Here is a 519,025-nt window from a genome sequence, read left to right as displayed (position 1 = left end):
AGGCTGGCAGCAGCACGTATGGTGGAGACCAGGCAGGTTGGAGTAGGGCTTCTTGAAGATATCTGGACACGCCCCCCCCCCCCACCCAGTGCAGGGGGTCCCAGCGCCTTCTGGTATGCCCTTAGCTGCATAAAGCTGGCTTGCCAAGATCATACCTTGGAGTGGACCCATTCCTGTGACTATCAGGAATATAAGAGTTTGGCCATCTCAGCCCAACTGAGGACAACAGTATGGACTATTTTACCCCCAAGACTCGCTGTGGGGCCAGTTGAAGCTGTCACCAGCCTTGCATCCCAGCTGATGTCCCCTCAGTCCACGCCTGCTTCTGTCCCCTCCCTTCCACAGGTGTAGATCTGAATAGCACTTCCTCATAAACCTCCTGAACACCAAGCCCTATCTCAGGGTCTGTGGTGGGCACCGTACTTTTATGGGAGGCACTATGGTGGTGTGGAAAGGGCACGTGCTTTGCTGGGTTCATTCATTGGACAAATACTCCTGAGCACTTGTCATGTGCCAGGCCTGGTGTGATGCTGAGTGCCGGGAATGCAAAATGGAAATTCTAACTGATAGGCTGGTGGAGGTGCAGCAAATATAGTACAGTGTGGTACCAAAAGGCCAAGCTGCTCTAGGAAACATGAGAGAGGGCTTTGGAGCTCTGGAAAGTCTCCGTGGTCGTGTGATGTCTGCTGATGAATTTAGGCTGATCTGTGAAGTGAGGGGTGGAGAAGGGTCACAGACTAGGCTCAAAGCATGTGCAAAGGCCCAGAGGAAGGGAACCAAGCATGGGATGCATAGGACATTATAGTGGCTCAACCCAGGGCAAGTTGATTGATTACATGCCATTCTGCCCATCAAGACATGGCATCTGTCCCTCCACCCTCCCCAACTGGGCTGGTCCTGTTACCTGCTTTGATCATATAATGAGGCAGAAGTGAGGCTGTCCCAGTTCCTCAGTTCCAGGTATCTCTGGATCACCACATGAAGTCTACCTGCCCTATTGGACAGCGAGATCTAGCCAGCCCCCACTCACTCCAGCCACCCCAGCAGATGCCATCTTAGATTCCCCAGTGGATCTGCTCCAGCAGAAGCCTCATGGAACAAAGAGACAAGTTCATCCTGCCCAGCCCTGCCCAAAATGCAGATTTGTGGGAAAATAAATGGTTGTGGTTAAATCCTCTAAGATGGATTTAAGTGGGATAGTTGGTTTCATAGCCTCTTTGAATCTCAGTTTTGCTACTGGTAAAATGGTAAAACAAGGCCTAGTTTCAGGGTTGTGGTGAAGCTCAGGAGGCAGGCAAGTGTAGTTCCCGGCAATGATCACTTGGATTATCTAGTTATGACTCTGTGTGTTTTGGCTGACTACACATCTTCTCTCCCTTCTTAGAGTTTTAACTTCTCCAGGGTTTATTTTAGCAATGTTCAAAAAGACTACATTTCAGTCAAGCTGTGTGAAGACAAATGCATATCTTTTCCAAAGGTTATATATTGGTACAATGCAATATTACTTAGCCACAAAAAGGAGTGTAAGTGCTGACTCATACCACAACATGGGTGAACCTCAAAAACATGATGCTAAGTGAAAGAAGCCAGACACAAAAGGTCACATATTGTATGATTCCATGTATATGAAACATCCAGAATAGGTAAATCCATAGAAACCGAAAGCAGATTGGCAGTTTCCAGGGGCAGGAATGAGGAGCAACTGCTTAAAATACGGGGTTTCATCTTGGATGATGAAAATGTTTGCAGAGCTAGATAAGAGATGATGGGCATGCAGCCCACGACTGTACTAAATGATGCTGAATTGTTCACTTTGACGTGGTTAAGTTTATGTTATGTGAATTCCACCTTCATAAAAAATAAATAAATAAACTTTTAAAAACACAAACCCAAACAATACATATCTTTGCCTATGACCGATTGGTGCTACAGGGCACAGTTGGGCCCAGCCTGGACTCCAGGGGCTACAGTCCCAGTGGGACATGGGGACAGGTGTACAGACCTGGCCTGTCAGCCCCACTTGCTATTTTGTAAATGTCTACAATTCTCGTCTGAAGGACTCCTGACTTGTACCCTGAACCAGGCCCCTTGCCACAAGCCTGGCTCTTCTCCATGCTGCAGGGACAGGCACACTGCCTCACCTTGCAGATGAGGAAACCGAGGCCCAAGAGGCTGAATCCATAGCTGAGCTTTGAGTCCAGGGCTAAGAGGTCAGGACCCCAGCATGGAAGGCCCTGCATTCCTGAAAAGTGTCATGTCTTCGCCAAAGGCCAGACAAACACGTCACAGTCAGCTGGGTGCCTGGGTCCAAGGAGCAGCCCACAGCCCTTAGAGGGATACACTCCTATGGCAGCACCAGAGTGGATTCCTGACTGCTTTTGGAGGAATATGCCGTGAAGACTCTGGGGCCTGATGCTTCCGAGGATGGTTTGACGAGTGAATAGGAGTTTAAGGATGGGCGAGTTGGGGAGGGGACTCCAGTCATGGAGAAAAGCACATGCACACGTGCTTATTGCAGTTTCATTTATTAGCAAAAACTAGGAGCCAAATAATTATGTCCATTGATTGGAGACTAGGTACACAAACGACAGAATACTATACAAACATGAAAATGCTTTAGAGTTATGTGGATGAATCTCACAATGTCGCACAAAGAAAAGCAAGTTGTAGATTACACTTGGTGGGATACTGTGTTATAAAGTTTAAACATATATAAAACAAGTCTGGATATCGTACAGGAATCCTTACATATGTTAGCAAATGACAAACAAGAAACTCAGGGTACGTTAGCCATTAGGGAAATGCAAATCAAAACCACAATGAGATACTACCTCATACCCGCTAAGACGGCTATTATTAGAGAGACAGAACATAGCAAGTGTTGACAAGGATGTGGAGAATTTTGAACTTTCGTGCATTACTGATAGAAATGTAAAATGGGCAGCCACTGTGGAGAACATTTTCATGGTTCATTAAAAAGTTAAGCATAGAATTACTATATGACCTGGCAATCCCACTCTTATGTATACACCCCCAAAAAATGGAAGACAGGGACTCAAACAGACATTTGCACATCAGTGTCCATAATGGCATTATTCACAACAGCCAAAAGGTGGAAACAATCCACATTCCACCAGCAGATGAATAGTATGCTGGTTTGAAAGGAAGCGTGCCCCCTAAGAAAAGCCACGTTTTAATATAAATCCCATTTCATAAAGGTAGAATAATCTCTTTTCAATACTGTATGTTTGAAACTGTAATGAGATCATCTCTCTGGATGATGTGATTTAGTCAAGAATGGTTGTTAAACTGGATTAGGGGATGACATGTCTCCACCCATTTGAGTGGGTCTTGATTAGTTTCTGAAGTCCTATAAAAAAGGGAACATTTTGGAGAATGAGAGACTCAGAGAGAGCAGAGAATGCTGCAGCACCACGAAGCAGAGAGTCCACCAGCCAGCGACCTTTGGAGATGAAGAAGGAAAACACCTCCCGGGGAGCTTCATGAAATAGGAAGCCAGGAGAGAAAGCTAGCAGATGATGACGCCATGTTCGCCATGTGCCCTTCCAGCTGAGAGAGAAGCCCTGACTGTATTTGCCATGTACCTTCTCACTTGAGAGAGAGAAACCCTGAACTTCATTGGTCTTCTTGAACCAAGGTATCTTTCCCTGGATGCCTTTCTTTGGACATTTCTATAGACTTGTTTTAATTGGGACATTTTCTCGGCCTTAGAATTGTAAACTAGCAACTCATTAAATTCCCCCTTTTAAAAGCCATTCAGTTTCTGGTATATTGCATTCTGGCAGCTAGCAAACTAGAACAAATGGATAAACAAACTGTGGTATATCCGTACAATGGAATATTCTCCAGCTGCAAAAAAAAAAAGGAATGAATTTCTGAGATATGTGACAACCTGAATGAACTTGGAAAACATTATGCTGAGTCGAAACAGATGAGACACAAAAGGACAAATATTGTAAGACTCTACATAGAATTTGCTTATTTTAGATATGAAATATCAGAGACAGAAAATAAATTAGAGGTTACCAGGGACCAGGGAAGGGGGAACGGGGAATTATTGCTAAATGGTCACAGAATTCCCATTTGGGGAGATGAAAAAGTTTTAATATTAGAAGGTGGGGATGGTAGCACTACATTGTAAAAGTAATTCATACCACTGAATTCTACACTTAAAAATGGTTAAAATGTGTTGATATTTCTTTTAGTCTCCAGTACTTTAGAGCAACTAGAAGTAAAAACCTAAAATTGTGAAATTGTAACTCATACCAAACTCTTAAAACTTTTCTACAACTAATTGTTGTGATGTACTTTGAAATGTGTTGTGTTTTTTTTTTGTCAATATGTTATTTTTCACAAAAAAGAAAAAAGAGAGAAGGAGGAGTATAAGAGAAAAGATGGAATTTAACAAATGAATATGACTGCTGAATCATTATATTGGTATTTCTTTTGGTCTCCAGTGTCTTAGAGCAGCTAGAAGAAAAAATGAAAAATCATGGAACGATAACCTATATCAAACTTTAAAATCTGTCCTATAAATACTTGTTAAAATATACTTAGAAATTTATTGCTTTTTTGTATATATGTTATATTCACAATTTTAAAAATGTTTTTAAAAAATGGTTAAAATGGCATATTTATGTGTTAAATATGTTTCCACATTCACACAAAACCCTCAGGGTAAGGGTTACCTCTGAGAAGGGGAGGGCTTACATTAGGAACTCTCAACCGTCTGGTAATAATTTTCAGTCTGGCCATTATGGCGTTCTCTCTATATTCTGGCTCTCTGCAGTGCTTCCCTGAGAGATTTTTTTCTAGCATGTGCAAAATTCAGAGGCTCTGGAGGGTCCCAGCATGCCATAGGAGAGGAAAGAGCAGGACCATGTTTATTCTGCTCCAACACCTAGATTTAATCTATTTTGCCTGGAGAGTCCAAAGTCCCACCCCTCCCCGCCCCCGCCCCTACCCCCACCCAGACAAGTGGAAGAGGCAGGTGTGGGCGCCCCCAGGTAGCCACAGGTGGCAAGCAGCTAGCACCACTGAGAGACCCACCCAGACGGGCTCTGCCCCACACCCCAGCGTCAGCCTCCCAGCCCCCCCCCCCCCCCATGGAGGGTATGGGACTCCCTTGGGGACAGGTAGAAGGAAGAAGGCCGTGTTTCCTTCTGGGGAGGCCCCTCTCCTGTGGGCCCTGCTGTGCCAACAGGACTGGCAGACAGCAGGGTGACAAAACCCCAATCATGGCATTCTCAGGCCGGAGGCTGTGGCCAGCTCTGGGCCACTGTGTACACTGCCCGGCAGGAGAATGGGGTGGCCCAGTGTGATGGAACAAGGGACTGGCTGTGAGGGGACAGGACACTCCTCTAGGCCTGACCTCCTGCGTACCGGGCCTCAAACCCTGAGTCCAGCTGAGGGGCAGGGTCCCCAGGAAGGTTCAGGGGAGGAGCACCATACATGGTGCACTGCAGAAGTTAGTGGAATTAATGTGGTTAATCTGCTCTCCACCCCTGCAAGGATATGATTGAGTAGCCCCCAAGGGGTAACCGAGGCTCAGAGCCTAAGGGCAGCTCACCTGGGGCACCAATGGCCAAGACTTCAGACCTATACCCAGACCGCCTGGCTCTGGACCTCGGTGCTCTGTCCCCTGCTCTGGCACAGTGCCCCCCATCGCACCCCCCATCTGCAACCTAGGCCGGACATCAGCAGGGGGCAGCTGTGCACAGGGGTCCAGCCTGCTCTGGCCAGACTCAACCTGACCCCACTGCTGGTGGGATGCTGAGGGTCTCAGGAGCTGACTGCCCTCCAGGGAAGTCAGGGACCTGTCCTGGAGTCTGTGCCCACCCCCAGCCCCCCAGACCTGGAGTCCCCTATGCAGGAGCCATGTCCTCCACAAGCGTCCCCAGAGCCCCCCATGGGGTCACCATGGAGTGCTGGCTTCATTTGACTGAAGTGAACGGACATGAAAGTCTGTGGAACTCTTCAAACAAGAAAAAGACTAGCTGGAGGGTGAGGTCTCTTACATAATCAACCGATGTTCTGGGAATCCACAAAAAATACGTCCATCATTTACGCAGGGTCTCAGGCAGGAAAGGCAGTCTCAGCGACGGCCCCCTCCAACCCCTCATCCTTCTCTCCCCATGTTACCAACGCCCCATGGGTTCTCTCTAAGGTGTGTGAGGTGCATGAGACCTGCTGGAGCAAACTAGGGGGTGCTAGAATTATGCAGAAACCTGAGGGCTGGGCAAGCCAGGCAAACTTGCTGAGGGAGTAAAGGAAGGGATAACTTGAGCTGAGCCCCGAAGGAGGCAGGATTTGTGTAGGTGAAAGAGAACAGAGGATTCTCCCAGCATGAAGGACGGCATGATGCAGAGGCATGAAAGAGTGTGATTCTCAGGGGAGACAGGAAAGGGGGAGCCACAGGACAGCCCCCCAAAATAAGAAGGAGCTATGTGGCTTTAGGGAATCCCCCCAAGCTTGGGTAGGGAGGTTGGCTGTGCTGCCTCGGGCAAACCATTTTTGGTTTGTTGCAGGCTGTGTGATGGACATTTTTGAGTTCTCTTGGGACCAGCACCTGTCCAGGAGTAGGGTTAGCAGGGCTGGGCAGAGGGAAGAGTTCTCTGTGATGCAGTCACAACAGAGGTGGATCCTGTGGGAGCTCTGGGGCTGGGCTGGAGCTTCAGAGTTGGGTCTATTATACCCACCTTGGCTAGTCATGGTTAGACACAGGATGCCTCTGATGTGACCTTGGGCAAAGTGGCACTCTTCAGCCAAGGGCAAGTCCTGGAGAAGGACCAGGCAATGCTGGTGATGCTGACACTCCCTGCAGTGGGGCCTGGCAGCCTTGGCCTGGGAGGGAGCGTCAGGCTGACACAGCCACACTCACCATACTCCAAGCCCAGAGTCTTCATTTAAGATTAAGGTTAGATGAGGCTTCTCAACTTCAGCACTGCTCACATTTGGGGCTGGGTAATTATTTCTTGTGGGAGGCTATATTGTATGTTATAGAGGTTAGCAGCATCCCTGGCCTCTACCCACTAGTTACCAGGAGCCATCCCTTCTCCTACCAGTTGTGAAACTGAAAATGTCTCCAGACATTGCAAAATGATCTCTGTCCCTGATTAAGGACCACTACTCTGGGCCAGTGCTGTCCAACAGAAATATAATGCAAGCCACCAATATGAGCCATATATACAATTTTAAATTTTCTGATAATCATATTTTAAAAAGCAAAAATAAACAGATTAAATGAGTTTGAATAATATATTGTATTTAAACCAATATGTCCAAAACATTGGAATTTTACCTTATACTCATATAAAAATTAGTAGGCTACATCATATTCTGTTTTTTCATATGAAGTCTTTAAAACCTGGTGTAAACATTACAATTCAAACCAGTCATCTTTTAACTGTACAGTAGCTACATGTGGTTTATGGGTACCAGATTGGATGGCGTTAACTCTAGACTTTAGAACTTGAAGAGAAATAAGTCTCTATCTTGTTTAAGCCATTTTTATTTGGGGTTTCTGTTACTTCAATGGAATATAATCCTAAATAACATATAGGGTTTTTGATCAACTACACACTTTGAAACATTCAAGAAGTAAATGAGCATGGGATTGGTGATATGCAGCTATAGTGACAACATGTACTAGGGATGGCTGGAGAACACACCAAGCAGGCTGACAGCACTTCTCCCAGTGGCTCTAAGAGGCAGCACCAACCTCTTCACTCCATTTATCCAAGTCATTTGTGAGGTAAAGGTAGTTTGTCCATGGCATTTGTGCTGGTTTGAGACTGTTTTGTACCAGAAAAGCCATGTTCTTTCCATTGTAATCCACACTTATGGGGACAGACCTATTGTTTAGGTGGGATATTTTTGATTGTCATTTCCATGGAGAGGTGACACACCCAGTTGTGGATGGGACCTTTGGATTATGTGGTTCCCATGGAGATGTGTCTCTACCCATTCAAAGTGGGTCTTAATCTGTTTACTGGAATCCTTTAAGAGGGAACCATTTTGGAAAAAGCTCAGTGCTGACACAGACAGAGATGTTTGGAGATGCAGGAAGAAAATGCTCCTGGGGAGGCTGTTTGAAACCAGAAGCCAGAGGATCAGCAGACATCAGCCACATGCCTTCCTAGCTAACAGAAGTGTTCCAGATGCCATTAGTCTTTTTTGAATCAAGGTATCTTTCTTGGATGTCTTAGTTGAACATTTTTATGGCCTTAGAACTGAACTATAAAGTTCTAACTTGATAAATCCCCCTTATAATAGCCAACCCATTTCTGGTATATTGCATTTCCACCAGTTTAAACTAAAACAGCATTCTATGATGACAGGAATCTAGGCATCTTATATCTTATTTTTTTTGTTATGTGTACCTTCCATCTGCCAGGTCACAGAATGGTCTGTCAAGGCTGCTGGAGCTCCAGCCATTACAAAAACATTCTAGCCAGCAACAAAATGGAAAGGCAGAATATGGGCACACCTTCTCTCTTCAAGGAAGATGCACACACCACTTCTGCTTATTGCCAGTTGACTATAACCTAAGCACGTGGCCTCACCTGGCTCCAGGGGAGGCGGGAAAATATAGTACTTACTGGAACAGCTTGTGCCCAGCTAAAAATCAGGGGGGTTTTACTGAGGAAGGTTGGAAAATGGATCTGAGGGGGAAACTAGTATCTGCCATACCTTGGCAGGGATAGCAGGCAGGGACTGTCATTCCCATTTTACAAGGAGGAAATTGGTAGAGGTAAGGGAACTTACCAAGCAAGATATAGAGTAAATGGCAGACTCAAGTGAGAATTTAAGTCAGAGGCCTCTGATTTCTGTTGGCTCTTCAGCATACCCCGCCATCCTGCACACTTTGCTAAGTCACATTTTTGTCCATTAACTCCCATCTACCAATTATCATCTCCTGCATGGTTTATCTTCAGGTCTGATTTCCATTTGTCTGTCAAGGACTTCACTAGCTCTCACAAGAGAGGAGAGAGTTCTTTCAATCTCGACTAAAACCTGGAGCTTACTTAATAATACCGTACCAATCTAATTTCTTAGTTTGGACAAATGTACATGGTCATGTAAGATGTTAACAAGAGAGGAAAACTGGGTGAAGTTATATGAGAACTCAGTATTATCTTGGCAATTTTTCTGTAAATCTAAGATTATTCTAAAATTAAAAGATTGTCTAAAAAAATGTTTCCTCAAATTCTTCAAATAGTCAAATTTATAAATTTGGGCATTTTTTGGTTTAGTTTTCTTACAGCAAAGCTTGCCCACATCATTGACATTTGTCAAGCATCAAATAGCCCCAGACAACACTGATAATCTCTAACAAACAGCTGCTGTGTACAGAGCTTCTAGCACATTCCAGGAGCTGTATGGGAACTTGAGGCTTCACTAGTTCATCTCATTCTCTTGGTGGCCTTCTGACACAGCTGAAGTCCCATTTTACAGGTGGGTCTTTGGAGGTCCAGAGAGGTGAGGGAATCTACTGAGGTCTCATGAGAAACCAGTAGAGGAGCTGGAACTTGAACCCCAGTTCCCTTGTGTGGTAGTTAGGTTCAGGTGTCAACTTGGCCAGGTGAAGGAACCTAGTTCTGTTGCTGTGGCCATAAGCAAATGGTATGTGAACCTCATCAGTTGCTCATTACATCTGCAGTTGGTTAGGAGGCGTGCCTGCTGCAATGAATGATGTTTGATTTAATTGGCTGGTACTTAAATGAGAGAGCTCAACGTAGCACAGCCCAAGCAGCTCAGCATACTTCATCTCAGCAGTCGCAGCTCAGCCCAGGCCTTTGGAGGCACGGAAAGAAATTACCCTGAGGAAAGTTGTTGGAACCCAGATGCCTGGAGAGAAGGCCAGCAGAGATCATCCTGTGCCTTCCTGCATAAGAAAGAACCTCCGTTGAAAGTTAGCTGCCTTTCCTTTGAAGAACTAATGAAATACATTAACAATCCATCTCTGGTGTGTTGCTTTCCAGCAGCTGGCAAACTAGAACACCTTGTTACAAGGACCCACCACTTGCTCTCCCTCTCTCTGTTTCTCCCATGAATCTTTTGAGCTGCAGTCACACGTCCTCATTCTGATAAGGCTCCCCTATTCCAAGCTCCACAGTCCCAGCAAAGCACACTGCATGTTGGAGTCCACGGCCAGGTGCACTTTGGCACAATGCCTTCTTGCCAGCGGCCAAACAAGAGCTCTGCTATCTACTTCCCACCTCCTTCTGCAAACTTCCCAGCTATAGGAACCAGCTTCCAGCTTCCCCTTGGAGGGCCGCATGTAGCACCTCTTCCCCAGAGGGGTGGCTGCTCCTGAAATGGGAGTGACTCCTGCCCAACCCGTTTGCTGAGCTCACTTTCACTGGGCTCAGTTAAGTGTCCCTTCTTCCAGGAAGCCCTCCCTATCCCCACCAGAGCAGACCAAGTGCCCTTCTCAGTCCCTGGCAGCTATGCAGACATACACTCAGGCAGCCTCCATGTCCCCCAAGCCAGGGCTCCAGGGAGGCCTGCCGAGAAAAGAGCTGCAGCTTTGGAGTAAGGCAGGCCTGGTATCCAAACCTTCCTCTCACTCACCAGCGGTGGAACCTCCAGAGGCTTCTCTCCCTTGCCAGTTTGGGCTTCCTTACACCAAAGGTGAGACTATGGATGCTTCAGTTCCCTCCCTCCGCCTGAATTCTGTCCAGTGCCCCAAACACAAGTCGAGTGCCTGTTCCTGCCAAGCATGGTTACATATTGCAGAAAAGTAACCCATGCTCCGGATAACATCAGAGCCAGGTCGGCCACCCCTGAACTCATGTTTCCTCTCCTATCTGACCCTTCTTGCAATGAGGGCTTCCGTGGGTGTTGGGATGTTTCTGGGACCCCACTTGCTAGGAGTTGAACCCGGACCTTAATTGATTTAGAATTTGGTACCTCAAAGTGGAAGGGTTAGGGGTGGGGTAAACACTACAGAATCTACAGTTTTGGGATTGACTGAATGGAGAAGATGGGCTGGGATCAGGAAAGAAAAAGATGCAACAGACCGGAAAGCTGCCACCCCTAGTTACGTGGTGGTAAAACATTAGATCAAACTGTTGTCTGCGACACTTGGGAAAGTGGACTGCATTCCATCCAAGACTATAGAGTGAGACATGGTAGATAAAGTGGAATAATATAAGCATGTGTTGGCTCCCCTCATCCTAGCTGATTTTAGCCAAATCCTATAAAAGACTAGCTCACATTAGAGCCAGGCAGTCAGAGTGAAGGGAGTACTACTTTGCCTACAGCCTGAACTCTAAATTGACTGAGCTTCCTCTAAGTGGGAGTCTTGCAGAGTTGAAGAATTTAGCTGTCCCAGTACCCCAAGTGATGAAACAAGTGTGAAGAGAATGCCTTAGCAGGGGATAAGAAAACTGGCCTGCAGTTTCAATCTCCTTCCTTGAAGAGCTTTCTGCCAAACCTACCAGGAAAGATCAGATTAAGGGCGTGGCCTCCTGCCTGAACCTTTTGTTTCAAGTGACCTCAAGGCACAGGCAGAGCCAGAGGGGGTCAGGTGCAGTGAGGTCAACAGTGAACAAGCACAAATTTTCAAATTTAAAGAAAAAAAAAATTGTGACAATTATACAACTATCATGGGATTAGTGTCCAGAATATATTAAGAATTTCCATAAATCAATGACAACAAGACAGCCCCATCAGAAGCAGGCAAAAGAACTGAAAAAATAATTGCCCAGAAGAGGAAGCACAAATGGCCCATAAACACATAAAACATTTTTTGACCTCCTTGGCAAACAGGGAGGGGGGAGGGGTGGAATGCAAAGTTCAGATCTTGAGATAAAATTTCACAGCTAATTATTCTGGCAAAGAAAATAAATTAAGTCAAATTACTGTGCTTTGGCCAGGATATGAAAAAAATGGAAACTGATAGAATAGTGTACCTTTGTAAGCCACTTTAGAAAATAGTTTGGTAAGAAACAATTCAACAAATACATACCTCCATCACCCAGCAATTCTGCTCCTGGATATTCCCTAGAGAAACTTGGATTTGTGCACCAGGTGCCGAGTGCAAACATTTGTTAGAAGAGTGTTCTTAAAAATTAAGAGCAGCACCACCTTCAACTATGGAGTGGATTAACAATTTTTGGTGTATCCAAACAAGGAAATACATAATACTTAGAGCAGTGGAAATGAAATAAATATGGACACATGAATTAACCTTGTTGATTCCCAGAAACATAACATTGAGAGCAAAAAGACAAGTGATAGCAGATTTTTTCTATTTATAAAATTGCAAAAGCAGTCAATACTAAACAATATGTTGTATCAAGTTATAAATACGTGTGAAAGTGTGAGGAAAGAGAAAGGCATGATTAATACAAAACCAGGAGTGTAATACCACTAGGGTTGGGTGTGTGGGGTGTCTGCTCCTGGAGGGGGTACATAGGCTACTAAGACGCTGACAACGTTCTGTTCCTTAAACCAAATTGGCCGTGGGAGGAGGACATGGGAGCATTTTGGCTTTTAAATGTCCATATATATATTATGTGCATTCATATATGTATGATACAATTCACAATAAAAATAAACAATACAAACCAAAAACTTTGGAGGGGGCAAAAGTTGAGTTAACTATGAGGCTTGGGGTTCCTCAAATGTTGGGTTTGACCACAGGAAAACATCCTGGGAGCAAAAGCATGGTTTAGTTTGCTAAAGTTGCTGAAATGCAATATACTAGAAATGGGTTGACTTTTACAATGGGGATTTATTAACTTACAAGCTTACAGTGCTGAAGCCGTGAAAATGTCCAAATCAAGGCATCATCAGACGATACCTGGACTCTGAAGACCAGCTGCCAGCACCCTCAGCAACTTGGCCACATGGCGAGGCACGAGGTGGCTCTGCTGGTCTCTCCTTTCCCTCCCAGGTTTCAGGTTTCATTGCTTTCGACTTCTGGCTCCTCGAGCTGTAGCTTTCTTTCTCCCCTTGCCCTTTTCTACTTCCTGTTACCTGGAACATAAATATGAATATTGAAAGAGGGTCAGATATCTTTTGATAGTGAGGCATGCTTGAGGATAGTAGCCACATGCTAATTGAAGAAACATTGAAGAATTCTGTTGTGAATCAATAAACCAATATACTAGCCCTGGGCTACCTATCTACCACTGAATATTTTTTATAATTGAGACAAATATCTGGAATTAGATAATGGTGATGGATGTAAAACTCTGTTAATATGCTAAAAATAACAACTGTACACTTTGAAATGGTGAATTTTACACTATGTCAATTATATCTCAGAAAAAGGAACCCCTTTGTTATTCAAGCTACTGTAATTTCTGAACTTACACAAATGGATTCTGTTCTCTGCAATGATAAATTTGAGCAATGCAGTGATTTCTAGCAGCGGTAATGGCAGCAATAGGCATTGAAGGTAATGAGAATAGGAGATTGGTTATATGACCTTATATCTGATGTCAGTAAGAATAAAAACAAGTACCTGAAGGCACTGAAAAGTGACCAGGAGCAGACTGAAATTGGGAAGCGACGTTTAATACCTGGAAGAAGGAAATGACAGAGGCTGACTTCTCTACCCCCCACTTCTCTCTCTCTCTCTCTTTTTTTTTTTTTTGTTACAGAATTTTGACTGAGAACAGGCCCCATGTGATATCATGAGACTAGCTAAAATTTAGGTAGAGACCCACAACTTACCGTCTTGAAGAAACAGAGGAGAGGGTTCAAAGTGATCGCAACAGGTAGGAAATAAGGAGGTAAAGTCTCAGAAAAAAAGAGAGCTCAAAAAAGGGAACCACAAATGCTATGTATCAGTTCTGTCCACATCTCTTGCTAAACTCTAAATTACACATACAGGGGAGATATATAACAACCCACTTAAGGCAGAAGAAACTGAACACAGATTTGAGCTGTCACCCAACTGCAGGAGATGCAGAATATGGAATTTGAATAAAGTCAAGTTAACTTCTGGTTAAAACAACCTGCACCACCACCACATCCCCAAATCAATAATTAAAGGAGTAACACAGAATACGGAGTCTCTACAACATATAATTAACAACATCCAGGATACAATGTCAAATAACTAAATACACACACAAAAAAATAAAAAACAAAAACAGGAAAGCATGACCCATAATCAAAGAAAAGACAGGAGGCGGGGCTTCTGGAATGGCAGAGTTAGGACGTCTATAAATCTGCCTCTCCATAAAAGCAACTAGAGCGTTGGCAAAAAATGCTGAAATTAACTTCTTAAGACTCTGGAAATAAGCCAAAGGCTTGCAACAACATAAGGAACATTAATTAAGGAAAACTACTGAATTTCAGGAAGATTTCAGACTGGGGCAAGGCTGCTAATTATCCTTGGCTTATTCTCATTGCCTTCTACCAGTTCTGTGGTAGCCTAGAAAACCAGCAGCCTCACAACCACAGGAGCTGTGAAAACCAGCAGCCTGGCAACCACAGGAGCTGTGAAAACCAGCAGCCTCGCAACCACAGGAGCTGTGAAAACCAGCAGCCTCGCAACCACAGGAGCTGTGAAAACCAGCAGCCTCACAACCATCAGTAGGAACAGATCAAGTTTGGAATTCTTCAACTTCAGAGCAATGTCACTATTTGACCTGTCTTTGTAGCTCCCTGTAAAATTTCCATTTGCAGGGCACAATTGTTTGATCTGACTCAAATTTTGCTCCATGGTAAAATCCCTATTCTTTCTTGAAAGCCATCAGCAATACTTATTTAACATCACACCTGTCTGAGATGGGATAACATTTGGGACAAAACAGAGGCAGGACAAAAACTTAAAAGGAAGGTCTGGGTAATGAGATGTCCTTGGAGGGCTTTTAAAAGCTCTGACGTATTTCTGGTATCTAGAAGTCTGCATACATGTGGAGGGCTGTATGTGTGTCCAGGGAAGATGTGACAGGGCCCCACCCCAATCTTCTACAGCTTGCTGATTTCATGGTCTTGCACAAGCAGGAATTTTAAGCTGCTTAATTGTTGAAGACACCCCAACATGAAAAAAGAGTCCCTTTGCAAAGGGTGGAAGACTTCTTGGAAATTTTTGACAAATCATTAGCCCACCACTATTCTCACAAAGCAGAAATGTCAATGATTGCAACATACAAGGAAAACAGACCCTACAGAATTAGGCCAGAAAAGTCACTAAAACAAACATCCACAACAACCACAAGAAGACAGGAACAACAATCTTTTTTAAAAATTTATTTATTAATTAAAAAAATAAAGAAACAAAATAAAACAACATACATAATCAGTAATTCACAATATCATCACTTAGTTGCATATTCATCATTTCTTAGAACATTTGCATTAATTCAGAAAAAGAAATAAAAAGACAATAGAAAAAGAAATAAACGAACACAGGAAAGAAAAAAAAAAAAGATTATACCTACCATACCCCTTACCCCTTGCTTTCATTGATCACTAGCATTTAAACTAAATTTATTTTAGCATTTGAGGAACAACAATCTTGATAGATGGGGACGGGATCTGGGATTTCCAAAGTTGTGTTATTATTCTATCTAAAGTGTCCAGTTCTCTAAAAAATAATTATGAGGCACACAAAGAAACAGGAAATTATGGCTCATACATAGTAGAATTAGCACTCTGTAGAAAGTGTTCTGGAAAGAGGCCAGATATTGGATTTCCTAGACAAGGACTTTAAATCAGCTATTATACATACATTCAAAGAATGAAAGGAAACAATATTTAAAGAATAAAAATAAAATACAACAAAGAGATATCATTAATTAAAGAATATACAAAAATGACTGAAGTCATAAAATTAAAAAAAAAAACTGAATAGAAATTCTGGAGTTGAAAAGTAAATTAATTGAAATGAAAAAATTCACTAGAGGGACTCAGCACCAGATGTGAGGTAGGAAAAAAAAAAGAATCAGTAAACGTGAACATAGATCAATTGAGGTAATCCTGTCTGAGAAACAGAAAGAAAAAAGAATGAAGAAGAATGAACAGAGCCTGAGGGATGTGCCAAACGCCATCAAGATTACCAACATATGCAAAATGGGCCTTCCAGAGGAGAGGAAAGGAACAGAAAAAATACTTGAAGAAATAATGGCTTAATAGAGAAATAATGAGGGATTAGATTTTCCATTTTATTACCCCTGCACTGAGAATAAGTAGTCTTTCTTTATCTTTATAGTAGATGTTCTGCTTAACAATTAAGTTTGTTTAGTCCTAGTTCTTATTTCCTGCTTTACACTGCTTTCTCTACTGTCTGGATTAATTAGGCAGCCTGCTATTTTAAGTAGTGTAAATAAACTCACCCCCGCAAAGAAACCTTCTCCAAAAATTTTAAGGCAGTTTAATTGAGATATATTCACACATCATACAATCCATCCAAAGTACGTAATCAGTGTCTCATGGTATAATCCATTGTTATGCAGTCACATCACCACAATCAATTTTAGAACATTTTCATTACTCAAAAAAACTTCCCAAAGTTGATGAAAGACATTCATATACACATCCAAGCATCTCAATGAACACCAAGAAGGATAAACTCAAAGAGATCCACACCTAAATATATAGCATCGTAAAACTGTCAAAAACACAAAGAAAGGCTGGCCCTTCTGCAGCCTCTCCAGAACCTCAACTAGCTCCATCCTCCCATGCCATATTATCGACAGCCCTTTTCAACCTGAAAAAGTTAGAATGGGCGTAGCCCAAATACCCCAAAAGAGTGGGAGAAAGATCAAGGGCGATGGTGGAGTTATACAGAGAATGTAGGGTTTAACAAGTGAATATGAGTGCTGAATCTTTATATTGATATTTCTTTTAGTTTCCAGCATCTTAGAGCAGCTAGAAGTAAAAAACTAAAATTGTGGAATTGTAACCCATACCAAACTCTGAAATCTTTTCTACAAGTAATTGTTGTAATGTGCTTTGAAATTTATTGCTTTTTTGTGTATTTGTTATTTTTTACCAAAAGAAAAGAAAGCGGATTGTGATAGATTAAATATATATATATATATTTTCCTTCCAACCTCCAACGTTCTGGAGTAGCTAGAAGGAAAAATCTGAGATGATGGTATGGTAGCCCATGACAAATTCTGGAATCTGTTCTGTAACTACTTGTTGAAGAGTGCTTTGAAAACTATTGCTTTTTTCTCTCTTTGCTTTGTGTATATGCTATATTATACAATTTTTTAAAAGTTTAAAAAAATACAAAGAAAATGGGAGAAACTTGAAAGCATCAAAAGAAAATCTATACATCATATACAAGGGATCCCCAATAAGATTAATAGATGGCATCTCATGAGAACCCACAGAGGTCAGAGGCAATGGGATTACATATTTAAAGTCTTGAAACAGAATACTGTTAATCAAGAATTCTATATCCACCAAACTATCCTAAAAATAAAGCAGAAATTAAGACATATCTAGATAAACAAGAACTGTGAGAATGCATTGCTAGAGGATATATCCTATAAGGAATACGGAAGGAAATTCTTCAGGATAAAGTGTAAAGACACTAGATAATAACTTGAATCCACATGAACTAATAGGCATAACTATATGTGAAGGTAATTTTACATGGGTAAATACAAAAGGTAGTATTAACATAGTTTTGTAACACTTTTCTCCTATTTGATGTAAAAGAAAACTACATAAAGTAATAATTACGAGCCAGTGTTGAAGGGCTTATAATGTATAAATATGCACTTTATATGACAATAATAGTTTCAAAGTTACATTGGAGAATTGGATAAACATTTCTGAACAATATTGAAATTAAGTTACCATTCATTTAAACTAGTTTTGTTTTTGTTTTTGTGTTTTGTAAAGTTAAGATGTTAATTTTAATCCACAGGACAAACACTACGAAAATAACTTGAAAAAATTATAGAGAAAGAAACAGTAAGGAAAAAATGGTACACTGAATATACATTTTTATTTACAAACATTCTAAACCCGCTGTGCTGGTTTGAAAGGATGTATGTCCCCTAGAAAAGCCATGTTTTAATCAAAATCCCAATTCATAAAGATAGAATAATCCCTATTCAATACTGTATGTTTGAATCTGTAATTAGATCATCTCCCTGGAGATGTAACCCAATCAAGAGTGGTTGTTAAACTGGATTAGGTGATGACATGTCTCCACCTATTTGGGTGGGTCTTATTAGTTTCTGAAGTCCTATGAAAAAGAGAACATTTTGGAGAATGAAGGAGATTCGGAGAGAGCAGAGAATGCTGCAGCACCATGAAGCAGAGAGTCCATGAGCCAGTGACCATTGGAGATGAAGAAGGAAAATGCCTCCCAGGGAGCTTCATGAAACCAGAAGCCAGGAGAGAAAGCTAGCAGATGACGTCATGTTCGCCATGTGCCCTTCCAGCCAAGAGAGAAGCCCTGACTGTGTTCACCATGTGCCTTCTCACTTGAGAGAGAAACCCTGAACTTCATCGGCCTACTCAAATCAACGTATCTTTCCCTGGATGCCTGTGATTGGACATTTCTATAGACTTGTTTAATTGGGACATTTTCTCGGCCTAAGAACTGTAAACTAACAATTTATTAAATTCCCTTTTTAAAAGCCATCTGTGTCTGGTATATTGCATTCCAGCAGCTAGCACACTAGAACACCCACCAAACAAAAATGCTTCCTTCCCCCCACCAACTCCTTCCCCCTGGTAATCACCAATCTATTTTTTTGTCTCTTTGAATTTTCTATTTTATGGTATCATATAAAGTCAAATTATACAAGGACATATTTATACTTATGTGCCTTGCTTATTTTGTGCAGCATAATGTTTCTAAGTTTCATCCATGTTGAAATATGTCTTAGAACTTCAATATATATATATTTTGGGATGGGCAGGCTCCGGGAATTGAACCCAGGTCTGCAGCGTGGCAGGTGAAAATTCTACCACTGAGCCATCATTGCCTGCCCGCTAATATTCTTATAATATGCTACTGTGTGTATGCATCAGATTTTCTCTCTTGCTCTTTTTTACTTTTGTACTATGTTTTCTTTATTCATTCATTTGTTGATGGACACCTGGGTTACTTCCACCTTTTGGCTATTGTGAATAATGCTAGTATGAACTTTGGTGTACATATAACTGTTTGGTGGTATGACAATTCTATACTTAACTTTTTGAGGAACAATCATATTGAGTAAAGTGGCTGTACCATTTTACTCTCACCAACAATGTACTAGAGTTCCAATTTCTCCGCATCCCCTCCAATACTTGTTACTTTACGTATTTTGTTGTTGTTGTTGTTTTAATAATAGCCATCGTTGTGAATGTAAGATGGTATTTCATTGTGGTTTTGATTTGCATTTCCCTAATGGCTAATGACATTGAGCACCTTGACAATGAGCATCTTTGGCCATGTTTGCATTGAGATGTTTGTCTTTCTGTTGCTGCATTGTAAAAGTTCTCTATATATTCTGGATATTGAGCCCTTGTTCAATATATACTTTGCAACTATATTATCCTATTTTATAGATTTTTCTTTCACTTTCTGGATAATTTCCTTTGATGCACATTTTAAACTTTTGATGAAGTTGAATTTATTTATCGTTTTTGTTGTTGCCGCTTATGCTTTTGATGTCATATCTAGGAATCCATTGTCAAGTTCCAGGTCATGCAGAACTGTCCCTGTGTTATTTTCTAAACATTTCATAGTTTTTCTTTTTATGATTGGGTTCTTGATCCTTTTTTAAAGATTCTCACACTTGTGATTAAGTTAACATTTTGCATTTTGTTTCACATTGTTGGCAAACAACCCATTTCCCACATACAGTTTTTTAAAGCAATTTTATTGAGATATATTGATGAAACATATAATCCATCCAAGGTTTATAATCAGTGGCTCACAGTATCATCATATAGCTGTACATTTATCACTGCAATCAATTTTAGAACATTTTCATTACTCTCAAAATAAAGTAAAACAAAAATAAAAATAACACTCAAAATATCCCCTACTTCTTATTCTCCCCATTATCTATTTGTTTATTCATTTATTTACTTATTGTCTTCATTTAATTACTTATCTGCCTTTATACGTGATAAAGGGAGCGTCAATTCCAAGGTTTGTTTGTTTGTTTTCATTTTTAAACAGTTTTATTCACACATCATATAAGCCAGACTAAGTATATAGACATGCCTTCACCACCATACTCTATCTGAAGACATTCTTTTCTTCCTCAAAGAATCCAGACCCCTTTCCCATGCCCCCCACTTGTTGACATTTAGTTTTTGCATAATGCCTTTGTTATATTCAGTGAAGCATATTACCATGTCATTGTTGACTATAGGCCTTAGCTTACATTGATTGTACTTTTTCCCATATACCTTCTATTTTTAACACACCTGCAATACTGACATTCACTTGTTCTCTCTCATGCACAAACATTTTTTAATTTGTATATTTAATCACTATTATTGAACACTCTAGGCATTCCTAAATTATACCATCTCTATCTTAATTCCTAGCTTTCCTTCTGGTTTCCTATGTATGCCTCTATCCCTTCTCCCCTCTATCATACTCACATTCAGTTTCATTCAATGTACTTATATGATTGTGCTACAGTCAGGTAGTAGTGTGCTATCCATTTCTGAACTTTCACACTCAGTCCTGTTGTGCAATCTGTATTCCTTTAGCATCAATGCCCACTCTCTACCCCATTTCTGTCTCCAATCACAAGGTTTTCACAATCACACGGCCACACGATCAAAGCGCTATAGTAATACAATCATCATCAAGAATCAAGTCTACTGGATAACAGTTCAACATTTTTAGGTATCTCCTTCTAGCTATTCTAATACTCCAGAAACTAAACTTGAGCCTTTCTGAGTTGACTTTTGTATATGATATGAGGTAAGGGTCCAACCTCATTCTTTTGCATGTGGATATCCAATTTCTTCCAACACCATTTGTTGAAGAGACTATTTTTCCCCCATTGCATCCACTTGTCACCCTTGTGAAAAACAATTTACCAGAGGTGTGCAGGACTATTTCTGTTCTTTCAATTCTATTTCATTGGTCAATTTGTCTATCCTTATGCCAATACCACACTGTTTCATTACTGTCACTTTGTAGTACACTTTAAAATCAGGAATTGTGAGTCTTCCATCTTTTTTCTTCTTTCTCAGAATTGTTTTGGATATTTGGGAATCCTTGGGTAATATTTACATCTTACAAATATGGTTGTCAAATCCATTTACATGTATATTTTGCCAACAACTCAAGTCTTGTTTAATTTCATTCAGCAGCATTTTGTAGTTTTCAGTTTATAAGTATTTCATATGCATAGTTAGATTTATTCCTAGGTATTTTTCTTATAGATTCTATTGTAAATGGAATTGTTTTCTAAATTTAATTTAATTGTTCAGTGCTATGTATAAAAACACTACTTATTTTTTGCATGTTGATCTTGTAGACTGCTACTTTGCTGAATTCATTTGTCAGCTTTACTAGTTTTCTCATGAATTCTTTTGAATTTCCTATATATAAAATAATGTCATCTTCAAATCGAATGAGTTTTTCTTCTTTTTTTAATTGATAAAATCAAACAACATACAAATATGGACATTTTTAACATATGAACATTCCATACTTGGTGTGTAATCAATGGTTCATGATATCATCACATAGTTGTATATTCATCACCATGATCATTTCTTAGAACATTTGCATCAGAGTTTTATTTTTTTCTCTCCAAATTGGATATGTTTTATTCCTTATTCTTGCCTAAAATTTTGGCTAGGAGTTCTGGTACAATACTGAATGGTACAATATTGAAAGGGAGCATTCCTGACCTTAGGAGAAAAATCTTTCAGTCTTTCATCATTTAGTATGATGTCAGTCATCAGTTTTTGATAAATGATCTTTATCAGATTGAGGGAGTTCCCATCTGTTCTAGTTTGCTAGCTTTCTCTCCAGGCTTCTTGTTTCATGAAGCTCCCCCAGGAGTGCTTCCTTCTTCATCTCCAAAGGTCCCTGGCTGCGTAGGCTGTCATGACTCTGTCCTCTCTTGACTCTGATGGATCTCCTGGCTCTCTCCAAAACGTTTCCTCTATTAAAGGATTCCAGTAAAGTAATCTAGACCCACCTAGAATGGATGGAGTCACATCTCCATCTAATCCAAGGTTAATACCCACAAATGGGCGAATCACCTAATTAAGCTTCCAACACACAGCACTAAACAGGACTTAAAAGAAATGGCTGCCTCCACAAGATTGGACTAGGATTAAATCATGGCTTTTCTAGGGAACATAAATCCTTTCAAATTGGCACGCCATGTATTCCTAGTCTTCTGAGGATCTTTTATTTTATCCTTCTGAGGATTTGATAAATAAGTGCTAATTTATCAAATGTCTTTTTTGCATCAATTGAGATAATTTTTTTTCTTCACCCTACATGTGGTATAGTATATTGATTAATTTTCTTATGTTGAATGACCCTGCATTCCCAGAATAAATCACACTTGGCCGTGGTGTATAATCCTTCTAAGATGCAGTTGGATTTAGTTCTCAAGTATTTTACTGAAGATTTTTGTATCTTTACAAATACTAATCCGTAATTTTCATTTCTTTTGATGTCCTTATAGTTTTTGGTTTCAGGGTAATTTTGGCTTTATAAAATTAATTAGGAAGTATTCTGTCTTTTTTAATTCTTCAGAAAAGTTTCGTAAGGATTGATGTTGATTCTTCCTTGAATGTTTGGTAAAGCTGATCAATGAAGCCATTTGTTCCTGGGCTTTTATTTGATGGAAGGTTTTTGATTATTGATTCAATCTCTGTGCTTGTTATAAGTTTCTTGAGGATTTCTATTTTTTCCTTTTTTCTGAAACATGTCTTTTTTAAAGAAGTTTTTTAAATTAGAGAAATTGTAGGTTTACAGAAAAGAGACAGTATTCACATATACTGCTTTATTGTTGGCACTTTGTATTTGTCAGGATTTACTGATTTCCCTTGCAATTTCTTCTTGACCCACTGAGTGTTTAAGAGAGTATTATTTAACTTCTAAATGTTTGCAGATTTTCCAGTTCTTCGTTTGTTATTGATTTCCAATTTCATTATATTATGGTCCTAGAAGATACTTTGTATAATTGCAATTTTTCTAAATTTATTGAAACTTGTTTTGTGACCCAACATGTGGCCTATCCTAGAGAATGATCTGTGTGCATTTGAGAAGAATGTATATCCTGCCATTTGAGGGTGCAGTGTTCTGTATATGTTTGTTAGGGCTAGTTCATTTATTACATTCTTCAAGTTCTCTGTTTCCTTATTGATCTTTTGTATAAATGTTCTATCTATTGATGAGAATGATGTATTGAGGTCTCAAGCCACTATGGTAAAGGTGACTATTTCTCTCTTCAGTTTTGCCAGTGTTTGCCTATCGTATTTTTGAGAGAGGCAAGTGCATAGATATTCCTGATTGTTATTTCTTCTTGGAAGAATTTCCCTTTTATGGTTTTTGTGCAGAATTTTCTCCCTACCTCCTGTGATTTGTTTAATTTCTGTCCCTCGCTCAGTACCCCATTTTCCTTATAGTTTACAGTTCTGGGACCCTCCTGTCTTTAACAGTTCAGTTTAACCTCCCTTTTGCTTCTTTCTGAAGACTTTCTACCTTAAGTTTCTTCCCCATTAGGGTATCACACCCTGGGGAGCCAGATGAGGGCAATCCAGAAAGGTGGTGTGCCAGTGTGAATCTGCCGTGTACCCTAGAAAAGCCAAGTTCTTTAATTCTCATTCAATATTGCTGGGTGGGAGATTTTTTTTTTCCACTTTTTTAAATTGAGAAATCTTCATATATATACATTCTATACATGGTGTACAATCAATGGCTCACAATATCATCATATAGTAGTATATTCATCATCATGATCATTTTTTAGAACATTTGCATCACTCCAGAAAAAGAAATAAAAAGAAAAAAAAAAAAACGCATATATACCACACATTGTACCCCTATCTCTCATTGACCACTAGTGTTTCCATCCAATCAGTTTATTTTACCCTTTGACCCCCTGTGCTAGTTTCAAAAGATTTACATACCCTAGAAAAGCCATGTTTTAATCCTAATCAATCTTGTGAGAACAACAGTTTCTTCTAATCCCTATTCAGTATTATAGGTTGGAAACTTGATTAGATTGTCTCCATGGAGATGTGATACAATCAATTGTGGGTATTAAACTCGATTAAATGGAGACATGTCTCCATCCATTCTACATGGGTCTTGATTAGTTTACCGGAATCCTATAAAAGAGGAGACATTTTGGAGAGAGTTCCTTTTGAGAATGAGGAGAGAACCACAGAGTCCACCAGCCAGTGACTTTTGGAGATGAAGAAAGAGAACACCTCCCTGGGAGCTTCATGAAGCAAAAGGCCTGGAGAGAAATCTAGCAGACACCACCATGTTTGCCATGAGCCCTTCCAGCTGAGATAGAAACACTGAATGTCATCGACCTTTTGAACCAAGGTATCTTTTCCTTGGATGCCTTGGATTGGACATTTCTATAGACTTGTTTTAATTTAGACAATTTCACAGCCTTAAACTGTAAACTAGCAACTTAGTAAATTCTCCTTTTTAAAAGCTGTTCCATTTCTGGCATATTGCATTCCAGCAGCTAGCAAACTAGGACACCCCCTTATTACTTATTTTTTAATCCATATTTTTTACTCATTTGTCCTGGATATAAGTGGCATCAGAACACAAGATTTTCACAATCACACAGTCCCATTGTAAATGTTGTATCTTTATACAATTGTCTTCAAGAATCTAGGCTACTGGAACACAGCTCAACAGTTTCAGGTACTTCCCTCTAGCCACTCCAATATACCATCTCTCAGCCACTGAATTATTATTGTGTCTCATTTTTCTCTTCCCCCTTTTGGTCAAGAAGTCTTTCTCAATCTCTTGATGCTGGGTACCAGCTTATGCTGGGCTTTCTGTCCCACGTTGCCAGGGAGATTTGCACCCGTGGGAGTCATGTCCCATGTTGGAAGGAAGAACAGTGAGTTCACCTGCTGAGTTGTCTTGGAGAGGCCACATCTGAGCAACAAAAGAGGTTCTCTGGGGTGATTCTTAGGCCTAATTTTAAGTAGGTTTAGTCTATCCTTTGCAGGAAAAAGTTTCATAAGGTTGAACCCCAAGATCTAAGGCTCAGCCTATGGATTTGGTTGTCCCCACTGCTTGCAAGAATATAAAAAATTCTCCAGTTAGGCAGGTTGAATATTTCCTCCTTTCTCCCCATTCCCCACGTGGACTTCATAAATACTTCTTTATTCACTCTGCAAATCACACTAACCTGGACAAACCAATAAAATCTCATGTCCTATTCAAGATTCCATATATTTATGGTGTTCAACTAAACTGACCATACAAGCTAAATTAGGAAATGCACTAGTTGAAATATAAAGTTTGCACCAAATAAACATCTCTCCCTTTAGTCTCACACAGAACTTGAAGTTTTAAAATATGAACAATATCATCCTTTACCCAGTCTTCTGATATACCTTAGTTCTCTCCAGATCAGCTTCATTCATATCTCTACTCAATGTCTGATCACTTTGTCAACTTTTTAACAGTTGCTGTATGGGGTACTACTGACCTTCATAGCCTCAGAGCTCTAACTCTGAGTTGAGTCTCAGGGGTCACATAAATACTCAAAGTTTCTGGGAAAGACCATTATATACAAACAGCTCAGTATCTCGTAATTTAGAATTAACAGTTACACCTTCTGAATATATGTGACTGGTGTAAGAGTCTGCTATCTAAGACCCTTTACAATAAGCAGGTGGAAGCTTTTTGATTATATATGGAGATATGACCCACCTAATTGTGGGGGGTAATTTCTGATTAGATGGTTTCCATGGAGATGTGTCTCCAGCCATTCAAGGTGGTGTTACTTACTGGAACCCTTTAAGAGTGAACTATTCTGTAAATTTAGTAGATTGAAATGCTAGTGATCAATGAAAGGGAGTGGTAATGGGTATAGAAAAAAATAGGGGAAACAAAGGCTAAAATATATTGGGTAGATGGAAATACTAGCAGTCAATGAGAGGGAGGGGTAAGAGGTATGGTATATATGAGTTTTTTTCTTTTTTCTTTTTCTTTCTTTTTCTGAATTGATGCAAATGTTCTAAGAAATGATCATGGCGATGAATATACAACTATGTGATGATATAGTGAGTTACTGATTATATTCCAAGAATGGAATGATCATATGGTAAGAATGTTCATGTTTGCATGTTGCTACATTTTTAAGAAATTTAAAAAAAAGTGAACTACTTTGGAAAAAGCCACAAAGTCCAGATGTTCCATCCTCCAGTTAATTAATCCTATCTTCTGCCTCTTGAAATCTAACATTGTAGGTTTCCACTGTTTTTTTTCATCTCTTCTACTGTGCCTTTCATTCCCATAAGTTCTGTGATTTGTTTTTTCAGACTTTCGATTTCTTCTTTTTGTTCATTCCTTGCCTTCTTTATATCCTCCCTCAATTCATTGATTTGATTTTTGATGAGGTTTTCCATGTCTGTTTGTACATTCTGAATTAATTATTTCAACTCCTGTATGTCATTTGAATTGTTGGTTTGTTCCTTTGACTGGGCCATATCTTCAATTTTCCTAGTGTGATTTGTTATTTTTTGCTGGCGTCTAGGCATTTAATTACCTTAATTAGTTTATCCTGGAGATTGTTTTCACTTCTTTTACCTAGGGTTTTCTTGCTGGATGAATTTGTTATGGGTCTGCTCTTTGACATTCAGTTCAGCTTTTTCTGGACCACTAGCTTAGGTTTTGTTTAACAGAGGAGAATTTTTCAGTTCTTGTTTTCTTGTTTCTTGCCCTGCCTGTATGGTGCCTTTCCCCCCACCCTTAGGAGGGTCTACTCAGGTATTATAAACTCCAGCCAGATTTTCCCAGACCAAACTGGCCTCCTGTCAGGAGGAAAGAGTCACCTGTGTCAGTTTTCCCTGAAGGTGAGACCCAGCAGGTTGAAAGACATTCCTGTGAAGTCTCTGGACTCTGTTTTTCTTATCCTGCCCAGTATGTGGTGCTTGTCTGCCTGCAAATCCCACCAGCATAAGGTGATGTGGTACCTTTAACTTCAGCAGACTCTCCCTGGGTTCTGGGGGGGCTTGCAGCCAGTCCAGCTGGTCCAGACTGGGGTACACTGTGTGTCTGGTCACTGATGTGGCCCCAGGAGCTGTTCTGTCCTGTTCCTGGTTATATAGTAGCTGTTCTGGAGGATGAACTAAATCTCACACCTTGCCAAGCCGCCATTTTAGCACCAAGTCTCTATTTACTTTTTGATCTTCTGTATAGCTGTTCTATCTAGTATTGAAAGTGGTGTTCTAGAATCCCCAACAATTATTGTAGAACTGTCTATTTTTTCTTTCAATTCTGTCAATGTTTGTTTTATATATTTGGGAGGCCCTATTCTTAGTTGTATAGATGTTTACAATTGTTGTATCTTTTTGTTACATTGATCCTTTCATTAATATACAATGCTATTATTATTTTGTGACAGTTTATGACTCAAAGTGTGATATTACTATAGCTTCCCCAACTTTCATTTGGCTGCTTTTCCTTTTCCATCCTTTTACTTTCAACTTGTCTGTGCCTTTTGATTTCAGTTGTCTCATATAAACTGTAGATAGTTGAATCTTGCTTTTAAAAATCCATTTTACCAATATCTGCTTGGATGATTAAGTTAATGTATTAACTTGGCTAGGTTCTGCTGTCCAGTTGTTTGGTCAAGCAAGCAATAGCCTAATTGTTACTGGTAGGATATTTCGTGGTATAAATCAATAATTTGATTGTATCTATAACTGATTATATCTATAATCAACTAAGAAGATTGCCTTCAACAATAAGCAAAATATTATTCAATCAGTTGAAGGCCTTAAAGGTATAGCTGATGATTTCAGCAGTCAACAAGAAGAATTTTCATCTCTATTTCACCCCGCCAGCTTCACCTAGGGAATTTATCAAAGGCCTTCATTGGATTTCCAAGTTTGTGGTCTGCCCTACGGAATTCAGACTTGCCCATCTCCACAGTTATATGAGCCAATTCCTATAATAAATATTTACTATGATATTATATATATATATATATATATATATATGTTTCTCTGTAGTTCTGTTTCTCTGGAAAATGCTGACTAATACCTCTGCTTTTGATGAAAGAGTTTAATCAATTTACATTTAAAGTAATTACTGATAAGGCAAACTTACTTCTGCCATTTTGCTAACGGTTTTTGCATGTCATACCTTTTTTAGTTTCCCTTTCTTCTGCTTCTACCTTCTTTTTCGTTTAAGACGATCTTTTGTAATGAGCCATTTTTAATAATTTCTCATTTCCTTTGGTATAGATTTTGAAGACATAGTCTTTTTTGTGACAGTGGGGATTATATTTAACATCTGCATTAGGTTGAAATGTGCATCCTAGTTTGGACAGGCTCTTGGTCTTGGTCTCTGCATTCTGGTGGGTGTGTACTCATTGTAAATAGGATCTCTTAAAGATGCTACTTCACTTAAGGTGAATCAGGTCAGGCTTTAATATGGACTACTGTAGTCCTTTATAAGCAGAATGAAATTCAGACTTAGACAGAAAGCCATAGGCAGGACCTGGAAGTCGATGGAACCTGGAGAAGAAAGAAGAAGACATTGCGATACGCATTGCCTTGTGACAGAACAGCCAAGGACTGAGAATCACTGGCATCCAGTCCTACCATTCCACAGACTTTAGGAAGAAAGCATCATTTTGCTGACACCTTAATTTTGGACTTCTCCTTGCCTCACGACAATGAACCAATAAATTTTTGTTATTTAAGCCAAGCTACTGCATAGTATTCATCTTAGCAGCTTGGAAACTAAGACAACTTTATATCTATATCAATTTAGTTTATATTGAAACCAACTTAACTTCAATAGCTTACACTCACTCTGTTCTTATATTCCTCCATTTCTTTCCTTTATATTGTTCTTGTCACAAATTACATCTTTATATATTCTGTGCTCAGCAACAAAAGTTTATGATTACTTTTTATGCACTTAGCTTTTAAGCTGCTTAAGAAGTAAAAGACTGCATAACAAATGATAAATGCAATAATACTGACAGTTTTATTTATTCATATATTTATGCATAGCAAAAGTCTTTATTTCTTCCTAGAGCTTTAAGTTACTGCCTCGTGTCCTTTCCTTTGAAATTGAAGGATTCCTTCTAGCATTTCTGAGAAGGTAGGTCTAGTTGCAATGAATTCCTTCAGGTTTGGGGTACCTGGAATGTCTGAATTTATTGCTCATTTTTGAAGCACAGTTTTGAAGATGCATTGTCCTTGGTTGACATTTTTTTCTTTCAGCATTTTAAACATGTCATCCCAATACATTCTGGACTCCACGGTTTCTAATGAGAAATCATATGTTAATCTTACTAAAGATCTCTTGTATGTGGTGGATTACTTGTCTTTTGTTGTTTTCAAGATTATATGTTTGTCTTTGGCATTCAACAGTTTAATATAATGTATCTCTGTGGAATTCTCCCAGTTTATCCTGCTTAGAGTTTGTTGAACTTCTTGGATTTGTATATTCATATCTTTGATTAGATTTGGGAAGTTTGGGGCCATTATTTCTTCAAGTATTGTTTCTGCCCCTTTCTCTCTCTCACTTCTTCTAGGACTTTTATAATGTGTATATTGGCATGCTTGATAGTGTCCCACAGGTTCCTCAGTCACTATTTGGGTTTGGGGGTTTTTTTTTCAATCTTTTTTCTTCCTGTTCCTTATACTGAACAGTTTCAATAGTATAATCTTCAAGTTCACTGATCCTTTCTTCTGCCAGCTCCAATCTTCTGTTGAACCCTGTGTTTGGAATTTTCATCTCTAGAATTTCCATTTGGTTCCTCTTTATATTTCCTATCTCATTATTGAATTCTCATTTTATTAGTGTACTGTTTTCCTAGTTTTCTTTAGTTCTTTGTCCATTTTTTCCCTTTAGTTCATTGATACTAGTTAAGAGGGCTGCTCTAAGATCATTGATTAGAAGTTCCAGTGGCTGGTCTTTCTCCAAGATAGTTTCTACTTCTTGTTTTCATGTGATTAAGTCATAGTTTCCTGTGTCCTTGTACATTTTATTTATTTATTTATTTATTTTGAGAATTGGACATTCAGTGTTATGTTGTGGTCACTTTGGAAATCTAGTTCTCCCATCTCTCAGTCTTCCAGACCAAGAAAAAAGAGGAGAGGAAAAAATGAAAGGGAGAAAAAGCTAAAAACAAACAAACAAAAAACAAGCAAAATGTCCATCTACATAAGAAAAGGTAAGCTGTTTCTCCAACTCTCTCAGGAGATGCCAGTAGAAAGCTGGAAGCTGCTGCTGTTGTGGCTGAAACTGAGGCCAGCATCCATGATGTCCTTCAGGATCTTCCAGACCAAAAAAAAAAACCCACAAGGAAAAATAAAACGAAGGAACCCAAACAAAAGAATACTGGCTCTTTATGTCCTAGTAGTGTGCGGCCACATAATGTGAAGCAGAAGCCACTGCTGCTGAGAGGAACAAAACAGACTTTTGTTCATGATGGCCCCTAAGTTATGCACAGACCAAGAAACATATTAAAGAAAAGAAAGGAAAAGAGAAGAAAAGAAACCAGCCAAAACAGCATGGTAGATGCTGGTGGGAGGTAAGATATCACACTGCTCATGTGACCAAAACCAAGGCTAACGTTCACACTGGTTTCTCAGGGACTTCCTAGATCAATCTTGTCTTCTAACCCCAACTTTTGGAGGATGAGGTTTTCTCTGGTCATCCTGGCCCCAGCAAACTTCTCCCAAAGTCTAGGCCATGTTTCTGAAGCCAACTTGTTTCCACAGCTACCACCATGGGGCTGAAGCATGGGGATTAGTGGCTTGTTCACATTTGCCTTTACTTAAAAAAGTTGAAATCTTGAGCACTTCTCCCTTTGTCTGACACTCCCATGATTGTTCTAAATGTCCAATCTAGAAACAAATCTAGGTGGTTCTAGGGTTACCACCTACTTTTTGAGCTCATTCATTTTTCTGGTGATAGGAGTGATCTATAAAACTTGCTACTACACCATTTTGTGACTGCTGGCCCATAAAAAAATTAAATCAGAAGGAAGTGTGAAGGGATAGAGGAATATAAAAGACATAACATGTAGAAACAAATAGAAAAATAGCAGACATAAATCCTACCTTGTTTGTAATTACATTAAATATACATGAATTAAATACCCCAATAAAAAGGTAGAGATTGGCTTAATGAATTAAAAACATTTCAGGATTCCAAGGTGAAGGTGGCCTGGGAAAGTCTTCTACAATACGAAGTTTGCAAAAGCTAAAGAACTGAGATGCAGAGAACCATGGCTATCCAGCTAATGCAAACAGCCTAATGCGCCCCTTTCAAAACAGAAGCCCAGGGCCCTCAGGAGCGCATGGGGGACAAGGAAGTAAACCAAGCTGCATTTCTTGAATGTGCTACCCTCATGCACACCACCCCCATGCCTGAACAATGATTTACTCCATACCCCATGCACCTGAACCCCATCACCCACCCCCGCTGTGTTCCAAGCACTCCCACCCTGACCCCTGATGTGTGTCCCACCCTACACCCCTGCCCTGTGCATGTGCACACCTGACCCAGCCCAGCCCACCTCTCCCATGCAAGTGCAGTCTCACCTTGCCCCACATGAGACCCGCCCACCTACACTCAAACCCTTGATGGCCACCTCCCCCTCCCTACACCCTGAAGGCAGTCAACGGTGCATTAAGTCTGCTGGCACTCACTGTCATACCCGGGCTACACCTGCCCCGAGGCCATACAGTCATGCAATGCCACCCCACCTTCCCTGAGCTCTGCACATGTGTACATCAGGTTAAGGTGCTCACAGATCCGCACATGCATGTGGGTCATCCCTGCCACTCTTCCCAGCTCTGGGCAAACACTGACGTGTACATCCAGGCCTCACCCCCACACCATCCTGCTCATCCTGGCCCTAGTAAACTGCTCCCAAGTCTGGGCACACTGGCTGTCCCTGCACTCTGCACACCCCCACACCAGAGTCCTACCACCTAGATCAGTGCACACCAGGGCCTTGACCCCCAGACCTATGCACATGCACAGCCACATCCTCCCTGCCGGGAGCTCATGCATCCATGCACCAACATCTTGACCCCTGCACCCCAACACCCTGCTCCTCACACATGCACCCCCTTGACCCAACCCCAGACACAATGTCCTTGCTTCCACACCTGGCAGGTGCTCACATGCCCATCTGTGCTGTATAGCCCCCATCCTGCGTATGCATGCAGCCCTGCCCCAACCCAGACATCACCCATCCCTGACCCATGTCCCACAACCATGCAACCTGTGCCCCACCCCTACACCTGCACATCTGCATCCTGATCCCCCTGGACCTTTCCTTTTGTGCAAGGACACACTCATGCCCTGCCATCCCTGTGCCCTGAATTTTGTGATACCTACCCCACACCCTGATACCACAACCCCCTTGCTCCACATGCCCACTCACATTGTGCCTGTGCACCAGCCCCCATGCATCTGCACAGCCCTCCATCTGCCTCCTGCCATGCCCTACTTCTATGTCCCTCATGCCACACCTACTACTATGCTCCAAGGCCTGCTGGAGCTGCACCCCAACCCCATGTCCTCCACACTGCACCTCCACAACCCTGCATCCCACATCCCATGCTTACAGGCACCAGTGAAGCATCCACAATCTATGCCTATACCTGCGCTGCAACCCATCACTGCACTGTTGTGCCTGGCCCCATGCCCTACATTTTACTCCACATTAATCCCGCAAAATCAAAGCTTTAGACTACTGAAGGAAATCAACTTCCAAAGTAAACCAATCAAGATATTTACACGCCTCAAAGGCAACAGAAGATCACTAAGCATATCAAGATGCAGAGAGATACAGCCCTGCCCAGTGACCAAATTAACACACGGGATGAGACACAGACTTTGGAACAACTAATCAAAGATGTTCATATAACTCTACTTAATAAAATCCAAGGGATGGCTAATGACATAAAAGAGATCAAGAAGACACTAGAAGAGAATAACAGGAATTTGAAAGAATAAATAGAAAAAAAAATAAACATCCCAGATTAAAGATGCTGTAGACCATATTTCTTTACTTTTTTTTTTCCACACACCATGTAGATTGTAGAAACGTAAATTCTAAAGCACTTTTGTGAAATACAAGATAATTCTAAGAAGAATGCTTTGGTTTCTGCTGTCTCAAATATATGGCGTTAAAAAATATTTTTATTCTAAAACCTCAGAAACAAACATACAAACATTCTTGGCATGCATACAAACATTCCACACACGGTGTACAATCACTGGCTCACAACATCATCACATAGTTGTGTATTCATCACCATGATCATTTTTTGAACATTTGCATCACTCCAGCAAAATAAATAAAAAAGAAAATACTCATACATACCATACCCCATACCCCTCCCTCTCATTGATCAATAGTATTTCAATCTACTCAATTTGTTTTAACCTTTATTCCCTCTATTATTTGTTCATTTTTTATCATATATTTTACTCATTTGTCCATACCCTAGATAAAAGGAGCATGAGAAACAAGGTTTTCACAATTACACAGTCCATTGTAAAAGTTATATCATTATACAATCAAGAAACAAGGCAACTGGAACACAGATCTACAGTTTCAGGTACTTCCCCCAGCCATTCCAATACACCATAAACTATAAAGGGCGTATTTATATAATGCATAAGAATAACCTCCAAGATAACCTCTCAACACTGTTTGAGATCTTTCAGCCACTGACACTTTATTTTTTCTCATTTCTCTTTTCCCCCTTTTGATCAAGAAGTTTTTTTTCAATTCACTGATGCCAGGTTCTGGTTCATGCCAGGATTTCTGTCCCACATTGCCAGGGAGATTTACACCCATAGGAGTCATGTCCCACATAGGTGGGGAGGGCAATGAGTTCACATGCTGAGTCGGCTTAGAGACAGAGGCCACATCTGAGCAACAAAAGAGGTTCTCTGGGGGTGACTCTTAGGATTAATTTTAAGTAGACTTAGCCTACCCTTTGCGGGGATAAGTTTCATATGAACAAACCCCCAGAGTGAGGGCTCAGCCTACTGATTTGGTTGTCCTCACTGCTTGCCAGAATATCAGGCCTTCTCCATTTAAATGGGGAAATTGAATTTTCCATCTTTCTCACCATTCCCTCAAGGGGACTTTGCAAATACTTCTTTATTCATTGTCCAAATCGCTCTGGGATTTATTGGGTCATCAAAGTAACCTGGACAAACTAACAGAATCTCATGCCCTATTCAAGATGCCACACACTCAATTAAACTGACCATGCAAGTTAATTAGTAAATGCACCAGCTAATGTATAAATTTTGCACCAAATATTTTTCCCTTTAGTCTCACACAGAAGTTGAAGTTTCAAAATATGAACGATACCATCCTTTACCCAGTCTTCAGATATACCTTAGTCCTATTCAGATCAGCTTCATTCATATCTCTACTCAATGTCTGATCACTTTTCAACTTTTTAAACAGTTTCCATATGGGATACTGCTGATTTTCATAGACTTTGAGTCTCAGGTGTCACATAAATACCCAAAGTTTCTGGGAAAGACCATGTTATATACAAACAGCTCAGTATCTGAGAATTTAGAATTAACCTCCACCTCCTGAATACATATGACTGTAAGAGTTTCCATTCTAGGACCTTTACAATATGCGCCAACCTGCTATCTCATGCTCACAACTTTAGTTCACCAAGTGTTTATATTATAGTTAGTCCACATGATTGAGGCATGATAATATTTGTCTTTTTGTTCCTGACATTTCATTCAACATACAGCTCTTAAGGTTCATTCATCTGGTTGCATGCCTACCAACTTCATAACTTCATTTCTTCTTGCAGCATTCAGTTAGTCCATTGTATGTATACTCCATTGCTCCCCCTTCCATTCCTCAGTCGTTGCGCCTCAGGCCACCTCCATTCATTGTGTATGTGACATTTAAAATATATATTTTTATTGTTTTTTAACTCCTATAATATTTTTTATTTCATTTTTACTTTTTACATCTTTGAAGGTCTTGCTGCAAATACATGACCAGGAATGGCTTTTTGTATCCTGCAGATTCCTTCAATTTGATAAAAGACAACAGAATTTATCATAGCTAAATGCTTTGTCTGAACTTAAAATATAATGTGCTTAAATAAGTAAGCTACTGTAGCAATTGCTTTTACCTTCACTATAAACTAATGTAATAATTTTGAAAAGGTAAACTTGATTGAATAACTTCATCTGAAAAGCTTTAAAAGTGGCCTTTCTGGTACATATATGGGACAGATGGCTCATGAATGCAGAACACTTTGGGTTTTGCTTCCTATACCTCACGTCTGATGCTACCAGAAATATGTATGGATTCTGTATTTAACACAATTAGAGGTGGTATGAGCCCTCAGGACTGAGTACAGTCTAAACACACCTTGTTATGGTGACAAATATGTGTGTCTTATTTGTCTCATTTATGTGTGGGACAAAGTTGGTGTTTTTGTCTCAACAGTCAACATTTAACTTAAAAGTTGATTATGTAATCACATGCTATATATTGTGAACCAGGCAATAAAACTGAATTGTGTGTATATAATCCTCTTTAGAGACCTGAAATTCTCATTACTATGTTAATACTCAATATAAGGCAGTGCAAACATGTAAGGGAATAGTGGGTGATAGAAAGGATAAGTGAAATGGGATATAGAGGGCTTCACATTAAGCCGATCATGTCGAACTAACCCTGGTTCAGTGCAAATTAAGCACTGTAGTATGAGGGATATGCAGTCATTGAGTAAAGGCCAGACAAGAGATTCCATGTGAGGAAAGGATAAAAGACTTGGTTTGTTTCTTAAGTTAAATATTTCTGTACTTTTTTTTCATGTGCAAATGCATATCAGGACTTGAAAAGGTATTTTCCTTAAGTTTGAACATTTCTAGTTTTTATTGCTGTCCTTTTGCTTATTAAATATTGCTTGCCTAGACGACTTCCAAATTGCATTGGAGTCTCTGCACGTTTCCTTTTTTAAAGTTCTTTTTAAAAAGTGGTTAAGCAGACAGGCTATTTTTGTTTGATATTTTTAATTTTGTGACTACATGAATCTAAAGAAATCTCAAAGTGTCAATGTGCTTTTTTTGGTAATTCTGTTTGGAATAAAGTTTGATTTTCTTTTTCTTAAAAAAAAAATAGATACTGTAGACCAAATAAAAAATATACTAGAGACAGACCAGAGCAGATTGAAGAGGCAGAATAAAGAATAAGTGAACTACAGGACACGGTGACTGATTTCAAAACACACAAAAGAACAAACGGAAAAAAGGATGGAAAAATAGGAATTGAATCTCAGGGAAATGATGGACAAAACAAAACACACAAATATGAGAATCATCAGCATCCCAGAAGGAGAAAAGAAGAGGAAATGTCTAGGAAGGTTAGCTGAGAATATAACGGGGAAAAATTCCAACCTTATAAAGGACATAAATATGCAAAGCACAGAAGCCCAATGAACTTCAAATAGAATGAATCCAAGTAAGCCTTCCCCAACACACATACTAATCAGTTTGTCAAATGTTGAAAAGAAGCAGAAAATCATTAAAGGGCAAGAGAAAAACAATCTGCTACATACAACGGAAAACATGTAAGACTGAGTTCAAAATACTCAGCAGGCACCATGGAGGTGAGAAGCCAGTGGTAGAATATATTTAAGATCCTGAAAGAGAAAGATTTCCTGCCAGGAATTCTGCACCCACCCAAACTGTCCTTCAAAACTGAGGGAGAGATTAAAATTTTTCACAGAAAAACAAATGGTAAAGAATTTGTCAAGAAGAGACTGGCCCTACAAGAAATACTAAAGGGAGTTCTGCTGGCTGAAAAAAAAAAATGGGAGAAGAGGTCTGGAGGAGGGCACAGAATTGAAGAGTACCAGTAAGGGTAACTTATAAGATAAAAAGAGAAAGAGGGAAAGAAATATATAGATTTGACAAATAAAATAAAAAAGATGAGATGGTGGATTCAAGAAACACCTTTACATTTATAACTTTGAATGTTAACAGACTACTAAACTTACCAATTAAAAGATACACACATTGGCAGAATGAATTAAGAAATATAATCGAGATATATGCTGCTTACGAAAGACTCATCTTACATCCAAGGATACAACTAGATTGAGAAGTGAAAGGATGGAAAATGATGTTCCACACAAGCTGTAACCAAAAGAAAGCAGGAGTGGCTATACTAATATGGGGCAAAGTATACTTTCAATGTAAAGACATCATAAGAGACAAAGAAGGACACTATATACGAATTAAGGGGTCAATTCACCAAGAAGAAATAATAATCATAAATGTTTATGTTCCCAATCAAGGAGCTCCAAAGTACATGAGACAGACATTGGCAAAACTGAAGGGAGCGATAGATATTTCAACAATAATAGCAGGAGACTTCAATACACCACTCTCCTCTATAGATAGAACAACCAGACAGAGGATCAGCAAGGAAATAGGGAAGTTAAACAATTTGATAAATGAATTAGACCTAGCAGACATATAAAAGCCGTTACACCCCAAACACCAGGGTATACATTCTTCTCTAATGCTCATGGAATGCTCTCCAAGATAGATCATACGGTGCGGCACAAAATAGTTCTTAATAAATTTTAAAAGACTGTAATTTATTCAAAGCAAAAAGATATGAATAGCCATTTTTATGAAGAGCAAATACAGATGGCTAAAAAGCACATGAAGACATGCTCATTTTCATTAGCTATTAGGGAAATGCAGATGAAGACTACAATGAGATATCACCTCACACCTATAAGAATGGCTGCTATTGAACAAATAGGAAACTACAAATGATGGAGAGGATGTGGAGAAATTGAAATATTTATGCACTGCTGGTGGAAATGTATAATGCCACAGCTGCTATGGAACAGTCTGGTGGTTCCTCAGAGAACTAAATATCAAGTTGCCGTATGACTCGGTATATACCCAGAAGAACTGAAAGCAGTGACAGAAACAGACATTTGTACCCCAATGTTCACAGCAGTCTTATTCACAATTGCCAAAAGATGGAAACAATTCAAGTGCCCAACAGACAAGGGGATTAACAAAATGTGAATGTGGTCTACACATACAATGGAATATTATGCAGCAGTAAGATGAAATAAAGTTCTGAAGCACATGACAAGATGGATGAACCTTGAGGACATAATGCTGAGTGAAATAAGCCAGACACAAAAGGATAGATACTGTGCGATTCCACTTTCACGACTGGTAAAGGTAAAATCAGAGGCTTTTAATACAGATTATAGGGGACCAAGAGATACATGGAAGCTAGAGATGGGTGAACAGTTAATGAGGTTGAACTCAAATGTAAGGGAGTAGGTAGAAGTGAGGGTGGTTCACCAGTGGGTCTGTAAGTAAAATTAACATATCGAAGATGAACATGATTGAAAGGAGTTGTATAGACCTATATGTCCCACTGATTAACACTACAAATACAAATAAGTTCTTCCATGAACTGCTTCAAAGCTATGAATCTTGCATAAAGAGTGTATAATTTCGGGGTTTAGGGGGAAAACTGCTATTGCATGCTATGGGTTATGTTTAACAGGAAAACATCAATAGTACCACGGCAACACCAGGGGTAAATAATGGGGGGAGGTGCAAGACTTAAGAGAGTGTGCCATTAGAAAGGATTCATGTACCCTAGAAAAGCCATGTTTTAATCCTGATCTATCTCATGGAGGCAGCTGTTTCTTCTAATCCCTATTCAGTATCCCTATTCAGTTGGGAATTTGGTTAGATTATCTCCATGGAGCTATGCCTCACCCAATAGTGGCTATTAACCTTGGATTAGAGGGAGATATGTTTCCATCCATTCCAGGTGGGTCTTGATTAGTTTACTGGAATCCTTTAAAAGGGGAAGCATTTTGGGCAGAGCCACAAGGACCATGAGAACCACAAGAGCCCACGCAGCCAAAGACCTTCACAGATAAAGAAGGAAAATGTCCCTGGGGGAGCTTCATTAAACAAGAAGCCAGAGAGAGAGTTAGCAGACATCACCATGTTCACCATGTGCCTTTCCAGTGGAGAGAGAAACCCTGACCTTCATCGGCCTTTCTGGAGTGAAGGTAACCTATTGGTGCCTTAATTTAGACATTTTTATAAACTTGCTTTAATTGGGACATTTTTCATGGCCTTAGAACTGTAAACTAGCAACTTAGTAAATTCCCCTTTTTAAAAGCCATTCCGTTTCTGGTATATTGCATTCCAACAAGCAGCTAGCAAACTAGAATAGCTACTTATCATAACTTGCAAAACCCCAACCAAAACCATTCCAGCCAATCCTAAAGAAAACCTAGGGCAATATATAGGATTCTACAAATGTTCCATGCAGTAGGGTAACTTTCCAGAATCCTACAACCTCCAGATGGATCCCTAGACCAGATAAGTCCTGAAATGCAGAGGGCCCAGCCTCTCCAGAACATCAACTGTTTCCATCTTCTAGCCCATATCATCAACAGCCCCTTCAAACATGAAAAATTTAGAATGGACATAGCCCAAATACCCCTAAAAGGTGGGAGAAAGATCAAAGGTGATGGTGGAGTTATACAGAGAAGGTAGGGTTTGACAAGTGACTATGAGTGCTGAATCATTATTTTGATATTTCTTTCAGTCTCCAGTATCTTAGAGCAGCTAGAAAACCTAAAATTGTGGAATTATAACCCATACCAAACTCTGAAATCTGTTCTACAATTAATTGTTGCAATCTGCTTTGGAAATTATTGCATTTTTGTATGTTATTTTTCATAAAAAAGAAAAAAATTTTCCTCTAGCCTCTTCTAGTTTGGGAGCAGCTGGAAGGAAGAATCTGAAATAGTGGAATGGTAACCCATAACAAAATCTGTTGTATAACTACTTGTTGAAGTGTAGTTTGAAATCATTGTGTTTTCTTTCCTTTCCTTTCTTTGTATATATGTTAGATTTAACAATTAAAAAAACATTTTTAAAAAGTAAAAAAAAAAAAAAAATCCAACTATTAGTATTGTAACAGACACACATTAGAATCAAAGACACAAATAGTTTAAAGTACATGTATAGAAAAAGATATACCTTATAAATAGTAATCAAAAGAGGGCTGGAAGAGCTATGTTAATATTAGACAAGAGACTATAAGTTTTAAAATAATAAAATAGTCAATCCATAAGGGATATACAATTGTAAGAACATATGCACTTAAAAACAGAGCCACAAAATATATGATGCAAATCTGACAGAGTTGACAGGCAATTAGACAATTCAATAATAATTGTTGGAGACATCAATTCTCCACTTTCAATAGTGAGTATAATTAGGCAGATGGAAGACTTTAATAACATTATAAACCAACTAGACCTAACAGATATTTGTTGAACACGCTGCCCAACAAACAAAACACATTCATCTCAAGTGCACAGGGAACATCCCCATGATAGGCCATGTGTTTGGCCACAAAACAAATCTCAATAAATTTTAAAAGATTCAAACCATTTAAAATATGTTCTCCCACAATGTGATTAAATTAGAAATCAAAAGGAGAAGGAAATTTAGGAAATTCACAAATACATGAAAATTAAGCCACATACCACTAAATAATCAACGGGTGTAAAAAAAAAGTCAAAAAGGAAATTAGAAGATACTTTGAGATGAAAGCTACTGTATACAGCTAAAACAGTTCTTAAAGAGAAATTTATAGTCATAACACCTATAATGAAAAAGAAGTACTCAAAACATTACTTAACCTATCACCTTATGAAAGTAAAAAAAAGAAAAGGAATCCAAGGTAAAAGGAATAATGGAAATTATACAGACTTGAGCATAAATAAATGAAGTATAGAACAGACAGTCAGTAGTGAAAAGCAATGAAATAAAAAGTTACTTCTTTGAAAAGATCAACAAAATTCATAAATCTTTAGCTACACTGCACAGGCAAAAAACAAAAGACTCAAATCATTACAATCAAGAAGGGAAATTTTTATGTTACCACAATAAAAAATTACTTAAAACCCACAGGAAAGAGTGAACCTTTATGTAAACTATAGGCTCTAATTAATAATAAAAGTATAATTATATTGGTTTATCAATTATAACAAATTTTCCACATTAATACAAAATGTTAATAATTGGGGAAAATTGTGCATATGTGTGTGTGGGAGGTAATATGGGCAGACTATTTTCTACGTGTTTTTTTTTTGTAAACCTATAAAAAATAAAAAATAATTTAAAAAGGGAGAATAAAAAACAAAACAAAAAGCAGGCAGCTGCCACTTGGAGGTGCAGGGACGGGAAGGGCTTGGTCAGCTGTGTCCAGCGGAACCAGCTGCCGCCCCAGCTATGGACAGTGCCAGGGCCCGGGTGTGGAGGGTCTGAGCCCTGGGCCTCTGAGGTGGGGGCTGCACCACGGACCACCGCTGGACACCCCTCTGGCCCCAAGTCAGTCTCCTCTGCCTCCTGCTTGCTGGGGCCACATGCCTCCCACCCCCACCCCAAATTTGAGAGCAAAGTGGTCCTGCGACCAGTGGGCCTGAAGAGCTGCTGTGCTTTACTGAGGGGCTGGAGGATTTGCTGTATGTCTGGAAGGAAGAAGCAACGCCCCCCCACCTCAGGTCGCCTGCAACAACGACGGCGTTGCCTACCAGCTAGAGGACGTGGGCTACCGAAGCTGTGCTGCGGAGTTTTCTGGTGCTCGCAGACTAAGGTTTACCCGCCGAGCTTCACGTTCCTAGGGCTGCGTCCAGGGCAAGCCACATCCTCCGGGAGGTGGGCGTCTCAGCCGGCCGAGGCTCTAGGGGCGCGCAGAGCAATCTAAGCGTCCACAAGCGCTACCCTCCTCAGTGGGCTCCAGGCCGAACAGAGCGCCCATGGCTTCTGGAGCGTCAGGTCCGAGCTTGCGTCGCAGCTGATCACTGTGGACCTCGAGCCCCTACTTCTAACGCTCTCCTTCATCCTCAAGCTCCTCCTGAGGCTGCCGGCCGTGCTAGCCCTACTCTCCCACCTCGGAGCTCTCAGGCAGATCTGGGCAGGCATCCCGAGCCCTGAAGGCGAGTTTGAAGGGCCTCTTACATCCTCAGGGGTAACTGCCAGCTGTTACACAGACGATGGTCTGTGGTGGAGTCCCTGCACCCTCTTTGTAGATGACCCGCCTGCCCCCCTGGACGTCCTCTCTGAACCCTGACAAGGGCGGTAGAGGTGTAGGAACCTCGGGCAGACGCGGGCCCCTGATGGAGACGGTGGACAGTCACCAGACCCGGGACATCTGTCTGGTGCTAGTAAAGTGTTTGCTGTCCCGGAGCCCACCCAGTGAGGACCTCCCAGGTTGGAGGTGGCGGCATGGACATGGCAGCATGGATGAGGCTAGGAAACATGCTCCTGTTCATCTGCTTTGGCCCTGAAACCCCAGCCAGAGGGAGCCTTGGCCACCAACTGCAAGAATACCGTCCTGAACCCCAGCTTCCACTCTTGTGACTCCCTGGCACTGTCTCCCCCACGTCCCCCATCCCACCCCACCCCACCCCACCCCACCTAAGTACCAGGACATGGTGGTATCCTACTCAGCTGTAGTCAACATCTCAACTGACTACAGCTGTATGGGTGGGTGGTGGGGATGGAGGGGACATCCTAAGGACTCCACAGGGTTCATCCAATGACCCCTACTCCAACCCTTATGGGAACAGTCTGATCCCAGCCCACCAGCCTCTGCTTCAGCCGCATGCTTTGATCCTAGGATTCCATCCTGACATGCTTGGGGAAAAGCATAGCCCTGCACCCAAGTGCCAGTCTAGGCCCAAGACTAGTTGAACAGGGTCAGTTAGGGCTCACTCAGTGCCAGGGGCAACGCTGATATGGGCTGTCTGCCCCGTCTATCCCACTCAGAGAGTCAAAGCCTTGCAATATTTCTGAATATATATAGATTTTTTAGTATCTAACAATCTTCCAGCACTCAACAAACTAGGAAATGGAAGATAACTTCATAGCCTTGATAAAAGACGTCTATGAAAAACCCACAATTTTTCCTCCTCCTAAACTTAAATGTAATGGGGAAGGAGTGAAGGCTTCCATTTTATTAAGCTGTCCAGAATAGGCAAACACATAGAGATAGAAAGTAGATTAGTGATTGCCAAGGGAAGGATGGAAGGGGGAAATTGGGACAGACTGTTAATAGGTATGGGCTCCTTTTGGGGGCGAAGACAATATTCTAGAATAAATAGTGGTAATAACTGCACATCATAGTGAATGTAATAGAGACCACTGAATTCTACACTTTAAAATGGTCAGTTTTATGTTCTGCAAATTGTATCTAAATTTAAAATAAAGACTGACTTCTTCCCCTCTAAAATTAGGAAAAACATAAGTATGTCCCCTGTCACTTTTTTCAATATTGCACTGGCCTTTCTAGCTAAGGCAATTAGGTAAAACAAAACTATTGGCATCTGTATTGAGAAGGGAGAAGTAAAATTATCTCTATTTGCAGATGACCTGATCTTGTATATAGAATATCCTAAGTAAATTTTCAGGATACAGCATCAATACCTAAAAACTTTTGTACTTCTATACTCCATCAAATGAACAATCCAACAATGAAATTAAGAAAATGGTTCCACTTAACCATAGCATTAAAAATACTCTTGGGAATACATTCAGAAAGAAGTGAAAATTTTGTACACAAAAGACCTATAAAACATTTTTCAAAGAAATTAAAGGTGATCTAAATAAATGGAAAGACATCTCATGTTCATGGATCAGAACACTTAACATTGTCAAGATGGCAATTGTCAGCAATTTGCTCTACAGATTCAATGCAATCACTATTTTTTTTTTTTTTTTACATGGGCAGGCACCGGGAATCTAACCGCGGTCCTCTGGCATGGAAGGCGAGCATTCTTGCCTGCTGAGCCACCGTGGCCTGCCCACAATCCCTATTTAAGATCCCAATTCTCTTTGTCAATTGTCATTTGATCTTAACATTCATATAGAAATGCTCAGGACTTAAAAGGGCAAAACAATATCAAAAAGAAAAGCGGAGTTATATATTTCAAGCCTTACTACAAAGCTACAGTAATAAAGAGAGTATACTAGACACCACAGAATTGAGAGTTCAGAAACATTTCCTGAAATTTGTGATCATTTTCAACAAGAGTGGCAAGAAAATTCCAATAGGGAAAGAATAACCTTTTCAACAAATGGTACTTGGAGAACTGGATTTGCACATGCAAATGAATGAAGCTGAAACGCTACTAAGAATTTCACTCAAAATGGATCAAAGACATAAATATAAGAGCTAAAACTTCGTGCAGTTGGGTTAGAGAATGTTTTCTTAGATATGACACCAAAAGCACAAGTGATAAAAGAAAACAGAAAAACTGAACTACATTAAGATTAAACACTATTAATGTTGCAGATGACAAAATCAAGAATGTACCAAAATAAATAAATAAATAAATAAACACCTCACAGAATGGGAGAAGTATTGGAAATCAAATATCTGATGAAGGAATGTATCCAAAATGTATATAGAACTCTTACAACTCAACCTAAAAAAAGACAAACAACCTAATTAAAAATGGGCATGAAGGGTGCACAGGTAGTTCAGTGGTAGAATGCTCGCCTTTCATGCGGGGGACTCGGGTTCAATTCCTGGGTAATGTACCCCCCCCCCAATAAAAGGGGCAAAGAACTTGAATAGACATTCCTCTAAGGAAGATATACAAATAGCTAATAAGCACCTCAAAAGATGCTCAACATTATTAGCCACTAGGTAAATGCAAATACCACATTGATAAACTACTTTCTAGACAGCTAGGATGGCTATCATTTAACAACAACAAAAAACCCCGAAAATAACAAATGTCATCAAGAATGTGGAGAAAGTGAAACCCTCTTACATTTCCAGTGGGAATGTAAAATGGTGCAGCTGCTGTGAAAAACAGTTTGACAGTTCCTCAAAAAGTTAAACATAGAATTATCATAAGATCCTCCAGTTCCGCTCTTAGGTATATACCCCAAACAATTGAAAACAGGTGTTCAAACAAAAGCTTGTACACTTGCTGAAACAAAAACTTTTACTTATTCATAGCAGCACTATTCCCAAAAGGTGGAAATAAACCAAAAGTGCATCAGTGGATGAATGGATAAGCAAATTACTGTATATATATATATATATAAAGTAATAAAGAACTGATACATGCTACAACATGGATAAGCCTTGAAAACATCACCCTAAAAAACAAAAGAAAGTTTAAGTTTATGCAAAAGGCCATATACTGTATGATTCCATTTACATAAAATGTCCAGAAGTGGCTGTAGTAGATTGAGTTATTCAAGTCCCTAAACCCTGTTCCTATAAGTATGAACTCATTTGCACTGACAATCTTCAAATATCTTTTTAAGATGAGGCCAAATTGAATCAAAGTGGACCTCAATCCAAGATAACTAGAGTCCTTATAAGGAAAAGAAATCTAGGCAGAGAACCAGAGGACTGATCAAGAGGGATGGAAGCCAGAGGAAAATACAGGGAGACATGATTGCCATGTGACAGAAGTAAAGATCAATCATCTACAAGTCACCACTGAGGCACGAACTGCAGAAACCTTGATTTTTAATTTCCCAGCCTCAAAACTGTGAGCCAATAGATCCCTGTTGTTTGATACAAGACGTCTGGTGTTTGTTATAGCATCCCTTGCAAACCAAGACACTGCCCATATTTTTACCTTCTGTGCTGAGTCATATAAATATTTATGCATGTTAACTTCTTTTCTTTTGCTTTTGTTTTCCTTTTTCTTTTTTCTCTTCTATATCATATGGAGTGCATTGGTGGTGGTTAATTTTAAAAATTAGTCCATAGGTAACAGAATATCAAAAAGGAATTGTGACTGAATTTTCATCTTTGGAGGAATAAATATCACTAAAAGATTCTGGATTTGGAACCAGATATGATAACCAATGAGTTTTGGGTCTCCCTTTTTGGGGAGAGTATGATTTTATTTACACAAGGGATGGCCATATTTTATTATTGCAATTGTTTGGAAGTTTAAATGGAAGAAGTATTTGCATTAATATTGAGCATTAAGGAGTGGACTGTAATGGACAGCTGTCTTTATGTCTGCTCCAAATCTTTTGCAAATCCTCTCCTTATTTTGATTGGTCACTGTGTTGTGAATCCTGTCTTCCCCAGGGAGAGCTTTTAAAAATGTCACAGCTTCCCTCGTGGCTAAAGTGCAAATATGTGACCTGTCTTCTGTAAATCAGAAGTTACTGAATGAGGCTTGGATTTGGAAGTGAGCTATATGAAGAAAGAGGTTGGCCTGTTTGGCTGGCATGAGTGGCAGCAGGGGCAGCATGTTTTGGAGATTGTTGGTGGAAGTGGCAGCTTCTCCGTGTGGCAGAGGCTGTATATCTGAGGGGTTTAGTGGTGGCAGCTTCCTGATTGGACCAGTTCAGCAGCATGTTTTGGGATTAGCAGCTGTAGCGACTTCCTGGAGTCAGCAGAGGCAGTGTGGTTCTGTTTCATCACACTGACTTTGTCAGGACAGGCTGAAGTGTGGTTCTGAAAGATGTTTCTAGAATCAGGATCTAGAGTCTTCTTTTCCATACTTTTCTATACTATGATTCTTGAAAGCTATCTAGGGTAATTATGTAATCTTCACCATTCACACTTGGAATCTTTTGAAAGTGAAAGAGTACTCTATTACTCTGGGATAATAGGCGTAAACTGAGGCTTTCCCAGGAGAATTGGGGCATCTCTATATTTTAATGTTATCTCTATATTTTAATGTTTCCTGTTATGCTTAAATTATCTAGAGTGGAATCTTGTTGTCTGCAACTGATAACTTTGACTCATATATACCACGTTTTGGTTTGTATATAACAAAGAAATCAGGTCCTTAATAATGTTGAAATTGTCTAAACAATCCAGTTTGAATATACTTACTCAATACTTCATCCAACAATTCATTTCCTCTCTCGTTCTTTCCTTCTTTCACTCACTCACACATGCATCGTGCTTTTTTGATTGCCTACAACTCCTTGCACGTCATTCACCTAGGAATCCAATAAAGAAAAAGACACAGTCCCTGCACTCTGAAAGCTAACAACTTAGCTGAACAAGCTTTGATGATTCAAATTCACTTGCTTTCCATCTTTAATAATCATATACCATATAATTATTCCATTCTAGAGCCTACAGCACTCACATGCATTCATTTCATCTCATTCATTTATTCATTCCCTCATTCCACAAAAATGTGTTGAGCACCTTCTATGCTCCCAAGTTTCTTAGTTGTTGGGGGATATAGGGTTGAACAGAACACAGTTCCTGTCCACATAAACCTGTGTCTATTGGAGGAAAATAGTAGTTTTAATGGGATAATTTCCTAAAGATTAGTGAGAAGCACAGTAAGAAAAAAATTTCATCTCTGCAGAAACCTTGCAAAATGGGAATTAGTATTTCATTTAACCGATGATGGAAATCACATCCAGAGGGGTTAAGTCTCCCAGCTCATAAGCTGGGGAGCTGAGGTTCAAACCCAGGTCTTGTGATTCCAAATTCGGTGCTCATCTAACCAAGAAAGTTAGGTGAAGAGTTTCGAAAGAGTATGTGTAAAGAAAACTTCTGGAAATCAAATTCATTTTCAAAAGGAATAGAAAAGCTGACTACTTAGAAAACTTAATGTCAAACCCTTGTGAGAATCAAACATAAACATACTGTGGGATCCCTGGAGCTATCTAGACCCCCAGCAGCTGGATTTGCTAACATGCCCACTTCATATAATTTACTACAAGGCACTGGTCACACACACTACAGGCACTGACTCAAGTACCCTTTCAGGATTTGGGAAAGTTTTTATTCATCTACCAAACAAGACCTGTCCCTCAGATCCTCAGAGACATGGAGATGGTGATTTTCCTGGGCATTTTCAGCAAAGGTAGTCCTAAGATTCAGAGCAAACCAAGGAACCCTTTTTATCTTCCTAAGACAGAGTCCATCTAAGTCTGAAGATTTTCCTTAGAGTCTCGTATCAGCAAAAAGTTGGAAGCAATCTAAGTTTCTATCAGTTAGGAACTAGGTTAAATAAATTATCACCTATCTGTACTCTGAATTGCTGTTTCCTAAAGAAAGATCATTCCATGTAACTATGTGAAGAAAGACCAATCACATTGTCAAGAAAAAAAAAGTCAGACAACTTGGTCTTTTTCTTTTAATGCAATTTTATTGAGATATTTTCACATATCATATCATCATCCAAGGTATACAATCAGTGGTTCACAGTATCATCATATTGTTGTGTATTCATCATCACCATAGATTTTTGAACATTTTCATTAATCCAAAAACAATAAAAGTAAAATAGAGCACCCAAAACATCCCTTACCCCTTGTGCCAGTTTTAATCTGTTGTGTACCCCAGAAAAGCCATGCCCTTTAATTCTCATTCAATATTGCTAGGTGGGAGCTTGTTGTTTAGCCATGGAGAAGTCACCCACCCAATTGTGGGTGACAACTTTTGATTAGATGGCTTCCATGGAGATGTGTCTCCACCCGTTAAAGATGGGGTTGCTTACTGGAGCATGCAGCCAGAGACCTTTGGAGATGAAGAAGAAAAATGCCCCCAGGGGAGCTTCATGAAACTACAAGCCTGAAGAGAAGCTAGCAGGCATCACCAAGTTTATCATGTGCCTTTCTAGTTGAGAGAGAAACCCTGAACTTCATCAGCCTTCTTGAATCAAGGTATCTTTCCCTGGATGCCTTAGATTGGACATTTCTTAGATGCCTTAGATTGGACATTTCTATAGCCTTGCTTTAATTTGGACATTTTCACAGCCTTAGAACATGTTAACTTGCAACTTAATAAATTCCCCTTTCTAACAGCAGTTCTGCACAGGGATAAGGAAGTCATTGTCTATATTTTAGAACCACACGTACTCTTTGAGACCAAAGGAAGGAAGGTTTATTTAGTCTGGAACCTAAATTTTCTGTAGCACATATTCTAACTCAACCTATCTGTATAGCTCATTTGACCAACTGAAACACAGGGAGCCCAGAATAAGAAAGAGGCTCTTTAATCCTGTATAGCTTAATATACAGGATATATATGCCTGGATATATCCTAGAGTATATTAAGCAGATAATCAAAAAGTATTGGCAAAGTCTCTTGAGGGATGGGACAGAAAATATGGAACTATTAAACCTTACCATCAGGGAATTCCCTGATATTGTGTCAAACATTAGGGACACCCAAATCAATAGGCCAAGCCCTTGATCTTGAGCCTTGCTCTTGTGAAGTTTATGTAGGTAGCTGAGAAGCTCAGTTTACCTATAGGTATGCCTAAGAGTTACTTCTGGAGGACCTCTTTTGTTTCTCAGATGTGGCCTCACTCTTTCTAAGCCCAACTCTGCAGGTGAAATCATTGCCATCCCCGCTACGTGGGACATGACATCCAGAGATGAAAGTCTCCCTGGCGATGTGGGAGATGACTCCTAGGGATGAGATTGGCCGTGGCACTGTGGGATCAACAATTCTGACCTTACTAAAAGGGGGAAAAGAAGTGTAACTAATTAAGTATCAGTGGCAGAGAGAGTTCAAATAGAGTTGAGAGGCTACTCTGGAGGTAGATATTATGCAAACTTCAGTTAGATATTGCCGCCTATCATAAACTGCCAAACCGCAACCAAAACCATTTCAGCCAATTCTAAAGAACACCCAGGGTAATATATAAGATTCCACAAGGGTTCCATGCAGTGGAGTAATTTTCCAGAAACCTCCAACCTCCAGATGAGACCCTGGACCAGGTAAGTCCTGAAACCTAGAGGGTCCCACCTCTCCAGAACATCAGATAGTTCCATCTCCCTACTCCACTTACCCCATATTATTGACAGCCCCTTCCAACATAACAAAGTTAGAATGGCCATAGCCCAAAAACCCCTAAAGAGGGGGATAGAAAGATCAAAGGTGATGGTGGAGTTATACAGAGAGAATAAGATTTAACAAATGAATATGACTGCTAAACCATTAAATTGATATTTCTTTTAGTCTCCATATCTTAGAGTAGGTAGGAGTAAAAACCTAAAATTGTGGAATTGTAACCCATACCCAACTCTGAAATATGTTCTACAACTAATTGTGGTGCTGTGCTTTGAAATTTATTGGTTTTTTTTGTATACGTGTTATTTTTCACACACAGCAAAGTCAATTGTGATGATAAAAAATATATATATTTAAGCCTTCTAGTCTCCTATATTCTGGAGCAGCTAGAAAGAAAAATCTGGAAGAATCGTGTGGTAGCCCATGACGAACTTTGGAATCTGTCCTGTAACTACTTGTTGAAGAGTGCTTTGAAAACTATTGCTTTTTTCTTTCTTTGCTTTCTATATGTGTAATATTATACAATAAAAAAGTGTTTTTAAAAAGCTGTTCTGTTTCTGGTATATCACATTCTGGCAGTTTGCAGACTAGAACACTCCCCCCCCCATTGTTTATTTATTTTTTATCTTTATTTTCTTACTCATCTGTCCTTACACTGGATAAAGGGAGTGTCAATCACAAGGTTTTCACAATCACACGGTCAGGTCATAAAAGTTGTATAGTTACACAGTCATCTTCAAGAATCAATGCTACTGGATTACAGTTGAATGGTTTCAGGCATTTCCCTGTAGTTCCTCCAATACACCAAAAACTAAAAAGGGGGTATCTATATAATGCAGAAGAACAACCTCCAGGATGACCTCTAGATGCTGCTTGAAATCTTGCAACCACTGAAACTTTATTTTGTTTCATTTCTCTTCCTCCATTTGGTAATTCTCAATCCCATGATGCCAGGTCCAGGCTCATCCCCAGGAGTCATGGTCCATGCTTCCAGGGAGGTTTACACCCCTGGGAGTCATGTCCCATGTAGGAGGGAGGGCAGTGAGTTCACCTCCAATTTGGCTTAGAGAGAGGGGCCATATCTGAGCAACGAAAGAGGTCCTCTGTGGGTGACACTGTGGCATAATTATAGGTAGTCTTAGCTTCTCCTTTGTATGAACAAGAATCATAAGGGCAAGCCATAAGATTGAAGACTTGGCCTATTAAACTGGTGGTCCTAATGCTTATAAAAGTATCAGGTCTTCCCTAAGTAAGGTAGTTTAATATTTCCACATTTTCCCCCTGTCTTTAAGGGGATTTTGTAAATAGTGTTTTATCTTCTGCCCAGATCACTCTGGGATGTATCAGGGCATCACACTAACCTGTACAAACCAACAAGACCTCACTCTCTAGTCAAGGTTCCATGTAATTATGATGTTCAAATAAACTGCCCATACAAGTTAAATTATGTGCTACCAAAAATATAAATTTTGTACCAAATAAACATCTCTTCCTTTGGTCTCACACAAAAGATGAAGTTTTAAAATACAGTCAGTATCATCCTTTACCCTTCAATCTGATATACCTTAATCTTATCTAGATCAGCTTCGTTCATATCTCTAATTGAAGTCTGATCATTTTTTCAGTGTATTTAACGGTTGTTGTCCAGAGTAATGCTGACTTTCAGAACTGCAGAACTCTGAGTCTCACACAGATATCCAAAGTTCTAGGGAATGGCCAGGTTTTGCACAAATATCTCAGCATCTCAGAATTTAGAAATAACAGTTACAACTCAGGAATAGATGTGACTGCTGTCTGAGCTTACAACCCAAGGAACCTTTACAATAAGCTTTCCCCTGATAACTTATGCTCTCAAATTCAATTTCCAGAGTTTACACAGTATAGTTAGTCCATATTAGTGAGGCATTATGATATCTGACTTTTCTTTTCTGGCTTATTTCATTCAACATACTGTCCTCAAGTTTCACTCACCTAAATGCATGCCTCACAACTTCTTTCCTTCTTGCAGCTGCTCAATATTCCATTTTATGTATACACCATGGTTTCCTTTTCCATTCAGCAGTCAATGTACGTAAGCCACCTCCATCCATTGCAAATAGTGAATACTGTCACCATAAACACCAGCGTGCCAATGTCTGCTCTTGTCCCTGCTTTCAGTTCTTCCAAGTATAGACCTAATAACGGGGTTGCAGAATCATATGGTAACCCTCAGCAGCCTCCTGTGGAACCACCACACTGCCCTCCAGAGGGGCTGCATCTTTCTACTTCCCCACCAACAGTGAATAGGTACTTCTCTTTCTTCACATTTTCTCCAGCAGTTGTATTTTTCTGTTTATTTTTAAGCAGTTTTGTTCACATACCATACAATCTATCCTAAGTAAACAACCAGTGGTTCCCAATATAATCACATAGCTATGCATTCCCCACCACAACCTATGAGGTCATTTTCATTTCTCCTTCAAAGAAAGAAGAGGAAAAAAAGAATAAAAATTTAAATTTAATAAAACAGGAAACAATAGCACACTATTAGCTTTGGTATATTGCCATTGTTACGTTTAACGGAAGCATATTACAATGTTACTGTTGACTATAAACCTTAGTTTGCATTGATTGTATTTTTTCCATCTACCATCCCATTTTCAACACCTTGCACTATTGACATTCATCTGTTCTCCCTCATGTAAAAACTTTCTTATATTTGTACATCTAATCACCATCATTGTCCACTGTAGGTTTTGCTAAGTTATAAATTCCCAGTCTTAATCTTCTACCTTTCTTTTTGGTGTCATACATTTCCCCAACCTTCCTCTTTTCAACCATACTCACAATCAAATTTGTTCAGTGTACTTACAATATTGTGCTACCATCAGATAGTATTGTGCTACTCATTTCTGGATCTTTACAATCAATCCTGTTGAACATTCTATACTCCTTCAGCATCAAATACCCAATCTGTACCCTCTTTCTATCCCCTGATAACCAATGTTCTCAACATCAACTCTCAAAGTTCACTTATTAATGTTAGTTCATATTAATGAGACCATACAGTATTTGTCCTTTTTTTCCTAGCTAATTTCACTCAACAGAATATCCTCAGAGTTCATCCACATTACTGCATGCTTCAAGACTTTATTCTGATATATTCTATTTTATTGTTTTTCTCTCTTTTTACCCTTTCTGGTAGTCTTCATTTCTACACTTTTCTCCAGACCTCTTTCTCTCCTGTCTTTTCCTATCTGCCATAGTACTCCCTTTAGTATTTCTTGTAGAGCAGGTCTCTTGTTCACAAACTCTTTCAGCATATTTTTGCTGAAAATATTCTAAGCTATCTGTGATATTTAGATTCAGGTGTCAACTTGGTCAGGTGATGGTGCCAAGCTGTCTAGTCATGCAGGCACTGGCCCAACCATTACTGCAAGGAAATATCATGGCTGGTTAATAAACTGGAAAGCTGTTTATTAAATCGCCGGTCAGTTGATTGCATCTGTGGTTAATTACATCTATGATCAACTAAGGGAGTGTCTTCCTCAATGAGAGAATCTAATCAGTTGAAGATTTTTGGGGGAGAAGAGAGAATTTTCACTACTTCTTCAGTCAGCCAGCCTCTTCTGTAGAGTTCATTGGGGAACTTCATTGAGTTGTTAACCCTACGGATTTTGGACTCTTGCATCCCCATGGTTGCGTGAGACATGTTTATGAATCTCAAATTTACAGATACCTCCCATTGATTCTGTTTCTCTAGAGAAACCTGATTAATACACTATCCCTCATTTTTGAAGGACGGTTTTGCTGGATATAGAATTCTTGGTTGGCAGTTTTTCTTTTTCAGTATCTTAAATATATCATACCTCTGCCTTTTTACCTCCATGGTTTCTGCTGAGAAATTCACACATAGTCTTATTGAGCTTCCCTTGTATGTGACAGATCACTTTTCCCTTGCTGCTTTTAGAATTCTCTCTTTGTCTTTGATATTTGACAATCTGATTAGTAAGTGTCTTGGAGCAGTCTATTCTGATCTATTCTATTTGGGATATGCTGTACTTCTTGGATCTGTAATTTTATGTCTTTCAAAAGATGGGAAATTTTCAGTAATTATTTCCTCCATTATTCTTTCTGCCTCTTTTACCTTTTATTCTTCTTCTGGGGCACCCATAACATGTATATTCATGTGCTTTATGTTGTCATTCAATTCCCTGAGACCTGCTTATATTTTTCCATTCTTTTCCCTATCTGTTCTGTTGTGTGTAGGATTTCAGATGTTCTATCCTCTAGTTCACTAATCCTTTCTTCTACCTCTTCAAATGTACTGTCATCTCCATTGTGCTTTTCATCTCTTCTATTGCGCCTTCATTCCCATGAGTTCTACCATTTGTTTTTTCAAGCTTTTGAGTTATTCTTTATGGTCCTTTCATGTCTTGTTTATATCCTTTATCTCTTTTGCCATATCTTCCCTCAACTTGTTGATTTGATTTTTGAATTGATTTAATGTGCTTGTTTGAACATCTTTAAATAGTTATTTCAACTCCCATATCTCATTTAAAGTGTTAGTTTGTTACTTTGACTGCACCATATCTTTGTTTTCCTGGTATTACTAGTAATTTTTGCTAGTGTCTAGGCATCTGATTCCTTGATTAATTTATTCTGGAGGTTGTTTTCACTCTTTTACCTAAGGTTTTCTTGTTGGTTGGCTTTGTTCCCTATATTTTCCTTGGCATTCAGTTCAGCTTATTCTAGACCTCTAGCATAGTTTCTGTTTAATTGATCAGAATTTTTCAGCTCTTGTTTTTCTAGTTCTTGCCCTGCCTATATGACTCTTCTTTTTGAGGAAGGTCTTCCCAGATATCATTGACCTCAATCAGATTTCCCAGAAAAGGCTGGCCCAGGTCTCAGGAAGAGGGTGTAATAAGTGTTAAGTTTGCCTGCTTATGAGACCCAGCAGGTTATCTGACATTCCTGTGGAGCCTCTGGACTTTGTGCTTTTCCTATCCTGCCCAGCAGGTGGCACTTGTTAGCCCACAGGTCCCCATTGATGTAAAGTGGTGTGGAACCTTTAATTCTCAGCCCGCCAGGGGTGTGGTTGAGACAGAGGCTAAAGTGGAAGGCAAGCTTCAGCTGCTTCTGATTCTCAGCCCCTGGAGTCTAAATTCTCTGATGGAGCACCACCACTTGAGCTGGGCCCCACCCAACCCCCCTCCTCCTTTCTTTGGATGGAGATGCCCTTTAAGGAATTTTCTTCTTCACCTGACTTCTTACTTTGTCTATTAGATCTATCTTAACCTGCCCTTGCCTGGGTCAGCACTGACAATTGGAAATGCCTGAGGCTTTCTCTAATGAGCTACTTAAAATTATTTTAAAAGAGAAAAATAAAATAAAATCCTTTTTCAGAGCCTGTCCCCAGGCCCCAAGTTTTGCCAATCAAGAGCCAGAGCTGGAATCCAGCTCTAGGTGCCCCTTTTCTTGGGGCACAGCCCTTTTCCAGTATTTTGAGCTCATCCAACTCTAAAAACTTCCATTTTTTTTTCCTTCATCAGGCCCATCTCCTCTGCTGGTAGAGACCTCAGGGTTGCTTTCCTGCTTTCTCTGGGTTTATCTGTGCTCAGAGGTTGCATTCAGTAGTCCAAATTTGTTCATTAAAATCACAATTGGAGCCTTGGTTGAGCTATCTTCCCTTGCTTCTGGTAGCAACTGCTTCTTCTTCCTGCAAGGAAGTGTATTCCACAGCCTGCTTTGTCAGTAGAGGATGGGCACCAGCCTCTACAGTTGGGGGCTTTACTTACAGTTCTGTGCTGTGATCTCAGCTGTTCCACTCATTCTCGACTGGTGTACAATGTGTGTTTTGTCACAGATGTCCCTCAAACAGTTATTCCAGACAGTTCCTGGCTATTTACTAGCTGTTCTAGAGGACCAGCTCCCTATGATCTCTTTTTATTAAGACAAACAAAATATGAACCTCAGTACTTCAGCTGCATTATGAAACAGTTTGGCAGTTTCTTAAAAATTTAAACATTTACTTACCATATGACCTGGCCATTCTTCTAGGAGAGGAATTCTTCTTCCAAGAGAAAAGAAAGTGCCTATGTCAACATAAGCACTGCTACTGGAATGTTCATTCTTCACAGCCTAAAATAGGAAACAACAAAAATGTCCATTAACAAGAGAATAGATAAACAAAGTGTATACATCCTACAGTGATATCATTCAGCAATAAAAAGAGCAAACTATTAATTCATGCAATAACATGGATAAATCTCAAAATAATTATGTTGAGTAAAAGAAATCTGGTTTTAAAAGAATACATACTGTATAATTCCATTTGTATGAAATGCTATAAAACTGATCGTTGGTTGCCTGAGAATGGTCGTGGCCTAAGGGATGGATCTCAGATGGATGTGAGGAAACTTTTAGATTGATGGGAATGCTTGATACCTTGATTGTGGTGAGGGCCTGGGAGGACATGTGTGACAAAGGTCATCAAATGGCACACCTTAAATATACTTGTTGTCCATCAATCAATTTCAGTAAATTTGGACGAAACATTTTAAACCTCCAAAAAAGTTTGAATATGTACATAATTGTCTATGTAAATGCATAGCCAAATGTCTGGAAGGAGACTTCCTTCTCACCAGACTTTTAGCAGTGGTAATCCCTGAGGAGGGCAATTGGAGTAAAATGATCCTTACTTTTTATTCTCCATGTAATCATGATTTTTTTAAATGAAATATATTCATGTGTTTTTCATGTAATTAAAGAAAAAGGAAAGCATGAAAGGAAAAAGGCTTTGTGTATATGGCAAAGGTCTGCTTTGGGGTGAGATGTGGCGAGAGGAGAGGAGAAATGAGGAGGTCTCTGCTCCCCACTTCATTCCCCACAACCACCTTCTGCCAACACTTTTCCCTCAGCCCAGAACTTACATCCCGTGATGGTCCATTCCATGTGTCCACCTGACTGGGAAGGGTGCCCAGCTGTTCAGTCAAAACTGGTCTAGTTGTTGCTGTGGAGGGATTTTGTAGAAGGGATTAGCCTCCATGATCTGAGAGATAGATAGATATAGATGATAGATAGATGATAGATAGATAGATAGACAGACAGACAGACAGATAAATAGATAGACAGATGATAGATAGATGACAGACAGACAGATGATAAAGATAGGGTTGGACTTCCTGGAGGTCTGACATCACCCCCACTTGTTGGCAGTCCTCATCCAATCAGTGGGGTTCTTAAGAGCAAAGAACTGAGGCTTCCATGAAGAAGAAGGAATTCTGCTGCTAGACCATGCCCTCCATTCCTTTCTGAGTTTCCATCCTGATGACTTTGGGCTCAAGAATTCAACATCATTCTTACCAGAATTTCCAACCTCTGGCCCACTCTAAGGAATTCAGACTTGCTAGCCACCACAATCATGTAAGCCAACTCCCATTAATAAACCTTAGTGTATTATATATAGGATAAAATCTTATTATATTATATATGTATCATGTATATGTATATATCCTGTTCGTTCTGTTTCTCTAGAGAAACCTGACTGATGCACTTCTTCTACCACACTGCTAGGCTTCTACACATGCTGTTCCCTTTGCCTCGAGTGCTCCATGCAGGACCATCTGTATATGCTTCAAATCCAGGAAAGGAGGTACTTCTGAGGACTTGTCCAAGCCTTGCCTTCCTTGCTCCCTCCTCTCAGCTCCCACAGTCCCTGGGATCCTTTGGCCTTCACTCCCCCCACTCCCCCCCAGTGCACCATTCCTGACACTCCCAGCCCTTCTCCTCCCAGAGGACAGGAGCTTTTGACCTATCTCTGGTGCCTCGGAGGCTGGGACAGCAGCCAGAACAGCACAAGTGCTCAGTTACTGACTGAAGACGGAGCCCAGGAGGGAGGGATGGGGTGGGCACTGGCAGAGGAGGTGGTCATCGTGGTCCCTGAGGAGGCTGCCAATGCCTTCATGGTGCATGAAGCAGCTGCCAGCGCCTTCCCAGAGCTGTGCCCTGGGGACTCTAGATGCCCTTCAGGGGAGCTGGTTCCAGCCAATTGGTTTTCTGAAGGCCACCAAACTGCTAACTCCCTGAAGGACAAATACAGACTCCAGGTCTAAGAGTAGAAGAAAAGCTATAACCTGGGCAAGGAATCAGAGGCCAAGAGGCTGGCAGAAACAGATACATAAGCAGAGATGACAGCGAAATCATGACAGCAACACAATTCCATTGAGTTCACTGCTCAAAACCCAGCACTCTCCTGAGCAAGTCACATTTCCATTTTGCAAATGAGAAAAATGGAAGCTCTGAGAATTGGAATCACTTGCCCCAGGAGGCACAGCTAATCAGTGGCCTCATTAAAGTTTGACAGGCTGTTTCTGTCTCCAAAGCTGGTGCTCTTACCACTTCATGGGGTAATGTGATTAAGGTCCAGGAAGGATATTGGGAAAGAAACCCACATTTTGGCTCTTGCATTGATGTTCTAGCCTGCATGCATTATTTATTAATGCATAACAAGTTACTCCAAAATTTACCTGATTAAAATAAACTTTGTTGGATTTTTTTAAACCACAGGGAGTTGAGTGGTTTTGGCTCATGACCCTTATGAGGCTGCAGTCAAATTGTCAGGCCAGTTGATGTCATCTGAAAACTTCATTGGGGCTGGAGGAGCTGTTTCCAAGATGGTGCCTCACACAGCTGCTGGCTGGAGGCCTCAGCTGCTCGCTGCCTGGGCTGCCCCATAAGGATTTTCAGCTACCACACAACAGGGGGTCCTGCTTCGCCAGAGGATGATCCCAGAGAAAGGACAGGGGATGTCTCAGTTCCTTTTATGACCTCATCTCAGAAGTTGCATGCCATCACTTGGCATTATTCTCGTCCTTAGAAGTGAGTCACTAAGTCCAGCTCACACTCAAAGGGATGAAAGGGAGATTCCATCTCTTGAAAGGAGGACTTGCAAAGATTTTGTGGCCATATATTTTTTTATTTTTATTTATTGATACATATATTAGATATTCTCATACCATGTAATCATCCAAAGTGTACAATCTGTGGTTCACATCATCATATAGCTGTGCATTTATCATCACAATAGATTTTTTTTTCTTTTTTGTGAAAAATAGCAATACAAAAAAGCAATACATTTCAAAGTGCACCGCAACAATCACTTGTAGAACAGGTTTCAGAGTTTGGTATGGGTTACAATTCCACATTTTTAGGTTTTTACTACTAGCTGCTCCAAGACACTGGAGAATAAAAAAACCATCAATACAATGATTCAGAAATTATACTCATTTCTTAAACCCGACCTTCTCTGTATAACTTCACCATTACCTTTGATCTTTCTCCCACTGTTTAAGGGTATTTGGGCTATGCCCATTCTAACTTTTTCATGTTGGGAAGGGGCTGTCAACAATATGAGATAAGGAGATAAACAAGTTAATATTCTAGAGAGGCTGGCCCCTCTTCATTTCAGGACTTATCTGGTCCAGGGACCCATCTGAAGGTTGTAGGTTTCTGGAAAGTAACACTATTGAATGGAACCTTTGTAACATCTCATATAATGCCCCAGGGGTTCTTTAAGGTTGGCAGGAGTGGCTTTGGTTGGGCTTGGCAAACTATATATGTAACAATGTCTAACAGAAGCTTGTGTAGGAATGGCCTCCAAAGTAGCCTCTTGACTCTATTTGAACTCTCTCAGGCACTGATACCTTATTTGTTACACCTCTTTTCCTTTTTTTTTTTGTCAGGATAGAATCTTGATCCCATGGTGTCAGGGCCAGACTCATCCATGGGAGTCATCTCCCATACTGCCAGGGAGACTTACACCCCTGGATGTAATGTCCCAGGTAGTGGGGGGGGGGGGGCGGTGGCGAGGGCAATGATTTTACTTGCAGAGATGGGCTTAGAGAAATAGAGGCCACATCTGAGCAACAAAAGAAGTCCTCCAGGAGTAACTCTTAGGCATGCCTGTAGGTAGGCCAAGCTTCTCTGCTAAATACATAACTTTCACAAGAGCAGGCCTCAAGATCAAGGGCTTGATATGATCCAGCATTCCCATTGCTGGGTATCTATTCTGAAGACACGACGGCAAGGACACAAATAGACATTTGCACACCAATGTTTATAGTAGCATTATTTACAATTGCCAAGAGATGGAAATAGCCCAAAGTCCATCAGTGGATGAGTGGCTAAACAACCTGTGGTATATACATATGATGGAATATTATGCAGCTGTTAGACAGAATAAAGTCATGAAGCATATAACAACATGAATGTATCTTGAGGACATTTTGCTGAGTGAAATAGCCAGAAACAAAAGGACAAATACTGTATGGTCTCACTGATATGAACTATATTAATGAGTAAACTTGGAGAAGTTAAGAAAACAGGTTATCAGAAGATAGAAATAAGGTAGAGATTGGGTAATTGGTGCTGAAGAAATACAGATCGTGTAACAGGACTAATTGTAAAAATTCAAAAATAGATAGTACAATACTACCTGGTTGTAACACAATAATATAAATACACTGAATGAAGCCAAATGTGAGTATGATAGAGGGAGAAGGACTGGGGGCATGTATGAAGCCAGAAGGAAAGACAGAGGATAAAGACCGACATCATATGACATGGTATAATTTAGGAATGCCTAGAGTGTACAATGATGATGAGTAAATGCACAAATTAAAAATGTTTTTGCAAGAGGAAGAAGAAAGGAATGTCAGTATTGCAGGGTGTTGAAAATAGATGGTATATGGGAAAAAGTACAATCAATGCAAGCTAGGGCCTATAATCAACAGTAACATTGTAATGTGCTTCCAATGACTATAACAAAGACATTATACCAAACTAAATGTCAACAGATGGGGGGATTGGGAAAGGGGTATGGACTCTGTGGAAGTAAAGGAAATGTCTTCAGATAGAGTATAATGGTGAAGAAATGTCTATACACTTAGGGTGGATTGTATGTGTGAATAAAACTATTTAAAAACGAACAGAGGGCCGCGGTGGCTCAGCGGGCAAAGTGCTTGCCTGCTATGCCGGAGGACCTCGGTTCGATTCCCGGCCCCAGCCCATGTAACGAAAACGGAGAAACAAAATACAAGAAAATGTTTAAAAGATGTTTCCCTTTCTTCCTCTCTTCCTTCCTTCTATCCTTCCTTCCTTCTCTCTGTCTTTCCTTAAAAAAAAAAAAATAAATAAAAAATAAAAAATAAAAACGAACAGAGATGCTTGTCTTCCATGCGGGGGACCAGGGTTCGATTCCCGGATCATGCACCCCCCAAAAAATGAACAGAGTGAAACCAGTGCCCGAGAAAATGTGGAGAAAGAGATGCACCTATTCACTGTTGGTAGGGAAAGAAGAGGTGAAGTCCCTTGGAGGGCAGTGTGGTAGTTCTACAGGAAGCTAGGGGTGGGTTTGCCATATGATCCTGAAACTTTATTGCTCAGTATATACCTTGAGGACTGAGTGTGGGGACATGAATGAACATTTGCACACTCGTATTTATGGCAGCAGTGTTTATGATACACAATGAATGGAGGCAGCCAAAGGGTACAGTGACAGAGGGATGGAAGGGGGAATATGGTGGATATATAGAATGGACTACTGAGTAGCTGCAAGAAGGAATGGAGTTGTGAGGCATGCAACTAGATGAATGAACCTTAAGAGCTGTATGTTGAATGAAATGTCAGGAACAAAAAGACAAATATTATCATGTGTCAATCATACGGACTAACTATAATATAAAAATTGAGTGAACTAAAGTTGAGAGCATGGGATATCAGGTTGGGGCATATTGTAAAAGGTCTTAGATTGTAAGCTCTTACAAACGTCACATATATTCAGGAGATGTAACTGTTCATTCTAAATTCTGAGACACTGAGCTGTTTGTGTATAACCTGGTCTTTCCCAGAAACTTCGGGTATTTATGTGACACCTGAGACTCAGAGTTAGAGCTCTGAAGCTATGGAATTCAGCAGTACCCCATACAGGAACTGTTTAGAAAGTTGAAAAAGTGATCAGCCATTGAGTAGAGATAGGAATGAAGCAGATCTGGATAGGACTAAGGTATATCAGAAGACTGGGTAAAGGAGGATGTTGTCCATATTTTAAAACCTCAACTTCTGTGTGAGACTAAAGGGAGAGATGTTTATTTGGTGCAAAATTATATTTTGGGTAAAGCATTTCTTAACTTGTATGGTCAGTTTAATTGAATTCCATATGCACATGGAGTCTTGACTAGGGCATGAGATTTTGTTGGTTTGTGCAGGTTAGAGTGATGCCCCAATAAATCTCAGAGTGATTTGGAGAGTGAATAAAGAAGTATTTGCAAAGTCCCCTTGGGGGAATGGGGAGAAAGAGGGAAATATTCAACTTCCCCATTTGGAGAATTTCTGACATTCTTGCAAGTACTGGGGACAATCAAATCAATAGGCCAAGCCCTTGATCTTGGGGTTCACCCCAGTGAAACTTATTCCTGCAAAGAATAGGCTAAGCCTACTTAAAATTAGGCCTAAGAGTCACCCCCAGTAAAGCTCTTTTGTTGCTCAGATGTGGCCTCTCTCTCTCTAAGCTGACACAGCAAGTGAAATCACTGCCCGCCCCTCTACATGAGACATGACTCCCAGGGGTATAAATTTCCCTGGCAACGTGGGACAGAAATCCTGGGATGAGTTGGGACCCTGCATCAAGGGATTGAGAAAACCTCAACCAAAAGGAGGAAGAGAGAAATGAGACAAAGTTAAAGTTTCAGTAGCTGAGAGATTTCTAACAGAGTTGAGAGGTTATCCTGGAAGTTATTCTTATACATAGTATACATAACCCCTTTTTAGTTTATGGTGTATTGGAGGGAATACCTGAAACTGTAGCGCTGTATTCCAGTAGCCTTGTTTCTTGAAGGGTGTGGACAGATGAATAAGAAATATGGATAAAAAATTAAAAAATAATAGGAGGAACAAAGGTTAAAATAAATTGAGTAGATTGAAATACTAGTGGTCAATGAGAGGGAGGAGTAAGGGATGTGGCATGGCTTTTAAAGGAGGAATTTAATTAGTTACTAGTTTACAGTTCAAAGACCAAGGAAATGTCCCAATTAAAGCAAGTCTATAGAAGTGTCCAATCAAATGCATCCAAGGAAAGATACCTTGGTTCAAAGGGCCGATGAAGTTCAGGGTTTCTCTTTTAAGTGAGAAGACACATGGTGAACAGGGTCCGGCATTCTCCCTCATCTGGAAAGGCACATGGCGAACACTGCATCATCTGCTAGCTTTCTCTCCTGGCTTCTCTTCAAGAAGCTCCCCAAGAGGCATTTTTCTTCTTCATTTTCAAGGTTGCTGCCTGATGGACTCTACTTCTCCTGGCTATGTTGTTCTGCTCTTTCCAAATCTCCCTTTCTCCAAAATGTTTCGTCTTTTATAGAACTTCAGTAAACTAATCAAGACCCACCCAAATAAGTGGAGACACACCTCCACCTAATGCAGCTCAAAACCACTTTTGATTAAATCACATCTCCAGGGAGATGTTCTAGTTACAGTTTCAAATATATAATACTGAATAGGGATTAGAAGAAATGGCTGCCTTTACAAAATGGGATTAGAATTAAAACATGGCTTTTCTAGGGTACATACATCCTTTCAAACCAGCACAGTATGTATTAGTTTTTTATTTTTTGGATTGATGCAAATGTTCTAAAAAAAAAATGATCATGGTGATGAATACACAACTATGTGATGACATTGTGAGGCACTGATTGTGCAGACTCATGAGATTATCCTGGAGGTTATTCTTACACATTATAAAGATATCACCTTTTTAGTTAAGGTGCAATGGAGAGGCTGGAGGGAAGTGCCTGAAACTGTAGAGTTGTGCTCCAGTAGCCATAGTTCTTGATGATGATTGTATAATGATATAATTTTCACAATGTGACTGTGTGATTGTGCAAACCTTGTGTCTGATGCTCTTTTTATCTACCTTATTGACAGATGAGTAAAATATATGGATTAAAAATAAATAAATAATAGGGGGAGTAAATGTTAAAATAAATTTAGTAGATTGAAATGCTAGTGATCAATGAAAGGGAGGGGTAAGGGGTATGGTATGTATAAATTTTTTTTCTGTTTTCTTTTTATTTCTTTTTCTGAATTGATGCAAATGTTCTAAGAAATGATCATGATGATGAAAATATAGCTATGTGATGATATTGTGAGTTATTGATTATATATCAAGAATGGAATGATCATATAGTGACAATGTTTGTGCTTGTATGTTGTTATGTTGAATTAAAGAAAAAAAAGCAAAAAATATATATATATAATATGAGGTAGGTAGATGAAACTATCTGGATGTTCTGGAGAGGCTGGACTTTCGGGGCTTATGTGGTCCAGGGACCCATCTGGAGGTTGTAGGTTTCTGGAAAGTTACTCTAGTACATGAATCCCTTGTGGAATCTTATGTATTGCCTTAGGTTTCTTTAGGATTGGCTGGAATGGTTTGGCAGTTTATGAAGACCTGCATTCTTATTCTGGGCTCCCTGTGTTTTGATTGTTTAAATGATCTATCCAGACAGGTTGAGTTAGATTATGTGTTACAGAAAATTTAGGTTCTGGACAAAATCAACCTTTCTTCCTTTGGCCTCATGAAATAGATGAGGTTCTAAAATGCAGGCAATTTCTTCCTTACCCCTGTATTCTAAATTACCTCAATCCTGACCTAATCAGCTTCATTCTTCTCTCTAAATGCCAGGTTATACATATATAACACAGCCTCTCAAAGCCAAAAATAACAATTACTACTCCAGATTAAATGTGACTGCTATAAGAGTTTACAATCTAGGCTCCTGTTTTCTTATAAGTATTTTCTAAATGAGACCATATAATATTTGCTCTTTTGTTTCTGGCTTATTTTGCCTCAGGAGGTGTCCCACAGGTTCATTCACAATGTTGCATGCATCACAACTTTGCTCCTTTTTGTAGCACCACAATATTCAGTCATATGTATACACCATTGTTCACCAGTCTACTTCTCAGTCAGTGCGTCCTTCAGCCATCTCCATCCATTGGGCATTATGTATAATGTCCAAAGTCAACAGTCCATCAACACTGTCAAGTTTAGATAATTTCATTGTTCCCAAGAGAAAAATAGCTAATAAACACACTCTCAGCAAATAGGAAATCTAAATCTCTCCTTAATTCATGTCCCTCACCCCATTATTTACCCCTGGTATTGCTGTGGTACTATTGATGTTTTCCTGTTAAACATAGCCCATAGCATGCAATAGCAGTTTTCCCCCTATATCCCCAAATTATATACTCTTTATACAAGATTCATTAGTTCATGCAAGAACTTAATTATATTTGTAGTGTTAATTGGTGGGACACATGGGTCTATACAACCGCTTTCAATCATGTTTACCTTCAGTATGGTGATATTACTTATAGACCCACTAGTGAACCACCTTCACTTCTGTCTATTCCATCAGGTTTAAGTTCAGCCTCATTAGCTAACAGTCCACTCATCTCTAGCTTCTGTGTATCTCTTGGTCCACTATATTCTGTATAAGCCTTTGATTTTACCGTTACCATGGCCATAAAAGTGGAATCATACAGCATCTATCCTTTTGTGTCTGGCTTCTTTCACTCAGCATTATGTCCTCAATTTTCATCTATCTTGTCATGTGTTTCAGGACATCATTTCATCTTACTGCTGCATAATGTTCCATCAATGTACATACCACATTTTATTAATCCACTCATCAGTTGGGCACTTGGATTGTTTCTATCTTTTGGTGATTGTGAATAATGCTGCTATGAACATTGGGGTGCAAACATCTGTTTGCGTCACTGCTTTCAGCTCTTCTGGATATATTCTGAGTAGTGGTATTGCTGGGTCATAGGGCAAATCAATATTTAGTTTTCTGAGGAACCAGCAGACTGTCTTCCATAGCAGCTGTACTATTATACATTTCAACCAGCGCTGCATAAGTGTTCTAATTTCTCTACATCCTCTCCAACATTTGTAGTTTCCTGTTTTTTGTTTCTCCCATGCCCATTTATTGAAAAGACTATTTGGTCCCATTCCATGGATTTGGGGGCCTTGTTGAAGACCAGTTGACCACAGATTTGGTGGTCTATTTCTGTGCACTCAATTCAATTCCATTGGTCAATACTTTTACCTTTGTTCAAGAACCATGCTATTTTTGACCACTGTGGCTTGATAATAATCTTTAAAATCAGGAAATGTTAATCCTCCAACTTTGTCTTCTGTTTTAGGATGCTTGTAGCTATTCAGGTTCTCTTTCCTTCTAGATGAATTTGGTAACTAGCTTTTCCCAGTTTTCAAGGCAGGTTCTTGGAATTTTGGTTGATACTGCATTGAATCTGTAGATCAATTTGGGTAGAATTGATGACTTAAATACATTTAACCTTCCTATCCATGAACAAGGAATGTTTTTTCACCTATTTAGATCTTCTTTGATTTCTTTTAGCAATGTTTTGCAATTTTCTGTGTGCAGGTCCTTTACATCCCTGATTAAAGTTTATTCCCAGATACTTGATTCTGTTATTGCTATTTTGAATGGAATTTTTTCCTTAATTGTCTCCTCAGGCCGTTGTTTGCATATAGAAACATTACTGATTAATCTTGTATCCCAGCACTTTGCTAAATTTGTTTATTAGTTCAAGTAGCTTTGTCATAGATTTCTTGGGATTTCCAAGTATAGTATCATGCCATCTGCAAATAATAAAAGTTTTACTTCTTCCTTTTCGATTTGGATGCCTGTTATTTCTTTGTCCTGCTTCATTGCTCTAGCTAGAACTTCAGATATGATGTTAAATAATGGTGGTGACAGAGGGCATCCTCGTCTTTTTCCCAATCTTAGGGGGAAAGCTTTAAGTCTCTTACCATTGAACCCGATGCTGACCATGGGTTTTTCACATATGCCCTTTATCATATTGAGTAAGTTTCCTTTGATCCCTACCTTTTGAAGTGTTTTTATCAGAAAAGGATGTTGAATTTTGTTGAATGCTTTTTCAGTGTCAATTGAGATAATCATGTGATTTTTCCCTTTTGATTTGTTAATGTGCTTTATTACATTAATTGATTTTTTGTGTTGAACCACTGTTGCATTCCTGGTATAAATCCCACATGGTCCCGGTGCATAATTCTTTTAATGTGTTTTTGGATTCAGTTTGCTAGCATTTTGTTGAAAATTTTTGCATCTATGCTCATTAGGGAGATTGACCTATAGTTTTCCTTTCTTATAACATCTTTACCTGGTTTTGGTATTAAAATGATATTAGCGTCATAAAATTACTTAGATAATGTTCATCTTTCCTCTGGTTTTTGGAAAAGTTTGAGCAGAATTGGTGTCATTCTTTTTGGAATAGTTGATGAAATTCCCCTGTGAAGCCATCTGGCCCTAAACCTCAGAGAGTGGGTTGCATTCACCATGCTCCTCCAACACTTTACGCTTCCATGCACATTTTCTGAGATCAAAGACATTCACTTATTTCAACAACTTAAGTACAGTTATCAAGTTCAAAAAATTTAATATTGAAATAAAGCGTAGAGTCTATATTTCTATTTTTTTCCACATGCCCCAATAATGTCCTTTCGAGGATTTTCTCCTCTGTTGTTTGATCCAGTTCCAGATTGTTTATTGCACTTAGTTGTCCTGTCTCTTTAGTTTCTCTCTTTTTTATAATTGTGGAAGCAAATATACAACATACGCCTTCCCTTCTCAAACACTCCCAAACACACATTCAGTGGCGTTAATCAATCTCAGTGTTGTGCTACCATCACCACCACCCATTACTGAAACATTTCCTCTACTCCTAACAGAAGCCCTGCACCCACTGTGCATCAACCCCTCACCCCGCCCCCATCCCCACCCTCCCCAGAAACCTGTGTTCTACTTCCTTTCTGTATAGGTCTGCCTATTCTGGGTATTTCATGTAAGTGGAATCATACACACAGACTCAAACAGAGATACCTATGCACAAATACTCATAGCAGCATTGCTCATAATAGCCAAAAGATGGAAGTGGCCCAATAGATGAATGGAGAAACAAAATGTCGTATCTACATAAGAGGATGTTATTCAGTCATAAAAAGAATGAAGTTCTCATGCATGAACCTTGAAGATGTCATGTGGAGTGCCTATTCTGTATAGGTCTGCCTATTCTGGGTATTTCATGTAAGTGGAATCATACATTATCTGTCCTTTTGTGTCTGGCTCATTTCACTCCACATGACATCTTCAAGGTTCATGCATGAGAACTTCATTCTTTTTATGACTGAATAACATCCTCTTATGTAGATACGACATTTTGTTTCTCCATTCATCTATTGGGCCGCTTCCATCTTTTGGCTATTATGAGCAATGCTGCTATGAGTATTTGTGCATAGGTATCTCTGTTTGAGTCTGTGCTCTCAGTACTTTCGGGTATATACATCTAGAAGTGGGATTGTCTGGTCATGTGATAATTCTGTCACTCAACTTTTTAAGGAGCTTTTTAAGGACTGTTTCCCACAGCAGTTGCCCAGTCACATTTCAAAATTACATTCTCATGTATGGGTCTTTGTATGCTTGTACAGTGCTTTTGTTAGGAAAGATTCCTAGAAGTGGAATGCATGTGTCAAAAAGCTTTGCCCTCTGAGACTTTTCGTTTGTAAAGCTGAGTTGTGCATCAGAAAGACCACGCCAGGGTGCACACCCATGAGCAGGGATGAGAGTGCTGCTTACACACACTCACAACCACACCACTGGGTGTGCATATGTGTGTGTGAAATAGGGTGTGTCTGGGTTCTACAGCAAGGGCCACCTCTTCCAAACAGGATTTTCCTTTCATTTCTCTTTAGGAACTAGACTTATATTTTCTTTTGGTAGGAATAGGACAAATTTTTCACTAAATTCCCCTCTCTCTCCCCAGCAAGACTGTGAACTCCTTGAGGGCAGGCTTTATACCTTATTATATTGTTATGTGTTATCCTTCTTGGGAATTAATTCAGGGCTCAGCTCCCTGGATGAAGCTCAAGCATGTTGGTGGTGAGGCAGATGTCCCACGGCCACACTGGGTCCTGCTCCTCCTGTCTCTGGCCCACAACAGTCTGACCTTGAGAACTGGATCAAGGTCAGGATGGGCTCAGGGTCATGCTGTCATCCACAGAGGTCAGGTGACTTGAAGGGGTGGGGTCAGCCCTGCGGTCCCTTGGCAGGGGACCTGAGCCCTGCAGGTAAATGCTGCCTACCCAAGGAGCACCTGGATTTAGGGTGTGCACTCTGAGAGTGTCACTCTGAGGGCTCGTTTCCTCAGAAGTCTTTGTCACCATAGCATTGGATGGTAGGGAGCTGCCATCTTGCTCTGGCCCAGTTTGTTCCTGAACCCTCTCCTTGTGATCCCCAAAGCCCTGCTGGGACAAGTTTAGAACTTTTGCAATGTCTGACATTGTGAAATCCTGAGGAAGGCCAGCTGGGAAACAAACACCCAGAGAAAAAGAATCCCAACCGTCTGGTTTCCAAAAAACAGCTTCTTGTCCAAGACGTACAAACCTTGTCAGTTGCCCTCAGTATTCTAGGAAGATGGGAAGCTCTTTAGTTCTCTTCCCCAACTTCATCTTTCACATGGTAAGTTAGACTTCATCCATCCTGCTGCTTCCTCCTGGACATCTCTACCCCTCCCCCCTTTTTAACCTTTTATTATGGAAAAATTCTAACATACAGAAAATTTTAAATGAGAGTATAACCACTTCCTAAGCCCAACAATGGTTACTAATTGGTTGTATTTGTTTTATCTATTTTTCCTTTTCTTTTATCTGAATCTGGGCATCCTTTTTTTTTTTACTATTTCTTTTATTTCCAATTATGAAGGTATTACATACTCATGAGAGAAAATATAGAAAGTATGGGAAAGTATAAAGAAGTAGAAAAGTCATCCATGTCCCATTATTGTGGTGCCTACAAATTATATTTTGGTGCCTTTCTTTATACATATATGTTATTTCATAGTCGAGGTTGCAGAGAGTACATGCTTATATCCTACCTTTTAAAAAATAATCTTACTGTGAGAACACACAGAAAACAGTGTAGAACACAGACACAGGACTTCATGAATTTTTACAGGGGTAACAGCCAGATAACTGAGGACAAGAAATAGAAACTTGTCAGCACCCCAGAAACATTCGTGCATCCCTTCCCAATCCTGTCCCACTTTCTTCCCGCCAAAGGCAACCATTGTCCTGACTTGCGTGGAAAATTCTCCCTTGATATTTTTTATATTTTCTCATGCTAAGAGCTCATTGATGCTTCCTGAACTTTATATTTAAAAAATCCAGCCTATTTCTGAATTTTTATAAATAGAACAATGCCATAGGTTTTCATTTGTGTCTGGCTTCTTTTGTGAACATGTTCCACAGCTGTTATTTGCTTGTATGGTTAGACCACAGTGTATTCATTCATTCTGCTTCTGATAGAGATTATGGTTGTTTGCAGGAATTTTGAGGGGGGAGCGGGATGGGAGAAGGGGCAGTTGGATATTATAAATCATTCTCTATAAACATTCTTTTTGTCTCTTCACACTCCTACATTCTTTGTTAGGTTTATACATAGGAGTAAATCAGCTAGATTGCAAGGCATGTCTTGCTCAACTTCAGAAATGCTACATGGATTTCCAAACTGCCCATATGAGAATCCACTTGGCTCCCCTCCCATATCATTTGTCTTTTTCATTTTAGTCATTCTGGTGGGTGGAGTGTTGAAGTATCTCACTGTGATTTTAATTTGCGTTTCCCTGATCACGAGTGAGGTTGAACAACTTTTCTTATTTGGATATTGTGCCAGTTTGAAAGGATTTATGTACCCTAGAAAAGCCATGTTTTAATCCTAATCAATCTTGTGGGAACAACCATTTCTTTTAATCCCTTTTCAGGACTGTATGTTGGAAACTTGATTAGATTATATCCAAGAAGAAGTGACTCGCCCAATTGTGGGTGTTAATTTTGAATAGAGGGAGATGTGACTCCACCCATTACATGTAGGTCTTGATTAGTTTACTGGAATCCTTTAAAAGAGGAAGCATTTTGGAGAGAGTCCCTTTTTGAGAATGACAAGCGCCAGAGCCCATGCAACCAGAGACCTTCAGAGATGAAGAAGGAATGCGCCCCCGGGGGAGCTTTATGAAGCAAGAGATCTGGAGAGGAAGCTATCAGAAGTCCCCATGTTCACCATGTGCCTTTCCAGTTGAGAGAGAAACCCTGAACTTCATCAGCCTTTCTTTTTTTTTTTTTTTTTTTTAAAGAAAGACAGAGAAGGAAGGAAGGATAGAAGGAAGGAAAGGAGGAAGAAAGGGAAACATCTTTAAACATTTTCTTGTTTTATTATATTTTGTTTGTTTGTTGTTTACATGGGCTGGGGCCGGGAATCGAACCGGGGTCCTCCGGCATGGCAGGCAAGCACGCTTGCCCGCTGAGCCACCGCGGCCCGCCCTCATCAGCCTTTCTTGAGTGAAGTGAGCCTTTCTCTTGTTGGTACCTTGATTTGGACATTTTTATAGACTTGCTTTAATTGGGACATTTTCATGGCCTTAGAACTGTAAACTTGCAACTTAATAAATTCTGCCATTTAATAGCCTTTCCATTTCTGGTATACTGCATTCCAGCAGTTAGCAAACTAGAACAGATATATAGTTTTGTGGACTCCTATTCAAGTCTGTCGTGCATTTTCCTACTGGATTGCCTGATTTTCCTTATCAATTTGCATGATATTTTTTCCTTTTATGTGTTTTGATACTGAGCACTTTGCTCATTAAATACATTGCAAATACATTTTCCCACTCTCTGGTTTACTTCTCCATTTTTATGATTTTTTTGATGACCAGTAGTTATTAACTTTAACAAGTCATTTTATTAAAACTTTCCTTTTTGATTATTGCTCTTTGTGTCCTGTTTAAGAACTATTCCTTGAAGATACTCTCCTTAATTATCTCTGATATCTTTCTTTTTACTTTGCCTTTCATGTTTAGATCTTCAGTCCACTTGGAATTAATTTTTGTGCATGCCGTGAGGTAGGGGCCAAGTTTCTTAACCCTCCCTCTTTGTTTCTTACCTCCTGTATATCTAGTTGACCAAGTCCATTTATGGAAAATACTTTCCTTTTTCCACTGCCTTAGAGTGCCATCTTTGTCCTAAGTTAAATGTCCAAATATGCTTGGGTCTCTTCTCTTTCTGGGCTTTCTATTTTGTTCTCTTTCCTTGTTTCTCCTTACTGAGGAATACCGCATTCCCCTAATACTGTGAGTTTGATAAAAATTCTTGATATCTGGAGAGCAAAGCACCCCCACCTTGCCTTTCTTCCTTAGGATGTCTTGGCTATTTTTGTCCCTTGGCATTTCCATATAAAGTTTAAAATTAGCTTTTCAAGAAATACAAAGACACTCGTTAGAATTCCTCTTTTTTTTTTTAGAAAAGCATTTTAAATATATACATCACTTGGGAGAGAACTGACCACTTTACTATACTGAACCTTTCAATCCATGAACACTTCTCTCCATTTATTTATCTCTTTCATTTTCTCTCAAGTATGTTTTTGCAGTTTTCTTCAGAGAAGTCTTCCCCATTTATTTGGTAGATTAATTTGTAGGTTATTGTTTACTCGAATTGTCATTCTATTGAAGGCAGTACCTACTGAAAATTGTTATTCAAAAATAGATATATAGAAATACCAATATTGAAATAGTTCATTTCTATAGGCATTTTATGCAGCAAATTTGCTGCACTTATTATTAATTCTAACGTATCTGTAGACTTTCCTATTTACACAGTCTTTTTGTCCAAAATTATAACAGATTATTTTCTTCCTTTCCTTTATGAATTCTAATTCTTTTTATTTGTCCTTCTACACTCACTAGGGCTTGCAGTACAGCATTCAATAGAAGCAGTAATAATATGCATTCTTGCCTTTTTCCAGATCTCAGAGGGAAAGCTTTCAACATCTCATCATTAAGCATGCTACTTGCCCTAAATTTTTTGTTTTTTTTTTTTAATATCTATCTATATAATTACCCTTTATCAGATTAGGAAGGTTTTCTTCTATTTATAGTTCACTGAAACTATTTGTGAAGTCATGAATGAAAGTTGTTTTATTAAAATGCCATTTCTACTTCTTTTGAGGTCATGATTTTTCTTCAACATTCTGTTCCTGTGCTTAATTTTATTAACTGATTTTATAATGTTAAACCAAGGTGGGCATAAACCCTACTCAATCATTATATACTGTAAGATTCCATTTGCTAATATCTTGCTAAGGATTTTTGCATTTTTTTTTGTTAATGAATGGGGCTTCCCTGTAATTTTCCTTTCTCATAATATCTGGTCAGTTTGGTAGCAAGGTTATGCTGACCTGAAAGAGAGTGTTTCTGCTTTTTCTATTTTCTTCAAGAGTTTGGATGATATTGGCATGTTTTTCTTCTTTAAATATTAGGTAGAATGTGAAACTATCTAGATTTGGAGATTTCTCTGTGTGAAGGTTTTAAATTATGTATTCATAATATAACTTTACTAGTTATAAGTACTGTCAAAAACCTTAATTTTTCTAGTATCGGTTTTGGCTTCTTGTCATTTTCTACAGTTTGTCCATTTCATCTAATTTTTTTGGCCTAACCTTGTTCATAGTATATTCATCTTTTAAAGTGTATTTTTTATTTTTAATTTTTAAGTGTATAATTCAGTGGCTTTTAACATGTGTACAAAGTTGTCCATCTACCTTCATTATCCATCTGGAACATTTTCATCACCCCAAAAAGAAATTAGCAGTCATACCCACTTCTCCCCTCCTTGTGCTCTGGCAGCAAATAGTTTTTTTTTGCCCGTTCTGGGCATTTCATATGAATAAAATCATACCTAGGTGGTCTTTTGTGTCTGGCATCTTTCAGTTTGCATCATGTTTTCAAGGCTCATCCATGATGTAGCATAAATCAGTACTTCATTCTTTGCATTGGCTGATTCATATTCCATCGTGTGGACAGACCAACTTTGGCTTATCCATCCATCAGTTTTTAGCACTGCAGTTGTTCCCATTTTTGGCTGTCATGAACAATGCTCCTACGAGCCCTCATGTTCAAATCTGTGTGATAATCTATGTTTGCAACTCTTTTGGGTAATTACTTTAGGAGTGGAATTGCTGGGTCATATAGTTACTCTATGTTTAATATTTGGAGAAACTGCCAAACTGTTTTCCAAACCAGCTCACCACTATACATTTGTACCAGCAACGTATGAGGTTACGTCTCTCTGCATCTTTACGGTACTTGTTATCGTTCATCCTTTGGTTAGTAGTGGGTGTGAGATGGCATTTCACTGTGGTTTGGGCTTGCATTTCTCTAATGACTAATGATGTTGAGCACATTTTCATGTGTCTATTGGCCATAGGTATATGATATTTGAGAAAACTCTATTCATATCCATTGCTCATTTTTAATTGGGTGATTTGATTTTTTAATATTAGATTGTAAAAATGCTTTATACATTCTGAAAATAAGGCCATTTTCAGACATATGTTCTACAAATATATTCTCCAGTTCTGTGGGTTGTCTATTCATTCTGTTGATGGTATCCTTTGAAGCACTAAAGTTTTTAATTTTGATGAAGTCCAATTTATCTAACTATTTTGTTACTGTGTTTTTGGTGTGTTATCTAAGAAACCATTGACTAAATCGAGGTCATGAAGAGTTTTATCATTTTAGCTCTTACCTTTAGGTCTTTGATCCATTTTGAGTTAACTTTTGTATATGGTGTTGATATAGGGGTTCAATATCATTCTTTTGCATGTGGACATTTAATTGTCCCTTATGATCCTTTAAATGCATGTAGGATCTACAGTGATATTACTTTTTTCATTTCTGATATTGATTATCTGCCTTTTTCCTAATTAACCTTGCCAATATACTCCAAAGTATATTGACATTGGAGTGCTACTCATTTTGTTAGTTTTTCCTAATATTTAGTTTTTAGCTTTATTTCTTTTTGTTGATAACATTTATTTTCTTTACCACTTTTCCATTTTAAAATGTTTTACACTTACAGAAAAATTATACAGAAATTACTGAGTCCCCATATACTTCCCTTACACACACAGTTTTCCCTGTTGTTAACACTTTGCATTCATGTAGGAGCTTTGTTACAATTGATGACACAATATTATGATAGCTATTCTATTAACTGCAGTCCTTGGTTTACATTACATTAAGGTTCACTCTTTGTAATTTACCAGTCTGTTTGTTTTGTTTTGTTTTTTAACTTTTAGTCTGGTAACATATATGCAACCAAAAATCTTCTTTTCTGACCACCTTCATATATATACAATCAAATGGTGTTAATTACACTCACAATGTTTTGGTGCTATCACCACCAGCCAGTACAAAACCTTTCCAACACCTCAAACCAAAACTCTGTGCCAGTTAAGCATTTACTACCTATTCTCTAACTCCACCCCAGCTTCCAGTAACCCATCTGCTAGTTTATACATATAATTATTTTTATTAGAGAAGTTGCAGATTTATAGAAAAATCATGCAAAAAATTCCCAACTTCCAGGAAAAAAGTTCCCAACTTCCAGGAAAATGACAGAAAACAACTAGAGAAGCAAGTGAAAAATGACCAGGACAGAAGTTCCAGGATGCAAGTGACCTACTAGGGTCTTTTGTACTACACAGGGAGGTCCTAGATGAAAAAGCTGAGGAATTGGGAGGCAGAGAACAAGTTGAGTGGGCTCCATCAGGACTCCACTGGGGACAAGAGGCCATGCCCAGTAAAGTGCCTGCCATTGCAGGTAGCTTGGGAAATCAGTCCCCTCAGCTTCACAGTCCAGAGTTCTGTTGGGGAACTGGAAATTCAGTAAACTAGCTTTCCTTGCTGATAAAGACCATTTTGCTAGAGCACAGAGCTTACCGCTCCCTTTTCCATATGGAAGCCTGGAGTCCTAGGAGTGCACAAAAAGGGAGGTGGTGATGAAGAAGCAAGCTACACTGTACCCTGTGACCCATGCCCCTTGCCCATCACCCTGCATCCCATTCCCCTGTATTCGCCCTCGCACCCCACACACCCATGCCTCCATGCACCTGTGCTGCACTCTGTACCCACATACCTGTGTCCCACCCTGCCCCATGCTGTGCCCCACCTTATGCCCCCCATAAATCACACCTCATGCCCCCCATGCCCCCCCATGCATAGCACCTCATGCCACACACCATGTCCTGCCCCTCCTCACTCCTCACCACACCCTGTTTAGCTGGCAGGTATTTCCAGATAGGCTGGGACAGGGACAGCTGACATACTCAGTCCCACAGCCCAAAGTCATTACAAGCAGGAGCATGGGGGCCACCAGTCCCTATCGGGCCCACAATCAGAATAAATAACATCCTGAAGCACATGACAAGATGGATGAGCTTTGAGGACATAAGGCTGAGCAAAATAAGCCAGACACAAAAGGATAGATACTGTATCATTCCACTTTTATGACCATGGTAAAGGTAAAATCAGAGGCTTTTAATACAGAATATAGGAGACCAAAACATGTATGGAAGCTAGAGATGGGTGAACAGTTAGCTAATGAGACTGAACTCAAATGAAGGGGAATAGATAGAAGTGAGGTGGTTCATTCGTGTGTCTATAAGTAATATTGCCATATTGAAGGTGAACATGATTGAAAAGGGTTGTATAGACCCATGTGTCCCACTGATTACCACTACAAATTTAGTAAGTTCTTTTTTTAATTGAGAAATCTTTAAACACATGCATTTTTTGAACATTTGCATCACTCCAGAAAAAGAAATAAAAAGAAAAATTCTTATATACAGTACACATTATCCCTCCCTCTCATCAATCACTAGTATTTTCATATTCCCAATTTATAAATGAGCTCTTGCATGAACTAATTCAAAGGTATGAATCATGTGCAAAGAGTGTGAAAGTTCAGGGTACAGAGGGAAAACTGCTATTGCATACTATGGGCTATGTATAACAGGAAAACATCAATAGTACCACAGCAATACCAGGGGTAAATAATGAGGGGCAGGACACAAGTTAAGGGGAGGTTGAGATTTTCTATTTGGTGAGGGTGTGTTTATTGGTTATCTTTCTCTTGGGAACAATGAAATTATCTAAAATTGAGAGTGTTGATGGTCCGTTCACTGTGGTTCATCATTATACATGATGCCCAATGGATGGAGGTGGCTGAAGGTTACACCAACTGAGAAGTAGATTGGTGAACGATAGTGTACACATATGATTGAATATTATGCTGCTACAAAAAGGAATGAAGTGGTAAGGAATGCAACATTGTGAATGAACCTGTGGGACATTTGCTGAGGCGAAATAAGCCAGAAATAAAAGAGCAAATATGGTCTCATTTAGAAAATATTTATTAAAAAAAAAAAACAGGGGCCTAGATTGTAAGCTCTTATAACAGTCACATTTAGTCCGGAGTGGCAATTCTTATTTCTGGATTTTGAGAGGCTGATTTATATATGTATAACTTGGTATTTAGAAATAAGGATGAAGCTGATCTGGGCAGGATTAAGGTAATGCAGAATACAGAGATAAGGAAGACATTGTCTATATTTTAGAACCTCATCTATTCTTTGAGACCAAAGGAAGAAAGGTATATTTTGTCCAGAACCTAAATTTTCTGTTGCACATAATCTAACACATAAATTCTATACATGGTGTACAATCAATGGCTCACAATATCACCATATAGTAGTGTATTTATCACCATGATCATTTTTTGAACATTTGCATCACTCCAGAAAAAGAAATAAAAAGGAAAATTCCTACATACCGTACACATTATCCCTCCCTCTCATCGATCACTAGTATTTTCATAGTCCCAATTTATAAATAAATTTATTGCTTTTTTGTATTATGTTATTTTTCAGAAAAAAGAAAAAAAAACTAGCCTCCAGTGTTTTGGAGCAGCTAGAAGGAAAAATCTGAAATAGTGGAATAGTAACCCACAAGAAACTCTGAAATCTGTTCTGTAACTACTTGTTGAAGTGTACGTTGAAAGTCATTTCCTTTTCTTTTTTTCTCTTTTTATATATGTTATATTTAACAATCAAAAATGTTTTTAAAAAAAGTGAAAAGAGATTAAAATTTTCACAGAGAAAGGCTGAGAGAATTTGTCAAGAAGAGACTGGCCCTGCAGGGAATACTAAAGACAGTTCTGTCATCTGAAAAAAAAGACAGGACAAGGAGGTCTGGAGGAGGGCACAGAATTGAAGAGTACCAGTAAGGAAAACTTAAAGGACAAAAAGAGAAAAAGGGAAAAGAACATATAGATCTGACAAATAAAATCCAAAGGATAAGATGGTAGATTCCAGAACTGCCTTTACAGTAATAAATTTAAGTGTTAATGGACTAAACTCACCAATTAAAAGACACAGATTGGCAGAATGAATTAAGAAATATGGTCCAATTATATGCTGCTTACAAGAGACTCATCTTAGACCTAAGGGTACAAATAGATTGAAAATGAAAGGATGGAAAAAGATGTTTCATGCAAGCTGTAGCCAAAAGAAATCAGGAGTAGCTATATTAACATCAGACAAAACAGACTTTAAATGTAAAGATATCATAAGAGACAAGGAAGGACACTATATATTAATAAAAGGGACAATTCACCAAGAGGAAATAATAATCATAAATGTTTATGCTCCCAATTAAGGAGCTCCAAAGTACCTGAGACAGACATTTGCAAAACTGAAAGGAGCAATAGATGTTTCAACAATAACAGTAGGAGACTTTAATACACCCCTCTCCTCTATAGATAGAACAACCAGACAGAGGACCAGCAAGTTCAACAATAACAGTAGGAGACTTTAATACACCCCTCTCCTCTATAGATAGAACAACCAGACAGAGGACCAGCAAGGAAATAGGGAAGTTAAACAATTTGATAAATGAATTAGACCTAACAGACATATATAGGTCATTACACCCCCAAACACCAAGATATACATTCTTCTCTAGTGCTCATGGAACATTCTCCAGGGTAGGTCATATACTGTGGCACAAAACAGGTTTTAATAAATTTTAAAGATTGTGATTTTTCAAAGCACTTACACTGATCACAACAGAATGAAGCTGGCAATGAATAATCACCAAAGTACCAGAAGTTTAGAAATATATGGAGATTAAATAATCCAGTCTTAAACATCAGTGAGTTATAGAAGAAATTGGTAGAGAAATCAGTAAATATCTGGAGACAAATGAAAATGAGAATACAACATATCAGAATTCATGAGATGTGACAAAGACAATGCTGAGAGGAAAATTTAGTGCCCTAAATGCCTATATTAAAAAAGTAGAAAGATCAAATTTTGAGGACTGAACTGCTCACCTAGAGGAACTGGAGAAAGAACCCCCAAAGCAAATAGAAGTAGAGAAATAACAAAGATTAAAGCATAGCTAAATGAATAGGAGAACAAAAGAACAATAGAAAGAATCAATAAAACCAAAAGTTAGTTCTTGGGGAGAATCAATAAAATCGATGGATCCCTAGCTATATTGACAAAGAAAAAAAGAGAGAGGATGCAAATGAACAATATTAGAAATGAGAGTGGTTACCACAGACCCCGAAGAAATAAGAAAACTCATAAGAGGATACTATGGACAATTAAACACCAACAAACTAGATAACTTAGATGAAATGGACAAATTCCTAGAAACACATGGACAAAATACACTGATCCAAGAAGAAATAGAAGATCTCAACAAACCAATCACAAGTAAACAGATTCAGTCATCAAAAATCCTCCTACAAAGAAAAGCCCAGGGCCAGATGACTTCACAGGGGAATTTTATCAAGCATTCCAAAAAGAACTGACACCAATCCTGCTCAGATTCTTCCAAAAACTGAGGAAAAAGGAACAGAACCTAATTCATTTTATGAAGCTAATATCACTTTAATTCCAAAACCGGATAAAGATGTTACAAGAAAGGAAAACTACAAGTCAATCTCCCTATCGAACATGGATGCAAAAATATTCAACAAAATAGTAGGAAATCAAATGCAAATGATACATTAAAAGAATTATACACCACAACCAAGCGGGGTTTATACCAGAAATGCAAGGGTGGTTCAACACAAGAAAATAAATTAATGTAATACAGCACATTAACAAATTGGAAGGAAAAATCACATGATCATATCGATTGATGCTGAAAAAAGCATTCAACAAAGTTCAGCATCCTTTTCTGATAAAAACACTTCAAAAGGTAGGAATAAAAGGAAACTTGCTCAATATGATAAAGGGCATATATGAAAAACCCATAGCCAGCTTTTACTCAATGGGGAGAGATTGAAAGCCTTCCCTCTAAGAATGGAAATGAGACAAGGAAGCCCTCTGTCACCACTATTATTTGACATTGTACCTGACATTCTAGCTAGAGCAATCAGGCAGGAAAAAGAAATGAAATGCATCCAAATCAGAAAGGAAGAAGTAAAACTTTCATTATTTGCAGATGGCATGATACTATCCTGAGAAATCTATGACAAAGCTACTTGAGCTAATAAACAAATTGAGCAAAGTGGTGGAATACAAGATTAATGTGCAAGAATCAGAAATGTTGGGGGGTGCAAGGGTAGTTTAGTGATAGAATTCTTGCCTGCCATGCAGGAGATCTGTGTTCAATTCCTGGCCCATGCACTTCACAAAAACAAGCAAACAAACAAATAAACAAAAATTTAACAAATGGTGCTGCAATAACAGGATACTCACATGAAAAAAGAATGAAATGTGACCCCTGCAATACAGCATTAAAAAAATCAGTAATGTTTCTATACACAAGCAATGACTTACCTGAGGAGACAATTAAGGAAAAAATTCCATTCAAAATAGCAACTAAAAGAATCAAGAGTTTATCTGAGAATAAACTTAACCAGAGCTGTAAAGGATTTGTACACAGAAAACTACAAAACACTGCTAAAAGAAATCAAAGATCTAAACAGATGGAAAGATAATCTCTGCTTATGGATAGGAAGGTTAAATGTAATTAAGATGTCAGTTCTACCCAAATTGATCTATAAATTCAATACAGTACCAATCAAACTTTCAACAACCTACTTGGAAGACTTGGAAAAGCTAGTTCTCAAATTCATTTGGTAGGGAAAGAGACATCAAATAGTTAAAGGTATTCTAAAAAAGAAGAACAAAGTGGGGGGACTACATTTTCTGATTTTAAAACATATTGCAAAGCCATAGTGGTCAAAACAGCATGCTATTGGCCCAAAGATAGAAGTATTGACCAGTGGAATTCGATCAAGAGCAAGGAAATAGACCATCAAATCTGTGGTCAATTGATCTTTGACAAGACTCTCAAATCCACTGAACTGGGGCAGAATAGTCTTTTCAATAAATGGACAGGGGAGAATTGGGTATCAACAGCCAAAAGAATGAAGGAGGACCCTTACCTTACACCTTATACAAAAGTTAACTCAAAGTGGATCAAAGACCTAAATATAAGAGCCAGTACCTTAAAACTCCTGGAAGGAAATACAGGGAAATATCCTCAAGACCTAGAAGTAGGAGATGGCTTCCTAAACATTATGCCAAAAGCATTAGCAACAAAAGAAAAAATAGATAAATGGGACCACCTCAAAATTAAATGTTTTGTACCTCAAAGGAATTTATCAAAAAGGTGAAGAGGCTGCCAACTCAATGGGAGAAAATATTTGGAGATCACATAATGGAGAAAAGTTTGATATCCTGAATGCATAAAGAAATCATACAGCTCAACAACAACAACAAAAACCAAACAATCCAATTATAAAATGGGCTGAAGATATGAATAGACATTTTCCCAATGAACAGACATTTTTCCAAAGAGCAAATGCAGATAGCTAAAAAGCACAAGAGATGCTCATTTTCATCAAGGGAAATGAGCATCACTTCCATATAAGGGAAATGCAGATCAAGACTACAATGAGGGCGGGCCGCGGTGGCTCAGCGGGCAAGAGTGCTTGCCTGCCATGCCGGAGGACCCCGGTTCGATTCCCGGCCCCAGCCCATGTAAAAAACAAACAAACAAACAAAATATAATAAAACAAGAAAATGTTTAAAGATGTTTCCCTTTCTTCCTCCCTTCCTTCCTTCTCTGTCTTTCCTTCCCTTCCTCCCTCTCTCTTAAAAAAAAAAAAAAAAAAAAAAAGACTACAATGAGATATCACCTCACACCTATAAAAATGGCTGCTGTTAATAAATAGAAAGCTACAAATGTTGGAGAGGATGTGGAGAAATTGGGACACTTACTCACTGCTGGTGGGAATGTATAATGGTACAACCGTTTGGAAGACGATTTGGCAGGTCTTTAGAAAACTAAATTTCTAGTTGCCCTATAACCTGACAATACCACTACTCAGTGCATACCCAGAAGAGCTGAAAGCAGTGACACAAACAGACATTTGCACAATGATGTTCATAGCAGTATTATTCACAATCATCAAAAGATGGAAACAAACCAAATGCCCATCAGCAGATGAGTGGATTAACAATATGTGCTATATACGTACTATGGAATATTATGCAACAGTAAGAGGAAATGAGGTCTTGACGCACATGACAAGATGGATGAGCCTTGATGACATAATGCTGAGTGAAATAAGCCAGACACAAAAGAAAGATACTGTATGATTTCACTATTATGATCTTGGTAAAGGTAAACTCAGAGGTTTATGATATAGAATATAGGGGACCGAAAGATACACAGAAGGTAGAGATAGATGAACAGATAGTTAATGAGGTTGAACTTTAATGTAAGGGAATGAATAGAAGTGAAGGTGGTTCATTGTGGGTTTATAGGTAATATTGCTATATTGAAGGTGAACATGATTGAAAGGGGTTGTATAGAGACATGTATTCCACTAATGAACACTACAAATATAAATAAGTTCTGGCATGAACTACGTCAAAGGTATTAGTCTTGTGCAAAGAGTCAATAACAGAGGGGTATGGGAGAAACTAATATTGCAGGCTGTGGTTTATATTTAACAGGAAGATATCAACTGCACCACAGTGTATTCGTTTGTTAAGCTGCCAGAACACAATATAACAGAAATGGGACTGCTTTTTAAAAAAGAATTTAATAAATTACAAGTTTATAGTTCTAGTGCCGAGAAAATGTCCAAACTTACTTGCCCTCAAGAAAGGCTGATGCCATCTGGAACACTTCTGTGAGCTGGGAAGTCACGTGGCTGGCATCTGCTGGTCCCTTGTTCCTGGGCTCTGTTGCTTTCAGCCTCTGCTCCTGTGGGGATTCCTCACTTTGCTTCTCTGGAGCTGGCTTTCATCTCTTGACTTTCCTTGGCTCTCTCCAGGTCCTGGTTCGCTTAACATCTCATTGTGACATCTCCTGGGCTCCAGTACTTCCACATATCCATGTCTTCGTTCGGAGCTCTCTCCAAAATGTTTCCTCCTTTATGAAACTGGCATGCTACTACTGCGCTAATGAGAAACCAATATTTAAAGGACACCGGTACACAATGAAACCCACATGGAGTGGGTGGAGTCATATCACCATCTACTCAAAGGTCACACCCACAAGTGGACATGTCATATCTCTATGGAGACAATCTAACCCAAACTTTCTACCCTACAGTGTTGAATTAGGATTAACAGAAATGGCTGCTCCCACAAGATTGGATCAGGATTAAAACATGGTTTTCTAGGGTATGTAAAGGCTTCAAAGTGGCACACACAGCAATACCAGGGCTAAAAATTTTGGGGGGGGGGTGGAGCTAGGACAAGAGTTAAGGGGAGGTTTGGACTTTCCATTTGGTGATAGTACGTTTATCAGTTATTTTTCTTTTTGGAGCAATGAAATTTGTCTAAAAATGAAAATGATGATTGTAGACCTAAGGAAGAATAATGAGACATATATTATTGACTTTGTACATTATACATGATGCCCAATGGATGGAGGTGGCTAAAGGATTCATTGATTAAGAAGTAGAATGGCAAACTGTAGTGTATATATACATGGTGGAATACTGTTCGGTTACAGAAAGAACAAAGCAATGAGGCATGGAATGAAACTTGAGGACATTATGTGGTGCAAAATAAGCCAGAAACAAAAGAAAAAATATTGTATAGTCTCATTTAGAAAATACTTATAAGAAAATTGGGGTCTAAATTGCAAGCTCTTAAAGCAGTCAGATTTAGTCCAGAGCTGTAAATGTTATTTCTAGATTTTGAACTGCTGTGCTATAGATGTATAACCTGGCATCTCCCTGGAACTTTCATTTAGAGTTGGAGTTCTGCAGCTCTGAAGGTCAACATTGCCACATACAACAACTGAACTGAAAAAGTGTTCAGGCTTCGATTAAAGAGAAGGGTGAAGCCGACTGGAACAGGACTACGGTGAACCCGAACATAGGGAAAAGGATGACACTGTCTGTATTTCAGAACTTCACCTTTGGTATGAGACCAAAGGGAGAGAGGTTTATTTATTTTTTCTCAAACCTTAATTTTCTGTAGCACATAATCTGACTTAACCTCTGAATAGCTCATTTAAACAACCCCGACATATGGAGCCCAGAATGGGAATGAGGGCTCGTAATTCTGTATAGCTTAAGGTAATATCTGGATACATCACAGGGTATGTTGGGCAGTTAATTAAAATGTATTGGCAAGGATGGCAGCTTAGTGAGGTGTGGAATTTAGTTCATCCCCCAGAGCAGATAGTAAATAGCCAGGAACAATATAGAACAACTGCTGGGGCTATATCAGTGACCGGACATACAATGTACACCAGTCTGGACAAGCTGGACTAGTTGAGACCCCACACAAAACTGTAAGTCCCCCAACCCATGGAGGATGGCACCCCTCCCCTATGGGAATGGCACGCTGGTTCCTGGAGGGAAAAGGAAACAAGACTTTACTAGCAACAAGGGCTTAGCTCAACCAAGCTCCAATTGCAGAATTAATGAATGAATTCTGACTACTGAAAATAGGCCCCAGCTCAGATAAACCTGGAATAAGCACAAAGGTACTAGGAGTTTTCACCCCAGCAGAGAGCGGGTAGAGTTGACTGGGGAAAAAAAGAGGCTTTTTGAGTCAGCACAAAATACTAGAAAAGAGCTGGGTCCCAATAAAAGGGGGCACTTAGAGCCTGGAGATACATAGAGCCATGTACTGACTTAAGCTCTTGATTGATAAACGCTACAGGTCTTGCTCTGAAAAGCCTCCCCCCCCCCCTTTTTCTACTACTTAACAGCTCATTTAGATAGAACTGGAAGTCTTTTTAGGCTCCTGCACTGCCCCAGGCAAGGACAGAATTAAGCTTGTCTGAGAGACAAAGTAACTAGTCAGGTGAAAGAAGTTAATTCCCTAAAGGCTGTACCTTCCCCAAGAAAAAGGTGGGGCCCCGCTCAAGCAGAATCCTTCCTCAAGGAATTCAGGCCCCAGGGACTGGAAAACTGAAGTAATTAATGCCAACCTACAATCTCACATCTGTCTCAATCATGCCCCTGTCAGGGACAGTCTGCTGAAATTAAAGGTACCACATCAATTTAAGCTGGTAGGAAGCCGCAGGCAGACAAGTACCAATGCTGGGCAAGATAAGAAGAGCAAAGAGTCTAGAGGCATCATAGGAAAGTCTGTCAACCTGCCAGGTCTCACCCTCAGGGAAAACTGATGCAGGCAACTCTTTCCTCCTGAGAGGAGGCCAGTCTAGTCTGGGAAAATCTGATGGGGGTCTATAATATCTGAGGAGACTCGCCTCAAAAAAAAAAAAAAGAGAGAGACTGCATATAGGCAGGGGGGGGGGGGACAGAAAAACAAGAACTGAAAAATTCTGACCAGTTAAAACAGAACCTATTCTAGAGGTCTATGCTACATTCAGTTGAAATGAATGTCAAAAAAACAGATAGAGAACACAGACATCCAGCAGGAAAATCCTAGGTAAAAGAGTGAAAACAATCTCCAGAATAAACTAAGGAAATCAAATGCCTAGATGCCAGCAAAAGATAATGAATCACACTATGAAAATTGAAGATATGGCCCAGTTAAAGGAAAAGATCAATACTTGAAATGAGATACAGGAGTTGAAACAACTAATTCAGGATGTTTGAACAAACATGGAAAATCTCATTAAAAATCAAATCAGTAAGTTGAGGGTGGATATAAAGAAGACATTGGGCAAACAAAAAGAAATCAAAAGTTTGATAAAACAAATCACAACTTATGGGAATGAAAGGCAGAACAGAAGAGATTTAAAAAAAATAATAAAAAAAGGAAACCTACAACAATAGATTTGAAGAAGCAGAAGAAAGTATTAGTGAACCAGAGGACTAGACATCTGAAATCAGATACAGAAAAGAAAATATAGGGAAAAGAATGGAAAAATATGAGCAGGGTCTTAGGGAATTGAATGACAACATGCATATGAATATAATGTTGTGAGTGTCCCAGAAGGAGAAGAGAAGAGAAATGGAGCAGAAAGATGAATGGAGGAAATAATCACCAAAAATTTCCCATCTCTTATGAAAGACATAAAATTACCAATCCAAGAAGTGCAGCATCCCCCGAACAGAATAGATCCAAATAGACATACTCCAAGACACTTACTAATCAGATTGTCAGATGTCAAAGAGAAAGAGAATTTTGAAAGCAGCAAGAGAAAAGCAATCCATCACATACAAGGGAAGACTTGTGTGGATTTCTTGTGTGGATAAGACTATGTGTGGATTTTTCAGCAGGAACCATGGAGGTGAGAAGGCAGTGATATGATATAGTTAAGATTCTGACAGAGAAAAACTGACAACCAAGAATTCTATATCCAGAAAAATTATCCTTCAAAAATGGGGCGGGGGAGGGAGGACGGGCAATGGTGGCTCAGTGGCAAAGTTCTCTCCTGCCATGAAGGAGACCCAGGTTTGACTCCTGGTGCCTGCCATGTTTTAAAAAAATGAGAGGGAGATTAAAACATTTTCAAACTAAAAAATCAGTGAGAGATTTTGCGACCAAGAGACCAGCTCTGTAAGAAATACTAATGGGAGCAGTTGGGAAAAGGCAAGAGAGAGAGGTCTGGACAAGTGTAGAAATGAAGATTATCAGTAAAGGTAAAAAGAGAAAGAGAATTAGATATGACATATAAAACTCAAAAGGCAAATGGTAAGAAGAAAGTGCTGCCTTTACAGTAATAACACTAAATATTAATGGATTAAATCCCCAATCAAAAGACATAGACTGCCAGAATGGATTAAAAAACAGGATCCATCTATGCTGTCATTTTAGACCCAAGGACAAAAATAGATTGAAAGTGAAAGACTGGGAAAAGATACTTCATGCAAGCAAAAATCAGAAAAGAGCAGGAGTAGCTATACTAATATTCAACAAATTAGACTTCAAATGTAAAAGAATTAAAAGAGACAAAGAAGGACACTATGTATTAATAAAAGGAACTATTCAACAAGAAGACATAACAATCATAGATATTTATGCACTGAGCTAGAGTGTTCCAATGCACATGACACAAACACTGACAACACTGAAGTGAGAAATAAATACCTCGACCATAATGGTTGGAGACTTCAATTCCCTTCTGTCATCAATGGATAGAACATCTAGACAGAGGATCAATAAAGAAACAGAGAATTTGAATAATACAATAAATGAACTAGACTTAACAGACATTTACAGAATATTACACCCCATAACAGCAGGATAAACATTTTTTTCAAATGCTCATGGATATTTCTCAAGATAGACCATATGCTGGGTCACAAAACAAATCTCAATAAATTTAAAGGATTGAAATTATACAAAACACTCTCTAAGATCATAATGGAATGAAGTTGGAAATGAATAACAGGTAGAGGGCCAGGAAATTCACAAATAAATGGAGGCTAACCAATACACTCTTTCTTTTTTTTTTTTTGGCATGGGCAGGCACCGGGAATTGAACCCAGGTCTCTAGCATGGCAGGTGAGAATTCTGCCACTGAGCCACCATTGCACCCACCCCCACCTCAAATACACTCTTAAACAACCAGTGGGTCAAGGAAGAAATTACAAGAGACATCAATAAATATCTTGAGGAAAATAAACATGAAAACACAACATATCAAAGTTTATGGGGTGCAGCAAAGGCAGTGCTAAGAGGGAATTTATTGCCTTAAGTACCAATATTAAAAAAGAAGAAAGAGCAAAAATCAAGGAATCAAACTGTCCACTTTGAAGAAATAAAGACCAGCAAACTAACCCCAAGTCAACCAAAGGAAAGATATATGAATATAAGAGCAGAAATAAATGAAATTGAGAACATGAAAACAATTGAGAAAATCAACAAAACCAGAAGCTGATTCTTTGAGAAAATCAATAAAATCAGTGGACCCCTAGCTAGGTAGAGAGAGAGAGAGAGAGAGAGAGAGATGCAAATAAAATCAGAAATGGAAGAGGAGACATAACCACTGACCCCACAGAAATAAAGGAAGTAATGAGAGGATACCATGAGCAAGTATATGCCAATAAACTAGATAATATAGACAAAATAGGCAACTTCCCAGAGAGGCATGAACAACCTACAGTGACTCAAGAAGAAATAGATGACCTCAACGAACAAATCACAAGCAAAGAAATTGAACCAGTCATCAAAAAGCTCCCAAAAAAGAAAAGTCCAGGACCAGACGGCTTTACATGTGAATTATACCAAGCATTCAAGAAAGAATTAGTACCATTCCTGCTCAAAATCTTCAAAAAAATTGAAGAGGAGGGAAGGCTACCTAACTCATTCTATGAAGCCAACGTCATCCTCATACCATAGCCAGACGGAGATACTATAAAAGAAAATTACAAACTAATCTGTCTAAAGAATATAGATGCAAAAATCCAAAAATATTTGCAAATAGAATCCAGCAGCACATTAAAAGAATTATACACCATGGCCAAGTAGGATTTATTCCAGGTATGCAAGGATGGTTCACCATAAGAAAATCAATTAAAGTAATGCACCATATCAACAAATCAAAGCAAAAAAAACAGATGATCATCTCGATTGATGCAGAAAAGGCATTTGACAAAATTCAACATCCTTTCTTGATGAAAACACTTCAAGGGATAGGAATAGAAGGGAACTTCCTCAACATGATAAAGGGGATATATGAAAAACCCACAGCTAACATCATCCTCAATGGAGAAAAACTGAAAGCTTTTCCTCTAAGATCAAGAACAAGACAAGGATGTTCAGTGTCACCACTGTTATTCAACTTTGTGCTGGAAGTTCTAGCCAGAGCAATTAGACAAGAGAAAAAAAAATAAAAGTCATCTAAATTGGAAAGGAAGAAGTAAAACTCTCATTGTTTGCAGATGATATGATACTATATGTCAAAAATCCTGAAAAATCTACAGCAAAGTTACTAGAGCTAATAAATGAGTACAGTCAAGTGGCAGGGTACAAGATCAATGCCCCCAAATCAGTAGTGAGAAATCTGAGGGGGAAATCAAACAAAAAATTCCATTTACAGTAGCAACCAAAAAAATAAAATATTTAGGAATAAATTTAACTAAGGATACAAAAGACCTATACACAGAAAACCACAAGAAATTGATAAAAGAAATCACAGAAGACCTAAATAAATGGAAGGGCATATTATATTCATGGATTGGAAGACTAATTATAGTTAAGATGTCAATTCTACCCAAATTGATTAATAGACAATGCAATACCAACTAAAATCCCAGCAACTTACTTTGCAGAAATAGAAAAACCAATAACCAAATTTATTTGGAAGGGAAGTATGCCTGAATGGCTAAAAATATCTTGAGAGAGCAAATGAAGTGGGAGGTCATATTGACTCATAAAGTCAATATGTTGACTTTAAAACATATTCTGAAGTTACAGTGATCAAAACTGCCTTGTGACTTCCGGGTCAAGATGGCGGCTTAACAACGTGTGCATTTTAGTTCGTCCTCCAGGACAACTAATAAATAGCCAGAAGCAGTATAGAACAGCTCCTGGGGCCACGTCAGTGACCAGACACACAGCGTACCCCAGTCTGGACCAGCTGGACCGGCTGCGAACACCCCCCAGAACTGTGAGTTCCCAAAGCTGCTGTGGCCAGCGCCCCTCCCCAACAGGCCGCTTACAAAGGGGAAAGGAAAGGACTTTACCAGCAGCAGGGACTGGGCACAATCAAACCCCAATTGTGGAACTAATTAACAAATTCTGACTACTAAAAATAGGCCCCCAGCTTAGGTGAACCTGATCAAAGCGGAGGTTGCTCATTTTTGCCCCAGCGCCAAGGGGGCAGAACTGACAGAAAAAGGGGGAGAAAAAAAAGAAGGAAACAGGTTTTTGTGGCTGTGTATCTACAAAGGCTTGACTGCCTCTGGATACAGCAGCAAGACTTTTCAGGCTGCAACTGCCCCAGGCATAGGCAGAAGTGAGCTCTTTTGGGGGCTTGTCTGGAGCCTGTGCCTTCTCCAGGGGAGGGGTGAAGCCCAACTCAGGTGGAATCCCTCCCTCAAGGAATTCAGACACCAGGTCTTGGTAATTTGAATCCATTAAAACCAGCCTACAACCTCTCCTCTGTCTCCACCACGCCCCCAGCAGGGAGAGTCTGCCAAAGTTAAAGGTACCACATCATCTTATGCTGGTGGGACCTGCAGTCAGACAAGTGCCACATACTGGGCAGGATAAGAAAAACAGAGTCCAGAGACTTCAAAGGAAAGTCTTTCAACCTGCTGGGTCTCACCCTCAGGGAAAACCGATGCAGGTGACTTTTTCCTCCTGATAGGAGGCCAGTTTGGTCTGGGAAAATCTGGCTGGGGTCTGTAATATCTAAGTAGACCCTCCTAAGTGTGTAGGGGGGAAAGGCACCACACAAGCAGGGCGAGAAACAAGAAAACAAGAACTGAAAAATTCTCCTCTGTTAAACAAAACTTAAGCTAAAGATCCAGATAAAGCTGAACGGAATGTCAAAGAACAGATAGACAACAAATTCATCCAGCAAGAAAACCCTAGATAAAAGAAGTGAAAGAAATCTCCAGAATAAACTAATTAAGGTAATTAAATGCCTAGATGCCAGCAAAAAATAATAAATCACACTAGGAAAATTGAAGATATGGCCCAGTCAAAGGAACAAACCAACAATTCAAATGACATACAGGAGCTGAAACATTTAATTCAGAATGTACAAACAGACATGGAAAACCTCATCAAAAACCAAATCAATGAATTGAGGGAGGATATAAAGAAGGCAAGGAAAGAACAAAAAGAAGAAACTGAAAGTCTGATAAAACAAATCACAGAACTTATGGGAATGAAAGACACAGTAGAAGAGATGAAAAAAACAATGGAAACCTACAGTGGTTTATTTCGAGAGACAGAACATAGGGTTTCTGAACTGGAGGACAGAAAATCTGAAATCCGACAAGAAACAGAAACTATAGGAAAAAAAATGGAAAAATATGAGCAGAGACTTAGGGAATTGAAAGACAATATGAAGCACACGAATATACATGTTGTGGGTGTCCCAGAAGGAGAAGAGAAGGGAAAAGGAGGAGAAAAACTAATGGAGGAAATTATCACTAAAAATTTCCCAACTCTTATGAAAGACTTAAAATTACAGATCCAAGAAGTGCAGCGTACTCCAAAGAGAATAGATCCAAATAGATGTACTACAAGACATTCACTAATCAGAATGTCAGAGGTCAAGAGAAAGAGAGGATCTTGGAAGCAGCAAGAGAAAAGCAATCCATCACACACAAGGGAAGCCCAATAAGACTATGTGCAGATCTCTCAGCAGAAACCATGGAGGCGAGAAGACAGTGGGATAATATATTTAAATTATTAAAAGAGAAAAACTGCCAACCAAGAATTCTACATCCAGCAAAACTGTCCTTCAAAAATGAGGGAGAAATTAAAACATTTTCAGACAAAAAATCACTGAGAGAATTTGTGACCAAGAGACCAGCTCTGTAAGAAATACTAAAGGGAACACTAGAGACAGATACGAAGACAGAAGAGAGAGGTGTGGAGAAGAGTGTAGAAAGGAAGACTATGAGTAAAGGTAAAAAGAAGGAAAATTAGATATGACATATAAAATCCAGAAGGCAAAATAGTAGAAGAAAGTACTACCCATGCAGTAATAACACTGAATGTCAATGGATTAAACTCTCCAATCAAAAGACATAGTCTGGCAGAATGGATTAAAAAACAGGACCCATCTATATGCTGTCTCTACTCAAAGGACACGAGTCCAAGGACACAAACGGACATTTACACACCGATGTTTATAGCAGCATTATTAACAATTACCAAGAGATGGAAACAGTCAAAATGTCCATCAACTGACAGTTGGCTAAACAAACTGTGACATTTACATAAGATGGAATATTATGCAGTTGTAAGACAGAATAAAGTTATGAAGTATGTAACAACATGAATGGACCTTAAGGACACTATGCTGAGTGTGATTAGCCAGAAACAAAAGGACAAATACTGTATGGCCTCACTGATATGAACTGGCATTAGTGAATAAACTTGGAATATTTCCTTGGTAACAGAGACCATCAGGAGATAGAAATAGGGTAAGATATTGGATACTGGAGCTGAAGGGATACAGATTGTGCAACAGGACTGAATATAAAAACTCAGAAATGGACAACACAATATTACCTAACTGTAATACAATTATGTTAAAACACTGAATGAAGTTGCATATGAGAATGATAGAGGGAGGAGGGCTGGGGTATAAATGAAATCACAAAGAAAGATAGACAATAAAGATTGAGATAGTGTAATCTAGGAATGCCTAGAGTGTATAATGATAGTGACTAAATGTACAAATTTAAAAAATGTTTTTGCATGAGGAAAAACAAAAGAATGTCATTACTGCAGTGTGCTGAAAATAGATGGTACTTAATATTTTAAAGTTTCAACTAATGTGTGAGACTAAAGCAAAAAATGTTTATTTGGTACAAATCTATACTTTGACTAGTGCATCTCCTAATATAACTTATGTAGATAGTTGATTGAACACCTTAAGTACATGGAACTTTGTATAGGACATGAGAGTTTGTTGGTTTGTCCAGGTGATGCCCTGATGAATCCCAGAGTGATTTGATCAGTGAGTGGAAAAGTATTGGCAAAGTCCCCTTCGGGGAATGGTGAGAACGGGGGAAAACTCAACTTCCCCAAGTTGAATTCTTGATATTCTCACAAGCAGTGTGGACAACCAAAGCTATAGGCTGAGCCGCCAGTCTTGGGGTTTGTTCATATGAAACTTAACCCCACAGGGGATAGGTCAAGCCTACTTAAAATTAAGCCTAAGAGTCACCCCCAAGAGAACCTCTTTTGTTGCTCAGATGTGATCTCTCTCTCCATCCAACACAGCAAGCAGACTCACCACCCTCCCCCTGTCTACGTGGGACATGACTACCAGGGGTGTGGATCTTCCTGGCAGCGTGGGACAGAAATCCCAGAATGAGCTGAGATTCAGCATCAAGGGATTGAGAAAAACTCTAGAATGAGCTGAGACCCAGCATCAAGGGATTGCGAAAACCTTCTCTACCAAAAGGGGGAAGAGTGAAATGAGACAAAGTGTCAATGGCTGAGAGATTCCAAACAGAGTCAAGAGGTTACCCTGGAGGTTATTCTTACTCATTAAGTAGATACCACCTTGTTATCCAAGATGTAATGGAGAGGCTGGAGGGAACTGCCTGAAAATGTAGAGCTGTGTTCCAGTAGCCATGTTTCTTGATGATGATTGTATAATGATATAGCTTTCACAATGTAACTGTGTGATTGTGAAAACCTTGTGTCTGATGCTCCTTTTATCTACCTTGTCAACAGATGAGAGGAACATATGGAATAAAAATAAATAATAGGGGGGAAAATGTTAAAATAGATTTAGTTTGAAATGCTAGTGATCAATGAAAGGGATCAGTAAGGGGTATGGCCTGTGAAATTTTTTTTTTCTGGTTGTTATATTTTTCTGTTGTCTTTTTATTTCTTTTTCTGAATTGATGCTAATGTTCTGGGAAATGATCATGATGATGAATATGCAACTATGTGATGATATTGTGAATTGCTGAGTGTATGTGTTGGGAATGTTTGTGTTTCTTGTAATTTTTTTTAATTAATAAAAATTAAAAAAGAAAAAAAAACTGCATTGTACTGGCATAAAGGTAGATATACTGACCAATGGAATCAAATTGAGTGTTCAGAAATAGACCCTCTCATCTATGAACAAAGCCAGATCTTTGATAAGGCTGTCAATCCAACCCACCTGGGACAGAGCAGTCCCTTCAATAAATGGTGCTTGGAGAACTGGATATCCATATGCAAAAGAATGAAAGAGGATCCATATCTCACACCCAATACAAAAATTAGCTCAAAATGAATCAAAGGTCTAAGCATTAGAGCTAAGACCATAAAACTTTTAGAAGAAAATGTAGGGAAATATTTTTTTAAATAATTTTATTGATAAAACAACATACAAACATTTTTAACATACAAATATTCCATACATGGTGTACAATCAGTGGCTCCCAATATCATCACATAGTTGTGTATTCATCACCATGATCATTTTTTTGAACACTTGCATCACTCCAGAAAAAGAACAAAAGAGAAAAAAGAAAAAACTCATACGTATCATATCCTTTACCCCTCCCTCTCACTGACTACTAGTATTTCCATTTACCCAATTTATTTTAACCTTTGTCTCCCCTATTATTTATTTATTTATTTTTTATTATCCATATTTTTACTCATCTGTCCATACCCTGGTTGTAAGGAACATCACACACAAGTTTTTCATAATCACATGGTCATACTGTTAAAGCTATATCATTATACAATCACCTTCAAGAAATAAGGCTACTGGAACACAGGGCTACAGTTTCAGGTACTTTTTAGGGAAACATCTTATAAAACTTGTAATAGGAGGCAGTTTCCTAGACCTTATACCCAAATCACAAGCATTGAAGAAAGAAAAAGGTAAATGGGAACTCCTCAAAATTAAACACTTATGTGCATCAAAGAACTTTGTCAAGAAAGTAAAAACGCAGCCTGTGCAACAGAAGACAATATTTGGAAACCACATATCAGATAAGGGTTTAGTATCCAGAATATATAAAGAGATTCTTCAACTCAACAAGAAAAAGACAAACAACTCAATTAAAAAATGGGCAAAAGACATGAACAGTCACTTCTCAGAAGAGGAAATACAAATGGTAAATGGAACATGAAAAGATGCTCAACTTCACTGGCTATTAGGGAAATGCAAATCAAAACCACAGTGAAATAGTATCTCATGTCCACTAGAATGGCCATTATCAAAAAAAACAGAAAATGACAAGTGCTGAAGAGGATGTGGAGAAAGAGGCACACTTATTCACCATTGATGGGAATGTAAAATGGTACAACTGCTGTGGAAAGCAGTTTGGCAGTTCTTCAGGAAGCTAAGTATAGAATTGCCACACGAACCAGCAATCATGTTGCTAGGTATATATTCAGAAGAACTGAGGGCAAGGACACAAATGGACATTGGCACATCAATGTTTTTAGCAGCATCATTTACAATTGCCAAGAGATGGAAACAGCCCCAGGGTCCATCAACAGATACCAGTGGCTAAATAAGCTATGGAATATACATACAGTGAAATATTACATAACTGTAAGACACAATAAACTCATGAGGCATGTAACAATGTGGATGAAACCTGAGGACATTATGCTGAGTGAAATTAGCCAGAAACAAAATAATGAATATTGCGTGGTCTCACTGATATGAACTAACATCAGTGAGTGAATTTGGAGAATTGAGTTTAAGAACACAGGTAATCAGGAAATAGAAAGAGGGTAGAGATTGGGCATTTGGTGCTGAAGGAATACAAATTGTGCAACAGGACTGATTGTAAAAATTCAGAAATAGACAGCACAATACCGCCTAACTGTAATACAATAATGTTAGAACACTGAATGAAGCTGAATGTGAGAATGATAGAGGGAGAACGGCTGGGGGCACATAATGAAACCAGAAAATATGCTCGGTATATTCCTGGAGGAACTGAGTGTAGGGACACGAATGGACATTTGCACACTGGTGTTTATGGAGGCAGTGATCGTGATCCACAATGAATGGAGGTGGCCTAAGGGTACAACGACTGAGGAATTGAAGGGGGAATTATGGTGTATACATACAATGGCCATTAAATAAAAGGTAATGGTGACACTACATGCCAGGCAGTGTCCTCTGCAGCCTTTATTTTCAAGTCACCTATAAACAGCCCGTGAAGTAGGTGCTATTGTCAGCAGCACTGTCACCATTCAGAGGAAGAAACTGATACACAAGGAGATCAAATGACTTGCCCAAGGTCACCCAGTGCTGGAATTTGAACCCAGGTAGTTTAGCCAGAGAAGCTGTGTTCTTAAACAGCATGGCCGGGTTCCTGGCTGAACACAGACAACAAATCGTTTAAGGTATGAGTCATGCCCTCAAGGAGATCACATCCTATTTGGGGAACTGCAAAACAATCATCATTCATTCAGCACCTACTATGGGGCTAGCACATGGGCCAAGTGTTAGGAATACAGTGGTAAACAAGACAGGCCAACCCTCACCCACAGGTATGGGTAAGGCGAAAAATAATCACACAAGTAGATATATAATGTGTGATTAGTGTTAGGATGGAAAAGCAAAGGGACCTAATTTAGATTCTTCTCCAAAGAAGTGAAGACTTGGCATTTAAGCTGAGACCTAAAGCATTGAAAGACAGAAGCAAAGGGAAGGCCATTTACAGGTGTGTGTACACATATGCATGTGTGTGTGTGTGTGTGCATACACGTGTATGCATAGGTGTTTGTGTGTGTACAGAGCAGGTGATGGAGGTAGGCCAGGCATAGGAAGAGCCATGCAAACTCCCTGAGGCTGGGAAACAGGACAGGGGCCTAATAGTTTACTAGGGCCTACCCTCATAGGGTAGATGGAGCAAAAAAGGGAGGTAGGGATGTGGTGAGTTTCGCAGTCCATGTTCAAGATCTTGGAATTATATCTTCTGGAACAGGAGAAAGCTACTGCAGGGTCTGAAGCAAAGGGATGGTAGATCAAATTTGCGTTGAAAAAATAAAAAGCTGCAGTGTAGCCTCAGTGAAGAGAGTAGCAGGCAGGGGAGCAGGGGAAGAGCCAGCCGCTCATTCTGAAGCTGCCCAGGTGAGAAAAAAGGGGGTCTTGGGCCAAGTGGTGGTGCTGAAAGGGTGGACAGCTTCCAGACCTGCTTTGGATGCAGGATTCCCAGGATGGACGGAAGGGATCTGGTATTAGCATCTGAATCGGTGAAGTGACCCTTTTCCAAAATGCATCAACTCAAAAGCCCAACTATGGAACTGCCCCATTTGAGGAGCCCATTGAGACGTCCTAGTGGAGATGGTGAGAAGGCAGTTAAGTGTAGGGGGCTGGAGCTCGGGAGGTTGAGCTGGAGGCAAAATGTGGCTGGTGGGTCCAGAGCAGGAATGGAAACCTGGGTGCCTTGTTTAGACACTGGAGGGGAGGAATGTGTTAGGCACCGATTCTTTAAAGAATTCCACATGAGACAGAGAGTTAAAGCTTAATGGTTTATTGAGAGAGAGAAACAGATTGAGAGCAAAGGGAGAGCAGGCAGGTGGGAGCCAGTGAAACCTGCTAGCGAAAGAGAAAGGAAAAATGGCTCCAATTCTCTTTTTGATAGCTTGTGGTTTTAAAGGGAAAAACACGCCAAGAGCGGTGCTGGTGGTGGTGGGGATGACGTGTGGCCACAGGCATCCCCAGTGCAGATCACGACTTCACACTCATGGCTATCTGGTCTGGCCTCTGGCAGGTGGGGTGTTGGCTCATTTGTGCTCACTATCTTGCTGCCACATCAGGTCCTGTCAGAGGAGCTGCTGAGGGAGAGAAACTGAAGGCGCCCCCAAGCCACAGACTCTGTTGTGTATGTCGAGTTTTATTTTCTGTGACCTGACAGAATGGCTGCCGGGCTGAGAGGGAGCTGGAGGAGCAGGAGGGGGGCATTCTAAACCAAAAAGACTATTCAGAAGGTCCCTGCCTCCTCTCTGCTTCCTCCCTCAGTGAGAGGAGAAGCACGTGTGTGTGTGTGTGTGTGTGTGTGTGTGTGTGTATGTGTGTGTGTGTGTGTGCCTGGTCTGTGTGCATGGATCTGGCATCTCCCCTCACCAAAAAAAGGCGGGGGGGGGGGTGCTCCAGGGGACAGATATTAATTTGTTCTTCTGAACACTTATTCGGCATCATCTGTGTCAGAAGCCAGGTCGGTGGCTCAGTTCCCGTCATCCTCATCACTGACACCATCATCATCCTCTAAGCACTAGTAGCTGACATTTGTAGAGAGTTCCGGGAGCTGTGCTGCACACAGGGTGCTAATCCTCTCCCACCCACTCTCCAGCCAAAGGTTTGATACACAAGAAAGCGAGTTCTCCCAAGGCCAGAGTCTGTGGGGAAAGTCACAGAGCTCTGAACATTCAAGCCCAAGGCCTCCTGCGCCCAAGCCCAATAAGCAATAACCCAGGGGGCTACTACAAGTCAGACAGCCCCGCAGGCCTGGGACCAGGGTCGCCCTAAATTTGCAACAGGAGTCAGTGGGTGGGAAATGCAGCAGAGGCTCAGCTGGGGGGACAGGGACATGAGATGAGATTCCAGGTCAGTCTAGCGCTGGACTTCTGGGTTTGCATCCCAGCTCTGTCTCTTCCTGGCTGCACTTAGGCAAGTTCCTCACTCTCTCTGTGCTTCAGTTTCCCATCTGTAAAATGAGAACAAGCCCAGCGCTGCCTCCCAGGGTTGTTGCGAGGTTTAGCTCAGAGAATCTCTGGAACGTGTTGGCATGCAGTAAGCGCTCAATGAGTATCAACCCATGTCACCACTGAAGGAGGAGAAAAATGTCAAGTGGGCAAACGGCAGGTCTGCACATGTAGGCAAGGAGCTGGAGGAGACCAGAGGATAGACATTACCTGGCACTAGACACCCCGAGGGGGGCTCCAAGGCCCTCCCAGGCAGAGGCGGCTGCTGGGGTGCTGGAGGTCAGAGCTTCCATCCATGGCCCGCAGGACTTGGTGCAGGTGAAGGTGGCTTTTTTTCGGTGGCCTGGGTGTGCCTGCTGTGGGCCCCCAAAGAGGCAGGGGCAGCCTGGAGCTGCTGGAAGGGAACCCCAGGAACCTGCACCTCCAGGAGTGTCCACCTCCCTGGCCTCTACCCTGGCAGGAGGCTTCTGGAAGGACCCTGGTGTAGAAGCATTTTAATGTCTTTTAAATACATAGTCTGGGATTAGATGCCCATTCGCATGACCTTTGTCCGTTCTTGCCTGGAGGTGTGAGTTAATAAATACCGAAGGAACTGGGAAAGGTGAGGTGGGGTTTGAGTGTGAGCCAGGAAAGAAGGGTGGGGCCTGGGCCTCCCACGCTGGCCTTTTCTGCGGTGGATTTTCTGGTGGGGAGCTTCACGTCAAGTTGCCCGAAATGCTCGCTCTGGGCTTTCCCCTGCTAACCGCACCCCGTTTCTCTTTCCACCATGCCCTGCTGTGGATGATAAACTAATTGTCCTCCATAAATTACCCCTGTGATGGTCTTGGAGGACATTCCCGAGTTCAACACTGTTTCCTGCAACTCCTTGTCTTAATGCTTGGGACCAAGTCACCCTTTTGTTTCAAGCAAAATACTCCACCAGGGTTGTCAAAGTGCAATTCCCAAATCAGCAGCAATACTTGGGACCCTGTTTGAAATACAAATTCTGCTGTATCAGCAGCTTCGGTGGTAGGCCCAGCAAGCTGCTTTAACCCGCCTTCCAGGCGGTTCTGGTGCACATTCCGACGAGAACCCCTGCGCCGGAGTTTCAGGATGAGGAACAAGGCTGGGACGCAGGACAAAGCGGTGACCGGAAAGCAACTGGAGCACCCTAGGAACCTGGCTCACAGCTCTAACTCCACTCATCACCATCCAGCTGGGGCTTCTCCTTGTGTCATTTCCTCACCTGGCAACTAAAGAGGACAGCGCCTCTTTTTTTTTTTTTTTTTTTTTAAAGGAAAGACAGAGAGAAGGAAGGAAGGATAGAAGGAAGGAAGAAAGGGAAACATCTTTAAACATTTTCTTGTTTTTATTGTATTCTGTTTCTCCGTTTTTGTTACATGGGCTGGGGCCGGGAATCGAACCGAGGTCCTCCGGCATAGCAGGCAAGCACTTTGCCCGCTGAGCCACCGCGGCCCGCCCGACAGCGCCTCTTTTATCTGACTCTCAGGGTCCCGAAAGCTCCTATGATTGAGTGCAAACTACGGGTGAGCAGACGTGCATTTTTCTGAAGAGGATTATTTAGATCTCCCCAAAGTCAAGAAGCACTGATGTGCAGTGGGCCTGCACCCCTACCCCCAAGGGCCTGTGGCCCTTCTAAGATGGCAAGGACTTCTTAGCGTTGCTGTTCTGGGGAAGGTGTTGGATCTAAGGGGTTGAGATCAAGTACAGAAAGCTGAATCGCCGCCTTTCTTGAACCTGGGCCCTGTCCCCTCAGGGTTTCCCACATTTGCTAATGAATAATGGACTGGACGCAGCCGCAGCTGTGCCTGCCAAGTCCAGGGCAGGGCAGGGCAGGGCTGCCCGCGGGCACGTACTGGGCCAGCTGCTGACACTGTCCCACAGAGCCCTCACTGCAGCTCCCAACCCAAGGAGTAAATGGAGAGACTGAGGTAGGAAGTAAAGTGGCTTACCCAAGGGGGATGAGGCGGAGCTGGGATTGGAACCCAGGTATTTGTAATGCTTATCACCTGCAGGGCCCTGTGCCCCCAGGGTTCAGGATGGTCAGTTACAGCAAAATACAGGATAAGGGTGGCACAGATTCACCGGTAGTGCTGCATCATAGGATGGAAAATTCACATTTTTAAATAATAAAAAGTAAGATTTCAAAGAAATGGGCTCAGTGGCCTTGATATTGTGTACTATGCAGATTCCTTCAAAGAACATGCTTGCTCTGGCTGCCAGGTAACCCCTTCCAAACCCTGGTGCTGGCGTGAGCAGCCTTTACCTGAGCTCCCACCACATGGCACAGGACAGGACTCAGCCATGTGGAGACAGCCTGCCTGCCCTCGGCAGTTTGTGCTCTGGACTCATAATTCAAGGGCAAGACTTTCTTCCGGCTCCCCGCTTTTCTAGAAGCCCATGTTTTCAAGGAAACAGGGCCCAAAGGAGGGCCACCTGTTTCCCAGACAGCCGCTGGGAGCATGGCTGGACCAGCCTTTTAGCTCCGGGGCTTTTTCCACTTTGCAAGGCTGGAGGTGGACTCATGTCAGCTGGGGATACTTCTCTCTGGCTCAACCTGTTTACCTACAACGAGAAAGCGCTCCCCTAAGATCCTTTATAGACAAGGGCACCCTGAAGGCTAGGAGGTGAGAGTGGTTCTCCACAGGGCTGAGCAATAGAAAGACAAGAATTGATGCAGGAAACTGAATTAATTTTCATTTATTCTAGGGCAAACTCAAAAGGGTTACATTTTTTTTTTTAGCAAATTCTAGCACATTATTAACAAAAAAAATTCTGTACATTTGCCATGATACACTTGAAAGTGAAACAAATATGATATAAATACAGATATGGATGTAACATGAAAAATCCAAAAAACAAAAACCAAAATAAAAACAAAAACCAACCTGGGGATGTGGGGTTCATGCGTGTGAACACAGGGCCAACGAAATTATTTTGGTGGCTGCTATTTTTCAGAGCATTTCCTTTTTCATTTCCAAACATTATGTTAGCAATGTCCTGGTGGGATCCTACAGAGTTCTTACCTGTTGTCCTTTAAATGCGTAATATAATGCTGGATAAATCAAGCGTGGCAGGGAAAGCAAAAGATGTGTGAGACGAAACGCAGCTGCCTTCCCTGCAGCGGGCCCTGAAAAGCTAGCGAGGCACCACAGGGCGGGCCATCTGCGGCACAGCCCAGCGTGGCGTGCACAGGGCCTCGGGCCCAGCCCCTGGCTGAAGAGGGTGGGCGCAGCTGGAAGGAAAGAAGTCGGATGAACCCACTCCCTGGCAGGAGAAGGTAGGTTTTTTCGGGACCCTGGATAGTCAAGTAAATGGGGAGGCAAACCCAGTCCTGTATTTCTGTTATTTTGTGTGAACAGGAGCCCTGTGTGTGTGTTGGGGTGGGGGTGGGGGGCAGCAAGGCAGCTGTAGGGGTGGGGGAGGGGGAGGGGGTGGTGGGTGGAGCCCCCCTCCCTGTGAGGTGGTAGCGGCAGGTGAGTGTCCTCTCAGTGGGCACAGTAGGCAGCAGTTTTCAGACCAAGGCCAAGACCTGGGAAGTGACTGTGTCTCTCTCTAGGTCAGGAGATTGAGGGGCAGGCAGGGTTCATTCAAGGCTAGCCCTTTGTGAGCACGATGAGGAGATCAGTCAAATTCATGGCTCTTCCAGCTATACTGTGGGGACCAAGGCAACCTTCTGGGGAGGCGAGAACTGGTTTTGAATACACTGGACATACGAGAACACAAAATTGAACCAGAATGCATATTTCTACAACAGAGGAGTAACCAAAACAACCCCCTCCTGACACACTTGTACAGTGTCAAAAAGAGCTCCCTCAAATGAAATAGCGACACACAGTTCTAACGAGAGGAAGGCCTGTCCCACTGTCTTGAGGCAAAAATAAGTCAATAATACTCAACCACTTAAAATAAACCCCCCAATTCTCTTAATAGCAGCAGGGATTTCCAACATGTGTAGAATACCTACCCCTGCCCACCCCCAATCCATGCTGAAATGCATTACAGGCCTTTGTTTCCAGAAGAGTTCTGTGTTTGCCAGTGTCTTTCTCAGCCTCCTGCATGGAATCTGAAAGGTCCAAGCAGAGCACGGTGAGGAAACGAGTGGTGTGAGCTACACAGTTGGGGGCCCCGAGGTCTGGTGGGTTCCCGCCTTCCCAGGCCTAGCAGCTCAAGACACTTTGCACTGGTAGAGCAAATACTTCCAGATTAACGTCAAAAGAAGCATTTTTCCTACGGAAACATCAGTCCAATTTAGGGGCTCAAATTTGGAATAGTAAGAGATGAGAAGTCAGCATGATTGCCTTAAGAATTTCCATTTGCTTTAAAGAATTTTACCCAGAACGTTCTGGCCGGACTCCAAATCTGTTATTACTTAGATGGAACAATCGAATCTTCAGGAGTTACAGAAGGGCCTGGTGTAGGAAATGCAACTCTACACTTAAGTTTCAAATTCTGGTTTTCTGTAATGTGTCCCTCATCATAATTACTCTTTCCTTAAACAATGATGGAGAAAGATGATCAAGGAAGTACACGCATCAATAAAATAAAAAAGTGATCCTGACACACACACGGTCTCTCTAGATATTTCTTTGATCTTAATCCCAAATTAAACAGAGAAGTCAAAATCTGGGATGGTAAATCTGCCATTTACCAGCTTAACTGAGATCTTTGAACTGAATAGCTGAAGCAAAGCTTGGGGGAGGGGAAAAGGGCGGCCCCGGGTCCCCTCATAGGTCCGCGAAGAATCACTGCTGAAAGAGAGTTTCCCCAAGATCTTTGGCAGTAAAACAAGCAACTTCTCTTCTGTGCTTCACAAAATACCATTTTAGGCATCCACTAAATGATGCTATAATTTACCTTGATTTTTGTGTTTGGATTTAAGCTGTAAGAATTCTTTTAATTGTAAGCCTTGGGGAGGGACCACTTAAGTAGGGGCATCAGGGGAAGGTGCCCTTCTGTTACTATGCTACGAGTTAGGGCAGCTCACCTCAAATTTGGAGCCTACTGGTATAATCGTAAGGGTTTGTTCTCGGCCTGTCATTTCTAGGTTCTTCCTTCCTCTCCAAGACCCGGCTCACCTCTTTAATGGTGCCAGCCGCAAGGGGGACAACAGGGATGTGCCCACATAGGCCAAACGCAAAGAAAATAAGATAAGAAAGAAGAGAAACACAAATTAACCCTTTGCCCCACTCCCCATCTGGTGCTAACTGAAGAGAAAAGCTCTGACTTGGAAAAGCTGCAACCCACACACATTGTGTTGTATCTCAGCAGGTTGTCCAAGACACTGTGGGTAAATAAGGCTCGTTTCTGTTCTTTTTCCTCTTGTTTTGTGTGAAGGCTACAGTACAGGCCTTGCTTCCTTTACATTCAGTGCCAGTAAGATTCTACACAAAAGCTGGAAGGGACCAAAATACTGATTGTAATAAATATTTGCGGGCCTCCTTGTACTGATTGGGCAGCGATGAAGGGGACAGGGATGGTCTCCGAGAGGCGTCGCCGATTGCTTCTAGGTCTACACAGAGAGCTCTGACGTGGACATTAGCTGTGGGTAGAGACGTCGGATGAAGAGCTGCTGTTGCTGTTTGTAGTTTGGGCCCTCTTTATATATAGGTTCAACAGCTTCATCTGAAAAGAGGAGAAAAATGAGTCAGCCAGAGGAAAAACAGTCAGTAAGGAGAAAACGGGAAAACCATCCAGGTGACAATCAGAAAAGAGCACTTAGTGGAGAGATTTACTGCACATTTACTAGGAGCCTTTGATTCACCCATCACATCTGTCAGTGCCTACACCCAAGAGAGGGAGGGGGGGAAAAGCAAATGAGTTAGTGGAGAAGGAATGGAAAGCACTCTACTGAGGCAGGCTACAGCTCAGGGGTTCCCTGGAGAAAGGTGTAGGCAGGGCAGGTCCTCCATCTCAAGGGTAATGCGTGCAAGAGCTCCATCAGAGCTGGTGGGACGAACGGTGGGATGTGTAGGGTGGACACTGCTCCATACAGGGAGAGTAGCTAAGCCAGGCTTATGGTCACATTTCCTAAGATTTGCTCAAGCTGCTCTTTCTGCCCAGCATGGCTTCTCTTCCTGCCCCCACTTCTGTCTACTGAAACTAATGGTGACATAAGACACATCTTCAAGGCCACGCCATGAAGCAACCTTCTCCCTGGTCTGCTGCTCCTCTGGGAGTGCTGTTTCTTTCTCTTGTCTCCTGGGCACCAGGTCCTCTCTCTGGACTCAGTGTCTGCTGCCTAACACTGTAGCCAGCGGGGCACTGCTTGGTTCTTCCCAGCAATTTCTACCTCCCTGAAGACAAATACTGAGCCATGCCCTAAGACCCACTCCAACTGGCATAATGCTTCACAGCCATGGGCTCTCAGGTCTAGGTTCTCATCTGTGTTCACAGCAACCCCCGTGGGCCTTCAAAACACGTAAAACAGCACGGAATGAGAGTGGCACTTAAAATGGTTGCTGAAGGCCACTAAATTAAGAAGTCAGGTTGGCAACCTGCCTCATAACATTAAGAGCAAAGGGAAGCAGTGGCAAAACACCCATAAAAATCTGTAAGATCATGACCTTACAAAACCAGTAAGAGCAAGGCAAGCATAAAAGACTATCTGCAGCTCTCCCCCTGTCTTGTTCCAAACAGGCCATGGGCTCAGGCCATTGCTTGTATGCCAGGCCAAGGGTGGAGAGGCTGCTCTCCCGTGGAAGAGATGCTTGTGTTAACATGTGGTACGTGAGGAAGTGGGGCTCTCAGACGGTTAGCAGGAACAGGAAGACAACCGTGTGGGGCTTCTAACAGAAGCAAAGCACCCCACTCCCCCATGGTGCCATATGTGGGAATGTATCCTTCCTGACATTCTTCTCTATGCCATGATCATTTTATGCAAAGGTTTTAATGCCTTTTCAAGGCTCTATTTGATGCGTCCAAGGCCAACTAGGCTCAACGGAAACCTATCAGTCCAACAGAAAACATCAGACCAAACGCTGCCTGAGGCTCCAGAGGTCCAGTGAAGTTTAGAACCAGCTTCACTGTGAACTCACCATGAGAAGTAGACACCTCACTTTCCCTGCTGGCAAAACGAAGAGCGGTACACACACTGCCATGCACCCTCTGGGGTACCTGCCCAGACACCTCATCTAGGACACCCCTCTCCGATTCCCACCCAGTGCTCGTGTCCTTCCTTACTGCAGCCTGCCCTCCTCACCCTGTGCTCAAAGCCTGCTTCAGTTCCATTTCCTCTAGGAGACCCTGGGCCCCACCCACTGCAGCAACTAGTGCTGGTCACTGAGAGTAACGGAACAAGTGACCTGTGTGCCAGGCCTGTTTTCCTGGCTGGGTTTTATATAACTTCAGGGCAGGATGAAGCTACTGCTTTTCCCAAGTCCCTTTAACACAGTACAGCAAAGATAGCAGGTTCTTAACAGGTACTTGATGAATAAAAGAGTTTTTAAAATGGAAAAAAAATCTTAGAAGATAGTTACATTTATGAAAGCCTAGTTAAAAATGAGTTGGTATGCGGCCAACTCACAGCCACTATGCATCCATCTTACTCGAGTCTAGAATGTAAGCACAAGTACGAGGAAAAGACTACAATAATAGAGTAGAAGCAGAGTACAGAGTGTAGAGTATAAAACTAGATGTGTTCAAGAGTTTACAAGGAGTGTTTACACCGAGTCTCCTATCTGAACCTCACACACTCCTCTGAGGTATGCAGAACAGGTTCTCCTATTTTATGAATGAAAAGACAAGGTTCAGACAGCTCACTCATCATCACAGGGCAAGTTGTACAGTGAGGGATGGAGACCATAAGGCAAGTGAGTGCTGCTGCCACGGCCACAGGCCCCTCTCACCATGTGCCCTTCCCTGCAGAACCTGACATCATTTTAACTTTGCTGATGCAGTGCAGGAGTGTTCAACAGGCTAACCAGGCTACACACCGGGAGCCATGGGGTTTAGTTAACTGACACAGACTTAGTGTCGTGTTCTCTGAGCTAAAGTGTTTGTTTAAGATATGTACATACATACAAGTTCACGAAGTTCACATTAACACATCAGAGCCCTTACACCTGAAACACCTAACAGATGGTGAACTGGGCTGCCAAAGCAGAAGGGGGTCAATCTGGCCTCCCCAACCCCACTGTCCTGACTTGAGTATTAACGGGGAGTGGAAAAGTGCTGGCCCCTGCTCAGGAGACCCAAAGCCACCACGGGGGAGGGACAGCACCAGGGGACAGGAATACACCTGCACTGTCCTAGGCCCACAACGGAGGGGCCAGAGATGACAGGACCGCAATCTCACTTGGCAAGGTAAGAACTGCCAGACAAAACCCAGTCCGGGTAATACTATTTTTGGGGTAAATTATTCATTTTATTAATCTCCCTTTGTGTACACCGTCTTCTAGTTCCTGTTTGGGACAGGATCCATGGACATATCCCTGGAGGAGACAGGGGAAGGCAGGACTCCTGGGCCAGCCCCCAGCTGTGTGGCTCTGGGCTCAGTGTTTTTTCAGATGTGGTCAGGGCAAGGCTCTGATGAGGAGGGCAGGAAGGAAAAAAACAGATGGAGGCAGGCACGACAGCCCCCTTGTCATCACCCATACTCAGCCTGGTGTCAGCTTCCAATCTCTCTGCATCCGTGTCTGCAGGAAGAGCAAATCGTTTCCTTCCCAGCCAGGGGAGCCTTTGGGGGACACATGGCAATGTCTGCACACACGTAATCCCCACATCCAGGGTGGAAGTGGCCAGGGAGGAGTGGGGAGGCTGGGGATTGTGCTCCACATCCTACCAGTCTCCACAGCAAAGACGTCTCTGGCCCAAGATATCAACGCTGCCGAGGCTGGGAGACCTCCACTGTGGACAAAAGGGGACAGAGTCGTCTCTGCCAAGAAGTCTGGGGTGCTTCCCAGCTGCATCAAAGGACCAGCTGTGCTTGACAATTCCTTGGTGATTTCTTATATCATAAGGAGCAAAGTCAGGTCCATCTAGCTTTGGGTCCCCCCTCCCCAGGCTTAGCTACCACAGAGGGACCTTTCTCCATAGCTCTGCTGGAAGATGCTATAAATACAGTAGATGCACCCACTGGGGTCCCAGGCAGGCTCCTCACACATGGCCTGAGGCTTCTGGGGTGTGAAGAGGGCTAGAGGCCCCACCTGCCAACATCACCTTTCTGCCTCAGCTTGGGGAGATTCTACCTGTTTTCATCTGGTTGAGCACATCAGATTTGAGTTTCTTTTCAGTTTTGAACAGACAAGCATCCTAACCACCTCAGCTCCTTCTTGGTCCATATTATGTCCCTGGTTCTAGAGGAACGTGAGAGGCAGCACAGTGGGAAAAAGGACCTGGCTTCTAGAGTAGGCGTCCTTTGCACCTGAATGGACCTGTTAACACATGCCAGGTGTGTAGAACGGGGTGGGGGTGGGGGCAAGGGAGGCTTGAAGCAGAGTCAGCCACTATTACAGTTGATACCCACGAGGGGCTGGGCTTCAATTCAGCACTCATTAAGTAATCAGGTAAATTTCCTTAGGGCTTCTGTCAGGTAAACAAGCTGGTTTCTAAAGAAAACTATCTTTCTTTGGAGGAATCAACTAGAAGCTCAAAGTTATCATTTCAAAAACAGGAGTTAAAAAAAGATTCTGTTGTACCCTTATAGATTACACTGTCACCTTAAAATGATTTTGCTCTAGAGTGGATCATTTTTATCTTTAGAAAAACGCTACCGGAGAACTTAAACCACACATGATGAGAAAACCTGTCTGGAGCCCAGCGCCCAAGGCCAACCGATGCCCAACACGCTGGCAGGGCCCAGGGATGCGTATCGGCCACGTAATCCTATACATACCTTGCTCCCTGTGAGCTGTGCGAGGTGAGGTTTCAGCTCTTCTCCGATTACGGAATAAATTGCCACTAAGCAAAACACGCTGGCCTTGCGCACACTGCTTTCAGTGTTGTCGTAACCCTGCGGGCCAGGAGGGAGCACAAAGAGGGGCGAGATCAAAGGGTGGCTTCAGAGCCAAGACTTCATCCACATTTCCACAAATGCCCTGGGAGTTCAACCTTGAACTTGGAGGCAGTAACAGCCAGGAGACACCTTCAGCTCTGCAGCGGAATCCAGGGAACTTTCACTCCAAAGAGGTCAAACTTACTAGTGTCAAGAATGGTCTGGCTCTTGGGGCCTCTGCACAGGCAGTAGTGTCATAACCAGCTGCCTCAGCAGGTGCTACCAGATAAAGGTCACAGGAGAAGCAATGAGAGGGAGTTGAGAGGAAAAAAACATGTCTCTTTCACATTTTGCCCAACGGTAAGGCAAATTTCACAAGTAAAAGGTCCTTAAAGAACTGATGACTCCATCATAGTCACTCTTGTGGGCAACACCTTCCACCTTCCATGACTTCTGAGGAGTGTCAAGTCCCACAGTCTGACATGTGTGTCCCCAACCACAGGACCTCCACCTCCTGTCCTGACATGCTTGTCCCCAACCACAGGACCTCCACCTCCTGTCCTGACATGCTTGTCCCCAACCACAGGACCTCCACCTCCTGTCCTGACTTTTGTGTCCCGTCCCCTAAAGCTGGATCTCCATCTCCTGTCCAGCCTCATTCTTCCCCTTTGTATCCTCATTCTCCAAGCAGCACTACCCACTGTTCTCCAAACAGTCATCAGGATTTTTCAGGTTTGGTGACTTTCCCACCTCCTGGAATAATCCAGCCCTCAATGGTAAATCCTTAAATTGCCAAGCCAAGTGCTCAGCCAGCAGTAGTGTTTTTTTTAAATGAGGCTTAATTCTTTTCTCTACTGAAATCCCCTCTCTTCAAGGTTGAACTCAAAATGAGACCACGTCTTCAGTGAACCCTTCTGTGACTCCCCCTTTCCTGCCTCCAATCACAGATGCGTTTGCCTGCTACTCTCTCAGGGAGCGTCACTTGGAGCTGTAACTTAAAGCTGTCTGTGTGGCCCTGCTGTGTACCATGCTAGGCTGGAAAATTCTGGAGGGAGTGCTGTAACAGCAGGAAGCACCCTTTCTCTTTCAGAGTCTATCCCAATGTCTCCCACCCAGAAAGGTTTTAATAAACATTTGATGAACATATGGGAGTACAGGCTGTCATCTGATTTTACACGCCATGGTCTTCCTCGCCCAGGGGTGGGGCCCACAGGAGGTGTACAATAAGGATTTGTTGAAGGAATGAACCAAAACCATGACTAAAATAAGTTTACAGTAAACAGAAAGTTCATTCTGTGAGCGACTGTTCTTGGCTGCTGGGAAAGCCTTCCTGCTCCCTTCAGGGGAGAGTGGACTACAGAGAGAAGGGGGTGAAGCACCCAGGCCACAGGGCTTCACAGATGCTGGACCACGGGTCCCTATCTGGCTTTTCCTACCTACCCTCCCCCACACACGGAGGAGAGCAAAGCCCCCAAGTTACTCTGAGCTGAGCCAAGCGGCCGAGGGGACCCTACCTGCAGCAGGCCCGGGATGATGTCAGGGAGGAGCTGCAGCAAGGACTCCCTGGCGATCCTCTCGACCACTTTGGTCTGCATCTTGATGGCAGCGAGGTTGATGGGGTAGTCGGCCGTCTGGATGATGGGGCAGAGCACCTTGATGCACTGCTCGGGGTGGATGGAGCTGGCCAGCGTGGACGCAGCCTCCTCAGCAGCCCGCACCACCTGTATGTAACACCCGGCCCCACAGTGAGCGCCTAGGGCTTCCCGAGGCCAGTGACTCGTTGCCTCTGGCTAATGACGTTTAACAAGATAAAGGGTAATTTTAAAGGGGAAGGCAAGCATCTCTGGGAACTTCAAGTACAAAGTCTCAGGCTCCAAGAACCTGTCTTTAGAAGCACTCAGATGATTTCAACATATGTTAAACTTTCAAGAATCTCTGCCCTAGAAGATGAGGACCTATTAGAGTCTAAAGATATAGATACTTTCCAAGGGGCTGTGGGATGCCCACAGCTGGAATAAATGGTTGAGGCCCAGGAGGGAGGGCCGTGGCATCGACTCCAGGCCTCTGTGCAGGCGCCTGGCTGCAGAGCAGTTAGGAAGGCTCAGGGAGAGCCCTCTGAGGGGGTTATCCTTAGGAATCTCTTCTGGAAAGTTGCTCATCTGTCTTAGGGTACCCCCCTACGTTGCACATTTTAAGAAAGTAAAAGTATAAAAGCAGCACTTTGTGCATAACCTCAAGGTTGCCAAGGGGCCACATGGGAACCAAATGCAAAATCCCATGAAGGAGAAAGAGTATATGGGAAGGTACAGCAGAAAGAGCATGGGGCGCAGGCTAGAAACCCAGAAGCAAATCCTAGTGACGCTGTTTACAACTAAGTGCCTGGGCAATTTCCTGAACCCTGATTTTCCCATCTGTCCAATGGGCATATCACAGAGATGATCATGTGTAGTACCCAACATACAGCTGATGCTCAAAAAAAAAAAGTATAGATACATATGGACAAGGAATATTCTTCTCCTGGGCCAGAGCTGCACTAATTACAGAGTTTAACCTGATTACTCTCTGCTCTGATCTGCAAAACAACTCAGCTCTATCTTTAACACAGCACCAAGACAAAAGCTACCAATGCAAGACTTCAGCCACACCAGCTATTCTTTAATCAGAGGTGACCAATGAAAATAGCAATGGATGGTCTGGAAGACTGTTTTGAGTCCTAAGGCAGTCTGTGTCACCAGCAGGACAGGGAGATGGGGGTGGGGGACTGTGGGAAGCTGGCACTATCTGCCTATGGGGTGCACAGGCCCTGCCCTGGCTTCGAGTACACCCGGGCCGCCCATGTGCTTTGGGGCCTAACTGAGCCACTCTCCTCCAGGCTCCAAGGTCCCCTCTACAAGGCTCTCTGGCGCAGAGGGTTTTTGATCATCAGGGTGGCTGCTTTGCTCTGAAGGGCGAAGGGAGAGCCCTCTGACAATGGAGAGCGGGTTTCATCTCGTTCAAAAAAATGACACCAGGAAGTTCCACATTGGTTTTGGCTGCTTATACCCTAATACTTGGCAATGAAAACTATAAAATGTCTGAGTAGAAATGCACAAAATGTTAACAGTGGTTATTGCGGGTAGTGAGATTATGGGTAATTGAAATGTCTTCTTTATATTATTGGTATTAAAAATTGTAATGGTGCTCACTTCGGCAGCACATATACTAAAATTGGAACAATACAGAGAAGTTTAACATGGCCCCCGTGCAAGGATGACAGGCAAATTCATGACGAGTTCTATATTTTTAAGAAAAAAAATTTTTTTGAATGAACAGTGTATTAGCCTTCATAGCAAAGAGAACTGTATTCATTAACATTTCCCTTAAGTCTTTCTGAGGACAAGTCCTTTGGCTCAAAGTGAGACGTGCTAGAGACCCCCCAGGAGGCGGCCCCTCCAGGAGGAGGCCGCCTCACCATGTCTTTCTGATGAACTGAACCTGACCACTGGCACAGGGAGGCTGGGTTAGTTTAGAGTATCATATAAGTACCATTTCAGTTATCATCATTATCCCTGTTTATCTTCTGTGGTCTCTAAAAACTCCCTGCTCCAGCTAATGTGGCAACTCACATTCCCAAGTACAGATGACACACCCCCTGGCCCTCCCCAGGCTTCCCTGATCATCAGACTGATCTCTTTCCCCTCAACTCCTAGAACTCTTCTGCCTGTGACTTTCATGACCGCAGCAGGCTGGGGAGGGCAGAAGGGAGAAGCGAATATCTCTGAAGAAGGCTCTCTGCTGTTCTGTGGGGATTCCTGTAAGTAGATAACAGGGTACTCCAACCTGTGCACTCAGCCATGCAGTGTTCACCTGTCTTTAGCTTCTCCCCAGAAGTAGGGATGAGAAGGCTTGGCCTGCCCAGGTACCTTGGTATAAGGGGGTAGACCATCCTTCCTCATGCTGACTCAGACATAAGATTTATGCATTTCACTCCATGTTGCATATGCATAGGGCTGATGCTATCTAAAAGCCCACTGTGGGTGTTTTATTTCCCCTGGTCAATTCATCTCTTGCAAAGTACAGCTTTTCCCACACAGAGCTCCTGTGTTCTGGGTACCATCTGGCCCTGGTGTGTATGTGTGTCCTTTAGCCCTTCACCCAAAAAACTGGATGGGTGCTTTCCAGCCTCTGAGAGCAGAGTAGTAGATGGACCTTAGTTCAGTCCTTGGCAAGATACTTCATTGGTCTGACCCTCAATTTTTTAACACTAAAATGGGGATCTAAAAATGAGTACTTGCAGTTATTTGGATGAAGAGAATTGGTCAACAAACAAGCTCAGCCCCTTCTAGACAGAAAGCATGAGATGGCCTTACATGAGGCCCTGGTGGGGGTGACGTGGAAGTAGGGCTGGCTGGAGAGGTGGTGCTCAGAGGCAAGGCAGCGGGCCTGGGAGCTCCTGCACTGCAGGAGAGAACTCTGTCCACAGATGACCACGCGCTCTGAAGGTGCTGAGGATGCATGGTGAACCACATCCTTCCATGAGGTCCGAGGCCAATGTCAAGATTGGTCAACCCTCTCTAATGATCTTTCTAAAATGTCAACCTGAACCCTCTCTAATGATCTTTCTAAAATGTCAACCTGCAGCTGCTGCCACAGTTCTTCTCTCCAGCATGAAAGGCCAATGAGGTCTAGCACCTTCCCTCCAGCCCCTCTAATAACATTCCTTTGCCTTCTTGCTTTCTGCTGACTCCAGGGAACACTGAGCTGAGACCACACTCTGCACAAGCCTGCCTGGGCACCACAGAGTACTCATTCAATCTCTCCAGTCTTTCTGAAGCACGTTTCCCTCCTGTGCTTCACCTGGCTACATTCAAGTTATCCTTTAAGACCCCCTTACCTTATTAAAACTGAGCCCCCCAGGAATTTCTATGTGCACCCCTTCTTCAGACTGCACGTTCTGCTAAAATGGTCTGTTTCCTCCTAGCAGACTAAGATCCCCCTTGAGGGCAAGATGCCACCTCGGCCACCTTGCCATCCCCCAAGAATGGCACAAAACCTGGGAATCTAAGCGGTGCTCAACCAACGATGGCTGAACTAATTATCCCAGATCATACATTTAAAGAAAACTGCTGGTGACTGGTGAAGCCTGGGGTGTGCCACGCTGATTTGCACTGAAGTTTTCTCACCAAGGAGCTAGTCCAGAAGATGAGGAGACAGATTAAAGGCCTCTAGAAAGCCAACTGTATGAGGTCCAGAATGTTCCATCTTAAGTGACACTCTAGAAAAGCAACATAATAGTTCTTTGGAAAAGCGATACTAGTTCAGGTTATTTTTTCCCAATAATCAGCTGTTGTTGGGGCATTTCTTAGAAGAATATCCTCATGCAATGAGAATTCCTAAAAATCAAGTCACTTTGCCTTCCTCAGTTATGTGTGACCTGAAGCCCACAGTAGACTTGGGAGAACCAAGCACTGGCCATACATGTCTGCAGCTGAGTGACATCCAGCTAAGCTGATGGGGAAAAGTACAAGAGGGGACAGGGCCTCTCTCTTCCAATCGGGTCTAGCAATGAGGCTGTGCTTGAAACCAGTGGCTTTCTATTAGTATCTTAATATGCTGGCTGGAAAGCGGAGCAATGCTAACTAACTGAGGGACTTTGGATAAATCACTTATGTCCCTTGGGCTGTAGGTTTTAAACCTGGGTGGAGGGGAATGAAAGGGTGAAAAATACCGGCCAATGTCACAAGTGTGCCCGTGTTAGAAAACCATGATGGACAGAAAGAAATGTTGAGGTTCCCCTCAGTGCTGGGGAGCAGCTTAGTAGGTGGAAAGAACATGGCGTGGAGACAGATTGGGGTTCCTGTTCCAGCGGTACCATATGCCAGTCTGAAAGGAGCAAGTGGAAGCCTGTCAGGCGCCCCAAGGATGCAGTGAGGAGAGTGAGATGATGTGGAAAGGTACGTTCACCTGGCACTCTGCCATCCAGCTTCTTCTTTAGTACCCTCCTTGCTCCACTGCCATGTTGGATTAAGTGTCTCATCCCACATTTAACCACCGGGAAATGGGCTGTTTCAGATCTACTGAGCTCAAATCTACACCCAGGGAGAACTCCCTCCTAAAAAACTCCAGGGATCTGAGGTGTTGCCCACATGAAGCATTCACTCAAACACATCAAACATAAGGGGATTTTCTGAAAATAAAATGCTAGAAGCTACCCTTCAAGGCAAGGGTTTGAGGCCCTCTCTTTTACTGGGGTTAGACAAAGTTTCCCAGGACAGACACTGTTGTTAGCAAGGCAGGGTGGTTCTTGGCTTCCCTCTAAGCCAACCCCGCGGCTCCTGGAGAGCTGCCTGCACCAGGGTGAACTTTAGGTTTTGCCCCTGTGTTCCATGTAACATAAGAAGCAAAGATTATAAGTGTAAGCAAAGAGAGAGCAAGAGTAAACAGGGTGACAGAAGGAAAGGAGGACAATACCTGTTAAGGTGGCCAGAATGGACAAGGATTTAAAATGAGGGCAGAGGCGAGAGAGGGAACAGGATCGAGTAGGCTTTTGGGTTATAATCTGTCCTCAAGTGATCAAAATTGTTCCACTTCTGCTGGTTTTACTGCAGTCTGGTTAAAAAGGTAGGAGTCCTCCCTTTTCAAGGTAAGAAAAATAACAAGGTCTACTAGAGAGGCATAATTTTTACACCTTAACGTTTTTTTTAAAAAATGAGATCATTACTCACAACACTGATGAATGTTTGCTTAAAGATAAAGTTTCCTACAGAGCACAGAACTTCTCAAAATTTGGACTGCATGTTTTAAGCTCACCCAGTTTAATTTGGCTCCGTGGCAGACACACCAGAATACCTGGCTGAATGAAAAGACACAAATGTCCACAAACGATGATGGACAGGATCAAAAAGCTCTTGGCAGCTGGGTATCCCTTGCTCAGCCCCACAACCATCTAGGAGGGAAAAAACAGGCTGGCGCCACCTTCTGGGAGAGGCCAGAAAGACCTTATAAAAATATGACTGGTTTTAGCAGGCACTAGGATATGGGGAAACTTGTCTCTTCAGTGAAAGAGGAAGTGACCAATGCCCCAGACTGGCAGTGACAGAAATTCTGTGGATTAAAGAGGAGAGCCCACACGGGCCTGAAGCTAGGGGGCAAGTCCTTACTCAGCTAGGCTCAGGGCCAAAGTGGGTAAAGAAGTAAAGGTGCCAGCTCTAAGGCCAGGGACCTGGGCTTCGGATCTGGTTCTGTCACCAACTATCCAGGTGATTGTGAGGTAAATTTCTTCTACTTTCTAGGCCCCAGCTCCCCTCATCTCTAAAAAGAGACAGAGAGAACCTGAACTCAGAACTTTAAAATTATTTTTGATATGAACTTCTAATCACTCCTAGCACCCCTACTTTATGAGTGCTTTCCCCTGAAAAATGGGCACACCCAAAATTTTAAAATGTGGTTTCATGGGGATGCAGAGATACTAATTCAGAGTCAGAATGAAAAGGCCTTCTAACAAGACAGCTACCACATTCTTGCCTGGAAAAGCATATTTGGGGTAACATAAAATCTATCTTCGAGTGCAGTAAAATCTTGGGTGGGACTGTTATTCTTTCCTATCCCAAAAGGCAGAAGAATTAGGACCAATAGGGGAAAGTGACGAGGGGATGGCTGTGTTCCCATCCTGGAAGGCCGGGTGAGGGCAATCACGAGGCAACCCGAGCACCAGCTGGGAAGTCGGGCAGGACATACAGGCTTCACCCTTCTGTGTTTCCAACTTCAATGGCCAGCTCTAAAAAATTTATGGTGTTTTCAAGCCTAAGGCTGACAACATGCCAGCCACACCAGCACAAATATGAAAAATTACTCTCTCACAGAGTTAACCAAAGCAGTGGCTGAAAGACACAAGTTGTGTGTCTCACTGGAGTTTTATTTAATCTAAACAGACTTCTTAGATGTACTCAGAGAAATGCACTTATCTCTATTTTGTATACAATTTCAACAACCAATCAATGATTCTCTTCAAGATCTGCCTTTCTTTGATAGAAAAGAATAAAAAAAGATAATGTCCTCAATTTCCAATAATGTCAACTACCTTACCCCTCACTTGACTTCAAGGACACCCCAAAAGGTAGGCAGGGAAAGGAGGAGAGCCTCCTCCTCCGGACCCACTCAGCCTACAAATGCTGGCAATCCAGAGCGCTTCTGTGAATGGTCCACAATCACAGATCCTGAACTGGCTAAGGCAGATGTGAGCCCAGGTCTTCCAACTCCAAACTCAAAGGCTCTAATATCATACGATGGCCCTCTTAACTGCTTTCTGCAAATGTGATCTTTCCTGCTAAGACGCCCTTCCTGAAGTGTCAGGAGTTAAAAGACAGGCATCACTTTTGGTCTCAAGGAAGGTCAGTTCACAGGCAAGGAAGAACCATTTCTCCTTCCCCTGAATGACAGCAGCAGCAGACAATTTCCAGTACCCTGCATGGCAGGAGGTGGCAACTTCACTTGACAGAGAGAAAACGATGGCTCCCAGAAAGGGAAAGAACTCTGGCAGACTTGCTTCAGTAAGATTCACTAGGTTTGTCTTCTAAGACCACACACAGTCCCCCTGGCCATGGCCTTGGCTCCTAGATTTTCTCTCTCACTCCTCCTTAGTCCATCTCTAGCTCTAACTCCTTCAGGCACTCATCCTTGACTCTCTTAGCCCACTGTATGTCCCTCTGAACTACCTCACTAAACCACGAACTTTTTGAAGGTGGAGCAGCCCCCTTCTCACCTCCAAATAAAAATATTTACCCAAGTTTGTACATTAGTGTCAGACTTTTGGCATGGCAACTTGGAATCTCTGAAAGAAGCTGCATAGGGCTTTGACTTTGTCTTTTTATTTAAAAAACAATAACTTAAAAAGGAAATGCAATTTCTGGTCATATCCCAAGGTGGGGAAAACTGGAGCAACAGACTGCTTGAGGGTTCAGGTTTGCCGTGTAACAGCAAAGTCTATTATCAGGAAACGGGAAGAGAGACACACAATCGTCTAATTCTCCCCCAGGCTAATGGATAAGGAAACCCGAGGTCCAAAGAGATGAAGTAATTTCTCCAGGTGCACTCAACATATTGTACCCTACCCCAAACACACTGCTCTTGAGGCCTGGACCCCTGGGGCTTCTAGTAAGGCCCATTTATGAGCAGAGGGGTCTGATCAAGGCTTGGTCAGATTGCAACTATCATTAGCATTTGAAGCAGAACATCTGAGAGCTAAAATGCCTCTGAGGCACTACTGTTCTTCTCTGGCCATGACATCTGCCAAGAGAAGTTGCACAGGACAGACAATGCTACATGGGTGAGCAGAGTCGTGCAGCTGCTCCCAGGAACTTTTCATTTCTTTTAAAACTAATTTTGGTCTAGGTTTTGCTTTTTAAAATTTCTTGCAGTAATATAATACTAAAGTCACCAGAAATTATTTAAAAATGGAACCTCTGGGGATATAACAATGGTCAATCGTTGCTACCTTTTTCTTTTTTTAATCTCAGAATCAAACTTCCCAAAACAAGTGAAACCACCTAAAGCTAGATTCTGATGCCTTCAACACCAAGATTTTTGTCTTGGTGACCCAGTACAGTAGCATAAAACTGATGCTGATGGTTTCCTTACTTAACAGGCAAATGTAAATGAATATTCACTAACAGTGGCAAAGTTTAGAAAAAGCTAAGTCCCCTGATTGAAAAGTCTAAATTTTGGAATGTCTTCAAAGAAAAAAGACTGGTACTTCCTTCAAGTTTTAAAAGAACATTTACTGAGTACCATCAACATTTTGGGTACTACATGCAAGGCATGGTAAGAACAGCTCTTGCATTAAATTTATACAAAAATAATTTACAATTAGTATATTAACTGAGAGCTCAGTGCTTCTGGAATGGATCAAACTGTCTGCAAACAGTTTTATGTAGTTTTTGTGCAAACATCACAGTTTTATTAGCACTCTCTAGACCACTGTATCTTTGATTCTCACAGCAGTCATGATTCTATGGGGCTTTAGAGGGATGATTAAAGCTGACACATAGCTGGAGAGATGTCAGACTGAAAATCAGGTTTAGTGCCTCAAAATCCATACATCATACTGACTCCAGAATCTCATTTGTAGTGTCAATTATCTCATGAAATCCTCTCTTCTTAACTAAGGAGACAGTGGGTATCAGCTGACACAAATGGGTTACAAATTCTAAAATGAGAAGAGTTCAAATTACTGGAGTTATTCTATAAAACAGAAAATGGATTCGAGATTTTAAGGATAGGTCAAGAGCAAAGCCTTACCCTCTTCAAGTGTCTGCTAAGTGCTAACTCTCATTATGCCTCATAACTTTATTTATGGGGTACTTAGACTCGGTAGCAGACTTCACTTACTACAAAAGAAAAAAGGAGAGCTAGATAATATAAAAAGATTTATAGAAGCCACCAGGGAATATAAAAACATTTTGTCTAAGCTTACACACACCTGTGTGTTTTATAAAAACTCTAGACTGGTATCCAAATGCTCATCTATCTGCTTGGCTATAGAAATCCACGTTAGCTCAGGGCAGTCAGTGCCTGAGGTTGAGTTAGTGCCGGGTACATTTTTAGTGGTCAAGAAAAATGTTCTACACACATAGTTCTCTTAAAAGAACCTGAGAAGGCATACACTGGCTTATCGGATGATAAAACAAGCCACCTTATCAACTCTATCCTCCCATCTTTTCTAACAATTTTTAAGACCAATTTCCCTAATAGAAATTACATTTCCAAAAGTTGACCTTCACTCCTGCTGTGGAACTCTGGGTGTGCATGGAGGCATGGCAACCCCCCAGCCGGCGGGGAGGGGGGGCCTGTCTGGTGCCAAGGCCTCTCGGAGCAGCCCATGGCAAAGAGCCAGGTCTCCTGCTCTTCTCCTGCTAAAGCCTGGGTTTGATCTGGGAATACAAACCCAACTACTATTTTATGAAAACAAGTTCCAGGAGTGGTCACTCCAGGATGAACATGTTTTCAAAGTACTAGTAAGGCAGGAAAATGATTATACCTTTGTATGACTTACTTACTGGGTGTAGAAACATTTTAGATCCTTTCCAATAAATGTCTGAAATTGTAAGTATTGAATATGAAAGACAAAATGCAACAACTAAAGAAATTATCTGTAGTACTATATGCTGACAAGATGGCCGCAACACAAACTCTACGTGCATCTAATCATTCTGCCCTAACACACGAAAACAAAAATAAGGAATGCAAACAGACTGGTTAAAACAGTAAAAGGACTGGGAGAATTTTAAAAGGAAAAGAAAAAACAAAAAACAACTCTAACACCTAATTCTTCAGGGGCTGGTATGAGTAGCTTCTGGCAAAATGACGGATGAAGTTTCATAAGGAAAAGGACTAGGGCACCGAGTCAAGGTGAGTTTGAAAGTATGCAAAACAGGGAGGGCCTGCCAATAATGGCACTCCTTTCAGAACAAAATGTTTTCTCCATTTGCTTTATCAGGTCATCAGTGACAGCAGCGTGGAGACCCTTAGGTTAGAGGAATTCCAAGCTGAGCGCTGCTAAATTTAATTTAAGCCTTTATCCTTTAGGCAATTTACGGGACCTAAGGAGTTTCTCCCTTAAATTGCTCATTTTGCAGGGGGAAAAAAAGGATTACCCAAGAAAACAGTACACTACATATGGAGTATGTAATTCTGTTAATATATACTTCTTTGGGCCCCCTGCCAAAGTTTTACATTTTGAAAAGAGGATGCCCAGTTAGAAAGACATCTAATAAGTGCCCAAACGCTGCAAGTGGCCTATCCTTCCACCTTAACATTGCACTCTAAAGTCTGTCCTCCCCCTGACAACAGTGAAGAACCTCAATTTTACTTCATATTTTTTATCACTTATCCTCATAAAGGAGACGCCACTGGGGTAAAAACTAAACGTCAGCACAGGCTGCTCTCTCCCCTTCAAAAGAGACACAAGACCAGGTGCAGACCTTGGTTCTGCCAGTTACTGCTGGGCATCGTTGGACAAATCCCAGGCCCTCTGGGGACCCTCTTTCCTCATCTGGCAATAACTAGGTTGACCATGTGACTAGCTCATGTGGTCCTCACATTTGAAAACTAAGCTATAGTGAACAGAAAGTGCTTGGTTCTAAAAGGAGTGACTGTCATCATTATGTAACCAAGCAAGATTTAGGAAACATGAGTGACTGATTTGAAGCATGCCGAATACCTACAAGTCCTGTGCTGTGCAAGGCCTACAAGGTGGAGAAGCGTCCAGATCCTAGCCCTGGCTGAGCCTATAATCTTGGCCAGGATCTGAGGCAGCTGAGCCAAGCACTGCTTGAGCAGTCTGAAACTTCCAGAAAGATGACAATGAGCACCAGACTCCATGTGCAGATGGAGGAATTGGTCTGGTGATGGGATCTGAATCCAGAAACACGTGCACGGAGCAGCCCACATGAGCCCTTGCCTGTGTTCTCAAGGCTGGCATCCAGCCCACCCTTGGGCATGCTGTTTCTAAAGTTCGAAGTATACGGTTTCACTTGTCACACTGTTTTTCTTTGGAAGGGTGTGGATGAAATCATTATTTAGGACAATTCTATCCCCTTCCCTTCTCTCCGTAGGCCTCTAGAGATTCGAGGGACTGGGGAGCCAGAGAGGACAGAGAGATTCTATAAGCCACTGCACCAATATTTGCAGCCTGCAGTATGTTGTGCAGGGCACAAGAGCCACACCTCCTGCTCACCAAAGGGTATCTGAGGCCCCTAGGCCCACAGCAGGGCTTGCCAGCATTTCAAATGCCCACAAGCTAGAGGAAGAAGCAAGACACAGCTCACTCGTACTTTTATCTTACCAAGAGGAGCACACTGAAAGGGGGAAGCACCTGCCATGCCATGCACTGGGCAAGGAGCTGCTGCTGTGACACCTCAGCCAATTTTCACAAGAGTCTGCAATAACACGCTGTTTTATTTTACATTCCTCAGAAGGTGGAATAACTTGTCCAAGAATTTGGAGCAAGAAAACCCTGGCACATCTGTAACTCAGATGCCAGTACTCGATCTTCCACACCAGACTATCAGGCTTGATGCCAGAAGAAGTTGGCATTTCCCTTCTTTCTTCCAAAGCAATGGAAATCCCTGGCATGGGAGACACCTTAAGGGCCAGCCCAGCCTGCTGTGTCCATGGAAAAAGAGTCGGGAAACAAAACCTGGCACTGGCCCTGGCTGTGCTGTGCTTCAGCCCTAGGGAGAACACGGGCTTTGCTATGACACAGGCTGAGTTCAATGGAGGATGTTTTCAAGGATGTGCAAAGCCTGTCCTCTTCTTAAACTTGCACACCGATTCCCACTTCTCCCCCGTCACACCCTGCCTGTACTTCTGGACCCCGGCCTGGCTCACCTCCTTATGGGAGTCTTTATGGGCTTCCAGAGTTTTCATGATCGTCAGCTCGGCGTAGTTTTTAAATCTTGCAGGCTGGTTTCTCAGAATTTCACGTAAAACTCTCAATGCTAGTGCTCGGATGGAATGCTGGAGTTTAAGAGAGAAAGACATTATCAATCAACATGCGTCTAGGTCTTTACCAAGCAGACCTGTCAGCAGGGTCTGGCAAGATGGAGCACCACGATTCTGGGATTCCCTGGCATATCCTGGGACCCCGCAACCCAGATTACACTGTTTACTGGACAGATGCTCTCAAGAGGGGTGCAGGAGGCAGCTGCTATGTCTTAGGGTGACATTCCCAGAACCCAGCACCCAAGAGGGGCACGCCAAATGCCTCTTGAGGAAACTGTACCCTAGAGACTACTGAGGATGATATGTCTAAGTTCATTTTCAATCCTGTGGGAATTTTCACATTTTCTAAGGCTTAGGTAAAGCACACAGATGACAGGTCAAAATTTTATTAGACTACCCTACGGATTTTCTCAAACAGCTGGAACCCTGCTATTATTCTTGATCTCCCGTGTGCTGAGGTCACAAGTGGAGGAATCTGCCAGGTACTCAAGTTGTTTAAGGCACAGGCTATGCCTCTGGAAGAAAGCCATTCAAAACAGACTCCTAATCTCAACAAAAGAGAGTGGAGTTTACAACAAACAAACCAGAAAGTATATCCTGATTCTTTGCCACTCGTCTGTACAATTCACACACTAACTCACCATCTACCTGCCCTCTCGGTGACATCACCTCATCTGATAAATCCTAACCAAGTCTAACTGCTCCAGGAGCCGATACTATACTGACCAGATTACACTCTCCCTTAAGAGAGATGAGCTAAGACCTCCTGTGTGCCCTGGGCCTGTGTAGGCCTGGGCATGCCACAAAAAACCTTGTGTGTTCCATCTGAAGAACAAAGTGTGAAGAGGGCTTTCTTATTTTAAAGAAAATAGAAGAGTTGTACCGCTGGAAACCGTCACTTGACTGACTAGGATTCCTGGGATTGTTCACACATGTGGGAGTGAACAAAGAATTTCATGGAATGCAACATTTAATAGGGTCTTTTAAAAGTCAACTTCTCTGGCTATTTTTCAATCATACATGAAACAAAAATAAAACTCATAAGGAAAGAAAGTCATTTTAAAAGACCACATTCTATGCTGACCAAGTTTTAAGAAATTCTGTGTTTAACAAATTTCTTGATGTAGGAACACATTTCCTTCAATTATAACCACATGTAAAATCACCACAGGTTAAAGCAAAACGTAAAATCACCACAGGTTAAAGCAAAACCCAGCTGCAGGCAGAACCTGTGTATAAAGGAGGATGGGGCTGCCTCTGATGAAAACATCACCCTGCTAATGGGTGTTCAGAAAGTGTTCAGAAAAAACACAAATTTTTACATCACTAGAAAGCATGATGCAGGAAGTGAAGCTGAAGCCAAGCCCAAGGAGATGCAGGCATGGCGATGGTGTGACAAGGAAAGGGGCGAGTGCCCAGCTGGCCTCTCACATCTTTGTCCCCGAGTGTCTCCAGCAGCAGCAGCAGGATAGTCTTGAAGTGCTCCTCCCAGACGCCCAGGTTGTCTTCCCGGGTGATCTTGAGCAACTCCAGCAGGGCCCCCTTCCGCTCCTCTACTCGCTCATTGTGGTTGGAGAGTTCTTTTAGGAGGTCAGCCACCAGGTCGGAATGGTCAATGGGGACTTGGAGGACAGATGAGACAGGAGTTACCTCATAGGGAAAGCCATTTCCCCACCCCTCTGCTGTCTCTTGCCATTCCCACCATGTTTTCTGTCCTGCTTTGCTGACCGGCCCTCCCCTTTACATCCTTGGCACTCATCTCACCAAATCAACTGTGGAAACACCAGGGCCATACAAGATATTGAGTACCAATGGCCAATGTCTTTCCCTTTCTGTTTCAAAGAAGGGAAAATGCTGAGACCCTCCAAAACTCCATTCTCGACCATCTTCTCTTTCTAGACTCTCCCCGCTGCTAAGTCAGGCCTTTACTAATGGAACAGTCTCTTATCAGTTTAACTCCTACTCAAGTACCTTCTCCTCAAGGGCCTCCTCACCATCATGGTTTACTGATTAACATCCATTCCCTTCACTGTTGTCCACAGTTACCCAACTGGTACAGTTAACAAATCCCCATTCAGGCATTTGGACAAGAACCCAGGCTTTGCCAGGAACTACCATAACTAACTTTTCAAAATTCTAAGCCTTTCTGATGTAAATGGTGGGGGGTGGAGCGAATTTCTCAGATGCCCTAAATCAGCATTAGACCCATTCCTGCCCACTGAAGACACCGTGCCAGGAGGTGCCAGGCAGCTCTGCTTTGGGATGGCCCAGATCCCCCTGGGCTTTGGGAGCTTTGGGAGCAGCCTCATTCTCAATGCACAGAAAACATTTTTTAAGCCCTGCATGGCACCCAGCACTGGGCTTCCGGCTGAACAAATGTTATTTGATGTAATTCTTAATACACCCTGTGGTGTAGGGGTTACCGATTCACAGTCTGAAAGGCTGGTTTGAAATCACTCAACCTATCTGCTTGCGGGAACCTGAACCATGCCATGCTATTTCTGGCAGAAAGGTATACCCTCTTCTCTTCTCAGAAGAGAGATCTCAACTCTAAATTCCCACTTTTAATAGAGAAAGGGAATAAAACAAACAAATCAGAGGGGGCCACTCAATAGAAGTCCTTACATTTGTATCTGCATAATTATTTAGCATTTACAATCAGGGAAGAAGCACAGAAGAAGTTCACAATGTGAGAGAATTCAATCATTCTTCCCCTGTTGTCCTACCTTTTAATTTAAGTCTTTGGTATACAGATAGGAGAATAAATAATAACCAACATTCTAACCTCTATTGCTCCTTAACTGAGAACAACAGTAGATAATGCAAACAATGTACCAATTCTATGAGCTATGAAAAGAAAAAGCCCTCTTCTCCCAGAAAGTATAAGTCAAGTCATAGTAAACACTATAGGCCATTAGCCTACTGCCCATCACAACAGGTTCCTGGCTATTACTAAGCTGAGAGCCACCAGCAATTAACAATTAATATCATTAAATTAATTCAGTAGCATTTACACAATCCAATATTAATTAGTATCATTAAATGTATTATTAATAGAATTATATCAATAATAAATCAATGGTTAATCACAGTTAATTAATAGCATGAAATATTTACTGCTATTTTGGGCAAGTAATTTCACCTTTTTGAGCCTGTTTTTTAATCTGTAAAATGGGAACAATTCCCTCTGTCTCAATTGGATAACAGATGTACAAAGCTTAGTTCAGCACCAAGCATACGGTAATGCAAGTGCTCAGTAAATGTGGGATCTCTCCTCTCCCGGCCACATCACAAAGACAGCAGCTCTGGAAAGACCTGGTTGTGGCCCTCGGGTGAGAGGAGAGGAAAGGCTTCGGTGGCATGCTGGGAAGGCCCTCACCAACGCAGAGCCCTGGGCTGGGGGTGCTCATGTCTGGCTCCCCATGTCAGCGACGCCTACCTCCCAGTCCTTGGAGCCCCTCCAGCCCTCAGTGAGGCCTTCCCTCCCTGCCCGGCTGTCAGAGCTGCCACCCTTTCCAGCCTACAAGCCTCCGGAGGGCAGGGCTGTGTGCACATTCGCTCACCCTTGGGCCCCAGGCCTAGCACACAGCAGGTGCTCAGTGAGGGGCTGCTTGCCACATGACTACCGAGAGCACCCAGCACTGGCCTGACAGCGGCACAGCCCACGGAGGCATTTCCGGATGGGGGATGATCAAGCAAAGGAAGACAAACCATCACGGAGCTGCTCCATGTCGTCATCAAACACAGCCTCCTTCAGGGCTGTCTTGTCATAGGTGCTGATGGTGTCGGAGTATGGATATGGGCTGTAGTCTCGCGCCCGAGGCCCCGGGAAGGCCCGTGGAGGCTGAGTATTGAGGAGAGAGGTCTTGTTGTCCAGTGCAGTGCGGCCTCCCTCCACCACGTCGCTGCCCCCTCGGCCCTCGGAGGCAGGGGAGGCAATGCCGTCACGGGGCACCTGGAACACAGCGGACTGTGAGCAGCAATTTAGGCCATTTAACAAATTCTTCTTTCTACTTTTCAGAAGCGCCACAGGAGCCAGAGACTTCTCACTTGAAATCTGGCCGCCAACAAAAGGAAGTCATTAGGATTTCAACTTGTAAATATCTAATTCATAAACTACTGTAAAGGGAACTGAAAACGTTTACATTTTCACCTAGTCACACTTATAATCTGTTTTACTTTGTAATGTGGTACTAAACTTTTTTCTGAGGAATTAGTACCAGTTTTCTTTCTCTTCAAGGGTGCACACGAAATTCTGAAGGGTCCCCTGAAAGATGAAAGCAGAGAGCCCAGGGAGAGAAGCTCCCCAAAGGGCCACCACAAAACCTGAAGTGGCTCAACCATCCAGAACTCCTTTCAGAGATCCTACCAAGTGATGGGTCCAGCAATGCTCATGGTCCCTAGGAATGGAGAGCTCCCAGGCAGGTCATCCTTCCTTTGGACAGTCCTGACTCGAAGAGTTGATTTTAGGTGGAGTCCAAATCCTCCTTTGGAGGACTGGAGGATATCCTTTGAACACCTAAGACAGGTCTTCAACATGTTCTGAATCTTTTCTTTTCTAGAGTATTCTGAGTCTTGTTCTGAACAAATTAAAGCCCTATTCCTCTGTGTCACGGTTCTGAGTGCCTCTGTTCTCAGGAGTCCTCTCTACTCAGAGTACAAGCCTGTTTAGCCTCCCTTGAAGGGAGGTGCCATAATAGAGCAGGCATGGGCAGACTTCTGGGAACACAGCAAAACTGCTGCTTTGCTTACCCCAGATGTCCTACTATGTGAGGACTGTAGGGATGTGGAGACAGCCAGTCCACACTGGTGAGTCCTTTACTGAACTGTCTTGTGTGAAGCTACAAGATACATCTCTTTCATTTTGTACTTATATATTTAACAACCCCAAGCAAGATCTTGTAAATAATATATAACATATGCTCAAAAATGAAAAGACTGAAGAGGAGACTCTAGTGGGAACAGCCCCTACTACATTTAAATATGTCACTGCCCCTCGCTTTCTGTTTCCAGCTCTTATACTCCTTATCTTCCACTTTGCCTGTCCTTGGTAACACTGGGGTTTCTCATTCCTGGCTCTCTCTATTTCCTCCCTAGCAAGATTTGCTCCTTTCAGCTTTTATCCTAGTGTTTTATAATTTGAAAAACTGGAAGCTACCTAAATGTTCAAAAACAGGACCCTGGGTACATGACTGTGGTACACCCATACTGTGAACACTGTATAGTCATAAAAACAACATGTAAAAGAATTCTGATGGGAAAGCATTCTATACCCTATGCCAAAGAGGATGTAAGTCACTTTTATTAAAAAAAAAATATATATATATATATATACACACACACACACACATATATGCATGCAGACCCCTAAGCACATATATGCGTAACTACACATAAACAAAAGAATGGAAATAAACACACTAAAACCATTAGTGTGTTTACCTCTAGAGATGGCAACTTTTTTATTTTATTTTTTGCGTTTTCTAAGTACACATTTATAATTGGGAAAAGTCTTCACCCATGTTATCACTTTCTGGGTCTCCACTTTTCCTGGCAGGACTTCAGTTTGGTTCCCCCAGCGGATCACCCCACGCCTCCCAGGCCTCTGAGAGCGTCACCCGTCTCTCCAACCAAGCCCTGTCTTCAGGGCATGGCCCTTGTTTCCTCTGCCCAGAGAAAGGAGGAGTTGTCCATGGGAACCCCCTCAACTTTCTATCCTCAAACCTGACCACCCTTCTTCCTATCTAGGGTCAAATCTCACCCTTTCCCTCACCCCTAAGGACCTGCATCCACCAATCAGCCATTACCCTCATTGCACATTCACATATCCTCTTAACTGAGGTTACTGGCATTTGAACAGGTTACCTCTCTCCCACCTGAAAAGTCCTGTGAAGGAATACTCCTGTTCTTCAAGTCTGTTTGAGTCACTTCTCAGCCTGCTATAATTAGATTCTGCTTTTGACTTTCCAGTAACCTATTCTTAAAACATTCGATGGATGATCCAACCCAAAAAACTAAATTTGGAATGTCAGGTGGTTCCTATGTGTAAGTTTATTTAAGAAGAAAATTGTGTAACTCCAAACAGCAAGCCCATTCTCAAAATAAAGACCTTGGCTTGACATCAAAACATTTGGTGAATGAATGTGGATTTTATATATTTTGAATTAAAATAGCACATTCAATGCAGATGGTGAAAACAGCCCCTCTGAGCCCTTTCACTCCTACCTGCTTCCTCTCTGAAGCATAGCCCCTTTGGCTAGAAGGTCCTGCCTGAAAGCAGTTTCCCTTACCTTCCATGATATTACACCATGCTGGTTTCTCTCCTGTCCTCTCCAGCTTTTCCCGACTCCTTTTCCTAACTTTCCTAATTGTTGATCCTTTGGGATTCTGTCCTCACCCTTCAACACTCTCATTTTTCCTTAGTTACCTTCTAAAACATCTAATTGATGCCTTTCAAGTCTCTGGCTTCACCCTAAACCACTGGCCTAAACTTAAGACTGGTGTATCTGTAGGCCTAATGGATATGATATCTGCTTGGATATTGCACAGGCCCTGGAATTTCTATGTATTGAAAACTGAATTCATTATGTTTCAAAGGGATTCCCATGTGTTTTGTCTTGGGCAGCATCATCTCACTGACTCACCCCACCAACTGCTCAAGAGCCCTGTTTGGAAAGTTCTGCTCATGCCGCACTTTACTCCATTTCCTTCAAACTCGTTCTCCATCCCATTCATTCTAAAATGAAAGTGTGGCGATTTTCCTCCCCTGCTTGAAAACCCTTCAAAGACTCTCCACTGTCACCCTGGAAATGTAATAACTTCCCATGGTTTGAGAGGCCCTTCCTGATCCCTTCACCGAACCTCCACAACAATATGGTACACCCATTCTCTCCACTTCAGCTACCATGATGAGAAATTCCACTGGGCCTGCTTTCTAGATCTTCTCACAGGTTCTCCTCTCTGACGGTACCAGAACCCTCCTATGTGACCTGACAACCTCCTCTTATTCCGAGGGTCAAGTCATCTCTTTTGGAGACTCTTCCCAGGGGCTCCTGCAGAACTGCAAACCTAAGGTCCACCAACCACACAGAGTACCCTGCGTGTCTTCACTTATTTGCCTGTCACTCTCAGAGAGACATGGTGGTACCTTGTTTGTGCACAAGGGAATGAATATATGCCCAGGATAAATGAAAACAAACCAAGGGAAAATGCATTTAACCTTCCTCACAAAGATAGCAGAGGGTCAGTCTTTCAACATTTGGTAAAATTGCCTTGGGCCTCTTAAAATAACTACTCTTCTGGTTACAGGACAAAAATAATGAAGTTCTGTAATCACAATAGCCAGTGTTCAGAAGAATCTGTAATTATCATTTAATTGATAAATAGTCCTTCATTAGCCTGGGGTACTTACAATATCACAGTCCTTTTTGCCATCTCGTTTAATTGGCTCATTTAAATCTTCTTGGCTTCGAAAACTAAACTTCTCAATGGCTTCTGTAACTCCACGCAGAGAACTATAGATTTCTTCAGAGTTCAGGTTCTCTGTATCATAGTCCAACATGCTAAAGATCAAAAATAGTTTATTACTTAACTTGAGATATGGATATAAAATTGAGGGATAGGCATAAATTACCTCCAGTAATTTATAGAGCAAGAGACTAATTTTGTTTCTTTGGGTGATTTGGAATGAAGAGGAGACATCTTTTGTTAGCGCACTCTCACCACTGGACAATCACACAACTTACTTGTAAAATCTAGTGCCTACACATTACATCAGCACTCAATAAAAACTAGCAGGAGACAATGATCACCATGAGAATGCAAGAACACAAGCATGACAAGTGGTGGCTAGACGTATGTGGCAATGAAAGTGGAAAAATAACTTTTATATCTTGAAAGTGGAAAAAAGCAGTTTGGTTGTTACTGGTCTCAAATGTACAAACTTAAGAAGAATGGGCACTTCAAAATAAAGTTATAATTACAAATTTCAGAGAAGCAAAGCAAACATCCTCACAAGATTAGTTACCAGGCAATGCTATGCTCACCAGTAACAGAAACTTGTAAAATAAAACCCTATATTAAAAAATAAAATAAAACCCTCTGACTCAAAGTCAGATCCACCCCACCAATGGGCTCCTGAGAGTCTAATTCATAAGTCGGGAATATCAGACTCTTCTAGAGGCTTCCATCTGGAGTTTTACAGTAAAAGCAGATCTCAGAAAAGATGAGTCACATTCCATGTCTGTAAACACGGAAGCAAGAAATATATCCCTCAAGTTAAGGGGATGTCAATTGCTGCCCTTTAAACATACAACATAGCAAACCATGAAATGAAGTAGAAATCCTAAATAACGCAACCTTTTGATTTAGCTCACAGTGTGTCAATGAGAAGCCTTTAGAGGTCTGAAAAGTGCTCTAGAACAGAGGATTCAAAGAGCAAAATGACCATCATCACTCCTCACTGAGAATATCAAAGAAAGCACAGGATGGATAGACCAGTATAAAGAAGGCAAAATGTGAAGCAACAGTCAACAAAGGGCAAGTATTTTTAAAAAAAGCTTAAATGTTATTTGTTCAAAGAAAGTATTCAGGTAAGTTAGTCTAATTTAACTTGCAGAAAGTCATGAGCTATACCTAAGATTACCAGGGCATGCTAAGAATCCTTGACTGAATATAAGTAAGCATGCAACTTTATTAAGGACCAAAGGAATGCAATCTGTCTGAAGAAATAATCGAAGAAATTAGGTGCCCACTAATGGGAATCCTTCCTAGAGGCAACACAATCAACCCTGGACGTTCTACAAGAGGTAAGTTTCCTGGAACTTAAAAACAACTAACAGTAACTCTTAAAAAAAAAGAAAAAAAAAATTATGGTTTGGGCAGAAGAGCAAGACAAGATTTGGAAAGTTTCCATGGTAGATTTCTACTGGTGTGAGGTCACAATGATCCAAGTGTTTTCTATGGCTGGTTAGGTTCCCCCAGAGCAAGGTCTAAATTCACTCTCAGAGGTGGAAGTGATTCGCCTAAAATTGCCAAGGCCCATATAGAATCCATTCTTCTTTCTTGATGAAAGAAATAAAATAGCCCAACCCAACTGTACTTGGAGAGCTCACAAAAATGCAGGCCATCTCAAAGACTGGCTTTGGCCTCAAATGAAAAGAAGTGTGAACTTTGAACACATTTATGACTGAAATTCAATATATATACTGACAGAAGGTGGGATAAAAAGCTTGAACAAAACTCAAGGTTTCAATTCCTCCTAAATTCTCGAGGCTATCTCTGTGGCAAGCTAGGGATGATATCCCCTTACTGTGAAGAAAGCATGAATCTTCTCTTAGAACACCACCATACTAGCTTATGTACAAAGGTATTTATACATCTGGCCAGTACACTCTTGTTTATATATAAAGACTGAGTGTGACTCAAACAAAAAATATATATATACAAGATGTAAAAAAAAGATGCCTTAAAAATACTTTCAATCACAGCAACCAAAAATAATAGCATAGCCCATGCAATTAAAAAAAAAACAAAACAAAAACAGAGAACAATGGGATGGACAAGAGGAGGTCTGGCAGAATGTTCAGCTTTTTAAGGGATGTCACAATATTATTTTCCATGTCGTTTCAGAAAACATTAGCTCTCAGATAATTCACCTTGCTATTCTTAATCTGAAATTCTTAAAATATTTCATTTCGGTTTGTCTATCTTTATCATCACAGTAGCCTCTTTAAAATAAGATCGTAAACAGTTCTGCCAATTAATGTTCCTTCTGCATACTTTCCATTATCAAACCAACTCAAAATCCCAATTTAGGAGCGCTGTGTGCAGAGCCAAGCACAATCTGAGGTGACATTTCTTTTGGGCTCACTAGTTTGAGGTCTGAAGTATCTTCTTGGTATGAAGTTAAAACTGTGAGCTTCAGGTGAGAAACATAACTGTTTTCTCCCAACAGAAATAAACTGATGCTACTTTCTTAACATTTTTTAAGCTTTGGTTAAATTAGCCTTTTTTCAACATCTGTGAGCCTCCATTTCACATGGAAGAGAGGAAATGCACTCAGATGCTGTTGCCCAGAGTGCTATACATGATAGGGTCCTAACAGGCAATACAGGAGGGAGTATGCGAGAGGGACACGGACACTTTACTTCGAAGAGCCTTAGCTTGGTAACCCCTGGTCTGTTCCTTATGCAGCGGTCTGCCTTGTTACCCCAGGACACGATCCCTTTGGGGAAAAGGCCAGGTCCTGGTCACCGGAAAACATTCCGTTAGACCCCAGAAGGGTTCTTTAGATTAGGATGAGCTAAGCAATTGGTCAATAGCTACCGCCTGAAGATCAGGCCCTGAGCCCCAAAATGTAACAGGACAAAAGACTTGGACCTGCCCTGGAGAAAGTCCACACCCCATGTGTAGAGACACAGGGTGAGGGATTCAAGGGCAGGGAAGCTGGGGAGAGCCTGCCTTCTGAGGATTTCTTCTCTATTACTTTGTATGGAAAAGATACTAAGGATAAAATAAGGATAACCACCCCTGCTGTAGAGTAGACAGTGTTTTGGCACAGAGTGAGAAAGACCCAGAGTTCCTCTTTGTTTTATGTAACCACTGGTTTTGCTAAATGCAATGGTCAACTATCTTTAAATTTAAAATTTAAATTTAAAGGTCTACTATTTCTCTCTTATGGTTAACAGAAGTTACAAGTATTTATTAAACACTTCCTATTTTATGAGTTATAGCAAAGAAATATTTGAGCATAGTTGAAAGATTACTCCAGGAATGGGATGTCCCCTGGAGAGGAAGCCTTTTTGGCTGGATGGGAAGACTGGCTGTGGTGAAGCTCAGTGTCCAGAAGGGCAGCAGTCAGTATGCTGGGAGACAACTAATAAACTGGGTTTATGTTGTGAGGCACTGCCAACCTTAAAAAAAAAAAAAAAAAAGTAGCAACGTGTTAACACTTAAGACAGCAGCCACCACCCTGTCCACTTGCCCTAATGCTAACACATCTAGAAACCTTTCTGACATGACAGGCTTCTTCAGAGACTTTTAAGTTACTTTCAGTACTGTAAGAACTTCAGAGCATTTGATGAAAAAATATTTGGCTGACTTGTGTACCAAGCATGGCTTTGCTACAGAGGTTATAAAGGCAGGAGCGTGCATCTTCTGTGGCCCCACAATCCAGGATGTACTTCAAACGGAGCAGATTTTGTTCCCAACCTTGCACTCACTCAGCGCACAGGATCCCCTCACAAAACAGTGCATGGCCAGCGTGCCCCATCTCTGCTTACATCACAGCAGGCTTCTGGGGAAGGGTGTCTCTTATCTTTGGTTCTTTAACAGAAACACTCAATAGACAGACTCCAAAATAGGATTCTGTCAACCTATAAAGACCCTTTTTTGAATCACAGATTTGCCATCTGAGGGAAACCCCATCCTCCTCTTCTAGACTGAAAACACCATATTCAACCGGTGGCCATGCACTCAGCACCAAGTTAAGGGGGCTTATGAGGACATGATAGCTCCCTACCCCCCAAGGCAGGGCTGCCCTAGGGAGATGCCGCAGCTCCCAGGGTTTCTCTCTCAGGTCTGTGCCCTTGGACAATCACCACACAACAGGACAATCACCTTGTGAGCAGTCCACAGAACCCACAGCAGGATGAATAGCCACATGTGGGTGTGGCTTGGGAAAGGGCAGGTTTCATCTGCTTCCTAATGGGAAAGTCTCACAGCCCTAGGATGAAGGCTAAGGAAATGGTGCTTGTGAATGCCTGCCTTGACTTAATGAGCCAACAGGTATATCCTATGCACTTCAGGGGGCTGAGCACTGCCTGGGGCTGGAAGGGTGGCAATAGTGGAAACTGATGGATTTGGCCAGTTGATGAAATGTCACCTGTCCTCTGCCATGGCAGGAGCCAGACTCATGAGTTACAAGGATCTTGTACCTGCTCATCTTTTCACCAAGGCCCTCCTCCTGCTAGTGGGGCCCAAGCAGGGACCACACTGGGGGCAGCTGAGAGGCTTTCAAAACACCTGAGACGACCGTGGAAATGCAATAATATTGTGACATCTCAGACAAGTTCAACAGGTAGCTGGTTACCTGGGAGAGTAAGAGCGCCTGAGAGTCTTGTGGGAGGGAGCGGTGGGGATGGAGTTAGGCTGAGAAAAGGGAGGTGGGTGCTTCGATAGCCCATCGGCACTCCAACCCCACAACCGACTGCAGTGATCAGAAGAGGAAAATCAGAGAGAGACACAAAAAAGGCAAAGGGGAGGGGAAGGGGTAAAAGGGCAGAGACAGATGCTATATCCTAAGTGCTTAAGTGTCTCCTCTTTCTTGGAGAAAGGTCTACCAAAATTAGTTAAAGCAAAATTAACAATTTCACCATACAGAGAAAAAGAGCAAGTTTCATTTTAAAATTTGGTCCTTGGTAAAACTGCTTTATTCTCTCCCTTCCCAATCATACAAGGTTCCACATGTGGTGTGTGCATCTGTTTTGGGAATGACAAAGCATTTACACATGAGAAAATATGGATGTTTAGCTTCAGCAATGCCTCAATTATTTTAGAAAGAACCAAAGAAGGAGTTGTGGGGCCTCAATTTAAACGTGCCCAGAGGTAACAGAGCGGGGAGATCCAGGACAGCGTGCTCTTTGAGGCAGGGATCCACGCAGGTGAAGTTCACAGGGTGCCACAAGTGTTTCCTTCTGAAACAGCAGCAGCACCACTGAAGGCAAGGATGCTAAGGCTCAGCAGGTTAACTCAGAGTTCCTGGGCCACCTGACAAGGCAGGTGTCCCTATTCAAGGCAGGTGATGTGGGCTTGTGAATGCCCTGACCCAAAGTTCTAACAAAAGTTTGCAATTCAAAGAGTTGAGCCCAGGAGACTAAGATGGCTGGAAGGTAAGGGGCAGGTCTGTGATCTCCCTTTATAAAGAGTGGAGACTTTGATCCGTGCTGCACAAAGGGCCCCCAGACCGCCCCCAAGTCACCCTGAGTCTAGGTTGGAGGTGAAAGAGGAATACAGAGAGAAGAGCAGACAGAGCATCTCCAAGGGGGAGGACCGGCTCTCAAGCCCACCCCCACTTTGAGTCTCTTGACCCTGGGGTGGGACAAAAGGTAAAATCCACCTTTAATTACCTTTTAATTGCTATCTACTTAGAGACAGATATCTTGCTTTATGACATGGTTGCCAAGAACATGTGGCAGACCAGGGTAGGACTACAATATACTTTTTCTTTATTTTTTTTAAAGGAACAAACTTCAGATGATTTCTGAATCCTTGCCAATCTGTTTTCTGTTTATCATAAAATCATACTAGCGAAAATAAGTTGAAATATAAATGTGTGCTTAATGATGAAAAGCCCTAAGCCATGTATCTCCTCGTCAAATATTAAGTTGTATAACTTAGTATTAGTACTGATAATAAACAATAATTCTTCCCTCACACAAAAACAAAAAATAATGTTTTTTATGAAAAAGTAAGCTTCTGGCTGGGTAGAAATGACTTCATGACTAGTGATAGCCTAAAAAAAAAGTATAATTAGATTTGTTCATAACATAATAGTACCTCCTTATTACTGTCATGATGTAAATGTAGAATTTTTGGACTAAAAAAAATACTAGTTCATTTTGACACTCAAAATCAGATTAAAAACTAAGAGGTAATATACTTTCTCTTTAAGAATGAAAAGCTAACATCACCTAATCAAGATCATTCAAAAGAATGAAAGCTGCGATGATAAACTCCTTCGAGTAAGGTAACCTGGTTAATTCTCCTACTTAGTGTGGGAATTCATTTCTTTCAGTTTTCCTGGTAGAACATGTGCAGCCTATTTCAATATTTCTGGTGAAAAGATGACAAGAGGCAGCTTTTTCCCCTGCTGGACAGCTTCAGTTATGAGAAACATTTCTCCTCATTGAACTCTAGTGGCTAAGGCTATCTGGCTATTTATGTACTGAATGAGGGCAAATTAAAGAAAAGATGAAAGAAACTACATGGATAAGCAACTACCCAAAGAATCTGTTGACAAGAAAACATTTAGCACACACTTGGAGTTTTTATATTGAAAACAAATCTCTTTATTTCTTCTACTGACCTGCAGCCCTAACAGTGAAAACTGAGACCAGGCCACTTTAGGAGGAATGGTGACCTGGAAAAATAAATTAAGAATTTTCATGATTTGAGATCCATGAAAATTAATATCTAGCTGATGCTTAGTGCTGACGGCTTATGCTACAGTCCCTACCAATCTTGTCTTAAGACTATTAGCAGACATAACTGTAGAAAGCTTAATTTGAGTTTTACCTTTGGCTTATTGCCTAAAGACCGGGTCATCTAACAATGAAATAACTAAAAGACAAGACATACGAATTATGTGTTATGGAAGAACAGATTTTCCAATTTATGCTACAGAAGTATCACTTCTAGACCAAGTAACAATTTACAGAGAATACAAGTGGTCCCTAAAAAATCACCGTGCTATGGAGGAATTTCACTATCATTTTACTGTCAAAGCTGACCCCTGTAATTTAAGACAAAACATATACCTTATATGCAGATGTTGGCATTAAAAAAAGAAAAAAAGTTGGCTGAGCCTTAGTCATACCTGGGAAAAGTCAGACATATATTCATTAGATTTGGTCTCGATTGCCTAATTATAACAGTCTGTTTAAACAGTGACAACAGAGCCCAAATCAGAACACATGATATGATCCTTGATGATACCAACAAGATGCGGAGGGACCATTTGGGGGATTAAGCATAAGGCAATATAAATAGCAAGGCACTTTAAGGATATAAAATACTTTGTTTCACCAAGAGGGAAATAAAAGTTTGATACGTTCTAAGTATTTATAGGATAACTTGAGGAAATGAAGAGCACTTCAATGAGAAAGAAGCAGTTTGGCAAAATCCTGATCGGCTAAAAGGCTAAATTTAAACACACTTATGTTCTGTTATCATCATATTAGAGTGGTAACTCCGAAAGGGAAAAGGGTATATGTGCAGTATTTTCTTTTAATTTCAAGATCCTAATGTCAGCAACCCTCAGAAAAAACCTCCTGATTCCTGGTGTTAGTCACTCCAAAGACCTAGACTTCTTGTAGAGGCACACAGCACGGGGGACCCTGCAGGTGCTGGCCCTCTCGACAAAGTTCTGGTCTGTTGGGCTGAGACTACTGATGCCAGCAGGGCCCCAGGTGCCTGCAGCATATGAGGGGGTCAGTAAAGACATCTAGAGGCTCTGGTCAGATAGAGAAGTGTCATCTGAAGATGGACACTGCATTTTCTGGACATTGCATTTTCTCTTTTTAAGGCACCACCCTCAGGCTCTACAAGGCCAATGCTTATGTGGTTTCAACAAAACCCCCAAATTGCTGATCCAATTTTAGCTCCTAAGTCCTAACCCAGTCTTCCAGAGTAGTTACTCTGCTTCAAGCAAGAGCCTACAGTGACTGCAGCTGGCTTGGAATGGCCATTCAGCTAGAAATCAACCCAGATTTGGTGTGCACTGGCTTGGTAGGGTTTACTTAGACGATTAAATACTTTCAGATTCTCCTACCACTTACAGGTGAGGTAAAGGGATTAGTATGCAGTAAAACAGTATTAAATGCAACTTTTCGTTTTAAAAATCTACAAGGTTCTAGAGAGTGTTTACAGCTAGAAGAACCTCAGAAGATATTCAGAACAAACCACTCATTAGCCATGGAGGTTAACCCATATTTAAGATCACAGTAAGTTTTTAGGGACTAGAGTTCATGGGTCCCCTGATAACTCAACACCTTTTTTTGGTATTAAGCTTGAATTTAAAATCTAGATGTAGGGCTGCACAGACACGGGGATGGCTTTGGTTTTTCTTCATTTCTGTTGAGATGACATTACCTTGGAGACAGACCCCCATGGGAGCAGTTGGTGGGTGAGGTCAGGGGGCTGGTCCTGCTGCTGGTGTGCCGGGCGGGAGTCCGACCAATTGTATTGCTTGGAGAGCCCTGAGGTGGAAAGCAGGAGAGGCATCATTATTTACTGTATATAGAATACAGTCCCACCTTTCCCATGGCCCTTTAGCCCACGTGTAAATACATGGGTAGAGTCTACCTCATTAGGGTGGATTTTTTCAGAACAAGGCCAATTTCAAGTGGATATAAACCAAAAATGCCTAACTGTCCCATAGGTATTCCTGGAGTTAAACGGCTCATGTAGGCTACGCTGGAGTGCCAGATATAATTAAGCTTTTGCATTTTTGCAGCAGTAAAAAGTAGAACTAATTCACTAATGGTTAATTCACTTAACAAATAAATGGCTAATTAAATCAAGATGGCAGAGTGAGATGCTTCAGGGCTCCATCCCCCCACAGAAACTGAACAATAAGCAAACACTTTTTTCAAAGTTTCAGAAAACAAGTGAAGGACAGACAAAACAGGGCAAATGCTGAATCAAGAAAAAGGCCACTTACTAAAGAGTGGGAGAAAGATCAAAGATGATGCTGGAGTTATACAGAGAAGGTCAAAAGGTTTAACAAATAAGTATGACTGCTGAATAAGTATGACTGCTGAATCAGTATACTGCTATTTCTTTTAGCCTCTAGTACCTTAGAGCAGCTAAAAATATAAACCTAAGATTGTGGAATTGTAACCCATATCAAACTCTGAAATCTGTCCTACCACTAATTTGCTGCGATATACTTTGAAATGTATTGCTTTTATGAATATATGTTATTTAAAGAGAAGGAGGAATATAACAGAGAAGATAGGGTTTAACAAATGAGTATGACCACTAAATCATTACACTGATATTTCTGTTGGTCTCCAGCGTCTTGGAGCAGCTAGAAGGAAAAATGAAAAATCATGGAACTGCAACCCATATCAAACTTTAAAATCTGTTCTATAACTACTTGTTAAAATGAACTTGGAAATTTATTGCTACTTTGAATATGCTATATTTCATAATTAAAAAAAAAGAGGCCACTTAAATTAGGATCTCATGGTGCCCTGGTGGCCCTTCTCCCCTCCCTACCCTATTGGCTCATTGACTGTGTAGAGCCAGTTCCTGTTCCCACCATGGATCCCTGGTCCTGCTTCTGTCTGGTGGTGTCCTGAGGGACTTGCTGCCCCAGAACTTGCCCTGGGTATAAAAGGTGGCTCACAGAAAGGGGGAAAATTCAACTTCCCCAAGTGGAGAATTCTTGATATTCTCACAAGCAGTGTGGACAACCAAAGCAATAGGCTGCACCCCCAATCCTGGGGTTTGTTCATATGAAACCTAACCCCACAAAGGATAGGCTAAGCCTACTTAAAATTAGGCCTAAGAGTCACCTCTGAGAATCTTTTTTGTTGCTCAGATGTGGCCTCTCTCTCTCATTCAACATGACAGGCAAACTCACTGCCCTCCCCCACTCAATGTGGGACATGACTCCCAGGGGTGTGGACCTTCCTGGCAATGTGGGACAGAAATCCTAGAATGAGCTGGGAACTCAGCACCAAGGGATTGAGAAAACCTTCAACCGAAAAGGCAAAGAGAGAAATGAGACAAAATAAAGGTCAATGGCTGAGAGATTCCAAACAGAGTTGAGGGCTATCCTGGAGGTTACTTTTATGCATTAAATAGATATCATCTTTTTAGTTAAGGCATAACAGAGAGGCTGAAGGGAACTGCCTGAAAATGCAGAGCCGTGTTCCAGTACCCATGGTTCCTGAAAATGACTGTATAATGATATGGCTTTTGCAATGCGACTGTGTGACTGTGAAAACCTTGTGTCTGATGCTTTTTTTATCTACCTTATGGACAGATGAGTAAAACATATGGATTAAAATAAATAATAGGGGGAACAAATGTTAAAATAAATTTAGTAGATTGAAATGCTAGTGATCAATGAAAGGGAAGGGTAAGGGGTATGGTATGTATGATTTTTTTTTCTGTTTTCTTTTTATTTCTTTGTCTGAATTGATGCAAATGTTCTAAGGAATGATCACGATATGAATATACAACTATGTGATGAAAAAAAGAATGTTCATATTGCATGTTGATTGGTTTTATTAATAAAAATTAAAAAAAAAAAAAAGGTGGCTCACAGAATGCCAAAGGAGAGCAGTCAAGTGGCTGCCTGGCACAAGGAATCAGTGGCCACAGGGCATACAGTGCAGTGCCAGGCCCATGAAGAAACTGCTTCTTAGGGAACAGGGGACATTCTTATCTGTAAATAGGAAAATTCCCAGGGTCATATATATATGCCCAAGACAAAAACACATGAGCTAAAAGGATCAAGGTGGGCCCCTGTGCTTTGGCCTGCAGCTATTTTCTAAAGTCATGGTATAGATGAGCTCTGAAGGAGAGCGCTTGCAGAGATCAGTTTGCAAAGACTATGAAAAAGTCATGGTATAGATGAGCTCTGAAGGAGAGCGCTTGCAGAGATCAGTTTGCAAAGACTATGAAAAATGTTTTCTTTTTTCCTTGTTTTTTGTTATGAGCTCTTGGCACTCAAGGAAAGCTCAGTCATAATAATAGCTGGATAGAAGCTTACAAAACAGACACCTCAGGGTCTAAATTCCAGCTCTACCATATTAAACTATCAAAATGTCCACGTTTCAACAAAAGATTACAAAACATACAAAGACACAGGAAATAATGGCCCAGGCAAAGGAGCAAATTAAAGTATTAGAAGCCATCAATGAGGAGGAGTCGATCTGGGATAAATCAGACAAAGACTGGTTTGGACAATTAAAAAATCATCCTAACCATGCTCAAAGAGCAAAAGGAAAACACTGACAAGGAAATAAAGGAAATCAGGAAAATGACAGATGAACACAAAGAGATTATCAAGAGAAATGAAATTATGAAAAGGAAACACACAGAGCTGAAGACAACTGTAAGAGAAATAAAAAAACTTCCCTAGAGATTCAACAGCAGAAGAGCTGACAGAAGAAACGGTGAACTTGAAGATAATGACAACTGAAATCATCCAGTCTGAGGGGTAGAAAGAAAAAGAAAACAGAGCCTGAGGAAAATGTCGGACACCATCAAGTATCCCAGTATATGCATTGTGGGAATCCCATAGAGGAGAGGAGAGAGAGAAAGGGGTAGAGAGAGGATTCAAAGAAATAATGGCTGACGACGTCCCAAATTTAATGGAAGACATGAATATACACATCTTAGACCCTCAACAAATTCAAAACAGGATAAACCCAAATAGACCCACACTGTGATATGCTATAATCAAACTACTGAATGCGGAAGATAAAGAGTGACTTCTGAAAGCTGCAAGAGAGAAGCAATGTGTGACATACAAGGGAGTCTCAGTAAGATTAAGTGCTTATTTCTCCTGGAGGCAAGAAAGCAGTGGGGTGACATATTTAAAGTGCTGAAAGTAAAAACTCCCACCAAGAATTCTATATCTCGCAAAACTGCCTTTCAAAAATGAGGGGAGATTAAGACATTCCCAGATAAACAAAAGCTGAGGGAGTTAATCATCACTAAACCAGCCCTATAAGAGATGCTAAAGAGAGATCTGCAAGTTGAAAGGAAAGGACAATAAATAGACTGAAGCTGCATGAAGAAATAAAGCTCTCCAGTGAGGGTAATATCAGGGGTAAAAATAAATGCCATCATTCTTGTATTTCTTATTGGTGATTCCATTTTTTATTTCCTACAGGTTCTAAATGGCAAATGTACATACCATGTAATGATAAATCAGTGGTTTTAGACTTAAAATGTATAAACATGTTATCTTTGATAAGAACTACATAAAGGTGGGGCAAAAAAGGGCTATAAAAATGTAGTTTGTGTGTACTATTGAAGTTAAATTAGTGCCAAGGCAAACAAGATTGTTAAAGACTTAAGATGCTAAATTTAAGCCCCATGGTTAACTACAAAAATATCAGAATATGCAAGGTCATTGACACAAGAAATTAGAATACATGTTGCCAGGGACAGAGGGCAAGTGGAATGGGGAGTTAATGCATAATGGGTGTAGGATTTCTGTTTGAGGAATCTCTAAGGTTTTAGTAATGGAAGTTGGGGAGGGTACCACAGTCTCGTGAATATGATAAATCCCTCTGAATGGGAGCAGGTGATATGGAAACATTATGTGGTATATATGTCCTACAAAAGGATGGGAAGGAAAGGGGAGGGGAGAAGGTTCAAAAACTTATTTGGGACATATGAAGAAATTGGAATATGAAATGTAAGCTTTATATCCACATTAATTTATTTGAAATTGATAACTGTACTTAAGGTGGATACATAAGTTCTTAGGAACTATACGCAGCAGTATTAGGTCTTTAAGGAGCATGCAGTATACAACTTACACTCAGGCGTTGCAAAAACAGATTGAATGAGACAGACAGACAGACAGATGGATAGACTGATGAATGGATAGAATGATTTGGCAAATATGGAAAAATGTTAAAACTGGTGGATCTGGGAATCTGCAGGAATAGGGTATGCTGGAGTTCTCCGTATTATTTTTGCTAGTGGCCTATAAGTTAGAAAGTATTTCAGAATAAAAAGTTTAAAAAACTAAACGGATTGAACAACCTAACTTACAAAAAGGTCATACTTAAATACTGTTTCACATATTCATTCAGAAAATGCTTAGGAAGTTGCTAGGAATCAGATCAGACATGGCCCCACCCTCCAGGAGAGGCTCACAATCTTCTGACTGAGAACAAGGAAGCAAGCCACTCCAATGGAGAATGTTCTAGAAAAGGAAGGTGCAGAGGTCAAGACTGGAGCACAGAGAACAGACTGCTCTCCCGGGACTCACCACACTGGTGTTACTGGAATTCTTGAGGTGGTTATGCAGCAGTTTGGTGGCACCATCCTGGAATGTTTTTGGCAAGGCACCAAGTAACATGGTAAATTCGGGAGTGTTCAATTCAAACAGAGAGATCAGCACAATTTGTGCTGCCTAAAAAAAAAGAAGTCATAATCAATTTATGTGATACAAACAACACCTTGGTCGAAATGTTCATTAAAACTTTTTTAAAAGGGATCATTTGTGTATGAGTAAAATAAAGTACTAGCAAGAGGACATTTGACCTAAGAAAAACAAAAAGTGTCTGGAGAAAATAATGTCAGCAATTACAGTCTGACTTCAATCTGGAAAGCAAACTCTGTCCTCATTTTAAGACCCTGTCCTTGGATTTCCACAGCACATTACTATGTAATAAATTCCTATAACTTTTCCTTTGTTGTCTGGCACCAGGATGGATGCTGGTAAACAGGTAGCCCATACAACGAGACAATCTTTTTTTAAAGGCTTAAAATCATTTCTACTCTAATTTAGTCAGAACCTGTCAGGGCCACTAGAGAACCCTGGAAAGAATAAGCTGCTAAATGAACGAGTGTGGGGTTATCTTGAGACACCGCTTCCTGTGGATCCTTCCTGCAGATATCCACAGACCTGCCCCTACTACTGACTGAGAGATACTAGAATAAGACAGAGGCCAAATACATCTGAAAAACTCCTACTTTTACTCTATGAACTGAGGAAACAGATGGTAGTTGGGAAACAAACGACATGGAATGGTACAAATTAAAACCCTGCTCTTCTGCATTCTGGTAACTGCTCTGCTATTCTTTATTATTGAGAACACAGGGCAGGACTGTTTTAATGACTGTAGCAGTAAGGTGGGAAAGAGCAGTTAGCTGAAGTAACAATAGACAACTGAGACTCAATTTATGCCAGCAAGCAATGTGCTTTCTACAGTACTCATTAACAGGTAATATGAGCTTAGAAAATGATGCCTGAGGAATTAACTCAGATTATAAGGGTTTTGATTTAGAAAAACTAGACAAAAGGAAAATTTCAGTAAATACTAATTGGTATTTCTTAGGCACTTCTAGAGGAATCAAGAGAAAGGAATACACATTATGAAAAACTGTTTCGGTGTATACAATTTATTCATTTGGACTAAAAGCACACATTTATTTTTCCAAAGATTTTTTAGAATTCCAAGATTCCAAAGTAATTTTTAGGAGTGGAATAATTATTCTGAATTTTATTCCCCACGACATAGGATATTACACAAGAATACACTTGCTGAAAAATTCTTTGGAAATTACCTCCACGAAGTATTTCAATGCTTTTACAAAGTTAAATTTAAATCTTGATCCAGTTAGGATGAAGCTACTACATTTTGCATTTGGAAAAAGGGGAAAAAAAATTCAAAGACTCTCTAGTTTTTAATAAAAAATGAAAATTAATTATGAACTTAAAAGTATCAGAATAATGTCTTTCATGATTTCAAAAATCATCTTTTTTATCAACATTTCAAAAGCATTCTTAAACATGGGACTGGGCCAAAGTCAGTCGCATTTTTCCTTGACCCCCCAAAAAACAGTCATTAATAGTTTCTCCATCCAAATTAAAATAAGAAGGGGCCAGTATACTTTTATGACACAACCAAAGAAAAATAAACCAAAAAACCTACTATTACTGATTATACTAAAATATGTACTTCATGCCATTATTGAAATAGTTTAAATAAATGATTACCTGAAGAAATCTATTTCATCACAAATTTAATGTACTATTAACATGATTTGTATATTATTTAATTCTATTTAAACAAAAAATTCCAAAAATCATGCAAAGTAACCCCTGTATTTTAAAAACATTTTATTAGATGTTATGAGGAAAAGGACATGCAGAAAAAACACAGCACTTCAAGGAGAAAGAAGACTTGAGTTTTAGCTAAGACTAACTCTGAGCACAATTTTTGTTAACTGAAAATGGCATTTGAAAATGATAAAATGTATCATTTCATTCTTAATTGCTTTTATTTTATATGAGATGTGCCACTGTCTTAAGAGACTATTATTTCTTCCCACAAAGATATGATACCCAATGCTACAAACTAACCTGAGGTTTTTCATGAAGCAAACTATAAAATTAGTGAGACCCTTTAGGAACAAGAGGGCTGTAAGGAAAAAAACAGGCCTAGAAATTGTGCAATTTCAGAGAGACTTTCAAGCATGCAGAAAAAACATCCAATATACTTTGTGTGTGAGGCTTTTTTTTTTTACTTTTTTTTCTTTATTAGAGAAGTTTTTTAATAGAGAACAATCATCCATCAAATACAGGATTCACATATACCACCTTAATACCTTGAACTGGTGTGGTATATTTGTTACAAATGATGAAAGTGCATTTTTATAATTGTACTATTAACTGTAGTCCATAATTTAACTTAGGGTTCATTGTGTAGTCCAATTTCATGGATCTGTGTTGGTTTTTTCAAAATTTTTAAATATGTTACCATATATACAACAACATTTTCCCAATACACTTTTAAATTTTGGCCTACTAAAGAACTTATTCTTAATAATCCTAAAGTTGAATTTTACTAAAAAATTAAATACGAAGACAGGAATTTTGAAAATATAACTAGTTGGACAGATGACGATGCTTGTGTGTGTGTATATATATGATTTATACACATACATGAGTATGGTTTATTCATATATATGTATGATTTTAGATAGCTTTCAAAAGTCACTCTCTGGCTTAAAGCCATTTCCAATGTAAAATCTTTTTCTAGGATCCAATCTCCAGAAATGAAAGGAAAGAATAATTTAAGCATGTTATTTTAAAAAGATTTCTTATATCAATGATGTAAAAAGAATGAGACTATTATGGTTTCTTAAACATCTCATCTATGGCTATGAGCTAGTGAGAAGTAAGAATACTGGAACCCAAGCAATGAAGAAAACTAGATTCTATATATTACTAACATCAATAAAGGAGCAAGTCCAAGCATGGGGTTGGAGAGACTCTACAAAAAGCCCAGGGCACAGCTCACAGTCAATAAGGAGTCACACCACTGTTGTTGCTCACACCTCTGAACTGCCATCTTCCACAGAGGCAGCAACGCTAGGCAGCAAAACAAAATTCCAGGTGCTGCTGAATTCTAATGGCCAATGCTAGGGCAACTTACTTTAAGCTTCAAATGGCAACTTAAAAGGGAAGATTTCCACAGGCCCATATAGTGAAGGAGGGGGGGTGGTGATTAAAAGCTTCTTCAGAATCTCACTGGTACAACCTGAAAAGAAATCCAGAGCCACCAACTGCCTTGAATGCTGTACACCTTAACAGCAGAAGGGAATTCTTCATAACAGAAAGGAGAAAAATAAAGATATGACAAATGTTTCAGTGTTGGTATTAATTTGGTATAACATAGGAAGGAAAAGCAGAGTTTTCTTACTTATTAAAATATTAATGCTCCCTTCAGATGTCATTAAAATTGCTCCACAAAATTACCAAAGAGAGAATTCTCCCAAGGTTTTAGACATTCTTTCCTTAGTTTCTCCTTTAGTATTCCATTAAAAATATGGTGGTATCCCAGTAATGTCTTCCCTTCTTTTCTTATCATATACATCAGAGGTCTGTACTCCACATGGCTGTTCCACTGGGTAGGTAGTTAATTATAAAACACACAGAAAGCTCAAACATTTACAAAAGTACACACACACACTCACGCAGTATTAATTTTAAGATTTTCAAAATCTTCCCAGCATCTTCAAAAGGGTAATGGGTTTTAGCGATCTAATATGCAAACAGAGAGGTGTATGTTTCTGAAGTTAGTACAGTTTGTCATCTACCTGTTTACCATCTTCTTCCAAATTTCCTTCTCCAGGTCCAGACCAGGGTAAATCTGACCTAGCTGGGAAATCCTCACCTACTCGACTAGGCTGAAGTGGGGACTGACAAATGGAAAGTGGCATGACTGAATCAGAGAGAAAAAGCAAGTGCTTACCCTATGCTATCTGTTAGCCGCAACAGTCTTTGGCTTCTTTATCAAAAAAACCATCTAGGCAGATATAGTCACAGAAATAAAAACAGCAGCTCCCAATTTTGAACCGCAACCATTTTTCAATTCTTTACTGAATAATCATAATCCTCTCTAAAAATAGTATTGTTCTTTACATGATGAAGCAAGAGATCTAAGAAGTCAAAATGAGTCTTGAAAAAGGCAAGCAACAGTTAAGCTGAGATTCGTATCTGATGACAAAACCCTCACCTTTTTGATTCAATATTCATTTAGAAACTTCAACTTTTGAAGGGTAAATGTCTATAAACATGTCCTACTCTGGCCAACAGTAACTTTATACTTTCTAGGTTTCTTGGTTATGCCTTCATTTTCCACATTTCTCCAAACAAAGTTTAGGGGTTCAGTCTGTTATTTCAGCTGACAAAGTAGGTGCTAAATGTTAGAGAATCACATATGATAAGCAAATATTCATGGATCAGAAATTATAAAGTATAATTATACAATCAAAAATCCTATTGCTATTACTCCATTACCTTGTGACTCATTCACATGGCTTCCTAATGTGAGAAAAATTCTGATTCTCCATTTGCACCAAAATAGTATCATCATAACAACAACAGCCATAAAACAACAGTCAAATAATAATGGCAGAGGCTACAGCAGCAAATGAACAGTTTTTGCATATACTTTTATTGCAATTATCCTCTCAATCTTGATGCGAGATTTAATATTCCCATTTCATAGATAATCAGAGAACTCAGAGGTTAAATTACTTGCTCATACCGGTGACAAGTCTCAGAGGTATATGCAGGTATAACTCTAGCATCCGCTTCCTTTCTACAGTCAACACATTATATCGCCTTAACACAAATACATAAAATATTAAGGAAGCATCTAATGTACCTATGTACTGTTTGGGAAACACTCTAGTCATGATTCCCACACTGAAAGAATATAAAAGGTTACTTTTGGAATAAAGCAGGTCAGGGGCTTTTCCATCTAGTCAAACCAGGTTCAGCCTGGCAGGAAACAGCATTAATGCACACCACATCATGGTCTAAGTTTTGACTGCGGCTTCTCCCATCATTTATCAACTTCTTACATATTTAACTTCCTTCTCCCCCAGTGTGAAACACCCAAAATACTGAGATAAAAAGGGAAGGACAAAACAAAACATTAAAATGGTAAAGTTGGAGAATCTGAGCTTGTATCAGCTTAACACATTTCTCAAGTGCCTTTACTTATATGGTCTTACAATTACGGAGAATGAACTACACCATCTACAGACTCCTCAGGTACTGCTTGCATAAAATTACCATTCTCCAGGGATGGGTCAACATGACAATTTACAGCAGAGATTTCAGACTGAAGGGCTCTTTTAGTACTAGAATATAATTCCACTTTACTCTTAGAAAGAAATTAAATTAGGACACCTCTAGGTGTACAGTTTGTGGTCGAGCAGTTTATGGGGAAAAAAAATATTTGCATACTGTGTACCTATTTGAATCAAATAACAATGCTTTACTTCTCAGTCCTGGATGTGAATACAATTGAAAGCCAATCCAGGGTTCACAGACATTCTGAAGGATGAACAAATCGAGAAGGTGTCCAAAAGGCAGAAGTGCTTCTGGTAAGTCAATCCTTGTCACAATTTACATGGTTAGGTAGAAAGGCTCCCTACTTAACAAAGAGCTAAGGAACTACCCAGTACCTGTGGAAGATTCTTGACAATTCACTGAAAGAGAGCCCAAACCACAGTAGGCAAAATTCTATGATTCCCACTCCCAAATTAAATTCTAAGGTAATTTCCTCACCTATAGCATAAAAGGTACCTGTCAACATGACAGGTTATCAACTCATGTTTACACTTCAGGGCAGAAGGGATTGTGCCAAGGTAATTAAGGGCCCCTATCAGTTGACTCTGAGTTCATTACAAGGGAGAGAATCCTGGGTGGGCCTGATACAAGCAGGCGAGCCCTTAAAAGAGGTTAGAGACATTCAAAGTGAGAGATTCTCCTGCTGTGTGTCTTACACTCTCTGTTAACGAAGAATGGTTTGGTAGAATTCTTGGACAGTTTTTTCTTTCAGCACTTATTGAGTATGTCATCCAACTGCCTTCTGGCTTCAAGGTTTCTGATGAAGAATCAGCTATTAACCTTGAGGACTGCTGAATGTGATTAGTCACTTCTCTCTTGCTGCTTTTAGGATTCCCTCTTTGTCTCTGTCTTCCCACAGTTTGGTTGTGATGTGTCTAGGTGTGGATCTCTTTGAGTTTATCCTATTTAGAGTTGAGCTTCTTGGATGTGTAGAATGTTTTTCATCAAATTTGGGAAGTTTTTGGACATTATGTCTTCAAATATTCTCCTGCTGGCTTTGAAGAAGCAAATTCTCCTGCTGGCTTTGAAGAAGCAGGGACCTCTGTCCTCTAATCATAAGGAAGTGAATGCTGCCAACACCAGTGACATGGATGAGACAGAAGTCCTGGCTAACATCTGGATTTCAGCATGGGGAGGACCCTGAGCAGAGAATTCAGCCAACAGGTACCAGATTCCTGACCCACAAAAACTGTGAGATAATAAATTTGTGTTGTTTTAAGCTGTTAGTTTGTGGTAATTTGTTACCTAATAGAAAATTTCTTACATAGTGTGGTGGTTCGATTCTGGTGTCGACTTGGTCAAGTGACAATGTCCAGTTGTCTGGTAAGGCAAGCACTGCCCTGACCACTGCTACACGGATATTTCCTAAATGGCTGATAAACTAGAAGGCTAGTTTATTAATTCATCAGTTAGCTGATTCCAGCTATGGCTGATAACATCTGTGATCAACTATGGTGTGTTTCCCACCAATGAGATAACCCAGTCAATTGAAGACTTTTAATAAAGAAGAGAGTTTTTTTCACACTTCTTCAGCCAGCAAGCTTCCCCTGTGGAGTCTGTCAAGACCCTCCATCAGAGCTGCCAGCTTCACAACCTGCCCTGTGGATTTTGGGCCCTTCCATTCCCACAGCTGCATGAGACACCTTTATAAATCTCATACTTACAGACATCTCCTATTGGTTCTGTTTCTCTAGAGAACCCTGACTAATATATATAGTATAAAAGTCAAAGACAGGAATTTCAAGACAATGGTTTTAAAAATGGATTAAGAATGTTACTTGAAATGAGATTACTTATCTTTGGATGGCGGCCATTCACCAATCCATTCGAAATGTATACTGAATGTCTACTGTGTTCCTACTGGCACTGTACTAGGTGCTGGGCATATTGAAGTGAGCAAAATAGTCTTCCACTACTCAACTTCCAACCCCCCTGCTTCAGATACTTTAGTCTACATACTGTTTTCAATCAAACTTCATATTTTCTCAACACAACTACTCCCTTCCCCTAAACCCATCACCTATTCAACTCCCACCCAGATTTCATGACTGGGAGTGAATCTTATCTTTCTAGGAAGCTTTCCATGGTAAAAGCCGTCTGCACTGAGTTGACAATACATAGAAAATAGCCAAGTGTTCAGACAGATTTAGTGAAGTCTGTCAAGGGTAGTAGAGCTCCCACTACTATGGGGTTCAGAGGCAGGCAACACGACTCCAGGTACCTGGGAACAAAGTGGGGGCGACAATGGAGAACAGCGAGGGTGAAAATGTCTACATTTCCAACCTACCTCAAAGCCAAAGGGCATTTGTGATAGGGATGGTTGTGGAAGGAATATAGTAGAGAAGAAAAAAAATATACGATTCATGATTAAATACAAATAATCAAAATCAACTACTCTTAGTCTGAAAGCAGAACAGAGAAATCTGGTTTTAACAAGTACTAAAGGCTAATTCGCTTTTACACAAAGTAAGAGAACAATGTGCATATGTGAAACCTAAGCTTAGAACACTAACACTGAGGAGGAAGAGAATGAGAAAAAGAGCAACCCTACAATGGCAGATGTGCCAGTTTGAAACTGTTGTGTACCCCAGAAAAGCCATGTCCTTTAATCCTGATTCAATTGTTGGGTGGAACATTCTGATTAAGTTGTTTCCATGGAGAAACAACTGTGGGTGGGACTTTTTGATTAGGTGATTTCCACACAGATTTGTCTCCACCCATTCAAGGTTGGTCACTTAATGGGGTCCTTTAAGAGGGAACTATTTTGGAAAAAGCCAGAGATCTCTGGAGATGCAGAAAGCAAATGCCCCTGGGAAGCCTTATGAAATAAGAAGCCGGCAAAGAAAGCTAGCAGCCATCACCATGTGCCTCTCCAGCTGACAGAGGCGTTCCAGACGGCATCAGTCTTCATTGAGTGTCTTTAACCTCTTGTTGGTGCCCTAATTTGGATATTTTCATGACCTTAGAACTGTAAACTTGTAATGCAATAAATTCCCTTCTTAAAAGCCATTCCATTTCTGGTGTTTTGCATTCCAGCACCTTTAGCTAGCCAATACAGCAGCTAATATTTATGTGCTCATAACATATCAAGAACTGATCATATGCTCTACATGTACTGATTAATCCTCACCACAGTCTATGAAGGATAATACTACCTAATAATGGAAAGAACAGTAAGTAATCTGTATTCTTTATTATATCCCTATTAATATGCCATTCACAAAAGAGAAGCATAAACAATAAAACAATGATTGTTATCAGGGTACCCTGAAAGAGGAATTCCTACCTTCCCAACCTAGTCCCCAAATTAAAGAATGTTTTCCAAGTGGGGTATACAATCAGAAGTTTTTTTTATCTTTTAAAAAAAGTCCAGAATCCATTATAGCTCATCACAATTTTCAATCACATTTTACTACTAGGCACCCTATGGTCAGGTAGCCTTAGATGTGCAATTCCTTCTTCAAAGTATCTTACAAAATTGATATAAGGAAAACAGATGTCCTTACAAGAAAAAAAAAAACAACAACAATAAATTATCAGTGCCCTCACATTATAAAATCTATAAAACAGATGCCCGGGAAAATAATGAAGCCATCATACAAGATTTCAGATTTTCATTTTGACATCCAAAGACCGGAATTGGGTAGGGTGGAGAGAGAGAAGACGGCGGTGACAGCAAAGCCTTGCTTTCCACAGAAAAACAGTGATAACAATTGGTAGGGGAATGTGGGGATGGGGTAATTTCTAAGCTTTTAACAAATGTCTCTATCTAACCGCATGCCTAAGAACAGTTTGTAATTATACTTTAGCTCTGTTGGACATACCTTTCTCACGTCTGAACTCTTTGGTTCTGTTGTCCAGGTTATAATTCTAGAAACAGCAAGTCTTGTCTCACTAGAATTTACAAAATCTGTTGGATCCATCTGCCTGGCCAGAGACTCAATGTATTTCAGGATTGCAACTTTAACCTGAAAGATCCAATAATCATGAACATTAAGTACATTCTATGAATCTTGCACCAGAATTCTTAAATAGTGGTCAGAAAGAAAGTAAGCACTATTGAGGAGGAACCTCTTTTCTCCAGGATTTGTGTCCCCACATGGCAGGGTGTCCAACGGGGAAAAAGCACAGCCGGCTATGGGTTAGCCCGGGCATGGGATACCAGTAAGCAGCTCAATCCCCCTTGTCTTTAGGTTGTTGTGCCTGCAGGAAAGATACATGCTGCTGGTCCTTTATGCAGCAAGAGACTCAGAGCTACAAACTGGGCTGGGGGGGGGGGGGGGGCAAGTTCAACTCTAGGATTAGTTTTGTCACACATTCTTGGCCAGGTCCTGTAAGCCAACATTTACTATAAATAAACTGATATTCTGCCCTTATTTCTTCCTTTTCTCTTATTTTTGTGAAAAATAACATATATATAAAAAAGCAATAAATTTCAAAGTACATTGCAATAATTAGTTGTAGAACAGATTTCAGAGTTTGGTATGGTTACAATTTCACAATTTTAGGTTTTTACTTCTAGCTGCTCTAAGGTACTGGAGATTAAAAGAAATATCAATATAATGATTCAGCATTCATACTCATTTGGTAAACCCTACTTCTCTGTATAACTCCACCATCACCTTTGATCTTTCTCCCACTCTTTAGGCATATTGGTTAAGCCCATTCTAACTTCTTCATGTTGGAAGGGGTGTTGTTAATATGAGATTGGGGATAGAACTACTTGATGTTCTGGAGAGGGTCAGCCCTTACTTTTTCATCCATTGCTCAACTGTTGTGATCTCAGGTGGAAAGAGTTATTATTTTGGGGCCTGTCCTAAAACCCCAAGAGTTAATGACCAACGAACAGATGATAAACATGATCTGATTCACACATCTTCTCTCAAATTTATTAAAGGTATGATTTCCCCCCAACATTTAACAATTTTCATGTCTTAGAATGTTACTGTTTAATAAACATTCCAATCTCAACATATCAGAATGTCTTAATTTTCTAGTTTAAATATGAATTTTGAAAAAAACTAATAATACCAAACGGATGTGAAGTAATTGGAACTCTCTGATATTGTTGGTGGGAATATAATAAGATACAACCATTTTGATGGTTTCTAATAAAGTTAAACATATACCTACCCTATAAATCAGCAATTTCACTATTTATTTAACCAAGAGAAATAGAAACATGTCAACAAAGAGTTATAAAAGAATGATCATGCAGCTTTATTCATAACAGCCACATATGAGTCATGTATAAATTAAGTACATTTTAAGCAAATTTGAGTTCTGTAGGTTGATTTGTAATATCAAGTAGTTACCAACCTTGAGGTTTGGAGTTTGAGTTTGATCCACAATAAATCTCATCAAAATGTTAAACTGTTGATCAAATGGAAAGGAGTCCCTAAGTATAAAAAAAAAAAAAGTGCTTGTTTTAAAAGAAAGGCTTATTATAAAGAAGAATGTAAGACTATCTAAGAAGAGAAACCAAATGTGGTAGATTATTATTAACACACATATAAGCAAGCCTGTCCACATTTTTTAAAAGAATACTTTTAAAATTTTTTATAAATATTAAAGTAATATATGGCTATATAGAGAATTTAGAAAAGAAAAATATTGTTTAAACTCTCAAAACATATATTAAAAATGCTTTGAGTATGTGATTTTAAAAATGAAGACTGAGCAATGAATTAAGGAAGAGATTCTCACCTGCCCTCCTTGAGATGTGCTCATCTTCTTTCCAGCTAACTTTCTGAATACTGGGTATACGAAAACATATACGATTCCTGAATCTTATTTTTTATGTCCTGACTAGGCTGCTTACAGCTGACACTGTTTAAGCTAAGCGGATTGTTCTCCTTGAGCCGGGCTTCGTAATTGCTGTGACACTATTTTTTGGGTGCACGGTCCGGGAATCCAATCCGGTTCTCCCACATGGAAGGCAAACATTCTACTGTGATACCTATTTTTATAATTACCATAGTAGAGTGCCTGTGAGATACTTAGAAAGAAAAACTCCCTGTGATGGTTTGAAATGGTTACATACTCCAGAAAAAGCTATGTTCTTTTAATCCCAATCCAATCTAAGGGGGGAAGACCTACGGTTTGGGAGGGACCCTTTGATTAGGGTGCTTCCATGGAGACGTGACTCCATGCATTCATGGTGGGTCTTAGTTTACTGGAGTCCTTAATAGAACTGATACAGAGAGCAGAGAGACAGATGTCTTTTGATGCAGAAGGAGCCAAGAGAACTATCTGAACCCAGAAGTTGGGAGAGAAGAACAGCAGATGTTACCATGTGCTTTCCCATGTGACAGAGAAACCCAGAACATGATCAACCTTTCCTGAGAAAAGGTATCCTCTTGTTGGTGCCTTAATTTGGACATTTTCACAGCCTTAGAATTTTAACTTGCAAGTTAATAAATTCCCTTTATAAAACCCAATCCATTTCTGGTATACTGCATTCTGGCAGCATTAGCAAACCAAAACACTCCACATTCAGCTACAAAATGTATGCAGAAGCATGGGGCCTTGGAAGCTCCTTCTCCTGCTCCATTTCTCATAGCCAACATACACCCTCTAATCCAATGAAGTAGCCCTGAGGGCCTATTGGCCAGCACTCTCTCCATGAATGTGCTGCAATTAGTAGGGTTATTTTAAAATGGTATAATACAACCCAGGTTGTTAATAACCTAAATAAGATAAATAAGGTTGTGATCCACAGTGACAGGAGAGTTAATGCCATGAAAATACCTAGGACCATGAGTTTGAGTGATTACATTGTTCCTTTAGGCTCTCTTAGAAACTTTTCTCAATATATAAAACAAGAACAGAGATGCAGAGTCAAATCTATAAACTGGAGCAAATATTTACAGGATGGGTCTGAATATTAAATAATACAAGGCAAATACAAAGTACATGGTACCTACTAGGTATCAGTACTGCCATCATTGCAACGATTAATAAAACGTTAACTCAATAGCATGCTTTTCTCTCATATTTACTTGCACCCTGGAAGCTCTGAGAACCACGTTTGGAAGCAAGGCACCCCTCATAATTAATGGTGAGGATAATTTCTGGCTTCTCTAACACTGCAGTTAGGACTCAAGCGACTCATACTGACTGCAAATGAAAAACACAAAGTCAACAAACTACATGCAAAATGCTTTCCCCTTCTGCACCAAGAGATAGGTGGGGGATACACTTAAGAGACCGGTGTGTTTAACCCAGAAATATGTCACCTGCTAGACACAAGATCAAGTAAAAGAGACCAAGCAGATGCACAATCAGGCCTATGCCTGAGCAATAAATAACTCTCTGCTGTTGCTAAAATACCCGTTCAATAATCCCAGACTGATTCTAGATGAGCCGAAAGAGCCATACATCCCAGCTACCAAGAAAAAGTAGTGAATAATAAAAAGGCTTCAAGGAGTAGGACCAAATCTACTTAGATTAGGCTTTTTAAGAAAGAGGCAACCAGGAAAATGAACAGGAGGATAAAACCCTTTTCTTTAATCATCAAAATTTAAGGGCATACCCTTAATATTTCCATCTCCCTTTTAATTCTGAAATGAATCTTATCATTCATAAATTCATCTAAGCTGAGTGGCCAAATCTACCTCACTATTTATTTATTTATTTTACTTGGCCTTCACAGTGTTAGAAAGAAAAAAAATCTCAAAGTGTTGCCCAAATCTGCATTTTTGACTTTTCGCATAAAGTCTCACACCACTGGGCCCACATTCCAACATGGCCACAAACTGACCTCAGTTCTCTAGCCCACCGCCTAATCCTGCCCACATCTGCATCACTCATTTATATGTCAGCTAGGTCAGCCTAGCACTTGCGGTCAATTCCTGGCTAAACGTTTATAAATCTATCAGTATGTATGATGCATAGCAAACGTCCCCTAATACCACTGAGCTTAATAATCCAATGGGAATGGAGCTTGTAAAGCCTACTGCAAATGCAATATTGTTTAGAGTTCTCTAAAAAGCTGGAGGGAAATCTACTTGGAAAGAATTCTACAGCCATGAAAATTATACAGATCTATGAGGTCTGGGACCAAAGAAAATAGTTGGTTTGAAAGTGTAGAGGAAGGAACAAACATGGGCTTTGAAAATGAGGAAGCCTGGGTTCAAATTCTAGCTCTGGCTCATGATGTGCTTGAGCAAATGACAACCTCTTTGTGCCTCAGATTCCTCATTCTCATGCCGAAAACAAAAAAACAACCCTCACCTAGAACTGTAAACTGTTTAGTGACTAGCACACTGAGTTGCTCAGTAAAGGGAAGCTGTTAGTACCAACATTGTTATTAAAGAATGCATAGGATAAAGGACACACTGAATTGGAAACAAAGACCCTAGAGTTTTCTGGGCTGCTAATGTGGTTATGTTACTGAATGGGAAGAATGCTAGGTGGCAACCAAACGCCTGCGTTCTAGCCTATATTGTGCCATTTATGGACTGTGAGAAAATCAGTAAACCTCTCTGGGTCTCAATGTGCTCCTCCGTTAACTAGAAGGACAAACTATATGACTTCTAAGGTTTGTTCCAGTTGTGATACTTGTAGCCATGTCTAATTCAAGGGGTGAGAAAACTGGGGAAAAGAGGTTTCTTGAAATCCATCTGTAAGATTTGCCCTCAGAGATATCATTCCTACTTTTCAAAAGAGAAATACTAAGATTAAAAGGCATGCACATTTTTTTTGTAAAATGCCTGTCTTTATTGCAGATAAGGAGATAAGGTTCATTATTTCATATCTAAGTTTTTTAGGTATCTTGAGGTGATAATGGGTGATAAAAAGTAGAGCTAGTTAATTTACAAATTTCTAAATATCTTTATGTTAAATTAATAGAAAAAAGGGCAGGTCATGGTGGCTCAGTAGGCAGAGTTCTCACCTGCCATGCCAGAGACCTGGGTTTGATCCCAGTGCCTGCCCATGCAAAAACAAAAGATAATAATAATAAATTAAATTAAAAAATAATAGAAAAGAAACATGGTGTGTTTTGACATAAATTATTAAACCACCTCGGGGCACTATGCATCAGGACTTGTTCATTAGGTTGGCTGTAGGGGGAGAGGTATATGTGAATGTGTTCATATTTTCATTAAGATGCACCATTGTATGGGTGCAACTCTTGGTCATATCATAGGAAAATGTTGTCAAATAATTCAATGAAAACAAACCTTCTTACTAATATTTCAATATAGATCTGCTTGTGAATTCTCTTACATACATTATACTTATTGTATTCTTGCTTTGTTTCAATTTAAATTGAGCCTTAAGGGAATGCTGTGTATGTAACTCTGCCAATATCTACAGAGGCCTGTTGCCATTTCTGTCTTTTATGAAAGTTTTGTCCCCCAAAATGGCAGGAATACATTTTTACCCCCTGAGTTATCCTCTATTCTTGGTTATAACAGTACTCATGGCTTTGGAACTCTGAACTGGTAAATAGTGATGGAAAAGCATGATACATTCTGTGTGATCTCAACTACATAAAAATGCTGAGTTGTTGTATATACATAAAGGTCCTAGAAAGACAAACCGTAAACTGCTTGTGATTCCGGATGACTCCTGTGTTCTCTGCTTCTCATGTTTTCAGTTTTCTACATTGTACAATTAAAAGTTTGGGGGAAATATTATTTTAAAAAACTTAAAAAAAAAAGGGTACGTAAAACTCCACGGCAGTTAGCACATTATAATATTATGGCAGGTTGCCCCCTACTACACCGTAATTATAGTAGGGGCCAGAACTATGTTCCCAAGTCTTACTCCTGACATGTCTTCTCAGTTATAGCAGGTCCCTAAATGTGGAATTAATACAGGAACAAAAGAACAGGCAAATGAAAGACTCCAGATCACATGGGAAATCACCTGCAGGGCAATCACTAAAGCACGTAAGCTCTAACTAAGGTAGGCTCGTGGTTCTAACTGCCTAGAGGGCAGACATTCTAAAACTGGTCCCCGAAGACCTCCTGCCTCAAGCCCTGGGACTGTGGGCTATTATGAGTTAGTACAGCCATGAATGAATACGTTAGTCACCTGCAAAAGGGACTTCATGGTTACTGATCAGTCAATCTTAAAATAGGAAGATTTTCCTGAATAATTCAGGTGGGCCTAATTCAATTATATGAGAGCCTTAAGGTGGAGTTTTCTTTGGCTGGCAGCAGAAATCAGAGATACAAAGCTTGAGAAAGAAAGCAGGTGGCTCCAGGACCCAAGGGTAGTCCCCAGCTGAAGTCAGCCAGGAAAAGGGGGGGCATTGGACCTGTTACTGCAAAGAACTGGATTCTGGCAACGATTTGAATGAGCCTCTCAGAGCCTTCCCAGCCAGCTGTCACCTTGATTTCAGCCTGGTGAAACCCTGAGCATAAAGTCCAGTCAAGCCCACCTAGACTTGAGACCTACAGAACGCTGAGTTAATAAAGAGGTGTTTTTAAGCTGTTAGTTTATATACAGCAATATAAAACTATACAGCTACTCTGACTGACAGAGTATATAAAGTCAATACCTACTGAGTATTCAGATTGACCATTTCTATCTTTTCTATTTCTTTTTTTTTTACTACTCAACATTTATTTATTTTTATAAAAAAATGTTTAACACCGACATTTTTCAATTAATGAAACCATTCTCTTTCATAGACTACACATAGGTACTGAACAGTTTAGAAATGCAATGGCTAGCCGTAAAAAAATTAGCTTTGACTGTTGTATTCCCCACATATGTAATGTGTCTATACACATTGAAGAAAATTAAGTTGAAAAATTGAATTTCTCACTTTTTATATTTAGCACCTTTCCGCTCTTTATTAACAAAGACACAGAGGAAAGCTAAGAATGCAACCTGTGTTTTAAGAGGAATAAAAGAAAGGGCTATCCTTATCAGTACATCCAAGATGTCACAAGGTCAAGAAATAGCAAAGCCAGAGGTGGGAGACACACAGGCAACGCAAGCAAGGGGGCCAATGGTAGGCAGTGTGTGCTATTGTTAGCGAGTGAGCCTGAGAAGAAAGGAAAGGTAGGGCCACTTTCCTGTGCTCTCTTCTCCCCAACAGGAGAGGACAGGTCTATTCTGCCACCTGCAATGGGAGAAGAAACAATAGAGCAACAACTGGCAATCCTGGATTCCAATTCCTAGACTGTTGCAAGTGCAACTCATATCAAAGTCTCTGTCTCTTCACTGATAAAATGAAGCTCATCCTGACAGCCTGCTATCTTGAAAATCCTATGATATCTAGTAAGTGATCTGGAGTCATTCATTTTGTTGTTCTGTGAGAAATTCACAGATCTGACACATTTTCCTCCACTTCTACCAGTTTACAACCAAGGCATTACTTTTGCAAAGAACCTTCTGAAATCACCTAATTCCTAGTATTTGCAAGTTAGGACCTATAATTGCACAGATGACAGAGAAGAGGTTTCGAATAAGGCCAGTATATAGTGAGCTTTTCACACTTTTCTGAGTTCTGGCAGCTTTTCTTTTCTCCTAACAGCCGGAAGGAAGAGCTATAACTGCTATGAATGTGTTACCAGGCTCTGAGCAATGAACCATTCACATAGAGATTGTTCCTGGACCATCGGGAACCCTGCATCATACAGGGATACGTGACTACACATTATAACAATTCTTAGTGTGACCTACAAGAAGTTGAAGTGTTAAAGATACTCTGAAGTTTCAAATAATTCAAAATATAATTCAAAAATATAAAACACCATTTTTGAATGTTTTTTAAAAAAAGAGAAGATAATCCATTTAAAGAAGTTTTACATGTGCTTTTACATTTATTTTAGGCACTCAGAAAAATAACAACACCTCAATAAAAGAGATGGGTATTTCCTCACACAGACTGGTGTGAAATGTCAACAAACAGGTCAACAAGGAACTTGGGGACTAAGTAAGAGAGTAATACTCAAGTACGTGACAAAGACCATGTTAACAGGAAAGAGTGGCAAGAAACCATCTATGAGAGCCATGTAACATTAAAATGACCTGGCCCTTCAATGCTTACCTTGTTACATCCAGAGCCTTCTGAACTTTTGCTTGCACAGAGCCAAGTAAATCTGCTCCCATTTTCTTAAGTAATTGTGTGAGAAGAACAAAAAGCCAGTCTTGTAAGTCATCCTTATGAATTATTATAAAATCTACAAGAGTCTCCAGAAACATACTGAAAACCTAGAAAAGAAAAATGGTAAGCAGACATTTCACGTATTCATGATTTCCTTCAAAGTCTACAAAGTATTAACCATGCCCATACTGGCTTTCCCCGAACTTCATTAACTTAGGTTAGCAAACCCTGTTACCAGCAGCTCTCACAGAAGGCAAATTATTGCCAAAACAGATAAAGAAAAAAGGATTGGAACTTACTCTCTGTTGTGAATTCCACCGCAAAGCAGGCCATGCAACAAAACAAATTCAATGTTAGTTCACAGTGAATTAATAATATTTCCATGCAGTTTCCTAAAAGACCTGAAAATTCTACAAACTAATAAAAACTCTCCCCTGTCTCAATATAGGTCTTTAAAATTCAGTATAGAGAGGAATTAAGTTGACTGAAAAATATGAATTTAATCCTGGAGACTTTTCTTTCTTTCTTTCCTTTTTCTTTTAAAGACCTTTGAATTTCCTAATCCTATACTACTATTGTTTATTATCTAGCATTCAATGAGTACTATTATAAAATACGCAAAAAACCTACTCACTATTTTGTGTGTGTTTTTATTCATTTTAGGCAGCTATTTTGATGTATACTAATTTCAGATATTATAAAGTTATAAAAAGTTATGACTTAAAATAAAAGCTGTCGACAGTTCACGTATTCTCAAGCTACTGTGTGATTAACAATGCTATCTAAGGTGATGTAGAGCCCACAGTGGGATAACCTTGAACCAATTTTTGAGAGATAAGTAGCACTGCATTCCTCTCTGTTGCTAATGAGACTTACTCTACTGGGACAACCCACCAGAGCCCTACTCAGTTTCAGCAAAGCAACTGTTCGACACCAGGGGTCTCTCATGAGACAGCTTTAAAAAAAGTAAATGAGGCCCAGTTGTGGGATTCCTGGCTTAACTCACAGGCAGCTAGCAAATATTAACTAAACTGAGCCCTCCAAACTCACTGTACAAGAGCCTTCTGATGGAAACAAATTTCCTTCTTTTTCCTCATATTCTGGTTCTGAATCAGCAATCTAGAGGTGACAGGTAACAGAAATTCCATCAATGCCCAAAACCATCTAATATCCCTTATGCTGTAAATCTTACTAACCATATTATGCTTATGCTTTTAACCCACACTTGGAGTAAGTCTCGATAATCATATATCTTAGGACATCTATGTGGCCTTTAAACACAGCCTTTCTTGGATTTTATTAATATTGTTAATATTAACCTTGTGATGAAGGTCAGTTAACAGGAATTTTAAGGCATGCTTCAAGACTGATACTGAGCGAGGAGAGCTGCTGCCCAGGAAAAGGAGACCCTTGCACTCAGACCCCTAAGTGCACCCCAGAGCATATCAAATAGGAGGGTACACGTCCTGTGTTCTATTTCCCTAGCCCAGGGTGGGTAACCCAGGAAATGTCAGGTAGATGGATGTCTGGAATTTCAAGGTCAATTCCTATAAGGAAGAAAGGACAGGAAAGGAAGGAAGATCACACTAACTAACTGGACTCTCTGGCCATCATGGGTTTCTTTCTTACAGCTTGATCAGGACTAAGATATTTTTACTAGAAAAATTGTAGTAGAAGATAGCTACTTCTGCATAGCAAGCATTTAAGATCGCTTAGGTCATTTTAAGGTCTATAAATTTTTGCACTTTATCTTCTGTCCTATAGCCACACTTTAACTTTCTTCATATCCTAATACTCCTGTTTTCTTTTTCTAAAAGTATCTATCAGCCTCTCAGGGCTTAAACAACAGTATATATTTAAAATCTAGATTTTGGTAAAGGGTCCCTTTCTCAACACCACTTTTGGACAAGCCTTACCCCATATCCATGGGTGTTTTGTCCTAGCAGGGATTCCCATACCAAAAAAGCCATCCTCAGGCTCAACGCAACCCTTGGCCCCAAGGAGATGTGGGCACCAGTTAGGTGACCACCTATTTTAGATCCAGAAAGTTGTTGTATCAGCAAAATTATATCTGGAGAAATAATTTCGTGCTTCAATGCGTCTATTACACAAATCTTTCATTTTTCTATCCTGCTCTTTGTAGACAAATTCTACAAAGGTTGCAAAAAAGTAACAATACTTGATTATTTCCTTCATTACCTATCATAAAAAAATGTACTATATTATAATACAGTCTTATATTCTAGTACCTAGTGTATTGTTTGGGTAATAGGAGACACTATTTGCTGAATGAATTAAAGACTACATCTGATTCTCTCCAAGCTAACGCTTCCTTGAACCACACCTTATTTAGTTTGAAGTTTTATGGATGTTTGAAGTTACCAAGAATTCCATTTTTACAAAATACAACAGACACTGTTGTTGAAATTGGTGTTACCTTTTAAGGTTTGACCTGCACTACAGGGAATTGTTGCAATCTTCGGGGAGTGTATTATACAGCTCATATAAGTCATGCAGATGAGAAGGTAAGGCATGGTCCCCAGATTTACCTTGCTATGAGGGTCTGCAAACATCCGGGTGAAGATCTCACACAATCTTTTCAATTCTACTCGACTAGAGGAAATAAATAGAAATGTATGAATTTAAAACGTAACAAGAGTACACTGCAATTAGCCACAGCTATGGTCTTTGAAATCCTTTTGTTTCACTCAACTACATAAGCTTTACATAATTTATATTCACAAAAACTTTTTTTTTTAACATGTGCAGGCACTGGTAATCAAACCTAGGTCTCTGGCATCATAGGTGAGAATTCTGCCACTGAGCCACCATCGTACCACTCTTTTGTGCCCAAAACTTTTTAAATAAATGAATTATCTTATTTAATTCATGATAAAATTAAACAGGACTATAAAACCATGATGGTTTTGCCTTCATTTGAAGAAGCAGAAACTTCTACTCGGTGGCAAAGCCATGAGCCAAATCCCTTTCATTTCATCCCAATTCTGTTTTCCACCTGCCACAGTTGAAAGGCAATGGGATGAACCAGAAAACACTTAGGTTTTTAGGGTCAGAAAGACCTGGGTTTAATCTCAATTCTGCTATGGACAAGTCCTTTGATATTTTTAAGCCTCAGTTTCCAGGTTGGACAAATAGGATGTGGCTACTGAGAGGACTGAAGAAGATAACGTATAGTACTTACAACTGTGCTGAGAGCACACTAACACTCATTTCATGCTAGTTCCTTTGGCCTTTCCTTATTCTTAGCTGTTTACCTGAGCCCCATTTTTACTTCGAGCCTTGATATAAGTATCATCATACCTGCGTGATCTCACTGCAGGCTGATCTGATGGCTAGCCCAATGATCCTTCAATACTGCTAGCAACTCAGTTACTCCTGGTTCTGCAGCAGCTAAGAGGGGCTTCCATCAATGACTGTAAGCTTATTTGGTCTCATAAATTTACCTTAAGAAAAATTACAAAGGACACAAAATACTCTATTTCATAGATTCTAAGCTACCCACTTTTTCACATCTCCGTAACTGAGATTCCATCTTACAACATGACATTTTAGTATTGTCATGATTTAATTAGGAGCATTTCTTCTTAAAGGGATATAAAATAATGGTATATCAATCAATAGTGCCACAGATTTGATGAGATACGGTAGAAACACGTATTTTTTGGTACATGTAATACATGCCTATTTTAGGAAACTTTTTAATGTTTTTGTATTATGAAATTCCAAAACAAAAAAGAAAGCAAAAGCAGTAATTCTAGAGATAATACTGCTATTACTCTGAGGTACTTCATTTTATTGTCTCTTTGCTATGCACATTTATAAGGAGTGTGTGTGTGTGTGTGTGTATACACACGTGAATTTTTAAAAAGATGTATATCACCTTTTTCATTGAACATTACTTTAAATATACTCCCACAGAAGTAAATTTTATTCACTGTGATTAAGAAGGAATTCTGGAGTTAGAATGCCTGTGTCAGAATCCACTCTCCACTACTTATCAGGAGGTTTAACCTAGGGAAGGTTATTTAACATTTCTGTGTCTCAATGTCCTCATCTGTAAAGTGGGAATTATAATGGAACTGACCTTATAGAACTGTTTTAAGGATTAGCTAAATAAATACCTGATAATACACTTAGAAAAGTGCTTAGCAATCATCCTATTACATACTGAGGTCATTTCCAAATTTTTACTATGACAAAAATGTGCTAATAAACATCTTTATACGCTTTTATTCTACAAGCAGAATTACTACGCCAAAGGTACAAACACTTCAAGAAATCTTAAATAACAAGCTGTCTGAATTATGTAACTGTACCCCTACAACCATTTCTAGAGGACAGTCAGGCTCCCTTTAAGAATGGGATGGTCTGAGTCAGCTGTGCTTTCAAAAATCAAGCCAGAAAACTGACTGCTCCACTGGACAAAGGTGCACAGGAGTTATGGAGTTTAGACTCAAACTAAGTTACTTTTTCTAAAGAAATGTCAATAGCTAAGGGGTCTTCTACACTTACATTTTCCAATCATAATTCTGGTTTGATCAATAGCTGTGACTTAGCTATGTAAGAGAAAATGTGTTTCCTAATTAATCAATTGTTATTATGAAAATCTGTGCATATAGGGAAAACAGCCTCTCCACCCCAATGGACACCTGAGAATCTGCTCAGCAGGCTCTATATCCTATTAGTCTGCTAACAACTTTCTAACAACCCCTGCTGACTCCATAAAGGTCCTCCTAAAAGTAAAACCAAGAGGCTCAGGTTTCTTCTGCCTCTAATCAAACCTTTACATGGAGACTGCAAACATTTCAAACAGGACCCAATGTGGAATGATTTGTACTAACTTGCACAGTTGCTCACTGATTTTTTTTTAAATCTGAATTGCATCTGTAACAAAATATCTCAAATAACACCACTTATTTGACACATGTGAGCCATAAGGGACCCAAATGTTTCAGAAAACCTAATAAACTATAATGAATCCTGCTAAGCCTCTGGATGGCAAGGACTGTGTCTTCAATATCTACGGTGCCAGCCCCAGTGCCTGAAGCTTTGTGTGGACCCCATGGGTGACAGGGACTCAGACTGAGCCCTGCAGGAGATGACATGAAACGCAAGCTCTGTTTACACTCTCTGCTCCCTGCCCTGACCTCAGTGTTCTCTGGCTCTTCAATAGGTTCTGCAGGCCCAGCAGCCCCTCCTTCCTCTCCGACCAGTTTGAGCTGGCACAGTGGTTGAGCACTTCCGCCACATCTTCCGTCTGCCGCAGGTAATGGGGAACGCCGCCATTCCTGGAGCCATAGGAGCGCTCTGAACAGACGCTGGAGGCATCACTATTGGCATCGTCATCAGAGTACATCCCGTAGGGCTCATATCGCCTCCTCACAGGCTTTTTCTGCCAGGACCAGTGAGGGGAGCGAGGGAAAAATGGAAAGGTAGAATCAGTTTATGTGAGTCAGACCAAACAAAAGCAATAGCAACCAAGCTTTAAATATAAGAAGACACACACACACACACACACACACACACTTGTGCTCACAGTCAGGGTCTTTCCATGGTAAGCTAAGACAGGGCAGCGATCATCAGGAGGGGAGAAGAGGATACCTCTCATGGGGGCATGGGCTTGACAGAGAGACAGACTTAGGTTATTGTCATCAATCACTGGCTGTGTGACTTCAGAAAACCTCTTAATTATTCTGCTTCAGTTTCACCCTATTTAAGATGCTGGTAACTACACCCATTTCATAGGCTTGTGGTGAGGATTAAACAGAATATGTTTAATAACCCAGCTGAGCTCAGATACATCATAAGGTGTGCAGCCACCAGCCCCCAACCAAAAGCCATAGATCTTGGGTACAGGCTACTTGTTTGAATACTGTGCTTCTTTAAGTAAAGACTAAAATTTAAAGGTCAGAGGCAGAAATATCCTATGTAAAATGATTCTTAAATTAGCTGAGCCACTTTTAGTAAGAAAGACTTACTTAAAGTTTTGTAACACAAATAATCCACATTGCCTGCTTCAGTCATTTCTCTTACCCTGAATATAAAACTGTATGTTAAACCCATAAATAAAAGGGCAACAGCCATATAAAACTAATAAAATACAATTTCTCTAAAGGCAAACAATAATCATTGGCTTAAACGGTTCAAATACAATTCTCTAAGAATATGGCTTACATGTACATCCCAACTTGCTCCAAGAATTCTGCCTTATACTTACTGTCCCAGCATAATTATTAATAGCACCCCCTTTCACCAACAAAAATAACCTTATTTAGATAATAAGTTATATGATTATTCTACTTATTAATAAGCTAGATTCCTAATGAGAAAAATGTCAAATAAACTCATTCACGAATTAATAACAATGGGAGAACAGGTACAAATTAGGTTAACAAATATAATAAAACATTAACAGAAGCAGCAGAGTTTGACATTCAAAATAAATACTATCACAAATGTATGTGAAATGTGATTGATTCCATCCCTAACAAAAGCATCACTAGGATTCAACAAAGTCATAATTCAGACCAGGATTTCTATACTACATTTTCTTGCTGTTGTTTTCACTAGCCCCTAAAGGAAATATACTTGCAACAGAAAAATAAAGTTGTAAAATAAAAGTTAAAGCACTGGTACCTTGCTCCTGGAGTCTCCTAACAGCTGTAGGCAGGAAAATATTGAAGGATGGGGAAAAAGCATAGAGAATTATGTCAGAAGCATATGTGGGGAATGTTCTTGCAACAAAAGTGTATAGCAAAACATATCTTAGCAAACTAAAAATATAGGTTAGCAAGCATTTTATATCAAGCGAATAATAATAAAAATGCTTTCAAAATGGCATTTCCTAACCTTCCTATCACCTCTTATGAGACCTTTCAATACTTGCTGTAATTCTTGGCTAAAATCTTCCCCATACCAGCCAAGCATAGTTCTACACACAAGGTCACTGTTAAATCTACTATCTAGTCCGATGGTACATTCTGTCTGCCCCAGGAGGCCCCGTTCTTTGAGGCAAGGATTCTGTACCATTCCTGTGCTTTCTCTCCTCTTCAAGCTAGTCTCTCTGAGGGACCAGGCAGTTTGGTCAAAAAAAAAAAAAAGCAATAATGGCAGCTGATTTACAGCACCAGTGCAAAGGGAGTCAGAGCTCAAAAAAAAAATCCAAGTCGAGTCAAGCCCAAGCTCAAATTCTCAAGACCCATTCTGCCTCTTAGAACTTTGCACACAGTCCCTTATGCAGTTCTTTAAAGAACTAAGAGACTCCCCACCCTAAATGGAAGTCCCATTTAACCAAGAGTTTACAGCTTGGGCCATTTCCAACCCCTATGACCTTTACTTCCTAGGGTCTCTGAATAATTAAGAAACAGATTCCAAATGTTGCAACTTGTATGGTGAAAGAGCTGCCCAGAATTCTGTTCCAGCTCTTGACTTTTAAGTTAAAGCCATAGATACAGCAATTACCGTCAACTCCAAGACCCACCAGAAAATAATCCTTCTTCATATGGGGCTGATGAATAGAACTGGCTAGGCAGTCCTTGCTTGCAAAAAGAGCATCGTGAGACCAGCAAACTGCTTGCTCACAGATGCTTGTCTAAGAAACCTGACTGAGCAAGAACAAATGAGACAGTAATAGGAAGGGATCAAAGTTAGAACTGCTGGGATCATGGACAATAAAATTTGGATCAGATGAAACATGGCTGGACTAAGAACTTCAGGATCTGAAAGCAGGATATAATGTACTATTTTCTTATAAGGGAATAAATCTTAAAACAGCAAAGACAAGGCCAGAGATCAGACAATTCTAAAGAATATCTATTTCAAATGCTAAGCACATAAACCGGAATATGCAAGAGGCTATTACTACTAGCTGAAATGTATTTTTAGAAAGCAATCTGACTAAAAGCTGACTTGACCAAGGAGCTCTTTATTATAACCACAAATTAAAGGACTACTGACCACTTTATATTGTTTTTTTAGAATTATTTTAATTCCACTGGTGTTTCACATAACTCAAAAGAGGCGACCCTGAAACTCAGGAAAAATGTTCTTAAATGGTATCTTAGGGCCCTATTTTTTTAAACAAAAACAAAAACATGTGGACCAACTAGTGAGGTAATGAAATAAATGGAAAATTTTCAAACAGCAAACTGTTACTTACTATTAAAATATGTTTAGGCTATGCCATCAGTCTATAAAGAGTAAAAAGGAAGCAATAGAATGGAAAAAAGGAAATGCAAAACAAACAAAAAACATGGATAAAATGAAAAACAAGAAGCCCAATGTCCTCAAAACTTTCTTGATTCTGAAGCAAAGACATAAGAAGTATTTGGTATTAGTATTTTCTGTAAGGCCAATTTTCAGTTATGTGCAGAGGTGAAAGTTTAAGAAGAAGGGGATCATATAAAATTTAGGCCTAAGAGTCACCCCCAAGAGAGCCTCTTTTGTGCTCAGATGTGGCCCCTCTCTCCAGCCAACACAACGAGCAGTCTCACCACCCTACCCCTCTCTACGTGGGACATGATACCCAGGGGTGTGGACCTTCCTGGCAACGTGGGACAGAGATCTTGGAATGAACGGAGACTTAGCATCAAGGGATTGAGAAAACCTTCTCGACCAAAAGGGGGAAGAGGGAAATGAGACAAAGCATCAATGGCTGAGAAATTCCAAACAGAGTTGAGAGGTTATCCTGGAGGTTACTCTTATGCATCAAGTAGATATCATCTTGTTATTCAAGATGTTATGGAGAGGCTAGAGGGAACTGCCTGAAAATGTAGAGCTGTGTTCCAGTAGATATGTTTCTTGAGGATGATTGAATAATGACCCAGCTGTCAAATGTGACTGTGTGATTGTGAAAACCTTGTGTCTGATGCTCCTTTTATCTACCTTGTCAACAAAGGAGTAGAACATATGGAATAAAAATAAATAATAGGGGGAACATATGCTAAAATAAATTTAGTTTAAATGCTAGTGATCAATGACAGCGAGGGGTAAGGGGTATGGTATGTACAACTTTTTTTCTCTGTTATCATTTCATTTCTTTTTCTGTTATCTTTTTATTTCTTTTTCTAAATCGATGCAAATGTTCTAATGCAACTAAGTGAGGATATTGTGAATTACTGATTATGTATGTTACTTTATTTTTTCAATAATAAATAAAAAAAAAAAGAAGGGGATCAGATCATAAAAGAAATTTATCCAGCATTTACACAATTTTATAGTGTCAAGGATGACTCAGTGACCCAATTTGGGGGCACTTTCCTGTTGGAACACAGAACAAAGCGCTTGAGTCATTCAGAGATATTCAGCATACATGGTGCCTCTTACCAATGCATCCGCTACAGCAGCCTCGAGATCTGTGCTTGTGCTCAAAACTCGCATGGCATTCACGGAACCAGGCATTCTTCCTGGCTGGCCAAGCCCAAATCGGTCTATTCAAAAAATAAGAGAGAAAGATAGGTCACTTTGATTCAAAGTTGTCCAAGTCTCTGCAAGGGCTATGCCTCTTCCCACCAACTAGTCAGAGGCATTGAGAAACCTCTTAGCAATTCTAACTATGCTTGCTTCCTGGTGGCCAGGCTGTTCACATTTAATGCTATCATGCCACAAAGCCTCCTTCCTGTCAAGATAATCTGCTATCGAAAATGTTTGAGACAAGGGAGAATGAAACTTAACTATAGAAGGAAGGGGGCTATGATTGGAATCTTTCATCTATTTAGCTTCCCCTCTAGAGGCAAGGAGTCCTGATGTTTGGTTAAACTAATTAGAAACCTTCATGGATTGACAAGTAAGTGCTAATGCAATGTGTAATAAAAAGCTAAAATTTGAAACAAATATATTAAATTGATCTCTGTGCAAATTTTCATTAGCGTCACTACAGTTTAACTGATATTAAGTTCAATTAATTTTAGATATTTGTTCACGATGATGCCTCTGGGTCACCAACAAATATTATTTAAAAATCAGCTTATTAAAATTCTTTCATTATCACCACAAAAATCCATCATCTTTACTGTTAAAACACTCAGTATAAATTTCACCTGAAGATTTCAAAAGATTTATAAACAAGTATTTTTATATATGTAAACAAAATGGAAAGAATACAAAAAATTTACAACAAATTTTAGCAGCTCAAATAACTACTCTAAGTTTCTTAATGGTCATGGAAAATGAAGACTAACTTTTTAAAGACCCATTAAGTCAGGTGACCGACCAGCCTTGCTTAAGAAAGTGCTGGAGATAATAGGAGATAGTGTGAAATTGTACTTTATATAAGTACGCCACACTACCTATAGGCGAAAATTTTCATATTTAATATTCTAATGCATAAAAAACTTTAGAAGAAAAATGTTAATATTAAAAATGTTTTCTCCATGTTAGTAAGCAAGGCACTGTTTGGAGAAGGAAAATCTCTGTATTGGTCATATTCTAGTCATAAAGCATTTAAAATAAATGGGAACTAATATCTGTTTTACATGAATTAATCTTTCCTACAAAATATGTTTAAAGTTTTAGATATGTAACATAAATCACCTACAAAATTTTTAAATTGAAGTGTTCCTTAGCTTTTTAAAAAAATATCAGTTTCAAAACATTACAGCTCCCAACATCACAAAAAGGAAAAAAGTCTGAAATATACCTAGTCAAAAGTTACACAGTCATGACATTTTATAAAGAAACAAAAATTGTATGCTGTACTATCCCCTTTTTTAATGCACTTGCTCATATTAAATGTCATATTGTGATGTTTAAAAGTTGATTTACTGTGCCACATAAACCAAAAAAGACCACACAAGCAATTATACATATATATACATTTATCAGCTGAAATATGAACCAAAACTGTAAATTTGGGACTTATTATGCACATATGACATAGTTTTATAATTGATCTTTGCTCAAATCTTTTTCTTTCATTAAAAAAGGGTAGATAGTAGGGGATTTATGAGAAACAGAACAAAAGTCAGTTATAAGCCATTTAAAAATCACCCAGCATAAATAAAACTGAGTCTTAAAAAAAAAAAAAAGGAAAAAATAAGTATCATGCTAGCAATTCTTACTCCAGGGATAATACTGATTTTTCAGACACAAATTAACACTGTAAGAACAATGCAATTATTCTGTGCTTCCCAGATGCACACAGTTTTGCCATACACAGAAACTGCAGATGATCTAATATTTATGACAGATCATTTGAATTTTTTTAATTGTAGGGGGAATACTGGTCTGGATCTTAAAGTTATAAGCCTTTTGTTTTCATTAGACCAATATCTGCCCTTGATTTTCATTGCTCTGAGATGATCACGAAGTTCAATTTTCTAAGAAATGGATACATAAGACTGCCCTCAGTCTGGCCCACACTCTTCGGGTAACACATTTGGATCAGCATCTACATAACTAAAATGCATAGCTGGCATCATTTAGAAGAAGAATAGAGAGCTGTCTGATTCAGTAAACTAAGTGTCACAGTTATGGCCCTCAGTTGTCAGCAAATTACTGATAGAGTATGGTCTTACTCAACTGAGAAAACTGTAATCATTAGGGAATGTTAGCACAACAAAATGATGTCAGTTCAGTAAGGCAAGTGGATGCACTAATTTTAGGCTCATTTTTGGTCCCTAAGGCTACCCAGTGGATTTTTGGTATTGCTGGATAGAACTGACATGGAAGGTTTGGAGTCGGCAGACTGCTAAGAATTAATCTACCTATGGCGTGACTTGACTGGGTGAATTCTGATCTTATCTTTCTATAAAATGTTTTAGGACAATCCATATATTTTTATAATATGAAATTACAGATGCTATCATTTGGAACATATGGTAACTAAATGGAATCTCAAAATAACCCAAACTTGACACTAATACCTAATATTAAAAATTCACACTTTATTGGGGATGAAGACTTTGATTTTCAAGGTGAAACACTGTTGGAGGATATCCATACCCCATTTCCCCACAGGGATCCTATATGACATCTAGGTTTGGGTGTTGCTTTCCCAGGATGGGGGTGGGGGTAAAGGGTTGCTTCCCGCTTTGTTTTGTTTTTAACATAAATATGAACACTGGAGAAGTAATGTCAAACAGGCTATAAAGCATCTACAGCCTAGTAACAAGACTATAAACATTCAACAACTTAAAAAATAAAAGCACATTGGGGCAAAAAAAGAAAAAAAAATGAGGTGCATACATGCCAAGTGCTAGCCGACACTGATGGAAACAGATGCTAAAATGGGTGAGAACTAGAACATGTGAAGAAGCCGAGTCATGCAGTTAGCACTTGTTCACCTGACTGCCCAACAGATTCAGCAGTGGAGAGAGCACTAGTGGACCTGGAATGACGTCGAGAGGCTGCAGGTAAAAGGAATGGCAACACCCACAGGATTAACACAGAAGTACCCAAGACAGAAATGCCACAGTCTGAAGGAAATGCAGGACTCTACCAACAAGACCACATTTTCTCAGGAAAAGAAATGGTGCTGGGTATGAATGGAGAGCAAGTGCCAATTCCCGAACCCCCACGGCAGCCTGCCAGCTGTTGCACCACTACTGAACAAGCAGGTACAACAGAGACACACTTAAGGTGTTCCAAATTCAGTATGCACCAATGCACTGGGACTCCAGGTCTGTGTTCCTGCCATGAAGTCTCCATTGGCCATTATGAGATATGCGCCATGAAGAGCTTGGGGATTCACTAGGCCACAGAGCACCATGGGAATCCCAAGGGGGACAGCAGTGAAGATGGGTTATTAAGTCAGCTCACGAGGTGTTTCACCAGTATGTGATGCATATGCAACCATGCACCAAAAACAAAAGCGTACAAGTTCATAATGTCATTTGAACAGAAAGATAATGAATTCACAGGAAGGGGGCTCAACCAGTGGAATTCCATTTTCCTCAGTCTGATTACAGTGGCTGTTCCAAATTTTAGTCATTCTGGAGATTACTTAACACATAAATAAACTAGTTAATAATGTACTAACCATGAAATTGTGGAGAATGAGTTGCATTTTATGCCACGCCTTAGAGAGGCACTGGTTATGAACACAGGCTCTGAAACGCAACTGCGTGCCAATTCTGGCTTGACCCCATCAAGCAGTAGGACCTGGGCAAAGTCCTAAACCTCTCTATGTCTCAGTTCCCTCATCTGCAAATGCTGTGAATAATGGTACCTACCTCTTAGGTGTTAGTGAGAGGATGAAATGAGATCACACATAAAGCACTTAAAATAGTGCCTGGCCCAGAGAAAATGGTGGTAATAATTGTAGTTAGTAGAGGTAGGGGGCTGAGGGCAGCAGTAACAGCTAAGAATAAATCCCAATCTACATTTAGACATTAGAATATTATTTCATTACCAAGTATTCATCAATCTAAGGAACCATATGCTAAACTCTGTCTTCACGTAGAGACAACTTACAGAAATAATTATGAAATATACTTTGTTTAAAACATTAATTTACTGACCATTGCTCCATGCAATATACAGCTTTTCTTTATCTCAGGGGAAAAAAAAACCAAAAACAAATGGTAATATGCTTCCATTCACTACTCTGAAGAGAACATGGTGATTCTATCCTAGAAAATTGATCAAATTTAACACAGTAATACCAAACAATGCTATTTTTCACCCATGCTTCTGGAGTTCAGTATCCTGTACACATGAACAATCACACATTTTGTCATAAAATACCAATACCTCAAACTACTGAGTGTAATTTTATTTATAAAAGCTCATGTCACTTTATAAAATGTGCATATCCATAGTATATGTGGTATTAAATAGCAAAGGTTACCTGGGTCAATTAGGATACATTTTTACCAGATTTTTATTTTTTTTAATTTTTATTTATTTTACCAAAAATAAAAGATAAAACTGGCAATCTCTAAAACAGGTATTATTAACTTATCACATTCCTTAATTTTAACCAACAAGGAAGTTGGCAAAATACTTTGTAAGACTGAAGAGAACTATTTATTTACTGTACAAACACATCAGTGCCTTGTCTTGATAGCTGAAACTGAAAAGTAAGTAGGACCTGATCTGGAGGTTTCTTACAAATTTGTCCTTCAGTTCTGTTTCAACAGAATATTCTACAGTCTATCTGTCATATAATGAGTTCTTTATTACATTCATAGTCAACTACCAACAGTGGAATCCAGGTGAGCCCACTTATTCCAAAGCCCTTGGTTTTACTTTATCAAGATCTCTAATATTGTAACTACACAAATATATATTCATACCATTAAAATGGTCCAAAACAATCTTATATAAAAATTCAAACATCTTACTTATATGAAATAATTAGGAAAGGCAAATTCAGAGTCAGAATATTCACAGAATATAGGTTGCCTGGGGCCACCAGACTGGGGTAGGGAATGGGGAATCACTGCTTAATTGGCTTAGTTAATACTTAGTTTCTGTTTGGGGTGATAGGAAAGTTTGGTAATGGATGGTGGTAATGGCAGCACAGCAATGTGCATGTGACAGCACTAAATTCAATATCTGATAGTGGATAAAATGGGAAATTGCAGGTTGTATAAATGTTACCAAAGTAAAAATTTTAAAAACACAGAACTGTACAAAACAAAGAGTACACCCTAATGTAAACTAAAGTCTATAATTACTAGTATAATTATAATAATGTAATTTCATCCATTGTAACAAAGGTATCACACTAATGCAAAACGTTAGTAATAGGGAAAAGTGGCAGGAGAGGAGCATATATGGTGGGAACTCTACTTTCTGATTTTTCTGTAAACCTACAACTGCTCTATTAAAAAAATGTGACCCTAAAATCACATATATTCACTGAAACAATTACTTCCATTCACTTTTTTATTAAAGTGAAGGATGGCTATATAAATTGATTCAAAGAGGCATTCAAGCCCCTAACTTGCTTAAAGGGGTAGGAAATGGTTACTAAAATGAATGAGAAGAAGAGGGAAACTTTACATTCTCTGATGAAAGAGTGGGCATGGTTAAGCTCCCCTGAGGACAACAACTTTCTGTGACTTATCTTTGATTTTTCCCAGGTCCTAACCCCAAGCCTAGAAACAATCAATTAAGAAGTATTTCTTGAGCCTTTCTAAGTGCTTAACCCTGGAGAAGCCTCACAGAAAGCAATTAATACATTTTTTAGGAACATACGAAAGGCACTGGATTATGAGAATAACTTTCACATAAACCAGACCTGGATTCAAACCCTGACTCCACCACTTGGTAGTTACATGACCTTAAGGAAGTTGCCTCACCTCCCTAAGACTCTGTCTTGTTGCAACACTTGCCCCAGACAGTGAACAGAGACCACATGGGTTTGAGCCTTGCCCCAGACAGTGAACAGAGACCACATGGGTTTGAGCCTGCAGACTCCTCAGAGCGAGGCTGGGCACATCCCACCGTTGTTTTTGCTGGAAGCAAGTTTTAGAGACAGATGTAACCTGAGGGGGATAAGAGGAATGGCATTAAAATTCAGTCCCATCCCTTGAGGGACTGGAGAAAAATATACGGAACTATTAAACTTCTCCACCTGGGGAATTCCTGATATTCTCTCAAGCATTTGGGACTCTAAATAATAAGTCAATCCCGTGATCTTGAAGCTTGCCCTTATGAAATTTATTTCTGTAATGGCGAAACTACGCCTACTTGTAATAAGGCCTAAGAGTCACTCCCAGAGAACCTCTTTGGTTGCTTAGATGTGGCCTCTCTAAGCTAAATTGTAAATAAACTCACCACCTCCTCCTTATATGAGACATGATTTCCAGGGGTATAGATCTCCCTGATAACATGGGATTAACAATGCCTTCTTGACCAAAAGGGAGAAAAGAAATGAAATAAAGCTTCAGTGGCTAAGAAATTTCAAATACAGTTAAGAGGTCATTCTGGAGGTCACTCTTACGCAAATCAGATTATTACAAATTGCCATTTAATGCCAAGCCCCAACCATCAGTATTCCTGAAAACCCTAACAAATACCCTGGGCTCTACCACTCTATAAAATCTTTACTAAGTTTATTTTTCCAGAAACTTAAAGCATCCAGATTGCTCCTAAGCTAGATAAGCCCCCAAACCCAGGATTACAGCCTCTCTAAGAACATCAACCAGCTTCATTCCTCTACCAGTAGTGTCGACACCATTTACAGCACAAAGTTAGTGTCCAGGTATCCCTTAAGATTAGGAGAATGATTAAATGAAAAGGAGGAGTTATAACTGAGAAGTTACGATTTAACAAATGATTATGACTATTGATTCATTACATAGGTTTTTCTTTTTAGTTTCTAATGTATTAGAAAAGCCAGAATGAAATACCTGAAATTGTTGAACTGGAATCCAATAGCCATGATCTTTGATAATAATTATATAGCTTTTATCTTGTGAATGTGTGATTGTAAAAACCATGTGACTGACACCACCTTTATCCAGTGTAGATAAGTAATTAAATAAAGACATGCATGAAAAAAATAATAATAGACTGGGAATATGGGGGAAAATACCCTACATAAACTATGGACAATAGTTAACAGTACTACTTTAACAGTCTTTCATCAACTGTAACAATTGTAACTACTGCTAAAAAAAATAGAATTACAAAAACGTGCTATTATCAATTATAACAAATTATCCACACCAACGCAAGTGTTGGTGGTGGGGTGGGATATGGGAATCCTTTATTTTATGCATGATTATTCAGTAAACCCATAACTCCTTAAAAAAATTTTTTTTAATTAAAAAAAATTTTATTCCCAAAGATTTTAACCATTGCCCTGATAACAAAAGAAGATCCTCCTGATGCTAGAGTTTGTCAGGAAAGACGAAACAGCTATACTTGTATCATCTGCCTTAGTAGTAGCAATTCTGAACTTCCACACTTTGGGTCTTCACTAAGACAATTTAGCAGAGTCATTTAACCAAAGAAAGTGAAATACCATCAAACTAGATCAATTAGTGTTCAATTAGCACCTCAAGAATTCAACACACCTTGTGTGCTCTAGAGACCACATGCTGGATTACAAAGGCTGCTTCCACTGATAATACCCAAAATTCCAGAACATTGAAGGTATGAAATAAAAACAATGAATTGCCTTTATGGGACAAAATAATCAATAAACAGAAATGAATTGCTCATTTATATAACAGGCTGTTGGAAGGTGAAATAATGAGCTAGGAGGCAGAGACATACAGCCTTAATTTAAAAGGAAAAATCACCAGTTCATTCACACAAAAAAAAATCATGGTCACACCTCCATTACTGAGCATTCTGATCTACTGCTTCCGATTGCCATGAGGAGCTGAGGGGAGTTGGATGAGTTGCCCCAACTCACATTGTCAAGCTCGTCTCACAACAGGCATCTTCTCACAGACCAAGTGAGCCACCTAACGTTCACAGGGCTTCTGTATCTGTCAATTCTTTCCAGAACCTCAAAAAGGATAATCAGTCATAAAGAAATATTCCTAGATTTTGATTACTATTATGGATTGGGAGAAAAAAAGATGATAGAAGTGTATGACATTAGAAGGAGAGAGATAGAAGAAAATATGAGCATCTTATGCTTTGATCTAACATTCCTCCTCTATAGTGACATTTTTATATTTAATAGAAGATCAGTTACTTAACTATAACATGGTCAAAACAATATAGTTCAACATGATAATTTCTGGTCTCAGCCTAATCATTATAAAATGATTTCTATTCTTTATACTTATCAAGAGGAAAATACACATCAGTACAGCACTTATGCCAAAGAATTAAACAATGATTATAGACATATACAAAATATTTCTTTTTATAAAAGTTATGCATGGATAGATGGCTCTGGAGACTAACAATGTGCATTAGATAAAAAGTCATATCATATGTTCATTTTAGAGAAAGGGAGGACTGTTAAAACTAAAAAAGAAAGGTAAATATAACATTCTGTAAATGACAAAGTTTTCTCTTTTTGTCTTATTTCCCTTGAAACCCTGAAGTTGTTAAAATACAATTCTGACTATGTAGGGAAAAAAGGAAAGAAGTGAGGAGGGAAATGGGGGTAGGGAGCACCCCAACTGGCAACCGGCCAGTGGCCTGAGGCATGCCACTTACAGTACTCCATGACATCCAAATGTTTGAATGCTTTGGCCCTGGAATGGCATCATGTTGCAAAAATTAAATAATCTATTGGGTCCCAGGGAGAATAAAGATATCTGAATAACCAATGATGTCATCACATTTTACATTTGTGTTATACATATAAGCAATTTGTCCAAATCTGTGTTTAGACTGCTCTGAAGGAAGCTTTCAGATGATTTCCTGAACAAGAACACGGCTAACCTCTCCATGATGCTTTACAGAGCAACACTATATCTTCACGATGTCATAATTCACTTAGGTTTCTTCTGTGGGCTGAATTGCATATGAAGTGATCTCTGGTAACACTAAAGACAAACTGGAGACATTCAATGGCCAAGGATACCTTTTTTAACTGTGTTGTTAAGGAGCTATTGACTTTGGCTGAGTTTTGCCTTTTGTTAGAAATTCGCACACAGACAGGTGTGACTTGCTGCGAGGGGTCATACATGACAACAGCGCATAGGGAAGTGGTGCTTTTTGCCTCTAACATATGAAAATTGGGAGCTGCTAAAATTCAAGCATGCAGAGGGGGACAACAGAGGGAAACTAAGGAAGAGGAAAGAAGGAAGAAAGGGCCACAGAGACAGTAGAGCAGGGGAAGCAGTGTCTTGAAAAAGCACGTGGAGCAGGGAAAGGAACTCCTTACTCCGAGAGTCAGTGCCTGTGTGTACTCACCAAGCGGGGCGAAGCCCCGAGCGGGACTCGTGTCTCGGCTGCTTTCACGGCTCGTATCGCGGCTGCACCCCTGACTCATGCTGGGTCGAGGGATACGGCTGCTCCGTGCTAGCGTGCAGCATGAGGGGTTTCAGAGAAGGTGAACAAGTTTAATGAAGACAGAAACACTCACAAAACGTCAGTCACAATCCCTTAATGTAATTATGACATAGTCCGCGCCACGTGTGCTGATGGCTGGGCCGCCTCTCCGTGCTGGGGTCTATTGACTGGTGTGCCAATACGAAAGGGTCTGGACAAAAACCCCATTATGTCTGCTGCCTCAGAAAGCTGCAAACTTCAGTATGTGGGTGAAATGACAACTAAATATAAGAAATGAAAGTGTTCCAAAGAATAAACTGGCATCAGAAAATAAAAGATCAAAAGCCTTTTAGATATGATCAGTTCTTATGGCTTTAGCAAACTTCTCTACAAGAGGACATAAGATAAAAGCTGTTTTCATACACCCTTAGTTCTTAAAAAGAGAATCTAATTTGGATTAAAATACAGTCAGATTAATGGCTCTAGTTACTAAAATCCATGAATTTACCTAATAAAAGAAAGAAGGTTCACTTCTCTTTCTTTACAAAGAAAAGTCATAAGGGCCAATATAACTAGAGAACCTGACCATTTTGGACAAATGTGTGGATGTTTCAAACATAGATACGTAATTATTTAGACCAAAAGATGTGAAGTTAGGACGGTTATCCTTTTAGTTATGGTCTAACATCACATCCCAGCTTGTCCAAAGGAATCCAAAAAGCTTTGCCTCTGGTCCCTACTCGAGGTACCTGCATTAACCTAGTCTTAACTTTGAGTCCATACTATGTGGATGGACATACTTTTTACTTGTGTAAAAAGACCCTTCTACTGCCCTAAGGATAGCCAATGGCTTTAGGATTATCTGCATAAAGTTTATTGTTCTCATTTTATAAAATTCTGAGACAGGAGACAGACCTGTATGAACAGCCTTAAGGTCTAAGAGTAACCGGGTAGTGAAGCTCAGAAAAAGGTCATGATGACTTTGTTTTGTCAATTTAATTTGAAAAAAAAATGGCAAAATACTTGGAAAGACTGCATACCTGGACTAGATAGAAATGCTTTTTCAGAGATTTTTGGAAACAATGTACTTGATTCACTGATGCAAACACAGCTATGTTTTCTATGTCACAATGAGCACGTCCCACTATCTCAAAGCAAAGGTAGATTTTACTTTATGGTCAAACTGTATCAAGACTCTTACAAACCAGAATCATGAAACTCTCTGATAAAGAAAAATAAGGAAGTGAGACAGCAAACTAGCTTCCTGTTGAGGTCAGCTACTCGGTGCTGGAGTTGAATTAGACCCAAAAGGTGTGTAAGTAATGCCCGAATGCTTAGGTCTGCCCTGGAAGGAAAGGTCAGGCACAGGAATGCAGTCTGAGCAGTCTGTCAAATCAGGGCTTGATTTGGGGATCACTAGAAACTCCTGAACTTTCTGCAACTGTGACAGGGAGGCACTGAGTTTTCAATGTAAGTAGCAGTGGCTGGCAATACAATCAGCAATTCTTGGTAACAGTTCCTACAATGAGGGCAAAAGTGATAGATGCTAAACAAAATGTTTAAAAAACTGAGTATCTACTGACCCCACCAGTATGTGAGAAATTTCCTGAAAACTAAAAACAGTATTTCTCATTCTTAAAAGATAAATGCCATATTCTAAGTTATGAAATGACCTCTCCAGTCCAATGCTGACTGACTCACTGGGTCAGCCACTCAGCCTGAGTCTCAGCCTCTCCTGAGGACAATTAGGAACAGGTAAGAGTACTATTTTATTTAAAATGACAGGGACACATAGTGAGATAATATACTTTTAGAAGGAGTTCTGAGTTCCTCTCTCTGGGGGTTGACTGAGCCTGCTTTGTGAAGACAATAAAGCACTACATAGGGAAAAAGAAATATGATCTTAAATTAATATATGCAATACTTTTAATAAAGTTTACCCTCCTGGTATTTCACAAAAAGAGTTCATTCACCAATTCATGCTGACCAGTTCCTCTAACTTAGGAGGAATAATAATAATAAATAATTCTTTCTGTTAGGGTTTGTGAAAATCCAATAGTTGACCCAAACTTCATTAAAGGACATCTATGTAGTGATATCAACAGTTCAAATGTTGGATAATTTAGAACATGAGAGGAAAAAAATCTACTCACTCATAATATCACTTCCAAAGACTAAGCTATAAAAGGGAGATTTTAAATAAGTATGACTATAATATAAACATATAATTTATAAAAGGTATAAAGTACTATAGTAAACATAATTAAGAATAATCAATGAGATGGTAAAATGGAAAAACAATATGAAAAATCAACTTATGCCTTTATTAAGTGCTCAAACTAAGTTTCATGTCAGAATATGTTAGGAAGAAGAAGGCATAGCAAGAGGAAGAAACAATGAAAACACACATGCTCTTTGAACTTTCTAACAGTAGTTTCCTAGTTAGCCCTTGAGTCTTGTGCTTACATGAAATGCTGGGAAACCTTAAAAAAAAATCTGACCGGTTTTCATTTCTTGAGAGACATTCTACTCTGCTTTTATGGTGTTTCAGTAGTGATCCTGACTTTTGTCTTAACAAAAGGATTTGGTAGCCTTGATCCTACAGGAACGCGTATCAAAGCAGATACACAGGAGGATCAATGAAAACTTCCAGAAGTTAGGACACAAAACGTCTCTTTATATGTTTAGGTGCCTTGGTCTTGTACACAGTGGTCTAATATCACAACTAAATTGGAATATTATTAATTTCTAACTTTTTCAAAATATTTTAAATCAGAGTATCTGAAAACATTTTAAATGCATATTCACAGTATACAATCTGCAAACACCAATTTTTTTTATGACCTTTTCAAAAGTTGGGTGAGAGAAGAAGGAAACAAAAGGCAAAGTTGAAAAAAATTTCAAAAATCTAACTGCTATAGATGTTTGTTTTTTAGATGACTTCATTATCTGTCAAAAACAGAATAAAATACATAAAAATGGAAAGAACTCACAAATTTATTTTATCTGTTTGGTTGGACAGCTTATAAAAGAATAAACTGCCAAGAAAAAATAGAGTAACTGGGTTTTATTTTGTTTTTTGGTCATCTAACAGGAATTATACCCTATCTTGCTTAAAAATCTTAAAAGGTAAAGAAAAGCCCCGCTTTCCTTTCTTTTTTTAAAATCACAAATGGAAGATGAAAATGCAGCTAAGAAAAATAATTTCGACCACCAAAAATGGCATAGCTGAAGCAATATAATTTGTAGATAATTAGAATTTATTCTCATGTGCAAATTCCAAGCCTACCTAAGATAACAATGAAACCGCTGAATTAAGTAGTTTGGCACTTATAGAAAAATATTTTTAAAAGATGCTTACCCTTTTTGGAATAATTATTTTTTTAACTTACTACGCAATGAACCAAAAGTTTGGACAGATAGCATACACCCAATATATACTAAATGATACCACTAGCACACAATTTATGACTGAAAAAAATGTCAAATATATGATGTCCTATAAAGAGGAATCTCTAAGCAATACTACAAAATAAAGAATGGAAAAACATGTTTTATTCGTATATATTTCTTTATATATGCATAGTCCCACATATGTAGAAACAAACTATATTCTTTAATCAGAAGTATATAGGTGACTTCACAGCTTCACACATAAGTAAATCCATAATAAATATCAAAGACATAAATATTTTCAAAAATAACGCTCCAAATAAGAACTCCTTGGACGGGAATGTTGCTATTTAGTTCTTACTGATGTTTAATAATACCTCCTAGAAAAACTTATAAAATGTTTTTGTCAACCACATACAATACAAACATCATAGTTAAGTCTATGGAATTCCAGGTCTTAGAGGTTCTTCAGATAATTGAGATAAGGTTATTTTCCAAATATTAATCAAGATTAAAAGTAAAATCCCTAAAAAGAAAAGCCTTTTTTAAAGTATGAAACTAACATGCACTGCAAACAAAAATCCTATAAAATTTAACAAGTAATTATAGATTTGAAATCAAATGCATTTTCCAAGCAAAACCAGAACCTGACACAGCAATGCTACAGCATCAGATATGACACTGAAATATTCCAGTCATGATATTTTGTCTGACTGTATCTGCATTAACACCCAAATAACTGGTCAGCTCAGAGACGTTATTACATAATTACAATAGAGATTTGGATGTGGAGTTAACAAAACCACTGCTTGATTATATTTTTTACTTCCTTTGGAAACGTCAATTCAAACCAACCCTTCTATTCCACTTGTTAAATATGTGTCCCCGTCTTCTCTTGGTGCAGGAGCCTCCAATGCTCCTCATTAGCCTCTCAAACCTAAGGCTTTGCTGAGCTGGACACCCCCAACCCCTCATCTCACCTCCACCCACCCTGGTAAATCTCCTTTGCAGGAGACAAATGAATTACTCCTGGTTCCCACTATGCTCCCTCTCATCTGGTTGCTTCTGCACATGTTTCTAACCGCCCCAGAACACCTTCCCCTCTTGTCCCTACCCTGGCTAATCCCTCCTTGGAAGGCTGGGGGTGGGCTGGAGCCCTAAGATATTCTTTCTTACAGTGCCAGAGCACATGGCCTGTCATAGCATTTCTCATAATGTCTTGTAATTTCATCTCTCCCCAATGGACCACAAGCTCTTTGAAGTCAGAAGCTAAATCTTTTTCCATGTATCTTATAATTCTAAGGCCTAACAAAGTGCCTGACACCTGAGAGTAAGCATTCCAGTAAAATCTGTTAAGGAGATAAATGAATAAAGGAGAAAGATAAACCAACAGGACTTAAGAATATAGTACTGTGATGTTACACTGATAGGTTTTTTACCCTTAGAAAGTAGATAAAGAGGTAATAAAGAGTAGTAGGAAATGAGATTTTTCATAATATATTATAAATGATTTCTAACCTTTATATTTAAAAGGGAGCATATTACTAGGTCTTTAAGCTGCTGAGAGTAATTTAAAATTCTACACATTATTACAATGAAACTAAATCCTAAAACACTAAAATAAATAGCGTATTTGGTTTTCATCTATCCTAAGCTTTTATGTTTGAATAAAATTCTATCAAAAGTAACCATATATAGTCTCTTACCATAAATTTCACTAATTATGCTAGAGAAGATTAATATCAAAATAAATATGAATACTTCCAAATTGCTTTTGAAAATTTTTATAGGTTAATGACTGTTTAGTGCTAATAAGTAAAAGGAAAATGAAAAACAACACTGCTTCTAAATGCGTGTGTGTCAGTGGGGGAGGGAGGGGCTGTCCATTTTCCCAATTCTGATGATATGCAAAATGTCTATAAAATGCCAAAACCTTCAATGATGTAATTCCTTCCCAAGGATTTGAACAGTAAACCCCCAAACATATTTAATTACTCTAACTGAAATCCCACTATGTCACAATCTGTATAAAGCCAAATGAAATGACCTTTTAACATAGGCAAACAACATCATCAGTTCAAATCAGATCTCTAGCTCCTTCATTAGAGGCATTCATAAGAATGTAATTAAAGTTATGACCAAGTAAGGAATTGTGCTCCAGAGTCTTTGAGAATCCTTACCTAATCCTATTCGGTTTGGACTCGTTTCTCGGCTACATCCCTGACTCCTAGGAATCTTGCTTCGTTTTTCTGACGAGGGTGTCACAGGTGGGCCTCTTGAGGACCCTCCAGCAAGTCCACCATAACCACTTCCCAGCAATTTCCCCGGAGAACTCGATCGGCTGCCAGCTGAAAATGAAGCAAAACAAGAGTGAACAATGAATGTGAGCTATGGAATAAATTTCAATGATTTCAGAAGCCATTTTACACATTAATTTGAATAAAATTCTTACTAATTCGTGGTCATATTAATCTTAAAAAGATGTGGGGGCATAAAAGAATATTGCAGATACACAGAAGAATTACTCGTGGAGCTCAACAAAATGAATGCAGTTTCTGATTTCAAAGAGCAAGTCAAGAACCAAGAGCAGCCTCTGTGATCCACAACAAATCTCTACGAATAGTCACAACTGCGATCATTATTTTCTTAGCTGATTCTATACAAGAGTGGGTATGTTAAAAATTTTAAGTGTTACTGCTCGAAGAGTAGAAATAAAAATGTAACATATACAGAACAAAGAAATTATCACAAAAGGAATAAAATGTGTTGGGGGTGGTGGTGGTAAAATAACTAGAAAGATGATAAAAAGCATAAAACAAAATAGTAATAATAAGCCCAAACATATCAATAACTGGAATAAAATGTGAAAATATGGCTGGGCATGAAATATACCACTTATTCTCAAACGTTTAGAAAACTGATAGAATGATACAGCAAATGTGGCAAAATGTTAAAATTCGTGGCTATGGGTGTCTGGAGGGATTATCTTAGAGTTCTCTGTATGGGTCTTGCGGTATTCTTCCAACTGTACTGCAAGTTTAGGGTTATTTCAAAATGAAAAACTTAAGGAAAAAATGTGGCTGGATTAAATTCATTTTAATTTTCAGATTAACTTAAAATAATAAAATAAAATTCAACTACGTTTTGTCTACAAGAGACAATATTCTCTAAAAAAACCCCAACATAACAGAATTTTAAAAAGTATTAGAACAAAGAAGGATATTTTATATTAGTAAAAGAATAATTCTTCATGAAGATCTAATAACCATGGACCTTTACACTCCAGACAACATAGTTTTGAAATGTAAAAGGTAAAAATGCTAAAAATATAGGGAGAAATGGAACAAGCTGTAATTAGTAATATAGCTCTCAGAAAGACTAGTGACTAATACAAGACTAATATACCTCTTAGAGAGTGGCAGATCAAGTACTTATAGATCTAGTCGGTACTTATATGTGTTAGTATATATATGATGATTTACATCATATATCTAGATACATATGTAATACCGATGCCACATAATAAACCCAACAAATAGAATACATGCTCTTTTCACCTTTCAACACATGAAATATTACAAACACCAATGTATACTAAGCCTCAAAGGAAAGCTCAACAAATCTACAAAAGCAGAAACCACAAAGACCATATTCCCTGAGAAGCATGAAGTAAAATTAGAAACTAGAAACAAAAAAATATGGCTGATAATTTTTTTTTTTTGTATATTATATGGTGGGGCCACATTTCATTATTTTTCCATGTGAGCATCCCATTATTGCAGCACCATTTGTTAATTTTTTGTTTGTTGTTTTTGCTTGTTTGTTTTTTGGGGAAGTGCATGGACCAGGAATCGAACCCGGGTCTCCAGTATGGCAGGTGAGAATTCTATCACTAAGTGGCTATATACCATATAAACATTTCTTAAGGAAAAAAAATTCTTTCAGTGAAAGCAAAATTTTAAGCACTATGGCAATACATCAGAACAGCAGTCAGAAGAGCCGACCATCAGGTCTTCCTAAGTAAAAAAAAAAGGCAATAAAAACCTAAAATGTGAAGTACACACTATTCTGTGCCATAGAAGAGTGACCTAAACTTTGGGGAAAACTTTTGAAAAGAACACTTACCTGGAAATTACATGTGTGTGTGCACATTAAAAACTACCATTACTTAAATCAATCACTTGGATGACTACTCATAAAAATTAATACTTTATAATGATTTTACTAAAACTTAAAGTAAAAGTCATTGGAAAAGGCACCAATGTACATTACCATGAAGATCTGTCCCAGGACCAATTAATTCTGCCCAGAAAATCTGAGTATCACTGTACACCAATAAACAATGATTAAGCTATATAATAATAAGGGAAAAGAAATCCATTTCAAACTCTACTATTCTGAATACATAGAAAAAATACAGAAAGATTAAGCTCATATTAAAGAGAAAATTTAATATGTGCAAGGAATTTGGGGTAAGGGAAAATGCAACAACAAAAAGCAAGAAGAGAAATGTCTTACCACCAGCAGGATTAGCAGATCTGGATCCTTGATTATGAGAGCAGACCAAAGGACAGGCAAAAAGTGGATTAAAAGACAATAAGACAATACAGAAGGTCAGCATGCAACACAGCACAAATGTTTTGCTCACAAACACATTAGCAAAATAGCTTTTTTTCCCCTAGGATTTGTTCTTCCTATTCTACTTTTATACTTATATTTGTTTTCTATTTATCAAGCTATATTAGCATTTATTTTAAATTTGTTCAAGAAATACTTTTTCTGAACTTACAATATACCAGGCCCAGTGCTAAGCTTAGGAGATGCAGAGAAGAGTATGACAGTGCCTGACCTCCAGCTCTGAATGGTGGGGGCAAGTGACTAGCTCTCACTCTCCATTATCATTACCCCCAAGCAGTGCCTATCATACAGTAAGTGCTCAATGAGCATCAATGAATTGAAACTAGTTACACCTGAACATTCTATGTCTTCCCTCAGTCCTCAAATATTTAAAATATGTCTACTGTTAAGGGTCCTATACTTGATGAAATTTTCTTAAAGTAGGACTATGAATTTTAGTATCTCTATATTTCCAATGTATATAAATTTGCTTATATTTACCTCTTATCAAAATAATTTTTTAAACATTTAATTTACATGCGTAAACTTAAGATCCAGGCTTGATTGTTTCTGGTGGTTTTTAGTGCAAGTAAAGTAATATTGCAGTCTTAAAAGTGGGACCTCAAGGCCAGGTGTGGTGTTTTTATACGAATGAAGAATGAAGGCTCTATCACCCCGTTTACCCCCCAATACAGAAAGGACTTTAATCTTCATTGGCTCCTAAGCATGGATTTTCAAACCTGGAACATAAAGAGAGAATTACAGCCCTTACCTACTTAGGGGCTAGGAACCCTGCAGAGGCCAAAGCCAAAACCATACACAGAACATATAAAGAAATGTCAAATGCTATCGTCATCCTCTTAAGGAGGAGGTAATGCTGCACAGCTAAATGGTTAGACATTCACTATCAGACTCACTTTGATGAGAGTGGTTTATCTGTGCTAAGTCTTGAACACTTTTTGCCATGATTTTTTTAAAGATCTGACCCATATTTACCAGGTCATGACCAGAGTATTATATCTCTGGGTGATTCCTGGGATCCCCAGGGTTCCACAGAATAACCAAAGCTAAGATGCTGTTGTCCCCAAGGTTGAAACTTCTGGGCTCCAAGCTGCCACTGGATCTGAATGCAAATCCAGGTGAGCTCTATAGTAAATCGATCCAGCTGTCCTTGCCGATCTTTATAACTATCACCATACAGCTCCATGTCATTGTCTATCTTTACATCCCCTCAGCCTTCTTTCCTAGACTTACTGAAGCAGACAGAAATAAAGGAGGAAATTTTAAGTCTGCCCAACCTCAGCTACAGTAGGAATCTTCAGATCTGAAGCAATTATGGCTATAAAACCTGCTTCAGCTTACTGATTGTCCATTACATGTTAGGTTCTCATTTTTCATTAAATCTACAAGATAGCCCTCTGAGAAGGGACATGTTATTACTCATTTTACAGAGAGTGAAAGGAAGACCCACAAAGGTTAAAAGAACTGGCCCAACCTCATGGGAGCCAGGATGCAAAACCAGGTTTGCCAGACACTGGAGCCCACGCTTTTTTACATATTACCCAACACAACACAACCTGTCCCATAACAAGGTTCAGCAGCAATATGACTATCCTTCCCTTTTCTTTTCAGAAGAGAGATGTTTAAGATGAAGACTGGACATGGAAAAGCCTCCAGATTCAGAAGGAGCTGAACTTAAGGTCTCACTGCAGCCTGAGTGCTCTCCATACAAGGCAGCCAGCTGCTGGGCCACCAGGAGGCAGAAGTCCACCAGTCAAGGAGTGCTGCACCTAGAAGCTGGGGACACATGCAGCTCCTGAGCAAGAGGAAGACTCTTCCTTCCCCTTGCTTCCTCTGCCCACAAGAACTCTGATACCCTTGCTCCACTCTGCATGCAGAAAAAGGAAGCAGGATACTCGAAGTTCTGTGCAGTTGGAAAGTGAGACCTGGGGGCTGGATGCTATGAGCAATCAGACTAAAATCATTCCAGCTGTTGCTGCTTTCCCAACGAGGCTAACAAAGCATCTACTCGGTTTAACATACACAGAGAAACAATAACGGAAGCGACGGCAGCTGGGAAAAGCAAAAGCCCACACTGGCAAGAAAGGAGGAGCAGGCTGCAAATGTTAGAACAGAGGGTTAAGGGTGAGAGCTTTGAATGGATTTACTTATTATCACTGGAATCTGAACTCGGCATTAATAGCTATCTCCCCAGGTACTGCTCTTAAATTACATCACAGGGAACCCTTATCAGTAGAAAAATGGGTCATAGTCCAAATATATTTCAATTTAGGAAACTTGAGGAGAAGGAGAGAAACTACATTTTAATGTTTAATGCTTATGATGGAAAATTAAAACCACCTGGAAAAGAAACAAGTATTCCTGCACTTCTCCACTGTCAGCTCATGTGACACACCAAGCTTACTCACAGTATCTTAGCACCGCAAAAATGGGTTTTTCTGATGAAGTCAATGTATAATTTACACACTAATTCTTTAATGAATAATGGCTAAGCTCCATATTGTGAATATTTCAACTGTATCAGGTGAACAAAACTGCAATAACTGAGAGCATGAAGTGTACTCCTTACGCTGGGACTGCGAAACCACTTTGGCGCGGCTGCGGCCTCGGTTGTCAGAAGGTGTGGAGGCAACGCTGGTGGTGCTCCCAGAGCTCTGGCGTCTCGTGCGGATGCGACCTGAGGATTTAGTAAAAGTAGTGTTTCTGTGACAGTTTCAAAACAAGTGCCACCCACCATGAAACAAACGACCCAAACCATGAACAGGGGGAACTAATGGGACCAGCTAGAGGGCGGGGAAGTTTGCCCTGACACTCTTCCCTGTGTGAGCACACGTGTGTGTTCTGCACACACGGGCACAGCAGGAAATCCTGAGAGTCAGCATGATAAGGGAACCCACAGCGTACTGGTGTTTCAATTATTTTTAGCATATTATATTTTTGAATGAGAAGGTGATAACCATTTTAAGGAATTTTTCAGATTAGATTCTTTCTCTCTCTTTTTAGTTTTATATATATCTGTTGTATTTCCAAGCATAGAAAAAAGGAAAAGAAAAATACAATACGAAAAAAAGAGTAAACCCAATAAAACCTTCTTAACTCAGCAATCGAGAAAAACTACCACTACTTGAGGAATAAGGTATTTTGTAGGTAGTACTAAATTTCTATTTTAAAGATGCATATCAACAAGTTCCTAAGCTATAAAAGATGGAGATTAACGACTCAGAATTAAAAGCACTTACAGTAATGCTAGCCTGAAGATAATTCATTGTTGTAGGCATTTATGAAAGGAGCCTGCCATTACAATTAAGGCAATGTTATCCCCACATAATAAACTGTGAAACCATTAAAATTAAAACAAATTCAGAAATGCAAAATTATTACCTGTATGACTAGAGGCTAAATTTGTCTTAAAACACTGGGCTTCTCTGGTTTAAAGGCAGCACAAAACACCTCTCCTGTCATAAATTTAATCACAATAGCAATCTGACAATGAGAAAGGAACCAATTTGAACTCGCATTGGCTTTTTATATTCTCAATATCACATCCATCTCACCATATGGGAAAGCTTACAGAGAAAAGTAATACAGAAAAAAAAATCTTAAGGCTTAAAAGAGTCAAGAAAGGGAAGTAAGAAGCAAGAAGAAGAAAGCGTAGAATTATATAATAATAATTAGAAGTAGAAAGAAGCAATGACTTTTACTTCAGTAAAGACATGTCCAAACTCTAGGCCCTATGCTAATACTACAGCTATGCCATGCATTATTACACTAAGAGCTATACATAGAGGTCAATCAGAATCCTCCCAGCATTATGAAGTAATTATTCCATCGTATGGATGAATCAGAAACAGAGAAATGGGGATGCCTTCATTTGTCCAAGGTCACACTCCCAGTTTATCACCCTATCTGCCTGCTATGGGCTGGCTTAGGAGCAAGGCACCTTGTGAAAATTAGGATATTGATCTTTCCATTCATTAATATATTCTCCATTTATCAAATTCATTAATATATTCTCCATTTATTAAATTTTCTTCCATGTCTTCTGAATAAAGTTTAATACTTTTTCCAAAGTTCTCACCCAACTCTCACAGATTTATTCAAAGGTATCTTAATTTTATGAAATATATTATTTTACTAAATTACATTTCCTATTTTGTTGTTAGATAATAATGTAATTAATTTTTACATTTTATTTTATCTCTAGGAACTTTGCTAAGCTTTTATTATTTCTATTAAATTGACTATAGATTATTTGGATTTAAGTAGAGTATCATATCTACAAATAAGAATTCTACTTCTTCCCTTCAAATCCTTTACTTTCATTTCTATGTCTTTATTTATTGTCTTGGACTTCTAGTATAATGCTAAATAGAAGCAGGCTTCCTTGTCTCATGATGGATTAAAAAGAATGCTGCTGGAATTTCACAACATGCATGATATTCCAGTAAGGCTAAGAAATGCATTTCTATGCCTAGTTGGTAAGAATTTTTGTCATACATCTCTGTTGAATTTTTGGATGATCTGTCTGCATGTTTTGCAATAAAAGGGTTTTTCTCTGTGAATCTATTAATGCGCTCAACTACATCAACAAATTTTTAATATTACACCTGGGCCAAACACACATGGGCATGATGTACATACACAAATGCATAGGATAGCACTGCAATTTATCTTATCATAGTACTACGGTTAAATCAGTATCATAAAACCACTGAGAAAAGTATTCCTTTTTTTTTCTAGTCTCTGGATTTATTTAGACTTGGAATTATCTGATGCTCAATGCCACTTGTATACATAACCATTTGAGCCTGGTAGGGATTTTTTGGGTACCTTTCCCATTTTAATTAGTTACAATTTTTAGGAGAGGAGGAGACGGAGGTTAAGTACTAATTCAAATCACTCTAATAATTATAAGACTACTCAAATATTTTTTCTTCTTAAGTAATTTTGAAATCTAGTATTTTTCTTGAAATTTATCCAATTCTGTTTTTGTTTTGTTTTTGTCCAATTTGTTTTTAAACTTTCCATAAAGTTGTCACAATTTTATGATTACCTTTTAAAGTTCTACTGCACCCACAGTTATGTCTATTTCTTCATTACTAAATTATTTGTACCTTTTCTCTATTTCAATGGACATCTTCAAAAGTTTGCCTATTTTATTTTATATTTCATAATCTTCTCTAGTGAATGTTTCCTACTTTGTGAATTTTTAATCTTGTCTTTGTTATTTCTCTCTTTGAGTTTATTCTGATCTCTTTCTAACAAATTGGAAATCAAGTCCTAATTTCAGTTTCTCTTCTAACAAACTTAAAACCATAAATTTCCCTCTGAGAATTACTTTTGCTACATTCCACAAGGGACTGATAAGCAGTTCAATATTGTGTCACTTTTTAAAAAATATAGTACTCGTTTGGATTCATTCAGTACTCAATATGGATTCTCGTTTGTTAATGGTTTATTTTAGAATTATGAGTATATATAATCATGAATGAGACTGCCTTATATTTCTTGCACTATCCTGCCTTGTACTAACTTTGGAGTAAGATACTGCTACTTTATAAAATGAGTTTGGACATATTCCTTCTCTGCATGTACCAAATCTCGTTAAGGCTATACTGATGGTTTGCCATGGAATCAATTTCTTTAAAGTGTAATATTTGCTTGAAGATGTGTATGTTCTCCAACTGTTGAATACAACGTGAACACACAGACACTACTGCAATCATGTGCAATGGGTTTTCAAATCTTATTTAACCCAACTAAATTATCTGTTTCTTAGTTATATCAGTTACTGAGAAACAGGCTAAAATCCTTTAAAACCTCTAGTAAGGAAAAGATGGAGTACTCAATAAATAGTTTTGGAAGAACTCAGTAATCTATTTAAAAAATAAGATGGATCAATACTTCATACTTTATACCAAGAAAAACAGCAAATAGATCTAAGATTTAAATGTCAAAATGAAACCAGAGAGGGTGGGCCACAGTGGCTCAGTGGCAGAGTTCTTGCCTGCCATACTGGAGACTCAGGTTCAATTCTGGTGCCTGCCCATGTAAAAAAAAACCAAACAACAACAACAAAAAAAAACGCAGGAGTAGAATAGTTCTTTTCAATTATGACTTGAAATTAAAAGCCATTAGAAGAAAAGTGATAAATTTCAGCACTTAATTTTTTTAAAAGTTTTGCATGGCAAGAAGGAAACAGTATGCAAACTAAAATGACAGCAACCAACAACCAGTCCAACAACCAGTGACAGGCCGATAAATGTTTAACAACTGGATAGGCAGAAAATTACCAAATGTGCAATTTGCCAATTTACATGGTAAAAACACTCCTATCATCAATTTCAGACAATTTATGTGCTGTCAACTAGTACACAGAATTCTAAACAATCTAAATGTTTATCAATAGGGGACTGGTTTAATAACTTAAGGTTAAATCTGTACCTTAAGTTCTTTCATATTATAGGAAATTCTATCTAATATAAAAGAATCTTTATATTAAGTAAAATAAGATACAGAATTATGTATGTAAATATCTTACCTTTTATAAAAAAAGGAGAAAATAAGATCTTATATTTGCTACTATATGCAAAGAAACTCTGGATAAAAATAAAACTAAGGACAGCGGTAACTTACTGTGTGCTCTGAGACGGAAAAGGGTGGTAAACAAGCAAATGAAAGACAAGGATGGGTTTTTCACTATCTTCATATTTTCTGAGTTGTGAACTATGTAAGTGTTATTACCTATTCAGAAATTTATATCTTTATAAGTCTTTCAATAGTATGGTGAACTTGTAAATATTTTTTTATAATTGTTCAGAGAGACGATTTTATCAAGTCCCATAAAAATTTAGATCTATTTAATCTTCCTGATATACCGAACTTTCTGTCACTAAAAAAATCTTTAACTCATCAGCTTGGGGTGTCCCAGATAACTGGTATGAGAATGGAGCTTAGTTATAAATTAAAAACGAAAAAATTGTTTTCTTTTTCTGGTAGGACGAAGGCAAGACAGACATGTTTCCTTCCTATCATTTTGAAGATAAAGAGATTCCTTTTCCTCCCCAACTCTCAGGGCGATACAGCCCCTGGACAATGCTGGCTTAGCACCAACTCTTAAACTTCACTTGTGTGAGTCCCAGGTCCTGTTTGCTATCTGCTACAGCTTACACTTCAGCCCCTGGGGCAACCTTTAAGGATCAGTTAAGCTCACCACTCCGTTCTACCCAGCAGTTTTGAATTTCCTTTCCTTTGTCTGGGAACTAAGCTATGTAGTTTAGAGTGCTTCTGTTTGAATCTCATTTAATGAGAGAGGTTTTTTTCATTCTACTGATTCAACCATGCCATTATATGTGCCTGTGAATGGTTTAAAGAAACAATATAAAATGCTCCATCGTTTATAACGAAAAAAAAATCTACTCGATAAATGAAACCAATATTAAAAATATACTTCAACTCTATATTGTCACCATTTATGGGACAGAAGCACAGTAGATGTGAAAGGGGGGAAATGGTCACCATAAGAAAACTCAAAATAAGAGATACAAAACAGAGAACTGTACAACAGGAGAAAAAAATTCTAAAGGGAAAAGAAACATATCAACAAATCAACCAAGTCACACAAAACAAGACCCAGAGGAAAACAAAGAATTGTGAGAAGAGCACAAAGCCTTTAACTTTCATGGGAAAAATGAAAGAACATCCATGTCTCGTAGCTTTTCAATAAGTGACTGCTAAAGATTTTTTCCAATCACGTTGTTGTTTTTCTCAAAAAGCCCCAAAAGAGGTGAAATTAAATCTGTGTACCCGGTTTAATTTGCAGGCATAGAATCTCTAAATTCAGTTTAGTCCTAGGCAATTCAAAAACCACTAGATGGCTTTCTGTCACTAGCGATTTTTTGTCCCCCTTATGTTTCAAAACTATCAGCAAATTCCCAATTTACACAGAATATAAAAATTAAAAGATCTCTAAGTAAATCTCAAATCTCATCACACTAGGACATTCTGACACATAAATGTGCTTTATATCTCTTGCTGGGGGCATGATCAGACCAACTTCTACTTATATTTGGCATTTTTTAATAGAATCAACATGTGGGAAAATAATCACTTGCAAATTTTTCTACCTACAAATTTTCCATCCCCAAACGAATAATTTGCCTTGTATCCCTTGAAAGATAAAAGAGGATTAACCCTTTTTTACCTCTTTACATAGAAATAATTTTTTTCCATTTTTGTACCAAGGCCAATTACTTAAAATTCAGAATCCTTGGATAAATATAATACAACGCCCAGTTTACCAGTGCCTGCCCATGCAAAAACAATTAATTAAGTAATTCATTTAAAAATAAACAAATATACCACAATTCCCAATGTTTTTTCCCTCCTAAAAATCTAAGTTCCTTTTCCTGAAGCGATGAGGCTACATAGTTTTTATTAATCCTAATTAGAATCACCAACTGATAAACTGTCACGGCCTTTGCATCTTAACATCATACATGATCATCTATTCTCTGAAATAAGCAATAAGTTGTCAGTATCCACAAGTTAGTCAAGCATTGTAACTTTTGTTTAAATTATTTTTGGGGGGTGGGGGCATGAATAATGCCTTATAAAACATATTAGCTAAGAAATACAAGTGTTAGATGAGAGTATGTTCTTTTGCCAGAAACTCAATGTCTAAACAAACTTTCTCAGGAGCCATAAAGAGTCAATATAGGATGTACGGGTAGTTCTGTGGTGAGAATGCCTGCCTTCCATGCGGGAGAACCAGGTTCCATTTCCGTACCATGCAACCCCCCCCCCCAAAAAGTCAATATAAATGCTTCCCTTCTTCCAAATCCCCAAGTTATTTAACATGATACACTGAAAGATAACTTGGAAATACATTTTTGTCTACAAGCTGAGTTTTTAGTTCTTTTTAAATTTTTTTAATTAGTCATAAATATTAGGACTCCTTAATGTATATAATAATTCCTAAAGAATAGACTATTTCTTAATCACTATAATAACACAGTTACCACAATCAAATACATTGCCTGAATTTTGGATTAAGAGGATCCAATTACTGATTCAAGCCCTCATTTTTGTCTCATAATTTATGATAGTATCTATCTCTCTTCTTAAGAGCTAAGACTATTTCTGCTGAAACAAACTAAAAATGACAGCTTAGAAGCATCAGAGTCAGCAGGTGGAGCAAGGATGTTTCTCCTTTCCTTTCATAATCACTTGAAATGTTGGCCAGGTATGAGAAATGGTGTGCCTGATCCTGGGACACAAAGGCTGAGACTTGCTTTCTTCCCTCTAATGAGGTTCTCTTGTCTGATTCTGAATTCTCCGGAAAGTTAAAGGTCCCAAAATCATTCCCCTATTTCTCTATCAGAAGGAGAACCAGAAAGGGACTTGTTTTTTCTCTTTTTCTTAGTCTTTTGGACAGTAATTGAGAGGGAAATCAATTGACCTAGCTCAGGCCTGTGCAACTAATAAAAAAAAAAGTCAAAAATCTCTGGTACTGGCTACAACAGCATGCTGACTCCAACTCCGTTATATAGGCATATGGGATCAGAGCATTCTGAAAAGGAAAGTAATTTCCCAAATAATATCTTTGTTTCTCATGTTATCTATATTATCTATTCTACTCCTCCACTTCCTTCCAACTAGACTGAGGAAATATGAAGGATGGTTTCTTTGGGAAGGAGAAATACAAGAATCACTGGGGGGTTGCTAAAAATTCAAATGCTCTGGTTCTTTCCAAACTTAAGGAATCAGAATCTTCAGGGGAAGGACCTAGGTACTTTTTTTTTTACAAGCATCCAGGTGATTCTTACGATGAGGTAGCGTTGAGAAACACTGACCTTTTAGATGGACTCTGTTCATCTAAAAATTTTTTTAAATCCCATTGTTATTTTTGTCTTTATTAGTTCTTTAAGAAGAAGCATATGGATTAAAAGGATTGTGTTCACATCAAGACAAACCTGAAAGGCAGACTAGTATTTTAGGGTGGCTAAAAAAAGTATGAAAATGAACAAGTGGTTCCCTAATCATAAATCATCAACTTGTGGGTTTGGTGTGTTTTTACTATTCCAAACAGACAATGTCCCTTTCTTCCTGCTTTCTATCTAGGGAATTTGCAAAGGGTGATCTTGCTGTCTAGCATGTGTCAATTAAAGACCTTTATAGATTAGAATAACTATGCCTAAAACTGAAAATGCAAGGCAAAATCAGGAAGATCTCCTTGAGAATGACATAAAAAGAATGTAAAGTGGATTTGGATATGCCTATTTCTATCTCCATGTGATATCCTCAGTGTGTGGTACAAAACAGCCAGTAGAAGGCATTTCATACATGACTGATCTGTGGATGAATGACTTAAGTGAATGGATGGCGCATGTGTCAGTGATGAAAATAAAAACGGTATCATGCAATTCAGTGACATCTTAGAGGAGAGAGAATCATTTTAAAATAAGTGTTTAAATTACCTGGTAGAAAACCTTTACCGGCCTTTAACCTGAATAACTGACACAGAAATTTATTTTCAAAAAAAAAGGAAAGGTAAATCGTGAGAGACCGACAAAAGTAAAGAGAAGAAGTGAAAAGGGGGAGGAAAAAACAAAAAAGCTACAGTGGACCTTCAGGAAAAATTAAGTCCGAGATCAGCAGCCCCTGCGGAGAGCAGCACAGAAGGCCGGATGAGTGCTCCTCCCACATGGACTCAGCATTAAAAACCACCCACAGCATAACTTAGGGGCCAAAAGTCACAGAACAACGAACGACTGAACAACAACAAAGGGAGAGGAGAATTAGGTGGAGGTGGACAAAGATTCGCAGAGACAGAATGGGGAGTGGGGGGAGACAGCGTGCAACACACCATGCGGGGGCCTCGTGAGGACGACACTCAGGGTGTAGAGGACCAGGGAAGCGAGACACACCTCGACCACAGAACAAACCGCTTACCCTCTGCTTTACTGGCAGTACCATCTTTAAGCAAATTAAAAAACAAGGGAAGGGATAACAGGGAACAGTTAGTAACATCAAAAAATAAAAAAGCAGAATGTTATTAGCCACTAAAATGCAAAAGTACAATTTAAAATAAAAGGGAAACATGTTCAACAGCAAAGCGAGTCGGAAGCATGTAAGTGCATCTTATGATGAAAATTACCTTAGTATAGTGTGTTTTGCTTTTAGAAAACAAAACAAGAAACAGAGCAACCCAAGGGAGTGCCATAGTTGAAAGAGTGATTGTTAGTTTTGAATGGGGTTTTTTGTTTGTTTGTTTTTAAGCCAATCCTCATCCATAGTTCCTTTTTCTTGGAAGTACTAGCAGAGTAGGAAAAAAAACCCCTAAAAATCAAGCTACCAAAAGAGTCACTGACAGGGCAGAGGCAAGTAGTAAGCTCAGAGAAGCTAGCTCCAGCAAGGCCTATCCCAACTACACGTCCAGCAGCGAAAGCTGAAGCGCGTGGTACCTGAGTCCAGGCCTATGTACTCCATGTCTTCCCTCATGGGTCTGGACTCTAGAATTTTGGAAAAGGAGCACGAGCTTTAATGCTGCATACTTCTGCACGGGTGTAGGACACACTACAGCAAATCTATCAACCCAAGTGATCCCTAAATTCTCGGTCGGATGAAGTCATATTTCAGGGTGGTTGATTTTTTAACATAATAAGTGGAGGTAGAATACTCAGGAAAAGGTAAGGGAATCAGAATATTCCAGTTTTGTTAGTAAAGACATAACACTGGGCTAAAAAATGTTATCATGAGTACTTCTATCATCAGACCAAAAGGCCTGGGTGATTTGACTAGCATTGGGGCAAGTCTGATCCACACTAAAGCCTTCCAAATACACACAGGAACAAACCACTGAGGTGCTCTGAAAGGTATGTATGTACTCAAGTTTTCAGGCAACACAGCAAATACTAATTTTAAATACTAAAGGTGGATCAAATGTATTGACACACAGCTGAGTACTTAAAAAATTGAGCTAAAATTAACAAAACTGATTTATCCTAGGACAGAAGAGCCATTACTTCTCCCTTATTCAATGACTACATGTCAATATATCTTAAACACTCCTACATAATGTTGCATTAGTTAACTGGTAGAAAAAGAGAATTTTTAGTGGGTTCATACACAGATGTATGAAGTGCTCCCATAAAGAAACAAGACTGATTTATTTTAACAAACGTTCCAGAATATATACCTTCAAACAAGTAACATTTCTCTCATAATCACACTTTCCTGCACCTTATATGGCAATAGTTTACAAAGGAACTTAACATAATTTCATTTATCCTGATCACAAATCTGACTTAGGTGGCTATTGCTACTGGTAACTTAGGGGTAGGTAAGACTGGGAGCTCCCAAGGCCTGCTCAAGGTTATTGAGCTAAGGAAGGGCAGACCCAGGAGCCTTCTCTCAGGGTTCTTTTACAGCTTTCAATGCTCAAAACATTTTCAGAATGTTAGTTTCAGAGCCGACTTTGGATTTAGTTTGTAAACCACCTAAGTAACTTGGTCTCAGTATTTCATGAAGTTTACATTTTATTTATTTATTTAAAATCCAACATAGAATGAATATAGCTAAATCCCCAGATTCTGGCTTTGAATAACTTGGCTCTTTTAAAAATAAAATGAAATAAACTAAAATCAGCCTTATATGTAGATGTTCAAGGTTTGCTGAAATAAAAGAGTAGCTGACCTACCACTACGCCTTTTGACAGAAGGTTTTAAGATAATTACTTTAAAAAAATTTATATATTTTGGGCAACCCTTACAATAAGGGTGTCCCTCCTCCAAAGGTGACACATGGAAGGACAACCCTCTTGTCATATTAGTCTCCTCCCTCCCTTCTCCCTGTTATATTCTTAAATTGAAAAAACTGTAACCACAAGGACTACCTCTGGGGACTCTATGCATGGACCCATCACTTGGCCCTTCTGGCTTGCTCCCAACCAGCATCAGGAGGTGGGGATGACACAGCCATGGGCTGGCCAAGGAGGAGGACTGATAGAGGGAGGAGTGCATGCATGAGCATCCTCCCTATCACTGAGGAGGGGGCCCCATAGAAAGGGAGCACTCAGCCAAGGGAGGCTGCTGACCAGCAACAGGAGCACAAGGCCACTGACACTGAACTATGCAGTCCTGCAGCAGTGGAAATTTCCTCATTGTGGCTTTTGTAATCTGCTAAAATAAATAACACCACTTGTGCAGAACTGGAGAGAAAGGATGGGAGGCATGGTTACCTAAGGATGCGTATGACCCTGGGGGCAAAGCTGCTGCGGAGCTGAAAGGTGTAACACCTGATGATGAGGAGACTTTGGACTTGGCACTGGCCGCTGCGTTCACATCGATGTCACTTCGAGACCGCTGGAGGGATCCAGTTGTTGACACAGATTTGGTACTAACTGTAGACGCTTTAGTGGTAAGGATGAAAGATTAGTAAGGACTACACCAGAAGTTTCAACACAGATTAAAACTTTAAGTTTTGCTTTTCTTGAAAAGAAACATATCAAGTTTTAACAAATGTCTAAGCACATAGTGCTGACAGCTAAAGTCTCTCCTGGTCACTGAAGACAGAGTTTAGCAAATGCTGAAGGAAAATTATAGATGATCTCCACTTTAATACCTGTTACATTAGCTTTCTTGGAATCAAAGACTCGCAACCACAAAGAATTACATCATATTTCTGGTTACTACAAGGCAGAGTAAAATAATGACAAAATCTTCCCATCTGGCTAGCTTCATCATGAGGTGGCCCAAATGTCAAGTGCACTCTTACCTAGAAACCCTCCCCTCATCTTAGAAGTGGCAGGGAAATGGACCATGCTCCCACCTCTGACAGCCACCAAGCCGCTACTGCTCAGAACAAATCAAGCAATGAGAGCAGAAGAGTAGCGGCCTCTGTGGTGGTGCCAACCAGCTGAGGGGTGGGAAGGAAGGGCCATGGCACTCAACTACTGCCTGCACAGGCATCCTGAAGCTGAATCCTCCTCAGCAGCAACAGGCCTAGAAACATGGAGTTCTACCGTGGTCAGTCAGAGCATGGAGTCAACAGCACACTTCTCTAACCTGAGAACAGGTGGCTGGCTCCTGCCAGTAGGTGGCCTCTTGGAGCAGTCCAGCCCCATCTGAGGTTAAGAAACAGAGGCCTTCTGTGGACTGCCTCCCTGGGATCCCCCACCTACCAGCCCCCTGCCTGGTAGCTGTGAGTCTTACCTCTGGATGCGGTACTTCCAGTAGGACTTCTTTTGGCAGAGAGTGGTCGGCTAGAAGTCAAGGTAAATGTGTTTATTATCAAACATACATTTTATTTATATTAGTACAAGTCCAAACTATAACAGGAAATTATGACAATGAAAAACTATTTCAGTATTTTCTGACTTTTTTGAGGGACTCGGGGCACGATCTTAGAAGCTCCCAATATAAGATAAAGCTTTAGCATTGTATTTTGGACTGCCTTCAGTGACAGAGATACAAGTCATAACTAGAGAAAGAAATCAAAAATACAGAGAGAACTTGTCTCTAGAGCCACACTTCCCCCTTCTTACAAGACTCTTGGAAGCATTTAGTGGATAGTTCACATTACTTTATACTTCACTTCTGTTACTCCACACTGTATTCTAGGACTGACATAAAATTGATGGAAAATTATTTTGGGCAGAGACCAAGGCCTTATGTTTCTTACCACCCCCCACAGGAACTTACCTAGTATCAAAATCCACCTAAAGTAAGGCTCTGGGAGACCTATCCTGGGCCCACATATTTTAATAACAAGTCAGAATTTGGGTGTCCATGTAGTAAAATCTCAAACATGAAAGAGCCTCATACTAATGAAAAGTGAAGCCGAATGTCTTACTTCAGACTCTCCTGAGAACTAGAGGACGAGCGGTCTGATTGGGGCAGAGATACGATGCTGTCCGAGTTCTTCAGATGGGACTGCAAGGCCTTCTGGTAGGAGGATTCCAGTGTGTGGTACAAGTGCTCGGCTTCTCTGCTGAAGTGACCGTGGAAGCCCCAGTAACATCTAGGAAGACAAACAGCTTCCTGTTACAGGCAATGGATCCGGCGCACACATGCACTGAGCTCTGGAGGACACCATGTGACTTTTACGACAGCAAGCTTCAGCTCACCTGCTAACAGTTTTCTGGGTTTCTGTTTCTTTATTTTTTCATTAGGTTAAACTATATTTTGGTATTATTTTAGGAGCAGTAGCAATAAGGCATAATGAAGACAGTACTAACAAAAGACTCCTGGTGTGAAACACAACCTGACACTTACTGGCCTTCTGATACTGGGCAAATTGCTTAACTTCACTGAGCCTCAGTCTCACTTAGTCAATGGGAATTAGAGGGCCTAACTTGCAAGAATGGAGCACATAAGGGAAGATGGAACTAAAACATCTGTGTTTGGAACACAGGAAGGGGGGCTCAATAAATGGTAGCTTTTCTTACTGCAATGATATGAGGTATGTAAAATTGCCTTCCTGGATAATGTAGTCATAAGAAAACTGGAAAGATGTTCAGAGCTATTTGAAACCTATATTACATTCTAATTAAAGAACGAGAAAAAAAATTGGAGGGAGCACAAATTACAAAGATAAAAAGAGAATAAGTAGATTATTAACAAATCCAATCCTGATAGTTCTCAGCAACTGCTAATTATATCGCTAATTTTGGTAGTAACAACTCAAGATAAGATAGTGGAAGGCACTTCAGAGGTCTTCCAAAGAACTCAGACATGAGAAGTGTAATTCAACTGTAAAGGTGGTCAAAGAGAGACAAGGTACTGGATCAAGATACACTGATGCAGCCACGGCAAACTAAAATGCCCCAGGCAAGTTAGAAGAGAGTTTCAACTATGCTGGTCAACTATGGATGCATAGAAAAGGCAGTCACAGATGCAAAATTGGCACACTTTCCAGGAGAGATTAAGTCTTAGCATCAAACACCTAGCATTTATAGTCAAAACAGCAAATGTATTTTCAGGGCAGAATGGAATAGGGGGACACATGATTTGGAGATAACTAAGTAAAATAGCAAAAACACCTCAAACATGAAAAGACATTGGCAAGCTATTGCAGTGATACCCCTGACCACTAGAGATCAAGCCAACTTCCCTGACCGTGATTCACTCACCAAGCAACAACTCAATGCTTACAAAAACCTGATGGCAGGAAGAGTCCTCTGTGACAGAAATTTTTCATAGGAAATCAATAAAGTCAATATAGCTTATGATTTGGCTTTTAACAGAGCTGGATTAATAAAAGAATATACTGGCCACTCATCTAAGTACTTTTCTAATTCATGTGGCAATTTCTAATAAATTTAAAAACAAGCATTCAACTGCCCATAAGTTTTGTTTATATTCAAATAACATCACTTGGTCCTTCAAGACTGGACATTTAACCTTCCAAACAAAACCTAGAGAAGTAGTCTTAAGCGGCCTTTCTGGGTCATATTTAGAAGTCATGATTAATGAAGCATATTCAAGTAACAATGGATTTTTTTTTTAATTTTATTGTGGTAACATATAATACAAAATTTCCCATTAAACCACTTGCATGTTTACAATTTAGTGATATTACGTTTACAATATTGTGCTATTGATGCCACTATCCATTACCAAAATTTTTTCATTACTGCAAACAAACTATGGATTTTTAATAAGGGAATCAAGACAGTAAATCTGAAACATAAAAACAATTAACAAAAGAAATGGTGTGCAATATAAACTTACTTTCTGGCTTCTATCCTTGCTTCAGAATCAGCATCATGTATTCCCTTCTTTATTGTTTCAGCTAATACTGATATGTGTCTAAGTATTTAGGAAAGAAAACAATAACAATCATAAATAGAGGTTTTGCGCAGATTAAGAGAGGTGCGGGAAATAACTTCACAGTGGCAATGTGGAACTTGGGGCCTCTGTGCCAGGGTCAGCCAACTAACATGCAGCTCAGAAAAGCAGAACACTGTGTAGGTCCTGCAAGATTCCAATTCTGTCCCAGGATCCTATCTTCAACCCCACCCTACCCCTCAACCCTCCCGTACCTTGATATGCCTACCCTCTTGTGTAATTTTTTTTTAAATAGCTGCTTTTTCAAGCCACACTTATTTAGCTCAATCCTTTATGAACCTGATCAAACAAACCTTATTTTCCTATGGTCAGAATGAGTTTCTATACAGATTATAGATTATGAAATAATGATTGTAACATTAAAAAGGCTATCTCTATCACATTTTTTTCTTTGTATGCTGTATGGCGGGGGTCACATTTCATGTTTTGTCCATGTGAGTATCCCATTATTGAAGTACCATTTGTTGAATTTTTGTTTGGTTTGCTTTTTGTTTGTTTGTGTGTTTGTTTGGGAAGTGCATGGGCTGGGAATCAAACCCAGGTCTCCTGCATGGCAGGCGAGAATTCTATCACTGAACTACGCTTGCAGCCCCTTTATCAGAGTTTTATAGTTAAACAGAATGTGTTTTTCAAGTTCTACTATCAGGTAACATGAAAAAATTTTATAAAATGATCTAACCAGTTTATAAATAGGAATTCTTTCCCTAGCTGAGAAGTCATTAAAATGTTTCATTGATTATTTCATAGCATTTTAAGAAAAGGAAAGTGACTAGAATGAATAGTTTCAACAAGTTCACAGGAAAAATACTATAACTAGTCTTATGAGCCTGCTCAAGGTCTCTGCCTCATTCCTTTCTTCCTGCATAAATATTTAGTGAGCACCTGCTCACCCGTAGACAGTGAGCTCTGAATTCAGAACACAAGAGGCTACATCTGAGGTCTCAGGCTTTTTGTTTTGCTTCTTTGTCCCTTCAGAAAATCCTTCAGTCTATTTCCACCTCTATATTCTAAAACCACTGCCAAATAAAGAGGGTATAACAACTCAAAGATTTAAGTACAAGGAAGTGTTTTTATAATGTGTGACTATTTTCTAGATTCAAAGCATTTATTTTCAGATGAAACTTTACCTCATGGAGGTTTGGCTTTGTTTCATCTCTGATCACTGTAGTTAGGAACAGGAATAGGACTTGCTGATAAATTAAAGTTATTAAAATTCCACCAATGAAATATTTAATATGCCACAGAGTTCTTCCCAAAGTATATGGTACACTATTAGAAAATGGGTGACATAAAATAAACGGTATACTATTAGAAAATGGGTGGCACAATGTCATCTACTTCTCGAAATTTAACTCAAAAAATACAACAGGCACCTAAAATTGATAGGAGCTGGAAAAAAAAAACGGCAAGGCAGGAACCTCAAAATTAACGGGGAGATGCACTTTTTCAAAAATTCCACCACAACACTACTTTTTATCCTGATGATGTGAAAGTCACCATACACCATTTGGAATGAAGAAAAGAATTCTGACTTTCTGATACAGAAGGATAAAAAAGAATACCTTCAAATGAGTGAGATTCCTTTATGGCCTAAGCATCAGACCTTGCTAAGAGAGCTGCTTTAAGCATCTAACTTGAAGTTGATAAAGAATGTCATGCAGCAGGATCAGAGACAACAAAGTGTCCATCCCAGCTTTGTGGTTGTTAACATGTACATCTGTTTCACATTTCTAGGCACATTACTACTTTAATTAATGAAATTTAAGTTTCTGACAATATTACGTGGCTCACATTAGGAGGAACAACACAACAGTCATGCAAGAGAATCCTTAGATCCCTTTAGGGCTGAGAGAAAATGGGTGGGTCACTCATCAAAAGAGATGAAAAGACAAATGCTCACCGTTCCAATGAATGTGTTTGCCATTCTTGCAGAAGTAAATCTAAAAATTCAAAACAGCGCCTGAGAAGTTAAAAATATATATAATTTAGTAATTTTTAATGTCAGTGAAAATAATACAGCTCTTACCTTAAGTGACTCAACACCATTTTTTATAAGTGGCAAATTTCATCTGATTTTTATGATTAGAATAATGCAAAGAAGGAATCAAAATCAACTGAAAATCAAAGCCAATGAAAGTAATTAAGTATCAGTGGTGGTCACAGAAACCCAGGAGCAGGAGACAAGTGTCTCCCTCAAATTAGAAATTAGTTTGATGGCAACACTACAAAAGCCCCAGGATTTGCACATGCATGGAAGGTCAGCACACAGTGCTAAGCCAGGGAACTGGTCTTTGCATTAATTACACCAGTTAAGGATGTCCTAGGTTCCTCCCTTCAATCTTTCAAAATCCTTTTCATTTTTCTCAACCTGATTTGTGCACAAAAACAATTCAAGCCTCATTTCCCTTTAACTACACCACCTCTTTGGGTCCTAACCTCCTGATAATTTCCTTTTTCTGAAGCCCAGGATTTCTATCTTTGTAAGAATAAATCTTAGTCCTAGGAACTCATTCAAGGAAACAAATCAGAAGGTAATCTTTATTTAATGAAATGACCAAACTTTCTTTCCCATGAACCTCCAAACACAAAACCTCATCATTCATACACATAATCATTCAATAAATCCTTAATAAACCCTTACCCCAAGGCAGAACGGAGACAGGTAACAGTTACCTGTCACACATAGGGTTTGGCGGCACTAAGTGCACCCGGACAGCCTTGTGTCTTGGCCTGGGCTGGCAGTAGTGTGGTGGGTCCTTGTAGACTGAGCTTTCCCAAAGGACAGACAGTGAACTACCTCTCTCACTATCCCAACTCCTGTCCCTACTATTTCCCAGTCTGAATTTTTCTTGACTCTTTTCTTCACCTATTCCTATTCTTTTCTCTAAAAGTGGCCCAATTTCCAAATGGTCAGTGAAGGCTTTGGGGAATATATCAGTTGGCTTCTATCACTGCCTTCTCTGAATGCAGAAATCAGCCACTCTTACAGTGTCCTTTGCTTCTAATCTCCCCAGATACATTATTAGCTTTGTAAAGGTAGGGGGACTGTGCACTTAATTCATTTCTTACACATCCTACAAAGCAGAGCTCAGTACAGGTTGACTATCCCTCGTAAGTCCACTGCCCTGCTTACAACACCCTCTCTGGTTCTCCAGGAAGAGGCTAGATCATCTTCTACAGGTCTGAAAACAGGCAGACTGGCCAGACAGTATTAAGACACTGTGACTAAACACAGGGACAGTGATCTGGATGTAGGGTTCAGGAACTGTGGGGTGGGAGGTGGGGGAGGGCAGCATTCCAACTGTCACAGTTACTATAGGTCACTACTTGTATATGCTGGAATGTTCCCCAACAAAAAGCTGTTGTCCAAAAACTGCCTTACACAAAAGAAAAACGCACTCTGAATTTCTCTTGTAAACCTAAAACAAAAGTGACAGTAATGGTAACAGCACCAGCAACGAATTCTAATAATGGTCACCACTTACGAAGCTTTCACTATATGTCAGCACCCCCCCTTTTTATTTTTATTTTTTTAGGCCCCCTTTACTTAAGCAAACCCTTTTAAGAGGTGGTCTCATTCCCAATAGGCACATAATATGTAAATGTGAAGAGTAAGGGCTTCAGGTAAAGCCTGAGGTACAGAAGCTGTTTCATTCAACTCCCCAGCAGAAGTGAGACTGTGTGGGCCAAGGGCAGATTACATTCTTCAAAGAGATTCAACTGAGCCATATTTTTCAGTGGAATAAGCAAATTTCTTTCTTCCTGGCTTTAGACAGTTGGGTAATTCCCTTTCTTTTCTCTCTTGCCTTCCATGTGGTAGTCAATGGAGTAGATCCAGTCTGCTTCATACTTAGGAGAGTCTCCTATATGTGGAAGCCTTACCAGACCAAATTGGAATAACCAGGAAAGGAGACAATAAGGAGGCAGCCCCGTAAGTTGAGCTCCAGCAGCCCAATAAGTTGAGCTCCAGAGCCTTTGAGTGAGGGACTCTCCTAGGCTAAGATCAAGACATGGAACCATGGCAGTGGGGCCAGGAAGCTACTGTCCAGTCCTGGTGTTAACTGGCTGATATTAGCTTCAAAGTTGCTGATATTGTTCACTGGGAAGATTCAGTGGCATCCATGAATCCCCTGAAAACCTATATGCAACTATTCTGCGTATATGCATTTTAGTAGGAAGAAGGTCTACAGATCTTAACAGGCTTACAAAGACTCTGGGACCCAACAGTTGAGAATCACTGACCCAAGCCAGAAGTGCAAAGTTCTTATTTCTCACACAGGATTGAGGACAGCTCACCAGGGCATAGGACAAGACAAAGATTAGGGAATGGAGTTCTAATAGTTACCCAGCTTACACTGCCTAGTGTATCATCTGGTTATACCCCCATAACTGCACCAGAAGCAAGTGACTGGTCAAGAGTCACTGTCAGAAGATGTGAAGAAAATACATCTCCTCCTACCTAAGGAATACTATATTATTGCCATTGGCATTTACAACATTTATTTCTTGCATCCAGTTATTACCTTCATCCAGGGAGTGGAGTAACCAGTGACACAAAGGGACTACATCAGGAAAAAAATGTGCAAGGGGGGTCTCCACAAGCAGCCTACCTTCCCAGCCAATCCCAATCTCTTCCTCCTTTCATACACAAACAATACCGATTGTCCAACTTTACTTTCCAGAAAATTTATATCATGATCCTTCAACTCCAAAGCATTTACTGCAGTGAATTTAAATAACAACAGGCATTTTATACATTTACTTTTTCCCATATAGGGAGATCAAAAATTTGTTTTGGTTTTAAACAATCAAAAATAGTAGGGAAGCCTTTTAAAAATTTACCTTCTCACTGCGACAGACTTAGAGGTACAATTGCTCGTTATAACAGGTATTAACCTAGGGATGTGTGTGTGCTGTAGAAAAGAAGAAAAAGCAGAGGTAAACATTTGAAAATACCCAAACAACAACAACAAAAAAGATGACTACTTCTTTGTGTATATACACACACACACACACACACACACACACACACACATATAAAGAGTAGATATTTATAATGATATATAAATATCATTGGATATTGCCAAAGGTTATTATAAAATTGACAGAACCAAAAATAGACCACACAATGATATTCAAATCTAAAAATTCAAAACAGATTATTGGCGTGAGGTCAAAAATCATCTGAGCAGTTAAGATCTGATCAGTTTTTAAATGAATTCTTAGATAAATATATTTTGACATTCTGATATTGTTTCAATGGAAATACCCAATGATGGCTTTAGCTTTAATTTTTGAAGTAGGCGTTGCAAATAGAACTAAAAATAACACTAGGTAAATAACACACAAAAATGAGAAATTATTTTGGATAGAGTTTAACATCATCAAGCCCCAACATTTCAAGAGAAAATGAGACTTGCAGGTAGGGAAGGAATTATGTGGAAAATTGGTATTTTCATTTTAAGTCTTACAACTATCAGATTTTATTGAAAACTCAGATATATATTACTAGAATAATTATTTAAATTTGAATAAATAAGTGTTTCAAAAATATAACTGAAGAGAGTATTTTGTTGCTGTGCTTATGTGCACTTAGTGCAATGAGTTTCAGATGAGTAACAAAATCATAAGCACGTATCTAAACAGCAGGGCTGGGAATAAAAGAGAGAAGCAGAAAAGAGCTATTTGGAGAGATCAAGAAGAGCATAAACTAGAAACAGACGCAGATGTTCAAATAAAAAACCAATGGCTTTATCAATTCTTCATTCATGATACACCATATCTATAATTCACATTAAGGAAGACAAAATGCTCTCAGGCTTTATGTGGGGAAAAAGGGCCCTACTGTATACACAGTATGACTCCAACTATATACAAAGAATGAATTGGAGAAAAAAATACACTAAAATATTGGTAATGGTTTTCTTTTACATGATGGAATTATTTCTTTCTTTACCCTTTGCTCTATTTTCCAAAATCTGCATTATTACAGCTAAATGCAATAACACTTGAATGAGAAAAATGCCTCTAACATTCCTTATAACACACTGACATTTGCCACTTGCTTATTGTTGTATATATGGCCTTAAAAGAAACTTACCCGAATGATTAACCTGACAGCTACAACACCAGATGTGGCCATAATTTTGGCACTGTTGGGAATTAAATTAAAGATGGTTGGCATGATGGCTTCAGCTCCATGATCAAACTTATTCCCCAGAACTGATGACAGATGCCTACAATAAGAGTGAATACTGGGCTGTAGTTATATTTCTCATAAACACTGAAGCACAGAAACCTCAACATTTTACAGCCTTCATTCAGACTTATGTAGGGATAAAGAACAAGGAGTATGAGTAAGATACTTTAAAAATACTTCCAACGTGCAAGTAGGAGACTTGGAAAACAGTCATAATCCCAAGAGGTTTTTTGTCTTCTTTTTTTAAAGAAATCATTTCCAATTAGTCTTAAAATAGAAAAAGACAAACAAATCGATCATATACTTTAATAACCCATAAATATGAAAAAGCTCCCTCACTCTTTTTTTTCCCTGTGGCCTTTTACTTTTAACATATAACATTCCTGCTTCACTACATGACTATAGCCAAAACTTTAAACAGCTGCAGTGCCTCTACGCTGATGCCTGATAGGCTGACTTGCATTCTAGCACACAAGTTTTAGCTTTGAACACTGCCACAGGCCTAGCTGAGATGAAATTGTACTGCAGTGTTTGCCTTTAATTTAATAGCTACAGTACTCTTCTGGAAACAAATAAGCAAGTAAAAACTCTGATAAGCACGCTACAGAGTATCCACAGAAATCAAGAAAAATATCTTGTGAGAAACAGAATTTTATAAAAATTCTATTTAGTCATATTAATGGTAACTACTCTAAGTTTAAAATAGAGGCTTCAGAGTTAGATCACTGGATAAAATTAAATTTAAAATGTCTGATACAGTACATAATTGGGTGGGAAATACTGTAAAGGCAGAGACAGAAGAATAATTAGAATGGGTCTTGGAGACTAAATGGAAGTTACATTACGAGACCCATCTGACACATGCAATGAAGAATACAGGAAGCAGTGTAAGAAGTCTGTTTTAAGAGGTGGAGAATTCAGAGCACGGCAATCCTTACCCCAATGTGATACAAGCTTCCCGCACTACCTGAGACCGCAGATCCTTAGCAGATAGTTTAAAGGCTCCATCCAAGAGACGCAAATGTTGAAAGAAGTTATCATACTCAGCAGCACCAGCCAAAAGTAAAGATCGAATCTTTTTTAGCTGAAAGGTTAGAGAATGTGAGAAATATACAAAAAATGCTTCAAAGAGAATATATTGAACAACAGATGCCATCACACAGAAGAGATTAACAACCAAGCTCAAATGCTATAGAAATCAAACTGATATTTAAAAGAATTAAATACTTGCAAATAAACTGAAGAAATCTACATATCACAAATAAAATCAAATAATTTCTAAACTGCAGTATCTGTGATAAATACATTACAATTCTACAAAATGTAATTTTATATTGGCATCATTTTAGTGTATTTTATAAAGTCTCTCATACTAATTATAGAGTAAATAAATCTTCATTTTGGCTTGTAAAAGACCCCCCTAACCTCACCTTTCACTATACCCAATGCCAACTGCCATTTTTCATACTCAGGGTTGAAAAAACAATCCTACAGTCTTTCTAAATTAATCTACACTGCATCATTATTAAAAGGCTAATATAGACATAAGTAGAAAGACAGCCTACACAATGGGAGACAATATTTGGAAACTACATATCAGATAAAGGTCTAGTATCCAGAATTTATAAAGAGATTGTTCAACTCAACAACAAAAAGACAGCCAACCCAACTACAAAATGGGAAAAAGACTTTGTTCGAACAGACGCCTCTCAGAAGAGGAAATACAAATGGCCAAAAGGCACATGAAGAGATGCTCAATGTCCCTGGCCATTAGAGAAATGCAAATCAAAACCACAATGAGATATCATCTCACACCCACCAGAATGGCCATTATCAACAAAACAGAAAATGACAAGTGCTGGAGAGGATGCGGAGAAAGAGGCATACTTATCCACTGTTGGTGGGAATGTCAAATGGTGCAACCACTGTGGAAGGCAGTTTGGCGGTTCCTCAAAAAACTGAATATACAATTGCCATACGACCCAGCAATACCATTGCTAGGTATCTACTCAAAGGACTTAACGGCAAAGACGCAAACGGACATTTGCACACCAATGTTTATAGCAGCGTTATTTACAATTGCAAAGAGATGGAAACAGCCAAAATGTCCATCAACAGACGAGTGGCTAAACAAACTGTGGTATATACATACGATGGAATATTATGCAGCTTTAAGACAGGATAAACTTATGAAGCATGTAATAACATGGATGGACCTAGAGAACATTATGCTGAGTGAGACTAGCCAAAAACTAAAGGACAAATACTGTATGTTCCCACTGATGTGAACCGACATTAGAGAATAAACTTGGAATATGTCATTGGTAACAGAGACCATCAGGAGTTAGAAATAGGGTAAGATAATGGGTAATTGGAGCTGAAGGGATACAGACTGTGCAACAGGACTAGATACAAAAACTCAAAAATGGACAGCACAATACTACCTAACTGTAATGTAATTATGTTAAAACACTGAATGAAGCTGCATCTGAGCTATAGTTTTTTTTGTTTGTTTTATTTTTTTAATATATATATTTTTTATTTTTATTTTTTTCTCTATATTATCATTTTATTTCTTTTTCTGTTGTCTTGCTATTTCTTTCTCTAAATCGATGCAAATGTACTAAGAAATGATGATCATACATCTATGTGATGATATTAAGAATTACTGATTGCATATGTAGAATGGAATGATTTCTAAATGTTGTGTTAATTTTTTTTAATTAATAAAAAAAGTGAAAAAAAAAGGCTAATATAAATTTAAAATAGAATGCAAAAGCAATTCCACCATCTCTGTTCTTGTCAGCCAACCAATGCAAAACAGCCTTCTTCAACTAAAACCATCCCTCACTTGAATGATCAATTCACTTATTTTCATTAATCCACTTTTTCAAAATAGAGGACACATAACTTTCTAGCAAGTGACATGGAGAAAGAAAGAAATATGCAAGGGTATATACCTTAAAATGCCTCTAAAAAGACATTATGCTGGCAAAACAATCACAAAAATCTTTACTAGGGTGGGAGTGAGGGTGTCATCAGACATTGCAGTTATGTTTTTTTAAAGAAAAAAAGGCTATGTGTGAAGGTATAATTCGGCATGCTTTAAAAAGAGAAAAAGAAGTGAGAAAAAGGGTAAAGTGTTAAAAAGAGATATATATTTTTGGGGGGAGGGGTGGGGTGCATGGTCTGGAAATCAAACTCGGGTCTCCTGCATGGAAGGCAAGCATTCTATCACTGAACCACCCACGCACCCTATTTTTAAAAACTACTATTTAAAATTCATTCAGGCTGTGTTCCTAATTTAATAATAAAATATTTGGAATCTTTAAACAAATCTAATGAAAATGTAATCACATGAAGGCAATGGCTTACAGCATTTACTCTTTGCTCCCAATCATGCTTGTCATCAGATAATATTTCCCTAATTTTGTTTATGGATTCCTCAAGGTCCCGGCTGGAATAAATCTGAAAGCAAAATTAATTTGTAATCAATATCAGAAAAATTACAGAGTAAACAAAGGTAATCTTTGAAATACATGAAGTCAAGATCATTTAGTACAGATAGCTCGAGATGATTTCATTTTTAAGATGCATCTACAAGATAACACCTAAACAGGTCTATCTCGGAACTTACCTCTTCCTCACTGTGAGTGTGTACTCTGGACTTGCTGGCCAGGTGTATATAACCCAGCTCAAATATAACTATAAAACTTAAGGGATGATTTCATGTGCAAAAGGAGAGAGACACCTACTGGAAAGAGTCAATGTTATATGAGTCATTTATTACTCAGTGTTATTTGTAACAACCACCTTATACCTATAACTCTAAACACTTTCAAATCTACTTTTTCGTTTATTTCAGCAGCTTCTTTACGAGCTAGGTAGGGACATAATCACCCAAGCCTAAGGCAGCCTGGGAGGCCAAGTGGCTAAGGATGAACCTGAGCTTGATTTAGGCCCACATGGCGGCTAAGCGTTGACACTGAGAGGTCCGTGCAGACAGCAGGCCCCAGGAGTCCAAAGCACGGCCCTGGCCGGCTGAAGAAAGGCCCCATCAGCCCCATCAGGCAAATGGAAACACTGAGGCACAAAGCAGGCAAAAATCTGTGACGGCATGCCGGCTTTTATAAATAACCCTTACTTCGTCTGATGTACAAGAACAGTGTCAAAGATAATATAAACTAAACTTTTTAAAACCATTTTCCCTTTAGCTTTTCAGACACCAAATTCCTTCAATTTTACAAATTTTTCTAAGAAAAATCCAAAAATAAGTGTGCTGCTTTTTCTTTCATCTATCCAGTCATCTGACCTGCTTTACAACAGGTAAAGCAAGCAACCTCAGTTCTTACTGACTTCTGCTCTTCATTTCAACTATGAAAGGCTCCAACTTCTTCTACTCTGCATCAAAGATCTCCTCTAGATTTGAGAATTAAAATTACCTTAACTAAGAAGGGACTTTGCATATGGCATATTTGAAAAATTAAATTTGAAGAACAAATCATACTCAACTATTTCACTCACCTGCACTACAGGTACATCGTCAAATGCTTTTATAAAGTCCTCTTCATCAACAGCACCAGCTCCTTCTTTTGCAGCTATAAAAATGTGTTTAATTAAGCAATGTGCAACACACAATATATAAAACATATCATGGAGAAGACTGAATATACACAATCAAAATCATATTTCGGAAGATTTACAACTATTTCTGTAAAAGGCTTATTAAAAATTTAGAGCATCTTGAAATTGAGAAACCTCACTCTTTTTTTTTTTTTTTTAAGTGTATGGGCTAGAAATCAAACCCAGGTATCTCACCTGACAGCTGAGAATTCTACCACCGAACTGCACATGTACCACCTCTCTGCCATTCTTTTTTTAATCTTACTAACTTTTAACATCAAATACATAAAGCAATTCTATAATTTTATATTCGTTAGTCTAAAGTCATTTAGAGTGACTATTTGCTTACGCAAGGACTGGCTGGGTTTTAAAGGATTTAGATGACTTGTACTTTTTAATATACAAATCTTTTGAAAGTTTGCTAATTTACAGATATAGCAGAAAATTTAATTCTTCAGGGGATAAATTTGATTACTCTATTGCTGGGAAATTAGCATAAAAATTTGTGAGCTGTCAAAAAAGTTCTAAAGAATTTAAGTCTCAAACATTTTGACTTCATATCAGTCCTAAAATCTTTCCACTTCTTTAAACTTATTACTGCGTCAGTTTTTCATTTACTGAGAACAGCACTGGTTTCAAATTTCTTCCCAAAACTTGCCTATTAACTAAATACTCTAAGATGCTTCGTGTGCTTAAAAGTTAATTACTATAGGAATCTCTTTAGAATAGGTAAAACCATAGAACAGAGAGCATATGGCTGCCAGGAGCTGAAGTGAGGGGTAAACAGGGAGTGACCATTAATGAGTACAGGGCTTTCTTCAGAGGAGATGAAAATGTTTTAGAACCAGCTAAAAGTGGTTGTACAGCATTGTGAATGATCTAAAGGACACTGAGCTGTTCGATTTAATATGGTTAGTTTTACGTTATAGGAATATCACCTCATTTTTAAAAAATATAAATAAGTAAAACAAGAAGAATTAAAAATTTAAAAACAAGTCAGGTGCCATCATTTGGGGAAAAAGTTAATTCTTTTAGCTAATATGAGTGCCATACATGAAAACGTGGAGACATTTTATGAAAAATTTTTTCATAACAAAGACTCCAAAACTGATGTCTGTGTGTTCATCTTTGTAATCCCCCATTCATGATCTACACTGAATTGTCTGGCTGCTTTTTCAACAGCTTCTTGCCAGATATGCTATCTGGTGTTGGGGGTCCTGATGGACCACCTACCCAAAAAAAGGGCCAAGAGGCAATTCCTGGTGGCAGTAAATATATAGTAGATTCTTGATGAAAACTACTCACACAGCACACACAGGCTAACTATAAACCAGTACAACACAAAGAACACAACGTTCTTTGTGACTCTCCTGGCCTACAGAACTGGTCCCACTGAATTCCCTCTGCAAGCCAGCCCACTAAACACCACAAGAGGACTCACAGACCAACAACAGTTCGTGAGCTGAAGAATTTCACAAGATTCGACAGGGACACTGATGGCAACAGTGCTACACAAATGGAGAAAGGACGAAAAAGCGGCTGGCAGGGAAGACAGGGCTCATCCCACTGGCATAATCTACGGAGGTGAGCTTTTGGAGGAGGTGTGAGTGAGGGGAGAGAAGGAAAAGAAGTGGTCTGTGCAGAAATTTTCTTCTTTAGGGTATGATGTCACCCAAGTGTAGATCAGAAGAAAAATTTAGAAAAAACTAGTAAGAATAACAGTAAACAAAAAGAACAAGACAAAGCTTTTCCTTCCGGTAGCCTTGGATGTCAATTTCACTTCCTATGTCAATCCACCTCTTCCATCCCAGGTAGAGATGCCATTGGGGTAGGAAGCTGTCAAGCCAAAATTCAGGATTCATGAAAGACCATCATCAGAGGCAGAGAGCATTCTAATGCTAACTCTTCTGTTATGTGTCAACTTGGCCGGGTGATGGTGCCCAGTCATCTGGTCAAGCAAGCACTGGCCCTACAATTACTCCAAGGACGTTTCGTGGCTGGTTAATAAAACCAGAAGGCTGGTGTTCTAGTTTGCTAGCTGCCGGAATGCAACACACCAGAGACGGATTGGCTTTTAATAAAAGGGGATTTATTTTGTTGGTTCTTCAGAGGAAAGGCAGCTAACTTTCCACTGAGGTTCTTTCTTACGTGGAAGGCACAGGATGGTCTCTGCTGGTCTTCTCTCCAGGCCCCTGGGTTCCAACAACTTTCCCCAGGGTGATTTCTTTCTCCATCTCCAAGGGCCCGGGCTGAGCTGCAAGTGCTGAGATGAGGAATGCCAAGCTGCTAGACTATGCTACATTGCGTTCTCTCATTTAAGCACAAGCCAATTAAGTTAAAGGTCACTCATTGCAGCAGACACGCCTCCTAGCCGACTGCGGATGTAATTAGCAACAGATGAGATTCACCTACCATTGGCTCATGTCCACAGCAACAGAACAAGGTGCTTTCACCTGGCCAAGTTGACAACTGAATCTAACTACCACAGCTGGTATATTAAACTATCAGTCAGTTGTTTGCACCTATGGCTGATTATATCTACCATAGATAAAATCAACTATGGGGAGTGGCTTCCACAATGAGAAAATCCAATCACAGTTGGATTTGATCCAATCAGTTGAGGACCTTTAAAGAGTAGGTGATGATTTCAGCAGTCAGAAGAGAGAACTTTCATCTCTATTTCAGTCAGCCAGTCAGCCTCTCCTGGGGAATTCATCAAAGACCTTCATCGGAGTTTCCGGCTCATGGCCTGCCCCATGGAATTTGGACTCATGCAGCCCCACAGTTGTGTTAGACACTTCTATAAAATCTCACATTATTTACAGGTATCTTCTGTTGGTTCTGTTTATCTAGATAACCATTACAAATACAAATACACCTTCCTTTCAGCTTTTACTTGGCCTATCCAACCTTGTTGTTGTTTTTTTTTCAGCATACTGAGTATGCCCCATCTCAAAAGTCCAATTTAACAGTAAGTATGATCTAAAAGCTGTGGCTACAAGGTTATTTTTCTGAGGTAAAAAGTAAGAAATCTGCATATTAAATGGGCAATGTGACAATAAAATGGCCACACATACAGGTTATATATAATCTGAAATCACACTGTCAAGATTTGGGACAGGAGGCTTGGAACATTATGAAATAAATTTTGTAAATTAATCTTCAAAGCCTTAGAGAGCTGAGGTAAGTGGTACATCACCATCCCCTACCACTTCTTTAATTCTCCACCCACACAGGTCTCACAAGTCACCATTCCACTTGTAAAAACAGAACACATTTAAAGGTACATTCTGACGTATGGATATTCTCCACCTTCACAAACAGAAACTGGTTAAAAAGTCAAACAGTAGTTTCAGGTGTTTCTAGTTTCAGACCATCAAATGATACTGTTAGGGCATCCCTCCCTCTTTCTCTCTTTGAGCTCTGCTTTCCTCCCTTTTGGCTCCATTCTCCTACAGGGTCTCCCTTACTGGAACTCAACACAGCAGCTCAAATGCACATCCTACCAGCTTATCAGCATCAACATCACAGCACTAATTTAATTAAAGAAGTGCAAGCAGAAATATTCTGCAAACAGGGACTACTTCACTGCTGAAGGAAGCAAGAAAGCAAGTAGCAGCACCTCTGGTATTAAGAGCCAGCTTGGTCTTACCTGAAGACTTGGATCCAAGAGAAGATGAGCCAAGCCGGCGGGTGGTCCCCATTCCAACATTTCTCCGAGAGCCTGGTGGAGCCTTGGATGATGTAGAACTGGCAGAGGAAGGTCTATTACCATCCACGGAATCTTCATCATCAAAATTTTTATCTGAAATGGAAGCATAGAAATCATTTTTTTTTTAAAAAGGACATTTTGACTGAACCTTAAAATAGTGAGCCCTACAACTTACTATTTGCCTGCCAGAGTCTGAAAAAGTCTCAAATAAGTACAGAATACAACTGCAAAGATCATGGGCTTTCACATATCTAAAACCCCCTCCCATCCCAATTCTGATAAAAAAGAAAATACCTCATAAAACACAACCAAGAAACTATTACTTTTGCCACTTTGGCATATTTCTGACCATTCTTTCATGCATTAAAAAAAAAAAAATAAGCCTATATCACGTTGGAATACTGAATTCTAAATCGCACGTGATGAAATGTTCTTTATAAACACCCTTTTAATGGTACTTTGTGATAGGAAAATGCCACAATTGAAGATGTTATTGTTAGATATTTAGGGTGTTTGTAACATCTTACTATTATAAATAATATTGCAACCAAGACCTTCCTACACACATCTTTGAATTTCTAACAATTTTGAGAATAAATCCCTAAATACAACATTACTGGATTAAAGAATATAAAAAGTTCTTGAGGTATCTCCCAACCTTATCTTCAGAAAGGTCAAATAAATGTATACTTCTCTTGGCAGTTCTAAGAAGTACCATTTTACCACACCCTTGCCAGCACTGAATATTACCATTGTTAAACCTGAACCAATGTGGTAAGTTAAAAAAATGCTGTTGCTTCTTGCAGTTTGAATTTCTTAATTTTTTTCATAAGTTTTATTAATTTCAAAATTTTCTAAGCATCAGTTAAAACCAATCACTATTCCCAAAGGTGCATTTAAAAGAAAAAGAAAAAAATCTTTAGGTTTCTATAAAATCTACACATATATTTTTTATTTTTATTATTTTATTTTTTTATTTATGATACATAACCACATACATTCTTTCTATACGATCATTCCATTCTTGTAATATAATCAATAACTCACAATATCACCACATAGTTGTATATTCACCATCATGATCATTTCTTAAACATTTGTATCAATTCAGAAAAAGAAATAAAAAGAAAACAGAAAAAAATTCATACCTACCATACCCCTACCCCTCCCTTTCGTTGATCACTAGCATTTCAATCTACTAAATTTATTTTAACATTTGTTCCCCCTTTTATTTATGTTTTTAATCCATATGTTTTACTCATCTGTCAATAAGGTAGAGAGATAAAAGGAGCATCAGACACACGGTTTTCACAATCATGCACATTGTGAAAGCTGTATCATTATACAATCACCTTCAAGAAACATGGCTACTGGAGCACAGCTCTACATTTTCAGGCAGTTCCCTCCAGCCTCTCCATTACACCTTAACTAAACAGGTAAAAATCAACATATTTTTAAACAACATTTTGAGGATGTTTAAATCAAGTGGAAAGCTAAACAAAGAACTTAAAAACAAAAACACAAAGTAACATCTGAAGCTGGCAATATTCATGATTTCTGACAAAAGGCATTACTAATAGGCCTGAATTAACCAAAAACAGACACAAAAAGCAATCTCTTTTTTCTTGATCTAGTTACTTCTTAGCTGAATTATGAACAGCTAAGTCTTTTGTCTATTCATGACCCTCTGGTGCTTTAAAACTCACCAACAACCATTTCAATTGCATGGGGGTTTTTTTTGTTTGTTTGTTTTTGGGGTGTGTGGTCTGGGAATTGAACCCGGGTCTCCCACATGAAAGGTGGGCATTCTAACCACTAAACTACCCTTGCATGTATAGGGTTTTTTTTTATTCAATATTTAGGGTGTGAAACACATCCTAAAAAATGTATATATCCCATGGGTGGGAAGGTCTTCGCTACTTGAGCTCCAGCCAACAGAGCGAACCTCACCCACCAAGACTCGGCACCTGCGCCCTTATGATACTGGGGATGAATGACCTTTCCTTCTGAGGGTGCCAAAGATTGATCCCACTAGGAATGGCAGCCTCATCCATGAAGGAAAGGAAGGCTTGCTGGGGAGCCCAGGATAAGTACCAGAGGGGTTCAGATGAGAGTACAGAGGATGTTTCTCAATGCAAGAAATTAAGAAGCTCATTTGAATCAAGGTGTCCCCAACAGTGGGTAAAGTATTTTGATAAAAGAAAAGACTACTTAAAATTCAAAAAAACTTTGAAGCAGGACAATTCCAACCTTCAAAAACAACTGGAGAAGGTGAAAATATAATACACATCAAAAAATAATTTTAAAAATTTTAGATGAAATAAAGGAACTATCTGTCTACTGGGAAGCTCCAACAAGAACATCTGAACCACTGTCATTATTATGCCATGTTGAATAACAGTTATCATTATTCTGCTTAAAACAGTAACACTTCCAGCCTATGAGAAAGATGTAACATGAATGGAATAAATGAGGATGTTATTATGCTCCACTCCAAAATTAACGTAAATTATATCTGGTTTGGCCTTGTAACATGCAGGTACTCTATTCAGAATTGTATTCAGCATCATTAGGCATTAGGGAAATGCAATCAAACTCACAACAAGATACTGCTTCACAGCCACTAGAATAGCTATAATCATTTTTAAAATAAGAACAAACATTGGTAAGCATGCAAGGAAGTGGATATACAGGAACTCTCATACTTTGCAGGTGGGAATGTAAATGGTGCAGCCACTGTGGAAAACAGTTTGGTGGTTCCAGAAGGTTAAGACATATGACCTGACAATGCTTCTTCAAGGTATACACCCAAAAGAATTGAAAGTAGGGACTCAAACACGTATTTGCATACCGATGTTCATAGCAGCATTATTCATAATAGCCCAAAGATGGAAACAAGCCAAGTGTCTGATCAGCAGATGAATGGGGAAAAAAAAAAAATGAGATATCTAAATATAACAGAATATTATTCAACTGTAGAAAGTATGAAGTTCTGTTACATGCTACAACATGGGTGAATGTTGAAATAAGTGAACCAAGCCAGATAGTTTATATAAAAGCATGGATCTTGTATGATTTCACTTATTTAAAATAACTACAATACACAAATTCAGAGAGACAAAGTATATTGCAGGTTACCAGGGGTGGCAGGATGGGGACTGAGGAGGTATTCTCTACCAGGTACAGAATTTCTGTTTGGGGTGATGAAAAAGTTTTGGTAGTCAATGGTGGTGATGGCAGCACAACACTGTAAATGCAGTTAACAACTCTGACTTGTATACGTGACAGTGGTTAAAATGGGAAATTTTATGTTGTTATAGATGTCACCAGAATAAAAATTTTAAAAAGTATTCAGTTATCTGAACTATTTTTAATGGACCAATTTCAATGAAATTGCTGGGATTCCTGCTTCTATGCAACAGCAAGGAGCAAACTTAACCTCTTGTAATGAATAGGTCGAAAATCTGACAGAATATATAGAACAACCATTATCAGACACTGAAGAACAAACAGCAAGACCTGTGATCCCGGAGAAAGGGAAATGAGGCAAACTGTACAATTATTTTCTGCCTGGAGACAATGTCGAGATCATCAGGGATAGGGAGGGAGAACCCTCAGACCGCTCCACAGCCTTCCCAAGTTGAAATAAAGGTTAGAGTTCAGGAAAGCTAAAATGGCTGGAAGTTACAGGGCAGAGTTCAGAAAAGAGGACAACACACACAAAAAGAGAGCTCCAGAAATGTGCTAAGTTCCAACCTAAGCATATGTGGAATGAAACTGCACAAGGTAGGGCACAGGAAAAAAAAAGACCAGGAAGCTGTAAAATGAGTAATTCCTAAAGTTCACACATAGTAGGGAGATGTTTGAGCTCCAACCAGCCAGAGAAGAGAGTTCTTAATGACTCACCTGAGGCATTCAGGGAAGACCCCATAGTAGTCCGGCTAAATTATTCCTGGAGTGAAAGGCACACTAAATCTGCTCTAGCTAAGCGTTAAAACAGGTCTCAACTCAAGGGAATTAGATCTGCAAGTTACTTAAACTGCCAAAACAAAGCATGAAATAAAACAAAATCCAGAAACTCAATAATGTAAGATTCACAAAATACAACACCTAACAAAAAATTCCTAAACATGTTGAGAAGTTAGAATATGTGGCCCAAATCAGGATGAAAGCAAAAATCAGACAAAAGGAACCAACTGAGGAATGAAAGAGATGATGGAAGTAATATATAAGAGCATGAGAATTGTTATTATAAGTATTTTCACATATTAAAGGAAAACATGAGGAAAAAAGATAACAAAAAGGGTGAAATAAAACTTCTGGAGAGGGCAGGTCATGGTGGCTCAGTAGGCAGAGTTCTCCCCTGCCATACTGGACACCCAGGTTTTGATTGATTGCCAGTGCCTGCCCACGCAAAAAAAGAAACTTCTGGAGATAAAAAATAAATGAAAGGAACAGATCCTAATCAAGCAGTTGAACATACATGTAATTAATTGTACTCCAAGGAAGATGGTGGGGGGCAAAGGGTAAAAAAACTGTTTAAGAGTGACAGCCAAAAGTTTTCCAAATTTGATGAAAACTATATAAAACCACAGAACCAAGAAGCGTTACAAATCTGAAGACTATGGCACATACAATGTAAATTACACTGAGGCACATATAATGAACTTACTTAAACCAACAAGTAAAAAGCAGCCGCCGCGGGGGGGGGGGGGGGGGGGGGGGCGAGGGGGGGACCAGTTGGAGAAAAATATTACCTTTGGGAGAAACAAAGTAAAAATGACAGCACACTTCACCAGAAACTATGTAATCCCCAAAACAATGAAATAACACCATGAAATGGTGAAAGAAAAGCATCAACCTAGAATTTTAAAGCAAAAACATCCTTTAAGAAGGAAGGCAAAATAAAAACTTTTTCACACAGAAATAATTATTGAAATCATTTTCAGAAAGAGATAGTCACTCAGAAATATGAAAAAAAAAAGATCTTTGTTTTTTGAAGATGATTGTGTAATGATATAGCTTTTACAATGTGACTGTATAATTGTGAAAACCTTGTGTCTGGTGCTCCTTTTATCTGCAGCATGGACAGATGAGTAAAAAAGATAGATAAAAAATAGACAATGGGGGAACAATGGTTAAAATAAATTGAATAGATTGAAATACTAGTGGTCAATGAGAGGGAGGGGGAGGGATAAAGGTATGGTATGTATGGGTTTTTTCTTTTTATTTCTTTTGCTGGAGAGATGCAAATGTTCAAGAAAACGATCATGGTGATGAATACACAACTATGCGATGATATTTTAAGCCACTGATTGTACACCACGTACAGAATGTACATTTGTTTGTTAAGGTTTATAATCAAAATATTAAAAGAAAAAAACCCAAAAATATGGGTCTACTCTACACAAACAGTGAACCCTATGTTAAACCATGAACTACAGTTAATGGTAAAATTATTAAAAATGTGCTATCATCAATTTTAACAAATGTTCCAGGGCAATATAAGTAGGGTAGTGTATGGAATTCTGCACCTTATGCATAATTCTTATGTAACCCCACAACTTCTCTAATAAAGAAAAAAAATCTAGATTCTGTAAAAGATTAAAAAAAAAAAAAGACAATTGGCTGTTTAAAGCAAATATAAAACCTAATTCCCTAAATAGTTTTCTTTTTTTTATATACTCATATTACGGACAGATATGCTACTGCCTGGAGAAATTGGCCAGAGGAATTGTAATTATTGCATTTATCACTTAAGAAGAAACTTTTAAAAGATGGAAATAGCAGAGCAATTAGCATATACGTGCTAGTACCCGATGCAACATAGAAAATATAGGACAATAAGGGACAGAGAAGGCATGAAGGAAATGGAAATGGTTCTGTTTTTGTCCTCAAAGAGCTTAATATTTTTTACTTACAGGACAGCTACAAAAATAATATAAACCCCTTACAGAGAACTTTAACATACCCTTACCCCCATCCCCCAATACACAGATTCACCAATTTCCACATTTTGCCACCTTTGAAACAGCATATCATCAATCATTATCTACCTACCTATCTATGAATCTGTCAGGGCTTATATTTTTAAACATTAATTATAATGTCTAAATTTACTGAGGATGTCACATGATGATGTACTGTGAATCAAACAACAATGACAAAGAACATCTTTCATCAAATGTGGTAGTTCAGAGCTGTATATACCCAAGTAAAGCATGTTCTTAATTCAATCCATTCTTGGTGGAACTGCTACTCCACCAAACCCAAAGGACAAAACATCAATATACAGAGGATTTTCAGACTTTGAAGGCCAATGGAGCTTGCCCTGCTGGGTTTTGGAATTTTCTGGGACCTGTGGTCCATCTTCCTTCCAATTTCACCCTATAGGAACAGAAATGCCAATCCTGTGCCTATTCTCCTTTGCATACTGGAAGCAGGTAACTTGTTCTCTGGGTCTCAAAGGTCCACAGGCAGAGGGGAATTGTGCCCCAGGACAGACCACACTCATAACCAGTTATGGTGAGACTTTGTAGTTAGCATTGTTACTGCTAACTACAGTAGAAGTAGTTACTGTAGCCTAAGAATGACTTACAGCTTTTGGGATGTTGTGATGGAATGAACGTATTCTGTATGAAGAATGAACATGTCTTTTTGGGGTCCAGAGGGTGGGGTGGGGTGATGTGGAGCTAGCTATATGTACCCAAAAAAAACATGTTCTTAAACTTAATCCATTCCTATGAAGGTGAATTCATCTTAAGCAGGAACTTTTGAGGAGGTCATTCAGTTAAGATGTGGCCCACCTAAATCAGGAAGGGTCTTACTATCACTGGAGTCCTTTATAAGTGGAATGAAATTCAGATAGAGAGAAAGCCACAAAGGGAGTAGCCTGAAGCTGAGCATCAACAGAACCCAAAAGAGAAGGGAGAGACCAGGAGACACCACTACGTACCTTACCATGTGATAAACTAAGGATCAAGGATCTCTAGCAGCCAGCCCCAGAATGTCAGTCTTTAGAGAGAAAGCATCACTTTGATGATGTTGTGATTTGGACTTTCTTTTAGCCTCAAGATCATGAGCCATTAAATTCTTACTGTTTAAGCCAAATCACAACATGGTATTTGCTTAATGAGTCCAGGAAATTAAAACAACCAATAACTATATGGAAATGCTTCCCAAGGAAGAGAAAGCAGGAAAAGGCATATTGAACAGCCAATGCAATGCAGGATTTTAAAAAGTTAGCCCCAAGAGCCTACTATCTTTTTTTCTTATCCTTTGGAAATAAATCTAGCAAGCTTACTGATCTGATTTCTTAACCGGATCAGAAGCAACTAATTCTAGGGAAGAGTGAAAAGGGAGATACAGAAGTCAAGCATGGTGATGTTAAGGAGAAATGACAGTTGATATTCTGATAGTTAAACAGAAATGATAAAAGCAAACATGATTTGCTTATAATGCTGTGACAGCCAGTCCAGTGGTCAAATTAGATCTGTACACTTCACCAGCACAACAGCAGGTGTCATAACAATCACCCTGAGCCAGCAAGAAAACGGAACAGTTATTTGCCACATGGCCTGTATACTAACAAAGAGTAATTCCTAGATAGCTTTATCTGATTTGGAAATTCAGGGAAACATACGGAAAACCATATATGTACTTTCCAGATTAACAGCTGGACACACATTTTTAAACTCAGAAGAAGTTCACGTGTCTGAAAAGAAGTCTGGAGTGTCTGAAAAGGTGTCTGGAGATGGAAAACAATTTGAGCAAATTTAAACTTCTTAATTTAATTAAACAAAGTTAACATTGTTTTTAAAATATGTTTCCCAGCATTCTGTATACCTAGTCATTAAAAAGAAGATTTGGGGGACTTCCGGAGAAGATGGCGGCTTAGTAAGACGCACGGCTCTTAGTTCCTCCTCCAGAACAGCTATTGGAGAAGTAGAAACGATTCAGAACAGCTCCCGGAGCCACGACAGAGAACAAGAAGACAGCGTACCCCATTCTGGAACGGCTGACTGGCGGGGAGAACCCGCTCCGTTGAGATCGCCGAGGGGCGCGGGCTTCCCCGGGCCGGGGTGGCAGGCGGCCGGAGTCCCTCCCTCCCTCCTTCCCAGGCCGGCTGGGAGAATTGGAGAGGTGGTCCCCTCAAGCCGCGGCGGCTGGCGCCCCTCCCCCCCACGCACGGCCCCCCGGACCAGCTGGAAGAATTGGATCGGAGATCCCCAGGCCGCGGAGAACGGCGACCAGGGTCCCTTCCAAACATGTGGCTTCCCGGTCCGGCTGGGAACAGTGGATAGACACTTCCCCAAGCCGTGGCGGCTGGCGCCCCACCGCCACGCTTGGCACCCCGGGGCGGCAGGGAAATTGGGACAGGTGTTCCCCCAAGCCACGGAGGCCAGCGACCCTCCCCGTGCACGGATCCCGGGGCCGGCTGGGAGATTCGGATTGGCACTCCCCCAAGCTGCTTCGGATGGCGAACCCCCCTACAGCGAGAGTTTTCCAAAGTTAAAGGGGCCACAGCATCTTTTACTGGTGGGACCCGCAGACAGATGAGCGCCACGAGCGCCACCTACTGGGAAGGATAAGAAAAACAGAGCACAGAGATTTCACAGAAAAATCTTTCAACCTGCAGGGTCTTACACCCAGGGAAATCTGATTAAATACCCAGACGCCAGCAGAAGATAACGGATCACGCTCAGAAAACTGAAAATACGGCCCAGTCAAAGGAACAAACCAATAGTTCAAATGAGATACAGGAGCTGAGACAACTAATGCCGAATATACGAACAGAAATGGAAAACCTCTTCAAAAATGAAATCGATAAATTGAGGGAGGACATGAAGAAGACATGGGCTGAACAAAAAGAAGAAATAGAAAAACTGAAAAAACAAATCACAGAACTTATGGGAGTGAAGGACAAAGTAGAAAAGCTGGAAAAAACAATGGATACCTACAATGGTAGATTTAAAGAGACAGAAGCTAGAATTAGTGAATTGGAGGATGGAACATCTGAATTCCAAAAAGATACAAAAACTATAGGGAAAAGAATGGAAAAATTTGAACAGGGGATCAGGGAACTGAATGACAATATGAAGCGCACAAATATACGTGTTGCAGGTATCCCAGAAGGAGAAGAGAAAGGAAAAGGAGGAGAAAAACTAATGGAAGAAATTATCACGGAAAATTTCCCAACTCTTATGAAAGACCTAAAATTACAGATCAAAGAAGTGCAGTGCACCCCAAAGAGATTAGACCCAAATAGGCGTTCTCCAAGACACTTACTAGTTAGAATGTCAGAGGTCAAAGAGAAAGAGAGGATCTTGAAAGCAGCAAGAGAAAAACAATCCATCACATACAAGGGAAACCCAATTAGACTATGTGTAGATTTCTCAGCAGAAACCATGGAAGCTAGAAGACAGTGGGATGATATATTTAAATTACTAAAAGAGAAAAACTGCCAACCAAGACTCCTATATCCAGCAAAATTGTCCTTCAAAAATGAGGGAGAAATTAAAACATTCTCAGACAAAAAGTCACTGACAGAATTTGTGACCAAGAGACCAGCTCTGCAAGAAATACTAAAGGGAGCACTAGAGTCAGATACAAAAAGACAAGAGAGAGGTATGGAGAAGAGTGTAGAAAAAAGGAAAATTAGATATGACATATACAATACAAAAGGCAAAATGGTAGAGGGAAATATTATCCAAACAGTAATAACACTAAATGTTAATGGATTGAATTCCCCAATCAAAAGACATAGACTGGCAGAATGGATTAAAAAACAGGACCCTTCTATATGCTGTCTACAGGAAACACATCTTAGACCCAAAGATAAACATAGGTTGAAAGTGAAAGGTTGGGAAAAGATACGTTTTGATATGTTGTGTTTTCATTTTAATTCGCCTCGAGGTATTTACTAATTTCTCTTGCAATTTCTTCTTTGACCCACTCGTTGTTTAAGAGTGTGTTGTTGAGCCTCCACGTATTTGTGAATTTTCTGGCACTCCATCTGTTATTGATTTCCAACTTCATTCCTTTATGATCCGAGAAAGTCTGTTATGATCCGAAATGTCTGTTAGACTTAACAGACATTTATAGGACATTACATCCCACAACAGCAGGATATACCTTTTTCTCAAGTGCTCATGGATCATTCTCAAAAGATAGACCATATGCTGGGTCACAAAGCAAGTCTTAACAAATTTAAACAGATTGAAATCATACACAACACTTTCTCGGATTATAAAGGAATGAAGTTGGAAATCAATAACAGATGGAGTGCCAGAAAATTCACAAATACGTGGAGGCTCAACAACACACTCTTAAACAACGAGTGGGTCAAAGAAGAAATTGCAAGAGAAATTAGTAAATACCTCGAGGCGAATTAAAATGAAAACACAACATATCAAAACCTATGGGATGCAGCAAAGGCAGTTTCCCTCCAATAAGAGGGAAATTTATTGCCCTAAATGCCTATATCAGAAAAGAAGAAAAGGCAAAAATTCAGGAATTAACTGTCCACTTGGAAGAACTGGAGAAAGAACAGCAAACTAACCCCAAAGCAAGCAAAAGGAAAGAAATAACAAAGATTAGAGCAGAAATAAATGAAATTGAAAACATGAAAACAATAGAGAAAATCAATAAGACCAGAAGTTGGTTCTATGAGAAAATCAATAAGATTGATGGGCCCTTAGCAAAATTGACAAAAAGAAGAAGAGAGAGGATGCAAATAAATAAGATCAGAAATGGAAGAGGAGACAAAATCACTGACCTCACAGAAATAAAGGAGGTAATAACAGGATACTATGAACAACTTTACTCTAATAAATACAACAATTTAGATGAAATGGACGGGTTCCTGGAAAGACATGAACAACCAACTTTGACTTAAGAAGAAATAGATGACCTCAACAAACCAATCACAAGTAAAGAAACTGAATCAGTCATTCAAAAGCTTCCTAAAAAGAAAAGTCCAGGACCAGACGGCTTCACATGTGAATTTTATCAAACATTCCAGAAAGAATTAGTACCAACTCTCCTCAAACTCTTCAAAAAAATTTAAGCAGAGGGAAAACTACCTAATTCATTCTATGAAGCCAACATCACCCTCATACCAAAACCAGGCAAAGGTATTACAAAAAAGAGAAAACTACAGGCCAATCTCTCTAATGAATATAGATGCAAAAATCCTCAACAAAATTCTAGCAAATCAAATCCAGCAACACATTAAAAGAATTATACATCATGACCAAGTAGGATTCATCCCAGGTATGCAAGGATGGTTCAACATAAGAAAATCAATTAATGTAATACACCATATCAACAAATCAAAGCAGAAAAATCACATGATCATTTCAATTGATGTAGAGAAGGCATTTGACAAGATTCAACATTCTTTCCTGCTGAAAACACTTCAAAAGATAGGAATACAAGGGAACTTCCTTAAAATGATAGAAGGAATATATGAAAAACCCACAGCTAATATCATCCTCAATGGGGAAAAATTGAAAACATCCCCCCTAAGATCAGGAACAAGACAAGGATGTCCATTATCACCACTATTATTCAACATCGTGTTGGAGGTTCTAGCCAGAGCAATTAGACAAGAAAAAGAAATACAAGGCATCAAAATTGGAAAGGAAGAAGTAAAACTATCACTGTTTGCAGACGATATGATACTATACGTCGAAAACCCGGAAAAATCCACAACAGAACTACTAGAGCTAATAAATGAGTACAGCAAAGTAGCAGGTTACAACATCAACATTCAAAAATCTGTAGCATTTCCATACACTAGTAATGAACAAGCTGAGGGGGAAATCAAGAAACGAATTCCATTTACAATTGCAACTAAAAGAATAAAATACCTAGGAATAAATTTAACTAAAGAGACAAAAAACCTATACAAAGAAAACTACAAAAAACTGTTAAAAGAAATCACAGAAGACCTAAATAGATGGAAGGGCACACCGTGTTCATGGATTGGAAGACTAAATATAGTTTAGATGTCAATCCTACCTAAATTGATTTACAGATTCAACGCAATACCAATCAAAATCCCGACAACTTACTTTTCAGAAATAGAAAAACCAATAAGCAAATTTATCTGGAAGGGCAGGGTGCCCCGAATTGCTAAAAGTATCTTGAGGAAAAAAAACGAAGCTGGAGGTCTCACGCTGCCGGACTTTAAGGTATATTATGAAGCCACAGTGGTCAAAACAGCATGGTATTGGCATAAAGATAGATATATCGACCAATGGAATCGAATAGAGTGCTCAGATATAGACCCTCTCATCTATGGACATTTGATCTTTGATAAGGCAGTCAAGCCAACTCACCTGGGACAGTACAGTCTCTTCAATAAATGGTGCCTAGAGAACTGGATATCCATATGCAAAAGAATTAAAGAAGACCCGTATCTCACACCCTATACAAAAATTAACTCAAAATGGATCAAAGATCTAAACATTAGGTCTAAGACCATAAAACAGTTAGAGGAAAATGTTGGGAGATATCTTATGGATCTTACAACTGGAGGCGGTTTTATGGACCTTAAACCTAAAGCAAGAGCACTGAAGAAGGAAATAAATAAATGGGAGCTCCTCAAAATTAAACACTTTTGTGCATGAAAGAACTTCATCAAGAAAGTAGAAAGACAGCCTTCACAATGGGAGACAATATTTGGAAATGACATACCAGATAAAGGTCTAGTATCCAGAATTTATAAAGAGATTGTTCAACTCAACAACAAAAAGACAGCCAACCCAATTACAAAATGGGAAAAAGACTTGAACAGACACCTCTCAAAAGAGGAAATACAAATGGCCCATGAAGAAGATGCTCAATGTCCCTGGCCATTAGAGAAATGCAAATCAAAACCACAATGAGATATCATCTCACACCCACCAGAATGGCCATTATCAACAAAACAAAAAATGACAAGTGCTGGAGAGGATGCGGAGAAAGAGACACACTTATCCACTGTTGGTGGGAATGTCAAATGGTGCAACCACTGTGGAAGACAGTTTGGCGGTTCCTCAAAAAGCTGAATAAAGAATTGTCATACGACCCAGCAATACCATTGCTGGGAATCTACTCAAAGGAATTAAGGGCAAAAACTCAAACGGATATTTGCACACCAATGTTTATAGCAGCGTTATTTACAATTGCAAAGAGATGGAAACAGCCAAAATGTCCATCAACAGACGAGTGGCTAAACAAACTGTGGTATATACATACGATGGAATATTATGCAGCTTTAAGACAGGATAAACTTATGAAGCATGTAATAACATGGATGGACCTAGAGGACATTATGCTGAGTGAGTCTAGCCAAAAACTAAAAGACAAATACTGTAAGGTTCCACTGATGTGAACCGACATTCGAGAATAAACTTGGAATATGTCGTTGGTAACAGAGTCCAGCAGGAGTTAGAAACAGGGTAAGATAATGAGTAATTGGAGTGAAGGGATACAGACTGTGCAACAGGACTAGATACAAAAAAACTCACAAATGGACAGCACAATAATACCTAATTGTAAAGTAATCATGTTAAAACACTGAATGAAGCTGCATCCGAGCTATAGGTTTTTGTTTTGTTTTGTTTTTACTATTATTACTTTTGTTTTTTTCTCTATATTAACATTCTATATTTTTATCGGTTGTGTTGCTAGTTCTTCTAAACCGATGCAAATGTACTAAGAAACGATGATCATACATCTATGTGATGACGTTAAGAATTACTGATTGCATATGTAGAATGGTATGATTTCTAAATGTTGGGTTAATTTCTTTTTTTCCGTTAATTAATAAAAATAAAAAAAAACTTCATCAAGAAAGTAGAAAGACAGCCTACTAGTATCCAGAATTTATAAAGAGATTGTCCAACTCAACAACAAAAAGACAGCCAACCCAATTACAAAATGGGAAAAAGACTTGAACAGACACCTCTCAGAAGAGGAAATACAAATGGCCAAAAGGCACATGAAGAAGATGCTCAATGTCCCTGGCCATTAGAGAAATGCAAATCAAAACCACAATGAGATATCATCTCACACCCACCAGAATGGCCATTATCAACAAAACAGAAAATGACAAGTGCTGGAGAGGATGCGGAGAAAGAGGCACACTTATTCACTGTTGGTGGGAATGTCAAATGGTGCAACCACTGTGGAAGGCAGTTTGGCGGTTCCTCAAAAAACTGAATACAGGATTGCCAAACGACCCAGCAATACCATTGTTAGGTATCTACTCAAAGGACTTAACGGCAAAGACACAAACGGACATTTGCACACCAATGTTTATAGCAGCGTTATTTACAATTGCAAAGAGATGGAAACAGCCAAAATGTCCATCAACAGACGAGTGGCTAAACAAACTGTGGTATATACATACGATGGAATATTATGCAGCTTTAAGACAGAATAAACTTATGAAACATGTAATAACATGGATGGACCTAGAGAACATTATGCTGAGTGAGTGTAGCCAAAAACTAAAGGACAAATACTGTATGGTTCCACTGATGTGAACCGACATTCGAGAATAAACTTGGAATATGTCATTGGTAACAGAGACCATCAGGAATTAGAAACAGGGTAAGATAATGGGTAATTGGAGCTGAAGGGATACAGACTGTGCAACAGGACTAGATACAAAAACTCAAAAATGGACAGCACAATAATACCTAATTGTAAAGTAATTATGTTAAAACACTGAATGAAGCTGCATCTGAGCCATAGGTTTTTTTTTTGTTTGTCTGTTTGTTTGTGTCTTTTTTTTATTATTATTATTTTTATTTTTTTCTCTATATTAACATTCTATATCTTTTTCTGTTGTTTTGCTAGTTCTTTTCCTAAATTGATGCAAATGTACTAAGAAATGATGATCATGCATCTATGTGATGATGTTAAGAATTACTGATTGCATATGTAGAATGGAATGATTTCTAAATGTTGTGTTAATTTCTTTTTTTTCTTTAATTAATAAAAAAAAACTGAAAAAAAAAAAAAAAAAAGAAGATTTGGGCCATCAGAAAGATACCTAGTTCCAGGGAACTGGGACATTCTCTCATGTAGAATGCACCAATCTCTATGTTGAAAAATAAACCAATAAGCACCTGATCCATGTTTATGGAGTGGGCCCACAGCCAGGCCGGGATGAAGAAGTTCAGTATCTCCTAAGTAAATCAGTCCCCACCAACCTCTAGTAGCCATTTAAAGTCACATTTTCTTCAGCCTTTTCAGTTAAGCAGACACGTATTGGTATATACCCTCCTTTTCTAGAATTTTAAGGAAAAATTTATAAAAACAATTTTTTAACTCTACAAGCCTATGCCATTACATCAATTTAAAATTTTTCACACAATTTAATGACATGTTACATGGGAAATGGTTTTACAGAGAGGTAAGTTCTCCTTGAGCTCAAAGAAATGATTAATTCTACCCTCAGCCATCACAACCAAGGCTGTCATCTGAGGACCACCTCTTTCATATGACTGGGCTGGAGGCCAAGGTAAGCAGCCTGGCCAGCTTGCAGTACCCATCCACCACCACCTCCTTTGATCCTTTATAAATCACCTGACTTCCATTCCTTTTTTTCCCGAAGCACCGGGATAAGACATTCAAAAGGGCTTCGAGAAGTTTTTGCAGCATGACATTGTATCTTTCATCTAGCTCTCAATAACCCCACAACTAGGGATCCATTTAGTAGGCACAGTTAAGGGAAAAACAGCAGCAAGGTGACATGCCAAAGAGGACTGCTGATATAAAAGAGGTTTTGAAACACAGAGGAGACAGAGCCCTTTGAAAAAAAAAAACAAAAAAGCCAGAATACAAATACAGTCATTGTGGACTTCAAGGCAAACCAGCAGAATGCTAAAAGCTGAATGTGTCTAAGATGCTGTTGTCAGGATGGTGGGCTGGGGAATGACCAGGGCTGAAACTCGGAGGCCAGAACCAGGCCCTCTTCAGCCTCGATGGTCTCAGATCCAGCAATCCCTTAGGAAGCTCAGCAGTGCCAAGGGTGCCTCAAAAAGGAACTTTATTCAGTCTGGACAGGGAAATATGTAAAGCCTCAAGCCATAGACAGATTTTATGGGTCAAAAATGACCAAGAGAGACCATTATATACCACTATGACAACACATTTGGCTACAAGGGTGCAGGAGAGAGTCCTCTCAGTCTAAGAACAGTCTTCAAGTCTGGTTTATGGGACTGGAAACTCCAAGCTTTGGGTTATACTCCATTTAGAAAATTTAAACACTCATCTCTGAGGACCGACAAAACATTGCAGACACTAAGGAGTATCTATTCCAATGTCTGCCTGCCAGAAAGGCTAGACCCTAAATCACAGAGTTTCTCTTCCTCTCTCCTCTCCTTCCCTCTCCTGAGGCAGACAGAGTCTTTGTCTGGTGGAAGCCAATGAGGAAGAAATGCCTCAATTCAAAGCAAAGGCAACTCTCTACTTCACTACTCAGGGTCACTTCATGGAAGGTGATATTCCTGACAAGCTTTCAGAGTCACCCACTTCCCATTACTGAAATTCTCCTCCAAGGGAGTAAGAAACAGGGCAGCCTAGTAACTAGAATATAATTAGCATCCCCAAGAGGAGGCTACAGAGACATGATAATAAGTCCAAAGGCTGACTAAATATCCCTAAACATTTCTTTCTAGGTCTTTCACAGTTTCAAGCCTTTGTAAACACCATCTCTTCTGTTTGTCAGTCCTTTTCTAACTGCCCACACCTTCCTGTGCATTCTTCAAACACTAGGCTTTGGTTAGCTCCTCTGGGAGGTCTGCCCAACTCTGCCCCAGAAAGTCACCAGTGGTGCACTTCTCTGTGCCACCCACCCATGCCATATTGATGCCATTTACTGCATCTCACCCTGAATCACCTGTCGACAGATCTGTTCTGTTTTCCTGTCCCTGGAGGAGGGACCATTTGTATCCCCTAGAACTGGGCCAACAAATAAACAGTGGGCATTCAAATATTTAATGGCAGTCCACATGAAACAAGGTAAACTTTGTGAATGGATGCAAACCTTTCTCTAAACAGTATGTAAAGCTTTTATTGCCTTCAAAATATGTATAATGTTTCATTAAATAATAAACTCAAACAAGGCTACCAAAACATCTGCGAGCAAATGAAGAAATCACAATTCTATGTATTTTTTAAGCTTCCTGATTTCCCTCCAAACAGAAATATCTTTATTCTTTTTTCTCCTGGTAAAATATATGCCTGTTTTAAAATCAAAAGTCCAAATTCCCTTATAAATGGGCATCACCCTCTAAAATTAAATAGTTAGCACTTTGATATATATGTACCTCTAGACTTTCATATACTAATGCATATCAATTTTACAGATACATGCATCCTTCTAAAACTTAGTAAATATTGGTCTATATCGCTATTAGTCTAATCCATTTTTAAAGACCACCTATTTTTACACTGTTTATAAGTACTATATTTGATCAATCCCCTATTGATGAAAGTTAGGTTGTTTACAAATTTTCACCTGGATACACTACTGCATGCAATAAGTTTAAAAGTAGCAATAGTCTATTCATATAACTGCATACCAGGAACTTTACATACATTCTCAGTTAATCCTTCTGAAAACCCTAAGAGGAAGTACTATTATCATCCATTTTAAAGATGAGAAAACTTAGAGCATCCACATATAATGCACCCAAAGTCACACAACTAAGGAGGTGAGCGAACAAGGCCAGGGTTCAAACCCAGGCCTGACTAAAGAGCAGACACTCCAAATGACTACCTCAAGTGACTCACTGCCCAAAGCAAGCAGTTCACATGACCTATACATACCTACTATGTACTGGGCACTGTGCTACATGCTTTATGTATGTTATTTTACTCTTTTAACAGTTTGTTTACTTAAGGAGATTGTTTACTTAAGATAATTTCTTAAGCACAGAATCAAATATCTTTTATGTAAATAGATGCAAAAATCCTCAGCAAAATATTGGTGAACCAAATTCAGCAACATATAAAAGGGTGATACTCTGTGACCCAGTGGGAGTTAACCCAGGAATCCAAGGTTGGTTTAACATCTGAAAATCAATGAATATAACAGATCATATTAATACATTAAAAGACAAAGCCAACATGGTCCTAGATGTCATTTTATATTGAAATTCCTTTCACGGTAAAAAATAACAAACAAGGATTAGAGGGGCACCTCCTTGGCCTAATAAAAACCACCTACAAAAAAAAACAAAAACAAAACAAAAAACCACTGACATCTTGGTTAACACCCAGTTAACTGATTAACATCAAACTGGAACCGTTTCCCCAAAATAAAAAATAAGACAAGTATGTCCACTCTCACCTCCTCTATTCAACAGTGTACATAGAAAGGTTCTAGCCAAGACAATTGGGCAAGTAAAAGAAATAAAAGGCATCCAGAATGGAAAGGAAGAAATAAAACTACCTGTATTCACCGATGACATTACCTGGTATGTAAAAAAATACTAAGCAACTCACTAAAAAGAGTATTAACTAATAAACAAGTTCAGCAAGGTTATAGGCAACAATATTGACATACAAAAATCAATTATATTTCTATAAATCAGCTATGAATTATCCAAAAATGAAATTAAGAAAACAATTCAAATAGCAATATTTGCAAGCACAGCTTAGTGGTAGACTCCTCGCCTGCCATGCAGGAGACCCAGGTTCAATTCCTGGCCCACGCACTTCCTCCTCTCCCCCCAGAAAAATAGTTAGGAATAAATTTAACAAACAAAATGTTAAGACATGTACACTGAAAATTATAAAACACTGTTGAGTAAAATTAAAAACCTAAATAAAATGGAAAGACAGCCCAAATTCAAGGACCAGAAGATTTTTAAAAAAGATAGTTACCCTGCTCATTATTCAAACTGTATTTCCTATCTATCTGTTCTCCCTAGCTTTTTATTTTAACCAAACTTGGAAGATAACTAAACAGAGACGCACAAATGTACAAACCACACTGTCCGAACCGGGTAATTGAGTAAAGGGCTGATTTTCTTCAAAGTTTCTAAATTCTTTCTCCTTCAAAACATAGGGAAGCACTGCATGGCTCTCCCCAAATTCAGTTCATATAGGCCAATGCTTACTCCTGTTTACAGGTGCTCTGTGAAAAACACCCTTCACTGTCCATATTCTGAAAAAGAAATCCTGTACCTCTGTTTACAAAATTAATGTCTTTATCAGAACATGAGAGATATAAAATTCTTCAACCTGGAAGGAAATATTGGTACTTTTTACAGTGCAAAAATGGAAATGGCATAATGTGGGTTACAAGGTTGCTAGTGGCTGCTACTTTCCCCTTTTGGTGCCAGCTTTCCATTCTTTACCACAGTGGCTTAATAGTGAGAGTCACTTTCCAGTCCAGCCAAGAGCTTGCTGTCAGAGGCTAGGCTAGCATTTTAAGACTACCTCAACCATGACATTACTGGCACAGATAAAGCTAGAAAAGAAAACCGGAGCAAAGACAGGTTTTTATGACTTCACTAATCCTTTAAAAGGGGAACACATAAGGGAAAAAACTGGGGGGAAGATAGGGAAGGGAATGCCACTGGGAACTAGAGAGGAAACGAACTATAAAGAGGAAGTCAACCTCCACTGACGCCTGTTCCTTGGAGGCATCATTGGGAGCTATAGGTTTCACAGTCGGGAAGAGCTGAGGAATGCCTTCTGCAGATGCAGACTGGGGCCTAGGTAGTCTTTGGTTTTCAGGTGGAAAAAGTTCTGGCTGCTGCTCTGCAGGTCACAACGAGGAGGCTCAGGACTGAGGAGCCCTGGGACAATCTTAGGCCAAGGAAACAAACAGCCAGCCCACAACAGTGAGTCCAGCTGGCTGAGGGTCCATCCTAGGGCAGGGTTATTAGGAAAAGGCCTACACTTTCACCAAGATCAACCTCACGGTATTTAAAAAGAAAAGGAAAAGAGTCAGGCTTCTGTTTGTGAAAAAAGAGATGATACTGCTTACCTGTAGTGAACACTGATGAGCTGCCTTGCCAGGACCCAGTATTAGCCCGTTTCTTCCATGGACAGCTGTGGGGATCCACCAGTCCCACCCCCCCACTCCCCTACTCTCAGAGTGACTGCACTATGGGCTTGGGGAATGGGCCCAGCCCAGACCAAAGCAAAGTAATTCATTCTAGAACCTCTCTTTCCTCTGGAGCTATGGAGATAGAAGCCTGGTTCTGCTCGAGTCCACAAAATGGAGGCACCTGTCCAAGAATGAAGCAAACCAGAAGAAAGCAGAGCTAAAGGCTGTGAAAGAATTGAGGCCCTAACCCCAGGTCTATTCCTTGGGTCTAATGGAAGATCTACCCAGACTTCTCACTTCATGAGCCAGTTAATTCCTCTTTTTACTTAAGCCACTTGTAACGGAACTTGTGTCACATGCAGCCAAAAGAATCTTTGTACTATATCAAAGGGACGTTATGAAGATTAGACAGAATATATGTCAAGACAAGAAAACTACAGTTAACAGAAAATGGCAGCTATTTACACTGTTATTTGTGCTAAGCTTTCAGTATAAAAAACAAACCCTTCAAAATACGGGGATGAAGCTGAAGAATTAGGAATACAAGAAAAACATTCTTAAATGGCAGAAAACCAATTCAGGTTAAAGAGCAGAAAGAATGCCTGGACAATACTGAGAGACAGAGGAAGACAGAACTACCTTCTGCAGCGCTGATTCCAAATGGAAAGGAGTCTTGGGGTGGTCTCAATGACAATTTGCTCAGAGTCACAGAAAATAAAGTTGTTAAGGGAGAAAAAACAAAAGCTAAATTCATAATAAGCTTTCACCAGGTGACATTCATTTTTAAAATTCTCCTAAGCCCTATATGGGTTAACATCTGATTCAGAGTCACCCTAGAGGGTGCCCTATATTGTTTAACATCTGACACAGAGTCACCCTTGAGAAGATCTTGTCTCAAGGTAATCCTCCTGGTACCTCTGTATCAAAGCTGGACATGAAGTGTTAGGTCTCCAAGGAGCATGATATGTACAACCTAAGATATGGACGGACAGATGGAACGATACAGCAACTGCAGTAGAATGTCAAAACTGGTGAATCTGGGTATCTGGGTGGGGGTATGTTGGAGCTCTCTATGTGGGTTTTACAATAGTTTTGCAACTGTCCCTGAGTTTGAAATTATTTCAAAATTAAAAGTTCAAGAAACAAAAATAAAAACAGGGTAGACTCCCAGAAACACCAGATTTAACAACTCCTATTACTATGAGGCTACTGGCAGAATACCTACTCCTTAATCACTTTAGCATTTATTAAGCATGGCTGGATCCCAGGTACTCCGCTGGAAAAGTCATGGTTCTCTGGAGTTCACAGTCTAGCATGGAGAATAGATAGGTTCAACCAGCAGCAGCAGCTATAACTGAGTATAATACTTTGCTAAAGGTAAACATGGGATATATCTAACAAATACAAGACCAGGGGTAAAAAGATAAAGACCAAATAAACTTATAAAGGATCTGCCATGGCCTCCTACCCACCCTCCAATGTGACACATTGATCACTTGTGTCCAATACCGTGGAACTTAACTCTAACTGGGAATGTAAAAGACTTTAAACAAGCACATCCACATAATTCAGGAATACCTTGGAATATTATGCTGAGTGAGTGTGCAGAAAGAGAAACAATCCTAAAGACCCCTCCTGGGAAGATGTAAGGAGGAAGGGGTTTCTGACAGGGCATAATGAACAAACTAGCTGGCTGCCCTCTGTACCTACACAGGTCCAGGAGCCCTACTCTGGGGCTGTCCCCATCTTGAGCATTAAGGAGCAGAGGACTGGAGGCAAAAGTCCCCAAGTCATGTCCAATAGTTAGGGCTGATGATGTTAGAATGTCTTGACCGATCTGGAGGCCCAATTTAAAAACAACCTGCTAATACTGTACCATCTCCAGAGATAAGAAAAGAACCTACTGTGATACAGCAGTAATAGGTATGTAGGATGAAGCTGGAATAGGATCTCCCAATAAACCTCCAAAAGACCATACACTCACCCTTGTAACCATGAGGCAAAGGAAGGGAACAGGAAAACTACACGTGGTTCCTCTCTGGGCACTGCTGCACCTTAACAATAGGCCACTGTTTTAAAGGCCTAAGGATCTAAGAACCCCTGAGGGTGAACTGGAGAAGATGGTAATGAGCTGGCCTTTCTGCTGGGGCAGCTAGTCCCCTGTCACTGAGCTCTAAGAGAAACTGTGCTGGCCCCACACTACCATCTCCTGAGCAGCCAGGGGAACTCTAAGTCAGACTGAAAACCTTACTTCACATATTACTAAGGACCACTGTTCCCAGACATCCATGTATCAGTGCCTTAAACTCTGCCCAGGATTCCTGTCTTACAATCTGAAGAGTCAAAAGTCACATTATAGTTGATGACTTTCTATGGTTTTAATAAAACCTTTGGATAACTATAGCACATGCATGTCTAAAACAAATTTACTACTGCTTTAACATCATTTATTGAGCCTATTTGAATGGCTACCTGAAATTTACATTACTGTAATTATTTAATATAATTACAAAGCAAACTAACATAAAACAAGAATAACCTGTTTCAAAATTTCAAAGTAGTTAGATTTTTACTTTTTTTAAAAACATTTTTTAAAATTATATTTGGGTACCATTACAAGCCTAACTGCAAATGGCACTCAGGTTTGATGTGGCTGTATGTCCAGAGAATTATCTAGATTCAGTCTCTGCCTTCTAAGCATCAAAGAGCCACAAGTTGGTGAGTGGCCATGGTTCAAAACAGAATGCAAACAAAGGAGAGCTTCGGGAGATACCATCACCATGGGAGGGTGTGAGCTAGTGTGTTTTAGGGAATAGAAAGTACAGAAAGTACAGTTATACTATGGAAGGTGCGGAATATCCTTTTATATAATTATAGACATATCACTGGAATTACTTGTTTGGTAACTGTCATTACACATTGATCTTGTTTCTTTTCTAGCTCAGAGAATATTCAAGTGAGCGTGCAACACTGCACATCTCTATCATCCCAGCCAACCCCTGATGCCTGCTCACCATCATCTGCTGCTCCCACACAACCTTCCACATCTTCCAGGCAGTTCCCCACAGAATAATCACATTGTGCAATTTATACCAAAAAAAGAATAGTATGTGAGAAATTTCACACCAGTTTATAAGTACTTGACCTCGCACTCTTCTCTATCCTGCCTGCCAAAGGATGCCTAGCTGAGGTACAAACAGCAGCATGTAGGGCACTTCAACGGACAGCAAGATGGGGACTAGGGATTCACAGATCCTCAGTCCAGCCCCAAAACGTGCTCTGATTCTAGGGGCTAGGATTCTCCATCAGGAGGTTACAGGGCCCTTGAAGACACTGAGACAGAAAAGTTTAAGAGATGAGAAAAACGGGGAAGGGGAGGAGTGGAGGAAAGGAATAAAAAGGGGTGGTAAGACGAGAAGACACTGCTGTCTTCTGTTGTGAGGAATTAATCTACTTAAAGACAGAAAGGTGGGCGGGCCACAGTGGTTCAGCAGGCAGGAATGCTTGCCTGCGATGCCAGAGGACCTGGGTTCAATTTCCAGTGCCTGCCCATGTAAAAAAGGAAAAAAAAAAAAAGATAGAAAGGCCTCAGTACTTTAATAAAAGAGCTGAAAGGCTAGTTGCCACCTGACTTGGATGATTATCACTTTCCTTTTGTCTGTTCATTCAATGACTATATGAAAGACAATCATACTTCCTAAACTTCCTAAAAGCTGCTAAGCCCTGAAAATGCAGTATGAACAAGGCAGGCATCTAACTCTGAACACAGGGAACTTCCAGAACAGGACAGACTGACAACTATGAAAACAAATGTAAATCTGTGATAAGGATGGTGAAGGAAAAGAACAGAGCATGGGGGGGGGGGGGCGGGGGTGGCGACGCAGAGGGTGAGTAGGGTGGTCCAGGAAAGGCAAATTGTGCTGCGGAGCTCTCACCAAAGGCACATGGACATCCCCAAGGGCAAGGAACAGAATTCAAGAGCAGGAGGGACAGAAAGGGTAGGAAGAATGCTCTAATTTTCTATGAACAGTGAAGCAAAAGAACGCCTTTGATTAAGCAGCAGGGTAGGGCTCATTCTTTCCATTTGAAAAAACGTCCACCCTTGTGCCCCTGCAGGTCCAGATGGCCTCACCACCAGTCCCTGCAGACAGCTGATTACCTCGCCACACTCAAACACGGTCTTCAATGCTGTGCAAAGAAATGCATGAAAATGGAAGACTCAAAAATGAATCTGAGTATAGAAAAGAGAGCCTTTCAATTGTGTTTTCTAATTTTATTTTGTTTGTTTTCTGAACCATGTGTGTATGTACACACACACACAACACTTGTGCCTTTTCAGACCTGAGCCCAGCTGTAAGAACCACCCATGAAACTATCTTGACTGGCGTATAAGAACTGAAGTCGGGTTGCGGAGCTAGCTGAGCCTTCTGTCCCAGCAAAAACTTAAGCAATGCTGGTGTGTGCACAACATGGGGATGAATGAGTAAGGAGCCTCCTTTCCTCAGAGCTTCACTCCTCCATGGTGAATCAAGGTTTTGGCATTTCTAGCACATGCGATAAAAATCAATGGGATAATGGGTGTTTTCACAGAGATTCACCAAAGAGAAAACCAAACAGTAATTGGAGTTCAGTCTTCTACGTGATACCCTAACCTCGGGAAGCACAACAGGTACAGTGGGACAAAGAGTAGAGATTTAAACACGCTCTCCAGACTTTAAGATTTCTGGCACCAGTTCTCGTTTAAACAGGTTATTGGACTTCTCTGAGCCTGTTTTCTCAACCGCAGAATGAAGATCATTTCATATCTTATACATATAAGGAAGACGTTTTTTAAATGCTCACCATGTGCCAGGCACGGGGCTGGCTGCAACTCAGAACTGAACAAAACAGCTCAGTCCCCACTCTCAGAACTGACAACCTGGTAATCAGGATGAGCTTCATAAAGTAAATCCCAGAGACTACAAAAGGCCTTGGGAAGGCATTCCTAAAGAAACCTTCATAACCAGACCTAAAAATTGGGCAGCAAATGTTAAAGCTGGCAAAGAGAGGAGTGAAGTATACTCCAATATGTGTGAGTCCCCTCAAGCAAGAAAGGACAAGGTACATGTAAGAACGCATGCTAGTGCAGCAGAAGTACATAGTAAGTGCTTAAGGAGGAATGGTAACAGTCAACAACAATGATTATAATAGTAAGTATGCCAAACTTATTCAAGGGAATAAATTAGAGAATACTTGGGCATTTAAATTGTTACTGAGCCCTCATAAAAGCACTCAAAAGGTCAGTGCAACCCAAACCAATAGGCCAAGTCCTTCATCTTGAGCCTTGTTCTTATGAAGCTCATGTATATAAGCTACTTACAGGTATGTGTAAGAGTTACTTTCAGAGGACCTCTTTTGTTGTTCAGATGTGGGCTCTCTCTCTCTCTCTAAGCCCAGTTCTGCAAGCAAGATAATTGCCTTCCCCCCCTACAAAGGACATGACATCCAGGGGTGAAAGTCTCCCAGTGGTGGGGGATACGACTCCCAGGAATGAGTCTGGCCTGCCACCATGGGATCAACAGTGCCATCCTGACCAAAAGGAGGAAAAGAAGTGTAAAAAGTAAGGTATTAGTGGTTGAGAGAGTTCAAATAGAATTGAGAGGTTACTCTGGAGGTCACTCTTATGCAAGCTTCAGTTAGACATTGCTACCTATCATAGCTTGCCAAACCGCAACCAGAACCATTCCTACCAATCCTGAAGAACATCTAGGGCATTAAATAAGATTCTACAGAGGTTCCATGCATTAGGGCAACTTTCCAGAAACCTACAACCTCCAGATGGGTCCCTGGACTAGATAAATCCTGAAATGAGGAGGGACCAGCGTCTCCAGAATATCAATAGTTCCATCCCCCTATCCCGTATTATCGACAGCCCCTTCCAACATGAAAAAATTAGAATGGGCATAGCCCCAATACTCCCAAAGAGTGGGAGAAAGGTGATAGTGGAGTTATACAGAGAAGGGAGAGCTTAACAAATGAGCATGACTGCTGAATCAATTATATTGATATTGTTTTTAGTCTCCAGTATCTTAGAGCATCTATAAGTAAAAATCTAAAATTGCAGAACTGTAACCCATACAAACTCTGAAATCTCTTCTACAACTAATTGTTGCGATGTGCTTTGAAATTTATTGCTTTTTTGTATATATGTTACTTTTCACAGAAAAGAAAAAAGTTGATGTGATGATAAATGCACAGCTATATGATGAAATTGTGGACCACTGATTGTACACTTTGGAGGATGACATGGTATGTGAATATAAATATATATCAATTAAAAAAGATTAAGTGCAGACTCTAATTTTAATTGAGTGCAATCTGACTTATTTTCACTATTTCCTTGGGAAGGGAAGAATTGTAAGCAACTTTAAGGGATGTGAATAAAGTTTGTATACTGATAAAAGAAACTGAAAGTAAATTTCTAAGAGTCAATACCTAATATTTCAAAACCTTAGATAAGCTTGAAATGTTATATTAATAAAAATCATCAGGTAGCCTTCCACTGACTAAATTCTCATTTCTCCTTTTTTACTAGAGTACCATTTCATTCTCAAACTTGTCCTTAAAGGGCATTATACTTAATGTCAGAACCCAAATCCCTTAGGTATCGGATTTTGCATTCTATTAGAAATGTCATTTTAATTCTCACTGTTACCATTCTGACCCATTTCTTCTTCTTGACAACAACTATGTAGGCACAGAGGCAAGTCAACCTGAAAAACTCAGAGCCAAATTTGGAAAACATTTTCTCTCAGAATGTTCTGTCCACACTTAAAGTGACTGCACCAGAGCCATTTGCCCATGTGCAAACAATCCTTCAAATAACCCATCCTTGCTTTCATGAGTTCATTTGCAACAACCCTCTTGAGAGGCATATAACAATAATTCCACATAAGAAGGCAAAGAGAACTAGGACAACAATTTAAAATAAATACCTACATTGTAATAAATCTTAATTCTGACACTGGGTTCTTGCTTGGGGAAGGAAGAGCACAGAGGTGAAAGTGCCATTTTCACTGCCTCATCTCAAGGGCACATGCAGTCAAGGAGACTCCTGGTAGTGGAATAGGCAGCATGGCCAGTCCTCCACTGTTAAGTCACTCTCCCCCCACCCCCCTTTCCATCCTATGCCCTGGAAGGAGGCTTCTGCACCACCCACATTTAAGGATTGGGGACTCATGCTCTACTTCCTCAAAGATAGAGCATCTGCATAAATGATTGGAAATCTTCTGCACAGGAGATCTGTTTGCTCTTCTCTATTTATATCTCTGTTGATTTCTAGCAGGATAGACTTATGGATATTTATTTGTTTCATACTGTATAATACTCCAATACTACTTTACTTATTTTTTTGCTCAAAGTGCCCAAGCACTGGCTATGGGGACACTACTACGTTCCTCTGACATGCCCTCTTCATTGTTTTCTTTTATGAGCACCTCCCTACCTTCTGGCACAAGAAGCAACCAGGCTCATCTTGTAATATTCCCTGTCTTGACCCTAGAACAATCCATTCCTCCAAGGAGCCCTGGTTCCTTTTATTGAAAAATAATGTTAAAGACCAAGATCTGGGCACTGGGGGGCTGTTTCTTTTAAAGAGACCTTATACATCTGATGTGCACCTTGTTTTTCTTAGAGAATGTACCATATCTACACACGAAGATCTTATTTTAAATCTGATTCTAATTCTCATGTCCCCCTAGAAGATGCTATAATACAGCCAGAGTGGGTTGTGTGCCTGCACCACCTAGGACGGTTTCCATGTGCCAGGCCCCGTGCCACACTGTCTACACGTGCCTTCTCTTCACAGATATTATCCCAAGTTCACATGTGAGGACATCGAGGCTGACAGTCATAGGGGCTGGCCCAAGCCCACACTGTCAAGTGCAGAGTGATCCCTCACACTCAGTTTGAGGGATCCCAATGCCCACAACTTACTCATTCCAGCCCAAATGTCCATTTATAATCCAATCACCTATAGTAACAGTCCCACAAAAGCCAGTAGGTTGACATTTTTTGGATGATTTACATAAGTCTGCATCCAACTGAGAAAAGTAAGGGGAAAAAATGACAAATTTCTCATAGAACTAATTTTGTTTCATTTAAAGGACTATCTTTTATTCTGAAACTGCATCCCTCTTACTTATTTATGGGTACTAATGCCCCTTGTTTTATAAAATGGTGATGATAGAAGATATAAGCTGAATTTTGTTTCTGTTGTCTTTGGTAAAATTCAAGTCAGCAGCCCTGTATTTTTTTTTTTTTTAAACTCTCTGCTATGTATGTGGGCTACAGTAAAAACCTCAGCTTCTTCGCATGGCACACAACACTGTACTTTCCCCTCCAGCAACACTAAGCTGCTTTTAAAACAAATTCACCATGTTTGTGCGATCATTTACTTTACCTGAACTGCCCTCTCCCCACCCCATCCATCTAGCAGGTCTGAATGAGAACAGCACATATTCAAAACGCTAAAACCTGGTTATGGAGCACCAATGCCTGTCTTAATAATCTCTCTCTAAATGCTTTCATTTTTAAAATGATTTCCAAAGGCAACTATTGAAAACTGCACAATTTCAGAATCAATAAATGGTAAACTCAAGGACTTATTCTAGCAGAGGGGAGGCAGCCTTCAGCCTGGCAAGGTGGTTGGCTGGGAGGAAGTCTGGTCCAAGATGGCCAAATCCAGGGCTCTGCTTTTTGACCTGCCACTAACCCAATTACAGAAAACCTGAAACCCTGGGTGTCAGAGCCCTGCTGAAGGCTGCCCTGCCCACGCCTTACAGGGCTGCAATGGGGACCATATATAACCAGAAAAAACAAACCAAAAACATGGGGAGAGGCGGTTTGAAAATACTAAATACATAGGCCTAAGATAGAATGGCTAGTATTATTTTGCAAATTGTTTACAATTCCTTTATTAATCATGAGTTAACAGATTCAAATATGCCACTGCCACAAGAAGCAGCTTTTAATCCTTATTTCCTACTACATTTGCAGTGAGCAAAAAGTTACCAACACTTATAAGCATGTCTATTTCAGATAACAGACAAAGGAGGAAGGAGCTTGAAAGGAATTACCAAGCAAAAGAAAAAGTCTATTTTAAACTCAGATTCACAGTGGCTTTCACTGCAGTATTAAAATAGCTGACTCCCTTCATTATTTTGCCCCACTATTTAAAAATCAAACCAAAACACAACTTAAGATAAATGCTGCTTATAAGTAACATTTAAACCCTCAAGTGAAAGGTACTAAGAAGGGTCACTTAAGAACATGAATTATTTAACCCTGATGCCCAGGTATTGATTTCCTCCAGCACCTTCACCTGGAAACAGAACACTATAATGAAGGACGAAATAAAAAGCACTTTTCCACTATATACTTGAAATTCTCGATTTAAAAGCAAACAAGCAGAAATTTAGCATCTTCCAGCATAACCATTTTCAGCTAAACTAAATCAAATTTGAGTTAAGAAGAGAGACACAGACACCTTAACAATCCTTACCAAATAAACAGAGAATAAACATGCTGGATGTGTGCCAATTTCCCCCACAGTAGGAGACAAATGAACATTTGTTATTGTGCAAAGTCATACTCTGTGTAATACCTGTTTCAGTTGAAGGGTTTGGAAATATCCCTCAGAGACAACAAATTAAAAGCCTGCCAGAAAACATTCCACATGAAAGCAAGACAGTGTTACAAATTGTATACTTCACCTACACTGCCCCTTTCCTCTACAGGCAAACCTCCTTCAGATGGAGTTCCTACAAAATCACCTCAATGCTCCTAAAACCTGGGCAAAGCTTTGGTGGAAAGACTAAGTCATCTCTGGAGACTCATCAATAAGGCTTTTTTGTAAACAGCACTTCTTTTTAGAATTTTCCTTCCATTTTTGCATTTAAAAATGGCTTTCTTGCAAAGGGAAGAATAAATTGTATCCAACAATTCTCAAGACAGCAGCAGCAATCCTATTTATATGTGCTTTTCTTCTAAACACTGTGGCAAACACCTCACACTTTTAGCCTTTCAAGATATCTTATACTTATCAGCAAATGCCCTGCAATTGCAAAATAGATTAATTTTGTATAACCAATGCTATGAACACAGGAGATTAGGAAAAAAAGTAAAAGCACATGAAATAAACAGGTTGATAAAACACAATAAACCTCAATTGACATTGTCTACTTCCTCTCTCCTGGTATTCAAAGGCTGCTAATATTAACATATCTGTAGGGTTCATAACAATTTCTCCTGCCAGATTGCAAGTAATATTTACAGCAATTATTTTTTCTAAGTTTCATCTATGCTTTTCAGCTAACAAAGCAATTAAAAAATGCTTTCAATGTTTTCCTGCTCAAGTGACAGTTATTCCAAGCATTTTCCAGAAGGTATAAGAAGAGCCTACCTTTCCCAGTAGTCATGACCGGCAGTAATCTGGGTACCAAATGCAAACCCTGCTCTGTAAGCTATACCTACCTACTCACAGCAACTTAGACATCAGCACACTCTCCACCCACACGCCTTCTTCAGTGATCCAGCCCCAGTGACAACTGCCACCCTATTCCAAAATAAAAGTCCAGACTATATATAACTGCAATCTTTAAAAAAGGAGGCGTAGCCCTTCTCCATCAGAACTTCTTAAGAACAGCATCTTTAAAGATGGTACTAAAAAATTTTTTTTAACCAACCATATGATTTATCTCCCCCAAGAAACATAAGAGGAATATTCTTATCATAAATCTTAAATTAGAATACTATCAAAAAGCAACTTTGTTGCACATAAAAGCTAAAGTAAGCTGTCAGTAGTAGCTTAAGCCCCTTAGGCTGGCCTCAGAACAGACCTCAGGTGGTCTTCTGCTGGGCTCTGCAGAGTTGCCAGCCTTGTAGCACATTATTTGTGACTATGGAAACACCTTTCCAGCTACTGAACCAGAATTCCCAACCTTATAACAAGCAGAGTGTAATAAATAAGCACAGGGTGGAGTGGGGGAGCCCATTAACTGCACCTGATCCACTTACTCACAATCATTATTTTTAAAGGCTACTTGTAGATAATAACAGCCTGGCTTCTTAATTAAAAAAAGAGAGAGAGAGAGAGAGCTCCAATTCACCTTTAAACGACTGTTTTGTCCTAGCTGCTCTAGGGAACAGTCCAGATGTTACCCCAGCAATCCATCACTGTTTTATTTCTTTCCCCACGTGCACAGGTATTCCTTATTTCCAATTAATTTACAGATGAAATCAGTTTACTTCAGTATAAAAACATAAGGCAGAATGCACTGGGACCAAAATGATACCATAGGTACCTTCGTGTATAAGAGCCAATACTTAGATGATTATTCGTTTTCTAGTTTATAATTTTGTGGGCAAGTAATTTTTTTATCCTTTCCTTATTTAACTGCAGATTATTATGAAATTTTCATGGATTTAACCAACATGACACTTTTATTATTTCTTCATAAACATGTTAACTTTGCATGAGAAACTCAAAAGCATGTGTATTTTTTAACCAAATTAATGTCCACCAGCCTCACTTCAATCAAATAGAATTAAAGACCACTGAGTGGCTGCAGATAAAGGAACTGACTAGTCTGTAATTACTGGTTCTTTCATGCTGAAAATCCACTTGTCCCATGAGTATACGCACATCTGCATAATTAAAAAAACTTACACAGAAAATAATTTGCTTTTGAAATCCATGGTAAAAAAAATCTGTAATTTTTGCTTCAAGGGGTTTGCTAATTATATGGAGACAAAAAAGAAAAAGAAACATCTATAAAACAACATATTTTTAACTCCCATATTCTAGCCATTACAAGTTGAAAGGCCTTTGGGTAACCTAGCAACAAGAAGAAATCGCACAAAGATGAAGTATTCTGTTACAGTCAGAAAGCCCACACTGCTGCTGGGCTTTTTCCTCAGCTGCCTTTTCACTGCTGTTTTACTGGAAATTATTTTAGATTTTAAACAATTAAGTCCATCAGTTTTATAATCAATTAAACATCTTAGAACACTATAATCTTAAATATGGTTAAGACGTGCAACTCAGGAAGAAACCTATTTCTACCCTAAGAGTATTGCTCGTATGGCACTAACAGTTTCTCCCAACTTAGTCCAAATCCAGACCTTGTATTTCTTACTCAAAAGAGCATTATTTTCCAGAACATCAACGAGTTCCATCCCTCTATTCCATATTATCAACAGCCCCTTCCAACATGAAAAAGTTAGAATGGGCATAGCCCAAATACCCCTAAAAAAGTTTAATGACTGCTAAATCATTATACTGATATTTCTTTTGGTCTCCAATGTCTTGGAGTAGCTAGGAGAAAAAACGAAAAAGTGTGGAATTGTAACTCATACCAAACTTTAAAATCTGTTCTATAACTACTTGTTAAAACATACTTGGAAATTTAATGCTTTTTAAATATATGTTATATTTTGCAATTTAAAAAAAAGTTAAGAAAAGAGCATTGTTTTTTTAAAGAAAACATACATCACATTTTAAAGGCATACCCCAAAATAACCTGAAACTCTTGGGAAAAAAAGAAAAATCATGAGACTGTTATTCCCAAATGATGTTCAGTTTACTGAAAAGTTGAAATAGCCCTAAAGACAAACAATCGGAGGAGAAACCTACCACTGTGAGCACCAACCCTGCCCAGACACTGTAGTAGGCATTTACATACAATCTCATTTAACTTGCATAGTATTTGTTCAATTTTATAGATGAGCAAACTGTGGCTCAGAAGAGTTAAGTCATCTGTCCAAAGTCATAAAGCAAGAGAATAAGAGGGCAAGGTGGAGAAGCCTTTCCTGTGGCTCTTAATTTCTCACTGACATTGTTATCTACCCCCTCTCCATGCAGGAAAGCAGGCACCAATAATCCAAAACACTTTGCCAAACACATTCACCAAGACACTCAGACTCATCCCTTGTCAGGTCCTCAGGCTGAGGATAGGCTGCTGACAAGTGGGGTTTGAAAGGCACAGATCATTTAACTGACAACTAGAAGAGAACTTAGTGTCTATTCTGGACACAGTCTAGAGCCTCTCTAGATTCATCAAACAGGTGGCCTTAGATTGCCCAGAACCTCTGCCCTGAAGGCTGTGTCTGAACCCCATGCTGCCAGCTATCCTTGAATTTTACTCAGTTCATCCTTAGCAACAACTTACATGTCACGTAAGGCTTCAGAATCCAGAAAAAGTACAGGAAAAAAAGAATGCTGACATCTCAAAGTGACTGTGTTTGCACTTACGATTACTGAGACACAGAAAAAAATACTTTGTTTTCTTTCAAATGAACCAATCAAAGAAGACTCACTGGAACTAAAAGCAGAAGACAGACTGCAAGATACATGAGTTTGTATAAGTGTGTGGTGACTTGGATGAATCTAGAGAGGATCTAGACTGTGTCCAGAATAGACACTGAGTTCTATTCTAATTGTCTACTAAATGATCTGTGCCTTTCAAATCCCGCTTCTCAGCAACCTGTCCTCAGCCTAAGGACCTGAGAAGGGATAGGTCTGAGTGTGCTGGTGAATGTGTTTAGCAAAATGAGCAAATGCAAACACAGAGTCCCCTGTACCTCACCAGCATTGTGAAGAATACCCAAGGAGAAAGCAAGAGATGCTTGGACCTGGCCTGGGAGGTAAGAGACACCTTTCCAGAGGAAGGGGCTGCCATCAGAAGGATGTGAAGGACCTAACTAAAAAGAGAAGGCAGAAGAAACAGGTGCCAGGTTTTTAAAGGGATAGAAAAAACTACAGGCAGAGGCAGCTGTGGTAAGGCCTTAGGGGTGAGGCCATACAGAGTCAGGACAGAGGAGTTGTGGTGGCTCCATGCAGCTGGCATCAGCAGACCATGGCAAGGACTTTGTGCTGATCTTGAGAGCAAAGGATGGAAGTTAAAACAGTTCTGTAATAAGTGTGTGGTGAGGGAAGGAGAGAGAAGTCAGCGGCAACCCGCAGATGCTCTGAAAGACCCTTAGTCAAAACTGCCCGTATGGGATGGAGGCCTGCCCACCCACCCCTACCATGTAATTAATGTAGAGATGTTAATGCTTTTTCCTTCCTCTTGGGAAACAAATGGGAGTTTTAAATTGTCACTGTAATCTTCTGTTCTCAGAAGCTGACAATAACACTCAGACTTCCTATGAACTAATGCTCATTTTCTATTTCAATGTTTCTACTAAAATGTTTAGAAAGGTAAGTGTCCATTTCTTGAACCTGATTCAAATGAGATCATCAGTTATAATTGTTCGTCATCACAGTCCATCATATCTTCCCCAGGAGAAGTAATAAGAGAAGCTCAAAAACACTGGATAAATCTGAATTTTTCTGAATATCTGATAGTAAGAACTTCTTAATGTAATAATGGTATTATGGTATGTTTTTAAAAATATGCTTATCTTTTAGAGATATGTACTGAAATATTTAAGGATTAGGTGCCATGATGTGAGAGATAGATGAAACAAGACTGGCCATATACTGGTGGCTATGGAAGCTGGATGAGGGATATACAGAGGGTTCACTATTCTATTCTATGTACTCTGCTATATTTTGAAATTTTCTCTAAGAAAGAATTTGACAGAGAGGAGGGTAAGAACACCTCCCTTCTTGGAAGCAGATACCCAGGGGTGCCTACGGGGTTTGGATACAGTTTGTGTCCATCCCTGAGAAAGCAGAGATCAACCTGCTCAGACCTCTGAAAAATGAGTCTTCTCTCAAGCAGAAGTCGAAATGACAGCAGATATTTCAATACTATCCAGCATTCTCCTGAGTAAAGCAAAAATAAAAAAAACAGCCAAAAATCTTTTAATGAGTCTAAGTATCTCTTATCTCTAGAATATTTCATCTACAGAAGGAAGTCAGTCCCCAATTTCTTTTCTTGTCAAGGTTCTAAACAGAAGAACAGACTGAACAGAGGCAGTGAGAAAAGTCAGCCATTGGTTTTAACAGTTCAAGCAAAGAATGACTGCAGACTGGATTAGAGTTTTGGATGGGGAGAAGTTGTTAGATTCAAGAAATATTTAGGGTTCTAGCCAGCTGCCTGCAGAACGTTGTTTTCTTCAGTGGCAGCTCACACCAGGACCTGTCCCAGGGTATGGCTGACCAACTAGGCCTGGAGTTGGGCAAGGTGGTCACCAAGAAGTTCAGCAACCAGGAGACCAGCATGGAGATCGGTGAAAGCAAGAGAGGCGAGGATGTCCACGTTATTTATTCAGAGTGGCTATGGAGAGATCAACGACAACCTGAGGCAACGTCTCATCATGATCAACGCCTACAAAATCGCCTCGTCATCCAGGGTGACTGTAGTCATCCCATTTTACCTATGCCTGGCAAGATGAAAAAGATAAGAGCCATGCCCTGATTTCTGCAAAACTTGTGGCCAACATGCTTTTGGTCGCTGGGATGGATCACATCATTACTATGGACTTGCACAGCTCTCAGATGCAGGGATTCTTAGATATTCCTGTGGATAACTTATATACGGAGCCTGTGGTTCTACAGGGGATTTGGTGAAACATCGCTCAGTGGATGAACTGCATCATTCTTTTACATGATATAGGAGGAGCCAAAAGGGTCACATCAATTACGGATAGGTTGAACACTGAATTTGCTTTGATTGACAAAGAGAGGAAAAGAAGGCAAACAAAGCAGACCAGATGGCGCTGGTTGGGGACATGAAGGACCATGTGGTTATCCTTGAGGATGACATGGTCGACACATGTAGCACTATCCCCATGCCACCAACAAGCTACATTTGGCTGGAGCCACCAAAGTTTATGTTATCCTTACCCATGGGATCGTCTTGGGGCCAGTTATTTCCAGAATAAACAACGCTGCCTTTGGGGTTGTTCTTGTTACAAACACAATTCTGTAAGAGGACAAAATGAAACAATGCTCCAAGATTCAGGTTACTGATATCTTAATGATCTTGGCAGAAGCAATCCAGAGGACACATAATGGACAATCTGTGTCTTACCCATTTAGCCATGTCCTGCTATAACTCCAAAAGGTAAAGCGTCAAACAAGTCTGCTTTTCGTCTCTTTTTTAATCTTAGGACTCAACAGTGCTAAAAATACATAAGTTATTTGTATATTCTAGATTCACTCCCCCTGCCCCCACTTAAAGCTTGAGACCATTTATTTACAGGACTTCCGGGGGAGGGGGATTTACTTTTAAAATGAACTCTCTTAAATGAGAAATATTTGTGTTCTCTTGACTTGTTCTGACAGGTGACCTTTTCCGTTGTTCTTTCAGTGCTTTGAGGCAACACCTTTAAGAAGATAATTCTATTGTGGAAATTTCTAGTACGTATATTTCAGAGTTGCCAAAGATAATTTCCAATTAAAGCCTAGTGTATTAATATATGATAAGAACAGCTATGGACATCTGATATAATTCCATATAGAATTAGGGCTTTACATTTCAGAGAACCTTGGAAAATTTATAATTTCTTGAGTTTCTGTCTTTTTCTTTTAATTAGTAACCACCTTAGTTATTGTGCTTAATTTGAACAAGATTTCATGTAGCTTGAGATGGCCCAGACATATTTTTTTTTACAGTTTAGACACACTGGAGGTAATGTAGTTCAGTATTATTTTTTTATTGCCACTCTGAAAAACATGTTTGTATGTTTTCCATTTCACCTTCCTGAAATTCCATGTTCTAAAATCCCAAAATTGTGTTCATCAACAGATATGATTTAGAAGTTTTGCAATGCGATCCCTGAGGTCAATGCTGCATTGTTGCCCTCTTCTACATTCCAGAAGGAACTGGAAGGTGCAGGCCAATTTCCAGTTCTTTGGAGTACACCTCACATGCTATCGTCTTGTTCTTTTGCATCATCGTTTTAGTTACAGCTTTTACTTTCCATTTTTTCCCAATAATTTCATGTCGTAGATTTTTGGCAAAACAAAGATTCCTCTAAATCACCTCAAAAAAAGAGTAATATTTAGAAGTTAAAATCCACAGAAATTGATGATGTACATATATAGGAACTGAGGAAGAGAAAAGTAGCAAAGATGACTCCTAAGTTTCAATTCATATGCCTGGATGGGTAAAGGTGCCAGTCACTGCTACGGGAGATAAAGAAGAGATCCAGGACAGGGTCATGTTTAATTGTTTTGTCTTCCAACAATAGATACAATATAAGCCTGGTTTTAGAGACCTGTCTCATATAGCTGCTGCATAGTTACAACTGTGAGGCAAGGTCTGGCAGGAGATAAATACTGATGAAAACATTTATATAAGCAGAATTCTAGTTTGCTAGCTGCTGGAATGCAACATACCAGAAACAGGAAGGCTTTTTAAAAGGGGAATTTATTAAGTCGCATGTTTATAGTTCTAAAGCTTTGAAAATGTCCAAATAAAAGCAAGGATATAAAGCATCCAGGGAAAGATACCGTGGTTCCAAAAGGGCAATGAAGTTCAGGGTTTCTCTTTTAACTGGAAGGGCACATGGTGAACATGGCAATGTCTGCTAGCTTTCTCTCCAGGCTTCTTGTTTCATGAAGCTCCCCCACAGGGGAATTTTCTTTCTTCATCTACAAAGGTCTCTGGCCACTTGGGCTCTTGGCTCTGTTGCTCTCTGTGCTAGGTTGAAAGGCTGTTATGTGCCCTAAAAAAGCCTTTTTTTAATCCTAATCTCATTTGTAAAGGCAGCCGTTACTTCTCATCCCTATTCAGCACTGTATGCTGGAAATTTAATTAGATTATCTCCATGGAGATGTGACTCAATCAAATGTGGCTATTAAGCTTGATTAGATGGAGATGTGATTCTACCCATTAGGGTGGGTCCTGATTAGTTTACTGGAATCCTAAAAAAGAGGAAATATTTTGGAGAAAGCTGGAGATTCAGAGAGAGTAAAGAAGAACGACAGAATGCAACAGAACAACAAAGCAGAGAGTCCACTGGCCAGCGGTTTTTAGAGATGAAGAAGAAAAACACCTCCCAGGGAGCCGGGAAGGAAGCTAGCAGATGATGCCATTTTCACCATATGCCCTTCCAGCTGAGAGAGAAGCCCTGACTGTGTTCACCACGTGTCTTTCCACTTGAGAGTGAAACCCTGAACTGCATTGGCCTTCCTGAATCAAGGTATCTTTTTGTGGATGCCTTATATTAGACATTTCTGTAGACTTGCTTTAATTGGGACAGTTCCATGGCCTAAAAACTGTTAACTTGCAACTTATTAAATTCTCCTTTTTAAAAGCCATTGAGCTTCTGATACATTGGATTCCAGCAGCTAGCAAACTAGAAAACTCTCCAAGTGTTTCCTCTTTCAAAGGATCCCAGTAAACTAATCAAGACCCACCTGCAATGGGTGGAGTCACAGCTCCCTCTAATCAAAGGTTAATACCCAAATTGGGCGAGTCACACTCTGTGGATATAATCGAATCAAGTTTCCAACCGACACTGCTGAAAATGGATTAAAAGAAACTGCTGCCTCCATCAGATGCATCAGGATTAAAACATGGCTCTTCTAGAGTACATAATCCTTTCAATCAGCAGAAGCAGTAAATGAAGTCATGGCCATAAATAAATATAACCAGGGAGAGAGTGCTATCTGGGCAAGGAAAAGGTGTAGAACTAAGTCTTAATAAGCCCCAACATTTAATGACCAAGTAGGGGACTTCAAATGAAAAGAAGGAAACTAAGAAGCAGCAGCAATAAGGCAGGAAGAAACCAAGAGGAGGTTAGGCCAGAGATGGCAAGGTAAAGGAAGAGGTGAACAGTGTCAAACATGGTGACAGACCACACAAGGGGAGGAGTGAAAATGTCAGCTGAATTTAGTAACACCGAAGTCACTGGTGATAGCAGTGGCTGCTGTATCCATGACATGATGCTTCAGAGGAGACTGGAGCAGTTTGAGGATTGATTAGAAGGGGAAGAAACAGATTATCCAGGTTAGTGTGATATTCCAATAAATCCCAGAGTGATTTGAACAGTGAATAAAAAAGTATTTGCAAAGTCCCCTTGGGGGAAAGATGAGAAAGGGGGAAAATTCAACTTCTCCATTTGGAGAATTCCTGATATTCTCACAAGCAGTGGGTACAACCAAAGCAACAGGACGAACCCTCAATCATGGGGTTTGTTCATATGAAACTTATCCCCACAAAGGATAGTCTAAGCCTACTTAAAATAAGGCCTAAGAGTCATCCCCTCAGAGAACCTCTTTTGTTGTTCAGATGTGGCCTCTCTCTCTCAGCCAACATGACAAGCAAACTCATGGTCCTCACCCTCTCTACATGAGACACAAGTCCCAGGGATGTAAACCTCCCTGGCAGCATGGGGCAAAAATCCTAGAATGAGCTGGGACTCAGCATCAAGGGATTGTAAAAATCTTCTCGACCGAAAGGGGAAAGAGAGAAATGAGACAAAATAAAGTGTCAGTGGCTGAGAGATTTCAGAGTCCAGAGGTTATCCTGGAGGTTATTCTTGCACATTATATAGATATTCCCTTTTTAGTTTAAGGTGTATTAGAGAGGCTAGAGAGAAGTGCTTGATATTGTAGAGCTGTGTTCCAGTAGCCATGTTTCTTGAAGATGACTGTATAATGATACAGCTTTCACAAAATGTGTGATTGTGAAAACCTTGTGTCTGATGCTCCTTTTATCTATGGTATGGATAGGTGAGTAAAATATATGGATTAAAAATAAATAATAGGGGGAATAACTGTTAAAATAAATTGAGTAGATTGAAATACTAGTGATCACTGAAAGGGAGTAGTAAGGGATACAGAAAAAAATAGAGGAAACAAAGGCTAAAATATATTGGGTAGATAGAAATACTAGCGGTCAACAAGAGGGAGGGTAAGGGGTATGGTATGTACGAGTTTTTTCTTTTTTCATTTTATTTTTTTTTCTGGAGTGATGCAAATGTTCTAAGAAATGATCATGGCGATGAACATACACCTATGTGAAGATATTGTGAGTCATGAAATGTTCATATATTAAGAATGTTCATGATTGTATGTTGTTATGTTTTGTCAATAAAAATATTTTAAATAAATAAATAAGAAAGACGGAAAAAAAAGAAGGGGAAGAAACAAAGAGGTTTGGCTGTAAATGGAAGAGAGAGGCAGAGCAACAGGTGGAGGGAGATACAAGTATGCATGTTTTTAGTGAAAGACACATGATACAGTTTTTAGAGAAAGACACATGTTTACACATGTTTAAAAATCCACAGGACATCATCGAGAAGCAGGCCCTGGGGAGCACGGTGGAGGCAAAGGCGACGGTGGGAGGATGCAGACCACGCCGGCCCGGGACTGCGAGAAGATCAAGGTCCCGGTGCCCAGCGAGGGCGTGGGCCCCTCCCACGACAATTACCACAAGGACAGTGAGGTGCAGGACGAGGATAACATGGGCAACAAGGAGTCCTGACGTCTTCCCTGGCCAAAATAAACTTACAAATTTACCTCACACTGGGACCAGGAACTGTGTCGACCCCACTCACTGATACCTGACAGACTCCACCTCACAGAAGGTTCATGTGTTTTCTTCCCTCCACCTCTGGTTGTTCCATTCTAGGCCTTTTTCCCTTTCCATGTTTGTTTTTGGTTATTCTTTGCAGCAGAGTAGTGGAGGTGGCCCAGACCCCTCCATTGGCTGAGATGGCACAGGAGAGGCCAACTCCTGCCTGGGACAGCCTGGCTTCCAGGAGCCGCTGGCCGCCAGGAGGAACCACCCAGAGCCATCGATGGGGCGCACCAGGCTTGGGGGGCTGTGGGCAACAGGGGCACTTGGGCCAAGAGCCAGAGGCTTGGCTGTTCCTAGTGCCTGAGGGACCAGTTAACTCCTGGTTACCCTTTTCTCTGGATTTGGTTTGTGTGGAATCTAAATAAAACCACTTAATGAGGGAAAAAAAATGGGGGAGGGGGTCCCAAATCAATCTCTCTCATAAACTTAGATCCAAAAATCCTCAACAACTTATCAATAAATCAAATCCAGCAATGTATAAAAAGAATTATACACCATGACCAAGTTCAGTTTATTACAAGAGTGCATGTCTGGTACAGTATTAGAAAATCAATCAATGTAATTCACAATATCAACATCCAAAGTAAAAAAAAAAAAACAAACATATCAATTGACAAAGAAAAAGCATCTGAAAAATTCAACACATAAAAAAAGGGACCCAGATAAGAAAGGAAGAAGTAAAATGATCTCAATTGCAGATGACACGATCGTACATAGAGAAAATCCTAACGAATCCATTAAAAAAAACTAGTAGGTTTAATAAACAAGTTCGGTGAGTTTGCAGGATATAAGACCAAATGCATACAAAAATCAATGCATTTCTCTAAGTTAACAATGAAAAACCCAAACTGGAAATAAGAAAAAAATTTCATCAACAATAGTACCAAACGGAATAAAAAAGAGAAATTTTAACAAAAGAAGTACAAGGTATAGGTATATACTGAAAACTATAAAACATCACTGAAAGAAATGAAAGACCTAAATAAATGGAATTACATCCATATTATGGACTGGAAAACTTACAGAATGGCAATATTCTCTAGTCTACAGATTCAACACAATCCCGACTAAAAATTCCAAAACTCAGGACTGTGTGTGTTACTGGAAATAAGGATGGACAAACAGATCAATGGAGAACTGAGGGTCCAAAAATACACCCATACATTTACGTTCAATTGATTTTCCAACAGGGTGTCAAGACAATCCAATGAGAAAAGAAAAGTCTTTTCAAAAACTGGTGCTGGAACAATTGCACATCCGCACAAAAACAATGACACTGCACCCCTACCTCACACCACATTCAAAAGTAACTCAAAACAGATAAAGACCTAAACATAAGACCTAAAGCTATAAAATTCTTAAAAGAAAACACAGGCATAGATGTAACCTTGGATTAGGCAACGGTTTCTTATATATGACACCAAAAGCACAAATAAAAGGCAGATAAACTGAACTGCCTCAGAAAACTTTTCTGCTGCGAATGATACCATTAAGAAAGTGAAAGGAAAACCCACATAATGACAAAAAAAATTGTAAATCATTTGTCAACAGACTTTTATCCAGAATATATAAAGAACTCATAAATTCAAAATAGACAACCCAACTAGAAAACGGGCAAAAGATTTTAATACGCAGTTCTCCAAAAAGAGAGACAAATAGCCAACAAGCACATGAACATCATTAATCACTAGAAAAATGGAAATCAAAGCCAAAATGAGATACAACTTCACACCCATTAGACGGACTACAGTAAAAACGGCAACCCAGCCCAGCAAGCACTGGAGAGAATGTGAACACACTGGTACCCTCACACATATTTGGTGGGAATGTAAAATGGTACAGTGGAGTTGAAAACCAATTTGCAGGTCCTCAAAATATTTAAAGATATATTTACCATATAACCCAGCAATTACACTCTTATGTTATATATCAAAGCAAATGGAACAAATATGTCCACATATTTGAACATTAATGTTCATAACAGCATTATTCTTAATAGCCAAAAACTACCAAACACCCAAATGTCAGTCAATGGATGAAGAATGGATAAACAAAATGCAGTATATATAGTCATACAATGGAATTTTATTCAGCCATAAAAAAACATGTACTGATACATGTTACAAAATGGATGAACTCTGCAAACATTATGCTAGGTGAAAGAAGCCAGACACAAAAGGCCACATATTGAATGATTCCATTTATTTGAAATATGCAGAACAGGCAAATCCAGAGACAGAAAGATTTGTGGTTGCCAAGAGCTAGGGAGCAGGGAATGGAGAGTCACTACTTAATGGGTATACTGTTTCCTTATGATGTGATGACAATATTCTGGAACTAGATAATGGTGATGGCTACATAATTTTGTGAATATATTAAATGCTGGAATTGAATTTTATGGCATGAGAATTAGATCTCAACTTAAAATATGTTGAAATCTTCAAAAGAAAAATCCAACACCTATTTGTGGTAACTGTTAGAAAAGTAGAAGTAAAGGGAAATTTCCTCAACTTGACAACCTCTACAAAAAAACCTATTAACACCATACTCAGTGGATAAACACTGAGTGTTTTCTAAGATCAAAACCAGACAAGATCTTGGTTTTGTGTTTTTGTTTAAACATTAAATATTTCTAAAACTTACAAGGAAATCCAATGACTTAGAGTGCGTGATAATTTTGAAGAATAAACTTGGATAATTTACACCACCAGGATTCAAGATTTCTACACAATTACATGTTTTTGGTGAGATGACAGGTAAATATGTCAATGAAACAGAACAGTAAATGCATATATAGACCTACCTATACACAGTGATCTTACTTACAATAAAACATCAATGTGATTCAGAGGAAAAGAATGCTTCCTGCAATAAAAGTTAATGGAAAAAAATCTATGCATATGTTGACAAAAACAGTTTTTATGCGTGCACCTCAAAATTCTTAAATATTAAGAAAAGATGAAGGATGGTAAATATTTTTATCTGTTGTAAAAGGTAAGAAAATTTAAAAAAACAGACAAGAATGTCCATCCTCACCACTGTCACTTTACATTGTGCTGGAAGTTTTAGCCAATGCCGTAAGGCAAGAAAAGAAGGCACATGGAGCTGAAAGACAAACTAAAACTTCCTATTTACAGATAACATGACTGTCTACATAGAAAATCCCAAGGAATCTAACAAAAAATTCATAGAACTAATAAATGAGCTCAGCAAGGTCAAATCTAAGCTAAATAAAGAGTAAAAGGGGAAAGCAGAGGGTGGATGATCTGAGAGAAAACAGAACAGTCAATGGGCTTAACTCCAGAAGAGTTAAAAGAACAGCTACACTGGGAGCAGCTGAATAAAAATACAAGAGGCAAACCAGTTTTATTCTGTTGTTACTATACCTTCTCTGTCAGCTAAATGCTCACTGACTTTAGCCAAGAATGACATTAGGTGATTTGGTTTTTTACAGCTCTTGAACATCTTACTGGACTTGCAAAGTACAGAGAGACCAAAATTATTCAGTTTAGGAATATAAAAATCTTTATAAGTACGTGTACTGGTTTGAAAGGATGTATGTCCCCTAGAAAAGCCATGTTTTAATCAAAATCCCATTTCATAAAGGTAGAATAATCCCTATTCAATACTATATGTTTGAAACTGTAATCAGATCATCTCCCTGGAATGTGATTTAATCAAGAGTGGTTACTAAACTGGATTAGGTGATAACATGTCCCCACCCATTTGGGTGGGTCTTGATAAGTTTCTGGAGTCCTATAAAAGAGCAAACATTTGGGGGAATGAAGGAGATTGAGAGTGAGCAAAACAGAATAACATAGCCAAGAGAAGCAGAGTCCACCAGCTAGCGACCTTTGGAGATGAAGAAGGAAAATGCCTCCCGGGGAGCTTCATGAAACAGGAAGCCAGGAGAAAAAGCTAGCAGATGACGCTGTGTTCATCATGTGTCCTTCCAGATGAGAGAGGAACCCTGACCGTGTTCTCCATGTGCCTTTCCAGATGAAAGAGAAACTCTGTGTTCACCATGTGCCCTTCCACTTGAGAGAAAAATCTTGAACTTCATCAGCCTTCTTGAATCAAGGTATCTTTTACTGGATGCCCTAGATTAGACATTTCTATAGACTTGCTTTAATTGGGACATTTTCTCGGCCTTAGAACTGTAAATTAGCAACTTATTAAATTCCCCTTTTTAAAAGCCATTCCATTTCTGATATATTGCATTTCAGCAGCTAGCAAACTAGAACACTACGCCTTTTGGTTACTTTTTTCCTTTAAACAGAAACATTTTGGTGCTAATAATTAAAATAGTATTAATACATAGATACAATAAAGAAACTAAAATTATAGACCTACAAGAAACTTCATGTTAAAACTTCCATTAGCTATTTATCTATAATGCACACAGGTTCCTGAAAGAATCAATCTCACCTTCAACCCTACCCACAACATTCATATATATACACTCATACAGATACAAGCATGCACACACAAACCACACACACAAAAATAAGGCAACTGGGGATGGTACTTACACCAGGCATTGAGAGTAAGATGCTACTGTGAGGCACCTGACACCACAGGATTCTAGTACTCTTGCTGACTGAATCACGTTTATCACATTCACTAAGACCCACAGAGCAGATAAAACACCCTTGAAAGCAAGGCCCCCAACAGGGATGTGGTCCCACTCCCCAGTGCCGGGACAACAGTAAGATTCTACCTTCCAATTACAAAACAGGTTCTGGGGCGGGCCACGGTGGCTGAGCAGGCAAGAACGCTCGCCTGCCATGCCAGAGGACTCGGGTTCGATTCCCGGTGCCTGCCGTAAAAACAGGTTCTGAAGCACAAACTGACTTCCCTGCCACCCCTTCTACTCTCGTGCCCAGCACTTCCTATCCCAGTGCCAACAAGCTTTAAACTGAGAAATCAGATAGATGAGCTACATATGCACAAAACTCCCTAGGCAGCCCTGTCCGTGTTCACCCATCAAAACCACTATCACTGGAGCACAAGTCGGAGGACAGAACACTACCCGTGATTCTTTTCAAAATTGTACACACAAAAGTAGGGGGTAAATGATAGAAAATTAGTGAAAATTATACACAAATTATACAGTTATAAGAAAATACGGGAGCCATTTTCTACAATTTCCAGCACCGCCTCTAGCTCACCATGCTCATCCAGAGGAAAAGCAGAGTAAGTAAGGAAGTCTCTATACCATGGCTGATACAAAGCAGACTGCCTTCAAATTGACCAGTGGTAAAGCACCCAGGAAGCAACTGGCTGCAAGAGTGCGCCCTCTACTGGAGGGGTGAAGAAACCTCATCATTACAGACCTGGTACTGTGTCACCCACACAGTATCTGGTGTGAGAAATTGCTCAGGACTTCAAAACAGTTCTGCACTTCAAGAATGCAGGTATTGGTGCTTTGCGCCTATCTGGAAAGCCTCTTTGAAGACACCAGCCTGTGTACTATCCATACCAAACATGCCATTATGCCAAAAGACATCCAGCTAGCATGCCGCATACGTGGAGAATGTGCTTAAGAATCCACATTGATGGGACACATTTCATTCTCAAAACAAAAATTTTTTTTTTCTCTTTTTCCTGTTATTGGTTAAGTTGTGAGTATTAGACATTTTCCCCCATGGGGTCAAAAGGTACCTAAGTATACGACTGTGAATGGGAAAATAGGGGGACAGAAACCAAGTAGCGGCAGTTTTTACATCCGTATTTGTGTGTGAATTTTTAATACAAATGCAGGGACATAAAACATTAATATAAGTCAAAATGTTTCAGTGAACAAGTTTCAAAAGTTCAACTTTATACTATTATAAATAAACCTGTTAAATTTTTCTGGATTAACAGCAGCATTTGGATTTTTCTAAAACAATTTCTTATTGATGGCAACTAAATGGTGTTTGTAGCATTTTTATCATACAGTAGATCCCATCCATTTGCTATACTTTTCCTTTTGTCCTACATGCAAGTACATGCAAGTACATGTTTTTAATGTCTGTCTTCTGAGCTGTTTCTGTAAGTTTGCTATTAAAATAATTAAACTACAAAAAAAAAAAAAAAGGGAAAACCAAAACTGATTTTTGGTGATAGCTGAATGATAGAATATTACCATTCATTTTTTTTCTCTGAATACTGTTTTTTTCATTTGTTTTTGTTTTTTTGTAAGAAAAATCACATGATGATTAGGCCCAGAGCAGAGAGAGTGAGTTAGAGTAAGTTGAAGGTCTTGGATTCTGGTACCGGCTCTGCCCTTAGGTACTAAGTCACTTTGGGTAAAACCACTAACTTTCTTACAGCCTTAAGATACTCGCTCAATTTGAAAGCTATGTTATGATCTAAGACCCCTAAAAATTCTAAAATCCCATTTTAGAATTCTATGTTAGAGTAGGAATTCTTGGAACAGGGACATGTTATTCTGGCTAGCATTTATAGCGAAGAGACCCTTCAGCCAAGATCTGGATGTATTGAGGGAAAGGCTAATGATACCCAGGGGACGAGTGCTTCAGGCAGAAGGAATCATAAGCACAGAGCTGCTGGAGCGGGAAAACCGAGAATGTTAAAAAAAAAAAAAGGAAGGAAGCCAATTCCAAGGAGCAAGGAGGCTGGAGCCAAGAAATACTGGGGGAGGAGAACAAAACCTAATGACGTCAGAATGGTGTTTCAGGCCACATCTCGCAGGGCTGGAGGCCACAGGGACCTGCTGAACTGTGTGGTCTGTTTATGATGGGAAGCCTCTGGAGAACTTTCAACAGGGGACTGACATCACCTAATTCATATTCTAAAAGGATTACTCTGGCTGCTGTGTGGAAAACAGACTTTAGGAGTGGGGAAAGAATAGAAGTGAGGATGTGTGTTAGGAGGCTACCACCAAACCCAAGCAGTAGTGCCAATGGGGAGAATTACCTAGTTTCAAGATGCATTTTCAAAAGTAAAGCCAATAGGATTAGCTAATAGATTTAATGTGGGTTATGAAAGAAAGTCAACGATGACTTCATAGTGTCTGACCTGGGAAAGCAGGTGAGTGGAGGTTGTGTATGTGTGTATGTTTAACCTTTTATTGTAATAACAATTACACAACTCAAAATTTCCCATTTGTTGTTAAATTCAATTATACTGAATTTATATTATAAATTCGGTAATATTAATTATATTCACAATATTGCTACCATCACCAATATGCGTCACCCCTACTTTTTCATCACTTCAAACAAAAACCCCACCCATTAAGCTATAACTGCCCATTCTCCTCACCATCACTCCCAGTCCCTGGTAACCAATAAACTACTATCTGTCTCTATGACGTTTGCTTCTTCCAGGAATTTCATACAAATGAGATCATGCAATTATTTTTCTTCTTGTCCCTGGCTTATTTCATGCAACATGGTATATTCCAAGTTCATCCATGGTATACAATACAACAGAACTTCATTCCTCTATCCTTGAATAATATTCTATTGAGTATATATGTCACATTCTGGTTATCCATTTGTCTGTCAATGGACATGAAGGTCACTTCCACCTTTGGGCTATTATGAATAATGCTGTTATGAACACTGGTGTACAAATAAATATCTGTTCAAGTCCCTGCTTCTAGTTACTTTGGGTATATACCAAGAAGTGGGATTGCCAGGTAATATGGAAATTCTGCTTGCAACTTTTTGCAAAACCACCCCAAACAGATTTTCATAGCAGCTGTTCCATTCTGCAGTGCAGAAGACCTAAACACTCTTAATTAAAAAATTATAATTCAGCTGTTCAGAAATAGCATAAACATTATAGTTATAAAACTGAAAAAGCAAAAATGAGTTCCTGATTTTTCTACTCACCATTTGCTGATTGTATCATGTTTCCAGATTTTTGGACTTCATCGAATTTTGTAAAAATTACATTCAATCTGTATGAAAACAAAAATATACATACATATACTATTGTCACTGTTTGCAGTTGGTTATATTAACATCCTCACGTGAAGCTGACTTTCCTCCCTATCAGTGATACAAACCCACCTAATGACACTGACAGCAACTATGCCAATAACATTAAAAACTGCCAACAATAACTGAGCGCTTCCTAGGGGCCAAGTACTGGTCTAAGGGCTTTATCTGAAAGAGCTCATTTAAGCCTCACATCTGTCTCAGAAGGGAATGTTCTCACCCCGCTTTACAGATGAGGAAATCAAGGCACATGGTTAGTGGGGTAGCAATGCCAGCCCCAAGCGTCAGTCTTCAGAGCCCAGGTTCTCAGACATTATATTAAATTGATTGCCTAACACAAAATGATACATTATGAAAAGTATGTATTTCTCTAATTTCTCAGCACAAATGATCAATTACTTAGGAAAAAAGCTTTTCAAAATGCTAATACTTTAATACAAAGGCTTTTCTATGACTTACGGTTAATTCAGAAATGGTATAATTTCTCTAGTACTGTTATGACTTGATAATAATCTTCAGCTTAAAAAACTCTGACATTTATTTTCTGTTAATGGCTCATTTACACATTGGTATTTAAAGTGAAATAAAACTTCTTAAACCAGTCAAAATATTCCATCCTGGTGACACCAAAATGAGAGAAAAAGGAGGTGGGACAGCGATCTTACCTTGTAGAAAATGTCAAGAGACAAGAGACTTTCCCAGGCAAAACACAGATATGATGGAGTAAAAGTGAAGTCGAGAATCCTCAGCAATAGATTTCTGCATTCACATCCAGGCCACCCACTTTGGGGACCACAATACTCATTATGGCACTTTCTTATAAACTACACCCTGACAGGCTCTTAATTGTTTCTTTGTCATCTTTTTCTTCCCAACCAGAACAGAAGCTCCTTGGGAGGAGGGATGAGAACAATAATCTTTTGGCATTTCATCTGCGCCAAGTACCATGCCTTACATCAGTACGTGCACTCACTCTGGAAATCTTCAGGTATGTCACGCATTCCATTCTTAGTTTACTCATTCGTTCATTCAATCAACAAATACTTGAGTGCCCTTTATGTGTCCAGCACAGTGTCAGCTAGATGCCAAATGTGTGACGTTCCTGCCCTCCTGGAGCTGACATTTCAAGTCATAGAGGAGCGGAAAGTACACACAAGCAAACTGAAGTAAAAAAAAGGGGATGAGCTAGCCTGATACCCTACCTCTCCCCATTCCCATTCCATGGCAGATATCGATAATCTTTTCAAGCCATCTTTTCAATTAAGCCTGGATGTAGCCTCAGAACCCTTTTCCAAACTGCCTCAGGCAGCTAATATCAATTGGGTGAAGTTGGTCCTGAAATAAAACTTTGCCATCTCAGGACCAGATAAGAGTAAAACCATCACTTACTTTCAAATTCAAATGTTACTAAAGATCTGCAGAGATGACTTAGAATCAATGTCTTATGATGTTTCAATCACCTTCCCTTTTATAAATTGTAAAGATCTCCAATGGCTTGAGAAGCCCATAAATATCATCATCAGTACACAGGTTGTCAGGGCATGCCCTGAACAAGGGACCACTTTATTGTGTCATAACCACACCCTCTGACTTGAGCATGCCTGCGAGTTTGCAAGTTCAGGCCAAAGTATACCTCTAGTCTGGTTGTTCCTGAAATTACTGTAAGGGACATGGTATTTCCTCCATTCTGGGAGAATACTCACCATCAAAAACGGTAACAGTGGAAGAATCTGATCTGTAGATTCTCTATCTGTGGTAATGCCTATTTCCTGTGGCCACACTGCCCAACTCTCGCAGGCTCACACAACTAGGTATGAGAATCCCAACAAGATGGATGCTATTGATACCTGCACCTTAATTAAGAATTCCCTCAAGCAGGTGTGTCTTTCCCTCTGCTTAGACCCTTCTGCCTCATTAGCTCCCATAGCCTTTGCTCCTCAATGCCCATAAAATGGCTCCCACCTTGAGAGAATAGCAATCTGGCTTTATACCAATCTAACACCAATCTACGCCTAGAGAATGGAAGCAAAGAGCACAGCAATGGCAAAATATCACTCTTAGCAATGATAAATTCACACAAACCTAAAAGGATGATTTTTATATGATCAAAGACATTTAGTACATAACTATTGATTACCCTCTGAGGCCACCAAGGTTATTCTTTGTTTCATTCTAAATCTTTGGATTACTTAAAATGCCATTATTAGTCTGGCAAATCTTCAATACCATTTTCCCCTAGTTTTTCTGAATTTAAATTTGTATATTTAGATCTTTGTTTATAATTTTATAAAATGAACAGTTCAACAAACACATAACAAATTTCTTTCCTCTAAACTTTTATAATATAAATATAAAGTTTAAATAATTTCCTAGAAGCAAGTATTGGTAATTTCAGTCAACACGTTCCACCCATATACTCAGACCTCCTAACCAGCTTTTAGGCTCTTACAAACATAAGAGCAAACAATCAAGGGCTATCAGATAACGTGCAAAGTTTCTAAAATGAAAAAGATCAAAATAAATTAAAAAAAAACAACTTAGAGGAAAGAAGAGAACTAGGCAGAGATGAGAAAAGTTTAAAATATATATATCATTACTACCTTGAAAGAGATATGAGAAAATAGTGCAGTCATACATAAAAACAAACAGGAAGTTGACATCCAGAGGTGAAAGTCTCCCTGGCAGTATAGGAAATGACTCCCAGGGATGATTTTGGCCCTGGCACTATGGGATCAAAAACACCATCCTGACCAAATGGGGGAAAAGAAGTGCAACAAATAAGGTATCAGTGGCTGAGAGAGTTCAAATAGAGTCAAGAGGTTACTCTGGAGGTCACTCTTACACAAGCCTCAGTTAGCCCTTGCTCCCTACCATAACTTGCCAAACCCCAACCAAAACCATTCCAGCCAGTCCTAACTGTTTAACACTGAGGTGGTGACAACAACTGGGGCAAAAAGCTGACCAAAGCTTAAAAGGAAAAGCTGGCCCAGGGAGGTGAGGGGGGTGGGGCAGCAGAGAGCCGCCAGAAAATAAGATCTCCACAGAAACCTTTGAAAAGTTCAGGCATATTCCCGGGAATCTAGAAAGTCACGTATATGTAAAAGACCACACACCCAGGAAAAAATCTAGGCCCATCTAAGTTCTCCTCTGGGCGACTTCGAGGCTCTGTGCAAGCAGGAAGTAAAGACATGGCAGAGTGGTGAACTGCCAGCTGGACCAAGAAGGAAAGCTCGGTCACACCCAGAGAGCTCCTTAGCAAAGGCTGGGAGGCAGGCTTATTGGTTCAAGGCATTTAAGGACATCTCTGTCCAAAGATCGGCTGAATACTAAGCTAACCAAGCAGAAACTTGGTGGCTACACACCTTCAAGAATATAGACTTGACAGATTTAGTTCAGGACAGTGACTAAATGACAATAACAAATATGAGGAAGAAGGAGAATTATACTATTTTCCACTTTATAGTATTTAAAATGTCCAAATTCAACAAAAAAATTATAAGACACAAAAAGAAGAAAGAACAAATGAGCAATACACAAGAAAAGAATTAGTCAAAAGAATGTCCCTCAAGAAGCCCAAATGTTGGACCTATTAAACAAAGACTTTAAAATCAACTACTATAAATACATTCAAAGAAATAAAGGAAATCATTTCTAAATAACTAAAAGGAAAATATGAGATAATGTATCAGCAAATAGAAAATATCCATGAAGAGACAAATTATAAAAAAGAACCAAATAGAAAGTAGAAGCACTGAAATGAGAAATTCATGAAACGACAACAGCAGATTTGTGCTAGGAAAAGAAAGAACATGCAAACTTAAATATTAGTCAATTATAGTTATCTTGTCTCAGGAACAGAGGGAAAAGAATGACAATTAAAAAAGAACAGAGGCGGGCCGCGGTGGCTCAGCGGGCAAAGTGCTTGCCTGCTATGCCGGAGGACCTCGGTTCGATTCCCGGCCCCAGCCCATGTAACAAAAAACGGAAAAACAAAATACAATAAAACAAGAAAATGTTTAAAGATGTTTCCCTTTCTTCCTTCCTTCCTTCCTTCTATCCTTCCTTCCTTCTCTCTGTCTTTCCTTAAAAAAAAAAAAAAAAAAAAAAAAAAAAAAGAACAGAGCCTAACAGACACAGACTATCAAACATAACAATAGATGCATAAAGAAAATCAGAAAAGGAAAGGAGAGAGAGAAAGGAACAGGAAGGACAAATAAATAATGGCCACAAACTTCCCTATATGATGTAAGACATTAATTTATACATTGAAGAAGCTCAACAAACTCCCCAAGTAAGATAAACTCAAAGAGATTCAAACTTAGACACATGATAATAAACTGTAAAAAAAAAACAAAAAAAAGAAAATTTTGAAAGCAGCCAACAGACAGCCCATTCATCATACACAAGTGAGCCTCAATTAGATTAATAACTGACTTCTTATTACAAACAATGGAGGACACCAACAACAGGATGAAATAGTTAAAGTTCTGAAACAAAAAACTATCAATCAAAACTTCTACATCCAAAAGAACTAGCCCTCATTCAAAAATGAAGAAAAAAATTAAGACATTCCCAGATAAACAAAAAACTGAGAGCCCCTAAGGTTGATATGAAAGGATACCATAAAATAACCAGAATCTGGTAAAAGTATCTTAAAGAAATGAATATAAAAGAGGTAAATATAAAAGTCAGTATAAATGTACTTTTTTTTACCTTTAACCCTTCTCTTAAATGTTTAAAAGAAAACTGCATGAAGCAATAATTATAAAACTGTGTGTACTAGTGGATTTATATAAAGATACAATTTGCTTGATAATAGCAAAAAGGAAGAAGGAAAGAATGGAGCTAGGTAGGAGAAAAGTTTTTGTATAATACTAAAATTAAATTGGCATTAATTTGAACTAGATTGTAAAGATGTTAACTGCTAATTCACAGGGCAACAGTTACCAAAAAAACACAATAAAATAAACAAGAGAATTAAAATGGTAAATTAGAAAATATCTAACACAAAAGAAGGCAGAAAAGAGGAATAGAGAAACAAGTTATGATATATAGAACACAAGAGCTAAATGGCTGATATAAATCCTACCTTACCAGTAATAAATTAAATGTAAATGGATTAGCACTTGCTTTAACAGCAATACACTAAAATTGGAACGACAGAGAAAAGATCAGCCTGGCCCCTATGTAAGGATGACAAAAAAATTCATGAAGCACTCTACAAATTTTAAAAAGTCATAAATGGATTAAAACAATCTAAGAAAAAGGCAGCCATTAGAAGAATGGGTTAAAAACAAACAAACATGATTCAATTAAATGCTGTCTACAGGAGGCACAGATTCAAAGACACAATCAGTTAAAGGAAAAACGTCAGAAAAAGATTCCATGCAGAGTACTCAAAAGACAGCTGGAATGGCTATACTAATATCAGACAAAATTGACTTTAAAGCAAAATTTGCTGCTAGGGAAAAAGAAGGACATTTTATATTGATAAAAAGTGATGGTCAACACATAAAGAAATTTTAACAATTATAAACAAATATGCATGTAACAACAGAGCCCCAAAATATACAAAAGGCAAAAAGTGATTAAACTGACAGCAGAAATAGATAATTCAACAATGTTAGAATCTTGAATAACTCACTTCCAATAACAGAAAGAACTAAAAGAAAACCAACAAGAACATTCAATACTTGAACAACACTATAAACTGAAAAAAATCAAGCAGACATCTACAGGACTCTCCAACCAACAAGCACAAAATGTGTACCCTTTCAAGTATACACAGAACAGAATATTCTCCAGACTATACGTACACCACATGCTACACCATGCAACAAGCCATAATAAATCCCATCCAAAGGACTGAAGCCATACAAATTATGTTCTCTGATGACAATGGAATGAAATTAGAAACCAATAACAAAAAGAAATGGGAAAGCCACAAAATGTGGAAATTAAAACACAATACACCAAAATTACGGACTGCAGTTAAAGCACTTCTTAGAGGGAAAGACCTGTTCTAAAGAATTTCAAATCAAAAACCTAATATTTCATCTAAAGAAAATGGAAAAAGAAAAATAAACTAAACCAAACAAAAGGAAGTAATAAAATTTAGAACAGCAACAGATTAAACAGAGAATAGAAAAACAGTAGAGAAAATCAAGAAAACTGAAAGTTGTTTGAAAAGATCAACAACACTGACAAGACTTTAGCTACAATGGTTGGAAGAATAAAAAAGATTCAAATTACTGACATTAAAATAGGGGACATCACTACTGACCATACCAACAACAACAAAAAGAATACCATGAAAAACTGTACACCAACAAATAAGCTAACCTAGATGAAACAGGCAAACTCCTAGATAGACACAAACTACCTAAATTGACTTGAGAACAGACAATCTGAATAGACCTATAACAAGTAAAAAGATTGAATCAGTGATCAAAACACATCCCACAGTCCAACATCACACAAAGACCTGAGTTCTGAAATCACTTGAGTGAGCATGGAAGATGACTATCCCCCACTGGTCCTTGAGCTGACATCAGCCCAAGACGATACTTTGATTACAGCCTGTGTGAGACCCTGAAGTAGAGGACCCAGCTGAGCCAGACTGTATTCCTCACCCACAGAAGTGGTGAGGTAAGAAATGTTTTAAAAAACACACATACACTCACTCACTCAAACCCACACATCCTACAAAGAAAAGCCTGTGCGAAGATGGTTTTACTGTGAATTCTAACAAACATTTAAAGAATTAACATCAATCCATACTACACTTTTTTTAAATAGAAGAGAGAATACTTCCCAACTCATTCTATGAAGCTACTGCTTCATAACACCAAACGAAGAAAAAAACATCACAATACAGAAAGTAAAGAACAATATTCCTTATGAATATGGACATAAAAATCCTAAACAAAATACTAGCAAACTGAATCCAGCAACTTATCAGAAGGATTATACACTATGAGCAGGATTCATCCCAGGAATACAAAGTTGATTAAGCATACAAAAATTAATGATGGATCATATAACTAAATGTTGAACAGAAAACTATAAAACTTCTAGAAGATGACAGGAGAAAATCTAGATGACCTTAGAGTTAGCAATAACTTTTTAGGTATAATACCAAAAACATGATCCCTAAAAGGAAAAACTGATTATGTTGGACTTCATCAAAATTAAAGACTTCTGCAAGAATGCTTGCCTGCCATGCCAGAGGACCCAGGTTCAATTCTCGGTGCCTGCCCATGTAAAAAAAAGAAAAAAAAAAAAATTAAAGACTTCTGCACTGTGAAAGACAAGATAAGGAAAGGAAGAAAATACCTGCCAAACACATATCTGGTAAAGGACTTATATCCAAAATATACAAAGAACTCTTAAAACGCGACATTAAGAAATAACCCAATTACAAAATTGGCAAAAGATCTGAAAAGACATCTCACAGACAGATAAACTGACAGAGAAAAGGCAAACGAAAAGATGCCCAATATATGTCATTATGGAATTGCAAATTAAAACAATGATGTGATATCACTACCATGGCATTACAATGCCTAAATTTAAAAAACCGACAATGGCAAATGCTGTTTCAAATGTGGAGCAATAAGAACTAGATGATTTATTGTTGGTAAGAATGCAACATGGAAAGACAATGGAATAGCTACTTTGGAAGAACTAAATTTAGGCTTAACCATACAATCCAACAATCATGCTCCTAGGTATTTTCCCAAATGAGCTGAAAACTTATATCCACTTCAAAACGTGCAAATAAATGTTAAAAGCACCTTTATTTATTATAATTGTCAAAAACTGAAAGCAATATCTTTCAATAGCTGAAAGATAAACAAAATACAGTATATATCCGTATAATCCATATATTACTCAGTAATAAAAAGAAGAACTTTAATAGTGTATATATATATATATATATATATTTTTTTTTTTTTGCATGGGCAGGCACCAGGAATCGAACCCGGGTTTCCGGCATGGCAGGCGAGAACTCTGCCACTGAGCCACCGTGGCCCGCCCAATAGTATATTTTTTATGACATCCAGAAGTGAGAGTCTCCCTGGTGGCATGGGTTCAACAATGCCATGCTGACCAAAAAGGGGAAAAGAAGTGTAATAAATAAGGTATCAGTGGCTGAGAGAGTTCAATTAGAGTCAAGAGGCTACTCTGCAGGTCACTCTCATGCAAACTTCAGTTAGACGTTGCTACCTACCATAACTTACCAAACCCCAACCAAAACCATTTTTGCCAATTTGTAAGAACATCTAGGGCAATATGTAAGATTCTACAAAGGTTCAATGAACTAAGGTAACTTTCCAGAAACCCACACCCTCCAGATGGGTCCCAGGACCTGATAAGTTCTGAAATAAAGAGGAACCAGCCTCTCTAGAACATCAACTAGTTTCAATCCCCTATCCCATATAATCAACAACCAATTCCAACAAGAAAAAATTAGAATTGGCATAGCCCAAATTACCTGTAAAGAGTTGGAGAAAGGTCAAAGGTGATGATGGAGTTATACAGAGAAGGTAGGGTTTAACAAATGAGTATGAGTGCTGAATCACTATATTGATATATCTTTTAGTCTCCAGCATCTTAGAGCAGCTAGAAGTAAAAACCTACAACTGTGGAACTGCAACCCATACCAAACTCAGAAATCTGTCCCACAGCTAACTGTTGCTGTAAAATTTATTGCTTTTTTTGTATATATGTTATTTTTCACACACAAAAAAAATTATTGCTTTTTTGTATATATGTTATTTTTCACAAAAAATACAAAAAAGTCATTGTAATGATAAATGCACACCTATATGATGATATTGTGAACGGCTCTTGTACAGTTTGGATGTTACATGTTGTATGATTATATATATATCAATTTAAAATAAATATTTTTTTAAAAATCAAAGGGGAAGGAGGAATTAGAGTAGCTAGGATTTAACAAATGAGGATGACTACTGAATCATTATATTGATATTTATTTTAGTGTCTAGTGTCTTTGAGCAGCTAGAAGGCAAATCTTAAATTGTGGAACTGTAACCCATACTAAACTTTGAAATCTGGTCTACAACTAATTGCTGCAGTGTGCTTTGAAACGTATTGCTTTTTTGTATATATGTTATTTTTCACAAAAAAGAAAAAAGAGAAGGAAGAGTATAATAGAAATAGGATTTAACAAAAAATATGACTGCTGAATAAATATATCAATATTTCTTTTGGTCTACAGTGTCTTGGAGCGCTAGAAGAAAAAATGAAAAATTGTGGAACTGTAACCCATATCAAACTTTAAAATCTGTTCAATAACTACTTGTTAAAATGTACTTGGAAATTTGTTGCTTTTTTATATATATGTTTGATTTCATACACATAAAATTTTTTTTAAATGTACTTGGAAACATAATGCTTTTCTGCCTATGTTATTTTTCACAATTAAAAAAAGTTAAAAAAAAAAAAAGTATATTGTTTGTACACCACGTATAGACTGCATGTATGTGAAGATTTGTCAATAAAAATATTTTTTGAAAAGTGTAATGACGGGACTTCCAGGAAGATGGCCAATTAGGGTAGCTCGAGATTAGCCCTGCTCCACAGAAAAGTTAGAGAAGGGACAGGAGGGTGACTGAGGTGAGAATTCAGGAGTGCAGCTGACCTGGGAGAGCCTTCTGCACCACATGTGGCAGCCCTGGTTGCAGAGGCCAAGAAACTGATAAGCAGAAAGCTGGAGACTGGCGCAGAGGTGCAGAACTGTAGAGCCCGCTGGAGTGCACGGATGGGTATGAGGGACTAAGAAGAAATCTAGGCCATGTTCCTTGAGCACACTACCCTTATCAGTGCAGCCCCATAACAGCGACTCACCCCACACCCCACAGCACTTGCAGCACTTGAACCCTATCACCCATTCCCATTCCCTGTGCTTCAGGCGCCCCCAGCCCATCAACTCCTAGTGCACGTACCTGCCACACACCCCCACCCCAAATACAGCCCAACCCACCTCCCCTGCATACCTCCTGAGCACTACCTCCTCCTCCTTGTTCCCTACAGGCTACTGCCAGGGCATACAGGTTGCATACAATAACCTCCATACCGAGGTAACCCTCCCACCCTGCTCACAGTGTAACACAGCCTCACCTCCGCTCCCTGAGCTCAGCACATCCTTTTAGAGCACACCGAGGCCCAGGCATGCGCGTGGGCCCCAATCACATCATTCAGCTCTGGGAACCACACTTCACAGCAGTTCCTAGAACCATGCATACGCACAGCTCTCAGCCTGTGAAAAAGTGCCAACCTGCAGAGCCAGGTCACAGCTGCTGCCAATCCATGAAGGGATAAGGCCGACTTGCTGCCGCAACTTTACACATGCACACAAAGGGCCCTGTAACTCAGACCAGCACATATCAGGATTATACCCCCAGACTGGTGCTCCTGCAAAGCTACCTCCTCCCTGGCCACTGGGTGCCCACGTTCACAAGTATCAGTGTAACATGCCCAACCTGCGCCCATACCTGCCCTGAAACAAATCACCATACTGAGTTCTCCACCCCGTGCCCTGCTCCCTGCTATATAACCATCCCGCAAACACAAGGCCTTAGACTACAAAAAGAAATCAACTCCCAAAGTAAATCAATCAAGATATCTAGATGTCAAAAAAGACAGCAGAAGATCACTAAGCATATCACAATGCAGACAGATAATCCTGCCTAATGACCAAATTAAAACACCAGAGGAGACACAGAACACTGGAACAACTAATCAAAGATGTTCATACAACTCTACTTTATAAAATAAGTGGGAGAGCAAATGACATAAAGGAGATCAAGAAGACAGTAGAAGAGAACAAAGGAATTTGAAAGAATAAATAGAAAAATAGCAGAAATCACAGAGATTAAAGACTCTGTTGATCAAATAAAAAACATACTAGAGGCACACAACACCAGATTTGAAGAGACAGAAGAAAGAATAAGTGATACAGAGGACAGGATAACTGACTTCTAAGACTCAAAACAACAAATGGCAAAAAAGATGGAAAAAAAATTCAAATGGGAACTCAGGGAAATGACAGACAAAGCACACAAATATATGAATCATTGGTGTCCCAGAAGGAGAAGAGAGGAGTAAAGGGCTATCATGGGGGAAAACTTCCCAACCCTCATAAAGGACACGAATATGTAAGTCAAAGAAGCCCAACAAACTCTAAACAGAATAAATCCAAATAGGCCTTCCACAAGGCACATACTAATCAGTCTGTCAAATGCTGAAGAGAAGCAGAAAACTCTGAAAATGGCAAGAGAAAAACAATCTGCTACATACAAGGAAAATCAAATGAAACTGAGTTCAGGCTACTCAACTAGCACCCCAGAGGTGAGAAGGCAGTAGTATGATATTCAAGATCCTTAAAGAGAAAGACTTCAAGCCAAGAATTCTGTACCCAGCCAAACTGTCCTTCAAAACTGAGGGAGAGATCAAAGTTTTCACAGACAAAGTAGTCCTGAAAGAATCTGGCAACAAGAGACCGGTTCTACCAGAAATACTAAAAGAAGTTCTGCCAGCTGAAGAAAAAAGGACAGGAGAGGGAGGTCTGGAGGAGGGCACAGAATTGAAGAGTACCACTAAGGGTAATTTAAAGAATTCAAAGAGTAAGAGGGAAAAGAATATATAGATCTGACAAGTAAAATAAAAAAGATAAGATAATGGAATCAAGAAACAACGTTTCAGTAACAACTTTGAATGTTAATAGACTAAACTTTTTAATTAAAAGATACAGATTGGCAGAATGGATTAAGAAACATAATTCAGCTATAGGCTGCTTACAAGAGACTCATCTTAGACATAAGGATACAAAGAGATTGTACGTGAAAGGATGGAAAAAGATTTTCCACGCAAGCTGTAACTAAAAGAAAGCAGGAGTAGCTATTCTAATATCAGAGAAAATGGACTTTAAATGTAAAGATATCATAAGAGAAAAAGAAGAACACTATATACTAATTAAAGGTTCAATTCACCAAGTAGATAAAACAATCACAAATGTTTATGCTCCCAATAAAGGAGTTCCAATGAGACAGACATTAGCAAAACTGAAGGGAGTGATAGATTTTTCAACAATAATAGTAGGAGACTTCAATACACCACTCTCCTCTACAGACAGAATAACCAGACAGAAGATCAACAAGGAAACAGAGAAGTTAAATAACTTGATAAATAAATTAGACCTAACAGACATATATAGGCCACTGCACCCCAAAGCACAAGGTTATACATTCTTCTCTAGTGCTCTTGGAACATTCTCCAGGATAGATCATACGCTGAGGCATAAAACAGGTCTTTATCAACTTAAAACTACTGAAATTATTCAAAGCATGTTTTCTGATCACAATGGGATGAAGCTGGATCTCAATAACCACCAAAGAACAAGAATATTCACAAATATAAGGAGATTAAATAACACACTCTTAAACAACTAATGGGTCAAAGATAAAACTACTAGAGAAATCAGTAGCTATCTGCAGATGAGCGAAAATGAGAATACAACTTATCAGAACTTATGGGATGCGGCAAACACTGTGCTGAGAGGAAATGTTACTGCCCTAAATGACTATATTAAAAAACAAGAAAGAGCAAAAATCAAGGACTTAACCACAAACCTGGAGGAACTTGAGAAAGTACAGCAAAGTAATCCCAAAGCAAATAGGAGAAGAGAAATATCAAAGATTAAAGCAGAGATAAATGAATGGGAGAACAAAAGAACAATAGAATCAATAAAACCAAAAGCTGATTCTTTGAGAAAATCAATAAAATTGATGGGCCACGAGCAAGACTGACAAAGAGAGAGAATGCAAATAAACAAAATCAGAAATGAGAAGCAGTACATTACCACAGATTCTGAAGAAATAAAAGAAATCCTAAAAGGGTACTATGAAAAACTATGCGCCAACAAACTAGACATCTTACATGAAATGGACAAATTTCTAGAGACACACAAACAAGCTATACTGACTCAAGAAGAAACAGAAGATCGCTCAACAAATCAATCGTAAGTAAAGAGATTCAATCAGTCATCAAAAATCTCCCTACAAAGAAAAACCCAGGGCCAGACTGCTTCACAGGGGAATTTTATCAAACATTCCAGAAAAACTAACACCAATACGCTCAAACAGTTCCAAAAAATTGTAGGAAAACGGAACTCTACTGAATTCATTTAATGAAGCTAGTATTCTTCTAATACAAAAGCCAGGTAAAAATGCTATAAGAAAGGAAAACTACACTCCAATCTCCCTAATGAACAGAGATGCAAAAATTCTCAATAAAATATTAGTAAATCAAATCCAACAGCACACTGAAAGAACTACACATCATGATCAAGTGGGGTTTATAACAAATGCAAGGATGGTTCAACACAAGAAAATCAATTAACGTAACATAGCACATTAACAAATCAAAAGGGGAAAATCACATGATCATCTCAATAGATGCTGAAAAAGCAATTGACAAAATTCAGCATCTTTTTCTGATAAAAACACTCCAAAAGATAGGAATCAAAGGTAACTACCTCAATATGATAAAGGGAATATATGAAAAACTGATAACCAGCATTGTACTCAATGGAGAGAGACTGAAAGCTTTCCCCCTAAGATCAGGTACAAGACAAGTATGCCCACTGTCACCACTATTATTCAACACTGTGCTAAAAGTTCTAACTGGAGCAATCTGGCAGGACAAAGAAATAAAGGCATCCAAATTGGAAAAGAAGAAGTAAAACTCATTATTTGCAGATGATATGATAGCATACTTGGAAGATCCTGAAAAATCTACAGCAAAGTTACCTGAGCCAATAAACAAATTCAACAGGGTGGAGAGATATAAATTTATGTACAAAAATCACTAACATTTCTATACAAAAGCAATGAGTTAGCTGAGGAGTCAGTCCAGGAAAAAATTCCATTCAAAACAGCAACTAAAAGAATTAAATACTTAGGAATGAACTTAACTAGGGATGTAAAGGACTTATACACAGAAAACTACATAACATTGCTAAAGAAATCAAAGGAGATCTAAATAGGTAGAAAGACATTGTCTACTCATGGACAGGAAGGCTAAATATAGTTAAGGTGTCAGTTCTCCCCAAATTGATCTACAGATTCAACACAGTATCAATCAAAATTCCAACAACCTACTTTGAAGATTTGGAAAAGCTAACTACCAAATTTTCATCTGGAAGGGAAAGAGACCCCAAAGAGCTAAAAGCATCCTAAAAAAGAACAATGAAGTGGGAGGATTAACACTCCCTGACTTTAAAACCCATTATAAAGCCACAGTGGTCAAAACAGCATGATACTGGTATAAAGACAGAAACATTGACCAATGGAATTGAACAAAGAGTGCAGAAATAGACCACCAAACCTATGGCCAACTGATATTTGACAAAGCCCCCAAATCCTTTGAACTGGGACAAAATAGTTTTTTCAATAATTGGACATGGAAAAACTGGGTATCAATAGTCAAAAGAATGAAAGAGGACCCCTATCTTATACCCCACACAAAAATTAACTCAAAATGGATTAAACACCTAAACATAAGAACTAGCACCGTAAAGCTTCAAGAAGAAAATGTAGGGAAACATCTTCAAGACGTAGTAATAGGATGTAGCTTCCTAAACTTTACACCCAAAACACAAGCAGCAAAAGAAAAAAATAGATAAATGGGAACTCCTCAAAATCAAATGCTTCTGCACCTCAAAAGACTTTGTCAAAAAGGTGAAGAGGCAGCCAACTCAATAGGAGAAAATATTTAGAAATCACATATTGGACAAAGGTTTGATTTACTATATATACAAAGAAATCATACAATTCAACAACAAAAGAACAAACAATCCAATTATAAAATGGGCTAAAGATATGAACAGGTATTTATCTGAAGAGCAAATACAAATGGCACAAAAGCACATTAAGAAATGTTCATTTTCACGGCTATAAAGGAAATGCACATCAAGACTACAATGAGATACCACCTCACACATACAAGAATGGCTCCTATAAACAAACAGGAAACTATAAATGTTGGAGAGGATACGGAGAAAGTGGGACACTTATGCACTGCTCGTGGGGATGTTTAATGGGGCAGCCACTACGGAAAACTGTTTGGCAGTTCTTTAGGAAACTAAATATTGAGTTACCTTATGACCCAGCAATAGCACTGCTTGGTATATACTCAGAAAAGCTGAAAGCCCCAACACAAACAGACATTTCCACACTGATGTTCACAGCAGCATTACTACCAATCGCCAAAAAACGGAAACAAACCAAATGCCCGTTAACAGACGAGTGGATCAACAAAATGTGGATATACATATGATGGAATATTATGCAGCAATAAGACAAAATGATATCCTGAAGCACATGACAAGATGGATGAGGCTTGAGGACAATGCTGAACAAAATTAGCCAGATACAAAAGGGTACATACTGTATGATTTCACTTTTATGACCAGCATAAGCCATGAGTCAATAAGATCCTGTGTTTAAGCTCGTTGTGTAGTATGTATCGCAGCAGATCTGGCAGACTAAGACAATTAGCAATGACCCATTCAAAATTGAAAATAAGGGGGAAAAATTCTACTTATAATAACCTCAAAAGAATAAAAGACACAGGAATAAATTTAAAAGAAGTCCAAGACATAAGTACTGAAAGCTAACCAAGCACTGTTTCATCCTGAATGTCACTGGAAAATGCAAGGGACCAACACTTTAAATTTGGCGGATCTGGGTAACCTGGAGTGGTGGAGGAGGTGTGTGGGTTTTGTATTTATTTTTTCAACTGTCCACACATTTGGAATTATTCAAAATAAAAAGGAAAAGGAAAAAAGTACAAAAATAAATATTTTTCAACTAGCTAAAACCTTCTTGAAAAATAAAAATGAAGATAGATTTTTAAATGTATTACAAAGCTACATCAGTCAAGAGCAGAAGGATAGACTTATAGATCAGTAGGAAAGAACTGAGAGTCCAGAAGGAAATTCTGTATTTATGGACAGCTGATTTACACCAAGAGTGCCAAGATAATTCAAAGAAAGAGTAATCTCTTCAAAAAATAGTGCTGGAACACCTGGATAACCACATGCTAGAGAATGATGTTAAACACTACCTCATTAATTTCAACGGGATCATAGACCTTATCGGAAAAGCTGAAACTATAAAACTCTTAAGAAGAAAACATCTTTGTGACTTTAGATTAGGCAATGGTGCTTCAGACCAAAATGTTAAGCAACTGTCATTTTGAAAAAGGAAAAAAGATAACTGAATTTCACCAAAATCAAAATTTTGCTTCAAAGGAGACCAACAGGAAAACGAAAAGAAACTCACAGCCTGGAAAAAATATTTGTAAATCATCTATCTGATAAGACACATATCTAGAAAATGTGGAGAATACTTAAAACTGAATAATAAAAACAAACAACAAACAATCCCATAATGCACAAAAGAGCTGAATATATGGTCTTCAAAGAACATATGTAATAACCATGTGAAAAGATGTTCAACATCATTAGTTTTCAGGGAATGCAAAATCAAAACCACAATAAGATGCCACTTCATACCCAATAGGCTGACGAAAATAAGAAATGCAAACTATAACAAGTGTTGTCAAGGATACGGAGAAATTGAAACTCCACCCATATTGCTGATGGGACTGTAAAATGGTCCAGATGCCTTGGAAAACAGTTTGGCAATTCCTCAAAATGTTGAATACACACTTACCATACAATACAGCAATTTCACTTCTAGGTATGTATACGCAAGAGAACTGAAAGCATATGTCAATCCAGAAACCTGCACATAAATGTTCACAGCAAATTTATTCATAATAGCCAAAAAATGGTAACAACTCAACTGGCTGTCAACTGATAAATAAACAAATATTCCCATAATGGAATATTATTTGGCAACAAAAGAAGTAAAGTAGTGATTTATAATACAAGGATGAACCTTGAAAATATGCTTAGGGAAAAGTCAGCCACAAAAGGTCCTATTTTACATCATTTCATTTATATGAAATGGTCAGAATAGGCCAATTTGCAGAAATAAAGAGTAGATGAGTGGTTGCTGGGCGCTGGGGGAAAGGGACAAATGCAGGGTGTCTGCTAATAGGCACAGGATTTAATTTTCTTTTGAAAATGTTTCAAAACTAAGCAGTGGTAATAACCGCACAGCTTTGTGAATACACTAAAAACTACTGAATTATACACTTTACAGGGTCAAAATTATGGCATGTGAATTATATCTTAAGAAAATACTTATTTAAAAAGAGCAAAGAGGATGCATTTAAAAAAGGATACAGAGGTCTTAGAAATTAGACACAGGAAAGGAGAAATAAAACATAAAATATACAATGGAAATTAAATGTAAGAAAATACAACAAAATTATGTAGAAATAGGAGAGAAAAATTTAAAAATCAAAAGATCAATGTAAGTGGCCCAACATTTTAATAAGCATTATATTTTTAGAGAAATTTGCCCAGATCTAAACACAAGGTTCCAGAATGACAGGTCCTTCAGGCATACAGCACAAAAAAGGAAAATAGTCTCACTCAAGACCCATCATCATGTTTTGAACAAACCCTGGGACAAACAGGAGATAAGAGAAGCTTCCAAAGAAAAGCAAAATTATATAATAGGACAGAATGCGAACTTCTCAAAAGCAGCTTTGATAGCTGGAATACAACAGGACACTAGCTTCAACATTTTGGATGAAGATTTCCAAACTAGATTTCTATACTCTGCCAAACTATCAGTGTCAGGGTAGAATACAGATATTCTCAGACTCTAAAAAAGTTTTCCTTCTCCACACCTTTGCTCAGGAAGCTACTGGAGGATATGCACAACTAAAGTGAGAGAGTAAGCCAAGAAAGGGAAGACATGATACCCATGAAACAGCTGATGCTCCTCCAAAGAAAGGTGACACGAGGCCACAGGTGAGGAGGAAAAGACTTCAGGATGACAGCTGTCTCAAGAGGCATAATGGGCAGCCAGGCAAGACTTGAACAGGCTCAAGGGAACTTACACAAGTTGGCAGAGAAGCTAGGATTTATTCACCAGTAGGTACACGCACAACAATGGAAATGAAACCAAGACAATTATTAACTCCAAACTAAAGTATATTCTACTGGTTGAGAATATTTTCCGGAAGATTCAATGGGGTGCCACCGAATGTCTGTGGTAGAAATATTTCTCATATGTCAGAGCATACACCTCATCTCTCATAAGTGTCCATGTACTCAAAGACTGGAAAGTTCAGGTTCATGAAAGATGACTTTACTCTATTCTCAGATTATCTTTTGTTGAAGATATGTGGGGTCCTTGTATTTCCATTTAATTATCTGTATACAGCCCAGAGGCCACCGAATGAGCAGCGCTAGAGTCTGACCTGACTCCTGACAAGTGAGAGAACAGCCCCCCATGCCCACACGTGGAGCCCTCACGCAGAGGGGTAGGGACTACTTCCATCAGATCTGCCCGAGGAAGGGAAGGGAAGGGATATCAAGACAGACGACTTCTGTGTAGTTCCAATAGTCTATCCCATATGCAGACACCAAGTATACTCTAAAAGAAATTTAAAAGGCAAGTCAGAAGAGCAGGGTTTTGATCTTAGCTCTGACTCTTCCAGCTGTGTCATCTTCTCAAGAGTCGTTCCTTTCTTTGGGCCTCCCCTATTTCATGGGCGTAATAAGAGGCTCAAACAAGCCACTCTGAGTTCACTCCCGTTCTAACTCTCTAGGATTCTGACATTACTTTCTCCCTTAAAGGACTGGAGTGCACCAAAAGGCTTAGATTTTACTTACTTAAGTTTTTCTTTTCTTAAGTAAAGTTTTACTTTGCTTAAGTTTTTCCATCACAATCAAAATTATCGGTACTTAATTATACATTATTTTTTTAATTCTGACTATATAAAAAGCCACCATGGACTCAGGTTGCCTTAGGTATGACACAATCCACTTGTGCTAGCATCTACACCTTGAAACTGACAAGACTAAACAAAAAACTAACATTTCAAAGATGTCTTCCAGAATTATTATGTATTCTATCCAGATTCATTCTGCAAAGGCTTCATTAATTCAAACAAATATATTTCAAGCATCTACTAAAAATAATGGTTCTCTAAGAGTGTTAAACACCAATTTTTATTTGTTTTTAAACAACTGATTGAAGGGAAACACATATAATATAAAATTAACCATTTAAAGTGAGTAATCCATGGCTGTATTCACAATGTTGGGCAACTACCACTTCTATTAGTTCTAAGACATTTCAAAGTAAAACCCTAAACCCATTAAGCAGTTGCTGCCCACTCTGTTCTCAGCCCCTGGCAACCTCCAATCTACATTCTGTCTCTAGGGATTTATCTATTCTGAATATTTCAGCTACATGGAATCATACAATATGTGGCCTTTTATATCTGGCTTCTTTCACTTAGCATCATGTTTTCAAGGTTCATCCATGCTGAAGTTATGTATCAGAACCTCATCTGGTTGTATATCCACTATACGACTATACCACATTTTGTTTATTCCACTCATTCACTGATGGACAGTTGGGCTATTTTCACCTTTTGGCTATTACGAATAGTGCTGCTATGAACATGCATGCAAAGGATTTGTAAAAATACTTGTTTTCAATTCTTCACGTATATACCTAGGAATAGAACTGTGGGATCATATAGAAATAATCTTCTTAAATGTGGTCTAGAACCGTCCATAACATGGGTCTTGGCCTCCCTTCTGAGGAGGTAGAATGGGTAGGGCCCAGACATCTCTCCTGGATGAGCTCTCTCCAGCCATCAACCTTCCAACCATTTATTATTTGACTCAAACTACCACAACAAAAAAAAAGGAGTGTGAATGAAAATGTTAACTGAAAAAGAGCAAAGGGGAAGAGCAGAAGAAGGAAAAGCACGTGAACTCACCGGGACTGTGGCAATCCTTTTTTACTGAGATCTGCCCTCACGCGTTCTCCTACGTGTCTGTAAATTTCCACTAAGCTGTTTATTGCTGCATCTCGAACCTAGGTGTAAAAGAAGAGATCTTATAGCTGCACTTCCTGCTCAGACACAATCAGCCATACACCACCCCAGGTTTAACATGACATTTACCAAGGCAACAGTGAACACAATCCCTTACATGAGTGCGACTTTGCAAAGTCGGATGTCACCGTTTTTATTCTGCTGAACAATTCCAAAGGGTAGAAAAAGTTTAGGTCCCCAGCTCTACATACATGTTAAAGTTCACATCCCTTAGTTCTTCCCATTCTTTAAGATGATGTCAGGAAACAAAAATTTTCACAGCATCTTTCCAAATGAGAAAACAACACTACAAAAAAATGAATTATACTAAAAATAAAATATCACACAAAGCACTCTGGATTTAAGTTAATTAAACAAATATTTAATGAGCAATAAAAATGGATAGTACAGGCTGTAGCCTATATTCAAGAAGCTCATAATTCAAAAAGGAGATAGTAAAAAGTACTTAAATTCCACATTTAACACAGGGCTGGATGCAATAAATGTTACAAAAGAGAACAAAGAGTTCCCAGAGCTTAAAAGAAGGAGCATTCACATCAAGGATCTCAAGAAAATAGTTTATGGAGGAGGAAGGAACCACTTAAAATGAGCTTAGGAGAGAATTTCACTAGATAAAGGTGGAACGATACAAGACTCCAAACAAAGGCAGGGCTGTGTGAAGGCATAAAAGCAGTCATGCCAGCCTATCCTCAGGACAAGCAAGCTAGCCAATCTAGCCAGACAAGGCAGGAACCGAGAAAGCAGTGGTCAAGGCTTAAGAGACAGAACAGATTTTAAAAAGAAAGAGAGAGGGGAAATTTGAGTATGTATTGTATATTTGGCAATATCGTTGTTGCACTGATTTAAATTTCCTGTGTGAAAATGGCATTGTGGTTATATAAGAAAATATGCTGTTATTAGGAGATACACACTGAAGCATCTAGGGGGAAAATATGATGTTTGCAACTTACTCTTACTTTCAAATGGTTCAGCTGGAAAAGGAAAAAAAAATTGTGTGTGTGCGCGCGCACATGTGTATACATACCAAGAAATAATATAAAACAAACAGGACAAAATATTAACAGGTAAATGTGGGTGTTCACTATACTATGCTCTTTGAACTTTAAAGGATTAAAATTTTGCAAAATAAAAGGTAGGGGCATTTTTTTAAAAATATAGAATGGAAACAAGGCCTCAACTGCCAATGGGGGTAGGGAGTGGGGAGGAGAGATGTATACTTGATTCAGCAGGCAAATACGGTTAGAAGAGAGGCCCGATTTTAGATTTGCTCTCAAGTAATGAGACGGAAGTAAAAGAGAATGAAATAAAGAGGAAAGAAGCAGGGATGCTGTGCTGGTTTGAAAGGAAGCATGCCCCCTAAGAAAAGCCATCTTTTAATATAAATCCCATTTCATAAAGGTAGAATAATCTCTATTCAATACTGTATGTTTGAAACAGTAATGAGATCATCTCCCTGATTGATGAGATTTAGTTAAGAATGGTTGTTAAACTTGATTAGGGGATGACATGTCTCCACCCATTTGAGTGGGTCTTGATTAGTTTCTGAAGTCCTATAAAAGAGGAAACATTTTGGAGAATGAGAGACACAGAGAGGGCAGAGGATGCTGCCGCACCACGAAGCAGAGAGTCCACCAGCCAGTGACCTTTGGAGATGAAGAAGGAAGATGCCTCCCGGGGAGCTTCATGAAATAGGAAGCCAGGAGAGAAAGCTAGCAGAAGACGCCGTATTTGCCATGTGCCCTTCCAGCTGAGAGAGAAGCCCTGGCTGTGTTTGCCATGTGCCATCTGACTTGAGAGAGAAACCCTGAACTTCATTGGCCTTCTTGAACCAGGGTGTCTTTCCCTGGATGCCTTTGATTGGACATTTCTATAGACTTGTTTTAATTGGGACATTTTCTCAGACTTAGAACTGTAAACTAGCAACTCATTAAATTCCCCTTTTTAAAAGCCATTCCGTTTCTGGTATATTGCATTCCAGCAGCTAGTAAACTAGAACAGATGCTAACAAGACCTTACAGTTCTGAGTACAGCATATAAGATATAAAGCTTTTTAAACTTAACAGTGTTAATATGAAGGCAATTGTATTCATAATTCTACACCACACCCCCAATAAGGTAGAAAAAGACAAATTCTAAGCCATATTAACTAGTCAACCAAAACTTTTATTGGTTTATTTTGGAAAAGAATTTCTGTTGGGAAATCTTTTCACATTGAAACCTGCATCTATTACAAAAGCACCCAATGCTACTAGGTCTTGTAATATCAGTAATAAGCCATCATCTTCATTTCCTTTCTGTGCAGAGTAAATAGCACAGGTGATTGTCTTGAAGAGCAATCAACACACATCAGCAACACAGAAAGTCTGGGCTTGCTGAGGAGACTTAGCAGAAAAACTACTAGCTTTAGAGTCAGAGAATTAGATGTGAATGACCACTCAGGGGATGTGCAACCTTGGAGAAAATACTTCAAACTTTTTTAGTCTGCTCAGCTTCCTCCTAGGTATGCTGAGGACTGCTTTGAGGACTGAAGGAAATAGATTCATTCTACCAATATCTGAGTGCCCACCATGGGTCAAGCTGAAATGGACATGAGAACTGGGGAAAGCAACCTGGGTGCAGGGTGACAAGCAGCACTGACATAGAACCAAAGGCTGGCGGACCCCAGTGGAGAGGCAGAGCAGGAAACCACAAGGTCCATGGCAAAGGGGAGCCCAGGCCACAGGTGCATAACTCAGCTGTGGAGAAATGGAGGTCCAGCTTTGCCTGAGCTTCAAATTTTTCTAGAGAAGTCAGAAAAAGAAATCTCCCAAACGTAAAACCATCCAAACTTGATGTGTCAAACACAAACATTCTGCAGACACACACACACACAAACAGGCTCCAATCTACAGGCTGAAATCAAACTACACAGTCTGCAAACTACACAGTCAATAGAGCACTGAACAAAATAGCCGGTGGAACTAGTATTACCCACTTTTTTGTTTTTAATAAAAAAATTTAACATCCCTAAGCTTTAAAATAATCACGCATCAGGCTTAGAAAAATATAAGTCAGAGAGCACTGGAGGATCTAAACCATTCTTGACTCAAGAAATACAGGTGAACAGAAGAGATTTTCTTTGATTCTACCAAGTACTGTACTCCAATTGAGAATGGAAGTTTAAATAAAACCAATTAAGTTCAAATACGAACAAATGCAGCTGCTCATGGTCACACAGGACATCAGTCTCAGGGTCTCTGCCTGCTAACTACAAGGCACACCACACAAAGGGACCCCAAATTTCAGGCTGTTGGAACTGCAAAGGACAGGAGCTGCATGTGGACCATCGCCGGCCAGGCCCATGTTGCACGCTTTGCATAATCTGAGGTCTTCAGATGTGCAACTGCGTTTGTTGCCCCCTTCCTCTTAGGGATGCAGTGTCCTGAGCCCTATCACAGGGAGGATGAAGAGGCTGGCAGAGCTTCCCTCCATTGCTCTGAGCTCGAAGCCCACCTTCTACTGCATTCCAATGAGGGCTCCCTACAAAGCAAATACCTCAAGGGAGGGCTTCAACCCTTGGGCTGAAAGGAATCCTAGAACACCAACATAGCCCCACTGCTAGCACCTCAGAGAACGGGTGCCATGTGCAAGCACAGACATAAGAGGGTGGGTAAGAGGCCCAGAACACTAGGGCCTTGGCTGCTGACCCCCCAATCCCAGGCTGTGACAGCACAGCCTCTGAGCTCTTGCCAAGCCCTTGCCTCAGGCCTCCTGAGCACTATCTGCATGTCTTGGTCCAATAGGGAGCACCCAGATCAGCGGCAAAGTCATCAGACATTTAAGAGTGATTTTAGGCTTTGAGAAGGTGTATGGAACTCCTGAACAAGAGACAACAGTCAGCAAAAGGAGGCCCTTCACATGTAGTCCTCTGACTGTCTAAGACTAGCTGAGCCATAAAGATGAAAACACCATTTTCCAGAGAGAACTCCCACTTCTCTTGCCTGGAAAGGAATTTCCTACCGTGCACAACATCTCAAAACAGTTGGCTGCCTTTGCGATAGGTGTGGCCCCGTTTTCCTTGTCAAAAAATAACAGGCGTGGTTCTGGAATCCAAACCTCAAGGAACAAAACCCCATTCTCGGCACAGGACTAAATTCTCCTTCACATAAAGCCATCACCTAATCCTAGCCCTTTCCCGGGGAACAGGTGACCCACGGGCATGGAATGTGAGCATATAAAAAACATCCCCCATTCCTGGAGAGACACACACGGGACACTGTAAAAACCACAAGACACTCAGAGCTATGTAAATACTCACTGGGTATTGAGAGAACTAGACCCTGAAGTCCAGAGGTGTCATGGTTAGGGACATGTGTCAACTTGGCCAAGTTGTGGTAGCTATTTATCTCATTGGGCAAGTACTGGCCTGTCTGTTGCAATGAGGATATTTCATAGGATTAGGTCGTGATCACGTCAGCTGCATCCACAGCTGATTCCATTTGTAATCAGCCAAAGGGGAGTGTCTTCTACAATTAGTGATGCTAAATCTAATCTTGGGAAACCTTTCAAGGAGGACTCAGAGGAGACAGGTCCCATTCCTGCTTCGGCTGGTGAGGCTCTCCTGTGGAGTTCATCCAGACCCTCCATCGGAACTGTCAGCTTCACAGCCTGCCCTGTGGATTTTGGACTCTGCATTCCTGCGGTCACGTGAGACACTTTTATAAATTTTATATTTGCAAGTGTTTCCTGTTGATTCTGTTTCTCTAGAGAACCCTAACTAATACATCTTGGTACTGGGAGTGGTTCTTAAACAGAATCTTAAAAATGGGTTTTCCTGAATGGTTTTCTACTCTGACTGGACTCAGAGACACTAAGGACTCTGATTGCCATAATCAAAATGACACTCCCAATCCATGGAGTGAGTTGGCAAAGGAGATAGTCAAAATATCATCATTCGATTCTCCTAATGCTTCACTTGTACGAAACCAGACTCTGGGGGATCATGTTTTTGACACTTTTACAGAGTTTTGTAGAAATAAGAGTTATAGCGATGTTGGTTGGTTTTTGTTAGATACACTGGTTACATTAAGGGGTGAAAGGGATGGGCTTAAGGCTTCAAAGGAGAAGCTAAAGTGCCGTCTGAAAGATGTAGACGTTTCTATGAGTACCCTGAAGGAAAATCTTATTTCCTGTAGCCATAGACTTCAGATCTCTGAAAATCAGACTCAGAATCTTACTGTTAGAGTAGCAACTTTACAACGTAAACTGAAATCTCAGACTTGCATGGTGTCTGCCGTTAAAGTGAGGGCACTGATTGGAAAGGAGTGGGACCCTGAAAAATGGGATGGTGACATATGGATTGATAATAATGTTGGGGACGAGGTTGAAACCCTAGGCCATGCTGAGTCTTCTCTACATAACCCTGTAATAGTTTGCCCTGAGGACATGGCCGCCCCACCTCCAGCCTGCTTTGAGGAATTGGCCACCCAACCTCCTTCTGAAGGGATTAGCTCTAGAGTAATTAATCCTGTTAATTAATGAAACTGCTCTAGAGTAATTAATCCTGTTAATAAATGAAACTGCAAATGAAGGCCCTGAAGCAAATGGCTTGGAAGATATTCCTAATTCTTTTCATGACCCACCCCTACCATCCCTTGTTTCTTCCAGATCTATAACTAGACTAAAGTCTAGGGCCCAACAGGCCCCTAAAGGTGAGGTACAAAGTATCACACATGAGAAGATACGTTATACTCCAAAAGAACTGTGTGAGTTTTCCAATTTATATAGACAGAAATCAGGGGAATATGTGTGGCAATGGATTGTAAGAGTGTGGGATAATGGTGGGAGGAATATAAGGCTGGATCAGGCTGAATTTATTGATATGGGCCCACTAAGCAGAGGTTCTGCATTCAATGTTATAGCGCGAGCGGTTAGAAAAGGTGTTAACAGCTTGTTTGGGTGGTTGGTTGAAACATGGATCAAAAGGTGGCCAACATTACCTGAGGCTGAAATGCCAGAACTGCCCTGGTATAATGTAGATGAGGGAATCCAGAGACTTAGAGAGACTGAAATGTTAGAGTGGATTTATCATGCAAAGCCTGCTCTTATACCCCAGAAATGTCCAGAGGATGCACCTTTTACCAGAACAGTGAGAAATAAATTTGTGAGACTAGCACCATCATCCTTAAAGAGCTCTGTGGTTGCACTTCTCTGTAGGTCAGATATTACTGTAGGAACTGCTGCCACTGAGCTGGAATCCTTAAACACAATGGGGATGACAGGATCCCGAGTTGGCAGAAGCCAGGTGGTAGCACTTAATCACCAAAGACAGAGTAGACGCGGCTATTATAATAGACAACAAACTCAAAGGAGGCATCAAAATTATATGACACGCAGAGATTTGTGGTATTGGCTAGTAAATCATGGGGTACCTAGAAATACAATAGAAGGACAGTCTACTAAATTATTGTTTGAGCTGTATGAACAAAAGAGTTCTAGGTCAAGTGAACAGAAGTCTAACCTGAATTACAAAAACACAGAGTCACGGCCGCTTAATCAGTTTCCAGACTTGAAACAGTTTACAGACCCAGAGCCCCTTGAATGAAGGGGAGGCCAGGTCCCTTTGGGGGAGAAACCTGTTACACTGCCACAAATTTATACTGTTAATCTTCCTCCAAGTCTTCCCCAAGGAGACCGACGGCCTTGTACCAGGGTAACTGTGCATTGAGGAAAAGGAAATGATCAGATATTTTGGAGATTATTAGACACTGGTTCAGAAGTTACATTAATTCCAGGGGACCCAACAACGTCACTCTGGACCACCAGCCAGAGTGGGGGCTTATGGAGGCCAGGTGATCAATGGAGTTATAGCTCAGGTTCGTCTCACAGTGGGTCCAGTGGGCCCCCGGACCCATCCTGTAGTTATTTCCCCAGTCCCGGAATGTATAATTGGCATAGACATACTGAGCAACTGGCAGAATCCCCACGTTGGCTCTCTAACTCATGCAGTGAAGGCTATTATGGTGGGAAAGGCCAAGTGGAAACCACTAGAACTGCCCCTACCAAGCAAAACAGTAAATCAGAAGCAATACCGTATTCCTGGAGAGATTGCAGAGATTACTACCACTCTTAAGGACTTGAAAGATGCAGGGGTGGTGATTCCCACCACATCCCCGTTCAACTCTCCTATTTGGCCTGTGCAGAAAACAGATGGGTCTTGGAGAATGACAGTGGATTATCGTAAGCTCAACCAGGTGGTAACTCCAATTGCAGCTGCTGTTCCAGATGTAGTATCATTGCTTGAGCAAATCAATACATCCCCCTGGCACCTGGTATGCAGCTATTGATCTGGAAAATGCTTTTTTCTCAATAGCTGTTAGTAAGGACCACCAGAAACAGTTTGCTTTCAGCTGGCAAGGTCAGCAATATACTTTCACTGTCCTACCTCAGGGGTATATCAACTCTGCAGCCCTATGTCATAATCTTGTTCGCAGAGACCTTGATCGTTTCTCCCTCCCACAAGACATCACACTGGTCCATTATACTGATGATACCATGTTGATTGGACCTAGTGAGCAAGAAGTAGCAACTACTCTAGATTTACTGGGCAGGCATTTGCATGTCAGAGGATGGGAGATAAATCCAACAAAAATACAGGGGCCTTCCACTTCAGTGAAATTTCTAGGAGTCCAGTGGTGGGGGGCATGTCGAGATATCCCTTCTAAGGTGAAGGATAAGTTGCTGCATCTGGCCCCTCCCACAACCAAAAAAGAGGTACAATGCCTAGTTGGTCTTTTTGGATTTTGGCGACAACATATTCCTCATTTGGGTGTGCTACTCCAGCCCATTTATCGAGTGACCAGAAAAGCTGCTTATTTTGAGTGGGGACCTGAACAAGAGGAGGCTCTGCGACAGGTCCAGGCTGCTGTACAAGCTGCTCTGCCACTTGGGCCGTATGGTCCAGCAGATCCAATGGTGCTGGAAGTGTCAGTGGCAAATAGAGATGCTGTCTGGAGCCTTCAGCAGGCCCCTATAGGAGAATCACAATGTAGACCCTTAGGGTTTTGAAGCAAAGCCTTACCATCTGCTGCAGATAACTACTCTCCTTTTGAGAAACAGCTTTTGGCCTGCTACTGGGCCTTAGTAGAGACTGAACGCTTAACCATGGGCCACCAAGTTACCATAAGACCTGAGTTGCCTATCATGAGCTGGGTGTTGTCTGACCCACCAAGCCATAAAGTTGGGTGTGCACAGCAGCACTCTATTGTAAAATGGAAATGGTATATATGAGATAGAGCCAGAGCAGGTCCTGAAGGCACAAGTAAGTTACATGAAGAAGTGGCACAAATGCCCATGGTTTCCACTCCTGCCACATTACCTTCTCTTTCCCAGACCAGAGCTATGGCCTCTTGGGGAGTTCCTTACAGTGAACTGACTGAGGAAGAGAAAACTTGGGCCTGGTTTACAGATGGTTCAGCATGATATGCAGGTACCACCCAAAAGTGGACAGCTGCAGGATTACAACCCCTTTCTGGGGTGTCCTTGCAGGACAGTGGTGAGGGGAAATCCTCCCAGTGGGAAGAACTTCGAGCAGTGCACCTGGTTGTTCATTTTGCTTGGAAGGAAAACTGGCCAGAGGTGCATTTGTATACTGACTCATGGGCTGTTGCCAATGGTTTGGCTGGATGGTCAGGGACTTGGAAAGACCATAATTGGGAAATTGGTGACAAAGAGGTCTGGGGAAGAAGTATGTGGATAGACCTTTCTGAGTGGGCTAAAAACATGAAGATATTTGTGTCCTATATGAATGCCCACCAGAGGGTGACTTCAGCAGAGGAAGATTTTAATAATCAAGTGGATAAGATGACCCATTCTGTGGATACCAGTCAGCCTCTTTCCCCAGCAACTCCTGTCATTGCCCAATGGGCTCATGAACAAAGTGGTCATGGTGGTAGGGATGGAGGTTATGCATGGGCTCAGCAACATGGACTTCCACTCACCAAGGCTGACCTGGCTACAGCCACTGCTGAGTGCTCAATCTGCCAGTAGCAGAGACCCACACTCAGCCCCCAGTATGGCACCATTCCCCGAGGTGACCAGCCAGCTACATGGTGGCAGGTTGATTACATTGGACCACTCCCTTCATGGAAGTAGCAGCGATTTGTTCTAACTGGAATAGACACATGCTCTGGATATGGGTTTGCTTTCCCTGCACGCAATGCTTCTGCCAAAACTACCATCCGTGGGCTTACAGAATGCCTTATCCATCATCATGGTATTCCGCACAGCATTACTTCGGATCAAGAAACACACTTCACAGCAAATGAAGTGCGGGAATGGGCACATGCTCATGGAATTCTCTGGTCTTACCATGTTCCCCATCAACCAGAAGCAGCTAGATTGATAGAACGGTGGAATGGACTTTTGAAAACTCAATTACGGTGTCAACTAGGTGGCAAAAACTTGAAAGGCTGGGGTAATGTTCTCCAGGAAGCTGTGTATGCTCTCAATCAGCGTCCGCTGTATAGTGCTGTTTCTCCCATAGCCAGGATCCATGGGTCCAGGAACTAAGGGGTGGAAATGGGTGTGGTACCACTCACTGTTACCCCTAGTGATCCACTAGGAAAATTTTTGCTTCCTGTCCCTGCTACCCTGAGTTCTGCTGGTCTACGGGTTTTAGTTCCAAAACGGGGTGTGCTTCCTCCAGGAGAAACAACAATGATACCACTGAACTGGAAGTTAAGACTGCCACCTGGTCACTTTGGGCTACTTATGCCTCTGGAACAACAATCCAAGAAGGGGATTACATTATTGTCTGGGGTAACTGACCCTCACTATCAGAAAGAAATAGGACTGCAATTACATAATGGAGGTAAAGAAGAGTTTTCTTGGAATATAGGAGATCCCCTAGGGCGTCTATTAGTACTACCATGCCCTGTGATTAAAATCAATGGAAAACTGCAACAACACAATCCAGGCAGGGCTACTAATGGCTCTGAAACTTCAGGAATGAAGGTTTGGGTCACCCCACCAGGCAAAGAACCACGGCCAGCTGAAGTGCTTGCTGAGGGTAATGGGAACATGGAATGGGTAGTGGAAGAAGGTAGTGATAAATATGAACTTCGACCACGTGATCAGTTACAGAAACGAGGACTGTAATGCTGTTTTGTTCATGTTATACTGTCTAAGTTGTAAGATAACAAGTTTAAGAATGAATGTTGCCTAAGGATTTGCACCCTATTCTGGAGAGATTTAATGTGTTTCCAGTTATATGCAGAACAGTTGAGTATTGTCAGGTAAAAGAAAAAAAAAGTGTGCTTATTTGTTTTCATTTGGAAATTAAGTATGGTTTAAGGTGATATATATTTATAGGTGCCAAGTTGACAAGGGGTGGACTGTCATGGTTAGGGACATGTGTCAACTTGGCCAAGTGGTGGTACTTGTTTATCTGATTGGGCAAGTACTGGCCTGTCTATTGCAGTGAGGACATTTCATAGGATTAGGTCATGATCACGTTAGCTGCATCCACAGCTGATTCCATTTGTAATCAGCCAAAGGGGAGTGTCTTCTACAATTAGTGATGCTAAATCTAATCATGGGAAGCCTTTTAAGGAGGACTCAGAGGAGACAGATCCCATTCCTGCTTCGGCTGGTGAGCCTCTCCAGCGGAGTTCATCCAGACCCTCCATTAGAGACGTAGGCTTCACAGCCTGCCCTGTGGATTTTGGACTCTGCGTTCCTGCAGTCACGTGAGACACTTTTATACATTTTATATTTGCAAATGTTCCCTATTGATTCTGTTTCTCTAGAGAACCCTAACTAATACAGGAGGTGATAATGATATTAATGTAGATTTAAAATAAAAACACTTTTCAGAATACTTAAGAATTAAGTGATGTGATATCTGGGATTTCTTCAAAATAATCTAAACTTTGTATTAAAATAATGGGGATGGGGAAGAATGGGGATTAGATTTTATTACATGGAATTAACTATAGGAGCCTTTGTTAAAAAGCATACTACTGAAACATTAATTATGAAAATCATCAATTGAATTGCTAAATACAGCACTGTACAGATACTGCAAGGGATTTTTTTAAATGTGCTCTTCTTTTTCCTTATGAATAACTCTTCAAAGTGTTTGTTATCTAGCCCACAACATAATTGTCTGTTGAAAAATATGATGTGGTGGTGATCCCTAAATAAGGCCATCTGTTCACTCTCCCCACTCTCCTACTTTAAGGTTCCCAGTGCAGATTACAACTTCTTAACATCATATCTTACACAATTCTTCAGTTTACTGATACATTTAGGTAAGAACTACACCAGCAGTAACTAATTTGCACACCTCAAGAGCTTCCCTGGCACAGAGAAGGCTCTAATTCTCGCCAGTGTCTCCTAGTCCACAGTAAACATGAGCATCTACAGACTGGTGGGCCTGTTGTCATACTGTTGTTAAAGCTGGGTGGTGGCTACATGGACATTTTCATAGTTTTAAAACTGTAAACTTACAATTTAATATATTCCCTTTATGGAGGCTGCTTCATATACATAAGATGGAATATTATGCAGCAGTAAGACAAAATGACATCCTGAAGCACATGACAAGATGGATGAGCCTTGAGGACATAATGCTGAGTGAAATAAACCAGACACAAAAGGATAAATACTGTATAATTCCACTTTTATGACCATGGAAAAGATAAAATCAGAGGCTTATAATACAGAATATAGGGAACTTAGAGAGGCATAGAAGGTAGAGATGGGTGAACCATTAGCTAATGAGGTTGAACTCCAATGTAGGGAATAGACAGATGTGAAGGTGGCTCTCTAGTTGGCCTATAAGTATTATTACCATACTGAAGATGAACAAGACTGAAAGGGGTTGTATACACCTATGTGTCCCACTGATAAACACTAAAAATACAAATTAGTTCTTGCAAGAACTACTTTAAAAGTATGATTCACGTACAAAGAGTGTTTAGGTCCAGGGCAAAGGGGGAAAACTGTTATTGCATGCTATGATGTTCAAAAAGAAACCTTCAGCACTACCACAGCAACAGCAGAGGTAAATAATGGGGTAAGGGACTAGAGTTAAGAGCAGGTTTAGATTTCCTATTTGGCAAGGGTGTGTTTATTGGTTTTCTTTCTCTTGGGAACAATGAAAATATCTAAAATTGAGAGTGTTGATGGACTGTGGACTTTGGGCACTATACATGATCCCTGATCAGGTGGTTGAAGGATGCACGGACTGAGAAGTAGATTGGCAAGCAATGATGTATACTTATAAATGAATGCTACGCTGCTAAAAAAAAAAAAAAAAAAAAGGAATGAAGTCATGAGGCAAGCAATGATGTGAATGAACGTGTGAGATATTTGGTGAGGTAGAATAGGCACCAGAAATAAAAGAACGATGTTATGGTCTCCTTCAGAAAATATTTACAAGAAAACAGGGGCCTAGATTGTAAGCTTTTATGGGAGACACATTTTGTCTGGAATGGTAATTATTATTTCTGGATTTCTTTGCTTTGTGCATATGTTATACTATACAATAAAAATAAAATAAAAAAGTTTAAAAAAAAGTCATTTCAGTTGTAGTATATTACATTCTGGAAGCTTTAATAAACTAAAACAGAGAGGAAAACAGGAAGAGAGAGGGATTCTCCATCCTCCAGACTTGCCATAGCTGCCCTGCAGCTGCCAGGCTAATACTGTGAGGAGAACGGCCAAGGATAAAGTCCCTGGGCTGAGTTGGAGAAGCAGAAAGGTGAACAAGACTTTGGGTTCCTGAAGATAACCCCAAACCACTACCAGCCTAGAGCCTCTCTGCTTCAGGGCTTCTTTTTATGCAGGAAAATCCATTTCCCACCCAACTGAGCCAGGTTTTCAGTCACTTGCAGACAAAAGCATCCCAGACCACATGCTCAGTCCATCTGAGGCCCACTGTGTAGAGCTCAGAGGGCCTTCCCCTGCTTGGAGTCCCTCTGCACTCAGACCAGAGTTTAAATAAACTGGCATCCTGGGACAGGAGTGACTCACAGAGTTCATTCTAAATGCTGGGCCCAATCGATGTCAGGGGCTGCTTGAACAGCTGAAGGAGAAGGACACTCAGGCCAGTTGTTTCGGGGAAGCAAAAGAGCTGGGAATTGACCACCATGTCAGGCAGGAGAGTGTAGAGAGAGAATGGCTGTGACACAATGACCCTCGCCAGCCAAAGACATCAAGAGCTGAGAAGGGAAATTCACTCCAAAAGTGGTGGGTGTCTACTCAGTAACAGGAATGCTGGTGGGCAGGACTGGGAACAGAGAAGCAAGGAACAGCCCCACCCCCTCAAGGTCAGATACTAGTAGGCAAGACAAATAAAGGAAACAAAAAATTGTAACTAAAAGCAAACGCACATTCAGATATGGCAAGCATATAAATAAAAAATAAAAGAATCAACTGTGTTAAGTTTTAAAGAATGGGTTAAAAAAAAAAAGCGCAACCATCCTTCATAGAAAATTACAATAAAATACACTTGAATCATCATCAGATAGTCACTAAGCTTGTAAAAAAAAAAGCAGCACACACAAAGCACACTGGTATCTCTAGGAGGAGGAGTGATGAAGTAATCAGTATTAGAGACATGGGGTGGTCAAGATCCTAGCAAAAGGGACTTCTTGGGGAGGAGGGCTGTGTGTGTGCACACTTGCAGACAATCATCCCTAAGGCAGCAAATGGGATAGTGATGCTGGTGTGCAGAGGGCTCAGTTTAAAAACCCTAGATTCTGGGTAGATCCTGGGTTACTGAAAGCTGCCTCTAAGCCCCGGTCTCATTTTATAGAGGAGGGAGGAATGAAAAATAAGAGCATTTTCAAAATCAGGGGACACGCAGGCCTAGGATGTGAGACGTGCAAGAGCACCAGAGGTCCTACACTCCCGCCCACGGCCTGCACTCAGAGCACAGCCACCTCAGGAGGCTATAAGGCCTGAAGTCGGTGGCTTCCATTTCAGGCTCAACGTAACACTTTAAACACACTTCCAGCTGGTAAGAGAAATTCCTTTCATACAATAATTATATAATATAAAGCTCACACCATCTTTATGATGATTATATACAGAGGTAAGGTGCCAATTCAGTTTAAAGGTACTACTTCTGCTTTTAAGTCGTATTAGTACAACACTGATAACTAAAAACCAGGACAAGAGCTCTAGGTTTTGAGTAGTGACACTTATGGGGGGTGTATAGTCCCCACTTGGCTTGCCACTGTTTGGTTCATGAGGGGATAAGAAAAGTACAGCTATCCCAATCACAAATAGAATTCAATCCATAAGGCTATCTTAAAATTAAGTGTTTTTATATTTTTAAACCCTAGATACCTAAGAGTTTCTCTGCCATGTGGTGGAGCGTGACACCTGCAAGGAATCGCAGCATCTCCGCTGACCTCAGACTGTAAAGACACCACTAAGAACTTGGCCCCGGGTGATCAAGCAAGCCCGTAAGGAAAGGCACCCTACAGATCACTTTCTCTTAGCACTTACCTGTCCCTACTTTATGGACAAACTGAGGCTTAAGACCCACGTGCTCACCAAGAGCACTTGGCTGGGAAGTGGCAAACCAGGGACCCAAGCCAGGCTCGTGCTTGAATCCAGGCATCTTGAACTTCACCAGATATCTCAACATTTAAATATACTCTACCATCTGGCAGCTTTAAAACAGGATGTTAAATTGCTCTCAAGTTGTAATTCTATTTTAATGTCTCAGAAACAAATGAATCAAACAAGGAAAGGCTGAGGAATGCCCCAGTCTGAGAACAACTAAAGGGAAACACGATAAACAAATGTAACACGTCATCTTGGATTGGGTCCTGGACCAAAATGTCCTGTTATCCTAAGGACATTTGAGGGTGAATTAAAACATCTGAACTGGTTGGTGGATTAAACTGTAGATTTTTATGAAGTTGGTTTCTGGAAGTTGATGGATATAACCGTGGTTAGACAGGAGAATGTCCTGGTTTTTAAAAAAGTAGGTACTGAAGCGTTAGGGCTAAAAGGACATAACTACAACATACCTCAAATAGATCAAAGACTTATATATATATATATAGAGAGAGAGATAGAATGAAAGGCAAATATGGCCAAACGTTAGGAACAAAGGAAACTAGGCAAAGGATATACAGAATCTCTTAATCTATTTTTGTAACTTTAAGTCTAAAATTATTTTAAAATAGAAAGTTAAAAATAAGAAAAATATTGCATCAGCATTTTCAGAATGTGGGACTGTGGCTGTTCATTAATTTGTCATATTTCTAAAACAAGGAAAAGCCTTACTAACCTCTCTAAGGAGACCTTACAAATTAACCCCTTTTCTAGATGCAAAGGGGTAATCCAGAGTAATCCAGAACAAACACAGATGAGTCCCTTTCCCCCTCTTTTCTACAGAATCTCTAGGGACTCAAGGGCTAGCAAATGGGGAGAAGGCTCACTCAATGAGGAAAAGTTCAAAAAGAAGCAAAAGCTGGGTTGGATCAGACAGAGGCTATTTGAATAATTTCAAGGATGAGAGAGAAAGTGATTCAAAATGCTAAATGTTCCTAACACTCCATACTCCTGATGTCTCTCCAAATCTACACAGGATAAATGACACTTCAAGCAGAGTATCAGTCAACAGAAGGTCTTTGGATGACGAGATGTTCCTTCCAGGCTTTCCTCTGGGGGATGTCATCTGCCTCGGTTACAGAAACAAAGTGGGAGGCGCAGAAACAAAATCAAGCCAGTACCGGCCCAAGTCTCTTCTCTGACAAGACAGGCCCCCAGCAGAAGCTCTCAGTGAAGGGATGTGGAAGAAAAATAGTAAGGAGAAGAAAGGGGGAAGCAGAGGGAAGAAGAGGGGGAATTGCTAGATTCTAGAAACTGCATGGAAGACAGGCTGCAGTGAAGTGTACTTCAGTGTGAAATGCTGCAAATTGAATGCCAACTGCAGGTATTTCCCCCTGCCCAAACCAGAGTTTAGACACTGTCCAACGCTGACAATCTACACAACACCCATGTGCTCTGCTGCCTCCCACAGGCCCAGTGGACACTTGCACCACCTGCCTGGGTGCTGAGAGGTTCTGAGCCAGGGATAGTAACTTCAACCGGCCAAGTTCTGCTGTACTGAAGGGCATCACGTGGCAGCAGCAAGGGTCACAGGTGTGACCTCTATAAAGGACTTTTCCCACAGAAGACAAATAATGAAGACCAGACCAAAAGTGAAAAAAAGACCAAATATTTGATAATTTAGAAGCTTTTTAAAGATAAGCTAGGTCATTGTTATTTTTAAATTAATGTGGAGTACAAAATATGATCCAGTAAACAAAACTTATATTTCTAATATCATGTTTTCAATTCAGGCTGGACGAGAAGGAGTGGAAAGAAGAAAGGAAGTACAAGCAAGGGAGGCCAGAAAACAGGCTGAGAGCAGGCAGGCAGAAGGGCAGGGACGCTGAGAAAGTACACCTGGAATGAAAGGCAGTGGGATAAGGAAATGGAGGTGCATAGAGGGCTAAAGAGAACTAGAGGTATTCAGACTCAGTGGGATCCAAGAGCTGGTGTGAATTAAGTGGAAGCAGCACGTGGGCACAACCTCTTTGGAGGACAATTTGGCAATTATCAAGCAAGATGTGAAATGAGATGGCTGTTTTCCATACATAATTCTTTTGTACATTATTGTTGCTATTTTCTGCCCCCTCTAATGAAGTGTTTACCTTATCAGTTTGTATGAGCTAATTCCATAATAAAAATAATGATTTCTGGTGATAAAAATCAGAATTGAACTTATCTCACAAATTACCAACTTCGCTCCAAGCACTGCACCAAGGAAGTGGCTTTTTCTTTTTTTAGCTGGGGGAAAACTCATATAAAATAATGGAGGGTTCTTAAGGGTTCAATTCAGGGCGTTTTGACAGTTATATACACCAGTGTAAGAACACCTAAAGCAAGATATAGGACATTTCCATCCCCTCAGGAAAGTTCCCTTAGGGCCCTTTCCAATCAACGGCCCCCACCCTCCAGAGGCAAGCCCTGCCTGACTCCAGTCACTAGGATTACATACCCCCCTCCCACTACCCAAACCCCCTTGGCTGCAGCCACGGCAATGTTACCCTAGAGGCCGGTCCAGAGGATTTCCCAAAAAAGAGCACAGCAGGTACCACATTTACCAGCCACAGTTCATAAATGCTAATGGTTAGCTCTAGCCTCCACGATAATCAAGCTCTATAAAAATAACCCCACACACACACACACTCCCATCAGAAGCACACAGAATACCAAAGTGCATTTTAACTGTCCACACAACCCACAATTTCTTTCCCAGGATTTTCTCACTACAGGACACTTACCTGGCTGTTTGGATCTCCAAGTAAGTTACATATATGTGGCACAATCTTGCTTAGTGTTAAAGTATGAGCGCCAGAGCTAAAAACAAAAGGATTTTGTTACTGTTAGTGAGGACAAGGAGGAAAGGCCCCTCTTTGCATGCACTCCATCCCCCATCCCTGTCACCACCTGCACCCCACGACTCCCTCCTTCACGTCTAAGCTACTTCCAAAATAATAAGCATGCCACACCAGCGCCTTTGCACACATCGCACACGCCGGTTCAAGTACTCTTCCTGACCTCACTGGGACGGCTCTCTCCCATCTGGCCCTAACCCTTTAAGGCCAAGCCAGAGCCCAAGCCTTCCACGGTCTTGCGTGCCCCCACATCTGCCTGTCTGTATTACCGCTTTGTTACTCCTGTCTTACCCAACCCAGTGTACTCAAATGAACTGCACAGGGCTCAAGGGTTTCTACTTGCCTCCCCATCTCTAACCCTCTGTAACAGCTGACATTCAGATTACATGTGCTTACATGGCATGACTTTTTCATAAACCTACAACATCTGCAATTAAATATATATATAAATTTTTTAAATAAAAACAGCTGCTACATGAGACACTATGCATTCCAACTATACACTTTAAGCACTGCCCTACTGCTGAAAATTTAAGTTATCTACACTTTCCACCTTCATAGACACTGCTGTCAGGAATATCCTTTATGAACACAAATCTCTTTGTTAATCTGATTACTTCCTTAGGACAAATTCCTAAAAGTAGAACTACTGTGATTAAAGGCTAGAGACATTTTTTTTAAAGCTTCAGATATGCATGACCAAATTTAGTAGCTTTGAAAAATGATTACAACAACTTAACAGAAACCATTTATAAAGTAATATAAACATTATAACCTGAATTTTGCATTTAAAAGTATATTAATTTACAGGCTGGAATAAAATGCACCTATTTTAACAGTGATTACCAGAATGTGGTGGAATATTAGATGATTTTTATTTTTCCCTTATATGAGTTTTTCCATGAAATGTATGTTCATAATCAGAAAAAGTGATTGGAAACTTTTCTGATGTAAAAAATTTAATTTTTAAATTAATTTAAAAATGCCTCTTCCTATAAATAAGCTCATGCAGAGGTGCTCAACATCAACAGTTTTTTTTATTAATTAAAAAATATTAACAACAAACAAAACAATAAGATATCATTCCATTCTACATATATAATCAGTAATTCTTAATATCATCACATAGTTGCATATTCATCATTTCTTAGAACATTTGCATCGATTTAAAAAAAGAAATAAAAAAACAGAAAAAGAAATAAAACAATAATAGAGGGAAAAAAGTTATACATACCATACCCCTTAACCCTCACTTTCATTTATCACTAGCATTTCAAACTAAATTTATTTTAACATTTATTTCCCCCTATTATTTATTTTTATTCCATATGTTCTACTCTTTTGTTGACAAGGTAGATAAAAGGAGCATCAGACACAAGGTTTTCACATTCACAGAGTCTCATTGTGAAAGCTATATCATTATACAATCATCATCAAGAAACATGGCTACTGGAACACAGCTCTACATTTTCAGGCAGTTCCCTCCAGCCTCTCCACTACATCTTGAACAACAAGGTGATATCTGCTTAATGCGTAAGAATAACCTCCAGGATAACCTCTCGATTCTGTTTGGAATCTCTCAGCCATTGACACTTAGTCTCATTTCAGTCTTCCCCCTTTTGGTCGAGAAGGTTCTCTCAATCCCTTAACATCAACAGTTTTTAGGGAGATACAAATTAATACCATGAGAAGATATCACTACACATGTCAGAATGGCCAAAATAAAAATCAGTGATAACGCCCAGTGCTGGTGAAAAATGGAGAAACTGGACCACTTTGCACGTGGCTGCTGGGAATGTAAAACGCTAAAGGTACTCTACACTGTAGTTTGGTTGTTTCTTTTAAACATAAAAATAAAAATGAACTAATCACTTATCAGATGACAAGCAATTGCATCCTTGGGCATTTATCTTCATCTTGACTGTAGGGATGGCTACATGGGCTCTCACATGTGGTGAGTGCTTAGAACTACATACGCACATGTGCACATGCAGACACAAACAAGTGTGTATGTAAATGGAGAAACCTGTGGATAGTACCCACATCAATTTCCTGATATTGAGTATACTATAATCAAATGCAAGAGGTCAGCAGTGTTGAAGCTGGGTGAAAAGTACGTGTTCTCCTTGTACACTTCTTTGCACCTCCCTACAAACTGTAATAATTTCAAAATCAACGTTAAAAAAAAAAGAGCTCATCCAAGTAAAAATTTTAGTTCAGCCGAGACTTACGCATTGAGTGTTGCAATAAGGCAGAGACAGATTCCTTCTCGTGTGCGGAAATTCTTGTGTTTGAAGCCTCCCAGCATTCTGTCCCAAACGTACTGCAGGCAACAAAGAGCAGATGAAAGAAGAGAAGATTCCTGTGGCCTTTCTTTTGGTGAGGGACCAAGAGCAGGTGTTCCCCTCAATTAGATACCCAATAGGTTTCCCTCTACCAACCCATTTAATTCTCTCACTAGTATACCAACAACTGGCAGCTTATAATTTACAGTAATTTAAAATGGTCAGAACACACTGATTTGGACCACTGCACTTAACTGTCCCAACAACCCTGAAAAGAAAGCATAACGTTCCTGTCTTAGGGGTGAAGACGAGGCTACAAGAGGCTCAGGGACTTGCCAAAGATCACATCTTCCTATTGGTCCCACCAACCTACAAACATGCCTTCCCTCTCTCCACACCCTTACCCCCCCTCTGTCCCCCAATGCCCAGTTTAGATTTTATTTTCTTTGGGATGGCTTTTCTGGAGCCTGCCCTCACCCTTACAACAGACAGTGTCCTGGAAGACGATTATTATGTAGCCTCTCTAACAGGCCCAGCTCACCAGCAGGTATGGACCAAGGCTCAAACCAGGATTCGTGGGCAGCCACAGCTGCCTCTTTTCAGAAAAACAGAAAGTCAATCATGTATATTAGCTCAAGATTTGCTAGCAGATTAAACCAATGCTAAATAAATTATGCCCTGTTGTTTGTTTAAATATCCTATGTTGTGCTGGGGGGGAGGGGTGATAAAATGCTAGGTTAATTTTTACCTGTAATAGGGCAGCTTAAAAGAAACCATCCTTTTCATCAGGAGTTGCAATTAATGTTTATACAACTAATGTTCATACAACTACACATACTGAGCACTCTCCCTGCTTACCTGGGGATTAGCAGCTTGATCCATGATCTTTAGCAGCAGAGCCTGGTCCTGCTCCCTCACAGAGTCCTTAGCATCTCCCAGTCTGTCTATTAAACTTGGCAATACTGGAAAGCAAAAGGCAAAGTGGTCAAATGGAGACCTCTTTTGGGGAGTTGTAGTCACCCATTGTTGATACTTCAATTACCGGGTAGACAAAATCCTGGCTGAAATGATGTATGTCATTCTCAAACCACTAATCCTGGCTCATATACTGACACCTGTGAGAGTTACTACAAAAATCTGAAAGATCCTTCATGTAAACAGACATACTGTTTGTCTTCCCCCTCAACCCACATGCCTCCACCAGCCCCAACATATTTCCAAGCAGGCGAAATACTACAGAAATGAATGCTAGCAGACCATCTCAGAAGGAAAGGATCAATACAAGATGGAATTCAGCTCACAAAGAGGGGCTCCAGTACTTCAACTGGGGGTAGGAAGGGCAAGCATTTAAGGAGCCATCTATTTCTCACTTGCATGGTTTATTTTTAATTTTACTAACATTCCTATGTGCACAGGGCCAACTGAGCCCGCCCCCACTCTCACCCGAGGGTACACCTAGTGCCCCGCAGAAGGCAGCTTACTCTACTTCTACCGAGAGCCTATAAATCTTTTAAAATAATAAACAACCCTGAGTCGTTCAGCTAATTGAAGAGAAAAATGGAACAGTATTAAAATACCAAATTCCTAAAAGTAAGGGTTGTCTTATTTGCAAGTGGAGAAACAGTTACTCAGTGCCAGAATGGGGAAAGAATTCATGACCTCATCTAAAGGAGCTCATGGACCACAAAGAACACAAATGGACCAACTGAAACGGAGAAATTCTACAAGGCAGTGCTTGCACAGATAGAGGTCAGTGTTCACAAGGCCATCATGAAATTCCAGATGTCAGGGGATGTAGAATGCCTAAATCTATGAAATCTGTGATTTATTTCTCTTTCATTTTGTGACGAATTGTTTTCCTTTCCAAATAAGAGTGAGCATTTGTAGAAGGCTTGTACATGAAATTTACAATCTAAGTGAAAATAATAATGTCACCAATATGTTGGGGAAAGAATACCACTGCATAAGTTTTATAGGACTTCTCAAAGAAAACGGCCTCTCGATAAAGGAAAGGAAGATAGACAAACATAACTCGCCAGCACCAAAAGGTAATGATATCTAATTTTTACAAGACATAAAAGAATTAGTAGTAATACTTCATATGCGAACACGGAGGCTTCCCAAGAAGCTGAGAGAAAGGCATGCAACTAAAGGAGTTAAAAGGTCAACAAGAGCAGTTAGGCCTGTGGTCCGGGTGAGTTTGGGAGGGGAGGGAAGACAGCAGTGCAGTCCCCGCTGGGGTGGGGGGATGACTGAGGAATGGGGGTGGGGCGCGTGAGGTGTGAGTAGAGGTGGAGCTCAGTGAGGAATTGGGGCAACCGCGGGAGAAGGTGGGGGGTGGGGGGGGACTGAGTGAAAAGACTGGGGGAAAGGGGGCTGGCGGGAGGAGAGTCTAGGGTGTCTGGGGTCTCTGTCACACCTGCCGCCGCTCACCTGTGCCGATCTGCGCCTTGAACCGATCCTGTAGCCGGGAAACCAACGCGGACAGGATGTCCATGCCCAGAAGGACCACCTGCAACGGGAAACAGCGGGAGTCGGTCAGCAGGCTGCCGGAGGCCCCGCGGCCCCGCCCACCGGCCGCGAGGAAGTCTCCACACCGCCGGCTCAGACCCCATCTGAGAGCCGTCAGAGCGCATGCCGGCTGGAAGGATTAAACTGGTTGGCTATCAAGAACAATGCGCTTGCACAGAAAGAGGTGTCTACAGTTGTCCAAGACCGAGAAACAAAAATAAATAGCGACTGCAATGCGACCCCCAACGCCGGGCGCAGCCGCTTGTCCAGGAGCGCGCGACCCCGCCCCCCAGGCGGCTCCGCCCCGGAGAGGCTCGTATGCAAATCACCTCGTGGCTGGCGCGTGGCCTTCTGGGTAGACCAAAGCGGCAGCTCCGAGGCCACGCAGCATCTCGGAAAACAGGGAGTTGGTGGTTCGTGTTGGAGGATGCGGTCGCTGGAGGTGCGCTAGCTACTGGGCAACTAGGGAGGGACACGCGACGTAGTCGCCACAACCCTACCTGGTATTGGTGTTTCCTGCTTGCAGCACACGCCTACCTACAACCAACCATCCTTTTCTTGGGGTTGCGCTACTGTCCAATGAGCGTTTAGTGAGGGCAGTACTGCTAACGCCTAAACAACACATCCGCATCAGCTAAAGCTTTGCTTTATTTTGGTGCAATTTTTGGAAAAATGAAACTCTTGTTTTCCATTAACTTTGTAGTTTTAAAGTGAGCTTAACAGTGAAAGTTTTTCAGCTCACGTAACTTATGATGTGAGCTATATGCTTAATTTTTTACATTTTGCGAATGAAATATCTGGAAACACGCAAGAACTTCATCTGTTTCCGTACACTACAGGATTTTTGGGTTTGTTAGTTGCGTCCTCTTTTAGTATCTGAAGTCTTTACCCGGGTGATGCAGATCCGTGTGACTTCACGTGCAATCAACAGTATAATAGTTTCACAGTGTGTAGCAAGCAACATAGTCTAAACTTCACAGGGAAAGTGACTGGCTCTAACAAGCAGGCGACAATAGTGATCGTTCCTTGTGAACTGCCTGGGGCTGCTTTGCAACCACAGAAAGCAGAAACTGCAGGACTTTCCATTTAACAATAATAAGCACAACACATAAAGTTTTCCTGCAAACGACTGGCTACTTCGAGATACTGAGATGATTTTTATAGGAGACAACGTTGCTTCTGAGGTCAGAATGCAGCATTTTTGAAAACCATGTTTTCGGTTCTCCCCACATCTCTTTATAAATCATGACTCAGGTGTGAGGACTACTATATTTTTAGAGATGGCAGCACATGTCTGTCAACCTCTTAGTGGAATCTGGGGGAACCCCAACTTCAAGCTTTTCCAGGATAAGGCTTACTGGATAGGTCTGACCAGAGCAGGCCTAGACTGGAAAGTTCCAAAAGGTTACACACCACCAGTTTCAATGGGGCTGGATTGGCAGATGCAGCTAAGCCCCAGAGAAGTAGGCAGGAGTAATCAGGCCACCAGGATGAAAGGGTGCCAGAAAGCAGCAAAGGGGCTGCTGGGTTGTCTAATCCACCCTCAGCCGCAGCCCCAGTGGAAGGAGGGGAGGCGTCAGCCACCAGCAGGACTGAGTGACCTGAGTGACTGGGACGGATGGAGGGCCTCCCTGTGCCCTCAGCTAGCCACTTCATCTGCGAATGGAAACAAACTAGCTATCTCCTGGGGATGTAAGAGGATCAAAGATGGCATAAACAAAAGAACAGACAAAATGGGTTCTGACTATGTATTATTCTCTCTTCATTGTCCTCATATATATGTCTTCGTGCATGTATCTTCCCATCAAAGGGAGAGTGCCAGGACCTGAGCCCTGTAGGGTCAAGGGGAAGGTTCCCAAGTGCTGTCCTGGGTATCTGCTCTGCCCAGTGAGAGCTGCACCCCTGATGGTTTCCGAAGGATTAGGTCATTTCAAATCCTCGGAAGTGCTGGGAGCTGTGAGGGCAGTGCCTGAAAACAAAGCTCTGATACATAGTCCTTAGAAGAGAGTTATCAAAAGCGTCCTCTTTTAAGTACATGCAAACCTCACAATATAACTTCGGACACTCTCAGAATACATATATCAAGAATATCTCCAAAAATTTCTTTTTTTCAAAAATTGAGCTTTAATGTTAACCTACGCCAATACTTATTTTCACATATACATTTATCCCTATGACAGATGTTTGCCCAAAGCCTCTACATGCCAGGCCTGGGACGGAGGGAGACAAGCTGAACAACAGCCATTCCCTGCACCCTGGCAGGAAACCTGGAGCATGAACTGGTCAGGGATGGCAAGACATGAGGCTAAGGAGGTAATGGGAAAGGAAAGCAGAAGGAAAATTTAAAAATCCTCCATTTCTCGAGTCCTAGAGGAGAAGAGGTGGATGGAGCCTCCCGCCACCAGAAAAGTACAGAAAGCTACAGGGTTTTCAGGGACCAAAGGCTGGAAGCAGGGGAGTGAACCAGAAAGAGACTCCCCAGACCCTGCACCCCCTGGCCATCACGGACATGGACTTCTCTTCCTAACCTTTCAGAAGGGCAGCCACTGGTTTATACCAGGCTCTTAGGAGCCTTAGGAGAAGCTAGTAGCTTACTCTATATTTTCTCCTATAATTCATCTTCAAACTTTTCACCTCTTAACTGGCAATTACAAGAGTTCATACTACCCTCAAAGAATAAGACTAACAAATTTCATAAGCAAAGATCTAAAATGTTTTGAGACTCTGACAGCAATGACTCTAAAAAGTTACAACATACTCTCAAAATATTCCTACATGTGATCATACTGGCATTTTACTAGCATTTCAGATATTTTTGTATGAGGTTATCTGAGAACCAAAGGGTCCTACAGAAGAGTAGTACACCCCTATCTCACATCACATACAATGAATAACTCAAAATGAACCAACAAATTAACACTAAGAAACTAAAACCATAAAACTCTTAGAAGAGGTGCTCAGAGGGGAAGTGGAATCTACACCTTCCCAGCCAGCGGTAGCAACTGCAGAACTGCAGGAGACAATCTTTCTAGACAAGGCAGTTTAGGAGGAGGAAGCGACCGGAGGGGGCTGGCTTGGTGTGCACTCCACACCTCGGGAATGTTATTGTGTGTGGAATGGCTGCTTTTGGAAGACTACTGCCCAGAGGATAAGATGTTTGGTTTTCACAAACCAAAGATGTACCGAAGTACAGAGTGCCGCTGTATTTGCAAGGCTAAATCCTCCAGTTCTAGATTTTCTGACAGTAAACACTATGAAAAGGACTTCCGGAGCTGTTTTGGGTTGCATGAGACTCGTTCAGGAGATATCTGCAATGCCTGTGTCTTGCTTATGAAAAGATGGAACAAGCTACCAGCAGGATCAAAAAAAACACTGGAATCACATGGTAGATGCAAGGGCTGGACCCAGTTTAAAAACTACACTGAAATCAAAGAAAGTGAAAACTCTGTCTGGAAACAGGATAAAAAGCAACCAGATTGGTAAAATGCAGAAAGAATTTAAACGTCACAATTCTGATGTCCACAGTACCACCTCAAGTGCCTCCCCAGCCCAATCTCCTTATTACTAGTCAGATGATGGCTCAGATACTGAGATGGCTTCTGGTTCTACACCAGTCTTTTCCTTTTTAGATCTCACATACTAGAAAAGACAGAAAACATGTTGTGGGATTATTTATCTATAAAGGCTGTTTTGGGGAAGTCCTCATGACACACACCTATTCGAGCCTTGCTGCAGCAATAAGAAAACAGCTGCTGAGAAGCGAGAGGAACAGGGCCAGAGCCTCCACCCATCTCCACTTAGGAGTGGTGACTGAGGTTTATATGTAGAAGGGGAACAAAACAAAAAATTTCTTTTTCTTGGAAAGACAACAAAGCAACAAAGCGACCCTCTTATTTTTAACTTGGATACTTGCTATTCTGCCAAAAGACAATATCTAGAATGGTTTTGAATGGGTTATTTTCCCCCTAGTTCCATAAACTCTGAAGCCAGTGTCTAGCTTACCAAAAGAAAAAGAGAAGTGTATATAACATTTAAGATGCTGAGTACTTCGTAGGGAAGCTGAATGTTTTTTTTTTTTTTAAATCCCCTTCTCATGAATGAAATTGGGGGAATTTCAGGGGACAGAGATGGGATTAGCTGTATGATAAACCATATGTAGTTTTAATGTTTTCTATATTGAGAAGCAGTGGTTGGGGCATTTTTTAAGACGGCTGGCTACACTTGTTTTCCCTCATGATAGTAAATTTGTCATAGTTCAATGATATGGACTTGCCCCTAGAGATACGTGTTAATAATTTTGAACTATTAAGGTCTTGCCAAGGTTCTGATTATTCAAACCTGTACTACTGAACATTAAGCAGGACAGACTAAGCTTTCCAGTGCAAATACCTTGAAAGAAAAAGTAATTAATAAATATAGAGAGAGGTAACTTGACTGTATATGTGGCATTCTGTGTTACCTCCATATTAATATTTGATAAAGATTACAATTTATATGAGATTCTAAAGCAAAAGCAAAGCTCCTCTTGGGGAAATGGCAAGGCTTCAGGATAAGTGATCCTATATGAACAGTACCAAAGCATTACACCTCATGTTACAGAATACACACTATTAAAAATGTCTGAAAAATAAAGTGTGCAAGTCTTCAGGATGGCACAAAACAAAGGTTAATGCTCCTTGGGGCACATTTCTATAGAGGGCTTGCCTAGTCTGTATATAATTGACTTTTGTTTCTGTTATATGACTGATAACTACACTGAAATCTGCACAATTCAGTTTTAGCTCTGGATTACTTCAGTTGACCTTTGTAAAAATTTTATCTGTGTAGAGTGGGCATTTGACTTGTTTTAACCTACTAGGGTGTTTTTTTTCTCTTTTCAATATTTAAAGTAAAATTCTACTAAAAGGAAAGAGGTGTCTGTTAATGCTGAGTGGGTTGGTTTTTGGTTTGGCTTCTTTTAGTCAGGCTTTCTGAACGTTGATATGTTAGGTGATAAATAAATCCTGAATATGGAGCTCTTCAATTCTAAATCTATTAAAAGTGAATGTACTAATAATCAGAAGCAGACTTTTCAAAATACGATTCTTATTATGCCTAAAGAAGATAAAAGACATGAACAAAGATTCTGAGAAAGAAATAACTTTTGAAAAATGACACAATTTAAAAAGAACCAAATTAATACGATAACCAAAATTCAGAATTCAAAGTATGCTAAATTACCATAAAAATGAAAATTAGATTTTAAAATTTAAAGGGCAAAGGGCCTTTCACTCTTTACTAAGAGATAAAGAGTAATACTTTATAAAGATTAATGATTAAATTCACCAAAAAGTAAAACAATTCTAAATGTGTACATACCTAGTAACCTGCCCTTTTAAATACATAAAGCAAAAAAACCCAGCAGAACAATCCCCTGAGGAATGGGAGAAAAAATATGGAACTATTAAACCCTACCATCAGGGCATCCCCTGATATTGTGTCAGACTTTAGGGACACCCAAATCAATAGGCTATGCCTTCCCCTCTACATGGGACATGACATCCAGGGGTGAAAGTCTCCCTGATGACATGGGAGAGGACTCCCAGGGATGTATCCAGACCTGGCAGCGTGGATCAACAATTACATTCCAAACAAAACGGGGAAAAGAAGTGTAATTAATAAAGTATCAGTAGCAGAGAGAGTTCAAATAGTGTCAAGAGTCTACTCTGGAAGTTGCTCTTACACAAGCTTCAGGTAGACCTTGCTACCTATCATAACCCGCCAACCCCCAACCAGGACCATTCCAACCAATCCTAAAGAACACCCAGGGCAATGTATAAGATTCCACAAGACTTTCAGGCATTAGAATAACTTTTCAGAAACCTACAACCTCCAGATGGGTCACTGGTCCAGATAACTCCTGAAACCTAGCCCAATCTTTCCAGAACACAGATAGTTTCACCTCCCTATCCCATATTAGTGACAGACCCTTCCCATATGAAAAATTTAGAATTGCCATAGCCCAAACAACCCCAGTAAGAGGTATGGAAAGATCAAAGGTGATGGTGGAGTTATACAGAGAAGATAGGATTTAACTAATGAATATGACTGCTGAATCATTAAATTGATATCTCTTTTCGCCTCCAGTATTTTAGAGCAGCTAGAAGTAAAAACCTAAAATTGTGAAACTGTAAGTCATGTCAAAGTCTGAAATATGTTCTACAACTAATTGTGGCACTGTGTTTAGAAATTTATAGCTTTTTCGTATATATATTATTTTGCACAAAAAAAGAAGGAAAAAAATCGATTGTGATGATAAAAAAGTATTTATGCCCTCTAGCCTCATATATTCTGGAGCAGCAGAATGAAAAATATGAGAGGATCTTATGGTATCCCATGATAAACTCTGGAATTTGTCCTATAACTACTTGTTGAAGACTGCTTGGAAAACTATTGCTATTTATTTCTTTGCTTTGTACATATGTTATACTATACAATAAAAAAAGTGGAAAAAAAAAACAAAAACATAAATAATTCGGGGGTGGGAATAAGGGGTAAAAAGAATTGGGTAGATTGTAAAACTAGTGGTCAATGAGAGAGAGAGAGGGGTAAAGGGTATGGTATATATGGGGTTCCCCTTTTTTCTTTTTATTTCTTTTTCTGGAATAATGTAAATGTCCTAAAAATAATCATGGTGATGAATACACAACTATGTGACAAGACTGTGAGCCACTGATTGTATACTATGGATGAAAAGGTACATGTGGATATCTCAAAAATATTTAAAAAAAAAAAAACACTGTAAGAGTGAAATGATAAATCACATTGGAAAAAGATATTTAAGCCTGATTTTAGAATATTTTAAGATCTTCTCTACAAATCAATCAATCTTTTCTACGGGCCTCATTTTCTTCTAGGTAGTAGAAGAAAAATGGACACAATACCTGAACGAGGGCACTTCACTAAAAAAAGACTCCAATGATCATAAACATATGAAAAGCTGCTTCAACCTCCATTAGTCATCAAAGAAAAGCAATTAAAATTATAATGAGACCTGGGACTTCCGGTAAGATGGCCAACTACAGCAGCTTCAGATTAGCCCTGCTCCACGGAAAAGTTAGAGCAGAGACAGGAGTGCGACTGAAGCAGCAATTCGGGAGTGTGGCTGACCTGGGAGTGCCTTCTGCACCACATGTAGCAGCCCTGACTGCAGAGGCTGAGGAACTGACAGGCAGAAAACGAGCCTAGCCTGGCATGGAGGTGCAGAGTGGTGGAGCCCATGGGAGTGCAAGCGTGGATACACGGAACTAGGAAGTAAGCCACGCCATGTTCCTTGGGTATGCTACCCTAATCGGTGCAACTGCATGACCCGCAACTCACCCACACCCTGAACTCCTCAACTGCTCCCATTCCCCACACTTCAGGTGCCCCTACACCACCAGCCCCCAGTGCATGTACCTGCCCCACACCCCTACTGAAGTGCAGCCCAACTGACCACTCCTACACCCCTCCCAAGCACTATCAACCCTCCCTATTCCCTACAGGCTGCTTCCAGCGCATAAAGGGTGTGGCCACTAAGCTCCATACCTCAGTTACCCCCACCTCACACCCCTACTGTCACACAGTTTCACCGCGCCCTCCTTGAGCTCAGCGCATCCATTTATGGCATTCCCAGGCCCACGCATGTAGACCAACGTATGCAGCTCTGGAAACTGCACTTTACAGCAGTTTTAGAATGGGACATGCACACAGCCCTCATCCTCACTTCCCAGCTCTAAGAAAGTGCCTACCTGCACAGCCAGGTCACATTTGCCCCCAATCCACGAAAGGACGGAATAATGCCGACCTACTGCCACAGCTCTACACAGGCGCACAAAGTGCCCTGTTCCTTACACCAGCGCACACCATGATTACGTCCTCCAGACCAGTGCACCTACACAGCTACATCCTCCCTGGCCCTGGGTGCCCACGTTCGCAAGTACCAGTATAACAACCCAAACCTGCCCTGAAACAAATCACCTTTCTGAGTGCCCTGGTCCCTGCTATACAAAAGCATTAGGTTTCCTGCAAATGCAAGGCCTTAGACCACTGAAAGAAATCAACTCCCAAAGTAAGTTAATCCAGATATCTACATGTGACAAAGACAGCAGAAGATCACTAAGCACATCACAATGCAGACATATATAGCCCTGCCTAATGACCAAATTAAAACACCTGAGGAGACACAGACGTTGGAACAACTAATCAATGATTTTCATACAATTCTACTTAATGAAATAAGCAGGACAGCCAATGACATACAGGAGGAGATCAAGAACACAGTAGAAGAGCACAAAGAGGAATTTGAAAGAATAAACAGAAAAACAAAGGATATCACAGAGATTAAAGACTCTTTTGACCAAATAAAAAACATACTAGAGACATACAACACCAGATTTGAAGAGACAGAAGAAAGAATAAGTGATATAGAGGACAGGATAACTGACTTCGAAGACTCAAAACAGCAAATGGCAAAAAAAAAAAAAAAGGAAAAAATTCAATGGAAACTCAGGGAAATGATAGACAAAACACAAATGTTACAATCATTGGTGTCCCAGAAGGAGAAGAGAGGAGTAAAGGGCTTGGAAGAGTAGTTGAGGATATAATGGTGGGAAAACTTCCCAACCCTCATAAAGGACATAAATATACAAGTCAAAGAAACCCAAAGAACTCCAAACAGAATAAATCGAAACAGGCCTTCCCTAAGGCATATACTAATCAGTCTGTCAAATGTTGAAGAGAAGCAGAAAATCTTGAAAGCGGCAAGAGAAAATCAATCTACTATATACAAGGGAAATCATATAAGACTACTCAACTAGCACCCTGGAGACTACAAGGCAGTGCTATAATATATTCAAGATCCTGAAAGAGAAAGACTTCCAGCCAAAATTCTGTACCCAGCCAAACTGTCCTTTAAAATTGGGGGAGGAATTAAAGCTTTCACAAACAAAGAAGTCCTGAAAGAATTTGTCAACAAAAGACCAGCCATACAAGAAATACTAAAAGGAGTTCTGCCAGCTGAAAAAATAGATGGGAGAGGGAGGTCTTGAGGAGGGCACTGAACTGAAAAGTACCACTAAGGGTAATTTAAAGAATACAAAGAGTAAGAGGAAAAAGAATATATAGATCTGACAAATAAAAATAAAAAAGATAAGATGATGGAATGAATAAACGCCTTTTCAGTAATAATTGTGAATGTTAATGGATTAATTTTACCAATTAAAAGATACAGATTGGCAGAATGGATTAAGAAATACAATCTAGCTTTATGCTGCTTACTAGAGACTCAGCTCAGACACAAGAATACAAATAGATGGAAAGTGAAAAGATGGAAGAAGATCTTCCATGCAAGTTGTAACCCAAGGAAAGCAGGAGTACCTATACTAATACCAGACAAAATAGACTTTAAAAGTAAAGACATCATAAGAGACAAAGAAGGACACTATATACTAATTAAAGCGTCAATTCACCAAGAAGATATAACAATCATAAATGTTTATGTTTCCAATCAAGGAGCTCCAAAGTACATGAGACAGACATTGGCAAAACTGAAGGGAGCAATAGATATTTCAATAATAATAGTAGGAGACTTCAATACACCACTTTCCTCTATAGATAAAACAACCAGACAGAAGATGAACAAGGAAATAGAGAAATTAAATAACTTGATAAATGAATTAGACCTAACAGACATATATAGGTCACTGCACCCCAAAGTACAAGCTTATACATTCTCTCAGGTACTCATGGAACATTCTCCAGGATAGGTCATATGCTGGGACACAAAACAGACCTCTATAAATTTAAAAATATTGAAATTATTCAAATCACTTTCTCTGATCACAATGGGATGAAGCTGGTTCTCAATAACCACCAAAGAATGAGAACATGGAGATTAAATAACACACTCAAAAACAAACAGTGGGTCAAAAAAGAAATTGCTAGAGAAATCAGCAGCTATCTGGAGATGAATGAAAATGAGAATACAACTTATCAGAACTTATGGGATGCAACAACAGCTGTACTGAGTGGGAAATTTATTACCTTAAATGACTATGTTAAAAAACAAGAAAGAGCAAAAATCGTGGACTTAACAGCAAACCTGGAGGAACTTGGAAAAGAACAGCAAACTAACCCCAAAGCAAAGAGGAGAAGAGAAATAACAAAGATTAAAGCAGAGATAAATGAATGGGAGAACAAAAGAACAATAGAAAGAATCAAGAAAACCAAAAGTTGGTTCTTTGAGAAAATCAATAAAATTGATGGGCCACTAGCAAAAATGACAAAGTAAAAAAGAGACAGGATACAACTAAACAAAATCAGAAATGAGAAGCAGTGTGTTACCACGGACCCTGAAGAAATAAAAGAAATCCTAAGAGGATACTATGAACAAGTATACACCAACAAACCAGACAACTAGATGAAATGGACAAATTCCTGGAGGCACACAAACAAGCTAACTGACTCAAGAAGAAACAGAAGATCTTAACAAATCAATCACAAGAGATTCAATCAGTCATCAAAAATCTTCCTACAAAGAAAAACCCAGGGCCAAATGTCTTCACAGTGCAGTTTTATCAAACATTCCACAAGGAACTAACACCAATCCTGCTCAAACTTTTCCAAAAAACTGAGGAAAAAAGGAACTCTACCTAATTTTATAAAGCTAACATCATTTTAATAACAAAACCAGGTAAAAATGCTATAAGAAAGGAAAACTACAGGCCAATCTCCTTAATGAACATAGAGGCAAAAATTCTCAATCAAATACTAGCAAATTGAATATAACAACACAGTAAAGGAATATACACCATGACCAAGTGGAGTTTATACCAGGAATACAAGGATGTTTCAACGCAAGAAAATCAATTAACGTAATACAGCACATTAACAAATCAAAAGGAAAAAATTACATGATCATCTCAATAGATGTTGAAAAAGCAGTCAACATAATTCAGCATCTTTCTCTGATAAAAACACTCCAAACAATAGGAATCAAAGGTAACTACCTCAATATGATAAAGGCAATATATGAAAAACCAACAGCCAGCATCGTACTCAATGGAGAGAGACTGAAAGCTTCCCCCTAAGAACAGGTACAAGACAAAGATGCCCACTGTCACCACAATTATTCAACATTGTGCAGAAGTTCTAGCTACAGCAATCAGGCAGGACAAAAAAATAAAAGGCATCCAAATCGGAAGGAACAAGTAAAACTCTCATTATTTGCAAATGATATGATACTATACTTGGAAGATCCTGAGAAATCTACAGCAAAGTTACTTGAGCTAATAAACAAATTCAACAAGGTGGCGGGATATAAAATTAATGTGCAAAAATCACTAACATATCTATACACAAGCAATGAGCTAGCTGAGGAGTCAGTTAAGGAAAAAATTTCATTCAAAACAGCAACTAAAAGAATCAAGTATTTAGAAATGACCTTAACTACAGGTGTAAAAGACTCGTACACCGAAAACTACATAACATTGCTAAAAGAAATCAAAGGAGATCTAAATCGGTGGAAAGACATTCCCTGCTCATGCACAGCAAAGCTAAATATAGTTAAGATGTCAGATTCTCCTGAAACTGATCTACAGATTCAACACAGGGCCAACCAAAATTCCAACAACCTACAAGATTTGGAAAAGCTAACTACCAAATTCATCTGGAAGAGAAAGAGACCCCAAATAGCTAAAAGCATCCTAAAAAAGAAAAATTGCATCGGAAGATTAATACTCCCTGACTTTACAACCTATTATAAAGCCACAGTGGTCAAAACAGCATGGTACTGGTACAAAGACAGAAGCATTGACCAATGGAATCTAATTGAGAGTGCAGAAATAGACCACCAAATCTATGGTCAACTGATTTTTGATAAGGCCCCAAATCCTCTGAACTGGGACAACATAGTCTTTTCAATAATTGCACATGGAAAAACTGGATATCAGTAGCCAAGAGAATGAAAGAGGACTCCTATCTTACACCCTACATAAAAATTAACTCAAAGAGGATCAAACACCTAAATATAAGAACTAGCACCATAAAGCTTCTAGAAGAAAATGCAGGGAAACATCTTCAAGACCTAGTAATACGATGTAGCTTCCTAAACTTTACACCCAAAGCACCAACAAAAGAAAAAATAAATGAGAACACCTCAAAATCAAATGCTTCTGCACCTCAAAAGACTTTTCAAAAAGGTGAAGAGGCAGCCAACTCAATGGGAGAAAATATTCGGAAATCACAAATCAGGCAAAGATTTGATTTTCTGTATATACAAAGAAATCATACAACTCAACAACAAAAGAACAAACAATACAATTATAAAATGGGCTAAAGATATGAATAGGCATTTTTCTGAAAAGCAAATACAGATGGCTCAAAAGCACATGAAGAGATGCTCATTTTCACTGGCTCTAGGGGAAATGCAGATCAAGACTACAATGAGATACCACCTCACACCTATAAGAATGGCTGCTATTAAACAATCAGGAAACTATACAGGTTGGAGAGGATGTGGAGAAACTGGGACATTATGCACTGCTGGTAGGAATGTATAATGGTGCAGCCACTATGGAGATTGTTTGCTGGTTCCTTAGGAAGCTAAATATCGAGTTGTCCTATGACCCAGCAATAGCTCTACTTGGTATATACCCAGAAAAGCTGAAAGCAATGACATAAACATACATTTCCACACAGATGTGCATAGCAGCATTATTCACAATTGCCAAAAGATGGAAACAAACCAAATGCCCATCAACAGATGAGTGGATCAATAAAATGTGGTATACACATATGATGGAATATTATGTAGCAGTAAGACAAAATGACATCCTGAAGCACATGACAAGATGGATGAGGCTTAAGGACATAATGCTGATCAAAATCAGCCAGACACAAAACAACAGATACTGTATGATTCCACTTTTATGGCCAGCATAAATGTATACTCAGAGACTTATAATACAGAATACAGGGGACTTAGAGATACATACGAGCTAGAGACAGGTGAACTGTTAGCTAATGAGGTTGAACGCCAATGTAAGGGAGCAAAGGGATTTTCTAGTGGTCTAGAAGTAATATTTCCATATTGAAGATGAAAGGGGTTGTATAGACCTACATGTCCCACTGACTCACACTAGAAATATGAATGAGTTCTTGTAAGAATTACTTCAAAGGTAAGATTCTTGTATAAAGACTGTTTAAGTTCAGGGTATAGGGGATAAACTGCTATTGCATGCTATGAGCTGTGTTCAAAAGGGAACCACCGGCACTACCACAGCAACAGCAGAGGTAAATAATGGGGTAAGGGACAAGAGTTAAGAGAAGGTTTAGATTTCCTATTTGGTGAGGTTGTGTTTATTGGTTTTCTTTCTCTTGGGAACAATGAAATTATCAAAAATTGAGAATGTTGATGGACTGTGGACTTTTGGCCCTCGACATGATGCCTGATGAATGCAGGTGGCTGAAGGATGCAATGATAAAGAAGTAGAATGGCGAACAAGGGTGTGTACTTATGAACGAAGGTTGTGCAGCTACAGAAAGGAACAATGTCATGAGGCAAGCAACAATGTGAATGAACACGTGGGACATTTGGTGGGACAAAATAAGCCAGAAACAAAAAAACAACAATGGTATGGTCACCTTTAGAAAATGCTTATAAGAAAACAGGGGCCTAGATTATAAACTTCTAGAGCAGACACATTAAGTCCGGAGTGGTGATTATTATTCTGGATTTTGAGAGGCTGTTTTATATATATATAACCTGATATTTAGAGATAAGAACGAAGCTGGACAGGTTGAGTTAAAGTAATTCAGAACACAGGGGTAAGGAAGACAGTGTATATATTTTAGAACCACACATACTCTTTGAGACCAATGGAAGAAAGGTGTATTTGATAAGGAACTGAGGTTTTCTGTAGCACATAATCCAATTCAACCTATCTGTATAGCTCATTTGAACAATTGCAACATAGACAGCACAGAATGAGAAAGAGGTCCTTTAATCCTGTATAGATTATTGTAATGCCTGGAAACATCCTACAGTATATTAAGCAGATAATCAAAGTATTGGCAAAGTCCCCTGATGGAGGGGGAAAAGACTACGGAACTATTAAAACTTGCCATCAGGGAATCCCATGATACTGTGTCAACCTTTAGCGACACCCAAATCAATAGGCCATGCCCTCGATCAAGAGGCTTACTCTTGTGAAGCTTATGTAGGTAGCATAGAAGCTTAGACTACCTATAAGCATGCCTAAGAGTTACTTCTGGAGGACCTCTGTTGTTGCTCAGATGTGGCCTCAGTCTCTCTAAGCCCAACTCTGCTAGTGAAATCATTCCCCTCCCCCCTACATGGGACATGTCATCCAGGGGTGACAGTCTCCCTGGTGATGTGGGAGATGACTCCCAGGGATGTATCCAGACCTGGCACCGTGGAATCAACAACTACATCCTGACCAAATGGGGGAAAAGAAGTGTAATTAATAAAGTTTCAGCGGCAGAGAGAGTTCAGATAAGAGTCGAGAGGCTACTCTGGAGGTTGCTCTTACACTCTTACACAAGCTTCAGGTAGTCCTTGCCAACTCCCAACCAGGACCATTCCAGCCAATCCTAAAGAACACCTAGGGCAATTTATAAGATTCCACAAGGGTTCCAGGCACTAGAGTAACTCGTCAAAAACCTACAACCTCCAGATGGGTCCCTGGTTCAGATAAATCCTGACATCTAGCCCGGCCTCTCCAAAACATCAGATAGTTTCCATCTCCCTACCCCATATCAGTGACAGACCCTTCCAATGTCAAAAATTTAGAACTGCCATAGCTCAAACAACCACAATGAGAGGTATGGAAAGATCAAGTGATGGAGGAATTATACAAAGAAGATAGGACTTAACAAATGAATATGACTGCTGAATCATTAAACTGATATCTCTTTTCATCTCCAGTACTTTCCAGCAGCTAGAAGAAAAAATCTAAAATTGTGAAACTGTAAGCCATGTCAAAGTTTGAAATATGTTCTACAACTAATTGTAGTCCTGTGTTTAGAAATTTATAGCTTTTTTGTATATGTTATTGTTCACCAAAAAAGAAGGAAAAAAAAGTTAATTGTGATGAAAGAAAAGGTATTTAAGCCCTCTAGCTGCCTATGTTCTGCAGCAGCTAGAAGGAAAAATATGAGAGCATCATATGGTAGCTCATGACAAATTCTGGGATCTATCCTGTAACCACTTTTTGAAGAGTGCTTTGAAAACTACTGCTTTTTTATTTCTTTGCTTTGTATATATGGTATACTATACAATAAAAAAAGTTAAAAAAAATTATAATGAGACACTATTACACATCCACAAGATGTCTAAAATTATAAAGATTAACAATACCTAGTGTTAGCAAGAATTTTTCATACATGTTGGTAAGAGCATAAAATAGCACAAATAGCACTTTAGAAAGCATCTTGGTGATATCTACTAAATCTGAAGATACACATAGGCAGCCATTCCAAGACTAGGTAAATACACAGTAAAAATGCATATGCATGTACAACAGGTGCAATGTACAGTAATGCTCATAGTGCAGCAGTAGTCATAATAGACTCACATTAGAAATCCATGTCCATCCACTGTAGAATGTATACATTTTGGATTTCATACCATAGAATACAATAAGAAATGAAAGTAAATGAACCAAAGCTACATTCAACAATATAAAAAAACTTCATGTAATAAGTGTAAAGGGCCAGACACTATATAGACACTTTTATGAAGTTGAGAAACAGGCAAAAGTAAACTGTAATCTTAACATGCATACTTAGATGATAAAATTACAAAGAAAAGCAAGAACATGATTACCATGAAAATCAGGAAGGTGTTGACTTTGGGGGGTTGCTGGCAATGTTCTGTTTCTTGTCCTGAGTGGCAATTAAATGGCTGTCAGCATTTAAGTAACTCACAGTGTTTCTGTGTCTAATGTACTTTCTATATCTAGTTCACAAAATTTTTTAAAGTTTTAAAAACTAAAAAAGTGGGGGTGATCCTGAACTACTAGTGGCTTAACCTGAAAGTCTGTGAGTGATTGATTAGACCTAGTCTCTTTCTCACTTTCCAAAACACTGACAAAATCATCAAAATGGAATCCACCAAGGTTCTCTTTCCAGAGCATAAGCTATCGCTAATCAAATCTTCTCCCACCAAAAAAAAAAAAACGTCTACAACGAACAAGTACAGCAGGAAGAATAATAGGTCACATACTTCAGAAGACTGGATAGGTTAGAGTAAAAATAATATTTTGTACTAACACTATACTTGATCGTTTTTGTTTGTTTGTTTGTTTTTTGCATGGGCAGGCACCGGGAATTGAACTCAGGTCTCCGGCATGGCAGGTGAGCACTCTGCCTGCTGAGCGACCGTGGCCCACCCTCTACTTTATTTATTGTTTTTCAGGCACTCTGAAGTAAATCTGAGTAATTTCACAATAATCCTGAGATAAAGAACATATTATCTTGATTTGCAAATGAGGAAAATAAAGAACAAATAGGTAAACAGACTTATTCAAAGTCATGAAGTTGGGATAGTAACCAATATGCAGCCAAACCCAAGTCTCTGACCCTACGTGAAGGCCATTTTCAGTATACCACAATCACAGTATACCCAGTCTTTTCCATCTCCCTAACTAGCTTACGACCTTGAACAAGTCCTACTATATCTCTGCCAGGATCAGATAACCTCTAAAGTTGGCCTTACCTCTAAACATCTCTGATGCTCTGAGAATTGCCTCGCAGAGGAAAAAGTACAACGGCTTTGAAAGTATGCGTCTCGAGGCTGCATCCCAGCTCTACCACCAACTACCAGCCAGGTCATCAATCAGTAAGCTCCAAATTCTTCATCTATAAAAACCAGAATAGCAGTGCCTTTTCCCTTAAAGAGTATATATTACAAGGGTTTTAACAAAATATACACTAGTAGAATACAGTGGTAGAATTCTCACCTGCCATATGGGAGACCCAGGTTTGATTTCTGGCCCATGTGCTCCCCCCTCTCCCACCTCCCCAACATTTCAACAAATGGTGCTGCAATAACGGGATAGTCAAATGGAAAAAGAATGAAATATGACCCCACCATATAGCATACAAAATATATAAATAAAACATGGTTTACTGAGGGAAGGCAGGAAAATACAGCATAAAATCCAAAGAAGACATAGGTTGTCTAAAATCCCTTGTTAATGTTTTGGTGAAAATCCCTCAAGATTCTCTGCACTAATGCACATGCTTGTGAGTGTGTGCATATGAATTTTACATCAACAGGTTCACAATATATATATTGAGCTATAATCTGGTTTTTGTTGTCAATAAAAGTGCCACTGGCATCTCCCCAATTCAATAAACATCTATCTGCATTCTTATTTTCGGTTGCTGTGAGGTACCCTCTTGTATTATGTATTATAATTACTTAACCAACCCCCTAAACCTCAGGACATTCAGGTTTGTTTACAATCTTTCCATTATTCTAAATAATACTGGTGATGGGCTTTTACCTCCACACATGTGCTATAATTAATCTCCTTGGGGCAAATTCTGACAAGGACAATTGCTGGGTCAAAAAGAATATACCCCCTGTATATGTTACTAGTACTATTTTTAACAAAATGCACTAGGTGCCCTTTTAAAAATGGGGCTGTGCACTGCTAACTTCTATACAGTCATGATTTATATTAAAAGACTCTAAATTGCAATCCTACTAAATACAGGGAAGTTAATTAGCACTCTACACTGTACTACTCACTTTTAATTCCAAGAATCAGAGCACTCACAAATACAAAAAAAAAAGGTAATGTGTCAGTGGCTCTGTGAAGTCAATGTACACATGTGGGATAGGAATTTTATTCACCCAAATGTGCTTTCCTTCCGAAGGGAGTCCTCGGACACTGAACCCAATAACAATGCCACTGGACAGTATGTATACTTTTAAAATTCCTCTTCTGGGAGGGCCTCCAGAGACAGATTATGAGCCAAAGATACAAATGTTTATTAAAATATAAGTTGCCAATATTAGATTAATGGGAGTTGAGATGTTATAGGCTTGTTGTCCATTGTTGCCCAATGACAAGGATTTTACAGTTAATAAGGAACTTCGGATCATCACGCTATCAAACCACATCATTTTACTCATGCAGCAGCAGCAACAGCAGCAGGCTGAGAGACTAGGAAGCAAGGTGTAAACACAACGAGAGGCAGAGTTAATAATCCTTGTTTAAAGGTCTAGAACAGTCCAGTACAACTTCCAGCAATGACAAAAATGTTCTGTGCCTGTGATGCTCAAAATGAGCACTTGAAATGTGGCTAATGTGAATGGGAAACAGAACTTTTAATTTTATTGAATGTTACTTAATTTAACTTTAAACAGTCACATGAGGCTCAGGGCAACATATGGGGCACCACAGCTCTAGAGCAACGGTTACAAATGCCACTGAGCAGTAGAGATGAGGCAGTCCTGGGTGGGGAATGGACTTGGGGATAAAAAACCCAGAAGCCTCTCTCAGCTTGGGGGACCTGACACCAGGTGGGAATGAAGATCGGGGTGGCCAGCCCAGATTTCAAACACTGGCAACTTAATCAATAATTTTAAAATACTAAGGAGACCAACTAACATTCATTTGTGGGTAAATCCAGCCAATGGGCCCCTAATTCTGCAACCACTCTTGGCCAGGTGCCTCAAGAACATGAGCTCAGACATCACGCTCCAAAGGTGGGTGTCTAAGATGCAGAGGAGGAGGCCTTTCTCCTTTCCACCAAGCCCCAGCCACCAGCAGGGCTGACAGCTCTTCTCTCCACAGTCCCAGAGTCTCCAAAGAGCCTCCCTCCACGGCACAGGTCCCAAACCGTCTGGGAGACACAGTGCCTCCGCAGTCCTCTGAGCCTCCCAATTTGGCACACCTGCACCCAGGCCTGTGTTTCTAGCTCCTTCCACATGCTAACTGATTATCTAACCAAAAAGGTCACAGAATATTCACAGCAGGGTGGGTTTTTAAACAGCCTCTCTCATCACAACCACTTCCCCAGAGCTAGCACGAGGGCAGGAGGTGGTAGCGGTGAACTTGTACCTTGCGTACACTGATAAGAGACTTTCCAATGAGTGATTTAATATGTTATCTATATTATCTAATCCTCAAAACAACTTTTCAAAGCAACAATCACAGCTATAAATACCCCTACTTTACAGATAAGGAAACTGAATCTCAGAAAGGGTGAAAAAAAAAAATGGCCAAGGGCATACAACTCTTATGTGGCTCAAATAACATTCGTTAATCCATTAGTCTTACAAAAGGACAAACCATGAATATTAAGTTTGCAATGAAATTAACAAAGTCAGAATCACTCTCTTGTGTGCTTCTCCTGCTCTAGGCAAAAAGTGTAACAGAAACCATTCCAGGAGTGCACTGCAACTAATTGTGGGGACCAAAGTATCTGTGAGTCAAGTCAACTGATTGGGTACAATTCCCACCATTTCAGTCCTCCCACAGGCAAAGAGGAGGGTGAGTCAACACTACCCCAAGGTAATGGAGAACTGTCATTGACTTTCTCAGGCTAAGGCGAAATCATGGCAGAAATCTTGGCTCCAGGATGACATTTTACTACTTTAAAATGAATAAATAAATAATTGAAACCTACCCTTTCTTGAAACATTGAAATCTAAAAAGAAAAGAGAATAGTCTGTACTTAACATTCTCTAACCCATGTGTGATGCTCATTTTTAAAAAGAGAGGGGTGGTCATTTATTCATTCAACATTTTTTGAGCACTTATTTTGTTCTAGGCAATGAGGACATTAATAGTCTAGGGATTGTTTCTAACGAAATTTATGTTGCATTGTCTTAAGTTTTTCATCTCATCCTAACTTCATAGCAACCATGTGAGACAGACTAAAGAGGTGTCATCAGTATCTGATAGCTAAGGAAACAAACACCCAGAGAGGCAGACCACCTGCCTGCAGTCACCAGCTGGTTGATCTCAGGGTCCTGCACCTTCCTCTCCTGGACAGGATGGACTCCAGGCAGAGAGGCAAATACAGGAGCCTAAGTGTAAGGACCATGCTTATTGTTTCTAACCAGTCAACTACTTTCTCAGGGACCCACTTCCCCACCCACAGGTCCTGAGGTCAAGCTGCAGCCATCTGAGGGCACTGTGCATGTGAGGCAGGAGCCCAGGTTTCCAACCTAAGGAAAGAACCTCAGGTTCTACTCCTAACTCTACAACTGGGAGGTCTAAGGTGCATCATTTCTCTCTGGGCTTCACTTTCCTCAAATGTAAGAAGAGGAGGTTAAACCACCTGTTTTGGTTTGTAAGCTGCTGGAATGCAATACACTAAAAATGGAATGGCTTTTATAAGGGGAATTTATAAGGTACAAGTTTATAGTTCTAAGCCTATAAAATTGTCCAAACTAAGGCATCCAAGAAAAGATACCCTAATTCAAGGAAGGCTGATACATTAGGGACACCTCTGTCAGCTGGGAAGTCACATGGCTGGCACCTGCCAGTCCCTTACTCCTGGGCTCCGTTGTTTTCAGCCTCTGCTCCTGTGGGGGTTCCTCACTTTGCCTCTCTGGAGCTGGCGTTCATCTCTTGGCTTCCCTTGGCTCTCTCCAGGTTCTGGTTTGCTTAACATTTCATGGCAAAGTCTGCTGGGCTCCAAGCAGTATCAAACATCTGTGTCTTTGTTTTCCGAGTGTTGACACCTGTGTCAGCTATGCTCTGAAGTTTCTGTCAGCGCTGTTGTTTCTGAGGTTTCTCCAAAATCTTTCCTCTTTTAAAGACTTTCGTAAACTAATCAAGACCCACCTGGAATGGGTGGAATTACTTCCCCATCTAATCAAAAGGCCACACCCACAACTGGACATGTCACATCACTATGGCAATAATCTAATCAAAATTTCTACCCTACAGTATTGAATTAGGATAAAAAGAAACAGCTGCCTTCACTAAATTGGAACAGAATTAAAACACGGCTTTTCTGGGGTACAAATATTTGCAAACCGGTACACTACCTCTCTATGATTCCTTGCTGTCTTAGGATTCTCTGGCTGTGAGTCTGGCCCTAGCAATACTCAGAGGGGGCAGGGCTAGATAAAAGAGATGTATGACAGTCGTTAAGAACTAATATGAAACCCGCACAGCAGGCTCTTGAGCATTCCCATGTGAAGTGAACACGAAGAGACCTGACTGAGGTACGTCATTATGAAAAGATCCTAAAAACTTCTGAGGGGAGGGGAGGAGTCATACACATGAGGAAACTTTGAGGGGGGTGATAAAAATGTTCTGTATTTCAATTTAGGGAAGTTATTTCATAAAGTATATATAAGTCAAAACTCATCAAATTGTATACTTTAAATCAATGTAGTACTGAAATTATACCTCAACAAAGCTAATATTTAAAAAACAGACCACACAAAGGAAGAAAAATGAGAATGGCATCAAACCTCTCAAAAGCAAGGCTGGAAGGCTATGATGCAGGACCTTCAAAATTAAAGAAAAAGTCATTTAAATCTAGAATTTGATATACACACCCACATGTGAAATCAAGTTTAAGAGTAGAGTGAGGAAGTCATCAGACATGAAATTTTTCATGGGCTCTTTCTTGAATGGGTACTGAAAGGCCTGTGTCAGTACCAACAGAATAAATAAAAAATAAGGAAGCACAGGATCTAGTAAAAGAGCTTAAGGAAACTCCCAAGATTCCCAGATGATGGCTGTGCTCTTGATTAGAATCAGAGCTCCAGAAGGAGAGGAGTGAACACTGGGGGAATACGAAATTGACAGTGCATAATCAACTTTCCATACTTGTCTCAAAAAATGACTTTCTTTGGTAGATGTTTGTTCAGATCAGGATCCAAACGTGCTCTACCTGTGGCATTTAGCTAAAATAACTTTTTCAGCCTCCTTTAATCTACAGCACGTCCCCCAACCCCTTACTATCTTCTCTTCGTGTAATTTATTTACTACAGAAACCTGGTCAGTTGTCTTATGGAAAACTCCAGATTCAGGACTTCTCTCTCTTCCTAGGCATGATTTAACTTCAGCCTTTATTCCTGTATTTCCTGCAAATGGAAGTTAGCTCTAGAGATTTGATTGTATTCAGTTCCAACACTTTTTAGCAAGAATACTTCATAAGTGGGACTACAATCTTTATCCCAATAATAACTTCCAAATATTGACCCAGTGATGACTTTCCTGGGTTTCTACTCAAAAGAAATGAAAACACATGTCCACACAAAGATTTGTATTCAAATTATTTGTAATTCATAATAGCAGCATTATTCATAACAGCCAAAAAGTGGAAACAATCCAAATGTCCATGAGCTGGTGAACAGATGCACAACTGTGGTGTACCCATACAATTAAGTTCTACTCAACAAAAAAAAAGGAACAAGCTACTGATTCTTGCTACAACACAGATGAACCCTGAAAATATGATGTTAAGTGAAAGAAACCAAACACAAAAGGCCAAACATTGTATGATTCATTTATATGAATGTCCAGGACAGGCAAATTCTACAAGACAGAAAGTAAATAAATAGTTGCCTAGAGCTGAAAGTTAGAATGGGGTCTGACTGAAAATTGGCATGAGGAATCTTTTTAGAGAGATAAGAATGTTCTAAAACTCAATGAACAGTTTTATTTTAATTCAATAAAGCTGTACCAAAAAAAGGAAGAAAATCAGTTACTAGGCTTAAAAGAATGCTTCTCCGACCTTACTGGTAACAAGGTCATGGAAGAACTCATCATACAGGCCAAAGGCAGGTATTTATTTATCCAGCCAGAAATACTGGCTATTATAGAAGGAAGCAAAACCAAAGGCAGGCACTGAGAGTTGTATGGAGAGCAATGGTCTGTGCAGCCCGGAATCCACAGAGAATTCACGGTACAAACTAACCTCAACAGCTCTCTCCGTGGCCCATTAGTCACCTAGAGTTTTCCTGAACGTGCTATGCTCTTACGTGCTCCCCTGCCTGAAACATTCTGCTTCCCCTCTTCTGTCTGTTGTTCCTCTTTCAAGGCTCGGTTCAAGCATCAACAACTCCAGCGCCTTCCCATTTATATCCACAAATCCAGGACAGAAATATGTTTGCAGCAGATGCACTGTACACTGCTTTCAGTGTCCACACTCAGATGTGACCTCTGATTTATAGGCTATTCATGTCTCTAGGTCCTAATGTCTAGGCTGTAAGCTTCCTGAGGGTAGGTTCCATACCACCTTCATCTCCCTATCATAACCATAATGCTAGCAAGTTTTGAAAGGTGGCTGAAGATGACTGGATAAGACGGATGGATAATAATATAGATAACAAGGATGAATATTCTAATTACACTCATGTACAATGACTGCCATCAAGACATCATTTTATCCTGTGTCCTTGCTTCCCTTACCCCTTACTTCCCTTACAATCTAGTCTCAACATACAACCAGAATGTCCTTTAAAAAGGTTAGTCATCAGATGAGCAAAAAAATACATGGATAAAAATAAATAAACAATAGGGGGACAAAGGGTAAAATAATTTAGGTAGATAGAAATACTAGTGGTCAATGTGAAGGAGGGGTAAGGGGATTCGTATGTATGAGTTTTTTGTTTTTATTTCTTTTTCTGGAGTGATGCAAATGTTCTAAAAAATGATCATGGTGATAAATATACAATTATGTGATGATATTGTGAGCCACTGATTGTACAGCAGGTATGGAACATATGCATGTGACGATTTATCAATAAAACTTTTTTTTAAAAAAAGGTTACGCATGGCATGTCACTCCTCTGTTCAAAACCCTCCAACGTCTCCCGTCATGGGTAAGACGGGTGTTTACAATGGCCTAGAAGGCCTCTCAACATGACCTCCTGTTACCTCTCTGAGCTCACTCTCCCTTCACTCTGCCTTTGTGGCAATTCCTCAAATGTAACCCCCTCATCACATCCCATGCTCTCACTACATGGAATGTTCCCCCACCTCATTATCACCTAGCTTGTTCCAGTATCCCTTTCAAGTCTTGGTTTAAATGTCAGGCCTGCTCTGACCAAACCGTTGAACAATGTATGCATGCACACATACACACTCACTATCCCCCCACCCCCCAACTCTGCTTTTAAAGTCCAAAGACTTTATCACTTTCTAATATATTGTAAAATTCATTCATATAACTTGCTTATTGGCTCTTTTTCCCCAACTAGAATGTAAGCTCCAGACAACAGGAATTTTTATCTGATTATTTATTGCAATATTCCAGAACCTTATTTGTTGAGTAAATGAATGAATCCATTGATATGCCTTACAGCTCACTTGGGAAAGTGCCTTTCCCCTGAATTCAAAATTCAGTTGAACATGAATGAAAAATTTCTGACATCATTTCTCTTTCCATACATCTTTTTTTTTTAATTTTTTTTTTTTTCACATGGGCAGGCACCAGGAATTGAACCCAGGTCCTCGGGCTTGGCAGGCAAGCATTCTTACCTGCTGAGCCACCGTGGCCCACCTCATACATCTTTTTTTTTTGCAAGACCAAAGGAAGAGATGTTTATTTTGTCCAAATTAAGTATGTAGCACACTAAGTTACCCTATATGGACAGGTTATTTAAACATTCAAATTACATGGAACCTAGAATAGGGAATGAGATCTTGTTATTCTATAGAGCTTAATGTACAGATATATTCCAGAGTATCCTGGGCAGAAAACAAAAAGGTATTTGCAAAGTCTCCTAAGGGGTTGGAGAAAATATATAGAATTATTATACATCCGTATCTGACAAATTCTTGATATTCTCACAAGCATTAGGGACACCCAATTTAATAAGCCAAACCCTCAACACTGAGGCCTGTCCCAATAAAACATATAATGGTGAAGCTAAGCCTACTTATAACTATATCCAAGAGTCACCCAAAAGAACCTCCTGTGTTGTTCAGATCTTGCCTCTCACTCTCTAACCAAACTGAAAATAAACTTACTACCCTGCACTCATCTGGGACATGACTTCCAGGAGTATAAGTCTCCCTGGCAACACGGGACATGACTCCCATGGAAAAGCCTTGCCCTGGCATTATGGGATTGGCAACGCCTTGTTGAACAAAAGGAGGATAAGAAATGAAACAATATATGGTTTTAGTGGCTAAGCGATTTCAAGTAAAGTCAAAAGTTATTCTGGAGGTTACTCTTAGACAAGCTTCAGCAGATATTTCCAGAACTGCCCATAATCATGTGGCCACTCATTAATCCAACTAATAAAGTAGGACAGGTTCAAGAAAGCTTCCCCAGTAAGCGGAAATGGTGCATCCAAGAGCAAGCCTCAGCAGGACCACAAGAAGTTAAGAGGCATGATGAACAAAGTTCTACTTTGCTGGATGGGGCCAAACAGCACACAAAGGATGGTTCAGACCTGCCCTTGACTAAGTATAGTAGTCCAATTCACATTACCTCTTTCCATACTTCTTTATCCTAAAAAGTAATGCTAAAATATAAGGGAGAACTAAAACATGAAAGCAGTGGCATCATGGAAGAAGTCCTGTGCTAGGTCAGGAGACCTGGGTTCCAGCTTTGCCACCAAAATGACTTTGGGTGCATCATTTTCATTCTCTGAACCACCATCTATAAAACAAAGCTAAACATATCTAAAGCTCTGTATATTCTGTAGTTTGAAGTCTCTTCCTTTCTTCATTCACTCCGTTCTGCAGAGCTGCTGAAACTTGCCCTGGGTTTCTAGATCTGCCTTTATCAAGAGCACATACTGATATGAAGGAACTAGCTCCTGCCTGGCTGTCAGCTCAGATAGGTTCTGTTTGTGCCTGTTTTCACTAGGTTGATAGCTTAAAGCAGCAGTCTCTAAAGTTTTTTGACTGTATATCCCCATAAAAATATCTAATATATACATAATATGTATATAGTATTGTTCTAGTTTGCTAGCTGCTGGAATGCAACACACCAGAGATGGATTGGCTTTTAATAAAAGGGGATTTATTTTGTTGGTTCTTCAGAGGAAAGGCAGCTAACTTTCCACTGAGGCTCTTTTCTTACGTGGAAGGCACAGGATGGTCTCTGCTGGTCTTCTCTCCAGGCTCCTGGGTTCCAACAACTTTCCCCGGGGTGATTTCTTTCTCCATCTCCAAGGGCCCGGGCTGAGCTGCAAGTGCTGAGATGAGGAATGCCAAGCTGCTAGACTGTGCTACATTGCGTTCTCTCATTTAAGCACAAGCCAATTAAGTTAAACGTCACTCATTGCAGCAGACATGCCTCCTAGCCGACTGCGGATGTAATTAGCAACAGATGAGATTCACCTACCATTGGCTCATGGCCACAGCAACAGAACTAGGTGCTTTCACCTGGCCAAGTTGACAACTGAATCTAACTACCACAAGTATATAGAAATCATACAATCTAGTATTATGCAAAACACCATAAAATTGTGAAATACAGGCAAAATAGAATAATTTTAAAGAACAGTATTAAAAATAAATAGAAGGGGCCATGGTGGCTCAGCAGGCAGGAACACTTGCCTGCAATGCCAGAGGACCCAGGTTCGATTCCCAGTGCCTGCCCATGTAAAAATAAATAAATAAATAAATAGAAGGAGCTGCGACATATTCGTACTGAAGCCCAGGAGACTATCTTCTGCACCACAGAACCTTCTCATCTAAAAGGAGAAAGCCGCTTTGACTGTCAATAGCATTACCTCACCCAAATTGGAAAGGTAAAAAAGAACAAAACAGGAGAAAGCAATTCCCCTGGCTCCCACTTCCTAAGAAGCACCTCACTATCAATCAGGAAGGAAGTAACAGTTAAAATTATATATTTCTCAAGTCCCTCAGAGTTAGAAGCATGAAGAATTTCAGAGCTACCCACTAGATTCTCTCACAGTTCTGTTTACAATGTTTTGTAAGAATGATCTCAATAACCCAAGTTTCCAACCTGGTCTGACTACTTTAAAAATATTTTATGAAAACTCAGGTCTGCTTATCAGCACTGATGAGCAAATCTAAGTTCACAAAGCAAAAGCTGTTTCTGCTGGGGCCTTGTGTGGGAAGGTGTGACCCACACCCATGACATGTGCCAACCACAAGGCCCAAGACAACCCCAGGAGGATGGTCAAGCTTCACAAACCCAGCAATCTTTTTATTGAGTAGCAAACAGAGAATGGACCTTGGATTCTGACAAAACTGGAGTTCAAAACATGGTTCAATTCCCCAAGTGGAGAATTCTTGATATTCTCACAAGCAGTGGGGACGACCAAAGCAATAGGCTGAGCCCCCAATCCTGGGGTTTGTTCATATGAAACTTAACCCCACTAAGGATAGGTGAAGCCTACTTAAAATTAGGCCTGAGAGTCACCCCCAAGAGAACCTCGGTTGTTGCTCAGATGTGGCCTCTCTCTCCAGTCAACACAACAAGCAAACTCACCGCCCTCCCCGTGTCTACGTGGGACATGACTCCCAGGGGTGTGGACCTTCCTGGCAATGTGGGACAGAAATCCTAGAATGAGCTGGACTCAGCATCGAGGGATTGAGAAAACTTTCTCGACCAAAAAGGGGAAGAGCGAAATGAGACAAAATAAAGTGTCAATGGCTGAGAGATTTCAAACAGAGTCAAGAGTTATCCTGGAGGTTATTCTTACAAATTAAATAGATATCACCTTGTTAGTCAAGGTGTAATGGAGAGGTTGGAGGGAACTGCCTGAAAATGTAGAGCTGTGTTCCAGTAGCCATGTTTCTTGAAGAGGATTGTATAATGATATAGCTTTCACAATGTGACTGTGTGATTGTGAAAACCTTGTGCCTGATGCTCCTTTTATCTACCTTATCAACAGATCAGTAAAACATACGGCATAAAAATAAATACTAGGGGGAACAAATGTTAAAATGAATTTAGTAGATTGAAATGCTAGTGATCAATGAAAGGGAGGGGTAAGGGGTATGGTATGTACGAATTTTTTCCTATTGTCTTTTTATTTCTTTTTCTGAATTGATGCAAATGTTCTAAGAAATGATCATGATGATGAATATGCAATTATGTGATAATATTGTTAATTATTGATTATATATGTAGAATGGAATGATCATATGTTAAGAATGTTTGCATTATATATATTTTTTTTTCTTTAAATATTAATTTAAAAAAAAACATAGTTCGACCACAGTTATAGCAACAGGGCCTCAAGAAAGTTAACCTCTTAGAGTCCATTATGTATCTGTAAAAGGGAACCCTCACATCCCTTCACTGGGTGACTGGGAGATCACTGAAACAAGCTATTGAAACTACCTGGCACAGTGAACCACACATAGTAAGTCCTTAAAAGGAAATGAAGTTCTGATACCAGGGCAGGCAGGAATGCGGGATTAATGCATAATGGGTGTATGGTTTCTGCTTGGGATGATGGACACGATGGTGGTGATGGCAGCACAACATTGTTAATGTGATTAATCTCACCGAATGGTATGCTTGGGAACTGTTGAGATGCTGTACATATGTTTTCACAGATTAAAAAAAAAAGAACTTAAGAGACAATGACAAATGCAATACATGACCCTGAATAGGATCTAATAATAGAGAGGTAAAAGCTCAAAAGGACATTATTGGAGCATATGCAAAAACTGGAATATAGACTGCAAGCTTTATATCAATGTTTGTATCAACTTCTTGAACTTGATAGCTGTATTTAATGTAATTACATACATAAATATGCTTGTTCTTAGGCAATTTACATGGATGTACTACGTGTTTACAGAGTATGATATATTCAACATGTTCTCAAATGTTCAAAAATCAGATAGATGATACACAGACAGAATGACAGAGGGATGGACAGACAGAAGGGAGGGAAGAGGAGGCTGAAGGAGGGAGGGAGGAATGTGGAAGGGAGGGAGGGATGTGGAAGGGAGGGAGGAAAGGAGGAAGAGAGAAATGAAGGAAGATGGAAAATGTGGCATGACAAAATATGAAAACTGGTGGATCTAGATATGGCGGGGGGATGTATGTTGATGTTCTTTGTACGGGTTTTACATTATTTTTGCAACTGACCTATGAGTTTGAAATAACTTCAAAATAAAAAGTTTAAAAATAAAATGGACAAAGATTTGAATAGTCATTTCTCTGAGAAAGATATACAAATGGCCACTAAGCACAGGAAAAGATGTTCAACATTAACATTAGTCATTAGGGAAATGCAAATCAAAACCATGAGATAAAATTTCACACCATTATAACAGCTAAAATTAAAAAGATATTCCAGGAGCTTGCCCATATCAAAAAAAAAAAGACAGGCAATCTTGATTCTTGAAGAGGGCTGTATAACTATATAGCTTTTAACGGTGTGACCATGTGATTGTGAAAACTTTGTGACTTACACTCCCTTAATCCAGTATATGGACAGATAAGTAAGAAAATAAAGACAAAAAAAATGAAAAATTAATAGGGAGGAATAAGGTTCTGGATGTTCATTTTTACTTTTATTTTTATTCTTATTATTTTTTTGGAGTAATAAAAAAAGTTGATTTGATGATGAATGCACACCTATTTGATGATACTGTGAACCCTTGATTGTACACTTCAGATGATTATATTGTATATAAGTACACATCTCAATAAAACTGCATTAAAACAAAAGATAGGCAATAACATTTTGGTGAGGCTACAGAGTAACCAGAAGCATGACACAATGCTGGCAGGATTGTAAAACAATGCAGTTAATTTGGAAAATAGTTTGGCAGTTCCTCAAAATGTTAAATAAAGGGTTACCATATGTCCCCACTCCAAGGTATGTACCTATGAGAAAGGAAAAGTATAAGAACTTGCCCATGAATGTTCATAGCAGCGTTATTCTTAACAGGCCAAAGTGGGAACAACACAATTGTACATCAACTAATAAATGGATACACAAAATGTGGTACAGACACAACAATTAAGCCATAAAAAGGAATGAAGTACTGATAAATGCTACAACAAGGATTAACCTTGAAAACAGTATGCTAAGTGAAAGCAGGCACAAAAGGCCACGTACTGTATGATCCCAGTTGACAAAATGTCCAGAATACAGAATAAGAAAAAAATCTATAAAAACGGAAAGTAGGGCAGTACAACGGTGGCTCAGTGGCAGAGTTCTCACCTGCCATGCTAGAGACCTGGGTTCAATTCCGGAGCCTGACCAAGCCAAAAAATAATAATAATAAAAACAGAAAGTAGATTAGATGTTGCCAGGGGCTTGGGATGGGAGAATGAGAAGTGTTTGGTAATGAATATGGAGCTCCACCTATAGGGTGGTAAAAATGCTCTAAAATTAAATAGCAGTGATCGTTGTAGAACTCTGGAAATATACAAACACACAAATACACACACACTGAAATTGTACACTATAAAAAGAGTTGCGTTTTACCATTTGTGATTATATGAATTATATATCAACAAAACAGTTATTCATTATTTTCATATATTTATTAACAAAAACATCATGATAATAATGATGATGATGATGACGACAATGACTAAATATAATATGGTAGCCTGGACTGGATTCAGGAAGAGAGAAAGGACATTAGTAGGAAAACTGATGAAATCCAAATAAAGTCTGCAGTTTAATAGTTAGACCAATAATAAATTTCATATCTTAGTTTTGACAAATGTACAAGGTAATATAAAATGCTAACATCAGGGGAAGCTGGGTGAAAGGTCTGTGGAAACTCTCTGTACTATCTTTGCAACTTCTCTATAAATCTAAAATCATTCCCCAAAAAAGTTTATTAGAAAATAACAGTGAAAACAATACTTATACACACACACACACACACACACACACAGAGTACTATACCATGGAATACAAAGCAGCTACTGAACAGAACTGTTCAGATCTACATATGTTTAACATGGAAACGTGTCCATACTAAGAAGTTGAGTTTAAAAAAAAAAAGCTACAGAACAATATGGATAAGATTTTTGCTTTTTTAATTTACATGCAATGTTTGTGTACAGGTATGTTTGCATTAAGAAACCAGACCTTTCACTTTATGCTTTAAACATGTCTGAGTTATAGAATTTTCGCAACAAGCACACATTAATAAGTAATTAAAAAAAATTACAATAGAAAATTAAAACAATAAATCTAAATTCCCTGAAAAGCTGCCTGGCAGAAATGAGGGGTAGATGATTCTCTGCCCATGTTTTGTCTGCAAAGTAGAGAAGAAATCTATGTCCTAAAACATTCTTCTGCTCTGAGGTGATCTCATCTCTAGGAACAGAGAGGTGTCACTTCAGTGAGTGGGTATTTTTTTTTAACTTTTTTTATTAATTAAAAAAATTAAACAAAACATTAAGATATCATTCCATTCTACATATAAATCAGTAATTCTTAATATCATCACATAGTTGCATATTCATCATTTCTTAGAACATTTGCATCGATTTAGAAAAAGAAATAAAAAGACAACAGAAAAAGAAATAAAATGATAATAGAGAAAAAAAAGATTATACATACCATACCCCTTACCCCTCGCTTTCATTTACCACTAGCCTTTCAAACTAAATTTATTTTAACATTTGTTCCCCCTATTATTTATTTTTATTCCATATGTTCTACTCTTCTGATGATAAAGTAGCTAAAAGGAGCATCAGACACAAGGTTTTCACAATCACAGAGTCTCACTGTGAAAGCTATATCATTGTTCAATCATCATCAAGAAACATGGCTACTGGAACACAGCTCTACATTTTCAGGCAGTTCCCTCCAGCCCCTCCACTACATCTTGAACAAGGTGATATCTACTTAATGCATAAGAATAACCTCCAGGATAACCTCTCGACTCTGTTTGGAATCTCTCAGCCATTGACACTTAGTCTCATTAGTGAGTGGGTATTTTAATACTAAGTTATTGACAACCACCAAAGCTAGGCATGGGTGCATGCAGATTCATTCTAATTTTCTACTTTTATGTTATGTTTGAAATTTTTCATAATATGAAGTTGAGAAACAACGAAGGTGTCATATGTGTTTAATCTTTAATATCCATATCTCCTTAATTACCTGGGAATGAAGATTAAGACTCAAAACTCTGAACTATTTCAAAGGTATGATACTGGACAATAGTTTAAGGGTACAGGGGGGAAACTAAAATTGCATGCTATGGTCAATAGTTAACAGGAAGAAAAATTAGTTAACAAGAAGACACCAACAATAACACAGCACTACCAGGGGCAACTAATTGGGGGAGAGGGACAAGTTATAAGGAATAGTTTAGAACTGACATTTGGTGAGGCTGTGTTTGTCAGTTCTTTATCATTATGGACCAATGAAAACTGTTTAAAACTGAGAGTGCTGCTGACTGTACAACCAAATAATGAGACTGTACGACATGGTTTATTTTAGACATTCTCCATGAAGCCCAAGAGATAAAGGGAGCCAAAGGATACAATGACTGAGAAGCAGAACGGTGAACTGTAAAACATTTATATGATAGAATTCCTGTGCGGCTACAAAATGGAAGGACATCAAAATGCATGCAAGGAACTGAATAAATCCTGGAGACAATGTGTTGTGCAAAATAAGCCAGAAAAAAAGAATAAATATGCTAAGGTCTCTTTCAGAAAATACTTAAAAGAAAACTGGAACCTAGATTGTAAGCCCTTATAGCAATCAAACTTGTCTAAAGCTGTAAGTGTATTTCTTGATTCTGAGACACTGAGCTATATGTGTATCAGCTGGTATTTTCCTGGAGCTTTGCATAACTCTGTGACACCCAAGACCCAGAAATGGACTGCTGCAGCCCTGAGACTTAGCACAGTTACACACAATAATAGTTAAGTAACTGAAAAAGAGATCAGGCCTCAAAGATAAAAACTAAGCACATCTGGCTAGGATTAAAGTAAATCAAAATACAAACTAAAAGATGATAGTGTATGTACTTTAGAACCTCACCTACAATGTGAGACCAAAGGCACTGAGGTTTAATATATCTAGAACCTAAATTTTCTGTGACACACAATCTAAAGCTACCTGTCTGGATAGCTTATTTAAATAACCCCAAACTCTTGGAGTCCAGAATGGGAACAAGGTCTTGTAAATCTACATAGTTTAATGTTAATACCCAGATACGTCTCAGACTACGGTGGGCTGATAATTAAAAAGTACTGGGAGTGGGTGGGCCGTGGGCGCTCAGCAAGCAGAGTTCTCACTTGCCATGCCTGATACCCGGGTTCGATTCCCAGTGCCTGCCCATGCAAAAAAAAAAAAAAATACTGGTAGAGTTCCTGAAGGGTCTGAAGGAAAAAAAGTTGAAATATTAAAATTTCCCAAATGGGAAACCCCAAGTACCCCTCAACCACTGGAGACCCCCAAGAAAATAGTTTAAGCCCTTGATTTTGATGCTTGCCAATATGAAACTTATTTCTGTAGTGGAGAATCTAAGACTACCTACCTATAACAAGGCCTAAGAGTTGCTTCCAGGAAACTTCTTTTGTTGCTCAGATGTGGCCTCTCTCTCTCTTTCTCTCTCTCTAAGCCCAACTCTGCAAGGAAAATTATTACCCTCCCCCCTACATGGGACATGACATTCAGGGATGAAAGTCTCCCTCGCAAAGTGGGCATGACTCCCAGGGATGAGTCTGACCCCAGAACCATGGGATCGACAATGCCTCTTGACCAAAAGGGGGACAAGAAGTGTAATAAAAAAAGGCATCAGTGGCTAAGAGAGATTAAACTGAGTCAAGAGGCTATTCCAGAGGCTACTCTTAGGCAAGCTTCAGTTAGACAGTGCTCACTGCCACTGTTTGCTAAACCCCAACCAAGATCACTCCTATTAACTCTTAAGAATGCCTAGGGCTCAAACTAAGGCCTTATGAAAGTTTCAAGCACTAAATTTGTTTTCCTGGAGCCTTATAATTCCCAGAGGGTTTCTAAACCAGATAAATCCCAAAACCCAGAGGGACAAATCTCTCCAAGAATATCAACTAATCTACATCCCCCTTCCCATCATGAAAAAGTTAGAATGGTCATTACCTAAAGATCCCTACAGACTGGGAGAGAGATCAAAGGAAGAAGAGACGTTATAACAGAAAAAATAGGATTTAACAAATGAGTATAATTGCTGAATCACTATATTGATTTTTTCCTCTAGTCTCCAGTGTTTTGAAGTAGCTAGAAGAAAAGATCTGAAATAGTGAAATGATAACCTATAACAAACTCTGAAACCCGTTCTGTAACTACCTGTTGAACTGTACTTTGAAAATTATTGCTTTTTCTTTCTTTGCTTTGTGTATATGCTATATTTCACAATAAAAAATGTTGTGCTTTGTTTGTAAAAAGACTCCATGCCTCAATGCTCTTATACAGGGAAGAAGAACCACTCACCACATAACTCCTTTTAAGTCCTTTGCTTCCCTAACCCTAAATACTGCAGTAAGCAGAAAGAATATCTTACGGTGCACTGATCTTGTACAACCACTGTCAAAGAAAAACTCAAAGACAAAATGGAACAAAAAGACAAATATTTGGATTTAAGATGAGGGCAAATGAGTCCAGCCTTGTGAAATGTTGGGCTCCCTAAATAAAGGATAATGCAGATATTTAAGGGAAAACAACAAAGTTACTATTAATGGACTCACTATTCTCTCTAGTGCAGAATAAGCAATTTCCTCCCATGCCTGTCATGTCTACAAGGGGTGTTACATATTTTTAGGGATCAGGATTTTAAGAAGAAAAAAACAAATATAAGCTTTTTGCATAGGGAATCAGCAGCTTACAAAAAAGAAGCTCCAAGTTTCATTAATATTAGGGACCAATGCTAGACATGGGGGTTTCGTTTTCTGTGGTTTATCTCAGAATGAAAAATTGGTTCCTTTGACTGTTATTACTGTGTTCCTAGGGGTTGCAAGATAAAATGGTTTCTTCCAATGGACCCTAATGAAAGAACTTGACACACTCTACCCTGGACAGCAGGTCTTTCCCGGGCAGGGGCGATGGACTTCCTTAATTTCCACATTGCTAAAGCAAATACTACGCAATGGGTTAACTTATACAGTGGGAATTTTTCGGCTCACGAAGTTGAAGCTAAGAGAAGTCCAAAATCATAGACTTTCTCCGTGAAGACTGGCATTCTGGGACCACCTGCCAGCGATCCCTGGTCCTTGGTTTTCTGTTACACGGCAATGCATGTGGTGGCTTTGCCTGCCCTCTTCGTTCTCTCCAGGTTCCGCTGAACTTCAGCTTCTAGCTGCTCCCTCTTGGGTTCTCTTTCTGTGGCCTTCCCTATAAGGCCTTCAGTAGTTGATTAAGACCCATTCTGACTGAAGTCACACTAACTGAGGCAAACTCATCAAAAGGTCCTGTTTACAATGGATTCACAACCACAGAAATGGATTAACTCTAAGAACATGTTTTCCTTGGGTACATACAGCTACAAACCACCACATACCTCTCAGAGCAATCCCAGTCTCGGATACAGCACAGGAACCAGGCAGGTAGTTTACCTTTAGAGCCTGACTGTACCCTCCCATGCGGAATAAACAGGTACTGAAGGAGATTAGGTCTTCTGAGGACTGGGGGGAGCTAACTTGGGGAAGAGGCTAGGTACAGGGCCTCGCACATGGCAGTAGATGAAGTTGGTTCTCTCCTCCCCATTACACTTCTCATCCCTTTCCTGCCTTTTCTTGATTTATCTAGTCACCCCGCAAAGAATAATCAACTCCACAGCCAAGGAAGGTTAAAGCGTAAGAGAGGTGATCCAACCCTCACGGAGACCTTTGACTCCCTTCGTAAAACATCAACTTTCTAGAATACTGAATGGCCCTTCTGAAAATTTTCATTTGGAAACTTTTCAGGTTTGGCACTATCCCAAACTCTTCAATCACTTACCAGGGGATCAAACACAAGCCCAGAAACACAACAGGCAAATTTCACTTAAGTTGGGCTTGTGTCCCTTGGGGTTTCACTGTTCTTCAGATTTTTGTCTTTAAGTTTGTGTCTCAGTGATGGGTTGGGTACAGAGAATCTTTTCCTGCTTGCTTAATTCTGTTCTTTTACAGGACATAGGACTTAGTTTCTCATATAGGAAAGAAAGTCACCTATTCTTTCTAGGCCTTAGTCCTTCACCAGAAAATTAAGTAGTTCTAGATTATTTTTCACATCTAATTTTAGAATGTTATAACACCTTGGATTTTTAGATTTTATACCAAAAGCATGAGCAACAAAAGAAAAAATAGACAAATGGGACTTTAACAAAATAAAAAACTTTATGCATCAAAAGACATTATCAAGGGCAGGTAATGGTGGTTCAGTGTGGCAGACTTCTCACGTGCCATGCCAGAGATCTGGCTTCATTTCCCAGTGCCTGCCAACGCAAAAAAAAAAAAAGTGTATATTTTATATATATATATATATATATATATATATATAATCAAAATATGAATGACCCCAACAATTTTCAGTTTGTGGTTTGCTTTGGTCAAACTGTGGTGTGTGTTCATCACCCACTAATTATCTGTGAGGGTGTTTCTTCTATATGAATATTGTTTCATGTTTGTATGGGAAAAATTGTAGCTAAACATTTCATTGTTCCAGTCTGCAAAAGAAGAACAATTCTATTGCTCTGTCTTGCTTATAGTGATTAAATCATTACTTTTGCATATATTGCTGTTAGTTTTCTTTAAAGATACAGTAAATGAAGTTTCATGAAGTCACAAAATACATACATTTTTATTTTGACCTAAATTTGTACAGCCCCACTGTATAAATTAAATTTGATTTGTAATTGGAAAAAAACCCAAGAAAAAGATCTTTAATAAAACTTTGATATGAAAAGCACAATGTGCAGAAGTTTTGGAAACCCTTTAATTGTTTACAGCAGGTAAATACTAAAAGAAAAGACATTGCTGTCTGAAAGAGTGATGTTGCTAAGAAGTACACACTTTGTTGTATAAATGCTTGAAAGCCCAATTCAAAGATGTTTGTTTACTCTGCAGTCATTGAAGTAAAAGTTATCCATATTTGCCAAAAAAAAAAAAAAGGACATCATTAACTATGTGATATTGTGAGCCACACTGACTGTATACCATGTATGGACTGCATATATGTGAAAATTTCTCAATAAAAAAATATATACAAATACACAGAGAAGGCAATTCAATACAGAGGGGTACCTGGTCTTAAAAAAAAAATAACATTATCAAGAACATGAAAAGACAACCTACAGAATGGGAGAAAATATTTGGAAACCATATAGTTCATAAGGTTTTGTTTGCTTGTTTGTTTTTTAATGAGCAGGCACCAGGAATTGTACCTGGGTCTCTGGCATGGCAGGGAAGAACTCTTCCTACTGAGCCACCATGGCCTGCACAGTTCATAAGGTTTTAATATCCAGAATATGTAAAGAAACCCTGCACGCAACAACAAAAAGACAACCCAATTAAAAATATGCCAAGGATCTGAATAGATAGTTCTCCAAAGAAAATATTCAAATGGCCAATAAGTATATGAAAAGATGCTCAATATCAGCCATTAGAGAAATGCCAATTACAACAACTACAATGACATATCACTAGGATGCCTTTGTTTTTTTACTTTTTTTTATTGTATAATATAACATATATACAAAGCAAAGAAAGAAAAAAACCAATAGTTTTCAAAGCACAATTCAACAAGTAGTTACAGAACAGATCCCAGAGTTTGTTATGGGATACCATACCATCATCTCAGATTTTTCCTTTTAGCTGCTCCAGAACACTGGAGGCTAAAATGAATAAATATTTTTTTTATCAACACAACTGACTTTTTCTTTTTTGTGAAAAATAACAAATAAACGAATAAGGAATAAACTTCAGAGCACATCACAACAATTAGTTGTAGAACAGATTTCAGAGTTTGGCATGGGTTACAATTCCACAATTTTAAGTTTTTACTTCCAGCTGCTATAAGATACTGGAGACTAAAAGAAATATCAATATAATTATTCAGCAATTATACTAGTTTGTTATACTCCTCTGTATAACTCCACCATCACTTTTGATCTTTCTCCCACTCTTTAGGAGTATTTGGGCTATGCCCATTATAACTTTTTCATGTTGGAAGGGCTGTCAATAATATGGGATAGGGAGATGGAAACTAGCTGATGTTCTGGAGAGGCTGGGCCCTCTGGGTTTCAGGGACTTATTTGGTTCAGGGACCCACCCGGAGGCTATAGGTTTCTAGAAAATTACCCTAGTGCATGGAACCTTTGCAGAATCTCATATAATGCTCTAGGTGTTCTTTAGGATTGGCTGGAATGGTTTGGTTGGGGTTTGGCATCTGGCTAGGTAGCAATGTCTAACTGAAGCTCGTGTAAGAGTGACCTCCAGAGTAGCCTCTTGACTCTACTTGAACTCTCTCAGCCACTAATACCTTATTTGTTCCACTTCTTTCCCCGTTTTGGTCAGCACAGCATTGTTGATTCCATGGCGCCAGGGCCAGACTCATCCCTGGGGGTCATTTCGCATGCCACCAGGGAGACATTCACTAGGATGGTTATTATTTTAAATGAAAATAATAAGTGTGGATAAGGATTTGGAGAAATAGGAACACCTGATGGGAATGCAAAATGGTGCAAATACTATGGAAAACATTTTGGCTGTTCCCTAGAAAATGAAACAGAATTTTTATATATGACCCAGCAATTCCACTTCTGGGTATAAACCCAAAATAATTCAAAGTAGGGACACAGACAGATATTTGTACACCAATATTCATCACAGCATTAGGAACAATAGCCAAAAGGTAGAAGCAAAACCAGTGTTCATCAAAAGATGAAGGGACAAACAAATTGTGGTAATATCAGTAAAAGAGAATAATTTTAGGCCTTAAAAAGAAGTGAAGTGCTGGTTCATGTTACAATATGGGTAAACCTTGAATACATCATGCTCAGTGCAATGAACCAGTCACAAAAGGACAAATATTATATGCTTTCTCTTATATGAACTATATAGAATAAGCAAATTCATAGAGAATGAAAGGAGAATAGTCATTATTAGGGTGGCACAGGGGAAGTTATTGCTAAATGAGTCTGAGTTTTGGTTTAGAATGGTGAAAACAGCTGAAAATAGTGGTGAAAATTACACTGTATTGTTTATATACTTAATGTCAAAGAATTGTCTACTTAAAATCGGTAAAATGATTTTTATGTCATGTATATTATACCATAATTTAAAATAAATAAATTATTATTTTTAAAAACCTAAATACTAAATACAATGTGGTATCTTAGACTGGATACTGAAACAGAGTAAGGACATTGGTGGAAAAACTAGGAGAATTCGAATAAAGGCTGAAGTTTAGTTAACAGGAAGGTGCTGATGTTGATTTCTTAATTTTGGCAAATAAAGACACTAACATAAGAAGTTAACATCAGAGAAAACTGGATGAAAGGTGTACGGGAGCACTCTGTACTATCTTTGTAATTTTTCTATAAATCTGGAATTATTACATAGATTTTTTATTTTAAAAAAATCTTATGATATACAAAGCACACCTTTATGAGGCCACAACAATGGTGCCAATGGAGACTTACCTAAGCACACGACAGTCATGTCCCCACGAGGCCCTGGCTGGGCTCCCTGGGGTTCAGGGAAGCTGCTCCCCTTCGCCATCTGGCTTCCCACTCCTAATAGAAGCCCTCCCTCCCAACTGCCCACCCTAATGGAGGCTTCCCTCACCCCGCTAGCTTTCACGTAACTCTCCTTTCTCCAATCTCTGACCCCGACACTCCAGGACCACCACATAGGGTGGCATTAATTTTTCTCTTAACTTTTCTCAGTTTGTTCAGCACTGAGCAGGCAGTCAAGACAATTTGTTGGAAGGGCTTATATCACACTGCAAAAGGAGATGGGTACAAAACAAGCTGATTTTTGTCAAAAAGACAAATAGTTTAAAGAAGAGGTGGTAAGAATTAGCAGAAACCTCACTTCTGGGTTGAGCACGATTCCTTTTCTCTTCAGTTCCAGAAGTTCATTCATGTTTTCAAAATACACAATTAACAGTAGCCTTGCCAAAAAATTAAAAAGCCTACATATCTATACACTTGATGTATTTACGAAAAATGAGCCAGTTTGCTTTAAGAGAAAAATTTTAACAGAAAGCTTAAAGACAGCATAAAGAAGTAAAAATTTATTTGCTAGTTGGTGGATCCAAGTGGGTAGAGTTGGAATTCTGAATGGGGTTTGTTTTATTTTTTCAAATGTCCTATAAGTTGGAAATTATTTCAAAATAAAATTTTTAAAAAAATGAATTTACTGCTCTCAGCTCTTTTAACTTTCAACTTGTTGGAAAACAAAATGGGTCTGGGAACTGGGAATAAATTTTCAACTCTAGAGAAGCCAGCTTCTTTTGTACTACCCTCCTACTCCTAATTCTGACTTCAAATTTTACAAGTAGGCACTTGAGGAGAAAAAAAAAAAGAATGGGCAAGAGATAAATATGAAAGTTCATGATGGAATTATTTCAAATGAGGAATTTACCACCCACTAAAAGTCAATGAAGAAAAATTAAAGAAAGAAGAAACCTAACATTTATCCATTTCTCTAGAAATACTCCATTAGGAACCATACTCTATTCTGTGAAACCCGGTGTCTCAATCTCTCTGGCCTGGGGTTGGATGGCTTCATATGAAAACAGTTAATTTCTGTAATTATGAATTTTAACTCAAAATCACTGGAGAGAGAATTACAGAAGGTTATAGGCAGAAAGGGCCTTGGACATCAGCAGGTCTTTTCTGCATTTGATTTTACCCCATCTCAGAGACAGTCTTATCACCTATACTCGTACCCAGGGCTGAGGAAAAAGCCGGCTTTTACAGCACTGTGTTTTCTTCCCAAGGGGGGAAAGAATTAGGAATCAAAGCATCCAGAGGCAAGTCAGTTGAAGACAAAAACCCAAGCACACATTTTTATTTACTTTGCTCCTGATGGCCCATCCTGATGGCAGCAGACAAGAACGGAAGACTATACCCCAAAACAACCTAAAGAGTTGGAGGGATGGAGTGGGACACAAGTGAGTATCAGCAGATGAGCCTTTCCTCCAAACACAATTCTGGAAGAAAAGAGAAGGAAAGCTGCAACTATATGCTTCCAGGGGCTACAATAGGAATGAAAGCTCACCCATCTGGGCCCTAAATAAGTTCTGGGCCCCTGTGGGCAGCTCTAGGGCAAGAGGAGATTGGGGCATTTGAGGGGAGTAGGAGAATGCAGGCAGACAAGGCGGCTGCAGAGGAAGGAGCAGAGAAGCTGTGGCCAGGTAGGAGGGCAGGGGAGAAGCTTCCAGGAACAGAAAGACTGGGCACTGCAGTAGTACATAGGCTCAGCTCAGCCATCATCACACTGTGCCAAGTGTTTAAAGGGATGTGTCCCACCCACTAGACCGTGAGGAGGTAACCAAATAACTTATCATCTAAACAGGGACACTTCGAGTTGAAAAGGGGGTGCTATTAATATTTATACCGGAGCAACCAGCATAAACTGGGACTATCCCTGACCAACCACACGTATGGTCCCTAGGCATGAACCCCTCAAAGTAAGAACCAAGTCTTACTCAGCTCCTTATTGTCAAGGCCAAAGACACAGTACATGCTCAGTAAATGTTGGCTGCACAACTGAAGTGACTGCTTTCTTCAGTAATTCTAGATCTGCCAAAAGCAACCTGTAAACTATCAGCACCAGGAGGCACTGTATCAGCCTTATGTGGCAGCTGCAGCCCCATAAACAAGATGTATAATTTTTTAAGTTTAAAAAAAGGGGGGGGGGGGAGACCCCTCTCTAAATGATCTTTGAAATGGACCTCCTCCTGTCCACAGCCAACCCAAGCTCTTCCGTAAAGCTGCTTTCGCACTGAACTCAATGTGACCTTTCATGTCTACCCTTCCCCTTTCCAGAAACAGGCTGCCAGAGCCCTGGGAGCTGCCACGACAGCTGATGCCCTGCGCAGTGAGCCCAGAGGCTTTTCCCAGGCAGGCTGCTCCAACTCGGGCCATTCTTGGGCTTAGTAACTCAAAACACAGACCATCAGTCAGGACCAGCAGATCTACAGATCTAGAAGTTTACTGCAATACCAGGAAGGAGAATACACAACAACACGGAAAGACTCTCAAGCTTGCTCTAAGTCTTTTTCCTTTTGGGGATCAGTTTGTTGTAAGTCATCCTCAGGAAAGATCCTAAACAAGAGCCCAAGATCTGTTTCTTTTCTGAGGAGAAAATGCCCAGAAAGCACAAGTGAAGATTTTCTACAGGGGTGCTTCAGCCCAGGCCAACACCAAGCCCACAGCAGGAGCTAGCACTCGGCTTGGAGCCTTCAGCTCTCCTTTGAGATTGACAGCTGGAGTCCTATTAATGTACCTCCAGCACCCTTCTTGGATTTCACTGGTTTAATCTAAGCCACCACGTAATTAAAAGGAGACCAGTCCATAAGCCATCCAGGTGCTTCTAAAGCAATTGTTTCAAGGCACAAGGGTGAGGGGGGTGGATGTGGGAGGTTCAAGAAGAGGGAGTCTCCTCAAAATTTATTCTTACAAGTCATGCTGCCATAAGTATACCCTTGTACCAGTGTCTTCAGAAAGTATAGGGGGACCACTTGCCAGACCTCAAAGAGCCTAACATTTCTTAGGTTCCGTTATTAGATCACATGGTAGTGGTATAACATGTATTTTCATTTTTATAAGTCTTGGAATGATTTTATGAATATAACAAATTTTACTACGCTGTAGGATGCTCTGAGTTGCACTATACTATACTTTGTGTCACAAATAACAAGCTTATTAAACATAAACATATAATGCAAATGGCCTGAGCCTCACTCTTCTTTTTGAAAGGCTGTTTTCAAGCAGAACCATGACTGTGACCTAAAGAGAGCTAAGCAATGCCCCAGATGTCTGCAGACAGGACTTCCTCAGGTCAGGGAGATTCAAAGTTTCAAAGGAGTAGGCACTCTAGAGAAAAGAAAAGCAATTCAATTTACTGAGGATTTCTGTGCAAAGCACGTGCTCAAGTCTTAATTGCCTTGATTTGGCATTCCTGCTGGGTAAGGAAGTGCAGTTCAGGTCCAGAGCCTGATATACCTGTGATATCACTAGGCACAACCCACAGCCCACTAAGTTTGGAATCTTCACCAGTCTGCTGTCATCACCACAACCACACTCAAGCACTGTTTCCACATTTAACATTCTCTTCTTAAAACAAGAACCGAGAGATAAAGGTCTTACAGATTTTCAGGGAGCCATCAGAGTATCTGAATATTAATATATGTTAAACTCGGGCTAATCTTTTCTTAGTATTAAGTTTTTGCTGAAAGGCAACAGAGGAAAGGTCCAGTCCAGAACGGAAGGACTACCCCCTTCTCTGGAGGACCTGAAGGTGATGCAAAACATGCTCCTGGGCTCACGGGGCAAAGGAGAAGAGAGGCTCGCCAAGCCCAGCTCCAAACTAGCTCAGGTCTGTTTCGGCTGAGCATGGTCAGGGAGTACTAGCTATCCACCCCCATGTGGCCCCAGGCAGCAATCATGACCTGAGCACCAGGAGGCTTAAGTGGCCTCCAGAGCCTCCAGCCCTCACACTGGGACAGTCCCATCAGATAACAAATGACCTTAGAAAACTCAGAGTACCTCTGATTTCAGATAAAGAACATGCTGTGTTCTAGACCTGTGGGAGAACTAATGAAAGAAACATTTCCCAAATAACCATAACAAAACCTCAGTGAAGTCTCCCCAGCACTAAGCAAGGAAAAGTCTCACAAGTAATGCCCTGCATGAAGAGCTGGGTCTACTTGGAGACAAGCTTTTCCGGATAACTGAGAACTGACTCCAAAGTCTGAACTTGCCATTTAGTTAATGGAAATCTCCTAAAGGCATATTTATTACAGACAACATTCTAGAATTTAGCCCTTCTTGATGTCTCAGGCTCACCAACAGTTATTGTGCTGAGCTGAAGTCAAAGTGTCTTTCTACAATCCTAAAGACACAGCAATGAATCAAAAAGGCCTTCTCTCAAATTCAGGCTCTTGGTTGTTGCCTTCTCTTACCTCTGTTTGCTGCTCAGACATGAGAGGAGCTATTTTGACTGTGCTCTGGTGTGGGTTTGGGTTTGAGAAGTGGGAGAGTTTGCAGGGATAGGATGGCCTCTGAAAGGAAAGCCACAGGCCTTCCACAGGTATGCAGGGCCAATCCCTCTTTATATTCATTCATGCCATACTTATTGAGCAATCACTATGTCCCAAGCACTGTTTTAGGCAATGGAAATTCTGTAGGTAAACAAGACAGTTAAGGTCTCTGCAATCAGAAAACATAAATTCAAGTGGGGGAGAATTTCAGATAGGCAGAAGGTAACCAACCAGCTGGGGGTAGAGGCAACTTTAGCTAGGGAAGTCAGGGAAGGCTCCTAGAAAGGTGAGATCTGTGCTGAGCCCTGAATAATAAGATGAAGCTCTTAACACAAAGATCAGAAGGAAAGGCAGGGATGCCTGGAGCCCAGGAAATGAGAGCAGACCTGGGAAGGAGGCCATGAGACAGAGTGACCAGGTCATCGGACATACGGTCAAGTGTTCATTTGATTCTGAGTCTGAAGGGAAGACACTGGTGAGAAATGAATTCATGATTTTAAAATATTATTCTGGAGGCTGTTTGCCCTGGAGGCACATCATGGTAAACCTTGTTTTTTAACTGTGTTGGCATGACTTTATCTCACAGTGGTGGAGAGTGTAGACTCCAGAGTCTGCCTCTGCCACTTACTAGCTGTGTAACTTGGGGCAAATTATGTCTTCTGTATGTGCTGGGAATGTTTGTGTTTCTTTCTTGCAATTTTTTTTTTTAATTAATAAAAAAAAATTTTTTTTAATTATGTCTTCTGTGTGCCTCAGCTTCCTCATTGTAAAATAAGGGTAAACATAAGTCTTTCAACAGTTGTTCTAGTTTCAGTTTTTAAGGGCAAAAGTAACACAGTAGCCCGGTGCACTTCCCAAAAACAAAGAAGCAAACAAAAACAAAAATTCAACAAATGGTACAGAAATAACCGGATACTCACATGGAAAAAGAATGAAATGGGACCCCCACCATACAGCATACAAAAAAAAACAGTAACATGGTATCTAAAGGTCTAAATATTTCTAATAATGCAAGCACTTTTCTTCTATAAGCCTCTAGCATATTAGTCTTTTACACTCCCTGAGAGAGGAAACGGACAATTGGTAAAGTTTTGTTCACAAAGAAGTATCCCTGCTTTTTTATTGTTGGTGGCTACCACTGATGGCAGAAGGAAGGAAGGTGCACAAAATGTGAACTAGAATTTAACATACCACTTCAGAGAACACTGTTTCTTAAAGACAAAGGCAATCTTCTCTTGGCTAAGAAAAGTTTTCCTTCTCTAAGTGAGAAATACTCCTGTGGCTCAGGTTTCTCATGCAGAGCATTTGGGAACACGGCAGAATCCCCCCTATGCCCACCTGCTCATCTTCTCAACGCCGCAGACAGATGCTAATAAGCCCCCACTGTATCCTCTGCTGGCACAGCCCATGCTAGTATAATCAGGAAACCCAGCTTCCCCTTCAGTAGAGGAGGGTGTGTGTGTGTGTGTGTGTGAATGGATCAATCTTTCTTTTACAATGTTAAAACAACACTTAGATTGTGTGTGTGTGTGTGTGAATGGATCAATCTTTCTTTTACAATGTTAAAACAACACTTAGATTTCCTTCACTGGAGCCTTCTATGATACTCATGATGGATTTTTCTGGGAACAAATCACAATTTAAAATCAAGTTGTTCAATTACTAACAAAGGTCAGAATTTATACCAAGGTATTCATCCAACTAAAACTCATTTTCTGGATTTATTGGATAGGAAGGAAACAAGGAATTATTCCTGGCTGAGTCCCCGGTGTCCCCCTCCCACTGTTGCCCCCTCCCCACTTCATCCACACCGAGATCAAAGTCACCCATGGGATCTGGGAGCCCAACAGAATCGTTCTGCCTTACAGGGACTATTCTAGAAGGTCATATCATAGCCAGTTCTTCTCATAAATCTAATGTGAATTAGTCCTCAACTACAACAGAAGACACTGTCAGCGTTTTTTAAATGGCATAACAGAGACTAAACAAAACATAAGAAAGAAAAAGAAAAGGCCTTTCAAATGCTGGCAAGTCAGAGACACTTATGACAGAGTAGGATATTTACAATTAACTTTAATAAGCAATTACTGTATACGCCCCTACTGTTGAAGCATATCTTAAAAAATAAATAAGATATGGTCCTTACCGGCAAAATTATTCATAATATAGTTGAAAATGACTAGATAGAAAACCACAAGAAAAATTAAAGCATGGTCCATGACAAAAGCCAAGTGTGGGCTAGGTGCTCTGGGAGCACTGATGATTGAGCAATTAGTTTCAACTAGGAAGAATTAGCTCAGGCTTCCGAAGCCAAGCATTTAAGCTGAGCCTTCAAAGTTAAAAAAGGTTTGACAAGGCCAAGAAGAGGCCATCCATACAGAGGAAAGAGAATGGGAGAAGGAGGTACCAAATCAATATGGCTACAGTTTGAAGGGATGGATGTGGTGGAATAAAAGGAAAGAATGACACGTTCGAGGCAAAAATAATAGGAGATACCGAATATCATGTGGACAGCAGAGAACTCAGGGCTTCTGAGCAGGGACTGGCACAGCACATGCGTGCTTTAAGTGATTTCTCTTGGCCTGGAGAGGGAGACTGGGGATAAAACAGGCAAGAGAAAAGTGGGATCTGATTCCCGTGGGAGAGGGAACCCAGAAAGAAAAGAAAGGGAGAAGTCTGAAAGATATTTCAGATAAAATAATTAGTGACATTTTCCTTATGCATTTCTGCTATTTTCAAATGGGCAAAATATGGCTTAAAGTTGTTAAATATGGGGGAAATATGATAATGCAAGCACTTTTCTCCTAGAAGCTTCTAGCATATTAGTCTTTACATTCTCTTTGAGAGAGAAAACAGACAGTTGGTAAAATTTTGTTAACAAAGTTAGGTATCCCTCCTTTTTATTGGTGGGGGTTACCAAGAAAAATTCTTTCAGAGAAAAACTACTAAGACTTATTGGCAATTGGATTATTGGGTTGGGATAGGAGCAGCTTGTGAGACATAAGGTGTTTTAACCCAACTTCTATGATGGTGGTTGGTCATGCCTCGAACTTCTATAATGGTGGCTGGTCATGCCTCGAACCCAAACAGAAACAAAGGTGAAAAGGAGGCAGCAGCGTCTCAATCCTCTAAGGTCAACCACATCTTCTTCAGATCAATTAGAAAAGGAAACAAGGGAAAACTGTGGATATTAAATCTAGATCAGGTTTTACTAACCCAGAACTAATAAGGATTTGAATAAGGATTTGACTAAATTACTCTTAAGTCCTCATGAAAACAATGGTTTTCTAAGCAAAGGACCAACATAAACACAGGAATCGAGGAAAGTAACATCAGGAAATGATTAACATACAGTTTTCAAGTATACTTAGTCATTTTTAAGTTGTCATTGACATGCCAAGAATGTATACATGCTTTAAAACATGTTAGATATTATTATTACATTACTTACCCAAAACTTTTTCTGGTCTGTATTACACAGTTAAGAGTTAAAAGAAAAGATATACTTCTCCTTAATCTACACATTAATTTCCTCACATTAAATGTGATATTCATCGCTATTATTACAAATTTGAAGAGATGGATTAAAAAATTTTTTCAGCTCAAAAGCCATCAACCAAAAGGGATCAGCCTTTGACTAGAGATATGAAGGAAGCTGATCCAAATAGGACTAAGGTAGAGCAGAATACAGGGTAAAAGATGATATTCATATTTTAAAACTTCAACTTCTATGTGAAACCAAAGGGAGAGATGTCTATTCAGTGCAAAATTTATATTTTGGGTAGTGCATTTCCTAATTCAACTTGTATGATAAGTTCAGTTGAACACCATAAATACATGGAATCTTGAATTGGGTGTGAGATCTTGTTGGTTTGTCCAGGTTAGTGTGATGCCATGATATATCCCAGAGTAATTTGGGCAGTGAATAAAAAAGTATTTGCAATGTACTCTTGTGGGACTGGGGAGAAGGAGAAAATATTCAACTTCCGCAGCATTTGGAGAATTTCTGATATTCTCATAAGCAGTGGGGAAAACCAGATCAATAGGCCAAGCCCTCGATCTTGGCGTCCGCCCCTATGAAACTGCAAAGGATAGGCTAAGCCTAAAATTGGGCCCAAGAGTCACCCCCAAAGAACCTCTTTTGCTGTTCACATGTGGCCTCTCTCTTTAAGCCAACCCGGCAGGTGAAGTCACTGCCCCCACTCCCCAGGCCTCCTGACTACATGGGACATCAAAATCTGTAAAACACAACATAAACAAATGGGAAACCAGCTTTGAAAAGAGATGTAGGCATGGTCAAATCCCATCTTACTATTATTTGTACTCACCAAAGGATATGGAAGGAAAAACATAACAAGATTGGACTCTACAGTGCACTAAACCATCAACTCTTAGAAAGTCAGGATGAACACAACAATCACGAAGGATTACCAGCTGAAGGTGGAGAAAATGGAGACTTTCTGAAGACCCTGATAGGACTGCTCAGTTGAGGCCATTTCATTTTTTTTATTTGTTTCCATGTTTTTAAGTTTTGTTTTATTTGGGAGGAGAGGGGGATGTGGAATGCAAGAACCCTCCAGCAGCGTTACAGGACTATAAGAGATCACAGCCCCAGCTCTGAGGTGTGTGTGGGGGGGGGGGGGGGACACTTTCACAAACAAGTAACTTCAGTACAGTGTGAGACCAGATAAAAGCGCTTGCTTGCTTTCAACTCTGATGAGAGGTACCAGGCGCATCTCAGACACTACCTATCTTAGATGCACAACAAGCCATTTCTCCCAGAAGACCTGATTGCTTTTTCTGGGAAATGGCCCTTTCAAATTGGCTCTGTGCCCTTTTAACATGACTTGAAAGAGTTTCTACTGGCCAAATATAGGACATCAAGAAGATACACAAATGGAATGGGTTCAATACAACAAATGTTTAAATTCATGAGTTATATTAATAGTAAAAAGACTTTCTCTGGTCTTCTTTAGAGGCTGTAGGGTACCAACTCATTGTTTTGAAAACTGATCAACTGAAGAAAACAATAAGTCAGTGAAACTGCTTTTCCTATATAGAATGTGTATCAGAGTAACCAAATAGTCAACAAGGTAAAGTTTTTCTTTATAAAAGAATTATAGATAATAAATAAAATTAAAGTAAATGATAAAGCTGCCCCACTATTTGATAAGGTAGTCAACTGAAGCAACAATCATCAGTTGCTGCTAAAGCATTAAGACTGCTTAGAAGCTGGTTAACAGAGGGATTAGAGTGACAGCATCTGAACATACTGATCAATCTTCGCATTGCCCAAAGTGGGACAAGTAGACTACATGGACCTCCTAAAAGGATGCAGAAGGATGAACATACTGGCATCTATGAAGCACGAATTGCAAAAACGAAAACTGAGCTAAGTAAGCATCTAGAATCAGAAAACTACAAAGTTTTCTGGAAATAGAAAAGCATGCTAAACGGCACAATGACACAGAAGGATGCAATCAGTCCAATCCAGAATTAGGAAAATCTACAGGACAAATGATCTAGTCTCTTCAACAAAAAAAATGGTAAGAAAAATACGAGGGTTTGGGGAAGAACATCAATTTTAACAGAAATGTAAATGCAATTTGTGCCATCATCTCAATCCTGATTCAGACAAATCAACTGTAAAAAGATATATTTGAGACAACTGAGGAAAACTGAAAAAGTAGTTATTAGATGATATTAAGGAACTATTGATAACTTTGGGGTTTGATAATGGCATTGTGGCTTTTTTTTTAGATTTCTTTTTTTAGTATTTCTGCATAGCTCTTTATTTTTTAACATCTTTTATTGTATAATATAACATATATACAAGGCAAAGAAAGAGAAAATCAATAATCTTCAAAGCACACTTCAAGAAGCAGTTACAGAACAGATACCAGAGTTCGTCATGGGCTACCACACCATCATCTCAGACTTTTCCTTCAGGCTGCTCCAGAACGCTGTAGGCTAGAAGTATTTTTTTTTTAATCATCACAATTGACTTTTCTTTTTTGTTAAAAATAACATATATACAAAAAAGCAATACATTTCAAAACACAGCACAATCAGTTGTAGAACAGATTTCAGAATTTGGTTTGGGTTACAATTCCACAATTTTAGGTTTTTACTTCTAGCTGCTCAAGTAGAAAAAAGCCAAGTGTGGGCTAGGTGCTCTGGGAGCACTGATGATACTAAAGACTAAAAGAAGTATCAATATAATGATTCAGCAATCATACTCATTTGTTAAACCCTACCTTTTCTGTATAACTCTACCACCACCTTTGATTTTTCTATCCCACTCTTTAGGGGTATTTGGGCTATGTCTATTCTAATTTTTTCATGTTGGAAGAAGCTGTCAATAATATGCGATAGGAGGATGGAACTAGTCTGATGTTGTGGAGAGGCTGGCCTCTCTGCATTTCAGGACTTCTCTGGTCCAGGGACCTACTAGAGTTTGTAGGTTTCTGGAAAGTCACCCTAGTACATGGAACCTTTGTAGACTCTTACATAACACCCTAAGTATTCTTCAGTATTGGCAGGAATAGTTTGGGTTGGGGTTTGGCAAGTTATGATAAGTAGCCATGTCTAACTGAAGCTTGCGTAACAGTGACCTACAGAGTAGCCTCTTGATCCTATTTGAACTCTCTCAACCACTAACACCTTTTCTGTCATACTTCTTTCCCCCTTTTGGTCAGGATGGCAATGTTGATCCCACAGTGCCAGGGCCAGACTCATCCCTGGGAGTCATCTCCCATGTGTGGCTATTTTTAAGTTTTCATTTATTAGAGATATATACTGAAGTATTTACAGGTAAAAGGCTATAATGTGTGGGATGTGCTTCACAATACACCAGGAAAAGAAAAAGTGGCAGGAGGACAGATGCAAAAAGAATGGTAGAATTCTAATAATTGTTGAACCTGGGTGACAGGTATGTGGGGATTCACTGTATTTATTACTCTCTACTTTTAAGTATGTTGGGGAAAAAAATATGACAAAAGATTAGAAAAGGATACACCCCTTATGTAAGAAGTGATCATCACAATGTTCAATGTTGTTTAAATGGCAAAAACTTGCAAGCAACCTAAATCTCTAGTAATAGGAGATAAATTAGGCAAATCGTAACACATAAAAAGCACTATCATGAAGTCAATGAAAATGACCAGGTCTTAACAAGAAAACTTACTCTAACTTTACACTGAGTAAAACAAAACTAGCAAACAAAAACAAACTGTAGGGGAGCACAGATAGTGTAATTCTAATATGAAAGAATGCTCACCTAGATATGGGGACTTCTGGGCGGAGATATGCCTTTTGAAAATAGAGTATTAACCTTACCCTTAGATTGTGAAAACCCATTTCACTTCATAATAACATTTTAGATTTGAGACTGATCATTTAATCAGGTGGTTTTTAATCTCCTGTCAGGCACCTGTGAAGATTCTGCATCCTCCCAGGACAGGGCTTCCCTGTATTTACTACTAAGAGGACTGACTGAAAGGCTTGGTGGGACCTGGAATGTGCTTTCCCTCAGGTATGAGATTCCTTCCACATGGAATCCTTTCTCCTCTTCTTGAAGAAACTGAGATATAATTTGCATATATTAAAATTCATCCTTTGGGTGGGCCACAGTGGCTCAGCAGTTCTTGCCTGCCGTGTCGGAGACCCAGGTTCAATTCCCGGTGCCTGCCCATGCAAACAAAAAAAAAATTCATCCTTTTAAAGTATGCAATTCAGTAGTTTTCAAAGCATGCACAAAATTGTGCAGCCATCACCACTATCTAATTACAGAATATCCTCATCAACTCAAAAAGAAACCCAAAGTCCATCAGGAGTCTCTCCCCATTCATTCCTTCCCCAGTTCCTGGCAACCATTTATACAATTATAATTCTTACTATGGTTATTTTATTAGGAAAGGGGAGAGGAAGATGCAATGCATTCATTCATAAATCAAAGGATTTCCATTCTATAAGATTTGTCACATATAAAGAACAAGCTTAACTCCACACGTACCATTATGCATTGAGGAATATAAACACTTTCCCCTTGAACTAATCCTTCTTCTTCTATAAAGCAGAAATCAAACCAAACAGCAGACTCGCCTTACTTGTAGTCTAATCAACTCTGAACATTTAGTCATGGCATGTTCATCATCTTCTACCTCAAAATTCTGAGGGAAAAACAAAAAATTGATGGCAATTGCCACAAAAAGATAAATGAAATGTAAAAAAAGCAGTAAATGAAGTCATTAAAATGAGCTAAATTCATACCAATGTTTGCTTATTTAGCTGGCAAAATTTATCAAAACTGTTTATGTACTAAATGCATAACAGATTTCCTACAAATATTTCATATTTTTAATTTTTTAAATCTTTTTAGAGCAACCAGATTAAAATGCATGGAAAGAAATAGAGCTGAAGCAGTGAATATGCTTAGTGGATCCTTGGTCCTAACTGCATATTGCTTGGGGATCACCCATATATCAAATTTGAAGTTACTTTATTATGACCATGTTTCCAAGATAAGAATTAAGGAATCACTGTAAGTTACCAGTGATGTTCCTTCCTGTCAGATATGCAATTGTACACGTAAACAGAGGCATTGCTCTTTTCATTAAATCCAACTTCCATCTATTACTTCATTTAATAGACAACACAGACAATTTATTATCTTCATCATATCCTGACAATATTTTCTCAGAAACAGTTGTAGAATGTTTTAAAATGTGTTTATAAAAGTAAGATATGCCTATTGTGGAAAACTTACAAAATACAGGAACACATAAAGAAAACTTATCATTAACAATTTCATCACATAGATTAATACCATTAACAATTTCACATATTTTCTTCTAAACATTTGTTCACAGCCAAGATCTTGCTGTAAATAAATTTCGCACCTGCCTTTTTCATTTTACATTATGCCACAGACATTTCCCCATGTCACTGAATACCCTATAAACTACACTTGTTGCAGAGAACACCCTCATATGGCTAAACATACAGATGGACATACATATATATCCTACGTTTTCTTAATGCTGGACATGTATATTTTTCCTATTTAAATGCCAGCTTATTTCAAGTGCTTTTTTAAATATCATGCACAATTTCTTTCATAAGCAAAAAAAAGGCCACACATTTTGGCTCCAACAGACTAGGTTATTTTCAAGCAGTTGTGATGTGGAGTCACTGCCAAATGCCACATTGCTGTCTGAGAAAAAATATCATCCATATCACCAGGACTTTGGAATGAACAAACAATAAGCTGCGGACTCTTTAAACTATTTAGAAATTAAAGGCCCTGCCTTCAATCAGTCAAAAAGCATTCTTTCCTAGCCTAACTTGCAATCAGAGCCCTCTCCTGACCTTTAATACTTTTTACAGAGTGGGGAGATTCATTTTGTTTACCTGTGTCACTTAGGTAAATAGCTATTTTATCTAGCCGACCTTAGATTTCTAATTTAGATCCTTTTTCCAGGCACACCAGCATCTAGTAAAGATGACCCCCAGAAGCAAGGTTTCACTTCAGAAAGAGGACAGCCACAGTGTCAGAGCCTTAGATCCAAGCAGCCAAGAATTCCATGGTGGCAGGTCAGGATATACAGTCAAAAACAGAAGATTTCCAGGCCCATTTTTAACAACTTACCTAGCAAATAAACAAAAGCTCAAACTTCTAATTCTTCTCAGTCCATGAGCAAATTATTTGTTTAAATTAATATAAAACAAACTTCTTTCTAGAAACTCTGGGAGAGAGGATTCTAATCAAATATTAAAATAGACCCAGCCAAAAAAAAAGATACGAATTTTATCCTGGCATAAACCTCATTTTAAAAATTTCTTTAATTTATCTGATGCTTCACTACATCGAGCTGTTTCCTTCCTAATCTCGGGTATCTAGAAATGGTAGTTAGAATCATTTTTCTCTCTCCCAAAATCTCCTTTGTATTTAAATAAAAAATAAATGAATGTCTTCTTTTCAAACTTGGTTCTAAGGTCACTGAAACTTCTTTCGGTTGTTAGAAGAGAATGCTGGCCCACCTAAAATCCTAACTGTGTTTTTCTTACCCACCTGTGGCCCCTAAGCCAGTTCCCAGTCACTGTGACAAGAAATTGTTATTGCTCTTCCAAGCACCTGCTGAACTTTTTTTAAAATTCCTTCCACTGAAAATTTAAACTCACTACCTATCACTATTAGCACAGCAGGAAATCCGAGACTTGCTTTGTTTTTCTTACCATGTCTGCCAGAGGCAGAATGAGGGAGTGATGGCTTTGAAGTTCTAGAGATTTCCATTCAAAGTCCAGTCAAATGCTCACTGCCCATGTGCTCTATAGGATATCACTTTGCCTCTAAGAATTTCAGGGCTAGTCTCTGGGAATTGAGGTAGATTTCAGAAAAACGTATTTAACAACCTAGAATTATGTCTGATACAGAGCACAAGGTCCAATATATGCGATTACCTTTATGGTGTTCAGACAGTCTCTTTTCCACAATTTCCTTCACCATTCACTCACTTTTGGGAAAAATACAAAATATAGACTTCTAATTTACCTTTGACTTCACTTAAGCAAAATCATCTTCCTCTTTTCACAGAGCAACCAACACAGTCCCCACCAGGACTGGTGTCTCCCTACCCAAGTCCTTTTCTATCCTTGTTCATATATGTTCTCTTTAGTACTTCAATATGATAGGTTTTATGCTCATCTGAATACAATGCAATTTCTTCCAACACTGAAAACCTTTTACTAAGTGCATCCATGGCTCACTTACACAGTTTGTGGAATTATGCCTAAGATGGAGATATAAAGCCTCTCCCTTATTATAGCTTGAATCTTGCACACACTCCAGCCATAGTTTTTAGTGGAGAGGAGAATAAATTCCCCCACCTGATTTGAATATGACCCACACAGATATGACTGCTTATTCAGCTACATGCTTGCAAAAGAGTTCCCTTAAAAAATAATAATAATAATAGAAAAAAGTGGGGTATATAGCCCACAATCCCTCCTAAGACACATATTAATACACTATAGACCAGGGCCCAGACCAGGGCCCATGAACTTTCCCACTACCTGGAGTCATGCAGCCAACGTGTCCCCCACTGCGTCTCCTGAGCTAAAGCACTCCTGCCTGGCATGAGGCCATTCAGCAACTGGTTCTTCATTCCTCTGTGACCAGTCTCTCTGCCACTGTTGGGCTATTCTGGGACACTTTACATCCACAGTAGCTGTACAGAGGTAAGCAATACTGGATTAACCTCAAAGAAAGGAAGGAAGGACATCATATTGGATACTATAAAATAATAACATAAAGCTAACAATTATGTAGCACTTAAACTATATGCCCAACACTTTTTGTGATGAAAATTTTACCCTGGCAACATCATCCCCATGAGACAGATATTGTCCCATTTGCAGCAGTCTCTTCTTCCAGTCAAAACTGAGGCTCAATGACTTGCCTCAATCCACACAAATAATGAGCAGCAGAATTGTGACTAAACCCAGCCCCTCTGATCCAACCACCTGAGTCTTCCTATGAGATCCCTTGGCCTCTCAAGTAATCTAAAACATAAAATTTCAGCCAAAGTTCACAATCCCTCAGTGGTCATATTTGGACCCCTTGTCCCCAGCCAAGTAAGTCCCCTTTCTTTTAAGGGAATGATCCCCTGTACCCCATCCCTTAATGTGATGCTCTCTGAATAGACAGCATCATTTTCTTGCACAGCCGGATCCGCCTGGCCACAACAAGTGGGTCAAGGGCTCATAGAGTTGTTTTGGCTGTGGTGGTTTCACTCTAAGCTGGAAAAAGAGACTCTTCTCTGGTGGGGGAGATACAAGGTGAAAGCCGGAGCCAAAGTAAATCTGAGCGTTAACACTGAAGACAGCCTGTGTCAGAGAATGAAGGACAGGCAAAGTCCTCAGCTGGCCTAGTCTAAGGCTGAGTGCCTGTCCCCACAAAGACCTCAACCACCACCCAGGGCCATGACCAGCCCCAATAATGCCTCTTTTCAGGTTAAACTGGTTGGAACTAGATTCTGCCCCACACAAAGCCCACCGTACTTACCCTGTATGATCAGAAAGAATACTAACAGTCCTCTCTACAAGGTTGTTTTCTGAAAGGCTTTCTCTGGTTAGACTGGAATCCATGAAGAACCGACTGACTCCACCACACATCTACTCTTTACCACCCAACAAAACAAAATTAGCATCCATTCAGCACTGTTTAGTAGCTTCCATTTAGCCCAGTAAGGGTGAGCTGACATTTAGGTTATAGTATGTGTGAACACTTAGAAAAAAGGAAAGAAATATTCCAAAGAAATGGATTACGATGGATTTTTCTTGTGAGATAAATCAGTATTTTCCCCATTCTGTGGAGAAACAAAGTAAGATAATGGGATTACATAACAACAAATGGATTCAACTTTTTAAATCTATTTCAAAGTTGACTTTGTAGAGGCATTAAGACTTCTTCCTAAATGCAGGCACCTTCCTCCCTGCTAGTGTTTAATATACCCCAGACAGAACTGATTTTCATCAATCATGCAAAGGGGAAATGGTATTCACAAAACTAAAATTATTTACTTTCTATTCCCTTAAGGTATGCTCATTTAAGAAAGGTTAGAAGCAGAAGAAATATTCTGCAACGCTGCTTCTAACAACACAGAGATACCTTCTGTCCAGTCTAATGAAAAATAGCAAGAGAAATGGTAATGCCCGGTTGTGGTGGGAAGATACTTGGGCCCCACTGGTGGGAAGGTCATCCGGCCAACACTCTGACCAGCAATTCAATCTTTCCATACTTCCAGCATAGGAGCACAGAAGAGGGCAGCAACAGATGTAAATACAATGCTGTTCAGCACAGAGAAGCTTCAAACAATAAGCTCAAAAAAACCTAAATGTTAGCAACCATATTATGGTTAAAGAAATGATGGTTAGACATTCATTGAAAAGAATATTACTTTAAAATTATACTAAATATTCTAAGTGATTTAATCTATTGATTAAGAAATATGATTGTGACAGACATTTAACATGAAAAGAGCACCAGATACAAAAGCATATGCAGTATGATCAGTCATATAAATATGCTTTCTATCTTTTCTTTATCGATACAAACAATAAAATGATGGTTGCTGCCTTAGAACAACAGACTGAGTGATTTTCACTTTTTTATATAACTTTATTCCTGGAGTTTTGTGAGTCTGTCCTTGTTTGTACAATTATATCACTTTAATTGTAATCAAAACAATTTTTTTTAAATCAGTATTTGAAAAAATACTTCAATTAAGCAGGCTTGAGAAAAGTATTTGAAAAAGGTTTGTTACAAAGATGTACACATCAATTACAGAGCACATATGGCTTAGGACCCTCAGCCAAAGTAAGAAAATAAATACGAAAATATCTCCATGACTATTTTTCTAAATGTTCTTCAGAATCATTTGGTGTTTTTTCTTACAATGTCTTTTCTCCTTCAAAAAGAAATTAAATGCATCCTGCAGAATTTTTTACATGTCAATCTATAAATCAATGAATTGCATCCTAGAGCCTGAAATCTTGAAGAAGCTTCAAATTCATCCCAGGCCTTCAAATATCCAAACTAATATCCCAAAAGATCAAGTCCTCCTCCAAAATAGCATCACTCAAATCAGCTTCTCCCTCACCAGCCGGTGGTCACACTGACCACCACCATCACCCGCTTCCTAACCCCGCAGTCATAGCTTGGTGCTGTGCCCGAGTCCCTGCCCCCCTGAGGCCCATCAAGGGCTTCCACCGCCTGCCAGTCAGTTCTGAAGTCCTACTACAGTGCCCACGGGCAGGCTCTCCCTTTCGCTCCTCCAGATCCCACCACCTGAACCTTGCTCGGGGCTCACTTATGTGAATCTCCTCCTACAAGGAGTCTGCTGAGCCATCTCTCCTTCCTCATCCAAAGGAATCCTAAAGCCCATCTCGTCTACAAAGCCTTTAGAGGATTATTAACTACGGAGAGACTTCTACCAGTCATCAAGCCTGGCACAAAGAACTTCCTCCCCACCTAGAACACCAATGATTTGGTCCACAATGGACAGTCATCTTTAATAGCACCCTCCTTGCTCCTACCTAACATTCCATGTAAAAAGTAGCTACAGCTCAGGTAAGTCCACCAGCCTGAACTCCCCTTCAAGTCAATTTTATCCAATTTCTTTGGATTCTTTGCTCCAGTCACTGTCACAGACTCTCCCTCTACTGAAACTTAGAAAAATAATTCAGTGGGCAGGTCTGCCCAGCTTTGGATTTGCTTTTCACCCCAGCTGCTGTCTGACAACCCCCCACCACTATCTCCTTAAGCCCAAAGTGTGAGTTGGTGAGTGCTGTCTAGAAGAGTTCAATGAACCAGTTATTTCAATTGAAATAGCCTGATCTCACTCTGTACTTTCCTCTGTGCTAACACTTGCACACTTTACTTTTTCACCCTCCTGCAAAGTGTCCTTTAATATTCTGCTAAATTTAGAAAGACATTTTACTATTATATGCCTTTTTATCTGCACTTTATAATAGTTATTAAAACTTACAATCCACCATGCCTCCAATTTTTATCTGGATGCTAGGAAACCCAGAGCCCAAACCAAACTTCATCACATTATTTTAGTATATGTTTACTAAATTATTGGATTGCTGTAAATTCTTTATGACTATTAATAAATACAAATGAGATTAATTTTAAACATTTTTCTTCATAACAGTAGTTAATTTCGGAGAAAGATTAAAATATATACTTCACTCCTCCTATACAAACAGATATAGAATATACATTTCAAATATATATGGAACCAGTAATAAATGTAGAGGGGATGATGGAATTAGAAAATCACCCTTTGCCAACCACCATGGTAATAACTATTTTAGGTAAGTATCATCAATGGCTGCTAACATTAGTAGGTGAAAGTTTGAGGAGACACAAGATAATTAGGTAATATCAAAATATCTCCCGAAGAGATACTTATGAATTAAAAATGGGAAAATAGTTTTTTGGCATAATTTTTGGTGTTCTGGTAAACACATTCTTTCACCAGGTGGGATTAAAAAAAAAAAAATCACGTGGCCCCTGGTATGAAGCACTGTGAAGGCCACAACCTCACTTCTGTGGTTTCCCTGCCAAAAATGCAGGGTGGAGACAGGGAATAGGGAGTTAAGGCAGTTTAAATTAAACTGTACCAAGTTTCTACTTGGAACAATGGAAAAGTTTTGGTTATGGATGGTAGTGATAGTAGCATAACACTTTGAATGTAATGTTAACAGCACATGTAATGTTAATAGAAATATATATCTGAACGTGGTTAAAAGGGGAAATGTTGGGTTATATATATGGTACTAGAATAAAAATTTTTTTTTAAATTCCATGGAACTGCATAAAACAGTGAAAGTACAAAAATGTGCTTTCATTAACTGTGACAAATGTATCACACCAATGCAAGCTGTTAATAACCTTATGCATGATTGTTCTGTAAACTCACAAGGTCTCTAATTTAAACAGAGAAAGAAAGAGACATCATGTGCCTCCCAATATGATGCGCTAAGGTCACAACCTCATTTCATGGTATTTCTGCCAAAAAAATGCATAACCTTAATCTAATCATAAGGAAAAAATCAAACAAGCACAAAATGAAGAACTATGCAAAAGAAATGGCCTGTACTCTTCAAAATTATTAAATCAAGATCTGTTTCAGATTAATTTCTTGATTTAGATAACTGTACCATGACTATACAAATTCATATCCTTGTTTTGAAAAAATACTCACTGAAGACGTAGGAGTAATGCAGCATTACATCTACAATGTACTCTCTAAAGGGATAGACAACAATGCATAGAGAATGATAAAACAAATATGGTTAAACACCAGAGGATGGGTGAAACACACATGAAAATTCTTTGTACTGTTTTCTGAAGCTTTCCTGTGGTCTGAATATTTTCCAAAATAAAGTTTCAAAAGTATATTGAATCATCACTACCAGGACCAAAAAAGTGTTTTAAATACACTGAACTTAAACATTTGTTGTTTATTTGTTTATTGAAGTACAAAATGGATCAACCCCCACTTGGGGACTCCATCTCTTAAAGCAATCATTGTTAACTGTGACATATATTCTTGCACCCTTTCCTTTATGCTGCAACAAATACAACATCTGACATTATTGTGAAATTTATAGAAAAGGTAGCATTGTGTTTTGATTCAGAGATGGGCTTTAAAGTAAGACTACCCAGGTTAAAATCCAGCCTCCCATACTTTCCAGTTATGAACCTTGAGCAAATTTCTTCACTTCTCTCAGGCGGTTTCCCAGGCGTAGACTGGAAATGATCATCGGGCCAGATCATTCGGTACCTACGTCATGATTAAATGAGGTAATGAACACAAATCGCTGGCCCAGAATGAATGTTTAATAACGTGAGTTCGGGAAGCATGAGCTATCATGAGCCAGTTAGCCTTATGGCTGGCCCCACATTCTCACCCCAGCTTTTCTCTTTTTCTTTCTGCTTTGAAATTCAATTTATGATTTCTTCTGTCATACGTAACCTCTTATGAATTTTAACTTTCTGAAACAAAGCACCATTAAGTGTTAAAAATAAAAAGAACCGGTTAAATTCTAAAACAGGGATCCTCAATCATTGGACTAGTTTTTAACAGATTTTACCAGGATTTAAACTCACCCTTTCTAGTAGCTGCTGCCCTGCCCAGGGACTCTGTTATCAACACTCTACTACTACCACCCACTGGAGGCCTCCTTCCAGGGCACAGGTGGAGTGACAAGACTACAGGAAGACAAGTGACCTCAATCCCACCTGAAAGTGAACCTTCTACTGTCTTGTTTTCATTTGGCCCCATAAAGACATACTGTCATCACCACCTTCCTCCTACTTAACACATGGTACACTCTAAGCCCCAGGCTCAGCACTTTCGCCCTCACACTAGTCTGTGCTCTGCCACAGGTGTTCTCAGACCCAGTCACAAATAAGGAAATAGGTGCAGAGCAAGTCATAAGTGGCACAGCTGGGACAGGAAACCAGCAGTCAATTCTCAAATCTGAATTACTTCCAATATACTTGACTATCTCTGTATTTATACAAATACACATTTCGGGAGAAATGCTATTAATTACAGACCCCAAGGACCACACCATTTTTATCTGACAATCCACATAAATTTTCTTCAAAGAACTTTTCCTGAGTTCAGTGTGCTTTTACTTAGTGCTCCTCAGTGTACAATAGAGGCATCTGTTCACCTCCTGCAAACACCACAACACTGCCTGGAAATCCTGGAGGGAACAGACAGCCTCTGAAAGAACTCATCATTTGACGACAATGCTGAGCAGGCTGCCAGAAAAAGAAACAGAAGTCACTGAATAGGAATCCAATAATCTTTTCTGGCTCTCCTCTCAAGGACACAAGGGGGTGGGAATGAAAACCTCAATGAAAGCCAAGGTTCTGCAGACAGGCAAGGGAAATGAGAGGAACCTCCCTTATATCTCAGCACCTTCCCCTTCTGCCCATAAATAGCACTTGATCCCCGGATAACCCTGAGCTCTGCAAAGAAGCTTAAGGAGAGACTAAATCTTTGAGAGTGCACAGAGGTACAAGTGTCCCAAAAGTGAGGAGGAAGAAAAGGAAACTTGTCTGAACCCTTTGCAATTCACTCCTTTTGATGCTTCCTGGCCCCATTAAGCCTCCCTCTCCATCAAGGCTCTCCCATTAAGCACACTCTGACAACTGTTTCTTCTCTATACTACAGCATCTATACACACTGCTACAGCACAACTTAAGAGTTCATTTTCTCTCTCCTGTCCTCTCCTATGCCTTGCCTGGTCCCCCAATTAGTCTTTCAGGACCCGTACGGCAGAGACAAGGGACACTCTACGTTAACAGGGAACCCATGGATTTCAAATACAAGACAACATGGCCTGAGTCTTCAGATAGACTTAGGCAGACCTAGGCTGCCCAGACACAGGGCCACAATCTGCTAGGGCAGGAAGTGTGTCTGTCTTTTCCCCACTGTATACCAGCAATCGTTAAGTACACAGTTAACTTTGGTTATTGCCTACAGAACTGGGTTCAAGTCCTCAAAATCTTAATTACCAGCTCTGTCGCAATGAATAAGCTACTTGACTTCTTCAAGCATCAGTCTCTTCATTTATAAAATGGGGATAACAATATCTACGTCATATGGTTACTCTGACTTAAAACTGAACACATATTTAGCACAATTTCTGATACACGGGAAATGCTCTATAACCATGAGCTATCGTTACTATTCTACAATATGAAATATAGGTCCATAATCACTTATCCGGGACTTTCAAGGCCAGATGTGCTCTGAATACATAAGTTTTCAGGACTTAGGTAAAATAGTGCACACACTAAATAGGACACACCTTGAAAAGAATCTGGGGCAGCAACACAGAATCAAACACAATAATGTTTCTGCAGTGAAACATGGCTTAAGCAGGTAAGAAAACACTATAAATAGTCTCATATCAATTCAATTCGAATCAAATGACAATGAATAACAAAAAAAAAACTAGATTTTCAGAGTTTTTTAGGATGTGGGGATTGTGGGTAAGGGATTGTGGACCTGTGTTTATAAAAAGCATGTGGTTACCCACTAGGATGTTTTGCTTCCACAAAGTTCACAAAACATACAAGGGCCTATGCAGGTGGGGACATGTGAGGATCCATGTTACTTTACTGTCTGGCAGAACAAGAGCTGCAAGATTGATTTAGAAAGTTGCACAGCACGAGACCCTCTCAGTTCCCTCCAGTTGCCACAGGCCAGGCAGCCACAGCAGGTCAGATCACTCCTAACTCTCACCCCCTATTATCTGAAAGAAGATGGGGGAACAGGGAGAAAACAGGAGTGCCTGGAGGTACACACAGGAATCCACCTCACCATATTTCCCTTTCTTCATATTTTAATCAAGGAAAGAAAACGGAGAGGGTATATCAACAAAAGCAACCATATTCAAAATTTTTTTTATTTGTATTGTTCATGTCTGAGCAATCTAGAGAAGACGCCTCATAAACAAGTAGGGTCTCCAGTCTCTTTCCAGGCCTCCCAGAGTCACTACGACAACTTGGAAGACTTGGAAGCTACTAACCAAGTCCATCCAGGTTGGACAGCACTGCCACTAGGTGGCCCTCCGTATGTCCCAGATGTAGGAAGGCACAACTCAAATAGCTAACTACTCAACTCCAAGAAGACATCTGCTACCCAAGAAACACCAAGACCAGTTCACTGTAGATGACAGCCCAAGAGGATGCAAACTGATCCTAATACTAGTCTGGGTGAAGAGACTTAAAAAAGACAAGGTTTAACAGGACTGACTGTAAATATTCAGAAATGCATAGCACAATACTACCTGATTGTAGCACAATAATGTAAGTACACTGAATGAAGCTGAATGTGAGAATGATAGAGGGAGAAGGGCTGGGGGCACAAATGAAACCAGAAGGAAAGATAGACAAGACTGAGATGATATAATTTAGGCATGCCTAGAGTGGACAATGATACGGAATAAATGTTCAAATTAAAAAATGTTTTTGCATGAAGAAAACAAAGGAATGTCAATATTGCAGGGTATTGAAAATAGATCGTCATTCATATTTTAAAACTTCAACTTCTGTGTCAGACTACAGCAAGAAATGTTTATTTGGTGCAAAATTTATATTCTGACTAGTGCATTTCTAATTTAACTTATATGGACAGTTTACCTGAACACCAAAAGTACATGGAACCTTGAACAGGGCATGGCATTAGATTTTGTAGGTTTGTCCAGGTTAGTGTGATGCCCTGATAAATCCCAGAGTGATATGAACAGTGAATAAAGAAGTAGCTGCAAAGTGTCCTTGGGGAGATGTGGAGAAAGGGAAAAAATTCAACTTCCCCATTTGGAAAATTCCTGATATTCAAGCAGTGGGGAGAACCAAATCAATAGGCAAGCCCTCAATCTTGAGATTTGCCCGTATGAAACTTATCCCTGCAAAGGAAAGGCTAAGCCTACTTAAAATTAGGCCTAAGAGTCACCCCCAGAGGGTGGGCCACAGTGGCTCAGCAGTCAGGAAGGCTTGCCTGCTGTTCTAGTTTGCTAGCTGCCGGAATGCAACACACCAGAGACGGATTGGCTTTTAATAAAAGGGGATTTATTTTGTTGGTTCTTCAGAGGAAAGGCAGCTAACTTTCCACTGAGGTTCTTTCTTACGTGGAAGGCACAGGATGGTCTCTGCTGGTCTTCTCTCCAGTCCCCTGGGTTCCAACAACTTTCCCCGGGATGATTTCTTTCTCCATCTCCAAGGGCCCGGGCTGAGCTGCAAGTGCTGAGATGAGGAATGCCAAGCTGCTAGGCTGTGCTACCTTGCGATCTCTCATTTAAGCACCAGCCAATTAAGTCAAACATCACTCATTGCAGCAGACACGCCTCCTAGCTGACTGCAGATGTAATTGGCAACAGATGAGGTTCACGTACGGTTGGCTTATGTCCGCAGCAACAAGACTAGGTATGCTCACCTGGCCAAGTTGACAACTGAATCTAACTAACACACCTGCAATGCCAGAGGACCCGGGTTCGATTCCCGGTGCCTGCCCATGTATAAAAAAAAAAAAAAAAAAAGAGTCACCCCCAGAGAACCTCTTTTGTTTGTTAGATGTGGCCTCTCTCTCTCAGTCGACACGTAAGTGAACTCACTGCCCTCCCCCCTCTACATAGGACATGATTCCCAGGGGTGTAAACCTCCCTGGCAACATGGGACAGAAATCCTAGGATGAGCTGGAACTCAGCATCAAGGGATTGAGAAAACCTTCTCAACCAAAAGGGGGAAGAGAGAAATGAGACAAAATAAAGCGCAGTGGCTAAGAGATTTCAAACAGAGTCAAGAGGTTATCCTGGAGGTTATTCTTACGCATTATATAGATATCCCCTTTTTAATTTATGGTGTATTAGAGTGGCTAGAATCAAGTACCTGAAACTGCAGAGTTGTGTTCCAGTAGCCATGTTTCTTGAAGATGATTGTATAATGATATGGCTTTTGCAATGTGACTATGTCATTGTGAAAACCTTGTGTTCGATGCTCCTTTTATCTATGGTATGGACAGATGAGTAAAAAATATGGATAAGAAATAAACAAATAATAGGGGGAACAAAGGTTAAATAAATTGAGTAGACTGAAACACTAGTGGTCCATGAGAGGAAGGGGTGAGGGTGTGGCATGCATGAGGTTTTTTTTTATTTCTTTTGCTGGAGAGATACAAATGTTCAAAAAAATGATCATGGTGATGAATACACAACTATGTGATGATACTGTGGGTCACTGATTGTAACCATGTCAAGAATGTTTGTATGTTTGTTTGTTGTTCACAATAATAAAGACAATAGAGATTGCTGTTTGGAGCCCTATCCCCAACAACAACAACAAAAAAGGCAAGTCTTTCTGACCTATCATGTAAGATGGTCTAAAAACTAAACTGCGATCCATTTAAACTAATGCTACCCCAGTCCCCAACTATATGCAAATGATAAGACTTCCTCTTCTCCCAGATGAATCTTTAATAGCTCCCAGCATTGAAGAACGTGTTTTCTCAAGTGGCACATAGTAGGTGCTCAATGTTCTAGGGCAGGGATCCACTAAGGCCCAATGAACCTGTTTCTGTAAATAACATTTTATTGGCACACAGTTACATCTATTCATTTATATATTCCCTGTAGTTGTTCTGTGCTACAACAGCCCAAACCAGTTGAAAAGGTTAGACCATCTGGCCCACAGGGCAAACTCTTTACTATGGGCTCCTAAAGAAAAAGTTTACTGAGCCCTGTTCCTGTAAAAGGAATCCCTGGCAAGAAAATCAGGGACCTTATTTAAATTTCAGTTCCATAATGAGTAGAGAAATCACCTCATATTTCAGAGCCTCTGCTACTTTATGTTTAAAACTAGAATACCGACATCTACCTGGCACAGGGCTATAAGGACATTTAAGTAAGACAGATTAAATGCCTGGCACAAACTCGGCAAATGAACTCACTGCCCTCTCTCCTACATGGGACATGACTCCCAGGGATGTAAATCTCCCTGGCAATGTGGGACAGAACTCCTGGGATGAAGCGGGACCCGACATCACGAGATTGAGAAAGTCTTCTTGAACAAATGGGGGAAGAGGGAAATGAGACAAAATAAAATTTCAGTGGCTGAGAGATTTCAAACAGTGTCGAGAGGTTATTTTGGAGGTTATTCTTATGCATTATATAGATATTCGTGTTTAATTTATGGTGTATTGGAGTGGCTGAAGGGAAGTACCTGAAACTATTAAGCTATGTTCTAGCACCCATGATTCTTAAAGATGACTGGATAAAGATATTATTTCTACAATGAGACCGTGCGATTGAGAAAACCTTGTGTCTGATGTTCTTTTCATCCAGGGTATGGACAGATGAGTAAGAAAAAATACGGATAAATAAATAATGGGGGTGACAAAGGGTAAAATAAGTTGGGTAGATGGAAATACTAGTGGTCAATGAGAGGGTGGGGTAAGGGCTATGGTATGTATCAGTTTTTTCTTTTTTCTTTTTCTTTTTCTGTAATGATGCAAAGGTTCGAAAAAATGATCATGTGATGAATACACAACCATGAGATGATACTAGGAGCCACTGATGTACACCATGTATAAAATGTATGTGTGAAGACTTCTCGATTAAAATATTTTTTTTAAAAAAATGCCTGGCACATACAAAGTCACCAGTAAACGACTGCTATTAAACTGCAACTAATACCAAATACAAATTTGTCTACCATATTAAGCAACATTCAAATGCAGAGGGATTTAGGCTCCAGCCAAATATTTTTAAATGTAAGACATTTTACTGGCATTCACATGTATTTCCTGTAAAAAAAGGAATAACACTCAAGCACTATTGTTTTGGAAGGCCAAAATTACTTCCCTTTTCTTCTCCTTTTAAACCCTTAATGAAAAAAAAAAAAAAAACAAAAAAAACACAAGAAACCAAGCTTCAAAATCTTGTTTAAAATAAAGCTAATCCCTTCTATCCATACAAACTATCAAAAAAAAAATAACATAACTAAATTAAATCTCTGAATAAGAAGTCTTGATCTATGATTTTTTTAAAAGGAAGGGAGCAGGGCAGGAAATTCTAAGAGAGAACTTGACCAATTTTGGTAAAGCAATCAATCAACAATACTCGCTAAGCATCAGCTCTAAGTTGCTGAGTTCACTTGCGAAAGAAGTATTTGTTAGGCACATTCTGGGTTCTGGGCTCTAGGATCCGGTTATGAACAAGACAAGTTGACACCACACAAGAGGGGCCGCTCAGCACTGTGGACAATTAAAACCACCAGACAGAGCCCTTCACTGCAAAACCAACTGCACTAAGCCATACAAGACATTAAATCTTATATCCTAAGCGATGATCACATCTAACACCTGCTCTGTACAGTTAAAGGAATTTCCCATGGGTATAAGCAAGTTGGCAGCAAAATCCATCATTTCCTTTGCACCACATTGCTTTTGCTTAGGAAACTACTTCATGACCTCTAGAAAAACTCTTACTCAATCTTCAAAACTCTGGAATTTGACTGCCAGGGATGAGTCTGACCTGGCACCGTGGGATCAACAATGCCATCCTGATCAAAAGGGGGATAAGAAGTGTAATAAATCAGGAAGTTCAAATAGAGTCGACAGACTACTCTGCAGGTCACTCTTAGGCAAGCTTCATTTAGACACTACTATCTATCATAACCTGCCAAATCCTAACCAAAACCATTCCAGCCAATCTGAAAGAACACCTAGGCAATATATAAGATTCTACAAAAGTTCCATGCACTAGGGTAACTTTTCAGAAACCTACAACCTCCAGATGGGTCCCTGGATCAGATAAGTCCTGTAACCTAAAGGTGCCAACCTCTCCAGAATATCAACTAGCTCCATCCCTCCATCCCATATTATCAACAGTCCCTTCCAACTAGTAAAGTTAAGAATGGGCATAGCCCATATACCCCTAAAGGGTGAGAGAAAGATCAAAGGTGGAATTATATAGAGAAGGTAGGGTTTAACAAATGAGTATGAGTGCTGAATCATTATATTGACATTTCTTTTAGTCTCCTGTCTTAGAGCAGATAGAAGTAAAAACTTAAAATTGTGGAATTGTAACCCATACCAAACTCTGAAAAATGTTCTACAACTCATTGTTGTGATGTGCTTTGAAATTTATTGCTTTTTTGTATATATGTTATTTCTCACAAAAAAGAAAAAGAGAGAGTGGATTGCGATGATAAAAATATCTATGTTCCTTCTAGTCTCCAATGTTCTGGATCAGCTAGAAGGAAAAATCTGAGATGAAGAAAGGGTAGCCCATGATAAACTCTGAGATCTGTCCTGTAATTACTTATTGAAGAGTGCTTTGAAAATTCTTACTTTTTTCTTTCTTCACTGTGAATATATGTTATCTTATACAATTTAAAAAGTTAAAAGAAAAACAAACCTGAATTCCTCTAGGTAGTTACTATTTTCTTCTTCTGCCTTCCCACAGAACTCTACATTCCTCTATTACTGTACATACTATACTACATCATAACCATTTGCTTATTTATCTGTTTCCCACCGATATATGCGTTATGAGCTCCTTGAAGACAAGAACCATGTCTTGATAACTACAGCTGATGATTGAGGGCACATCATATGGCAGGTTTGTGATAACTTTATATGCACTCTCTTTCCGAATACTCACAATTACTCTATTATCCCCATTTTATCGATGAGGAGACTGAAGCATGTGCTGCAGATCTTATAGGGGTACATCCATGTTACTCCTGCGTAACCCTCCACCTCTTCCTTCCTAACAGGAACTTGATATTGTTCAAATATCCTCCCTCCTTCACACACACAGTCATGAACTCCACTCAGGTGAGACTGGACCTCTTCTTAAGACCAAGAAGTTAAGTATGATGATTGATAAACCAATTGTGGACATGCATTCCACTTCCACTTCCAATGCTTGAACTGGCATGCAAAGCCACTATGGCCAGTGAATATAGACAGCTCTGCTAGGGAGCTTCTCGGAAGGGCTTCCTCTGAAGTAAGAGACACAAGCAACACTCTTCTTTCCTGGACATTGCCTTAACTATTACCAAGCTTCTTATCTGAGATGCTAAATTTCCTTACAGTCACCTTAAACCTGTTGAATCAAGAGTTTTTGGATACTCTCAACCACAAGCATCCTATATCCACACACAAAAAGTGGTCAAGCTGTGATTCAAACACAGACAATGTGACATCATAGCCCTCAAAAATTTAACGACTAGATTTTCATCTCTGGAGCACTTCCACCATTTAGCACTAATGCCTAGAGCACCTAAGAAGCACTCACTAACATCAGTTAAATGAATAAATATATGATTGAAAGAGAATTTAAGCTCAGTTGTCGAAGACAGGTAGGATAAATTCTATATCAAATTGTAAACGAACAATTAGGGACCTAGGTAACACCCTTAACAAGTAGAAAGCCTGTCCACTCTTCTATTAGGCTGAGGTTTAGCACATTTGGAAAACAGAACCCATACTACAGTAAACAACAGAATTCTTTAAGTACCAGCTGCCAAGTTCAAAACCAATCTCAGAAAACCGGATCAATGAAAAAGAACACAAAAGATTTGTTTCTATATATCTCATTCACAATGTCTACAGCACCTATTAGCAGTCATGCAATCTTCCCACTCTTTCCTGATCCAAAGGGCCACTCTCTTACACACACACACACACACACAGAGAGGGGGAGAGAGAGAGAGAGAGAGAGAGAGAGAGAGAGAGAGAGAGAGTGTGTGTGTGTGTGTTGAGCCAGAAGGACAGAGCTCTTCAGCACTTCTGCACAGTCCAGGTTTTATTCATGAGAGTTCAGTCCTTGAACAACAAAGTGGTCAATCTTCACAGCTCATTTGGGCCATGGGATCCATCCCCCAACAAGGATGAATAGAACCTGAAGGATATCCTCCAGGCCATTCCATACAGGCCACTGAAGAGTCCTCACTATTCCATACTATTTCTGGCCAGGAACCCACGTGAACTTCAAAACTGTGACCTGAAGGTGAGATGTTTCATATCCTATTACCAATTTCATCCCCATAGAGAAAATCAATGAGGACACTTGTCATTCATGAAAGGCCACTCATCAAGACATTTTTTCCCATAACCCATTTGCTGGAAGACACAATATACAGTTTAACTTCAAGGCAGCAAATGCTTATAAACTTCCCAACATAAAATCCTCTTTAATATGTTCAGTTGGCCTACTCCCTAAGTGCCAAAGGATAAGAATTCTTTGCTCTCCATCAAAAATCAAAGAAAATTCTAGTGGGTCTAGATTGAAATGTCCAAAAGCCAACAGAGTGTCTGAATGTTTTATTGGAAGCCAAGGAATCATGCTGATTGCTTACAAAAGATGTTATTTAAGGAGCAAGAGAGCCCAGCCACCTGCAAGAGTACCCTCTAAAACACAGCTTACCTTGTAATTGCTAGAGTTCACCCAAGAGGTAGCGAGTCCATCCACAAGTTTATCTAACATGGTCTGGTCATGCTCAAGGTCAGCAGACTTCTGTTTGTCTGAGAAATAATCTATAAGTTCTTGGCCAACCTGTAGTCGCTTTCCTACATCCTTCTGTAACACCTGTGCCAGGCAGGACTCCATGCGAGGCTCCATGGTGGAATCCAAATCCAGATCAAGCAAAAGCTAGAGGGCAGTCAGGATGACTCCCTCCTGCTAAACCTGCCCTGGCGGCTGCCTCTTTGTTCGCTGAAGGTTACCAAGAGCCTGTGTCTCAAAGATGCAATCCGGGGAATGGCAACAATGCACCATGTGTGTCTGAAGAGCAGCTGGCAGGATATTAAAAGTCCAATTTAAATAACTAGTAGGCGATAAAGGAGTGAGTGGCAGAGTGATGCTCTACTATTGGGTCTGAAATACTTCATAATTCAGCAGTCCATTCTGAAAAATAAGAGAAGAAAATGGCAAATCAGCAGATTAAACACTCAAATGTTATGAAACATTAAATCAGAGAAAAAGCTATGCATGCTGCAGAATCGTTTATAATCACAAGTGGAGTGAGAAGCATGAACGCTTGGCAACCACATCTGAATAACATAATTATTATTTTTATCAGGAAGACTGTCAAAGCTCAAAGAAAAGAGCCAATGAGCTACACAGTTGGTGGGTAGATGTTTTTTCACAATTTCCTAGCTTGTAAATTGCACCAGTCAGGAAAGCAGTCTTCTCACTTTACTTAGCATATTTATTTGTAGCTTAAGTTTTGCTTCCCACCAAAAAATCTAACACCACTCTGTGTCTGAATCATTATAGGTACTGCAGCTTATTGCCATACTCTCAGTCTTCTAAAAAAACCAAATCCTGGAAGCAGGGCAGGCTCCACTGAAACACCATTAACCAAAGTGGGCAGCTTGGAAACAATAACCAGTCATAGGCAGACATCTCCATCAAGCAACTTCTCAATGGGGTGAGTAGTGGCCCCTGCCTCCCCTGCACCCCAAACAAAGAGAAACTGAGAAAGTAAAAAGACAGGCTCATTTTCTGATCAGTTCTGACAAAGTATTCTCAGCTGACAACTGCACACTTGGGCTTGGTGTTTCGTTATTGACATAAATTTAAAAAGGAGGTCTCAAAATCATCTTTTGGATAGGGCAAAACATATGATATGAGAAATTGTTTTAATTAGACACATTTTATAAGCTGGCTGGCTCATCTACAGCTACTAGAACAACTGTACACAATTATTTCATATTTCAATTTCTTTTCAGCTAAGGTTACTACTCAATTTCTCTCGTTCTAATCCAAGAAGACCCAGGGAAAACGCGTCTTCAATATGTACCACCTCACTGATAAGGTACTGAACAGAAATGTACTTCATACCAACTGGAAATCCCAATTTTCAGGGGTTTAAATCAAGTAAAATTAAAATCCTGAGCAGGGTGAACAGACCAATTCTCTTCTTTTCTAATACCATGTCCTTCGCCATCCCTATCCCAACATAAAAAGAGCAATGCTCTTTCTGAGCTATAGAATTTTAGATTTTTGATGACAATAGGAATCACATAAGTTCAGTTATTCCTGAAGAAACCCTCCTTCAAAACTCCTGGCATGTGATTATTCATTTTGAACTTTATTCTTTCTATTGATACAGGGGGTGGGGGTAGAGCGGCATTCAATGAGACTCACTACTCCACAGGGTAATCCTTCCTTAAACTGAGGAATTATCTGCTTTCTGGTCATTTCCATACCATGGGACAGTCTCTCCTTCACAAAAAAAAGAACTTCAAATACATAAAAGCAGTTATTTCCCTTCATTCCAATTTTTAGTCTAGACAAAAATATTTCCTGTCCTCAATCAGCTTGTATACAGCACTAAAGAAGATTTCAATTATATAGGAAAACTAGAAAAAACAATAGAAATTTTTCTTTCTGAGCCCAACATGAGCCCAAGAAAGAGAACAAACAAGTTTCAGCCTTGTGGTGAGTTAAAAATGGCCACAATTTCTTTGTAACTCCTCCCCCAAGGTGGAGGCTAAGTTCCCTCTCACAGGGACTCGACTTCACCCTGACCCTTGCTTTGGTCACTGGGATATTACAACTGCAAAAGCACACAGAGATTTGGTAAGCTAGCACTGGAGCTGACCCTCTTAGGATGCTGCCCTGAGACTGCCATGTGTAGGGATGCTGGTCTAGCCTCCTGGAAAATGAAAGGCCACATAGAGGAGCACCAAGACGCTCCAATGGCCAGCCCACAGCAACTGCCAGATATGTGAGCAAGGTCATCTTGGACCACTCAGCCATTCCCAATCATTACCTGACTTGTACAGCTACACAAATAAGTCTAAGGAGATAAGCAGAGAAAGAACCCAGCCAAACCACAGAATTATGACAAAAATCCTTCATTGTTGTTTTAAGCCATAAATTTGTGGTGGTTTGTTATACAGTCATAGATAACTATTTTTCATCCTCAACAACAACAAAAAAATCTCATATCCTTTAATCCCTTAAGGAGCCTAAAATCAATAAATATTAAACAATAATAATAATAATATTTTTACCCATCTATACAAGGTGTCAGGTTCTATGCCATCTATACTATCTCTAATTCTTCATCCAACTCCCTAACTAGGTACAAAATTCATTTTGGGGGAGCAGTTGCTTAATATGTGCAGAATGCTTAACTAGATTGAATTAAAAGTTAGAAAATAGACAGAGGTGACAAAGCATGTTATTATGGGAATAGTTAACAGTGCTGAATAGTGTATGAATGTGGTGAAAGGGGGAAATTTAGAGTCAGGTATGTCACCAGAAGGAAAGTTGGAGGTTAAAAGTGGGAACGTATAACACCACGAATCTTGTACCATGATTAATTTTACAAATATAAAAGTTTTTTCGTGAACTAGAACAAATGTATGACACTATTATAAGAAATTTTAATAGAGAGGTATATAGGGGGGAAATGTACCTATTGGAAAGTATGGACTAGAGTTAACTCTAATATTTTAATACTTTCATCAATAGTAACAAATGTACTACACCAATACTATGGGTCAATGACAAGGAGAAACATGGGGTATAGGAGGATTTGGGTTTCCTTTATAATTTTTGCTTCTTTTCTTGAGTAATGAAAATGTTCTAAAATTGATCATGGGGTCATATGCACAATTATGTGATGATACTGTATGCCAGTGACTGTACACGTCAGATGGTTTGTATGGTGTGTGAATATATCTCAATAAAATTGCATTAAAAATTTTTAAAAATAAATATTTTTTAAGCTCTATTTTAATAGACAAGGAAACTGAGTTGAAGAGAAGTTAAATAATTTTCCAAGGCTGCATGGCCACTGAGTTTCCTTTCCCAGTCTTCAAAAACTTAATATTAGACATCTCGTCAAGTTCTGTTTTGACTCAGGGAAAGGACATCAGACTAGGAAGAACAGGAAAGAAAGCAAAACGTTCATTCCCTAAGTAAATACAACAAAAGATACCATTCACCCAAGTTTCCTACTGTGATGTTCAAAATGCATACGATACACAAATCTCCCTTTCTATTGGAGTTACACAAGGTTTCTCATAAATACGATGTGTTGCTTAAAGGCAATCATGTAATATAGGCAATCATGCAATAAAAGTTTAGTATGCTCAAAAGCAGGTCAGGAACTTATCCAGGAATCTCCCAGAATGGAAGGAACTGGAAACCCTTAGACATGGAGCACATTGGACCCACTTCTTTTACTTTTTCTTCTTAATTAAGAAAAGCTTTTTTTTTAAAGGCACTAAGATGATTTTTTTTTTAAATAAGGAAAAAAGTTTACAAACAATAGGAGAGATAAAGGGTAAAAATTGGGTAGACTGAAATACTGTGGGTCAGCGAGAGGAAGGGGTACGGGGTATGGGATATATGAGTTCTTTTTCTTCTTTTTATTTCTTTTTCTGGGGTGATGCAAATGTTCTAAAAATGGTCATGGTGAAGAATACACAAACTATGCGATGATACTGTCAGCCATTGATTGTATAATATGGTGGGACTGTATGTGTGTGGATACTTCTCAATAAAAATATTTTTTAAAAGGCACTGTCTATGCTCACTCACACTTACTCTTTCTAAACTAGTGTCTGTGTACCTTTTTCCCATCCGTTTGAGCATTTTCTCCATCTCTATTCTCAAAGATATTCAGTGAACAATATTAACCACACAATTTCAAATCCCTCCCACCCCTGTAATCTGCCAACCGTTTCCCTCCCTAAAAGCTAATAATGTCACTGATTTCCTGCATAGCCTTTCAGAGTTAGCTTACCCAGGCAAACAAACTATGTGTTCGCTTCAGCCTGGAATATCCCCCCAAGAAGAGTTTTCTAAGCATTTACTATTAAATCATATAAAAAGAGAAATAAAAAACAAATGTAAATACAGGTAAAACTTCATAGGGTAACAGAGTTCTATAAAAACTATCTTTTTAATACAGAAAACTTAAGAAGATAAATAAAGAAAAGAAGGCAGAGAAGAATTCTGAGGACTTGGAAAAGAAGGAAGAAAAAGTAAATCTTTCCACCCACATCCTGACCAGGCTCTCTACTAAGGACTGGTGAAACAAGGAAACTAAAGTCTGAAGTGAAGCGTAACCTGTGGTTACAGAGGGTTCCTATAGCTCAGCTAAATTAAAACCACGTCTGTTATATGTAAGATACTATGGAAGGCACTGGGGATGTAAAAATAAGCAGGACTCAGTCCCTGTCCTCAATGAGTTTACAAACTAGGCCTTTTTGATAATCCCATGCTCTCTTACCCATCAGGACTGAGTGGTCCTTTCATTCTGGAATCACCATTTAAGATAGTGGCATTACACAGAGAAGGATTACCTTGTAGCAGTACTGACACCAGAAACTACTCAGAGTGTTACCACTATTCCTAATACAAAAAAAAATGTTCAACTCATGATTTTCCAAGTGAACAAGGGAGATGTATAAAGGATATAGAAGAAAGGATTGGTAAGGTTAGAACAGCAAGGCACCTTTTTCTTCTTTTTCTCTTTATTTATCAGGCTAAGTTTTCTCCTTTGGCAAGATCTCATTGTGAAGGCTATGTATAATCACAATAAGGGACACATTTCAGATATTTTTGAGAAGGCCCCAACTCCTCCCAAACCCAACCCCAACCCCAAGAGGCCCTTCCACTTCCCAAAATCAGCCACCTCTGTCCCCACTGCAAGTCGTTAGGGTCTAAGCATCTCAAACTTGCCTGCCATACTCTACAGAACTAAACCATTTATAATAGACCATGCCCACATCATCTTGGTGAAGAGGTGCAAAACAAGAAAAGTCCAAGACAATGGTCCTAATCATTCTCATTCATAGCACCCTAGATAAGTTTTTAACAATTAGAGTCTGAAATAAGGAAAGGACCTCTGCCATACCCTACTAGCTTTAAATCTCTGTACTCACTCCACTTGTTACTTCTGGTCTTTCCCTCTTTCTTCTCCTCCCTTCCACAGCCCTACTGTTTTTATTTTTTTATTGTGAAATATAACATATATACAAAAAAGTGATAAATTTCAAATACATTTTAACAGGTAGCTATAGAACAAATTTCAAAGTATAGTATGGGTTACAGTTCCATTATTTCAAGTATTTCCTTCTAGCTGCTCTAAGACACTCAAGACTAAAAAGAAATAGCAATATAGTGATTCAGTAGTCATACTCAGTTGTTAAATTCTATCTTCTCTGTTACAACTCCTCCCTCTTTGATCCTTCCCCTATTCTTACAGATATTTGGGCAATGACCACTCTTAATGTCTTCATGTTGAAAAGGGGTATCAACATTGTGGGGTAGGAGAATGCAACAGGATGATGTTCTTGGAGAGACTGACAGCTCTGGATTTCAGGGCTTATCTGGTCTAGGAAGCATCTGGAGGTTCTAGGTTTCTAAAAAATAAACTTAGTAAGTGAAATTTTCATACAGAGTCTCAGAGAACCCTGGGTATTCTTTAGGGTTTACAGGAATACTGTTGGTTGAGGCTTGGTATACCATGGCTAATTAGCAATATCTAGCTGGAGCTTGGTAAGAGTAGCCTCCAAAATAGCATCTCAACTCTGTCTGAACTCTCTTGTCACTGATACCTTGTTTTGTTACATTTCTTTTCTTCCTTTTGGTCAGGTAGGTATTGTCAATTTCATGGTGCCAGAGCCATCCTTAAAGTCATGAGGATGAAGTCATGTCCCACGTTACCAGGGAGACACACTTCTGAATGTAATCTTCCATGTAGGGGAGAGGGTAATGACTTTACTTGCAGAGTTGGGCTTAGAGAGAGGCCACATCTGAGCAACAAAAGAGGTTCTATGGAAGTAATTAGGCATAATTATAAGTAGGCTCAGCTTCTCCATTACAGAAATACGTTTATAAGAGCAAGTCTCAAGATCAAGGGCTTGGCCTATTAACTTGGGAGTCCCTAATGTTTGAGGGAGTATCAGGGATTTCCCAGATGGGAAAGTTTAATAGTTCCAAATTTTTTTCTCCAGTTCCTCAGGGAACTCTGCCAATACTTTTTAATTATCTGCCCAACACACTCTGGAATGTATCTGGGTATTACATTAAGCTCTACAGAATTGGAAGAACTCATTTCCAATTCTAAGTTCCATGTGTTTAGGTTGTTTAACTGAACTGGCCTGGCCAGACAGGTTAAGTTAGATTATGTGCCTCAGAAAATACAGACAGTATTATTCTTTACCCTCTATTCTGATTTCTTAGACCCAGCCAGAGCGACTTCGTTTTTATGTCTAATTGGAGACTAATTTCTTTTTCAACTTCTTTACCAGTTGCTGCATGTAGGAAAGCTGATTTGAGAGTGACTGAACTCCAGCTCTGAGTCTTAGATATCACACAAGTACCCAAGTTCCAGGAAAATACCAGGTTATACACATATAGGACAGCATCTCAGAATTTAGAAATAACACATAAAGCTCAGGAATAAAAGTGATTGCTGTAAAGCTTATAATCTAGACCCCAATTTTCTTATAAGTATTTTCTAAAAGAAACCATACAACATTTGTTCTTTTGATTCTGGCTTATTTTGCTCAACATAATGTCCTCCCAGTTCATCCACCTCGTTGCATGCCTCTTAACATCATTCCTTTCCATAGCCACATAATACTTCATCATGTGTATATATAATCTGCCTTTCTGCTTCTCAGTCAATGTACTGTCCATCCATTGGGTATTATGAATAATGCTGACATAAACACCAGTATGCAAATGTCTATTCAAGTCCTGCTCTCAGTTCTTAGGAGTATATTCTCCATAAGGGGATTGCTTAATCATATGGTGTGCTGGTTTGAAAGGATGTACGGACTCTAGAAAATCTCATTTTTTAATCAAAATCCCATTTCATAAAGGTAGAGTAATTTCTATTCAATACTGTATGTTTGAAACTGTAATCAGATCATCTCCCTGGAGATGTAACCCAATCAAGAGTGGTTGTTAAGCTGGATTAGGTGATGACATGTCTGCACCCATTTGGGTGGGTCCTGATTAGTTTCTGAAGTCCTATGAAAGAGGAAACATTTTGGAGAATGAGAGATCTGAGAGAGAGCAGAGCAGAAAGACATAGCCACGTGAAGCAGAGTCCAACAGCCAGCGACCTTTGGATATAAAGAAGGAAAATGCCTCCCAGGGAGCTTCAGGAAACAGGAAGTCAGGAGAAGAACCTAGCAGATGATGCCGTGTTTGCCATGTGCCCTTCCACTTGAGAGAGAAACCCTGAACTTCATCGGCCTTCCTGAACCAAGGTACCTTTCCCTGGATGCCTTAGATTGGACATTTCTATAGACTTATTTTAATTGGGACATTTTCTCAGCCTTAGAACTATAAACTAGCAACTTACTAAATTCCCCTTTTAAAAGCCATTCTGTTTCTGGTATATTGCATTCTGGCAGCTAGCAAACTAGAACATATGGTGACCCTATATAGAGCCTCCTGTGGATCCCCTGCATTATCCTCCAGAGGGGCTGTTCATTCTTCTACCCTATGAACACTGAATAGGTATACCTCTCTCTACACATTTTCTCTAGCAATTGAATCTTTATTTATTTTGAATCTTCAGATTTTGTTAAGATATATTCATATAGCATATAGTCTATTCAAAACAAACAAATCAATGTTTCACAGCATCCTCACTTAGTATTTTAGACAATTTTCACTGCTCCAAAGAGAAAAATAGCAGACAAACCCAACCAAAATTCCCCTTAACTATTGCTCCCCCTCCCACAATCATTTACCCCTAGTATTGTTAGCAATGTTTTCTATTAAATATAGAGACCACAGCATACAATAAATAATTTTCCCATATTATTATATGGGAAATATAATATTCATTTTCCTCCATTATTAACTGTGTACAAGTGTCATACTTTGAAGCAGTTCATGCAAGAACTTATATTTGTAATGCTAATCAGTGAGGTACATAAGTCTGAACAGCCCCTTTCAATCATATTCACCTTCAGTATGGCACTACTACTTACAAACCCACTAATGAACTACCATCACCTCTATCCATTCCCGTATTTTTAAATGCAATTTTGATAATTAGTCTGTATGTATTATGTAACTGTACCCTCTTCCCTAGCTTCAGTCTAGGTCCCCTATATTCTATATTTTAAGACTCTGAGTTTACATTTTCCAGGGGGTTCATGTTAGTGAAATCATACAATACCTATCCTTGTGTCAGGTGTATTTCGCTCAGCATAATGTCTTCAAGGTTCATTCATATTGTCACATGCTTCAGAACCTCATTTCTTCATACTATTGCATAATATTCCATCATACGTATATATCACATGTTGTTTATCCACCTATCTGTTGATGAGCACTCGGATTGTTTCCATGTTTTGGCATTTGCCACACCCCTACCCATTTGTCTTTTGTTTTTTTTTACATGGGCAGGCATCAGGAATTGAACCTGGGTCTCCGGCATGGCAGGCAGGAACTCTGCCACTGAGTCACCATGGCCCTCACACCCCTACCCATTTTTAAGCCCATACTTTGATCAGTGAACATTTATTACGCGACAGGCATGTACTGTGCTAGATACCAGAAACATCAGAAAGTAAGATTTGGCCAATGCCCTCAAGGATCACTGGGAGATGGAAGAGACAGAAATGCATGTGCAATAGTATGGGGAAAATCCTAAACCAGAGGTTTATAGAAGGTGTTGCAGGTGGGAGAGAAGGAAGAAAAACACTCTACCTGGGAGAACCAAGCAATGCTTCAGCTGAGAACTGAAAAGATGAGGCCGTGAGACTCAGACGATCCAGACCCAGCACCCTCTCCCAGCCCCTCCTTTCATTTGTCAACAGAGGGTCACTACCCCTTTCCCTAAAGAGTTGAGACTCCAGCCTCCCTGTTGCCGTCTCTATGACCCCTCATTTAACACCCCTATGGCTGGCAGCACACTTGACCTCCTCTACAGTCCCACTTCCTATTCACAACTGCCCATCCTTCTAGCTCCTCTGTCCAAGCACACTTCCCCAACCATCTCAACTTCATAAACCCCTTCTCTACTTCACTTTCTCTTTTCACCGAGATTAAATTCCAGAGTGTTGATAGCTTCAAGCTACCCTCAATTTTCTGTCCCTGTAATGTTTGCCTAAAACCCTAAATTGACCACAGTTGATCAGCCACCTTCTTCATGACTGAAGCATGAACCCAACATGCTGAAGGAAAGAACACACATCACACATAGAAAACCAGTTCCTTCAAATTGATCAACACCTTTTGCAAATTAATATAACTGCTCAATCTCTATACAAATATTCCTTCTAACCTCCAGTGTTTTGGAGTAGCTAGAAGGAAAAATCTGAGATGGTGAAACGGTAGCCCATGACAAACTGAGATCTATTCTGTAACTACCTGTTAAAGTGTGCTTTGAAAATTATTGCTTTTTTCTTTCTTTACTTTGCTTATATATTTTATAATTTTTAAAAAAAAGTGTTACCAAAAAATTGATCATTTAAACTCCAAAAAGGCCCTCATCACCACCCAGCATTCCAGTTCAAGTTCTCCAGTAAGTTGGTGACCCTACTTTCCAAAGGAACTTTCCTACCTTCTCAAGTACCTATCCACTCTGCAGCTCTCACCTGACTGTTCTTCCTATCTGGGTGACTGATAAAGTGGACAATATCAGACAGCTCAGTTTTTACCACTAACAACTCATTATAATTACCTGGCTCTTTCTCACTCCTATAATAATGACAAAAGCACTTCCTTTTATCAATCCCCACCTATTTCCCCCACCCCCCACCTTCCCAGAGCAGTAGCTTTCCAGTCACCTGCTGTCCTGCCTCAGTAATCTCTCTGCTATGATCAGGTTCAAGAGTCAATTTGGCCAAGTGGTGGTACCTGTTTGTCCGGTTGGGCAAGTGCTAGCCTGTCTTTTACTATGAGGACAGTTCATAGAATTAAATCATGATCATGTCACACACATTCTACTCATACACTGACCTCTTTCACTTCCTAACTCTATCATTTATGGCCTTTACTTCTTCTACCTGAGACATTCTCCCTTACGTCTACAGTGGCCTACCTCCCCCATTTCCCTTTTTCAGGATTCAGCTTAAATGTCACCTCCTAAGAGAGCCTTTGGAAGATCACTTTAGAGGTGCCCTTGTCACAGCACCCTCTTCTCTTCCTTAAAAGCACTCATAACAAGTTGCAATTATATTAGATGTTTGTATACCTATCTGCTGTCCGACCTTCCCACAGGACGACTGCCCTCATTTTTTTTATTTGTTTGGTAATCTAATTAATTCTTACATACCTGGTACAAACACAGCACTCAAGAAATATTTGCTGAGTGAAGTTTGCTTGAACTGAAAACCAAAAGTCATTGGCAGTCAATGATTGAGTTCCATTTCTTTGGGGGTGGGGGAGGAGCAGGGTAAGAGAAGGCAGTAGGGAAGAAGGCAGGAAGCATTCAAAGTATGTGTATATACAAACGGACAAAGCACTGATACAAAAGAGTGTGACAGTTTCAGGGGAAAACAAGCTGCTTAGAAAGGCCAGAAACAATGCTGATGCCCATCTGTGTATGAGATATCTGGGAATAATTCTATATACACAAAACATTATCCATGAACTGAGTATTCATATTCAGATTTTTTTAAACTCCAGTCATGATTTTTTTTTAATGCACAGATAATGTAAAAAGTGTTTCCAAATTCATATTTTAGGTTGATATTTTCTCTCAATTAAAAGATACTAGAAATTCCACTTATGCAGAATTCTGTGATATTATACACTAAAAAAGAATCCTTATTCTCAAAACATCTGGAAATAACCAGTCAGACACAGAGCAAAAAGACTAAGAGAAAAAAGGCCCAAAATTTCCAGCACTAATCCACACAAGTCATCTTTGAACCACAGGAGACTGTAGATGGGTATTCAATTATTTACCTTAGAAAGATACTTAAGATCTGAAATTACACAAATAATCACAAGAATATTCTGCTGTAGGGAAATAAATCAGAGATAAACACATTCTTTCTCTCTCTCTTCTCTCTTTAACTTCAGCGTGCTCAATTAGCCTACATGCAGTCGTGACAACAAACATCATCTAAATGCACAAAAATGAATAAAAAGTTGAATAAATTATGATGTATCAACATGATAGAGTAATTAGAAAAAACACACTTTACAAAACGCACTATGAGGAGAAAGCTCACTGTATTATTTTTTTATTTTTTTGCATGAACAGGCACTGGGAAGCAAACTCAGGTCTCTGGCATGACAGGCGAGAACTCTACCTGCTAAGCCACCATGGCCTGCCCACTGTGTACATTTTTAAAGCACATTAAAAAAAACTATGATCAGTTTAACACTCTGAGTTATGAGTAGGAAAAAACATTAACATTGGTACATTCCTGGCTGATAAGATTATAGATTTTTTCCCTTGTACTGTCATTTCCAAAATTTTTCTATAATGAATATATATTACTTATATAATACCTATATATAATGCCTTTAACGTACTATTTAAAAATTATTAAAGTATTATTTAAAAATCAAGCACTATCATTTCATAATTGGAGGGAAATCTCCTTTTTAGTATTATGAAATGTAAGGTACATCTGTTAATGACGTATAAAACAAGAAAAAGTCTTAACTAAGAAGATAGAGCTAGTGCATGAGTAACTTAAACAAAATATATGAGAAAAACTCTGGGCTTGGTCATCCCATAACTACAAAACACACATACAATAAAAAAGAAAAGAAAAAGAACCCCTCTCCATTACTGTACATACACTCTAAGAAAATAATGGGGAAAAAACTGCACAGGTGTCAATAGGATATACAAAATAGTTAAATGGGTCTTCACTTGCATTCTAGGGAACTAATTCTTTTAAAATCCTTTTAAATATTTTTTTTCTCTAAATGTGAACTGCAGGAAAACAAAATTTTAATTTTCTTTTTTCTCCTGTGGCAGGTTTATGATATTATCAGCATAAGGAATTGATGTATTATCAAGGCAATTACCCCAGGCAGCAGAGAATAATATACATTACAGCTTCCCAAAAATGAGTTGCACATGGAGGCCAGAGGCATCTGCAGAGAATCAGTTTACTAGGGAAAAAAATATCAGACTGGGTAAAGCTAAGGTGCTGGCTCAACCACAAAGAGGATTTCCTTTCAATCTAGCAGGACTTTACTTCTACTGTATTTTTCAGAGACCTTCATTTACAGCTTCATAGTCAAGGCCAATAGCAATTTTCATTTCTGTTTACTCTATCAATGAAAAACAAATCACTAAACCTGGACAACTCCTGAACTAGTGTCTTTATAACAGCTTCATTGAGACATTATTCACATATAATAAAATTCACCCTTTCAAAGCATACTATTCAGTGTTGTTTTTTTTTTTTTGTATATTCAGAGCTGTGCAACCAGAACCACTGTTTAATTACAGAATATTTAAATCAATCTTTCTCAAAAGAAACCTCATATCCTAATCTAGGAATGCCTTGAGTGTATAATGATAGTGACTAAATGTACAAATTTAAAAATGTTTTTGCATGAGGAAGAACAAAGCAATGTCATTACTGTAGGGTGCAGAAAATAGATAGTAATTAATATTTTAAAATTTTAACTTATGTGTGAGACTAAAGCAAAAAATGTTTATTTGGAAGAAAATTTATATTTCAACTAGTGCATTTCCTAATATAACTTATGCAGACAGCTTAATTGAACACCGTAAGTACATGGAACCTTGAGTAGGACATGAGATTTTGTTGGTTTGTCCAGAGTGATTTGAACAGTGACTAAAAAAGCATTTGCAAAGTCCTCTTCAGGGAATGGTGAGAAAGGGGGAAAATTCAACTTCCCCAAATTGAATTCCTGATATTCTCACAAGCAGTGCAGACAACCAAAGCTATAGGCTGAGCTCCCAATCTTGGAGGTTTGTTCATATGAAACTTAACCCCACAAAGGATAGATCCAGCCTACTTAAAATTAGGCCTAAGAGTCACCCCCAAGAGAACCTCTTTTGTTGCTCAGACGTTCTCTCTCCAGCCAACACAGCAAGCAAACTCATCACCCTCCTCTCTCTGTCTACGTGGGACATGACTCCGAGGGGTGTGGACCTTCCTGGCAACGTGGAACAGAAATCCTAGAATGAGCCAAGACTCAGCATCAAGGGATTAAGAAAATCTTCTCAACCAAAATGGGGAAGAATGAAATGAGACAAAATAAAGTGTCAATAGCTGAGAGAGTCCAAAGAGTCACAAGGTTATCCTGGAGGTTATTCTTACGCATTAAATAGATATCACCTTGTTAGTCAAGATGTAGTGGAGAGACTGGAGGGAACTGCCTGAAAATGTAGAGCTGTGTTCCAGTAGCCATGTTTCTTAAAGATGACTGTATAATGATACAGCTTTCATAATGTGACTGTGTGATTGTGAAAACCTTGTGTATGATGCTCCTTTTATCTACCTTATCAACGGACGAGTAAAACATATGGAATAAAGATGAATAATAGGGGGAACAAATGTTAAAAGAAATTTAGATTGAAATGTTAGTGATCGGTGAAGGGGAGGGGGAGGGGGTATAGTATGTATGAATTTTTTTCTGTTTCCTTCCTATTTCTTTTTCTGAATAGATGCAAATGTTCCAAGAAATGATCACGATGATGAATATGCAGTATGTGATGATATTGTGAATTACTGATTATATATGTATAGCGGAATGACCAAAAGTTATGAATATCTGCGTTTGGTGATTTTTGGTATTTTTAAAAAAATTAAAAAATGAATCAAAAAAAAAAAAGAAACCTCATATCCACTGGCAATTACTCACACTCCCCCAATCTCTAGCAACCAATAATATACTTTCTGTCTCTACAGATTTTCCTATTCTGAACAGCTCATATAAATGGAATCATAAAATATGTGACCTATTAGTTCTTTCACTTAGCCCAGTGTTTTCAAGGTTCTTCTGTGTTGTAGCATGAAAGAACTTCATTCCTTTTTTTTTTTTTAAGACTGGCTGTAGGTTTACAAAAAAAATACAGAAAGTACAGATTTCCCATGTAATTCCCCACACACATACACGTGCATGCACACACACACACACACAAACAGCTTTCCCTGTTATTAACATTTTGCATTATCTTGTAACTTTGTTACAATAATGAAGCAATGTTATAATCATACTATTAACTATAGAACACACCTTACTTTATATCTTCCAGTACAGATGTACATCTTTGTATTAAAGTTGTGGTGTATTTTTGTTGTTGTTTTTATCCTCTTTGCTGTTCCCACTGTAACCACTTTCAAATATTCAATTCAGTGGTGTTCATTACATTCACAATATTGTACTACCATTACCAAAACTTTTCCACCACCCCAAAGAGAAACCTTGTGCCAATTAACATTAATTTCCCATTCTATACCCCAACCTGGTCCCTGGGAATGGGTATTCTAGCTCCTGACTATGAGTCTGCATACTGTAATTGTTTCAAATAAGTGAGATCATATACTATTTGTCACAGCTAAATAATATTCCATTTTATGGATATACATTTTGTTTATCCATATATTCACTGATAAACATTTATAATGCTTTCACTTTTTTAAGCTATTATGAATACTACTATTATTAATATGCATGTACAAATTTTTGGTGAACATGTTTTCAGTTATCTTAAGTATAACGTAGGGGTGGAATCGCTGTATCATTTGGTAATTCAGTGTTTAACTTTTGATGAATTTCTAAACTCTTTTCCAAACGGGCTATGCCATTTTACTCTCCCACCAGCAATCAAAGTGGATTTTAATCTATCCACTAAAGTATTTTACTCTTTTATGGCTAAATAATATTCCATTGGAAGGACAGACCACATTTTATTTATTCATTCAACAGTTACTGGGCATTTGGGTTGTTTCCACTTTCAGGCTAAAATGAGTAATAGTGTCATGAAGTTTCCTGTGTAAGTTTTTCTGTGAACCTACATTTTCTTTCTGTTGGGAATATACCTAGAAGTAGAATTTTTAATGTCATTTGGGAACACACATTTAGTATTTTGAGAAACTGGAAACTGTTTTCCAAGTAGTTGCACCATTTGGCAATGTATAAGAGTTCCCATTTCTCCACATCCTCACCAAACCTTGTTAGTATCTACCTTTTTTATTACAGCCATTCTAGTGGGTGTGAAGTGGTAACTGATGATTTTGATTTGCATTTCCATAATAACTAATGACATCAAGCTTCATTTCATGTGCATACTGGTCTTTTGTGTATCTTCATTGGGGAAATGTTTAATAAAATCCTTTGTCCATGTTTTAATTGGATTATTTGACATCTTAATGTTGATTTTAAGAATTCCTTATATATTCCAGACACAAGTTCCTCATAATGATTTTCAAATATATTCTCCCATTCTGTGTAGTCTTTTCACTTTCTTGGCTATACTTTTTGAAGCATAAAGATCTTAATTTTGATGAAGTTCAATGTTTTTTTCTTTTTGTACCAACTACTCAATATGTATCTATTTAACATCAAATCTCTCCTTTAAAATAATGAAAATAAAAGTTTTCTAGCACCATACGAAGAGCTAAAATGCTAAGCAGAAAAGATTAAATATGCTAGCACAACAGATAACTAAGGGTTTTTCGAACTATAAAAATCCCCAGACTTCAATGATTAAGAAGAGATGAGAGCATTTGATATGTCATTTGATAGCATGACAGCTGACATGGCCATTTCCCAAGGAAGTTGGATGGTAACACGCAGCTGAAAAAAATGAAGAGGAAGAACTATGTACTTGAACCTCCAGCTCAGAGGGTTCAGTGTTCCCACAGATTCTAAAGGAAAGCCAAAGGCACGACTGAAAATGGTAGGAAAAAAGAGAGAGCAACATAAGAACAATGTAGGAAGATGAAAGAGCAGTGACGCAAGAAAGGAATAGAAATAAAAAAATGTGGAACCACAGGAAGGAACTCAGTGAAAGGTAAACTGGACCTCTCTGTACTACATTCACAACTTCTTGTGGTTCTACAATATTTTCAAGACGAAAGGAAAGAAAGACAGAAAGACATGAAGAGATAATGAAATGTGGAAAGGCTAAATTTGATGGATACCTAAGGTCCCAACCACTTTGCCAGGCACTTCCCTCAACAAGTTCTAACTTCACCAGATGAAAAACAAGTAAACAAGCTATCCCTACACAGAACATCAAGACGCTTTCCTTAATGACTAGTTAGCTACCTCTCTGATGACTCCTTAGGAAATACAGAAATGGGAACGAATAAAAGAAAGGCATACAACAGTGATACCAGTGTAAAGGAATCCCTGGGCAAGAAAAGGCACACTTCTGCTTATTGGCCCACACCCTTCAAATACAGTCCCCTTGACCACCAAATCTATGATAAACTGATCTTTGACAAGGCCCCCAAATCCACTGTAGCAGAACAAAATAGTCTTCAATATATGGGCATCGGAGAACTAGATATCAATAGCCAGAAAAATGAAAGAGAACCCTTATCTTACACCCTATACAAAATTAACTCGAATTGGATCAAACACCTAAATATGAGAAACAGCACCATAAAGCCACTAGAAGAAAATGTAGGGAAACATTTTCAAGACCTAGTAACAGAAGGTAGCTTCCTAAACTTTACACCTAAAGCACAAGCAACAAAACTAAAAATACATAAATGGGAACTCCTCAAAATTAAATGCTTCTGTACCTCAAAAGACTGCCGAAAAGGTGAAGAAGCAGCCAACTCAATGGGAGAAAATATTTGGAAATCACACATTAGACAGAGGTTTGATATCCTGTATTCATAAAGAAATCATACAACTCAACAACAAAAGAACAAACGACCCAATTATAAAATGGATTATAAAATGGATGAATAGGCATTTTTCTGAAGAGCAAATATAGATGGCTCAAAAGCACATGAAGAGATGCTCATTTTCATTAGCTATAAGGGAAATGCAGATGAAAACTACAATGAGGGCAGGCCATGGTGGTTCAGTAGGGAGAATTCTCACCAGCCATTGCCAGAGACCTGGGTTCGATTCCTGGTGTCTGCCCATACAAAAAAAAAAAAAAAAAAGACTACAATGAGACATCTTGCACCTATAAGAATGGCTGCTTTTAAACAAATACATTTGCCTTCCTTCTATTCTTTATCCAACAAGATTTATACAGGGAACATGGAATCTGATGGACTGGGAAAACCTCCATAGTCATAGAATCTTCAATAATAAGGAGCCATGTGCTTCCTGAAGAATGAGAAGGGAAATGAGGGGGCTTTACAGATTAATTTATTCATTGACACATTATATCTCACTACATTTAGCTTCAAATTTTAAAATATAAGTGACTTGGTGGGAAAAAAATAAATTGGACATTAGCTGAGTCATGACAAAACCTATTGAAAAGGACGACTTCATACACTGCTTACTAACCTCCATTCAACAATAGTTTAAGCAAATAAATAAATCTGTACCTTACTAAGCTCACACATAAGCATCCAGGGAAAATTTGCTCTATTTCTCAGATCAATTATAACAAGACACTACTATTATTAAAATGGTGTTTTTACAACTTATACTTTCTGGATTTAAGAAAAAACAAATCTCGAAGAAAAGCACAAAGAAATCTGTGCCTTAATTATGTTATTTTATAGGGAATTATAGTACCTACAGATGCTCAGAATGCCAATGTTTTTCTAATTCAATGGATTATTCCCACACATTAAAATGCATTTCCTCACAGATACCAAAAGATCTGGCCTTTCTTTAAACCTTCATACATTTAAACAAAAATATCACTTATGAAGGTAATTGTTCATCATAGCTATTCATAAATTTTAACTCAAAATAATTCTAAATGTTCAAAATAGGACATTTGGAAATGAATTACAGTACACCAAAACACCAACCCATGCAATCACTGAAAACGATAGCAAAAATATGTTCTTATTGGCCTGAAAAAATATCAACAATAAGCTTAGTGAAAAAAATGAACTAGAAAACAGGATTTTTATGTCATTTTTGTTTATAAAATAAAAAGTACTCACTTTTTTTCCATGCATAGAAAAATTATGAAAGGAAATACACCAAAGTGTTAACACTATATTTTCTGCAATGAAAATGCATTACTTATATAGTAAAAAGTAATAAATATTAAAAATAATAGTGGTGGTATTAAGAGGACAATACTGCAGCATTTTTAAGATATTAAGATGACCGTTCCCAAAATACAATTTCTAAACCATTAATTAACTTAAGAAAGCTGAATATTTCTTATATTCCTCAGACATCTAAGTACAGAATAACTATATGACCCAGCAATCCCACATCTGTATATACATCCAAAAGACTCGGAAGGAGGGACTTGAACTCATATTTGCACACTTATGTTCATAGTGGTTTTATTCACAAATGCCAAAAGGTGGAAAGCAATGTCCATTAACCAATGAATGATTAAATAAAATGTGGTAGATACAAACAATTCAGCCATAAATAGGAATGAAGTTCTGATACATGCAACAACATAGGTGAACTCTGAAGACATCATGTTAAGTGACATAAGACAGACACAAAAGGACAAGTATTTTGACATCACTGACCTCCCTGATATGAAATAATTAGAATAAGCAAACTGATAGGGTCCAAATTTAAAATACAGGTGACCTCAGGACAGAATAGGGCTAGGGAATAGACAGTTAATGCTTAAATTGTACAGTTTCTATTTGGGAGGATGGAAAAGTTCTGTGGTAGTACAACACTGTGAACATAATTAACAGCAATGAATTATATATTTGAGTGTGGTTAAAAGAGGGAAATTTAATTTAATTCTAGTATATATGTTACCAGAATAAAAAATTTTTAAAAAATGGCATGGGATGTGTACATAAAAGTGAATCCTAAGGTAAATCACAGATAGTACAATTATAAAAATGGGCTTTCAACAACTGTAACAAATATACCACACCAATGCAAGGTGTTAATAATAGGGTGGCATATAGGAATCCTGTACTTGATGTATGATTTTTCTGTAAGCTCAGAGCATTTCTAATAAAAAATTAAGATTAAAAAAAAGAAAGCTCAAATTACAAAATAAGTTTGAAAGAAGTTAATGAAATATCCATAAAGAGCTATTTGTGTAATATCCATCAAAATGAAAATGCTCATAGTTACAGCATTCCACTTCTACAAATTCAGCTTACAGATATACTCACAAAAGTGTCCAAAGTACATGGACGCTCATTACAAAAGGGTATGAAATCACAAAAAATGAGAAAAAGTCTATTAATGTTAGGAACTGATTACTGAATAAACTTTGGTACATCCACACAATGGAGTTCCACATAGGTATTAAAGAGGGGGAATAGGCTCTGCCTCAGTCAAGATGGCAGAGAAGGAAGCTTCAGGGTTCCATTTCCCCACAGAACCTTTAACAACCAGTAAGAACAGAAGCTTTAACAATCAGTAAGAAACGCCTTTCTCAAAACTCCAGAAAACTGTTAAAGGAATGCAATAACAGAACAAGTGCCTCATCAAAAAAGAAAAAAAAAAAAAAAAGCCATTTAGTAGGTGAACTCACTGCCCTCCCACCTTATGTGGGACATGACTTCCAGGGAAATCTCCCTGGCAACGTGGGGCAGAACCCCCCAGTGAGCTGGGATCCGGCACCAATCCAGCATCAAAGGATTGGGAAGGATCTTGACCAAAAGGGAGAACAGAGAAATGAGACAAAATAAAGTTTCAGTGGCTGAGAGATTTCAAACAGAGCCAAGAGGTTATTCTAGAGGTTATTCTTGTGCATTATATAGCTATTCCCTTTTAGTTTTATGGTGTATTGGAGCGGCTAAAGGGAAGTATGTAAAATTTTTGAGCTGTGATCCAGTAGCCTTGATTCCTGAAAATGATTGTATAATGATATAGCTTGTACAATATGACTGTGTGATTTCTGTGAAAACCTTGTGTCTGATGCTCCTTTTATCCAGAGTATGGATAGAGTACAAAAAATATGGATAAAAAATAAATAAATAATAGGGGGAATAAGGAATAAAATAAATTGAGTAGACTGAAATACTAGAGGTCAATGAGAGGGAGGGGTAAGGGATATGGGAAGTATATTTTTCTTTTTTCTTTTTATTTCCTTTTCCAAAGCAATGCAAGTATTTTAAACATGATCATGGTGATGAATACACAACTATATGATGATACTGTGAGCCAATGATTGGACACCATGTATGGACTGTATATATGTGACGATGTCAATTAAAATATATATATATATGTATATATATGTATGAAAAAAAGAAGGAAAGGAATGGAAGGAGGGAAAGGAAGGAAGGGAAGGAAAGGAGGAAAGGAAGGGAAGGAAAACAGGAAAAGAAGGGAAGGAAGGAAAAGAAAGATGGGGAAGGAGGGAGGGAGGGAGGGAGGGAGGGAAGGAGGGAGGGAGGGAGGGAGGGAGGGAAGGAAGGAAGGAGGGAAGGAAGGAGGGAAGGAAGGAGGGAAGGAAGGAGGGAAGAAAGAAGTCACTTAAAAGAGTTAGCATCTCCTGGCACCCTGGCTGGCCCCTCCATCCCCCTCACAGGCTTGGCAGAGCCAGCCAACACTGCCAGTACAGGACCCTGGCCCCAGTTCTGGAGGTAGGAGAGTAACTGTCATGAACATACTGGGAGCATGTATACCTGGTCCAATCTTTCTGGCAGTGGCCTGGGGTACTCACTGTCCTAGAACTTGTGCTGCATGTAGGAGTCACACAAAGCTCTCCTACAGAATGCTGTGGGAGAAGTCAAGTCATACTACCTAGGGGAAGGGATTGCCAGTTGTGGAATGTTCACTACAGTGACTGGACCCTGAGGAAACACTTCCTAGCAATGAGGGAACAATCCTATGCATGCAAATAGGGTAATTTCTTAGACCAAATATGCACGCCCCAGACAAGAGTATGCTGCAGAAAGGACCAGGGAGGCCCATATGGTTTGGCCTGGAGCTATTCTCTAAACTCACTGTTAGGATAAACTTTGAAGGAAAACAGTGGAACAGGTAAATTTGAGAAGATTGCAAAAGGTGTTTTCTTTCGTTCCTTTTTTTTTTTAGTTTCTGGTGTTCAAGGAAAGCTCTATCGTAATAAAACTAGTTGGATATAAGTTTAAGAAACAAATGCCTCAGAGTCTAAACTCCAGTGATAACACATTAAAATACCATAATGTTAGGTTTCAACAAAAGACTACAAAACGAAGAAACAGGAAGTGATAGTCCAGGCAAAGGAGAATATTAAAGTATTAACAAGGAGCATCAGACCTGGGATATTACAGACAAAGACTTTTTAAAAATGGTCCAAAATATGCTGAAAGAGCTAAAGGAAAACATGGACAAAGAACTAAAGGAAATCAAGAAAATAATAGATGAACACAAAGAGAATTTCAATAGAGAAGTGGAGATTATGAACAGGAACCAAACAGAACTGAAGCCTGTAATAACAAGTTTAAAATTCTCTAGAAAGGTTCAACAGCAGATTGGAGTAAAGGATCAGTGAACCTGAAGGGAAGACTACTGAAATCATCCAGCTATGAAGAACAGAAAGAAGAAAAAATGAAGAAAAGTGGACACAGTTTTAGGAACTTGTGGATTCCAAAAGACATATAAATAAATGCATTATGTGAATCCGAAAAGAAAAGAAAGTGTGAAATGGCCATAGAATCTATTCAAGAAAATAATGGAAGGAAATTTCCCAAACTTAACAATAAACATTACTACATACAACAAAGATGTTCAACGAACTCCAAACAGACCCACATGGAGACATATAATCAAATTGTACAATGCCAAAGATAAAGAAAGCCACAAGAAAGAAGCAGACTGTTACATACAGGAAGCCTCAATAAGATTAAATGCCAATTTCTCATTGGAAACCACAGATGCAATAAGGCAGTCAGACGACATATTAAAATGATGAAAGCACAAAACTGCCAATCAAGAATTCTACATGAAGGAGAGCGGTGCATATGTAGTTCAGTGGTATAATGCTCACCTTCCATGTGGGAGACCTGGGTTCGATTCCCAGACCATGTACCCAAAAAAAAAAGGAGGAGTCACTCAGTTGCTGGAGGCAGAGGTTCTTATGTCTACAGGTGTGCTTTGGAGCATCAGGACAAAAGCCAGAAAAAGCTATAAAACCTAAGATAAATTGCTGTCTCCAAATAAAACCAAGATCCATGAGTGGGCATCAATCATTAAGGAAACGACGTGGAGATTCTCACCTGGAGTCCCCCCTGGGTTTCAGGCATATGAGTACTACAGGGTGTGTATTAAATAAATTATTTCAGTTACCTACACCACCATTGTCCAGACACCAACTAAAGCAGCTAGAAGAACACAAGTATCAGACTGCCAGACAGTCCCTACTTGAATCTTAAATGCAAGGATACTGGGAACAGGTAGTTAGAAGAGTTCCCTCCTGGACTACCCCAAATCTCATCACCATCATTGGACTGTCAATAAACATCTGTACAACCATTTTAATAGACTACTACTGCCCTACAGCTACTGAACAGGCACCTCTGTGGGTATAAATTGCTTGTGCATGTGGCCTTTTTATATACCAGTCTTCAGATGCCATAGATTGGAAACAGCAAAAACCAATAATAGTTCTTCTTTAGGGGAACTTTTTGATCATGGTTGTGATTCACTATCAACAGTTTTTGTGGTTCTTGGAACTTGTATTGCAGTGCAACTGGGGACAAACCCTGACTGGATGTTTTTGTTGTTGTTGTTTTGCTGGGAAATTCATGTTTTATTGTACACACTGGCAAACATGTTTGCGGAACATTGCAATTCGGAACAACCGGTGTTACTGAAATGCAAATCTTCATAATAATCATAGATTTACTGGCAGTGACTGGAGGGCTACCTTTTCGGCAATCCATGATTCCAGCACTGAATATTCAAATAAAAATTCTTCCTGCACTTTGTATTGTAGCAGGGACCATATTTTCCTGTACAAATTATTTCCTTGTAATCTTCACAGGTGGTGTTGGCAAAAATGGATTAACAATAGCAGAAACAAATGTCCTTTCTCCACTTCTCCATGTAATATATACTCCAATATATACTCCATGTAATATGGAGAAGTGACTATATTAGCTATGTAATACGGATCAGTGATTACATTAGCTGCAACTATCTACAAGAAATCAGCAATTCAGCTTTTTGAAAAGCATCCCTGTCTTTATATACTGACATTTGGTTTTGTATTTGCTAAAATCACTAATAAGCTTGTGGTTGCACATATAACAAAAAAGTAAAATGCATTTGCATGACATAGCATTTATAGATCCAGCACTTTTGTTCTTGGACCAGTACTTTAACATTTTTACTGATGAATATATTGTACTTTGGATTGTCCTGCTCTTTTCTTTTTTGGTTTGATTTGCTACCGTGTCAGTGTCTGCAATCAGATTGCATCTCACCTGCATATACACGTCTTCAGAATCAAAGTTTCTACAGCTCATTCCAATCACCATTAATGACATAACTGATGTTACATAGGAAACTCCTGATTTCTGCAGGAAAGAATCTGCACATATTAAGACAAGGGTGAATAAAAACATATATAATTATAATAATCAATGTTATATGCCATTTATTCTCTTATTAATAAAAATACACTCTTTAGCAATCCTGTATGAGAATGGGAATTTCAAGTCCCAACCTGAATTGTACATGTTGTCATACAGGGTTTGGCCCAAGAAAGAGTGCAGGAAAAAAAATGCCTTGTGTCTGTAACTATCTTGGATTCAGAATGCAATTGTCACGGAGAGCAGATCTCCAATGGTGAAGATTTCTAATATAGAATAACTGGAGGCCAAAAAATGGTTCATTTAAAATTTGAACAAATTATCTTCATTTAGTGACATCCGTGTTTAGAGTTTTCTCAAGCTGTCTTTCCTAAGGCGCATAACTTGTGGCACAGATAAATCCCACCTAGCTTGTGTGGTGGAACTAGTGAAAAAGACCTTGAATTTGGATTGAAAGGCCTTCTATCTTTACATTGCTGAGACGCTCCTTTCTTTTTCTGCTCAAGAAATGATATACCACTAATAATGGATATTTGAATTAGCTTAACAATAGGCATATTTAAATAAAGTATCCTTATAAGTATATAATTTGTTTTCTCAAATTAAAAAATATGTAAAAAAGAAATGCTATCCTTCATGGACTTGGGAAATCCTACTAATATGCAGAATAAATTTCTGTCAACCCATTTTATTTTTTTAAATAAACATATGATCTGAAAGCCAAAAAAAAAACAAAAAATGGAGAGATTAAGGCATTCTTAGATAAACAAAGGCTGAGGGAGATACTAAATCACCACTAAATCGGCCCTACTAGAGATACTAAAGGGAATTAGCCTGGTTGAATGAAAAGGACAATAGACAACAGATCAAAGCAGCATGAAGAAATAAAAGCTCTTCAGTGAGTTTAGTAACAACACAGGTAAATACAAATGCCAATACTATGGTATGTTAGGTTTGTAACTCCACGTTTTACTTCTTACAGGACCTAAAAGACGAATGCAGAAAATACAATGATAAATCAGTGGTTTGAGACTCATAATGTATAAATACGCAATTTGTGACAAGAACTACATAAAGGCCGGGAGACAGAGAGGTACAGAAACATAATTTACGTATACTATTGAAAGGAAATTAGTATCAAAGCAAACAAGAGAATTACAAACTTAGGGTGTTAAATTTAAGCCCCACGGTAACTACAAAGAAAATATCAGAGAATATGTAAGCTCATGGAGACAGAAATTAAATCGCTCCTGTCAGGGATGGGGGGCAGGGGCAATGAGGAGGTAAAGCAAAATGAGGGTAGGGTTTCTGTTTGGGTGAAGGGAAAGTTCTAGTAATGGATGGTAGTGAGGGTACTGCAACATTTGAGAATGTGATTAATCCCACTGAATGGTTTGCTTGGGAGAAGTAGAGACAGAAAGGTTTATGTTGTATATAGAAAGGAAGGGAGGAAAGAAGGAGGGAAGGAAAAGAGAAACTAAACAGACAGTGAAAATTAAATGCAACACATGATACTGGATGGGATCTAAGAAAGGAGGAGAAAAGACTCAAAAGGGAATTATTGGAACACAAGGAAAAAATAGAATTTAGAATGTAAGCTTTTCATCAGTGTTAAATTTCTTAAGGCTGATAGCTGTACTTAAAGTGATTACATAAGTGAATATCCTTATTTATAGGAAATGTCCATGGAAGTATTATGTGCTCAAGGAGAATGATATCTGCAATCTACTCTATTGCTCAGAAGATGATAGATGACAGAGAGACAGACAGGCAGGCAGGCAGGCACTGCAAAGGTAGTAAAATGTTAAAATTGGTAGATCTCGTTTTCTGAGGGAGGGGAAGTATGCTGGAATTCTCTGTATGGAATTTGTATTATTTCTGAAACTGTCCTATAAGTTTGAAATTATTTCAAAATAAAAAAAGTTATAAGAGAAAGAAAGCTCTCTAGGTATACTGGTACAAAACAATCTTTAAGATAAATTAAGTGAAAAAAGCAAAATGTACAATATATGGAGAGGATGTTTCAAGTGTATAACAAGAGGTAAAAATAAAAAAGATACACATAGGTACACATATAGGCTTGTATATGTGTAGAATATCTCAAAGAAAATAGAAATAGTGGTTGCCTCTGAGAATAGATGGGATGGGGGGATGGAGAAAAGGGTGGGATGGAAACCTACTTTTCACTCTATTCTTCTGTACTTTTAAACTTTTTAACCTTATACATATTACGTATTCATTAGAAAAAAAGAAGTAGTAATTACTTGTGAATAAAATTAAAACATTAAACAGTATATGTTAAAATTCTTTCTAGAATCATTACATTGATATTTCTTTTAGTCTCCAGTGTCTTGGAGGAGCCAGAAGGAAAAATCTAATATTGTGGAACTACAACCCATACCAAACTCTGAAATCTCTTCTATAACTAATTGTTGTAGCGTGCTTTGAAATTTATTGCTCTTTTGTATACGTGTTATTCTTCACAATAAAAAAATAATAGGGCGGGCCGCGGTGGCTCAGCGGGCAAAGTGCTTGCCTGCTATGCCGGAGGACCTCGGTTCGATTCCCGGCCCTAGCCCATGTAACAAAAACGGAGAAACAGAATACAATAAAACAAGAAAATGTTTAAAGATGTTTCCCTTTCTTCCTTCCTTCCTTCCTTCTATCCTTCCTTCCTTCTCTCTGTCTTTAAAAAAAAAAAAAAAAAAAAAAAAAAAATAATAATTAAAAAAATTCTTTCTAGTTAAAACTAAGCTTTATCCAATAAATATCAGAAAACTGTAGTCAAATAGAACTATAATCCCAGCTCCATAAGCATCATCAATTACTATACCAAACACTAAAAAATATAAAATGTCAGTGATTCAGCGAATTTTATTATCCATTTGTAGTACTGTCTCTAAAAGTTAGATTATTAACACCCATAAGGAAACAAAACTTATTTCTGAATCTCATACAGCTATGGAATTCTTGCAGCCAAAAACAGAAAAAATTAAGTTATGGGAAGAAGACAAGTGCTCAATTTACTTTTGATCAATAAACGATAGCCATGTTTTAATTTAAAAATGACAAACAAAAACACAGGGTATATACTTTTATGAGTTTCATTTTTTAATTTTATTTACTACAGGACTCTCATATTGCAGGCAGAGTTTTATTAAAACCCCTAAGTAAGGTAGATAACTTGGCAATATCTATCAAAATGCTAAAGGCATATAACCTTTAACCCAAAATGTTGACTTCTGGGTATTTATTTCATACATGTTCAAAATAACATGCTTTTTAGGAGGATTCTCTGCAGCACGATTTTGAAAAGCAAAAAATGCAAATAAAACAGAGGTCTGGATAATTACAGAATGCCATAATCAGGCATCCTATTCAACCATTTAAAAAAATGAAAAAGGCTTTAATGTACTGACATAGAATGATTTCCAGGATACATTAAGTGGGAAAAATAAAAAAGATAATATATAATGGGCTAAAAATAAATAAATAAAAATACACACATATATATATAATGGGGTACCATCTGCACAAAATATATATACATACACACACACACATTTTTTTCAAACACATAAAAAATCAGTGCCTCCAGGAAGAGGAATTAGAGGAATGGTGGATAGGAGGAAAACAAATTTTAAAACATGTACATATTACCCATTCAAAAAATAAATATTTTATAATAAAAATGTTAATGCATTTAATGACCCTCCCATTTTTCATTTCTAGGTAATTCAGACAAGATGAAAAGAATCCTCATATACAACTAAAACATTTAAATTCATATGCAATAAAAAGAAAGACAAGTATATCCCCTAGTTGCCTTTTCAAAAAATTCTACCTTCAATTATCCATCTAATCAACTTGTGAATATAATAAAAATTATGTAACTTTAATAAGCCCACTGCTATCCAGAACCAAATTGAACAACTAGTTTCCCAAAAATACACCTCCCTTCAAAATTTCCAAAATTAAATCACCAATCCATTGGCCACTTAGGTAAAGCTCTGAAAAGAGAAGAGTCCAATTCTTATGAAGACCTAGGGTTTAGCTCATCATTCATTTCAAACAGCCTCCTCTCAGTGAGGGTGCTTCCTTGGCTTCTGTTTGTGGCCACGTCACAAAATCAGCACATGGTTGGAGCCAGTCCCCTGGCCCTGTGGTCACAGCTATGTCCCCAGACAACACAACTGTCACATAAACAGGCACCAGAGCACCCACACTTTCAGTCAAAATGGGAAGCTGATGCCTCTCTCCCCATCCCACCCCAACAGGAGCCATCTCCCCGCCGAGGGGCACTCTTTTACAGGTGGAATCATAGACACGTGCTCTCTTGTCTGCTTCCATTTTTCGGCTCTCGGGGCAGGGATGGATCTTCTAGCTATCCAAAGCACAGGGCAGAGTATGTCTAACAATGCTTGTTGAAGCGAAGATCCTGATCAAGGTACAGGGCTCATTCATTCTCTACTATTTACAGGCTATAGCCTGGAATAACACTATTTCAAAGGTTATCTGTGTTTTTAGGCCAATTTCTCATTAAGACCATAAGCACACTCCTTTCTGCATCCCCCACCCCTCAATCCGCTTCAAAAGAGGTTTAGTAATCAAAAGATTTCAGTGTGATCTTCCCAATCCTCGGGGTGGGGGGGCTTACTCCTTCTTTTGGGATTCCATAAAGTCATTAAAGTTAATGACTTTGTGAAAACAATTGCTTCTTTGGCAATTGCTGAAACTGAGTCATGAAAGAATGGAGAGCTTTTTCCACCATGCTCACTTAAGAAAAGTGGTTCCAAGCCATGGGAAACCTGCCGGGCGTGCCCCTGGCTGCTAACAAGGTGAGTTCAAACAGCAGTAGGCTGGGACACCACATCTGTCAGCCCAACAGTGCCACAAGGGAGTACTGAGGACAGTTCTTTTTTAAAGGTTCACCCTCCTTCCGTTTTAAATGAAAACAATACTCCTGGAATCAAACTTGTAGACAAAATACACACATGATAATATAGAGACAACTACAATTCAGATATAAACCAGCTGAACTTCTCTCTAAAACAGGGGCCGGGTGAAAGAAATGAGTCTACCTCATTCCCTCCTCATAAACCATGATTCCTACTGAGGGAGTTCAAAGCTCTTCTTCAATTAAAGCACTCTGATGGCTGACACTTGAGACTATCTCAAAGTCTGTATTTTCTCTGGCCCTTCTGATGTTGTTATGCTGCTTGGAATTAGAAAATAGAATAAAATCACTCCTCTCTTTGTTTTCACAGTTAATAATGAGGATCTGCTAAAATAAATATTGGTTAAGTAGCCAGTATCTCAGATGATCACACTGTTTACATAATAAGACACTGAGATACCTGCTTAGGCATCAAAACCAACTGGAAAACAAAACACCTAGGGTCAGCCTTCAGGAGGAGCCCTTCCTCTAATGACATCTGGAGATTACAAAATGAACTCCTGAAGATTACAACACGAACTCCCAAAGGGGGCCTGATCACTTAGGACAAGTAACACTAGACCCTACTGAACACTAGACAGTGTGATGTAGGGAAATAAGATAATAGGGACCCAGGGAGAAAGAACAGACACTTCTTCACTAGTCTAACTTTTGGAGTTCCTAGGTAAAAAGAGAATTTTCTCATGATATTTTTTGCTGCTGTTCTTAGGAACATAATATACCCCTTGCACAAAGTCAAGAATAATTTTTGAAAGAATAACTTTGGAACTAAAGCATGTGTCAAAATGAAAAGACTTGAGAGTTTAGATGCACAAAAGAACCCTGAAAATGAGTAAAATGCCCAACTCAGTCATAATCTTAAATTGCAAATTTAAAAATTTCAATCATCCATGTGATGAACCTCCTATTATGCAACATAACGGAGGTTTATCCAAATGCTGTACGTCACACACAAGAAAACTCCCAAATGCATCTGAAAGACCCAGATACTACTGTCCATCCCCACATTTGGGAAAATGACTTAAAAGTACCTGAATAATAAAACCTGAAAAAATTTGCAATACACTGATAAATAATCTTTTAAGGAGGGTTTTCTGCCACTACACCAAATGCATTCCACAAAGGTCTATGTTGAGCGTCTCAATTCAGTCAATAAACACACGACTTACATGGCACTGGACCAGGTGTTACGTTGATGGAGCTGTTGACAGGCAGGGTTGGGGAGACAAGGAAATACACACCCCATTCAGAAGGTCCTTACTATCTATTTTGGGAATTCAAATTATTTCAGTTAAATAACAGTACAAAATTAAGAGAAGGAAAAGGAACATGTGTTTATTGTCACAGATGTACCACACAGCAAAGGAACACACACAACACCCTCTATTAAGGGAAGAAAAACCCAGGTGGGGAGGTAGACCATGAAGTGAAAAAAAAAAAAAAAAAAAAAACACCGCAACAAAATATAAATGCCAGTTAAGTACTACAGAAAATAATTTAAAAGTTTATATCAGATCTGAATTGTCCAAGAGTAGATTTCAAACCAGGGACTCAGATCAAAAAGCAACTGTGAGGTCATCCAAGCTAACCCTCATGTAAACCATAGTGGGAAGCATACATTTCTGTATCTCTCGTGACTAGGGATGTGTTTAGTCTCCAGATAGAATCAATGGGGGTGGGGGGGGGGGCAGTGAAGACCCTCACCAAAGGCAGCCCACTGCCTTTCGTGAATGAAGAACAACCTGAGCTAGACAAAACAGAGATAAATAGAAAACTGAAGTTGGAAAGCAACTCCGTGGCTATGTGATTGCAGACAAACTGCTTAATCCTAAAACTCTGTTTTTTCTCATTAGCAAAGAAAGTATTCACCTACCTTTAAAGTCTGCTATAAGAAATAACAAAAAAGTCTGCATAAAGCACGCAGCTCAGTGCCTGAGCCACTGTGACGCTAGATTCAGGTGCCACTCTTGGGCCAACCAAAGGTGGAATAAGACATGGCTCAAGCCAGGAGAACACCATGATTTATCAGAACTTAAATAAAACTCTGCTCCCAGCACCTCGAAATGACTTCAGAGAAGGAGCAGCTTTTATGCAGTTCAACTACTCTTAGAAAGACTGGCTTATTGTTCCTAGAATGGACCAGCTACTCTAGATTAGGAAAGGCGCTGCTCTGTAATTCATTCTCACTGCACAACAAGCCTCTGTTAGCATGTCTGAGCAACCGTTCATAACAGAGTCTGCCTCTACCCACAGGAAAGACACAATCTGTGACACAGTGAGCCAGAAAGGGCTTCCCAGACAGTTCTCAAACCTTGGTGCAGCTCAGATTCACTTGGGGAACCTGTTAGGAAAGCAGAAGCCTCTGTCCCACCCCAGACGTTCAGATTTAGTACATTTTAGGCAGGGCACTAGAGCACAACTGTTTAAAGAAACACACATTATGATACAATCAAACCACGTCAGTTTCACAAAGCAAAGGTTGCATTTTCTTCCATACTTATCTAGAAATGCAGTTACTCTGGTAATACAAGATAGGAAAGAAACCAAAGCAGCAGAGAGATCACCTCCACTTAATTAATATACGTTTTCTATCATTTGCTCATATTTAAGTTCCACATAATTTTTTTGGAATGGGCAGGCTCCAGGAATCAAACCCGGGTCTCCGACACAGCAGGCAAGAACTCTGCCAATGAGCCACCACTGCCTGCCCCCACATAATTTTTAATTCTTTTCTTAAATAAATACAAAATGAGTAGCCAAATCTAAAAATAATGTGCCATTCTATACCTCTTATAGCAGCAAAAAATATATTTAAATTATATTGCCAGAAGTTGGCTAAAAATTGGTAGATTTCTCGGGAAATTAATACTGTTACAACTTTCTGGTCAGCAATCGGGCAATTAGTATCAAAAGTCATATAACTATAATACCCTTCAACCCAATAATCCCACTTATTTGAACTTCTCCTAAAGAAATAATACAAAACAATTATATTTAAAAAGGCATTCACTACTACATTACATGTAATATCAAAAACAAGATATTAAAATGTTTAAAGATGTTTCCCTTTCTTCCTTCCTTCCTTCCTTCTATCCTTCCTTCCTTCTATCTGTCTTTCCTTTAAAAAAAAAAAAAAAAAAAACAAGATATTCACATGTCAAAGCCCCTGAACAATTTACCAATATATTGACTCAATTATGACAAAATGGTTATAATTACAATGATGCATACTATGTAATTATAAGAAAACTGTGTAAAACATGTAAGACCCAAAATTACTTAGTATAAAGCAAGGACATAGGGTTGATCTCAAAGGGTGACACATTAAGAGACTGTTTTAGGATAGTTTTTTGTGGGTTTTTCTCCTCTACTCTCAATTTCCTGTATTATAAGACTATCAATAAATTTTATTCTACTTGGAGAGCTGACTGTATGACAGTAGAAAATTATAGAGACAGGTCAAAAATGGCAAATGCTTACATCCACTTCAGCTCTCCTGACTCATCACGCTAATAGTACCACCACAAGGCCAGTTGTAGATTTTTTTTTCCCAAAAAAGATAAACTTTAACCAATAAGAGTAAGCGTAAAACCTTGAATTTACGGTTTAAAAAAAAAAAATCAAGTATCTGTGCATTAAAAGATAGGAGGAAATCTGGGTTGGCAGTTATTCACATAACACAAATTTCAGAAGACTTTCATGAACCGCAATTCCAATAACAGCCAATGAAATTATGTAGCTAAGAGACAGTGTGGTTTAAATGAAAAGAACATTAGGCTGAGAGACAGAAGGTCCAGTTCCCATCTTCGTTCTAGCATGTACTGGGATTTTACTTGCAGGCCGTGGTTTCTCATCTGTAAACTGACCGAACGATGATGGTATCTCCCCCAACTACCTCACAGGACTTGAAAGGGAGCAGTAAGATTATGAATGCAAAGTGCTTTGAATATCTTTTTCTTTTTCAATCTGGTTATTATTATTACAAAGACATTCATACAGAGATAGACAGACAGACAGATAGATAGATATAGGTAGATAAAGATGCAGATATAGAGCTACACAGATAGACAGAGAGAACACTACAAAAATGGCTAACAGTGTTTAGAAGGATATTATTCCCAACCCAAACTACGTGAATATCCTTTGGGACGGGTCTGAGATCCGGGGCCATGGCTTCTTCTTCATTTGCATGGTTGGAATCTTCTAGAATATATTCATCTATTAGAGAAATTTTTTAAATTTATATTCATAAAAACTAATGCAGTCACTGTCGATATTAATATAGAGTGCAGGGTTCTCAAACTTTGGGGTACATAAAAGCCACCTGGGGAGCTTATTAAGGCTATAGCAGCCCAGACCCCATGTACTTAATGGACTAAAATCTCTGGATAGAAAGGATAAAAGAGGGCCAGGACATCTGTATTTTAACAAGCTCCCCAGGTAATTCTGATGACTTAATTACTGCAACTACTACTATGTTCTTATTACTATATAATACATAAACACATGTTATTAAGTCCTATCATGTATTACCCTGTTGTTCCAGGCCAGGCACTATTCTCAGCACTTGCCATGACTATCTCATTTAACCCTTACAACAACCCTATAAGTAGGTACAATTATTAAGCCCCATTATAAAAATGAGGACACAAAAATACAAAGACTGGCCTACAGTCACAAGACTTGTAATTACTGAGCCAGAATGTACAACAAAGTTTAAAAATCACTGATACAGTTTCCTAAACTCAGAATACAGCTGTATTCTCTGGTCAAGCCATATCAGAGTCCCGTGTTTTATTTCAGATGTTGCACTTAAAGAACACTAACAGCAGAATTGCTTAAAGTAAGCACGGTGAAAACCATATTAAAACAGGCAGGGCTGCTTGCCCACCCCCAGCATTTCGCAATAATTCATAATAATTCATAATGTTATGTTTGTCTTCTCTACTAGACTGTCAGTCCCTGAAGAGCAGGGACTATATGGCTTTTCAACTGTACTCTCTTGGTACTCCAGAAAGGGTTTAATACACAAATTAAATAAACAAAAAACTAGAGAAGGCCTGATGACGGTCTCAGGAAATATAAAAGGCTATTATGTGGAGAAGAAACACCTATTTCATGTTGCTTTAAGGTGTAACTAAGGTCAAAAGGTAAAAGGGGGAGGGAGACAGATTTTAGTACAGTGTAAAAAAGTTTTCTAACAATCAGACCTGTCCAGTAACAGAGACACATCCCTGCAGTTTGAGGCTGATAACCAGAATGAAACAAGCATTATAGGATGTTGGACTACGAGTCCTCTAAGAGTTCTACCAAGGCTCAAAATCTATTATTCTAAATTATGATATTCTTTGATTCTTTCTATATTCTACAGTTTCCAATAGTTATACAAGCCACTGCAATAAGCAACAGAGGGCACCACAATGTGCTCTACAAAACCCTGGAGCCCTCAAGGATCTGGAGAAAAGCAAATACACAAGAGTGAATCTTGTGCAAGGAAGAAAGTGATGGGTACAAGCGGAAAGAGCACGGAGGGAAATGACTTTCAGACAAAAATGAAAAAAGGTATTAGAGAAGGAATACCGCTTAAGCTATGGTCTTAGGAGATCTATGGGGGGAGGGTGGTAATGGAAGCTGCCATAGGATTTGGGAAGGAAAACATTCCGTGTGGTGTAATGGTCTGAGCATAAAGAAGGCAGGAGAGCTTCAGGGTGGAGAAGAATGAACTGGAAACAATATATTCTGATGAAGAGAAGGCCTTTTGAGGTCATTTAGTAAGACATTCAAATACACACTTAATGGCAGATGCTCCTGCTCATACTGGGTAAAGATTAATTCATTTTTACAAATTACAGTTTACAAACCAAAAATTGTATCACTGATGATTTCTTTTAGGCTTAGGATTTTTTTTAAGACTAACAGATCCTAATTCCTTTTTAAAATATTTTTTATTTTTTGCTACTGTCTACTATGTGACAGATATTTCCATTATTGGATTTGACAACTAGAATTACAGTTATCAAAACCGACAGGTTTAAAAGCCCAAAAAGAGCTCTGAGCCTAATAGTTTTAATTCCTTAAATAATTATAATATTTGCCAATATGACAATGAAGCAATCAAAATTAAACTATTAAAAATTACGATTTTAAGTAGAGGATGTTTAAAAACACAAATGGAGTCTCAGACAATGAATTTAAGTGCCAGGCCTGACACACTTTCTCACCCAAATTATAAATTGTGAGACTGAACTACCTAAGAAAGGAAAAAGAACAAAATACTGAAGCAAATAAATCTAAATCCAAAACCAGTGAACAAAATATAACACATTTGAACAATCAACTTGATGTTCTCCTGGCCAATCGTTTCTCAACAATTCTGCCAAACTATTTTAAGGAACTGAAATCTTACTCTATTAAAAGCAAGTTCCCATCATCTGAACTACACTTAAGAGATTCTATTCTGGTAGTTATTGAAGCAGAACACACCAAGCTTGAGATTTTTGCTTGCTATCAGCACATAAACATTCACCTGTTTTACATATAAAGTTGAATCTGTGGGTTAATTTGAAAGCCTGACACTAGGAGATCTAGATTTTCAGTTCTAACACAAATTTACAGTGTAAACTTGGCAAAAGCCTTCTGTTTTGCCACTTCAATTCTAACACGGAGATTCAATATTCAACACCTCTACCATCTCCAAAAGTCTCTTTAGGGGAGTTTTGACTTTTGTTAACTTTAGTTGGAAGAATTAAAAGCTTTACTTGAAAATTCTTTGATAAAGATAAAAACTTCTAAAATCTAAAACACAATGCTAACCTTTAGTCAATAACAGACGAATTATAGAAATGCAGATTTGAGTAATGGTTGCTAAAAGGTGCAATTACACAATTTTAGAAGGACAAATAAACAAGCAGCTCACTCAAATTTAAAGCTTTCTTAACAAATGGAGAAGATAAATATTCAGTCATTTGGGACACTGTCCTGTTATTTTTCTTATCTATATGATTGCTGCATCAATGTTACTATTCTCCCACTGGCTTCATGAGCAAAGGGAGCCCACTGTCCAGGATCCCTCCTCAAGTCCACTTGCCAGGCACATACCAAGAGCACAGAAATGTCAACAATAAGAGGAATAAAAACAACAATTTTAAAAGCCTGAACAGATACCGGACTGTGGTACAAGGCACAAGTAGCACAACCATCTCTGGCTTCTGATTCTTCTGCATCGCTGCTTCCCAGTGGACTAGAGAATATGAAGCTCTCACTGCCACATCTACAAATTAAAGTATCATGTTTAAAGAGCTCACAGGTTCTACGAACGGTCAGTATTTCATGAAAGAACCCCACCACAGATGGCCTAAAACTCACCCAGACGCCACACAAGGTGTTTTAAAGCTCACCCAATTTTTTTTAATTTAGAAATAAACATAACTATTTGAAATAAATGATGTAATAAGTTGGACTCTGGTTAACCCCATTCTCCTCCGAGCAGCTCAAAAATGGAAAGCAAAATTCGATTAGCTCCATTGTACCCAACCAGGCTAATGTGCAAGATCACACACTCATCGTCAGAGCGCCTCTGCCAATACCAAAGAATAACAAAGGCAAGTTGAAGAGGCTGCAACAAGGCTTAACTCAGCACTGGTTCGCTCTCCCAGCTTTGCAAAGAGGGTCTCTGAGGGCCCCGGGGACCGAGGCGACCCTCCGCATCCCGCCCGGCGCCGCGCTCAGCTTTTGTCTGGCCCGGCTGGGAGCTCCGGCCGCCCGCCTTCCCTCTGGATCGTTCTCCACACCCATCACTCGCCGATGTCTAGTTGTTATGGGTTTCCCTCTCTCTTGCCCCTCCACTAGCAGTCCCGCTCCTTTCAAACGCGACCTGGAGCTGGACGGCTTCTCCCACCCGCCGCGGAGACTCGGGTCAGAAAGGGACCCGGGGTGGGGTCTACTAGAGAGAAAGAGAGGGGGTGCACAAAGCCGGCCTGACCCCACGGCTCCCCTCCCCCCTACACGGCAGCGGGGGATCAGAGACCTACAGGCTGGATAAACAACACCCCCACCCCCATCCGCTCCTCACCCAGCTCCCACCTACAGGCCGCCCCCTCCCCCCAAAGTGCACCCAAGAGCCGGTGACAGCGCTGGACATCCCCCATCCAGACCCGGCGCCCGCCACAGCGGGGGAGGGAGCAGGGGCCTCGGAGCGCTCAGTCCTACCTCTTCGCACCCTAACCAGCTACTTACGGCCGTATTATTCGCTTCTGTTGCCGCTGCGGACCAGACTGCCGCCGCCTTCTCCTCCACCCCAATGAGGTTAAGCGCTTGGTGCGGGGATTAAAAAAAAAAAAAAAAAAAAAAAAAATTAGACGCCTACAGCGCCTGCGCAGTGCGGTCTCCCTTTTTCTCCTTACCGCCACCAACCCGGCTTAACCATAGAGATTGTAAACCGAGACCAGAGAGGCGGCTGCCTCTCTATGGTAACGCCCCGCGCAGGCGCCGGCCTGGCTGCATTCGGCTGCGGGAATTACCAGCCCCTGTAGCTTTGGCATCCTCGGAGAATGCCGTATGATCCTGATGGGTACCCGTAGGGAAAAAGGTTGTTTCAGACAAGGGTGGTGAGGGTGTCGTTCGGCCCGTGGAGTAGCTGTGGCAAAACTCAAGATAGACCCGAGGGTCGTATCTAAGCGGGCACAGCAATAAGGACCCAGGAGTCAAGGAATGTTACGAGAAAAGCTAAAGTGGAGGCAGGAAAGCTAAGATAAAAGACTTCCGGCCGGAACTTTCTGTGGACCTGAAGGAAACGGCCTTTCACTTCTGGGTTACGGGCGTACTGTTCCCACCCTACCCACACCTCGCCCCCCTTCCCCCCAATCTGACGACCACGAGGAAGGAAATTGTGCCTTCCGTCTTGCCGTAGCCGACTGCTTCCCCGCGCTTCTTTCCTTTCTAGAGCAGGCGCGGAAGTTTGTGCTGGAAGCGCAACATTTTAACGGTTCTTCGCCCTTTTGAGAGCGGAACCGGACGCTGTGGAAGCCTGGGACGCTCGGGACTACCTGGTAGAGTCCCTTTCTTACCTGAGCACCTCCACAAATAATGTTGCTCCGGTCTTCCCTCTTGAATGATATATAGGAAAGTGTTTTGGAGGGCAAAAGGTGGCCTTTAGGAATCTCATAGAACGCACAGCTTTGCTGCCTACCCTCGCTGGTAATATGACACTAAGAGCTTTGGTGTTAGTTTATGCACTGCCTCGTGGAAAGTCATTCTTAGAGTGTGAGTTGACTTCCCTCCAGCTCGATGTCCGATATAGTGAGTTTTCATTGGGGGTTCCCAGGGTGCTCAGCTTCTTGCTAGTGGGGTGTAGATGTGTTGGGAGGGCATGCAGGAGAACTGTGAGGTAATGCCCTGATTCTCAGGAGTTTAGGGGCTGTGGTTGCAGAAACTGAATTAGAACTATAAACCTCTCCAGGAGTGCGGAAAATAGAGAGGACTGGTCTGAAGGAGTCGAGTTGATATGGAGGATGTGACTCCTGGTTGACTCTAGAAAAGGGAATTTTTGTTTGAAAGTGCAAGCAACCTTTTGAAAATGAGTGAATACTGTTTTAAGAGCATTACAGGAAAGAAACACCATGGGGCAGAGGGCCAAGAGGAAGCGGGTGGAATTCTGGGAAGACAATGAAGAGAGCCGTCTAACTTAAATAGAAAAAATACAAGCGAAGTGTGGAAAGTAAGATTCAATAAGTAGGATGCGGAGGGTTTTGAAATCAAGTAGAGAAATCCTTATTTGATACGTATTGTTTCAGTTCTTTGAGTAGAAGTAGTAACGTGGTAAAAGTGACTGGCAGTGGAAAATAAATACATACTCCATTTGTACAAAATATGGCCTTAATGTATACCAAACATTGTACTTCTGCTTTATATAAATTATTATGTCTTTGAGTCCATCAAAATTAACCAGTCATTATTTGCCTTATTTTATACATGAAATAATAACCAATACTCTGGCCTACAGATGGGCTAAGGGGAGGCTCACCACCGCACATACACAAATTATTAGAAAAGTGTCATGGAAACTGTGTACCCAAGAACCCCAAAGTGACCATCCATTGGTTTAAAAAGTTTGAAAGGAACATGAAAGAAACCAATTCACATTTTTCTCAGGAGATAGACTAGGCTGACATAAAGAGCAATTCAGTATGAAATCACTTTTAATGTGTTAGGGCCTACGCAGTGAAACTGGATCTTCTAAGATCCCTAAAAGAACCCTGGGATTTTGTTCTGATCTATTAATTGCCATTAGCAAATATAGAAATACCTGTTCTGTGCCAGAGAAGTATCTCTTTGTACATAATAGAGAAATTAGTAAGTCACTCTTCCCTACTCAGCACTTCATCTCTCATTTTACATTCTTAAAATTATTTGAGAGTGCGTAAGGAAGTGGTTTCCTTTGGTGGATGAAGAAATTGAGGGCCATGGAGGAAAAATTATTTGCCAACTGTGGCATGGCTCATTAATACCAGTACTGAACTGAAACTTAGGCCTCCAGAATTTCCACTGTGTGCTTTGGTCTCCCATACAGAGATAGTTACAGGAATCTGAGTGGACAATGTTTCTGTTCAGTCAGTCTCATTCATCTTTCCCAGGGATACACAGCCAAACTCCCCTGAAGCTAATGACAATAAACAAGGAAGCATAGAACATAAATGCAGTATAGACATTAATATACTTAACAAATACTATTCACCAACTGTGTGCCAAACACTTAACAAAGCAAAGATCCCTGCCTTTACAGATGGGGAGGTGGAATATACATATGTAAACTATATACTATGTCAGGATAAGTGTTTTGGAAAAAAGTGAAGCAGCAAGGGAGAAATGGGGAGTGCTGAGTGTGGGGACAGTCAGGGAGTGCACCACTGAGAAGGTAATCTTTGAGTAAAGACCTGAAGGAAGTAAGGAGTAAGAGATGCACCTTATCTGGGAGAAGAGCGTTTCAAGTGGAGAGGATACCAAGAGCAGAGATTATCCTGAGGCAGGAGGATGCTTCCTACATTCTCAGAACAGCAAGAAGGCCAGAGTGGCAGAAGCAGGGTAGTAGAGGTAAGAGGTAGGAAATGAGTTCAGGGAGAAAATAGAATGCCGAATTTTGTAGGGACTTACAGGTCACAGTACATATTTGGCTGATGGTGTCAGTGGAGGGGTGAGGAATCAGAGTCTAGATATATTCAGACAGGATGGCACATGGTATTTGCTGAATTAATGGATGTGAGTGTGAGAAAGAGGGAAGTCAGGGTAACTCCAAGGTTTTTGGCCACTTTGAAGGATTGAATTGCCATCTACTGAAATGAGGAAAACTAGGAGATTCAAGTAGTGGATAGAAGGAAATGTGAAATTCCATTTTGGAGATTTAAGTTTGCCATGCTTATTAAATAGCCACATGGAGAGATCAAGAAGGCAGTTCTTGATTTTATATGAGTCTAAAATTCAGGAGAAAGGTCCAGGCTGCAGACATAAATTTGGGACTCATCAGCATGTAGATAACATTTAAAGCCATGAGCAGGATGAGCAAGACCATCTAGACATTTAAGTATAGAAAGAAGTTTTGAATCTGAGAGCTGAGTTCTGGGGCATTTCACTGTGGACTGTGGAGATTATGGCTTCCTACATTTGTTTTTTTAATTGCCAAATAGATGATGTGAAGCTCAACTCTCCTATGACCTTCCTGGTAAAAATGCCATTGGTGATGGTTCCACAGTTCTTCATTTTACCCTTTGGCTTTCATTTGTGTATTAGGCCTCTGATCTTGTTACCTCAGCGCAGTTCATGGCACAATACTTGGCCAACTTGATCATTAACACAAATGGAAATTTGGCACTGAAATCATGGGTCTGAAATTAATGGGGTGGTTATCACACAGTTCATAGTTTTTAAAGATTATCAATGAAATGGCCACATACATTGTTAAAATTTTTTATTATTTTTCATATATATGAAAGAATCCCTTGCTAGACTCCAATTTGACGAAAACTGGCATATATTTTAAGGACCAGAACTGTTATAAATTAATTTTAGTATATTAACTGGATGGAACTTGTTTTGTTTTTTATTTGCCAATACTTTTTTATTATCTGCATAATATACCCTGGGATCTATCCAGGCATTAAATTAAACTATACAGGATTAAAGGTTCTCATTCTTATTCTGGGTTCCCTGTGTTTGGATTGTTCAAATAATCTATCTAGGCAGGTTGAGTTAGATTATGTGCTACAGAAAATTTTGGTTCCAGAAAAAATAAACCTTTCTTCCTTTGGTCTCAAAGAGTAGATTAGGTTCTAAAATATAGACAACGTTTTCCTTACCCCTGTATCCTGAATTACCTTAATTCAGACGTGATTGGCTTCCTTCTTATCTCTAAATACCAATTATAAATATATAAAAAAGCCTCTCAAAATCCAGGAATAACAGTTACCACTCCAGATTAAATGTGACTGCTATAAGAATTTACAATCTAGGCCTCTGTTTTCTTATAAGTATCTTCTAAATGAGACCATACAATATTTGCTCTTTTGTTTCTGGCTTATTGTGCCTCAACAAAGGTCCCATAGGTTCATTCACAGTTCATTTCCCTGATAGCTAATGATATTGAACATCTTTTTATGTGCTTTTTGACCATTTGTATATCTTCTGTGGAGAATATATCTCTTTCAGATCATTTGCCCATTTTAAATAGGGTATCTTTCTATTGTTGACTTCTAGTAATTCCTTATGTATTCTATGCCCTCTATGACAACACACAGCTAAAGTCATATTAATGGTGAAAGACTAAAACCTTTCCTCTAATAGCAGAACAGGACGAGAATGTCTGTTCTTGTGAATTCTATTCAGCATTATACTTAAGGTTCTAGCCAGGAAAATTAGGCAAGAAAAGGAAAGAGAAGGTAAATAGATTGAGTCTGAAGAAACAAAGCATCTTTATTCCCAGATGACAACATCTTTAATATAGAAAATCCTAGGGAAAGCACTAAAAACCTCTTATAACTAGTAAATGTGTTCAGCAACGTTACGAGTTATAAGACCAATATACAAAAATCAATTGTTGGGGTGCAAGGGTAGTTCAGTAATAGAATTCTCGCCTGCCACGTGGGAGACCATGGTTCAATTCCTGGCCCATGCACTTCCAAAAAAAAAATTCAACAAATGGTGCTGCAATAATGGGATAGTCACATGGAAAAAAGAATGAAATGTGACCACCATCATGCAGCATAAAACAAAAATAAAATCAACTGTATTTCTATATACTATCAGTTAACAATTCTATTTATTACAGTATCAAAAACAATAAAATACTTAGGAATATATTTAACACAAAGCAACATTTGTAGACTGGAAACTGTAAAGTATCATTGAAAGGAATTAAAGAAGACCTAAATAAAGAGATCCCATATTCATGGATCAAAAGACTTAATACTGTTAAGAGGATGATAATCCTCAAATTGATCTACAGATTTGATACATTCCCAATCAAAATCCCAACTGCCTCCTGAAACCCAGAGGGGCCAGCCTCTCTAGAACATCAGCTAATTCCATCCTCCAATCCCATATTGTTAACAGCCTTTTCCAACATGAAAAAGTTAAAGTGGGCATAGCCCCAGTACCCCTAAACAGTGGAAGAAAGGTCAAAGGAGGAGCTATAACAGAGAAAATAGGATTTAACAAATGAGTATGATTGCTGAATCATTATATTGAGAGTTCTTTTAGTCTCTAATGTCTTGAAGCACCTAGAAGGAAAAACCTAAAATTGTGGAATTGTAACCCATATCAAACTCTGAAATCTGTTTTAAAACTAATTGTTGCAGTGAGCTTTGAAGTTTATTACTTTTTGTTTATATGTTGTTTTTCACAATTAAAAAGTAAATCCCAGCTGCCCTTCTTTTTGGAGAAATTGACACGCTGACTCTAAAATTCATATGGAAATGAAAGGCACAATCTGTAGAGAAATTTGGGGCTTATCACCCTCTTCTGTTCCTACTCTATTAAGTGTATTTATTAGTATTGTACCAAATAGTTTCTCTGCATTAATTGAGATAATCATGTGGTTTTTGTCCTTTATTATATTGATAAAATATTTTACCTTGATTGATTTTCCAGTGTTAAGCCACTCTTTGATTCCTGGGTTAAATCCTACTTGGTGTATAATTATTTTTTTATGTTACAAGTATTTTTGTTCAGTGTATTTTTGCCTGTATTCATAAGACATATTGGTCTGTAGTTTTCTTTTCTTGTAAGGTTTTTGCCTTGTTTTAGTATCAGGATAATGCTGGCTTCCTCAAATGAGTTGTGAAGTATTCTTCCTCTTCTATTTTTTTGAAAGAGTTTTAAAGATTGGTATTAATTCATCTTTTTTAATGCAATTTCATTGAGATATATTCATGTACCACATAATCATCCAAAGTGTATACACAGTGGTTCACGGTATCATCATAGAGTTGTGCATTCATCACCACAATTAAATATTTTTTAACTTTTTTTATTGTATAATATATATACAAAACTAAGAAAGAAAAAAGCAATAGTTTTCAAAGCACTCTTCAACAAGTAGTTACAGAACAGATTCCAGAGTTTGTCATAGGCTACCATACCGTCATCTCAGATTTTTCCTTCTAGCTGCTCGAGAACATTGGAGGCTAGAAAGAATAATTTTTTTTAATCATCACAATCGACTTTTATTTTCTTTTTTGTGATAAATAACATATATTAAAAAAGGAATAAATTTCAAAGCACCTCACAACAATTACTTGTAGAACAGATTTCAGAGTTTGGTATGCATTACAATTTCACGATTTTATGTTTTTACTTCTAGCTGCTCTGAGATACTGGAGACTAAAAGAAATATCAATATAATGATTCAGCACTCATACTCATTTGTTAAACCCTACCTTCTGTATATAACTCCACCATGCACCTTTGATCTTTCTCCCACTCTTTAGGGGTATTTGAGCTATGCTCATTCTAACTTCATGTTGGAAGGGGCTGTCAGTAATATGGAGTAGGGAGATGGCTCTAGCTGATGTTCTGGAGAAGTAGGCCCCTCTAGGTTTCAGGACTTGTCTGGTCCAGGGACCCATCTGAAGGTTGTAGGTTTCTGGAAACTTGCCCTACTGCTTGGAACCTTTGTAGAAACTTAGATAACACCCTAGGTGTTCTTTGGATTGGCTGGAATGGTTTTGGTTGGGATTTGGCAAGTTATAAGTAAGAATGTTTAACTGAAGCCTGCATGAGAGTGACCTCCAGAGTAGACTCTTGAATCTATTTGAATGCTCTCAGCCACTGATACCTTATTTGTCACACTTCTTTTCCTCCTTTTGGTCAGGATGGCATTTTGATCCCACAGTGCCAGGGCCAATCTCATACCTGGAAGTCATCTCCCATGCCACCAGGGAGACTTTCACCCCCGGATGTCATGTCCCACATAGAGGGGAGGGCAATGATTTCACTTACAGAGTTGGGCTTAGAGAGAGTGAGGCCACTTCTGAATAACAAAAGAGGTTCTGGAAATTATTCTTATGCAGTATATAGATATCCCTTTTTAGTTTTTAGAGTATTAGAATAGCTAGAAGAAAATAACTGAAACAGTTGAACCATATTCCAGTAACCTTTTTTTTTTTCTTTCAATTTGTTTGTCTTAGTTTTCAAATGGCTTCCGAGTTGTTAGGACATACATGTGTGTTAAATTGTTTACATATACTTAATAAATCAAAATTTTTGGTTTTCGTTTTGGTGTAGGGACACTGTGAAAATTTACTGAGACATTTAGCTGCTGTGAATTGGGAATCCTTGAGAACCTCTGCCCACGGTGTCAGAAACCCAGCTTCCCTCAGTTTTGTTACTTTGAATCCCTATGTGATTGCCTTCTTCCACAAGGCCCAAGAGGCTCTTGAAGACGATTGTGTAACTATATAGCTTTTACAGTATGACCAGGCAATTATGAAAACCTTGTGGCTGACACTCCATTTATCCAGTGTTTAGCAGATGAGTAAAAAGATAAGGACAAAAAATAAATAATGGGTAGGGGATAAGCAGTATGGGATGTTTTGGGTGTGCTTTTTCATTTTTATTTTTACTCATATTTTATGCTTTTATTTACTCTCATATTTTTTTGAGTAATGAAAATGTTCAAAACGTAATCCTGGGCTGGGTAGATTGAAATACTAGTGGTCAATGAGATGGAAGGATAAGGGATGTATGAGTTTTTTCTTTTTTCTCTTTATTTCTTTTTCTGGAGTGACACACATGTTCTAAAAATGATCATGGTGATAAATACCCAATTATGTGATGATATTGTGTGCCATTGATTATATACCATGTGTAGACTGCGTGTGTGTGAAAATTTATCAATAAAAAATATTTTTAAAAAATTTAGTTGTGTTAAGAATGAGGTCCTTTAAGCCTGTATAACTTAATGTAATGTCTGGATACATCCTAGAATATAGTAAGCAGATAGTCAGAAAGTATTGGCAAAGTCCCTTGAGACAATGCCATCCTGACCAATGGGGAAAAGAAGTGTGGCTAGTAAAGTGTCAGTGGCTGGGAGAGTTTATGTGGAGTCGGGAGGCTACTCTGGAGGTCACTCTTGCACAGGCTTCAGGTGGACATTGCTACCTATCATAACTTGCCAAACCCCAACCACGACCATTCTAACTGGTCCTGAAGAACACCTAGAACAATATATAGGATTCTGCAGGAGGTTTCATGCACTGGGATGACTTTCCAGAGGCCTGCAGCCTCTGGATTGGTCTCTGGACCAGATAAGTCCTGAAACCTAGAGAGTCCACCCTCTCCAGAGCATCGGCTAGTTCCATCTCCTTACTCCATGTTGTTGACAGGCCCTTCCAACATGAAGGGGTTGGAATGGCCCTGACCCAGATACCCCTGGGGAGTTGGATAGAAGGATGAAGGGTGATGGTGGAGTTGTGCAGAGAAGGTAGGGTTTAACAGAATAATATGATTGTTAAGTCATTAAATTGATATTTCTTTGAGTCTCCAGTGTCTTTGAGCCGCTAGAAGTGAAAACCTAGAATTGTGGAACTGTGACCCATGCCAAACTCTGAGATCTGTTCTACAACTAATTGCTGTGCTGAGCTATGAGTTTGTTGCTTTTTTTGTATATATGTTATTTTTCACACACAAAAAAGAAGAAAGTCAATTGTGGTGATAAAACAAAATATTTATTCCTTCTAGTATCCTGTATTCTGGATCAGCTCGAAGGAAAATTCTGAGATGTTGGTTTGGTAGCCCATGACAAACTCTAGGATCTGTAAGTCCTGTAAATACTTGTTGAAGAGTTCTTTGGAAACTATTGCTTTTTTCTTTCTTTAGTTTGAACATATATTAAACAATTTTAAAAAGTTAAAAAAAAAGAAAAGAACCTCCAGAGTGACCTAGCAACTCTATTTGAAATCTCTCAGCCACTGAACTTTATTTTGTTTCAGTTCTCTTCCCCCTTTTGGTCAAGAAGGCTTTCTCAATTCCTTGATGCCAGGTTCATCCTCAGGAGTCATGTCCCACATTGCCAGGGAGATCGACACCCCTGGGAATCATGCCCCACGTAGGGGAAAGGGCTGTGAGTTTACCTGCAAAGTTGGATTTGAGAGAGAGGCCACATCTGAGCAACAAAAAATGTGTCACGGAGTGACTTTTAGGCATCATCATAAGTAGGCTTAGCTTCTCCTTTGCAGGAATAAGTTTCCTATGGGCAAGCCCTAACATTAAAGGCTCAGCCTATTAAATTGTAATCCCCAGTGCTTGCGAGAATATCAGGAATTCCCCAGGTGGGGAAGTTTAACATTTCCACCCTTTTCCCAAGTTCCTCAAGGGGGCTTTTGAAATACTATTTTATTCTTCTCCCAAACTTCTCTGGGATGTACTAAGGCATCACACTAATCTATACAAACCAACAAGGTCTCACTCCCTATTCAAGATACCATGTAATTATGGTGTTTGAATGAATTGACTATACAAGTTAAATTAGATAGTGCTACTGAAAATGTAAATTTTGCACCAAATAAACATCTCTTCCTTTGGACTCACACAGAAGTTGAAGATCATTTTCTTAATGCAGTCTTACTGAGATATATATTCACATACCATATAATTATCCAAAATATACAATTAGTAGCTCACAGTATCATCATATAGCTGTGCATTCATCAGCACAATTGATTTTGGAACATTTTCATTACTTAAAAAAAAAAAGAAAGAGAAGAAGAAAAAGAAAAATAAAAGTAAAAAAGAACACCCAAAATATCCCATATCCTCCCGTTCCCCCCCCTTATTTTGTCTTTTTTTTTCTTACTCATCAATCCATTCAGTGGATAAAGACAGTGTCAATGACAAAGTTTTCACAATCACATGGGCACACTTTATAAGCTCTATAGTTATTTAATCATCTTCAAGAATTAAGGCCATTGGATTACACTTCAACAGTTTCAGGTACTTTACCTATTTCAATACATCAAAAACTGAAAGGGGATATCTATATACTACAAAAGAATAACCTCCAGAATGACATCTCAACTCTATTTGAAATGTCTTAGCTTTACTGCAACTTTATTTTATTTCAGGTCTCTTCCCCTCTTTGGTCAAGAAGTCTTTCTCAATCCCATGATGCCAGGGCCAGGATCATCCCTGAGAATCATTTCTCACATTGCCAAGGAGATTTACACCCCTGGGAGTGATGTCCCACATAGCAGGAGGGCAGTGAGTTCACTTGCAGAGTTGACTGAGAGAGGCCACATCTGAGTAATAAACTAGGGCCTTTGGGGGTTGTCTTTTAGGCATACTCATAAGTAGGCTTAGCTTTTTCTTTGCAGGAATAAGTTTCATAAGAGCAAGCCCCAAGATCGAGGGCCTGGCCCATAAAATTGGCAGTTCCCAGTGCTTGTGAGAATATCAGGTCTTCCCCAGGTGGGGAAGTTTAATTAATTTCCACCTTTTTCCCCAGTCCCTCAAGGGGACATTGCAAATACCTTTTAATCTTCTATCTAGATTACTCTGCGATGGGTTGGAGCATCATAGTAACCTTACAAACCAACAAGATCTCTCTCCCTATTCAAGATTCCATGTAGTTATTGTGTTCAAATAAGCTGACCATAAAATAAACTAGATATTGTACTACTGAAAATTTAAATTTTGTACCGAATAAACATCTCTTCCTTTGGTCAGACACTGAAGTTGAAGTTTTAAAATACAGTCAATATCATCCGTTACCCTTTAGGCTGATTTACCTTAATCCTAACCAGATCAGCTCCATTCATATATCTAATTGAAGTCTGATCTCTATATTCAGCTTTTTAACAGGTCCTGTATGAAGTAATGCTGACTTTCATAGCTGCAGAATTCTAACTCTGGGTCTCATGTGTCACACAGATACCCGAAGTTACAGAGAATGACCAGGTTATGCACAAAGAGCTCAGCATCTCAGAATTTAGAAATAGCAGTAACAACTCGGAAATATGTGACTGCTGTAAAAGCTTACAATTTAGGAACCTTTACAATAGGCTTCCACCTGATAACTTATGCTCTCAAATTCAATTCTGAGTGTGCACATTAAAGTTAGTCCATATTAGGGAGGCATTATAATGTTTGTCTTCATTTCTGGCTTATTTCGTTCAGCATACTGTCCTCAAGGTCCATTCACCTAGTTGCATGCCTCACAGGTAGTAATTCTTTAAACATTTGATAGAATGCACCATTGAAACCATATGGGCTTGGCCTTTTTTTTTAATTGATTGCTCATTTCATTTCTTTATTTGTAATAAGTGTACCCAGATTTTCTATTTCTTCTTTAATCAGTTTCAGTAGATTGTCTTTCTGGAAATTTGTCCATTTTGTCTAAGTTACCTAATTTATTTGTCCACAATTGTTCATAATATTCCCTTTTAATCATTTTTATTTCTTTAGGGTCCATTTTACCATCCTGTTCCATCATGTTATTTTTTTTTTTTAGTTTGGGCAGGCTCCAGGAATTGAACCCAGGTCTCCAGCTCAGGAGGTGAGAATTTGAATTCTTACCACTGAGCCACCGTTGCACAGTCCCCATCATGTATTTTTAATTTGTTGAAATCAGGATCCCGACAGCATCCATATATTACATTTAATTTATTTTGTCTTTTAGATCTTTTTTAATATGGAAATTCCATCCTCCGTCTCATTTTTCCTTTATATTTACTTATTGAAGAAACCAAGATTTTGTCCTGTTGATTTCCCACATGCTGAATATTTCTAATTGTATCCCTGGGAGTAATTTAGGATGTTCCTCTGTCCCCTAGAAGTTTTATAGTTAGCTCTGTACTCTTTTTTTCTTATTCAGGTCTATTTTTTACAAACCAACATACAGTCATCAGGAGGTACATGATTTCCAATCGTCACTTTTTTTTATATTGACAACCATTGGTCATTGCCTAGGTCCATTATTGCAAAAAGTGATATTCTAATTTTGCCACTCCTTCTTTATTAGCTAGACATGTCTAAAGAGAGAAACTGTACCTGAAGGTGTGGGTCATACAGGAAAGGCAGGTTAAGTGTTTGAGTCTTTCCCTACATTTACTGCTTTTCCCGGTAATGAGTCATTTCCGAACATACACCAGTGTGACAGTGAGGAGAGTTTTTTTGTTTCTTTGTTTTATACTTTTGTTGTTTGGGTGTCTTGTTGTTGTTTGTGTTATGAACTCATGAATTCTTAAATTTTTGTTAAGACTCACATCATTGTCACCATTTTTATTGAGCTCAGATCAATCTTTCTTTGTACAGTGAGTACCAAGAGATATGTTTTGTTTGTATGTTGTCTTTTTACAGTCAGAATTATTACAGTGAGTTTATATGTCATTGGGAATAGTCCAAAAGATAGGGAAAGTTGGAGGTGCAGGAGAGGACAACTGCTGGAGTGAATGATGTTCTCAAGTGATTGAGATGGGATGGGATTTAGTGCACAGTGAGGGAATAGCTTTAAAAGGAGCATGGACAGGGAAGGCAGAGTATGTATTCACTGATCTAAGATACATAGGAGCTTTTGGAAGTTCTTTTTTGGTAATCAGAGGCACTACATTCTATACTAATTAAAGAGTTTTGGAGTCAGGAGATCTGGAATCTTCTCCCAACTCTTCCACCAACAAACTGAGTATCCTTGGCAGGTCATCTCCCCTCTCTGAACCTCGGTTTCCTCATCTATAAAATGGGCTCGCTAAAGTTTCTGGCTTTTCTAACATTCTCTAAAGGGCTTAAGTACTGGACTTAATCTCTACCAAATATGATTTGGGTGGATTGAAAAGGATCTTCTGGCATTATTTTTTTCTTCTTGTCTGAAACCAAGAGTGTTGTTCACTTCTAAAGCTAAAGTGTGCAGTCATTAAATTCAGTTGTGTATATAACAGTTAAAAGCACTGTGAGTATAGGAAGATTTTACAAAAAGCCTTAAACTAGGTGAAATGTCCTGGATTCTAGTTCTGACTCCATGTGCTCTCAGCTAATTGCTTTTCCACTCTGGCTCCTGTCCATGGTATAAAAGATTGTGCTAGTGATCCATAAAGGCCTGCAGCCTTTATGATTTTATGTCTATGGCTTTTCTTATTTTTTTCCCACAGTTTTAATTATATTTTTGTTTGTATCTACAGATATACATGTTTTTATCTGCATCCTGATTATGTCTTACCCAGCAACTGACTGACAGGAGCCTGCTCTAGGTATCAGTTCATATAACAAGTTCAACTGGGGCAGAGAAAATTTTCTAAAAGGAAATACACCAAAATATTAGCAAGCAATTAACTCTAAGTGGTAAGATTGTGGGCATATTGTAAACTTTAAGTCTGTATTCACAATATTATTTTATGAGTATGTATTTTGTAATTTAAAAAAACCACATTCTTAAAGGATTTGATAGCATATCCTAACAAATAGGTATCATTGAATTCAAGGTAGGAAGATTTCTTTCTCTTCCATTCAAACTATGATTCAGTTAGGCAGTGTTTTCCAGTCTAGGTTAGCCTAAATACTTTAGTAATAAGTATTTGCATTTAATTAGATAGTCTACTTTGCCTAATCTTCTTCAATAATCTAAATTAGAGGCTTAATGAGAAATAAAATGTTTTATGCTTACAAAAATTAAAATTCGGGAAGAACAACAGCCTTTATTGTCAATCTTTGAGCCATAGCCCATATGGAATTTGGATTTGCACCAGGTAGTGCTGGAGAAGTGGTGTGTTACAGAAACGTATGACCAAAGATGGGGCGTGCCTATTGTATATGATGAATACAGGAGATTAGAAACCAGTTTGCTAAATCATGTTAGTAACCACTCCTTGGAATGCAATAACTCATTATTCTACTTCCCTGGTAAGTATCACCCACTGAAGGAGACCACAGATTTCTAGTTTTACTCTCATGGATTTTCTCACCTGGCAAGGTATTAGGCTACTGGTGTGCCCCTCTTTGGATTCTATAGTAGCAGTTATTGGTAGAGTCAAGGGTGAACTCACAGCTGCCAACTCCTGTGTGATGCAGACAAGTCACTTAGTCTAATCCCAAGCACCAAAGTCACTTCATTTGTCTTGGAGAGGATACTTCTAATTCCCAATGTTTTCATACCTAGTGAATTTGCATATTGCAGAGACCCACTTCTTATCAAACCTCGCTCTTAACCTGAGAAGCATGATGAGTTCCTGTTCTGTGGACATCTGTGATGCAAAATAAATGATTAGATATTCCCTTAACCATTACCGTTGCCCAGCGTGTCATGATGTGGATCTGTTCAGAATTTTTGAAGCCCATTCCTTACATGTAGTAAAGACCAAAGGCAAATGCGAAAAAATAATAGCCTGACATAGAGTTTTAGATTGGGGATTTCTTTTTTTCTTCTTCTTCTTTTTTATTGTGAAATATATTATATGCAAAAAGGTAATAAATTTCCAATTACATTTTAACAAGTAGTTATAGAACAGATTTTAAAATTTGATGTGGGTTACAGTTGGGATTTGTTTTTGAACTGCCATCAGTGAGGCCTCTCAAGATATATGGGTCCATGCCAATTCACAGATGGTCACATGTGCCAGTTGTCCAATCAACCATTTAGAGGCATTCAAAAGCAAATGAAGGAGCAACTTGCTTTCATTTAAACCTTATCTAATAAGGTTTGCCAAAATTTTGCCAAACTTTTGTGTAACCCCTGGGCTATCATACCTAAAAAGACACAATTTTTACACTCAAGAAAGGCAGTTCAGTAGGGAAACAAGTAAACCAATAATGAATATATAATTATTATAATGATGGAGGTGGGTACCAGGTGCATTTAGTAAGAAAAAAGAGGGGTACTTAGTAAGTGAGGGTATGTCAAAGAAAACTGAGGAGGAATAAAAGTAATGTTCTTAAACCAGATAAAACATTAAAATTCACCCTTGTGACATTTTCAGACTCTCAGAACTATACCGGTGATTAAACAGTCCCTATTTGGGCTATTATTTTTTAATACCCCTAAAATTTTCAACTTTTACAAGGTCACTTGGAGTTTTACAGATAATTTTTCCAAAAAAATGAGAATACCTTGACTTGCATCAACACATGCACACACACACTTCACAGTCACCTTCATAGGGCAAAGTGAGAAAAGAGGTCATTAGCTAGAAATGAATGTATAAATTATATTTATATAATTTTATTTATATACATCCATCCACTTATAGGAAGGATGAAATACTCCCTACTATTTGTTACTGGAAAGATCAGGATACTTCCTGATTGTCATGCATAAGGAATCTTTGACAGCTATTGCAACAATTGCACAATTGTGTTTCCTCTACTTTTTTTTTTTTTGTATGCTGTGTGGTGGGGGTCCCATTTCATTCTTTTTCCATGTGATTATCCTGTTATTGCATAACATTTGTTGAATTTTTAGGGGGATGGACGGGAAATGCACGGGCCAGGAATTGAACCAGGGTTTCCCACATGGTGGGCAAGAATTCTACCACTGAACTATCCTTGTACCCCCTATTTTTGCTTTTGCCACATCAATTATGTCATGTAATATTTGAAATAAAAGTGCAGTGTCACTCTGACACCTTTCAGTTTAAAATTTTTAAAGATGCATTAAGAATTCAGAAAACTTTAAAATTATTTCTAAGATTTATATTTGCCATATTCCTAGCTGATCCTTTATTTAACATTTCCTATTCTTGAGTGAAATTCTCTGTCATTCTTCTGCTGTTCACAGTAACTCTTTTTTTTATTTTTAGTCAATCTTTTTTTATTTTCATTAATGCCGTGTTTTCTGGTTTTCTTTATTGCCTTGTCTAATTGTAAATAATCACAACATACACAATATTGAGCATAACTTCTCATTAGTTTATTCAAAGTCACTAAGCTAGTATCTTCTAATACATTTTTATTTTATCAATTACCATAAATTGTCCTTTGTGTGTGTATGATTTAGCTGTATGACTTCCATAGCACTGCCTTCTTACTGCATTTCTCTGCAGTATCTACAACACTGCACTACATTACTTGTCATCTGCGATTAGGCAACCCCTAATCCTTCCTATTAACTATGTGATATTTAAACTCTTCTACTTGCCCATCTCCTTTCTTTTGAAGTTGAACACTGAATGAATTGAACTGACTTTGTTTGTTTTCAACCTGTAATTTCTGACTATGACAATTAGGGCCAACTCTTGCAACTAACAGGTTTGACTAGAAACTGACAATTCAAACTCCCTCTGATTTTAATATTTTACATTTATATGAATTTAAAAAGCAGGATCATACCTTTCTTAGCCATAGGCCCTCATAAAATCATAACATGCTCTCTTTTTTTTCTTCCTTTTATTTATTTTTTTTAAGAAACCAAGCAATATACTTAGAACCACCAAAAATGTACATCTTAGTTCTCTCTTTTTTCTGCCATGTCTTTTTTTTTTAGCATGGACAGGCTCCAGGAATCAAGCCCAGGTCTCCGGCATGGCAGGTAAAAACTCTGCCACTGAGCCACTGTTGCCCACCCAATTTGCTCTTTTTTTTGTAACAGTTGTATTCACAAAGCATACAATCCATTCAAAGTGTACAATCAGTGGCTCTTGGAATAATTACACAGTTATGCATTCACCACCACAATCAATAATAACATGCTCTCTTAATCAAAACAAAAAGGGTTTGGACCACAACATTGCTAAAAGAAATCAAAGGAGATTTAAATAGGTGGAAAGACATTCCCTGCTCATGGATGGGAAGGCTAAATATAGTTAAGACGTCAGTTCTCCCCAAATTGATCTATAGATTCAACACAGTACCACCCAAAATTCCAAAAACCTACTTTGAAGATTTGGAAAAGCTTACTACCAAATTTATCTAGAAGGGAAAGAGACCCTGAAGAGCTAAAAGCATCCTAAAAGAGAAGAGTGAAGTGGGAAGATTAATACTCCCTGAGTTTAAAAGCTATTATAAAGCCACAGTCATCAAAACAGCATGGTACTGGCACAAAGACTGAAGCATTGACCAATGGAATTGAATCGAGAGTGTAGAAATAGACCACTAAATCTATGGGCAAATGATTTTTTACAAGGCCCCCAAATCCTCTGAACTGTGACAAAATAGTCTTTTCAATAATTTGGCATGGAAGAACTAGATATCAATAGTCAAGAGAATGAAAGACGTCCCCCATCTTACATCCTACACAAAATTAACTCAAAGTGATCAGACATCTAAATATAAGAACTAGCACCATAAAGGTTCTAGAAGAAAATGTAGGGAAACAACTTCAAGATCTAGTAATAGGAGATAGCTTCCTAAACTTCACACCTAAAGTACAAGCAGCAAAAGAAAAAATAGATAACGGGAACGCCTCAAAATCAAGTGCTTGTTCACCTCAAAAGACTTTGTCAAAAAGGTGAAGAGGCAGCCAACTCAATGGGAGAAAATATTTGGAAATTACATATCAGACAAAAGTTTGATTTCCTGTATATACAAAGATATAATACTACTCAACAACAAAAGAACAAACAACCCAATTATAAAATGAGCTAAAGAAATGAATAGACATTTTTCTGAAGAGCAAATACACTTGGCTTAAAAGCACAAGAAGAAATCCTCATTTTTCATTGGCTATAAGGGAAGTGCAGATCAAGACTACAATGAGATACCACCTCACACCTATAAGAATGGCTGCTATTAAATAATCAGGAAACTATAAATGTTGGAGAGAACGTGGAGAAACTGAGACACTTATGCACTGCTGGCGGGAACGTATAATGGTGCAGCCACTATGGAAGACTGTTTGGTGGTTCCTTAGGAAACTAAATATTGAGTTGCCCTATGACCCAGCAATAGCACTACTTGGTATATACCCAGAAGAGCTGAAAGCAATGACACAGACATTTTCACACTGATGTTCATATCAACATTTTAAACAATTTCCAAAAGATGGAAACAAACCAAATGCCCATCAACAGAGGAGTGGATCAACAAAATGTGGCATATACATATGATGGAATATTATGCATCAGTAAGACAAAATGACATACTGAAGCACGTGAAAAGATGGATGAACCTTGAGGATATAATGCTGAACGAAATTAGCCAGACACAAAAGAACAGATACTGTATGATTCCATTTTTATGGCCAGCATAAAGGTATAATCAGAGGCTGATAATACAGAATATTAGAGATATATAGAAGTTAGAGATGGGTGAACCATTAGCTAATGAGGTTGAACTCCAATGTAAAGAAATAGATAGGAGTGAAGATGATTCTCTAGTGGGTCTAGAAGTAATATTACCATATTGAAGATGAACAAGATTGAAAGGGGAAGTATAGACCTACGTGTTCCACTGATTCACACTAGAAATATGAATTAGTTCTCGTAAGAATTACTTAAGATATGATTCTTGTATAAAGAGTGTTTAAGTCCAGGGTATAGGGGGAAAACTGCTATTGCAAGCTATGAGCTATGTTCATAAGGAAACCATCAGCACTCCCACAGCAACAGCAGAGGTAAATGATGGGGGAGGAGGGACAAGAGTTAAGAAGAGGTTTAGATTTCCTATTTGGCGAGGATGTCTTTATTGGCTTTCCTTCTCTTGGGAACAATGAAATTATCTAAAATTGAGAATGTTGATGGACTGTGGACTTTGGGCCTTCTACATGATGTGAGATGAATGGAGGTGGCTGCACTAACAGAGAAGTAGATTGGCGAATGATGGTGTATATTTATGAATGAAGGTTGTGCTGCTACAAAAAGGAACAAAGTCGTGAGGCATGCAACGGTGTGAATGAACATGTGGGACATTTCATGAGACAAAATAAGCCAGAAACAAAAGGACAACAATGGTATGGTCACCTTTAGAAAATGCTTATAAGAAAACAGGGGCCTAGATTGTAAGCTTTAGAGCAGACACATTAAGTCTGGAGTGGTGATTATTATTTCTGGATTTTGAGAGGCTGTTTTATATATATAACTTGATATTTAGAAATAATAATGAAGCCGAAGAGGTTGGCGTTAAAGTAATTCAGAACATAGGGGTAAGGAAGACAGTGTCTATATTTTAGAACCACACATACACTTTGAGACCAATGGAAGAAAGGTTTATTTGATCAGGAATTGAAATTTTCTGTAGTGCATAATCTAATTCAACCTATCTGTATTGCCATTTGAAGAACTGAAACACAGGGAGTACAGAATAAGAAAGAGGTCCTTTAATCCTGTATAGATTATTGTAATGCCTGGAAACATCCTAGACTATAGTAAGCAGATAATCAAAAAGTATTGGCAAAGTCCCCTGAAAGAGGGGAGAAAGAATATGGAACTATTAAACCTTACTGTCAGGGAATCCTCTGATCCTGTGTCAAACTTTAGGGATATGCAAATCAATAGGCCAGGCCCTCGATCATGAGGCTTACTCTTGTAAGCTTATGTAGGTAGTGGAGAAGCTTAGACTACCTATAGGCATGCCTAAGAGTTCCTTCTGGAGGACCTCTTTTGTTGCTCAGATGTGGCCTTAGTCTCTAAGCCCAACTCTGCAAGTGAAATCATTACCCTCCCCCCTGCATAGGACATGACATCCAGGGGTGAAAGTCTCCCTGGCAACGTGGGAGATGACTCCCAGGATGAATCCAGACCTGGCACCGTGAGATCAACATTCCATCCTGACCAAAAGGTGGAAAAGAAGTATAATTAATAAAGTTTCAGTAGCAGAGAGAGTTCAGAGTCAAAAGGCTACTCTGAAGGTCGCTCTTACGCAAGCTTCAGGTAGACCTTGCCACCTATCATAACCTGCCCATCCCCAACCCGAACCATTCCAGCCAATCCTAAAGACCACCTGGGGCAATACATAAGAGTCCACAAGGGTTCCAGGCACTAGAGTAACTTTCCAGAAACCTACAGCCTCCAATGGGTCCCTAGTCCAGATAAGTCCTGAAACCTAGTCCAGCCTCTCCAGAACATCAGAACATCAGATAGTGCCCCATATTAGTGACAGACCCTTCCAATATAAAAAAATTTAGAATTGTCATAGCCCAAGCACCCCTAAAGAGAGGGATGGGAAGATCAGAAGTTATGGTGGAGTTATACAGAGAACATAGAATTTAACAATTGAATATGAATGCTGAATCATTAAATTGGTATCTCTTTTAGTCTCCAGTATTTTAGAGCACTAGAAGTAAAAACCTAAAATTATGAAATTGTAAACCATGTCAAACCCTGAAATGTTCTACAAAAATTGTGGTGCTGTGCTTTGAAATGTGTAGCTTCTTTGTATATATGTTATTTTTCACAACAAAAGGAGGAAAAAAAGTTTAAAAAATAAAAAAAGTATTTGGACCATACCTTAGAAAACAAATTTGATTCCTGTTAGTCCCATACAGGGGGAAAGTAGAAAAGTTTTATTGCAAAGAGACTACTAACCACTCCAAGGGATTTACTCAACAACTGCTAGGATAAGCTGCAAAAATAATGCTGGTCTATACCCAGTGAACAGTCAGGACATTTGTCTTTGGCAGATAAGATAGACTGGACTCTTTGCACTTTTAACTTGGGCATATGATAGGCATAGTATTCCTAGAAGTTGCCCAAGGATTTGGGATCACCCATATTCATCCACCCAACCTGATAGAAACAGTGAAAGGTGAGAGGAATTTCAGGGCCAAGGAATTTTTTGACAGAGCCTCAAATTCTGCCTTAGAATCATGGAAAGTTAGAACTAGAAAGTCCTTTAGAGATCATTTAATTCACCACCCTTACTTTCCAAGTGAGAAAACTGGGATCCATAGCAGTTAAAAGATCCACCTTTAACTCTTAAAAAAAAATGAAAAAGGGATCAGACCTCAACTAGAGTTATGAATGAAGATGATATGGATAGGACTGAGGTATACTCGAAGACTGGGTAAAGGGTTATCGCCCATATTTTAAAATTTTAACTTCTGGGTAAGACTAAAGGATGAGATGTTTATTTGGTGCAAAATTTATATTTTGAGTAGTGCATTTCCTAATTTGACTTTTATGGTCAGTTTAGTTGAACATAACATAAATACGAGGAATCTTGAATAGGGAATGAGATTGTGTGGGTTTGTCCAGGTTAGTGTGGTGCCCCGATAAATCACAGAGCGATTTGGGCAGTGAATAAAGAAGTATTTGTAGGGTCCCCTAGGGGGAATGGGGAGAAGGGGTGAGGTATTCAACTTCCCCATTTGGAAGTATTTCTGACACTCTCGCAAGCAGTGAGGACAACCAAATCAATAGGCCAAACCCTTGATCTTGGGGCTTGCCCCTGTGAAACTTATTCCTGCAAAGGATAGTCTAAGCCTACTTAAAATTATGCCTAAGGTATTGTGTTAGTTAGATTCAGTTGTCAACTTGGCCAGGTGAGCATACCTAGTCTTGTTTCTGCGGACATAAACCAATAGTACCTGAACCTCATTTGTTGCTAATTACATCTGCAGTTGGCTAGGAGGCGTGTCTCCTGCAATGAGTGACGTTTGACTTAATTGGCTGGTGCTTAAATGAGAGAACACGACGTAGCACAGCCTAAGCAGCTCAGCATTCCTCATCTCAGCACTTGCAGCTCAGCCCAGGCCTTTGGAGATGCAGAAAGGAGTCACCCTGGGGAAAGTTGTTGGAACTCAAGGGCCTGGAGAGAAGACCAGCAGAGGCCATCCTGTGCCTTCCACGTAAGAAAGTGCCTTCCATGTGGAAAGTTAGCTGCCTTTCCTCTGAAGAACTAACAAAATAAATCCCCTTTTATTAAAAGCCAGTCCATCTCTGGTGTGTTGCACTCCCGCAGCTAGCAAACTAGAACAGGTATGTACTGATTTTTTTCTTTTTTCTTTTTATTTCCTTTTCTGTATTGATGCAAATGTTCTGAGAGGTGATCGTGGTGATGAATATACAACTATGTGATAATGTTGTAAGTTATTGTTTATATACCAAGAATGGAATGATCATATGGTAAGAATGTTGTGTTTGTATGTTGTTATGTTTAAAAAATTTTTTTAAATAATTATGCCTAAGAGTCACCTCCAGAGAACCTCTTTTGTTGCTCAGATGTGGCCTCTCTCTCTAAGCCAACTTAGCATGTGAACTCACTGCCTTCCTTCCTACATGGGACATGACTCCCAGGGGTGTAAATCTCCCTGGCAACATGGACACAAAGCCTGGGATAAACCAGAACCTGGCACCAAGAGATTAAGAAAACCTTCTTGACTAAAAGGGGAAAGAGAAAAATGAGAAAAAGTTTCCATGGCTGAGAAGTTCCAAACAGAGTTGAAAGGTTATCCTGGAAGTTATTATTTTTTTTTAACATTTGTTCCCCCTGTTATTTATTTATTTTTAATCCATATGTTTTACTCATCTATCAATAAAGTAGATAAAAGGAGTATCAGACACAAGGTTTTCACAATCATACAGTCACATTGCGAAAGCTATATCATTATACAATCATCTTCAAGAAACATGGTTACCAGAACACAGCTCTACATTTTCAGGCAGTTCCCTCCAGCCTCTCCATTACACCCTAACTAAAAAGGTGATATCTATATAACACTTAAGAATAATCTCCAGGATAACCTCTTGACTCTGTTTGGAATCTCTCCACCACTGACACTTAATTTTGTCTCATTTCGCTCTTCCCCTTTTTGTTCGAGAAGGTTTTCTCAATCCCTTGATTGAGTCCCAGCTCAGTCTAGGACTTCTGTCCCACATTGCCAGGAAGGCCACACCCCTGGGAGTCATGTCCCATGTAGAGAGGGGGAGGGCAGTGAGTTTGCTTGTCGTGTTGGCTGAGACAGAGAGGCCACATCTGAGCAACAAAAGAGGTTTTCTGGGGGTGAATCTTAGGCCTAATTTTAGGTAGGCTTAGCCTATCCTTTGTGGGGTTAATTTTCATATGAACAAACCCCTAGATTGAGGGCTCTGCCTATCGCTTTGGTTGTCCCCACTGCTTGTGAGAATATCAAGAATTCTCCACTTAGAATTTCGTTGGTAACAGAGACCATAAGGAGATAGAAATAGGGTAAGATATTGGGTAATTGGAGCTGAAGGGATACAGACTGTGCAACAGGACTGAATGTAAAAACTCAGAAATGGACAGCACAATACTACATAACTACAATTATGTTAAAACACTGAATGAAGCTGAATGTGAGAATAATAAGGGTGGAGGGCTGGGGGCACAATGAAATCAGAAAGAAAGATAGACAATAAAGATTGAGATGGTATAATCTAGGAATCCCTAGAGTGTATAATGATAGTGACTAAATGTACAAATTTAAAAAATGTTTTTGCATGACATAAAAGAATGTCATTACTGCAGGGTGCTGAAAATAGATGGTAATTAATGTTTTAAAATTTCAACTTATGTGTGAGACTAAAGCAAAAGTTTATTTGGTACAAAATTTATATTTTGACTAATGCATTTCCTAATATAACTTATGTAGACAGCTAAATTGAACACCATAAGTACATGGAACCTTGAGTAGGACATGAGATTTTGTTGGTTTGTCCAGAGTGATTCCCCAATAAATCCTAGAGTGATTTGAACAGTGAATAAAAAAGTATTTGCAAAGTACCCTTTGGGGAATGGTGAGAACGGGGGAAAGTTCAACTCCCCCAAGTTGAATTCTTGATATTCTCAGAATCAGTGTGGACAACCAAAGCTATAGGCCGAGCCCCCAGTCCTGGAGTTTGTTCATATGAACCTTTACCCCACAAAGGATAGGTGAAGCCTACTTAAAATTAGACCTAAGAGTCACCCCCAAGAGAACCTCTTTTGTTGCTCAGCTGTGGCCTCTCTCTCTCCAGGCAACACAACAAGCAAACTAACCACCCTCCCCCTGTCTATGTGGGACATGACTCCCACAGGTGTGGATCTTCCTGGCAACGTGGACAGAAATCCTAGAATGAGCTGAGACTCAGCATCAAGGGATTGAGAAAAACCCTAGAATGAGCTGAGACTCAGCATCAAGGAATTGAGAAAATCTTCTCAACCAAAAGGGGTAAGAGTGAAATGAGACAAAATGTCAATGGCTGAGAGATTCCAAACAGAGTCGAGAGGTTATCCTGGAGGTTATTCTTACGCATTAAGTAGATATCCCCTTATTATTTAAGATGTAATGGAGAGGCTGGAGGTAAATGCCTGAAAATGGAGATCTGTGTTCCAGTAATCATGTTTATTGAAGATGATTGTATAATGGTATAGATTTCACAATGTGACTGTGTGATTGTGAAAACCTTGTGTCTGATGCTCCTTTTATCTACCTTGTCAACAGAATAAAAATAAATAATAGGGGGAACAAATGTTAAATTTAGATTGAAATACTGGTAATCAATGAAAGGGAGGAGTAAGGGGTATGGTATGTATACATTTTTTTCTGTTTTCATTTTATTTCTTTTTCTGAATAGATGCAAATGTTCCAAGAAATGATCATGATGATGAATATGCAACTATGTGATGATATTGTGAATTACTAATTATATATGTAGAACAGAATGATCAAAATAGGATTGTTTGTGTTTGTTTGGTATTTAAAAATATAAAATAAAATAAATTAAAAAAAAAAGAATTCTCCACTTGGGGAAGTTGAGCTTCCCCCTTTCTCGCCATTCCCCCAAAGGGGGGTTGCAAATACTTTTTTATTCATTGTTCAAATCACTCTGGCATTTACTGGGGCATCACTCTGGACAAATCTACAAAATTTCATGCCCTACTTAAGGGTCATGTACTTATTGTATTCAATTAAGCCGTCCGCATATGTTATATTAGGAAATGCACTAGTCAAAATATAAATTTTGTTCCAAGTAAACATTTTTGCTTTAGTCTCACACATAAGTTAAAGTTCTAACATATTAATTACCATCTATTTCCTGCAGTATTGACATTCCTTTGTTCTTCCTCATGCAAAAACATTTTTAAATTTGTACATTTAGTCTCTATCACTATACACTCTAGGCATTCCTAGATTATACCATCTCAGTCTTTATCATCTATCTTTCCTTCTAATTTCATTTGTGCCTCCTGGCCTCCTCCCTCTATCATTCTCACATTCAGCTTCATTCAGTGTTCTAACATAATTGTGCTACAATCAGGTAGTATTGTGCTATATCCTGGAGGTTATTCTTAAGCATTATATAGATAGCCCTTTTAGTTTATGGTGTATGGGAGTAGCTAGAGAGAAGTACCTGAAATTGTTGAGCTGTGTTCCCATAGCCTAGATTCTTAAAGATGACTGTTTAAAGATATAATGTTTACAATGTGAATGTGTGATAGTGAAAACCTTGTGTCTGATGCTCCTTATATCCAGGGTATGGACAGATGGATATAAATAAATAAATAAATAATAGGGGGGACAAAGGGTAAAATAAATTGAGTAGATGGAAACACTAGTGGTCAATAAGGTGTATGGTATGTATGAGGTTTTTTTTTTTCTTTTTATTTCTTTTCTGGAATGATGCAAATTTTCTAAAAAATGACCATGGTGATGAATACACAACTATGTGATGATATTGTAAGCCACTGATTGTGCATCATGTATAAAAAGTATGTGTGTGAAGATTTTTCTCAATAAAAAAATATTAAAAAAAAAAAAAGATTCACCTGAAGTCTCACACTCCTACATAGTAACACATTCAGAACTAGAACTGGATAATTCTGACAGTTTCAGTGGTCTTAGTCTTAGATGGGGCTGACAAGGAAATTTGACCACCCCATTTTGAATCCACTTTCCAAAAGGTAGACTAAATCCAGCTCATGAATACCTCTTTCTCTGAAAATAGGCAAACAGGTTGGAATATTTTGAAAATTACTACCGGTTAAACGTGGGAAGAAATGCCTGTGTAGACTTGCTGACTGGAAACAAGCCTTCTCTTAGTCATAGGGTTAAAGTTAAAAGCTGATTGAGTCAGAAGGATGAGAGTAAGCAAACTTTTTGGGAAGCAGAGGTCTGAACTTAGAACCAAATGAAAGAGTTTAGATAAAATTGAATTTAGAACTCTGTCTCTCAACACTGGGAGTTATTTTGTTGTGTTTTCTTGCTTTAAATGAAGTATTTCAGGCATGCAGGAAAGAATAGAGACTTACAAGGAACTCTTAGTATAGTCTGCACCTGATGCCATTTCCTTCCTTCAGTCTTGAATTTGAGACTTATATTTCCATGCCTTTTCTTGTGCTTTTCCTACTTATAAATATATCCATAAGTAATATACAGAATTGCTTTCATATTTTACATTTTATATAAATACTATCGTATGATATGTATCTTCTGGAACTTGCATTTGTGTGTGTGTGCTCAATACTACATTTCTGACATTTGTTCTGTTGATATATGTAGCTCCAGTTCATTAATTTTAACTACTCTATAGCATCACTATATGAGTGTTCTAACATTGATCTCACCTCTTGATTAGACATCTTAGTTGCCAAGTTTTTTGCTTTGTTTTGTTTGCTGCTATAAACATTTTTATAAAACCCTCTCCTGATACATGTATACAAGAGTTTCTCTAGTGATAATTCCAAAGTCTTAGGGTGTGCATATCTTCAACTTGACAAAGAATGATCCAGAAATAACCAGCAGAATATGAGAGTATACCATGTGATCACTGCATATTTTCAGGCTTTTAGAATTTTTTACTCGTCTGATGAGTATAAAGTGGTTTTGCTTTATGGGTTTTTTTTTCTATATTTTTTAAAATTTATTTTGCCCTGATTTCTTGTGGGGCTGAGTATCTTTCCATGTATTCACTGGTAGTTTAGATCAACATCTGCGCTGGCCACTTTTCAGTTTGATCATTTGTCTTTTTATTACTGATGTTTAGAAACTTTTCTATAGTCTGAATACAAATCTTTCATCAGTCTTATACATTGCCAGTATCTCTCCCAGCCTGGAACTTGGCTTTTCACTTTTTTAAATGGTTTCTTTTCATAAAGACATATATTTAGCTTTAATGTAATCAGACATCACTCTTTTCTTTTCTGATTTATGCTTATTGTTTCCTCTTTTGAAAATTTCCTGCTCCAAGGTCAAAAATATATTCTTCTATATTTTCCTCTCTTTTTTTTAAGTTTTGCTTTCTATAATCCTTAAGTCTTTTATACATCTGGAGTTTATTTTTGTATATGATATGAGGTAGAAAACCAACTTTGTTTTTTTTCCAAACTGACAACCAATTGTCCTAAAACCTTTTATTGAAAATTACATCCTTTCCCCACAGGTGTATAATGCCACTTTTGTCATATATTAAGTTCCCTATGAATGGGTTTATTTCTGGATACTGTGTCCTGTTCCATTAGGTTATTCTTCCATCCTTATGCTCATCTTAATTACCAGAGCTTTTATAGCATGCCTTAATATTTGGAAGGTAAGCCCTGCCTTGGGCATAAGGATAGATATAGATAGAAATAGAACATAGCTGGATTTGAGCTATTTTTCTTGAATTCTACTCCAGAAGATGCATCCTGCAGGGTACAACCCAGAAAGAGCCTATGGGAGTGTTATTACAGCATTAGCTGAGTGGGGAGCCGGGAATGCTGGAATTGGAGATCAGTCTCCTATATCAGGGAACTGTGCCCTGTGGAGATACACAGGTGCTTTCAGAGTACTCACATGTGTTCCCATGAGAGATCTGGCCTTGGATGCCTTCCCACAGAGGGCCTCTGTGGTCACTCAGTGTCACTAAATGAAACAGCAGCAACTGGCAGAGAGGATTCCAGTTGCTCTTAGCGAAGTAAACAGATACTTGCTCCAAAAATGAAATTTAGAAAACAATTCCATTTACAATACCACCAAACAGAATAAAATATTTAGAAATAGATTTAACAAAGGAAGTGAAGACTTGTACACTGAGCATTGTTGAAAAAAATTTAAAAATATGAAAATAAATGTAAAGACATCTGTTATTGGATCAAAGACTTAATATTGTTAAGATGACTATATTCTCCAAATTGATCTACAGATTCATTGCAATCCCTATAAAAATCCCAGGTGGCTTCTTTGCAGAAATTGACAAGCCCATCTAAAATTCATATGGAAATGCAAAGAACAAGAAGAGCCAAAACAGTCTTGAAAAATGAAGAATAAAGTTGGAGGACCCACATTTCCTGATTTCAAAACTAAATACAGGGCAACCATGGCTCAGTGGCAGAGTTCTCTCCTACCATGCTGGAGACCCAGGTTCATTTTCTGGTGCCTGCCCATGGAAAAAAAAGAAAGAAACTAAATACAAAACAATAGTAACCAGGAGGTGCAAGGATAGTTCAGTGGTAAAATTTTCACCCAGCATGCTGAAGACCTGGGTTCGAGTCCTGACCCATGCACTTCCAAAAAAAAAAAAAAATCAGCAAATGGTGCTGTAATAATGGGATACTCACATGGAAAAGGAATGAAATGTGACCCCCACCATACAGTATAAAAAAAAATCTATAGTAACCAACACAATGTGGTTCAGGCATAAGTACAGATAGATCAATGGAATATAATTAAGAGTCCAGAAATAAATCCATACATCTATGGTCAATTGGTTTTCAAGAAGGGTGCCTAGACATTCAAAGGGGAAAAGAGTTCTTTGACAAAGGATTCTGGGACAAAAGAATGAATTTGGACCCCTTTCTCATACCGCATGCAAAAATGGATTCAAAACGGCCAAGGACCTAAATGTAAGACCGTAAAATTCTTAGAAAAAAACATAGGGGTAAAGCTTTGTAACCTTGGACTAGACAAAAGTTTCTTAGATATAACACCAAAAGCACAAGGCCACAAAAGAAAAAATAGACAAATTGAACTTCATCAAAATTAAAATCTTTTTGTGCGTCTAATGATACTATCAAAGTAAGAAGACAACCCAGAGAAGGAGAGAAAATAATTTTGAATCATATATCTGATAAGAATCTAGTATCCACAATATATAAAGAACTCCTACAACTGAACAACAAAGGGACAATAAACCATTTTAAATTGGGCAAATTTAAAATTTGAATAGACCGTTCTCTAAAGAAGATATACAAATGGTCAATAAACACATGAAAAGATGTTCAAGATTATAAGTCTTTAGGGAAATACAAATCAAAACCACAAGATGCCATATCACACCCAATGGAATGGTTATAAAAAAAAAACTGGATAAAAACAAGTGTTGGCAAGTGTTCTTATTCTGGGAAATGCGATATACCAGAAATGGAATGGCTTTTAAGAAGGGGAATTTATTAAGTTTATAGTTCTAAGCCTGTGAAAATGTCCAAGTTAAGGCATCCAGAGAAATATACTTTGGTTCAAGAAGGCCAATGGTATTCACGGTTTCTCTCTCAGCTGGAAATGCACATTGCAATGTCTGCTGGCTTCTCTCCAGGATTCTTCAATGGCTTCCCCAGGGCTCTCTCTGTTCTGTTGGCTCTGTCAGTTCGGGTGGCTCTGGTGGCTCTGAAGCTTTTTTTCAAAATGGTTCCCTCTTAAAGGGCTCCAGTAAGCAACCCCACTTTGAACGGGTGGGGAGACATCTCCATGGGAATCATCTAATCAAAAGTTACCACCGACAATTGGGTGAGTCACACGTACATGGAAATAATCAAAAAGATCCTACCCAGCAATATTGAATGAGGATTACAGGACATGGCTTTTCTGGAGTATACAACAGATTCAAACTGGCACAGTGAGGTTGTGGATAAATTGGGACCCTTATACATTGCTAATGGGAATTTCAAGTGGTGCAGATGTTTTGAAAAACAATTTGGCAATTCATCAAAATGTTAAAGAGTTACTATATAATCCAGCAGTTCCTAGTTATAAGCCAAGGAGAATTAAAGACATATGTCCATGCAAAATCTTGTATATAAATTTCATATACATATTATTCATAATAGCCAAAAAGTGGAAACAACCCAAATGCCCATCAACAGATGAACGGATAAACAAAATGTGGTATATCTATACAATGGAGTATTATTCAGCCATAAAAGGAAATAAAGTACTTATACATGCTACAACATAACTGAAACTTGTATGCTGACCAAAAGAAGCTAGTCACAAAAGAACCATATATAGTATGATTCTATTTATATGAAATGTCCAGAATAGGTAAATTTTAGAGACAGAAAGTAAATATTAGTGGTAGCCAGGAGCTGATGAATAGGGGGTGGGGATGACTGCTAATGGATACTGGGTTTCTTTGTGGTGTGACTGCTAATGGATACTGGGTTTCTTTGGGGGGATTGCTAAGGGATACTGGGTTTCTTCTGGGGTAATTTAAATATTCTGAATTCATGGTGATGGTTGCACAACCTTGTGAATATACTAAAAATAACTTAGTTGAATGATTTAAAATGGTGAATTTTATGGTTTGTGAGTTTTATCTTAACAAAAACAATAAATAACCTAAGAAAACAAGTTTCCTTTACAAGACCTCCCCCTTCACTTCAGTACCCCTAGCAGAATATCATCAGGGCTTTGAGGGGGAGGGTCTTAGTCAAAGTAAAACCTTGCTGACAGATTTTACCTCCATCTTGTCACGAACCAATGGCCAGTAGCATTCACTTGCTGGTACATCTCTTTCCTCCCCAGGTAGCCTAAGGCCTGGCTGTTGACAAGCCCCAGTAGCTGCTGTGGTAGAGGAGCTGACCCCATTAATAGTTTATATTCTCTTTCTTCTCCCCAAACCTGATAGGCCTGGGTGGCCTGGTTTTGGCCCTCGGCTGACCAGAGCCCTCTATTATTTAGGCAAGTCATATCCAAACTCCAATCTTGACCTCCAGCCTTTCTTCATGCCCTCCATCAAAACTTTCCTGCCTCTAAATCAGCAATTCTCAAGGTGGGATTCCAGGACCAGCCACATCAGTATCAGCATCACTTGGGAACTTGTTGGGAATGCAAATTTTCAGGCCCCACCCAAGCCTACTGAATCAGAAACTGAGGCGGGGCCAGGAATCTGATTAAACAAGCTCGCCATGTGGTTCTTATGAATACCCAAGTATGAGAATTACTGCTCTAAATTACTCAGAATTTAGCTCTCTGATTTCTAAAGTGAAAATCAACTTAAAAAAAAAAAGAAATTCCATGCTCATGAGTTGCACTGAACAGAGAGACCTCACTGTTTGATCCTTTCTGTCTTTATAGGTGACACAAGTGCATTTAAAACAAATGGATTTCAAACTTTTGTTGACTGTGCCCCACTTTAATACATTTTATTTTTTCCCAGAACACAAGTGCGTGCACATGCCCACACCTCACCTATAACATAAGCTAGTTTTTTGAAATGAGATTTCTTACTATGTTTTACGTTCACTAATATTCCCTAAAATAATTTTTTTTCTTTTAATGGTGACCTTGACCCACTAAATTTATCTCTCAACAGATTAATGGGTTGAGACCCACTGTTTGAAAAACACTGACTTAAACAAGTTTCTGTAGAATAGAGGAAACCATAGGGGAAGGTGAATCTCAGACGTGAAAATATTTATTTGGTTATTATATAGCAGTAGAGAAAAATGTAGATATTGATGAGCAATAGGAAATTTTTAAACATACACTAGAATTTACCTTAACAGGGGAACAAAGGTAATAAATAGCAATTTAATCAAATCTGAAAAATAAAAACAAAGTGTCTTTATTAAAGACAGAGTGTCAAACTGAATTTAAAAAAATGAACCTAACTCTATGCTAATAAGAAATGTAGGTAAAACAAAATGATAAGTAAGGGTTGAAATTAAAAGGATAGACAAAGTGAAACAAGGCAATTACAAACAAAGCAGAAGTAGCAAAAATTAACATAAAAGGTACCACACTAAATACAGACATATTATATAATGATAAAAGGCACAGTGAATAAAGATGATATAATAGTTATAAATCTGTATGCACCAAACAGCTTAGAAGCTGAATATAGAATCAGAAGCTATTAGAAATACAAGGAGAGCTTATTAAATTGAAGAAATAACAAAAAATTGTGGAACTGTAACCATATCAAACTTTAAAATCTGTTGTATAACTACTTGTTACAAAGTACCCTGCCTACCTCTCTGACCCCATCTCCTACTACTATTCCCTCATTCATTCCACACTAACCACACTATTTCTGTGGTTATGTCTCCTGTCTCATTCCTGTTCTTTTTTATTTTTACATGTGCACTTTCTCTCTCTATTTGGGCTTGTGTATATATATATATAGCCATATACATATATATGGCTCAAAAATTATTTCATTGCTAAAGAAGACAACAAAGGAGAAAGATCACAAATAAAATAATTTAATTCTCATGTTAAGAAAACAGAAGTAAACCAAAAGAAACAAGAGAATTCATAAATATAAAACAGACTAATGAAATGAAAAACCAAAAAAAAATCTAGAAAAAAATCAATAAATCCGAAGCCAGTGTTTTGAGAAGACTAAAGAAAAATTTAAAAAATAATTTAACTTCTTACAAGCCCAAATAGAGAGAGAAAGTGCACATGCAAAAATAAACAAGAATAGGAATGAGATAGGAGACATAACCACAGAAATAGTGTGGTTAGCGTGGAATGAATGAGGGAACAGTAGTAGGAGGTGGAGTCAGAGAGGTAGGAAGGGACCAGATCACCTGGAGATCTTTAAGCTAAAGTAAGAACTCTGGTTTTTACTCCAAGCGGAATAGGAAGTTATTGGAGGGTTTTGAAACAAGATGTCATATGGTATCACTTACACTTTAACAGAGTCACTCTGTTTTCTGTGCTGACAATAGGGTGTAGGAAGGGTTAGAGAAGGTAGGTGGGGTGGTTGTAATAATCCAGACTAGAGATGGCTGGGTGAGAAGTGGTCAAGTTTTGGATGTATTTTGAAGGTAGAAGCAATAAGATTTGCTGGTGAATCAGCTATAGAACATGAGAAAAAGAAGGATAATGCCAGGGATTTTGGCCAGAGCAATTGGAAAACAGTTGTCATTAGCCAGAAAGGGAAAGAAGAGGGAAGGACCAAATTTGATGAGAGAAATGTGCTTAGTTCTAGATTGAGTTTGAGATGTCTATAAGTTACCCAAGTGGAGATGTCAAGTAAGCAGTTGAATTTATGAGTCTGAGTTCAAGTGAGAAGTCTGAGCTTGAAATGCAAATTTAGTGGATAATGTACAATTGGTATTGAAAGCCCTAAGACTGAATGAATTGACCAAGAGAGTGAGTACAAATAGTTTAAGAACTGTTTATCTTGAAAACAGCTCAAGGACTGAGCTCTAAACACACAGCATTTAGAGGTTAGGGAGATGAATAGTGAACAGTAAAGGAGGCTGAGAGGGAAAAGCCAAGGAGGGAGGAGAAAATCCACCCACTTTGGAAACCGGCTATATTTACTGAAAGCTAAATTTTTATTATATACATGTGTGTTAGCTTTCTCTAGAGAAACAGAACCAACAGGAGAGATCTGTAAATATGAGATTTATAAAGTTGTCTCTTGCAGCTATTGAAATGGAAGAGTCCAAAATCCATAGGGCAGTCTGTGAAGCTGGTGGCTCTGATGATAAAGGGTTTGGATAAACTCCACAAGAAGGGCTCGCTGGCTGAAGAAGCAGTGGAAGAGTCCTCTTCTTCCTTAAAAGCCCTCAACTGATTGGATTATCTCTTTGTGGTAGGCACATCTTAGTTTACCGCAGATGTAATCAGCCACAGATGCAACCAATTGACTGATGATTTAATACACCAGCCTTGGAGGGAAAGCTGTAACTGTTGAGCTGTGTTCCAGTAAGCCTTGATTCTTGAAGACAATTGTATAAAGATATAACATTTACAATGTGACTGTGTGACTGTGAAAACCTTGTGTATCATGCTCCTTTTATCCAAGGTATGGACAGAGATGAGGTAAAAAAAATTTATAAAAAAATAAATAGTAGGGGGACAAAGGTGATCAATAAAAGGAAGGAGTAAGGGATATGGGATGTATGAGTTTTTTCTTTTTATTTCTTTTTCTGGAATGTTGCAAATGTTCTAAAAAATGATCATAGTGATGAATACTCAAGTCTGTGATGATATTGTAAGCCACTGATTATACACCATGTTTGGAATGTATGTGTGAAGATTTCTCAATAAAAATATTTAAAAATAATAATGATGATAATAATATTACACCAGACTTCCAGTTTATCAACCATCCATGAAATATCCTTGCAGCGATGGTCAGGTCAGTGCTTGTCTGACCAGATAACTGGACATAATCATTTGGCCAAGTTGACACCTGAACCTAACTATCACACTCATAGACATCATGTTGAGCAAAAGAAGCCAGACACAAAAGATGAATTACTACATGATTCCATTTATAAGAAGTGCAAAACAAATCAATGCAGACAGAGATCAAAATGTCTGTTACCTTTGGGAAAGTTAATGACCAAGGTGGAACACAGCATAGCCTTGGGCAGTGCTGAACATGTTCTATGCCTTGATCGGGTGGATGATTTCATAGGTATATACATGTGTAAGAAGTCATTGAACTGTACACTTAGTAGTGCATACTTTACAAAATATATGTCATAAAGCAATTTTCCAAAATTAAAAAAAAAAAAAAACTTTGGTGTGGTGTTCTAAAATTTAAATGAACAAAGTATTTAAAGGAGAGAAAGTTGAATGTCAATTGCTGCTGATAGGTCAAGTAAAGTGAAGACTGAGGACTAGGCATTGGATTATAATGTGGGGATCATAGGTGATCTGGATAAGAGCAGTTTCAGAGGAGTGATGCAGGTGCAGCTTATACCCCCACTCACAGTATGATCTACTGACAGTATGATCCTTTTCAGAAAAAACAAACTAGCAAGCAAGACCACTATAACTCTGTTTAAAGGCCTGAACCTGGATGGACATGTATGCAAAAGAAAAAGAAGAAAGGGGATAAATCCAGGTTGTTAGATGTGGTTACCTCAGAAGAGTGGAACTGGAAGGGTGTTTGGTTGGTGGTAGTTTTTAGCTTTGCTTTATGTTTAGGCTAATTTCCTTAAAGAATGCTTCCTGTTTATTTTAAATTTTTATTTGAACACTAGAGAGAATCAATAAAACCAAAAGTTAGTTCTTTGAAAAGATGAATAAAATCAACACACTCATAGATAGACTTTAAAAAAAAGAGGATGCAAATAACTAAAATCAGAAATGAAAGAAGGTACATGACTTGTGACTTCAGAGAAATAAAAAGGATTATAAAGGATACTACGAACAACTTTACATCAACAAATCAGATAACCTAGATGAAATGAACAAATTCCTAGAAACACGTAAACTACTTACATGACTCTAGAAGAAATAGAAGATTTTAACAGACCAATAAGTAAAAAGATTGAATCAGTAATCAAAAACCACCTAACAAAGAAAAGTCCAGGACCAAATGGCTTCACTGGTGAATTTTACCAAACATTCCAAAAAGAACCAACACCAATCCTGCTCAAACTCTTCAAAAAAAAAATTTGAATAAGAGGAAATTTTTCCCAACCCATTCTATGAAGCCAGCATCCCCTGATACCAAATCCAGAAAAATATATCACAAGAAAAGATAGTTGGAGCAAGATCTCTCATGAATATAGATGCAAAAGTATTCAACAAAATGCTAACAAACCAAATCCAATGCATAATAAAAGAAGGATTCACCATGATCAAATGGGATTTATCCCAGCATTCAAGGGTGGTTCAACATAAGAAAATCAATTAATGTAATATACCACATTAATAGAATGAAGGTAGAAAACACATAATCATCTCATGTATTGCAGAAAAGGCATTTGGCAAAAATCCAGCACTGCTTTTTGATAAAAATACTTAGAAAATTAGGAGTAAGGAAATTTCCTGAACATGATAAAAAGTATATGTGAAAACCCCAAAGCTAACATCAGGTTCAGTGGTAAAAGTCTAAAAACTTCCCCTCTTCAATCAAGAACAAGGCAAGGATGCCCCCCATCACCACTGTTATTCAACAGTTTGCTGGAAGTTATAGCCAGAGTAATTAGTCAGAAAAAGAAATAAAAGTCATCAAATCAGAAAGAAAAACAGTGAAACTTTCCCTATTTGCACATGACATGACCCTATACATACAAAATCCTTAAAGATCCACAACAAAGCTTCTAGAGCTAAAGAATGAATTCTGCAATGTGGCAGGATATAAGAATAAGATGCAAAAATCAGTGGTATTTCTATATGCTAGCAATGAACAATCTGAAAAGGAAATTAAGAAAAAAATTCCATTCATAATAATAACAGAATCAAATATCTAGGAATAAATTTAACCAAGGATGTAAAGGACATAGACATGGAGAACTACAAAGCATCGCTAAAAAAAAATCAAAGAAGATCTAAATAAATGGAAAGCTATTCCATGTTCATGTATTGGAAGACTAAATATTGTTGACATGTTAATTCTACCCAAAGCATTTACAGAGTCAATGCAATACCAGTCAAAATTTCAGCAGCCTTCTTTGCAAAAATGGAAAAGCCAATCATCACATTTATTTGGAAGAGTAAGGGGCCCTGAATACCAAAAACATCTTTAAAAAGTAGTTGGAGGACTCACACTTCCTGATTTTAAAGCTTACTATAGAGCTATAAGCAGTCAAAACAAACACAGTACTGGCACAAGGCCTGATTTTTAGACCAATGGAATCAAACTGAGAGTTCAGAAATAGACCCTCACATCTACAGTCAATTGATTTTTTGACAAGGGTGCCAAGTCCATCCAATTGGGGAAGAATAGCCTCTTCAACAAATAGTGCTGGAAAAACTGTATTTCCAAATGCAAAAGAATGGAGGTGGAACCCTACCTCATACCATATACAAAAATAAACTCAAAACAGATCAAAGACCTATATATAAGAACCAACACTATAAAACTCCTAGAAGAAAATGTAGGGAAGCATCCTCAGGACCTTATGTTGGGCAATTGTTTCTTAGACTTTAAACAAAAAGCACAAGCAATGAAAGAAAAAGATCAATGGGGCTTTGTGCTGGTTTGAAATTGTTGTGTACCCCCAAAGAGCCACGTTCTTTTTCCTAATCCAATTTTGTGGGGATGAACCTATTGTTTAGGGTGGAAATTTTTATCAGATTGTTTCCATAGAGATGTGACACACCCAATTGTTATTAGATGGAGATGTGACCCTGCCCATTTAAGGTGCATCTTGATTAGTTTACTGGATTCTTTTAAGAAGGGAGACATTTTTGAAAAGCGGAGTTGCTTCAGAGCTGACATAGAAGCAAACATTTGTAGTGCAGAAGCCCCAGGATGCCAGGAGCTAAGAGAGCCAACAGAAACCAGACAGGAACCAGAGCCCAGGAGATGTTGCCATGTGCCTTCCCATGAGAAGCTAAACAAGTCAGAACCCAGAGTTTTGTTCCAGAAAGCTTAAGTGAGGACCCAAAGATCCCTTGAGGGAGCCACAAGAATCAGAAGCTAGAAGCAACAAACCAGGAGCAAGAACCTCAGACACCAGCCACGTGCCTTCCAGGTGACAAGCATCAGCTTTTCTTTGGAGTCAAGATATCTTTCCCTGGATACCTTAGTTAGGACATTTTTATGGCCTTAGACCTGTAAACTCGTAACAATAAATCCCCTTTCTAAAAGCCATTACATTTCTAGCATATTGCATTCTGGTAGCATTAGCAAACTAAAAGAAGCTTCATCAAAATCAAAAACTTTTATGCATCAAAAGACTTAATCATGGTCCAGGCCTTCGATCTTGGGGCTTGACTCTATGAAACTTATTCCTGCAAAAGAAAAGCTAAGCCTACTTATGATTTTGTCTAAGAGTCACCCCCAGAGAACCTCTTTTGATGCTCAGATGTGTCCTCTCTTTCTAAGCCAACTCGGCAGGTGAACTCACTGCCCTCCCCCTCTAAGAGAGACATGACTTCAAGGGTGTAAATTTCCCTGGCAATGTGGGACATGACTCTCGAGGACGAGCCTGGCCCTGGTATCATGGAATTGAGAAAGCCTTCTTGACCAAAAAAGGGGAAGAAAACTGAAACAAAGTTTCAGTGGCTGAGAGATTATCTTCAGATAGAGTTGAGAGGTCATTCTGGAGGTTATTCTTATGCAGTAAATAGGTATCCCTTTCCAGTTTTTGGTGTATGGGAGTAGCTGGAGGGAAATATCTGAAACTGTTGAACTGTAATCCAATAGCTTAGATTCTTGAAGATGATTGAATAACTATAGAGCTTTTATGGTGTGACTGTGTGATTGTTAAAACCTTGTGACTGACACTCCCTTTATTCAGTGTATGGAGAGATGAGTCAGGAAAAAAAAACAAAATTAAACAAATAATGGGGGAGATGGGAATGGGATGTATGAGGTGTTCTTTTGTACTTTTATTCTTATTTTTATTTGGGGGGAATAATGAAAATATTCAAAAATGTATTGTGATGATCAACGCACAGCTATATGGTGATACTGTGAACTACTGATTGTACAATTTGGATGCTTAAATGGTACATGAATGTATAATATATCTCAATGAAATTGCATTTAAATAAAAAATAGAAAAAATAAAGATTTCATTGTGAAAGCAAAAATACAACCTAAGGAATGGGAAAAAATATTTGGAAACCACATATCTGAAAAGATTTTTTTTTAACTTTTTGTATTGTATAATATAATATATATACAAAGCAAAGAAAGAATAAAGCAGTAATTTTCAGAGCACTCTTCAACAAGTAGTTACAGGACAGATCCTAGAGTTTGTTGGGGGCTACCGTGCCATCATCTCAGGTTTTTCTTTCTAGCTGCTACAGAATATAGGATGCTAGAAAGAATAAATATATTTTTATCATTACAAGTGACATTTTTTTCTTTTTGTGATAAATAGCGTATGTACAAAAAGCAATAAATTTCAAACCACAGCACAACAAATAGTTGTAGAACAGATTTCAGAGTTTGGTATGGGTTACAATTTGATAAAGTTTTAATATCCAGAATTTATAATTAAAAAAACCCAAAACCCTACAACCCAAGAACAAAAAGACAACTTAATTTAAAAATGGGCAAAAGATTTGAACAGACATTTTTCCAAAGAAGATGTACAAATGATCAAAAAGCACATGAAAAGATATTCAAAGGGGATGCAAGTGTTGTTGAGTGGTAGAATTCTTGCCTGCCATGTGGGAGACCCAGTTTCAATTCCTAGCCCATCCCCCCCCATACACACACACACACAATAAAAACAAGCAAAACTATAGAAAGAAAAAACAAACAAAATTCGACAAATGGTGCTGCAATAAGGGGATAATCACATGGAAGAAGAATGAAATGTGACCCCCACCATACAGCCTGCAAAAAAAAAATGTTTTTCATTAACACATTTTATTAAATCAAACACTAATTTTAATGATACTACCTAATATCTTTTTTTTTATGGTTTAGCTCATGTTAATAGAGTGGTATATTTTATTAAAAATATGTTATTTGTGCGCAGAAAAAAAAAAAGATACTCAACATCATTAGCCATTAAGGAAAGGTAAATCAAAACCACGATGAGATAAACAGATACATCCCTGAGTATATTAAGCAGAAAATTTAAAAAAAGTATAGGAAAAGTCCTTTGAGGGATGGGAGAAAAAATATGGAACTATTAAACCCCTGATACTGTGTTAAACATTAGAGACACCCAAATAAATAGGCCAAACCCTTGATCTTGAGGCTTGCTCTTGTGAAGCTTATGTATATAGCAAAGAGGCATAGCTTAGAATAAAGGTATGCCTGAGAGTTACCTCCAGAAGACCTCTTTTGTTGCTCAGATGTTGCCTTTCTCTCTCTAAGCCTAACTCTGCAAGTGAAACAATTGCTATCCCCACTACATGGGACATAACATCCAGGCATGAGTCTCCCTGGTGGTGTGAGAGAAGACCCCCAGGGATGAGCCTGGCCCTGCCACTGTGGGATCAACAATGCCATCCTGATCAAAAAGGGGGGAAAGAAGTGTAACCAATCAGTGGCTGAGAGAGTTCAAATAGAGTCAAGTGGCTGGAAGTGACTCTTACACATCCTTCATTTAGACACTGCTACCTATCATAACTTGTCAAACCCCAACCAAAACCATTCCTGCCAATCCTAAAGAACACCTAGGGCATTATATACAATTCTACAAAGATTACATGCACTAGGGTAACTTCCCAGAAACCTACAACCTCCAGATGGGCCCCTGGACAAGATAAGTCCTGAAACCCAGAGGGGCCAGCCTCTCCAGAACATCAATTAGTTCCATCCCCCTATTGCATATTATTGGCCCTTCCAACATGAAAAAGTTAGAATGGGCATAGCCCTAATACCCTTTAAGAGTGAGAGAAATATCAGAGGTGATGGTGGAGTTAATACAGAGGTCGAACTTAACAAATGAGAATGAGTGCTGAGTATTTCTTTTAGCCTCCAGTATCTTAGAGCAGCTAGAAGTAAAACCTAAAATTGTGGAATTGTAACCCATACCAAACTCTGAAATCTGTTCTACAACTAATTGTTGTGCTATGCTGTGAAATTTATTTATTTATGTTATTTTTCACAAAAAAGGAAAAAAGTTGATTGTGATGATAAAGTATTTAGTCATTCTAGCCTCCTATATTCTGGAGCAGCTAGAAGGAAAAATCTGAGAGGATGGTATGGTAGCCCATGACAAACTCTTGGATCTGTCCTGTAACTACTTGTTGAAGAGAGCTTGAAAACTATTGCTTTTTTCTTTCTTTGCTTTGTATATAGGTTATAATATACAATAAAAAAGTTTTTTAAAAAGTACATTGTTAAAACTTAAAGAAAAATAGGAGCAGGTATATGGAAACTATTTTCTGCGTGATCTTTCTATAAACCTACAACTCCTTAAATAAGGAAATAACCAGTTAAAACTTTGTTTGATAATTTTCAAATTACAATAGTAGTACATTTTTATTGCAACAGGTGAAATATTCAATTACAATTCAAATATTCAATTACAAATATTCAATTTTGCCCTATAAAGCAAAATTAAATATATATGTACACAGAATCTCCTACTGGCTCTGTTTCTCTGGAGGACGCTGGCTGACACACTTAGCATCTTCCCAACTCCAACTCCACACTGTCCACAAGAATGTGGAATACTCCCTGGGACAGCTGCTTGGTCTCAATTTTTTTAATTCACTGGGAGGTTCTTAAATGCATGGTGGGTTCCATACCACAACTCATTTCTCAGAAGCAGGGCAGAGAAGGGAGAACAAGAGGCCACGGAGCAGGATTGGGACAAAGTCATTTCCCTTTTTTAAACCTCAGTTTCCTCATCTGGAAAAGAAATGGATTGAGCTCAGATTAATTCCATTTCTAAAACTAACTTGGGATCTGAGCAAACAGCATGGACTAACATAAGGCACAACTGCTTTTTTTTTCATGGCCAGGCACCGGGAATCGAACAGATCTCCGGCATGGCACACTGGAACTCTGCCTGCTGATCCACCGTGACCCACCCTACCTTATTTTTTTTTTTCCTTAAAAAAGTAGGTTTATAAAAATAATTTTAAAAAGTAGGTTTATTGTTGCTTTTCCAAGTATAAAAGCAATACTGGATAACAGACCATTTGTAAAATACAGAAAAGTAGGCAGAAACAAAATAAAATCATCTCTGTCCTTCCATCCAAAGACATCTAGTATCAAAAAATGTTCATGTGCAGAAATCCCAGAATGAGCTGAGATTCAGCATCAAGGGATTGAGGAAAACTCTAGAATGAGCTGAGACCCAGCATCAAGGGATTGAGAAAACCTTCTCAACCAAAAGGGGGAAGAGTGAAATGAGACATAGTGTCAATGGCTGAGAGATTCCAGACAGAGTCGAGAGGTTATCCTGGAGGTTATTCTTACGCATTAAGTAGATATCACCTTGTTATCCAAGATGTAATGGAGAGGCTGGAGGGAACTGCCTGGAAGTGTGGAGCTGTGTTCAGTAGCCATGTTTCTTGAAGATGATTGTATAATGATATAGCTTTCACAATGCGACTGTGTGATTGTGAAAACCTTGTGTCTGATGCTCCCTTAATCTACCTTGTCAACAGATGAGAGGAACATATGGAATAAAAATAAATAATAGGGGGAACAAATGTTAAAATAGATTTAATTTGAAATGCTAGTGATCAATGAAAGGGATCAGTAAGAGGTGTGGCATGTAAAATTTTTTTTTCTCTGTTTGTTATATTTTTCTGTTGTATTTTTATTTCTTTTTCTGAATTGATGCTAATGTTCTGGGAAATGATCATGATGATGAATATGCAACTATGTGATGATATTGTGAACTGCTGAGTGTATGTGTTGGGAATGTTTGTGTTTCTTGTAATTTTTTTATTAATTAAAAATTTTTTTAAAATGCAATAATGTACCTAATATTAAGTATAGAAAATAAATTAATATATAAATATAAAAAAATGTTCATGTGTTTTCTTCCTTTTCCAGTATATACTTTATTTTGGTTTGACATTGCCATACTGTATATGAAATATTGGATTTAGTTGTTCTCACTCATTTCACTAACAATATTGTAATAAAATCTTCATGAATGTGATTTATCGAACTATTCTCCTATGGTTGGGCATTTAGATTATTATTTTTGACATTATCAATAATATTGCAATTGGTATTTTATTGTGGAAAGCTTCCAATATATTTAGAATTTGTTCCTTAAACTAGAGTCCTAAAATTAAAATTTACCAGGTAAAATAGTATGAACATTTTTTAAATGACATATGTATCATAACTTTTGCCATTTAAACCATTTTTAAGTGAATAATTCAGGAGCATTAATTACGTTTATGATGTTGTGCTACCATTACCCCCATTCATTACCAAAACTTTATCTCCCCAAACAGGAACTGTGTTCCAATTAAGCAATAACTCCCTATTGGCCCTCCTCTTAGCCCCTGACAACCTCTAATCTGCTATGAATATGCTTATTCTAGATATTCCATATAAGTGCACTCACACAATATTTGTCCTTTTGTGTCTATTCATTTATGCTGTAGCATGTATTGGAACTCATTTCTTTTTATACTGTTCTTTGCAGATTTTTAAATTGGGTTGTCTGGTTTTTTGTTGTTGTTGAATTGTAGGAGTTCTTTGTATATTCTGGATATTAAGTCCTTATTAGATGTATGATTTCCAAATATTTTCTCCCATCCTGTAGGTTGTCTTTCCACTTTCTTGGTAATGTCTTTGGTGTACAACAGTTTAAATTTTGAAGTCCAATTTATCTTTTTTTTTCTTTTGTTCCTCATGCTTAGGGGGTCCTATTTAAGACCCATCACAATACAAAGTCATGAAGATTTACCTCCATGCTTCCTTCTAAGAAATTTTTAATTTTAGCTCTTATATTTAGGTTCTTTATCCATTTTGAGTTAATTTTTGTATAAGGTAAGATGTAAAGGTTGAACATTTTTAAGTTTCTTGACACTATTGAAGAATTACTTTCCAAAAGCATTTTGCCAGTGTCTACATCCACCAGTGGCAATATGAATCTGTCTCACTGATAACTCTCTTTTGAAAATATACGCAATTTATTGGGGGATGGGAGGCACAGCTCATTGTTTTTCTGATTTGCATGTCTTTGATCTTTGGTGTGAACATTTTTCCTATCTGGCAAAAGTATTGACCCCAGCCAGAGCCTCAGTAGTGGGTCATTATGGTTGTACCGATTATAGGACTACCTACCTTCCATCCACTAGTGATTCCCCAAAGAGCCTGGAAATCCCCCATCAGGGATCGCCAAGGACAAGGTAAGGACCAGGGGCTCAGGTAGAAGTCTGTGGAATGCAGTAAGGTCATACCTGATCACTTCTTCCTAGTCCTCTCAAAACCGGGCAGCATTGTGGGATTGAGAAAATCTTCTTGCCCAAAAGGAAATTTTCAGTGGCTGAGAAATTTCAAATAGAGTCAAGAGGTCATTCTGGAGGTTATTCTTATGCAGATATCCCTTTTTATTGATATATCATACACATGTATCCGTAGGTAGGTAGATAGATAGATAGATATCCCTTCTTATATAGATATCCTTTATGAGTTTTTAGTGGGCTCTAAAAGAAAATACCTGAAACTCTGAACTGTTTCCCAGTAGCCTTCTTTTTTTAAAAATTTATTTTTATTGAGAAATCTTCACATACATACAGTCCATACATAGTATACAATCAACGCTCACAATATCATCACATAGTTGTGTAAAGTGACCATGGTCACTTTGACAACATTCACATCACTCCAGAAAAAGAAATAAAAAGAAAAAAAAACTCATATATCCCATACCCCTTACCCCTCCCTCTCACTGACCCATGGTATTTCCATTTACCTAATTTTTTACCCTTTATCCCCCTTATTATTTATTTTTATCTTTTTTTATTCATCTGTCCATCCAGTGGCCTTGATTCTTGAAGATGATTGCATAACTATATAGCTTTTACAGTGTGACTGTGTGATTGTGAAAATTTTGTGGCTGACACTACGTTTATCCAGTGTGTGGACAGATGAGTAAAACAATAAGAACAAAACATATATAAATAATAGGGGGGATAAGGGGCATGGGATGTTTTGGGTGTTCTTTTTCATTTTTATTTTTATTCTTATATGTATGGCTTTTTTGGAGTGATAAAAATGTTCAAAAATTGATTGTGGTGATGAATGCACAACTGAATGATGATACCGTGAACCACTGATTACTTTGGATGATTATGTGGTATGTGAATATATCTCAATCAAATGGCATTTAAAAAAAAAAAAGCAGGCAGAACATTCCCAAGGGATGACAGAGTTGTGGAAGACACACCTATGTTCCATTATTACCCTCATTTGGGTTCTGCAGGTGAGAACCATGGCTTTGGCTTATAAATGGCTTTAGGATGGGTATCTCCAGTGAAGTGGGAAGTCCAGTCAGAGTGAAAAGACAGCCACAGGGGAGCGGGCAGGAAGGGTGTGGGGAGAGGGAGGCAGACTCTAGGGAAGGTGAGAGGTACCAGGTGAGAGGCTTCAACATCAGCATGAGTGTATATTCTATGTGTCACAGGGCGGCTTGGGTAGGCACCTCCCAACAACAAAAAGCCTTCATGAGATTAGCAGCACCCAAGTACTAGCACGAATCCACAAAAACAGAAAAAAAATGGTTTTTTTCCTTAGTGAATATATATACATACAGCAAAAATGTTGAAGGTGATTATTTCTGGAGTTATGAGTGAGCTTTATAGTCTTCTTTATATTTGTATGTATTTTCCAAATTTCTAAAATAAACACAATTTTATAACTGAAAAAAAAATCCAAACTCCATGAGTCACTGTAACAACATTTCAAATGAAAATTAAATTGGAAGGAATTTCTAGTTGAATATGGCAGATTGAATGCAAAAATGTATCTCTACTTCCTCTTTGAAACATCACTAAAACAAAAGCTAAAAATGGGCATAAGTTTAAAAAGCAAAGAAATGGGGAAAGAGGATGTCAATAGATCAGAGATGTCCACAAAATTTAGGAAGCCAAAAAGGGAAGAGATTAGCACTGTATAGAGAAAGCTGAAACCTAAGCCTGTGGGTGGCTGGAGGAGTGAAGCTGCCAGACTCAGGAACAGGAGGTACAGGAAGAGGGTGGGGTGGTGGGTGGGGCTGACAATAGGGTTGGTTGTAAGTCTGTGTATAAAGCAGGTTACATGAATTTGATGACTGGCTTTTCCATTCCTGTTTAGGTAGCATTGGAATTTTTATTGGGATTGCATCGAATCTAGAATCGCTTTAGGTAGTATTTTAGTTTCCTCACTGCTAAAACAAATACCATACAATGGGTTGGTTTAAACAGTGGGAATATATTGATTCACCATTTTGATGATAGAAGAAGTCCTATTTTTAAGACTTCAGCAAGATGATGCTTTCTCTCCAAAGACTGTGGCATTCTGGGGCTGGCTGCTGGTGATCCTTGGATACTTGGGTCAGTCACCTGACAATGCACTTGGTGGAATCTTCTCCTTCCTTCTCTGTGTTCTGTTGACTCCAGCTTCTAACTCTCCCTGCCTTTTTCTCTCTCTGTCTGAGTTTCATTCTGCACATAAAGGACTCCAGTAAATCCAGATTAAAGCCCACCATGATCAGTGGGGCCAACTTAACTGAAGTAACATCTTCAAGAGATCTTATTTTCATTGGGTCCACATCCACCAGAATGGGGACCAAGACCAAGAACATATCCAAACTGGGGTACACAATTCAACCCACCACCGGTTGTGTATTTATATCTTAACAATATTTAATCTTCCTATCCATGAACATGGGATATCTTGCCATTTATTTAGATCTTTTTTAATTTCTTTCAGCAATTTTTTTTGTAGTTTTGTAGTTCAAATTTATCCCTAGATATTTGGTTCTTTCCATTGCCCTTGTAAATGGAATTATTTTCTTGATTTCTTTTTAGAATTGTTCACTGCTGATGTATAGAAACACCACTGTGCAAAATGTGGTATATACATAGAATATATATTCAGCCATAAAAAAATGAAGTTCTGAGACATGCTAAATAGGGATGAACCTTGGAGACATCAAGTTGAGTGAAATAGCCAGATACAAAAGGACAGATGTTACCACTGTAAAAATGTTTTTAAAAACACAGAAATCTACTCCATGTGCTGGAAGCAACCTGAAAGCAGTGACAATGGCACACCCTGTTGCAGGTTCCACACTGAGCCTTTGAGGGTGTCCTTGCAAGAAGAGCTCACTGAAATGGCTGCGTCAAGTCAAGGTGCTATTAGTTATCATTTATGCCCTTGCTGATTTCCATCTAGGAGATTTCACTTTTCTACTCCATGTGATTCTGGTGACATTGTTAATCAGGGATCCTGCCTCACATATGCTTACCCACACCAGCCAATGAAGGAAACTTTGAGGGAAACTTTAGGTCACTGGACCTTGTGGAATTAGCTAAAAAAGCAGCCAGGTTGGCTCAAGCTGCTTGGACAGGAATCTGGGCCCTCTGCCTAAAAGCATAGTGTGGCAACCCAGCTGTTAATTGGAGGTGTCACTGGATGGTGCACAGGTTTCATATTCCAGAAGGTTGGAAAGTTTGCTGCAACAGCTGTGGGAGGTGGATTTTCTCTCCTTCAGCTTGCAAACCGTAATAGTACATCAAAGTTGACTGGCAGTAGAGAAGAATATGAAAAAAGCCAAGGAGCAGCTGAAAATCTGTAAGAGCAAGCAAATGCCTACTGAAGTCAAAAGCAAAGCTGAGGAGATGGTACTATCTGTGAAGAAGAATGTCTCGTGCCTGGGGGATTTTTTGGAGGCTTTTTGCTTAGCATGGCATCCTAAGGAGGATGACTTCATCTGCATTGTTCCTTTTTTCATTTGTTTTCTTCCATTATTCTTCATAAAGTGTCAGTTGTGCTTTTCCAGCCAGTAGCCTCTATACTCTATCACAGGATGTTAAGTCTCCTCCTCCTCTTCCCTCCTGCCTTCCTCCCTGCAGTGGCAGATCTGGTTAATTTGTAGGTCAGCAAGAATGTTTCTTTCCTCCCTATATAAAATACTTAGCAGAACATCACAAGATAGCTCGCCATGAAGATGAATGGATCCTCAGAGGTTGTCCCAAACTGTTGATTTAGAAAAAGAAATAGCAAGCATGTAAATACCTTGTTGTTTTGGGTCCCATGAAAAGGAACTGAATAAATTTGCTTTTAAGCATGAAATATTTTGGTATATCCGTGTCTACTTTCTTCTTTACTGGCTGGTTTTATATATATATTTATAAATATATATATTTATAAATATATATATTTATATATAAATAAATATTTATATATTATAATATATTTATATAAATATATAAATATATATATTTATAAATATATATACATTTATTTATTTACATGGGCAGGCACTGGAATTGAACTCGGGTTCTCTGGCATGGCAAGCAAGCGTTCTTGCCTGCTGAGCCACCGTGGCCCACCCTTTACTGGTTGGTTTTAGACTACAGAAGAGAACTATTCACACCTGTTATTATTATCCTAACAAAAATGATAAGATGAGCACTATAATTGAAAAATTTGAAAATAGAATGGAACTGTGCTGAGGTGTGTGCTATGCTGAAGGTATTCTATTTTGTGGGAAGGTCTTTAGGACGCCAACCAAAAGAAATACATTGTGGAATGGACAGACTTGGGGAATCATTTAGGGGCATGAAGATACTGTCCAAAGTTGTTTTCTACCACACAGGATAATGAACTTCATGCTATTTCAGAGGTGATACATTAATGGTAAAATAGGTGACTTCAGGTAGGGATGGTAAGAAGCTCTCAGGTTGATATTTCATGGAAAAGGATTTAAGATTTGAAATTTAAAGTACTCTCTATCTCTTGTCAACATATTAGGGGTAGCCATAGCTCCTTGTACCAATTCCAGTATTTCTTTATCCTGTATAAAATTTAACATTTGAACCAGATTCTCTGATGTACAGCACTTCAAGCATTTATAACTGAGAAAGAAAGTACATAAGAAATGAATTATTTCCATCATCAAATGTAATATATCTTATACTGACCTCTGACACTTAAAATTTTCTTTAAAGTAAACGTTTTTACATGCAAACACTTACACACACACACTCAGAGAGAATTTTAGCACATTTTGTTACAATGGCCTGTTTGTAAGCTTCCTGAGGACAGAGTTTGTGTCTTTTTATCATTATATACACAAGACCTAGCGCTTAATATAGGTGTCCAATATTTGTTGAATATATAAATGATGCCCTCATAGAAACATACCTGGGAAAGATGTTGATTTAAAGAATGATGAGCTCTAAGAAAGCAGGAAGCTCAGTATAAAAGGTTAGTTTTACTTTCAATTAATTCTTAAACTTAAAGGTGACCTCTAGTGAAACGTATGTGTGTTTCTAATACCATGAATTTAAAATGTTTACCTTTTAAAACCTATCTTGGGAATGATGTATTAGGAATTTGAAAAATTGAAGTTATCACTGGATGTGTGTGTATTTTTAGAATTCATCTATTTGTATTTTCTCCTTAATACATTACAGAAATATTAGAAGACAACGTAAATTACTTTTCTTGCAAATGTATGAACCATCCTAAAGATGGTTTGCTACATATTTTTCTATAAGAACTTAATTATTTTTTCACATACTATTAAGGAGACTTTCAAAATATGTATAAACTAGAGAAATATAATGAAGTCCATGTATCAATTTCCCACCTACAACAACCATCAAATTTGTCACCATGTGGCCCTGTCCTTATAAAGATGGTGGAATGAGATGTTTTATGCCTCTGCCCCATCTCCCCAGAAGATCTGAACAATCAGCTCGAACTAGCCGAAACATCTTTCTCAATGCTCCAGAAAACAAAGAGCTGTGGTAACAAGATGAGCATCAAGTCAAGAAAAGGATCCTTAGTGATAGGATGCCATGGTGCTCTGGCTGGCCCCTCTCCCACCCTTCACTGGCTCAGCATGGAGCAGGTCATGTTCCCAGGGCAGATCTATGGCCCTGTCCTGGAAAGAGCAAAGTAACCCTGTGCACATATTGGAAGCATGTATGTCAGGCCCAATCTGTCAGGTGGTGGCCTGAGGAACTCGCTATCCTAAACTTGCCCTGCATGTAGAAGACAGCTCATACAGGATACAGAAACAGTTTGTGTATGCTATTGAAGTTAAGATGGTATGAAAGCAAACAAGATTTTATAGATTTAGAATGTTAAATTTAAGACTCAACTACAAAGAAAATATCAGATCATGTGCAAACTCATAGAGACAGAAATTGAGTACAGGTTGTCAGGGGCATGGGGCAATGGGAAAGGGGTGTTAATATAAAATGGGTGTAGGGTTTCTCTTTGGTAAGATAAGATAGCTCAGCAAAGATGGTGAGGATACTGCAACATAATGAATGTGACTAAGTCCACTGAATGGTATGCTTGGGAGTAGGTGAGTTGGCAAAGTTTATGCTATATATATGTTCCCACAATTGAAAAAAAAAAAAAGGGAAAGAGCAACTAAAGAGACAACGACAATTAGAGGCAATACATGATCCTAGACAAGATCTAACAGAAGAGAAGAGAAGGTGCCAAAGGACTTATTGGGACATTTGAAAAATTGCAATATGGAGTATAAGCTTTACACCAATATTAAATTTCTTGAACTTGATAACTGCATTTGAGGTGGATGACAAGGATAAGTGAATATCCTTGTTACCAAGAAATGTGCATGGCAGTATTTAGTGTGCAAGGAATATGATGTATTCAACCTTCACTCAAGAGTTTAGAAATGGATTGATAAATAGATAAATGATGGCTAGATAGATGGAGTGATAGGTTGATGGATATATATAGGTGGAGTTGCAAAATAGTAAACTGGTATATCTAGATATCTGGGAGAATAGAGGTATATTGCAGATCTATGTATGGAGTGTGTATTTGTTTTGATGTGTATTATTTTTGTAACTGTGCTGTACATTTGAAAATATTTCAAAATAAAAAGATTAAAATACAGTTAAGGAGAAGATGGCAGGTTAGTAAGGCGCGCGGGTCTTAGTTCCTCCTCCAGAACAACTACTAAAGAACTAGAAACAGTACAGAACAGCTCCCGGAGCCATGACAGAGACCAGACACACAACATACCCCATTCTGGAACGACTGGACCAGCTAAGAGACTCTGCTGCGGTGAGCTCCCCGAGAGGCGCGCGCTTCCCCGGGCCGCGGCGGCTGGTGGCCGGAGCCCCTCCCTCCCTCCTTCCCGGGCCAGCTGGGAGCTTTGGATCGGGTTCCGCAAGCCGCGGCGACCGGAGCCCCTTCCACACACGTGGCTTCCCAGGTCGGCTGGGAACCTTGCATCAGCGGTTCCCCAAGCCACGGTGGCCCTCCCACACGCGGTTTCCCGGGCCGGCTGGGAGCTTTGGATCGGTGGTTCCCCAAGCCACGGTGGCCAGCGACCCTCCCCCACGCGCGGCTTTCCGGGCTGGCTGGTAGCCTCGGAACACCGGTCCCCCAAGCCGCAGTGGCCGGCGACCGCAGCCCCTTCCACACACGCGGCTTCCTGGGCCGGCTGGGAGCATCGGAACAGCGGTTCTCCAAGCCACGGCGGCTGGTGAACCTCCCCCACAGGCAACCTCCTGGAGAGGAAGGAAAGAGTCTCCAACAGTAGTAGAGACTGAGCCCAACCTAACACCAATAGTGGCATTAAGGAACAACTTCTGACTACTAAAAATAGGCCCTCAGCTCAGGCAAAACTGATCAAGGCGGAGGTCGCCAATTGGGCTAACTGAAAAAGAGGAAAGGGGGCAAAACAGAGCCTTCTGCGGCTGTTTCTACGGAGGCTTCATTGCCTCTGGGCTCAGTGCTGGGATTACATAGGTTACAACTACCCTGAACGCAGAAACAGGCTGCTTTTAGGGCTCTCTACCACCTGAACCTTCCCCGTGGGAGGGGTGAAATGCAACTCAGGTGGAATCCCTCTCTCAAGGAATTTAGATCCCAGGACTTCACGATTTGAAGCCATTAAAACCAACCTACACCTACACCTACAACCTACAACCTTTCCTCTGTCTCCATCACACACCCAGCAGTGAGAGTCTTCCAAAGTTAAAGGAGCCACAACATCTTTTGCTGGTGGGACCCGCAGACAGACAACCACCACATATTTGGCAGGATAAGAAAAACAGAGCCCAGAGACTTCACAGGAAAGTCTTTCAACCTGCTGGGTCCCACACTCAGGGAAATCTGATTAAATGCCCAGACGCCAGCAAAAAATAACAAATCACACCAGGAAAATTGAAGATATGGCCCAGTCAAAGGAACAAACCAATAGCTCAAATGAGATACAGGAGCTGAGACAACTAATTCTAAATATACGAACAGAAATGGAAAACCTCTTCAAAAACCAAATCAATAAATTGAGGGAGGACATGAAGAAGGCATGGGATCTACAAAAAGAAGAAATGGAAAGTCTGAAAAAATAAATCACAGAACTTATGGGATTGAAAAACACAGTAGAAGAGATGAAAAAAACAATGGAAACCTACAATGGTAGATTTAAAGAGACAGAGGCTAGAATTAGTGAACTGGAGGATGGAACATCTGAATTCCAAAAAGAAACAGAAACTATAGGGAAAAGAATGGAAAAATTTGAGCAGGGGCTCAGGGAATTGAATGATAATATGAAGCACACAAATATACGTGTTGTGGGTGTCCCAGAAGGAGAAGAGAAGGGAAAAGGAGGAGAAAAACTAATGGAAGAAATTATCACTGAAAATTTCCCAACTCTTATGAAAGACCTAAATTTACAGATCCAAGAAGTGCAGTGCACCCCAAAGAGAATAGACCCAAATAGGCGTTCTTCAAGACACTTACTAGTTAGAATGTCAGAGGTCAAAGAGAAAGAAAGGATCTTGAAAGCAGCAAGAGAAAAACAATCCATCACATATAAGGGAAACCCAATAAGACTATGTAGATTTCTCAACAGAAACCATGGAAGCTAGAAGACAGTGGGATGATATATTTAAATTACTAAAAGAGAAAAACTGCCAACCAAGACTTCTATATCCAGCAAAATTGTCCTTCAAAAATGAGGGGGAAATTAAAACATTTTCAGACAAAAAGTCACTGACAGAATTTGTGACCAAGAGACCAGCTCTGCAAGAAATACTAAAGAGAGCATTAGAGTCAGATACGAAAAGACAGAAGAGAGAGGTATGGAGGAGAGTGTAGAAAGAAGGAAAATCAGAAATGATATATATAATACAAAAGGCAAAATGGTAGAGGAAAGTATTACCCAAACAGTAATAACACTAAATATTAATGGACTGAATTCCCCAATCAAAAGACATAGACTGGCAGAATGGATTAAAAAACAGGATCCTTCTATATGCTGTCTACAGGAAACACATTTTAGACCCAAAGATAAACATAGGTTGAAAGTGAAAGGTTGGGAAAAGATATTTCATGCAAATAACAACCAGAAAAGAGAAGTAGCTATACTAATATCCAACAAATTAGACTTCAAATGTAAAACAGTTAAAAGAGACAAAGAAGGATACTATCTACTAATAAAAGGAACAATTAAACAAGAAGACATAACAATCATAAATGTTTATGCACCAAATCAAAATGCCCCAAAATACGCGAGGAATACACTGCAATCACTGAAAAGGGAAATAGACACATCTACCATAATAGTTGGAGACTTCAATTTGCCACTGTCATCAATGGACAAAACATCTAGACAGAGGATCAATAAAGAAACAGAGAATTTGAATATTAAAATAAATGAGCTAGACTTAACAGACATTTATAGGACATTACACCCCACAACAGCAGGATACACCTTTTTTTCAAGTGCTCATGGATCATTCTCAAAGATAGACCATATGCTGGTTCACAAAGCAAGTCGCAACAAATTTAAAAAGATTGAAATCATACACAACACTTTCTCGGATCATAAAGGAATGAAGTTGGAAATCAACAATAGGCAGAGTGCCAGAAAATTCACAAATACATGGAGACTCAACAACACACTCTTAAACAACAAGTGGGTCAAGGAAGAAATTACAAGAGAAATTAGTAAATATCTCGAGGCGATTGAAAATTAAAACACAACATATCAAAACGTATGGGACGCAGCAAAGGCAGTGCTAAGAGGGAAATTTATTGCCCTAAATGCCTATATTAGAAAAGAAGAAAAGGCAAAAATTCAGGAATTAACTGTCCACTGGGAAGAACTGGAGAAAGAATAGCAAACTGACCCCAAAGCAAGCAAAAGGAAAGAAATAACAAAGATTAGAGCAGAAATAAATGAAATTGAGAACATGAAAACAATAGAGAAAATCAATAAGACCAGAAGTTGGTTCTATGAGAAAATCAATAAGATTGATGGGCTCTTAGCAAGACTGACAAAAAGAAGACGAGAGAGGATGCAAATAAATAAGATCAGAAATGGAAGAGGAGACATAACCACTGACCTCACAGAAATAAAGGAGGTAATAACAGGATACTATGAACAACTTTACGCTAATAAATACAACAATGTAGATGAAATGGACAAGTTCCTAGAAAGGCATGAACAACCAACTTTGACTCAAGAAGAAATAGATGACCTCAACAAACCAATCACAAGTAAAGAAATTGAATCAGTCATTCAAAAGCTTCCCAAAAAGAAAAGTCCAGGACCAGACGGCTTCACATGTGAATTCTACCAAACATTCCAGAAAGAATTAGTACCAACTCTGCTCAAACTCTTCAAAAAAATCGAAGCGGAGGCAAAGCTACCTAATTCATTCTATGAAGCCAACATCACCCTCATACCAAAACCAGGCAAAGATATTACAAAAAAAGAAAACTACAGACCAATCTCTCTAATGAATACAGATGCAAAAATCCTCAACAAAATTCTAGCAAATCGAATCCAGCAACACATTAAAAGAATTATACATCATGACCAAATAGGATTCATCCCAGGTATGCAAGGATGGTTCAACATAAGAAAATCAATTAATGTAATACACCATATCAACAAATCAAAGCAGAAAAATCACATGATCATCTCAATTGATGCAGAGAAGGCATTTGATGATTCAACATCCTTTCCTGTGGAATACACTTCAAAGGATAGGAATACAAGGGAACTTCCTTAAAATGATAGAGGGAATATACGAAAAACCCACAGCTAATATCATCCTCAATGGGGAAAAATTGAAAACTTTCCCCCTAAGAGCAGGAACAAGACAAGGATGTCCATTATCACCACTATTATTCAACATCGTGTTGGAGGTTCTAGCCAGAGCAATTAGACAAGAAAAAGAAATACAAGGCATCAAAATTGGAAAGGAAGAAGTAAAACTATCACTGTTTGCAGACGATATGATACTATACGTCGAAAACCCGGAAAAATCCACAACAAAACTACTAGAGCTAATAAATCTGTACAGCAAAGTAGCAGGTTACAAGATCAACATTCAAAAATCTGTAGCGTTTCTATACACTAGCAATGAACAAGCTGAGGGGGAAATCAAGAAACGAATTCCATTTACAATTGCAACTAAAAGAATAAAGTACTTAAGAATAAATTTAACTAAAGAGACAAAAGACCTATACAAAGAAAACTACAAAAAAAACTGTTAAAAGAAATCACAGAAGACCTAAATAGATGGAAGGGCATACCGTGTTCATGGATTGGAAGACTAAATATAGTTAAGATGTCAATTCTACCTAAATTGATTTACTGATTCAATGCAATACCAATCAAAATCCCAACAACTTATTTTTCAGAAATAGAAAAACCAATAAGCAAATTTATCTGGAAGGGCAGGGTGCCCCGAATTGCTGAAAGTATCTTGAGGAAAAAAAACGAAGCTGGAGGTCTCACGCTGCCCGACTTTAAGGCATATTATGAAGCCACAGTGGTCAAAACAGCATGGTATTGGCATAAAGATAGATATATTGACCAATGGAATCGAATAGAGTGCTCAGATATACACCATCTCATCTATGGACATTTGATCTTTGATAAGGCAGTCAAGCCAATTCACCTGGGACAGAACAGTCTCTTCAATAAATGGTGCCTAGAGAACTGGATATCCATATGCAAAAGAATGAAAGAGGACCCGTATCTCACACCCTATACAAAAGTTAACTCAAAATGGATCAAAGATCTAAACATTAGGCCTAAGACCATAAAACAGTTAGAGGAAAATGTAGGGAGATATCTTATGAACCTTACAATTGGAGGCGGTTTTATGGACCTTAAACCTAAAGCAAGAGCACTGAAGAAATAAATAAATAAATGGGAGCTCCTCAAAATTAAACACTTTTGTGCATGAAAGAACTTCATCAAGAAAGTAGAAAGACAGCCTACACAGTGGGAGACAATATTTGGAAACGACATATCAGATAAAGGTCTAGTATCCAGAATTTATAAAGAGATTGTTCAACTCAACAACAAAAAGACAGCCAACCCAACTACAAAATGGGAAAAAGACTTGAACAGACACCTCTCAGAAGAGGAAATACAAATGGCCAAAAGGCACATGAAGAGATGCTCAATGTCCCTGGCCATTAGAGAAATGCAAATCAAAACCACAATGAGATATCATCTCACACCCACCAGAATGGCCATTATCAACAAAACAAAAAATGACAAGTGCTGGAAAGGATGCGGAGAAAGAGGCACACTTATCCACTGTTGGTGGGAATGTCCAATGGTGCAACCGCTGTGGAAGGCAGTTTGGCGGTTCCTCAAAAAGCTGAATAAAGAATTGTCATACGACCCAGCAATACCATTGCTAGGTATCTACTCAAAGGACTTATGGGCAAAGACACAAATGGACATTTGCACACCAATGTTTATAGCAGCATTATTTACAATTGCAAAGAGATGGAAACAGCCAAAATGTCCATCAACAGACGAGTGGCTAAACAAACTGTGGTGTATACATACGATGGAATATTATGCAGCTTTAAGACAGAATAAACTTATGAAGCATGTAATAACATGGATGGACCTAGAGAACATTATGCTGAGTGAGACTAGCCAAAAGCTAAAGGACAAATACTGTATGTTCCCACTGATGTGAACGGACATTCGAGAATAAACTTGGAATATGTCATTGGTAACAGAGACCATCAGGAGTTAGAAATAGGGTAAGATAATGGGTAATTGGAGCTGAAGGGATACAGACTGTGCAACAGGACTAGATACAAAAACTCAAAAATGGACAGCACAATACTACCTAATTGTAATGTAATTATGTTAAAACACTGAATGAAGCTGAATCTGAGCTATTGTTTTTTTGTCTGTTTGTTTGTTTTTTATATATATATATTTTCTCTATATTATCATTTTATTTCTTTTTCTGTTGTCTTGCTATTTCTTTTTCTAAATCGATGCAAATGTACTAAGAAATGATGATCATACATCTATGTGATGATATTAAGAATTACTGATTGCATATGTAGAATGGAATGATTTCTAAATGTTGTGTTAGTTAATTTTTTTAATTAATAAAAAAATAAATAAATAAAACAAAAAAGTTTTATGGAGGTATAATCGACATACAATAAACTGTAGACATTTAAAATGTAAAAAAAAAACTTAAAATAAAACAAATGCATACACAAAACTAAGTGCTTACCTAATATCAAACCCTGTGCGGAGGATTGTATTAAAGAAATCAGATTATACTCCACAGAAGTGCCTGTTACATCATAATGTTAATAAGTGTTCTAGTTTGCTATTTGCCAGAATGTGATATACCAGAATCAGAATGGCTTTTATAAGGGGAATTTAATAAGTTGCAAGTTTACAGTTCTAAAGCCATGAAAATGTCCAAATTAAAGCAAGGCTATAGAAATGTCCAATCTAAGGCATCCAGGGAAAGATACCTTGGTTTAAGAAGGCTGAAGACATTCAGGGTTTCTCCCTCAACTGGAGGGGCACATGGTGAACATGGTGACATCTGATAGCTTTCTCTCCAGATTTCTTGTTTCCTGAAGCTCCCCAGAGGTGTTTTCCTTCTTCATTTCCAAAAGTCTCCGGCTGCGTGGGCTCTTGTGATTCTTGTGGCTCACTGGGCTCTTAAGCTTTTTCTAAAATGTCTCCTCTTTTAAAGGATTCCAGTAAACGAACCAAGACCTCCAGATGTGGTGGAGTCACACCTCCCTCTAACCAAAGGCTAATACCCAGAATTGGGCGTGTCACACCTTGTAGAGATAATCTAATCAAGCTTCCAGCCTACAGTGCTGAATAGGTATTAAAAAAAAACAGCTGCCTCCACAAGATGGATCAGAATTAAAACATGGCTTTTCTAGGGTACAGAATTCTTTCAAACTGGCAAAATATGTATTATATTATATTATGGTGTTTATTTTGGTTTGCTAAAGCCAGAAATGGGTTGGCTTTTACAATATGGATTTATTAACTTACAAACTTACAATTCTGAGGCCATGAAAATGACCAAATCAAGGCTTCATCAGAGGATATCTGAACTCCTCACATGGCCAACATCTGCTGGTCTCTCCCTTCTCTCCCCGGTTTTGCTACTTCCAGATTCTGGCTTCAGTGGCTTCGTCTCTGAGCGTCTGTGTGTCCTTCTCTCTGACTTCTCTGGCTCTCTTAGCTTCTCTGGGGCTTTTCTCTGTGTTCTCTCTTTTTTAAATCCCTTTAAAAAGGACTTTAGTAAGAGAATTAAGACTCACCTGCAGCACTCCTCAACTGAAATAACTTAATCAAAAGGTCCCACCCGCAATAGGTCTACAGACTCAGGAATGAATTAAAGGAACATGATCTCTTCTGGGATACATACAGCTTCAAACCAACACAAAGTTCAATAACAAAATGTTCAATAAGGAACGGCTGAATGAGTAAGGGAACAGTCGTTTTGAACCAAGGCCTCAGATTGCCCCTGTCAGATGAGAAAGCATCAGATAAACTTATCCATTAGAGACACTGAGTTTATATACCCCACATTCTGAGGCCATGGTGAAGTAAGCCTTGCAGCCAAGCCATGGGCCTGGGGCACAGGGACCAAGTGCATCCCTATCCCATCCTCAGATCCTCAGCAAACACTCCTTAGGCCTCTCCCCGGCACTGGCCCAACAGGAGGAGCTAGAGAAGACAGCTGGGAATGAACAAGAAAAGGGAGAAAGGGCAGGGCATGGCAGGCTGTAGCTTCTGCACAGGCCTTGACAGGTGATTCCACAGGGGCCTAGGCGCACCCAGGGAAGCCCTGAGGCAGTACCTGAGATTGGAGATACTCCTGAGGCTCTCATTCTCCGTCCCTATCTCTGCAGCAAGGGCGAACCACTCTCCTCTTCCAAAGTCCCCACTTCCCTTCCTCCAGTTGCATGGGAAAAGGAGGCACGTACCCCCTGCATCAGGTCCGTTTGTGCTGGTAGGTAACATTTGCAGATCCATGGCACCTGACAGTGGCCCTGCTCCCTTCCAGGAGGACTCAGATATATTAAACACCATCTCTCAGTAAGCCCGGGAGGAAAACCATTATCCCTGTCATAGACAAGGACATGGAGGCTCTGAGAAGCTAAATAACTCCCCACAGGTCACACTTTGCTCCCAGGCCTGTGTGAGGATGACATTCAAGAACTTTGAATGTCTCCTAAAAGCAGGGCACTAGCTGACCCTGCAAGCATTCAAAAATAAATGGCATTTGTTTTCTTCCTTTTAGGAGTTTATTTATCTTGGGAGGGCTTGGGGAGTAACCAAGTGGCTACAGACATAGTTAGAACTAGGTCAGTGTTGTAGGGGCACAAAGGACGGCAAGAGAAACTCACTTTGGCATGGCTGATGGGGAGGAGTTTAGGGGCCTTTCTAAGGAGACAGTCTTGCCAGAGGTTTAGGGAAAGAAGCAGAGGCGGGGTTTGTAGGACATAAGGTTATAATGGTCATGCAGTGGACCACCCACTGGACATGCAGGCAAGGGAACCACCCACTGGACATGCAGGTGAGGGAAAGGGCTCTGTCGTTGCCCTGCCTCTCTGGCAGCTCAGGTAGGATGGCTTCCAGAAGGCAGCATCTGGGAAGGAGAAACCAGTGAGAACCCCAAGAAACTATATTGGAGGCAGGAGCTAGGGCTGTGGTGGTGGGAACAGAAAGGAAGGGGCGCATCAGAAGGATGCTGCTGAAGATCAAACCTCAGGGTGTGGTACTGACAGCCAGGGAAAGGGGATGAAGAGGCTGGAAGGACACTCTGGCCTCAGGGTAGGAGGAGACAGCATTCCACTGGATGTTTGTCTGCGATGTGTGGATTTTAAAACTGTTCGCTTAGTTCCTATCCAAAATCCCCTTTTTTAAAATAAGAAGCTAGTGCTGTGTGACCCATCTAGTCCTCTCTTAGGGTGAATCCCTAAGCATTTTTTTACACCAGCGTTCTTTGTATGCCAACGTTCTGGCAGCATCATTCCCGATAGCCAAAAGTGGAGATAACCCAAGAGTCCACCAACAAACCAATGGATAGACAAAATGTGGTCTATCCATACAATGGAATGCGGTTCAGCCAGAAAAAGGAATGAAGTTTGATATATGCCACAAGATGGATGTACCTTGAAAACATTACGCTGAGGGAAAGAAGCCAGATACAAAAGGACAAATATTGCAGGGTTCTACTTATATAAAATAAATTCGTAGAGACAGAAAGTAGATTCGAGGTTGCAAAGAAGTGGGAGGAAGGGCATGAGGAGTCACCGCTTCATGGGTATAGTTTCTGTTTGGGGAGATGAACAAGTTAATTAATTAACGGAAGATGAGAATGGTAGCAAAGCATTGTAAAAGTAAGTAATGTTACTGAATTGTACACTTAGAAATGGTTAGAAGGGCGAATTTTATGTTACATACACACAGATAAAACCAAAATAAATGTTTTGAATTAAAAACAAACAAACAAACAAAAAACTACTGTCCAAGACTAACAATGCTTCCGTGTGGAGTCTGAGCTGGGAAATGGAGGAGGAGGTGCAGGTTTGTGGGAAAGGATGAACCAGCTCTCAGGGTGACGGTGCCTCTAACAGCCGTGGTGCCTGAGCACCTGTCTAAAGCGTGCTAGCGGAGGAGGCGCTTTACTCACCCGACCACACCCTGAGAGATGAGCTAGTGCAGTTTCGCTGGTGCGCAAACAAGAGCTGGGGCAGGAGCGGACCCAGGGCGCCACGCTGGGCTGAGGGGCGAATGCAACCTCTCCAGCAATAGGGCCAGCCGGGAAGTGGGTGGGCGCCTGGATTAAAAGGAAGGCGAGGGTCCGGTGGAGAGAAGGGGTGAAGGGGTTTCCTGCGGGGTCAGCCCCCGGGAAAAGAGGCAAAGAGGAGGAGGAGGAGGAGAGCTGAGGGCCACTGCCTAGGCAAGACCTGCGGAGAGGCCGCCCGCCTGCAGGCAGGGCGGGGACGAGCAGGCTGTCACCCTGGGAGCGTCTGCTGAGAAGTGCCCTCTCCGAGGTCCCCGAAGTGACACCTCCTCATCCTTTAGCACCTGCCTAGCCACTCGCTGACTTGGACTTCCCAAAGTGACCTCATTCTAAATCAGACCGGCTCCCCTACTCCCTGTCCACCCGCCCCATTGGACACAGCAGCGTCTTCTCAGAGGAGGCAAAAGAGGGGCTAGGATTGTTAGTGGCTGCGGTTTGGTGGACTGGGAGAGGGTGGGGTCAGGAGATTTCCAAGCAGGGGAAACAAATGTACAAATGTCAAGGAGGAGGCCGCTTTCCAGCTCTAAATAATAGAAGCATCCAGAAGGGAAAAAGAAAAAAGAAAAAAAAAACCACCCAGAAGATTCTGCCAATTGATCTGAAGCCTGGGAAGGAGTCCCACAATTCTTAATAACCCGTGCGTTCTGGGAACCGATTTCATGTACCAGACAAAGGGATTAAAAAGTTGCTGCTGAAGGCAAAGTGGTTTCGAGCCAAAGCTTGACTTTCTGTTCTTGCAATAAATGAGCATTTTTCTCCAGGGGAACACGTGGGGCTGGCTGGTCCCTCCACCAATCCAGGAGGGCTGGGAGCTGAGGTAGAGTGGCTTCCTTGCATAACCACTGCTCAGTCTTTATGGTGTACTTTCAGCCAGGACTGTTCGGCCAGGGTGGAAACAGGTGCTTGAGGGCTTCTGGGGGAGCTCAAGCGGCGCCTCCTGCCTGGCATCTGGGAAGATGGAAACTATGTTTAGGAACCCTTGCAAAGTTAGTTAGTCCCGTGTAGGTCACCTTGTCCAAAAGAGCTGCAGTGGTGTTTGCTGATTGGGCTGCCCTCTCTCACTTCCAGGCCCACTCAACGAGCTTATAAATAGACGCCTGAGTCAGCATTAGGGAAAGAGAGCCTCCTGTGGAAAACAATGTTAGAAAGGATGGCCAGTTCTCTTCAGTCTCTCACTGAACTATGAACAACTGGAGCCCAGAGTCCCCAGACGGGAATGCTGCCTGACAAGATGAGCAGTTCTGCAAATTCATATTGAATTAATTGAGTACTATTGTAACTTGGTATTATTTCAAAAGATAACTGATCATTATTTTTTTAGTTTTTTTTTTTAGAAATAGTATTATACTGCACTCTTCCCATTGTCCTTTTTTTCCCTCATATGACCCTACTTCTATAAGATACACAGAGACAAAGTTTAGAGGTTAGAGATTACGAGGGACTGGGGGAAAGGAGAAGTAAGACATATTACTTAATGTGTATAGGATTTCTGTTTGGGGTGATGAAAAAATTTTTGGAAATACAGTGGTGATGGTTGCACAGCATTGTATATTTTAAACACAAGCTGGTAAAATGGTTAAAATGACAAATTTTGTGTTATCTATATTTTATCAAAATAAAGTTTATTAAAAAAAAAAGTGGGATGGGCCTTGCCAGAGACCTGGGTTCAGTTCCCGGTGCCTGTCCATGTTAAAAAAAAAAGGTGGAAAAAAAAGGTGGAAGGCCTGATAGGGCCCATCTGCCAGAATTTAGAAAGTAGAGTAATTAGATCCCCCAAGTTCCTGCAGAACCCAAACCACTCCTACCCCAAGGATAGAGGGCTCTAAGGCAGTGGTTCTCAACTAGGGTCAAATTTGCCCCTCGAGGGGACACCTGGCCATGTCTGGAGACATTTTTGGTTGTCACAGGTGGGGATGGAGTGCTGTGACATCTAGTGGATAGAGGTCAGGAATGCTATTAAACATCCTACAATCCACAGGGCAGCTCCCCATAATACAGAATCCTCTGGCCCCAAATATCAGTAGTGTAGTGGTTGGGAAACCCTGCTCAAAAGCAGAGGTTCCCAAGGGGTGATCATTATCACCTGGGAAATTAATAGAAATGCAGACTATCAGGCCTTACCCCAAACCTACTGATTCAGAAACTCTAGGGATGGAACCCAGAAATCTGTATTTTTAAAAAAATTTTTTTTATTAATCAAAAAAAGAAAAGAAATTAACACAACATTTAGAAATCATTCCATTCTACACATGCACTCAGTAATTCTTAGTATCATCACATAGATGTATGATCATCATTTCTTAGTACATTTGCATCGATTTAGGAAAAGAACTAGCAAAACAGCAGAAAAAGATATAGAATGTTAATATAGAGAAGAGAATTAAAATAATAATATAATAAAAAAATATATATATAAAAAAAGGAAAAAGAAAAAAACAAAAACAAAAGATACAAACAAACAAGCAAACAAACAAAAAACTATATTTCAGGTGCAGCTTCATTCAGTGTTCCAACATAGTTACATTACACTTAGGTATTATTGTGCTGTCCATTTTTGAGTTTTTTTATCTAGTCCTGTTGCACAGTCTATATCCCTTCAGCTCCAATTACCCATTATCTTACCCTGTTTCTAACTCCTGCTGGTCTCTGTTACCAATGATATATTCCAAGCTGATTCTTGAATGTCGGTTCACATCAGTGGGACCGTACAGTATTTGTCCTTTAGTTTTTGGCTAGACTCACTCAGCATAATGTTCTTTAGGTCCATCCATGTTATTACATGCTTCATAAGTTTAGTCTGTCTTAAAGCTGCATAATATTCCATCGTAGGTATACGCCACAGTTTGTTTAGCCACTCGTCTGTTGATGGACATTTTGGCTGTTTCCATCTCTTTGCAATTGTAGATAATGCTGCTATAAACACTGGTGTGCAAATGTCCATTTGTGTCTTTGCCCTTAAGTCCTTTGAGTAGATACCTAGCAGTGGTATTGCTGGGTCGTAATCCATTCTGCCAGTCTATGTCTTTTGATTGGGAAATTCAGTCCATTAACTTTTAGTGTTATTACTGTTTGGATAATATTTTCCTCTACCATTTTGGCTTTTGTATTATATATATCATATCTGATTTTCCTTCTTTCTACACTTTACTCCATACCTCTCTCTTCTGTCTTTTTGTATCTGACTCTAGTGCTCCCTTTAGTATTTCTTGCAGAGCTGGTCTCTTGGTCACAAATTCTCTCAGTGACTTTTTGTCTATAAATGTTTTAATTTCTCCTTCATTTTTGAAGGACAATTTTGCTGGATATAGAAGTCTTGGTTGGCAGTTTTTCTCTTTTAGTAATTTAAATATATCATCCCACTGTCTTCTAGCTTCCATGGTTTCTGTTGAGAAATCTACATAGTCTTATTGGGTTTCCCTTGTATGTGACGGATTGTTTTTCTCTTGCTGCTTTCAAGATCCTCTCTTTCTCTTTGACCTCTGACATTCTAACTAGTAAGTGTCTTGAAGAACGCCCATTTGGGTCTATTCTCTTTGGGGTGCGCTGCACTTCTTGGATCTGTAAATTTAGGTCTTTCATAAGAGTTGGGAAATTTTCAGTGATAATTTCTTCCATTAGTTTTTCTCCTCCTTTTCCCTTCTCTTCTCCTTTTGGGACACCCACAACATGTATATTTGTGCGCTTCATATTGTCATTCAGTTCCCTGATCCCCTGCTCAAGTTTTTCCATTCTTTTCCCTATAGTTTCTGTTTCTTTTTGGAATTCAGATGTTCCATCCTCCAGTTCACTAATTGTAGCTTCTGTCTCTTTAGATCTACCATTGTAGGTATCCATTGTTTTTTCCATTTTTTCTTCTTTGTCCTTCACTCCCATAAGTTCTGTGATTTGTTTTTTCAGATTTTCTATTTCTTCTTTTTGTTCAGCTCATGTCTTCTTCATGTCCTCCCTCAATTTATTGATTTGGCTTTTGAAGAGTTTTTCCATTTCTGTTCGTATATTCAGCATTAGTTGTCTCAGCTCCTGTATCTCATTTGAGCTATTGGTTTGTTCCTTTGACTGGGCCATATCTTCAATTTTCTGAGCGTCATCCATTATTTTCTGCTGGTGTCTGGGCATTTGATCAGATTTCCCTGGGTGTGGGACCCGGCTGGTTGAAAGGTTTTTCTGTGAAATCTCTGGGCTCTGTTTTTCTTTTCCTGCCCAGTAGGTGGTGCTCGTGGCGCTCATCTGTCTGCGGGTCCCACCAGTAAAAGATGCTGTGGCTCCTTTAACTTGCCAATCCGAATCTCGCAGTCGGCCCGGGAAACCGCGCGTGGAGGGGGGGATTGCCGGCCGCCGTGGCTTGGGGGAGTGCCGGTCCAAATTGCCCAGCTGGCCCCAGACGCCAAGTGTGGCGGGAGGGCCCCGCTATCCAACGTTCCCAGTCAGACCGGGGAGTCACGTGCGTGGAGGGGACCCCAGTTGCCAGCCGCCCCAGCTGGGAAAACGCACGCCCCTCGGGTATCTCACCACAGCGGATTCTCCCTGCCCGTTCAGCCATTCCAGAATGGGGTACGCTGTCTTTTTGGTCTCTGTCGTGGCTCCGGGAGCTGTTTCGTATTGTTTCTGTTTCTTTAGTTGCTGTTCTGGAGGAAGAACTAAGACCCGCGTGTCTTACTAAGCCGCCATCTTCTCCGGAAGTCAGAAATCTGTATTTTAACCAGCCCTCCAGGGATGAAGCTTGACCACTATTTTTAACTCCATTCCTGTGAACAGTTATTTCATAGTTGCAGACAAGTTCACAAGAACCATCTCTTTGCCTAGCCCCTTCCCCCACTGATGGGGTTCCCAACCTCTCAGCAGTGCCAGGATTGGGTCTTCACCATGACAGGCATTTTTGCTCTCTCTGAGACTCACCATCAAACCTTGGTCAAGTCAGGAGCTGCTCTCTGAGTGCCCGCTGTGTGCTCAGCGCCTCACCATCCCTCTTCCTGCAGCCCCTTTGTCCGCTGAGGTGAAAGTTAGCCTGTGGTTTCCTAACCACCTCTACTATAAAAGCCTCTAACAGGTCTTTTGCCCCTTTCAATCCATTCTTCTTTCTGTAGGAAGAGTGCTTTTATTTAAGTACAATCTCAAAAGGCTAAGAATGAAATGGACTGAAATGCCAAGTGTGGATGTGGCTGTGGAGGAATGTAACTCCCATTCATTGTTGGTGGGAATGCAAAATGGTGCAGCCACACTGGAAAAGAGTTTGGCACCTTCTTATAAATGTAAACCTACCATAGGACCCAGCAATTCTACTCCTAGATATTTACCCAGGAGAAATGAAAACATATGTTCACACAGACTTGTACTTTTTCTTTTTCATAGAAGCTTTATCAGTAATAGCCAAACATGGGTACAACCCAAACGTCCATCAAGTGTTGAGCAAATTGTAGTATATCCATACAATGAAATTCACAGGATTGAACTACCAATCACCCAACTACACAGTTAAATCTCAAAAGCATTATGCTAAGTGAGAGGACTTAGACACAGAAGACTACATACTATATGATTCCATTTATATGAAATTATAGAAAAGGCAAAAGTATTGTTTCAAAAGGCTAATTAGTGGTTGCCTGGGGCTGGGGGTGGGGTCAGAGGATAGAACACAGAGGGGCACAAAGAACTTTCCTGGGTGACGGAAATGTTCTATATCCGGGTTATGGTGGTGATTTCACAAAAGTACACATTTGTCAAGTCTCACTGAATGTTTTACTTAAAAGTGGTGGATTCTGCTATTGTAAATTATACCTAAATAAAGCTGATTTTAAAAGTAAATAAAAAAAATTTTTTTTAAGTAAATGAGGGTGCACGGTGGCTCAGAGGTAGCATGCTCGCCTTCCATGCGGGAGACCTGGGTTTGATTCCTGAACCATGCACCCAAGAAAAATAAAGCCCAGGGATGAGCCTGACCCTGGCACCATAGGATTGACAACACCTCTCTGATCAAAAGCAAAGAAAGAAATGTAACAAAATAAGGTATCAGGGGCTGTATTCCTTTGTTAAACTGCTAGAACGCAATATACCAGAAATGGAACAGCTTTTAAAAAGGGAATTTAATAAATTACAAGTTTGCAGTTCTAAGGCTGTGAAAATGTGAGAATCAAGGCACCAACAAGAAATTACCTTCACTCAAGACAGCTAATGCCTTTTGGAACACCTCTGTCAGCAGGGAAGTCATGTGGCTGGCATCTGTTGGTCCTTGTTCCTGGTTCTGTTGCTTCCAGCTTCTGATGCCAGTGGTCTCCTCTCTAAGTGTCTGTGGGCCTTCACTTAGCTCCTCTGGGACACAACTCCAGGTTCTGGCTTGCTTACCATCTCATGGGAAGGCACCTGGTCACTTCTGCTGGGTTCTCCTCTTGTCTCTGTCAGCTAGGAAGCAACTATCCTCCAAGCATCAGCATCTGTGTCAGCTCTGCTCTGTTGGTTCTGCACCGTAAGCTCTAAGCTCTCTCCAAACTGTTTCCTCTTTTAAAGGACTCTAGAAAACTAATCAAGACCCACCAAGAATGGGTGAAATCACACTCCCATCTAATCAAAAGGCCACACCCACAATGGGATTATTTCTATGGACATAATCTAATCAAAATTTCCACCCTACAGTATTGAATCAGAATGAAAAGAAATGTCTGTCCCCACAAGATTGGATCAGGATTAAAACATGGCTTTTCTGGGGGACATAATAGCTTCAAACTGGCACAATCGCTAAGAGAACTCAAATGGAGCAAGAGGCTATTCTGGAGGCTACTCTTATGCAAACTTCAGCTAGGTTTTGCTAATTGCCATGGGTTGCCAAACCCCAACCAACATCGTTACTGTTAACCCTGAAGACCACCTAGGTCTTGATCTGAGATTCTACAAAAATTTCATAAATTAAGATTACTTTCCAGAAACTTATAACCTTCAGATGGTTCCTAGGCCAAATATGCCCTGAAAGCCAGTCTCTCCCAAGAACATCAGCTAGTTCCATCCCCCTATCCTATAGTTTTGACACTCCTTTTCAACATGAAAGAGTTAGAATGGGCACAGCCCAAATGCCAAATAAGATTGGGAGAAGTATCAAAGGAGAAGGAAGAGTTAGAGAAGACAGGAGTTAACAAACGAGTATGACTGCTGAAGGAACTTTTAGGGGTGATGAAAATGCTCTGTATCATGATTATGGTGCTAGTAACCTAAGTCTGAACTTTGTCAAAACTCATCCAACTATAAAAGGGGAGACTTTTATCTCGGTAGAGCTGAAATTCAAGTAAGAAGAAAAAAGACAGTAAATGCTTTTAGAATTCCAAAAAGGGAGAAATTAGTTCACAAGTTTGTTCCCCACTTAAATTTAAAAATTTGCAACTTCCTCATTTCAGTGAGGGGAAGTGGTTGAAAACAGAAGGGGCATGGGGGGCTTTTAGTCTAACAGACTTGGGTTTGCATGTCTCCTTACCTACGTATTAGCTGCAGGACCTGCAACCAGTCCCTTAGCCTGTCTGAGCCTAGGTTTGTTTGTCTGTATGATACTTTAGCATTAAAAAGAAAAGAAAAGAAAGCTCACATTCATACATATATGTTTTATGAGCCCACATATGAGAGAAGTATGTTAAAAACCTTTCACTACCTGGTATATAGTTTAAGAAACATTCAACTCCCCAAGGTCCAGTTCCATAAATAATGTGGCATTAAAGAATGTCCTGTTTCCAAGGAACACGGGTGAAACTTCAATGCATTAAAAAGCAGAGAACATTTTTTTAATGCTATTTTATTGAGATATAATCACACGCCATAGAAATGATCCGAAGTATACAATCACTGCCTCACAGCATCATCAGAGAGCACATTTTTAAGCTTCCCTGAAAACATGGCTTTTGGAGGGGAAAGCAGACAAAAGCTTTTCCCTCTGGCCCTGTGTTGCCTCTCTTAAAGTATGTGCTGGCGAAATGGAGGGGCGGGCTGACACCAGAAGAAGCCCTGGCTCTGTTACATGTATCATGTGTATGGAAAATGACGTGCACCCCCACGCCTGCTGTGCAAGAGGCTTCTGGGGCCTCCCATCCCCCAGGTGTTAAATGAGGGTCAAGATCCCCGCTGAAATTCTTCCCTGGCACAAACCTGCTGGTTGATTTTCTGGTCATTTTTCCACCTAGCAGGCAGCTGGGGGTAATGTTTAACCAGGAAAGAAAGGCTTTTAAATTATGCAGGACACGTTTATAATGTAAAAGGGGGGCGAGGCTCCCCAGGGACCCCCTGGGGATGGCAAGAACACGTCAGGGCTTCCTTGCATATATCTAGCAAAACAGGTGTCAAGCACCCCCCACTGGGTCTCCAAGAGCCTCTGCTCTCAGCTTCCTGAGACTTCTGGAAGCGCCCTTTGAAGGCAGCAACACCTGCTAGCAGGATGACACAGAGAACAAGGCTTCTATTTCCCGAGGTCCCTGGGATGAGAGGAATGTTCTCCGCCCAAAGCTGTACTGCCCTTAGACCCGGTCAACCTGGCATAAACGGGATGGCTCTGGATGCTCTCAGGCTCATCTCTGACAATGTAATTACCGAGGCTATTTGTTATCATAAGACTTTAATCTTTTAAGCCTGCAGTTGTATCAGATCTGCTGGGGGTTTTTTTTCTTTTTCTTTTTCTTTTATAATTTAGTGCTTGTTTTAGTTGGGACATTTTTTCCCGGTTGTTGTTTTCTTTAATTGTGAAAAATAACATATATACAAAAAAGCAATAAATTTCAAAGCACACTGCAACAATTAGTTGTAGAACAGGTTTCAGAGTTTGAAATCTGGGTTTCAAATAGGGGTTACAGTTCCACAATTTTAGGCTTTTACTTCTAGTTGCTCCAAAACATTGAAGATCAAAAGAAATATCAATATGATTCAGTAGTCATACTCATTTGTTAAATCCTATCTTCTCTCTTATAACTCCACCTTCTCCTTGGATCTTTCTTCCAGTCTTTAGGGGTGTTTGGGCTATGCCCATTCTAACTTTTTCGTGTTGGAAAGGGCTACTGATGATACAGGATAGGGGAATGGAACTAGTTGATATTCTAGAGAGGCTGGCCCTCTACATTTCAAGACTTATCTGACCTAGGAACCCTTCTGGAGGTTATAGGTTTCTGGAAAGTAATCATAGTACTTGGAATCTTTGTAGAATCTCAGATAAAGCCTTAGGTGCAATTTAGAGTTGGCAGGAATGGTTTTGGTTGGGATTTGGCAAACCATGAAAAGTAGCAATATCTAGCTGGTATAAGAGTAGCCTCCAGAGTAGCCTCTTGACTCTATTTGAACCCTCTTAGGCACTGATGCCTTATTTTTTACAATTGTTTCCCCCCTTGTGATCAGGAAGGCCATGGTGCCAAGGCCAGGCTCATCCCTTGGAGTCATATCCCATGTTACCAGGGAGACTTTTACCCCAGGTGTCATGTCCCACGTAGGTGGGAAAGTAGTGATTTCACTTGCAGGGTTGGGCATAGAGAGAGAGAGAGACATCTGAGCTACAAAAGAGGACCTCTGGAAGTAACTCTTAGGTCTAACTATAGGTAGCCTAAGCTTCTCCGCTATATAAATAAACTTCAAAAGAGCAAGCCTCAAGAGCAAGGCCTTGGCCTATTGACTTGGGAGTCCCTAATGTTTGATACAATATCAGGAATTTCCCTGGTGGTAAAGTTTAATAGTTCCATATGTTTTCTCCTGTCCCTCAGGGGACTTTCCCAATACTTTTCTTTATCTGCCCAACATACTCTGGAATGTATCCGGGTAATACATTAAACTGTACAGAATTGTAAGACCTCATTCCCAATTCTAGGCTCCATGTGTATAGGTTGTTTAACTGAACCGGCCAGACAGGTTAAGTTAGATTGTGTGCTACAGAAAATTTATCTTCTGGAAAATAAACCTCTCTTCCTTTGGTATCATAGAGTAGGTGAAGTTCTAAACTACAGACAATGTCCTCCTTACCCCTGTATTCTGATTTACCCTAGTCCTGACCAGACTGGCATCGTTCTTGTCTCTAATCGAAGCCTAATACCTTTTTCAGTTTCTTTGACGGTTGCTGTATGTGGCAATGCTGACCTTCAGAGCTGTAGAACTCCTATTCTGAGTCTTAGGTGCCACACAGGTACCCAAAGTTCCAGGGAAGTACCAGGCTACACATATACAGCACAGCATCCCCAAATCTAGAAATAACAATTACAGTTCCAGATAAAATGTGAATGCTGTATAAGCTTACAATCTAGGCCTCAATTTTCTTTTAAGTATTTTCTAAATGAGACCATACAATATTTGCTCTTTTGTTTCTGGTTTATTATTATTATCTTTATTAGTAATACTCAAAGGTAACATTTATTGATTGCTGTCCATAAATTTTATACTCATTGACTTGCTTAATCTTCAGAACAATCCTGTGAAGTATTGGTTATCAGTATCATTTTAGAAGTGAAGAAACGCAGCCTCAGATTTTGTCCAAGTTCTCAAGCTAGCAAATGGCAGAAGGAAGATTTTACCTTATGCTTTCTGGTGCCAATATCACGAGCTTACCACTATACACTCAATATGTATTCAGGGATTTAAAAAGTATATGAAGGAAACCAAGTTCAGGAATTAACATAGACTATATGATATTGCCAGAAGGCATTTATATCCATCATTTATATCCAGAAGGACTGGATCATAATATCCAGAAGGACTTATATCAGCATTTGTTGATAGCTAAAATGACTGTCAACAGGCTACCTATGATTATTTTTTAGTGAATACACCCTGTAAAACTTAATTTTTTTTTCTAGGAAAAAAGTCAATCCATGAGGTGTATTCCACTTAACAGTTGCTGGTAGAATATTTATAAATAAATAAATTTGGGTCGAGTTTATAAACACCTTGGTGGAGCCTACATAACTTATACACATTTATTTTAACTTTTTTATTGTATAGTATAACATATATACAAAGCAAAGAGATTAAAAAGCAATAGTTTTCAAAGCACTCTTCAACAAGTGGGTACAGGACAAATCCCAGAGGTTGTCATGGGCTACTATACAATCATCTCAGATTTATCCTTCTAGCTGCTCCAGAATATGGGAGGCTAGAGGGCTTAAATACTTTTTTATCATCACAATCGACTTTTTTTCCTTCTGTTCTAGTTTGCTAGCTGCCAGAATGCAATATACCAAAAACTGAATGGCTTTTAAAAGGGGTGATTTAATGAGTTGCTAGTTTACAGTTCTAAGGCCGAGAAAATGTCCCCATTACAACAAGTCTATAGTAATGTCCAATCAAAGGCATCCAGGGAAAGATACCTTGGTTCAAGAAGGCCGATGAAGTTCAGGGTTTCTCTCTCATCTGGAAAGGCACATGGTGAACACGGTCAGGGCTCCTCTCTCAGCTGGAAGGGCACATGGCAAATACAGCTGCTAGCTTTCTCTCCTGGCTTCCCATTTCATGAAGCTCCCCGGGAGGCACTTTCCTTCTTCAACTCCAAAGGTCGCTGGCTTGTGGACTCTGCATCGTGGTGCTGCAGCATTCTCTGCTCTCTCCGAATCTCTCATTCTCCTCTTTTATAGGACTTCAGAAACTAATCAAGACCCACTCAGATGGGTGGAGACATGTCATCCCCTAATCCAGTTTAACAACCGCTCTTGACCAAATCACATCATCCAGGGAGATAATCTCATTACAGTTTCAAACATACAGTATTGAATAGAGATTATTCTACCTTTATGAAATGGGATTTATATTAAAACATGGCTTTTCTTAGGGGGCATAATTCCTTTCAAACCAGCACACCTTGTTTTGTTTTTTTGTGTGTGTGTGAAAAATAACATATATACCAAAAAGCTAAAAATTTCAAAGCACAGCACCGCACTTAGTTGTAGAACATATTTCAGACTTTGCATGGGTTGCAATTTCACAATTTTAGGTTTTTACTTCTAGCTGCTCTAAAATACTGGAGACTAAAATAGATATCAAATTAATGACTCAGCATTCATATTCATTTGTTAAGTCCTATCTTCTATGCATAATTTCAACATCACCTTTGATCTCCACATACCTCTTGTTTGGGCTATGGCAATTCTAAATTTTTGATATTGGAAAGGTCTGTCACTAATATGGTGTAGAGAGATGAAACTATCTGATGTTCTGGAGAGGCTGGGCTAAGTTTCAGGACTTATCTGTACCAGGGACCCATCTGGAGGTTGCAGGATTCTAGAAAGTTACTCTAGTGCCTGGAACCCTTGTGGAATCTTATATATTGCCCTAGGTGTTCTTTAGGATTGACTGCAAAGGTCCTGGTTGGGGGTTGGCAGGTTACGATAAGTAGCAAGGTCTAACTGAAGCTTGCATAAGAGCAACCTCCAGAGTAGCATCTCAACTCTATTTGAACTCTCTCTGCCACTGATACTTTATTAATTACACTTCTTTCCCCCCTTTTGGTCAGGATGGAATTGTTGATCCCATGATGCCAGGGCCAGATTCATCCCTGGGAGTCATCTCCCACATCGCCAGGGAGACTTTCACCCCTGGATGTCATGTCCCACATAGCGGGGATGGCAATGATTTCACTTGCAAAGTTGGGCTTAGAGAGACTGAGGCCACATCCGAGCAACAAAAGAGGTCCTCCAGAAGTAACTCTTTGGCATGCCTGTAGGTAGTCTAAACTTCTCTGCTACTTACATAAGCTTCACAAGAGTAAGCCTCATGATTGAGAGCATGGCCTATTGATTTGGGTATCTGTTCTTGTTTGCTAGCTGCCGGAATACAATATGCCAGAAATGGAATGACTTTTAACAACGGGAATTCAGTAAGTTGCTAGTTTACAGTTCTAAGGCCAAGAAAATGTCCAATTAAAATAAATCTATAGAAATGTCCAATCAAAGGTATCCAGGGAGATATCGTGGTTCAAGAAGGTCAATGAAGTTTAGGGTTTCTCTCTCAAATGAGAAGGCACATGGCAGACACAGTCAGAGTTTCTCCCTCATCTGGAAAGGCACATGGTGAACATGGTCAGGGTTTCTCTCTCATCTGGAAGGGTACATGGCGAACACGGCGTCATCTGCTAGTTTCTTCTCCTGGCTTCCTGTTTCATAAAGCTCCCTGGGAGGCATTTTTCTTCTTCATCTCCAAAGGCCATTAGCTGGTGGACTCTGCTTCTCATGGCTGCATTGTTCTGCTCTGCTCTCTCTGCCTCTCCCATTCTCCAAAATGTTTCCTCTTTTATAGGACTCCAATAAACCAATCAAGACCCACCCAAATGGGTGGAGACATGTCGTCACCTAATCCATCTTAACAACCACTCGTGACTAAATCACATCATCCAGGGAGAGGATCTGATTACAGTTTCAAACATACAGTATTGAATAGGGATTATTCTACCTTTATGAAATGGGATTTTGTTTAAAACATGGCTTTTCTAGGGCCCATACATCCTTTCAAACCAGCACAGTGTCCCTAAAGTTTGACACAGAATCAGGAGATTCCCTGATGGTAAGGTTTAATAGTTCCATGTTCTTTCTTCCATCCCTCAGGGGACTTTGTCAATACTTTTTGACTACCTGCTTAATATACTGTAGGATGTTTCCAGGCTGTTTCTGGTTTATTTTGCATCACATAATTAGTTGGGATATTTTTGGTCACTTGTGACAGAAATTTAATCTGGTTTAAAGGAGAAAAAAGAAATTATGGGCCCATATTACTGAAAAGTTCATGGGATGGACAGGGCATAGTTGGATTAAAGGATCAAGCAAGAGTGTCAGGTTTCTGGCTCCTTCCATCTCCTGGTTCTGTTTTTCTTTGGGCTGGCTTTGTTCTCAGCTGGAGCTCCTTGGTGGTTGGTACTGAGCCACACAGAGACCCCTGTTGACAGCATACCTTTCTCAGTCCTTCCAGCAAGGGTCCAAGGGAGGATTCTAGTTTGCTTATTTCTGTAACATGTCTGTTCCCATGGCCTAGGCCACAATGCCACCTGCTAGGCCTCCTGTGGGGTCACTTGGTTCATATCACAGGGGTTGGTAGAAGGGAAAAGTGTGAACTTGAGAAGAATTGGGGGCCAGGGCACCAGGAAAGGATGCCAGGCAAGCAAAAACATCAGATGTCTGCTATGGGCCTTTGTCTGTTTCTTAGTAATTTCTAGCCTGTTGGCCTTTCCCATCACTGTTCTGATTATTCGGTCTTCCTTAATCACAACAATAGAATCAGATATTTTCCTTCTTTGCTTTATTCCTTCCACTCTTTTAGTTGTTTGGGCATTTCTCCCACTTATACTATCACTAGTACTTATACATGAACTCTTCACTCCCTCATCATTTCCTGGATGCCCATTCGGAGCAGCTGATTTGCTGAGTGTGGTGGGGGCTCGATGGAGGACTCAAAGCTGATAAGACAGAGTCTATGCAACACAGACCAACAGGGTGTGCCCCTCAGCTTCCAGCAGTTCCTGCTCCCTTTTCTGTGTTCCCTGTATGGATTTCTGAGAATACCTTCTGGATGTTAGTTGCTGACCTGTGATTGGGGAACAGCAGTATGGCAGGGGGTGGGGGTAGTTGTATGAGGCATGGTTCCTCTCTAAGGAAACAGAGCCAACAGGGGATATTAGTAATTATGAGATTTTACAAAAGTAACTCACACAACTGTGGGGATGCACAAGTCCAAATTCTGAGGGCAGACCACAAGCTGAAGACTCCAATGAAGGTCTTCAGAGAATTCCCCAGGAGAGGTTGGCTGTCTGAAATGGAGAGAAAGATTCTCTCTTCTGACTTCTCCTTCGAAGTCTTCAACTGATTAGATTAAAAACACTCATTGAGGAAGACATTCTCCTTGGTCAACTGCAGATGTAATCAGCCATAGATGCAACCAACATGCCTATAATTTAAGTCCATAAAATGGCCTCACAGCAACTGATAGGACAGTGCTTGCTTGGCCGGACAACCGGGCACCATCACCTGGCCAAGTTGACACATGAACCTGACCATCCCAAGCTGCTAACTCAGCACCAGAGAGGGGAGGCATTAACTGCCTAGGCCAGAATGGTCATGGAGCCCTCCCTCACAGGGGCAGACTGGAGGTTCGATCAAAACTTCTTTTCTAGTGAGGATCTGTGGTGGACTCAGGTGAAGAGCTGTAGAAAGTGAAGGCAAAAGGGACCTCAGAGACTGGCTAATTCAGCTCTGTCTTTCCCCATTGCAAACACCTACATAGGCTCAGAGAGGGGAAGGGGACTGCCACTTTGCTGCAACCTGGCGAAGTCCTGCATGGCCAGTCTTGGGTCCAGATCCCTGGATCTTTCTGGGGCTGGCCCGCTTCCTTACCTAAGTTGATTTCATTTCCTGAGGTGGAGGTGGGGGTGGGGGCTTGGAATTAACCAAATGAGAGAAGAAATAAAAAGCAATGCCTTTGGTTTACAGAGTACCATTTCTGAAAGGGGAAGATGAGCTACAGAATAATAGTTTTATTGTACATATGGGGGAAATATGAAAATAATGAGTAGCTAACATTGATAGGAACAAATGGTGTGTTGGGGGCTAAGATAGAGGTAAACATGGGAACTGGGCAGCTTACAGAAGGGGCACCGATGGCAGCCAAGGAACAGCCAAGGAGAGTTTGGATGTAGCTGGTGTCCTAGTTCCTCAAACAAGAGACACTGGTGGTATTATTTTACTTACCAGTAAGAAATAAAACACTCAGCAAATCGAACTCTGATATGCTATTGATGAATTCCTGTGGTCGAATCCATTATATGTAGATGGAATCCCACCCACCAAGGAAAAGTAAAAATGCAGGCTAAGGACTGACAAGGGGCACTCTGACTTTCAAGGGCAGGCTGAGGACTCACACAGTAACAATCATTGATGATACACAGGTTTGGATGCTGTGCCGATTTGAATCTATTGTGCACCCCAGAAAAGCCATGTCCTTTAATCAACATTTAATATTGCTAGGTGGAATCTTTTTTATTGTTTCCATGGAGATATGACCCACCCAACTGTGGGTGGCAACATTTGATTAGGTGGTTTCCATGGAGATGTGTCTCCACCCATTCAAGGTGGGGTTGCTTACTGGAGCCCTTTAAGAGGGAACCATTTTGGAAAAAGCTTTAGAGCCACAAAAGCCAGCAGAACTGACAGAGTCAACCGAATAGACAGACCCCTGGGGAAGTCACTGAAGATTCTTGGAGAAAAAGCTAGCAGATGTCACTATGTGTCTTTACATCTGAAAGAGAATGCCTGAACATCATCGACCTTCTTGAGCCAAGGTATCTCTTCTTGGATGCCTTAATTTGGACATTTTCATAGTCTTGCCTTAATCTGGACATTTTCACAGCCTTAGAACTGTAAACTTGCAACTTAATGAACTCCCCTTTTGGAACCAGAACAGAGTTAACAACAAAAATGGGGTCTCAGCCAGCTCCCGTAAGGAGGAACAGCACCCTCCCCCCCCCACCTGCCGCCGCCCCCCCCCCGCCCCCGCCATCCAGCCTGAAATGAAAAGACAATTTACCCATCACTGAGTCTCTGCTGTTTCCTTGCATACACTACCATCAACGCCCAGCCTCCCTGGGAAGCCGCTCTCAGGGAAGCGAGGCCTCTAGAAACAAGGCCTGGGCGCCTGGCCCACACTGGACACATAGCGCAAGACCTGGTGATGGGCCTGGGGCTTTTACTACCATGCTTATTGACATTTGAGAACTTGGCAACAGTATTGAAGACAGCACCCACGTTCCCAGAATGGATTCCTGGTGCCAGAAAGAGCAGAGCAGACTTTCTTAAAGAATTGTTGTTGGTTGTTTCAACCTGTGTGGTGGCACCTTGAAGGAGTCGTGCAGGGATGTTGCATTTATTTCACCTGACTTGGAACACTCCCAAGCTAGATGGGACTGCCTGAGAGGCATTTTTCAAAAATATTTAAAAGCAAATGAGTTAGCACTGACACCTGGGGCAAGAAATAACAGTTGAAGCAAACAGTAGATACCATAAAGTCTGGGGAGAAAGGCCAGGGATTTAACAAAACTTTGAAGGATAAGGGCTCTTAAGAGCACCCAATTCAAGTACTGTGGATCTAAAAGGCCATATGCATGTCCAGAGTGGAACACATTACTATGAGAAGACCTGGGAAGGCTCTTAAGTTCTCAACTTTGATTGACCTGGCTCTGTGCAAGCAGCAAGTGAAGGCTGAGGCAGGATTGTAATCTGCCTAGCTAAGTAATTGAAGGACTGCTCAAACACACATGGAGCCCACTGGTAAAGACTGGGAATTTTTTAGAAATTGTTATTGCTGTTGTTTTTTAGTTTCAGGTGTTTTAAGAAAATTGTCAAATCACTAGCTGACTGTTAAGTGAATCAAGCAGAGACTTCAGGGGCTACACAAAAGAAAGAATATCGACTTCACAATTTTAGTTCAGAAAAGTCACTAAACAAATAGCAGCCACCACAACAGGCAGCAACAGCAACTTGAGGAATGGAAAGACTGATTCCAGAGTTTACACCCTTGTAATATTTGGAAGGTCCAATTTTCAACAGAGTTAGGCATATGGTGAAGTATGGGCTATATATTAGGGAAAAAAGAAAATAGTAACTTACCCTGTAAAATACCAGGCATCAAAATATGGTTTCTCTAGTACTGAATACTCCGTTTTTGTAAATATGCTCAAAGGAAATAGTGGGAAATATGATAAGTGAGTTCTCCAAAGAGTTGAAATCACGCATAGTAGAATCAGTAAAGGTAAGCAAACCACTGATAGAAATAATTCAAAGAAGATCAACAAATTTAAGCCAACAAAAAACCAAATGAACAAATCTGAATTTAGATCCACTGAGATTACCCAGTCTGTGAATGAGAAAAGAATGAAGAAAAGTGAAGAGAGCCCAAGAAATTTGTGGGACACCATCAAGCGTACCAACATACATGCAATAGGAGTCCCAGAAGAAGAGGTGGGAGTGGGACTGAAAGAATATTTAAAGAAATTATGGTTGAAAAGTTCCCAAATTTGATGAAAGGCATGAATCTACACACTCAAGCTCAATGAACTCCAGATAGGATAAACTCAACCACACTGAGACATAAAGACTTGAAAGTCAAAGATAGAATTCTGAAGGCAGCAGAGAAGAGTTTTGCTATGTACAAGAGATCCTCAATAAGAGGATTTCTCATCAGAAACTATGGAGGCCAGAAGGCAGTGGAGTGACATATTAAAAATTTTGAAAGAAAACTGTCAACCAAGAATACTATATTCAGTAAGACTATCATTCAAAAACCGCAAATTTAACATACTCCCATATAAACAAAAATTGAGTTTATTGCTAGTAAACCAACTCTCCAAAAAAATGCCAGAAGGAGTCCTTCAGCCTGAAGTGAAGGGCACTAGAGTAATTTGAGTCCAAAGAAATAAAATACACTGGTACAGTTAGCTATATATGCAAATATGAAAGTTAGTATGTTTTTTTAGTCAGTACATTTTTTTCTTATATTTTAAAAATAACTATATAAAATAATAAGTCAATGTCAGTGGACATGCAACATAAAAAGATGTGATTTGTAACAATAACAGGAGGGGAGGGGAATGGATCCATGTAGGAGCAGTTTTTGTATAACAGGAAGGCAGCAATGGAGGAATTGAGCAACAAAATTATGACATAAGAAACAAATGGTAAATGGCAACCTAACCTCTTTCCTTATCAGGAATTATATTATATGTAAGTTGGTTAAATTCATTTAAAAGGCAGGGATTGGCAGAACAGATTAAGGAAACCATGGCAAACTTGCTGTGTACAAGAGACTCACTTTAGAACCAAAGATACAAATGCAATGAAAGTGAAAGAATGGAAAAAAAAATTTTCCATGCAAACATTAACTAAAATAGAACTGGAATGGTCCCTTACTACTATCAAACAAGATAGATCTTAAGGCAAAAATTGCTATAAGAGATAAAGAAGGACATTATATAATGCATCAGCAGAATCCCAGTGTATATAAGCAAAAGTGATAGGTGAGTGGGAAAGTAGTACTTGAAGTTGGAGACTTCAGCATCCCAACTTTCTGTTGGATAGATGTGGACAAAAGATAAACCAAGAAGTAGAAGATTTGAATAACATAAAGCAACTAGATCTAACAGGACAGTCCGTCCAGCCACAGGAGAATATACCTTCTCAAGTGCACATGGAATATTCTTGGTAGACCATGTTAGACTACAAAACATGCCAATAAATTTAAAAGATTGAAATCATAGATTATCTCTGACCACAATGGAAGGAAATTAGAAATTAGAAGGAAAATTGACAAATAAGTGGAGGTTATATTAAGCAGTGCATCAAAGAAGTTAATAAATGCTTTCAGGTCAATGTAAATGAAGAAACATAGGAAAAACTAATGGAATGGAGCAAAAGTAATGCTTGGGGAAATTTGTAGCTAGACTACATAAAGAGTGATCACAAATCAATAACTTGACCTTCTACCTTGATGAGTTAGAAAAAGAAGAGCAAAGCCGCAGAAGGAAGAAAACAAAGTTTAGAGCTAAGTGAAATGGGAAAACAATCAGTGAAGCAAAAAATTGATTCTTTGAAAAGATCACCAAAATTGGCAAACTTTTAGCTAGACTAACCAAGAACAAAAGGAAGCATTAAAATTTTGCTTCCTAAAATTTTGACTAAAATCAGCAATAAAGTGGTAACACTGCTAGTGATATATATATAGGAATAAAAGAGGATACTATAAACAATTGTGCGCCGTCAAATTAGATAACCTAGAGGAAATGGATAAAGTCCTAGAAACAAACTGCTAAAACTGACTAGAAGAACTAGAAATTCTGAATAGGTCTATTATAGCAGATAATAATCCAACAACACAAAGGTCCAGGACAAGATGGCTTCACTGGTGAATCTATCATGAAAAACACCAGTGTTTCTCAAAACTCTGCCTAAACATAGAGAAAGGAATGCTTCCTAACTTGTTCTACAAGGCCCATATTCCCCTAATACCAGACAGCACCAGAAAGGACAACTACAGACCAGTGTCTCTAACAAGTACACATAAGAAATCCTCAACAAAATGCCAGGAAACTCAATCCACCAGCCTATTAAAAGTATTATTATAACATGACTAAGCAAATCCAATCTGGAATAAATACCCAGAAGAATTGAAAGCAAAGTCATACACAGACATTTAAAGCAGCGTTATCCACAATAGCCAGAAACTGGAAACAACTACAATGGCCATTAACTAATGAATAGATAAACCAGATATGACAAGCCCATACAAAGGGATATTCAGCCATAAATAGGAATGATTTACTGGTAGCATGCTATGATATGGAACCTTAAAAACATGTTATGTGAGCAACACTGGCTACAATAAGCCATGTGTTGTAGGATTCCATTTACATGAACAATCCAGAATAAAATAAAAATCCAGCTGAAAGATGAGTTAGTCAGGGGCTGGGAAAAGGGGTAGAGGATGTGGATGCTTGCTGGGTATGGAGTTCCTCTTGGGGGTGATGATGTTCTGTAACCAGATAGTGGTGGTTGTACAGCATTGAGAATGTGCTGGAAGTCACTGAACCACACACCTTAAAATAGTTAAAATGGTGAATTTGGGGTTACATGAATTTTATTTCAATAAGAAGGAATTCTTACCAAAAAAATAGTAAATTCCCCTTTTAAAAATGCGTTCCATTTCTGGTCTATCACATTCCAGCAGCTTGCAAACTAACACAGACGTCAAGCACTGCAGGGGAGGCTGGTGATAGGCTCCCTAATAATAACAAAATTATTGTCTTCCGTGTGATCCAGATGTCTTGATCTCTGGTAATGATTGTAAAAAGCCTATATCTTCTGCCCCTCTGATTGTAAAAAACCTTGTGACTGACCTTCATTTGTACCCAATTATCCAGTTTTTCAATTTTGGAGTCTTGTAATCACTAAAGACAGCTTCTAATGTTTATTAATGAAGGGTCTTGGGTCAGCCTAGAACTAACCTACCTCAAATCCAAAGTTATCTTGATAACCAAGACTGGATCTAAACAAAGCTGGTCTGCCTGACATTGTTCGACGTTAACCTACAGGTCACCTATAACTCGTTCCGCCATTTTCTTACACACATTCTGTGACTAAGCATGTAATCAATCTGTGCATGATTGATAATTAGATCACCTCTAAGTACATCATCTGGGGCCACTGTGCTCATTACCTTCAACCCTGCCCATCCTTTTCTCTAATAAAACTATCAAAATTATCAAAATTTGGGGAGGCAGAGTGTGGGCTGCTAGGCCATCTGTTCTCCTACTACACATCTAGTAAAAAACTCTTTCTCTCTTTGAAACCCCGGTGTCTCAGGAATTGGTTATTGAGCATGTTGAGCAAAAGAATCTACTGCCTTTGTCCAGTAACAATATCTGCTCCTACTTCAGGGCCTTTGCATTTACTGTTCCCTCTGCATGGAAAGTTTTTCCTCCAAGACTTTGGCATGGTCCACTCCCTCCACTTCCTTAAGGCCTGTGCTTCAATATCACCTTCAAAGTGAGACCAACCCCAGTACTGCCCCTAGGAGTCTCTATCTTCCTTCCTTATTTTTCCTTCGGAGTATCTACCACTTCCTGCCATAAGACACATCTGCTTTTACTTTATTGTATGATAAACTCCTCGAGGACAAGGACTTTTGCTGGAGTTTGCTGTGAATCCCCAGTGCCCTGGCACATAGGCACTCCACATATTTGCTTTGTGTGGATTAATTCATTAAATGGATACAATGTGCCAGCATTGTCTCAGTTGCTGGGGATCTAGCTACAAACAAGACCCAGCTCCTGCCCTTATGAAATGTATGTTCTTTGGCTGGGGTGGGAGACAGATAATAAATTGAGAAATAAATGAACAAGAACGTGAAGGGGAAATAAACAGGGTCACTTCATTCAAGTGATCAGGGCAGCATCCGGGAAGGAACGAGTTGTGGAGAGCCAGGGGAACAACAGCTGCCGAGCAACAGGGGAGGGAGAGCGTTTCTCTGCCTGGCAACACAAAGGCAGCAGGGGCTGGAGCGGAGATGGCAATGTATGGGGCAGATTGACTCACCATGCACCCTCCTGGACAGTTTGAATTTTTGTGCCATTTGCATGTATAGAGTAGTCATAAATTGAATAAAATGACAAAAGCTAGTAAATTAAGTTAATACATTAAATAAGACTTCTTCCAGTCATAAATTAAATAAAAGAAAAAGTCATCTGAGAATCCTAATGCATGAGCCAAATTAGTAACTTATTCCCTTATATAGAACTGTATTAACTGTATTAACGTCAGACGAGATAACTGGCTAAGTACCAATCTGCAGGGTAGCAAACATTTTTACAACTGGCATTTACTAAACTACTGGATGCAATATTTATTATATCAAGTATCAGCAGTGATTTAAAAAATGCCAGTTGGAAAAAGCCACAATATTTATCATACAGCAAAGAGTTAAAGAGTTAAAAAAAAATAGGTATTATAAAAAAAATTCATGCACTCTTTGGAAGAAAAAAATTGCCAGTGATTCCCATGTCTCATTACTGAAGAACAATTGAACGGTTTCTCTTTTGGACTGATGCTTGGGATATTTTCCTTGGTTCCTCTCAGGCAAGTCCTGCTTTTCCCAAACCGACTCATAGCAACCGCCCCATCCCCCTGCCCCACCACCACACACACACTCTGAATAACCAAATCACGGCAGAGCCCTGTGAATGGAGCTGCCAAGGACAACAGCTTCACGCATGGCACATCTGCTACGGAAACTATGTTTGGCAAGTATCAAATGTCTGAATTTCTTTTCCTGGGCATTGTGGGGTTGACAGCATATATTTATAACAGGGGCAATTCTAAAAATGGCCACCATCAATGCAGAAGAGTAATTTCCATGGTACTGCTGCAAATTCATTTCCTTTTTCTGCTATCAGAAAGAGAAGCAGAGCAGGACACCCAATTACCTGGGAAGCAATTTAATGATAAAACTCAGATTGGCTCCTAGGACAGGAAGAATTTGTGCGTAAGATGTGAAACATTCTCTAATTGTATCAATGGAACGTTAACTCCTGACCTAAATTAAGCCCTAACTTTGTTTTTGTTTTGAGATTAGGGAGGAAAGGCCAGAAATGTATCACCTAGGTAGACCTTGATAAACAATTTCCAAATATTCAGATTCACGAATTGAAGTAAAAAAAATGCCCCAAATTCCAAGGCCACTGTTTACCTTGTGCTTATAATTCAGGCCTAATGAATAAAAAATAAACCCTAAATGAGCTCAGTGAATGGAAAGCAAGGAATTCTCTGAACACTGTGGGCTAAGGATCATGTTCAATTATGTTGAAAAGCAAAGTTTTCTTGAATAAAAACAAAGTTTTAAATATACCTGACCAAATTCTAATATACAGTGGGAAATACGATGTTCAAACTATTTGCCCATACGCTATAATTTATTCACAGCTAGGCACAATTTCATAAGGTAAAAACTTCATGGTTTATAGCATTAGTATGCTGTACGGCTGGTGATCTGATATCCTTTGGCAAATATATTTTCGGCACTTATTTGTTATCAAAAAAAGAAGTTTAAGTAAGTCCCTAGTAGTTTAAGAGTCACTTGACAGAGGTAGTTCTGCCCTCTAGTTGTCAGGAAATTGGTACTATATTTATTTTGTGTATGTATGTGTGTGTATTATTGTTATAAGTAACATCTATCTATCTATTGATCGATATAAATAGATAGATGATTCTGGTGGCATTTAAAAAAAAGGTCACTAGGGCATTAATCTCCTTAGTAATTTTGCATGTTTGCCAATCTCTTTATTTTGAAAATCATTTCAAACTTACAGTACAGTTGCAATAATACAAATCCCATACAGAGAATTCCAACATCCCCCATTCCTGCAGCTACTTAGATCCACTAATTTTAACAGACTTTGCCTTATCATCCTAGTATTTTCTAGTATCTGTGTCTATTTTTCTAAACATTTGAGAGCACCGTATTTCTTGAACACCTAATGCTTCCATGTACATTTCCTACAAACAAGGATATTCACTTATGTAATGACCTTAAGTGATCAAGTTCAAGAAATTTAACATTGTGCCAATCTCTTTAAATGAAATTAGTAGACTGTAGATTTTAAGTGCCTGGGATCTATTGCCACCTAGTGATATGTTGTTTTCAGTTCTTTCAGAGCTGAGCCTGTAAGAATGGAAATCTCTTGCCTATTTTTCCCATGCTGTCCCATTCCCAGATTCCTAATCCCAAACCCTGCCCTCAATCCAGAAAGCCACCAGATCTTGTCAGCTCAAGTCTTTTGCTTCCTTCCTTTCTATTGCCACTAACAACTTAGTATCCATCTCCCACCTTGTTGGAAGTAAACCTTAATGGCTTGAGGCAGCTTAATCGACTTTTTCAGTCTGACTGCCAGTGTTCAAATATTAGCTCACCATACACTATCTAAGGGCAAGTTACTCAAGCTCTCCAAGCTTTGGTTTGCTCATATTTTAGATGGAAACAGTAGCATCTAATTCATAGGGTTGTTCTAATGAGATGAACTAACATATTTAAGTGCTTAGAACAGTATCTTACATATGTTTACATAAACATATAATAAGTGTCAACATCACATAACTCACATCATGCTGAGTCATTTCATGTGAATACAAGTGGTGAAAATAATCTATATTACTTTCAGGACCAAGGTCAGAAGACGGAAGTTGGGTTTCCTATAACCATCTGGGCTGTTTGTCTTGAGGTCTATTCTGGATAAAATGTCCTTTGTTGGACACCTGATTTGCAAATATTTTCACCCAGTCTGTAGCTTGTTTTTTCATTCTCTTTATAGTGTCTTTCACAAAACAAAAGTTTTTTAACTTCAAGTTCAATTTGTCAGCTTTTTTCTTTTATGACTCAAAATTTTAAGAACTCCTTGCCTAACCCAATTGCCAAGACTTTCCTGTTTTCTTCTAGATAATGGTTTAGTTTTACATTTTATTTAGGTCTATGATCCAGTTTGAGTCCAATTTTGTATAAGGTGTAAAGTTTGCATTTTCTGTCATCCAATACATTTGTAGAAGTTCATCTGCTAGTATTAAATATGATTTCATCTTCTGAAATGCCTTTTCACACATATAGGTACTGTCAAGTACTGATATCAACCTTCAAACATATGATTTTTTTTTTTTTTTTTGCATGGGCAGGCACTGGGAATCAAACCTGGGTCTCTGGCATGGCAGGCAAGAACTCTACCTGTTGAGCCACCGTGGTCTGCCCCAAATATATGATTTTAATTGAGAATATTACTTGCTTGGAAGACATCTATAGAATTTTATTAGATTCTTCTTTTGTATTTGCCTTTCAGTTTGTCATTACATTGGAGATTATTCACTTCCAATTGAACGTTAGGTGGAAGCTTTATGTGGATTTTGAAATATAGAAATTTCTTTTGCACTTGCATTAAGGTCCAAAAACATTGCTGGGATCTGTAGATTGAACTTGGAAAAAATATATCTGTTATAAATTTGTGGCTATGGAGATCTCACTTCTTGTGTAATTTTTGACAGGACAGGAAGTATAGAAAGCAGCCTGATAGTGCTTGTGATTCAAACATTAGCTGTCATCAAAATGATTTTATCACCTTATAAATTTTAAATATGAATGGCGTTTTGCATTGGAATTTTTTGCTGAATTTGTTAGCTTAATTCACTAAGAAACACTATTAAGTCTTCAGCAAAAGCCAATTCCTGGGCGGGCCGTGGTGGTTCAGCAGGTAGAATTCTCACCTGCCATGCTGGAGGCCTGGGTTCAATTTCCAGTGCCTGCCCATACCAAAAAAAAAAAAAAAAAAAAAGCCAATTCCCAAAGCCATTTGGTGGTCAATGACAGTGGCTGGCGGAGCTTCTCATTCTGAAAATTTTCAATTGTGGCTCTGAGCTCAGAAAAATCTCAATCTTTACTGCTCCTAAACCATCAAATTGCTGGGTGTTAGGGCAAATCAGGATATTCAGCTTCTTTTTCTATAAAAATTCAAGGAACTGATGATGGCCAAGCCCACAAGAGCAAATGACATACAATAATGACACTACAGTAAAACAGGATAGATTTGAGTATTTTCTGAACATCACGTGCTGTTGAATATTACAGTGAATAACAATAGGCTTTGCACAAATTACATTTTCTCAAACGGTAAATTTGTTCAAGTAAGCCCTTTTCAGTTCCACACATATATTTTTACCACCAACCAGTTGTGACACATCTTAGCAGACTTCACTTCATGTAGTACTAAATTTTTTCTCAACTCTTTTTAAAATATCTTTGCTTAGAGTTGTTCCACATAGAATATTCACAGAGGCTAATTCTTCAGTCATTTCTAGGGTGACAAGCTGTTCCAGTCTTCCCAGGACTAAAGTCATGCCTGGAACATGGGACTTTGGTTAAAGGTCCTAGACAAACTGAAATGAGTTGGTGTTTTAGTTTGTAAACTGCCAGAATGCAATATACCAGAAATGGAATGGCATTTAAAAAGGGAATTTATTAAGTTGCAAGTGTACAGTTCTAAGGCCGTGAAAATGCCCAAATTAAGGCACCAACAAAAGGTTACCTTCACTCAAGAAAGGCTGATGCTGTCCAGAAAAACTGTCAGCTGGGAAGTCACGTGGCTGGCATCTGCTGGGGTCTTTGGGTTTTGGTCACCTCTCAGCTGGGAAGACACATTGTAAGGTCTGCTAGCTTTCTTTCCATATTTCGTAAGATTTCTCCAGGGGCATTTTCCTTCTGGGTCTTCAAAGTTCTCTGACTGTGTGGGCCGTCAGCATTGTGGGGTCTGTCAGCTCTTAGGTTTTTTCCAAAATGGTTCCCTCTTAAAGGGCACCCGCAGGCAACCCCACCTTGAGTGGGTGGAGATACATCTCCATGGAAACCATCTAATCAAAAATTACCACCCACAATCAAGATTCAATCCAGCAATACTTAAGTAGGATTAAAGAAAACTTTCCTGGGATACACAAGATTCAAACCAGCACAGTTGGTTACCCTAATACTTCAAACTTAACATTGATTCTTTGAATAAACAACATAGCTATGTTTGTAGCATCTGTTAACTTATCAAAAGCCAAGGAAAATCATTCCAAATCATTTGCTCAGTTTTTATATTGTCTGTTGATGTTGCTTCCAATGGTCTCAACTCTCAAGCAACTATCTTGCCCAAAGACTAATAGGCTAAATACATTTATTTTCTCCAAATATATTTGTCTACTGCAATTAAATACAATTTAACTGCCTAATTGGTAATGGCTTGCCTTACTAACAAATGAGACACTTAGAAACTTTAGTTGCAGCATCATTTTGACTTTATTTTTATGAAGAAATTCTGTGATGGGGGCCCATTTTTAATTTTCTAACTTTTCAGTGTTGCTTTCCTGAGCTGGGGATATCGTCCTTTCCTGAGTGTCCTTAGCCTGGCAATGTCAATATATATTGTATTCTTTTTGCATAGCTAGAACATCATTGCAAAACAATGTTGTACTGTCCAATCTGATAACAAAATAATCACCGTGGTTTTAAAGCCTGACACTGGAAGTTCACTTTCCTGTTCTTGTCTTGACATGATGGGTATGCATTAGTAATAAAATTCACAGTACCATATGTGAGGCACTCAACATGCATTTAGTTATAACTGCATGTGGTAGTTACGCTTCGATGTCAAGTAGGCCTGATAAAGGTGCCCAGCTGTTCTGTTGCTGTGGACTTAAATCATCAAAACGCGAGATTAATCTATAGCTGATTACATCTGTGGTTAGCTAAAGGGAGTGTCTTCACAAACAGCTCAGGACAGCTCAGCACAACGCAGCACAGAACCGGTTCAGACCCCCACATTTGGAGATGCAGAAAAGGAACCGCCCCGGGGAAAGCCATTTAAACCCAGAAGCTGGGTGAGAAGCCCAGCAGACATAGCCATGTGCCTTCCCATGTGACAGAACTCAGATGAAAGGTACTTGCCTTTCCTCTGAAAACCTGTGTTTGTAACTTAATCCCCTTTATAAAAGCCAGTCCATTTTTGGTGTATTGCGTTCCTGTAGCATTAGCAAACTAAAATACTGCGTCACTACAATATGTAGTGCACAGGGCAGCAGAGCTGAGCAATGAAAGTACCCCATACAGCCAGTTACACCTGAAGCCTTGTAGCATGAAACCAGTCACAGACAATATGAAAACCAGTGTGGCTGTTGTAAATAAGCCTTTATTTATGGAGACTGAAATTTGAACTTCATTTAATTTTCATGTCGCAAAATGCTTTTCTTCAATTCTTCACTATCATTAAAATATCTAAAAACCATTTTTAGCTCAAGCATTGTACAAAAAAAAAAGCAAAGGGTTGCATTTGGCCTGTGGTCTATTACCACCCTTTCATTTACAGGACGATGACTACTGTAGCGAGGTTTGAGCCATGATTATTTCTGGCCTTCAGCAAGTGAAGCCACTACTTTATCATTTCTGGGCTATGGTAAAGCAGCCGTCTGGATCACAAACACAGAAGACCACTGTCCTAAATTGCCTAACTGCATCTGTCTAGGTGAACTGTAGCCTTAGATGTACTGTGATTTTGGAATTCACGTTAGCACATCATGATTCAGCCAGGTTGCAATCTCCAGTCACCAGCAGTGATCAGATGTTTTGGATATGGTCACACTGCATTGCAAATGCCAGCAACAGAGTTATACTGAGCAGTTATTTGCTTGCCAGCCCTTCTAGTCAATATACACCTTGTGAACTGGCTGGCTCCAACTGAACAACTCATGGGTTAATTCCTATTCCTTATCGTTTTTTTTCAAAAAAGAAAAACTTTGTAGTGACATCTATACAAGAAAAATTTCCCATTTTAAATGTGCAATTCAGTGGTATTGACATTCACATTATACTACCACCATCATCCAAACAGAAACCACACCCCTAAACACTAACTTCTTTCCCTACCTGCCCCCTGGTACTGTAACCTACTACCTGTCTCTAAAGGTTCATCCATGTTGTAGCAGATACCTGAACTTCATTCCTATGGCTGAATAAAATTCCTTTGTCACAGTAACACATGCTCGCATACATTTTGAAAAATTATGAAAAGGCAAAATAACCATAATTCCACATCATTAGTATTTTGATGTATATTTCCCACTTTTAAAAAATGTATTTTTACATATTTGTGGTCACAAAGAGGGTACATACAAAATTGTCTAATTTTGAATTCTACCATCTTTTCACTTAACCTTACATTGCTCCTTATACTGCAAAATTTAACTCAGAGTTTTCATGCTAGACTGTCTAGCATGCTAGATTTTGTCATACAAAATTTGAAAATCAAACTCACATCACTTTGATGTTTATCTTTTGAAGAATTTTTTGTGTACAGTATGGCGGGGTCACATTTCCTTACTTTTCCATGTAAGCATCCCATTATTGTAGCACCAATTGTTGAATTTTTTAGTTTTTTGGGAAGTGCATGGGCTGTGAATCGAACCCAAGTCTCCTGCAACAGCAGGCAAGAATTGTACCACTGAATTACCCTTGCACCCCCTCAAGATCTTAAATCTCATCTAAAAAATATATTCTTTGTAATGTACAACTTCAATTAGATTACTATATATATCCATGGCCATAACACGCTAAGGATGCACTTCACCATGTCCCAGTCCCAGGTTATGGTGGCAGGTTGTCATACACTCACATGCATGCCTGAGTGTACATGTTCCTTGGCGACATAAAGCAAGTCAGATTTCTGCTCCTGTGTTTATGTGTTGCCCCAAAGGGGGCAACCAGAGGGATGTGTGGACGCATAGTTTAGAGATGGTTTGAAAAGGGAGGAAATTCTGTTACCCACTCATTCAGTAAATATATACTGCGCATCTTCTATGTGTCAGGTACTATTCTAGTGGTATAATTTATTTATACACAATTAAAACCAATTCTGTTTAGTATTTTGCACCAGAACACTTAGCCCAGTGTTTAAAGATTTAAGAAATATTGGCTGGAAAATGTGTGTGATGGCAATGGATGTCTTCATGAGTTTAAATCACCTAATATAAAAATACACTTCAAGGGCACTAGAAACTTAAATTAAAAAAGTAGTTCAGAAAGTGAAAAGCTACTATTTTATTTCAAGACTCCTAAGTCCCACTTATATACCAATAAATTACATAAGTGTATTTGCTGGTCACTGTTTGAATTCTGGAATAAAAATCTACACTGATAATAGATACAAATCGTTAGGTATTAATCCATGCTAGCCCCCAAATTAATTTACCACTACTGGCAAAAATGAGTCATAAACACATAAATGAATCTGCATTAACACTTGGATTATGTTCTTCACTCAGCAGTTTAATTTACCTTTCGATTTTAACCATCTGATGTTGAACTCTTTTTGGTTAAATGTCTAACACAGAGAACTACGTAGTGGAAAGAAAGACTGGTAGTCTTCATTTGGTAGTCATAACAAAGGTGGTACTTTAACAATTATGAAACCTGCAATGGAAACCAGAGACATCCAACAGAACAAAAAGGCCACGTGAGCCGAGCTGTTGTCAGTTGGTATGCACCTTTATACTCCAGCAGGGGTAGGCAAGCCAATATCACTGATTGCGTTTCTGAAACCAGAGATGTTTTTCCTCTGAAAATCTTGCTAATGGATGCATTTCATTGCACCCAGTACAATTTAAAGAATCAGCCCTAGTAACAAAATCACATTTAGAAGAAACATTATGCATTATACATTCAGAATCACTGTTTGTTTTTTCGTCGTCTTTTTTTCCGTGAACATGCAGGTGTTTGAGTCTCCTGTGTTTCTTCTTCAGTACCAGATATGGGCTGTTTGAAAACTATTTCATTGTCTTCATCATTACCATTCATTTCAGCCACTTCAGATTTTCGTCTCTCCAAAAATGCTGGTGTGCAAACTGGTGTGGAACCCTGGATTCAACAAGATGATTATAGTACATAAATGTGAGATGATACTCGGAATAACTTTACTGAACAATATCACCTCCCTTCTACTTCTATGAACTGTGCTATTACTGTTTTGGGGCTCTTTTATCTTTTGGTGATACAATCACACCCAATAAAGAGCTTAGATGCTCATCAAAGTCAATATGCAAATTCAAAATTAACTGGAACATGCATACTTTCCATTATAGGGTTTTTTGGTGGGTTTTTTTGGGTGCATGGTCTGGGAATTGAACACAGGTCTCCCGCATGGAAGGCAAGCATTTTACCACTGAACCACATGTGCATCCACCATTATAGGGTTTTGAACAGAAAACTCTAAGCTTACATTTATAAATATGACAGCCTTATTTCTCTTTGCTGACTCACTCTGCTGAAAAGGTTAAGAACTGTGATAAATTCATGATAACTTTTGCTAAGATCACTGTTTCTGCTCAATCACCATTAAGGATTTACCAGAATTGTCACAAGCCAAGATTAAATTAGAAATTTTAACAAAGTATTAATAGTTCTCATGTTGCTTTTCATTTTCCAAGTTATTTCTAAACTACTGTGTAAAAGAATAAAGATGTCAATTTTACCTGGCTATCCCTAGTGCTCTCAGGAGTGCTAGGAATTCCTGAAACCTCTTCTTTCTTCTTATTTGGGAAAACCTTAAATGTACAAAGACTTATGAATCTGCATATTTATCAACTACAGTAGTCTTGAATATACTTTGCTATTTCTTTTGCCAACATCTGGCATGAAATATAATAGATAAAATTTTACCTGGCTATTTGTAGATTTCTGAAGAACAGTGTTTGAAGCATTTCTTTTTTTCTCTTTCCGTAAAATCTTTAAATAAACATAAAGAAATTATAAACCTGTATGTCTCTAATCTTTACTCTTCTCACTTAATGTTATATCCCCATACATATCAGTAAAGCCTCTCTAGTTGACTCAACTTTTCCATTTAAAAAGCAAAGCTCAAAAATACAGTGAATGGTCTTCAATAAAGGGCAAAACAACTGAAGTACTGGCAGAAGCTACACAGGTTAAAAGGAAGGCCAAAACCTAGAGCTTGTCATACTGGATATTGGATGAGGAAAGTGGCAGTAGAAGAATGTGAAAAGGCAGTCCTGGAAAAGTCCTGTTTTGGTTAAGTTCAGGATTATGGCAGTAAAATAGGCCTGTTTTCAAGGTTTCTGCCTCAGCTCCTGAATAGTTCATGAGAGTAACAGGCCTTTGCCCAAGGCCTGTGACATGATGTTTGAGTATTATTAAAGACAGCACTTAGGATTTGGGCAAAGAATTAAATCAGGTACTGGGGCCAAATGAGGAACTGTCTTCTAGCCACATCCTAATGACCTAATTCCCGTTTTTCAGTAAGAGACACATAAGGCTCTCCATTAATTCTGGCAATGGCCCTATTTTTTTCCTTTTCTTTTTTTGTATGCTGTATGGCAGGGGTCACATTTCATTCTTTTTCCATGTGAGTATCCCCTTATTGCAGTACCATTTGTTGAAATGTTGTCTGCTTGTTTGTTTTTTATTCTGGGAAGTGCCTGGGCCAGGAATTAAACCTGGGTCTTCTGCATGGCAGGTGAGAATTCTACCACTGAACTACCCTTGCACCCCTGGCATTGGCTCTTTTATATAGCAATCCATGAGCATTACAGTTTTTTGTTACATTAGATCATGAGTTTTACAAATCAGGTAATCTTTTTTAAGGAATTTCCTCTTCTGCATAATGGAGATAATATGATCTGCCGTGAAACCTTTTAGAAAAAACCTAAATGCAATGCAATGTTTCAAAAATTTAGTCAAAACCTAGTATATGATAAGCATTGGGCCAGATATTTTATGTACAATAAGAAAATGTACATATCTGTTTTATCAAGTGAGGTACAACTTCCTCCCCTGCCAAAATAAACACCCACAAAAAAATATTTCATGAAGGAATATTTACCAATGAAGGAAAATCATATTTTATTCCTTTCTGAGCTAATTTCTTCCTGAGTAATTTTTCTTTGTTTTTAAATCGCTTCTCCATCCGTAGTTTTTCTAAAAGTGTCCTTTTCTTATTATACCGTTTCACTGCTGGATGTGATGGCTTTGCAAATGGAACATCCCAGTTTTTGAAAAGTTCTTCATTTACTTTTTCTGGTGCCATAAACTCACCTATATATTTAAAAAATGAAATAAAGTAAAATAAAACAGAAAAAGAAAAACATTTTCAACCAAATGGGAGGGAAGGGATTTCAATAACATAATTTCATGAGTATTATTTGTTCACCACAGACAATAATTAAGATGTGGCTAATCGCTTATCAGCATGATAAGGAGCCAAGTCTACCAGAATGGAGACGAGTCTTCAGGGGAGCAACAAAACCCACAATTTAGGAACCAATTTTCCTATTTTTCTAAGGTCAGATACACATAAGCATTCATCTAACACATGGGTGACCCTTTGAATCCACTTCTCTGTGTAAGCCAATATCATCTAGACTGGTTCTGAAATATAACTTTCTTACCTTTAGTGTCTTCCTATCTATAACTTATTGGTGGGCTCTGGACTGCCCTCAGGGTAAATGCTAAACACCTTAACCTGAATGAAAGGAGACCTTCCGTCTCCTATCTTGCTACTAGCCCTCAACATACGTCAGAGGCAAATATGATTAAGTCAACTCTGGTTTGGCGTTTGCTGTCCCCTCTACCAGAACTGTTCTCAATCTTCGTCCCTGACCCCTTTACTTGGCTCATGCCCATTTAATCTTCCAAGTTTCAATTTAAGTACTTACTTCCTCAGGCAAGGCTTCCACATGCCATTAAGAATGGTTTAAGGGCAGGCCACGGTGGCTCAGCAGGCAAGAATGGTTGCCTGCCATGCCCGAGGACCCGGGTTCGATTCCCGGTGCCTGCCCATGTGAAAATTAAAAAAAAAAAAAATAAAGAATGGTTTAACTTGCCCTGATTCCATCTAGGCATTTAAAAAATGTCCAAATTTCTAGAAAACGCCCTGAAATCCTTCCAGCATTCCTTAAGGGAGCCATTCCAGAGATGAAGTGGGATGTTCAAGCAGTTATACTGTCCTTCTCAGCATCTGTGCCATCTTACAGGCAAGATAAGGGTACTTACACTTCAAGAGCCTTTCACCAAAAAGGTAGTTATTCATGGTTTCTGCAACTATTTTGGCAACATCATCAGACTCGAACTCCACAAAGGCATAGCCCTTGGTATTTCCAGTCTGTAGGTGAAAATCCATAAGAAGTAGACCAATTAAATTCTAATATACTAGTAAAACCCCCAAAGGCCATTAATTTAAACACTGTACACTAATGCAACTATCACATAATATGACAGCTGATTCAACTCACATATTGGAGCCTGGTATGGGAAAAGAAAAAGACACAAAACTGTCTAAACATGCAGCTGATTTTCAGATATTCTAAAATTTTCATTATGTATGATAAATACATGAAGACTATGACTGGGATTTATTCAATAGCATCATTTCTTTGCACGGAAGAGATGTGGTAGGGCCCCCCAGTCCTTCACTTATCATCCGCTTCATCAAAGTAGTACGATGTTTCAAAGAATTCTGGTAATATAATACCCTTTTTCTACGTAAATGAGAAGAAACTAACTCCTTAGTATCTCCCAGCTCATCTATAAAATATTGTACACATTTTCAAATTTATCAGGCTGGGAGCAAGGGAAGGAAACTGTTGGCGTTTTCTCAAAGAAATGTCCTAACTTTAGCATATCTCACCAAACAGATTTTTTCACTGACCTCAGTGGGAAGTGTGTGGGTTCTGAAGCTCAAATGCCCAGATTCTGGAACTGACTCTTACTTGAGTGAGTAACCTTTAAGTTCTCTGAGCCTCGGCTTTTCACTCTCTATAAAATAACTACTATTATAGGTTTGCTATGAAGATATGAAATAATCCACAAGAGCTCAACATGATGTCTATTAAATATTCAATAAAAGTCAAAAATTATTAGTCATGATAACTTGACCCATTCTACAATCTCAATTCCAATAAGAATATGTAGGACAGGAAGAGATTATGAGCTCCAACTCAATCTACTACGACTATAAATTTTTAAAGTGATTTGAAAATACTTTCAAGTGTCAAAAAAAGTATTAATACTTTTACCCAGTAATCCCAGAATGTGGACAGCTCAAGCAAAAAGTTTAAAATTCAGGTGGTGTGGGGAAGATGGTTAACTTTACTATGCAACAGTGCTGGAGACGGTAAATTCTAGCACCTCTCCTCAATGAAAGGACTTTCTATAAGACAACTGGCCTTAAACTCTTCAAAAAAGCCAACGTCAAGAAAAACAAAATCAAGCAGGGAGACAGTTCTAGTCATAAAGACATTTCTGGGACAACTGGGAAAATGTGAAGATGGATGGTATTTTTATATATGACTGTGGGTATGTAGGAGAATGTCCTTATTCCCAGGAAGTTTATGATGAAGTATCAAAGGATAAATGATTATAACCATCTTTTATTCTTCCAAATGGTTCAACTCTACCTATAAATCTACTACTTAAAGAACAAAGATCTGAAGCAAGTATGATATATTGACATCTGATAAAACTGAATGGGGGATACCTGTGAAGTTACTAAATTATTCCTTATTAGACATTTCAGGATGTCTGAAACATTGAAATGTCTCACCCACATAACAACAATGTAACAAGTAGATAAATATTAAAAAGTTAAAAGAAATTCAGGGAAAACTGTTTTTTTTTGTTAGGATGGAGGAAATATCAGGAAACTTTTCATTTAAAAATTTCTTCAATGTTGTTAAGATGCTGTTTTGACAAAATAAATTTTTTAATCTGTGTTTCATGACAACTAGTAGGTGGTACGATGAATACTCTATTTCCTCATATGCCAAAGCAAATATAAATTTTAACTTTTATCTAATATAACTCAGGTGGGATAATGTGGAAAAAATATTTTTAAGAAAACAGGATTCCAACAAAGAGGTGAGTTTGGGTACCACGAACAGAAGTGGGAGGTAGGGGCGCAGAGAATAAAGTGGGTTACTCCTCTATTACTGAAATCAACTACAAAAACCTTTTTCTTAAGGAGATAGACTCAACCTAACAGCATTATATAGTAATTATTGTATGTCTGGCATTGCTCTAATTTATTACTTCTCTTAATTATTGAATAAATACTTCTAGGAAGTCAGTGCTTTATTATTCACATTTTACAGACCAGAAAATGAAAGCATAAAGAAATATAATTTGCCTAAGGTCACACAACTAGCAAGATGAAGAGGCAGGCTTCAAACCCAGGAAGGCTGACTCCAGAGCCTTCACTCTTAATTAATCTACCAAACATTCGCTATTACGAGGATGCTAATGCCAGATGATATATGAACCGGTTCTTCAAAGTGAGGTTCATGTATCTTTGGGTTAGTAGCCACAGGATATAGCTCACTGACCAGGACTGTCAATTTAATTTGAAGATTTGGTGCAAACTGGTTAGTTTTTTTTCTTAACAATAAAACAAATGATTCGTAACAATACTGATTGTGCTCCTGTGGGTTGTTTCAGGATCTAAGCCCCATTCCCTGCTCCCATCACCCTTTGTGTGGGAAGTCTGATAAACAATGATGAGTGAAAATGCTCTGTAAACTGTCAAGGATTATATACACTTGAAAAACAAAAGTAATCGAATTCAACTACAAAAATGTTTACCTTTTTACTTCTGGACAGCCTGAGTCTTGTGACAGTGCCAAACTGGGAGAAATATGCCTGGAGCTGGGGTTCGAAAAGGCCTCGAGGTATGTGGCCCACATAGATTACTCCGGGAGTAAGTTTTTCTTGCTACAGATAGACCAAGTAAACAAAATATATTTTAAATTAAAACAGTGACATTGCAACAAAACTTGCAAAACCCCCAGCTCCAGGTTCAACCGAGATTTAGATTCTTCATCAAAGACGCCAAGAACCTACTCTATGTTTCCACTTATCACAGCTGTAATTGAAGAATTAGCTGGTTAACGTCCATCTCCCCAGTAGAGGCGTCAAGTAGACAGTTGCCTTCTCAGACTTATTTCCCAAAACTGAACACAATGTGCTCAACTCTTTGTTAACTCGTTGGGTGAGCAAATAAATCTTTCAACATGTCATTTTAAATTTACTGCCAAAAGAACTCCGCACAAATGTACTAAGCTTTGCTCCCTTCAATTTTTTACGGCGCTCACTATCCACTCACACCTAACCAAGCAACCACGAGAAGTTTGCTAACGTTCACAACGCAGGCGGACCTCTCAGCCTCTCGGCCACTGTACCATTACTCTCTACACAAACAATTTTTTCCACACGTGGTACCTTATGCTGAAGATCAAATTATAAACCTGATGCCAGGGGCCCTAGTAAGCAAGAGGGACGTGTCAAATATTGTCTTTGAACATCTTCAAAATCAACAATTGTGCACATAAATCTTCTGAACGGTGAAGCATATCTGAGGTCCCATTTTCGAGGACAAAACGGAAGCGTAACGGCTTTAACTACGAATTAATCTGCGGTAAAGGATGGCCATTTCCACAAACTGGCTCTTTTTCCTCCTTGCGTCTCCCCAATATCTGCCCCTTATGTCCACGTAAGGCCTCCGCGCCCAAACTCCACCACAACTTCCGGGCGAGCTGAAACCTCTTTGTCTTGGGAAAGTGGAAACCTCGGCCTACAAGCTCCCGAGGTGGGTCCCTGACTCGGCCGGGCGCTCACTCGGGGAGACGCTGATGGGGACCGAGGTGTGAGGTGCGCCAGGCGCTCTCGGACAGGCACCGCGCAGGGCCCCAGTCTACGCCTCCCCACACAGTCCCGGCTGCTGGACCGCTCACCTGGGTCGCGCGCTGGCGGACATGCGCCACCTGCTTCTGAAATTTGGCCTGCGCCTGCGGGTCCAGGGACAGGAGTGGCTTGGCCGGGCCAGAAACTTCAGCCATGACCGAAGTACACCAGCCGACACACTCCACGCGGCGCTCCCGGAAGCACGGTGCCAGTGGCTGTCGCGAGGCGGAAGCGGAAGCTGCAGGGCGCGGTGCGGGGCGCGGTGCGAGGGTCCGGCCAAGGCAAGCGCGGGCGCCCCCTGCCGGTGCGGCACCGCCTGGCGGTGCTCTCACACCTTCCTTGCGTTCAAAATGGCAGAGGATCACGCCTACTTTTTGCCCGCCAATTTCGAAGGGGAATTAAAAATAATCTCCCAAACAACACCGGTGCCCTTCAGTGCTGGGCACCATTCCGTCACTGATGCTTCTCTTCTTTCGCTCATTTGGTTTCTGAGCCCCTCTTACGTGTCCCTGGGCTACTAATCCTTGGGGTATTTACGGTCTGGGCAGGCAAAACCGGGTTGCTAAAGCCGTTCTGGAGGGTGGGTTGCGGGCTGCGACAGACCTGAGAGTTCCTAGGAGATACACTTGGTGGCCAAGCAGGGTCTCCCAGGGGTCAAATAAACTGAGACCTTAAGGCGGCGGGAAGCCCAGTGTAAGGAGCAGGGACCCACGTCCAGGCAGGGTTTCTGTGCAGGTAGAGGGGACAGTGCAGATGGCAGGGGGTCAGCGCAGGCAGAGGGGACAGTGCAGATGGCAGGGGGTCAGCGCAGGCAGAGGGGACAGTGCAGATGGCAGGGGGTCAGAGCAGGCAGAGGGGACAGTGCAGATGGCAGGAGGTCAGAGCAGGCAGAGGGGACAGCGCAGGTGCGGGGGAAAGCGCCAGCAGAAGGGACGGCGCAAACGGTGGGCAGCGCAGGCATAGGGACAACAGCGCCTGGCAGAAAGGACCGCGCAGGTGGGGAAACAGCTCAGGCTGGGTGGGGGGTGAGGGGCGGACAAGCGTAGGCAGGACGGGGCCTGCGTGTGGGACACTTGGAAAGAGGCGGGCTGCCTGGAGTTCCTGGGCTCTGCGCGTCCCGAGGCAGAGCTGGGGTTTTTATGTTAATGCTAGAGCACGTGAGGGCTTTAAGCCAGGCTCTGGCTGTCCAGACTTAAAAAAGTGTTCAAATCCTGCCTAGTAAGGGTGGAGAGTGGAGCGGAGGCCACAGCGACAGCCCTGGCAGAGTGGCCTGGGGGACAGCAAGGCTGTGTGTGTGAACTGGGGAGGACGACCTTTGGGCGCTGGGATGTGCGTGTCCGCCGCGGAGGTGGGCAGTGTGGCTGTGGGGGGCGGACTAGGGGGCCTGTGCAGGGAGAGGGGACCTCTCACCTCTGGCCTGGCGTGCCTTCCTCTCTCCGGTCACCCTCAGGGCTTAGTTGGGGGGGGTCACCCCTCTAGGAAGCATCCTTTCCTGCCGTGACTGCAGCTTGTTCCTGGATACTCCCTCCTGCCAGTATCTTCCTGCCCAGGCTGGAGGTTCAGGAGGGCCGCTAGCAGCAGCCTGATTCTTCCTCAGGATTGCTCTTTCTCCTGGGCTTCTCTCTGCTCGCCCAGAATGAAATTTTGGGGCCAGCTCATCACTTTTCCAATGCCCCCACAGTTATTTATGAAAAGAAGCATATTCCAGGTTTTCCAAATCCAAGGTCAAAGGTCCCCTCTCCCAGCAATGGCCTGCCTGGAGCAGAGAAATCTCCCAAGGTGTCACTGTCCATATCATCTTCCTGGCTCAGCCTCTCTCCTGTGCCCAGCTGCTGTTTGGGGCCTTTGCGGGGGTGGGGGGGGTGGGGGGGGGGGTGGGCAGAGAGCAGAGGGAGGGCCAGGAAGGGTGATGTGATGGTGGGGACCACAGGGCTCTGGGGGCTCTGGCAGGGGCCATCCCCCATTTCTGGCTCTTTCTCTCCAAGCTCTTTAGAGGCTTCCCTTGCTGGCTGCCTGGGCCGAGGACCTACTGTCTGCCAAGGACTCTGTGTCCAGCGCCTTCCTAGACTGCCCGGCCCTGGTTCTTCAGTAAGGGCCACATCTTTGGGCTGTCTCTGTCAATGGGAGACACCTCACTCCCACCTTGCACTGCTGTGGGTGGTTCTGGGGGCCTCAACTTTGGGCAGGTCCTGGTTCCTGTGACCCCAAAGTCCAGAGGATGTGGACCAAGCTCCCTGGTTCTCTGAAGGCCCCTCCTTTGGTGTATGTGTTGGGGCAGGCACCCTCCTCATTCCCAGGATGGATTCTTGACAGATCTCATAGCTCCTGGGGAGAGGAGAGGAGCAGGGAATGAAGACAGCAAGCGACAGTTCTCTCCCGGAAATCCTCTCTCCAATCCCCAACCCACCCAACCTTCCCATGGGTTCCTGGCCTTGCCTGCGGCCCCTAGGTGAGTCATGCCCCAAAACTGGCACGCCTGCTCTCTATCTCACAGCACAGCACTTCCTAACAGTGTGAGCACATGGTTATCTGGGGGGATTGTTACAAGCAGGTTCTGGTCCAGCAGATCTGGGCTAGGGCTGCAGGATCTATCTCTAACATGCTCCCCAGTGAGGCTGAGGCTCTGTGGACCACACTTTGTGCAACAGGAGTAGAGATTTGGGGTTTCAATCACTATAATGGGAACAGCCTGAAATGGTATCTAAGGAAAGTATGGGTCCTGGGCTTATCTCAGGTGTTGGGAGTGAACCTGTTGGGCCAGGTTGTCTCTGGGCTTCAGTTTCCTTGTCTATAAAAGAAGAATTTGAATGAGATGATAACACTGTGGTACACTGTGCTCTTTAG

General features: G+C 39.4%; 2 protein-coding genes, 2 long non-coding RNA genes, 2 other non-coding genes and 6 pseudogenes across 15 annotated transcripts; 10 read left to right on the top strand and 2 right to left on the bottom strand.

The window, feature by feature from the left end:
- The first annotated feature begins 36,789 nt into the window (after positions 1 to 36,789).
- On the top strand, positions 36,790 to 58,111 carry LOC143675710 (erythropoietin receptor-like; annotated as a pseudogene).
- A 43,343-nt stretch (positions 58,112 to 101,454) lies between these two features.
- On the bottom strand, positions 101,455 to 417,628 carry CLASP1 (cytoplasmic linker associated protein 1). Of its 10 annotated transcripts, XM_077153522.1 has the most exons (42): positions 417,523 to 417,628; positions 380,197 to 380,676; positions 309,465 to 309,543; positions 307,890 to 307,993; positions 306,978 to 307,069; positions 304,633 to 304,708; positions 287,180 to 287,277; positions 267,104 to 267,171; positions 218,613 to 218,765; positions 214,862 to 214,935; positions 213,713 to 213,805; positions 211,276 to 211,421; positions 210,239 to 210,374; positions 208,981 to 209,051; positions 206,039 to 206,098; positions 204,022 to 204,099; positions 202,142 to 202,309; positions 201,502 to 201,551; positions 200,529 to 200,699; positions 198,754 to 198,801; positions 189,858 to 189,965; positions 187,169 to 187,195; positions 184,831 to 184,998; positions 179,180 to 179,287; positions 169,730 to 169,833; positions 167,042 to 167,065; positions 165,553 to 165,797; positions 162,934 to 162,997; positions 161,435 to 161,503; positions 160,684 to 160,686; positions 160,328 to 160,491; positions 153,634 to 153,712; positions 152,139 to 152,282; positions 142,930 to 143,073; positions 138,054 to 138,160; positions 129,595 to 129,745; positions 125,895 to 126,138; positions 123,615 to 123,805; positions 122,070 to 122,198; positions 110,219 to 110,425; positions 108,606 to 108,722; positions 101,455 to 104,395 (listed from the first exon to the last, which is right to left on the bottom strand). In XM_077153522.1, the coding sequence occupies exons 2-42, from the start codon at positions 380,389 to 380,391 to the stop codon at positions 104,309 to 104,311; spliced, it is 4,644 nt and encodes a 1,547-aa protein (XP_077009637.1). In that variant the 5' UTR covers positions 380,392 to 380,676; positions 417,523 to 417,628; the 3' UTR covers positions 101,455 to 104,308. The 10 variants fall into 10 exon arrangements, with proteins under 10 accessions (XP_077009637.1, XP_077009630.1, XP_077009628.1 ...); XM_077153515.1 differs by lacking the exons at positions 160,684 to 160,686; positions 161,435 to 161,503; positions 179,180 to 179,287; XM_077153513.1 differs by lacking the exons at positions 160,684 to 160,686; positions 161,435 to 161,503; positions 187,169 to 187,195.
- Positions 111,882 to 111,988, top strand: LOC143678444 (U6 spliceosomal RNA). The gene has a single exon (XR_013173253.1). It is a non-coding gene; the product is annotated as a U6 spliceosomal RNA (small nuclear RNA).
- Positions 220,710 to 220,972, top strand: LOC143676754 (cytochrome c oxidase assembly factor 6 homolog pseudogene; annotated as a pseudogene).
- LOC143677501 (ribose-phosphate pyrophosphokinase 2 pseudogene) lies at positions 254,382 to 254,793 on the top strand (annotated as a pseudogene).
- LOC143677502 (uncharacterized) lies at positions 265,878 to 303,910 on the top strand. The gene is made up of 3 exons (XR_013172632.1): positions 265,878 to 266,294; positions 268,091 to 268,199; positions 301,630 to 303,910. It is a non-coding gene; the product is annotated as an uncharacterized LOC143677502 (long non-coding RNA).
- On the top strand, positions 272,339 to 272,439 carry LOC143678525 (U6 spliceosomal RNA; annotated as a pseudogene).
- On the top strand, positions 310,089 to 310,214 carry LOC143678595 (U4atac minor spliceosomal RNA). The gene has a single exon (XR_013173375.1). It is a non-coding gene; the product is annotated as a U4atac minor spliceosomal RNA (small nuclear RNA).
- LOC143677498 (SIN3-HDAC complex-associated factor pseudogene) lies at positions 312,696 to 313,352 on the top strand (annotated as a pseudogene).
- LOC143677497 (choline/ethanolaminephosphotransferase 1-like) lies at positions 402,969 to 404,279 on the top strand (annotated as a pseudogene).
- Positions 417,629 to 417,792: 164 nt separating the features above from the next.
- Positions 417,793 to 465,385, top strand: LOC143677496 (uncharacterized). Its single transcript, XR_013172630.1, has 3 exons — positions 417,793 to 418,334; positions 430,944 to 431,103; positions 464,147 to 465,385. It is a non-coding gene; the product is annotated as an uncharacterized LOC143677496 (long non-coding RNA).
- Positions 465,386 to 508,741: 43,356 nt separating this feature from the next.
- On the bottom strand, positions 508,742 to 516,407 carry NIFK (nucleolar protein interacting with the FHA domain of MKI67). The gene is made up of 7 exons (XM_077153512.1): positions 516,232 to 516,407; positions 515,084 to 515,212; positions 512,501 to 512,609; positions 511,332 to 511,543; positions 510,152 to 510,217; positions 509,965 to 510,036; positions 508,742 to 509,350 (listed from the first exon to the last, which is right to left on the bottom strand). The coding sequence occupies exons 1-7, from the start codon at positions 516,334 to 516,336 to the stop codon at positions 509,162 to 509,164; spliced, it is 882 nt and encodes a 293-aa protein (XP_077009627.1). The 5' UTR covers positions 516,337 to 516,407; the 3' UTR covers positions 508,742 to 509,161.
- Positions 516,408 to 519,025: the final 2,618 nt, after the last annotated feature.

The sequence above is a fragment of the Tamandua tetradactyla genome, chromosome 3 (assembly GCF_023851605.1).
Source record: "Tamandua tetradactyla isolate mTamTet1 chromosome 3, mTamTet1.pri, whole genome shotgun sequence".
Lineage (NCBI taxonomy): Eukaryota > Metazoa > Chordata > Mammalia > Pilosa > Myrmecophagidae > Tamandua > Tamandua tetradactyla.
Note: the sequence above shows the minus strand (reverse complement) of the source record. Positions and strands in the feature narration are given on the sequence as shown.

What these genes read in the sequence shown, in the direction of transcription:
- CLASP1 (XM_077153522.1), bottom strand. Translation starts at nt 380,391, where the DNA reads ATGGAGCCTCGCATGGAGTCCTGCCTGGCACAGGTGTTACAGAAGGAT. An exon ending in CTTATTGCAACACTCAATGC is followed by an intron (nt 304,709 to 306,977) that starts GTAAGTCTCGGC and finishes TTTTGTTTTTAG; the next exon opens with CTCTGGCGCTCATACTTTAA. An exon ending in CATGGGGGTCTGTCTCCAAG is followed by an intron (nt 129,746 to 138,053) that starts GTAATGTCATCT and finishes TTTGATCTTTAG; the next exon opens with CATGTTGGACTATGATACAG.
- NIFK (XM_077153512.1), bottom strand. Translation starts at nt 516,336, where the DNA reads ATGGCTGAAGTTTCTGGCCCGGCCAAGCCACTCCTGTCCCTGGACCCG. An exon ending in GGCTGTCCAGAAGTAAAAAG is followed by an intron (nt 512,610 to 515,083) that starts GTAAACATTTTT and finishes TTTCACCTACAG; the next exon opens with ACTGGAAATACCAAGGGCTA. An exon ending in AGAAATCTACAAATAGCCAG is followed by an intron (nt 510,037 to 510,151) that starts GTAAAATTTTAT and finishes TGTACATTTAAG; the next exon opens with GTTTTCCCAAATAAGAAGAA.